Here is a 413,101-nt window from a genome sequence, read left to right on the forward strand (position 1 = left end):
AGGTTTGGAGGCCTCATTTCAAGAAGGATGTAGAGCTGCCGGAACGAGTACAGAGAAGGGCAACAAGATTAGCGAAATGAACAAAGGGGTACTCTTACGAAGAGAGGCTTAAGTTTTGCAAATTACAGTGTCTGGAGACTAGGCACCAGCGAGGTGATCTGATAGAGGTGTATAAAGGCTTGAATGGTTTGAGCAATGTTAATGCTGATGGGATTCTTCCTCTTGCTCAGAATAATCACCTGAGAGGGTATAAATTCAAATTGAGGAAAGTCAGATGTAGGATAGACATACGGAAATTTGCCTTTAGCCAGTGGGTCGTTGGTTGGTGGAACAGACTTCCATCCCGTGTCGTGGAAGTTGATAGCCTAAATAAATTTAAGGCTCAGCTTGACAGGTATTTCAAACGAACAAAGGGGTGAAGGGAAGTGGTTTGTTTTTTTTTTTTTGGCTGACACTGCATAAGCTTGCTTTCTTGCATCATATGCTTCTACTAATGCTAATATAGCTTTCTATTTCTTTTGAAATTTAATAACAAGCTTTAGTAATACATCACAGCGGAAAGTATTTGCAAGTTCTTGCCGAGACTCCTCCACAATCTGATTAATTGTTCTTCCACCAGGTCCTATTATCACTTTCTGAAGAAAAGAAAAATAAACAACATGAAATTTATTTTATTTTATTTTGAAGTACAGTACTTACAAGGGAACTGTCAACTCCGTCATGTTGAAACCTCAAAATTCCTCATTTATAAATCACATCAAATAATACTTAGCAAAATTTTAGTTGCCAATATCAAATTCAAGTATTCAAAAAAAGAAAAAAATAAAATAAATAAAAAAATTTCCCAAAATCTGAATTTTTGTCAATAGAAAATTATAAAGCTACAGTCATAATGGCTACTGTGTAGACACCATAAAAGAGGGAAAGAGGGTGTTGATTTGCATGAGTGTTGTCTGATCTTTCTATTTAATTGATATATCTATAGTGTACCTAACTGGTACCTGCATTGACTGATTGATATCTGCAGTGCTTTAAAATTTGCTTTCCAGAATGATGAACACATCAGCAATTTCCACAAAGTGGATTAACATAGTCATTACAAATGTCAAAAAGCTGCACAATCAGATTGCACATACAATGGTTACATGAACTGTTATGAACTCTGGCTTTTATCTGCAGTCTTCATATGCATGCACTGCAAATATGAGCTCTGTAATCACAAAGACAAACATGCATCAACTGAAAAGAGCTGTCAGCAAAAAGAGTTCAACCTCTTGTAGTTATCTTTTTTAAAATTTTATTTATCATTTAAAACAGTGCAATGTGCTTATTGCTTCCCTTGGCCACTCCACTTTGATGCATGTACAAGTATTTGATTATAGCCCCATATACTGAGCTGCAAATAGATTCAAAGAATGCCACAGACAAAAAATTAAAAACCAGGAATTTTTTTTAATGTTTGCAGCTTGTATTGGCAACTAAAATTTTTCACAGAAATATTATGGGAAGGGGAGTAAAAAAAAGAAAGATTCGCATTCACCCAGAAGTAGTTAATAGAAAGATGAAACTTTTTTTGTTTGATTTCTTTAAATTTTTATAGCAACAACACACATTTAGATTTCAATCTGAGAATTCATTTTTTATCTTTGCAGTGATTAATGAAGTGAAGTGTCACAATGGATAAAATCGAATATAGCTCAGTGATCTGGTTCCTCTTTCTGCAAGGGAAAACACCCAAAAGAAATCCACAAAGAAATGTTTGCTGTTCATGGAGAAAACTGTCCATGTTACACTGTTTAAATGTGGAGGAACCTCATTGCATGATGAAGAAATTTCAGAAAGAGCAAACTATTGTAACAGAAGAGTGTTGCAAAAATTGAGGTATTAATCTTGAAAGATCATCATATTAACATAAAAGAACTATCTGCACAGCTTCAAATTAGTGTAGGGTCTGTGCAGGACGTCAATAGTTGTATATGAGTAAAGTGTCTGCTAGATGGGTTCCCAGACTTCTGATCCCTTGCCAGAAGGAAAGGGCACAATATGCATGCGAAATATGCCACGAAAAGCAAGAAGGGTTTCACTACTAGTCAAAATGGATGAAACTTCAATCCATCACTATGATCCTGAAACTACACAAATGTCAGCAAGCCCTTTGACTAGATGCTTTTTCAGGAGCTGCTAAGTGGAATTAAATTTATTGATATAAAATTATCGTTTTTCTAACTTTTGATTGAAAATTACTAGTGTAGTATTTATTTGTAATTCCCTGATTAATTTGGTGCATTTGTTCTTTATTTGGCCCTTGTAATTGCTTAAAAACCCACAGTCTACTTCTGACATCATTGTGTTGCATCACATCGATAAGAACATTGAATTTTGCTGTTTTAGTACTGATATAGGAGACACGGAGGTTTCTACGTAGCATTGAAATCAGTATTAGAAGAGGCTTATAAACTATAACTTATAGTATATCTTTTAATACATACGGGTTTTAATAACTTAATTTTATCAGTAGTACATAATGTATGACATTAATATTCATAGAACCTTCTGTATTGGTGATCTGCGTATAGTACCATAAACAGGCCACTCGAAAGTTCGAATCATGTAGGCTGGCATTAGTTGGACAAATTTATTATCTATTATAATTACTTAGAACTTGCAAACATAATGGCATAATACATATAACTTAAACTTGATAGGAGATGCAAAATACATATCACATAAGCTCGATATTGCAACATATACATATTCAGTAACATAAACTTCAGAGCATAACGTGTGCATATTGTTATTACTGCATTAGGTATATAAATTTAGTGTAGTATTTTTAATTATATTGAATTTGAACAGAAAACATGCTTCAGACCAGAGCAGCAAAGCAAATGATTCAAGTTAGTGGAAGTGCCATGACTTGGGGGAGGATTGAGAGGGCGGTTGTCCTCTGAATCACAGCCTTATGAAATGTACTCCTTGTTTCATGTTTGAAGAACTATTAGGAATGGGACATGATATTGCCAAGGGACTATTAGGAATGGGACATGATATTGTCTTTGTGTGTTCTCAATCTAAAGAGTGTGAGAATATTAGGTGCCAACTCAGCATTGTTATGGGCCTTTATGAGAGCTTTAAGAATAGGATATATGCCCTCGAAGGATATCAGTTGGGGGCTCATCAAGATCGCAGCTGATAGAGCATCCACTTGATCATCAGGCAACATAGCAGAAATCCCCAAGGCAGAATGCATTGGCCCCATTGTCAGGGAAGTGTGAAATATATTGTGCAAAAAGGATAGGTGAAATAGGACCAGGATATGTCTGCTGGGGCCAAAAGTTGATGTTGTAGAGCAGATATCTTTTAAGGGCACAAAAAGTGATTTTTATATATCACCTTTTGATATATAACAATATTACACTGGCATTAATGACATTAAGAGTAAGAGATCTGCGTACTTAACAAGTACAGGTCAATGTTGAAAAAAAGTCATGAGTTAGGGTTAAATTTGAAAGTATCTGCAATTCTACCCCGACACGATAGGAGGGAGTACAGAGAGCCTTGTCAATCAATCCGGCCCTGGAGAGATTGTGCAAGGCTCACGGGGTAGAATTTTTCTCAGCTGGTCTGTGCTTGTTAACAGGAGAGACTGCTTCTACAGGGATGAGATACACCTAAATAGAAGGGGTGCAAGAATATTTACTGATGCTATCAAGGCAGTGTTAGGTGGGTCAGAAAACTGCTAGCTTGGGAGGGTATTCACAGACTAAAAGATTGACAGTAGCCACAGGCAGAGGGGGCAAGCAATTCTTGCACTGCTTCTATTAGATTGGAGGACAGGGTTCTGGGGTTTTCAGGGACTGGTGGATCTGATATTGTTGAGATATCAGAGACATGGTGACACACTGATATAAGCAGTGCAGAATTGGAATTCGAGGAGTACAATGTGTACAGAAAGGACAGATGGGATAGGAAGGGAGGAGGGGTTATGCTGTTAGTTAAGAAAATAAAATCTAAGGAAGTGTATTCAGTTCACATAGATGATCAGTGCAATGCTGAGTCAGTTTGGTGTGATGTTAGCACTGGGAAAGCAAAAATGAGGGTAGGGAGTTTGTTATAGGCCTAATGACTCTGATGAGTACAATGAACAACTGTACAGAGAAATAGAGTGGGCCAGTAAATCAGATTCCCTAATAATGGGGGATTTCAACTTCCCAGACACTGACTGGAACATATGGGTTGGTCACTCACACATTAGCAAGACTTTTGTGGATTTATAGGATAATTGTTTTCTACACAAGCATGTTCGAGAGGCAACCAGAGGGAGTAATTCTCTTGATCTCATTATCAGCAGTGATTCTTCATTCATTAAGAATTTGCAGATAAAGGAAATACTAGGTAGGAGTGATTATAGTGTACTGGTGTGGGATTTACTACCATCAGGGGTAAAGGGAAGGGTTTTTCTTCTGTACAGGTGACTACATTGGTCTCAGACAGTTTTTAAACTGTATACAGTGGGACCAACTGATGATGTTACCAGCAGCAAATTCTAAATGGGAAGCATTCAAGGAAGTAATCGTGGTAGCTACTAAGCTTTTCATACCGATTAAGAAATATTGTTCATGGTTTAGGCCTATATGGACATCAGATGAACTGAGACTCATGGCAGAGAAAAAAAATGCATGGGATGCATATAAAATATTAGGCGACACAAAAGCCTATGATAGATATAAGCTAGTCGGTAATCAAGTCACAAAGGAAGTTAGGCAAGCGAAGGCAAATTATGAGAAATCTTTGGCAAAGGATGCTAAGAAAAACAGCAAGGACTTCTTTAGTTATATAAACTCTAGAAGAAGGAGATGAATCAGATTGGTCCACTTGATGTCGATGGTTCGACTGTTGATGATTCTGCTCAGAGAGCCGATAATCCGCTTAAGTATTTTGCATCTACATTCACACATGAAGAGTTATCAAGGGAGGAAAATGCCAGAAATTTATCGAACTGTAACAGGATGTTTCACGATTTTGTAATAACTGAGAGCAAAGTGGAGGAGAAATTGTTGAAATTAAACATAAGAAAGGTACCTGGGGTGGATGGGATCTATTCGGTTATAGTATAGGACGTGGCAAAGGAAGTAAGCAAACTATTAGCCATAATTATGAGAGCACCTTTAGGCTCAAAGGAAGTACCCACTGACTCTCCAGTCAGTAGGCATTCCCAATCAGTGGTAATGCATTCCCAATTCAGAAAGGGGGATCTAAGGGTGACACGAGTAATTACAGACCAGTTATTTTAACTTCTGTTCTGGGTAAAATAACAAAGTCACTGGTTAAGGATGCATTGCAGGATCATCTAGACAAGACTGCAGCAATAATTCAGACACAGTATGGGTTTGTTAAGGGAAAGTCTTGTCTGACAAATTTGATTGGATACTATGATGAGGTTAAAAAGGAACTAGAAATAATTTTGATATCATATACTTGGATTTCAGGAAAGATTTTGACACTGTTGTGCATGGAAGATTATTATACAAATTGGAACAGCATGGTACAATGGATAAAAGATACAACAGATAATGGATTACTACAATGGATAAAAGCATGGTTGAGTGGCAGAAGACAGAGTGGTAATCAATGGATGCTGCTCTTCATGGACTAATGTTATTAGTGGAGTCCCACAGAGTTCGGTGGTGGACCCACTGTTGTTTTGTATATTTATCAATGATATTGATAAATATATCAGGCTTAGTGTCAAAGTGTGCAGATGATACAATGGTTGGCAGGGTTGTTAATGATAGTAATGGCTGTGTGCTACTGCAACAGGATCTAGAAAATTTGGGCAGATGGGCTAAGAAGTGGCAACTGAAGTTTAATATTGACAATTGCAAAGTACAGCATATGGGCAGAAGTAACCACAGAGAATCTTACCAACTATGTGGTACTACACTTATGGTGGTAGAAAATGAAAAAGACTTGGGAGTAATTGTGCAGTTAGATATGAAATTTTCTGAGTAGTGCAAACAGGTTGCCAGAGCAGGTCATGGGATATTGTCAATGATATACAGAAATTTTAGTAGTAGGGAAAAGGAGGTGATTATCCCTTTATATAAGGAAATGGTCTGGCCACACCTTGAGTACTGCACACAGGTCTGGAGGCCTCATTTTAGGAGGGATGTAGAGTTGCTTGAGCAAATACAGAGAAGGACAAAAAGATTGGTGAGGGCAACGAAAGGGTGATCTTACTGAGAAAGGCTTAAGTTCTGCAAATTGCAGCATCTGGAGACTAGGCACCTGCAATGTGATCTGTGAGGTGTATAAGACCTTGAATGGGTTGAGCAGGCTCAATTTTCTGATTTGCTCGGATTATGAACCTGAGGGGGCATAAATTCAAAATGAGGAAAGACAGTTATAGAATAGATGTGCAGAAATTTGCCTTTAGCCAATGGGTGGTTCATTGCTGGAATAAACTTCCATCTGTCGTTGTGGAAGTTGATAGCTTAAATAAATTCAAGGAGGAACTGGAGAAATGTTTAGAGGGATTGGATGTGTGAAATGTTTTTTTTTTTTTAAATTTAATTTTATTTTATTTTTTGGCTGATGCTACATTAGCTTGCTTTCTTGCCTCACAACCCTCTACTACTCCTCCACAATAATACACCTGCACATTCCTCCCATGCTGTAGTGAGGTGTGTCCACAAATGTGGGCTTGAAATGTTGCCCATCTTGCTTATTTCGCCGATCTGGCACCCTCAGTTTTTTTCCTCTCTCCTGTCCTAAAGTCCTTTCTTAGTGGAAGACTTTGTTGCTGATAATAAGTTGATTTTTGCTGCTGAGTTATGGTTTGAAGGACAGTCAGAGAACTTCTACAAAAGTGGCATGCAGAAGCATATTTAGAGGAGGCAAAAATGTATCATTTTCTTCGGTGACTATGTTGAAAAAGTGTAATATATGATATATTTTTTTTTAACCTTCTGTCACAACTACTTCTGGGTGAATACAAATCTTTATGTGACTCCCACTCATCGTACTTGGCATGTTATGATTACATGAGAATAATTTCAATAGAGGTTTCAACATAAGGTTGATAGTTCCCTTGTTTCACTACAGATTCATAATAATAATCTTGGTAGTTAATCTAATTAAAAAATAGTTAATTTTTTTTTAAGTACATGATAAAATAATTCTGTTATCCAACTGGAAGTTCCTGTAAAAAGAAGCTTGCAGCTATTATAATGTTGGATGAGTAGTTAAATTTTTTTATTGTGGCTTTTTTTTTAAAAAAAATTTTGGCAGAGTCTTAGTAATTAAAAATTAACTCCTTCAACAGGAGTTATTGTGGTTCTAGTGACCAGGAAATTGTAAAAATACAGAATCATGTAAAGTTTATGTTATACAGTCCATTCCGATTATTTGGGACACATTGGGACTAGTGCATTTTGGCCCAATTAAGGGCTGCCCCAATTATCCGAAGTTTCACGTAAATAGTTAAAAATACAATGTACCCCCCCCCTTTACAATTAGTTCATTGTACAATCAAATCACGTTACGACGAACTCACCATAGTAAAGTACCGTTCACTATACGATGTGTAGTAAGCACCGGTCATTGTGATCACGTTTGTGAATTGAATTTTAATTCTATTAAACAGCAATTCTAATTAGTGATAGGAGGAATATTATCCACAGGCTATAAAAGCAAAGATATATTAAGCACAATTTACCCTTTATTACCTTACCAATTAAAAAAATTAAATGATCTGTGAAAATCGGAAGAATATACGTGATAATCGAAATAATTAATACATACTGTGATATGTACATACGAACTAGTTGACATTTCTGTTCACTGACATTTGTGGGTGGAGGTTAAAATTTAAAACAGTAAAAAGATAAGCAATCAATAACGAAGAACACGGCATGCACAAATTGCAAGTAACACGATACGCGCAAGTGAGAACCGAGTAACAAGTTACAAAGCTTTAAAAATAGGAATGAAGAGAAGATCTGAAAATTAATTTTTTTATATGATTGAAGATTTCATGGAAGTGTAAACACATTTCACCATAATAACCCACAGAATTACAGCTGTAGTATTATCACAAATTCAGTAAGATCGAGTTTACTGTCCATTTATGATAGATTTCATTAACAGAAAAGCCTAATAAACAGGTGACTGCTAATTGTTTTTATTGTTTTATGGTTGTGACCTCCAGAATTTTGACTGAACCACGTGGTACCGTCGGAGACAATCATAGGGTAATCTCCAGCACTGCAGTCTCCTGCCCCGATTAAATGGCATGCTGTCCCAATTAAGCGAAGTAAACTCTGGCTATTTTCTCGATTGGTTTCTGTTTTTTAAGATTTGTTCCAAATAAATGGCTGCCCAGATTAACCGGTGGCCCAAATAACCGGAATCCCCACTGTATTAACAATATATATTATTATAAATAAAATTAACACACACACACAGCTATTTGCAAAAGAGGCTTTTTTAAATCTAATATACAGTTGGCCTCAACTCTCTTAAGCATCATACTTTCTGCTAACTTGGAGATGTGAGCCAGAATTTGCCTCTTTTCTGCTGCAAAGCAGTTGGTAGAAAAGGAAAAGGCCATTTTGGTTACAACCTAATTCAGGGCTTTGATTTATCATATAGGTGTTCAGGATGCAAAGCTGGATGATCTGTGTTCATAGGCCCTAGGCACTTTTATTCCAAAATGTGCTAAAAGATGGAAGTAAAATGTTTCTTCTATTTTAACACTTTGACTGTGAATCATGTCAATTAACATGACTCAAGTTTCAACTATAATAAATGATAAACCACCTGAAATGATGGAGTGACTATCACGTCAATTCTTCTAGTTTCAAGAACGGTCGCTAGATTGTGTATGAGTATTGAATTGAAGTTCCTAGAGTCGACTGCACACGTTTTTCTCAGTTTGTTTTTCATTAGTCACAGTGAAAAGAGTGAAGCGTTTTTTCCCCTTCCTTGATAGGCCCTAGGCACTGTGCCTATAGTGCCTAATGGAAAATCCAGCCCTAGATGGGTGTTGAGGTGTGGACTATGAACAGTTAATCCAACTTTTTGATATCACTGTCCAAAAAACTAGTCCATGGAGCATTATCATGCTGGTGCTAATAAGACCTATTTCTATTGCACTCTCACATTGTAGGTTGTGCATAACTGTCCAAAACGTCCAAATAAATCATGGACTTTATGGTTTTCAACACTACCACCTACAAATCGGAATCATTAAAACAGCTCCATACCTTTAGACCACCTACATGGTTGAGACGATACACTTCAACAAGCACTCTCGGAGCAATTCCATATTCAAACATGACCCTTAGAACAAAATACTGCACAATTCATCACATAGCACCTTTCACCACTATTCTAGAGTCCATGAACATTGGGAATGACACCATTCCAAATGCTGTTTTGCAAAACAGCATTTTGAGTGGTGTACTGCAAAATAGTGCCCTGCCATTGAATCAAAAGCTATGCAGTGTTTTTTGTTGTTGTTGTTTTGTTGGTATGAAAGTTTCATGACACAAGGGCAACTGTGGCCAATATGTATCTGTCAGTGTCATTATGTTCATTTTAATGATTTAGAATGGATATATCAGAGTGTATTTATTCCTGGATGTTTAATATATTCCTGGATGTTTAATATATATAAAGAGTTCACTTAGGTTTGCTTTGTCACCAAGTACACGAGAGAGGGTTAGAGGAGCTTGCAAGCTTGCTAATGATTAGAAGGATGTGGTTAAAACGACTGAATAGGATGGACAGTCAACCAGGATGTGCCTTACTGTAAGTTGTATCTGACACACAGAGCAAAGTGGGGGATCTTCTCTTAGAAGTAAATGTTTATGAGTGAGGAAGGTATGCCCAATGCGCAGTCTTGTTAATATAACTTCCTCCTATTACTTGTTAACATAACTTCCTCACAGTCTTGTTAACATAACTTCCTCACAGTCTTGTTAATATAACTTCCTCTATTTGTATATGAGCTAGAACACCACGAACATAGATCTTTTTTTATTCTGCAAAGTTTATTGCACGGTTAGTCCCTCCAAAGTTGTTTCCAAATGGAAGTATATTTGGTACGAAATACATCCCTATAATCTGTAAATGGTACAAACTGAAAGTTATCTTGTATATTAAGATTTGGATTTTTTGCGGCTTGGTCTGCATGATTATTTCCTGGGATTCCAACATGGCTGGGAATCCAACAGATAGACACTTGTTTTCTTTCTTTATGCAAAACTCTGAGTTGTTTTTTGATATGCTGAATCAAGGAATTTGAGGAATATTTGCTGTTCTGTAAAGCTGCTACTGAACTAAGTGAGTCAGTATAGATTAGAGCAGGTAGCAGTTGATGCTTGGTAATATCATCCAGTGCTAGTTTAATAGCATATAATTCTGCTGTGAAAATACTGCAAACATGAGGCAAGGAGACAGATATAATATATTCCGTTAAAACTACTGTGGCACCTACTGAGTTGTTCGATTTTGAACCATCCGTGTAAATCTGATGACTGTTTCTATTTTCAAAACTGTGCAGTGTGCTATCGATGGTTGCAATGCCAATGGATGAGGCATGAACTATCCTCTTTATGATTCTTCAAACGTGTTCATTAAGTTTGAGGCTGTCCACGCCTATTTTTAATTGCTGTATTACCTACAGTCTTCCATCTTTGAATAACATATAATTAGCTCTATAAAGGGGAATTAAAGACTAAAGGAGAAGTGGTTTGGAAAAAGAATTCAGTAGATTAATTTGTTCTTTTGCTTAATTTCTTTAATATATTGTAAATTTAATTCTGATAAATTCTGAAGTTACTTTCTATGATATTTTGTAAATTTAATTCCTACCTTTCATACAAATGACATTCTTTTAGGTTTATTTTAAGTTGATATTCTTTAGTTCAGTAGTTCAAATTTTTTGTATCTGCTTAATTATTGTAATATTTTTAAATTTAATTCTATAATATTTTGTAAATTAAATTTTTAGATTAATAACTGTTTTAGAAGACCCACACTAAATACTTCACCTGAGGATATCAAGAGAAAGTATTCAATGATGGAAATGGTCATAGAGGGATTCCTATATGAATCATGAGTTCATCGTTTGCATAGTCTATGTAATTTACTCAAGGGTTGATCTAATTAATCGTCGTAGCTGAACAGACAATTCTTTTCTTTGATCCTAATGTAAGGAGTGTACCAATTTAAAAATAAAATTCAGTGCATTGATAGATCAATTTGAGTCACTATAAAAACAGGTGCTTTTCCTAGAGACAAATAAAACTCAATACTTGTAAGGGATTCAAGCATCTAGTGACCTGAAAAGTGTACTTCTAATTTGGCCCCAGAACAGAATAGTCAAGTGCATACTGCTCTGGTTCAAAAGCAGTCTTTTTGTTTTGACACTCCATTGTCATGGAAATGGGTAACATTTTTTGTAATAAGAATATGTGGTTAGAACCAGGTTTGTGCTGGGGCAACAATAAATGATGTTACCAACAGATTGTCAGATTTTAAGGGGCTTAAAGGGAGAATTGTTATTCGTGGTGGGGGGGGGGGGGGGAATGGCCTAATCACATTAAGCGCACATGATCTGACTATGTATTGGATAAATATAAGACCATAATGCAAAAAAGGGCTTTGAGTTAAGTCAGAATGTTTGTCTGTAATTCTGCAAAGGTGCAATAGGATGGACAACATGCCAAAACCCTTGGGATTAACTCGCTAACTACCTATTTGATTCCCTCTCCTCACCTGGTGAGGTTGTGAAAACACGAATGGTTTCTGATTTTTGTATTTCTATAGCATATTACGATTAGTGGTGATCTGCCATATATTGTGCCAATATAAAGCCCACGTGAACAGGTGAAGTTTTTACGGCACCAGCTAACAGAGAAGTTTCCTTAAATTTTTGCTTTTTTATTCATTTAAATTGGCATATTAATTTATTTTCTAGAGTTGCTTTATATTCCTAGTAACAATACTTTAGTTTAATTTGAACTTAAGATAGAGATTTTCTAGGTTATTACTTAGTATCGGTAAGAGTATCTAATCCACATGTTGGACAAGTTTTGCAGCTCCCTAAATATAATTAAAAACTTAGCGAACGCTAAGTTTTTAATTATATTTAGCCGGTTTATTAATTGTTAGATTAAATTATTTTCTATAAGTAGCTTATAGACCTAGTCAAGCTTCGTGGTTTATTTTGAATTTAGGTAGCGCGAATTTGAAAGTAATTAATACCTCATGTCTGTGGATTTACTCATAACTTGCCGCCATTGTTATATGATACATGTACCCTGAACTAGGTAGCGTTAAAGTTTAACGGAAAACTAGACAGCAAGTATAGTAGCATAAATTAATCAGTAAAATTTACTAATCTTATTAAATTTCATTGTCAATTAAATTGTACTTTTTTTAACTAAATACATATAACGACCTAGTTTTTACAAACTTAACATTATAAATTAACACATATAACTTGATAGGAGATAAGAAAGTCATAAAACGTACCTCAGAGATATTCAATACTGAAATACATATATATATATATAGTGTTATAACTGCATTGGGTTATAAGTTTAGGGTTATATTTTGTATTGGAATTTTATTTGAAATTGAATAGAATTCATGACTCAGACCAGAGCAGCAAAGCAAAAGGTTCAAACTAATGGGAGTACTGTGGCTCAGGAGAGAACTGAGGGGGGGGGGCGGTTGTCCTCTGAATTACAGCCTTTTGAAATGCACTTGTTTTATGTTTGTTGAGCAATCAGGAACGGGACATGATATTGCCAAGGTGAATGTCTTTGCGTGCGTGTGATGTAAGGTGTGTAAGGAAATCAGGTGCCAACTCAGCATTGTTATGGGCCTATACAAGAGCTTGAAGGACAGGGTGGATGCTCTCAAAGGATGCAAATTGAGGGGCCCATCAAGCTCTCAGCTGCCTGCATCAATGCCAGAGCTTGAACTTGAACATCACGCAACACAGCGGCAACCCCGAAAGCAGAATGCGCTGGTCCCAAAGGAACAAGTTGTCAATGATTATACTGTCAGGGAAATGGAGAACATATCGCGCAAAAAGGATGGGTGGAACAGGACCAGGGTAAGTCTGCCAGGGACAAAGGTTGATGACTTTGTAGAGCAGATATCATCTTTTAAGGGCACAAAGGGTGATATTGTTGTACATGTTGGCACTAAATGATATTAAGAGTAGGAGACCAAAGGAATTACTTAACAAATACAGGTCAATGTTGAAAAAAAAGCCATGAGTTAGGGTTGAAATTGAAAGGGGTCTGCAATTCTGCCCAGACACGATAGGAGGGGGTATATGATGAGAGCCTTGTTGATCAATTTGGCCCTGAAGAGATTGTGCAAGGGGTAGAATTTTTCTCAGCCTGGTCTGTGCTTGTTAACAGGAAAGACTGCTTCTACAGGGATGGGATAAACTTAAATAGAAAAGGTGCAAAAATATTTGCTGATACTATCGTGGCAGTGTTAGGTGGGTCGTAAAACTGCTAGCTTGGTGGGGGGGAGAGATACAAGGACTAATAGTTTAACAGTAGCTGCTGGCAGAGGTGAAAGTGATTCTTGCAATGCTTCTATTGGAATGAGCAGCAGCCTGAAAAACAAGATGCCAGGTATTTCAGAGACAGGTGCACATATACTTTTGTGTACACCAATGCTAGGAGCATTAGTTAATAAAATTGATGAGCTTGAAGTGCTAGTCAAGACATCAAAGGCAGATATTGTTGGGATATCAGAGATGCATTGTTACACAGACATAAGCAGTGCAGAATTGGAATTTGATGAGTACAATGTGTACAGAAAGGATAGACAGGACAGGAAGGGAGGAAGGGTTATGCTGTTAGTTAAGAAACACATAAAATTTAAGAAAGTGCATCCAATTGATGTTGGTGGACAATGCAATGTTGAGTCTGTACATAAGCACTGGGAAAGGAAAAATGAGAGTAGGTGTGTGTTATAGGCCTAATGAGTATAATGAGCAATTGTGCAGAGAAATAGAGTGGGCCAGTAAATCAGAGTGTCTTATAATGGGAAGTTTTAATTTCTCAGAGATTGACTGCAATTTGTGCATTAGTCACTCACACACACTAGCAAGGCTTTTGTGAATTAGATGCCTGTTTTCTACAGAAGCATGTTTGGAAGGCAACTAGAGGGAGTAATATTCTTGATCTGATTATCAATAGTGATTCTTCATGCATTAAGAATCTGCAGATAAAGGAACCACTAGGAGACAGTGATCACAGTGTTCTAATGTGGGATTTACTCAAAGAGGTAACTACCATCAGGGGCAAAGGGAAGGGTTTTTGCTTTCATAAAGGTGACTACAGTGGACTGAGACAATTTTTAAATTCTATACAACGGGACCAACTGATGATGTTACCAACAGCAAATTCAAAATGGGAAGCTACTAGGCTTTTCATACCAACTAAGAAATACTGTTCAAGATTTAGGCCTAAATGGATGTCAGATGAATTAGATATGTGACAGAGAAGAAAAATTCATGGGATACATATAAATTAACAGGTGACACAGAAGCCTATGATAGATATAAGCTGGTCTGTAACCAAGTCACAATGGAGGTTAGGCAGGAAAAGGCAGATTACGAGAAATCTTTGGAAAACGGTGCAAAGAAAAACAGCAAAGAGTTGTTTGCTTATGTAAACTCGAGAAGGAAGGGGATGAATCGGATTGGTCCACTTGATATCGATTGTTCAATTGTTGATGATCCTGCTGAGGTAGCTAACAAAGTAAATGAATATTTTGCATCTACATTCACACATCAGGAGTTATTCAGGGAGGGGAATGCCAGAGGTTTATTAAACTCTAGCAGTAAGCTAGATAATCTTATAATAACTGAGAGTAAAATGGAGGAGAAATTGTTGAAGATAAACATAAGAAAGGCACCTGGGATGGATGGAATCTATCCAGTTATATTAAAGGAGGCAGCATAGGAAGTAAGCAAACCCCTAACCATAATTATGACAGCTTCCTTGGACTGGAAATGTGCAAATGTGACCCCAATCCACAAAGGAGGATCAAAGGGAGACACAGGTAATTACAGACCTGTTAGTTTAGCTTCTGTTCCAGGGAAATTAATGGAGGTTCTGGTTAAAGAAGCACTGCAGGATCATCTAAACAAGACTTCAGTTATAGCTCGTATACAGCATGGGTTTGTTAAGAGGAAGTCTTGTCTGACCAATTTGATTGGATACTATGATGTAGTCAGAAAGGAACTGTATGCAAAGAATAATTTTGATATTATATATTTGGATATTAGAAAGGCTTTTGATACAATTGCACATGGAAGACTGCTGCACAAATTGGAGCAGTGTGGCATTGGAGGCAAATTGCTGCTATAGATAAAGGGATGGTTGAGTGGAAGGGGGGAGAGAGAGAGAGAGAGAGAGAGAGAGAGAGAGAGAGAGAGAGAGAGAGAGAGAGAGAGAGAGAGAGAGAGAGAGAGGGGTAATCAATGAACACTGCTCTTCGTGGACTAATGTTATTAGTGGAGTCCCCCAGGGTTCAGTGTTGGGTCCATTATTGTTTTCTGTATTCATTAATGATGGTATATCAGTCTTAATGTCCAAGTTTGCAGACGATACGAAGGTCGGCAGGGTTGTTAATGACACTAATGACAGTACGCTGCTGCAACAGGATCTAGAAAAGTTGAGTAGATGGGTTGATAGGTGGCAACTGAAGTTTAACATTGACAAATGTATAAAGTACTGCATATGGGAAGCAGTAACCCCAGAGTAACGTATCAGCTGTATGGTACTACACTGACAGAGGTAGAGAGTGAAAATAACCTGGGGGTAACTGTGCAGGCAGATATGAAGTTTTCTGAGCAGTGCAGGTGGTCTGCAAGAGTAGCTCATGGTGTCTTGTCAATGATATATAGGAATTTTTCTAGCAGGGTAAAGGAGGTGATTATCCCCTTGTATAAGGGGATGGTCAGGCCACACCGTGAGTACTGTATACAGGTCTGGTGGCCTCATTTTAAGAAGGATGTAGAGCTGTTGGAACGAGTACAGAGAAGGGCAACAAGATTAGCGAATGGAACAAAGGGGTACTCTTACAAAGAGAGGCTTAAGTTTTACAAATTACAGTGTCGGGAGACTAGGCACCTGCGAGGTGTATAAAGCCTTGAATGGTTTGAGCATGCTCAATGCTGATGGGATTGTTCCTCTTGTTCAGAATAATCACCTGAGAGGGCATAAATTCAAATTGAGGAAAGACAGTTATAGGATAGATGTTCAGAAGTTTGCCTTTAACCAGCGGGTGGTTGATTGCTGGAACAAACAGCCATCTGTCGTTGTAGAAGTTGATAGCTTAAACATATTTAAGGCAGAACTAGACAAACATTTGGAGCAGGTGGATGAGTGAAACGAGAAGGGTGTGTGTGTGTGTGTGTGTGTGTGTGTGTGTGTGTGTGTGTGTGTGTGTGTGTTTTGGCTGATGCTTATATAAGCTTGCTTTCTTGCACCATGTGCCGTTTCTAATGCTATTAGTTATAATTCATTTAACCTCATGTTATTACATTAATTTTTACTTAACTCACTGTACATTATAATTAAAAAGCAATTTTTATTTAAAAATTATTCACTTAACCTACTATTCTCTAGAAGTATTTTTATTTTAGTATCCCCCTCTTGGCTATAGCTGCTTAGTGCTGGTTGGTGTGTGTGTGGGCCTATACGTTCAACATATTTGCCATATTTTCATGACTGTTCCATGTGTTAGCCATACTTTTGTTTTCCTAGTACAAAATTTTGTAGAAAGCCCTTCTAGGTCTTTGCCCAATTTACCCCATGGTTCTTTACACCGAGGCAAGTGCACTGATGTCTCACTGTATTGAAACCATAACTATTTACCCTTCTGAAACTATAAATTCTGGAAATTCTATAAAATTCTTATATTACTACAGCTAAAGCAGTATTTTTTGTATATATATGTTTCATCCATAAAAAAGTCAGTAAGTTCTTATCACCTAAGTGACCTTTTTTGATGGTGATATTGCAAGGAAAGCTGGTAAGTGTTTACTTATTATTATTAATTTATATAAAATTAACCTTAAAACAGAATTCTTTAAATTAGATCTGAGTTTGATTTAAAAAAATAAAATTAAAATTAGAAATTTAATTTTACTAGAATTTTAAGAATTACATAATAATAACTCATTGTTTTTGAATTCACTGAAGAAGTGGTAAGGAAATATCACAAAATATTTGACTCTATTATGTACATGTTTCCAAATTGGTAATAAACATAATTAAACCAACATAGGTTTGGTTTGAGTGCTTTATTATCTCTGAATAGCACAGTTTACTTACGTGCCATACTGCTCAAGGAATATCGATATTCCTTGAGCAGTAGTAATTCAAGGAATAGTAATGAAGGTTTACTTTAATTTTGCACAAAAATGGTTTTATGGGGGGGGGGAGATAGTACTCTTTCTTGAACACAAATTTTTGCCTAATGCAGACTTGCCAGGAACTCACCTCCTCATTAAGTTTGGGCTACCTGATACTAATCCCTTGCCAACTGTTTGGGGATTGATGTCTGTAAATTGAGTCTCATAGATAATGAGACTCAATTTACAGACATCAAGGTGGTTGCCGTGAATTCTATTCATAATATGAAAACATGTATATTTCAATTTGCAAGAGCTGTTTCTTTACTGAACACAAAATAGATAATACATTTAAAAAAAAAAAGTTAAAATAACAAAATTAAAGCCATTAAATTTTTATTTACCTTCAATGTAGTAGGATAAAAGTGAAGAGTTTTATGGAAAAGGGCTCTGTAAACCCTCCATGATTCTTCTTTATTTATCAAGGCAGACAAGGGTGATGAGGTGGATGACATGTAACTTTTGGTCAATAGTGGATTTGTTTTTAAAAAAAAAAATGTGGAGCAGATCACTAGGCTTATTTTATTTTATTTTTTTGTGTTCCTTCTCAGTGAATTCACTTTAGCATTAATTGCATGGTTAGAGGCCATTTAAGCACATAGTTTCCCAAAGTTGTTAGCCTCAATCACCCATGGAGGAAAATTATTCTGGTATTTAAGAACTCTCTGGCTTAAAAAAAAACTTCCTATAATTCAGTCTAAATCTCCTTTCCATGTAATTTTAATTTATGGCATCTAGTTCTAGAATCATTTATAACAGTGAAAATTTTCAGTATTAGATATTAGCAAGGGCCACATGGTGCAAGGAAGTCTATGACTTATGCTACACCAGCCAAAAAATAAAATAAAATAAATAAAAAACATATAAATAATAATAAAAAAATAATAAATAATAATAAAAAATAAATAAAAATAAATTAAAAAAATATATAATAATTAATAGGAGAAAAGGAAATAGACAATCTATGTGTTTCTCTCCTCCCATAGGTAATTATCCAGCTGACCTTTGAATTTCCCTAAACTATCAGCCTCTACCACCCATGTAGGTAACTTATTCCAGTAATTTTTAACTTGCTGGCTAAAATAAAACTTCCTGCAATCCATTCTAAACATCTCCCCCCGTAAATTGAAATTATGGCTGCTAGTTCTAGAATTATTTTTAACCGTGAAAATTTCGTCCTCATTCATTTACTTATGCCTCTCAGAGCTTTAAACATTCAAGTCTCCTCTAAAGTGCCTAGTTTCCAAGCTCTGCAACCCACATATTCGAAGTCATTCCTCATATGGACGCCCTTTTGTTGATCACACCAGGCAAGTTATCTGTCTTTCTTTAGGTGCGGTCACCATACTTGAACACAGTATTCCAAGTGTGGTCTAACAATAGCCTTATATAATGGGATTATGATGTCCTTATCTCTACTAGCAATTTTTCGATAAATCATCGAGAGGACAGCATGGGCCTTTCTTGCAACCTATCTACAATGTTCGAAGAACTTCATGTCTGACCGTATTGTAACACTCAAGTCCCTTTCCTCCGCTACCACCTTTAGTTCAACTCCACCAAGTGTATAAGTTATTTTGGGGTTACTGTACCCCCCAGGTATAATACCTTACACTTTGCTAGATTAAAGCATAGCTGCCATTTTCTGACAATCCGCGAAGTCTATCTAGGTCACTCTGAAGAAGCTCTGCTTGGCGGTGATCATTAACTACTCTACCAATTTTTACATCATCTGCAAACGTAGACACCACACCATCTACCCTTCATCGATGTCATTTATGAAAATCAAAACCAACAGTGGTCCTAATACTGATCCTTGGGGAACCCCACTTCTTGCATCAACCCATCTGAGGAATAACCATTTATCACAACCCTCTGCCTCCTCCCCTGAGAAGCCATCCAGCTATCCATCTAAGGATTTTCTCTGTGATTCCAACCTGTTCCCATTTATAAAGTAACCACTCATGTGGAACTGAGTCAAATACTTTGCTGAAATCCAAATAAACAAAGTAGAAATTATTCCCCAAATCCAATGAAATTGTTTCCTAAGTCCTGAGTGACCCGGCCAAAATAGCTAAACAGATTTGTTAAACATGATTTTCCCTTTACAAAACCATGCTGTGTATCTTTCACAATTCCATTTCTATTTAAATTATCCTGAATTCCACCCTTTATCATTGTGTCCATGATTTTCCCTACTACTGAAGTTAGACTGACCGGCCAGTAATTTCCCACTTCACTCTTAGAACTGCCCTTATGTATTGGAGATACATTGGCACTTTTCCAATCCAATGGAATCACTCCCGAGTCCAGTGATGCCCTCATAATTAGCCTCAATGGTTCAATTCACTCGCTTTCCACCTCTCTTAACATTATAGGGTATATGCCATCAACCCCAGTAGCCTTACTGGCCTGTAGGCTCGAAAGTTTCTTCATTAAATAATCATGTGACACTTCAACATCATTAATTACATTTTTTCAACTTCACTCCCATAATTTCTCATTGACACAAATGGTTTTTCTTCTGTAAATATTGATGCAAAGTAACTGTTGAGTCCATCTGCAACTTCAGAGCTGGAGTATCCAATACTATCCCACGTCCATTATATACGGGTCCGATCTCCTTTGCCCTTCTCTTCTTTGCATTTATATATGTGAAGAATTCCTTATCCCCTCTTTGCCAGTGATTTCTCATAATCTGCCTTTGCCAGCCCTTCTGTGGCACTATTACAGATCAATTTGTAGCTGTTATAGGCTCCAGTACTTTTTATTGCTCTGTAACTTTTCCATGCAGTCTTTTTCTGCACAAGTAATCTGGCAACTTCTTTATTAATCCAACTTGGAATCTTCCTCATGGAATATTTTTTTTAATGGCATATATGCATTCAATGCTTCTGTGATTAATGTTTTAAAAGTATACCATAGTTTAATTGTATTTGCTCTCTGTGCAATATCTACCCAGTTAATAGAGGCTGTGTAGCACCTTCAGGCATTGTAATTTCCTTACCTGAAATTATAAACCCATTCCTTTGCCTTTAACTACTGCTACCTCTCTCTCTCTCTCTCTCTCTCTCTCTCTCTCTCTCTCTCTCTCTCTCTCTCTCTCTCTCTCTCTTCATCGTCCACCGTCTAACTCCGTGATCACTTCCTGCTACTGGTTCCTGTACTGTCAGCCCTATTACATCATCTGATTCATGGGCGATGATCAGGTCTAGAGTATTCCTTTCCCTGACATGTTGATGCAAATAACAATCATCTAGATAATTTAAAAATTTTGTCTCCCATGTGGAGTTTCCTTCCCATTTGCTCCAATCAATTGGAAGCAAATTAAAATCACCCATAATATGACATTGACGCTTACTTGCCCATCCCATTCCAACATGTAGAGGCTTTCATCATAATCTTCACAATCACCTTGCCTGTAGATTACCCCCACTCTCATTATACCTTTGCTTCCAACTATCTCTGTTCTTCAAATTGCAGCTGCTGCTGTTCTTCAAATTGCAGCTTCTGAAGATTAAGCACCTGCAAAGTGATCTGATTGAGGTGTACAGCCTTGATTGGATTGAATAAGCTGAATGTGAATGGCATTCTTTCTCTTGCTGTTAACTACACATGAGGGGACATAAATTTAAGTTGAGGAAGGAGGGTTGCAGGATAGATGTGTGGAAGTTTGCCTTCAGCCAGCAGGTGATTGATTGTTGGAACAGGTTTCTCTCTGCTGTTGTTGTGGAAGTGGAGGGTTTGAATAATTTCAAGAACTGGAGAAATTCTTGGATGGTTAGTATGGGAGAAGTGTGTAGTGCTTTTTTTTCGATGGATGCTATATAAGTTTGCTTTCTTGCATCATTTGCCACTACTACTACCAATAGCTACAAAGAAGTTTCCTGTGTGCCATGAGTGCCTAGGAAGGAAGAAATGAAACAAGGTGGAAATGTAAGGAGTTTGGGAGCATTAATCTGCATTCAGAAGGTTGTTTTGAGGTGCATAATACCAAAAGAAAGTATTCAAATTTCATTTTAATAGTGTTTGTTTGTAACATTGTGACACTGTTCTAGAATTGAACACCCCCAGTAATACTTTTTATATGCACCAAAATGTGAAAATTTTATGCGTTATAGGGTTTATTTTCTTTTAAAAAAGAAAATAAACCCTATAAATGCATAAAATGTATATTTAACACCACTAATGAGGGGGTTAACATGTAATTGAATGCATTACACATCTCTTATTTATATTTTAATCAAGTGATTTGCCAGCCATAAAAAAAAAAAAAAAAGTTTTATCAGGTAGAAAATAATGTATTGTCAACTTAAATTAAATATGTCAAAAGAACTTAATTTTTCTTTATACATTTTACGCAAAATCTGTACACCATCCAGAAAAACCATGGCAATTAATTTCAGTTTAATGCAGTTAAGCATTGGACTTCTGTAGTTACTTATAGTAATGACATGTATATTTACCATATGATATGGCCTTGTAGCTTTTATATTCATAACAATCCTTAAAAGTCCTGAAGGCTCAAGTTTCCATATTTCCACTTCCTAGAAAAGATATAATTTAAATAAAATAAGTTAGTTAATGTATGCAGTGCACTATATTTCAAGTATGTTAAATTTTTTTTCTGAAATTAATAGAAGTGAAAAGTAAAGTAGTTATTTCCCTATCAATTAATTACTAAGATTATAACTTTATAGAACATTTGGTAAAACTGTATTTTTACATTCTTTAAACTTAGTTGTTCAATTTAATTACAACTATATAATATTTATTAAAGTTCTCCCATATACTTTTTTTAAAATTCTCTTTTCCTATATATATATATATATATATATATATATAGATATATATACATGTATCCCTTGACAAGCAACACCACAACATTCATGTGTCTTACATATGTAAAGAGTACATGGAGTATCTAAAGCTAACAATACTATATTAAAACTACATTTAATCTATGAATTTCTTTTTTACATACAAAAAAAAAAAAAAAAGGAAAAAAAAAGAAATAACAATTGCTAGATTTCTATTTGTTCGATTTATAAATTTGTAGTGGCTCAAAAAATATTTTTAAAAGGCCAAATATAAAATTTTGTGGAAATCCATCAACTGTTTTTACATACAGACAGAAAGATGGACAGACCTCAGATTCAGGAAAGTTGGCTGGTTAGGGGTTTTATGGCTCATGAGCATCTAAGCCTACAGTGTGACAAGTCAAATGATATAAAATAAAAATTTTATATAATATAAAAGTTATAACACATAAAACAATAAGGCACTTAAAATTAGTTAAATTAACAAGTTAAAAATTTGAGTATATTTGACACATTGTGATTATCTGATTTTATTGGATAATGACAATGTGTCTCATTATCTGATTTTATCTGTTTGTGGAAAAAGTACACAAACACTCTTTTGAGCTGAAACCTAAACTCATTGGCCAATGACCAGGAACGAAGGTTATCAATAGCTTGTTGTGGTTGTCATTCAATAACTCTCATGTTGCAGGAGTGAAAAAAAAATTACTAAAATCATCCATACAAAGAGGACTATTTACTGATGGAGGAAGCTATTCTGTAATAATCCTTGGGAAACTCCTCCTCCTTGGTTAAAAAAAAAAAAAAAAAAAAAACTGGGACAAGCTAGATTTAACATGAACTTGGAAGCCATTTTGATAAAAAAATTTCTGATAAAAATAGGAAGATGACCTCTAAGACAGATGGATAAAGGTTCTTTTAAAACACCACGTATGAATGCATCATGAATTGATGTTTCCAATCAAATCAAATGATCCAAAGTGGTCTGGTTTTTGTTTGGAAGCCACAGTTTCTCATTGAATAGTCAATTACTTCAAGGTAATATATAAAGTGAGCACTAACCATTTTTTCCAAAACCTCACGTAAACAACTAGTCAAAGCAATGAGGCAATAATTTTGTTAAGAATTTTGAGGTTCTTTCCTGGCTTTGGGAGTGAAAGGATGATCGCCCATACGCCAAGAATCGGGAAACTGATCCTCCAAATAAATTCAGTTATAAAGATATAGCAAAAGCTCTAGAGAATTTGAAAGTATTTTATAATCTCATACTGTACGAGGGGGGGGATATCAAAACGTTTGTATACCCTGCCCTAGATAAAACATCAGTAGGAAGATGCTGTTTTTAATATAAGTTGTCTACACAGTTAATAACTCCACCACTGTACACAGAGGTGGAGCCCAGAATCTGAGGAAGGATGCTATGGTTGACAAAGTGGAGTATCGAGCAGTGATCAAGTTCCTGCATTTGCAGGGCAAGAAAGCTCAGGAAATTAATGAAGAAATGAAAGCTGTGTATAGGCAGAATTGTCCATCCAATGACACTGTAAATAAGTGGAAATGGGAGTTCCAGTGTGGTCGTACAAGTGTCTTTGACGAGCCAAGAGAAGGCCACTGACATCCACAGATAGTGAGATGGTTGTGAAGGTTGGCAGCTGGTGCTGAGTGACAGACGTGTCACAATTCAATTCATTACAAATGCAGTGGGAATTAGTTATGGGTCTGCCCACAGCATTTTACATAACCATCTGCACATGTCTAAGGTCTCCATACGACAGGTTCCAAGATTGAAGATGCCTTTGCAGAAGCAATGTTGAATGAAATGTTCTTGCCAACTGTTGGATTTGTGTAATGTGGACGATGAGAATTTTTTTGATCAGTTGGTGACAAATGATGAATGCTAGGTGTACCAGTATGATCTGCTTTGATTCGTCTCAGTAAGTCATCAACGAGGTGGAATTGTGGTTTCAGGAAAAAAGTGGGGACTTCTATGATTAAGGCATTAAACAACTGATCCATAGATGAGAGAAATGTGTTACTGTACATGGAGAGTACATAAAAAAAGGATTAAAGTTCCTGTAAAGTTTCACCTTCTAGGGCTAATATTTCTAGGTAAATGTACAAACCTTTTTGATACCCCCTCATATAATGTCTGGTCCTGCAGTGCTGGCCTTTGTGGTAGCAAGTACAGTGCTAATTCCTGAAATATCTGAAAGCTGTTGATTCACTAAAGATAAAGAATGAGAGTTAATAGGAAGGAATGAAGTGTGCAAATAACTAAGGATGTTACAAGTTATTTTTGCTTTAGAATCACTTACAATAGCTACCTCTTGTGGAACCAGCACTTTACGCTGAAGGGATTGTTTGGTGTTGAAGTGGCCAGTTGAGAACTCAATGGGTCCCCATTTTAATTCCTTTGAGGGCATCAACTCCTTTCACGAAGTGCTCATAAGAACTCATCAAAACATAAGGTTTGCACTTAATTTCCTCACACTCTTTGCACTGAACATACAGAAAAAAATCCCATTCCAGATCACTATGCAAACATCAAACAAGTATTATTGGTAGTGATTATTCATGCATTAAGAATCTACAGATAAAGGACCCACTAGGTGGCAGTGATCACAGCGTACTGATGTGGGATTTACTTAAAGATGTAACTACCATCAGGAGTACAGGGAAGGGTTTTTATTTTTGTAAAGGTGACTACAGTGATCTCAAACAGTTTTTAACTTCTATACCATGGGACCAACTGATGATGTTACTATCAGCCAATTCTAAATGGGAAACATTCAAGGAATAATGAGACTTGTGGCAGAGAAGAAAAATGCACAGGATGATTTATTAATTTTCAAGAGACGACACGGAAACCTACAGCAAAGTATACACTAGCCTGCAATCTCAATAATAAGGAGAATAGGCAAGAAAGGCAGATAATGAGAAGTCTAGCTAAGAATGCAAAAAAAAGTAGTGAAAAATTCTCTGCGTGTGTTAATACTGAAAGGGATGGACCACACTGTTCAACTAGATAACATAACTATTAATGATCTTGTTTGGTTGCTGACATACTGAATAAATATTCTGCATCCCAACTCATACGTGAGGAAGTATTTAAGGATGTGGAAGTATAGCAGAAGTATACCAAGTTATAACTGAGAGGAGGGTGAAAAGAGAAATTTTTGAAGCTAAAAGTGAATAAGTCACCTGGATCTGATAGAATCTATCTAATTATATGATTAAAAGAAAAAAAAAAAGAGAGAGGTAACAAACCTTTAGCCATAATTATGAGTGCATCTTTGGGCTTAGGGTGGGGGGAAACTCTACAGATTGGAGATGTGCAAATGTCTTCCCTGTTCACAAAAGGGCCAAAATAATAGAGTCAATGTTTAAAGAAATAATGCAGTAATCTAGTTATCCATAAATTCAGAAATCACATCACAGATTTATTAAGGATAGACCTTCTCTGATTAATCTAATTAGCTACTGTGACAGTAAAATTTAAATGTATGCAAACATTAATTTTTCCATCATGTACTTTGATTTAAATATATGATGAACCTTTGTAAAAATCAGAACAGGATAGCATTAGGAGCAAGTTATTGCTGTGGATAATGGGATGGTTAAGTGGTAGAAGATACTTTTTTTTTTTTTTTTTTAATGGACACTTCTCTTCTTGGACTAATGTTATTAGTGAAGTCTCTTAGGTTTCACTGCTGGGCCCCCTTACTGTTATCAATATTTATTAACAATATTGATAAAGATCATATCAAGCTATTGTTTAAGTTTGCATTTGATACAAAGGTTTGCACAGTGGTTAATGTCAGGAATCAGGATATTCTACTGAAACAAGGCCTAGGAAAATGAAAATAATGCAGATTGACTGAGAAGTAGCAATTGAGATTTAATTACCACTTCATCTGGGTAAGGATAATTCCAAGTGCAACATCTAAATGGGAAGCACTGAGGGAAATATAGAGGTTATTAGGTTTCTTATACCAACTGAAAGATATACGTACCAAATGGGGTGGTACTACATTCAAGGCAGAGTGAAACAGACCTGGGGATAATTACATCTGAATTGAAGTTCTGAGCCATGCAAACAGGACACTAGAGCAACTTGGAGAGTTATGTCAGTGACATACAGGAATTTTGCAAGCAGGGACAATGGAGGTGATTATCCCATTGTATAACCCCAGGGGCTCACATCCAGGGTCCAGAGATGGATATCATCATTCTTCTCTTTCTTGGTGATTCCCTTCTACTTCTGACTGACTGATTGACTGACTGACTGACTGACTGACTCACTCACTCACTCACTCTCGGGGTAATTCAGAAATTTTTTTTTGGTTGGTGTAGCATAAGCCTCAGGCTTCCTTGCATCATATGGCTGATAATAATAATAAGGCAACCTTTAGGCCAGAGGTTCCCAAACTTTGTCGGTTCACGGCACCCTCAGTGTCCCGGTAATTTTTTCACGGCACCCCTAGGCCAAAAGAAATATCTAAAACAGTGGTTTTCGACCTTTTAATATATACCTATGTAATAATTTTATTCTTTATATAGAGGCACTAAATAAAGATCAATTATAGATCACGACAAAATTAAAAAGATATGGTACAATAGATACTGTACATCATTTTATAATGAAATAAATGTATAAATTTCAAAAAATAAAAATAAAATAAAATAATAATAACTTTAAGTAACTTAAACCAAAATTACACGGCAACCCAAGAATGTTGCTGTGGCACCCCGGGTGAAAACCACTGCATTAGGCCATATCTTGAGTACTGCATACAGGTCTGGAATCTTCATTTTAGAAAGGATGTTATTTTATTGGATTTGGTGCAAAGAAGAGCAAGAAGATTAGAGGCACAAGACAGTACTGTTACCAAGAAAGGCTTTAATATTTGAAATTAGACACCTGTGAGAAGACTTAATTAAAGTGTTTAAGGCTTTAAATGGATAATGTAAACTAAATGCTGATGGCACCCTTATTCTTCCTTTCTTGGATGACACACATAAGGGGATATAAATTGAAACTAAAAAGGATAGTTGCAGGACAGACATGCAAAAATTTGCTTTCAGATAGAGTAATTGATAAGGAAGGCTCATAAATTCTTCAAGAGTACATACAGATTAGGGGGGAAGGAGTTTTTTTTTTTGTCTCATACTGTATAAGCTGGTTTCCATGCAACTAGTATTTTTTTTTGTGATTTGTATGGAGTGAACAGCTGTTTGGAAGAAAAGTAACGCCGAGAGCGAAAGAGAAAACCAAGTTTTTTAGATGCAGAGGAAGCAATATTTGTAATGTGCTTGTGCCAATTGAGATAAGAAGTCAGGGTAATCCCCAAAAGAGATAATGTCATCTTGCCTAGAAATCAGAGTGTCACCAAAGATAAGCAGAGGAGCAGAAGAATCCTTTTTGCGAGATATAAGACAAGACTGAGTTTTAGAAGGATTGAAATCAACTAAGTTGTCTTTGTCCCACTGGAGAATTACCTGGAGATCGGCATTTAAGGAATTGGTAGCAGATATTCCAGAAGTTGAAGCTGATTGAGCAGGGCAAAGTTTCTCAAAATATAAAGTGGAATGCAATGTGCTATCATCAGCAAAACTATGGATAAGATTTCCAGTCATTGGACGAAAGTCATTAATATACAAGAGGAAAAGAGTGGGGGAAAGAACTGAACATTGGGGGACACCAGCATTAGTGGAACAGTTAGAAGACAGAGAGCCAATCACCCTCAATGAGCGATCAGAAAGAAAAGTGAATAACCAATAACAAAAAACAGTTGGCAAACCATAAGATGGGTTAGGTTTTATTGGCGCATTAGCAACTAAGGCTATAATGCGCCAAAACTAGCCATAAGATGGAAGCTTGTTTAGGAGACCTTTAGGCCAAACACGATTGAAAGCCTTTGAGATGTCAAGAGCAACTGCTTGTGTTTTACCAAACTTTTCCATTGAATTTGTCCAAAAATGGGTAACATAAGCCAGAATATCACCAGTGGATCAACACTGATGGAGTCTATACTAGTGATCATTAAGGTAGTTTAAGAGTTGGCGGTTAACTGATTTCTCCATTACTTTAGAAAGAGTAGAAGTAATTCCAATGGGACGATAACTGGATGGGAGGGATTTGCCACCCTTTTTAAGAAATTGCTGGATATGAGCAAATTTCCAAGCAGAAGGAAAAATATTTTTGGTGAAAAAAGGCGGCAAAGAACAGGAGTAAGTTCAGGAGCACAGGTTTTGAGAACAAGTGAAGAAATACCATCAGGACCTGGAGCTTTCTTAGCATTAAGATTCGTCAAAATCATTCTGATGGAAGACCACAGGAGGCATTGAATGGAGCATGTTGGGAATGGTGGGAGGTGTTTTACCAAGATCATTAATACAGGAGTTGGAAGAAAAATGGGATGCTAGAAGGTCAGCTTTATCCTTGGCTGAAGTGACAACAGAACCAACTGGTTTTGACAAAGGTGGGAGCAGAGATGGGCAAAAGTTGCAGCCAATAGCTTTGGCAAGAGTCCAGAATGCTTGTCTAGCATTATGGCAAGAAGCAAGTTTTCTACTCTTAGCCTGCTAAAAATCTAGTTTGGACTGATTAATAACTGCTTTACAATTGTTGCGAGCTTTGGTGTAGGCAGAAAATGAAACTGAAGATTTGGAAACAAGCCAATTACGATACTCAATGTTCTTCTCTTGAACAGCCTTAGTACATTCATTGGAAAACCAAGGTTTAGATAAAGGACAAGATTTTAAAGTGGAGTGTGGAATAAAGGATTCCATTCCCACAAGAATAATTTCACTAACATGATCTGAGCAAACGTTGACATCAGAAGTTTTGAAACAGTAACCCGACCAAGGAAAAGAAGAAAAGAAATCTCGCAGGTCATCCAATTTTGCATTCTTGTAATGCCAAATAATACGAGGTTGGGAATAGCCATGAGGTAAAGGCTCCATTGGAGAAAAGACAATCACCGAGTTGTGATCTGAGGTGCCTAAAGGACCACTCACTTTGACCCTGTACTTAGAAGGGCTTCACGGTTAGAAATATCCGGGTATTCTTGTAGGTAAATGAACAATCTGTGCAAGGTCATTAGTAATTGCAAAAGCCTCAGCATCTCGACCAGCTGAGTTGGTGTAACTAGAAAACAGAAGCCAGCTGGAGTTGTGAACATTAAAATCACCAAGGAAAATTACCTCACTGTTAGGAAAGTTGGACTGGAGAAAGTAAAGTTGAAAAGAGAGGAAGTCAAAGAGCTCCAAGTGATTAGTGGAGTTGGAAGAACAGTAGAGACAACAGATGAATTTGACACAATGAGGTAGAGAGATTTTAAGCCAGAGAAGATCGAAAAGAGGAGATTCCAAATTACCAAGTCTCTGACAGGGAATATCGGAACGGACATATTCCTTTACAAATTGTGAAATTTGTAAAGGAATCATAGAGTGAATAATTTGAGCAACTGAGATGAGCAGTGGTTGAATCAACCGATAAGCGAGATTCGGTCAGAAAAACTACATGGGGTTTGGCAGACTGCAAGTGGAAATGGACATCATTGAGATAAGAATTGAGACTACGTATATTTGTGAAATGAACTAGGAAGTATTAATCTGGTATTAATAGTAGTTCTAACTGAAAAACTCTCTAGCATGACAGACAATGTATTCTTTTATGTAAATTAATGTACATGGCCTGATAGACTCAATTTTGATTTTGGCATCAATTTTTTTTGGATAAGTCATGCTATATTCAACACTATATACTGATCATGATATAATTCTATTTTCCTCAAAAAAAAAAAAAAAAAAAAAGGCAGTCCCTAGAAACATATTTTATTGATATAATGGCTATTTCTAGGAGGGCTGTTCAATAAGGAATGATCATAATTTTTTTTTCCACAATATACCTTTATTATACATTCATCTTTTTAGCATTAGTAGTGGAATATGATGCAAAAAAGCAATCTTATACAGCAACAGACAAATAAAAAAAAAAAACCCTTCCCATTTCACTTATCCAATCACACCAAACATTTCTCCAGTTCTTTCTTGAATTCATTTAAGCTAGTGACAGATATTTGTTCCAGCAATCAACCACTCGCTGGTTAAAGGCAAATATCCGCCCATCTATTCAGCAACTGTCTTTCCTCAATTTGAATTTATGCCCCCTCAAGAGAGTAATCTGGGCAGGAGGAAGAATCTCATCAGCATTGCACTTGCTCAAACCATTCACAGCCTTACACATCTCCAGGTACCTAGTTGCCAGGCGCTGCAGTTTAAAGAACTGACACCTTTCTTGGTAAGGGCACTCCTTTGTTCCCCTCACCAATATCATTGCCCTACCCTATATTCATTCCAGCAGCTCGACATCCTTTTAAAATGAGGCCCCCAGACCTGTATGCTGTATTCCAGGTTTGTCCTGACCATTGCCTTTTACAAAGGAATAATCATCTCCTTATTCCCACTAGCAAAGTTCCTGTATATCACTGACAAGAAACCATCAGCTGCTTTAGCAGCCTGTCTGCACTGCTCTGAAAACTTCATATCTGACTTGACAATTACCCCCAGTTTTTTCCATTCGCCAATGTCCTGATTGTAGTACTGCACAATTGGTAGGGTTTTCTGCCGTTACTGCTACCCATATGCAATACTTTGCATTTCTCACAATTTTAAAATTTCTTTGTCACTTCTCAGCCTATCTGCCCAACTTTTCTAGATCCAGTTGCAGCAGTGGACTGTCATTAATGTCATTAACAACCCTGCCAACCTTTGCATAATCTACAAACTTCAACATTACGCCTGATATACCATCAATATCTTTGATAAATATAGAAAACAACAATGGGCCCAACACCAAATGCTGGGGGACTTCACTAATAATATTAGTCCTTGAATGGCAGTATCTATCAATTACAATTCTCTGTCTTCTCCTACTGAGAAATTCCTTTATCCATAGCAGCAACTTGCCCTTAATGCCATACTGCTTCAAATTGTACAGCAGTCATTTATGTGCAACGGTATCAAAAGCTTTCCTGAAATCCAAGTATATGATATCAAAATTACTTTTTGGATCCGGTTCCTCTGTAACAATATTGTAGTATCCAATCAAATTGGTCAGACAAGATTTCCCCTGAACAAACCCATGCTCTGTCTGAACTATAATGGCAGTCTTGGCTAGATGATCCTGCACTGCTGCTTTAACCAGTGACTCCATTATTTTCCCTGGAACAGAAGTTAAACTAACAGGTCTGTAATTACTCATGTCGCCCTTTGATCCCCATTTGTGAATTGGAGATACAATTGCACATCTTCAGTCTGTGGAGACCTCTCCCAAATTCAAGGATACTCTCATAATTATGGCTAACAGTTTGCTTACTTCCTTTGCTGCCTCACTTAATATAACTGGATAGATCCTATCCACCCCAGGTGCTTTTCTTATGTTTAACTTCAACAATTTTTCCTCCACTAAATTATTTTCCTCCACTCAATTCTGCTCAATTATTACAAATTTTTACAATTATTACAAATTACAAAAAACCATTTAGCTCCCTGTTAGAGTGTGATAAACAATAAACATCTGGCCTTCACTTTTCTACAGAATTCCTCATGTATGAATGCAGATGCAAAATACTCATTCAGTTTGTCAGCTATCTGAGCAGGATCACCAACAGTCGAACCATCGATATCAAGCGGACCAATCTGACTCATCCTCTTCCTTCAAGAGGATATGTAAGTAAAGAAGTCTTTGCTGTTTTTCTTTGCATCCTTTGCTAAAGATTTCTTGTAATCTGCCTTCGCTTACCTAATCTCTTTTGTGACTTGACTACAGACAAGCTTATATCTACCATGGCTACTATGTCAGCTGATAATTTGGATGCATCCTATGCATTTTTTTTTTCCCTGCCACAAGTCTCATTAGTTCATCTGACATCCATTTAGGCCTAAACCTTGAACAGTACAGCTAGGTCGCGATTGATGCGAGTTCAAATAACGCGATATTCGATTTAGTGCGAATTGTATAAAGATACCAGGTTGCGTTTAATGCGAAGCAAAATTCAGTTAATGCAAGGCTAGCACAGCTAGCCTCGTATTAGACGATTAGCCTTGATTAGTCTCACATTAGATGCTGCTACACTTGTTTATCTTCGCATGTGCATGTGCTACTGCCTGTTGTAATATACGTTACTTTTCGTGGTTTGTTTTAATCGCTTTAAGAAGTGCCCATAACAAAATGGACAAAAGGAAGATTCCTTCAGATAAAAACACTACGGGTGCAAAAAAGAAGAGGCTCGTTATTAGATTAGAGCAAAAAATTGATGTGACTGAACGACATGAATGCGGTCATAGCAACTCTAAAATAGGACGAGATGTCGGAATTCCTGAATCTACGGTATGGAATATTATAAAACGCGGGGAAAATAAAAGAAAAATGTAAAGTTGCATCAGCCTTTTGTGGTTTGCAAACATCTACAAGAAATAGAAGTATTACTGTGATAGAAATGGAGTGGTTTTTAACTGTATGGATTGAGGATTGCAATCAAAAACGCATTCCCCCTTAGCAGAGCAGCCATTCAGACAAAAGCTTTAAATTTGTTTAAGAGAGCGAAAGAAAAAAAGAATGAAGTAGAAGAAACATTTAGTGCGAGTGCTGGTTGGTTTGATCAATTTAAAAATAGAGTTTAGCTGCATAATGTTAAAATTACTGGCGAGGTGGCCAGTGCAGATGACGATGCAGCATCTAAATATCCTGATGTTTTAAAAAATAATAATCGAAGATGGTGGATACACTGATCAACAAATATTTAATGTGGATGAAATCGGTTTATTCTGGAAAAGGATGCCTTCCAGAGCTTACATTTCTAAGAAAGAAAAAACTCAACCTGGATTTAAAGTGTCTAAAGATTGCCTAACACTTTTATTGGGAGGTAATGCTCAAGGCGATTTTAAATTGAAACCGATGCTTGTTTATTGGTCTCCAAATCCTCGCGCTCTAAAAGGCTACAACTGTAGATCACTTCCAGTTATTCCAGTATGGCGATCAAATAAGAAAGCATGGGTGACCCAAGCTGTGTTCACTGACTGGTTTTCAAGCTATTTTTGCCCAGCTGTTGGAAAATATTGCAAGGAAAGCAACATTGCATTTAAAGTTCGACTAATTTTGGATAATGCTCCAGGTCATCCAACTACACTCTGTTCATTATGTGAAAATGTAAAAAACATTTTTTTGCCACCAAACACATCTTTGTTGCAGACCATGGATCAAGGTACCATCGCAACATTTAAGGCCTACTACATAAGAAAAACACTTGAACAGGCAATTGCTAAATCTACAGGAGATGATGCAATTTCTTTAACAGAGTTCTGGAAAAATTATAACATCAGACATGCAATAGAAAATATTCAGCATGCTTGCCAACATATAACTGCAAACAACATGTGTGGAAGTGCATTTTGTCTCACTGTGCAAATAGTAGTGGTTTCGAAGAAACTGTTATAGAAGAAATAACGAATATTGGAAGAGAACTTGTATTTTATGAACTAGAAAATGATGATGTTCGGGAACTGCTCAATTCATACTCGGAAGAATTGACTGATGATGATCTCCTACTTTCAGATCAACAAAGAGCATTTGAAGAAGCCGACAGTGCCAAAGAATGAGATAATGTGAAAGTGAAGGAGTTCACTCTCAAGGAATTCGAAGACATCTTTCGAGCTGTGGAAGTCGTGAAGCAAAAAATTATGGATGTTGACCCTAACCTCGATCGAAGCATGCAAATTCACCGAGATGTGGATAAAGCATTCTGCATCTACCAGCATACGTATGAAGATTTAAAGAAGGAGAAAACAGTTCAGTCTACATTGATAAAATATTTCGAAAGACAGATATTTAGAATTTTTTAATTCTAAATATCATTCCTAAAGTTACCTTTAGGAATGATATTTAGAATTTTTTTTGTTTTTATTTTGCTTTCTATAATTACAGTACTATGACTTTGTTAATAATAAATTTAAATTATAAGTATATTCTTTTTATTCTTTACTGTAATATTTCATTAATAAACATATAAAAATTTATGTTTAAAATTTTTCATTACCTATTTTCATCGAGCTGGAACCAATTACACATAATTATAACTTCGAATAGTGCGAATTTGAATAATGTGACTACTTCATGGGATTCATTAGTTGCGATCTAGCTAATCGCGACCTAGCTGTATTTATTATTTGATATGAAAAGCCTAGTATCTTCCAAGATTAATTTCTTTAATGTTTCTCATGTAGAATTTGTAGTGATAACATCATCAGTTGATCCCGCTGTAGAGAATTTAAAATACTGTGTGAGACCACCACAGTGACTTTCATGAAAGCAAATCCTCTTCCCTTTACCCAAGATGGTAGTTACATCTTTAAGTAAACCACATATCAATACACTGTGATCACTGCTTTAATATAAGATATAAAATATAAGATCTATATTTTCTGTAGAATGTTTCACTGTAACCACTCTCCAAAAATTTATACGAATATAAAAACTATCTTAAATGAATTCTAAACACCTGAAGTTGGAGCTCCTTGACCTTCGATTCGGGGTGTGTTAGATCATAGATGTGTCTTTGGGTGTTTAGAATTCATTCAAGATAGTTTTTATATAATCATTCAAATTTTTGGAGAGTGGTTACAGCGAAGTGTTCTCCAGAAAATATAAAGGTAATTGCTCTTATTGTATTCTTAAGCAAATTCTTAATGCATGAATAATCGCTGCTGATAATCAGATCAAGGGTATTACTTCGCCTGATTGTCTCACGAACATGCTGCCGTAGAAAACAATTATCCAATAACAATATGAAAGCCTTGCTAGGGTGCATGTGACCAACACACAAGTTCCGGTCAATTTCATACCAAACTGAATCAACACTACACTGGCCACCCATGTCAACTGGATGCACTGCCTTAAATTTTGTGTTTCCTAAATAACAGCATAACCCCTCCGTCCTTCCTATCTTGGGTGTCTTCTTTGTACACTCCCCAAATTCAAATTCTGCATTCCATATATATCTGTATGACATCACATCTCTAATATCCCAACAATACATGCCTTTGATGCCTTTGCTGGTGTTAGGGTGCGCAAGTGAGGCACTTGCCACAGTTTCCACCTAAAATAGGCACTGCTATATGCACTACTGCATATATATGTGTGTAAAGATACAATATGAATTAGGCACCTTTCCAAGGTTTTGCCTCAGGTTCCACAAAAGCTAGTCCAGCCCTCAAGTATACATGCACCTGTTTTATTCTTAGTTACCCTAATACAGTCCATGTATATAATTGTTCCATGATGACGCTCAGCAGTTCTTGAAATCCCCAATTTCAAGAACTGCTGAACTGCCAATAGAAGCAGCACAAGAATCACTTTCACCTCTGCCTGTGGCTATAGTAAATCTATTAGTATGTATATCCCCCTCAACTAGAAGTTTCTCAACCCGCCTAACACTGCCTCAGTAGCACAACAAATATTCTTGCATCCCTTCTATTTAGCATATGGAAACAAACCCTCCTGTTAACAAACAGAGATTAGACTGAGAAAAATTCTACTCTAAGCATTGCACAATCTTGCCAGGGCTGAATTGATTGACTATGCTCTCATCACACATTCCCTTGTATCGTGTCTGGGCAGAATTGCAGTTTCAACTTTTTCCATAACTCGCGTTTTTTTTTTTTTTTCTTTCAACATTGACCTGTACTTGTGAAGTAAGTCTGCAGATCTCCTCTTAATGTCATTAGTGCCCAAGTGTATAACAATATCACCTTTTGTGCCTTTGAAAGATGATATCTGCTCTATGTCATCAAGTTTTGCTCCCTGGCAGACATACTCTGGTTCTATTTCACCTATCCTTTTTGCACAATATATTTCCCATTTCCCTGACAACAGAGGCACCAACAACAACAACAACTAGCTCCTGAGGGTCTAGCACTTTCTACTTTGCGGATTGCCTCTATATTGCTTGATGATCAAGTGCAAGCTCTGGCATTGATGTGGGCAGCTGAGAGCTTGATGGGCCCCCAAATTAAATCCTTCGAGGGCATCCATTTCTTCAATCTCTCATAAAGGCCCATAACAACACTGAGTTGGTGCCTAACATCCTCACACTCTTTACATTGGGCATACACAAAGACATTCCTCCTTGGCAATATCATGTCCAGTAGCTGATAGCTCCAGAATCAAACAAGCAGTACATTTCATAAGGCTGTGATTCAGAGGACAACCATCACTCTCACTTCTCCTAAGAGCCACAGCACTGCCACTACCTTGAACTCTGTGCTTTGCTGCTCTGGTCTGAGGTACAATTTTGGTTTAAATTCAGTATCATTAAAAATTCTACACTAAACTTATATCCTAATGCAGTAATAATACTATGCACCGATTACTCTATGAAGTTTACGTTACTGAATATACATATATGTGTGTGTTACGGTAAATTTGATTAATCCGATGATTATGAATAATTACCGGTTAATATGTATAATCGCCAATAATATTAGAGAATTTAATAAATATATAGCAATTTATTAAATATACTGGTCATTTTACATATTCTCCAGCACTCACTGGTGTATTTGATAAATAGGACAGAGAAATCATATGAATAAAACGAAGGGAAGTGCTTCTGTGCACTGTCGAGCCGACTAGCCGCTTCTAAAACCTCTAATATACCACCATTTAGTTAGTGCAGCGCTGTTGGGCTGAACGAGAACGACCACTGTGTCTACATTTCTACCGTTTAGTGCAACATACAACAACACATCAGCATTTAGTTAGTGCAGCGTTGTTGGGCTGAACTAGAACAACCACTGCATTCTTACCGCTTAATGCAACGTTGTACTTATAGATAAAGTTAAACGTATTTAGTTTATGTCCATAGGTAAGTTTTCTTTGAAAAACAATTAGAAATGAACATGTAATGAAAATTTTTATAGTTTTCTATAAAACTATAAAAATTATAAAACTATAAAACTATATAGAAAATTTTTTATAATGAAAGAAAAATATATACAGCTGATAAATTACGTTTTTGCACTAAAACTGAAAACCACAGGGAAAACTCCAGCAGATTACCAAAGACTCAAGCACTATGATATAATTAAAGTAGGTGATTGTAATAAATTGATTTATCCTGTTTAACCAAAGCATAAAATATTATGTCTGCACTGAGGAAATTTTTGATACAATACATAATATTCATATAGCTATTGGCCATGGGGGAAGAAATCGGATTATGTATGAAATTAAAAAAAAGTATAAAAATATAACCGCTGAGTCTGTAATGGTATATTTAAACTTATGTGAGCCTTGTCAGAAGAAAAGTAAAGTTCCTAAAAAAGGCTTGGTGGTTAAGCCAATGGTGTTTAACAAAATGAATAGTAGATGTCAGGTAGACCTGATTGACATGCAAAGTCAGCAAAACAAGGGATACAAATTTATTCTTGTATATCAAGACCACCTAACAAAATTTGTACAATTGCGTCCCTTGAAAAGCAAACGTGCTGAAGAAGTTGCTTATGTTTTATTGGATATATTTACTATTTTTGGAGCTCCTTCTATCCTTCAAAATGATAACGGTCGTGAATTCGCAAATAAAGTTATCGAAGAATTATGTTCTTCTTGGGAAGAACTCAAAATCGTACATGGTAAACAGCACAGCCAGAGTCAAGGTTCTGTCGAACGTGCAAACCAGGACATAGAGAATATATTGAGTATGTGGCTAGAAACTAATGAAACACACAACTGGAGTGAAAGATTACGATTTGTTCAATTAATAAAAAAATAGAGCATATCACCAAGGAATTAAATGCAGTCACTATGAAGCTATGTTTGGTTCTCCCATTAAAATTGGCCTCAAAACCTCATGGCTACCCAAAGAAGTTGTTAATTTAAAAGAAGAGGAAGAACTAGAAAACATAATGAAGAAATTTAAAAATGATCATATTATAGAGAAGGAATTAAATATTTATGATTCTGGAGAGACTGCAGGAGACACTAGCATAAAGAGTATTGAAATTGAAAATGACAATATAATGGAGAACGTTGAAGAGAATATGGAAAATGTTGAAGAGAATATGGAGAAAGTTGAGGACAATATGGAGAACGTTGAGGAGAATAAGGAGAATGTTAAAGAGAATAACAAGGACTTGGATAATATTGTTGCAAATAGGAAAACAAATATATAGAAAACGTAAAATAGTAGAAGAAAATCTTAAAATACAAGCTAAAAAAATATGATAAAAGTGTCTAACAAAAAATTTCCTACTGGAAAAGTAGGCGATACGGTACGTATAAGAATTCCTGATGTTGACAGAGCCAGAAGTGACCCAAGAAATTGCTTGGCAGTTATTATGGATATTGACAATAGTGGACTATATAAATTGGGTACAAAGAAAGGGAAATTGGCCAACGTTTATACCAGAAATGAGTTTTCGATATGCCATGAAAAATTATAAGTGTCGCAGAAGTTCCAGACTAAGAATTATATTTGTGGGAGTGTGTTAAGAAGTTTTCCATATTTGGTGGTCAAGGTTATAAAAATGTAATTGTAAAGGAAAATGCAACAGTAATAAATGTAGTGGTAGAAATAGTAACAAACTGTGCAATTCAAAATGTCATCATAGTTTATCTTGTAATAATAAATAACATTAAACTTTGATTTTTTTTTTTTGTATTCTGTTGGCATCTAATTTCAATTAATTAATATTACCAGTAAGCATTGGAGATTATTCATAATATCTGGTATGTTTGATAAATTAAGCATATTCTCCAATATTACTGGGAATTATACATAATAGCCGGTAATTATGTATACTTTCCAATTTATCATATTGCCCGTAACATATATATATAAATGAATAATGGCTTTAAAAGTTTGAATGAAATAAAAAATAAAATAAATTACCTGTTTTATATATATATATATATTTCAATATCTTCTACCAAGTTTACATTATATGAATTACGTATCTAAAATCAAGTTTAACTTATATGTATTATGCTATTATGTTATTTGTAAATTCTCAGTAGTTATAATAGATAATAAATTTACCCATCTATTACCAACTTACGTGATTTGAACTCTCGAGTGACCTATTTGCGATAATATATCTACACCAAATCACCGATACTAAAAGCACTACGAACATTGACGTCATACGTTACAGAATACGTAATAAAGTTATTAAAACATATATTTATTGCTAAAAATTATAGTTTATAAGCCTCTTCTAATACTGATTATGTGATAAAGCTATGTAGAAGCCTCCACTATCTGCTATATCAATCAATACTAAAACAATGGGGGCAAAATTCAAACATTCTTATCGATACATTTTTTTTTTTTTAAACAATTACAAGGGACAAGTTAATCATGAATTAATTAATCATGAATCAGGAAATCACAAACAAATACTACACTATTAATTTTAAATCAAAAGTTAAATAAAAATAATTTGAAATCAATAAATAAAGTTCCACTTAGTGTCTATGTAAAAATTTGTAGTTGGTCATCGTCAGACTTCATTTTTCTGCTTTAGGGATTGCAATCATAGCATACAGTGAGCAGTAACAGAAAAAATTTAATCTTGGAAGCTACTAGGCTTTTCATACCAACAAAGAAATATTGTTCAAGATTTAAGCCTAAATGGAGGTCAAATGAACTAATTAGACATGTTTGTTATTTCGTTTTTAGGAGCATTAGCAACTAAGGCCACATTGCTCCAGGATATGTGATGGTCATTCTCTGACCTTTCTGCATCCTCTGTATTTGGTGGTGATGGGCTCGAACCCCGATCTAATCAAGAAGCGTGTGCTATGCACTGCTGCTCCTTCCCACCTGGCTATGGAGGCGCCTCAATTAGACATGTGACAGAGAAGAAAAATGCATGGGATACATATAAATTAACATGTGACACAGAAGCCTATGATAGATATAAGCTGGTCTGTAACTAAGTTACAAAGGAGGTTAGGCAGGCGAAGGCAGATTACCAGAAATCTTTGGCAAAGGATGCAAAGAAAAACAGAAAAGAGTTCTTTACTTATGTAAACTCTAGAAAGAAGGGGATGAAGCAGATTGGTCCACTTGATATCGATGGTTCAACCGTTGATAATCCTGCTCAGGTAGCTAACAAATTAAATGAATATTTTGCATCGACATTCACACATGAGGAGTTATTCAGGAAGGAGAATGCCAGAGGTGTATTCAACTCTAGGAGTAAGGTAGATAATCTTGTAATAACTGAGAGTAAAGTGGAGGAGAAATTGTTGAACATAAACACAAAAATAGCACCTGGGGTGGATGGAATCTATCCAGTTATATTAAAGGAGGCGGCAAAGGAAGTAAGCAAACCCGTAGCCATAATTATGAGAGTTTCCCTGGACTCAGGGGAGGTACCCATGGACTGGAGATGTGCAAATGTGACCCCAATCCACAAAGGAGGATCAAAGGCAGACACAGGTAATTACAGACCTGTTAGTTTAACTTCTGTTCCAGGAAAATTAATGGAGGCACTGGTTAAAGAAACGTTGCAGGATCATCTAGACAAGACTTCAGTTATAGCTAGGACACAGCATGGGTTTGTTAAGGGGAAGTCTTCTCTGACTAATTTGATTGGTTACTATGATGTCATCACAAAGGAACTGGATGCAAAGAATAACTTTGATATCATATATTTGGATCTTAGAAAAGCCTTTGATACTGTTGCACATGGAAGACTGCTGCACAAATTGGAGCAGTGTGGCATTGGAGGCAAATTGCTGCTATGGATAAAGGGATGGTTGAGTGAGAGAAGATAGAGTGGTAATCAATGGACACTGCTCTTCGGGGACTAATGTTATTAGTGGAATCCCTCAGGGTTCAGTGTTTGATCCATTTTTGTTTTCTGTATTTATAAATGATATTGATGATGGTATATCAGGCTTAATGTCCAAGTTTGCAGATGATACGAAGGTTGGCAGGGTTGTTAATGACACTAATGACAGTACACTGCTGCAACAGGATCTAGAAAAGTTCTAGATCAACAAATGAAGTCTAACATTGACAAATTTAAAGTACTACATATGGGAAGCAGTATTTCCCAGAGTAACGTATCAACTCTGTGGTACCACACTGACAGTGGTAGAGAATGAAAAGGACCTGGGGGGTAACTGTGCACTCAGATATGAAGTTTTCTGAGCAGTACAGACAGTCTGCAAGAGTAGCTCATGGTGTCTTGTCAATGATATACAGGAATTTTTCTAGCAGGGATAAGGAGGTGATTATCCCCTTGTATAAGGGGATAATCACTTAATGGAGAGTAGGATAATCTTTTTTATTTTCTACCACCCTAAGTGTAGTACCACACAGTTCGTACATTCCTTTGGGGTTACTTCTACCCATATGCAGTACTTTGCATTTGTCAATGTTAAACTTCAGTTGCCACTTCTAAGCCCATCTGTCCAAATTTTCTTGATCCTGTTGCAGTACCACACAGCCATTAATGTCACTAACAACCCTGTCAACCTTTGTATCATCTGCAAACTTTAAAACTAAGCCTGATATACCTTGTTGTATATTTATCAATATCATTGATATATATACAAAACAACAGCGGGCCCAACACCGAACCCTGTGGGACTCCACTAATAACATTAGTCCATGGAGAGTAGCATTCAATGATTACTGCTCTCTGTCTTCTGCCACCCAACCACGCTTTTATCCATTGTAGCAACTTACCCTTAATACCATACTGCTTCAATTTGTACAGTAATCTTCCACGCGCAAAAGTGTGAAAAGCTTTCCTGAAATCCAAGTATATGATACCAAAATTATTTCTAGTTCCTTTGTAACCACATCATCGTATCCAATCAAATTTGTCAGACAAGACTTTCCCTTAACAAACCCATGCTGTGTCTGAATTATTGCTGGTGTTGTCTAGATGATCCTGCAATGCTGTTTGTTTGTTATTTGGTTTTTAGGAGCATCAGCAACTAAGGCCATACTGCTCCGGGGATATGCAGTGGTCATTCCCTGACCTTTCCGTATCCTCCGTATTTGGTGGTCACGGGCTCAAACCCCGGTCTAATCAAGAAGCGTGTGCTTTGCACTGCTGCTCCTGCCCACCTGGCTACGGAGGAACCATCCTGGAATGCATCTTTAACGAGTGACTCCATTATTTTACTCGGAACAGAAGTTAAACTAACTGATCTTTAATTACTCATGTCACCCTTAGATCCTCCTTTGTGAATTGGGGATACACGTGCACATTTCCATTCAGTGGGGATTTCCCGAGTCCAAGGATGCTCTCATAATTATGGCTAAGGATTTGCTTAGTTCCTTTTCTGCCTCCTTTAATATAACTGGATAGAACCCGTCAACCCCAGGTGCCTTTCTTATGTTTAACTTCAATTTCTCCTCCACTTTGCTCTCAATTACAAAATCAATAAGCATACTGTTACAGTTTGATAATCTTTTGGTATTTTCCTCCCTTAATAACTCCTAATCTGTGAATATAGGTGCAAAATACTCATTCAATTTATCAGCTATTTGAGCAGGATCATCAACTATCGAACCATTGATATCAAGTGGACCAATCTGATTCATCCCCTTCCTTTTAGAGTTTATATACGTAAAGAAGTCCTTGCAGTTTTTCTTACCATCCTTTGCCAAAGATTTCTCGTAATCTGTCTTCGCATGCTTAATGTCCTTTGTGACTTAATTACGGACTATCTTACATCTTCCATAATCTTCTGTGTCATCTGATAATTTATATGCATGATGCATTTTTCTTCTCTGCCACAAGTCTCATTAGTTCATCTGACATCGATTTATGCCTAAACTTTGAACAATATTTCTTAATTGGTAAGAAAAGCCTAGAAGCTTCCACAATTAATTCCTTGAATGCTTCCCACTTAGAATTTGCTTTTGGTAACATCATCAGTTGATCCAACTGTACAGAATTTAAAAACTGCCTGAGACCACAGTAGTCACCTTTACGGAAGCAAAAACCCTTCTCTTTACCCTTGATGGTAATTATATCTTTAAGAACACTGTGATCACTGCCACCTAGTGGTTCCTTTACCTGCAAATTTTTTATACACAAATAATCACGGCTGATAACCAGATCAAGAATATTACCCTCTCTCCTTGGCTCTCGAACATGCTGCTGCTGCAGAAAACAATGATTGATTGATTGATTGATTTGGTAGTTGTTGGCGCATCGGCTTCTGTGGCCATATTGCACCTCCCAAGGTTTTTGCAGTACTCTGATCCAAGCCCGAGGCGCGAATCGAACCCGGGACCTTTGGGTTGCTGGGCAGGTACTTTACCCACTCGGCTAGCCCGGTCGGCACAGAAAACAATGATGAATACTCCACCGAGATCCAAACTTACTTACATTTCAATGGTACAGCTCAAAACGGTGTATGCAGACCAGCTGCTAGTTAGTACACCGGACCAAATCTATTGGTAACTCTCCAGGAGGCTTCTGGATCAGCTAGTGTATAATCTTGATGTTTCTACTCTGCCAGATAGTGAATGGAGGGAGCCCGAGTAGTGTGTATGCAAGGGGCATTGTCAAGGATCTGGGTATATTCTTACCATGTCTATGCCATATCCAAAAATTTCATTACTTCATACAGCATGTCCCCCCCCCCCACTTTTTCTTACTATTGAATACACCATGAATTGTCAAACTAATAGAGTAAGCTTATCTGCAAAGAGATATAAACCTCCCAAACACTTTCTAGTCCATTTCACAAATATATGTGGTCTCAGTTCTAATCTCAATGATGCCCATTTCTACTTGTAGTGTGCTGAACACGATGTACCTTTTCAGACAGAATCTCAGTTATCGGTTGATTCAACCACTGCTCACCTCAGTTGCCCAAATTATTTGCTGTATGATTCCTTTCGCCTCAAAGGTGGTATTTGTGTATATGTCCGGGTGGGGGGGGGGAATGCAAACTATCTACAAATTTTGATAATACAAGGGTTAATGAATTTAATAAACACTATTCTAAACTGTGTGCTTATGATCAGAATCAAAATATAATCTTAAACTAATATACTTCATTGGACTCTTCTAATGACTAACTTTCCTATTTTGAAATTGATTATAAAATTTTACTAGATGCAATTAACAGTTTCTCTCTAAATTATCCTCAGAATCTAGATGGAATTTCAATGGCCTTCTGGTAATAAATACATTACACTAAATACATAAATAGTATGTATTTAGTGTAATGTATTTATTTGGTTTTTTGGTACTCCATCAGCAATTGCTATATCTAATAAAAGTTAATCTTTAATCATGGAATATTCCCATTGGAATTTAAAATGACAACTATCACTCCTCTCCTAAAAGAAGAGATTTTTTCCCATCCCCTTCTAGACTTATTCACAAAGCAAACCCCCTTTGTAAGATCACTGAAGATATAATAACCACAAAGATAAGAAAATTGATGGACCCTTTCAAAGCAGTACCCATTTGATAAAATGCACTTACTCTATAACTTTTTCTGCCATTCTTCAAAAACATAGTGGAGGCCATTTTTTGACATGCATTTGTATGACACATGCACAAACATGTCATATGCAAATGGCACAGAGAATACCATGTGTGCTTCCTACTGATATTCTCAACATCTCTGCCAGTTACCTTACTCTTATACAATGATCTTCTCTCACAATTACAGAAGTAGTGTTTATGGTTTCTTTGGTAACAGCAGTGGCTGGAGCTCCAGGACTGTTGATTTTTGTGATTGAATCACATCCATCTTTAAACATTTTAAACCACCTGAAAGTTGAGCTATATGGAAGCATAGATTCACCATACACCTGTTCTTTTAAAATTTCATATGCTTCACCTAATGTTTTCTTGAGACAGAAACAAAATATGAGAGCAGCATACTGTTCTTTGCATGTCATATCCATTGTTACATAGGCAAAACAGAAAGGCATAAATTTGACTGACTGCCCAGGTTATGCTGTGCATACATGTGAAGTGTGCAGTTGCTACGTGATGCAGCTTGGTTTGGTCTTAAATTCTGCAACTCAGAGTAGAAATAGCAAACAGTATGTTTGTTCATGAAAAATTATGAACATTCTTTATTGAACAGCTCTCATATGTTAATCAGAAGAGAGGGAAGCCTATTCCTACAAGTGCTTAAGCTGCTCTGTTGATATCCTTGAGACTTCAGTTTTTACACTCACCATAACAGGGGCATTGTCAGACAGTTTCCTTAACAAATCCCCCATATGCTTTCATGTGGAATTCCATAAGAAAATGTCCAATACTGTAACTTGTAGAATTTTTTTTTTTTTTGTTAGGAATGGTCACCACAATAAGATATAGCTTGGAATCATTTTGATCATCTGTAGTATTCAAAAATAGCACATATTTCAATACCACTGCCATGTCTTTTTGTTCTACATCCAGATTTTTTTTCTCTATTTCTCTACCAAGAGTCATAGTTCTGAACAATATGCCTGGATGATCAGCACTACTCAGAGGATATGTTCTATAAAAAGCCATAGATCTATTTTTGCATTTCCTTCTATGCAATACACATTATTCTTATGCATATGTGATTGCTAATGTCTAATTACATTGTGTATCTCATCACTTGGAACTGAAAATCACATATATATACAGCACACAAAGCAAGCATGCTACCTTATTCAGATTTTGTAACACATGGAAAATACTGGGTACATGTCTTCTTAAACATTACATTGTATTTCTTTGTCATCTTATATTGTTAAATGTAATTTAGATGCACACAATAAGTACAAAGAAGATATGGTTTAACCTTACAAATATATATGTTATTTCATATATTTTTTTGATAACAGAGAGCTATTAAGTGCTCGATAATTCCTATATTCTATTATATTATGAAAACAACAGGGATTACCTTTATTTTAGATATAGGAAACTTCTTTTCCAACCAACTCTCCTAGTCCAACGTGCTAATAATTCTTTGGGAAGGCGATATCAATTTTACAAAAAGTGTGGGACATCTTCCCCACTGTCAGAACCATAGTGTTCAGACCCCTCGGTCTCAACATTCTGTCTTCAAACACCATACCTCTGGCAGCAAGGAAACCATTACATGGACTGACAAAATTAAATTTGAAGGTCTAAAAAGCTTAATAAATATGGAGCGATTATTCTCTTCGGTCCTATAGCTTGACATTAGAATTAAAATTTAGTGGTCTAAAAAGCTTAATGGATATGGGGGGATTATTCTCTACATTCCCTTTAGACCACTAAATTTTAATTCTAATGTCAAGCTATAGGACCGAAGAGAATAATCGCTCCATATTTATTAACCTTCAAACCTTAGACCTTCAAATTTAATTTTATGTCAGTCCACATAATGGTTTCCTTACTGCTAGAGGTATGGTGTTTGAAGACAGAAATCTTGAGTGCTCAATGTTGAGACCGAGGGGTCTGAACACTATGGTTCTGACAGTGGGAAAGATGTCCCACATTTTTTGTAAAATTGATATCGCCTTCCCAAAGAATTATTAGCGCATTGGACTAGGAGAGTTGGCTGGAAAAGAAGCTTCCTATATCTATAATAAAGGTAATCCCTGTTATTTCGTATATATTTGTATTCATATATTTTATGCAACCCAAACTTTTTTAAAGAAATTTTTTTAAAAATTTCTAATTTAAGAGCAAAGTCAGTTTTACATGCATTTTTTGTGAAAAGATGGAGAAGAGTAGGATGGATCAGTGAGGACAGCAATGGATCAAAGAAAAACAGATGCAACAGCTATGCAAAACCATTCATGTTTTGATGGAGTAAGAGGCAAAAATTGAGAAACCACTGGCAAAGAGCTAAGAATGGGAATATGGAGTTGTATTTGTACAGCCAATAAATAATGAGTCATGTGCACAATTCAAAATATAGTTTCCATTCCCAGCAACTGTGAGGTAGTCTGAGTTAAGTTAATATCAACACGTTGACTAATTATACGGTTAGGTTGGTGGTTCTTTTTTTTTCTTCTCTCTTTTGTAATGTGGTTTTGCAAGAATGTTGTAACAATGCTATATACAAAAATTGAGCAACATGTAAACAACAAATTTTTAATGAAATTCAATAACACTAACTAAAACATACCAGTTGTTACATGAGGTGTATTTTGAGCCACTGGTCATCTTATCAGTACTATGAAGTATGATATATTCTGGACCATGAAAACAAATGCACATTCAATCTGTTGAATTTGCAATACTGTAATGTAGTGTGTGTGCGCACGTTCACAGAGGGCAACAGAATTCTGAAAACTGCTAGCATTGCTCTATTTAAATCGTATATTTAAGCTTATATTTAAATCCTTTCATATTACTCAAGCCCTTAGGAATGCTGAAGGCATGGGATAGGGACAAAGTATTACCATTTTTTTTATTTCTCAAAATTATATAAAGACAAAATAAAATTAAAATTTTATTATGATATCACAGAAAAACTTATATTAAAATAATAAGTTTGCACTTCTTTATGGCACATGGCAACTCAAAAATCTGCTTCATTATATTTTATTAATAAGTCTTCGGAGTTCTGCTGATCGAGACTGCCCAATACCTAATGAGTACAGTTAGTCTTCAATCATGTCATGGTGATATCTTATATTAAAAAAAAAACCCCAGAATCTTTTGGTGATGCTATTTGTTTAAGAGTAGTGCTCTTCAAGGAGATTTGTGCTAGGAAACTTTATTTGCTTTTATCTTGAGTATTAAGACTGTAGTATCAATCCTCCTCAATTCACTTAATTTATTAAAATCAAAAATAATTTCAAATTTATAATTCAACTTCAGGTATCTTTGCCCACATTAATACCAATACTGGATAATGGATGCCAACACAAAAAAACTACTCACTCTTATTATTAAGAGCATTGAAATGGGAAAATATACAGTATTAATTTATTATTATTTTTTTTAAATTTACAGTTAAACTGATGTTGTTTTCTTTAACATACCAACTTATTTAACTATACAGAAAAGACCTAGCATAATGAAGAAAAAACAGAGATAGACAAAACTGAATGCAATACTGATAAAAGTGGGATTTATAAAATAAAAACAGGAAAAGTGGATTACGAAATCCAGAAATGAAAAAAGGAAGAGGGTTGCAACCTTAACAGTTTGCCCACTGCTAACCAATGCAAATACACTCTTTCTTTTTTAGCCTAGAAAAAATTAACAAAATATTCAAAATAATTTCTCAGTTCCAGTGAAGTTTGTCGAAATAACATTTCTCTATATCCTATTTACTATGCATGAAATAAAAGTGAATGACATGAGGGAGGGTAAGCTTACAGGTTTTAACATATATGGAATTTCTTCAGGAAGAGAGTCCAACAGCTTCTCTCTCACAGTCATGACAGCAATCTCATGAGGAGCCTGGTTTGTAAGAGTAGTACCGTGGAAAGTCCAAAATGCTGGCTGAGCCATATTCAAAAAGTATTCCTGTAAAATTTTAGAAAACATAAATCCCCAAATATTAATGAAAATATAATTAATATCTGCTCTAGACTTCTGTATTCTTGTAACTTAATTAAAAACTTCAAATTATACTGCAAATAATACACAAACTGTAATGAGAGCAAGCTCTTGATGCAGATAAAAACTTTTACACTTTTTAACTTTTTAAAAAAATTAAAAAGTTAAAACATTAAAAGTTTTAATCAGTTAGAAAACATGGTTAAGAGAGCTGCAGGACTGTCAAGATCTATGTTTGGTGGTTTGAGATTGTAAACTGCAAAGTTAAAGAATTTTGAGCTCCTGGAAATGGATGAGTTTTTTGAAAAATTTTGCCATTTTATTCAACTAATTAACACATTAAATCGTATTCAATAAATACCTTTATAATCCTAGTCATGTTCTTTCATTCATTTTTAAATTTAACTAGATATTTTCTAAGTTATGACTTATTATACAAAGAACCTTTTTATCAGTGATTTGGCACAAATATTGTTACTTATACTTTAGTACGTGATAGGGGAAATCTAGTGTATTAATACTAGATAATTGGTACCAAAATTGTTCTGTGTTATGTAAAACAGTGCTGATTGAGATATAATTATAATGGGTTTTAATTGAATGCGTACCAGAAAAACAGTCTATGAACAAATTATAATAAATCTATAAACAATTTGCACTTCATAGCCAATTAAAAGGATTTGAAATAAAAATAGGTATCTCGAAAGTTCAAATCATGTAGGCTGGTGGTAATTAGATAATTTATTATCTATTATAATTAACTTAACTTTACAAATTTAACAGTATAGTGTAATACAAATAACACAAACTTTATGGCGTAATACATATAACGTAAACTTTATACAGAGTAATGCAAGCTGATCTCAATTAATACGATTAATTCATCCCGCGAGCGCATCGCGCAAAACGGAAATGCTTTAATCGAATATAATCAATAGGAAAAATTATAATTGGTCCTTGACCTTCAGGAATGTCCATAAAGAATTTTAATAATACCTTTTAAATAACTTTTTAACCATACACCATGTAAAAGATAATGAAAATAATTATGGAATTAAATGTTTATTGCATAAAACAGCAGTTCCCAAACTGTGCGCTGTGGAATATTTAAAATTTTTGAGGGAAACACAATACTCGCCATCCACAGGACATCGCGTGAACAACTAGCTTGAGGTAGTTCACAGTTTGAACATTTCTTATTAAGTTGTTTGGACCTAACTACTTAATAAATGGAACTGTTAGGCATTTCTTTTGGTTTAGGTGTGCCATGAAAAAATTACCGAGACACTAAAGGCGCTGTGAACCGAGAAAGTCTGGAAACCTCTGACATAAAATACACAATGAAGAAACAATTTGTTACGGAAATATTTGAACAGTGTTGACTTTCTCTTTTCATCAATCAATTTCTGATAGCTGACAACAATCCTCTCTGGGCCCCTGGTGAAATAAATATCGCAGAGAACCTCAAAACTTTTATTTGAGGTTCTCTGCGATATGAAAGATTTCATCTAGTTCTTTTACCATCATCTCCTTCGCAGTAACATTTTCATCTGGCTCATTTAAAAATCAGAATTTTTAAATGCAAGTCTGCATTGACTTTATTAGTGGGAGACGAACAAGTAACATGTCTTCTTCCGATGGTTGATGGAACACATTGAGGCGGACAGCAGGCAAACATTTGTTTATTGTCCGTCTGACGTGCGGTAAGCTTAACACGTGATTCAAATCTTTTTCTAATATCACATAAAAAAAAAAGAAAAAAAAAAAAAAGATCGCATTAACTGGAAATTTGCATTGTGTAAAGTGAAAAGTAGTATAATTTTTTCAAATAGTGGTAACTGAAAAACATGTTAATCGAATTCGCGTTATGTACGAAGTTTGTACTCGCATTATGTATGAAGTTTGTACAGCCAGGTACAAACTTCATAGCATAATACACATTATTGCTGCATAACTGGTGAATAGAGATGTGTTATTAAACAGTGTTTTTTTGGAGGGACGAAAAAAAAAAAAACAGTGCCAGTATTCATTCTTTGCTAGTAGTTAAAACTGAAAATTAAAAGGATATGGAAAAGTAAACTAAGAGTAACAACAGGTGCATGTATACTTTCATGTACACCAATGCTAGGAGTATAGTAAATAAATTTGATGAATTTGAAGTGCTGATTAAGACATCCACGGCAGATACTGTTGGGATATCAGAGACGTGATGCCGAAATGGAATTTGGGGAGTACAATGTGTACAGAAAGGATAGACAGGATAGGAAGGGAGGAGGGGTTATGCTGTTAGTTAAGAAAGGCATAAAATCTAAGGAAGCACATCCAGTTGACATAGATGGACAGTGCAATGCTGAGTCAGTTTGGTGTGACATAAGCACTGGCAAAACAAAAATGACAGTAGGAGTTTGTTATAAGCCTAATGACTCTGATGAGTACAACTAACAATTATACAGAGAAATAGTGGGCCAGTAAATCAGAGTGTCTTATAATGGGGGATTTTAACCTCCCAGATATAGACTGGAACTTGTGGGTTGGTCACTCACACACTAGCAAGGCTTTTGTGGAGTTATTGCATGATTGTTTTTTACAGCAGCATGTCAGAGAGGCAACAAGAGGGAATAACACTCTTGATCTGATTATCAGCAGTGATTATTCACGCATTAAGAATTTACAGCTAAAGGAACCACTAGGTGGCAGTGATCACAGTGAAATGATGTGGAATTTACTTAGTAATAGTGGCATGCGATGCAAGAAAGAAAGCGTATGAGCTTATGTAGTATCAGCCAAAAAAAAAAAAAAAAAAAATTCACACAAACATTCCCTCTAAAATTTGTTCCAGCAATTAACCCACTCGCTGGCTAAAGGCAGATTTCCGCACATCTATTCTACAACTGTCTTTCCTCAATTTGAATTTATGCCCCCTTAGGTTCGTAATCTAAGGAAGCGGAAGAATCTTATCAGAATTCATCGTGCTCAATCCATTCAAGGCCTTATACACCTCAATCAGATCACCTCACAGGTGCCTAGTCTCTAGCCACTGCAATTTGCAGAAATTAAGCCTCTCTTGGTAAGAGGCCCCTTCATTCCACTCACCAATCTTGTTTTCCTTCTCTGTACACTCAAGCAATTCTACATCCTTCCTAAAATGAGGCCTCCAGACCGGTACACAGTACTCAAGGTGTGGCCTGACCACTGCTTTATACAAAAGGATAATCATCTCCTTTTCCCTGCTAGCAAAATTCCTGTACATCATTGACAAAACCCCATGACATGCTCTCTTGCAGCCTGTCTGCATTGCTCAGAAAACTTCATATCTGACTGCACAATTACTCCTAGGTCTTTTTCATTTTCTACCATCCTAAGTGTAGTACCACACAGTTGGTACATTCCTCTGGGGTTAGTTCTACCCATATGTAGTACTTTTCATTTGTCAATGTTAAACTTCAGTTGCCACTTCTCAGCCCATCTGTGCAAATTATCTAGATCCTGTTGCAGTAGCACACTGCCATTACTGTTATTAACAACCCTGCCAACCTTTGTATCATCTGCAAACTTCGACAGTAAGCCTGATATACCTTCATCAATGTCATTGATAAATATAAAAAACAAAAGTGGGCCCAAAACTGAACCCTGTGGGACTCCACTAATAACATTAGTCCACGAAGAGCAGTGTCCACTGATTACCACTCAACCACCCTTTTATCCATTGTAGCAACTTACCCTTAATATCATTCTGCTCAAAGTACTGCATACAGGTCTATTAGCCTCATTTTAAGAAGGATGTAGAGTTGCTAGAATGAGTACAGAGAAGGACAGCAAGTCTGGTGAAGGGAACAAAAGGGTGCTCTTATGAAGAAAGGCTTAAATTCTGCAAATTGCAGCTTCTGGAGACTAGGTATCTGCAAGGTGATCTGATTGACGTGTATAAGGCATTGAATGGATTGAGCAGGCTCAATGCTGATGGGATTCTTCCTCTTGGAAGAATCCCATCAGCATTGAGCTTGACATAGATTCAAACTGAGTGGGTATAGATTCAAACTGAGAAAAGACAGCAGTAGAATAGATGTGCGGAAGTTTACCTTTAGCCAGCAGATAGTTGATTGCTGGAAGAAAATTCCATCTGTGTTTATTGCTCAAATAAATTCAAGGCAGAAGTAGACAAACATTTGGATTGAATGGATCAGTGAAATGGGAAGGTTTTTTTTTCTTTTTCCTTTTTTTTTTTTTTTCGTTTTTTTTTTTTGTGACAGTGTTTTTGGCTGATGCTGTATAAGCCTGCTTTCTCACATCATGTGCCTCTACTAATGCTAATGTGCATGTGAGACAATAGAGTTGGTACTGCAGCATATATGCAGGGTACGTGTCTAGGCTATTGAATGAGTTTTATTATATACAGTAAACTTAATTGAAAACAGTGTTATAGCAAAAACCGTGCTGTTTGAAGCCATGCTAAGGGAGGTATTGCTGTATATAACACAGTTTCCAAGCATAAATGTATTGTTCAAGTATATAAAAAAAAAAGTATAATGCATATAATTTTTTTTTTATAAAATATTTCAAATTTAGATTCTCATCCAGCACAATATGCTGACTTCTTTCTTTACTTTGTGTCTTTTGCTGAATGACGTTTTCAAAGCAGCCACAAATCAACATAGTTTGCTTGATCAAAGCATTTCAGCAGAGGACCTACAATTTTAAGAAATAGTACTGAAGAAATTGTTTTTGTCATCAACACAGCTCTTGTTGGGATGACAATCAGATTCATTTGTGAAAATCCTCGTTCACATTCACTTGATGAAACTGGTATCACACCCAGAGCATTCATCAAAGGCTTCAATTTTTCTGGAACTGTCTTTTCAATTAGGTATTCCTAAATTGTATCTCTTTCATTTAACTGAAGCCTAATTGACAATTTTCTGATTTCATTCTCACCAAAAGTTACTTGAAAGTTAATATCTTCAGGCCACTGTTTCCTATCAAGCACTTGTGTTGAAACTGCTAAATCAGCATTTTTACTATCCAGCAGCCTACTTTCTATTGATTGTTTCAAAGTTCTATAAAAAAGCTTTTGGATTGATTAAAGATCTGTCCCACGAAGTGAAAATCCTTGAAATTGTAGATTTTCAGCAGCTTTGGTGGCATCTTTGTAATGTTGCTCTGGAAGCATTTGTCTTTGATGAAAAAGTTGTACAGCAACTTCTATCTTTTTTATTAGCCTTGTACAGATCAATATCATGTTCCTGCAAGTCCAAACTAAAGTCTGATAATTCTTGAAGAGCACCACCATTAAACCCAAGTCTAATAATAAAGTTTGTCATTTTCATTCTTTTCTGTAATCCTTAATATTTGCATTCTTTGCATTTTTTTTTGGTCCCAATTTGAATCATTCTTTACTTCTTTAAAATGATTAACTAGCACCTCGTAGTTATTCCAAACAGCCAAAACACACCAGAAACGTGATGCTACCCATCATGTGCTTAAAATTCTTCCAATTTTTAATGGTTCAATATCAAGCAAGTTTGCGCACACCTTCAATTCTCTGGCATTTTTTGGCAACGTTATATACATGACAAAGTTTGTCAATAAATGCTTTAAAATCTATCAATACCCAAAATGGATTTCACAGTATAACCAAATGATAGTTCTAATCGGTGATTAGTATAGCGCCACACATTTAATGAAGGGAATATTTCTTTCATTAGTTTGGTAACTCCACTTTTACTACCCATCAAAACAGATGTTTTTTGTTTTGTTTGTTATTTAGGTTTTAGGAGCATTAGCAACTAAGGCCATATTGCTCCGGGGATATGCGGTGGTCATTCCCTGACCTTTCCACATCCTCCGTATTTGCTGGTCAAGGGCTCGAACCCCGGTGTAATCAAGAAGTGTGTGCTAAGAACAGATGCACCATCACATGTGACACAAACTAAGTTTTTAAATAGTTTTCCATCATACCATATAAATGAAGACAATCGGGTAGAGAATCAGATATTCCTTTTGCAGTAAACATTTCAAATTCAATCAAGTCCAAAAACAAATTTACAGCACAGCTCATTCTGCTGTCCAATATACAAGTTCAAATGTACACGATTAAACTAGATTTCTTATTCAACCTAGTTGATTCATCAATTATCAATGAAATTTTACTGTTCATCATAATGATTTTATTAGCCAAATTTTTTTTTAATTTCACGACTAATGAGTTCAAGATGTTAATGCAAGTGTTCAACTTCATTCAACTAGAATGAAAAATATGACCCATTTAATTCTTCTAGGTCAATTTCTGATTCAAAATGATATAACTGATTTTCTTTGGCCACCTTATATGGGGTGCAAAAAATTTTTGCTGTTATTTTTCATGAGAGAAACTATTTAAACAAATATTTTCAAGGGGCACTTGCTCATCTTCTGCAAGCAGTTTCAATTCCCTGGCATTTTTTGGCAATATGTTATATACATAACAAAGTTTGTCAATGCTTTAAATCTGACTGACTTAAACAGCAGTTTCCCTGTGACTGAAAATCTTTCTTAAAGACAGTAGCTGTTACTGTCTACTGATATTAAGAGTAAGAGATCTAAGGACACACTTAACAATTAGAGGGAAATGATGGCAAAAAAGTTGAGAGTTAGGCCTAAATTTGAAAGTGTGCAATTCTGTCCAGGCATGATAAGAGGAAGTATTTGATGAGAGCCTTGTCAATCAATTTGGCCCTAGCGAGAATGTGCAAAATTCATGGAGTAGAATTTTTCTCAGTGTGTCCTATGCTTCTTAACAGGAGAGACTGTTTTTACAGAGATGGGAAACATCTGAATATAAGGGGGTGCAAGAATATTTGCTGATGCTATCGAGGTAGTGATAGATGGGTTGGAAAACTGCTAGCTTGGGAATGGGGGTACATAGACTAATAGTTTAACTAGAGCCACACACAGAGATGAAAGTGATTCCTGCATTGCTACTACTGGTACATGCAGCAGCCTGGAAAGCAAGGTGTCTGGGATTTCAGACTTTGCTATGGGTCATAATGGAACAAATTAATACATGAGCTGTGTTAGGGTGACTAAGAGTATGAATATGTGCATGTATACTTGCATGTACACTAATGCTAGAAACAATTAAATAAATTTGATGAATTTGAAGTAATAATTAAGTCAGCAAATGCAAACATTGTAGGAATAGTGGAGATGTGGAGTTACTCAGACATAAGTGACGTTGAATTTGAATATAGAAAGCACAATGTATACAGGAATGACAGACAGGGACAGAAGAGAGGTTATGTTCTTAGTTAAGAAGAATATTAAATCTAAGGTGGTGCATCCAGTTGACTTGGGTGATGAGTGTAATGTTGAGTCAGTTTAGTTTGATATAAGCCCTGGGAAAACAAAATTGAGAGTAGGAGTGTGTTATAGGCCTAATGACTGTGATGAGTATAACAAACAGCTATACAGGGGAATAAAATGGGCCAACAAATCAAACTCTCTCATAATGTAGTATTTTAACATTCTAGAGGTTTATAGAATTTGTGGGTTGGTCACACACACACACACACACTAGCAAAACCTGAGTGGATTTCTTGGATGCCTGTTTTCTACAGCAGCATGTTAGAGAGGCAACAAGAGGAAGCAATACTTTTGGTTTGGTTATCAGGAGTGATTCTTCATGCATTAAGAATCTGCAGGTAAAAGACCCACTGGGTGGCAGCAATCACAGTGTACTACTGTGAAATTTAACTAAAGACATAACTATTGTTGAGAGTAAAGGGAAAGGGTTTTGCTTTTGTAAGGGTGACTACAGAGGTCTGAGAGAGTTTTTAAATTGTGTGCAGTGGGAACAACTGATGAGGTTACCAACAGCAAATTCTAATTTGGAAGTATTCAGGGAAGTAATCAAAGAAGCTACTAGGTTTTAATACCAACAAAGAAATACTGTTCAAGGTTTATGCCTAAATGGATGGGAGATGAACTAATAAGATTCGTGGCAGAGAAGAAAAAGGCATGGGATGAATATAAATTATCAGGCAACACAGAAGCCTATGGTAGATATAAACTAGTCCGCAATCAAGTTATTAAGGATGTTAGGCAAGCTAAGGCAAATTATAAGAAGTGTTTGAAAAAATATACAAATAAAAATAGCAAAGACTTCTTTTCTTATGTAAATACTAGAAGGAATGGAAAGAATCGCAATGGTCTACTTGATATTGACGGTTCAAATGTTGATGATCCTGCTCAGGTTCCTAATAAATTGAATAAGTATTTTGTATCTACAGTCACACATAAGAAATTCTTTAGGGAAGTGGATGCAAGAAGTTTATCAAACTCTGACAGGGAGATAAATGATGTTGTAATAACTGAGAGGAAAGTGAAAGAGAAATTGTTGAAGTTAAACATAAAGGCATATGGGGTGGATCGCATCTACACAATTATATTAAGGGAGGCAGCAGAGGAGGTAACCAAACACTCAGTTATAATTATGAGAGTATCATTAGATTCAGGAGAAATCCCCGTGGACTGGAGATGTGCGAACGTATTCCCAATTCACAGAGGAGAATCAAAGGGTGACAACTAATTACAGACCTGTTAGCTTAACTTTCTGTTCCAGGGAAAATAATGGCGTCACTGGTTAAAGAAGTAATGAAGGACCATCTGGACAGGAGTGCAGTTATACTTCAGCCACAGCATGGGTTTATTAAGGGAAATCTTGTCTGACTAATTTGATTGGATATTATGATGCAGTCCCAAAGGAACTGAATACAAAAAATTATTTTGATATCATATACTTGGATTTCAGGAAAGTTTTTGATACTGCTGCACATAAAAGACTGCTATATGAATTATAGAAGTTTGGTATTGAGGGCAAGTTACTGCTATCATTAAAGGGATGGTTAGGTGGGAGAAGACAGAGTGATTATCAATTGACAATGCTCTTTGTGGACTAATTTTATTAGTGGAATCCTTCAGAGTTCAGCATTGGGCCCAATGCTGAACTGAATGCTATAAATGCTAGAAATGACAACTGAAGTTTAACATTAACAAATGCAAAGTACTGCATATGAATAGCAGTAATCCTACAGTAACATAACAGCTGTTATGAAAATGAAAAAGACCTGGGAGTGGGGGAGGTAATCACGTAGTCAGATATGAAATTCTCTGAGCAGTGAGGACAGACCAACAGGATAGCTTATGGAGTTTTGTCAATGACGTACAGTTATTTTGCTAGAAGGGAGAAAAGCCACACCTTGTGTACCGCATACAGGTCCAGAGGCCTCATTTTAGGAAGTATATAAAGCTCTTGGAATGGGTACAGAGAAGGGCAACAAGACTGGTGATGGGAACAAAAGGTTCTTCAGTTCTGCAAATTGCAGCATCTAGAGACTAGGCATCTGCAAGATGATCTGATTGAAGTGCTTAGGGCTTTGAATGGATTGAGAAACCCAATGCTGATGGGATTCTTCCTTTGCTTAGACTACACACGAGGGGCATAAATTCAAATTGAGGAAGGATGATTGCAGAACAGATGCATGGAAGTTTGGTGTTACATTGGCTGTTTATCTGGGCATCTGAGTTATGCTGGGCTGGGCCTTAATATTCTGAATTATCTAAAGTGCTTTGAATGCTGCCTAAGTTCCAGGAATGGTTTGGATGCTACAAAACCTTGATTAAAGCATATCCCAGAAAATGCCAATGAACTTATGTGACTGCCTAGTGGTTTTTATAATAGGACAATGATCTCATGTCCTAAAGATCTTTTCAGCAATGTGGAGAATAGAACTTGCAGCATCAGATCAGCATTGTATTTTCACTCTAAGACCCTATCTATTATAGTCAGATCTTGGAATGCCGCAAATAATGGTTCCTTTACTACAAAACTTGTGCTATGGATAACGTGTAGCAAGAGAGCAGGTAAGAGGCAAGGATACTTAAACAGAACATAATTTATTATTATTACCATATCAGAAATGTACATATAATAGACATATAAGGATAGAACATCTTTTTCTCACACTAATATCACTAAAACGAATAAAAGAGAACTTATGTGTCTCTGGTGGTGTGTGTTAGTAACATATTTATGTTCTTCGTGTGATTATTCTATGGTATCTTGCTCAACGTTTGGTTTGCAATCCACATCTCACAGGAGTATACAGGTAAAGACATGTATGCATAGGTACTTTGCTAAAACTTTGACAGTGATAAAGAAGTTTACTTTCAAAGGCAAAACTGCATAAGGCTTGGCAATAAGATGCATGATGATGACTTCAATCACTAAATGAATTAACTGTGTTATGTGTTTTTTTTTCTCCCTTATTGGGACTCAATTTATTTTATATATAGCCACTAGAAACCATAGTTATTGCTCAATAACTATCACTGTTCTTCAAATCCAAATAGAAGGCCTATACTGTGTTTGCAGACAAAAGCAATCAAAGATTCTTTCAGGGTTTCCTGTGAATTCTGATTTCACTTTGCTGAGAAGAAAACTATTAACTGAATTTGTAAAACTAAAGGCAACTCAAAGCAGAAATACTGTGAATTAAGCAGTTGACACCAATGGTGTTAAAGCATGTTGAATTAAAATAAAATAAAATAAACACAAAAACCAAATAGATAATTTAATATTACTCGGATAAAATGTAGAAATACTAATTACTATTTACAATAAATTATACATTAATAAAAGCATTAAAACCAATAAAATACAATAAAATATACAGAGATAAAAGCGTTAAAACCGAAGTTTTCGAAGGCATCTGCCTCCTTTTTCAACAGCACACTTTACCTTGCAGTACACCCTTAAATACCCACAGGCTCACAGCACTCCTCACACGGTTCAGAAACACGTGCAATGTTCTCCTCATGTGTTACGGAACCGGAAATGGCTCGGGAGCATGCCAGGCAGAATCGTTCATCCCGTCCAAGGATCACTGCCTCAAAGAGGGGATGAATGCATATTCCCCTGTCCCTATTGATAGTATTGTTCTCAGCGGAACAAATCCACAAGCTCTCGAGCCACTTGCGGTCCCAAAACCTATGCGCCCAATCGATGATAACCGCTTCGTCCGGGGAGATTTGATGATGTGCCTCCCAAAAATGCTCCGCCACAGCAGATTTTCCATAGTCTGCGTTCTTTATCGCACTCATATGCTCCCCCAGACGATCCTTAAAATGGCGTTTTGTCTCGCTGACATAACATTCCCCACAATCCGGGCATTTGATACTATAAACGACCCCACTTATAGATTCTCTTGGTATGGGGTCTTTTACCTGAGACACAACTGTGTGCAACCTACAGCCTGGAAGCTGCACACAGCGTGTCTGGCAATTCCATAACACATGTGCTATGCGCTCGGATAATAGGGAATGTATGCCGTGGCAACAGGTGTAAATGGTTCACCTCGCCTCTGCTCTCCTTGAATATATTTATTTATGATCCTCTGGGGGTAGCCACATTTCAGGAGATCTGCTGTGACACGTTTAAACTCCTCCTTTCTATCCTTGGAGGTGCTGCAATGGGACTTAGCCCTGTCTATTAATGCCCTAATCATACTACTCTTGTGATGGCTGGTCTGAGCCGTATTGTAATGCGAATACTGGCCCCGGCACATAGGTTTACTAAACACCCTAGTCTTTAACCTCGGTCCTGCCCTATAGACCAACACATCCAAGAATGGCAGAGTACCCTCTACTTCCACCTCCGAGGTGAACTTAATAAATGGGGAAAAGCTGTTAAGAAAATTAAGAACTTCATCTTCCCTCCCCTTCCGAATAATTGTAAATGTATCATTATCTTTTCCACGGACACATGGGGAGCCCTCTTTCATCAAATATTCTAACCTCGAGCTCTTCCATAGCTAAATTCGCTATAATCGCACTAATGGGGGAGCGATTGCTGCGCCTGCGCAGCAAATGGCCTCCACACTTTACTGGGTCCTACTATTTAAGGTGACATCCTTCTGTAGAGCGATCCATGTGTGTACACCATACTCCATGATCAATGGGAATGCATGTAAAATAAGGATGTCACATCAAACAATATCATGATCTCATATTCTTCTATGGACTGTTCCCTTACAAAATGTACAAAATTCCCACTGTCCCTAATGCTGAACTGAGAAAGCCCCACTATAAGCAACAATAGTCCAGCCAGGAACCTGTACAATGTGTATGTGGGACTGCCTACAAATGAAACGATAGGCCTAAGTGGCACCCCCACTTCACGTATCTTAGGAAGGCCATAAAACCTGAGCAGTTGACATCCCATTGCATGTAAAGACCAAAACTGTTCCTTAGTAATCCTATTAGCCTTTAATCAAACCTGCAACATCTTATTAACCTGGTGGTCCAAGCTTGCCAGTGGATTTCTACGGGTAATCTTATAAGTTGTTCTGTCATTCAAAAGATCCAAGGCTTTGCTATAATATGCCTCCTTATCAAGTACCACAGGATGTCACCTTAAATAGTAGGACCCAGTTAAGTGTGGAGGACATTTGCAGTGGTGTGGAGTTATGCCTGTCAAGTACCACTATGATGTTTCGTAACACTATGTATAAGCAGGTTCACGGCGGGTTCAGGTCAATTGCGCTCCTCCATTAGTGCAATTATAGCGAATTTAGCTATGGAGGAGCTCGAGGTTAGAATATTTGATGAAAGAGTGCTCCCCATGCATCCAATATGGCGGCCTTAGTGTCCAGACACGTTTTATCGTGCTCCTGATTTTAATGGAATTTAGTAGTTTAAAATGTGCATATAGTTCAAAAAAGTGTTCAAGCTGAAAGAACTTAATCGGAGGATTCCCTAGGTGAGACTATTTTTATATTCTACTGGGAATTTAGTAAACTACCAGCATTTTTATCTGTGTCCTTTGTTGCCAGACCTACAATGGTCACCATGTGGCTTGCAGCAGGGCCATAGAGAGGCACTGATATAAAGCAGTGGCCACGTCGGTAGTTTGCACTTGACTGGGGAGGTTCTCAAACCGTGTTAAAACCGAGCAGGAAGTTTGCTCCACCAAACTGTGCTGATAACTGCTGTATGTTATATTATGTGTGTATTAACTGCTTTATGTGTACATTAAACCAGAAGCAATGAATTCAGTTACTCCCCCCACTGCCATAAACTTTGCCTGGCTGACTGTGAACTCCTTACCTATGCATTCCACGGAATTACTAATGACACTATCGCCCCAGGAAGCCCCTAAGAGAAGTGATCCTGCTCTTCTGTTAGCATTTTCACACTAGGCTATTCCCCCCCCCCCTTAGTGACTGAAGGGATAGCACAAAACTTCAATAACCACCTGTGTGTGCCTCCAAATTCAACCACAGATTTGTGGAGGACATCGTCCGACAGCATTTTCAGTGCCCTACCAGATCATCCCAACATATGCCCGATAAACTGAACTGTCCCGGTTATCCAGAATTCGCTAAATGGAAGGGATCCTTGATGCAGTCACAAAGTGACCACCTGGACATTATTGACGAGACAGAAGATATGGAGGACACTCGATCAGGGGACTCTCAAGCCAAGCGAAAAAATAAGCGAGTGACCCACTCCCAGACCGAGTCTAGTGTTCTGTTGAAAAAGGAGGCAGATGCCTTCGAAAGCTTCTGTTTTAATGCTTTTATCTCTGTATATTTTATTGGTTTTAACACTTTTATTACTGTATAATTTATTGTAAATTGTAAAGTTATTGTAAATAGTAATTAGTATTTTTACATTTTACCTGAGTAATATTAAATTATCTATTTGGTTTTTGTGCTTATTTTATTTTATTTTAATTCAACACGCTTTAACACGGTTGGTGTCAACTGCTTAATTCACAATATGAATATTCCCAACCACGTAGGCCTATTTGAAGAATTGGTCAAAGCAGAAATACCTTTTCTCTCAAAATAAATTCTGTGGTTGCTAAACTTAATTCAGAAAATTGGATTGACCATGTTTTGGGGATTTTACATTGAAATCTGAACACTTCTTTAACCCTTTGTAACACCAATCTTCTAAGACGTTCTCTATCTGGATGTGATTAATTTTTTATCCATTTCCTCATTCCCTAACCCTATTATCATCTCAAATCTTGAATTTCTTCAGATTGTAATTTTCAGGAAATACTAGTGAAGGAAGGTTGTTCCAGAAAACAGAAGTTGAAAAGCTGGTTCAGTGAATTTGAAATTGGACAGTAAATGGTTGCTGCACGTGTTGGAGAGAGAGAGAGAGAGAGAGAGAGAGAGAGAGAGAGAGAGAGAGAGAGAGGAATTATAGACGCCAATGCAGAGCAATGACCATGTAAGTATCTACAGAAAAGGCAGGCAGCTAAAACAGAATATCTATGAGACAGAAAGGGTAGAAACTTTGTAAGAGATCAGTCATTAATTAACCTTACTGCCCATTTTGAATGTAGTTTAGAAGCAAGAAAGAGGTGTTGGGGGCCACTCCTGTGGGAACAATCTTTCATGGTAGGGTGATTTGAAGATGATTCCAATTCCCAAAATTAACCATCCATTCTGATGTCTTTGATTTTTAGATCTATTGGGACAGGGTAATTCTAAAAGTTTTGAAAAATTACTACTACTGTAGAACTGCTTTCGTAAAGGCGACTACGATGGACAGAGACAGTATTTAAATTCTATACAGTGGGACCAACTGATGATGTTACCAAAAGCAAATGCAAAATGGGAAGCACTCAAAGAACTTATCTTGGAAGCTACTAGGCTATACATACCAACTAAGAAATATTGTTCAAGGTTTAGGCCTAAATGGATGTCAGATGAACTGATGAGGCATATGGCAGAGAAGAAACATGCATGGGATACATACAAATTAACACACAACACAGAAGCCTATGATAGATACAAGTTGATCTGTAACCAAGTTACAAAGGAGGTTAGGCAGGCGAAGGCAGATTACGAGAAATCTTTGGCAAGGGATGCAAAGAAAAACAGCAAAGAGTTCTTAACTTATGTAAACTCTAGAAGGAAGGGGATGAATCAGATTGGTCCACTTGACATTGATGGGTCAACTGTTGATGATCCTGCTCAGGTAGCTAACAAACTAAATGAATATTTTGCATCGACATTCACACATGAGGAGTTATTTAGCGAGGGGAAAGCCAGAGGTGTATTCAACTCTAGCAGTAAGCTAGAGAATCTTGTAATAACTGAGAGTAAAGTGGAGGAGAAATTGTTGAAGATAAACACAAGAAAGGCACCCCGGGGTGGATGGGATCTATCCAGTTATATTAAAGGAAGCAGCAAAGGAAGTAAGCAAACCCTTAGCCATAATTATGAGAGCTTCCTTGGACTCAGGGGAGGTACCCACAGACTGGAGATGTGCAAATGTCACCCCAATTCACAAAGGAGGATCAAAGGCTCACACAAGTAATTATAGACCTGTGAGTTTAACTTCTGTTCCAGGAAAATTAATGGAGGCACTAGTTAAAGAAGCACTGAAGGATCATCTAGACAAGACTTCAGCTATAGCTCGGACACAGCATGGTTTTGTTAAGGGGAAGTCTTGCCTGACTAATTTGATTGGATACTATGATGCAGTCACAAAGGAACTGGATGCAGGGAATAACTTTGATATTATATACTTGGATCTTAGAAAGGCTTTTGATACTGTTGCACATGGAAGACTGCTGCACAAATTGGAGCAGTCTGGCAGTGGAGGCAAATTGCTGCTGTGGATAAAGGGGTGGCTGAGGGGGAGAAGACAGAGTGGTAATCAATGAACACTGCTCGTCGTGGACTAATGTTATTAGTGGAGTCCCTCAGGGCTCAGTGTTGGGTCCATTATTGTTTTCTGTATTCATAAATGATATTGATGAGGGTATATCAAACTTAATGTCGAAGTTTGCAGACGATACAAAGGTAGGTAGGGTTCTCAAGGACACTACTGACACTATGCTGCTGCAACAGGATCTGGAAAGGTTGAGCAGATGGGCTGAGAGGTGGCAAATGAAGTTTAACATTGACAAATGTAAAGTACTACACATGGGAAACAGCAACCGGAGCAACGTATCAACTCTGTGCTACTACACTGACAGTGGTAGAGAATGAAAGGGACCTAGGGGTGGTTGTGCAGGCAAATATGAAGTTCTCTGAGCAGTGCAGACGGGCTGCAAGAGTAGCTCATGGTGTATTGTCAATGATATATAGGAATTTTTCTAGCAGGGATAAGGAGGTGATTATTCCCTTGTATAAGGCAATGGTCAGGCCACACCTAGAGTACTGTATATAGGTTTGGAGGCCTCATTTCAAGAAGGATGTAGAGCTACTGGAACGAGTACAGAGAAGGGCAATAAGATTAGTGAATGGAACAAAGGGGTGCTCTTATGAAGAAAGGCTTAAGTTTTGCAAATTACAGTGTCTGGAGACTAGGCACCAGCGAGGTGATCTGATAGAGGTGTATAAAGCCTTGAATGGTTTGAGCATGCTCAATGCTGATGGGATTCTTCCTCTCGCTCAGAATAATCACCTCAGAGGGCATAAATTCAAATTGAGGAAAGACAGATGCAGGATAGACGTGCGGAAATTTGCCTTTAGCCAGAGGGTGGTTGGTTGGTGAACAGATTTCCATCCCGTGTCGTGGAAGTTGATAGCCTAAATAAGTTTAAGGCTCAGCTGGACAGATATTTTGAATGAACAGAGGGGTGAAGTGGAAGTGGGTGTTTTTTTTTTTTTTTTTTTTTGGCTGATGCTGCATAAGCTTGCTTTCTTGCATCAAATGCCTCTGCTAATGCTAACTTCGATTGTCCATCACCCCATTTACTCAGTCTCTGTTAACCATCACTTAACCCCACTACACCGTAATGCATTGTGATACTGACACCATGTGTCACTCAGTCTTTGTTTACAACTCACTGTATACAATTGTACTTTTAACCTCTTGTTTCATATTTTAATAATTTTTATTAGTAAACCCATTGAAATGACAGAGAAACGTAAGCGAGTAGTGTTGGGATTATCACAAAAAATTGAAATAATCAATCATCTAAGAAAAGGTGAAAGTGCTACAAGTATAGCATCGTTTTATGGAATAGGAAGAACAGCAGTAAATGATATAAAGCATGATGTAGACAAAATTGAAAACCATGTGTCGAAAATGGAAACCACTGATGGTAATGTTAAAAGTCATAAAACAATGAAGCTTGCTAAATATGAACAATTGGATACCACGATGTTTCAACGGTTTGTTTCAAAAACGTAGCCAAGGAATTCCATTGTCAGGACCTATAATAATTGAAAAAGCTATTGAACTCAATTAAAAAAAACTAGGCAGAGATCCTTCATTCAAGACTATATCAGATGGTCGGACAAATTTAAGTTTCACCATGGTATTTGACAGTTGTTGATCCAGAGTGAGAAGCTAAGTGCAGATAGAGCAGCAATTTCTGTTTATCGTGAAAAACTACAGAAGGAAATAGGTGATCAAAGTTTGGTTAAAGATCAAATACACAACTGCGATGAGACTGACCTTAAAAGGAAGGCACTACCTCAAAAGACACTGGCCTCAATGACTGAACATACATATGGCACTGGGATAAAAGATCGCATCACTATAATGGTAGGTGCTAATGCCAGCAGTAGTCATAAATTGCCTTTGGTTGTTATAGGAAAACTAAAAAAGCCGAGATAATTTTAAAATATTAATTTAAATGCTTTGCCAGTTAAATATTTCTCACAAAACAATGTGTCGATGAGCCAAGACATATTTCATGATTGGTTTCATAAAATATTTGTATCATGTGTAAGATCACATTAGGCATCAAAAGGTTTACCACAATATGCAATGCTACTGATGGACAATGTGCCTACTCATCCCATACACATATGTGATTTAAAAAGCAATGATAGCAAAATATCATGCCACCTTCTGCCAGCAAACACAACATCTCTCATTCAACTGATGGACCAAGGCGTGATTGAGAGTATGAAACATCTTTATCGCAAAATGTTCATTCAAAAACTTGTTTCGGCAGAAAATAAATTAGATGTGATAGAGTTTTGGAAAAGCAACACTATAAAAGACCCAATTTTCAATGTCGCTGATGCCTGGAATGATGTTCCAGTTCAAACAATATGAAGAAACTGGAATAAGTTTTGCCCAGAAATAAATTCAACTGATACAGAAAAAATTTCAAAAGAAACTGAAATTTTGCAGTTATGTTCAAATGTTCCTGGTTTTAAAAATATTTTGATGGAGGAAGTAAATGATTGGCTCGATATGGACAAAATGGAAGTCAGATGCAAAATTTTAGACGACAATGAAACATGCGCAGAGTGATGACAATTTCGGATGAGTCTGAAACTGAAGAAGAAAAAGCTGCTATTGATGGAACAACAAACAACTAGCCACTGTGAAGCTGAAATGGCAGAATGAGCTGGTCCCACAGGAACTAGTAGTTGTTGGTGACTCTATTGTCAGGGAAGCAGGGAACATGCTTTGTAAAAAGGATAGGTGGAATAGGACCAGGGTATGTCAAAAAGGGGCAAAGGTTGATGACGTTGTAGAGCGGATATCATCTTTTAAGAGCACAAAAGGTGATATAGTTGTACACGTTGGCACTAATGATATTAAGAGTAGGAGACCGGTGGAATTACTTAGCAAGTACAGGTCACTGTTGAAAAAAAGCCGTGAATTAGGGTTGAATTTGAAAGTGTCTGCAATTCTGCCCAGACACGATAGGAGGGAGTATATGATGAGAGCCTTGTCGATCAATTCGGCCCTGGAGGGATTGTGCAAGGCTCAAGGGGTAGAATTTTTTTCAGCCTGGACTGTACTTGTTAACAGGAGAGATTGCTTCTACAGGGATGGGATACACTTAAATAGAAAGGGTGCAAGAATTTTTGCTGATGCTGTCGTGGCAGAGTTAGGTGGGTCGGGAAACTGCTAGTTGGGGGGGAGGATACAAGGACTAATAGATTAACAGTAGCCACTGGCAGAGGTGGAAGTGATTCTCGCACTGCTTCTATTGAAATGAGCAGAAGCCTGAAAAACAAGATGCAGGATATTTCAGAGACTGCTGGGAGTCATTGCGGTACAAGTAAACACATGGGTTGTGTTAGGATAGCCAAGAATAGAAACAGGTGCATGTATACCTGCGTGTACACCAATGCTAGGAGTTTGGTAAATAAATTTGATGAATTTGAGGTATTGCTCAAAACATCAAAGGCAGATATTGTTGGGATATCAGAGATGTGGTGTCACACAGATATAAGGAATGCGGAACTGGAATTTGGGGAATACAATGTGTATAGAAAGGATAGACAGGACAGGAGGGGAGGAGGGGTTATGCTATTAGTTAAGAAACACAAAGTCCAAGGAAGTGAAGCCAGTCGACATCGATGGACAGGGCAGTGTCGAGTCAGTTTGGTGTGACATAAGCATAGGGAAATCAAAACTGAGAGTAGGAGTGTGCTATAGGCCTAATGACTCTGATGAGTATAATAAGATATTGTACAGGGAAATAGAGTGGGCCAGTAAATCAGAGAGTCTTATAATGGGGGATTTTAATTTCCCAGATATTGACTGGAATTTGTGGGTTGGTCACTCGCACACTAGCAAGGCTTTTGTGGATTTATTGGATGATTGTTTTCTACATCAGCATGTTCGTGAGGCAACAAGAGGGAGCAATACTCTTGATCTGATTATCAGTAGTGATTCTTCATGCATTAAGAATCTGCAGATAAATGAACCACTAGGTGGCAGTGATCACAGTGTGCTGAAGTGGGATTTACTCAAAGAGGTAACTACCATTAGGGGTACAGGGAAGGGTTATTGCTTTCGTAAAGGCGACTACGATGGACTGAGACAGTATTTAAATTCTATACAGTGGGACCAACTGATGATGTTACCAACAGCAAACTCAAAATGGGAAGCATTCAAGGAACTAATCTTGGAGGCTACCAGGCTTTACATACCAACTAAGAATTATTGTTCAAGGTTTAGGCCTAAATGGTTGTCAGATGAACTAATGAGACATGTGGCAGAGAAGAAAAATGCATGGGATACAAACAAATTAATGGGTGTCATGGAAGCCTATGATAAATATAAGTTGGTCTGTAACCAAGTCACAAAGGAGATTAGGCAGGCAAAGGCAGACTACGAAAAATCCTTGGCAAAGGATGCAACGAAAAACAGAAAAGAGTTCTTTACCTATTTAAACTCAAGAAGGAAAGGGATGAATCAGATTGGTCCACTGGATATTGATGGTTCAACAGTTGAGGATTCTGCTCAGGTGGCTAACAATCTAAACGAGTATTTTGCATCTACATTCACGCATGAGGAGTTATTCAGGAAGGAGAATGATGTAGGTAAAGTAAACATTGGCAGTGAGCTGGATGATTTCGTAATAACTGAGAGGAAAGTGGAGGAGAGATTGTTGAGGATAAACATAAAAAAGGCACCTGGGGTGGATGGGATCTATCCAGTTATATTAAAGGAGGCAGCAAAGGAAGTAAGCAAACCCCTAGCCATAATTATGAGAGCTTCTTTGGACTCAGGGGAGGTACCCATAGACTGGAGAAGTGCAAATGTAACCCCAATTCACAAAGGAGGATCAAAGGCTGACACAAGTAATTATAGACCTGTTAGTTTAACTTCTGTTCCAGGTAAATTAATGGAAGCACTGATTAAAGAAGCACTGCAGGATCATCTAGACAAGAATTCAGTTATAGCTCAGACGCAGCATGGTTTTGTTAAGGGCAGGTCTTGCCTGACCAATTTGATTGGATACTATGATGTAGTCACAAAAGAACTGGATGCAGGGAATAACTTTCATATTATATATTTGTATCTTAGAAAGGCTTTTGATACTGTTGCACATGGAAGACTGCTGCACAAATTGGAGCAGTGTGGCATTGGAGGCAAATTGCTGCTTTGGATAAGGGGATGGTTGAGTGGCAGAAGACACAGAGTGGTAATCAATGGACACTGCTAAACGTGGACTAATGTTATTAGTGGAGTTCCTCAGGGTTCAGTGTTGGGTCCGTTGTTGTTTTCGGTGTTTATGAATGATATTGATGATGGGTTATCAAGTTTAATGTCCAAGTTTGCAGATGATACAAAGTTGGCAGGGTTGTTAAGGACACCACTGACGCTATGCTGCTGCAACAGGATCTGGAAAGGTTGAACAGATGGGCTGAGAGGTGGCAAATGAAGTTTAACATTAACAAATGTAAAGTACTACATATGGGAAACAGTAACCCCAGAGCAATGTATCAACTCTGCTGTACTACACTGACAGTGGTGGAGAATGAAAAGGACCTGGGGGTAATTGTGCAGGCAGATATGAAGTTCTGTGAGCAGTGCAGACGAGCTGCAAGAGTAGCTCATGGTGTCTTGTCAATGATATACAGGAATTTTTCTACCAGGGATAAGGAGGTGATTATTCCTTTGTATAAGGCAATGGTTAGGCCACATCTTGAGTACTGTATACAGGTCTGGAGACCTCATACATGTCTGGAACGGGTACACAGAAGGGCAACAAGATTAGTGAATGGAACAAAGGCTTAAGTTTTGCAAATTACAGAGTCTGGAGACTAGGCACCGGCGAGGTGATCTGATAGAGGTGTATAAGGCTTTGAATGGTTTGAGCATGCTCAATGCCAATGGGATTCTTCATCTTGCTCAGAATAATCAGCTCAGAGGGCATAAATTCAAATTTTTGGAAGGACGGATGTCGGATAGATGTGCGGAAATTTGCCTTTGGCCAGTGGGTGGTTGGTTGGTGGAACCGACTTCCATCACTTGTTGTTGAAGTTGATAGCCTAAACAAATTTAAGGCTCAACTGGACAGGTATTTCGAGCGAACGGAGGGGTGAAATGGGAGTGGTGTGTTTTTTTTTTTTTTTTTTGGCTGATGCTGAATAAATTTGCTTTCTTGCATCATATGCCTCTACTAATACTAATGCTAATGAAACTATGTTGTCAAAGTGCATTGAGTGGTTCGAGGTACAAAAAGAAGCCAGTGTTACTTTTGCAACATTGCCTCCCAAAAGGCTCAAGAGGTAATGAAACCAAAGAAATTGACTGACTTTTTTTTAGAAAAGAAATTTAATTATGTAATATTATTATTTTTTTAATTTCTTTAATGACATTAGAACAATGTTGTATGTATATAATATTGTTTTCTTTTAAATTTTTTTTATGACATTATAAATATTATACCAATGTAAGTCAAAATATTAAAAATAGGTATGTATGTAGATATCTGTACTATGATTTTTGATGACCCGATAAAAAATAAATAATTAAAGTTTAATTAAATTTCATTAGGTTATGTATTATATGTAATAAAATAAACAAGTTAGATGACCCAGTCTATTGTATGTATAAGGTTTTTAATGTGCATATTCTATTATCCATCTATTCGATTATCCATCATGGTCTCGGTGCCATAAATTGAAGGACAATCGACTTTCTACTGTATCTAAATTGAGAACCCAGATCTTTCCTATAAAATTCAAATTTATCTGCTAGCCTGATCAATCTGCTCAGCATTACTGCATTCAGTATTACTCTTCTTGTGTCTCTTCATTTGTTCTCTAAGAATAATCCAGCTTTTACACAGACGTTATTCTCTCTGTGCCCACCATTAACTGCTCTACTGCCGACTTTATACAAAGATGCCCAACTGTAATATTAGTTTTCTGTACCCATCTGAAGAGTTGGATTACAGTTCAACCCACATAAAACAAATATATCATTTTTTTTTTGCTCAACTTCCAAGGATTATTAATTCGGCATGGTAATCAACAATACTAGCATTTGTGTATCCACTGAACTAAAATTCTTAGAAACCATTCTTAATCAAAAGTTGTCATTCCTAAATTAAATTTTTATGGTCCAAACTTTTTTGAAGACTTTCTGGAAAATTAAATTGGATTTAGTAGCAGTTTCTGACTGTAATGTCATCAGAAAAAATTTCTACTTTACATTAAGCCTTCTTCTCTATGCATTGAGTATTTGGAGTGAGTGCTGAGAAACCAACTCTGTTGACCAGCATTAAGGATAGTGAATTCCAGATCCTTAAATGGTGCTCATGGAAATCACCATAAGCTCATGGAAAACGTATCTGGACATCCCTTTTTAACAATAGAAATAGGGGATCTATAGATTGCTTTTGTTTTCAGACATCCCTGATAAGATCAAGCAGGCGTTTAAGGCCTCATCAGGGTGTTCAGGTTTGTATGAACACACTACATATGGAGTCCACAGCCTCAGTTTTCATGAGACAGAAGTGCATAAGCCAAACATCACCAATCAGATCAAATGGCCTCATCTTATATGGTGCAATGAACATTTTATGGGTCTGCCGAGCAGTGGAAATTGGTTATATCGAGTGATGAACCTCTCTCAGAAGATGCATGAAATATGCATGTGGAGTGCATTCAGCCAACAATGAAGTTCAGAGGTGGAGTTATGGTGTGGCACCATTCCTCATGGTATAGTCTAGGACCATTGGTGATTAGGTGGAAAACTATGAACTCCAGTGCTAACATTTTAGACAATTCCATGCTCTGTTTGAGAATTGTTCATAGACATGAATGTAAAAAAATTGGAAAGTTGGAATGACTGGTGCTGATTTCCAATTTCAACCTGAAAGAACACCTAAGTGATGAAGAGGAAATGTCAGGTGAGGGTCAGACAAACTTGTCCAACATTGGTAGCTCAACCGGTCATGCTAATGCAGGAGGACCATACTCACTGTAGTATATTATTCACTGGTGGAACATCTACCTAAGAAAGTAGATGGCATTACAGCAGCAGCCTAAGGGGGACTGACATGCTACTAAATTTACTGGCATCAACACGAAACCACTGGATATTTCTTCTAGAAAGTAGTGTATAACTGCTTTGTTTGGTTTGTTGTTTGGTTTTTTTTTTAGGAGCATTAGCAACTTAAGGCCATATTGCTCCGGGATATGCGGTGGTCATTCCCTGACCTTTCCACATCCTCCGTATTTAGTGGTGACAGGCTCGAACCCCGGTCTAATCAAGAAGCGTGTGCTACGACACTGTTGCTCCTTCCCACCTGGCTACGGAGGTGCCCCGTATAACTGCTTCAAAATCACAACTTGTGAAGGGGAATGGGGGGCATGATAGGTACTACCATGACCCATCGATGTTGATGGCTGTGACAAGCACTCTGATGTTTTCTTGATCAGCAGCTGGAAGACCTTTTTTTCATCACCTGACACATTCCACCCTCTTTGTCAAACCTTCCCATTCTAACCAGCACTTTAGCACTTTATCATGATTAAAGAAGTCTGAATACTTCTTTTGATTAAAATGGTATCACTCTTCAATAATTGGAATTTGGATTAAGCCCTGTTGGTTCTAAGTAACTAAATGTGATGCAACTCAAGCCCGTTTCACATTTTACCCAGAGATCTGGCCAAAGCACATGAAATTTGCAAATTCTAACAGGATCAATTAATGTAATTTTGTCAGGGTTCACAATAACATTGCACTTCTTTGAACACTTAGATCTTTTACAGTTTTATTGATAATGTGTCAAAGACCCCAAGCATTTTCAGAAATGCTTATTCAACAAAGTTGAATTTACACTCTAAAGTGAAAATGTGTCTATTTTAAAGAATTTACAAGTGTTGTGTGTAAGTTGTATATATGACTTGTATCAGCCAATTATATTTTGCACATTCTTTTCAATCTCTTAAAATTTCCCTTTCATTTTAAATTTTTATTTAGAGCCAGGCAAATATCTTATGGATTGTTTTTAGAGTCCATATGACATCTACTTTCATGAAAAATTTTAAACGTATTGTTAAAAACTGTCTAGTTTCAAACAATTTTTTAAATAGTATATTAGAATTTTTATTATGATGATAATTCTAAAAACCAGTTGCTAATTCATGGAACTTACTTTGATTTTATCTATCCCATTTCCTTCAAGTGCAGATACCATAAAAATATTTGAGAAATTAGAATTTTTGTTTCCATTTCCTAATTCATCCAATTTTGACTCTTGGATATGTATATTTTGCCTTAGTTTTAACTTTGACCTAGTATTTTCGAAAAGCTTTTCTAGACTCTTCTGTGATTTTAGTTTGAGATTTGGAGTTCTGTCTTCTAAAAAATTTCTGGCAATTTCCAGCAAATTTCTTTTTTCTTTAGCTTTATCAACCTGAGTAGGATAAGATAGATGAAACATATACAAATCCATTAATCACACTAGCACCACACTAATATTGCTATACATAATAATCAAAAGTAAAATTAATTCAACCAATATTGGTTATGTTGAATAGTCAATTTAGCAGCCTCTTATACCTTTAACCCAATGGAAGAGGTACCTCACAAGTGCTCCTTTAAAATAATGTTCCCACGTTGTTAATCAATGAAATATTTTCTACCTTCCCAAATTTAGTCAAACTTTTACTGCAACAATTTCTGAAGTGACTTTTTTTCTTTTTTTGAATGTCATATAGAAATTGTGCTTGAGAACCTGTCAGGTGCCCCAACATCTTTGCCACTATTTGGCTTTAGGTTGTAACATAGCATAGCACCAAACAAGTGGTGATGACGTGTTCATTTAAAGTTTCAGGTTACTTGTTTTTGCTCTCCCACTAGATCAATAAACATCTACCACCTTACCTACCCTAGCTGTTTTTGAAAGGGTTCTTATTATTTTCGGATTAAAGACAAAAACTAGATATTCACTTCAAATGGCCACTGCTCTGTGGGATGCAACCTAAGTAATTTAAAATTTTGCATGTGAAGGGCACCAAGTTTGAAATAAATTGTCAAGACTTTTACTGCAACAGTTTCTGAAGTGACTTTTTTTTCCAGATATCATACAGAAATTGTGCTTGAGAACCTATCAGGTGCCCCAACATCTTTGCCACTATTTGGCTTTTGCTTGTAGCATGGAATGGCATTGTACCAGACAAGTGGCAACGATATGTCCATTTAAAGTTTCAGATTACTTGTTTTTTTTCTCTCTCACTAGTACAAAAAACATCTAAAGTAGAGACAAAAACAAAAACTAGATATTCTCTTCAAATGACCACTGCTCTGTGGGAAGCAACTTATGTAATTTAAAATTTTGAAATAAAGCAGAAAGTGTAAACAGCCAATAGTATCGAATATGTTTTGTAATTTTTTAACAATATTTATATACGCTTAGAATTTTGCACACTAAATGGTCTTTCAAATTGGAAAATGGAAGAAACTAAGAGAGATTTTTCTATTTTAAATCTAAATCATTTTTTGCAATTTTCAGCAGTTTTTTTTTTTTTTTTTGAAAATAAAGTGTAAAATAAGACTTTTAAAAAATTTAATGTTTTTATAAAACTTAAGTTACATAAAAATACGCACTGAAATCCATAAAAAATTACATATTGGCAATGTCCAAGCATAATTGGAAAAAAAAAAACCTCCTTCCAAAAAATTAAAAAGGAAGTGGTCACTTGTCAAGTGCCCCACCGCCATCTTTACTACAAATGGTGGCAGCATCACTGCCTGGCCTGTTTAACGGTATATAAAAGAATGTATGTTCTGATATTTACTGAACAGTCTGGTTTTTATTTCTCATGTTTGTACATCATATAAATGTAAATAAATTGTATTTTACTGGCTTAATTAAGTCACCTGATTGATTTTTTGGTTCATAGTGTAAAAAAAAAAAAAAATTATGTGTACTCATTCTTCATCAAGTAATAATTTACTGTTCTTATTATATTTATATAATGTATTAGCATCTAAGCCATACTTCTTTTTCTCTGTGTGCCATCTCCTAACGGAGGTCGTCAACTGCCACAGCAAATATCTCTCAGTCTCTGGTAGCTCTGAACAGTGCTCGATGTTCAGTCCTATCAAATTCTTAATGTTATCAAGCCACAATAAGATGTACATCTTCTCCCAAGTTTTCTTCTTCTTTCCATTCTCCCCTCAATAATTAACCATGGAATTGTGTATTTGTGAGCACCATGGTAAACCATATTGCCAAACATAATACAGTAAAACCCCCGTATCTGCGGGGAATACTTTTTTTTTTTTTTTTTTTTTTTTTTGGTAGTTGTTGGCGCATTGGCTTCTGTGGCCATAATGCACCTCCCAAGGTTTTTGCAGTACTTTGATCCAAGCCCAAGACGGGATTCAAATCCGCGACCTTTGGGTTGCCAGGCGGGGAATACGGTCCAAGACATACCGTGGATGGCTGAAACCACAGAAATAAGCAAACACCTGCTGACCCCATACATAACGTGATTTTCTTGTACATACATACATATAATAAAGTTTAATTGATAAACTAAACACAGTAAGACATTACCAACATTAAATATGGTAATAATAAAGTACAGCAGACTCTTGATTTATCGGGATTGGATTAACCAGGACACTTCAAGACCCCAAATAATAATAAAAAAAAAAAAAAATTTTAAAAAATAAACCAGAAATCATAAAATTTAAGTAATAACTAGAATAGGTATAAGCAGATATTTTGCAAGTTGTAAATAAGCGACAATACCCGGTGTTATAAGTTGTCATTGGGAGATTAGTGTACCTATCATCTTGTAACCCCTGCTGTCTTCGCTCAAAACAAAAAAAAACAAAAACAGACCAAATGTTTAGTTTGTTTTTAGTGCATCACATCGATTATTGTGTTCCGTTGCACCACAAAAGGCCAAATTTTGTTTCGTTATTTATGTTAGGGATATTGGATTTTTTTTTTTTTTTGTTTTGTTTATAAATCGCGAAAAATATGGGCAAACCCAAGAGTTATGCTTTCAAATTAAACAATAACTTGAAATTATTCAAAAGTTTGAAAACGGTGCATCCGTTAATTAAATGTCTAAAGAACCATTACAATGTTGGTGACCAAACCATACACGACATCGTAAAAAATAAAGGGAAGCATTGTATTAGACACGCGAGTAGTACGTGTTAAGTTTTGTTTTTTTTCCCGTGGTTAACCACGGGTAACTGAATCAGCGGATACAGGGGCACAACTGTATATGTATTATGTTCATACAGTTGGAAAATCCATGCATGCAAATTGGCTCGTGTTCAAGGCTAATTTGCACGTTGTGCAGGCTGAAAAACAGAATAACTCAGAGGGAACCCATCTAAGAATTCCATTTTCTGATGAGATTTGAATCCAGACCTCTCCAAGTGAGTAACAAGTGCAAAAACAATATACATGAGATACACATAAGTAATGCTGTGCAAACTGATATGCAAATTACAATATGAATTCTACATTATATTTTAAAATATTGTGATTTATATACTCTAATAATAAAATGAGCAGATGTGCAGTAAGAACAGAATACTGCAGGAAGTGAACTGTACTACTATAATTTCTAACATTTCTGTTCCCATCCCTCCATTTGTTTTGCTTCATTGTTTAGATTTCATTTTCATTTTGGAAACAGTATATACAAGGTGTTTCAAAAACAGCTTTACAACTTTGAAAGAGTATATAAATTTGTTTATATACTCTTTCTACAGGTGAGGCATCTGCCACATTACAAATGGAAGTCACATTGAACCATAACTACCCGAGATAAAACTTGAAGGGTTTTGCTACATTCTGTCATTTCAAAATATTGTGCACGTCCTCTAAATAAATTTATATACACTTTTAAAGTTGTAAAGCTGTTTTTGAAACACCCTGTATATGTTCAATATAGATTCACTCAATCACTTAGCATACTCTAGCAAAATTAACAAATTCATTAACAATAAAACTGTTGTTCTGTTGGTAATAAATTTATTTTTATATGCTGTTATTAATTTTGTGTATAATGCTGACCTCCTGTTGCTAACATGGTGGCTGGCAGATGGACTTTTTTTCTGTTTTTAAATTTATAAAATGAAATCAGACCCTCCCATGTACCTTTGTCCACCAATATCCTCTAACTGGTTATACAGTATTTTCTGTTTTCATTTTGATACATTAAATCTTTGTTTGCCATTTCATCATCATCAGCCATTTTCAATCCACTGCAGGATGAAGGCCTCTCCAGCATCTTTCCAGTTCCTTCTGTTTTGAGCACTGGCCATCCATTTACTACCCACAAACTAATAAATTTCATCTATCCATCTCTGCCTTTGTCTTCCAGGTTTTCTTCTAAGGGTTTGGCATTTACTAGACACCAAGTGAGGAAAAGCATATACCGTTCTTCTAAGCAACACCCATTCCCATGTGATATCTGTGAGATGCCAGTGACAGGTGTGTCTAATGTTGCTGTAATGCTCTGATTTCACTGGCTAAATTCAAACAGCTGACAAAAATACAGATGTTCACATCAAGTCTGCTAAGTGCAAGCATCTGGGTTTCAATCTGAAGATTAGTGTGTTCAAGGCTCACAGAGAACTGAAAATTCCAAAAATAGGATAAAAACTTTATATTATAATTGGTTTCTCTCACTTATTTTCATTCAATATTTTTTAATTAGGTTTAATAAATCATCATTAATAGATCATTTGCAATTCTGTAACAAAGCTAAAAATTAATTTTCTATAATTAAAATAAAAAAGGGAATCACACATACCACATGCCTTGTTAAATTGAAAGCAACTGAAAGAAAGTTAATACCTTATATGTTGTTAATTTGGTGTAGCAACAACAATAAAAGTAACATCTACATGTAAATTCTTTAAAATATGGCACTTTCTACGAATGAAAGGCACCAAGGTTTTAAAATTTTACAAATTTTAGCAAGGTGTGTGTGTATGTATATATATATATATATATATATATATATATCTGGAGTGGAGCAGTTTTGGAGAAGCACATTTCAATGAACAGTAAGTACTAACCACTGCACTTATTTACATTGTACACATTTATATTGAATAAAAAATAGTATCAGTAGTTACAATATTAATAGCAGTTCAATTTGTTAAATCTGAACAAATGGTAATAAACATTCACAGCATATATGCTAGAATATCAATGGATGTGCTGCTGAGAAAAAATATTTTCGAAACAGAATAAAAAAATTAACTATTCTTCTTAAGGAATAATTATTATAATGAGGCAATTTTTATCAGTTAACATGACATTTTGCTTTTAATAATGTACTGTAAAGAAATTCAATCAATTTCTCACACAACAAAAATCACTGTTTGCTTTTCACTACATTTATAACTATAGCAGAATTGCCACCTTGAGCTGCCTATTAGTTTTCTCATCGCTTTAGCCTTGCACCTGTCAAGTTGCATGACTAGTTATCATGGCAGGGGCAAAAACCTTGGTTATATGGAATTAAATCTATTGTTTATGTGCATCAGTAAGTTGCTGTTTAGGAAAAGATTACCCATAGATTTAATGAAGTATACATTTTTCTGGTTGTACCCATACTGGGCATTTTTATCCTCTCTTTGCTCCCAGCTGTCCTAAAGTGACATCAAATTGGTCACTAGCTCATGCAACTACTGTGTAACAAGCCACATAGTTGTAATTTGCAAGAGCAATTTGATTAAGTTATAAAGTTTACTAAATAAAGAGACAGCACCATGAAAGAAATTCAAAGTTATTTAACTAAAGCTATATGGAAATTATAATTTGTTTAAACCCTTGTCCTTCCATCTGTGTTTGCTGCCACCAAGATTTAACACCAAATATGGAGGATGCGGGCGGAAAGGTCAGGGAATGACCACCGCATATCCCCAGAGCAATATGGCCTTAGTAGCTAATGCTTCTAAAAACCAAATAACAAACAAAAAAAACAGGATTTAAAATGAACTGATAATGCAGAGGTCATAATTCTCACAGAGAACAAACTTGCGTTTATAAGGAGTTGACCCAGTATTCCATTGCCTTCAAAGAGACTGCTTTGCCAAAAAAGAAGACAATTTGTTCTATAGTGAAAATTAAGACATTTGCATTATCTTGCTGACTAAAAAAGCAGTTTAAAGGACAAGATAGTCCTATAAGCACCTTATAAAGAAAAAATATTACTAATTTTTTGTACAGGATTCTTAAATACAAATGCGATTGTTGATATTGTGCAAGTTTTTTTATTAGTATTTCCAGGTTTTAAAATTTTTTTTTTTTTTTTTTGTTGTAAAATGTGCCCAAATTTTAAAGAATTCCAGGCTTGTGAAGCTATATAAATATACATACAGGATGTGTCAATTAAAACTCACTGGGGTGGGGGGAAGACCCTATCTTGCTTATTTATAGGTTTAGGCTATTTGTCACCTGGACCTTTTTTTGTCATTATGGGCTGGAATTTTTGAATTTGATGTTTAAACTGAACTAAGTATCACCAAAAAAATTTTTAATTTTGCCTAATCAACTGCTTTCTTCTCAATGGGAAAGTTGTCCCCCATCCTCAGTTCAGCCTAAAAACATCAATTCCTTTAGCAAATCATGGCAAAATAATTATCTTTATAAAAAATTCTGGGGTAGAATTTGAAACAGAAGTAAAAAAAAAAAAAAAAAAAAAACAATAATAAATTCATTATCAGAAAAGAAAAAAAAAAAGGATTAATTAAATGGAAAGTTAAGTACCATTTTGGTGCTTAACTTTGCAATTTTGGCTGTTTGTTATCAAAAATCAGTTAGTAGTAATGTTCAACAATATGGTATGGCTGCTGCTATTATTTCCACAAATGAAAGACAGCAATGCCACTAATAACTACAGTAGATTCAAATAATTTTAATCTTTTAAAAAAACCAGAAATACACATACCACACAAACAATTTATAATGTTCTACATTGTTTATACAAGAGATTGTAGGTGGTATACTTTCAAAAGAGAGCCAACATGTGCTTTAAATATTATTCATAAACTCGATTTGGCCTCTGTCTGCCATAATATAAGCCTGTAACCTATGTAATAAATTAGGATTAACATTCTTTTAAATAATGCAGTTAATTTCAGTGCACGCATAAAGGAGAATATAATGTTATTAGTGGAGTCCCACAGGGTTCGGTGTTGGGCCCACTGTTGTTTTCTGTATTCATTAATGATATTGATAAAGGTATATCAGGGCTTAGTGTCGAAGTTTGCAGATCAAAGGTTGGCAGGGTTGTTAATGACAGTAATGGAAAGTGTGCTACTGCAACAGGATCTAGAAAATTGGGAGATGGGCTGAAAAGTGGCAACTGAAGTTTAACATTGACAAATGCAAAGTACTGCATATGGGTAGAAGTAACCCCAGAGGAACATACCAACTGTGTGGTACTACACTTAGGGTGATAGAAAATGAAAAAGACCTGGGGGTAACTGTGCAGTCAGATATGAAGTTTTCTGAGAAATGCAAACAGGCTGGAAGTGCAGGTCATGGGGTTTTGTCAATGGTATACAGGAATTTTGCTAGCAAGGAAAAGGAGGTGATTATCCCTTTGTATAAGGCAAGGGTCAGACCATGCCTTGAGTACTGCATACAGGTCTGGAGGCCTCATTTTAGGTTGTTTTTTTTTTTTTTTTTGTTATTTGGTTTTTAGGAGCATTAGCAACTAAGGCCATATTGCTCCGGGGATATATGGTGGTCATTCCATGACCTTTCCGCATCCTCCGTATTTGGTGGTTACGGGCTCGAACCCCGGTCTAATAAAGAAGCGTGTGTATGCACTGCTGCTCCTGCCCACCTAGCTACGGAGGCGCCCCTCATTTTAGGAAGAATGTAGATTTGCCTTGATTATGTACAGAGAAGGGCAACAAGATCGGTGAAGGGAACGAAGGGGTACTCTCACTGAGAAAGGCTTAAGTTTGCAAATTGCAGCGGCTGGAGACTAGGCACCTGCAAGGTGATTTGATTGTGGTGTATAAGGCCTTGAATGGGTTGAGGCATGCTGAATTCTGATGGGATTCTTCTGCTTCCTCAGATTAAGAACCTAAGGAGGCATAAATTCAAATTGAGGAAGGACAGTTGTAGAATAGATGTGTGGAAATTTGCCTTTAGCCAGCAGGTGGTTAATTGCTGAAACAAACTTCTAACTGTCATGGAAGTTGATAGCCTAAATAAATTTAAGAACTGGACAAACTTTTAGAGGGAATGGTTGGGTGATTTTTTTTTGGCTGATGCTACATAAGCTCATTCGCTTGCTTTCTTGCATCACATGCCTCTATTACTATTACCACTGTAGTCACCCTTATTAAAGCAAAAACCCTTTCTTTTACCCCTGATGGTATTAAGGGACTAATGCTTACAAAATACAATTTCACTGACAGGCTGTGTAAAGATTTCCATTGATATTTATCCATAAACAGATTTGCAAAGAAAAATTGCATCAGTGGAAAAATATAAAAGAAATCTAGAGAAAAGCAAATAAATTACGCTGAAAAAAAAAAAAAAAAAAAGTATTTTTTTTATTCATACCATAAGTAAATTTTTTGTGTTCATATTTTACAAGTTAAGCAATCTGCATAAGAATGTTATGTGTGAATTCTGTTAATTTAATGGATTTGAGATGTTCAATTAAAATATTTAACATGACACTGCCTTCCCAGTGACTGTGTTATTATTAGGCCTTGCATAAAACCGAGAAATTTCAAAACCAAGTTTAACCGAAGTTTACTCTTAAAACTGGTTTTAAAACCGATTTTCTCAGATTAGGGAAAATAATTAAATGCTTAATTATTTTCCCTAAGTCTGAGAAAATTGGGGCAGATTGTAAAAATCGTAATCAAATCTTTTAAACAAAATCTATCACTTCTTAGAGTAAAAAAAATAAAAAAATTAAAATGCTCCAAAAAATAACCAGCTTGAGATTATACAAAATTACAAATTGTATTCAAATCCTTTGGAAAAAACTATCTTCTCGTATAGTAAACAAAAAAATAATAAGCCCTATAATAATAATAAATAAATAAAAATAATGTGAAAAAAAAAAACAGCTTGGGGAAATTACTTTACTATTTATTGCTCAGCTTTTTTCTGAAAATGATCCTTTAAAAAACACAGTATATTAAGCATTTTTCCTGATAGACTTGACCTTATTTTTGTGTTAAAGAGACCAGTGATAGAAAACACTCTCAGATTGGACATTTGTTGGTTTAATGGTCAGCAATGCTCTATAAACTTTCTCCAGCTTTTCACTTCTACTGCTAGTTGCCTCCAAAATTTTAAATTATTTGCTGATTTCCAATTCACACGGATATTTTGAAGGCTCTTCAGTTAATCTCTTTATTACACTATCATACTCTCTCATGAGTGTATCTCCAACATCGGAACTAGACGAGTCTTTGTTTTCTTCTAAAAGAACAGTTCATTTATTTTCAGTTTCTTCGTTCAGCGCTAAGACTGCTTCGGAATGTTTTGAAAATAATCTCTGATAAATCTCTTCAGCATGCTTTTTCAAAACTTGCTTACTTGGAAAATCACAAGTTCTTGAACCTGAATCTTCTTTCCTAAACTTTTTGGGGTTGTGTAGATAGCTCAGCAAAGCCACAGTTTGGCAATTTCGTCTTGCATTGTAACGCTGCAAAAGGCTTTGGTGAAACTTTAAAACAAATTTTAAAAAACTTTAAAACCATTTAAAGCAAATGGGTTTTCTGCTGTATCAAGCTTAGCAAGCAGAAATTCTATTGAAGACTCTGCTTTAAGTAAGTCGGTATCTTCTGAGGTTATAGCCTTCAGAATAATTTCAACTGGTCGCAAATTTTCACATAGCAATTCAAGTGTTTTCCAGTCATCGTCAGACAGCTTCAGTTGACAGTACTGCACATAGAGCATTTGGAATGCAATTTTTCAATTTCAAAAATCTCTCAATCATATAGAATGTGCTATCCCATCTAGTCTTGCAATCTAAAGTTTATATTCTTTCCCATTAAATTTTGCTTTAACAAAATTTTATGTCATTTTTGGTGGGCGATTTTCGAAAAAGCTTGCAAATTTTTCTGACTTTGTTAATAGTTTGTGCAATATTGGCCATTGGATTGAAGAAATAAATGAGTTCATTGGTAAAGTCAGTTTGATAAAGCATGCCTTGCTGTCTTTCTTCAACTTCATCATCACTACTTTCTTCATTATTTTCATTTTCTTCATTGTCTTTGGGAGACTCAGAGACTGTGGCACAATAATTGATTGCTTTTTCATAAAGTACATCTATAACTGACAGATGTATACAATGGGCTATACATTGTTGATGAATAGGCGTAATTTGCTTGCCAAACTTGGTTGAGGTTATTGTTGCCTGCTTCATCGGTGGCACAGGCAACAATATCCTCATCCAAGTTCAAACCAAATTCCTTCAAGTGTCCATTCACAATTTGCTCAGTTCTTTTGCTATCAAGTGAACCATTAATCTCAATAAGACTTAACGACCAATGACTGTCTTTTGAATGCAAATTTATATTCAATACCTTTTATTTTGTATAGACGTATATTCGTCTAGAGTCAATGAATACCATGCACCCAAAACCAATGAATTTTTGAAATGCTGAATGAGTTCTTCTTTCTTAGTTTTATAATAATTCAGAACCAGATTTTTGATTCCATTCACTGAGGCTGGTGGTAATTTATCGTATTTATTTCTCTGAAGGTGAAGGCTTGATTGTTTAAAACTCACTCTTGGCAATTGAATTAAAAGAAAATCCATCTAAAGCAGCTAATTTTAAAATCTCTTCTTCCATAGATTTTTTAACGATAAAGTTTTCTAATGTTCTTACCATTTTTACAGGAGGTTCACTGTTATCTTGTTTAATGTCAATCTGATGCATTTTGTTAAATGTGACATCAAAGATGATGTAGATCCTAGAGACGACTTCATTACCTTCTGACATTTCGAACATTGTGCTTCATCTTTGCTTTTTCGAGCAAAGTAATTCCATACACATTTGATTTCATCTTAGACATTAAGAGTAATAAACATTAATTAGTAGGAATTTATATCGCCAACAATTTTAAATAAACATATTGAAGATAACAAAGGCACAATTCTTTGCGTCACTTCCGCAAGCACTGAATGAAGAGTCTAAACAAGGCAAGTTTCAAAATTTTTACGAAAGAAATTTTTTATTTATTTACTTGCAATTTTTTTTTTCCCCAATTAAATCTATTGTATTTTCAAAATTATATAAAAGCTAAATTTGGTGAAGCTGCTTTTTGGAGAACATTTGATCGCAAATTTAATAGGAATAAAGAAGCAAAAAACTTTCTACGATTGAAATTTGATGCAATATTCAGCGAATCTGTTTCTAGTGGGTAGCCATCAATAAGGCGCGTTCCATAACTTGCCTGGCGAACAAGATAGATGGAACGGAGAAACGTTGAGCATTTTCTTTTACGCTATCGCTCCGACTCACTCAGTCGTAAATGAGTACACCTGCATCGTGCCATGATACAGGTGGGAAGATAAAAGGTATCCCTCCTAGATTTTGGCCACTTGCCCATGAGATTCGTAACTAAACATAAAATAAAATGAAATAAAAAACATGTTTAAAACATAAAGCAGTTGAACGATCCAGACAAATGAACAAACAAAAGAAAATGTGCATAACAAAAAACTATATTTGAGGGCTAACTAAGAAAATATTTGAATCCGGTTTTAGAAGCTCGGTTTCGGTTTTAACAACTCAATATGAAAACCAATTTAACCGGTTTTATAAAACTGGTTTGCAAGCCCTAGTTATTACCATAATAAACTATTATTAAAGGAGTTGGCATTTTTGAAAAGACTGTAAGAGAATGTAAGGTGTATTTTGGTACAATATGGAAAGGCATCCTCAAAAGTCTGGATTTTTCTGCCCAAATGTCCTCATTTTTAAGGTTAGAGAGGTGGCAGCCCTAGTTATGAGTCATAGTGAAAACAGAAAATTAAAGAGCTACAAAATAAATCTGATATTAAGAGCACAGAGAAAGCAACAAACAATTTTACCATAATATGTGGTAAATGAAATTTCCAAAAAGAAATAGGTACAAAAAAAGAGTCAGTACCAAAAAAGCATTTACTGTTAATAAGATCTTGGTCTACATAAGAAACTAAGAATTAAAATTAGTAATACCAACATCCTATACTTGTTTTTTTTAGTATTTTTTTATTTAGTTGTTGGCGCATCGGCTTCTGTGGCCATAATGCACCTCCCAAGGTTTTTGCAGTACTGTGATCCAAGCCTGAGGCGGGATTCGAACCCGCAACCTTTGGGTTGCCAGGCTGGCACTTTACCCACCCGGCTAGCCCGGTCGGCCCTATACTTGTATATGATACCAAAATTACATAAAACGCCAGTTATTTCCAGATGTTTAACCAGTGGTAGAAATAGTTATTTTAAATCTAATTGATAGTAACCTTGTAAAGATATATATATATATAGAGACTTACACAACACATGGATAATTAGCAATAATTTTGAGATTTTGAAACATAAAAACACAATCCCAACGTTGGAAACATTAGTAGTGGCAAATGATTCAAGAAAGGAAACTTATACATTATCAAAAAAAAAAAAAAACCAACTCACATCACCTGTCCATTCCACCAATACTTTGTCTAGTTCTATCTTCAGTTTATTGGAACTACCTACTTTCCACACAAACAATGGAATTCCAACAATCAAACATCTGCTAGCTGAAGGCAAACTTCTACACATCTATCCTGCAACCATTCTTCAAGTTAAATTTATGTCCAGTGCCGAATTAAGGCCAATTGATACTCTCAGCATAGCCCTACAATGGTGTCCCCTTGGCCTCAGCTTCTCCATTGCTTAACTTACAAGGCATAAAGACTCAATAAGTGCTGAATGTGAAATAAGAGTTTGAAAATTTATAACCCTTTTTCAGTTTTCTTCCAGACAAGACCCTACAACCATATTAAATAACTTTTGGCTTTTTAAATTTTTATTTTTTTTTAAGAAGTCACTAAATAGCAGTAAAAATATAAGCAATGATTTACCTATAAGTTTATATTTATTTACTTTTTAAAAAACTTTTTCTGCTAGATTTTTTAATTGCAAAGTCTTTGATCAAGTCCTCAAAACTAATTTGGTGTAACAAATCTGCTTCTATACTTAGCACAGACAAGGTAGCATCCAATCTGTCTTGTTGCATAGCTGTTCCTTTGGGATTTTTAATGTGCTTGAGTTGAGAAAATGAATGCTCAGCTATACGTTTGTTTGTAACCATTAATGTTAAAAAAATACACAAGGAATATCTACATTTGGAAACGGCACAATCAATTTTGTCTTCTACAATTATTTTATGAAGTTTAGCATGACTGAATCTGGTTTTTACACTTTTTTGTTGCACTGAACTTATGGTACACACATGCGTAAAACTGCTGAAGCTCAGCAGAGAGATTATTGTCCAAGTCTTCTGGGTAAGCATCAATTAGTTTTTGAGAGCAGTGAGAGTGCCTTTCAGTTTCAGCAAATGAAGTGATATTATTTGGCACATCACTTAGAAATGAAAATCTGTCTGCTATTTCTTTGTACACCTCTTCTCATCTCAGGTTCTAGTTTGTTAATAATTGGGTAAAAGATATGGAATATATCTCTGGCATCAGATCTACTTATGGTGCACCTCCATCATTGGGTGCCTTCTTTCTGATACGTCTGCGAGTTTGAATGGCCTTGTAATCAACATCTGGTAGTAGTTCCTTTACAAGTGCTTCAAAGTCATCTCTTATAGAGCATAGTTGGTCAGCTAATGACCGACCCATACAGATCTGCACATGTTTTTAAGTTCACTTTGCACAATTTGACTTGTTCTATGAAACTTCTGCAAAATCTCATTCTACATGATCAACATGAAAACAAATTCTACCTCTTGCATCTTATTTGCAATATTGTCTGCTTCTCTTCTAGTGTCTCCCTTTTGGGACTGGTCTTCAACTAAACACTCTAAAGCTTCCAATATCTTAAAGAAACACTTCAAAATTGCTGCTGTTGCCATTGCATATGCTTCCCACCTGGTATTAGAGAGGGATTTTAATATAGGTTCATTTCCACATGCTTTAAGAATTTTCTACTGGCTGGTTGAGGCTGAAAAAAAAAAAAAATGTATAGAGCAAATGCACTGTAGAGAAAAAATTAATTGCCACTACAGCAGTGAGCAGCACTTTGGCCTACCAGATTTAGTGAATGGGCTGCACAAGGCATACGGCAAACTTATTTTCTTCTAAAATCTTTTGCTGCATCCCCTTATAACGACCAGACATGTTAGCAGCATTGTCATAAAACTGATCCCTACATTTTAAAAATTTAGTTTGCAAAATTCACAAAAGTACTGCAATACCTAGTTTACCATTTTCCTCACCAGTATGGTTTTTCGGTTCCAAAAAGGTTAAAAAGCATTCGATAGGCTGCCCATCTTTTAAGTGTTGAAGTACAACCCTTAACTGATCTATATGTGATAGATTTGGTGTTGAATCAACTGACATGGTAAAATAACCAGAAGAATTTACTTTGTTTACAATGAACGTGTGGACCTTCTGAGCCATCAGTACAATGAGCTCATCATATGTGGTTTTGGAGAGATAAGAAAGATTTCCTTTTCCAGAATTTCCCTACAGCAGACTCTCGATTTACTGGGATCAGATTAACCGGGACACTTCAAGGCTCCAAATAATAATAAAAAAAAAATCAAAAAAAAAAATAAAATAAAAAAATAAAAAAAAATGAATGAGAATTCATAAAATTCAAGTAATAACTAGTATAGGTATAAACAGATATTTTGCAAGTTGTAAATAAGGGACAAGAGGTGGTGTTATAAGTCATCATTGGGAGATTGTGTGCCTATTATCTTATAATCCATGCTGTCTTCACACCCACCACTTAAAAAAAAAAAGAGACCAAACGTTTAATTTGTTTTAATGTGCCGTGTCGATTGTCGACTCCCATTGCACCGCAAAAGGACAAAATTTGTTTCGTTATTTATGTCAGGAACGTCAGAATTTTTTTTCATAGTAACTTTTTTTTTTTTTTGTTTAGAAATCGTGAAAACGATGGGCAAATGCAAAAGTTGTGGTTTCAATTAAACAAAAACTTGAAATTATTCAAAAGTTCGTATACGGTGCATCCATTAAATCTCTAATGAACCATTATAATGTTGGTGACCAAATCATACGCGACATTGTAAAAAATAAATGCTTGTCCAATAAACACTACTCGCGTATTAGACACCCAAGTAGTGCATGGTAAAGTTTTTTTAATTTTTTATCTATCACCATACTTTTTACGTAGCTTCAGACTTACATTACGTTATTTATATTTTTTTTTATATGACTGAAGATTTCAGTAAGAGGACACACATTTCACTATAATAACGTAAAAACACACAGAATTCCAGCTATCGGTATTATTGCAAATGCAATAGGATAGAGTTTACTACATACACCTAATTCTGTTTTTACACGATAGATACGTTCCTGAAAAATACGTGTAAAAAAAATTCGTGTAAAAAAAGACATTGTATTTATGGAAGGAAAGACGATTGGTTCTGGATCTAAAACATCAGTAAAAATAATTAAAAAAAAAACACATAAAAATATTCGTTTTAAGCTTATTATTTTATTTCAACAAAATACACATGTAATAATATGTAATGAAAATGTATTAAAGTAAATTTGTATGCATATGAAATGAAAAAAATTCTTCATGAACAAAAAAAATCTGTTTTACACATAACAAGATTTTATTCATTTTCACTTTCTGATAATAAACGGCGCATACGTTTACCCGTACAACTGGAATATCACTAGAAATGTTGTGGACATGGTCTTCTTCCTCTATTATGAAATTCTATCTGTGATCTCTTGAGAAAAATCAGCACGAGTCACCTCTGGTGATGATGTTTCACCAGTTTTTACGAACGAATTCAGTTATTAATCGTTGTGTTCGTGTTTTGGTTAGGCTGTTATATAATTCTCTGTAAGAGGCTGTCAACAACTTCAGTTCACGTTGAAACTTCCCAGCGCGTTCTTCATTAGGGTCATGTTTGACAAAATGATTACCTAATTTTCTGGCCAGTTCCAGACCTTCTTTTATTAAATCTGCATTTAGAACAGAATCATTTTCTTCATTATCACTACGTTCTGTGGGATAAGGAGTCCCAAGGACAACCTCTAATATTTCATCTTCGCTTAGGGCTTAGTCGGTTAACAATTCATCAATATCTTCAAACGATAGATCATCGAATCCTTCTCCACCAATTTTGTGTGCCATTGTAATGATGTTGGGAAATTCGGTTGTATTAGGGATGATGGGATCTTTGCTTTTTACACATTGTGGCCAAACCGCTTTCCAACACGCATTTAAAGTTGCTGGTTTTAATTCAGTTAACGCTAATCCAACTTGATTGATACAATCCATAATTGAGAATTTCTTCCACACATTAATGACTGTTAGTGTTTCATCATTCAGTTTGTCCAAAACGTGTTGGAATGTTCGTTTTACGTAGTATGTTTTAATTGTCGCAATTATACCTTAGTCTAGCGGTTGTATCAAAGATGTAGTATTAGGTGGCAGAAATAAAATTTGTATGTTTGGGTGTTCCAAGACAGGATGGCCGGGTGCATTGGCAAGAAATCAGAAGAACTTTAAATTCGAGACCTTTCAAATTCATATAACATCTGACTTCTGGGGCGAAACATTTGTTGAACCATTCTGTAAAGATAGCATCACCCAGGCCTTCTTGTTTGACATCCAGTGAACAGGCAGTTTATTGATATCTACACCTTTCATTGAACGTGGGTTTAGGGCTCGATTTACCAGCAGTGGTTTCAACATACGATCTCCTGAAGCGTTGGAGGAAAATAACAAGGTCACACGATCCTTAGCTACCTTAAAACCACCAGCAGTTTTCTGCGATTTGGCTACATACGTTCTGTTCGGCATTCGTTTCCAGAAGAAACCAGTTTCATCTGCATTCCACACTTGATCAGGGGTGTATCCTCCGTCTTCAATAATTTTTGCAAGTTCCTGCGGGAATACTTTAGTGGCCGGTTCATCTGCAGATGCAGTTTCACCTTTAATTTTTATATTAGGAAGAGCATTCCTTTTAAGAAACCCTATCATCCAACCTGTACTCGCAGAAAATTCATACTTTCTGTTTAACTTTCTGTTTTTTGTTTGAGATGAAGTGCTTGACTTCTTTTCTTTAATCTGTCTGTAAATTCTTAGTGCTGTTTGCTTGATGGCATTTCCATCTACTGGTACTCTTTTTTGTGACTGATCTTCTATCCATATTACCAGAGCCTTTTCCATTTTTTCCTTGACAATATCTCTTGTATATGATGATGAATTAACACTTACTTTTGTTCCAGAACATACCGACTTCCTAATTGCAGCTTCATTTTTCTTAATAGTTCTTACGGTAGCTTCATGTACACCAAAATGCTTTCCTACAGACGTAGCCCCTTGTCCAGTTGCAAGATGATCTAAAATTTGAATTTTAAGTTCCAAAGAACTCGTTTTCCTTTTCATTTTGGTAATAGGCGAATTATTCGACATTATATAAGGGCTACCGAAAAATATCTCAGTTATAGTTAATAAAAAAAGTATGAAAAATTTGTAAACTTATAATTTATTGACTATAGGCAAAATTAATAAATTTATATGTGCACAAATTTCACTAAAGATTCTTTCACTTTGAAATAGAGCTTACTACTAAATGTCTTTCGAAGATACAATGCACGAATACCGTAGATGTGCACCAAATTCAGTAAAAACGTTGATGATTCATAGATACCTAGATGTACACATTGGTAAACAAAAGCACGCATTTCAAAACGCACACACTAGCTAATCTATCACACTAATAAATATCTGATAATCACACTAATCTATTGGTGCGTGTAATATAGAAATGATACTAATATGCCACAAATAAAAAAAAAAAATTCTTAAATTTAGGCAAAAAAAATTCATAGAAATCGTGTTAAATCAAAATGACTCGCGTAAAAAGAGATTGAAATATTTATTTTGAATTCGTGTTAAATCAAATTCGTGTAAAAAAAGTTCGTGCAAAAACAGAATTAGGTGTATTTATAATTGATTGCAGTAACAGAAAAGCCCAAGAAACAGGAAACTGCAAATTGTTTTTTTATTATTTTATGGTAGTGATCTACAGAAATGTGCTTTAGTAAAATGCAAGCTCGCGTGGGGTTATAAGTGAGTTTTCACCCTGTGAAGTTCTTTTCATAAAATTTAATTTTGACTGTGAGAATAAGTGACAGCAGTACTAGTAAATCTACCAAGAAAAGGAAAGCGATCGAGTTGGATCAGAAAGTTAAAATAATAAGATGTATGAAAGTGGCTAAACATCAACAAGTATCGCATGGAATTCAGATTTGACAGTGGCAACGGTGAACACAAAGGAGAGAGACAATACGAGAAGCGGTAAAGCAATTGGCACCAATGAAGGTCAACTATAATAATCAAGGCTACGAAATACAAATCGGTTTTTATAGTACAATAACATGCATTTTTTCTTCCTCTTATGTTTTCTTTTATGTGCCACTCTGATAAAGTTTTTAATTGAACTAATTAAAAATATACAACTATTTTTCTTCTGAGGATATTATGTGATTTTTGTGATTTTGACATATCAGGGATATAGGAGCAATATTTTATTAGTCATTCCAGAGTTACGTAAAACTCGACTTACGTAAGAAGTTCTGAAACGTATCTCTTATGCATGTCGGGGACTTACTGTATTTTTGGATTAACTGGGAAATCGATTATCCAGTTATATTTTTTTACCATCTATCCCGGAAAATCAAGAGTCCACTGTATTTTGAAATGCAGAAATGGATGAAACTAACTAAAAATGGACCAAACTGACTTATGAGCTCAAAGCAGCCCTAAAAAATTCCCATTGTGCAGTGAACCAAAATTTATCTGTTCCTCGAAAAGCTAGGCCACATTCAACTAACAGCTATTACACTCTCCAAGACATGTTCCCAGTAATTGCACTCTTCTTTAATTTGTTTTTCCCACTCTTGTCGCAAGCCCAAACCTTGTCTGCAAGTTAAGTTGTTGTTGTTGGGTTTTTTTTTTGGCGCAAGAGCTACTTTGGCCATATTGCGCCTGTTCCTTTGGAGAGACACTGTACGGATTAATAAAAGGGTTTATATGAGCATAAATACATTAATCTGTTTTAGATAGTGGAAAAACTCAGGTAAATTGGAGTTGTCCCCAATAATATGTCTAATTTGAAGAGGTTCGTTTAATTAGATAAGGATCGGAATGATGTGGTTCTGGCATATTGATAGTGAGTGCACTCTATAAGAATATCGTTACGGTTAATGTTGAATTACAGTGGAAGCACAGTGGTGGATTATTTCCTCGCAATAAATATTGATGTGTAAGATGGGTATGACCTATACGTGCTCTGGCAAGAACAACCTCTTCGTGTCTGTTTGAGCGGAAACTAGATTTCCATAGCTGTGGATTCTGTTTTATATTTCGTAACTTGTTATTTACCTGATTATGCCAAATTTCTCCCCATTTTTCATTGCAAATTCGGCGTATGATTGATTTATAGTCTGTGTAAGGAATCTGGGTGTGGTTATTATCAGTGGGATTTCTTGCTGCTTTATCTGCACTCTCATTTCCTGGCATTCCAGTGTGCCCTGGAATCCAACAAAATGTTGGTCTGCCTATTGTTATGAAATTCGGATATTTGAGTTCTTATTTGATTTATCAATGGATGTGGAAGGCAAGAATTGCCTTGGAGGGCTGTCACTGCACTCAAAGAGTCTGTATAGATAATAGACTTCGGAGTGAAAACATGAGCAAGTAAGGTCAAACCCATCTTAATGGCATAGAGTTTTGCAGTGAAAATGCTGCATTCTTGTGGTAACAAAACAGAGACTGTTGATGTTGGTAGCACCACAGCAGCTCCCACAGCTGTGTCACTTTTGGAGCCATCAGTATAAATTTGCAAAGTGTCTGGATTTTTTTTTTTTTTTCTTTTAATGAAAACCTCAAACACAAAAGGTATCAAAACCTATAGTACTTAGTACCGTGCATGGATTGAAGGGGGAGTATGAGGGGAGGGGGTTGCCGGAAACTTTGCTCTAGAGACTAAACATGGGTTTCACCACTTCAAGCCTCCAATAAGCAAAGTGGTGGTATTTCACCGGTTGATGAAAGTCATCTATTTGCCAAAGAGTGAGCTACATGTAGTTTCTGAATGGTTGGATTGTTCAGGGAGTGTTTCCCCCATCTTCGGAAATAGTCATCACATGACTACTTCCGACACTTTCCGCGGAGGTTGTACAATTTCTCTGTCTTGATGTAAATTGGTCAACTGCATATTCCACTGCTGAATCAGTTCTTGTAGACGGATTCCTGTAGGTTTGTTTTCAAGAGGCTTATTTCTGAAAAGGTTTACCCATTGTGGATCACAGAGGTATGACCAGATAGGATGAGATGGAAGGCTATATATTTTAACCACATAATTGATGAGCAGCATCTTTCTCCGAAGGTGGAGTGGAGGTTCATTGGCCTCTATAAATAAGCTCTACACCGGCAAAGTCCTGAATGCCCCAAGAGCAATCCTGAGCGCACTATGTTGTATTATGTTGAGACAGGCTAACAGAGTCTTTGGGGCAGAGTCATAAACAGGGGCACCATAATCTAATCGAGATCTGATTAAGGCACAGTATAGGTGGAGTAGAGTATAGCGATCAGCTCCCCATGTCATAGATGAGATGACTTTGAATATATTCAGCTTTTTCATACAGACAGTTCATGTTTATACTATGTGTTTCTGGAATGTCAGTTTAGTGCTAAGGTTATGCCCAAGAATTGGATATTGCTGGTAATTGGTATCGGTTGATTTCCCAGTGATAATTCATGTTCTGGATGTAGTTGGAATTTTTTACAAAAGTAAATGGCTGCAGTTTTGGTTGCTGATAGACGATAACCATTACGTGATGTCCATGACACTATTTTGTTTATTGCAAGCTGCAAATGTCGTTCAATGGAATGCATATTCTGTGAATGGCAAGATCATCTGCATAAAGATAGATTTCTACGTTACCCAAAATGTTCTGCGCTAAATTATTTATCCTAAGAGCAAAGAGGGTAGTGCTGAGTACCGATCCCTGTGGTACACTTTCTCTTTGGATAAGAGCTTGCGAAACAGCATTACGATAACTCACTTAAAAAGTTCTATTTTTAAGGTAACTCTCTATGATCAGTGGGAGTCGACCTCTGAGTCCTATGGCACACAGGTCTTGCAGAATACCATAGCACCAAGGTACACCGGTGCTATTCAAGGACAAGGTATTCTTGTATTGATTGCGGCCTCCAGGGTTACCCCTATATACCGCTGTAGCATCTGTAGGTTATTTATAGCCGGCAAGTGTGTGTAAGTGTGTGTGTGTGTAAGTATATATGTGTGTTGTGATGGTTGTTGTTTGCCGGCCCTGGAGTCTTAGCAGCCGGGAGGCAGGGAGCAAGCTACCTGCGTCCCGACTCTCGTCCCTAGCCACGTGGAGGCGCTCCAGGAACTATCTAAATTACACTTAGTGGGATTCCAACAAGTGGAATCCCGGTTATAGTAAATAATGAATAGGGAGGATAAAGTAGGAGAAAAGAAAGTAGAAGAAGAAATGAGAGCAAAACACTCTCTCAGGAAAAGAAGAAACAGGAAAGAGGAAAACACTAGTTGGAAAATCTAACAAGCGAGAGAGCTTGAAGAGGTAAAATTTTGAAGCCTGAAGGCTTGTACATTTGAAAGAAAGATTCCCCAAGCCGGGAAGGAAGCCCAACTTGCACCGACAAGGGGAAAAAGAAAAGTCTCAAGGAAAGAACATAGGTAATGTACAAGTGGCTATTAGATAGCCACTTAAAAAAAAAAAAGAATAAATTAAGATAAATAATAAATACTTATGTCACCGATATGAAACATAGCAGTAAACATATTAACAAATTACACTGCATAAGCAGAGAGTAAAATATACAATATTTACAAAGTAATTAAAATCTTGGCTGAAAATTAGTCAACCAAGAAATTAACAGAAATAGTCATCCAGAAGAAATGTAGAAACATATATACAAAACACAAAGAGACAAACAGAACTCACCCAAGGCAAATATATGCCAAAGGCAAAACCAATAAATACTGTACAAATAAATTAGTTAACCGAATCAAAAGCAATTCTAAATTTAAATCTAAGTATAACAGATCAAAATAATATGTTAAGTATTAAACAATAATTAATTAATATGCAGAGAAGATGTCTCTGCACAAGTAATCTAATCTATAAACATATGTACATAACCAGCAAGTGCAAAGCTGCTACCACAAGCTGCGAAAAACAAAACTTGTTTCAAATAACAAGACACGTAGAATTAACAATAATGCATAGGTAAGCATTAAAAAAAAAAAAAGATGTCAATTGCCAACAAAGCAATTGGATCTGAGAGGGCGGGGAGAGGTCCATCCCACCCCTCAGAACCAAAACCCATTTACAACAAAAAATGCTAGACTAAGAACTATATGGTACTAGCAAAAACCCAACTGATTGCAGCTGCAATCAGGCAGGAAAGAAAAATACAACAAATAATCAGCCCCGCAGGAAAACAAAATTAAATCAAAACACAAGCAGCAAGAAAAGCAGCCAGCAGTAAGACAGGCTAGAGAGGAAAATCATCTCACTCAAACCAGAACAGCCAACTGAAGGTTGGATCTGAGGGAGCAGGGAGAGGTCCATCCCACTCCTCAGAGCCAAACAGACAACGCAAGAAGAGAAAAACTGTCTCTTCAACATAATGAGCTAACTACACAAGTAATGTACAATATAAACATTTAAGATTAACTGCTGATTTAAAACACAATAAAATCAGTTACTCTCAATTCTGAGAGCAAACAACAAATCAAACAAAAGCACCATGATATTAACAAGATAATTACAGTATTTACAAAATACATACAATTTAACACAGAAAATCATTTCAGGCAACCCGGACAGAGTTCGAAGTGGGAGAGGGGAGGTCCATCTCTCCCACTCGGCCAGGCAAAAACCTGAAACAAGTCTCCAGAAAAAGACGCAAAAACTCTGCGTCCAAAACACAAGACAATTTAGGCAAGGAAGAAACTCCTCTCGAAAAAAAAAAAAAAAAAAAATCAATACAGTAATATATATAAATATTAAGAACAAATAACGAAATCAAGGGTTATTCCTTGATAAAGCCGCTCTTCTCCGGAAGACACAATTAGCAAAAGAAGAGAAGGCAGAAAGAAAGAAAGAACCATAGCACCAGGTGGTATCAAAGGCTTTTTTGATATCCGGGCACACCATGACAAGATGTTCTTTTCGAATAAAGGCGTTCCGTACTCAGCTTTCGCCATAAGGTCTAATGTGGATTATCGGTTTTTGCAGAAGCCGTATTGATTACAACTGATGACTGAGTCGGATTCTACGTACCACACAAGTCTATTGTGTACCATATTTTCCAATGTCTTGCCCAAGCAGCTGATAAGGGATTAGCATTAGTAGAGGCATTTGATGCAAGAAAGCAAGCTTATGCAGCATCAGCCAAAAAAAAAAAGAAAAAAAAAAACCCACTTCCACTTCACCCCTCTGTTCGTTCAAAATACCTGTCCAGCTGAGCCTTAAACTTATTTAGGCTATCAACCTCCACCACAAGGGATGGAAGTCTGTTCCACCAACCAACCACCCGCTGGCTAAAGGCAAATTTCTGCACGTCTATCCTACATCTGTCTTTCCTCAATTTGAATTTATGCCCTCTCAGGTGATTTTTCTGAGCTAGAGGAAGAATCCCATCAGCATTGAGCATGCTTAAACAATTCAAGGCTTTATACACCTCTATCAGATCACCTCGCTGGTGCCTAGTCTCCAGACACTGTAATTTGCAAAACTTAAGCCTTTCTTCGTAAGAGCACCCCTTTGTTCCATTCACTAATCTTGTTGCTCTTCTCTGTACTCGTTCCAGCAGCTCTACATCCTTCTTGAAATGAGGCCTCCAGACCTGTATACAGTACTCTAGGTGTGGCCTGACCATTGCCTTATACAATGGAATAATCACCTCCTTATCCCTGCTGGAAAAATTCCTGTATATCATTGACAATACTCCATGAGCTACTCTTGCAGCCCGTCTGCACTGCTCAGAGAACTTCATATCTGCCTGCACAACCACCCCCAAGTCCCTTTCATTCTCTACCACTGTCAGTGTAGTACCACAGAGTTGATACGTTGCTCTGGGGTTGCTGTTTCCCATGTGTAGTACTTTACATTTGTCAATGTTAAACTTCATTTGCCACCTCTCAGCCCATCTGCTCAACCTTTCCAGATCCTGTTGCAGCAGCATAGTGTCAGTAGTGTCCTTGACAACCCTGCCAACCTTTGTATCATCTGCAAACTTGGACATTAAGCTTGATATACCATCATCAATATCATTTATAAATACAGAAAACAATAATGGACCCAACACTGAGCCCTGAGGGACTCCACTAATAACATTAGTCCACGATGAGCAGTGTCCATTGATTACCACTCTGTCTTCTCCCCCTCAACCACCCCTTTATCCATAGCAGCAATTTGCCTCCAATGTCACATTGCCCCAATTTGTGTAGCAGTCTTCCATGTGCAACAGTATCAAAAGCCTTTCTAAGATCCAAGTATATAATATCAAAGTTATTCCCTGCATCCAGTTCTTTTGTGACTTCATCATAGTATCCAATCAAGTTGGTCAGGCAAGACTTCCACTTAACAAAACCATGCTGTGTCTGAGCTATAACTGAAGTCTTGTCTAAATGATCCTGCAGTGCTTCTTTAACCAGTGCCTCCATTAATTTTCCTGGAACAGAAGTTAAGCTCACAGGTCTATAATTACTTGTGTCAGCCTTTGATCCTCCTTTGTGAATTGGGGTCACATTTGCACATTTCCAGTCTATGGAAATGTGCAAATTCCTTGGACTCCCCTGAGTCCAAGGAAGCTCTCATAATTATGGCTAAGGGTTTGCTTACTTCCTTTGCTGCCTCCTTTAATATAACTGGATAGATCCCATCCACCCCGGGTGCCTTTCTTGTGTTTATCTTCAACAGTTTCTCCTCCACTTTACTCCCAGTTATTTCAAGATTCTGTAGCTTACTGCTAGAGTTGAATACACCTCTGGCATTCCCCTCGCTGAATAACTCCTCATGTGTGAATGTCGATGCAAAATATTCATTTAGTTTGTTAGCTACCTGAGCAGGATCATCAACAGTTGACCCATCAATATCAAGTGGACCAATCTGATTCATCCCCTTCCTTCTAGAGTTTACATAAGTAAAGAACTCTTTGCTGTTTTTCTTTGCATCCCTTGCCAAGGATTTCTCGTAATCTGCCTTCGCCTGCCTAACTTCCTTTGTAACTTGGTTGCATATCAACTTGTATCTATCATAGGCTTCTGTGTCATGTGTTAATTTGTAAATATCCCATGCATTTTTCTTCTCTGCTATATGCCTCATTAGTTCATCTGACATCCATTTTGGCCTAAACCTTGAACAATATTTCTTAGTTGGTATGTAAAGCCTAGTAGCTTCCAAGATAAGTTCTTTGAATGCTTCCCATTTTGAATTTGCTGTTGGTAACATCATCAGTTGGTCCCACTGTATAGAATTTAAATACTGTCTCAGTCCATCGTAGTCGCCTTTATGGAAGCAATAACCCTTCCCTTTACCCCTAATGGGAGTTACCTCTTTGAGTAAATCCCATTTCAGCACACTGTGATCACTGCCACCTAATGGTTCATTTATCTTCAGATTCTTAATGCATGAAGAATCACTGCTGATAATCAAATCAAGAGTATTACTCCCCCTAGTTGCCTCCCGAACATGCTGATGTAGAAAACAATCATCCAATAAATCCACAAAAGCCCTGCTAGTGTGTGAGTAACCAGCCCCCAAATTCCAGTCAATATCTGGGAAATTAAAATCTCCCATTATAAGACTCTCTGATTTACTGGCCCACTCTATTTCCCTGTGCAGTTACTTATTATACTCATCAGAGTCATTAGGCCTACAGCACACTCCTACTCTCAATTTTGATCTCCCAATGCTTATGTCACACCAAACTGACTCAACACTGCACTGTCCGGCGATGTCGACTGGCTTCACTTCCTTGGTTTTTATGTGTTTCTTAACTAATAGCATAACCCCTCCCCCCTTCCTATCCTGTCTATCCTTTCTGTAGACGTTGCAGTTCTTCCTATCCTGTCTATCCTTTCTGTAGACTTGCAGTTACCAAATTGCAGTTCTGCATCCCTTATATCTGTGTGACACCACGTCTCTGATATCCCAACAATATCTGCCTTTGATGTTTTGAGCAATACCTCAAATTCATCAAATTTATTTACTAAACTCCTAGCATTGGTGTACACGCAAGTATACCTGCACCTGTTTCTATTCTTAGCTACCCTAACACAACCCATGTGTTTACTTGTACCACAATGGCTCCCAGCAGTCTCTGAAATATCATGCATCTTGTTTTTCAGGCTTCTGCTCATTCTAATAGAAGCAGTGCAAGAATCTTTCACCTCTGCCAGTGGCTACTGTCAATCTATTGGTCTTTGTCTCCCCCCAAGCTAGCAGTTTTCCGACCCACCTAACACTGCCTCGATAGCATCAGCAAATATTCTTGCACCCTTTCTATTTAAGTGTATCCCACCCCTGTAGAAACAATCTCTCCTGTTAACAAGTACAGTCCAGGCTGAAAAAAATTCTACCCCTTGAGCCTTGCACAATCTTTCCAGGGCCGAATTGATCAACAAGGCTCTCATCATATACTCCCTCCTATCGTGTCTGGGAAGAATTGCAGACACTTTCAAATTCAACCCTAATTCTCGGCTTTTGTTCAACAGTGACCTGTACTTGTTAAGTATTTCTGCCGGTCTCCTACTCTTAATATTATTAGTGCCAACGTGTACAACTATATCACCTTTTGTGCCCTTAAAAGATGATATTCGCTCTACAACGTCATCAACCTTTGCCCCTGGCAGACATACCCTGGTCCTGTTCCACCTATCTTTTTTACAAAGCATGTTCCCCGTTTCCCTGACAATAGAGTCACCAACAACTACTAGTTCCTTCGGGACCAGCGCATTCTGCCTTGGGGGTTGTCTCTGTGTCTCGCGATGCCCAAGTGCAAGCTCTGGCGTTGATGGGCCCCTCAATTTAGTTTCTTCGAGGGCATCCACCCTGCCCGTCAAGCTCTCATATAGGCCCACAAGAACGCCGAGTTGTTGCAATTAGATACACTCCTTGCATCGCGCACACACAAAGACACCCCCCTTGGCAGTATCATGTCCCGTACCCGATTGCTCTGCAAACAGGGATATCAGTCTATAGTTGCATGGATTTGTCTGATCTTTCCCAGCTTTTGGAAATGCTAGCACTGTTGAATGACACCATGAGTGAGGATAATAGCTTTCGGAGAAGACTCGATTCAGAAAAAGGAATAGGGAATTTAGTGCCTTTTTGTCTAGGTGTTGCAACATAAGGTAATAAAGACCATCAGGTCCTGATGCCCCATTTCTTGATTTGTTTAAAGCATCCTGTAGCTCCAACATTGTAAAGGGTTAATTATATGGGAGTGCTATTCTTGTACTGAAATTTAATTTGCTTTGCTCAGTCCTTCTTTTAAGTTGCTGAAAAGATGGTTCATATGCAGCTGTATCTGCGATTTTGGCAAAGTTTTCTGCCAGAGCATTAGCTATTTCAACTGGAGATGATAAATCTTGTCCATTCCATCTCAGTACTGGAGAGGATGCTGGGAGAAATATACCATTTAGTTTTTTATTTTATTCCAGATTATTCTGCTGTTTGTGTTCTTCGTTATAGTAGAGGCAAACTGGATCCAAGAATCGTTTTTTTGCCTTTTTCCTTACGAATCATGCTTTTGCTTTCAGTTTTTTGAAATTTATCGGCCTTGGAAAATTTCCATTTTAAGCGGGAATTATTTGCCTGAGGGATTCTAGTTGTTTGGATTTCACAAATTATCAGATAATGGTCACTGTTTAGCAGATTGTCCAACGGATGAGTGGATACAATGTTGGAGAGTAGATTGTCAAGTCTATAGTTGTTCTAGTGGAGAAATGAATGTAAGTATCAGCACCAGTATTCAACAGTGTTAGATTGTGTTTGTCAAGCAGCAATTCCAGAACTTCCTCGTCTGTCTGTATGTGGGGAGCCCCAGAATGGGTGGTGTGCATTAAAATCTCCAAATAAACAAAATGGAGGAGGGATCTTTAGCAGAAGTACTTCTAGGTCATTATAAGTATATTCTTTGTTTGGTGATAGGTAGATTGAAACTACTGTTAACATGATTCCTAAGGAGACATGTACTGCTACTGCTTCTAAGGAAGTTTGCAGTGGAATGTGTTTAGTAGGAACTCTTGAGTTTACTAGAATGGCCACACCTCCACGCACGGTGGTATTGTTATTTCTATTATGCTGATATACAGTATAATTCTTGATTTTTGGAATTACTTGCGGAGGTAAATTAGTTTCTTGCAAACATATGCTTACCGGACTATACTGCTGGATTAGGTCATGGATATCATGGATATTACTACGTAGACCTCTACAGTTCCACTGTATGATGTGATCCATTATTTGTTTTTAGTGGTTGTATTTGATTCAGTCTGCTTTTTAAGTCAAGTCTGTTTTTGTCTCTCCAATTTTATTCTTTCTTTTTTCAAGAAGATAGGACGTGCTGTGTCCATGTCGTCTTCTGCGTACAGATCTAAGATTGGCTCACCCGGGTTGATGTTTTCATTTGTATCCATATTTGTTACTTTTTCCCGATTTTTCTGCATTGGGACTGCTGTTTTAGTTTTTACAGTTTCTGAGGAAGACTGCAAAGCAGTTGGCAGTACTGTAATTGGTGTGTTGTTGGCACTATCTATCACATGCTGTTCCTTAGTAGATTGCTGTGAGGTTGAGAGTATTTCTCTAGCCCAGTCTGTAACAGACATGGATGAGGGAACTGACATGTCAATTTGAGTGGCTGCTGACTGATATTTCTTTGTTGCTGCTGCATAGGTGTGTTTAGGTGTAGTAAGCATAATTTGCTTCTTTGCCTCTTGGTAAGTCACTTTCCGCTCTACTTTGTATTTTTGGATCTTTTTTCCTGTTTTCCACAGCTCACAGGACTTTGAATAGGCAGGGTGTTGGCCTTGACAGTTTGGACAATGTGGTGTTTCAGCACATTCTGTTTGTGCATGGGATTTTGAACCACAGTTTGGGCACACTGCATCCCCTCGACAGACGGTCTGAGAGTGTCCAAACTTTTGACACTTATAACATCTGATGGGATTAGGAATGTAGGGTCTTATACGGCAATTTAGATAGCCAGCTTTAACACTCAATGGTAAATTTGGTGTGCCAAACATAAGGATGATGTTCCGTGTTGGAACAAGCTGGCCACCTTTTCTGATCATAATTCGCTTAGCATGTGTGACTTTTTGTTCTTTTAATTCTTGGACTAATTTATCTTCTGTGACAATGATCAAATCCCACTCAGTTATGACCCCTTTGGAGGCATTTAGTGTTGCATGTGGGGTAACTTGCACGGGAATACCACCAAAGGCTGAGAGGTTCAACAGAGTTTCTGATTGATTACGACTCACTTTCAATTAGTAAATCACCCGATCTAATAAGTCTTTTCACCATTTTAGGTGAACCTGCTGTGCTTTCCAAACATTTCTGTATCAGAAATGGGGTGAGTGTACTCATGCATTTGTTTGACAAAGAGTGGAAGATAAGGAAAGATGGACATTCCTTTTGCTCTGTGATGTGTCATTGTCATAATCATTTGATTTAGGACATGAGCGCAGAGGCTCAATTGGAGGGAAATTGTCAAATTGCATGTTTGCTCCTTTTCGCCCTGGGAGAGTGGTTTTCTTCTCCCAGGTTACTGGCCCCACCACGTGGAGGCAGGAGCGGTGCCGCCAGTGACCAAGCAGTTGTAAAGTTTAGTAGCTTGTTAGTAATTAATATATATATACTCTGAAAAAAGAAAGGTAGTTTTCCTTTCTTGGTTCTTACTTTAACACTTGAAGCACAGAACCACTTTAGGTAAACAAAAGAGAAAACGACACTAGAAATAAAATTAAACTTTGTCGCTTAGAAATAGCACACTATATATCTCAGAGGAAATCGCTTGGCGCTCGGGGCCTGCAAGTTAAGTGAGTTGGCATAGAGCCTCGGTGAGAGTAGTGCTTCTTTCATGATGAGCAATTACATTAGTATTTCGCCAGTCACTGAATCCTTCTCTTTCAACAAAACATGAAACATTTTGGAGCAAAAAGTTTATAAACTGTCCCTGTTGATGGTGAATACAATAAGCATTCTCCTTTGTATTTCTCACTATTGGCTTTTACCCCAAAAAAAAGTTTTTGTGAATAATATCTTGTTTGTTTGCCACTTTTGAAAGTTTGTCAAGATTTTTCACGTGGCCCATTGTGGTGCTGATACTCACTGGGTCTGCAAGCAACCAATAAGCCACATCATCAGCAGAAAAATCTCACCACAACCCTGGATATTTTGCTTTATTTACTTCATCACTTGCAGACTGAATTGTTTCACCTCGGTCCAGTAGATTTTCATTTTCAGCAATCTTTTCAACTTCAGACAGGCTTGTGGAGCAACTTGCCTCAACATTTACACTGGACATATCAAGAGAATTTATGGGCAAACTGTGATTAGTAGTGAGACTCATGCCAGTTGAGCCAGCCTGTGACACATCAACATCATCATGATGTTCTATTCTTGAAGTTGACCAAGGGGTACTGATAGGTGTGGAACTTTGTTCATCTTCGATCTTGTCATAGTCAGATACAATACAAGTAGTTTCTAATGGTGGAGATCTGTTTTGATTTGGAAGATCAGGTTGTGTAACTTTTGTCAAGAAATTAATTAGCTTTCCAGTCTTGGCCACTAAATCCAAAGCCTTTTGTTGATTCTTTTTAGCCAGCTTTCTCTTTTTTGCAACACTTAATTGAACACGTTTCATCTTGAGTCTGAAAATTACAGAAGAATAAATGTTAAAAAATACACATGAATCTTGCAAAAGCTACTCTTTTAAATTTGCAATAAATACACTAACTGAGAGTGGATTTTATTTAACCTTCAGTATCACAACAAGAGTGATTTTTTTGGAATATATTTTTTTTTTTTTTTAACAGTGCAGAGAAAAGTCGAACACAGCAGGTAAGAACAATTACAAAAAAATCAACTAAAGTAGCATGTGGCAGTGAAAGAGTTAAAGTTGGCATGATAGCTAGGGGAAAAAAAACTGTGATGCCTCCTTTCCCTTGGTACCCTAAGCACGTGCTTATTTTGCTTATTGATTAATCTGGCACTGTTTATGTCCTTCATATGTAGTCTAAGCAACAGGAAGAATCCACCAACATTGAGCCTGCTTAATTCGTTGCAAACCATAAACATCTTGATCAGATCACTTCACAAACACCTTGTCTCCAGATAATGCAATTTTCAAAAATGAAGCTCTTCATGGTAAGATCACCTTTCGTTCACCTCACCAACCTCATTGCCATTCTCTGCATCTGTTCCAGCAGATCCACATCTTTGCTAAAGTGACGGCTCCACACCTGCATGCAGAACTCAATATATGCAGCTTAATCACTGTATTGTAAGTGGGATAATCATCTCCTTATTCCTGCTAGCAAAGTACCTGTATATAATTGACAAAACCCATGAGTTGTCCTGGCAGCCTCTGCATCTTCAGAGATCTTCATATCTGATGGCACAATTACTCCAAGATCTTTTTCATTTTCCACTACCCTGACTGTAGTATCAACAGTGGTAGGTATCATGCAGTTGTCAATGCTAAACTTCAACTGCCATTTCTCAGCCCATCTGCCTAATTTTTCTAGATCTTTTTCAGTAGCTTACCTTGATTACTGCCAAACACCCTGCCAACCTTTGTATCATCTGGAAGCTTAAAAATTAAGCCTGCTATACCTTCATCAATATCAGTTGGTTGGTTGGTTGGTTAGTTGAGTTTTATTGGCGCATCAGCAACTTAGGCTATAATGCGCCAAAACTTTATCAAAAAAATTAGTAAAACATTCAGTGACCTAATGAATTAGGTCACTAAGTCAGGGTATAAAACAATTATAAATTGTAAAAGACAAATATCTGTAAACAAGTAACAATAGTAAATCTTAAAATAATAAGATTTTTTTAAATATGAGTAAAAAGGTTTACTGTTTTTAGGAAACTAAAAATAGCAGACACATGGTCATTGTCGGATAAAATCTGACTGAGTGTATAGGGCTCAGTCAGATGGTTAAAAGCGGTAAAACGAGCATTTCTAAAACTAGTACAGTCACATAAAAAATGTTGAACCGATAAAATGGTGTTGCACTGCTCGCACATAGGAGGGACATCAGCCCTCAGCAAAAAGGAGTGTGTGATATGACAGTGTCCTATGCGGGGCCGAGCAAGAACAACTTCCTCTTTGTGATCCCTGCGTAAGCTGGACCGCCAAGGATGGATCACAGGCTTAATTCGACATAGTTTGTTTGTAGTAATCATTCGATGCCACGAATCTTGCCACTGAGATTGTAGGTTACTACGGATCACTTGCCTGTAGTCTGTATAGGGGACTAACAGGTCAAGATTATCCGTCAGGGCTGCCGATTTGGCTGCAGTGTCAGCCAAATCATTTCCTGTAATCCCGATGTGACTGGGGATCCAGCAGAAGTGGATATCGAATCCACTTACATAGAGGCTGTATATTATCTGCTGAATTCGGGACAGGGTTGGATGATTAGTGTGTGACATTGCTGATAAAGTCTGTAGTGCACTCACTGAATCGGCATATATAATACACCGTTGGTAACGGTGTTTTCTTATGTGATCTAGAGCTAACTCTATGGCATGCAGCTCTGCAGTGTAAATGCTGCAGTCAAGGGGTATCTGCTCTGATATGGTATTATTTGGAAAGACAGCAGCAGATCCCACATACAAGTCTGACTTCGAGCCGTCTGTGTAAACTGGCAAGAAGTCAGAATGTTCTGCACGGTGTTGTGAATAGAGTTGAAGGTAGACAGAAATTGGAGAATTAAATTTCGTTGCAATCTTGAGTGAGAAGTCACATACTGGTGTTTGTACATGCCAGGGTGGAAGGGGCTCCTTTGGTGATCGAGCAACCTTGTCTATTGAGATGTTAAGCTCATTGAGTAGCTCTTGAAAACGAATGCCGAATGAGCAATGGCGGTCCGTCGTGTGTTATAAAGATTTTCCCATCGTGGCTCAAAAATGGATGTCAATGTGGGATGGTCCGGCAGGGACTTCAGCTTGAAGGCATATTGTAGAGACAACTGCATTCGTCGAAGCGACAAGGATGGTTCATTTGCTTCGACATACAGACTTTGGACAGGTGATGTTCTGAATGCACCAGTAGCGATACGAATGGCTTGGTGATGGATGGGGTCAAGCCAACGAACAGTGCTATTGCTGGCAGATGCATACACCTGAGACCCATAATCTAATTTTGAGCGTACAAGTGCACGGTATAGACACAGTAGAGTGCATCGGTCTGCACCCCAAGAGGTAGAAGAGAGAGAGCGGAGGATGTTAAGCCCTCTCGTACACTTTGTACGAAGCTGACGAATGTGTTGAACAAATGTCAACTTTTGTCAAAAAAGAGTCCCAGGAATTTCGCCCCTGATACAACTGGAATGGTGTTTTGTCCAAGTCGTAATTCAGGCTCGGGGTGGAGGTTACGTTTGCGACAAAATGGACGCAAACGGTCTTCTCCGGTGAGAACCTGAAACCATTGGCCGCGGCACAGGTGTTAACACGGTCAATAGCTTGTTGCAGTTGTCTCTCAATAACCCTCATATTGCATGATTGAGAGAATATGCTGAAGTCATTGACATAGTGATGATAATAATGATATTAAGAGTAGGAGAATGGCGGAATTACTTAACAAGTACAGGTCACTGATGAAAAAAAGCTGTGAATTAGGGTTGAATTTGAAAGTGTCTGCAATTCTGCCCAGACACGATAGGAGGGAGTATATCATGAGAGCCCTGTCGATCAATTCGGCCCTAGAAAGATTGTGCAGGGCTCAAGGGGTAGAATTTTTTTCAGCCTGGTCTGTACTTGTTAACAGGAGAGACTGCTTCTACAGGGATGGGACACACTTAAATAGAAAGGGTGCAAGAATGTTTGCTGATGCTATCGAGGCAGTGTTAGGTGGGTCGGAAAACTGCTAGATTGGGGGGATACAAGGACTAATAGATTAACAGTAGCCACTGGCAGAGGAGAAAGTGATTCTTGCACTGCTTCTATTGGAATGAGCAGCAGCCTGGAAAATAAGATGCAGGATATTACAGACTGCTGGGAATCATGGGGGTACAAGTAAACACATGGGTGGTGTTAGGGTGGCTAAGAGGAAGAGCAGGTGCATGTATACTTGCGTGTACACCAATGCTAGGAGTTTAGTAAATAAATTTGGTGAATTTAAGTTATTGCTCAAAACATCAAAGGCAGATATTGTTGGGATTTCAGAGATGTGGTGTCACAGATATAAGGAATGCAGAACTGGAATTTGGGGAGTACAATGTCTACAGAAAGGATAGACAGGATAGGAAGGGAGGAGGGGTTATGCTATTAGTTAAGAAACACATAAAATCCAAGGAAGTGAAGCCAGTCGACATCACTGGACAGTACAGTGTCGAGTCAGTTTGGTGTGACATAAGCATTGGGAGATCAAAATTGAGAGTAGGAGTGTGCTATAGGCCTAATGACTCTGATGAGTATAATAAGAAACTGTACAGAGAAATAGAGAGGGCCAGTAAATCAGAGAGTCTTATAATGGGGGATTTTAATTTGCCAGATATTGACTGGAATTTGGGGGCTGGTCACTCACTCACTAGCAAGGCTTTTGTGGATTTATTGGATGATTGTTTTCTACATCAGCATGTTCGGGAGGCAACTAGAGGGAGTAATACTCTTGATTTGATTATCAGTTGTGATTCTTCATGCATTAAGAATCTGCAGATAAATGAACCACTAGGTGGCAGTGATCACTGTTCTGAAGTGGGAGTTACTCAAAGAGGTAACTACCATTAGGGGTAAAGGGAAGGGATATTGCTTTCGTAAAGGCGACTACGATGGACTGAGACAGTATTTAAATTCTATACAGTGGGATCAACTGATGATGTTACCAACAGCAAATTCAAAATGGGAAGCATTCAAAGAACTTATCTTGCAAGCTACTAGGCTTTACATACCAACTAAGAAATATTGCTCAGGGTTTAGGCTTAAATGGATGTCAGATGAACTAATGAGGCATATGGCAGAGAAGAAAAATACATGGGTATATACAAATTAACACGTGATACAGAAGCCTATGATAGATACAAGTTGATCTGTAACCAAGTTACAAAGGAGGTTAGGCAGGCGAAGGCAGATTACGAGAGATCCTTGGCAAGGGATGCGAAGAAAAACAGCAAAGAGTTCTTTACTTATGTAAACTCTAGAAGGAAGGGGATGAATCAGATTGGTCCACTTGATATCGATGGGTCAACTGTTGATGACCCTGCTCAGGTAGCTAACAAACTAAATGAATATTTTGCATCGACATTCACACATGAGGAGTTATTCGGCGAGGGGAATGCCAGAGGTGTATTCAACTCTGGCAGTAAGCTAGAGAGTCTTGTAATAACTGAGAGTAAAGTGGAGGAGAAATTTTTGAAGATAAACACAAGAAAGGCACCCGGGGTGGATGGGATCTATCCAGTTATATTAAAGGAGGCAGCAAAGGAAGTAAGCAAACCCTTAGCCATAATTATGAGAGCTTCCTTGGACTCAGGGGAGGTACCCATGGACTGGAGATGTGCAAATATGACCCCAATTCACAAGGGAGGATCAAAGGCTGACACAAGTAATTATAGACCTGTGAGTTTAACTTCTGTTCCCGGAAAATTAATGGAGGCACTGGTTAAAGAAGCACTGCAGGATCATCTAGACAAGACTTCAGTTATAGCTTGGACACAGCATGGTTTTGTTAAGGGGAAGTCTTGCCTGACCAATTTGATTGGATACTATGTTGCAGTCGCAAAAGAACTGGATGCAGGGAATAACTTTGATATTATATACTTGGATCTTTTTTTTTTTTTTTTTTTTCTTTTTTTTTTATGAGAACCCCAAACACGAGAGGTATTATAACCTATAGTACTTAGTACCGTGCTTGGGTTAAGATCTTAGAAAGGCTTTTGATACTGTTGCACATGGAAGACTGCTGCACAAATTGGAGCAGTGTGGCATTGGAGGCAAATTGCTGCTATGGATAAAGGGGTGGTTGAGGGGGAGAAGACAGAGTGGTAATCAATGGACACTGCTCATCGTGGACTAATGTTATTAGTGGAGTCACTCAGGGTTCAGTATTGGGTCCTTTATTGTTCTCTGTATTTATAAATGATATTGATGATGGTATATCAAGCGTAATGTCGAAGTTTGCAGACGACACAAAGGTAGGCAGGGTTGTCAAGGACACTACTGACACTATGCTGCTGCAACAGGATCTGGAAAGGTTGAGCAGATGGGCTGAGAGGTGGCAAATGAAGTTTAACATTGACAAATGTAAAGTACTACATATGAAAAACAGCAACCCCAGTGCAACTTATCAACTCTGTGGTACTACACTGACAGTGGTAGAGAATGAAAGGGACCTGGGGGTGGTTGTGCAGGCAGATATGAAGTTCTCTGAGCAGTGCAGACAGGCTGCAAGAGTAGCTCATGGTGTATTGTCAATGATATATAGGAACTTTTCTAGCAGGGATAAGGAGGTGATTATTCCCTTGTATAAGGCAATGGTCAGGCCACACCTAGAGTACTGTATACAGGCCTGCAGGCCTCATTTCAAGAAGGATGTAGAGCTGCTGGAACGAGTACAGAGAAGAGCAACAAGATTAGTGAATGCAACAAAGGGATGCTCTTACGAAGCAAGGCTTAAGTTTTGCGAATTACAGTGTCTGGAGACTAGGCACCAGCGAGGTGATCTGATAGAGGTGTACAAAGCCTTGAATGGTTTGAGCATGCTCAATGCTGATGGGATTCTTCCTCTTGCTCAGAATAATCACCTGAGAGGGCATAAATTCAAATTGAGGAAAGACAGATGTAGGATAGACGTGCAGAAATTTGCCTTTAGCCAGCGGGTGGTTGGTTGGTGGAACAGACTTCCATCCCTTGTGGTGGAGGTTGATAGCCTAAATAAGTTTAAGGCTCAGCTGGACAGGTATTTCGAACGAACAGAGGGGTGAAGTGGAAGTGGTTATTTTTTATTTATTTATTTTACTTTATTTTTTTTTTTGGCTGATGCTGCATAAGCTTGCTTTCTTGCATCAAATGCCTCTACTAATGCTAATGCTAATAGAGTGCACTGTTTATAGTTGGAGGAAGTTGTTCAGAAATAGAATTTATTTTAATGGCAAAAAGCGTAACACTTAAGACAGATCCTTGTGGTACACCCTCCTCTTGGCAAAAAGGCCGTGAAAGGGAGGATCCTACACGAACATGGAAATAACGGCAGGATATAAAATTTTTAATAAAAATGGGAAGGTGGCCTCTCAGACCGAGGTTGTAAAGGTCTTTTAAAATACCAAATCTCCAAGTTGTGTCGTACGCTTTTTCCATGTCAAAGAAGATGGACACCAAGTGTTCTCTTTTTAGGAAAGCATCTCGGATTGATGTTTCCAGTCTAATTAAGTGGTCTATTGTGGACCTGTTTCTTCGGAAGCCGCACTGAAAGAGGGAGAGAAGGTCGTTCGATTCTAAATACCATAAGAGACGAGCATTGACCATTCTCTCCAATATTTTGCACAGACAGCTGGTCACAGCAATAGGACGATAGTTTTTTGGACATTTAGGATCCTTTCCCGGCTTAGCAAAAGCAAGAATAGTTGCCTTGTGCCAGGTATCCGGAAAGTGCTCTTCAAGGAAGATTCTGTTATACAGGAAAAGTAAACAGTCCATGGATTCTGTTGAAAGATGTTTGATCATTTCATAATGGATGTTGTCTGGTCCAACAGCGGTAGCCTTTGTACGGGCAAGTGCTGTTTTCAGCTCGTGGATAGTAAATGGCCCATTATACGGGTGGGAACCCTTTGATGTGAACTTAAGGGCCTGATTTTCAGTGTTGCCCTTTAAGACCAGAAACTCTGGGGAGTAAGATGATGTTGCAGAGATGTTAGAAAAAGTTTCCCCAAGAGCATTGGCTATTGCAGTAGAGTCTGCAATAGTACATCCATTATATTCAAGGACCGATGAGGGGTGTGCTGTGAATTTTCCCTTCATTTTCCGGATTTTTTCCCAGACCACCTTAGTACTAGTGGACTAAGTAATTGATGAAGTAAAACGGATCCACAATTCCTTTTGACTCTGACGACGGATGTAGCGTGCTTTGGCTCGTGCGCGTTTAAAGGCTATAAGGTTGTTCATGGTAGGATATCGGCGAAATATACCCCACACTTTGTTTTGAGCCTTTTTTGCTGTTATGCATTGTGAATTCCACCAAGGTTTGGGAAATGGTGGAAACCGGGCAGATGTTTTTGGAACAGCATTCGCAGCTGCTTGGACGATAATTTCTGTGATGTACGTTACTGCATCATTGATAGGCTCCTGACTGACTGTACTTAGGTCAAAATTTGCCTGATGTTCGAAGGCAGACCAGTCAGCCTGATCAATCTTCCACCGTGGTAACCTAAAAAGAAGACAAGGTCTCGCACTGTATAGCAAGGTTATCACAGGGAAGTGATCACTTCCGTATGGGTTCTCCTCCACTTCCCAAGTGAGTGAAGGGAGTAGAGAAGGGGAGCAGATAGAGAGATCAATGGCAGAAAAGGTACGGGTAGGCATGTGAAAGAAGGTGTTTTTTCCGGTATTTAGAAGGGAAAGGTCATTGTCATTTAGCATACGCTCCATGACTCGTCCCCTTCTGTTGATATTAGCACTACCCCACAGGGTATTATGTCCATTAAAATCCCCGAGAAGTAAGAAAGGGGGAGGCAACTGCGTTACAAGATCATCAAGGTCTTTCTGGGAGATGTCAGTCCCAGGTGGCAAATAAATTGAGCAGACCATTAATAAAAATCTCCCACTGTAAGGCGAATTGCAACAGCCTCAATGCTAGTTGTAATTAGCAAGGGCTGAACTGTGGTCTGGTTTTCCACAAGGATAACCAATGCTCCATGAGCAGGACCATCCGCAATTCTGTCCTTACGAAAAAGTGTTATATTATGTATGGTGGGGTTATCATTTGCCTTTAGATAAGTCTCCTGCAAACAAAAGCAAATTGGTTCGTGCTTTTGCAGGAGGGCCTTGATGTCATCAGTATTTCGGCAGAATCCACGACAATTCCATTGTAGGAATTTAGCCATTATTTTGGCATGGTGGGTCCATCAGGCGGCTTCCGAGGTGCTGAGGGCTTACCTTTTTCAGTTCTGGCTTTATCCTTCCTGGGGAAGTATGGATGCTGACCAGTGTCCATTTCCTCCTCAGCAAAGAGCTCCAAAACTGAATCTTCTGGTACCTCCTTCTGCTCGACATCCACGTTTTCTTGAGTACTAGGGGGTACTTCACCTTTCTTATTCTTTTCTTTTGCAATTGCTTTTGTTAGTTGTGGAGCATTAGGGGGTACCAATATAGGAGTGGCAGCTGATTGGTCTTTCTGTGCAGGTTTTTGAGGACTTAAGAGATAACGTGCGATGGGAGTGAATGATTCTTTTGGAGGAATGGTCATGTCCGTCTGAGTTCCGATGGAACATCTCCCTGCTACCTTCTGCGTGTAGGTAGGTTTGTTGATGTTGAGAGGTTTCACCGCTTTCCTTGCCTCCTGGTACGATATGTTTAACTCTGCCTTCAGCCGTTGAATTTCTTTTTCTTCTTTCCACCTCTGGCATGCTCGTGAATAGGCTGGATGTTCTCCCTCACAGTTAATGCAGGTGGGTTTTGTGGCTGAACATGCTGTTGTTTCGTGGTCCTTTGCACCACATCGAGCGCATGCAAGGACTCCACAGTAGGTCATTTGAGAATGTCCATACTTCGGCATTTAAAACACCATAAAGGGTTCGGAACATATGGACGCACTGAGCAGTTGATGTTGCCAGCTTTAATCTCATCAGGAGGTTTGGGCGAGTTAAGTCAGGATAATGCTCCTGGTTTTAACAAGCTTCCCATCCCTACGCGCATTTATTTTCTTAACGGCAGTAACTCCCTGTGGTTTAAATTTTAAGCAGATTTCCTCCTCGGTTACGTCGAGAAGGTCCCATTCCGAAATGACACCTCTCGATGAATTGAGTGTTCTATGTGGTGTCACTGTTATGGGTACTCCTCCAATTGATGTTGCACGGAGTAGCTGCTCAGAATGCCTGTCAGTTTTGGTTTCAATTAAGAGGTCTCCAGAACGGAGCCTCTTAACTGATTTGGGTGACCCTGCTAACCCATCTAACCCTTTCTGTATGAAGAAGGGCGACATTTTGCCAATCGGTTTTTCTGTGGTAGAATGAATAATTAAAAATCTTGGAACAGGCCCTGATGATATTTCTGTTCGCTGTCTCTTTGTAGCAATAATGCTATCTGCCTCTCCATCTGTATTTTCTGATAGGGACCGGGTTGGGCCCCCTGAAGAAGTAAGTTTATCAGGATTCATATAGTTTTTAAATTGTTCAGTGCCCGGGCTCCCCACCCACCACGGAGCCCAAAGGGACGCCCACTACCTGGCATGCAATAAATGTGTTCGGGAGTGGAACGCCAGGGCTACCCAGACACTATACCCACACCGCCGCTAGCCTGAATCCTGTCCCTCGGACCATGAGGGTAGGGGCGTGGCATTGACACGGTTGACCCTCGCAGGCAAGCCTACTAGCCGATTAATCCTAGCCGGGCCTTCCAGGACCTCCCGTCTTGTCGAAGCAGGGGCCAAAGTGGTGTATTGAAGCTGGGCCCCTCAACCACCAGGATCCCCCTTTCCGAATTTCCACGGGTCGCAGCGCACGGTAAACACGCCGGATTCCATTAATGTAAGCCTGGAACCTGGGCTGTGGGCATTGGATCCCAGTGATGCTAGTCTGGAAGTCCAGCAGCATCACTGGGAGGTCCCCTCACCACGTACAGGTGCCCACGTCGAGGGGTCAATATCAGTAATAAATATAGAAAACAAAAATGGGTGTGACACTAAACCCTGGGAGACTCCGCTAATAATGAAGAACAGTCCATTAATAACCACTCTGCCTTCTCCCACTTGACCATCCATATCAGTAACTTCTCCTGAATGCCACACTGCTCCAATTCGCAGTCATCTTTTATGTGCAACAATATCAAAAACTTTCCTGAAATCCAAGTATACGATATTAGAATTTTTTTTTGCATCTAGTTCCTTTGTTACTGCAACAATGTATCCAATCAAACTGTCAAACTAATCAGACAGGATTACCCCTTAACATATGCATGCTGTGGCTGCAGTACAACTGCACTCCTGTATAGATGGTCCTGCAGTACTACTTTAACAGTGACTCCATTAATCCTTATACTAGGCTAACAGGCTAAAGTTAGGCTAACAGGTCTGTAATTACTGATGTCAATTTTAATTTCCCTTTGTGAATTGGAAATACATTCACATATCTCCAGTCCATAGACCTTCCCTAAATTAAAAGATGCTTTCTTAATTATGTCTAAGGGTTTGCTTCCTTTGCTGCTTCTCATCCACCCCAGATGCCTTTTTTACATGTAGCTTCAACAATTTCTGTTCCACTTTCCTCTCAATTATCACAAAATCATTTAGCACCTTATTAGTGTTTGATAAACTTCTAGCATCTATTCCCTAAAGAATTCCTCATGTGTGAATGTAGATGAAAAATACTTATTCAGTTTGTCAGCAACCTGAGCAGGATCATCAACAGTTAAACCACTGATATCAAGCTAACCAATGTGATTCATTTCCTTCATTCTGGTGTTTAGTAAGTAAGAAAGTCTGCTATGTTTCTGTGTATCCTTTGCCAAAGACTTCTCATAATCTTCCTTAGTTTGCCTATCCTCCTTTGTGACTTGACTGTAGACTAATTTATATTTACCGCAGACTTCAGCATCACCTGATAATTTATATGCATCCCATGTATATTTTTTCTCTGCCACAAAAACCAATTAGCTTAACTGACATCCATTTAGGCCTAAGCCTTGAACAGTATTTCTTATTCTTCAAATAAGAAAGGATGTGCCTGGGGTTGGAAAATTTGTCTCATACTAACTGTAATAGAATACACCAACCATATATGACCAAAAGTTTAACATAAATGAAAATAAAATAATATAACTTCTCATTCTGCCACACTGCTCCAATTCAAACAGCAGTCTTTTATGTGCAACAGTATCAAAAGCTTTCCTGAAATCCCAGTATATGATATTAGAATTATTTTTTTTACACCCAGTTCCTTTGTTACTATATCATAGTATCCACGTGTAAAAGATAATTCCTATGCTCCTACAGTAACACATGCCTTGAGCCATGAGCCTGCTGATGTTATTTAAGGATGTGCTGTGACAGTAAAGTTCCCTGTTGATAAAGGAAGTGGCTGCCTTTGAAAGCTATGGTGTTTTTTTTTTTTTTTTATCACTTTTATTGCTTTTAATTTGTAATATTTTGTGTATATTTTAATTCTATTTCATTTTTACATTAAAATTTTATCCTATTTTATTCTTAATTTATTTTAATTTATGTTAATAAAGTTTTAGCCATATATAGTTGGTGTATTCTACTGCAGTTAGTATGAGTCACAGCATTTCTAACAGTTGGTATGAAAAGCCTAGTCGCTCCTATGATTACTTCTCTGAATGCTTCCCATTTAGAATTCCCTGTTGGTATCATTATCAGTTGGTCCCACTATATAGAATTTAAAACGTCTGAGACCACAGTAGTCACTTTCACAAAAGCTCTTTCCCTTTACCCTTGATTGTAGTTATGTCTTTAAGTAACCCCCCTCCATCATATACACAGTGATCACTGCCACCTAGTGAATCTTTCAACTGCAGATTCTTAATGTATGAAGAATCACTGCTATATCTTGTCAAGAGTACTACTTTTTCTTGTTGCCTCTAACATACTGCTGCTGCTGCTACAGCAAAGAACAGACATCTAATAAATCCACAAAAGTCTTTTCAGTTTATTTATTTATTTATTTCTAATGAAAACCCCAAGTACGAGAGGTATTAGAACCTATTGCCATAGTACTGTGCACTAAGTGTTCAGTACTAAGTGCACAGTACTCCGAACAAGTGCCGCAACCAATCAACATCCTTTTACTCTCTAACTTAAAACTCACAGAACCAACTTTTCTTCTTCCTCATTTATTCATTCAACTTCCATTTTCTTCAACAACCTTCCTTCATATGTATTTCCTGAAAATTAAAATCTATAGAAGTTCAAGTCTAATGCTAACAAATATCTTCTTTCAGATTCTTAACCTCCAACTCGTGTAAGGTACTAAATACTATAAGTTCTAATACTTCTCATGTTTGGGGTTTTTATAAAAAAAAACTCATTTTTTTCTCCCCAGTGCTATACCAAACTGACTCAAGACTGCACTGGCCATCCATGTTAATTTGATGCACTGCCTGAGATATAATTTGCCTCTTAATCAGGAAGCCTACAATACACAAAGTAACAGTATTACCTGGTAAAAGTGTGGGAATCATTCCTCTGTGTGGTATGGATGGCACACTTCAACCCCTGTCTATATTGGTTCACTACTAGGTGGTCACTTCCACTAAACTAGGTGCAGTATTTCAGACCTTAAAACATTGGGGGGGGGGGGGATATACTCAGTGTTACTAACAGTCTCATCATGAAAATGCAAGAAGTAGATCTGAATATTGTGGAATGACCAGACTGCAGTGAAATTCAGTCACTTGAGTCATTGGTGGGATCCAGACATCAGTTCCATCTTCATTTTAGACTCCCAGGTAGCAAATTTCTCGCTGTCATGCTTGGAAGAATGTCTGTGATAAGCCTTTGTGATCAAGTATCTCAGCAAACTTTGCCCTTTCTTCATTCCTTACTCTTGCAGACACTTGGCCAGTGAGTGTGCAGGAGCTTCCTCTTCCCATCCCAGCCCATCTATGGCCTTTACTGACTATACATCTAATTTCTTCCTGGTTGGCTGCTTGGTGGTTGGGTTCACGAATTCTCAGTCGGGCTCCTTTCCCATATCCTGGGGACATGGTGTTTGAATAGCCCACTGCTTGTTATTCCCCCTGTTTACAGACTCTGTTGGTTTTGTTTACAGTACAGACTGTTCCTTGGCTCTTGCTCAAAAAAAACCATAATTTGATTGTCTAGGCAAATTAACTTGGTTACCCAACATAACCTCCTGGATGTAACATTTGTCATTAGTTGAAGAGAACTTCAACTGCTGACAAATGAACTCACCCTTTGGGGGGTGGGAAGAAATTATCAGCTGACATGCACATTGTCTATTATTTCAACTGAATAGATAGTATATAGATAGAAGGGAACTATCTAAATCTATCCACATCACTTCTGGATATAGATAGTTCACTTCTGTCTATATCCCTCTCCCAATTTGGAAAGACTCATTGCATAAAAAAATAAAAAGGCATATACAGAGATGCATCATTCCCTCCCCCAGTTAATACACTAACCTTATGAGAAAGTAACTTATAACCTACACACCACATACTTAAGACACTTAAACATGGGGGGGAGAGAGGCATGAATGGCATGCATAAAGAGATTGTGGATGTGAGTGAAAGACCTTCCAACACTAAATGAGCAGAATTCTCATTAATCCTCCCCTGCTAGTCATTCTCTTGACTCTGATTCTTTGAAACAACTTGATATTCCCAACAGCTACTAAATACAACCACGTGAAATTAACTGTAGGAACAAACCAAAAACCCTACTAAAAGACAGCCTTCCATTTTGCATGCAGTATTCAGAGAAGAGATAACTAAAAGGAAAATAAAAGAAAGTGGATTTGGAAAATTAAAAATTTTAAATCTTATTCATAGAGACTAGAACCAAATGTCATCAGCTAGGGTGAGAGGAGCACAACCGAATATCCAAAGATGGCACAGGGCCAATGGGGGAGATGACCTCAACCCCCCAGCATTCCAAGGAACATATACTCCGCTTACATACAGCATTAAATCTGCCCTGCAGAGGCTGTTACAGAGCTGCTACCATTGAGCAACATGCAATATTCTCACACTGCAGTTCCCTCAATCTGTTGTCCTACTTGCGCCTGTTAAGCAGAAGCTGTTACACAGCAAGCAAAGATTGTAAAACAACGTGAGAGGGCTACTGGCAAACTTGCCATCCCACTTCCTCCTTCTAGGATTACCTTCCCTGCATGAACACTAATCTGATCCCAACTATAACTCTCTCCCTCCTATCAACCCATGTTCCTCTCAGTTTTTTGTTAATTTTTCTTTAATTTTTAATTTTTTATTTTTACTATTTTTTTATTTTACAGTTCCCAGAAAGCAACTCAGTACACACTATCAACGGATATGGCATCCTTCTCATGGAAAGGGATGAGAACCAGCTAGCAAATTTCCAGGTGATTTTCTGCTAACTGGTTCCAAGTGGCCAGTCATACAACAGACAAACCTACACAACACACACATGGCTAGCTACATGGAGATGCTACAACACAGACAACATCAGCAAACTGTAGAGTGATCCTTGGGAACTCCTACAGAGAAATACATATACATGTCCTTTCTTCTCAAAATAATACATAAAGACTAAGATAAACCTGAAACCAACCATCCTAATGACCAACTGAATTACTGGAAATCTAATATCCCAGAGCACACGGGCCCTTAACCATTTTGGCTTTAAATCAGAGTCAGTTGAAAGATTGGCATTAACATACCAAGATAGCATGATTTCAGAAGAAAAATGGAATGGGGTAGTGAAGGCAAACTATTGATAGTATTTGTCAAGGGATTCATGTGATGAGCACAAGAGTTTCAGAAAAGTGGAAATTTATCCTGTGCAAAAATAAATTGGGTTTAACTACTAAATAAATTATTGATTTAATGGTTATTGCATATTGTGTTGTCTGTGCAGTGTGACCAGCCATTTAGCAACCAAGGAGCAGCAACACAAAGGAGCAGCAACACAAAGGAGCAGAGCAACAGACATGTGTTAACTGTTTGTTAACTGTTTTTGGCAGGTGATGCTAGTTCATCCTGAATACTGACTATTTCTGACAACTCTCTGTTTCCTATCTTTTAGCCAGCTTGTGATCCAATTATAACAGTAACTTCTTCCAGCTTATATAGCAACCTTCCATGAAGGACAGTATCAAAAGCTTTATTAAAGTCTAAATATCTAATGTCAAAAAGTTGGGAACCAGTAGGCAGCAACCATAATATCATAAAATGGATTGTAACTGAAGAAACTTACACAGTCAAAGGTAATGGTAAGAGATTCACGTTCAAAAGAGGGGATTATAATGGAACAAGATATTTCTTGGACTTAATTAACTTAATTTCTCAAAGACATAAATGTACTCATATACCAGTGTTCAAATTCCACAAAAAAAGTAGGGTTCCAAAATGAATGACAGGTGAAGTTACAGGAGGAGAGGGAATAATGCTCTCTCAGAAAATTGCAGATAAAGTGTACATAGACAAGATATTGGGCCTTTGAAAAAAGGGAAAGGTAGGGACAGGAGCTGGCACTGCACTAAAGCTGAAAGAAACTAACCAGGGGATTCAAGGTCTCATGCTAAAAAGTGCAGTGGGGTCAATGATTTGTTTCCCATGTCAAAGGAGTCAGAGCATTCAACAAAGCCATCATAAGTAAAACACCACTATGGCACACCAGTCAGAGTCAGAAGGATCCCACCCATATGAAGGAAGTTAACAGCAAGTGTGCAATGCAAAAGCCAAAACTTTGCAAGGCTACAAGAAGAAAGAAAGGCAATCCCACACTGCACAGAGAAAATACCTCCAGTGTCAGTCAAGGTCCCACTCCTAGGAGTGCCAGGAGATAGCAGAAGGCATTCCCAGATGGAAAAAGAGCTTTGTTGTCACCAAGAACAATGAATGGGACAGCAGAGCTAAAGATGATTTTTTTTATTATTATTTTTTTTTATTTGGTAGTTATTGGCGCATCGGCTTCTGTGGCCATAATGCACCTCCCAAAATTTTGCAGTACTTTGATCCAAGCCCGAGGCGGGATTCAAACCCGCAACCTTTGGGTTGCTAGGCAGGCACTTTACCCACCCGGCTAGCCCGGTCGGCCTAAAGGTGATGATTAGATTAGAAAGATATAGATAAAAAAAGGACTAGGCTCACACTCTGAAGCAAAAATGTCATCAAAGAGCCACTTGTCCCTCCAAGCAAAGTGGTTCTGCTGCCACAAATAAAACTGGGACTAGTGAAACATTTTGCTAAAACTCTGATGAAGAGGGTGACAGTTTTTAGTATGTTGTTGTTGTTATTTGGTTTTTAGGAGCATTAGCAACTAAGGCCATATTGCTCCAGGGATATGCGGTGGTCATTCCCGGACCTTTCCGCATCCTTTGTATTTGGTGGTCACGGGCTCGAACCCCGGTCTAATCAAAAAGCATGTGCTACACACTGCTGCTCCTGCCCACCTGGCTACGGAGGTGCCATTTTTAGTATGTAGTTTCAAAATTTCTCGATAAGTGATGCCAAACTTCACATTAGTGTCTTTAATGGACCACATATCAGAGAGCTACTGAAAAACAATGATTTCACAACCTCTGTCTCAGTAAGAAGCAGAGGCTTGGTTAGCATTCAAGCGTGTTATGAAAACTTTTAAGCATTTATAAATCAAAGGACCATTAGAAGACTGTCAACGTTGCAACAGAGTTTCAAAAAACTTTATTGCAACGTGAGTGTGAAAGTTAATTTCCTTCACAGCAACTTTGAATGCTTTGCACAGAACCCTGGTACAATGATTAAAGGGTAGGATGAATTATTTCATGGTTTCACCAAGATATCAAGACTATGGAAAAAAGGTAAATGGAATGAGACAACGATGGCAGACTACTATTGATATTTGAAAAGGGATTCATGAAATTAACACAAGAGTTTAAAAAAAAAAAAAAATTGCAATATCCATGTATGAAAAAAAAAAAAAATAATAAAATAATAATAATTAAAACTTTATTTAGTGTGGAACCACTAAATAAACCATGTACCTGCATACAATATACAGGTAGTACATTTTTTAAAATTAATGCAACAGAAAAAAATCATAGATTTGAAATTAACATCTAAAATTTGTACAAGTTCACCTATTTGCATTCCCACACACACACACACACACACACACACACACACACACACACACACCTTATTCAGAATAAGAATTGAATCCTTCTCTGGATATTCTTTCATTATTTGCAACAACAGTGGATGCATGCCCAGCCTTGTCTTCTTGTCAGAAGCATCAACAACAACAGCAACTGTAAAATAAGAATACTATGATTGTTATAATACAAGCTCTTTTTAAAATTTGATCATTTTTAATAATTATGGGTCAGTAAAATATAGACAAATTAGTATATACTGTAATTATCATTTCATAATAGAAATATTGAACTTGCTGCAAGTTTAATTCCTGTGTAACAGGCTATGCAAGGCTTTTTTTTTTTTTTTTTTTTTTAATGATTTTTATGATTCTGCAGCACAGTTATCATAAAACTGATTAAAGTTAAGCCCTTACAGTAAATACAGAAATTTGGAAGTCCAGCACTGTGGCAACCAAATCTTCAGTTAATACTTTCATATTGGTAAACAATTGGCATTATGAACTATAAATATCCACTACATCAGGCAAAACTATCCAAAATTGTCCAAAACACGAAATAAACAAATGTAGCCACAGGATGAGGAGAGGCAGCCTACAATACACTATGGAGGAAAAGCTAAGACTCTGTGCAACCAGACAATAACAGCAGATAATTTGCATTATGAAGCGATGTGCTCATTATTGGAAAGCAAACATTCTTTTGCTCTTTCTTTGTCACTTCTAATATATTCCACTTTCACCATCACATCAATGGTGAGCTGCTACTCTCCATGACTGATAAGTCATCAAGAGTAGCAGCATATTAGTATATGGGATGGAGCTATCAAGGTCACACTTTTAGTATTAGTATTTGGAAAATGATGCGAAAAAGCAAGCATAAAGCAAAAGTCAAATAAAAAAAAAAAACTTCCACAACACCTGTCCATCTCTTCCGCCAATAGTTTGTCTAGTTCTTCCTCAAATTTATTTAAACTACCCACTTCCACAACAGTTGGAAGTTTGGTCCAATAATCAACCGCTTTCTGCACTTCTATCTGCAAAACATCATATTTCAATTTGAATTTATGCCCCTCACGTTTGTCGTCTGACCAAGAGAAAGAATGCCATCAGCAAGGAGCTTGCTAAATCCATTCAAAGCTTTAAACACCTCAATCAGATCACCTCGCAGGTGCCCAGTCTCGAGGCATCGCAATTTGTGGAATTGAAGGCTTTCTTGGTAAGACCATGCTGTTGTGGTCTTACCAAGTTTCCAATAAGAAAACAATGCCCAGCACTGAACAGTGTGGGACTCCACACAGTGTTCAGTGCTGGGCATTCATGAATAGCAGTGTCCATTAATAGCCATTTTTCATCTTCTCCTGCTCCACCATCCCTTTATCCATGGCAATATCTTGCTCTAAATGCCAAACTTCTCCAATCTGTACAGCAGTCTTTTATGTGCAACAGTATCAAACGCTTTCCTGTAATACAAGTACATGATATCAAAATTATTTGTTGAATCCAGTTTCTTTGTTACTCACAGTATCAAATCAGACTGGTCAACCTAAACAATCCATGTGTGGTATGTTCACATAACTGCCAAGACAGACCTGCATTACTTGCTACCTGGGAGTCTAAAACATTGATGGAACTGATATTCAGGTGACATTCAAGTCAAGTAGACGCAATTTCGGTGAAGTCCGGATGGTCTCTGACAGCCAAATTCTTTGCTTGCGCCTTCACAATAGTGAGACTGCTAGTATTCCTGGGTATAACCTCCATGCACAAGCACACTGTGGGTAACCACCAAGGTATGAACCAACGTAAGTAGGGGTCAAGGTGTGGGGCCCATACCACATGGAGGAATGCCATCCCTCTGTGTTACCAGGCAATACTAGGTGGCAGATGACTCTCATAAACTGGAGCAATACCACCACTTTGCTTATTGGGGGCTTGAAGTGGTGGAACCCCATGTTTAGTCTCCAGAGCTAAATTCCAGTCAACCCTTCCCCATCTCTTCCATCATGCAGTATGATTGAAGACTTTTGAAGTTATGATGAACATCATGGTCAGATCCAATATTCCTTACATTTCGGGGATACAGCTCTAAAACGGTGTTCGCAGGCTGGCCGCTAGTTAGGACACTGGACCGAATCTATTGGTAACTCTTTAGGAGGCTTCCGGATCAGCTAGTGTATAATCTTGCTACCTCTACTCTGCCAGATAATGACTGGAGGAAGTCTGAGTAGTGTGTATGCGGGGGGGCATTGTTGAGGCCACGTTATATCAAGGATCTGGATATATTTTTACCATGTATATGCTATATCCAAAAATTTCATTACTTCATATGGCATGTCCCCCCCCCACCACTTTTTCTTACTATTGAATACACCATGAATTGTCAAACTAATAGAGTAAGCTTATCTGAAAAAGAACTAAAAACACTTCCTAGTTAATTTAACAAATATACATGGTCTCAATTCTAATCTCAAAGATGTCCATTTCCATTTGCAGTCTGCCAAACCCCACGTACTTTTTCTGACAGAATCTCAGTTATTGGTTGATTCAACTACTGCTCATCTCAGTTGCCCAAATTATTTGCTGTACGATTCCTTTCATCTCAAAGGTGGTGCGTACTTGTGCATATGTCTGTTCCGATATATTCCCTGTCAGACACTTGGTAATTTGGAATCCCCTCTGCCTCACTGTGTCAAATTCATCTGTTGTCTCTACCATTCTCCCAACTCCACTAATCACTTGGAGCTCTTTAACTTCCTCTCTTTGCAACCTGACTTTCTCCAGTCCAACCTTCCTAACAGTGAGGTAATTTTCCTTGGTCATTTTAATGTTCGCAACTCCAGCAGGCTTCCGTTTTCTAGTCACTCCGACCCAGCTGGTCGGATGCTGAGACTTTTATAATTTCTAATTACTTTGCATATATTTTCATTTACCTACAAAAATACTAAACAATCTTAAACATACAGCCAACACGGTTGATCTTTTTCTCACAAACAACCCTTCTAAGTACACGGTCGAAGTGAGTGGTCCTTTAGGTACCTCAGATCACAGCTTGGCGATTGTCTCTTCTCCAATGGAGCCTTTATCTCATGGCTATTCCCAACCTCGTATTGTTTGGCATTACAAGAATGCAAAATGGGATGACCTGCAAGATTTCTTTCCTTTTTTTCCTTGGTTGAATTATTGTTTCAAAACTTCTGATGTCAATGTTTTTTCAGATTGTATGAGTGATATTATTCTTGTAGGAATAGAATCCATTATTCCACACTCCACTTTAAAATCTCGTCCTTTATCTAAACCTTGGTTTTCCAATAAATTTGCTAAGGCTGTTCAAGAGAATAACATTGCATATCGTAATTGCTTGTTTCCAAACAAGATTTTGAAAAGGCCAAGAGTAGAAAACTTGCTTCTTGCCCTAATGGTTGCCGAGCATTCTTGTCTCTTGCCAAAGCTATAGACCGCAACTTTTGTCCATTACTGCTCCCACCTCTGTCAAAACCAGATGGTTCTACTCTTTCTAAAGTAATGGAAAAATCAATTAACCGCCAACTCTTAAACTACCTAGAAACCTTCCGTCTGATCAACGATCGCCAGTATGGATTCCATCAGTGTCGATCCACTGGTGATATTCTGGCTTATGGACAAATTCAATGGAAAAGTTTGATGAAACACAAGCAGTTGCTCTTGCATTCTCAAAGACTTTTTATCGTGTTTGGCATAAAGGTCTTCTAAACAAGCTTCCATCTTATGGTTTGCCAACTGTTTTTTTTTTGTAACTGGTTATCCAGTTTTCTCTCTGATCGCTCACTGAGGGTGATGGTAGATGGCTCTCTGTCTTCTAACTTCTCCACTAATGCTGGTGTTCTCCAAGGTTCAGTTCTTTCCCTCACTCTTTCCCTCTTGTATATCAATGACCTTCTTCCATTGACTGGAAATCCTATCCATAGTTTTGCCGATGATAGCACATTGCATTCCACTTTTCATTTTTGAGAAAACTTGCCCCGCTCAATCAGCTTCAACTTCGAATATCCACTACCAATTCCTTAAATTCCGATCTCCAGGTAATTCTTCAGTAGGGCAAAGACAACTTAGTTGATTTCAATCCTTCTAAAACTTAGTATTTTCTTATATCTTGTAAAAGGGATTCTTCTGCTCCTACGCTTATCTTTGGTGACACTCCGATTTCTAGGCAAAATGATATATCCCTTTTGGGGATTACCCTGACTTCTAATCTCTCTTGGCACAAGCATATTACAAATATTGCTTCCTCTGCATCTAAAAAAAACTTGGTTTTCTCTTTCGCTCTCGGCGTTACTTTTCTTCCAAACAGCTGTTCACTCTGTACAAATCACAAATCTCTACCATGGAATATTGTTCCCACAGCTGGGGCACTGCCCCCAAAACCTCTCTCAAGCTTCTAGATTCCATTCAGAAGAGGGAAGTTAGGTTAATTAATGACTCGTCTCTAACAGAGTCTCTCCACTCTCTGTCTCATAGACGTACTGTTTCTACTGCATGCCTTTTCTACAGATACTTCCATGGGCACTGTTCTTCTGAATTGGCTTCTATAATTCCTGTTCTCTCTTTCAAAACAGTCCAAACACGGGCCACCACCAGCCAACATCTATTTACTGTCCAACTTCAAACTGACAGAACCAACTTTATCTTCCTCGTTGGACGCCTCCGTAGCCAGGTGGAAAGGAGCAGCAGTGCATAGCACACGCTTCTTGATTAGACCGGGGTTCAAGCCCATCACCACCAAATACGGAGGATGCGGAAAGGTCAGGGAATGACCACCGCATATCCCGGAGCAATATGGCCTTAGTTGCTAATGCTCCTAAAAAACGAAATAACAAATAACATCTTCCTCGTTTATTATTATAACAACTGCCGTTTTCACAACCTTCCTTCATACGTATTTCCTGAAAATTACAGAAGTTCAAGTCTAATGTCAACAAATATCTTCTTTCATCTTCTCAACCTCCAACCCAAGCACGGTACTTATAGGTTCTAATACCTCTCGTGTTTGGGATTTTCATAAAAAAAAAAAAAAAAAAACCCTTCATTAATGATTTCATTATTTTTCCTGGAACAAGAGTTAAGCTAACAGGCTTGTAATTACTAAAGTTACCTTTTGATCCCCCACCTTCCTTTGTAAAGTAGAGATACATTTGCACATCTCCAGTACATAGGAACCTCCCCTGAATCCAAAGATGCTCTCATAATTACAGTTAAAAGTTTGCTTACCTCCTCTGCTCCCTTCCTTAATATAATTGGATAGATATCATCTACCCCAGGTGCCTGTTTTCTGTTTAGCTTCAACAATATCTCTTCCATTTCTTCTGTTATCACAAAATAATTTATTTCTCTGTTATATTTTGATAAACTTCTGGCATCCCCTTCCCTAAAGAAATCCTCGTGTGTGAATGTAGATGCAAAATACGTATTCAATCTGTCAGCGAGTTGAGCAAGATCATTAAGAGTTAAACCATCAACATTGTGTTTCTACACGATTGAACTCCTTCCTTTTGCTCTTAATATAAGTTATGAAGTCTTTGACGCTTTTCTTTGCATTCTTTGAAAGACTTCTCATAATCTGTCTTAGCTTGCCTCCTCCTTTGTAACTCGATAAGTTAGTTTATATCTGCTGTACACTTTTGTATCACCTGATAATTTAAATGCATCCCATGCATTTTATTTCTCTGCCATAAGTCTCAGTAGGTTTACTGACATCCATTAGGTCTAAGTCTTGAAGAGTATTTTTAGTTGATATGAAAAGCCCAGTAACTCCTATGATTAATTCCTCGAATGCTACCCATTTAAAATTTGCAGTTGGTTTACTTTCCCGAATGCTTTCTATTTAGAATTTGCAGACTGAATAATTAAAACACTATATGAAACCACTGTAGTCACTCTTACGAAAACAAAAGCACTTTCTTTGCAGTTGACAGCAGTGATGTCTTTAAGTATATTTCACATTAGTACACAATGATCACTGCATCCCGTGGATCTTTTACCAGATACTTAATGCATGAAGAAATGATGCTGATAATCAGATTAAGAGTACTTCTGCTGTTGCATCTCTAGCATGCTGCTGTAGAAAACAGTCATCTAATAAATCCACAATAAATCCATGTGTGTGAGTGACCAACTAACAAGTTCCAGTCAATATTTGGAAAGTTAAAATCCTTCCATTATAAGACATTCTGATTTACTGACCAATGACTCATTTACTGATGAGTATAACAGACAAATAATTCTATATTTGTCTGTTATACTCATCACAATCATTAGGCCTATAACAAACTCCAACTCTCATTTTCATTTTCTCAGTGCTTACGTCACACCAAACTGACTCAATTGCCCTGGTCACCCATGTTGACTGGATGCACTGCCTCAGATTTAATATGCTTTTTAACTGAAGATACCATTATCCCCTCCCTTCTGTCCTGTCTATCCTTTGTGCATATTGTACTTCCCATATTTAAATTCTGCATCCTTTATATCTGAGTGACACCAAGTCTCTGTTATCTGTCTGCAATTAATGATATAATCAGTACTTCAAATTCATTAAATTTATTTACTATGCTGCTAGTAGTATTCATGTACATGCAAGTGTACCTGCTCCTGTTCTCACTCTTTGTTATCTTAGCACAGCCCATATATTTACCTGTTTCATGTTTTTGATTTGATTTGGGTTTTATTGGCGCATAAGCAACTTGGGCTATAATGCTGTTTCATGTTGACCTTGCAGTAGGGCTTGACATCCTGCTTTCCTGGCTGCTGTGTGTGTGCCAGTAGAAGCAGTGCAAGAATTAAAGCTCTGCAAGTGGCTGTTATTAAACTGTTAGTCAGTGCATCTCAGGCCCCCTCAGAGGCTAGCAATTTTCCTATCCACCTTACACTGCTGTAATAGTATCAATAAATATTCTTGCACCCTCTTCTATTTTAAGTGTATCCCATCCCTTTAAAATAGTCTCTTCTGTTAACAAGCACAGACCACACTGGGAAAAATTCCATTTCATGATCTTGCACCATCTCTCCAGGACTAAACGGGGTGACAAAGCTCATGTCATGTACTCCCTCCAATTGCATCCAGGCAGAATTGCACTTTCAATTTCAATCCTAACTTTCAACTTTTTGTCAACATTGCCCTGTGCTTGCTGAGTAAATCTCGAGTTCTCCTACAGTGAATATCATTAGTGCCAATGTGTACAATATCACCTTTTGTGCCCGTAAAAGGCGATATCTGCTGTACAACGGCATCTATTCCCCCCCCCAACCCAGCAGCCATACCCTGGTCCTATCCCACCTATCCTTTTTGCACAATATAATTCTGTGACAATAGCCACCAACAGTAATTACCTCTGTGGGTTTGTTTATTGTTTATTTGGTTTTTAGGAGCATTAGCAACTAAGGCCATAATTGCTCTGGGATATGCGGTGGTCATTCCCTGACCTTTCTGCATCCTCCGTATTTGGTGGTGACGGGCTCGAACCCCGGTCTAATCATGAAGCGTTTGCTACGCACTGCTGCTCCTTCCCACCTGGCTACGGAGGCGCCTACCTCTGTGGGACTAGCATATTCTGGCTTACTGCTGTGTTGCTTGATGCACAAAGCTTGACAGGTCCCCCATTTTAATTTCTTTGAAGGCATCTATCCTATTCTTGAAGCTCTCATAAATGTCCATTAGAACACTTTCACACCTAATTTCCTTACTCTCTTTACACACACACACACACACACACACACACACACACACGCACACACACGCACACGCACACACACACACACAGTGAATGGGAGTTGAGTTCAGGAATCAAAGGGAATTTGGTTCAGGGAATGGGAGTCTTTTTTTCCAAACCTAGGACATACCCGAGAAAAACTGCATCATATAAAACATTATGATGCTCGGCTTTTCAATTAAAAATTAAATCACTGGACACCTAACTTCATTGAACACATTTATTTACAAGACTCAAAAATCTCCAAAAATATCTAGAGATTTACAACAATATCTAAATTTTGGAGATTTTTGAGCCTTGTAAATAAATGTGTTCAATGAAGTTCAATGATGGTGTTCAACCACCATCTAAAATGAAAGGAGCTGCAGAATGCAACCCCTTCCATTTTCATAAAACACCATTATGAAAAATATAATAATAATAATAAAAATTGTAAAAAACTAACACAAATCACCATTTCATTAAATTTAAACTTTCTATTTGATAAACCTTGATTAAATCATGTATAAATAACCCAGGAGACTAAGAAAAGGGAGAAAAAATAAGATAAGGAAAAAAAAAAAAAATTACATCCATTCCAAGGAAATCAGGATCCATAAAATCTTCCCATTATATGGACTAAAATCAATCCATAGAACTTTTCAAATTCAATGTCATTTCCCACTAAAAACATTCTTTCTTGAAGAAATAGATAAACAGGCAGATAGGGGGCTCACCCAGAATGACACACATGCTTTTCAAATAACTTCTTTCAAAAGGTAAGTAGAAAAACACCATGGGATCTTTTAATATCCAGGACATACCACTGCATTGCTTCAAGTAATGGAGATAAAAGAAATACAAAGGTGAAAAGGCAAAGAAAGGAACAGAAGGAAACGGAAATTAGAAATTGCAAAAGGGAACAAATTAGAAATTAGGAATGGAGAAAGGAATGCAAAGAAAATATTAAAGTTTTCCACTCAGAAATCATGGTGTGTGACTACCTGTCCTCTTAATTGAGGTCCTGGATATCAAACTTAAATTCAGGTTGAGAAAGGAGTTTAATTATGTACTTCATTATAATTATTTAAAAAAAATTATATACAGTATATATATATAATTATGGAAAAATTGAAACTCACATACTGAAGGCTCCACTCTTCAGTCAAAAATTACAGGTCTGTGAATATCAATTGACCTTTTTTGTTGATCTAATTTGCCAGGTTTTGCTTTTTTCTCATTAAACTTCAGTTTTTTTTTTTTTTTTTTTTTTATGAAACCCCAAACGCGAAAGGTATCAAAACCTATAGTACCTAGTACCGTGCATGGGTTGAAGGAGAAGTATGAGGGGAGGGGGGGGAGTGCCGGAAACTTTGCTCTAGAGACTAAACATGGGTTTCACCACTTCAAACCTCCAATAAGCAAAGTGGTGGTATTTCACCGGTTGATGAAAGTCATCTACCACCTAGTACTATAGTATCATTAAACTCTAGAAAACATCCTCACTCTAAGAAATGCGCAACAAATTCACATACTAGATCCTCAAAAACTTCTATCTTTATAGAAGTTGTGCTTAGTGGTTTTGTGTTTTTGAAAACTACGTTGAAGTATATGCAATCACTGTTTATATGGGATGGCATAAACAGCATTTGTTTCCTGTTTAAAATCAGTGTCCTCAATTTTCCCTCCAAATTTCAAATATTAAAATATTTTCCTGAAGCTAATAATTACTAAATTGGCAGTAAAACACATGGGTAAGCATTTTCAAATACTTTTTTAGTGGTTTCTAATATGCTTAAATGAAAGGCAGTCATATCTAAGAATTATGACTGCCTTTCATGGTTGTAGGATGTGAGGAGATTGCCTCCAGCCAGCAGGTGGTTGACTGTTGGAACAAACTTCCATCTGATGTTGTGGAAGTGTGCATCTGGAATAAATTCAAGGAAGTACTAGAAAAATTATTGGTGGGGATAGACAGGGGATAGATAAGCTTGCTTTCTTTTATCATATGCCACTACTAATACTAATTACAAAATTAACATGGAGATGCACACACACACAACATGGGCTTCTTGTCAGCCTGCACAATTTCAACAATGTCATTATCTTTGTCTACCTAGTCCAAATGTTTCAAGTTCCCAGACCTTTCAACAAACACGTTTTCTTTGATTTTTCCACTGAAAATTCCAGACGGCTCCGTCAGTTACTGTGCAAACAGAAAAAAAATGCTGGATCAAGTTAAGCATATTCTCAATTATGTGCACATGTTGAAAAAAAACAAGAATTTAAAATTATCTCTCGTAGTGAAATACAGTGGCTTTACATAAATAGCAACACCTCCAATTGTCTCCAACGTCTTGCTTTACATAAGTGGTGGTGCCTCCCAACTGTTATACTCTCTAGCTTCATGTTACTGAAGTCTGGCTGCTGTCCAATTTTTGAAACACGTAGTGGTTTCCTTTTTTTTTCTAAGTTGTGAAAAACCCTTACATAGTACAAAAAATTAAATGACAATTTAAAATTCTACAGAAAACTTTATGGAAGGTAACACAACAAAATAAAAAAATGTCTACAATTCTACAAGTTTCAATTTGCAGGCCCATGTAATACAGAGATCCAATTAGATCTGCAAAACAAAATAAAATCTGTAATAGACTTACTTATATCAGCTTCCCGAATAGCATTATATGGTTCAACAACCAACGAGGAGTCTAGATTATGGCTGAAAGAATGTTATAAATGAATCAGTTATTCAAATAGGACATGAGTTATAACTTTATTACTTTATAGGGAAAAAAAGCAAAATCTATGGTTTTAAAATTAAATAATGAAGTAATGAATACTCTTTATGTGTTAGAACAAATTTGTATTTAATTTCCTAAGAAATATATTATTATTATTATTACTAACCATATAGTGCAAGGAAGCCTGAGGCTTATGCTGCACCAGCTAAAAAAAAATTCCAAGTTACCCAGAGAGAGAGAGAGAGAAGTAGAGGGGAATCACCAAGAAGAGAAGAATGATGGTATCCAGCTCAGGACCCTGGGTGTGCCAAGCCCATACTCACCAGATGTGAATCCCTAGGGTTAATATATACAAAAACATATCTATACCCCTTTGCTACTTCGTCAGGCCTTCAGACTTAAGAGTGTTATATACCACCGGTGGTCCGATGCCTACAGGTGATACATAAAACAGAAAAAGCTAAATATTTGTAACATAACAGGCTGTGTATAAAACAGTGTAGATATTATAAGTGTACAACATGCCACTGAAGGATCACATTTACGGAAAACCCTTATGTAGATATTAAGTAAATTTTTTTCGGTATGTGCCTTCAGTAGTGCAAATTCTTGATAATGCCTTGGTCCATTGGCTGCAGTTTCGACAAGATATTCAGAGGGAAGAAAACAAGCTTCACACTTGTATGTTTAGAAATTACCGAGTGAAGGTGGGCAGGGCAGTTGTTGACAATCAATGCAATTTTTCTGTTTTCTTTCATCATCTTTCTATCGAAATTTAAAATCCACTGCTCAAAAATTTTGCTTGTCATTCAAGGTTTTTTGTAGTTATAGTCCAACTCTAATGACTTTACTCCTTTGAAACATCGAGGTTATTTACTTTTGCCTATTACCAAAAGCTTCAGTTTTTCATTACCAGCCATATTTGCAACCAAGGATGTAATTCTCTCGTTACTATTTTTACCACCTAAACATTTATTACCATTAAAAGTCAATGTCTCGTTTGGCAACATTTAAAAAATAGATGTTTCATCAATGTTGAATATGTCTTTGGACTCATAGTCCTCCATAATTTTTTTTTCTAAACTGTTTCTTTCAAATGGGTATAGTCTTCTTCGATTGCAACTCCATTTCTTCCGAAATAACTTTTTCGAGCAAGCCATGCTCTTTAAATTTGTCTTGGAATGGAATGCTTTGGCTTGGAATGGTTTGTGACCCAGAAAAGATGCATACTCCATAGCCTTTTCTTTAATCCACTTAAAAACTGCTTCATCTACATCTTCCCAAAGGCATAATTTCATAAGCTTCCGACTGGGTCACGTTTCCTCAAATAGTTTGAGAATCGAAACAGGGTTTTTCAGAATGGTTGACACTACTGGCAGGGACATCAAATTTCAAAGCAATTTTTTTTTTTTTTTTTAATGCTGCGATCTACACTATTAAGCACTTCCACTTTTTCACACTACACTCAAGGATTTCCTCTTAGGCACTAAGTTTTGTTTGTTATTTGGTTTTTAGGAGCATTAGCAACTAAGGCCATATTGCTCCGGGAATATGTGGTGGTCATTCCCTTGACCTTTCCGCATCCTCTGTATCTGGTGGTGACGGGCTCGAACCCCGGTCTAATCAAGAAGCGTGTGCTATGCACTGCTGCTCCTTCCCACCTGGCTACGGAGGAGATACTGTAAGGTTACTTGCACAGCAGTTAAAACAAAGCTGAAATTAGGGACCACTTGTACCATGTAAACAGAGACAGGTGAAATTTAGTGAAAGTGTGGAACAACAGATGAATTTTAAAGATAAAGGAAAATCAGTCTCTCCTAATTCTCTAATAGGATGCTTACGGTAGAAAATAGGTTAACCAGAGCCAATGCCTGCATTGGGAATGTGCCTTAATCTTTGCCAATGACTGTGGACAGCTAACACGCAGGACTTCTCGGCATAGTAGAGTATAAGTTATACAAATTTGTATAGGTTTTAATCCCTTTTAGCCATTGCTGACCCACTGCTGGGCAAATGCCTCTCCCAAACCTTTCCATCTTTTTCTATCCCGTGCCGTGGTTGGCCAGGTTCCTCCTACAGTGTTTTACAGGCACCATTAAATTGTAAAATGTTTTAGCTCTTAATTCGTGGAATTAAAGCCTTTAGCTGTTAAAAGCTAAAGGCATTAATGCTTAATCCTTTTAGCTCTTAATTCGTGCTTTCTACAGCATTAGCCTTATTGCCTAAAGGCCAGAGGTGCAATATTTTGCTATCTATATCCCACCTCACTTCCTCTACATCACTAATCTGATCATTCATCTCGAAATTTGCCCTTCAACCTATCATGTTGGCCGAAAATTATCTCATCAGATGGTTAAATGCCAAGCTTGGACATCCTATTGTGTTTCTCAGCATCAACTGTACCAACAAATTGAAATGTGCTGTTACTATTTTTGGCAATACAAAATGATCCAGTAATTTGTAACTCTGATCACTGGCCAATGACTTCCTTAACATCTGGGGCTTTCTTCCGTGACAAATTCCACCCAAGACTACCAGAGCCACTCCATCTCTTCAGTCTAAACTCTCCAAAATAAACTGCTTTGGTTTTCCAATCATCAACGACTCCATCAGGCTAGCCACCTCCTCTGATCCTGACCTTGATGTCTGGATTCATGACAAGTTGGTGTTATTTTATTTTATTTTGATATGTTACTATTTTACTATAAATTAAGCGATATCTAATATGTTATCACTTAATTTATAAAATCTTTTCAGGAAGAATTTACTGGGGTATTGCCTTAATTTATTGGATAGAATGATTTTACATACACACTCTCCGGTTGCCTCAAAATTTGACTCCATCACCAGTTAATATTAAGTTGCATAAATTAGGTTTATTTTATTTTCTTTTAAGCTCAAACCATCCATTGCACACCTAGAAACTTTCAGCGGATATAGATTCATACATTTTAAATCTTCACAGAGGCTCCTGGCTTTCTCCTAAATTATCATTATGATTAAGGGACTTGTTATTCTATTTGGTCTTCAATCCAAATTATTACAGGGATGATATACAGTAGTTAAATAGGATGGGTGAAAGAATACTTGTTTGTTTGTTATGCAGGATATGCGGTGGTCATTCCCTGACCTTTCCGTATCCTCCGTATTTGGTGGTGACGGGCTAGAATACTTGTGATGCTATGGAAACAATATTAAGTGGGTTGGTAAACTGCTAGATTGATTGTGTGTGTGTGTTTAGTAGTTGTTGGCACATCGGCTTCTGTGGCCATAATGCACCTCCCAAGGTTTCTGCAGTACTTTGATCCAAGCCCGAGACGGGATTCGAACCCGCGACCTTTGGGTTGCTAGGCAGGCACTTTACCCACCCGGCTAGCCCAGTCGGCTGTGTGTGTGTGTGTGTGTGTGTGTGTGTGTGTGTGTGTGTGTGTGTGTGTGTGTGTGTGTGTGTGTGTGTGTGTGAGGACACAGATTAACAGCAGCTGCAGTCAGAGGTCTAAATGAGTCTTTCATTGTTTCTACTGGAATATGCAGCAGCCTGGAAAGGAAGGTTACAGTGTTTTAGAGGCTTGTTGAGGAGGGAACGAGCAAATACATGGTCTGTGTTAGGGATAACACAGAGCAGAAACAGGTGCATACTTGCATGTACACTAATGCTAGGAGCATAATAAATGAATTTGATGAATTTAAAGTACTGGTTAAGTCATCAAATGCAGACATTGTAGGGATTGGAGACATGGTGTCACTCATGCATAAGAGATGCAGAATCTGAATATGGGAAGTACGTCCACAAAAAGGGCTAACAGGATAGGAGGCAAAGGGGGGTTAGCACTTACTTAAGAAGCATATAAAATCAAAGATAGTGCATCCATTTGATGTTGATGATTAGTGCAATGTTCAGTCAGTTTGGTGTGATAGGCAAAATGACAGTGATGCACATAGCAAACAAACACAGACAAATAAAGTGGGTCAGAATATCAGAATGTTTAATGGGGGATTTTAACTTTCCCGATATTGACTGGCACTTTTAGGTCATTCACTCCCACAGTAAAAAAAAAAAAGGTTTACTGGATTAATTGGATGACTGTTTACTACACCAGTGTGTCAGAGAGGCAATAAGAGAAAGCAAATGATTCATTACCATGCATTACAAACATCCACATGAAGGAACTACTAAGTGGCAGTGATCAGAATATTAGTATTAGCTGAGGCATATGACGCAATAAAGCAAGCTTATAGAGCATCAACCAAAAAAAAAAAAAAAAAACTTCCCATTTCACCCACCTGGTCACTCCAAATGTTTGTCTAGTTCAGCCTTAAATTTATTTAAGCTATCAACTTCCACCACAACAACAGATATTATTATTATTAGAGAGAGAGAGAGAGAGAGAGAGAGAGAGAGAGAGAGAGAGAGCAAGGGTCAAAAGTAGAAAGGAATCACTAAGAAATAGAAGAATGATGATATCCAGCACAGGACCCTGGGTGGTGCCAAGCCCACACTCCTGGGGTTAATAGAAGTCTGTTCCAGCAATCAACTACTCGCTGGCTAAAGGAAAACTTCCACAGATCTATTCTACAACTGTCTTTCTTCAATTTGAATCTATGCCCCCTCAGGTTCTTAATCTGAGCAAGCGGATATCCCATCAGCATTGAGCCTGCTCAAACCATTCGAGGACTTGTATACCTCAATCAGATCACCTTGCAGGTGCCTAATTTCCAGATGCTACAACTTACAGAATTTAAGCCTCTTCTGGTAAGAGAACTCCTTCTCCAGATCATGACTGGCAGGGAACTTTACAGTCTGTGTTATGCAGTCAGGATGGTATGCCTCCGATTTTCGTCTTCTCACATATCGCTTCCCATCCGAGCCATGCAGGTTGAATTTAGTCTGCGTGGGTAGCACAATAGTATCATCACCATCCACCGAACACTGGGTGGAAAAGCCCTGGGTTCAAATCCTGTGGATGACGTGAGGAACTTTAGTGGGCTTTTTTCACTCTGTGGCTGAGTTAGTTGGTCTCAGTCATAGATAACAAGATTTCCCCCCCCCCCCAAGAAACTGGAGTTTTTTCATCCAGCAAAAAGGGAAATCGTCCAGAGAACACATGCAATTTACAGACAAAATAAATATATGGGTAGATGTTATCATCTACGGGAGACCTAATATCATAATTTGGTTCGTTTTTTTTTTTTTTTGCAAGTTGAATTTCGATTCATCAGAAAAGATGACAGTGTCCCATTGCTCTTTTGTCCATGAAAGGTGCGTTTTATCCCAAGCAAGCCACTTCTTCCTCATTTGTTGGGTCAACAGAAGCTTCTTTTTGGGCCGATAGGCATGCAGACCACATTCCAAAAGCAGTCTTTGGATAGTTCGTGCAGTTGTTTCAACACTAGAGGCCATCTCAAAGTCCAGTTTTAGATCAGGAGCAATACCAAGGCATAGCCGTTTCAAATATCAATTTTGGGAAGGCGTAGTCACTCTCTCACGGCCTGATTCAAGTCTTCTCTTCACATTTCCGGTTTCATGCTTTAAAATCAGCACCCAGGATACTGTTGACTGATGGCAGCCTATTTTATCAGTGATAGCACGCATTGCTCCATCCCAGGAAGGGATGGAGCAACAGCTACACATTTTTTTCTTAGTGTCAACTGAATATATGGAACCATGCTTACACCTCCGCAAAACATGATACTAACGAGCATGTATACCCTTCCAATGCCGTATTTATAGAAATGGCTGAAGCAATACCTTGCAATTATTGTCTGATACAATAGAAGCATTATCTGAATACCATTGCTTTGCGACAACCAATATCTTACACGTTTCACTATAAATGTTACTTTTTTTAAAGTGATGCAGTTTTTTTGTCCGCCACTATATATAATGATAATGATTTTAAAAGATTTACAGAATGTTGTAAATTCGAATCTTTATTTTGAAGATTTTCAAATTCGTTCAAAAATATTTTTCTCTTCCCCATTTTCAATTATTATCATAGCCTGTGAGAAGCTTTAGCTACATTTCGCTGCTAGTTCAAGATAAGCAGTCACCTGCATTCTACATGGGAACACCCTTAAGCATAAGGCTGTCAGGGGTGCTGGTTCCATACAAGGCTGGTTGGTTGGTTCTTGGGTTTTATTGGCGCATTAGCAACTAAGGCTATAATGCGCCACAACCAGGTGATATATAAAAATTTTTGTTTCTCTGACCTAATTACTTAGGTCACCATGTCAAAATATAAAACAACAAAGGTATAAAATGTAAAAAAGATAAATCAATAACAAGTAAATATTAAATACAAGTAAAAACCTTTATTGATTTAAAAAAGCTAAAAATAGCAGACACCCATACAAGGCAGTCTTTACTTTTTCAACTAACTCAACTATTTAAGAAAGAACTAAAACTTCATCAAAATCGGTAAAACCATTTTTGAAGTAAACGTTATTTTCAAATTAATCTTGAAGTTCGTTGACCTTCAGGTAGAAAGTCAGTTTCTGATAAAAATCACTTAAAAATATTAGTAAAAAACAGCAATGAGTTTTTTAAACAGTCATTTTGAGCCCCCTCTCTGATTGGGGGCCCTAGGCAGATGTCTTTTTTGCCTATTGGATAACGCGCCCCTGCCCTGGGGCCTTCACTAATAACATTAGTCCACGTAGAGCAATGTCCATTTATTACCACCCTCTGCCAACTCCCACTCAACAATTATCCCTTTATCCATTGCAGCAACTTGCCTTTAATGCCATACTGCTCCAATTTTCACAGCAGTCTTCCATTATCAACAGTATCAAAAGCTTTCCTGAAATCGAAGTATATATCAAAATTATTTTTCGCATACAGTTCCTTTGTGACCACATCGTAGTATCCAATCAAATTGATCAGACAAGGTTAAAAAAAAGGCACAATTTACAGACACAATACACGTGGGTATTTGAACGTAGCTTTCTAGGTGACCCTAATATAATAGTTTAAGATAAGTTTTATCCCTCAAGACTTCCCGTTAACAAACCTATGCTGTGTCTGAACTATTACTGCAGTCTTGTCTAGGTGATCCTGCATCGCTTCTTTAACCAGTGACTCCATTATTTTTCCCGGAACAGAAGTTAAACTAACAGGTCTATAATTATTTGTGTCACCCTTTGTGAATTGGGGATGTGCTTGCACATCTCCAGTTCATGGGCACCTCCCCTGAATCTAAAGATGCTCTCATAATTAAGACTAAGGGTTTGCTTACCTCCCTCATCACTGCCTCCTTCAATATAACTGGATAGATTCCATCTGCCCCAGGTACCTCTTTTATGTTTAATTTCAACAATTTCTCCTCCACTGTGCTCTCCATTATTACAAAATCATTTAGCTCCCTATTAGAGTTTAATAAACTTCTGTCCTCCCCTTCCTTACAGAATTCCTTGTGTGTGAATGTAGATGCAAAATACTCATTTAGTTTGTCAACTATTTGAGCAAGATCATCAACAGTCGAACCACCAACGTCAAGTGGACTAATCTGATTCATCCCCTTCCTTCTAGAGTTTGCATAAGTAAAGAAGTCTGTTGTTTTCCTTTGCATTTTTTGCCAAGGATTTCTGATAATTAGCCTTCGTTTGCCTAACCTTCTTTGTGATTTGATTTGCAGACTAGCTTATATCTGCCATGGGCTTCTGTGTCGCCTGCTAATTTATATGCATCCCATGCATTTTTCTTCTCTGCCACGAGCCTCATTATTTCATCTGACATCCATTTAGGCCTAAATCTTGAACAGTATTTCTTAGTTGGTATGAAAAGCCTAGTAGCTACCAAGATTAATTCCTTGAAGGCTTCCCATTTAGAATTCACTGTTTTTAACATCATCAGTTGATCCCACTCTACAGAATTTAAAAACTGCCTGAGACCACGGTACTCGCCTTTATGAAAACAAAAACTCTTCCCTTTACCTTTGATGGTAGTTATGTCTTTAAGTAAATCCCACATCAGTAGACTGTGATCACTGTCACCTAGTGGTTCCTTTATTTTCTGCAAATTCCTAACGCATGAGTCATCACTGCTAATAATCAGATCAAGAGTATTACTCCCTCTGGTTACCTCTCAAACATGTTGCTGTAGAAAACAATCCTCCAATAAATTCACAAAAGTCGTGCTAGCATGCAAGTGTTGTTATTTGGTTTTTAGGAGCATTAGCAACTAAGGCCATATTGCTCTGGGGGTATGCGGCGGTCATTCCCTGACCTTTCCGCATCCTCCGTATTTGGTGGTCACAGGCTCGAACCCCGATCTAATCAAGAAGCGTGTGCAACGCACTGCTGCTGCTCCTGCCCACCTGGCTACGGAGGCACCACAGCATGCAAATGACCAACCCACAAGTTCCAGTCAATATCTAGAAAGTTAAAATCCCCAACTACAAGACATTCTGATTTACTGTCCCACTATTTCTCTGACAATTGTTCGTTGTACTCATCAGAGTCATTAGGCCTATAACACACTCCTACTCTCATTTTCCCTTTCCCAGTGTTTGTCACACCAAACCGACTCAGCATTGCACTGTCCACCCATGTCAACTGGATGCACTTCCTTAGATTTTATGTGTTTCTTAACTAACAGCATAACCTCTCCTCCCTGTATGGATGTGGGATTTATTTAAAGATGTAACTACTGCAAAAGGCAAAGAAAGATTTGGTTTTTTTTTCCTGTAAAGGTGACGACAATGGTCTTAGACAGTTTTTTAAATTCTATTCCATGGAAATAGCTGATGTTGCAAACAACAAATTCTAAATGGAATGCATTCAGGAAACTAATCGTAGAAACTACTAGGATTTTTATACCCATTAAGAGATACTGTTTTTAATTCCAATTAAGATACACTGTTTTTATTCCAATTAAGAGATACTGTTTTTATTCCAATTAAGAGATGCTGCTTACTCATGGCAGAAAAGAAAAATACATTGGGATGCATATAAAGTATTAGATGATAGAGAGACCTACAGCAGGTATAAACTAAACTAAACTAAACTACAATCAAGTCACAATTACATTAAGCAAGCTAAGGCAGACTTCACTTTTACGTAAACGTTAGATGGCAAAGGGATGAATTACAATGGTCCACTAGATATGAATAGTTTAGCTGTTAATGGATTCAGATGAGGGCTCACAAACTTGAATAAGTATTTTGCATCAACATTCACATACACATGAGGAATTTTTTTTAGGGAAGGGAAGGGAATTCTAGAAGGTTATCAAATTCTAAGAGTTTTAAATGATTTTGTAATATCTGAAAGGAAAGTGGAAGAGGTATTATTTAAGCTAAGCTAAATGTAAAAAAAGCACCTGGGGTTAATGAGATCTATCCAATTATATTAAGGAAGACAGCAAAGGTGGTAAGCAAACTTTTAGCCATATTTATAAAACATACTGGATTCTGCGAAGATCCTCTATGTGCAAATGTATCCGAATTCACTAAGGAGTGATCAAAGGGCAGGGTGTGGAGTGCAGCATGTATCACAAATCCATACTGCAGTCACGAGTATGGATTTTTGAGGGGATCATCTTGTTTGACCAATCTGATTGGATATTATGATGCAAAAGCAAAGGTACAGGTAGCAAAAAATAATTTTGACATCGTATACTTAGATTTCAGAAAATCTTGCTTTCAACACTGTTCTACATAGACTGCTGTAAAAATTGTAGTATGGCATCAGGGGCAAGTTATTGCTCTACGAGGTGGGGAAAGACAAACAGTGGTTATCAATGTATGCTGCTCTTCTTGAACTACTGCGATTAATGGAATTCTCCAGGATTCAGTGTTGGGCCCATTGTTGTTTTCTGTATTTATTAATGATACTGATGAAGGCATATCAGGCTTAATATCTAAGTTTTGAGATGACAGGAATGTTGGCAGGGTAGTTAATGACAGTTATAAGGGTATGCTACAAAAAGATCTAGAAAAATTTGGCATATGGACTAAGAAGTGGCAATTTAATTCAACTGAAATTCAACAATGAGAAATGCAAGGCACTGCATGTGTAGTAGTAACCCCAGAATAACACACCAACTCCATGGTATCACACTCAGGTTAGTGGAGAATGAATAGAACATGGGGGTAATCAGACATGAAGTTCTCTGAGCAATGCAGATAGGTTGCCAGGACAGCTCATGGAGTTTGTCAATGCTATATATGAATTTTGTAAGTGGGGGATAAGGAAGTAATTATCCCATTGTATAAGGCAATGCAGGTCTGGATGCAGAGATCCATTGAAAATGCAGAGAAGAGCAGTGAAGGGAAGGGAACAAAAGGGTGCTCTTACTAGGAATGGCTTCAATTGTGCAAACTGCAGCATCTGGAGACTAGGCACCTATGAGACTGATTGAGGTGTTTAGGGCTTTAAGTGGATTGAGTAAGCTCAATGCTGATGACATCTTTCCACTTGCTCAGACTACACATGAGGGGACATAAACTGAAACTAGGATGGTTGCAGGATAGATATAAGAAGAAATTTGCCTATGGCCAGTGGAAGAAACTTCCATCAGATATTGTAGAAGTGGGTAGGTTGAATAAATTCAAGGAAGAATTAGATAAACTATTAGAGGTGATATGCAAAGTTTTTTTTTTTTTTTTTTTTAGCTGATGCTATTAAGCTTGCTTTCTTTCATTGTTTGCACTATTATTACTAATACTCTACAAGGTCTCTATTTTCTCAATCATAAAACTAGACAAATTATGCAATTTTGTAGTTGATGATGGAATTATACCCTAACTGGACTTCTTTATTTTTTCCTATTGCATGCAAGTAGATTTAGTCAACAACACTGAGTTAGCAACATCAATGACATGCTGCTTAAGCACTGCAAGTTTTATTTACAAATTAATACATTTCCTCTTACCAAGCACAAGGATTTGAATAAGATTCTTTTTTAAGACATAATGAGAGAAAAATTCCTTTAAAATATGGATCACAAATAATTTTAAGAAATTCACAGAGCAAAAATGCTATTTTTTTCATGAGTATGTAAATAGTGACAGAGCACACAATCTAGAACTTAATCTTCAGAATAATTAACCTTTAGTTGAATTCTGCTGGTGCAGCAATAGTTGTAGTGATGTATAAATTAATCTTTGGGATTAAGTAACTACAACCTTTGATCTGACATGGTACATGTGAAGAAAGAAAAATGGCAATGCATGATACACTGAGATTTTCATAATAAATTCCTTGGCAGGAAAACCATGCCAAGTGAAAATTATATCCATGTTAAACAAAAAAAGTCCCTCTGTTTGAAAACTGTTTAATGAGGGATAGCTGCATATGTTTAAGAATAGCACTAGAAGTAAAATTTGATTATCTTATATATTTTAAAACAAATACGTATTAAATAGCTACAAGTTCTAATGACTAGTATTCAAGTATTTTATAACTGCTAAACAGAAGGAAACATTATTACCTTTTTGCATGATATGGAGTAATAAGTCCAGGCGTGTCTATGAAGACCTTTACAAAAAAAAGAAAAGAAAAGAAATAAATAAAATAAAACAGTTCTGAAAATTGCAAATTTTATCAGCAAGTTGATTAAGCCTGAAATATACAAAAAAGAAAAAAAAATTAGTTATTTTAATCCTGAATATATGCAGTCAGTCCTCATATAACACGTGTTTATACTACACAAATTCGATCATACACGATTTATAAATAGGGGAACGATATCGTATATAACACAAACTGAATTCACTTATGCATAATTCACCATTGTGTTTACAAGAAATGGCAGTCGAACGTGGAATCACCCCAACTGAATGCAACATAGGAATGAAGGGAAGATTCTGAAAATGTATTTGTTTTTTATATCAGTGAAGGGGGAAACACATTTCACCATAATAACATAAAAACCCACACAATTCCAGCTATCGGTATTATCGCAAATGCAATTAAATCAAGTTTACTACCAGTTTATAACAGATTCCACTAGCAGAAACACAACTGGAAATTGTTTTTATTGTTTTATGGACGTAACCCCCAGAAATGTGAGCTAGTGAGGTGTTAATAGTGTGTCTGCCTTTACAGTGTTGTTTATTCGGTTGCTACATTTACGCAGCTTTGTTTATGTGTATCAAGCGTGCCTCCTCATTTTGTAATTGTTCTTTATTCCCTAAAAATGAGTAAAATTCTTAAAAAGGTGTAAAGAGAAAGCATCCTGATGAAGACACTACAGATTCAGAGAGAAAAAGAAAAGCAATATTGATAAACAGAGGCGGACTGGATAAAAAATTCTTACCCAAAAATTCTTATTCAAAAATTTGTAGTGGCCTCATACAAGCGTTTATGGCCAAAATCACACTGGCCTCCACCCCACCGGGGTTTTCCCGGTAAGGCCATAAACATTACTGGGGAAATACGAAAATATGAAATGCTTTGAGCGAAATGAAAGACCACGTGATATTGTACGTACTACAGGCTTAAATGAGGCAATGCCGAGAATTAGAAAGAATGCAGAGAAAATAAAAACTTTCACAGCAGGAACAACTCAGAGTGTAATTAAAATCTATTGGATTAAGACAAAGAATTGGAAGAGATGGAACGGCAGTCATCTGTTTGGATAGAAAAATCAAACAAAGAACAAATTTGCTTACGATAGAAGCAAAAGCATTAGTAATATTTTATTACGTAATAGTCGTAATAAAATACTTACGTATTTTATTACGATTATTTATTGTGTTTGGTAATGTTTTGGTTACAAATGTGTGTTCAATCTTGAGTGGTCGGCACCTAACCCTATTTTTCCCATAGGGCCTGTTGTTTATATTGCACGACGGTTTCTAGGAACACAGCTATCATGCTATATGAGGACTGACTTTTATTTTCTGACAATGGATGTTTGAATGCCCATGTTTATTTTATAATTAAGAAAGACTCAAAGCTAATGGGCATCATTAAGTGGATGATTAGAAAGCTCCCTAATGAGAACTGCACAATGTAAGTATATCAAATGAGAGCTATAATCTCATCACTTCTTGAGGCCATGACAAAAAATAGCTGTAATGTTAATTCCTGTCATTGCTGTAAGATTTTAGGCACCATAATTCACTCAGACCATATTGCACCATTGTGTGTTATGTCTGTACAAGTAGGAGTTCACAAGCAGTTTACATGTTATGCAGACTGAAAAACCTGGAATAACTTATGGAAAAATGCCCTAATCTGGCTAATTGCAACCTCAAATGAGGAGGACTTTTGAAATTCATTTAAAATCAACGGGAATCGGACCCAAATCTCTCTAATGAGTGGCAGACAGCAATGTATCATGCCAACTAAGCTGAAATGGAGGGCACAATTATTATAAGTAAAGTTTAAATTTAGCACTATTACATTTCATATTAGTATTTCTTACCGTGGTTACTCCCTTCGAGTGAGAATTTTTACTTCTGCACCAAACTGCCCTCATAAGGGGAGTCTGAGGACGAGGTTGCCGGTGTGGACGTGCCTTTCTGCTGCTCTTGGAACAGAGAAGTTTTTTCTGATTTATTTTCTGCTTTATTAGTTTAAATTGCCATATTAACTTATTTTCTAGAGTAGCTTTATATTCCTATTACAGTACTTAAGTTTAAAGTAACTTAGATAGAGATTTTGTAGGTATTACTTAGTATCGGAAAGGGTATCAAATACACGTGTTTACCGTTCGTAAATATCCGCCATTGTTACGGGAAAATTAATCAGTAAAATCTATTAATCTTGTCGAACTTCATTGGCAATTAAATTGTACTTTTAACTATACATATAACCACTTAAGGTTACGTAACATAAATGATTAGTAAAAATAAATAATTAATACATAACTTGATACGGAAGTTAAAGGGATTTCGTAGTTAACACTCGTTACTGAAACGTAAATATTTCGTAGATAACACTCGTTACTGAAACATAAATATTCCGTAGATAACATTCGTTACTGAAACAAATATTTCGTAGATAACACTCATTACTGAAACATAAATATAGCGTTATAACTGTGTTTGGATACAAGTTTAGGATTTAATTTTGTACAGAAATTGAAATTTTATTGAAAGTAAATCTAAATCATGACTCAAACCAGAGCAGCAAAGCAAAAGGCTCAAGCTAATGGGAATGCTGTGGCCCAGGGGAGAACTGAGGGGGGGCAGTTGTCCTCTGAATCACAGCCTTTTAAGATGCACTATCTGCTTGATGTTTGCGGAGCAGTCAAGTATGGGACATGATACTGCCATGGGGGATGTCTTTGTATGTGTGCGATGCAAGGAGTGTAAGGAGATCAGGCGACAACTCAGCGTTATTATGGGCCTATATGAGAGCTTGAAGGACAGGGTGGATGCCCTCGAAGGATTAAAAGTGAGGGGCCCATCAAGCTCTCAGCTGCCCACACCAATGCCAGAGCTTGCACTTGGTCATCGCGCAACACAGCGGCAACTCCCAAGGCAGAATGCGCTGGTCCCAAAGGAACTAGTAGTTGTTGGTGACTCTATTGTCAGGGAAACATGCTTTGTAAAAAGGATAGGTGGAACAGGACCAGGGTATGTCTGCCAGGGGCAAAAGTTGATGACGTTGTAGAGCGGATATCATCTTTTAAGGGCACAAAAGGTGATATAGTTGTACAAGTTGGCACTAATGATATTAAGAGTAGGAGACCGGCAGAATTACTTGACAAGTACAGGTCACTGATGAAAAAAAGCCGTGAATTATGGTTGAAATTGAAAGTGTCTGCAATTCTGCCCAGACACGATAGGAGGGAGTATATGATGAGAGCCCTGTCAATCAATTAGGCCCTGGAAAGATTGTGCAGGGCTCAAGGGGTAGAATTTTTTTCAGCCTGGTCTGTACTTGTTAACAGGAGAGACTGCTTCTACAGGGATGGGATACACTTAAATAGAAAGGGTGCAAGAATGTTTGCTGATGCTATCGAGGCAGTGTTAGGTGGGTCGGAAAACTGATAGATTGGGGGGATACAAGGACTAATAGATTAACAGTAGCCACTGGCAGAGGTGAAAGTGATTCTTGCACTGCTTCTATTGGAATGAGCCGCAGCCTGGAAAATAATATGCAGGATATTTCAGAGACTGCTGGGAAACATTGGGGTACAAGTAAACACATGGGTTGTGTTAGGGTAGCTAAGAAAAAGAACAGGTGCATGTATACTTGCGTGTACACCAATGCTAGGAGTTTAGTAAATAAATTTGATGAATTTGAGGTATTGCTCAAAACATCAAAGGCAGATATTGTGGGGATTTCAGAGACGTGGTGTCACACAGATATAAGGAATGCAGAACGGAATTTGGGGAGTACAATGTCTACAGAAAGGATAGACACGATAGGAAGGGAGGAGGGGTTATGCTATTAGTTAAAAAACACATAAAATCCAAGGAAGTGAAGCCAGTTGACATCGCTGGACAGTGCAGTGTCGAGTCAGTTTGGTGTGACATAAGCATTGGGAGATCAAAATTGAGAGTAGGAGTGTGCTATAGGCCTAATGACTCTGATGAGTATAATAAGAAACTGTTCGGAGAAATAGAGTGGGCCAGTAAATCAGAGAGTCTTATAATGGGGGTTTTAATTTCCCAGATATTGACTGGAAATTGGGGGCTGGTCACTCACACAGTAGCAAGGCTTTTGTGGATTTATTGGATGATTGTTTTCTACATCAGCATGTTCGGGAGGCAACTAGAGGGAGTAATACTCTTGATTTGATTATCAGTAGTGATTCTTCATCCATTAAGAATCTGCAGATAAATGAACCACTAGGTGGCAGTGATCACAGTGTTCTGAAGTGGGAGTTACTCAAAGAGGCAACTACCATTAGGGGTAAAGGGAAGGGGTATTGCTTTCGTAAAGGCGACTACAATGGACTGAGACAGTATTTAAATTCTATACAGTGGGATCAACTGATGATATTGCCAACAGCAAATTCAAAATGGGAAGCATTCAAAGAACTTATCTTGGAAGCTACTAGGCTTTACATACCAACTAAGAAATATTGTTCAAGGTTTAGGCCTAAATGGATGTCAGATGAACTAATGAGGCATATGGCAGAGAAGAAAAATGCATGGGATACATATAAATTAACACATGACACAGACGCCTATGATAGATACAAGTTGATCTGTAACCAAGTTACAAAGGAGGTTAGGCAGGCGAAGGCAGATTACGAGAGATCCTTGGCAAGGGATGCGAAGAAAAACAGCAAAGAGTTCTTTACTTATGTAAACTCTAGAAGGAAGGGGATGAATCAGATTGGTCCACTTGATATCGATGGGTCAACTGTTGATGACCCTGCTCAGGTAGCTAACAAACTAAATGAATATTTTGCATCGACATTCACACATGAGGAGTTATTCAGCGAGGGGAATGCCAGAGGTGTATTCAACTCTAGCAGTAAGCTAGAGAATCTTGTAATAACTGAGAGCAAAGTGGAGGAGAAATTGTTGAAGATAAACACAAGAAAGGCACCTGGGGTGGATGGGATCTATCCAGTTATATTAAAGGAGGCAGCAAAGGAAGTAAGCAAACCCTTAGCCATAATTATGAGAGCTTCCTTGGACTCAGGGGAGGTACCCATGGACTGGAGATGTGCAAATGTGACCCCAATTCACAAAGGAGGATCAAAGGCTGACACAAGTAATTATAGACCTGTGAGTTTAACTTCTGTTCCCGGAAAATTAATGGAGGCACTGGTTAAAGCAGCACTGCAGGATCATCTAGACAAGACTTCAGTTATAGCTAGGACACAGCATGGTTTTGTTAAGGGGAAGTCTTGCCTGACCAATTTGATTGGATACTATGATGCAGTCACAAAAGAACTGGATGCAGGGAATAACTTTGATATTATATACTTGGATCTTAGAAAGGCTTTTGATACTGTTGCACATGGAAGACTGCTGCACAAATTGGAGCAGTGTGGCATTGGAGGCAAATTGCTGCTATGGATAAAGGGGTGGTTGAGGGGGAGAAGACAGAGAGTGGTAATCAATGGACACTGCTCATCGTGGACTAACGTTATTAGTGGAGTCCCTCAGGGTTCAGTATTGGGTCCTTTATTGTTTTCTGTATTTATAAATGATATTGATGATGGTATATCAGGCTTAATGTCCAAGTTTGCAGACGATACGAAGGTTGGCAGGGTTGTCAAGGACACTACTGACACTATGCTGCTGCAACAGGATTTGGAAAGGTTGAGCAGATGGGCTTCGAGGTGGCAAATGAAGTTTAACATTGACAAATGTAAAGTACTACATATGGGAAACAGCAACCCCAGAGCAACGTATCAACTCTGTGGTACTACACTGACAGTGGTAGAGAATGAAAGGGACCTGGGGGTGGTTGTGCAGGCAGATATGAAGTTCTCTGAGCAGTGCAGACGGGCTGCAAGAGTAGCTCATGGTGTATTGTCAATGATATATAGGAATTTTTCTAGCAGGGATAAGGAGTGGCCTGACCATTGCCTTGTATAAGGCAATGGTCAGGCCACACCTAGAGTACTGTATACAGGCCTGGAGGCCTCATTTCAAGAAGGATGTAGAGCTGCTGGAACGAGTACAGAGAAGGGCAACAAGATTGGTGAATGGGACAAAGGGGTGCTCTTACGAAGAAAGGCATAAATTATGCGAATTACAGTGTCTGGAAACTAGGCACCAGCGAGGTGATCTGATAGAGGTGTACAAAGCCTTGAATGGTTTGAGCATGCTCAATGCTGATGGGATTCTTCCTCTTGCTCAGAATAATCACCTGAGAGGGCATAAATTCAAATTGAGGAAAGACAGATGTAGGATAGATGTGCGGAAATTTGCCTTTAACCAGCAGGTGGTTGGTAGGTGGAACAGACTTCCAACCCTTGTCGTGGAAGTTGATAGCCTAAATAAGTTTAAGGCTCAGCTGGACAGGTATTTCGAACGAACAGAGGGGTGAAGTGGAAGTGGTTATTTTTTATTTATTTATGTTATTTTTTTTTTTTTTTTTTATGGAAACCACCTACTCTGAAATCATTGATATGAATACACAAAACTGGAAGTTGCCCGAGTGCCCATGTCTCCACTACATAACTGAGATAAATTTTATTGCATGGGACCTGGTGTGAATGCGCCTGTTGCACATCGTCATCATCAGCCATTTTAAATCCATTGCAGGATGAAGGCCTCTCCAGCAGCATTCCAGTTCCTTTCTTTTTGTGCAATGGCCATCCATTTACTACCCACGAACTCGTGAATTTCATCTGTCCATCTCCGTCATTGTCTTCCAGGTTTTCTTTTAGCTCCTCTTGGGTACCATTTTGTTATTTTTTTAGTCTATCTGTAATCATCATGTCTTCGAGCTATGTGTCCTGCTCAAGTCCATTTCAATTCTTTAGTTTTGATAAGAAAATCCTTTATTTGTGATTGCTGCCTAATACATGTGTTTCTCTTCTGGTCTAGCAGTCTGATTCCTAATATAATTCACTCCATTCTTCAATGTGTATTTCTCAGCTTCTCTTCCATTCTTTTGATGAGTGCCCAAGTTTCACTTCCATGAGTCATGGTAGGGAGTATACATTTGTTCATTATTTTACATTTCAGACAAACTGGGATGTTACTCCTCAGTATATGACTATATTTCCTGAATGCTATCCAACTGAAATTTACTCTTCTTCTGAGTTCCAGCCATTTATTATTATTACAGCTAATGACTTGTCCCAGATAAGTATATGAATCCACCTTTTCAATTACTGCTCCTTCAATGATTATATCCTTTTCTGTGGTATACTTGTCTTAGCCATATTCATCTTTAGTCTGAAATCCTTACTAACTCTGCATAACTGATTAAGATTTTCCCTCTAATTCTTCAGGATTGTGGCTTATGATCACAATGTCATCTGCAAATCGTAAATTATTTTGGTACTGTCCATTCACATTAACTCTTTTCTGCGACCAGTCAAATCTGAAAACTTCAAGGGCAGCAGTAAGCAACTTTGAAGATGTCTCCTTTCTCAATTTTAAATTTGTTACTGTCTTTGTCTAGTCTAATAAAGGAGGTAGCATTCTCATATATTTTCTTCAAAATCATAATGTATAGGATGTCTATGCACATTTTATTATTATTATTAGCCATATGGTGCAAGAAAGCCTGAGGCTTATGCTGCACCAGCCAAAAAAAATTTCCGAGTTACCCTGGAGAGAGAGAGAGAGCGAGCACGCAAGAATCAGAAGTAGAACAGAGTCACCAAGAAAGAGAAGAATGATGATATCCAGCTCAGGACTGTGGGTGTGCAAGCCCATACTCACCAGATGTGAGCCCCTGGGGTTAATTTGTCTTTCCAGTGCCTGAAACATTACCTTATGCTGTATGGAGTCAAATGCCTTTTCATAATCCACAAATGCCAGGCATAATGGCACTTGCTTTCTCCATTAGTTGTGATATTATGTGAAGGTGATCCATAGTTGAGAATCCTATCCTAAAGCCAGCTTGCTCTTTCAATTGATTCTCATTAAGTATTCTTTCTAATCTGTTGGTAATGACCATTGTGAACAACTTGTGGATGTGGGACAAACTAATTGGTCTATAATTTCCAATTTCTCATTTATGTCCTTTCTTATGCAGCAAAATTATGATTATGCATTAATTCCATTTCTTAGGCATCATACCTTTCCTAATTATTTTGTGAAGAGCCTTGCAGTTTCTGTGTCATGTCTCTTCCGCCTAATTTTAACAACTCTATAGTAACTTCATCTTCACCTGGGGCTTTCTGATTCTTCATTTTTTTCAGTGCATGTTCTACCTCAACAGGAAGGATATGTGTTGCTAATTTGTGATCAATCTTCCCCACTGCTGGCATCATCCCCTTGCTCCTTATATAATTTTTTATAGTAGTCTTCTGCTATTTATAAGTACGGATAGGGCGTGATTAGTGCGACTAATGAATCCCATGAAGTAGTCACATTATTCAAAGTTATGATTATGTGTAAAATACGGTAATTGGTTCAAGCTCGATGGAAATAGGTAATGAAAAATTTTAAACATAAGTTTTTATGTTTATTAACGAAATATTACAGTAAAGGATAAAAAGAATATACTTATAATTTAAATTTATTATTAATAAAGTCATAGTATTGTAATTATAGAAAGCAAAATAAAAACAAAAAAAATTCTAAATATCATTTAATTTCGTTTTCTGTACAGCTCATTGCGTCTGAATCACAGTTAGTCGAGAAACCACATTTAGCAAAACAATTCCAAATACTGTTTTGCTGCTTATTCCTTGCCAGCTATCGGTGATAATCGGCTTGCCAGCTTTTAACACTGAAACTTCTGCACTAACTTCTATTGATTTTGAAGATGATGTCAGCAGATTTTCCTCAATTTTTTATTTTATTTTACACTGACGAAAACATCTTTATTGCCTTTCAAAATATTTTAGCAGCATAGACTGAACTGTCTTCTCTTTCTTTAAATCTTCGCACATATGCTGGTAGATGAAGAGTGCTTCATCCACATCTCGGCAAATTTGCATGCTTCAATCAAGGTTAGGGTCAGCATTTATAATTTTTTGCTTCACGACTTCTACAGCTCGAAAGATATCTTCGAATTCCTTGAGAGTGAACTCCTTCATTTTCACATAACAGTCAGTCCTCGTATAGCACGATGGTGGTGTTCCTAAAAAACCCTCGTGCAATGCAAAATTATGCAATATAAACAAAAGGCCCTATGGGAAAAATAGGGTTAGGTGCCGACCACCCAAGACTGAACACACATTTGTAACCAAAACATTACCAAACCCAATAAATAATCGTAATAAAATATTGCTAATGCTTTTGCTTCTATCGTAAGCAAACTTGTTTTTTGTTTGATTTTCTATCCAAACAGATAGCCGTTCCATCTCTTCCAATTCTTTGTCTCTTGATCTAATTGATTTTAATTACACTTTGAGTTGTTCCTGCTATGAAAGTTGTTTTTATTTTCTCTGCATTCTTTCTAATTCTTGGCATTGCGTCATTTAGGCCTGTAGCATGTGCAATATCACATTGTCTTTCATTTCGCTCAAAGTGTTTCACAATTTCATATTTTTTCTCTATCGACAGAGGCGGACTTGGCTGTAAGCCTTACCAGGGAAACCCTGGTGGTTCGAAGGCCGGTGTGATCTTGGCCATAAACCATAGTATGAGGCCACTACGAATTTTCTGGGTAAGAATTTTTGACCCAGTCCGCCTCTGTTTATCGATGTTGCTTTTCTTTTTCTCTCTGAATCTGTAGTGTCTTCACCAGGACGCTTCCTTTTCACACCTTTTAAGTATTTTACTCATTTTTAGGGAATTAAGCACAATTACAAAATTAGCATTAGCATTAGTAGAGGCATTTGATGCAAGAAAGCAAGCTTATGCAGCATCAGCCAAAAAAAAAAAAAAAAACCCACTTCCACTTCACCCCTCTGTTCGTTCAAAATACCTGTCCAGTTGAGCCTTAAACTTATTTAGGCTATCAACCTCCACCACAAGGGATGGATGTCTGTTCCACCAACCAACCACCCGCTGGCTAAAGGCAAATTTCCGCACGTCTATCCTACATCTGTCTTTCCTCAATTTGAATTTATGCCCTCTCAGGTGATTTTTCTGAGCTAGAGGAAGAATCCCATCAGCATTGAGCATGCTTAAACAATTCAAGGCTTTATACACCTCTATCAGATCACCTCGCTGGTGCCTAGTCTCCAGACACTGTAATTTGCAAAACTTAAGCCTTTCTTCGTAAGAGCACCCCTTTGTTCCATTCACTAATCTTGTTGCCCTTCTCTGTACTCATTCCAGCAGCTCTACATCCTTCTTGAAATGAGGCCTCCAAACCTGTATACAGTACTCTAGGTGTGGCCTGACCATTGCCTTATACAATGGAATAATCACCTCCTTATCCCTGCTGGAAAAATTCCTGTATATCATTGACAATACTCCATGAGCTACTCTTGCAGCCCGTCTGCACTGCTCAGAGAACTTCATATCTGCCTGCACAGCCACCCCCAAGTCCCTTTCATTCTCTACCACTGTCAGTGTAGTACCACAGAGTTGATACGTTGCTCTGGGGTTGCTGTTTCCCATGTGTAGTACTTTACATTTGTCAATGTTAAACTTCATTTGCCACCTCGAAGCCCATCTGCTCAACCTTTCCAGATCCTGTTGCAGCAGCATAGTGTCAGTAGTGTCCTTGACAACCCTGCCAACCTTTGTATCATCTGCAAACTTGGACATTAAGCTTGATATACCATCATCAATATCATTTATAAATACAGAAAACAATAATGGACCCAACACTGAGCCCTGAGGGACTCCACTAATAACATTAGTCCACGATGAGCAGTGTCCATTGATTACCACTCTCTGTCTTCTGCCCCTCAACCACCCCCTTTATCCATAGCAGCAATTTGCCTCCAATGTCACACTGCTCCAATTTGTGTAGCAGTCTTCCATGTGCAACAGTATCAAAAGCCTTTCTAAGATCCAAGTATATAATATCAAAGTTATTCCCTGCATCCAGTTCTTTTGTGACTGCATCATAGTATCCAATCAAGTTGGTCAGGCAAGACTTCCCCTTAACAAAACCATGCTGTGTCTGAGCTATAACTGAAGTCTTGTCTAAATGATCCTGCAGTGCTTCTTTAACCAGTGCCTCCATTAATTTTCCTGGAACAGAAGTTAAGCTCACAGGTCTATAATTACTTGTGTCAGCCTTTGATCCTCCTTTGTGAATTGGGGTCACATTTGCACATTTCCAGTCTATGGGTACCTCCCCTGAGTCCAAGGAAGCTCTCATAATTATGGCTAAGGGTTTGCTTACTTCCTTTGCTGCCTCCTTTAATATAACTGGATAGATCCATCCACCCCGGGTGCCTTTCTTGTGTTTATCTTCAACAGTTTCTCCTCCACTTTACTCCCAGTTATTTCAAGATTCTGTAGCTTACTGCTAGAGTTGAATACACCTCTGGCATTCCCCTTGCTGAATAACTCCTCATGTGTGAATGTCGATGCAAAATATTCATTTAATTTGTTAGCTACCTGAGTAGGATCATCAACAGTTGACCCATCAATATCAAGTGGACCAATCTGATTCATCCCCTTCCTTCTAGAGTTTACATAAGTAAAGAACTCTTTGCTGTTTTTCTTTTCATCCCTTGCCAAGGATTTCTCGTAATCTGCCTTTGCCTGCCTAACCTCCTTTGTAACTTGGTTGCATATCAACTTGTATCTATCATAGGCTTCTGTGTCATGTGTTAATTTGTAAGTATCCCATGCATTTTTCTTCTCTGCCATATGCCTCATTAGTTCATCTGACATCCATTTTGGCCTAAACCTTGAACAATATTTCTTAGTTGGTATGTAAAGCCTAGTAGCTTCCAAGATAAGTTCTTTGAATGCTTCCCATTTTGAATTTGCTGTTGGTAACATCATCAGTTGGTCCCACTGTATAGAATTTAAATACTGTCTCCCATCGTAGTCGCCTTTACGGAAGCAATAACCCTTCCCTTTACCCCTAATGGTAGTTACCTCTTTGAGTAAATCCCACTTCAGCACACTGTGATCACTGCCACCTAGTGGTTCATTTATCTGCAGATTCTTAATGCATGAAGAATCACTGTTGATAATCAAATCAAGAGTATTACTCCCTCTAGTTGCCTCTCGAACATGCTGATGTAGAAAACAATCATCCAATAAATCCACAAAAGCCCTGCTAGTGTGTGAGTGACCAGCCCCCAAATTCCAGTCAATATCTGGGAAATTAAAATCTCCCATTATAAGACTCTCTGATTTACTGGCCCACTCTATTTCACTGTACAGTTCCTTATTATACTCATCAGAGTCATTAGGCCTATAGCACACTCCTACTCTCAATTTTGATCTCCCAAAGCTTATGTCACACCAAACTGACTCAACACTGCACTGTCTGGCAATGTCGACTGGCTTCACTTCCTTGGTTTTTATGTGTTTCTTAACTAATAGCATAACCCCTCCCCCCTTGCTATCCTGTCTATCCTTTCTGTAGACGTTGTACTCCCCAAATTCCAGTTCTGCATCCCTTATATCCGTGTGACACCACGTCTCTGATATCCCAACAATATCTGCCTTTGATGTTTTGAGCAATACCTCAAATTCATCAAATTTATTTACTAAACTCCTAGCATTGGTGTACACGCAAGTATACCTGCACCTGTTTCTATTCTTAGCTACCCTAACACAACCCATGTGTTTACTTGTACCGCAATGGCTCCCAGCAGTCTCTGAAATACCATGCATCTTTTTTTCAGGCTTCTGCTCATTCTAATAGAAGCAGTGCAAGAATCTCTTTCACTTCTGCCAGTGGCTACTGTCAATCTATTGGTCTTTGTCTCCCCCCAAGCTAGCAGTTTTCCGACCCACCTAACACTGCCTCGATAGCATCAGCAAATATTCTTGCACCCTTTCTATTTAAGTGTATCCCATCCCTGTAGAAGCAATCTCTCCTGTTAACAAGTACAGTCCAGGCTGAAAAAAATTCTACCCCGTGAGCCTTGCACAATCTTTCCAGGGCCGAATTGATCGACAAGGCTCTCATCATATACTCCCTCCTATCGTGTCTGGGCAGAATTGCAGACACTTTCAAATTCAACCCTAATTCTCGGCTTTTGTTCAACAGTGACCTGTACTTGTTAAGTAATTCTGCCGGTCTCCTACTCTTAATATTATTAGTGCCAACATGTACAACTATATCACCTTTTGTGCCCTTAAAGATGATATTCGCTCTACAACGTCATCAACCTTTGCCCCTGGCAGACATACCCTGGTCCTGTTCCACCTATCTTTTTTACAAAGCATGTTCCCCCTTTCCCTGACAATAGAATCACCAACAACTACTAGTTCCTTTGGGACCAGCGCATTCTGCCTTGGGGGTTGTCTCTGTTTCACGCGATGCCCAAGTGCAAGCTCTGGCGTTGATGTGGGCAGCTGAGAGCTTGATGGGCCCCTCAATTTAGTTTCTTCAAATGAGGAGGGACGCTTGATACACATAAACAAAGCTGCACATGTGTAGCAACTGAATAAACAACACTGTAAAGGCAGAGATACCCTATTAACACCTCACATTTTACTAAAGCGCATTTCTGGGGGTTACTACTATAAAACAAAAATAATTTCCAGTTGCGTTTCTGCTAGTGGAATCTGTTATAAATTGGTAGTAAACTCGATCTAATTGCATTTGCAATAATACTGATAGCTGGAATGTGTGGCTTTTTACCTTATTATGTTGAAATGTGTTTCCCCTTCACTGATATAAAAAAAACACACATTTTCAGAATCTTCTCTTCATTCCTATCGTGTTGCGTTCAGTTGGGGTGATTCTGCATTCGACTGCCATTTCTTGTAAATGCAAAGGCGAATCGTGCATAAGCGAATTCAGTTCGTGTTATATACGATATCGTTCCCCTTATAAATCGTGTATGATCGAATTCATGTAGTGTAAACACGTGTTATACGAGGACTGACTGTATCTCGTTCTTTGGCATCATTGTTGGCCTCTTCAAATGCTCTTTGTTGATCTAAAAGTAGGAGATCATCATCAGTCAATTCTTCCGAGTATGAATTGAGCAGTTCCCGAACATTGTCATTTTCCAGTTCATAAAATCCAAGTTCTCTTCCAATATTTGTTATTTCTTTTGTAACAGTTTCTTCGAAACCACTACTATTTGCATAATGAGACAAAATGCACTTCCACACATGTTGTTTGCAGTTATATGTTGGCAAGAATGCTGAATATTTTCTATTGCATGTCTGATGTTATAATTTTTCCAGAACTCTGTTAAAGAAATTGCATCATCTCCTGTAGTTTTAGCAATTGCCTGTTCAAATGTTTTTCTTATGTAGTAGACCTTAAATGTTGCGATGGTCCCTTGATCCGTGGGCTGCAACAAAGATGTGAATGGAGGCAAAAAATAATTTTTACATTTTTAATAATGAACCATGTGTAGTTGGATGACCTAGAGCATTATCCAAAATTAGTAGAACTTAAAATGTGATGTTGCTTTCCTTGCAATATTTCTTAACAGCTGGGCAAAAATAGCTTGAAAACCAGTCAGTGAACACAGCTTGGGTCACCCAGGCTTTCTTATTTGATCGCCAAATAACTGGAAGTGATCTATAGTTGTAAAGAGTGCGAGGATTTGGAGACCGATAAACAAGCATCAGTTTCAATTTAAAATCGCCTTGAGCATTGCCTCCCAATAAAAGTGTTAGGCAATCTTTAGACACTTTAAATCCAGGTTGAGTTTTTTCTTTCTTAGAAATGTAAGTTCTGGAAGGCATCCTTTTCCAGAATGAACCGATTTCATCCACATTAAATATTTGTTGATCAGTGTATCCACCATCTTCGATTATTATTTTTTAAAACATCAGGATATTTAGATGTTGCATCCTCATCTGCACTGGCCACCTTGCCAGTAATTTTAACATTATGCAGCTAAACTATTTTTAAATTGATCAAACCAACCAGCACTCGCACTAAATGTTTCTTCTACTTCATTATTTTTTTTTCTTTCACTCTCTTAAATAAATTTAAAGCTTTTGGCTGAATGGCTGCTCTGCTAAGGGAAATGCGTTTTTGATTGCAATCCTTAATTCATACAGTTAAAAGGCACTCCATTTCTATCATAGTAACACTTCTATTCCTTGTAGATGTTTGCAAACCACAAAAGGCTGATGGAACTTTACATTTTTCTTTTATTTCCCCAGCGTGTTTTATAATATTCCATACCGTACATTCAGGCATTGCGACACCTCGTCCTATTTTAGAGTTACGATGACCGCGTTCATGTCATTAAATCACATCAATTTTTTGCTCTAATCTAATAACGAGCCTCTTCTTTTTTGTGCGTAGTGTTTTTATCTGAAGGAATCTTCCTTTTGTCCATTTTGTTAAGGGCACTTTTTAAAACAATTAAAACAAATCACAAAAACTAACATATATTGGGACAGGCAGTAGCACATTCACACGCGAAGATAAACAAGTGTAGCAGTGTCTAATACCAGGCTTTGGAGGGACTAAATGCGAGGCTAGCACAGCTAGCCTGGCATTAAATGCAACCTGGTATTGTTATACAATTCACACTAAATCGAATATCGCATTATTTTATTCAAACTTGCATTAATCGCAACCTAGCTTTATATCATCACTATTCTTCAGTTTCGGTATCATTTGTCTTTGTTGTTATGCACATTTCACGACACAAGGGAAACTATGGTTAATATGTGTCTGTCAGAGTCATTATGTTAATTTTAATGATTTATGGATATATCAAAGTGTATTTATTATTCCAAGATGTTTACTATATATAAAGAGCTCACTTAGGTTTGCTTTGTCACCAAGTATATGAAAGAAAGTTAGAGGAGCTTGCAAGTTTGCTAATGATTGGAAGGATGTGTTTCGAACGGCTGAAAAGGATGGACAATCAATTAGGATGTGCCTTACTGTAAGTTGTATCTGACAGCAGAGCGGAGTGGGATTCTTCTCTTAGAAGTAAACGTTTGTGAGTGAGGAAGGTATGCCCAATACGCAGTCTTGTCAATATAATTTCTTCCTGTCTATTTGTACGTGAGCTAGAATGCCATGAACATAGATCTTTTTTAATTCTGTGGAGTTTATTGCATGGTTGGTCCCTCCAAAGTTGTTTCCAAATGGAAGCGTATTTGGTATGAAATACCTCCCTATAATCTGTAAATGATACAAACTGAAAGTTATCTTGTATATTAGGATCTGGAATTTTTGTGGCTTGGTCTGCATGATTATTTCCTGGGATTCCAACATGGCTGGGAATCCAACAGAAAGACATTTGTTTTCTTGCTTTACGCAAAACTCTGAATTGTTTTTTAAGATGCTGAATTAAGGAATTTGAGGAATATTTGCTATTTTGTAGAGCAGGTACTGCACTAAAGGAGTCAGTATAGATCAGAGCAGGTAGAAGTTGGTGCTCGGTAATATCATCCAGTGCTAGTTTAACAGCATATGATTCTGCTGTGAAAATACTGCAAACATGAGGCAAGGAGACAGATATAGTATATTCCGGCAAAACTACTGTGGCACCTACTGAGTTGTCCAATTTTGATCCATCCATGTAAATCTGATGGCTGTTTCTATTTTCAAAACTGTGCAGTGCATGGAGCTTCTGTATATCGATTGGAGAGATCTCTTTTTTATTCCTGTTTGTAAGATGTGATATGGACAAAGGCAGTCGGAATCCAAGGAGATTCTGAATTTATATCTACTGCAGAAATGTGCTGGAAATGTATTTCCCAAACTTGAGCTAAGTGTCTGAGACGCAGTCCTATTGGTTTATTTTCATTTGGCTTGCAATCATAATTAGTCGTCCATAGTAGATCGTGAATAATGAGCCAATTTGGATGTGATGGCCGACTGTATATTTTTGCTGCATACATGCACAGTAAATAATCTCGTCGAAGGTGCAGGGGGGGGGGTTCCAATGCATCTGCATACAGGCTGTAAATTGGTGAAGTTCTAAATGCTCCTAGAGCTACACGGAGAGCATTATGGTGAATGGTATCTAGGCAATGTAACATGCTCCTTTTTGCTGAAGCATATACAGGAGTTCCATAATCCAAACGAGATCTAATCAAAGTTTTATATAATTGTAGTAATGTGTACCTGCTGGCTCCCCAGGCCATGCGCAAGATGTTAAGTTTTGAGAGGCAATTAGTTCAAAGTCTTAGTATATATTCATGAAAGTTTAGTTTTCTATCTAATGTTAAGCCTAAGAAGGAGAAATTTTGAACAGGTACAGCAATTTTATTTAAGTATAAGACCGATTGAAGACCATGCATTTTACAGAAGTGTATAACAGCTGGTTTTTTCTCAGATATTCTATATCCGTTATTTTTAGTCCATGCTTCTATTTTGTTTATGGATAATTGGAGCTGTCGTTCAATCGTGTTCATGTTTTGTGATTGAAATGAAATGGAAAGATCATCTGCGTGCATATATATTTCCAGTGAAGGTGGTATAACCTTTGTGATATTGTTCACCCGCAGCGCAAACAGGGTTGCACTTAATACTGAGCCCTGGGGGACCCCTTCCTGTTGTATATATATTGTAGATAAACAGCCTTTATATTGTACCTGAAATGTTCTGTCAGTAAGGAATTTTTCTATAAATTGTGGAAGTTGTCCTCTGTATTCTAACTGAAACAGATCTCGTAGGATTCCAAATCTCCATGTTGTTTCAAAAGCTTTTTCAAGATCTAGATTTACCATCACCATATGCTGCTTTCTTATAAACGAGTTTCTAATATTTATTTCAACTTTAACATGTAGATCAAGTGTTGATCTACATGATTTTTCCTAAATCCAAATTGGTGGGGTAATAAAACATTCCCTTTTTTCAGCAACCATGTAAGTCTATTGTGCACTATTCATTCAAGGATTTTCCCTAAGCAGCTGGTCAGTAAAATAGGGTGATAATTATAGGTATAGGAAGGATCTTTTCCAGGTTTGGGAAAGGCAAGGACAATTGCATGCTGCCATATGGATGAATACAGGTTGTTCAGAAAAATTCTATTATACAGAGTGTCTCAAAAATATTGGTACAAATGTTTAGGGGAGGTAGGTAGGTAACATCTAAAGGAATGTGAATCGCATAGGAACCCATAACCAGAAACATCACCGTAAGTTGGTACACGGCACTGTTCATCAGTTCATGAGAGGGAAAATTTCTGGTTTACTCATTCAAGCAGTAGTCGCCACACGAAGAGCATGCATCAATATACGAACTGTGAACTGATAGACATGCACCTAGTGTATGGATTAGCAGAGGGCAATGGATGAGCCGCTCAACGAATTTATGGAGAACGCTTCCCAGACAGACATGTACCGGACCACCATTTGTTTGCGCATGTGCATCAAAATTTGTGCAATTATGGGTCATTTAGAGGTAACAGGAGTAGTGCGGGCAGACCACGTTCAATGCAAACTCCCACCATGGAAGAAAGTGTGTTGAATGCCGTCCAGAATAATCTTACTACCAGCACACGTGTTGCTGCCTCTGCCTTAGGAGTGTCTCGTTGCAGTGTACAGCATGTCTGGCATGACGATTCCTTACACCCCTTTCATCTCCAAATGGTTCAGTTACTGCTCCCCCCAAGATCATCCTGCATGTGTGGCTTTTATGCAGTGGTTTCTCCAAGAAAGTGTTCAAGACTTGAATTTTCCAGCCTATGTTTTGTTCACGGATGAGGCTTATTTCACTCGGGAAGGCTTATTCAATCAGCACAATGCTCATGTGTGGGCTCACGACAACCCACACGGTGTGCACCCCCATGCGGCACAACATCGCTTCGCAATAAATGTGGGCAGGTATGGTCGGTGACTGCTTAGTCAGCCCATACCTATTATCATCCCTCATGAACTCCACTAAATATCGGATCGGATCTTCCTTGAACAAGTTCTACCAGGGTTACTTGACGATGTTCGAGCAAATGTGAGACGCAACATTTGGTTTCAACATGACGGGGCGCCTGCCCATCATGGAAGGTGTGATCGTGACCATTTGAACAGGCATTTTGGGAGTCGATGGATTGGCCGTGATGGACCCGTTGCCTGGCCCCCACACTCACCTGATTTATTTCTGTGGGGGGGGCGCCCTCAAATCTATCGTGTATGAATCGCCTGTGGACACGGAAATGGATCTCGTGGCGAGACTTGTCTGCGCTGCTGCTACTATTGTCAAAGAAACTTTGACAGTGTGTTTGACAGTGTCCGCCAATCCATGCTGCGTTGGTGTCACGCATGCATCGTGTCTCATGGTGGGACCTTCAAGCATTTGTTGTAACATCATGAAATGCCTCCATCTCGTACTCCATTGTTAATATTATGTCAAATAAATGTTTGCCACTAATTACTATCTTGTGTCATTTCTGCTTCTTGTGCCTCTGCTATTACTTTCCTGTGACGTTTCCGGTTATGGGTTCCTATGCGATTCACATTTCTTTAGATGTTACCTACCTCCCCTAAACGTTTGTACCAATATTTTTGAGACACCCTTTATAGAGCTAGTAGGATATACAGACAATCAGAGTTTAGGTGTTGTATCATAGTATAATAAATGCCATCGGGACCTGGTGTGCTATTAGGCAATTTTGTAATGGTTTTAAATAATTCCTCTTTTAGGAATGGTAGATTATAGGAATGAGATGTCTTGGTAGAGAAATTCAACTTACTCTGATCAGCTTGCTCTTTATATTTTTGAAAGCCAGTGCTGTAGCTTGTAACTGCTGATGTAGAAACAAAAGATTCAGCCAGAATTTTATATCTCGTCTGTTGTAGAAATGTCCTGCCGTTTCCAATGAAAGATTGGAGACTGTATGCTTGGATATCTTCCACTTAAAATTAGAATTTTTTTCCACACCAAACTAGGACTTGAGTTCCTAGTAAATGTGGAAGCAAACATGATCCAAGAATTTTTCTTTGCCTTTTTCTGAATTCTCCTCGCTTCATCTGTGGCTTTTTTATATGCAATCAAATTGAAGGTAGTTGGATATTTCCGGAATATATGCCATGCAAGATTTTGTTTTGCTTTTGCCATCGCACATTCTGCATTCCACCAAGAGTTGTACCGTGTCTGCCTTGCCTTACTTATTTGAGGTATTGTAGCTTTCGAAGCTTCTAACAGTTGATCATTGATATATATGACAGCATCATCTATTGACAGGGTTTCTATTAATTGCTTATCCAGCTTGATTAATTGCATATATTTACTCCAATTAGCTTTTTTAAAATTTCATATTGTTCTGGTTTCTTCTGTAAGGGTTGATTGTGTCTGTATGGAACATACTATTGGAAAATGATCACTGTTGCAAGGATCATTTAATACGAACCATTCTATACTGGGATAAATTGATGGAGAACATATTGTTAAGTCTATTGCAGAAGTGATACCTGTAGCCAAACTGATATAAGTGTGAGATCCGGTATTCGGTAAATTCAGTTGTTGATGGGCATTCATATCTCCCATAAGGCAATAGGGAGGTTGAAGCTGCATAGTAAGATCGTTTAATTCCAATCTGGAGAGAGAGAAATATTTGGTGAAAGGTAAAGGGATGAGACTGTGATAGAAATTCCGATGGCTATTCTCACTGCTTCTAAGTTGGTTTTTAATCTTGTTTGCTTAGCTGGTATATTAGTATTCACCAAAATTGTCACTCCTCCTTTGGCAGTTCTGTTATCATTTCTGCCTCTCCAGAAGAGTGTATAGTTTTGAAATGTGGGTGAAGATTGAGGTGTTAGATGCGTCTCCTGAAGGCATATGCAGATCAGTTTATACTGCTGAATAATATCTTTTATTTCATCCAATTTTCCATGTAAACCACAACAGTTTTGTATAATAATATACTGCATTATTTAGGTATCAAAACTATTTGTTGAATCTGACTGTGCGTTTGAGTTTTTTCGTTTATCATGTTTGGGTCTATCTTTCTTCGGAAAATTAGGATGAGGTGTATCAATATCTTCTGCAGGGTGTATTTCTAGTACATTCTCTCTCTGTTCATCAGTATCCATTTCGTCTATGTTTATTTGTTTGTGTTCACATGGTTTACTAGATGCTGTTTGCTTTGTTTTTGAAGATGTTACTTCTGATTCCTGCTTTCCAGGCATGGAAGCACTGGATGTTTCTTGTGAAGCTGTTTTTGTCATTAATATTACTTTACTCCAATCTATGATTTGATTTAGAGGTATTACCTCCTCCATTTGAGTGGCTATAGTTTGCTGTCGTTTCACTGCTGAAGCATAGGAACGTGAAGGTTTGGTTGCAAGTACATGTTTTCTTGCTTCCAGATAAGATACTTTATTCTCTACTTTGTATTTCTGTATTTGTTTTCCCAATATCCATATTTCGCATGTCTTCGAAAAAGCAGGGTGATTTCCGTGAAAGTTTGGACAGAGTGGTATAGAGAAAGCAGTTTGCTTGATTGTGTTCTTTTGATCCACAGAGTGGATGGACAGATGGGATCACTGCGACATGTTGCTTGAGAGTGTCCGTACCGCTGACAGTTGTAACACCTTATTGGATTTGGTATATATGGTCGGATTTTGCAATTTAAATATCCTGCTTTAACTGAGTGGGGAAGAGAAGGATTATTAAAGGTGAAAATAACTGATCGGGTTGGAGTGAGAATGCCATCCTTCATCATTATCCTCCTAACATGTATCACTTGTTGTTATGTTAGCTTGTGCAGTAACTCTTCCTCTGAAACAGTCACAAGATCCCATTCAGTAATAACAGGGGGGCAGTTGTCCTCTGACTCACAGCCTTATAAAATGCACTGTTTGCTTGATGTTTGCAGAGCAATCGAGTATGGGACATGATACTGCCATGGGGGATGTCTTTGGGTGTGCGCGATGCAAGGAGTGTATCGATATCAGGCAACAACTCAGCGTTCTTGTGGGCCTATATGAGAGCTTGAAGGACAGGGTGGATGCCCTCGAAGAAACTAAATTGAGGGGCCCATCAAGCTCTCAGCTGCCCACATCAACGCCAGAGCTTGCACTTGGGCATCACGTGACACAGAGGCAACCCCCAAGGCAGAATGCGCTGGTCCAGAAGGAACTAGTTGTTGGTGACTCTATTGTCAGGGAAACGGGGAACATGCTTTGTAAAAAGGATAGGTGGAACAGGACCAGGGTATGTCTGCCAGGGGCAAAGGTTGATGACGTTGTAGAGCGAATATCATCTTTTAAGGGCACAAAAGGTGATATAGTTGTACACGTTGGCACTAATGATATTAAGAGTAGGAGACCAAAGGAATTACTTAACAAGTACAGGTCACTGTTGAACAAAAGCCGATTCGATCAATTCGGCCCTGGAAAGATTGTGCAAGGCTCACGGGATAGAATTTTTTTCAGCCTGGACTGTACTTGTTAACAGGAGAGATTGCTTCTAAAGGGATGGGATACACTTAAATAGAAAGGGTGCAAGAATATTTGCTGATGCTATCGAGGCAGTGTTAGGTGGGTCGGAAAACTGCTAGCTTGGGGGGAGACAAAGACCAATAGATTGACAGTAGCCACTGGCAGAGGTGAAAGAGATTCTTGCACTGCTTCTATTAGAATGAGCAGAAGCCTGAAAAACAAGATGCATGATATTTCAGAGACTGCTGGGAGCCATTGCGGTACAAGTAAACACATGGGTTGTGTTAGGGTAGCTAAGAATAGAAACAGGTGCAGGTATACTTGCGTGTACACCAATGCTAGGAGTTTACTAAATAAATTTGATGAATTTGAGGTATTGCTCAAAACATCAAAGGCAGATATTGCTGGGACATCAGAGACGTGGTGTCACACAGATATAAGGGATGCAGAACTGGAATTTGGGGAGTACAACGTTTACAGAAAGGATAGACAGGATAGGAAGGGGGGAGGGGTTATGTTATTAGTTAAGAAACACATAAAAACCAAGGAAGTGAAGCCAGTCGACATCGCTGGACAGTGCAGTGTTGAGTCAGTTTGGTGTGACATAAGCATTGGGAGATCAAAATTGAGAGTAGGAGTGTGCTATAGGCCTAATGACTCTGATGAGTATAATAAGAAACTGTACAGGGAAATAGAGTGGGCCAGTAAATCACAGAGTCTTATAATGGGAGATTTTAATTTCCCAGATACTGACTGGAATTTGGGGGCTGGTCAATCACACACTAGCAGGGCTTTTGTGGATTTATTGGATGATTGTTTTTTACATCAGCATGTTCGGGAGGCAACTAGAGGGAGTAATACTCTTGATTTGATTATCAGCAGTGATTCTTCATGCATTAAGAATCTGCAGATAAATGAACCACTAGGTGGCAGTGATCACAGTGTGCTGAAGTGGGATTTACTCAAAGAGGTAACTACCATTAGGGGTAAAGGGAAGGGTTATTGCTTCCGTAAAGGCGACTACGATGGACTGAGACAGTATTTAAATTCTATACAGTGGGACCAACTGATGACGTTACCAACAGCAAATTCAAAATGGGAAGCATTCAAAGAACTTATCTTGGAAGCTACTAGGCTTTACATACCAACTAAGAAATATTGTTCAAGGTTTAGGCCAAAATGGATGTCAGATGAACTAATGAGGCATATAGCAGAGAAGAAAAATGCATGGGATACTTACAAATTAATACATGACACAGAAGCCTATGATAGATACAAGTTGATATGCAACCAAGTTACAAAGGAGGTTAGGCAGGCGAAGGCAGATTACAAGAAATCCTTGGCAAGGGATGCAAAGAAAAACAGCAAAGAGTTCTTTACTTATGTAAACTCTAGAAGGAAGGGGATGAATCAGATTGGTCCACTTGATATTGATGGGTCAACTGTCGTTGATCCTGCTCGGGTAGCTAACAAACTAAATGAATATTTTGCATCGACATTCACACATGAGGAGTTATTCAGCGAGGGGGATGCCAGAGGTGTATTCAACTCTAGCAGTAAGCTACAGAATCTTGAAATAACTGGGAGTAAAGTGGAGGAGAAACTGTTGAAGATAAACACAAGAAAGGCACCCGGGGTGGATGGGATCTATCCAGTTATATTAAAGGAGGCAGCAAAGGAAGTAAGCAAACCCTTAGCCATAATTATGAGAGCTTCCTTTGACTCAGGGGAGGTACCCATAGACTGGAAATGTGCAAATGTGACCCCAATTCACAAAGGAGGATCAAAGGCTGACACAAGTAATTATAGACCTGTGAGCTTAACTTCTGTTCCAGGAAAATTAATGGAGGCACTGGTTAAAGAAGCACTGCAGGATCATTTAGACAAGACTTCAGTTATAGCTCGGACCCAGCATGGCTTTGTTAAGGGGAAGTCTTGCCTGACCAATTTGATTGGATAATATGATGCAGTCACAAAAGAACTGGATGCAGGAAATAGCTTTGATATTATATACTTGGATCTTAGAAAGGCTTTTGATACTGTTGCACATGGAAGACTGCTACACAAATTGGAGCAGTGTGACATTGGAGGCAAATTGCTGCTATGGATAAAGGGGTGGTTGAGGGGGAGAAGACAGAGAGTGGTAATCAATGGACACTGCTCATCGTGGACTAATGTTATTAGCGGAGTCCCTCAGGGCTCAGTGTTGGGTCCATTGTTGTTTTCTGTATTTATAAATGATATTGATGATGGTATATCAAGCTTAATGTCCAAGTTTGCAGATGATACAAAGGTTGGCAGGGTTGTCAAGGACACTACTGACACTATGCTGCTGCAACAGGATCTGGAAAAAGTTGAGCAGATGGGCTGAGAGGTGGCAAATGAAGTTTAACATTGACAAATGTAAAGTACTACATATGGGAAACAGCAACCCCAGAGCAACGTATCAACTCTGTGGTAACACTGACAGTGGTAGAGAATGAAAGGGACTTTGGGGTGGTTGTGCAGGAAGATATGAAGTTCTCTGAGCAGTGCAGACGGGCTGCAAGAGTAGCTCATGGATTATTGTCAATGATATACAGGAATTTTTCCAGCAGGGATAAGGAGGTGATTATTCCCTTGTATAAGGCAATGGTCAGTTGTTGTTGTGTTTAACGACACATAGGCTACTTGGGCCATATTGTGTCTTCCTAATGGTGAATATGAAATAACTATATTTTATTATATATCCCTATCCGGTTTAGGAAAGTAAACAGTTCTTTTTTATTAGGATCATCTCCCAGAATCTGAGTTTTAAATTTATTGATGTCTGCATATTAGTTAACGATTTAAAAGTGTCTAAGCGGATGTTTTGAAAGAGAGGACAGTCCACTAACAAATGACGAATGGTCAGTTGTACTTGACATGATGGACATTTTGGAGCGCTTTCATTAGTTAACAGATACAGGTGAGTGAGATGAGTATGCCCAATCCTGAGCCTTCCTAAGATTGTTTCTTCTCGTCTGCTTTTCTGGAAGCTGGAGGGCCACAGCTTTGGTTCCGGTTTTATTTGGTAGAGTTTATTTCCTGGATAACCTTTCCAGATTAATGACCAGCTGTTATAACATGCTTTACGGATAATGTGTTTGTAATCCGTATATGGAACTTTGAAAAGTCTGCGAAATAGTGGTTTCTGGTTGTTTGGCTGCATGATCTGCTCTTTCATTGCCGGATATTCCAGAATGTCCTGGGATCCAGCAGAATGTCACAGTTTGGTTCAATTCCATACAGGCAAGTAACTTAGAATGAATCTGTTTTACTACAGGGTGAGAGGATTTGGTATTAGTATTTATGGCAGAGACAGCACTGAGTGAGTCAGTAAATATTAAAGCAGACGGAATTAGTTGTTCAATAATGTGATCCAGAGCTAAGTTTATAGCATAGAGCTCAGCAGTGAAGATACTGCATTCTATTGGCAATGAGACGGAAGTGCTAAATGTTGGGAAGATTGCAGCAGCACCTACTTGGGTCTCGGTTTTTGATCCGTCTGTATAGATTTCACATGCGTTTGAATTAGAAAGAGTGTAAGTTGCATGTAACTGTGCGATATTGGAAGGAGACAGCGTGTTCTTTCCCCACTGTTGAAAGTAGTCATCATATATTGCACAGATATTTTCCCAGGGTGGATCTGGTGGTGTTTTGTCCTGAAATATATTGCTGATATCTATGTTCCATGATTGAGCCAGTTCCTTAAATCTAAGTGCAGCAGGTCGGTTTTCATTAGGTTTACTGATATAAAATGACTCGCATTCAGCATTATAGAGACATCTCCAACAAGGATGAGAGGGCAGACTACGGATTTTTGCGGCATACATCAGAAGTAATGATTTTCTGCGAAGATGTAAGGGAGGTTCATGAGCTTCGATGTACAGGCTCTGAACCGGGGAAGTTCTGAATGCGCCTAGAGCGACTCTCAAAGCACAGTGCTGGATGGTGTTTAGTCGTTCTAAAGTACTTTTCCTCGCTGAATCATATACTGGAGAGGCATAGTCCAAGCGAGACCTGATGAGAGCTCTATACAGATGGATGAGGGTATGACGATCAGCACCCCATGACATGGATGACACACACCGGAGGATGTTTAATTTCTTCAAGCAGATGGTACGAAGATAGGCCACATGTGCTTGAAAGTTCAGTTTCCTGTCTAGTATCAGACCAAGGAAACGGATATTGTGAGCAAGAGGAATTGGCACGTTATTTATCTTTAGCTCTGGATCAGGATGAAGTGACCGAAGTTTGCAGAAATGAGTGGTAGTGGTTTTCTGTTCAGCGAGATTATATCCATTTCGTAAGGTCCAGGATTGAATTTTCGTTAAAGCAATTTGTAGCTGTCTTTCGATAGTATTCATGCTTTGCGATTGGCAGGATATAGTGAGATCGTCAGCATACATGTATACTTCAATCATTTTTGGAAGTTCTTCCAAAATATTGTTGATCCTAATTGCAAATAGGGTTGGACTCAATATGGAACCCTGTGGGACACCCTCTTCTTGAATGTGAGATGTTGATAGCATGTTTTTATATCGGACCTGAAATGTACGCAATTTTAAAAAGTTCTGAATTATTAAAGGGAGATGTCCTCTCAGCCCCAACTGATGCATATCTTTAATAATACCATGACGCCATGTGGTGTCAAATGCTTTATGAATATCCAGGTTGACCATCACTAGATGTTGTTTTCTCATGAAGGCATTACGAATGTTTGATTCAATTTTTACAAGTACATCTAGGGTGGACCTGTTTTTACGGAAGCCATATTGGTGATCAGAAAGGAGATTTTGGGAGTCTAGAATCCAGGTGAGCCTCTTATGTACCATCCTTTCAAAGATTTTGCCCAGACAGCTTGTCAACAATATCGGTCTGTAATTCTCAACTAGAGAAGGATCTTTGCCTGGTTTTGGAATAGCACAAATATAGGAATGACGCCATGACAGAGGATATGTATTTTCAGAGAAGATCCGGTTATAAAAGAGTAATAGTGTGCCGAGATCGGCTTCACACAGATGCTTCAGCATACTGTAGTGTGAATGCCGTCTGGTCCTGCTGCACTGTTCAGAGATTTGCTCAAAGATTCTCTCAGTTCAGATAGAGTAAACAGCTGGTTATATGGAAGTGAAAGTCTAGTTGCGAAATTAAACTTATGACGTTCTGATTCAGTTTTACTGCGTTGAAAGGAGATCACATAAGAGGAACAGGCAGAAATGTTATAAAAAGATTCGGCTAAAGCATTTGCAATGTCAGTAGGAGAGGATAAGTCCTGCCCATTGCATTGTATTATCGGAGATTGCTGCGGTAGAAATTTCCCATTGAGAGCTTGAATTTTTTTCCAAATGATTCTAGTGTCAGTATTTTTGTTAATAGCTGAGGCGAATTTAATCCAGGAGTCACGTTTTGCTGTCTTCCTAATTTGTCTTGCTTTGGCTCTGAGTTTTTTGTACATAATTAGGTTGGCAGTAGTTGGAAATTTGCGAAACTGGTTCCAGGCACGGTTTTTTTCTCGTTTCACTTTGGAGCATTCTTCATTCCACCATTGATTTTGGTGTACCCGCTTGCTCTGGTTGGATTTTGGAATGGAAATTTCTGCTGCAGATAATATATGACTTGTAATGTGGTCAGTTACAACATCAATATGATTTTGTTGTACATATAGTTTGTCAAGTAAAACACAAGTTGAATAGTTTTCCCAGTCTGCTTTATGAAAGTTCCAAGAAGTACTGCCTTTAGGACATGATATCGTCTGTGTTTGAATTGTATTGATGATAGGAAAATGGTCACTGTGGAATGGATCATTTAGCACTGACCATTCCATGCTTGGAAAAAGAGATGCTGAACATATTGATAAGTCTATGGCTGATGTACTACCTGTAGGTAGTTGGATGTGAGTTGGAGAGCCAGAATTTAACAGAGTCAGGTTATGGTTATCCAGGAACATTTCTATTAATTGGCCTCTCCTATCCATGATGGGAGATCCCCACAATGGATGGTGACCGTTGAAATCGCCGAGTAAACAGACTGGAGGTGGCAATTGTGTGATAAGGTTGTCAAGTTCAGTCTGGGAGCAAGGATAATTCGGTGGGATATAAATGGATGCAAGGGATAACGATATTCCCATTGCTATCCGAACCGCTACAACTTCTAAAGAGGTTTGTAGTTGGAGATGTCTTGACGGTATGTTAGTTCTGATAAGAATAGCCACCCCACCACGAGCAGGAGTGTCAGAATCTCTGTCTCGTCTAAACATAGAATAATTTTTAATTTTCAGAGAAACTTGTGGTGATAAAAAGGTTTCCTGTAAACATACACCTATTGCTTTAGTTTGTATTAGTAAATCATTCAAGTCATCTATATTACTGCGTAATCCTCTACAGTTCCATTGAAGGAATTTATTCATTTGCTGGATTTATTGGAGGAAGATTGATCTGACTGTTTTTTCTGGGAAGGTTTCTGTCTGCTTAGTTTCGATTTTTCATTTCTGGGAAATGTTGGGCGTCCTGTATCCATGGTATCATTCGCATGTAACTCAAGTACTGCCTCTTCATCCTCTGACTGAACCTCCATTTCCATGTTGCTAATCCTTGGTTTCGATTTCTTCTGGTTTTCAATAGTAGCTGATTTCGTTGTTTCTGGCAAGGTTGAGATAGCATCAGTTGGGATGCTGATTGGGGTGTTGCTGGTCTCACTGACTGTAGTTTTCTTATTATAAGTTAGCACAGTTTTGGCCCAGGTGGCAAAGGAAATATTCGGTTCGATGGAGACATCTGTTTGGGTTGCAGCTGAGTGGCTATTTTTTGTGACCGATGCATATGATCGGCTAGGCATGGTTAGCATTATTTGCTTTCTTGCTTCAGGGTATGTGACTTTATGTTCCACTTTATACTTTTGGATTTTTTTCCCTGTTTTCCAAAGGTCACACGCTTTAGAAAATGCAGGATGGCTTCCTTTACAGTTTGGGCAAGTGGGAGTGGAAGCTGTACAGTCTCCTTGGGAATGCTCCTTGGAGCCGCAAATAGGGCACACAGCATCGCCTCGGCATGCTGTCTGAGAATGGCCGTACTTCTGGCACTTAAAGCAGCGAATGGGATTCGGGATGTAGGGTCGAATCTTGCAGTTTAAGTAACCTGCTTTTACAGAAGATGGAAGATTCGGAGTACTGAATGTCAAAATAATGGACCTGGTTGGTAATAGGTTGCCATCTTTTTTCGTCATAATTCTCCGTGCATGAGTCACTTTTTGTTCGCTAAGCTCTTGAATGATTTCTTCCTCAGACACATTTAGTAAGTCCCATTCACTGATAACTCCTTTAGAGGTGTTCAGAGTGTTATGGGCTGTTACTGACACAGGAATATTGTTAAAAGTTGTTAATTTTAACAATTTTTCTGAGTGATTTGGCTTAGAAGCTTCAATTAGAAGGTCTACGGATTGGAGACGTTTAACCATTTTGGGAGATCCAACAACCGATTCTAAACATTTCTGTATTAGGAAAGGCGATAGCTTGCCAATAGGTTGTGTGGATAGGGAATGCATTATCAGAAATGCTGGCATGTCTGTTTGTTTTTCTGTCCGTAGTCTCTTCGGACGATTCAAGTCATGCTCTGAATCAGAGTTGACGGGTCTGGAGCCCACGGGCTCTAGCGATGGATATGCATCGCAATCCATCGCTGCTCCTTTTAGCCCCAGAAGAGGGAATTCCTTCTCCCAGGTTACCGACCCCGTCACGTGGAGGCAGGAGCAGTACCAACCAGTGACCAAGCGATCAGCAGAAGAGGAGAGCAGTACGTTGCTAGCGATAGCAGTAACGTTGCTAGCGGTGAAGCAGTGACGTTGCTCAGCGAGGGAAGCAGTAACGTTGCGAGCGGTCAGCAGTAACGTTGCGAGCGGTGGAGGGATTATTAAAGCACTAGTACTCGCCCTAGGAAAAATCGCTAGAAAATTGCACTAGAAAGATCGCTTGGGAACTATCGCTTGGCACTCGGGGCCGGCAATGGTCAGGCCACACCTAGAGTACTGTATACAGGTCTGGAGGCCTCATTTCAAGAAGGATGTAGAGCTGCTGGAACGAGTACAGAGAAGGGCAACAAGATTAGTGAATGGAACAAAGGGGTGCTCTTACGAAGAAAGGCTTAAGTTTTGCAAATTACAGTGTCTGGAGACTAGGCACCAGCGAGGTGTATAAAGCCTTGAATGGTTTGAGCATGCTCAATGCTGATGGGATTCTTCCTCTATCTCAGAATAATCACCTGAGAGGGCATAAATTCAAATTGAGGAAAGACAGATGTAGGATAGACGTGCGGAAATTTGCCTTTAGCCAGCAGGTGGTTGGTTGGTGGAACAGACTTCCATCCCTTGTAGTGGAGGTTGATAGCCTAAATAAGTTTAAGGCTCAGCTGAACAGGTATTTTGAACGAACAGAGGGGTGAAGTGGGTTTTTTTTTTTTTTTTTTTGGCTGATGCTGTATAAGCTTGCTTTCTTGCATCAAATGCCTCTACTAATGCTAATGCTAAAACACCTTTTGATGTATTCAGGGAATTATGTGGGGTAATTTCAACTGGCAGTCCTGCAAAAGTTTTTGTTTTTAGCAATTTCTCAGATTGATGACTTAGTGAGCTTTCTACTAAGAGATCACCTGATTGTAATCGTTTTATCATTTTTGGTGATCCAACCATGGACTCTACGGTCTTCAGAACTAAGAATGGGGATAATTTCCCAGCAGGTTGTGTTGATAACGAATGTATCAAGGCTGAGAGCTGTTGATTTTCATTCTTTTAGCCTGAGACATGTTAAGTTGTAAGTCATCAGATTTATTGGAGTTAACTTTCTCCAATCTTATGTTGTTAGTTCGGTCCATTTTAAACTCCTTTTAGTCCTGGGTGGTGTCTTTTCATCCAGGTCCAGCCCTGCCATAGGGAGGGAGGAGTGCCACCAAGTGAGTCAAATAAGAAGGTTAGTACACAGAAAAATTAAGAAAGGTTACTTTACTTTCTGAAACTTCTTCCTTATGCTTTAAGAAAGATGTTGTTGTTGTTGTTTTGGTGTTTATTGGCGCATCGACAACGGAGATCATAGTGCGCCAGTTCATTGATTATACAATGTTCTCTTTATATAAATCTTGTTTGAATGTGAAAGGTTAACTGTTTCTGCGGTATTATACTATTATTTACAGCAGATGGTATATGTTGATTGTTTGTATGAAACTAAAAATATCTGACACGTGTTCTTTGTCACCTATTAGATCTTCAAGGGTGATGTTTTGGTTTCCTTTATATAATGATGAAAAAATTCGGTGTCGATCATTTTCATATGTTGGACATTCTATAAGTATATGTTTAACTGTTTGGATAGTATTGCATACTTGGCATCTTGGGGGTTCTTCTGCACGTAATAGATAATCATTTGTTAAATGCGTATGGCCTATCCGCAATCTGGTCAGAACTACTTCTTCTCTCCTTGATTTCCTTATGGTCGTTTTCCAGTGCTCCACTTTTGGTTTTATTTCATATAATTTATTCCATGTTTGTTTTTGCCAGAGTTCTTGCCATTGAGTTAGACAGCGATTTTTAATGATTGGCTTGTAGTCATTATGTGGGACTGTGAAATATTGTTCTTGAAGGTTATTGGTTGATTTTGCAATTCTATCTGCTTCTTCATTTCCTTTTATCCCTTTGTGTCCTGGTATCCAGCAGAAACGTATATCTTGTTTTTTATTTGTGTAGCCTGTTAGTATCCTTTTAATTTGCCAGAGTACTGGATGGGTTATATTGCTTGTGTTTTGTATGACTTGGATTACACTTAATGAATCACAGTATATTACTGCTCTCAAGTGGTAGGTGGTTCTGAAATGCTCCAGGGCTATTTGAATTGCTACTAATTCTGCAGTGTAGACACTGCATTCTTTTGGAAGTTGGCGTGACAATGTAATATCTGGGAATACTGCTGCTGCTCCTACATGGTTCTCTGATTTTGATCCGTCTGTATATATTGGTATGTGATTGGGATATTGCATTCTATGTGCTGCATGCAATTGTTGAAAGTTGCTGTCTGACAAAGTATTTTTATTCCAGTTTGGTGTGAGGAGTTCATAGGCTGAGGTATGGTTTATCCATGGTGGATCTATATATCCTTCTTGGTTTGCAACATTGTCTATTTTGAGGTCATGTGTTATCAGTAGCTCCTGTAGTCTGATGCCTAGAGGCTGGTTTGCTCTTTTGCGGTTTCTATATATGTTTTCCCATTTTGGCGAGAATAAAGTTGTCCAAGTCGGATGGTCTCTTATGGGTCTTATCCTGTAAGCATACAACAATGACAACTGTTGTCTCCTCAGGAACAGTGGTGGTTCATTAGCCTCTGTATAGAGACTGTATATAGGGGATGTGCGGAAAGCTCCTGTTGCTATTCGAATTGCACTATGGTGAATCGGATCTAGCCATTTGAGGGCGCTCTTTCTTGCTGATGCATAAACCGGTGCTCCATAATCTATTTTTGACCTTACTAGTGCTTTATACAAGTTGAGCAGGGTATAACGGTCTGCCCCCCAAGATGTTGTTGTTAAGACTTTAAGAATGTTAAGTTGTTTCATACATTTTATTCGTAGTTCTTTTATATGTTCTACAAAGGTCAATTTTCTGTCTAGAATAAGTCCAAGAAATTTTACACTTGGTTTAACTGGTATTGTGTTACCTTGCAATATTAGTTCAGGTTCAGGATGTAAATTTCGTTTTCTACAGAAATGCATGCAGACTGTTTTTTCTTTTGATATTCTAAACCCGTTTTTCTGGGCCCAATGACTAACGTTGTTAATTGCACATTGTAGTTGTCTTTCTATTGTTCCCATGTTCTGTGCTTGATATGAAATACTGAAGTCATCTACATATAGTGCATATGACACTGTGGGTGGTAGTTGTTTTGTGATGCTATTTATTTTTATTGAAAATAGTATGGCACTCAGGACAGACCCTTGGGGAACTCCTTCTTCTTGTTTATATGATTTTGACATGGTGTTTTGTACTCTAACTTGAAATGTTCTATTTTTCATGAAATTTTGAATGAATAGTGGTAAATGTCCTCTGAGTCCTGCATCGTGGATATCTTGTAATATACCGTGTCTCCATGCCGTGTCATAAGCCTTTTCTATATCAAAAAATACCGTAACCATATGCTTTGAGGTTATAAATGCATCTCTTATCTCTGATTCTATTCGTACAAGGTGATCTAGTGTGGATCGATTGTGTCTAAACCCACACTGCATATTGGTGAACCAGTTGGTTGTCTCCAAAAACCAGACTAATCTTTTGTTGATGATCTTCTCTAGTACTTTGCTTAAGCAGCTTGTGAGGGCTATCGGACGATAGTTGTTTGGGTCCTTCTGATCTTTATTGGGTTTTTGGAAAGCTAATACTATTGCATGATGCCACTGTTCAGGATATTGATTTTCTAGAAATATGCGGTTGTACAGTTGAAGGAGGTTTTCTATCTCTGCCTGCTTTAGGTGTTTAAGCATATCATAGTGTATGTTGTCTGATCCAACTGCACTTGGTTTTGTTTGTGATACTGCTTGACGTAATTCGTGTATTGTAATTGGTTGGTTGTAGGGTTCAATCCTTTTAGTATTAAAATTAATTCTGTTTTTTTCCGTTTTCTCCTTATAGGTCAAAAATTCAGTATTGTAGGATTGTTTTGACGATACTTTAGCAAACGTTTCACCTAGTATATTAGCTATCTCTGATGGTTCGGTAATGCTTTCTCCATTCCAATGTAATACTTGTGATGGTTGGTTTTTATACTTCCCATTCATTTTTCCTATTTTATTCCATATTATTTTTGTGTTTGTTGTTCTATTTATAGAGGAAGTAAACTGGATCCAGGAAGTTTTTTTGGCTTTTTTCCGTGTATACCTAGCTAGTGCTCGTGCTTGCTTAAATTTTATCAGATTATCCGTTGTAGGATATCTCCGGAACTTATTCCAGGCTTTGTTTTGTTGTCTTCTTGTTTTCATGCAATTTTCGTCCCACCAGGATTTTGGGTGCAATGGAAAACGAGTCGAGGTTGTGGGTATTGTTTGTTTGGCTGCTTGTATTATGGTATCTGTGACGTGCTTTAGAGCATCATCGACCGATGTTTCTTGGATGATTTGTGGATTAAATATTGCCAGTTCTCTAAATTTTTGCCAGTTACCTTTTTCTATTTTCCAGCGGGGTGGTCTGTTTGGGTGGCAAGGAAGGTTTCTCGTCAGTATGGTGATTACTGGGTAGTGGTCACTGCTGTATGGGTTTTCTATTACTTGCCACTTTAATTCCGGTAGGAGTGAAGGGGTGCATATGGTTAGGTCTACTGCTGAGGTTGTGCGACTAGGAAAGTGAAAATACGTATGTTTGCCATTATTGAGTAGAGAAAGGTTATGAAGGTCTATTATTCTTTCTATTATCCGTCCTCGTCTATTGATATCAGTGTTTCCCCATAGTTGACTATGCCCATTCATGTCTCCCATTATACAGAAAGGTGATGGGAGTTGGGAGATTAGTTGGTCTATTTCCTCAAATGGTATATTTGGTCTTGGTGGAAGGTACATTGAACAGATGGTTACCCTAAATTTCAGTGTTATTCTTACAGCTATCGCTTCTATATTGCTATTTAAAGGAATGTGTTCGGTTGGGATATGGTTATGGACTAAGATGGCTACACCTCCATGTGTTGACCTTTCTCTTAATCTGTCTTTCCTATACAGTCTATAATTTTTCACTGAAAGGGTGTCTTGTTGTCTAAGGTATGTCTCTTGTAGACAAAAACATATTGGCGTATGTTGTGTTATTAAATACTGGACATCGTCGTAATTGGCACGTAGTCCTCTACAATTCCACTGGATGAACTGATCCATTATTTGGTTTTTCTAGGGCTTCCGGGTTGCTTCCGAAATGGAGCATTCTTATGCTTTGTCTTATCTTTTTTAGGATAGTTTGGCCGGTCCATGTCCATATCTTCTTCTGTGAAAATTTCTAATACTGGTTCTTCAGTTGTGTTTATTTTTCCTATTTCCATCTGTTCGGCTTCTTTGGTGTTTATAAGTTTAGATCGGTTTTCGTTGTGATGCTGATTTGTGGATATCTGTTCTGTGTGAAGAGAAATTGAGGTATTCACTGTTTTCTCCTGTTTCTGTGCCTTCAGTCCAGTAGATGATTCTTTTGGCATCATGGAAATTTCGGTTTGAACTTCTACTGATTTATATTGGATTACTGCTTGTGCATATGTTGGCTTGTTTGTAGTCCGTGGCTGTATTATTCTTCTTGCTTCTTGGTACGTTGTGTTGTGTTCTGTTTTGTATTTCTGAATTAGTTTCTCTTGTTTCCATTTTTCACACGTTTTTGAGTAGGCTGGGTGTTCCCCTTTACAGTTTGTACATTTCAAGATGTTGGCAGAGCAAACTGTAGTCTCGTGTTCTTTAGAATCACACTTTGCACAGGTTGCTGAGTTTCTGCATGCCATTTGTGAATGTCCAAATTTCTGACATTTGTAACAACGTAGTGGATTTGGTATGTATTGTCGTACTTGGCAGTTCAGGTATCCTGCTTTGATTGTTGTTGGAGGTTTTGGAGTATTAAATGTTATGATAAGGGTTCTTGTTGGAATTATATTTCCATCCCTTCGGATATTAATTCTCTTCACTCCTGTAACTCCTTGGCTTCTTAATTCTTCTGTGAGCTCTTCCTCTGACACATTTAAGAGGTCCCACTCTGAAATCACCCCTCTGGAAGAATTCAGTGTGTTGTGTGGTGTTACAACTACTGGCATTCTTCCAAAAATTGTTGTTGAAAGTAATTTCTGGGAGTGTTTGGGATTTTCTGTTTCCACTAGTATGTCTCCAGATCTCAGCCGTCGAACTGACTTGGGAGATCCTACTAGACCCTCTAATGTTTTCTGGATTACAAACGGAGACATACTTCCTAATGTCTGATCTCCTGTCGCATGTATGACAATGAATGTTGGTATTTTTGGTGGGTCCATATCTGTCTTTTGTCTCTTTGATTTGGTGTTTTCTGTTTCGCTACTTGGTAGAGCTTTCTCTTGAAGCCCTATAGTACTAGTAGTTAATTTACTACTCATATTTGCTCTTTTGGCCCTGGGAGTGTTACTTTCCTCTCCCAGGTTACCAGCCCCGCCACGTGGAGGCAAGAGCAGTGCCTCTTAGTGACCAAGCGGCTGTGTAAGTTAGATTAGTAAAAGTGAGAATAAGAGAAAAAATAAGAAAGGTAAGTTTCCTTTCTGTGTCTTCACTTACTGTTTGTAAGATAAAGAGCTGCTTCACAAAAAATAATAGGATTTTAACGAGGAAATTAAAGAAACTTGTTTATTTTTTGATCACTCTATATATCGCTGGGAATCGCTTAGTCACTAATAAATCGCTTGGCACCTGGGGCCGCTTTAAGAAAGAAAACTCTTATTATATATTTGAATAACGGGGAAAAAAAAACGTGTGAACTCAAATGGAAAAACTTATCTCTCTAATATAATCGCAGTAGAAGTCGCAGAGAAAATCGCTTGGCACCTGGGGTCATTTGTCTTTGTATTACTGCTCATGACTGTTGATTTAAGTCCTTTGTTTTCCCTTAATGCTTGTTCTACTTTTCTGTGTTAAATCTTACATCTTCTTTGAGTCTCTTTCTAATGGCTTTGCATAATTTAGTATACTCAATTTTGTCCTTGTCAATGTTTTGTACATACTGCTTTTTCTCCTCTTCTGTTATCTCAAAGACCTTTGTATTAAATAATCTTGCTCTTCGTTTATCACCTTCGGTTCATCATGACAAGAGTTTCTTGACTAATTTTTTCTTTTTTTCATTTCTTTTAACCTATAGGTTTCTTGGGCTTTATCACTTTCAGAAAGTTGTATTTCTCATCAATATCTTGGTCCTGAAAGATTTGCAGAAGCTCAAACTTATTCTTAAGTTCCAGTACATACTGCTTTTTCTCCTCTTCTGTTATCTCAAATTATTTACTCGAGTCAGTTTTTTCCTTTCTTTTCTTACATCTACATATCAAGTGTGCATCTTACCATTCTGTGATCACTTCCAATATTTAACTTGTTCAGGATGGTAACACCGTTCACAATATATCTTCTGTTAGCGAGGATGAAGTCTATTTCATTAGTTTTTAATCCATTTGGGCTTTTCCATGTCCACTTTCTGTTCGCCCTTTCCTTGAAAAAAAGTGTTCATTACTGACTGCTAGAGATTCTGAAAATTCCATAAGTCTTTCACCTCTTTCGCCAATTCCAAAATTTTCTATAGTTTCACTGTTTTGTCTCTTTCTAACCTTAGCATTGAAGTCCCTCATAATAATGGTGTAGTAAGTTTTCTGTTAATCTAGAAGTCTCTTGATTTTAGTGTACTTTTCTTCAACCGCTTGATCATCATGGTTCGATGTTGGTGCATATGTCATTATAACTTTTAGTTTGTACCTCTTAGAAATCCTGAGTAGTAGTCTTGACACTCTTGGTGATGTACTTTTGAATTCCAATATGTTGTTTTTTATATCTTTATGGTCCAGAAAGCCAATTCCACCTTTGCACTTTTCACTGTTTCCATTAGTGTACAGCAGATTTCCACTTAATGAACTTATAAGTGATTAATTTCTTCTTGTTTCAGCCAAGCGAATGATATTCCAATTCACATTTTCTAATTTCTTTTCCAGATCACCAATGAGTGATCGTAGATTATAACAGGCCAAGTTCAGTTTCCATACATGGCAGCCTGGTCATACCCAGAGATTCTTAGCATCAATTTTTCCTTAATGCCATGCTGCTTCAATTTGTACGGCAGTCTTCCAAGTGAACAGTATCAAAAGCTTTCCTGAACTGGGGTCACATTTGCACCATCTTTAGTCCATGGGGACCTCCCCTGAGTCCAAGGAAGCACTCATAATTATGGCTAAGGGTTTGATTACTTCCTTTGCTGCCAACTTTAATATAACTGGATAGATCTCATCCACCCCAGGTGACTTTCTTATGTTTAACTTCAAAAATTTCTCCTCCACTTTGTACTCAGGTATTACAAAATCATTTAGCTCCTGGCCAGAGTTTGATACACTTCTGGCATTCCCCTCCCTGAATAACTCATGTGTGAATATAGATGCAAAATACTCATTAGTTTGTCAGCTACCTGAGCAGGGTACTCAACAGCCGAACCATCGATATCAGGAATATTTTCATCTGTAGTAAAATCTTTTTGTGTTGGTGATCAATATTCTATAAGTTAAGTGGTAGATCAGATTTTTAACATTTTAAACAAAATGCTCAATTCTGCCTATTCTGTACACTTTTTTTTTTTTTTATAGAAAACCTTTACTGTACTATAACTGGATATATCCCATCCACCCCAGGTGCCTTTATTATGTTTAACTTCAACAATTTTTCCTCAAAAATAACTGAAGATTAATTTACTATTTTAATTTAATAAACTACAGTTTAAAACCTGGCGCCTCCGTAGCCAGGTGGGCAGGAGCAGTAGTGCATAGCACACACACTTCTTGATTAGACCGGGGCTCGAGCCCGTACCCACCAAATACGGAGGATGTGGCAGGTCAGGGAATGACCACCGCATATTCCCAGCCCAAATAAAGGGTGAGGGTTGGCGTCAGGAAGGGCATCCGGCCGTAAAAATTGCATGCCAAAACAATAAAAACGCTGACCCCACATAATAATGGGGAAAAGGCAAGAAAAAAAAAAAAAAAAAACCAGTTTAAAACCTAAATATTGGCACTGAGACAGTCAATGGCGGTAAAAATTCAAGACTATAAAAAATGTCCAATGTAGAGAATTGTCAATTGTAAAGTGCACAACTACCAAAAGATGGAATGGAAACTGAAGCCTAGCAAGAAGGAAATGGACTTGGTAAAATAGTAAAAAGTTATTTTTACTAATTTACCAAGGCACAATTTGGTCCTTGAGGTTGCTACAGAGATTCTCTCAGGTATGTCAAGCTGGGAACTGGGAGTGTAAAATGCTGATAGAACTGATATTCAGGTGACACTCAAGTCACCTGAATATCAGTTCCATCAGCACCTGGCATACTGGAGGTGACCATCCAGGTGTGAAATAACATAAGCAGGGATCAAGGTGTGATGCCCACACCACACAGAGGAATACCACCCCTCTGTGTTACCAGGCAGTAGATGATTCTCATCAACCAGTGCAACACTGCCACTTTGTTTAGTGGAGGACTGAAGTGGTGGAACCCATGTTTAGTGTCCAGAGCAAAGCTCCGGCAACCACCCCATTATCTCTTTCATCATGCAGTTTGATTGGAGTCTTTTAAGGTAATGATCGACATCATGGAGAGACCCAACGTTCCTTTCATTTAGAGAGTACAGCTCTAAAAAGCTGTTTTCAGGCCAGCCACTAGATAGTCCACCAGACCAAACCGATTCGAAACTCTCTAGCTCAGCTAGTGTATAATCTCACTGCCTCTGCACTGTCCGATAGTGACTGCAGGGAGTACAAGTTGTATGTATGGGGGGGCATGTCAAGGAGCTGGGTATATTCTTCCTGTGTGTACGCCATATCCAAAAATTTCATACATGTCCTCCCAACCTTTTTTTACTATTGAATACATCATGAATTGTCAAACTAATAAAACAAATTTATCTGCTGAAAGATCTCAACCTCCCAAACACTTCCTCATTCATTTCAAAAATATATGTAATCTCAGTTCCAATCTCCATTTCCAGTCTGACAAACACCATGTACTTTTTCTGACAGAATGCCAATTATCAGTTGATTCAACACTGCTCATCTGAGTTGTCTGAATTATTTGCTGTATGATTCCTTTTGCTTCAAAGGTGTACCTTGTGCATATGTCATTTCTGATGTTCCCTGTCAGAGACTTGGTAATTTGCAATCTCCTCTTTACGAACTTCCGTGGCTTAAAATCTCTCTCTCTCTCTCTCTCTCTCTCTCTCTCTCTCTCTCTCTCTCTCTCTCTCTCTCTCTCTTTTTCCATCACAATCTGTGAAATTCATCTGATGGCTCTATCATTCTCCCAACTCCACTAACCACTTGAAACTCTTTGATTTCCTCTCTTTAAAACTTGACTTTCTGCAGTGCAACTTTCCTAACAGTGAGGTAATCTTTCTTGGTGATTTTAATGTTCACAACTCCAGTTGGCTTCCATTTTCTAGTCACACGTACCCAGCTGGTCGAGATGCTGAGGCTTTTGCAATTACTAATGACTTTGCACAGATTATTTGTATACTTACAAGAATAAGGCGCCTCTGTAGCCAGGTGGGCAGGAGCAGCAGTGCGTAGCACACGCTTCTTGATTAGACCAAGGTTCGAGCCTATGACCACCAAATACGGAGGATGCTGAAAGGTCAGGGAATGACTACCGCATGTCCCCAGAGCAATATGGCCTTAGTTGCTAATGCTCCTAAAAACCAAATAACAACAACTTACAAGAATACCATACAATCCTAACCTCGCAGCCAACCCGCTTGAACTTCTTCTCACAAAGAACTAAGTACACAGTCAAGATGAGTAACAATATAGGCACCTCAGATCAACTTGGTGATGGTGTTTTCTCCAATAGGGCCTTTCTCTAGTGACCATTCTCAACATCACACGGTTTGGCATTACAAGAATGCAAAATTTGATATGTGAGAGATTTCTTCTTTTCCTTGGTCGGATTACTGTTTTAACTCTTCTGATGTCAACATTTGCTCAGATCGTGTCAGTGAAATTATTCTTGTAGGAATGAAATTGTTTATTCCATATTACACCTTAAATCTCACCCTGTATCTAAACCTTGGTTTTCCAGTAAATGTGCTAAGGCTGTTTAAGATAAGAATGTTATCGTATTTAGCTTGTACCCAAATCTCCAGTTCATTAGGTGCAATATGGCCCTAGTAGCCGTTGTGCCAAAAATAACAATACCAGGTTCATTTTATGCCTACACCGAAGCTCTACAATTGAAAAGCTTCAAAGCACCGAAGCTTTTCAATTGTAGTCCTTTTGAAAAGGACTACAATTGAAAAGCAGCTATTAATCAGTCCAAACTAGACTGTGAATGGGTTAAGAGTAGAAAACTTGCTTCTTGTAAAAATGGTAGTCAACCATTCTGGTCTCTTTCCAAACTTATTGGCAATAACTTTTGCCCATCTCTATTCACATCTCAGTCAAAACCAGATGGTCCTTTTGACAATTCAGCCAAAGATAAAGCTGATGGGCTAGCATCCAACTTTTCTCCTAACTCATGCATTGATAACCTTGGTAAACTATCATCCCCAATATGCTCCACTGAATTCCTCCTATGGCCTTCTGTACGAAGGATGTCAGAAGAATTTTTAACAATCTTGATGCAAAGAAAGCACCAGTTCTTAATGGTATTTCTCCACTTATTATCAAAACCTGTGCTCCTGAGCTTACTACTGTTCTGTGTTGCCTTTTTTTACTTTCTTATTCTGTAGCTGTTTCCCCATCTGCTTGCAAATTTGCTCATATCCAGCCAGTAGGGTGACAAATCCCTCCCGTTCAATTATTGTCCCATTCGACTTACTTCTACTCTTTCTAAAATAATAGAAAAATCTATAAACTGCCAACTCTTGAACTATCTAGAATCCTTTCATTTGATTAGTGACCGCCAGTGGACTCCATCAGTGTTGATCCACTGTTGATATACTGGCTTATGTCACCCATCTATGCACCAATTCAATTGAAATGTTAGGTGAAACTCAAGCAGTTGCTCTTGACATTTCAAAGGCTTTGATCATGTTTGACATAAAGGTCTTCTAAATAAGCTTCCATTTTATGGTTTGGCAACTGTTTTTTGTAATTGGGTATCCTATTTCCTCTCTCTGACTGCTCACTGGGGTGAGGGTAGATAGTTCTCTGTCTTCAAACTTCTCCATTAATGTAGGCGTTCCTCATGGTTCAGTTCTTTCTCCCACTCTTTTCTTCTTGTATATTAATGACCTTCTTCCACTGACCAGATCCTATCCATGCTTTGCTGATGATAGCAAATTGCATTCCACTTTCCAGTTTGAGAAACCTTGCGCTGCTCAATCAGCTTCAACTTCACAAATATCCACCACAAATTCCTTAAATTCTGACCAGCAGGTAATTCTCCAGTGGGGCAAAAATAACTTAGTTAATTTCAATCCTTCTAAAACTAAGTCCTGTCTTATATCTCACAAAAAGGATTCTTCTGCTCCTATGCTTATCTTTAACAACACTGATGATTTCTATACAAGATTACATATCTCTGTTAGGGATGACTCTGACTTCTCACCTCTCCTGGCATAAGCACATCACAAATATTGCTTCCTCTGCATCTAAAATCTGGGTTTTCTCTTTTGCTCTCAGCATTACTCTTCTTCCAAACAGTTATTCACTCTGTACAAATCACAAATCCACCCTACCAAAGAACATTGTTTACACATCTGGGGGAAGGCACCCCAAAAACTTCTCTCAGACTTCTAGGTTCCTTTCAAAAACGGGCAGTTAGGCAATTAATTACTGATCTCTAACAAACTCTCTACTCTCCCTCTCTCTCTCTCTCAAAGAGATTTTTTCTCCAGAATGCCTTTTTCTATAGATACTTCCATGGGTGCTGTTCTTCTGAATTGGCTTCTATAATTCCTGCTCTCTCTTCCCAACCAGTCAAACCCATGCCACAATCAGTGAAAATCCATTTACTGTTCAACTTCAAACTCACATAACCAACTTCTCTTCTTCCTGATTTATTCCTTCAACTGCAGTTTTCTGGAGCAACCTTCCTTCACAGGTACTACCTGAAATTTACAATGTACATAAATTTAAGTCTAATGTCAACAAAGTATCTTCTTTCATCTTTTCAACCTTCAGCCTATGCACTGTACTAAGCACTATAGATTCTAATACCTCTTGTGCTTGGGGTTTCATATAAAAAAAAAAAGACAGAAGCAGCCCATATTCAGAACATTTTGAGAAGATATAGTGGATCCTCTTCATGGCCAAAAAATGATTCAAAAAATTAAATAAGGTGATAATTCACTTGATGATGCACCCCACAAGGGACAACCAACCTATTACTGATAACAGACTGAAGGCCACTACTATGTAAAATTCAAGTAAAACATGCCAGTTGCTTGCAGAAAGATTTGATGTGAGTGATAAACCATTCATTTGCATCAAATGGGAAAGGTGCACAAATTGAACAAACGGGCTCCACATACACCAGAGACTATCACTGCTTTTTCATCACAATATTTTTTGATTAGTTGTTCAAATGCAATGAAAAATAGCTTTGGCCAGCAACATCAAACAATCACATCATTGAAATCACATTACACTGAGTGATCATTGAATTATGACCACCTACCTAGTACCACATTGGGCCACCGTTTGCAGGGATAACAGCCACCATTCTCCTAGGTATTAACTCCACTAGATGTCTGAAGACATTCATAGGGATCTGCAGCCATCTGCCTGCAAAACTTTCCACAGTGTCAGAACATATGATGATTGTGTGTCCATACACCTCACTTCCCATTCCAAAACATTCCACAGATGTTTGATTGGATTGAGGTCAGGCAAATTTGGAGGCCAATCAAGATGGGTGATATCTTCACCATAGTGAAGATATCACCCATCTGTGCATGAATCACTCATGCACAGTGTGAGCCCAATGACACAGCGCATTACTGTCATGGAAGATCCCATTTCTATGGGGGGGGGGAATGCAACAGAGCAGGGTACATAGTCTCCCAAGAGCTGTTGGTATGTATGTATGTATGTATGCATGCCTGTAACTTGTTTTGGGTGGTCTTTAGACATATGTTCAACTCCACCTGATATCTCTGTATATTAGGCCTCTTGGGGTGCACATGGTCTCCTAAGAGCTGCCAGTAGATCTCACACCAGCAAATTGTTGGTCCATATGCACCAGGGGTCCTAGTTCTGGCCAGCAAAACATGCCCCATATTAGGCAATCACTGCTACCTGGGTGGATAGTGAGCATCATGCACGATATATGTCCATTACTTGTGTTGCTTGTGTCACACATGAAGGTATGCAACAGCATGTTACACTACATATTTAGACTCATCTGACCAGCACACTTGTCTCCAACCCGCCAATGTCCAACTAGCTTGTTGACACCAACAGCATTTGCTGTCGATGACGATCAGAGGTGAGGAAAAGTAGTGTCTCTTGGGTTGTCTGCTGTGGAACCCCATACATCTGAGTGGGCAGTTTATCATCATTTGGGATATCGTTCTTGCATTCCCCATAATGTAATGTCAACAACTGCACAGTTGAACTATTGAACATCCACTTTGCATAATACTTTACAGTTCTGTTGGTGAGGTGATTAAACCTATTCAACACCATTCTTTGAACACACCTTAACCACAGTGGGCCGTGTGCAACTGACAAAACAAAGTAGTACTACCTGTATTGTTCTATTTAATTTCTGCATTAAATATCCCCCAACACAATCCTATATCTAATAACACTGCATAGAGTTAATGCAACTGGATTATTGGGATAATCCACACATAATGGTTTTTGTGTTTAAATGGAAGTTTTTCTCAAAGTAACTGTTTGGCTGTTCACTTACGAGGGGTGGTCAATAAGTATTTAATATTCACCCTCACCTAGAAATATCTGAATTAGGGATTTGGCACTTAGCTAGCAATTTCATCCTTCTCTATGTAGCTATCTTCTACACTACACATTTTTCCCATCTGTGAATAAGCTCTTTCAGGCCTCTTGTATAGAACTCCTCACTTTGAGCAGAAAACCAGGCTTCCACTTCATTAGTCATCTCCTTATCAGTCAGAAATTATACAGCCCCATAATAGTTTCTTCATTTCTGGGAAGAAGTCTGAAAGTGAGAAATCAGGTGAATAAGGTGGGTGTGCTTCCCTGTGAGAGAAGCCTTGTGAGCAGAATAGAAGTGTTGTTGGCTAGGCCTTGATAGCCTCTTAACTTTTCTAGGAGGTTTCTATAATACTCTCCAGTGGTGCTGTTGTCTTCTGGGAGATAATTTGTAAGACTGATACCTTTAGAGTCCCTGAAGACTGACAACATGACCTTGTTAGCAGACAATTGAATTTTGGGATTTTATTGAGTGTTGGTGAAAATGAATATTGCTATTATATGCTCAACTGTTTTGTTTCTGGGTCACAGTGATGTATTCAGCATTCATCCTTCATCACAATTTGGTTAGCAAAATCATCAGCATTCTCTCTACAAAGTCCTAACAATTGTGCAGAACAAATACTTTCCTGTGGAACTTTCGAGGTGGTGTCAATCTAATAACCCACTGGACTGCCACCTCAGACATATGCAGAAACTTGTGCAATATGGTCCAAACAAACCCATAGTTAATGTTCATTAATTTGCTATAAAATTTATAGTCACGCATTTGTCTTCAAGGAATAGCTGTTCCACTTTAACCACAATGGCAGTGTTGGTGGCTGAGATGGGGCTTCCTTCTCTTGGGTCATCATGCACACTGCTTTGTCCATAACTGAATTTGTCTTTCCCAATTTTTCACATTCTCACATGGTGGGCTATCCTCATATGTCACTTTCATCTTCTCGTGTTTTTTTTTTTTTTTTTTTTTTAAACTTCTTTGCCTGGAAAATGAAGAAATTTTTTTAACAGATTGGCCCTCAACCTCCAGTATATCACCTCTTACTGTATTCGTGGCTCTAGTTCAGTAACTGACAGATCTAGAAAAACAAATAAATATATATCAACTTATGAGATTTAGGGATTTGATACTGTGCGTACATGTACATAACAAATATTTCTAAGTGAGGGTAAATACTTATTGACCATCCTTGTAGATTAAGTACAACTCTTCAAACAGAGGCCAACTGCTAAGCTTGGAAACAGCTGTCCTGTCAGTATCTCTGATTTTTAAATACATAGTATATCTGCATATTAGTTTATGCTATGTGATTTAAAAAGGTACTGGCAACTTAGGCTAAACTGCAGATAACAGTATTTGTCTAAGGTGGACATAAGACCAAGCTTAATAGATCTTTGGTGGGAACATTCCCTGTGATTGGACTAACACAGTAATTAGCTTAACATCTGCCTGTATTTATTTATTTATTTTATTTCTTTGTTAAATATCTCTCACAATCCTATGTATAATCACCTCATCGGTTACCATCTTACAAACCTGTGCCACACACAAGTCAAAGCTCCCATTTTACCAACAGATTTTGCTGAGCAGAATACTGATGTTTTTGCTCAGGTGGAATACAGTTGGGTATTCCACTTGACACTTGGCAAACAAAACCTGACACGATCACAGGGAAGAAGTTTTTTTTTTTTTAATGCATGTTTTAATTTTGTGTTAACAATCAGTGCTAACTGTTTTGGTCACCTGATACATTGCTTGTTCTTAATCATGTGTAGTAGATACTGTCATTCAAACTGTGCATTAAGTACAATTTTAAAGTGAGCATGACAAGGCTTAGAATATGGTGTTCAGGGAAACTTCCTTGTAGCTGTTGTTTGAAAAGGAATAGGAAGGTTACCCCAAGGTGAGTGACAGTATAACTACAAAAATTGCAATCAAGAAAAATGTACACAAAATGAATATGCTGAAACATTTCTAGAATTTCATTCTACAAGGAGAGTTTGGTTATCAGCAGTCTAATAACATTGACATTGTGAAACACGGCTATAAAACTATGGTACTACATACCAATGACTATTCCAAGTGCTAGATTTTTTGAGATTAATGAATTTTTAATGTCAGATATGAGGTTTTACTATATGTAAAATTACATTAGTAACTTTCATAATTAGGAAAATGCTGGGAACTCACAATCTGAGTACTTCCCTCCACCAATACAGCTACAGTTCTGCACGTTGTGGTGTGCACTTTCTTTGATACAGAACAGACCTAAAAGAAACAGATGGCAGTATTAATATTGGCCATACAGTGCAATGAAGCCAGATCTTTGCTGGCACATGATAGATTGCAGCTGATATGGCATTAAACTTAACATCAACAAGGCTTTTGCTGTTCGAAAAAAAAAAAAAAAAAAAAAAAAAAAATGTGTTTCCTTCTTCCAACGGGTACTGAACCAAGTGGCCGTTGAACTTCTCCAATGCCTCAACTACCCATGAAGACAACCTATTCTGATAACTAACAACTTTCTGACTAAAGAAAAACTTCTTACAATCTACTCTATAACTCTTCTTTCTACATTTACATTTATGCATCCTAGTTCTAGCAATTTTTAACACCACAAAAAATTTAACCTTTTGTTTTATTGTCCCCTCTCAGAGCCAAATAAATCTCATTGCATTTCTATAAGTTACCTAGTAACCCAGCTCTCTAGCTCACACTAAGTATATCCTCATCTTACAAACTTTGTGTTTTGCATAGTAGTCAGATAAGCGGCAGCATTAAACATAGCTGCCACTTACCTGACCATCCCTAAAGCCTATTCAAGTTGTCTATAGAGTACTGGTAGTACTGATCACTAATTGCTCTTCTAATTGTCAAATTTTGACATAGCGCCTATATCAATGTCATTTGAGATAATCAGAAATAGTAATGGTCCCAGCACAAATCACTGAGCCCCCCCCCCCATTTCTAACCATAAACCATTCTGAAGAGCAACTATTAATCATAACCATTTGCCTCATGTATAGCTATCCCATAATCTATCTAAGGACCTTACCTATGATCCTAATGCAGAGAGTGACATCCAGAAGGGGGGGGCAGTTTATCCCCCATGGATGTCAATCCCCTGCAGTTTCAGTGGGAGGGAACTGACCAAGAATAATGAATTCCTGTGGAATTTCTTTTTACTTTACTAAATCTCTAGTGGATGGGGGGGGGGGTGACACAGTAATTCAGCAATTGCAAAAATTCTCAATTTACTAGGTGGTAGATGACTCAACATCCAATACAACACCACCACCACTTCGCTAATTGGAGGCTTGAAGTGGTGAAACCCATGTTTAGTCTCTAGAACGAAGCTCTGGCAATTCCAACTGCTTCTATCATTAAGTATAAATGATGTCTTTTGAGGTTATGATGGGCATATCAAGGTGAGACCCAACATTCCTTACATTTTAAGGGTACAGCTCTAAAATGATTGTTCACAGTCTGGCCACTAGAGAGACTACTGGATCGAACATCTAGATGTGAATTCTTCACATCAAAACATTTCATTTGTTCACACATGTCCCATGTCCCTCTATTTTTATTTTAGATACACAATGTGCCATAAATAGTTCGACTTATCTGTGAAAAGATTTAAACCTCCCAAAAACTTCCTTATTCATTTCATAGATATATATGGTTTTGGTTCCAGTCTCAATGATATCTATTTCCACTACAATCTGCCCAGTTCCAATTACTTTTTCTAGCAGAATCTCAATTATCAACTACCTCAAGCACCACTCTTCTCAGTTGCCCTAATTATTCACTCATGATTCTTTTCCTTCAAAGGTGGTACTTGCGTATATGTCCACTCTGATATTCCTTGTAAAAAAGACTTCCTAATCCATGTTCTCTTCTGGTTAAAATTTATAGCTGCCACTCACAGAGCTACCAGAGTGGCAGCTCTGTAAAATTCATCTGTTGCCACTAATATTCTCCCAACTCTACAAATCATTCAGAACTCTTTTCACTTAATTTCCTTCAAACTCTACTTTCTCCAGTCAAACTTTCCTAACAGTGAGGTTATTTTCTTTGGTGATTTAATGTCCACAAATGCAGCTGGCTTAGATCTTCTAGTTACACCGATAAAGCTGGTCAAGGTACTAAAACTTTTGCAGTTATTAATAATCTTACACAACTTGTTCATTTACCTACCCGAATAGCAGACTATCCTAACAACACACCCAAAACTCCTGATCTTTTCTCACCAAGTACCCTTCAGAATATAGTGCTCATGTTAGTGGTTCACTAAGTACACAACTTGGTGAGGTATCTTACCTCCAATGGAGTCTCTCTCTCTCTCTCTCTCTCTCTCTCTCTCTCTCTCTCTCATGGCCATACTTAGCCTTGTCTCATTCGACATTACAGGAATGAGAAAAGAGAAACTACCTGCATGATTTCTATTCTTCTTTTCCTTGGTTTATTACTTTTCAAATTTTCTGATCCAATGTTTGCTCAGATGGAGTTAGTGAAATTATTCTGGTAGAGATGAATTCCTTTATTCCTCATTCCATCCTAATATATACCTTTACTGCAATCAGTAGTAATATGTACATTACACTGATGACTGATGCAATACCCATAACAGCAGTAATGATAGGGGTCATCTCATCCTTTGTCTAAACTTTAGTTTTCCAATAAATGTCCTAAATCTGTTCGATATAAGAATGTAGCATAGCACAGTTGGCTAGTATCGAAATCTTAACTTCACTTTCTGCCTACTCTAAAACTTACAACAATTGTAAAACAATTATTATTCAATCCGAGAGCTTGATTTTGAACAAGCTAAGGGTAGAAAACTGAAATTGGAACTATGATTATGAAATCAGTTATATAAATAATCGATTCAATTATATATATATAATAATGAAACAAATGCTGAACCAATAGTTCAAGGTATAAAGTAAAGGCATATAAATGAGGAATGACAATATTTAAAGTAAATTTAACAGAACTAATTAAACATTACATCAAACTGATATTAGAATAAGAAAATATGGAATAATAAAAAAATAATAAAATAAAATAATAAAAAAATGGAATATAATAAAATAATAATAAAATAAAATAATAATAAAAAATGAAATATAATAAAAAAAATAAACTATGCAATATAGAAAGTTTGTTTGTATTGAGGTTTAGTGGCACATGGACTATGTGGGTCATAATGTGCCAGTTCATATGGTGTGATGTGTTTACTTTGGATTTAAATTGTTCCTTTTAACTTGATTTTTACTTTATTGGGTTAGTCTGTTGCTTATGTTTACTTCCTTAGAGGAGGTGATATAAATTAATAGCTTTAGAGAAGTTGAAAACATCTGTGAAGTCATCTCTATCATTCAAGAGGTCCGTTAGGGCAGTGGTCTCAAACTCAAATTGCATGCGGGCCAAATGCACGATCTGAAAGCAGCTGACGGGCCGGAATTTTTTTTTTAACAAAATGAGAGTGAATATATATATATTGCACCGTACTTACCCTAATGTATGGATACCACCCCTTTATAACCTGGTGTTACGCGTGGCGTGCGCATGTGTGTGTGTATGTGTAAATTTATATCGACACATACAGAAAAAATACATATGTTTGTATGTAAATAATTATAAACTTATTTATTTATTACTACAACTTGACACTTGATGGCATTTCAATTCTGATAAAGTTTGTAGCCTTGGAGAAAAATTACTAGAAACTATCTTCATCACAGATTGTAGATGCTCATCAGTCAATCGGGTTCTTTTCTTAGACTTATTAATTTTCAACTGCGAAAAAAAACTGTTCACATATAAATGTACTCCCAAACAAAGCGATTATTCTTATTGCAAAAATTCGTAACTGAGGGTATTTATCTTTTGACAAGTACAAATAAAAGTTAATCAAATCTGTATCTTTAAATCATTGAATAAGATTTATATCACACTGTAAATTAACTAGCTCCATTTGTAGATTTTCTGGTGTGTTATTCACGTTCATTTTTAACGGTAATGAAAATAATGTAAAATCGGACTCAATCATTAAATCTTTAAATCTTTTCAAATTTTTGTCATAATAATGCTATTTTTCTTGCATATTCTTGATATTTTTCATTGGAAATAATAGGGCAGGATTTTAGATGTAGGAAATGTGATATATAGGAATTTTTCTAGCAGGGATAAGGAGGTGATTATTCCCTTGTATAAGGCAATGGTCAGGCCACACCTAGAGTACTCTATACAGGTCTGGAGGCCTCATTTCAAAAAGGATGTAGGGATGCTGGAACGAGTACAGAGAAGGGCAACAAGATTGGTGAATGGAACAAAGGGGTGCGCTTACAAAGAAAGGCTCAAGTTTTGCAAATTACAGTGTCTGGAGACTAGGCACCAGCGAGGTGATCTGATTGAGGTGTATAAAGCCTTGAATGGTTTGAGCATGCTCAATGCTGATGGGATTCTTCCCTTGCTCAGAAAAATTACCTGAGAGGGCATAAATTCAAATTGAGGAAAGACAGATGTAGGATAGATGTGAGGAAATTTGCCTTTAGCCAGCGGGTGGTTGGTTGGTGGAACAGACTTCCATCCCTTGTCGTGGAAGTTGATAGCCTAAATAAGTTTAAGGCTCAGCTGGACAGGTATTTCGAACAAACAGAGGGGTGAAGTGGAAGTGGTTATTTTTTATTTATTTATTTTTATTTTATTTTATTTATTTTATTATTTTTTTTGGCTGATGCTGCATAAGCTTTCTTTCTTGCATCAAATGCCTCTACTAATGCTAATGCTAGAGTTTACATAAGTAAAGAACTCTTTGCTGTTTTTCTTTGCATCTTTTGCCAAAGATTTCTCGTAATCTGCTTTTGCCTATCTAACCTCCTTTGTGACTTGGTTAGAGACAGTTCATATCTACAATAGGTTTCTGTGTCACCTGTTAATTTATATGTATCCCATGCATTTTTCTTCTCTGCCACATGTCCAATTTGTTCAGCTGACATCCATTTAGGCCTAAATAATGAACAATATTTCTTAGTTGGTATGAAAAGCCTAGTAGCTTCCAAGATTATTTCTTTGAATGCTTCTCATTTTGAATTAGCTGTTGGTAACATCATCAGTTGATCCCACCGCATAGAATTTAAATACCATTTCAGATCAGTGTAGTCACCTTTACAAAAGCAAAAACCCTTCCCATAAAGGAAGTAGTTCCTTTATCTGCAGATTCTTAATGCATGAAGAATCACTACTGATAATCAGATCAAGAATATTACGCCTTCTGGTTGACTTCCAAACATGCTGCTGTAGAAAAACATCATCCAATAAATCCACAAAAGCCTTGCTTTTGTGGATTAAAGTGTGTCAGTGACCAACCCACAAATTCGAGTCAATCTCTGGGAAATTAAAATCCCCCATTATAAGACACTGATTTACTGGCCCACTCTATTTCTCAGCACAATTGCTCATTAGATTCATTAGGCCTATAACACACACCTACTCTCATTTTTCATTTCCCAGTGCTTATATCACACCAAACAGACTCAACATTACAATGTCCACCAACATTAACTGGATGCACTTCCTTAGATTTTATGTGTCTCTTAACTAACAGCATAACCCCCCCTCCTCCCTTCCTGTCCTGTCCTGTCTATCCTTTCTGTACACATCATCATCATCATCATCATCATCATCAGCCATTTTCAATCCACTGCAGGATGAAGGCCTCTCCAGCAACTTTCCAGTTCCTTCTGTTTTGAGCACTGGACATCCATTTACTACCCACAAACTCGTGAATTTCATCTATCCATCTCCGCCTTTGTCTTCCAGGTTTTCTTCTAGCTCCTCTTGGATACCATTCTGTTATTTTCTTAGTCCATCTGTCATCATGTCTTCGAGCTATGTGTCCTGCCCAAGACCATTTTAGTTCTTTAGTTTTGATAAGAATGTCCTTTACTTGAGTTTGTTGCCTAATCCATGTGTTTCTCTTCTTATCTAACAGTCTTATTCCCAATATGATTCGTTCCATTCTTCGCTGTGTAGTTCTCAGCTTCTCTTCCATTCTTTTGGTGAGTGCCCAAGTTTCACTTCCATAAGTCATGATGGGGAGTATACATTGGTCCATTATTTTACGTTTCAGACAAACTGGGATATTGCTCTTCAGTATGTGACTATATTTCCTGAATGCTATCCATCCAAAATTTATTCTTCTCTTGACTTCCAGCCATTTATCATTATTACAGCTAATAACTTGTCCCAGATAAGTATATGACTCCACCTTTTCAATTACTGCTCCTTCAATCATTATTTCCCTTTCTGTGGCATACTTGTTCATCATTACTTTTGTTTTAGCCATATTCATCTTTAGTCCAAAATCCTTACTAGCTGTGCATAACTGATTAAGATTTTCCTCTAATTCTTTGGGATCATGGCTTATGACCACAATGTCATCTGCAAATCGTAAATGGTTTAGGTACTCTCCATTCACATTGACTCCTTTCTGCGACCAGTCTAATCTTCTGAAAGCTTCCTCAAGGGCAGCAGTAAACAGCTTCGGAGATATTGTGTCTCCTTGTCGAACTCCTTTCTCAATTTTAAATTTCCTACTGTCTTTGTCTAGTCTAATAAAGGAGGTAGCACTCTCGTATATTTTCTTCAAAATCATAATATATGGGGTATCAATGCCTTGTCTTTCCAGTGCCCGAAATATTGCCTTATGCTGTATGGAGTCAAATGCCTTTTCATAATCCACAAATGCCAGGCATAATGGTGTTTTATATTCATTTGCTTTCTCCATTAGCTGTGATATTACATGAAGGTGATCCATAGTTGAGAATCCTGTCCTAAAGCCAGCTTGCTCTTTCGGTTGATTCTCATCCAGTATTCTTTCTAATCTGTTAGTAATGACCCTTGTGAACAACTTGTAGATGTGGGATAACAAGCTAATTGGTCTATAATTTCCAATTTCTGATTTATCTCCTTTCTTATGCAGCAAAACTATGATTGCATTATTCCACTGCTTAGGCGTCACACCTTTTCTAATGCACTTTGTGAAGAGCCTTGCCAGTTTTTGTGTTATGTCTCTTCCTCCCAATTTTAACAACTCTACAGTAACTTCATCTTCCCCCGGGGCTTTCTGATTCTTCATTTTCTTCAATGCATGCTCTACCTCATCCTCTGTACACATTGTACTCTGTACACATTGTACTCCCCAAATTTCAAATTTCAATTCTGCACTGCTTATGTCTGTGTGACACCACATCTCTGATATATCCCAACAATATCTGCCTTTGATGTCTTGACTAGCACTTCCAGCTCATCAATCTTACTAACTATACTCCTAGCATTAGTCTACATGCAGGTATACATGCACCTGTTTCTATTCTTAGTTACACTAACACAGCCTATGTATTTACTTGTTCCATGATGACTCCCAGTAGCTCTTGAAATCTCCAGCAATTTGCTCTCTAGGTTCATTATAATAGAAGCAGTGCAAGAATAACCTTTGCCTATGCCTACGGCTATTGTTAATCTTTGTCTGTGAATTTCCCCCTTGTGTAATTGTGTAATTTTTATTGCATAAAAAAAAATTCTTATGTGATAATTAGGTATAATAATTTAGTAATATTTGATATTTTATTAATAATTTTTTTTAGGGTTTTCTTTTGTTTATAGCTTAGGACACATCTTTTCTTTCAGCATTAACTAGCCTGTTTTCCATTTATTTATATATATATATACAGGGTGTCTCAAAAATATTGGTACAAACGTTTAGGGGAGATAGGTAACATCTAAAGGAATGTGAATCGCATAGGAACCCATAACCGGAAATGTCACTGTAATTTGGTACACAGCGCTGTTCATCAGTTCGCGAGAGGGAAAATTTCTGGTTTACTCATTCAAGCAGTAGTCGCCGCATGAAGAGCATACATTGATATACAAACCGTGAGCTGGCAGACATGCACCTAGTGTATGGATTAGCAGAGGGCCCACACGGTGTGTGCCTCCATGCGGCACAACATCGCTTTGTAATAAATGTGTGGGCAGGTATGGTCAGTGACTGCTTAGTCGGCCCATATCTGTTACCATCCCGCATGAACTCCGCTAAATATTGGATCGGATCTTTCTTGAACAAGTTCTACCAGGGTTACTTGACGATGTTCCAGGAAATGTGAGACGCAAAATTTGTTTCAACATGACAGGGCACTTGCCCATTATGGCAGGTGTGTTCGTGACCATTTGAACTGGCATTTTGGGCGTCGATGGATTGGCCGTGGTGAACCCGTTGCCTGGCCCACAAGCTCACCTGATTTATCGAGCCTTGATTTCTTTCTGTGTGGGGTTCTCAAATCTATCGTGTATGAATCGCCTGTGGAGACGAAAATGGATCTCGTGGCGAGACTCGTCTGCGTTGCTGCTACTGTCAAAGAAACTCCAAGTGTGTTCAACCGTGTCCGCCAATCAACGCTGCATTGATGTCACGCATGCATCGCGTCTCATGGTGGAACCTTCGCGCATCTGTTGTAACATCATGAAATGCATCCATCTCATACTCCATTGTTAATATTATGTCAAATAAATGTTTGTCACTAATTACTGTCTTGTGTCATTTCTGCTTCTTGTGTCTCTGCTACTACTACTACTTTCCCATGACGTTTCCGGTTATGGGTTCTATGCGATTCACATTCCTTTAAATGTTACCTACCTCCTCTAAACATTTGTACCAATATTTTTGAGACACCCTGTATATATATATAAGTTTGTAGTAGAGAAAGGCAATGCACTAATGTTATGGTACTTGTAATTATGGAGAACAAAGGGCTAACGGAACAGAAATCGTCATCACAGTGAACACAGAAGGGAGCTAAGATAAAAAGAAGTAATAAGAATTACTTAATGGTGTTCATCCTGTGACCTCAGCGCCTTCATCCAGGGCAACTGCCAAAAAAAGATGGAAGCAGCAATAAGTAGGTACAGCCTCTGTTTCTGACATAAAATATATGCAGCACATGGTACACAACAAATGGGTACAATCAAAAATGTGCTTACCATTTACTGGAAAAAAAAATTAGTTACAAAATTTGTCACTATATGGCGCTGTGGCAATACAAATCACTTGAACAGCACTACAATTGTTCAATGTGCCCTCCATTTTGGTTAACAACAGTTTCCATTCGAAGAACAGCATTTTCTACAGCAGAATGTAACATGTCGACTGGAACAGCCAGCACATGGCGTCTAATGCTGTCCTTGAGATCTGCCAGAGTTTGACATTCTTCCCGATACATCTGGTTCTTCAAAAAACCCCCCCACAATCAGAAGTCGCATGGGATGAGGTCCGATGATCAGGATGGCCAAGATGTCTGGAAACAACGGATGATCCATTCGTCTGTGAAGTGTTGCGCTAGCAATCTTTGGACACAGCGGTGGATGTGGGCTGGTGTACCATCTTGCATGAATATGGTATCCTGAAGGCACCCACGTTGTTGCAGCTCTGGTATTGCAAAATTTGCCAACATTTCATAATATCGCTGTCCAGTGACGGAACAGGTGCAGGGTCCAGTCGGTGTTACCTGTTCAAAAAAAATATGGCCCAATCATGAATGTGGCTGTAAATCCACACCAAACTGTCACTTTTGGAGAATGCAACGGGAACTTTTGGATAACTCAAGGGTTTTCTGTTGCCCAAATGTGACAGTTGTACATATTCATTTGTCCATTTAAGCAGAAGTGGGCTTCATCACTCCAAAGGATGTTCCATGGCCAAGTGATATCTACTGTCATTCGTGCCAAAAACTGAAGTGCTTATGTGAAACGAATATCTGCATCACCATGCTTTAGCTGCTGTAGCATGTGCATCTTTTAAGGATAGTGCCACAACACCTGATGCATTACTAGCCTAACAATGGAATACGGCACATCCATTTCACAAGAAACAGCTAGCACGCTTGCACCACCACATGGAGACTGACTTGATAAATCCATGACACCACAGCCACATTTTCAACACGAGAGGGGTCCTCTCGTTTTCGACCTCTAACTGGTTGAACACCAAGATGTCCTGTTGTTTCAAATTTTTCGAACATTTTGCGGACAGCACAAACAGTCACAGGTCCATGCCTTATGCACTTCTGACACCAGAATTCTCTGATAGCTGCAGCTGCATTGTTGCTGTTCTGATAGTACAGCTTCACTAATAGCACCTTTTCCTGCAACAACATTGTTGGCATTTCTGCTATAATGCAAGCAAACATCTACTGTATGATTTTGAAGAGACTGCTTTGCTTTTATACAGTACAGTTGAGTAGTGGTGCTGTGGCAATAACTTACGATTATGCAAATAACTTACGTGTGCATATACAGTGACTAATTTTTTTTTTCCAATAAATGGCGAGCACATTCTTGATTGTACCTGTTGTCCAAATTTCTCTTTAGTATGAGCCTTATAACTCTCTCCAGAGCCCTCTACGTAGGGATACTTTAATTTTAACAACCCTGTATATTTTTTTTGGCCTCTGGTATCTCTAAAGAGGGCCCCTCAAGAGCTTAGCGCCTCGGGCACCAAGAAGTGTAAGTATGGCCCTGGTCATAATCGATTACAGTCAGTAATCGATTATGACCACGCAAATTCGATTATACACGATTTATAAATAGGGGAATGTTATCGTATATTCGCTTATGCACGATTCGCCTTTGTGTTTACAAGAAATGGCAGTCGGACCGGAATCACCCCAACCGAACGCAACACGATAGGAATGAAGAGAAGATTCTGAAAATGTATTTATGTTTTTTTATATCAGTGAAGGGGAAACGCATTTCACCGTAATAACGTAAAATTCCAGCTATCGGTATTATCGCAAATGCAATTAGATCAAGTTTACTACCAGTTTATAACAGATTTCACTAGTAGGAACGCAACTGGAAATTGATTTTTATTGTTTTATGATAGTAACCCCCAGAAATGTGCTTTAGTAAAATGTGAGCTAGTGAGGTAGAGTTGTCTTTGCCTTTATGGTGTTGTTTATTCAGTTGCTACACGCACACAGCTTTGTTTATGTGTATCAAGCGTGCCTCCTCATTTTGTAATTGTGCTTTATGCCCTAAAAATGAATAATATACTTAAAAGGTGTGAAAAGGAAGCATCCTGGTGAAGACACTACAGATTCAGAGAGAAAAAGAAAAGCAATATTAATAAACAGAGGCGGACTGGGTCAAAAATTCTTACCCGGGAAAATTTGTAGTGGCCTCATACTAGCGTTTATGGCCAAAATCACACCGGCCTCCGACCCACCGTAGTTTCCCTCGTAAGGCTTATTGGCCAGTCCGCCTCTGTTGATAGAGAAAAAATATGAAATTGTGAAAAGCTTTGAGCAAAATGAAAGACCATGTGATATTGCATGTGCTACAAGCCTAAATGAGGCAATGCCGAGAATTACAAACAATGCAGAGAAAATAAAACAACTTTTATAGCAGGAACAACTCAAAGAGTAATTAAAATCCATTAGATTAAGACACAAAGAATTGGAAGAGATGGAACGGCTGTCATCTGTTTGGATAGAAAATCAAACAAAAAACAAGTTTGCTTACGATAGAAGGAAAAGAATTAGCAATATTTTATTACGTAATTGTTGTAATAAAATACGTATTTTATTACGATTATTTATTGTGTTTGGTAATGTTTTGGTTACAAATGTGTGTTCAATCTTGGGTGGTCAGCACCTAACCCTATTTTTCCCATAGGGCCTGTTGTTTATATTGCACGAGGGTTTCTAGGAACACAACTATCGTGCTACATGAGGACTGACTGTATTTTGATTATGCCCATCACTAGTCACAACCTATTAGCCGTATTGTAACTTTAGCTAAAGATAAAGTTGATTGATTAGCATCCTACTTTTGTATCAATAATCTTACTAAAACACCTCCTGCTATACCAAACAAACTTTGCTTAGTGCATCATGTGGTCTTCCAGAAGAAAGATATTAGAAGAATTGTGAACAGTCCTGCTGCCAAGGATGCTCCAGGCCTTAATGACTTTTCCTTAAAACCTGTGCTCCTGATCTTAGGCCTGCTTTGTGCCACTTTTTTAAACTTTGTTATTATACTGGTCTTTTGCCTCCTCTATGAAAATTTGCTTACATCCAGCCAGTTCCTAAAAAATGGTGACAATCTCTCTCTTCCAATTGTACTTACTTCTATTCTTTCTAAAGTAATGAAGAAATCCATTAACCACCAACTCTTTAAATTATCTCAAAAACCTTCAATCTGATTAGGGATTGCCAACATATCTGTCAGTATCAATCCACTGGTGATATATTGCCTTATGTTATTCACCTTTAGACAAATTCAATGGAAAGTTCAGTAAAATTCAAGCAGTTGCTCTTGACAGGTCTAAGGATTTGGATTGTGTTTAGCATAAAGGTCTTATAAACAAACTCCTATCTTATGGATTGCCATTTGTTTTTTTTGCAATTGGGTAACCAGTTTTCTCTCTGTCTTCTAACTTCTCAACTAATGGTGGTGGTGGTGGTCCCAAGGTTCAGTTCTTTCTCCTACTTTTTTCTTCTTGTATATTAATGCCTTTCTTCCACAGATTGCAAATCCTATCAGCAGTGTTGCTGATGATAATTCCTTATATGCTGATAGGCACATAATTTTACAATGGGGAAAAGGAAGTTCAGTTAATTTCAATCCTTCTAAAACTTAGTCTTGCCTTGTTTCTTGCAAAATAAAAAAAAATAATAATAAAAAAAATAAAAAAAAAAAAAACAATATGACCTTAGCATAATATTCTGGTTACTAAAAAAAGTAACTCCATAAGTTGGTTTAGTCATTAATAAAATCAAAATCACCATCAGGTTAGTTAATATACAGTTGTAATTATTAATAAGAAGTAAATATCAATATGTAGCAGTTATTATTCATTAAGAAACAGAAACTACACACAACACAAAATTATTATAAATATTACCCTCCATCCTAAGAAACGGTTTATGAGAGTTGATTTCCCAGCATTTGGTATTCCAATGATGGCCACATGCAACAAGCGTGGTTGTGATGGTTGGTGAGGCTTTAGAGATAACTGCTGGTGGTATTCAGCTGATAAATAATATAAACATTAAAAGAAAATACATTAAATTATGAACTGACTGATAAAAAAATTGTTTTAAAATTAAGTATCTCATAACATTATAATGATCCCACCTTTTTTTGCTAGCCCCCCCACCCTTTATTTCAATAATACATCCATGGAATTCCTTTTACTAAGAACAGGAGGAAACTTGACCACACATCTATCCTTTGACTTGCACTGTTCACAGATCCATTTTTCTTTTTTAAATAGTTACAGAACTGTTCACTGATGTAGACCTTTTGATCAATCAATCATGCATGTGTGCTCTCTCTAAATTTTCGTAAATGCATGTTGGATAGAATGACAACCAATTGTGGGTTTTTGGTATATTTGACTATTTTGGTCATAATGGACCATATGTACATGACTTTATATAGTTTGTACAGGACAATTTGTAGAATGTGCAGGTTGTTGTAGGTTTTTCCAGCACAAACTACTTTAACAACAGTGTGCCAGCCTCCCAGCCAATCAGTTCATATATACTAGGATAGATAACAGGATGCATGAAATAAGAAAAACTTTTTTTACCCTACTTTTCTTTTTAAAACTTTTCTGTTACCCTACCTATCTGACATGCACCAATTGGGAATTTTGTTATTTAAGCAATAATGAAAGTTGGGCTAATGAGTGATTACTGTTTAATGGCTAATGAGTGATTACTGTTTAATGTTTGTGTCAATCTGATTTTTGCATTTACTATGCAATTCCCCTTTCCACCTTTTGACAAAACTTGATAACTGCTGGTCAAAACTTTATTAATCTCCAAATAAGCACTTTGCTGTATAAGTAGCAACCAAAATTGGAAAAATTTAATTTCAAAATGAGTGTTTTATTATGGCTGTTGTTGTTGTTATTTGGTTTTTAGGAACATTAGCAACTAAGGCCATATTGCTCTGGGGATACGCGGTACTCATTCCGTGACCTTTCCACATCCTCCGTATTTGGTGGTCATGGGCTTGAACCCCGGTCTAATCAAAAAGCGTGTGCTACACACTGCTGCTCCTGCCCACCTGGCTACAGAGGTGCCTTTATTATGGCAATAGTCCCAATATTACCATTAATCACCATTTGATCCTTGAGGTTGTCACAGATATTCTCTCAAATATGCCAGACAAGCTGTACTTGCTACCTGGGAGTCTAAAACACTGATGGAATTGATATTCGGGTGACACTCAAGACAAGTGGACCCAATTTCGGTGAAGTCCGGAAGGTCTGTGACAGCCAAATATTACCCTAAATCTGCTTGCACCTTTAGGTGCAAGCAGATTTAGGGTAATATTTGGGTATAATTATCTCATGCACAAGTACATGGTGGGTGACCACCCAGGGTAATATTTGGGTATAATAATCTCATGCACAAGTACATGGTGGGTGACCACCCAGGTGTGAACCAACGTAAGCAGGGGTTGAGGTGTGGCAAACACACCACATGGAGGAATTGCTGCCCCTCTATGTTACCAGGCAGTACCAGGTGGTAGATGACTCTCTTCAACTGGTGCAATACCACCACTTTGCTTATTGGGGGCTTGAAGTGGTGGAACCCCATGTTTAGTCTCTAGAGCTAAGTTCCACTCAACCCTTCCCTATCTCTTCCATCATGCAATATGATTGATGACTTTTGAGGTTATGATGAACATCGTGGCGAGATCCAATATTCCTTACATTTCGAGGGTACAGCTCTAAAACGGTGTTCGCAGGCCGGCCACTAGTTAGTACACCGGACCAAACCTATTGGTAACTCTCTAGGAGGCTTCCGGATCAGCTAGTGTATAATCTTGCTACTTCTACTCTGCCAGATAGTGACTGTAGGGAGTCCGAGTACTGTATATGCTGGGAGCATTGTTGAGGTCACATTATGTCAAGGATCTGGGTATATTCTTACCATGTGTACACCATATCCAAAAATTTCATTACTTCATACAGCATGTCCCAACCACTTTTTCTTACTATTGAATACACCATGAATTGTCAAACTAATAGAGCAAGCTTATCTGCAAAAAGATCTAAACCTCCCAAACACTTCCTAATTAATTTCACAAATATACGTGGTCTCAATTCCAATCTGAACTATGTCGATTTCCACTTGCAGTCTGCCAAACCCCACGTACTTCTTCTGACAGAATATAAGTTATCGGTTGATTCAACTACTGCTCATCTCAGATGCCCAAATTATTCGCTGTATAATTCCTTTCGCCTCAAAGGTGGTACTTGTGCATATGTCCATTCTGATATTCCCTGTCAGAGACTTGGCAATTTGGAATCTCCTCTCTTTGATCTTCTCTGGCTTAAAATCTCTCTACCTCATTGTGTCAAATTCATCTGTTGTCTCTACCATTCTCCCAACTCCACTAATCACTTGGAGCTCTTTGACTTCCTCTCTCTGCAACTTGACTTTCTCCAGTCCAACTTTCCTAACAGTGAGGTAATTTTCCTTAGTGATTTTAATGTTCACAATTCCAGCTGGCTTCCATTTTCTTGTCACACCGACCCAGCTGGTCGAGATGCTGAGGTTTTTGCAATTACTAATGACCTTGCACAGATTGTTCATTTACCTACAAGAATACCGGACAATCCTAATCATACAGCCAACACGCTTGATATTTTACTCACAAACAACCATTCTAAGTACACGGTCGAAGTGAGAGGTCCTTTTTGGCACTTCAGATCACAACTTGGTGATTGTCTCTTCTCCAATGGAGCCTTTATCTCATGGCTATTCCCAACCTCATTTTTTTTGGCATTACAAGAATGCAAAATGGGATGACCTGCAAGATTTCTTTTCTTCTTTTCCTTGGTCGGATTACTGTTTCAAAACTTCTGATGTCAACGTTTGCTCAGATCGTGTCAGTGAAATTATTCTCGCAGGAATGGAATCCTTTATCCCACACTCCACTTTAAAATCTCATCCTTTATCTAAACCTTGGTTTTCCAATAAATGTACTAAGGCTGTTCAAGAGAAGAATGTTGCATATTGTAATTGGCTTATTTCTAATTCTTCAGTTTCATTTTCTGCCTACACCAAAGCTGGCAACAATTGTAAAGCAGTTATTAATCAGTCCAAACTAGAGTTGGAACAGGCTAAGAGCAGAAAAAAAAATTGCTTCTTGCCCTAATGGTAACCGAGCATTCTGTTCTCTTGCCAAAGCTATTGGCCGCAACTTTTGCTCATCTCTGCTCCCATCTCTGTCCAAACCAGATGGTTCTATTGTCACTTCAGCCAAGGATAAAGCTGACCTACTATCATCCTATTTCTCTTCCAACTCATGTATTGTTGATCTTGGTAAAACACCTCCCACCATTCCCAAAACACTCCATTCAATGCCTCCTGTGGTCTTCCGTCAAAAGGATGTTAGAAAGATTTTGACAAATCTTGATGCTAAGAAAGCTGCAGGTCTCGATGGTATTTCTCCACTTGTTCTGAAAACCTGTGCTCCTGAACTTACTCCTATTCTTTGCCACCTTTTTTCACTTTCTTATTCCAAAGGTGTTTTTCCTTTTGCTTGGAAATTTGCTCATATCCAGCCAGTTCCTAAAAAGGGTGACAAATCCTTCCCATCCAATTATCGTCCCATTGCAATTACTTCTACTCTTTCTAAAGTAATGGAGAAATCATTAACCGACAACTCTTAAACTACCTAGAAACCTTCCGTCTGATCAACGATCACCAGTATGGATTCCGTCAGTGTCGATCTACTGGTGATATTCTGGCTTATGTTACCCATTAATGGACAAATTCAATGGAAAAGTTTGATGAAACACAAGCAGTTGCTCTTGACATATCCAAGACTTTTGATTGGTGTTTGGTATAAAGGTCTTCAAAACAAACTTCCATCTTATGGTTTGCCAACTGTTTTTTGTAATTGGTTATCCAGTTTTTTCTCTGATCACTCACTGAGGGTGACAGTAGATGGCTCTCTGTCTTCTAACTTCTCCACTAATGCTGGCGTCCCCCAAGGTTCAGTTCTTTCCCCCGCTCTTTTCCTCTTGTATATTAATGACCGTCTTCCATTGACTGGAAATCCTATCCATAGTTTTGCCGATGATAGCACATTCCATTCCACTGTCCATTTTGAGCAACCTTGCCCTGCTCAATCAGCTTCAACTTCTCAAATATCTGCTTCCAATTCCTTAAATGCCAATCTCCAGGTAATTCTCCAGTGGGGCAAAGAAAACTTAGTTGATTTCAACCCTTCTAAAACTCAGTCTTGTCTTATATCTCACAAAAAGGATTCTTTTGCTCCTATGCTTATCTTTAGTGACATTCCGATTTCTAGGCAAGATGACATTATCTCTTTTGGGGATTACCCTGACTTCTTCTTTCTCTCTCTCTCTCTCTCTCTCTCTCTCTCTCTCTCTCTCTCTCTCTCTCTCTCTCTCCACAAGCACATTACAAATATTGCTTCCTCTGCATCTAAAAAACTTGGTTTTCTCTTTTGCTCTCGGCATTACTTTTCTTCCAAACAGCTGCTCACTCTGTATAAATCGCAAATCCGCCCTGCCATGGAATATTGTTCCCCCATCTGGGGTGGTGCTCCCAAAACCTCTCTCAGGCTTCTTGATTCCATTCAGAAGAGGGCAGTTAGGTTAATTAATGATTCATCTCTAACAGTGTCTCTGCACTCGCTGTCTCGTAGATGTACTGCTTCTGCTGCATGCCTCTTCTACAGATACTTCCATGGGCAATGTTCTTCTGAATTGGCTTCTATAATTCCCGCTCGCTCTCTCTTTCAAAATAGTCTGATCATGTGCCACCACCAGCCAACATCCATTTACTGTCCAACTTCAAACTCACAGAACCAACTTTTCATCTTCCTCGTTTATTCATTCAACTGCCGTTTTCTGGAACAACCTTCCTTCGCATGTATTTCCTGAAAATTACAGTCTACAGAAGTTCAAGTCTAATGTCAACAAATATCTTCTTTCATATTTTCAACCTCCAACCCAAGCACGGTACTAAGTATTATGGTTCTAATACCTCTTGTGTTTGGGGTTTTCATAAAAAAAAAATTATAAAAATCATTCAAATTGAAAGAAAAAATTGGCCTTGAATATACATGTATTTATATAATATACTATATGACCAAAAGTATTTGGATACACAGGTAGTTGCAAAAAGGGCTTTTATTTCAGATACACAGTTTGTTACTTTTGGCCTGCATCACAGCCTCAATCCCTAGGCATACTTTCTGCCGAGGTCTGTCAGGATAGAAAGTGTGCCCTGCCAGAAGTTGGCAGGCAAGGGAAAACTTTCTGCTCTTCCCTGCACTTACCCTGGGCATCCAAGAACGTTTTTGATTAAGGTTCTTGGAGGCCCAAAGAACTTCTGTTTTATAGGTCTTTTTGGTGGATGCACTTTTATGAGTGTATCAATTTCTATGGGTAGATGCACAATCAAATTTACCTTGAATAATTTTTTTTCAGATAGCAAAACAGTATGTAACCTCAATAGCTGATTGTACTGTTCTTATAAATTAAAATTTTTGGTATGCCCTTTAGTTTTAATAGGCTCTAGGCACAATAAGTGTAAAGCGTAATGTGTAAGTGTAAAGGGAAACCTCTGGTGTCAAGTGGCACCAGAGGTTTCCCTCATCTCTGCATTGCTTGCTTTGTGATGGGTGTGCCAGTTTGCTGGAATGCCAGAAATTTAAAAGTGTATGGATATTGTACATACGTAGTGTTGTGTACCATTGTTCATTTAGCTGTTGGACCCCTGCTGAGGCCCAAACATTGCCCCACTTTCACCCCGTGGAGGTAGACCAGGTACACCAGTATTATAATTATTTAATCTGGCAGGTCCTGCCGCCTAATTTCCTGAGATTTCAGTGGCTAGGAGCTAAAAAAAAAAAAATTCATTTAATTAATTTTATTTCAATTTCAACAAGTAATGCCACTTGAATAGGAAAGGCCTAGAATATGGGCGAAAGTTAATTTGAGCGTATTTAAATTTTGTTGTGTGGGGCATTCGCTTGCATTAAGATAAAGAGGTGGGTGAAGACTGGAGGGGGAAAGATAGAAATATGGGGGCAACAGAGAAGGCACCCCCAAGGAAGTCAGTGGGGCAGGGCCATGCCCCACCAGGAGGGAAAAGGGGGATCACTGAGGAGGAGAGGAGATGGAAAATACTCCCCATCCCCTCCCCCACCCCGCAAGGGACAGAGAATGAAAGTGGCCAGGCAAGGTGCCTGGACCAGATCGCCAGGTGGCATGTTGGCAGCAAGGTGCTGTGGGATCGTGGATAGCTAGTGCAGGGAGTATTTCTGCAGTCAAATTAAGCTCCGCCAAGATAAGGCATGGGACAGAATCCCGTCCAGGTTTGGTTGTCACAGTCAATATGTTTTTCTTTCTTTCCTTCAAAGCATTTCTCTCTTACTTCTTTCCCTGCACTTTATTCTTTCCCTTTTCCATTTCCTTTCTTATTCTCTCCTCTGGTTCTTGTAGTGTATTGTCTCTTAAGAGTCTCTGGGTTTGGAAGATTTGGACTGATCGTTGTGGGCTTGTAGACTTGCTGAGAAGCCATGCTGGTAGCTTTACGAGGTGTCATTCTGTGGTTCTATGGTCATGGAAGAGTTTTTTTTGTCTTGAAAAGAGCTCCTGCATGAAGAGTGTGAAGGCCCATGACTTCACACTCTTCATAGTAGTGTTCCTCATTTTGCAACACAAGCTGTTCTTGGTTCTTGAGTGTGAACTGGGTCTTTGTCATGAGGATGCAGTGCAGGTCTTCGTAGGTAGGACATTCATGTATGAGGTGGTCCCAGGTTTCTTCCTCTCCACAGTGACACTGCGGTGAATCTGAGAAGACCAAAGTCATATAGTTTCCTCCTGAAGGACCCATGTCCCATGAGGAGAAAGGTAGTATGGAGGACTGGAGCGAACCATGCAGGATGGCTTGGGTATATCCGATGTATGTCTGGGAAGAATTTCTGTGTTATGGCTCTTTTGGGGGAGTCGGACCATCAGGCCTGCAGGTCTACAACAGGTGTGTCGTGATACGGCTCTTTTCAGCACTTGCTGTTTGTTGGATAGGTGGTGAAGCCAATGCAGGTGGCCACTCTCCCTTTGGACAGTTGGTAAAGCAGCCCACAGCACACAATTTTCAGGTCCAGGATCCAATGAGGACCTGGAGCCCATGGATGCTAACTGTACAACCATGCTCTTGAGATAGTCAGGAGGATAGAGCGCTGTATGGTGTCTATTTTTCTCCTGTTTACTGCTTGTTTGTTTGTTGTTTTGTTATTTGGTTTTTAGGAGCATTAGCAACTAAGGCCATATTGCTCTGGAGATATGCGGTGGTCATTCCCTGACCTTTCCACATCCTCCGTATTTGGTGGTCACAGGCTCGAACCCTGGTCTAATCAAGAAGTGGGTGCTACGCACTGCTGCTTCTGCCCATCTGTTAAACAATTAAAGCAGTGATTGCTTTGTTGTACCACACACCTGTGGCATATGACAGAGCTGGGATGAAAATAGCCTTGTAGAAAAGGGAGAGTGTCCTTTTCTTCAAGGCCCAGTCCCTTCTGGTAACTCTGGAAATCATAGCGGAGTAATTCCTGATTTTGGTACGTAGGTAACTGAGATGTGGGGTGAATGACATGTTCTTATCCAGGACTATCCCAAGATATTTTAGTTCCATTTTCAGTTTTATGATTGTTCCATGGATTTTTATCTGTGGGAGGCCTCCTAATATCCAGACAACCCCTCAAGAGGATTGAACTCGTTGTTTCCGGCGAAATTCTGAGCTGGTTCTCTTGGGTCCAGTGCAGCAGTGTTGATATGGCGCGATTTGCAATTGCTTCCATTTGGGCTCTGCTGTTTTCCTCAAACATCATTATTAAATCATCAGCGTAGACTTGCATTTTTACTGTGTTCAAGTCAAAGTTTAAGGAACAGATTCTACAGAATGGGTCCCAGGACAGGGACCTGTGGGCAACCCCTGAAGACTGGTCATGACACCTGGCAGTACAAAGCACTGACATTGACTTTTCTATTTGTTAAGTAGGTCTGAATGCATCGGTATAAGTTGATGGGAATATTTGCTCTGTTTTTTTCTGTTTTTGTTCAAAGATTTTATTCAAAGACAGAAGACCTACTTATGGCCTTCTGTCTTTGAATAAAATCACAGGAATTTCAGGAGGTTCAGATAAGTTGCAGTTTTGCACACAAGAAGTTTACCAATATGGCATTCAAATAAGAACGTCTCGCCCTTTACAGTTTGAAAGATTTAAGACCCTTTGGTGTCTCAAGCTATTTATTCATTCAAGCTCTTTGAGATGGCAGATGTTTCATATTATGCATGGTATCAGTCGCCTAGGAACCCTAATACAATTTTACAGTGTAGTTATGTGAAACTGTATAATAAATAATTAGCATTAGCAAAGACACATGATGCAAGAAAACAACATTATATAGCATCAGCCAAAAAAAAAAAAAAAAACCCCTTATTTCACCCATCCACTCGCTCAAAATGTCTGTCAAGTTCTGCTTTGAATCTATTTAAGCTATCAACTTCTACGACAGATGGAAATTTGTTCCAGCAATCAACCACCCGCTGGCTAAAGGCAAACTTTCGCACATCTATCCTACAACAGTCTTTACTCAATTTGAATTTATGCCCTTCTCAGGCGATTATTCTGAGCAAGAGGAAGGATCCCATCAGCATTGAGCATGCCCAAACCATTCAAGGCTTTAAACACCTCAATCAGATCACCTCGCAGGTGCCTAGTCTCCAGACACTGAAATTTGAAAAACTTAAGCCTTTCTTTGTAAGATCAACACTTTATTCCATTCACTAATCTTGTTGAACTTCTCTGTACTCGTTCCAACTCGCTCTACATCCTTCTTAAAATGAGGCTTCAAGACCTGTATACTGTACTCAAGGTATGGTCTGACCATTACCTTATACAAGGGGATAATCATCTCTTATCCCTGCTAGAAAAATTCCTGTATATTATTGACAAGACACCATGAGCTACTCTTGCACTGCTCAGAAAAATTCATATCTGCCTACACAATTACCCCCAGGTCCTTTTAATTCTCTACCACTGTCAGTGTGGTACCACAGGGCTGATACGTTACTCTGGGATTACTGCTTCACATATGTAGTACTTTACATTTGTCAATGTTAAACTTCATTTGCCACCTCTCAGCCCATCTGCTCAACCTTTCCAGATCCTGTTGCAGCAGCATAGTATCAGTAGTGTCCTTGACAACCCTGCCAACCTTTTTATTGTCTACAAACTTGGACATTAAGCCTGATATACCATCATCAATATCATTTATAAATACAGAAAACAACAATGGACCCAACACTGAAACCTGAGAAACTCCACTAATAACATTAGTCCACGAAGAGCAGTGTCCATTGATTACCACTTTCTGTTTTCTCCCACTCAACCATCCCTTTATCCATAGCAGAAATTTGCCTACAATGCCAATTTGTGCAGCAGTCTCCCATGTGCAACAGTATCAAAGGCTTTTCTAAGGTCCAAATATATGATATAAGTTATTCTTTGCATCCAGTTCCTTTGTGACTACATCATAGTATCCAATCAAATTAGTCAGACAAGACTTCCACTTAACAAACCCATGCTGTAACTGAAGTCTTGTCTAGATGATCCTGCAATGCTTCTTTAACCAGTGCCTACATTAATTTCCCTGGAACAGAAGTTAAACTAACAGGTCTATAATTACCTGTGTCTCCCTTTGATCCCCCTTTGTGGACTGGGGTCACATTTGCACATTTCCAGTCCATAAGTACCTCCCCTGAGTCCAGGGAAGATCTCATAATTATGGCCAAGGGCTTGCTTATTTCCTTTGCTGCCTCCTTTAATATAACTGGATAGATTTCATCCACCCCAAGTGCCTTTCTTCTGTTTATCTTCAACAATTTCTCCTCCACTTACTCTCAGTTATTACAAGATTATCTAGCTTACTGCCAGAGTTGAATACACCTCTGGCATTCCCCTCCCTGAATAACTCCTCATGTGTGAATGTTGATGCAAAATATTCATTTAGGTTTGTTAGCTAATGAGCATGATCATCAACAGCTGAACCATCGATATCAAGTGGACCAATCTGATTCATCCCCTTCCTTCTAGAGTTTATAAGTAAAGAACTCTTTGCTGTTTTTCTTTGCATCCTTTGCCAAAGATTTCTCGTAATCTGCCTTTGCCTGACTAACCTCCTTTGTAACTTGATTACAGACCAGCTTATATCTATCATAGGCTTCTGTATCACATGTTAATTTATATGTATCCCATGCATTTTTCTTCTCTGTCACATATCTAATTAGTTCATCTGACATCCATTTAGACATAAATCTTGAACAATATTTCTTTTTTGGTATGAAAAACCTAGTAGCTTCCAAGATTAATTCTTTGAATGCTTTCCATTTTGAATTTTCTGTTGGTAACATCATCAGTTGGTTCCACCGTATAGAATTTAAATACTGTTTCAGACCACCGTAGTCACCTTTACGAAAGCAAAAACCTTTCCCTTTACCCCTGATGGTAGTTACCTCTTTGAGTAAATCCCACTTCAGCACACTGTGATCACTGCCACCTAGTGGTTGCTTTATCTGCAGATTCTTGATGCATGAAGAATCATTACGGATAATCAGTTCAAGAGTATTACTCTCTCTAGTTGCCTCCCAAACATGCTGCTGTAGAAAGCAATCATTCAATAAATCCACAAAAGCCTTGCTAGTGTGTGAGTGACCAACCCACAAATTCCAGGCAATATCTGGGAAATTAAAATCCCCAATTATAAGACACTAATTTACTGGCCCACTATTTCTCTGCACAATTGCTCTTTATACTCATCAGATTCATTAGGCCTATAACACACACCCACTCTCATTTTTCCTATTCCAGTGCTTATGTCACACCAAACAGACTCAACATTGCATTGTCCACCAACATCAATTGGATGCACTTGCTTAGATTTTATGTTTCTTAACTAACAGCATAACCCCTCCTCCCTACCTGTACTGTCTATCCTTTCTGTACACATTGTACTCCCCAAATTCTAGTTCTGCACAATATCTGTGTGACACCATGTCTCTGATATCCCAACAATATCTGCCTTTGATGTCTTGACCAGCACTTCAAGCTCATCGAATTAGTAGAGGCATATGATGCAAGAAATCAAGCTTATGCAGCATCAGCCAAAAAAAAAAAAACCACTTCCATTTCACCCGTCCGTCTGTTCGAAATACCTGTGCAGCTGAGCCTTAAATTTATTTAGGCTATCAACTTCCACAACAAGGGATGGAAGTCTGTTCCACCAACCAACCAACTACCTGCTGGCTAAAGGCAAATTTCTGCACATCTATCCTACATCTGTCTTTCCTCAATCTGAATTTATGCCCTCTCAGGTGATTATTCTGAGCAAGAGGAAGAATCCCAATGGCACTGGGCATACTCAAACCATTCAAGGCTTTATACACCTCTATCAGATCACCTCGCCGGTGCCTAGTCGCCAGACACTGTAATTTGCAAAACTTAAGCCTTTCTTCGTAAGAGCAACCCTTTGTTCCATTCACTAATCTTATTGCCCCTCTCTGTACTCATTCTAGCAGCTCTACATCCTTCTTGAAATGAGGCCTCCAGACCTGTATATAAGTATACAGGTGTGGCCTGACCACTGCCTTATACAAGGGAATAATCACCTCCTTATCCCTGCTAGAAAAATTCCTGTATATCATTGACAAGACACCATGAGCTACTCTTGCAGCCCATATGCACTGCTCAGAGAACTTCATATCTGCCTGCACAATTACCCCCAGGTCCTTTTCATTCTCTACCACTGTCAGTGTAGTACCACAGAGTTGATACGTTGCTCTGGGGTTGCTGTTTCCCCATATGTAGTACTTTACATTTGTCAATGTTAAACTTCATTTGCCACCTCTCAGCCCATCTGCTCAACCTTTCCAGATACTGTTGCAGCAGCATAGTGTCAGTAGTGTCCTTAACAACCCTGCCAACCTTTGTATCGTCTACAAACTTGGACATTAAGCTTGATATACCATCATCAATATCATTTATAAATACAGAAAACAATAATGGACCCAACTCTGATCCCTGAGGGACTCCACTAACAACATTAGTCCATGATGAGCAGTGTCCATTGATTACCACTCTGTCTTCTCCCCTCAACCATCCCTTTATCCATAGCAGCAATTTGCCTCCAATGCCACATAGCTCCAATTTGTGCAGCAGTCTTCCATGTGCAACAGTATCAAAAGCCTATCTAAGAGCCAAATATATAATATCGAAGTTATTCCATGCATCCAGTTCTTTTGTGACTGCATCATAGTATCCAATCAAATTGGTCAGGCAAGACTTTCCCTTAACAAAACCATGCTGTGTCCAAGCTATAACTGAAGTCTTGTCTAGATGATCCTGCAGTGCTTCTTTAACCAGTGCCTCCATTAATTTTCCTGGAACAGAAGTTAAACTCACAGGTCTATAATTACTTGTGTCTGCCTTTGATCATCCTTTGTGGATTGGGGTCACACTTCCACATCTCCAGTCTATGGGTACCTCCCCCAGAGTCCAAAGCTCTCATAATTATGGCTAAGTGTTTGCTTACTTCCTTTGCTGCCTCTTTTAATATAACTGGATAGATCCCATGCATCCCAGGTGCCTTTTTTTATATTTAACCTCAACAATTTCTCCTCCACTTTCCTCCCAGTTATTACAAAATCATCTAGCTTGCTGCCAGACTTTACTTCACCTCTGGCATTCCCCTTCCTGAGTAACTCCTTATGTGTGAATGTAGATGCAAAATACTCGTTTAGTTTGTTAGCCACTTGAGCAGGATCCTCAACTGTTGAACCATCAATATTCCAGTGGACCAATCTGATTCATCCCTTTCCTTCTAACTCTTTTCTGTTTTTCTTTGCATCCTTCATCAAGGATTTCTCATAATCTGCCTTTGCCTGTCTAATCTCCTTTGTGACTTGGTTACAGACCAGCTTATATCTATCATAGGTTTCAAAAGTCACCCATTAATTTTTATGTATCCCATGCATTTTTTTTCTCTGCCATATGTCTCATTAGTTCATCTGATATCCATTTAGGCCTAAACCTTGATCAATATTTCTTAGTTGGTATATAAAGCCTAGTAGCTTCCAAGATAAGTTCTTTGAATGTTTCCCATTTTGAATTTGCTGTTGGTAACAACTTAGTTACCCTAACACAGCCCATGTATTTATTTGTTCCACTATAACTCCCAGCAGTCCTGGAAATTCCATTACCTTGCTTTCCAGGCTGCTGCTCAATTGCATTTCAATAGAAGTAGTGCAAGAATCACTTCTGCCTCTGCCAGCGGCTACTGCTAATCTATTAGTCCGTGTATCCCCCAAGCTAGCAGTTTTCCGACCGACGTAACTCTACCTCGATAGCATCAGCAAATATTCTTGCACCCTTTCTATTTAAGGGTATCCCATCCCTGTAGAAGCAGTCTCTCCTGTTAACAAGCACAGACCAGGCTGAAAAAAAATTCTACCCCTTGAGTCTTGCACAATCTCTCCAGGGCTAAATTGATCGACAAGGCCCTCATTGTATACTCCCTCCTATCGTGTCTGGGCAGAATTGCAGACACTTTCAAATTCAACCCTTTTTTCAACCCTTTTTTGCCTTGTACTTGTTAAGTAATTCTGCTGGACTCCTACTCTTAATGTCATTGGTGCCAACATGTACAACAATATCACCCTTTGTGCCTTAAAGGATGATATCTGCCCTACATCATCTACCTTTGCCCCTGGCAGACACACCCTGGTCCTATTCCATCTGTCCTTTTTGCACAATATGTTACCCATTTCCCTGACAACAGAGTCACCTACAACAACTAGTTCCTTTGGTACTAGTGCATTCTGCCTTGGGGGTTGCCTGTGTGATGCGTGATGTTCAAGTGCAAGCTCTGGCATTGTGTGGGCAGCTGAGAGCTTGATGGGACCCTCAATTTAAATCCTTCAAGGGCATCCACTCTGTCCTTCAAGCTCTCGTATAAGCCCATAACAATGCCGAGTTGGCACCTGATTTCCTCGCTACTTGTTTTTTTTTTTTAGGAGCATTAGCAACTATGGCCATATTGCTGCAGGAATATGCGGTGGTCATTCCATGACCTTTCCGCATCCTCCGTATTTGGTGGTGACGGGCTCGAACCCCAGTCTAATCAAGAAGCGTGTGCTACGCACTGCTGCTTCTTCCCACCTGGCTGCTCCTTCCCACCAGGAGGCGCCTCCTGATTTCCTCGCACTCCTTACATCGCGCGCGCGCGCACGCACGCATGCACACACACAAAGACATTCCCCTTGGCAATATCATGTCCCGTTCCTGATTGCTCCCCCAAACATCAAACAAGCAGTGCATTTCAATAGATTGTGATTCAGAGGCCATCCGCCCCCCCCTCAGTTCTCCCCTGAGCCACAGCACTTCTACTAGTTTGAGCCTTTTGCTTTGCTGCTCTGGTTCGAGTCATGATTTCTATTCAAGTTCAATAAAATTCCAATACAAAATATAACCCTAAACCTATATCCCAATGCAGTTATAACACTATATATATATGTATTTCGGTATTGAATATTATCTCCGAGTTACGTTATATGACTTTCTTATCCCCTGTCAACTTATATGTATTAATTTATGATGTTAAGTTTGTAATAACTAGGTTGCTATATTTATTTAGTTCAAAAAGCACAATTCAATTGACAATGAAATTTAATAAGATTAATAAATTTTACTGATTAATTGATACTACTATACTCGCTATCTAGTTTTCCATTAAAGAAGAGTGCTTTTTAAGCAACCACTTTTAAAGTTTTCATTATTACATTCCAGATGAAGAACTATATGAAAGTTAAGAAAAGTACAGTAATGGAAATAAAATAAAAGCATAATATTTCAAATTGATAAGAAAAAAACTTATATGACAAAGAGAAATTTTTAAAATCCCTTTAAAAGTTTTTTTAAATTTATTTTTAAAAATTAAGTTCCAATCCATGACTAATACTGATTTCTATCGTACTTTTGCTGCATAGCAGACCCTCAAGATTTATATTTGTTCAAACATATACACATGCCCAGGAGACTAACACAGTAAACAATATGCATGGAAAGTTGTACAAATACTTTTGGTCATATAGTATATTTTACAGAGTACATTTTTCACATATAGTGTTGCAAAAATTTTTATAAACCTCCTAGTGCTTCATTTATTAATGTAATTATGAAATATGTGAAACTTACTAACATTTTTTAACAAAACAAAAGACTAAAGTGCATGTGTGTGTGTGTGTGTGTGCATGCTGCACATGTACAAAATTTTAAAACATTTTATTCACTACTTACTCTTTGTTTTAGGAACATATTTTTCAAATGCATATTCAGTGGCAGAAGTTTCATCCCTTGACTCACTAGATGCATGAAAGAAAAACTTCTGGACCATTCCCAAGTAACCAACTGAAATAATGAAGTCTGTATGAGGATGCTATTTTGATTAAATATTAATAATTTTATATATATATATTTTGTTTTTGATGTTGTTGCTGATGTTGTAAAGGTATTGCAACCAGTGTTATTTTTTCAATTATCAATTTAAACAAAAATTATGAATTACTTAAAATATATAAATTAAAAATTATGACATGTTCAAATTTTTAACAAAGTCAGCAACTTTCAACAACTGGGTCTAAATTAAATTATATAAAAGTATGAAATCTGGAAACCAGTTTACAGTAGTAAGAAGTATGATAGTTAATATCATACTACTGTAAACCAGTTTACAGTAGTATGATATTAACTGGCGTAACCAAAAATTTGGGGTGTATTATGCTGCAATAGAAAAAATATATATATTAACATGTGTCTCACCCTTTACAATTTGAAAGGTGTGACATCCACCTTTTATGTCTCATGTCATAAATGATGCATGAAAGCAAGCTTATACAAAACAGCAAAAAAAAAAACCAACACTTCTTGTATCACCTGTCCATCCAGCTCTATTTGTTTACTTCGTCCTTGAAAACTAGACCTATACAAACCACCCACCTCTACAACACCTGATGGGAGTTTGTTCCAATCATTATTGGCAAATTTCTGCACATCTGCCTTCAGGAAGGATGGTTGCCTCTTGTCCCCCTGGTGTTTGCAATCTGAGTGAGAGGAAGAATTCCATCAGCAACACTCAATCCATTTGAAGCCTTAACACCTCAATCAGATTCTCTTGCAGGTGCCTAGTCTCCAGGCACTCTAATTTGCAAAACTGAAGCCTTTCCTAGAAACCTTTATTGCAACAATATTTGATCATAGCTGGTTACATAGTTAAATAGTGTTGCACTTTCACTTCACAGCCAAAAGTTTACAGATAAGAATTTTTTTTTTTTTTTTTTTTTATGAAACCCCCCAAACACGAGAGGTATTAGAAAATATAGTACTTAGTACCATGCTTGGATTGGAGGTTGAGAAGACGAAAGAAGATATTTGTCGACATTATACTTGAACTTCTGTACACTGTAATTTTCAGGAAATATGTATGAAGGAAGGTTGTTCCAGCTGAATGAATAAACCAGGAAGAGGAAAAGTTGGTTCTGTGAGTTTGAAGTTGGACAGTAATTGGATGTTGGCTGGTGGCAGCACATGTTCGGACTGTTTTGAAAGAGAGAACGGAAATTAGACGCCAATTCAGAAGTGTCCATGGAAGTATCTGAAGAAAAGGCACGGAGCAGAAACAGTACATCTATGAAACAGAGAGTGGAGAGACTCTGTTAAAGAGGAGTCATTAATTAACCTAACTGCCCTCTTCTGAATGGAATCTAGAAGATTCCATTTGTGGGAAAATTATTCCATGGTAGGGCAGATTTGCGATTTGTACAGAGTAAACAGCTGTTTGGAAGAAAAGTAATGCCGAGGGCGAAAGAAAAAACCAAGAGAAATTAGATGTCAGGGTAATCCCAATAAGAGATATATCATTTTTCCTAGAAATCTGAGTTTACAGATAAGAATTTTTTTTTTTTTTTTTTTTTTTTATGAAACCCCCCAAACACGAGAGGTATTAGAAAATATAGTACTTAGTACCATGCTTGGATTGGAGGTTGAGAAGACGAAAGAAGATATTTGTCGACATTATACTTGAACTTCTGTACACTGTAATTTTCAGGAAATATGTATGAAGGAAGGTTGTTCCAGAAGGTTGTTCCAGCTGAATGAATAAACCAGGAAGAGGAAAAGTTGGTTCTGTGAGTTTGAAGTTGGACAGTAATTGGATGTTGGCTGGTGGCAGCACATGTTCGGACTGTTTTGAAAGAGAGAACGGAAATTAGACGCCAATTCAGAAGTGTCCATGGAAGTATCTGAAGAAAAGGCACGGAGCAGAAACAGTACATCTATGAGACAGAGAGTGGAGAGACTCTGTTAAAGAGGAGTCATTAATTAACCTAACTGCCCTCTTCTGAATGGAATCTAGAAGATTCCATTTGTGGGAAAATTATTCCATGGTAGGGCAGATTTGCGATTTGTACAGAGTAAACAGCTGTTTGGAAGAAAAGTAATGCCGAGGGCGAAAGAAAAAACCAAGTTTTTTAGATGCAGAGAAAGCAATATTTGTAATGTGCTTGTGCCAAGAGAGATTAGATGTCAGGGTAATCCCAATAAGAGATATATCATTTTTCCTAGAAATCTGAGTGTCACCAAAGATAAGAACAGGAGCAAAAGAATCCTTTTTGAGAGATATAAGACAAGACTGAGTTTTAGAAGGATTGAAATCGACTAAGTTGTCTTTGCCCCACTGGAGATCGGCATTTAAGGAATTGGAAGCAGATATTCGAGAAGTTGAAGCTGATTGAGTAGGGCAAGGTTTTTCAAAATGGAAAGAGGAATGCAATGTGCTATCATCGGCAAAACTATGGATAGGATTTTTAGTCAATGGAAGGTCATTAATATACAAGAGGAAAAGAGCAAGGGAAAGAACTGAACTTTGGGGGAAACCAGCATTAGTGGAGAAGTTAGAAGACAGAGATCAATCTACCATCACACTTAGTGAGCGATCAGAGAGAAAACTGGATAACAATTACAAAAAACAGTTGGCACACCATAAGATGGAAGCTTGTTTAGAAGACCTTTATTCCAAACACAACTGAAAGCCTTTGAGATGTCAAGAGCAACTACTTATGTTTCACCAAACTTTTCCATTGAATTTGTCCATAAATGGGTAACATAAGCCAAAATGTCACCTGTGGATCGACACCGAAGGAATCCATATTGGCGATCGTTGATCAGACTGAAGGTTTCTAGGTAGTTTAAGAGTTGGCGGTTAATTGATTTCTTGATTACTTTAGAAAGTCTAGAAGTAATTGCAATGGGACAATAATTGGATGGGAGAGATTTGTCACCCTTTTTAGGAACTGGCTGGATATGAGCAAATTTCCAAGCAAAAGGAAAAACACCTTTGGAATAAGAAAGTGGAAAATATGGCAAAGAACAGGAGTAAGTTCAGGAGCACAGGTTTTGAGAATAAGTGGAGAAATACCATTAGAATCTGGAGCTTCCTTAGCATCAAGATTTGTCAAAATCTTTCTAACATCCTTTTGACGGAAGACCACAGGAGGCATTGAATGGAGCGTGGTGGGAATGGTGGGAGGTGTTTTACCAAGATCAACAATACATGAGTTGGAAGAGAAATGGGATGCTAGCAGGTCAGCTTTATACTTGGCTGAAGTGACAACAGAACTATCTGGTTTTGACAGAGCTGGAAGCAGAGATGGGCAAAAGTTGTGTTGTGGCCAATAGCTTTGGCAAGAGATCAGAATGCTCGGCTACTATTAGGGCAAAAGCAAGTTTTCTACTCTTAGCCTGTTCAAAATCTAGTTTGGACTGATTAACAGCTGCTTTAAAATTGTTGTTCGGAGCTTTGGTGTAGGCAGAAAATGAAATTGAAGTATTGGAAACTGGCCAATTACAATATGCAACATTCTCATTCTTCTCTTGAACAGCCTTAGTACATTTATTGGAAAACCAATGTTTAGATAAAGGACGAGATTTTAAAGTGGAGTGTGGAATGAAGGATTCCATTCCTACAAGAATAATTTCACTGATACGATCTGAGCAAACATTGACATCAGAAGTTTTGAAACAGTAGTCCGACCAAGGAAAAGAAGAAAAGAAATCTTGCAGGTCATCCCATTTTGCATTCTTGTAATGCCAAAAATACAAGGTTGGGAATAGCTAAGAGATAAAGGCTCCATTGGAGAAGAGACAATCACCAAGTTGTGATCTGAGGTACCTAAAGGACCACTCACTTCAGCCATGTACTAAAAGGGTTGTTTGTGAGAAAAAAAAAAAATCAAGCGTGTCGTCTGTATGGTTAGGACTGTCCAGTATTCTTGCAGGTAAATGAACAATCTGTGCAAGATTATTAAAAATTGCAAAAGCCTCAGCATCTTGACCACCTTGGTCAGTGTGACTAGAAAACGGAAGTCAGCTGGAGCTGTGAATATTAAAATCGCCAAGGAAAATTACCTCACTCTTAGGAAAGTTGGACTGGAGAAAATAAAGTTGGAAAGAGAGGAAGTCAAAGAGCTCCAAGTGGTTAGTGGAGGTGGGAGAACGTAGAGACAACAGATGAATTTGACGCAGCGAATAGAGAGATTTTAAGCCAGAGAAGATGGAAGAGAGGAGATTCGAAATTGCCAAGTCTCTGACAGGGAATATCGGAATGGGCATATGCACAAGTACGACCTTTGAAGCAAAAGGAATCATTCAGCAAATAGTTTGGGCAACTGAGATGAGCAGTAGTTGAATCAACCAATAACTGAGATTCTATCAGAAAAAGTACATGAGGTTTGGCAGACGGCAAGTGAAAATGGACATCGTTGAGAATAGAACTGAGATCATGTATATTTGTGAAATGAACTAGGAAGTGGTTGGGAGGTTTAGATCTTTTTGCAGATAAGCTTACTCTATTAGTTTGACAATTCGTGGTGTATTCAATAGTAAGAAAAAATGTGGGGGACCTGCTGTAAGAAGCAATAAAATTTTTGGATATGGTGTACAAATGGTAAGAATATACCCAGATCCTTTACACAACGTGGCCTCGACAATGTCCCCAGCATACACACTACTCGGACTCCCTCGAGGCACTATCTGGCAGAGTAGAGGTAGCAAGATTATACACTAGCTGATCCAGAAGCATCCTAAAGAGTTACCAATAGGTTCAGTCCGGTTTTCTAACTAGCGGCCGGCCTGCGAACACCATTTTAGAGCTGTACCCTCAAAATGTAGGGAAGATTGGATCTCACCACAATGTTCATCATAACCTCAAAAGTCATCAGTCATACTGCATGATAGAAGTGATGGAGAAGGGTTGACCGGAACTTAGCTCTGGAGACTAAACATGGGTTCCACCACTTCGAGCCTCCAATAAGTAAAATGGTGGTATTGCACCGGTTGACAAGAGTCATCTACCACCTAGTATTGCCTGGTTACACAGAGGGGTGGCATTCCTCCATGTGGTTGTGGTGCCACACCTCGACCCCTGCTTACACTGGTTCATACCTGGATGGTCACCCACAGTGTGCTTGTGCATAGAGGTTATACCCAGGATTACTAACAGTCCCACCATTGTGAATGTGCAAGCAGAGGATATGGCTGTCACAGACCGTCCAGACTTCACCGAAATTGGGTCTACTTGACTTGAATGTCACCCGAATATCAGTTCCATCAGTGTTTTAGACTCCCAGGTAGCCAGTACATCTTGTCTGGCATATCTGAGAGAATGTCTGACATCCTCAAGGACCAAATATTGCTCATTGCTCTTCTTTGCAGTACTCAAGATGTGGCTTAGCCATTGTATTATACATTGGATAATCCCCTCATTATCCCTACTATAAAAATTCCTGTATATCAATGATAAAAACCCCTGAGCTGTCTGACAACCTTTCTGCACTGCTCAGAGAACTTCATATCTGACCGTAGAATTACCCCCGTCTTTTTCATTCTCCACGAAATTAACCTGCCTGTGGTACCACACAGTTGGTACATTAATCTGGAATTACTGCTATCCATATGAAGTAACTTGCATTTGCCAATATTAAAATTCAATTGCCACTTCTCAAACCATCTGCCAAATTTATCTAGATCATGTTGCATTAGCATACACATGATTAATGTGATTAACCACCCTGACAAACTGAGACATTAAGCTTCATAAGCTTTCATCAATATCATTAACAAATATAGAAAACAACAATGGGTCCAGCACCAAATCCTGGGTTATTTGGAAAATAACATTAGTCCAAGAAGAGCAGTTTTCATTAATAGACACTATTTTCACCCAAGCAAACATCCTTTATCCACAGCAGTAACTTGCTCACAGAGTTGTATAGCATTCTTTTATATATCAAAAGCAACAGTATCAAAAACTTTTCTAAAATCTATGTATACGATGTAAAAATTATTTTTTTCATCCCATTCTTTTATTAGTGTCAATCAGATTGGTCAAACAAAATCACCCATTAACAAATCCATGCTGTGACTGTAGTATAACTGTATTCCTGTCTAGCTGGCCTTGCATTAATTCTTCAACTAGTTACTATTATTTTCTCTGGAACAGAAGCCAAGCTAACAGTTCCGTAATTACGTCTTCCTTTGATCCCACTTTGTGAATTGGGGATGCACTTGCACATCTCCAGTCCTTACAGACCTCTGAATCCAAAGATGCTCTTATAATTATGACTATAGGTTTGCTTAACTCATTTGCTGCCTCCTTTAATATAATTGCATAGATCCCATCTATGCCAAATGCCTTTTTACATTTTGCTTCAACAATTTCTTCCAGTTTCCTCTCAGTTATCACAAAACCTGTAATTTAACACACTTCTGGTATCCCCATCTCTAAACAATTCCTCGTGAGTGACTGTAGATGCAAAATACCTATTGTTTGCCAGCAACCCGAGCAAGATCATTGACAGTTAAGCCATTCATGTCTATCGGGCCAATGTCATTCAACCCCTTCCTTCTAGTATTTACATAGATTTAAAAAGCCTTTGCATTCTCTGTTAGACTTCTCATAAAACACCTTAGCTTGCCTACTTTTTTGTGACTTGATTTCTACTAGTTTATGCAGGCTGTAGGCATCTGTATCACCTGATAATTTTTATGCATCCTACACACATTTTTCTTCTCTCTATGGCTACATCTCCAGTCCATATAGTCACTCCAGTTCATCTACCAACCATTTAAGTCTCAACCTTGAACAGCATCTGTTAGTTGGTATAAAAAGACTAGTAGCCTCTATGATTATATCTAGGGTGACCAACTCTCGACCAGCCAATTTTGGGATATCAACCTTAAAAAAATCGGGACACAACCAAAAAAAAAAAAAAATGAGATTTTTTCATTGGTACATCAGATTACAAAATACCTTGTAATATTAACATATTAATTTTTAAAATAGGTAGGTTGAATAAATTACATACACGTAGGTATGTAAGTAAAATGTTTATTCATTATTAGGTCAACATCAAACAATCAACAGAACATAGCCTTCTATTATTTTTTAGTCATTAGTCAATAACCATTAGTCTAAAACTAGACTGATAAAATTCCGGGAATCTAAGGCAAATAAACATTGAAGATGTAAATGGAGATTTATTTTATTTAAACTTTCTATGCACATTCACGTTATGCTAGTTAATGAATTTTAGTACGATCTATTATTATATTTTATATTATTTATTTTGAGTTATGTGATAAATTGGGACAAATGGCATCCCGCCTAGGGTTCTTTTGGGACACCTCTATAGGGAGCCGAAAATCTGGATGTCCTGCAAAATTCGGGATGGTTGGTCACCCTAATTATATCCCTGAATGCATCCCATTTAGAATTTGCTGTTGGTAAATTTATCAGTTGGTCTCACTGCATGGTATTTAAAAACTGTCTGAGACTGCCATTGTCACCTTACCCTTGCCAGTAGTTACATCTTTAAATAAATCCCATATCAATACACTGTTATCACTGCCACCTAGTGGAAATAATCAGTGTACTGATGTGGGATTTACTTACATACAATATGCATTATATCATACAGAGATTTTAAGTAGGTGACATGGGTCACAAATATGATTTTATCCTGCAGTTATGTGACACCAACCAACAGATAATTAGACTAATTCACTGCATGCGCATCCCCCCCTTCTTCAGCTTTCTTTATTATATTCTAGATGAAGAACCATATGGCAGTAATGAAAATACAGCAAAGCAAATATAATAAAAGTATAATATTTCAAAATAATAAGAAAAAAAATTCATATCACAAAGAGAAATTTTTTAAATTTATACAAATATTATTATACACCCAACTAAATACTCAAATTATTATTGTATTCACAAACTTTTTCAAAATAATATTGGTGTTATCTCAGTCAAAATCCTCTTAAAAATTTTTATCCACATATTATCCAGGGATCACATCAATTCGTTGCAAGACAATTCAATGTACATCAGTTCCGTGCACAAGACAATTCAATGTACAACAGTTCGGTGCACAAGACAATTCAATGTACAACAGTTCGATGCACAAGACAATTCAATGTACAACAGTTCGATGCACAAGACAATTCAATGTACAACAGTTCGATGCACAAGACAATTCAATGTACAACAGTTCGATGCACAAGACAATTCAATGTACAACAGTTCGATGCACAAGACAATTCAATGTACAACAGTTTGATGCACAAGACAGTTCAGTGAGTGCCATTTCACTGTGTGTGACAATTTGGTGAAAAACAATTGTTGGCCATGACAAATCGGTGAGTACCACAATTTGGTGAATTTTTTGGGTGAATTTGGTGTATATGGCAAAGCAACACAGAAAATGCAAACCTTTTACATCATGTACTGCAAATTGCGAATTTAGTAATCATGACATTGTTCTTGATATTTTATATTTTTGATGGAGTGTATGATCCAACTGTTTTTTAAAGCAGATTCTACTTTTTTTAGATCCTCTTAAAAAAAAAAAAAACTGCCATGGACAGGTTAAAATTGGGATACAAGAGTTCACACTTTACTTTCAATTCTGTAAGTTGTATTTTTTTAGAAAATACACATGGAGGGAGGAGAAGGGATTTGTTCTAGAGACCCAAAGTAAAAATCATTAATGGATGTCAGCTCTTTAATGTACACCTTCTGACGTTTGGTTTGCGACCTGCACTTTGGTTTTTATTGAAAAAAGTTATTACAGGTCGACCATCACTAATACCGCTAATTCGGACATAATTTCCGCGAACGTAATTTCAAATTTCCCGAGTCAGCGCACTGACCTGCCGCTACTGTTTTGGTGGCGTTGGTTGCAACATCAGCTGTTGGCGCGAAATCGTAAACACCGGCAAGCCATTCCCACTTATTTTTCTGCAATTATTATTATAACCTGCTCACATTTAGCTCCAGCCATAGTTCCAATGCTTAAAGGAAGTGCCTCTCATGGCGTAAAGCGCAAACCCCGTACATTGTCCATAACAGATAAAGTTGAACTTCTGAAAAAACTAGACAGCGGTGTGTCTATGAGAAGGTTAACTCTGCTTAATTGTAAATTCCAGCAATTTCTCTCACTTCCTCTTATTTTAGTCATTCCTTTTTAGATTTTTTTTTTTTTTACAACACAATATGATGGATAATACAGCGCGCTAACGAACTTGTTTTCACAAAATCTCTGCCAATACTGACACTTATTGCGACGTTTGAGAGTTTATTTTATCGCAATTAGTTTTATTGCCGCGCGTGCAATAAAAACGACCTTCGTATGTAAGCCGTAATAGCGTTACATGTATGTGGCCGACACGGCTTCTCGAGAAATAAAGTAACCCACTGGGCCACATATATGCGACATAAAAAAAAATATTTTTTTATATATATTTTAAGCGAAAAAACAGCAACCCTGACATTACAATACAGCCAGGCCTCGCATAACGTGCGTTAGATTAACGCAATTTTCAATTAACGCTATTTGAAAAATTATACCACTTTACACGATGCAAATTTCCAGTTAACGCGATCTTTTTTTTTTTTTTTTTTATGCAATAGTTGAAAAAGATTTGAATCGCGCGTTAAGCTTACCGCGAGTCGTACGGTCAATAAACAAACATTTGCCTGCTGCCCCCCTCGGTGTGTTCCATCAACCATTGGAAGAAGACGTGTTACTTGTTTGTCTCCTGCTAATAAAGTCAATGCCCACTTGCATAAAAATTCAAATTTTTAAATGAGCCAGATGAAAATGTTACCGCGAAGGGGATAACGGTAAAAGAACTAGATGAAATCTTTCGTATCGCAGAGAACCTCAAACAAAAGGTGAAGTTCTCTGCGATATTTATTTCGCCAGGGCCCAGAGAAGATTGTTGTCGGCTATCGGAAATTGATTGATGAAAAGAGAAAGTCAACACTGTTCAAATATTTCCGCAACAGTCATTTCTTCATTGTGTATTTTATGTCAGAGGTTCCCAAATTTTCTCGGTTCACGGCGCCCCTTAGTGTCTTAGTAATTTTTCAATGCGCACCCAGACCAAAAGAAATACCTAACAGTTCCGTTTAGTAGTTAGGTCCAAACAACTTAAGAATTGCTGAAACTCTGAACTACCTTGAGCTAGTAGTTCGCGCGGTGTTTCCCTCGAATATTTAAAATATTCCGCGGGGCGTTCAGTTTGGGAACCGCTGTTTTATGCAATAAACATTTAATTCCATAATTATTTTCATTATCTTTTACATTGTATACATTTAAAAAGTTATTTAAAAGATATTTTTAAAATTTTTATGGACATTCCAGAAGGTCAAGGACCAATTATAATTTTTCCTATTGATTATTATATTCGATTAACGCGTTTCCGTTTTGCGCAATGCGCACGCGGGACGAATTAATCGCGTTAATCGAGACCAGCCTGTATTTATTTTAGAATTACTAATCAAATTATTTGCTAAATATTTTTTGTCCTCTGGGGGAATTTTTTTCTGGCTTGGCAGTGAACATGTTAAAGTTAGCTGTTGTTGTCTTGTTGGGTAAACTGTATGTGCTAAAATAGCCACTGGTGATCCGGCAAACTCACTAATCCGGCACCCCACAGGTCCCAATGTTGCCGGATTAGTGATGGTCGACCTGTGGTAGGTTAGCACCTTGGATGGGTTAAGGTTAGAGACAACCTACCTATGAGAAGGACTGGTTGTGAATCTTTTTATACACAATAAATGGATAAAAAATACATTATTTTCTTTTTTATTAATTTCTTCCTGAAGATTGTGGGGATTAGAATTGGAGTCCTACACGGAATGATGCTCTGGCCCAGTGAAGCGTTTTCACCAGGGCCTGTGGCAGTTCTCAATGCTTCTGACTAAAGATTGTACGCCAAAAGACATTTAGTTAGAATTAAAGGTATTATACAATATGGATAAAGTCATGATGAAACAGGCACATAATCACTTTCCAACCTACCTATGAGAAGGACTGGTTGTGAATCTTTTTATACACAATAAATGGATAAAAAATACATTATTTTCTTTTTTATTAATTTCTGCTTTTCTACTTTCTAAGTAACCAAAATTTCTCATTACTAAACCTTTTACTTCTGATTTTGTTAATTTTTAATCTTTGTATAGTATACCAAATTGTCACACATACACCAAACTGTTGTACTTACTGAATTGTAGCCAGCAATTGTGTTTCACCAAACTGTCTCATCCACTAAATTGTCATGCACTGAACTGTCATAAAACAAATTAACATGGCCCCATTATCCATTTTTTTTTTTTTTTTTTTGCTTTTACTTATCACAGAGGCCAGTAAAACAGAAGATTTATCTTATTTGCCATTTGTTGGTTTGTAGTCTGACACAGAAATTACAGCTTTTGTTGTATTTCATTGAAACATATGGACATGTCAAGGTGGCCTGGGAAGCTTGAATATTATCTCACGCTACAATTACATTTTTTCTCCATAAGTTAGCGTAGGTTCTATTTATACTACACCATGCTATCTTGCAACCTCATTATCAACTGAAGAAATAATAGGCATAAATTTAAATCAGTACAACTCAACAAGCAGTATAAGATATGCAGTACATATCTCATGGCCAAAAGTGATTTTATGATTTTTTTTTCTTATAATTTTTATTAACAATTTTTTTTGTAATCCAAGCAAGGATACCCCTATTGCTTTCCTAACTTCAGGAGCAGTGCACATCAACATACCTCCCTTTTCAAAATTGACAAAAATAATTCAAAGTAGTTCACTTTTTGTCACCACTTTGTATTTCTAATCTACTCTAAACAATTTATTCTTTTAAATTTTTTAAAATTGTAAATGTTTATTATGTTAAAATTTTTTTTAAATAAAATTACCCACAGGTGCCCTTTGCAAAAGTTGTATTCACCAAGAAAAGTTCTGCATTAAATGAAACTCATACAAACTCTGGGGGCTCACATCTGGTGAGTAAGGGCTTGGCACACCCAGGGTCCTGAGCTGGATATCATCATTCTTCCCTTTCTCTGTGATTCCTTCTACTTTTGACTCTCTCTCTCTCTCTCTCTCTCTCTCTCTCAGGGTTACTCAGGAACATTTTTTTTCCCTGGTGCAGCATAAGCCTCAGGCTTCCTTGCATCATATGGATATTAATAATAATAATAATAAATAAGTGAACACAGTTTATGAATATCATTGGCACTGTGCCAAAAATGATCATATTGTTAATATTCATTAAAAAGTATGTTTGCTGCCTGATACCATAATTAAACACTCAGCATATTTAAAGGGTGCCTAATGCAGGACTATGGTTGCCATTTTAATTTTTTTTTTTATGACAATATTTCTTTATTTCTGACATGATTAATTATGCATATAAAAAAAAATAAAGACATTGATCAAAACACACTAAAACTGACAATTCGTGTCCATTAAGGTATCCTACGGACACAAAGTGTCTGTAGATATTTTTTAGATTGGCACCAACATGCTTAGATGAAACTTTTTTTTTTTTATTACCCACTGGTCTTATGTTTTATGACAGGTCAGTTTTTTGATCCATCAAAGCATATATAATCCTTTACATATGCTGTAATGGATCAAAAGCATGCAATCATGCTTTTGATCAAGTGCTCTAAAAATTAAAAACCTTCCATTACATGTGCCCCAAGAGGAATAAATATGCCAGCATGGCATCTGTGAGGGACCTTCTTTTGGTTAAATTTAAAACATATATATTTTTTGCTTTTTTTACTGTGTTCTCTTAAACATGATCTGCTAAACTCAACTTTGAAATATCATACAAAAATAAATGACAGAAACTGATAATAATAAAGTTTTATCATATTTTTAAGGTCACTCATCACCCCAAATTGAAAAACAGTGCGAATGTGTCTGTATTTGCAAAGGATCATCTGCTCAGAATGCAAGTTGATGTTAACACAGCACCAGTACAGTGTGCAGGATGCTTCATGATATATGTTACCACATTCATGCAGCCATGGACAAGCCACTAATCACCCCAATTAATGCCAGACACTGTCTAGCTTGGTGTAAGGCCCGACACTCTTGGATGAAGACCAATAGAATGCTGTGCTTTGGAGTGACAAGTCAGTTTACCAGTCTCGTGGTAAACTCGGAGAAAGCTACCTGCAAGACGTCATCCCAATGAAGTTTGGGGCGTCTCCGTAGCCAGGTGAGCAGGAGCAGCAGTGCGTAGCACACAATTCTTGATTAGACAGGGGTTCGAGCCAGTGACCACCAAATACGGAGGATGCGGAAAGGTCAAGGAATGACCACCGAATATCCCCGGAGCAATATGGCCTTAGTTGCTAATGCTCCTAAAAAAAACAAATAACAATAACAAACTAAGTTTGGCAGAGGCAGCGGGATTGCTTTCATGGTTTGGCCTGTGACCATGGGTTGTTTTGGACAAAACCACGGATTCCACGGTTCATCTAGATGTCCTGGATGATAATGTTAATTAGATTGTAGCAGCACATAAGGAAGGCCCATACCTATATTAGCAGGACAATTCCTCATGCCATACTCCTCACACTGTGATGGACTGGTTTGAAGGCACAAGCATCAAAAAGTTGGACTGACGAGCCCATAGCCTTGCCCTCAATCCCAGTGCCCCTTTACTAAAGGATATATATATATATATATATATATTTTATTTTTTTTTTTTTTTTTCATGATTTGTAAAATTTGGCACCCCTTAAACAGTGGCACCTCAGGCAGGGCCCTGCTAGCCCATACCTTAATCCAGCACTGGGTGTCTGGATATTAACATTCACAGTGTGTATGTGTGTGCGCACGGACTTGATGACAACAGATTAGCCGAGTGGCATAAGACACTGCAGGACTTAACTTAGAGATAGGTAGGAATAATTCATTATGGAAATATCATAATCATTTGCACCCATCACTACTAAAAAGGTTTTGACCACATATACACATTGTCACCTTTTTTTTTTCTCATATTAGTACAGTAGACTGTCGAAGTAATGGCACCCTAAATAATGGATCATTAGAGTTAACGGCACACTGAGATTGGATGTTTACATACAGCGCGGATGTCTTGCAGTGCCGAAAAAAGAAAACGTCTAGTCACGTGATTACTGCATTTGTTTACGTTCGCCATTTTGAAAGTGAATTCTGTACTGATATCACAGACTATACCCATGTTTTACATTTATTTTAACTTAAAAATCCCTCATTATGGCTCCTAAAGTTAATAAACCTCATACAGAGAAGAACAACATTAAAGCTTAGTGACAAACTTGATATAATCCAGACTATTACATTAGAGTCATCCTAATGTAATAGTCTGGATATATGATTGAACAAAAGTTCATTCATATATCCATTTGTATTGTGTCTGTAAATTGCGTGTATTCTCTGGTCAATTTTCCTGTTTTGCTGAACAAAAAACCCCCAGTTTCTGGGGGGAAAAACCTTGTTTTCTACCTCTGAGACCGACTAACTCAGCCATGGAGTGAAAAAGGCCCATAAAAGTTCCTCACGTTATCAACAAGATTCGAACCTGATCCTTTTTAAACCTGGTGCGGGGAGGACGGTGACGATACCAATGTGCTACCTGCACAGACTAAATTTGATATACTAAAAAAAATAGAATGGGACGTAAGTAAGAATGCATTAATGGTAGAATATTGGATCATCAACGTGTTTATGTTTCTTTATGTATATAATATCGGTGTAGATACACCATAGATAACTCTTAAGAAACTATGATGGTCGTGTGGGAGGCATCATCTGCTCTGCATCTCATATTGTGCTCTTCCTTCACAACGAGTTGCCATGGTATTGCACTACCTCAAATAAGTAACGCTTCACTAATAGAGAAGACTCTGTTACTTATTCTCAGTGAGTACCACCACTCAAATGGCACCATTTCAAAGGTATTTGTATATGTGTAGGATAATAACTCTACCATCCACTTGTCCCCATTAGACTTAGAAGGCCAAAAAGTAGAGGTGAAAGTTAAAGCAGAAGTGGAAGAAGAAAAGAAACAGTGTAGAAGAATGAAAGGGACAGAACTCCTTCAACTCACATCACTCAAAAACTAATTCCTTGAATAGGGAATGCTTCCCCAGCAGAGAAGACTGTTGTTACCTATTCTCAGAAACGCTGTGAATATCAGGCTTCCCCTGATGACACCATTTCAAATCTATTGGCCTATCATTGGTGGGCAATACCAGGGCAGGTACCCTGGTATTGCAGACATGACAACCCAGTTGTGAAGATAATCACACAATATGAGAGATGCCAAAAGGTTTATATGATAATATTTAAAAATAACTAAATGCACAAAGCATAATATGTTAAGAGTAAGAGTTAATATCTATATAATTACCCCAGGGGTTCACATCTGGTGAGTATGGGCTTGGCAAACCCAGGGTCCTGACTCTCTCTCTCTCTCTCTCTCTCTCTCTCTCTCTCTCTCTCTCTCTCTCTCTCAGGGTAATGGAAAATTTTTTTTTTTGGCTGGTGCAGCATATGCCTCAGGCTTATAATATCGGTGTAGATACACCATAGATAACTCTTAAGAAACTATGATGGTAGTGTGGGAGACATCATTTGCTCTGTATCTCGTATTGTGCTCTTCCTTCACAATGAGTTGCCATGGCACTGCACTACCTACCCACCCACCGATGATAGGCCAATAGCTTTGAAATGGTGCCATCTGGGTGGTGGTACTCACTGAGAATAAGTAACTATAGTCTTCTCTATAAGTGAAGTGTTACTTATTCGAGGTAGTGCAATACCATGGCAACTCGTTGTGAAGGAAGAGCATAATATGAGATTCAAAGCAAATGATGCCTCCCACACTACCATCATAGTTTCTTAAGAGTTATCTATGGTGTATCTACACCAATATTATATAAATATTAAACTCTTACTCTTAAGGTATTATGCCTTGTGCATTTAGTTATTTTTAAGTTTCTTTATGTGCAGTTAATAAAATTGCATTCTTAATCTCTCTATTTCTTATTTAGCCTCATTATTTTTGCATTAAATATATTAAAAATAAAACTTTCTAGATAACAGAAAAATCAAAATAACAGCACCTTGAATGCCCAAAGTTCCCATTATTCTGTAAGTCTACTGCAATACTATTCACCATATAATGCAAAGAAGCAACAGGCTTTTGCTGCACTGGCAAAAAAAAAAAAAAACCAACCAAGTAGATAAGGAAACACAAAATATATGCTTCCCTCCTCACACAGGAAAGTATCCAGTTGACCTTGGAACTTATTCAAACTATCGGCCTCAACTACCTGTGACAGCAATTTGTTCCAGCTAAAGAAAACTTCCTACAATCTAATCTAAACCTCAAACCCTGTAATTTTAATTTATGATCCCTAGTTCTAGAATTCTTTAGAACAAGAATTCCACCATCATTCATTATACTAATCCCTCTCAGAGCCTTATAAACCTCAATCATGTCACCTCTGAGGTGCCTGGTTATTAATTCAACTGATTTTTTAATTCAACTCCACCAATTGTATAATTTATTTGTAGGTTGCTATTCCCCAAGTCTAAGATCTTGTATTTAGCAGAATTAAAACATAGTTGCCACTTTTCTGAAGTCTGTTCAAGTCATCCTGAAAGAATGCTGTTTGGCACTAATCATTAACAACTCTGCCAATCTTTATGTCATCCGAAAATTTTGACATTATGCCTTCCATCCCTTTGTCGATATCATTTATGAAAATGAGAAACATGTGGTCCAAGAACTGATGCTTGAGGGACCCCACTCCATTAATCAAAAGCCTTTGCCGCCTGCTCTGCAGCCACCCAGAAAAAATCCCTCTTAGAATCTTACAGTAATCCCAACCTGTTCAAGCTTATACAGTAACCTCTCTTGAGGGACCGAGTCAAATGCTTTGCTAAAATCCAAATAAATTGTTCCCTAAATCTAGTTCATGAGTAACGGTGTCAAAATAGCCTACTACTTAATTAAGTATGATTTAACCTTAAAGCCATGTTGTGTGTCCTTCAGAATGCCATATCTATCTAAATGTTCCTGGATTGCACTCTTAATCACTGCCTCTAAGATTTTTTTCTACCATTAATGTCAGACAAATCGATCTGTAGTTACCAACTTCACATTTAGAAACTGCTTTCTAAATAATTTTTATATATTGGTGATACGTTGGCACTTCTCCAATCCAATCTTCCCCCCCCCCCCCCAAGTCCAAAGGTGCCCTCATAATTAACCTCAATGGTTCAATAAACTCCCTCATGCTCTCAATCAAAACTACACGGTATATGCCATCAACTCTGGAAGCCTTACTTGCCTTCATGCCCAAAAGGTTTTCTAATAAACATCATCTGTTATTATGAAACCACTAATTTCATATAGCTCAGCCTCACTCGCAGCCTCTTCTCAGCACGAAGCTCCAGTAAAGACCGATCTGATCTGATTAGCTTTCTTCTTCATTGTATTCACATATATGAAAAATTGATTGTACTTTTCTTTGCACCCTTAGCCAATGCTTTCTCATATGCAGCCTTGGTCTCCCTAACCTTATTTGTGGTACTATTACAGATCAACTTGTTGTGGGCTTCGGTACTTTTCATCACTATGTAACTGTCCCATGCTACCTTTTTCTGCTCAATTTGACAGGCCAGCTCTACAGTCACCCAGAATGAAAAGGACCTGGGGGTAATTGTGCAGGTAGATATGAAGTTTTCTGAGCAGTGCAGACAGTTTGCAAGAGTAGCTCATGGTGTCATGTCAATGATATACAGGAATTTTTCTAGTAGGGATAAGGAGGTGATTATCCCCTTGTATAAGGCAATGGTTAGGCCAAACCTTCAGTACTGTATACAGGTCTGGAAGCCTTGTTTTAAGAAGGCTGTAGAGCTGCTGGAACGAGTACGGAGAAGGTCAACAAGATTAGCGAATGGAACAAAGGGTTGTTCTTACTAAAAAAGGCTTAAGTTTTGCAAATTATAGTGTCTGGAGACTAGTCACCTGTGAGGTGATCTGATAATAGTAGTAATAGTAATAGAGGTATGTGATGCAAGAAAGCAAGCATATGAGCTTATGTATTACCCAAAAAAAATAAAACAATTTGACACAACCATCCTCTCTAACAGTTTGTCCAGTTCCTACTTGAATTTATTTAAGCTATCAACTTCCACAACGACAGATGGAAGTTTGTTGCAGCAATTAACCACCCAGTGGCTAAAGGCAAATTTCTGCACATCTATTCTACAACTGTCTTTCCTCAATTTTAATTTATGCCACCTTATGTTTGCAATCTGAGCAAGAAAGAATCCTCAGAATTCAGTGTGCTCAACCCATTCAAGGCCTTATACACCTCAATCAGATCACCTTGCAGGTGCCCAGCTGCTGCAATTTGCAGAGCTTATGACTCTCTTGGAGAATGAAGAGAACCCCCTTCATTCTCCTCACCAATCTTGTTGCCTTTCTCTGTATACGCTCAATCAAATCTACATCCTTCTTAAAATAAGGTATCCAGACTTATACACAGTACTCAAGGAGTGGCCTAACCATTGCCTTATAAAAAGGGATAATCACCTCCTTTGCCCTGCTAGCAAAATTTCTGTATATCATTGACAAAACCCCATGACCTGCTCTTGCAGTCTGTCTGCATTGCTCAGAAAACTTCTGACTACACAATTATTCCCAGGTCTTTTTCCATTTTCTACCACCCTAAGTGTAGTACCACACAGTTGGTATGTTCTACCCATATGCAGTACTTTGAATTTGTCAATGTTAAACTTTAGTTGCCACTTCTCAGCCCAAATGCCCAAATTTTCTAGATCCTGTTGCAGTAGCACACTGACATTACTGTCATTAACAACCCTGCCAACCTTTGTATCATCTGCAAACTTCGACACTAAACCTGATATACCTTCATCAATATCATTGATAAATATACAAAACAACAGCGGACCCAAAACTGAACTACTGTGGGACTTCACTACTGTCTTCTCCTACTCAACCAACCTTTTATTCATTGTAGCAAGTTACATTTAAAAACCATTCTGCTTCAATTTGTACAGTAGTCTTCCATGTGAAACAGTGTCAAATGCTTTCCTGAAATCCAAGTATATGATATCAAAATTATTTTTTGCTTCCAGTTCCTTTGTAACCACATCATAGTATCCAATCAGATTTGTCAGACAAGATTTTTTCTTAACAAACCCATGCTGTCTGAATTATTGCTGCAGTATTGTTTAGATGATCCTGCAATGCATCTTTAACCAGTGACTCCATTTTTTTACCCAGAACAGAAGTTAAACTAACTGGTCTGTAATTACTCATGTCACCCTTCGATCCCCCTTTGTGAATTTGGGTTACATTTACAGATCTGCAGTCCATGAGGATGTCCCCTAAGTCCAAAGATGCTCTCATAATTATGGCTAAGAGTTTGCTTAGTTCCTTTGCCACCTCCTTTAATATAACTGGATAGATCCCATTCACCCCAGGTGCCTTTCTTATGTTTAACTTCAACAATTTCTCCTCCACTCTGTGCTTAGTTATTACAAAATCATTAAGCACCCTGTTCCAATTTGATAAACATCTGGCATTTTCCTTCCTTAATACCTCCTCATGTGTGAATGTAGATGCAAAATACTCATTCACTTTGTTTGCTATCTGAGCAGGATCATCAACAGTCGAATCATCGATATCAAGTGAACCAATCTGATTCATCCCTTTCCTTTTAGAGTTTATATAAATAGAGAAATCCTTGCTGTTTTTCTTAGAATCCTTTGCCAAAGATTTCTCATAATCTGCCTTTGCTTGCATAATCTCCTTTGTGACTTGATTACAGACTAGCTTATATCTGTCATAGGCTTTTGTGTCACCTGAAAATTTATGTGCATCCCGTGCATTTTTCTTCTCTGCCAAGAGTCTCATTAGTTCATTTGACAACATTTAGGCCTAAACCTTGAACAATATTTCTTAATAGGTATGAAAAGTCTAGTAGCTTCCATAATTAATTTCTTGAATGCTTCCCACTTAGAATTTGCTGTTGATAACATCATCAGTTGGTCCCACTGTACAGAATTTAAAAATTGTCTGAGACCACTGTAGTCGCCTTTACGGAAGCAAAAACCCTTTCCTTTACCCCTGATGGTAATTATATCTTTAAGTAAATCCTGGCACCTCCGTAGCCAGGTGGGCAGGAGCACCAGTGTGTAGCACACGCTTCTTGATTAGACCAGGGTTCGAGCCTGTGACCACCAAATACGGAGGATGCGGAAAGGTCAGGGAATGACCACCGCATATCCCTGGAGCAATATGACCTTAGTTGCTAATACTCCTAAAGCCCAAATAACAACAACAACAAGTAAATCCCACATCAGTACACTGTGATCACTGCCACCTAGTGGTTCCTTTATCTGCAAATTCTTAATACACAAATGATCACTGCTGATAACAAAATCAAGAGTATTACCCTCTCTGGTTAAGGTGTATAAAGCCTTGAATTGTTTGAGCATGCTCAATGCTGATGGGATTTTTCCTCTTGCACAGAATAATCGCCTCGAAGGGCATAAATTCAAATTGAGGAAAGACAGTTGTAGAGTAGATGTGTGGAAGTTTGCCTTTAGCCAACGGGTGGCTGATTGTTGGAACAAACTTCCAGCAATCAGCCACCCGCTATCAGCTTCTACTTGTTGTAGAAGCTGATAGCTTAAATAAATTCAGGGTGGAAACTAGACAAACATTTGGAGCGAGTGGATGGGTGAAATGAGAAGGGTTTTCCCCCCCCTTTGGCTTTTTTTTCCAAGCTTATATAAGCTTGCTTTCTTGCATCATGTGCCTTTACTAATGCTAATGCTAATTTCAGCATCCTCCTCCTGCAATATCTTCTTAAAAGTTATGTATGCATTCATGGCATTTGTCATTTTTGTTTTAAAAGCATTCCATAATTCTAATGCATTCGCCATCCCTCGGCAATCTGCCAAATTAACAGATGACATATAGCGCCTTAAACTATGTCAAAGTCCCCTTTTCTGAATCTAAAACCCGCACCTTTACTTACTGCACCATCTTTCTTCAACTACCAACCGACGATTGTTGATCACTTCCTGAGAATGGTTCCTGTACTACAAAGTAGTAGTGGCATGTGATGCAAGCTAGTGGTTCCTTTATCTACAAATTCTTAATACATGAATGATCACTGCTGATAACCAGATCAAGAATATTACCCTATCTGGTTGCCTTTCGAATATGCTGCTGCAGAAAACAATCATTCAATAAATCCACAAAAGTCTTACTAGTGTGTGAGTGACCAACCCACAATATCTAGGAAGTTAAAATCTCCCATTATAAGACATTCTGATTTACTAGCCCACTATTTCTCTGTACAACTGTTCATTGCACTCATTCGAGTCATTAGGCCTATAACACACCTACTCTTATTTTTACTTTCGCAGTGCTTATATCACACCAAACTGACTCAACAGTGCACTGTTCATCTATATCAACTGGATGCACTTCTAATAGTAGTAGTGGCATGTGATGCAATAAAGCACAATTACTCAAGTCTTTTTCATTTTCTACCACCTTAAGCATAGTACCACACAGTTGGTACGTTTCTCTGGGGTTACTTCTACCCATGTGCAGTACTTTGCATTTGTCAAGGTTAAACTTCAGTTGCCACTTCTTAGCCCATCTGCCCAAATTATCTAGATCCTGTTGCAGTAGCACACTGCCATTACTGTCATTAACAACCATGCCAACCTTTGTATCATCTGCAAACTTCGACACCAAGCCTGATATACCTTCATCAATATCACTGATGAATATACAAAACAACAGAGGACCCAACATAGAATCCTGTGGGACTCCACTAATAACATTAGTCCACGAAGAGCAGCACCCATTAATTACCACCCTCTGTCTTCTTCCACTCAACCATCCTTTTATCCATTGTAGCAATTACCCTTAATACCATTCTGCTCCAATTTGTACAATAGTCTTCCATGTACAACAGTGTCAAAAGCTTTCCTGATTTTCTTTTGATTTTATGTTTTTCTTAATTAACAGCATAACACCTCCTCCCTTCCTATCCTGTCTATCCTTTCTGTTCGCATTGTACTCCCCAAATTCCAGTTCTGCATTCCTTATATCTGTGTGACACCAAGTCTCTGCTAACCCAACAATATCCGCCTTTGATGTCTTGACCAACACTTCAAATTCATGAAATTTATTTACTATACTTCTAACATTGGTATACATGTACCTATCCTTATTATTAGTTACTCCAACACATCCCATATACCCACCTGTTTCATTCACGATGCCTGCCATCAGTCCCTGAACCCCCCAGCACCCCTCGCTCCAGGTCGCTACTCATTCTAATAGAAGTTAAAATGTAGCATGTTTCCTATTCATTTTGTCCTTTTCATTTTTAAGTTTTGGTTACCTTTCAATATTAATATTTTGCATAACTAAGGTATTTTTAAAATGCAAGACATTTGATTCGCATCCGGGCGTATTTTCATTGTAATTTTCAGAAATATTAACCACACAACTTTGCATTTTGACAGGAAAAAAATGATCAAATCTATTTTCTGGAGTGCTGTCGAATATCTTTCAAGCATGGTAATTCAATAAAACAAATAAAATAAACTGCAGAAAACTTCACAAATCACCATATCACACGTTTATAAACTCGCCATTCTCCCGCAAAAGTTACGTAATCACACTACCAATCAGCACTGATAAAGCTACTTGCAACCCCCCCACTCTCTCCTACTCTGTAGTAACTACTCTGTGCCCTAGGGAAAACTATCAGTCTTCCTGAGGTCGGGGGAAGAATAATGACTATCAGTGAGGTAAAACATTTTCAACAGAAATATTACTTTCAAAGTTCATTACATATTTTCACCGCATACTTACTGAAAGGCCTGGACTCTGTACGTAGAATATATTTAAAATTTGAAACCAAAGAGTCGTAAAAACAGAACGTTAATGTCATCATATAACCAAAAAATTTAAAAAGGAATAGCGCCCTCCTGTTTGTTTTGTTCTCAAGAACATGGGAGTTTCACATATACACTCCCACCTAAAAGTGTAGAATCACGTTTAATTTTTCTTAATTTTCAAAGCTTTTATTAAAATAGGATCAACTTACTTACTAATTTTTATTAAAATATTTTCTATTATATATAAAAATCAAAAAAACCTTGAATAATATTTAAAAAATTTCTAGAATATAGGACAGTAAACCAGAAAGGAGTAGAAGACTCCTGAATGTGGTAGAACATTATAGAAGATTCCGGAATGTAGTATAAATCTTGCACAGTCGAATCGAGTTAATACAAAGTGCAAGGACCTAAATTTTCACGTTTTGTAATAGCAAGGTTTGTACTGACGAGGTAGTAGTAGTAGTAGTGGCATGTGATGCAAGAAAGCAAGTGTATGAGCTTATGCAGCATCAGCCAAAAAAAAAAAAAAAAAAATCACACCATTCCCTCCAAATGCCTGTCCAGTTCCTCCTTAAATTTATTCAACCTATCAACTTCCACAACGACAAATGGAAGTTTGTTCCAGCAATTAACCACCCGCTGGCTAAAGGCAAATTTCCGCACATCTATTCTACATCTGTCCTTTCTTAATTTGAATTTATGCCCCCTTAGGTTCGTAATCTGAACAAGTGGAAGGATCCCATCAGAATTCAGCGCGCTCAACCCATTCAAGGCCTTATACACGTCAATCAGATCACCGTGCAGGTGCCTAGTCTCCAGCCACTGCAATTTGCAGAACTTGAGCCACTCTTGATAAGAGGATCCCTTCATTCCCTTCACCAATCTTGTTGCCCTTCTCTGTACCCGCTCAAGTAAATCTACATCCTTCCTAAAATGAGGCCTCCAGACCTGTACGCAGTACTCAAGGCGTGGGCTGACCGTTGCCTTATACAGAGGGATAATCACCTCCTTTTCCCTGCTAGCAAAATTCCTATATATCATTGACAAAACCCCATCACCTGCCCTGGCAGCCTGTCTGCATTGCTCAGAAAACTTCATATCTGACTGCACAATTACTCCCAGGTGTTTTTCATTTTCTACCACCTTAAGTGTAGTACCACGCAGTTGGTACATTTCTCTGGGGTTACTTCTACCCATATACAGTACTTTGCATTTGTCAAGGTTAAATTTCAGTTGCCACTTCTTAGCCCATCTGCCCAAATTATCTAGATCCTGTTGCAGTATCTGCCATTACTGTCATTAACAACCCTGCCAACCTTTGTATCATCTCCAAACTTCGACATTAAGCCTGATATACCTTCATCAATATCATTGATAAATATACAAAACAGTGGATCTAACACCGAACCCTGTGGGACTCGCTAATAACATTAGTCCAAGAAGAGCAGCACCCATTGATTACCACCCTCTGTCTTCTCCCACTAAACCATCCTTTTATCCATTGTAGCAACTTACCCTTAATACCATTCTGTTCCAATTTGTACAATAGTCTTCCCATGCGCAACAGTGTCAAAAGCTTTCCTGAAATCCAAATATATGATATCAAAATTATTTTTTGCATCCTTCTTTTGTTCCTTTGTAACCACATCATAATATCCTATCAAATTTGTCAGACAAGACTTTCCCTTAACAAACCCATGCTGTGTCTGAATTATTGCTGCAGTCTTGTCTAGATGATCCTGCAATGCATCTTTAACCAGTGACTCCATTATTTTACCGGGAACAGAAGTGAAACTAACTGGTCACCCAAATGTGTCAAAATTTTACTTTTGGGGCTACACACTTTCAGGGTGGTCCGTAATTCGTGGTAGAACCGGCAAGAGGCTGATTCTTCATGAAAAAATAAGTCGAAATTTCAGAATAAATATTTTTCATATGAGGCTTCGTTTTTGAGAAAATCGACTTTAAATATTAGTTGAGTACACGTGCACCTAAGACACCGTTGAGCGGATCTCGATACCGACCACTATTTACTCTTCTATTTGTATACAATGTCACAACTTGGTGTGTTTATGATACAATAGCATAAGTCTTAGTATCTTACTTATTATCAGCATTCACTATCAGTTTCTATCAACCCATCGTTATGGCAAGATACAGTGAACGAGAATCACGGACATGCTCCTTGCAGTGGAGCATGTGCTGGAAACGCTTCTGCTGCAGCAAATTATTACAGAGAGAGGTATCCCAATATTCCAATCGTCGTCATCCAGAAAGGCGAGTTATTCGGAGAGTAGAGCAAATGCTGTCCGACTGTGGTTCGTTCTATTCTCTGAATCAAAATCGCGGACGTCGTCGACGACTGCCTAATCATGCATCCCAGAAACTGGGGTTTTTCGTCCAGCAAAACAGGCAAATCGACCACAGAACACAAGCAATTTTATCATTTCATTTATTATACATACAATTTTATATACAGTCTCAAGAATTTTTATATATATATTTTTTTTTTCACGCTCATTTATATACAACGTTTATACAGAAGATTTATATACATTCTCATATATCCATATCCATTCTATATGATAGAAACTGTATGTATGTACAAATTTGTATGTATCTAAAACATGTTTTGGGTGGCACCTAGACGCTAGTCAAACTCAACCTTGTAAGTCTGTGTTAGAAACAGTAAAACTGTCTAAGGGACTGTGAATGTTGTGTTTGTGTATTTGTGTAAAGTCACATAAGCACAGCCAACACCTGGTCAGTCGCTTCCTTGCATCCGTCTCTAGGCACGGTTAGATGGGACCGATTCTGCTATCTAGTGCTTATATGCACCAAGTTCGCATCCATTGGGGGTAGTACAACACCAATGAATGTACTCTATCCCACAGGTTCTCCAACGTATAGGAGAAAAAAAAAACTTGTGGTGAAATATACAAGGCTCTAACCAAGCTAAGGATAGACATGATTTGTGTCAAAAATAAGACAGCCCCTTTTAGCCACAGAGGTATATAAGCATGTCACCTATTTTCAAATGAAATAATCAGTAAAATAATTATTAACAATTCTAAAATCAATTAGATTTAAGTTATGTACACATCAATTCCCTTTAAACAGTAAGCCAATCAGACTTATAATTATAATAATAAGCTGTGTATCAAATAAGTTTGCGTTTAACATTCAAGCTTAAACAACACTGACAATATTTAAGCTATACTTAAGCCAATGCCGTACTGAACAGTAATAATTGTTCATAAATATATAGTACATTAGTAAAAGCATTAATAAGCAATGTTAAATAAAAACTTCTCACCTTGGCACAACCCAGCACCATACAAAACAGAAGATAATTTTCAACACCAAATGACAGTCCAGTACCCAGTTTTCTATCGGCAAGTCCACAGGTCTTTCAAATAGCCCTAGCTATCAAAGTAAATCTCTTTTTAAAAACCAATGCCAAAAATCTTTGCAAAGCCACAAAGTTCTTGACGTCCTGTACAAGATATGTTCTGTTGTACGTTGGTATGAACTATTTGATTTAAGTTGGCAACTTCAATAATAGAGTTCAAATGTATTTTTATATTTAGTAGTAGAAGACCTTTTTTAACCCATTCAGTTGTGTCCTCCGTTACAATTTCTGAAAGGAGGCAACCCTACATGAAGCCCGAAATGAGCATCTCGCCTAGCGTCCGAATTTTCCTTAGTTGGCCACTGCCTGTGTCCCACCAGAAGGAAGAGTGGAGAGGAGGGGAGGGGACGGGAACTGTGCCCTCCTCTCCTCCCGGGGAAGTTGTAAAGAAAGCACCGTGCAAGAGATCACTCGTGTAGGTTGCCAAAAGGCTTTTGGTGTTGTCACTCCAGTTGGTAATGTCCAAATCAGTGGTTGTCGATTTCAGCAGGTTTGTCTGGAAGGGGTTAAGAATTGTCTTTCTTCCAGTTCTGTTTTTACAAATGTTCTGTTTTACTAATGGGCATCTTGGTTCTGTGGATATACAGGGTGTTTCAGTTAAACGTTTCAGAACTTCTAAGAGGGGTAGGGTACATCCTGACAACTCGAAATCATATAGCAATGTGGGGTCGGATATGCTTTCCTGAAGCGGTGTTGTACACAGAAGCACCATAAAAAGAAAAGAGACCGTAAGTGAGAAATCGTTTTAATAATACATGAAAAGAAGCAAAAGGTACATGGATTAAAGTAAGTGTTCGAAGTTTCTTCAACCTCGTATTGCTTTCGCACAGTGGTACCTTGGAAAATGTGCTACAAATCCCCTTTTTCCTGCTGAAGTGTTGTTTTCCGATGAGGCATCCTTCACAAGGGAAGGAATTTTCAACACGCATAACGACCATATCTGGGCGGTCGAGAACCCGCATGCAATACGACGTCGTGCAGCACAGATTCGATTTTCGGTCAATGTATGGGCCGGTATTATGTGAGATCACTTCATCGGACCTTACCTGTTACCGTGTCGTCTAACCGGACCTATCTACTTGATCTTTCTGCAGCAAGTATTGCCACAACTTTTGAGAGATGAACAGATTTCTGCATCGACGCAACAGACAATGTGGTTCCAACACGATGGGGCCCCTGCCCATTATAGCGGAGATGTTCATAACTACCTGGATGTCAAATTTGGTCAACAGTGGATCGGACGTCGTGGTCCCGTGCGTTGGCCTGCTCGGTCAACCGATCTATCATGTCTTGATTTTTATTTCTGGGGTCATATGAAATCGCTAGTTTATGACACCCCTGTTGACAATGCTGAGGAGCTGGTTGCAAGAATCGCAGTAGCTGCCGAAGAAATTCGAAATTCGCCTGGAGTATTCCAGAATGTTCGGATGTCCATGCGTCGGAGATGTGAGGCGTGCATTGTAGCCCGTGGAAGAAACTTCGAACACTTACTTTAATCCATGTACCTTTTGCTTCTTTTCATGTATTATTAAAACGATTTCTCACTTACGGTCTCTTTTCTTTTTATGGTGCTTCTGTGTACAACACCGCTTCAGGAAAGCATTTCCGACCCCACATTGCTATATGATTTCGAGTTGTCAGGATGTACCCTACCCCTCTTAGAAGTTGTGAAACGTTTAACTGAAACACCCTGTATATTTCACTATTGTGGATCATCTTGTTCAAGTCTGACTTTGTTGTGCCAGAAGGTTTCTTCGTCTTGTGAAGAGATCCTTTGCAAAGCAGGAGAAGGCACTGTATTCATCCTGGGTGTTTAAGAGGTGAGATTCTTGATCCTTTTGGATATATCTGATCTTCGTAATGAAGATACATCGAAGGTCCTCATATAGCTGGCAGCACCTTGTCGTAGACAAGGTGCTGCCAGCTATATGAGGACCTTCGATGTATCTTCATGCTGGCAGCACCTTGTCGTAGACAAGGTGCTGCCAGCTCTCAAGCCCCACCCTCCGCGCATGTACACGTTGGGTCCTCTGTGATACCAAGAGCAGCGAGTTTAGCATTTATAGAACCGAGACCAGTAAGTAAAAACATTGTGTATAGGCCTGGCGAGAACCATGGTGGGAGTCTGGGGAAGGTTCTATTGACATCTGGTAGGAATGTTCTGGTGATCTCTCCCTTGGTCGAGTTTGACCACCTAATCCCTTTAGGCTTAGCATTCTGCTAACGCTTTGCTGTAGTCAAACACGTATTGTTGACAGTTAGGCCTAGTGGATATTGCTGAGAATACGATATGTACATAGTTTTGATTTGGAGCAAATTCGTGCGCGTATAGTGTGTGGCAGCCTACGAATGAGCTCCGATTAAAATTAATAATTTGTGCGGTTATACTGTTTTGATTTTCGAGAAAGATGTTCTAAAGATGATCTGTCCGGTAATAATGCCAAATCGCCTGCATCTTCCTCAGGTAATGTTTTATTTATTTCTTGGATGATTTTATCAATACAGTACTTCCAATTCCCGACTATAGAACAAAAGCAGTTGGCTACGCCGTCGGTTCCTCTCTCTAGGGCCACGCTCACCGCTGGCTACTTCTTCCCCCCACTTGTGTTCTGGGGATAACTCGGGGATTTTCGAGGCGTTGATGTGCGGCTTCAGATCATCACACGGGCCTGACGCTTTCGTTCGGCGGCTTTTTCAGTCCTCTTGAGGCGTAAAAAATTTCAACCCCGTTAAACCTCCGGTAGACCTTTCAGAAGAAATCAGATTACTCAGGAGCAACCCCTTACAATTGCTTTATTATAGCTTTATTGGTCTTTGACCCAAACCATACAACCCTTAGACATGAGCTCAAGAGAAACATCCTCATCGTCGGCTGACGAGAATGCTGTAGCAGACGATTCAGACCAAGTTGGCCTCCAGCCTCCCAAAGTGAACAAGTCCAAGAAAAAGAAACAGAAAAGTAAGAGGAGAGCAAAAACCAGAACACCCCGGTCTCCTCAAACCATACTAGAATTTCTCAACAAAGTGCCTCTTGATGAATCTGACCCTGTGATCTCATCTAAGTTTCAATTTAACACTTCAACGCCAGTAGTAGTTCGCCTAGCCCCTGTCCCTCCTACTCTGCAACCTTCACAGGCAAGCTCTCCCTACACTGGGAAATTACAGACCACTCTCTCTCCAACAGCTATAAGTGCTCCTGCCTCCCAGGCAGCTCTAGGGCCCTCCCCTAATCTAGCAGAGAGTCCTGGAACATTATCTGCAGCCAAACTATCAACCAATATTCCTACCCCATCAGGGACTCCTAAGACCTCCTCTGCCAAACAACCAGAGAGACCACGCAGAGCATTGGATCAGACTGAGACAGAAGGCCTCCCCCAATCTAGAAAACTAACCGTCACAGTAACTACACCTTCTGCATACCCTACAACTCACAAACCTATAGATGAAGACTCTCCAACCCATCAAATAATATCTGCTTTACATAGGAATCTTGTGACCTTTCTTAATCAAGATAATAGTCGATTCAACAGACAAGCGGCAAGTTATGTTCAAGAACTCTGGGCCACCCTTGAATCTATTACCACTGCCCTCCTTATCGACAGCGAGAAACTAAAAACCACTAACGAGGAACTTAAGACAAGAACCTCCATCCTTGAGAAGGTGCTGGACACTCTACCGAATCTTCCTACACCACGGCTACAAGCATATAAAGAATGCGGGGAAAAACAAACGCCACAGCGCGTCCCGACATACTCGGAAGCGCTGAGGATCCCAATAGCAACGGAAACCCAACCAACCGCAGAGACGCACCACAAGAGGAAAACACTGTTGCCAACACCAAACCTGGTGATACTCCGACCAAAAGAGACTGGCAAGATCCCCTCTAGTGAGGAATTAAAAACAAAAGTAATTAGTAATATGAGGGAGGACCTTAAAAATACAAGAATAAAAGGAATACGGAAAATGAGAGACGTAGGACTAGTAATTGAAACCGAAACTAGACAAGAAATACAAAGTATCATAGAAAACCCCAAAATAGACGCTCTCGGATTAACGGCCCAGCCGCCCAAAAGGAAGGGACCGTCAATAATAATCTATGACGTCAATCCAGAAGTCACAGCAGCCCAGCTGGCCGAAGAGCTCTACCTCAGGAATCTGCAAAAGGAAATACCAGACAAAGAAACACACGAAGTAATAACCACAAAGTTTCATATAAAGGCGAGAGGAGGAATAAACAACAACTGGAGTGTGGAGCTTATACCGGAAGCATGGCAAGTCTTAAAGGACAGAACAAGGGTATATATTGAGTGGGGCAGCTACCGATTCCGGGAGCGAGTGGTGGTTCCGAAATGCTTTAGATGCTGCAAGTTCGGACACACTACGCATGTCTGCACCCAGACAGTTCCAACTTGTGGACACTGCACAGAGAAGGGACACGCCTTTAAAGACTGTCCACACAAAGACAAGGAAGCCACCTGCGCAAACTGTAAGGCAATGAAAATAGAACACGCGCATTCAATCAAGGACCCGAAGTGCCCAGTCTACCTTAAAGCCAAAAGCATATACCAAAATAGAATCGATTATGGGGACAAGAAATAAAAAGTATAATATAGCAATGATTAAGATAATCCAGACTAACGCGCAACGAGCCAAAACAGTGGCAGACCAAATCCGGGTCAGGGCCGATGAGGAAGACACCGACATAATCATATTGCAGGAGCCATACGTTCACGCAAAGCGGGTGGTGGGGTATCCACTGCAATATAAGGCCGTCCACACGGAGGAGGACACCCCATGGGCAGCGGTCCTAGTCAGGAACACCAAAATCACTGCAACAAAAGTAACTCAACTGTGCACGACCTGGGCTGCCTGTGCCCAGCTCATTACAGCACTAGGCTCCCTATATGTAGTGGCCCTTTACAGCAGGCCAGGACAGGAAATTGAGACCACAATCAACTACCTGCGCCGTCTCCAAAACACTCTGCCGAATGAAAAAATAATTATAGGAGCGGATGTAAACTGTCGCTCTCCACTATGGCACAGCGTTACTGCCGACAGAAGAGGAACAACAAATGGGCAGCAACTCGAAAACTATCTGATAGGATCACAATTTGTTGTACTGAACCAACCGCACCATCTGCCAACATTCTGCAACACCCTCTGGGAGGCCACCATCGATATCACTCTAGCAACTAGGAACCTGGCGAACCACGTGACCGACTGGAGGGTGGAAGACGCTTGGACCACCTCGGACCATCGAGTCATCACCTGCAAAGTAACAAGAACGCTGCCAAGAACAACAGCAAATATACAAACACCCCACAGATACGCAGTTGCCAAGGCAGATTGGCCCCAATACAAAGAGCTACTAACTACAGCGGTTAACAACAAACCTCCGTCCCTAGATCCACAGAATAATCCGAACGAACTGCAGAAGGCAATTACTAAATTGATGATAGATATCAGCAACCAAACTATCAGGAAGAAACAACCCCGACTGGGCGCAGTCCCCTGGTGGACCCGGGACATTGCCATGCTTCGGCGACAAATGAACAAGAGTAGGAAGGACTTCCAGAGGGCCCGAAGAACATGGCCAGCAAATGAGGTTGAAGCCCTGAGGCAAATATATAGACAAATAAGAAACCGGTACACTGACGCCATAAAGACAAGTAAAAGACGCTCTTGGGAGTCCTTGGTCTCCACAGCAGGGAACAATGACCCCTGGGGCATTGTCTACAAAGTAACAACCAATAGACTGCCTAGGGGGGAGGTGATTTCTACCACTAGGACTCGGCAGGGAGATCTCACCACAACCTGGGAGCAGTCGATGAATAACATACTCGACAGAATATATCAAAAACCAAATATGTTAACTATGCCAGGTCAGAAACAGACATGCTACAGAAACGATAACTACAGAAACCAGGCGATTGAGCCTCCCTTCACCCTGGATGAACTCAGCGTGGCCGCTAGTAGGGTCAGAAATAGAAAATGCCCGGGCCTCGATCTTATTGAGCCTGAAATACTGAAGAAAACCGTGGAATACAATCCGCACCTACTCCTAACACTATACAATAGATGCTTGGAAACAGGACATTTCCCAACTGCATGGAAAACAGCAAATTTAAAACTAATACTGAAAAATCCTACCAAAAATCCAGAATTTCCGGATTCATATCGACCCATCGCACTGCTCCCAGTGGCAAGCAAATTGTTTGAAAGATTACTCCATGTGAGAGTTATAAAACACTATGAAGCGGCAGGCCTACATGCCAGAAATCAGTATGGCTTCAGACCAGGATCCTCAACCGTGGACGCACTGGGAAACTTGCTAAGGATTTTCCAGGATTGTAGACGAAAGTATCTGCTGCTCATCTCTGTTGACTTTGCTGGGGCGTTTGATTCACTTTGGTGGCCAAGCGTCCTGGCAAGGTTGAGGGAGGCTGAGGTGCCTCTTAACCTCTACAAAGTAATCGAAAGCTATTTAACACAAAGAAGAGTGGAAATCAATGTACACTATCAAAAAATAACAAGAGAGGTGCACAGAGGATGTCCGCAGGGATCGGTGCTTGGGCCGCTTCTGTGGACAATGGTCCTCGATGAATTCCTGACTACGGACCTGGGTTCTGTGGCAGTACACGCCTTCGCGGACGACTTGACATTGACGGTAGAGGCGGACTCCAGGGCCCAATTGGAGACGCTGGCAAATCAGGCACTGCAGCGGCTGCAGCAATGGGCATCAAAGAACCAGCTGAAAATATCGTCAGACAAGACCTCATCGATCCTGCTAAAGGGGACTCTGCAACTACGACGACCCCCGCAAATTAAAATCAACAATGTAACAATCAAATTTGTGAGCCAACTGAAGTATCTGGGCGTTATCCTAGATAAAAACATGACGTTCCAGCCGCATCTGAAATACATCAGAAGAAAAATCAGAGGATACTCTGGACTGGTAACCAGAATCACAAGGAAAGATTGGGGACTCAAGAAAAAAGCACTGATGCTTTACTATAAAACAACCTTCCTGCCTGCAATCACCTATGCAGCAGCGGTTTGGTATCCAAAAACGACACTGGTAGTCAACAAAAGAACACTAGAAATGACCCAAAGGACCATACTGCTATCAACAACGCGCGCCTGCAGCACGGTAAGTACCCCAGCATTGCAGGTACTTGCTGGAGCGCTCCCTCTGGACCTGGAGGCAGTTCAGGCCGGGCTACTGTTTTTGCTGGCCAGGGGAGTGGCCGCTACCCACCAAGGATACACGACTGACCCGGCGGGCAACCTAAAACACGAAAAAAATAGGCTACAGACCCACCTCCTAGATCTTTGGCAGAGAAGATGGACAGAGACTACAAAAGGCGAAGTAACAAAAAGATTTCTACCAGACCTCCAGAAAATATACCCAAAGCAGCCACCGTGGTACTTCCCAGGGTACCATATGACAACACTATTAACCGGACACGGACCCTACAAGGAGAAGCTGTTTGGCTTCCGACTTGTTGAGGACCCCAACTGCATATGTGGAGAAAGTGAAAGCTGGAGCCACATAGTCTATGATTGTCAACACTATGAAGACCTCAGAGGGCTACTAATAACAAGGTTAAGATACTTCCCAAAAGGACTGGAGCACCACTTCCTGGACACTGAGGATGAATATAGGGCACTCTCCCAGTATGCGCAAGACTTATTCACCAGGAGAAAAACACTAATAGCTATCTACAGCAACGTACACAGAGATTGACAAAAATCGGCGCCAAATGTGACAAAAAAACTGAAACCTTGCAGAGGACCAGTACTTGGAAAAGAAGAGTGCTGATCACACGGAAGAGAAAAGCAAGGACGGGGGAATGCAGCACAGACAGTAGAGAACAGACTAAACGCAGCACAGTTGCAAACAGCTTGATGGCGATCTGAAGAGGACACCCTCGCCCTCTTCACCTATTATTCCCACTTCCTTGGGGGGAGGGGACATTTTTTGTTCCTTCTCCTCCACCCCCAAACTTCTACTCTGGTGGGGCATGGGCATGCCCCACTGAAAACTGGGGCTATCTACTCTATTGGCCCCATATTTCTGTCTTTTCCCCCCAATCTTCGGTCTCCCTCCCCTCTCTACCTTCATCATAGCGAAAGCCCCACACGTCAAAAACTAAATATGATAAAATTACCTTACGCCCAAAACTCGGCCTAGCAAACCAAAGCGACATTACCCCAGCGCAGATTTTTTATTTACTTATATATTTATTTTTATTATTATTTTTTTTTATTTATTTATTTTTATTATTTTTTTTTTATTTTATTTATTTATTTTTTTTTTTTTTTTTAAGGTCCTAGCCGCCGAAATCCCAGGAAATTAAGCGGCAGGACCTGCCAGAGTGAATCTACAGCTACTGGGTTCCTGGTCTGCCTCCACGGGGCGTAAGTGGGACAACGTTGGGCCTCAATAGGGGTCCAACGGCTAAATGACCAGATGAACAACGGTACAGAACACAACACATGAACAATTCCCACACACTTTTAAATCTCTGGCATTTCCCAGTGAACTGGTTCACCACAATGAAAGCAACGCGGAGATGGGGGAAACCCCTGGTGCCGTAAGACAACAACACACACTTACACTTACACTTACACTTACCTGGTTTGCCACTCCTGCTGCAGATGGGCAACGAGGCGAGGTTTTTCAGCTGTCTTGCCATTTGCTGGATTAATTGTAAAGTTGAGGAAGATTTGTGGGTTTCCCTTAGAAAGGTGTTACAGTAGACCAGTTCTAATGACCTCGAAGTCGAGAGGTAAGGCACCAGCCAGCCAAGAGGGTATAGACCAATTTCGTTATTGGCCAATCTTGGCAAAGTTTTTGAAAGATTGTTATTTTTAAGATTGAACCAAGTCATGGATAAAAATGGTTTGACCCTGCCTTATCAGTATGGTTTCAAGAGAGGGCATTCTACGGAGGATGCCATTAATGATCTCATGAATTTCACCAACCAGGCAGAGGATAAGTATGTGTTAGCCATCTTTATAGATTTTACTGGAGCTTTTGACATGGTGTGGCATGAGAGTATTCTGTCTGCATTAAGGGGTATGCAATGTCCAGACTTATTGTATAGGACGATACAGAGTTATTTGTATTGTAGGAAAATTATACTGAAAGCTAAGCATCTACAGTTTAATAGGAATCTTTCGAGAGGGTGTCCTCAGGGGTCTGTATTGGGCCCACTTTTTTGGAACTTAGTACTTAATTTATGGCTAGAACAATCAATTGAAAATCTGCATAAGATTGCTAATGCAGATGATTTGGTTTTATGTATTACTGGTAAATCCAGGGCTGTGCTAGAAATAAGAGTGGCCCAGGTATTAGAAAGTCTAGTGTTGTGGGCTGATCTGCACAAACTATTGATATCTACAACTAAAACTGTTATGATGCTTCTTAAGGGGAAACTAAATTATGCGCGACCGCCAAAAGCTTTAATTAAGGGGAGAAAGATTCCCCTAGTATCTGAGGTGAAATATCTAGGTATAAGAATTGATGATAGATTATCGTTTTTCCCACATTTAAATTACTTACACGAAAAAATTAAAAAATTTAGTGCAGCAATAATTCGATTAACACGGTCAGATTGGCGGTTGAAAAGGAAAGTTTTAAATTTATACTACAAGGCAGTCTTCTTACCCATAGTTGCGTACGGAGCATCAGTGTGGTACTTCAGAGTTACTAACGTTAAATTTAAACAGAAATTGTTATCGATTCAGCGCTCAATGCTTTACGTTATTTCTAATTTGTGCAGAACAGTCTCAACAAATGCTATGCAGGTTTTGGCTAGGCAATTGCCTCTAGACTTGTACATTGTGTATCGGGCCCTTTGTTATTACTTAAAAAAAAGGCATAGTGGTTTCTTTCATGAATATTACATCTGATGTCACTATAGAGATAGCTAAAGCTAAGAAAAATGTTCTAACACAGTTGATTGGTATGTGGCAACAGAGATGGGATCTTAGTGCAACTGGGGAGGTGACTAGATTGTTTATTCCAACAGTTAAATTTACTTATGATAGTAACAACAAATGGTTTTTTCCTTCTATGGTAACATCGTTTATTTTAACTGGCCATGGCTCATAAAATTTTAAACTACATTACTTTGGTCTAGTCAGCTCTCCTTTATGCACTTGCGGTCAACCTGAGACTTGGAGTCATTTATTATATGATTGTAGTTTGTATGTTGAACATAGAGAAAGGCTAAAAGTGAAGATTGGTAATTTAGTTAGAGGCTGTGAAAGTGACCTTATTGCTAATCAGGATAAATTTCAAGCACTGCAAGGGTTCTGTGTAACTGTTTTTCAACGGAGAAGACATTGGAATAATCTAATGATTACTAATTAAGATTTGGTTATATACATTTTGATTATTTGTGTTTTTTTTAGTTTGTTTATATTATGTGTGTGTATATATGTATTTTATTTATTTATTTATTTATTTTTTTTTTTTTTTTTTGCTGGCTCTCAGGTGTGGGCAGCCTGGGAGCGGGATTGCTGGCACCCACCGGTATAGCACTACTTCCGGTGGGTGCGGGATTTTTGTGCATGAGGCACTTAAAATAGAAGACCAGGCCCAGCACCAAGTGAATATGGGCGGCCATCAGGGTCTATTCGCCAGCGGGGAGCGGCTGTGCAGGTGACAGCTTCTCCCTGATGGCGAAGAGACCTTCCATACAGGTCTATTTTGCAGAGGTTCTGCACAAAGTCAACTTTATCAGGTGGAGATAGACGGAAGTCTAGGTGCCACCTTAGACATAATAATAATAAATAATAATAATAAATAAACCTGGTTTGCCACTCCTGCTGCAGATGGGCAACGAGGCGAGGTTTTTCAGCTGTCTTGCCATTTGCTGGATTAATTGTAAAGTTGAGGAAGATTTGTGGGTTTCCCTTAGAACAGTAGACCAGTAGACCAGTGTTACAGTAGACCAGTTCTAATGACTTCGAAGCCGAGAGGTAAGGCACCAGCCAGGACCTGGAGGGCGTGAGTGCTCACTGTGCGGCAGGCACTGGAGATGACGAGCAGTATGGAGGGTTGGATGGCATCCAGCGTCCATCTGTTGGGGGCAGTGATAGCTTTGGTATACCAGATTCCAGAGGCATATGTTATTATCGGTGTGAAAGCAGTTTTGAAGAATAAAGATAAGGTCTTCCAGTTGAGTCCCTAGTCACGACGTGAAACCCTGGCAACCAGAGCTGCATAATTTCGTACCTTTTTCTGAGGTATTTCAAATGAGGTTGGAATGAGCATGTTGCGTTCAGGATAACTTCAAGGTATTTTAATTTTGTTGAAAACTTGATGGTTGTTCTATTGATTCTGATCAGCGGGGTCTTCTGATATCCAGCTTGCCTTTGAGAAGGAGAGAATTGGTTTTAGTTGGGGATAGATAGAGATTGTTGTCTGAGTCCAAATTCCAGGAGTAATGCTCCTGGTGTTTTGGATTGAAGTTAATTCTGGTAATCAGAATGCACCGAAGGTACTCATACAAAGGCCAGTCATACATTAGGTGAGACCAACTCTCCAGCTCTCCACAATGGCAGAGGGGATCATCAATAATTCCAAGACTTGAGAGTTTGGCTCTGATGGATCCGTGACCTGTTAGCATGAAAGTTGTGTACAGGCCGGGAGAGAACCATGAAGGAGACTTGGGGTATACCTTGTTGATATGTGGAATAAATATCCTAGTGATATCTCCTTTAGTTGAGTTAGCCCATCTATCTTTCCAAATCTGCTGTAAATGGGGGCTAAGGCGCTTCTTTTCAGCAATCAAATTATTAGTGGGATCAATGGTGTATTCCATGAACATCACCGATGTGCCTTTTGATAGTTGGTAGAGGAGTCCGCAATGTATCACCTCTAGGTCCAAAGGAAGGGCGCCTGGCAGCACCTGAAGGGCATTGCTCCTGACAGTACGGCAGCCACTGGTAATGGTGAGGAGGATAGATCTTTGAATAGTTTCGAGCTTCTTTCTGTTTACTGCTATTTTTGCTCTCGGATACCATATCCCTGCAGCGTATGTAATCGCCGGTAGAAATACTGCTTCGTAGAACAGCGAGAGAGTGCGGTGGTTGAGGCCCCAATCCCGACTCGTAACTCTGGTGACCAAGGCAGTATAATTCCTTAACTTTGTCTGAAGGTGTTTCAAATGTGGAAGGAATGTAAGTCCTGAGTCCAGGATTATTCCTAGATATTTCAGTTCAGTAGTGAAACATATTGTGGTCTCGTTTATCTTGATTTGTGGACGTCTTTTGAAGAACCCTTTCAGTAAGATGGAATTAGTCTTCATTAAAGAGATTTGAAGATTATGATCCCTTGTCCAGTTTTGTAATATCAAGAGAGCCTGATTTGTAGAATTTTCTAGCTAGGCTCTGCAGTCTGCAGACACGGCCAGGATCAGATCATCTGCATGGGCCTGGGAGATAACTTCATTCAGGTTAGTGTTGAGGAAGTCATCAAGTACAACGTTCCAAAGGAGCGGCCTCAGCACCGAGCCCTGGGGACAACCCCTGTAAACCTGGCGTTTGACTCTGCAGTATGATGCATTTAAATTATTTCTCTGGGTGTTAGGTAGCTTTTTATGGTGTTATAAAGGTTTCGGGGAAGACAGGCACGTCTTAGTCGGCTGAGGACGCTCGGCCACCAGAGTGAGTCGAACGCCCCAGCAAAGTCTATGGCAATAATCAGGAAATATTTTCTATTGGAGTTTGTGACAGTTGTCAGGATATTCTGGAGTGCGTCAACTGTAGAGCATCCTTGTTTGAAAGCATATTGGCTTGTAGAGGATAAATTTACTGCATTATAATGTACTGTGATTCTACTGTGTAGTGGGTATTCAAAAAGCTTGCTTAGCACAGATAACAAGCCAATCGGTCTATAAGAAGATGGAATTTCTGGAGGCTTGGTTGGGTTTTTCAGAATCTGGCATATGTTAGCCACCTTCCAGTCGGATAGAAAGATTCCTGTCTGCAGGCAGTGATTGAACAGATCGAGGATGAGGTACGGGGAATGCTCCACAGTCTTCCTTATAATCTCTGGTTCAGGTAGGTCCGGTCCTGGGCATTTATTGTTGCGGAGTCTATCAGTTGCGGTGTGCAGCTCCTCAATAGTGAAGGGCGGCTCTTGATGTTCTGGACTGTATATACTGTTGTCCTGGCAGAGATGTTGTTGTTGTTGACTTGTACTAGGATCCATTGCTAGTTGGATAATTGTATCCATATGTTATTGATGGATCTGTCCCATGAGGTTGTTATGTTACCTTGAGGGGTTATTGTTTCTGTCATTACCTCCCCTCTTGGGAGTTTGTTGGTTGTGGTTTTATAGACTACACCCCAGGGATCGGTGTTTCCGTTTGTGGAAACTAGTTGTTCCCACAATGATTGCTTGTGTTTCCTGATAGTAGTCGTGTATATATTTTTAGTCTTTCTGTGTTGCTGGCGGAGAGCCTCTACCTCTGCAGCTGGCCAGGACCGTCGCGCTCGTTGGAAGGCTCTTCTTCTCAAGTTGACCTCCCTCCGGAGGCGCTGGAGTTCTGGGCACCACCACCACGGGACAGCACCAGGAATGGGTTTCTACCTAGGAATGGCGCAGTTGCTAGTATAGTGAACCAATTGTAAAGGGGGGGGGGAGAATGGTATTTTTAAATATTTACGTGAAACTTCGGATAATTGGGGCAGCCGCTTAATCTGGCCAAAATGCACTAGTCCTGATGTGTCCCAAATAACTGGAATCGGCTGTAATTAATTTAAGCATTGTATTCTTCTCAGATATCTTCCGAGCACTCCCAATATCATTAGTAATGTTCAAAAAAGTTACTTGTCTACCCTTCCTAGTATAATAGCTAAATGCCCCATAAAAAATATAAAGATCTAAAGGAAGAGCCCCTGCAATAACCTGCAGGGCATTGGTGGAAACAGTTTTACATGCTCTCAATATAGTTAATAACATGGTTCTCTGCAAAGAATTTATTTTATGTCTAAACTTAACAGTTTTAACCCGCCTAAACCAAACAGATGAAGCCTATGACACGATAGGCAAAAATACGCATTTATAATACAGCCAAAGAACCTTCTTATTCAACCCCAAATCTTCCCTTGTAATTCTAACTATGGAGGCTGTAAAATTTTTCTAACCTTATCTGCCAAATATTCTATGTGGGCAGTAAAAGTAAAACTGCCATCTGATACAACTCCAAGGCATTTAACCTGAGGAACAAGAGATATCTGCTTATTGACAAAATCTACTTTAGGAGGTCCGTTGTACTCGAGCCTACCTTTAGTAAGCATCATAACAGTTTTATTAGTAGAAATCTTCAGTTTATTGTCCAAAGCCCACTGAACAAGACTATCAAAAACTATACCTATTTTATCCTAAATTTGTTGCCTAGATTTACCCTGCACCATCAACACCAAATCATCTGCGTAAGCTATCTTATGGCAATCAGACTTATCATTAGATGACCACAAGTTTAGTACCAAGTTCCAGAATACCGGGACTAGCACCGATTCCTGAGGGACGCCACAATTTACATTGCTTTCGTATTTCAAATATTGTGACCTAACTGTAATTTTTCTGCCACACAGATACCCTCTAATCAACTTATAAATTAAATCAGGACACTTCAGCAACTTCAAAGATAGTAGAACACACTCAAACCATACGGTGTTGAATGCCCCTTCAAAATCGACAAATAAATCCAATACGTACTTATCATTAGAATGCATACTAAAATTAACTAAGTCGTTAATCGCATCTTCAGTAGAACATCCCATAATAAAACCATATTGACCTATGAATACAAAATTCCTATCTAGAAATAGAGTTTCCAATCTTAATAAAATTAGCTTCTCAAACACTTTCCCAAAATTTTCCAGCAAGGAAATCGGCCGAAACCCTCCTAGGATCAGTTATAGGCTTGCCCGACTTCTGAATAAGATTCAAGAGGGCTGATTTCAAAATGAAGGAAAAATCCCCTCGAGAAAACATTTATTAAACATATTCAGTATAACATCAGGAGACAATTTCAACATTCTCATAATACAAATTTTGTACAATTGTTTTCTATTTTATCCAAACCAGGAGTTTTATTAACATTCAACCTGAAACCCACAGTCATTAACTCGTTGGCATTGAATAAAACTGAGGTATTATGGTCGCAATAAGTCTTATTATCCTTTTTTTTATATTTAGTGTCCTCAATGTCACAATCCGTCAAAAATATCTGGTCAGTGGTAGTGTTAATAGTAGTAGTATGCCCGTCAAAGAACTCCCTGTTATCAAATATAATAGTGGTAATTAAATTATTAATTTTATTTTATTTGTTTCTGAAATTTTTAAATAACAGGCCCCACGGGTCATTGTTGCCAACTGGCTGGACCTAATCCTGCCATGCTTTGAGCCTTGTGGTACTGTTTTCTATTAATCCTAAACAACTCCCTACTAACCAGTGTAACAGCCTCACCCAGAGCTCTTAATCTTTGATACCTCTTCCTCAGACTAAACACCTCTGCCCTTAGACTGGACAATTCCCTAGACCACCATAGTACATTATGAGAGATAACTCTTCTCCTCCTAGCAGCAGAGCTTATAACATTACGTAAAACAGATTGTACAAAAAATATATACTCCACAGCACTTAAATTAATCAAACTTAGTTTCACATCTGTTGTTATGTTTATTTTTATTAGGCCATCAAATCTAACCCAATTAATTATCCTAAAGTTAAACCTAGAACCTTCCTGCAAATTTGGTTCGGCCAACTGTCCATCCATTAAAGGAATACAAAACACAATTGACCTATGATCACTACTAATGAAGTCAGTAATTACATTCCAGTAATTTATTCTCCTACTTAACTGAAAAGTAGCTAAGGTAATATCTATATTAGAGCACCCATGCACATTGCCAAAGGTGTGTGGTTTACCCGGTAAATTTAATACATTCAAATTATGGTATGAGTTAGTATGAATTCTTCCATCAAACAACCCCTAATATCTACAGAATTAATAAACCACAAATTAGATTTAGCGTTGGAATCCATTGCAAACAGCACATTACCGCCATAACATGCTCCAATTGATGTAACTGGCTCTCTACCCCCATTCCTGGAGGACAGTAGGCTGAAACAATATAAAATGACATGACATAACAGTTGTACTGATATGAATACAAGCAATACGAGTTAGTTCAGTACATAGACTAGAAATTACTGCCACATTTAAATTTTTGTTGAAACCACTACAGCAGTTTTCGGCTTAACATGCAATTTATGAATCACCTCAGCAGTCATAGGAAATCCAGTCACCTTAAATGAGTTGGCAAACACCCCAACATGTTTACAGGAGCATGGCTTCTGTAAACACAAGGTGTCAAAACCTTTATCAGTCATAATAATCCTGGCCTCATCTATTACAATTCTAGATCTCTGACCATTTAATTGCATACATTTCAAAGCAATGCCTGCAACATCGCTGTCAATGTGAACAGAATAATTATTACTCATTACTAATACACGTACTAGCAACCTCTATGGCTCTGAGAAACTCAGGGCATTTAGGATCCCTTATTGAGTGATCACAGTTTCTTCCACGTCTTTTACAATTAATACACACTGCAGGCTGATCATTGTTTTGACAGTCATTATGAACATTCCAGTTTGAGCACAATGGCCACAAGCCACAGACTTATGAGTACAGAAGGCAGAAGAATGCCCATATCCTAAACAATTAAAACACTTTGTGATAATGACAAATTTCCGAAACTTATGGGAATTGTAACCTATATATATCCTGTCATTCATAAAGATATACTTGTACAATTTGGGTGGAAAACTAATCACCCCAATTAGTTACTATAGGTTTGGACCCAGTATTAAACCTAAAGGTCACAGCATCTTTAACCTCATGCTCGCTGAACCTATAATCACATTAGTTTTTACAATATAAATCCTGACTGATTTCTTCCTTACTTATATCCTTTGTACATAATATATCAAAAAAGTTGACTTTATCAACTTATCCTTGTCAGCTTTAATGCCTTTACCTTGTAGTTGGTCTAAACTAGCAATTTTATTTAAATCCTCCAAGGTTTCAGTCTCTTACAAAACACCTTTGTTCCTGACAGTACGTAAATTTCTGACCTTAACTTGCTTAAAATTTTGTTTCAGAGACTCAACCACAGCCTCCTTAACTTCCTGACTGCTACTAAAAGATGATCCTTCCTCAGCCCTCAAAATCAGGGTATTGGCAACCTTTGGCTTAACATCTTTCGGCTTCACATTATCAACTCTAACCCCCATCTTCATGAGTCATATCACCAAACTATCAGCCGCAGACCTATCCTGAGCCCTAGTTAACCTAACTTTGTCTGAATGAGAGAGCTTTTGATCCCCAATTCCACTCAAGACTAGATCGTCAAGCAAGCTAGCTCTACCTTGAAGTTCATCAATTTTCGCCTAAGTCTTTCATTGTCTATGAGAAGCGCAATAGTGATTACCTCCATGTCCACCCATTTGTCGAGGACAAAGTTCGACACTGACTTGGTCACTTTGTTGGCTTCGTTAGTCGTATAGTCCACCGCTATCTTCTTTAGTTTAGTAACCAACTCGTAAACTGAGTTAACATCGTATCGAAAAAGGTCTTCATGAATGTTTGCAACAATTATGTTGCTTTATTTGACGTTCATTCCAATGCTCCTCCTACTAATTTCACCAAAACAACTTTCCACGTCTACATCTAAAAATTCGGGATGAATTTCAGGAATCGTATTAACTCTAGGTTCAGAATGTATCTGCAGGTTAGAATGCCTTCCCTAATCTCTTCGATCTGATTTTCTTGATCCATTACATCGAGCTGACTGACTGGGATTAATTTTCCCCCTGAACTCACTCATTTCTGTAGTAGTGCTAGTACTAGCTACCGCAACTGCTGGAGGTGGAGGATTTGCAACTCCCCTCCAGCAGTCGTCACACCTGCCTTAACACTTTTACCCTTCAATAACTTTCAGAAATCCTCTTACTGCTGGGGAAAAAGCCGTCAACTTCTCCTCTTTCTCCCCCTTCTGCACTTTCCTTCTATCCATTTAACCATTTGAAAAAACACTTTAATAAGGAACACATTCGCTAGCCTGATAAAGAAAAAACATCGTTATCTCAAGGATATCACAAGTCCAAGTAACACCGATAATCCGGGTTCTAAATATCGCTAATTTAAATTTTCACAGCAGTGTTGATTCAATATCAAAATTAACTTTTTTTTCTTTGAAGAGACTACTTATCTTCAGATTATTAGTTCACCTTATTACCTGGAATCAATATTCAACTTCACAACGCTATCAGAATGAACTACCACCAAAATGGCACTAGCAAAATAACACTGTTAACATGCAGAACAAGAATAATAACACAGAGATAATACCAAATTTCAAAAACATTATATAACTCAGAATTAGTATTAAGAAAAAGATTTAAGAACACAATTAACAATCAGCAAACGTTGCATAACATTAGCAGGTCGACAATTATTTGCGTACTACGTGAGGTAGGATGCATCCGTTTCATGTCCAGAGAGTGCAGGGCCGAACTAAGGTATTCCTGCGCCCCAGGCAGAAAGATTATTTTGGCGCCTCTTTGCATATCCTATAAATCCGTGTAAGGTTTTGTAAAAAAATCCTTCCCTTGATCTTCAGCTTCTGGTGCCCCTGTGAGAATGGCGCCCTGGGAGGCTGCCCTGTTACCCGGTACTTTATTCCGGCATGGAGAGAGTGCAAGGACTAAGAGCTCGTGATTTTGTTCCACGAAGGGCTTTCTGCCATTGGTTACTTATGCATCCACAATTTTTATCACGAATTTTATGGACTGAGACCAAATTTATACGACACGGAATTTTCATCGTACATAATACGAATTGGCACTTGAAAATCCTCACGTTATTGTTGAAACGTATTTTTAAGAAAGGTGGAGCGTAAACATCTGGGCTGGTATAATCGGTAACGAAATCATGGGGCCTTATTTCCTTCCAGATAATTTAAGGGTTGCATCATACTTACACTTCTTATGCAACGAGTTACCGAACTATTAGAAAACGTATCTCTGGATACCAGAAGAACTGTGATTTTCCAGCATGATGGTGCCCCAGCTCATTTTACTAGAGAAGTGAGGAACTTTTTAAATGAGCGATACGAACGTTGGATCGGTCGTGGTGGAACAATCGCTTGGTCACCACGGTCGCCGGATTTGACACCTTTAGACTTTTATTTATGGGGTCATATCAAAGCAATCGTGTATTCCGAACACATCTTGTACAATTGAAGGAAAGGATTGTACTGGCGTTCGAAACGTTAAAAACTCGAAACACACTGGAAAGGCTTCAAGATAATCTAGTGAGAAGACCCCAGCTTTATATGCAAAAGAATTGGAAACATTTCCAACAATTCTAAAATTAATAAAAGGAAATTATCAAAAGGAAATATCGTGTCTCATTTTAATTTACATATCCTATGTTAAAGTACGCACTGGACACTGTAAACAGAAGAGTATATAGTGGTCCGTATCGAGATCCGCTCAACGGTGTCTTAGTCAAGTGCACGCGTACTCAACAAATATTTAAAGTCGATGTTCTCAAAAAAAAGAAGCCTCATAGGAAAAAAAATTTATTTTGCAATTTCGACTTATGTTTTTCATGAAAAATCCGCCTCTTACCGGTTGTACCACGAATTATGGACCACCCTGTATATCTAATAATAATAATAAATAATCTGGTGAGTGTGAGCTTGGCACACCCAGGGTCCTGAGCTGGATATCATCATTCTTCTCTTTCTTGGTGATTCCCTTCTGCCTCTCTCTCTCAGGGTAACTTGAAATTTTTTTTTTTTTAGCTGGTGCAGCATAAGCCTCAGGCTTCCTTGCACTACACGGCTAGTAATAATAATATCAAACATAAAAGAAAAAATAAATTAATTTAAATTAATAAAATAAAATAATAAAAATAAAAAAATAATAAAAACAAAAGCCTTATCTAACGATACAGTAATAGGAATAACACATTTTCTAAAAAATTTATTTTATTTGTAAGATAAACTAAGAGAAAAGCAACTAACGGAAATGAAAATGTTGTACAGTATATATTTTGATATATACAATATTTTAGTATCACAGTAAAAAGAATTACAATCTTAATTTAAAAGGAGACATAAAAATAATGAACTTTTAAATAAATTAATCTAATTTAAAGAAAGAATCCAATATTGTTTACATAGTTTTTGTCCTATATGCATTTTTAACTACAGCACAGACATTATCAAATGCAATAGTTGTTTCTTTATCAACGTTACTGCAGGCCAATACATTCTCTATTATGCTCAATGCATTTTGAACATCTTTGTTAGATGGCAATGTGTGTGTGTGCTTCTTCACTTTCGCTGTTGCTGGTAATAAAAACATCATCGTTTTTCTTGGTACTCGGCAGATCTTCGGGCATTGGCGTTACTGTGGTAACAAGTTCATCATCCAGCTTCACAAACTCTTCAAATTCGCCAACAAAATCCATACGCTCCTTCAAATTCCCCAATGTTGCAATCACATTCGTCTGCTGGACCATGTTTTTTAACGGTATTCTCTCTAAAGCCACTCTTTCTGAAGCAGTTGATTTTTACACTTAATGTCATACTGTCCCAAGCAATAACTAGATTATGGATAGCATCCAAGACATTACAATTTGGCTACAAATTGTTGCCTCCTTCTATGTTGTGGATCAAGTACCTTATCAGGTGGACTCTATATGCTCTCTTGAAGTTATAAATAATGCCTTGATCCAGTGGCTGCACAAAAATGATGGTATTGGGAGGTAAAAACAACAGCCCTATATTTGTCAACTTAAATGGCTAGACAGAATATAACGATCTAGAATCATTAAAATGTTCTTTTTTCTGAAGATGTTCTTCTGTCCACTTTTGCAACCCAAAAACTGAAACATTTTGACCGGTCTGCGCGGGTATCACAGTGGTATCGTCACTGTCTTCCCCACACCGGGTGGGAAAGGGCCGGGTTCGAATCCCGTTATTTACGCGAGGAACTTTAATGGGCTTTTTTCGCTCGGTGGCTGAGTTAGTCGGTCTCAGGTCTAGATATCAAGGTGTTTTCGTCCAGCAAAACAATCAAATCGACCAGAGAACACACGCAATTTACAGACACAATACATATATGGGTATATAGAAGAAATTCTGGGAGGCTCTGATAAAATAATTTGAAGTTGAAACATTTTGACCATAAGCCAAGCACTTCTATTGGCCTCATAATCACAGGGAAATTGCTTAACTTTTTTAAAACATCTTGGATTGAAAATTTTACAAATCACAAGATTGGCGTAGTTTTGTACTGCAATCTGAATTGCAGAATAACAGAATAGTGAGGCTCTGTTTACTTAATTTTCCACCATGTACAAGACTCTCCTCGGAACAGCAAATGTTTTGTTTGGCAGCAAATATACCCTTTGGCAGTAAAAATACCCTTTGCCTCATATTTTTCAAAAAATGGACCGTACAGAACACAACCAGTCTGTAGATTTTTTTTTGTCGACTAATCCAGACTCGCCACAAACATTTCGCAAAACCAAGTTATTCCTGTCATTAAACCTTTAGAGCCAGCCACTGCTGAATTTGAAATCGCTAATTCCATGTTGCTGAGCTAGATAATTTGATTTGCCTTTTATTGCAAAATCGGACTTGACATTGACAAATTATATGCACACTTTTGTTGGTACCACTCAAAAAGTTTTGTTTCGAGCTCCTCGTGTTTCGCAATACGAATTAGTTTCCTGTTTGTTTTTTCTTATCGCTACTGCAGTGTCACGCGCTTCTTCAAGTTTTTTTTTTTTTTTTTTTTATGTGTAAAGGTCTTTGGTGGCACCTACTAAATTTCGAACGGTAGTAAAACCAATTTGTCACGATAATATGAAAAGCAAATGCAAGAGTTACTTTCCGGAGTAGGGAGAGGAGATCGGCAAAGGATCATTATCTTTAGCATTAGTTCAGGCATATGATACAAGAAAGCAAGCTTATCGAACATTAGCCAATAAAAAAAAAAAAAACAAAAAAAAAATTCCCATTTCACCCATCCGGACATGTTTGTCTAGTTCAGCCTTAAATTATTTATGCTATCAACTTCCACAACAACAGTTGGAAGTCTGTTCCAGCAATCAACTACCCGCTAGCTAAAGACAAACTTCCGCACATCTATTCTACAACTGTGTTTCCTCAGTTTGAATTCATACCCCCTCCGGTTCTTAATCTCAGCAAGTGGAAGAATCTCATCACCATTGAACCTGCTCAAATCATTTGAGGCCTTGTACACCTCAATCAGAACACCTCACAGGTGACTAGTCTCCAGATGCTGCAAATTACAGAATTGAAGCCTCTCCTGGTAAGAGAAAGAGAACCCCTTTGTTCCTCTCAACAATCTTTTTGCAATTCTCTGTACTCGTTCTAGCAACTCTACATCCTTCCAAAAATGAGGGCTCCACACGTGTTCGCAATACTCAAGGTTTTGCCTGACCATTGCCTTATACAAAGGTATAATCACTACCTTGTCTCTGCTAGCAAAATTCCTATATATCATTGAAAAAACTTCATGACCTGCTCTCGCAGCCTGTCTGCACTGCTGAGAGAACTTCATAGCCGACTGCACAAATACTTCCCCCCCCCCCGTTTTTTTTTTCATTCTCAACCTCCCTGAGTGTAGTAATCGCACGGTTGGTACGTTTCTCTTGGGTTACTGCTACCATATGCAGTACTTTGCATTTGTCAATATCAAATTTCAGTTGCCACTTCTCAGCCCATCTACCTAACTTTTGTAGATTCTGTTGCAGTAACATACTGTCATTACTATTATTAACAACTCTGCCAACATTTGTATCATCTGCAAACTAGGACATTAATCCTGATATACCTTCATCAATATCATTAATAAATAAACAAAACAACAGTGGAGCCAGCAGCAAACCCTGGGGGTCTCCACTAATATCATTAGTCCACGTAGAGCAGTGTCCATTTATTACCACTCTCTGCCGTCTACCCCTCAACCATCCTTTTATCCATTGCAGCAACTTTCCCTTAATGCCATACCGCTCCAGTTTGTACAGCAATCTTCCATGTGCAACAGTATCAAAAGTGTTCCTGAAATCCAAGTATATGATATCAAATTTATTCTCTGCATCCAGTTCCTCTGTGTCTGACCTTGTCTGACCAATAGAATTGGTCAGACAAGATTTCGCCTTAACAAACTCATGCTGTGCCTGAACTATTACTATTACTTCTTTAACCTGTGACTCCTTTATTTTATCCACTAGAGATATTAAACTAACAGGTCTATAATTATTTGCGTCACACTTTGAAACCCCCTTTGTGAATTGTAGATACATTTGCACATCTCCAGTCCATGAGGATTTCCCCTGAATCTAAGGGTGCTCTCATAATTAGGCTAAGGGCTTGGTTACTTCTCTCACTGCCTCCTTCAATATAACTGAATAGATTCCAGGTATCTTTTTTAATGTTTAACTTCAACCATTTCTCCTCCACTTTCTCTCCTTTATTACAAAATCATTTAGTTCCCTCTTAGAGTTTAATAAACTTATATCCTCCCCTTCCTTACAGAAATCCTCATGTGTGAATGTAGATTCAGAATACTCATTCAGTTTTGTCAACTGTCTTGAGCAGAATCAACAGTCGAACCACCATCAAGTGGACCAATCTGATTCATCCCTTTCTTTCTAGAGTTTGCATAAGTAAAGAAGTCTTAGTTGTTTTTCTTTGAATCATTTGCCAAGGATTTCTCGTAATCAGTCTTCGCTTGCCTGACCTCCTTTGCGACTTGATTACAGACTAGCTGCTATCTGCCATAGGCTTTTCTGTCGTCTGCTAATTTATATCTATATAATATCGGTGTGGATACACTATAGATAACTCTTAAGAAAATCTACGATAGTAGTGTGGGAGGCATCATTTCCTCTGTATCTCATATTGTGCTCATCCTTCACAATGAGTTGCCATGGTATTGCACTACTTCGGATAAGTAACGCTTCACTAATAGAGAAGACTATTGTTACTTATTCTCGGTGGGCACCACCACCCAGACGGCACCGTTTCACAGCTAGTTTGTATATGTGTGGGATAATAACTCCACTATCCACTTGTCCCTATTAGACTTAGAAAAGCAAAAAGTAGAGGGAAAGTTATAGTAGGAGTGGAAGAAGAAAAGAAACTGTAGAAGAAGGAAAGGGACAGTAATTCCTTCAAAACTCACACCACTCATAAATTCCTCGAATAGGCTACTCTTCCCCAGTAGAGAAGACTGTTGTTACCTATTCTCGGAAACTCCGAGAATACCAGGCTCCTCCTGGTGACCGTTTCAAGGCTTGTTTTTATATGTGGGATAATAACTCTACTATCCACTTGTCCCTATTAGACTTAGAAAGGCAAAAAGGAGAGGGAAAGTTATAGTAGGAGTGGAAGAAGAAAAGAAACGGCGTAGAATAATAAAAGGAACAGTAACTCCTTCAACTCACACCACTCAAAAACTCCTCGAATAGGCAACGCTTTCCCAGTAGAGAAGACTGTTGTTACCTATTCTTGGAAACTCCGTGAAGATCAGGCTCTCCCTGGCGACCGTTTCAAGGCATGTTGGTCTTTCATCGGTGGGTGGGCAAGTACCGTGGTATTGCCACAAAGTAGTAAGATACAGAGTGGACACTCCCATAGGCGATAATTTTAATTAATTTTACATGTTAAAGCGCATAGAAAGTGGAGCCATCATTGTATGAACATGGAAACAGGCCGGAATATTGCGAAGAGTTCCTGGGGAATTTTCTACAGTTTTGTAGTTGCGATGGATACTATATCGATTCACTGATTATTAGTATGAGTTGTTCATAATTAATTATTATTTCTATACAAAAAAGACGCTATGAGACGGCTGAATAGTGAAATATAAACATAAGTAAGTATTTCGATAACGACGGTTGTGATAGTCGTGAGGAAATCCTGCAGATAGTGATTTTCTTCTTTTCAGTTCAAATCCATTTATTTTCGCTCCTACGTTTTTCTTCCACCCTTTTTTTTTTCTCCTTCTTATACTTTATATTTATTTCTTCAGTTTAATATGGAAATTTACTTATGTTTTCACACATATATAATAATTTAATAAGCAATTTTTTAAAATATTTTTTAATACAATGGCTACACATTAGCTAAAATGTAGCCTAGAAGGAGATTAAGATGACAGTCATACGTGCAAGTTGCGATAAACATTAATAAATACAGAATTTTTATGTACACGCTACTGGGTTAAGGTATGTAATAATAAAAGGTTTCAGTACAGTGAGACAGGTGCACTGGTCTCACTGTACTGAAACCTGCTCTAATTACCCACAATTTTATATACAGTAGTATATACAGTATATAAATTCTTTATTTATTAATGTTTATTGCAACTGGCACACATGACTGTCCTCTTAATCTCCTTCTAGGCTGCATTTTAGCCAAGTTTGGCCATTATATTTTAAAATATTACTTATTTGATCTTAACTCCGCAAATCTACATCTGGTCACTTCGACTAACCTCAACTCTTGTTTTTGGTTTTGATTTAATGAACTGAACTTCTTTTGACTTCGGTTTTAATTTTTATTTAATTCGTTTCCTTTATTTATTTATTTATTATTTTAGGCCTTGCATCTTACGAACCCTGCATCATTTAGCTGCTAACCAGACCCACTAATATATATATACTGTATATATATATATTTTTTTTTTTTGTATACTACACAAAATATTAGTAAAATAATAAGAGGAGTTTACCTCAATATATTACAGCTCTGATTCATACTATACTACACAAAAATACAAAGAATCTGGAATCAATGGTAAATTTGGAACATAATTATCTCTGACTAAATTTTGACTGCCTTATTACTGAGTTAGTTATTATCTTTAACAAAAATAATTTAGCATTCTTTCATATATATATATATATATATATATATATATATACAGTGCTTTTTTTTTAAAAAAATAGATGCCGGCACTGATTCTTTGCTAGCAGGAAAAATTGAAAATTAAAAGGATATGAAAAGTACTCTAAAAAATTTTTTTAGTGGTATTTTTACTTTAGTAGTAATGTTTTTAGAATAAGAACAACAAATTAAGTAAATTAACACAGTTTATTAAGCATAAATTTATTATTCAAGTATATAAAAAAAATAAGTAAAATGTGATTAAAATAAGTAAAAATAATTTCAAAATAAAGATTTTGGAAGAAATAAAGATTTGGAAGATGTAATGCGAATAAAAGCTGTATTCCCCTGCCAAATCGTCTTCCAAGCCAGGGGGATGAGCAGCAGCATTGTCCAAAACCAAGAGGGTTTTACAGGTAAATTATAACTTTCAAGATAAGCTTTCACACAAGGAGCAAACACTTCGCGAATCCACTCCAGGAAAAAATGTCTTCTTACCCAAGCCTTACTGTTAGCCCTCCATATCACATTTAGTTCACTTTTTATGATATTTTTCTTCGTAAAAACTCTCAGATTTTCTGAACGATAAATGAGCAATGGTTTAATTTTGCAGTCCCCACTAGCGTTAGCACACAGCAAGAGTGTTAATCTGTCTTTCATTGGTTTGTGTCTGGGCAATGCTTTTTTCTCTTTTGTGATGTAAGTTCTTCTAGGCATTTTTTTCCAGAATAGTCCCATCTCATCAGAATTAAAAACTTGTTGAGGGATAAATCCCTTAGTGTCTATATAGTTTTGGAAATCTTCAACAAACTTTTTAGCATCTTCTATATTGGAGCTTGAAGCCTCTCCATGTCTAACTACACTATGAATGCACGTTCGCCTTTTAAATTTTTCGAACCAGCCCTTACTTGCCATGAAATCACCACTGGTTCCTGCGTTCTTTTGCTGCAGGTCACCATATAATTGTCTTTCTTTTTCGCCGATGATAGATTCCGAAATACTAACACCAGCCATTTGCTCTTCATACGTTTGTGATCTTTTAGCAGCAAGAAGTTTTACACCTTTTCTAACATCAGCTGCTTTAATTGCTTTATTTTTAATTATCCTGCTTACCGTAGTTCTCGGCATGTTAAATTCTAACTCTAAATTGGAAACACGTGTTTCACTTTCAAATTTCTTTTTTCAATTTTTTTCAAATTTCTTTTTTCACTTTCAATGATTTCTTTTTTCAATTCAATTGTGGTTCTCACAGCTTTCCTTTTTGGTTGTTTTTTTTAACTACAATTTTTGGGGCCATAGTCACTTATTTTTACAAAGATAACACCAAAAAATTGCAAAATTTAAAAAAATTTTGAAGTGAAAATAACAGCTGATGAGCACTGAACGATTGCACAAAGCAGACCACTGGGCAATCGCACGGGGCTGGTTGACAATGTGGGCCATTGCACGAGGCTAGGATGACCATGTGGTGGGTGACTTTTCTTGACGAATATTGGATTTTTGGACGAATATCGGAGCATTTTTTCGAAAAAATTTGACGAATATTGACGAATATAGAGGTTCTACTGTACTTTAATTTTAATGGCAGAACCATGAATTGTCAACCTAATAGAGTACGCTTATCTGCGAAAAGATCTAAACCTCCCAAAACACTTCCTAGTTCATTTCACAAATATACGTGGTCTCAATTCTAACCTCAACGATGTTCATTTCCACTTGCAGTCTGCCAAAACCCCATGTACTTTTTCTGACAGAATGCCAGTTATTGGTTGATTCGACCACTGTCGTCTCAGTTGACCAAATTATTCACTGTATGATTCCTTTCGCCTTAAAGGTGGTACTTGTGCATATGTCCGTTCCAATATTCCCTCTCAGAGACTCGATAATTTGGAATCTCCTCTCTTTGATCTTCTCTGACTTAAAATCTCTCTACACACACTGCGTCAAATTCATCTGTTGTCTCTATCGTTCTCCCAACTCTGCTAATAACTTGGAGGTCTTTGATTTCCTCTCTTTGCAGCTTGACTGTTTCCAGTCCAAATATCCTAACAGTGAGGTAATTTCCTTGGTGATTTTAATGTTCACAACTCCAGCTGGCTTCCGTTTTCTAGTCACACCGACACAGCTGGTTGAGATGCTGAGGCTTTTGCAATTACTAATGACCTTGCACAGATTGTTCATTTACCTACAAGAATACCGGACAATCCTAACCATGCAACCAACCCGCGTGACCTTTTTCTCACAAACAACCCTTCTAAGTACATGGTCAAAGTGAGAGGTCCATTAGGCACTTCAGATCACAACTTGGTGATTGTCTCTTCTCCAATGAAGCGTTTATCTATTCCCAACCTCATATTATTTGGCATTACAACAATGCAAATGGGATGACCTGCGAGATTTCTTTTCTTCTTTTCCTTGGTCGGACTACTTTTTCATAACTTCTGATGTCAACGTTTGCTCAGATCGTGTCAGTGAAATTATTCTTGTAGGAACGGAATCCTTAATTCCACACTCCACTTTAAAATCTCGTCCTTTATCCAAACCTTGGTTTTCCAATAAATGTGCTAAGGCTGTTCAAGAGAAGAACGATGCATATCGTAATTGGCTTGTTTCCAATTCTTCAGCTTCATTTTCAGCCTACACCAAAGCTCACAACAACTGTAAAGCAGTTATTAATCAGTCCAAACTAGATTTTGAAGAGGCTAAGAGTAGAAACTTACTTCTTGCCCTAATGATAGCCAAACATTCTGGTCTCTTGCCAAAGTTATTGACTGCAACTTTTGCCCTTCTCTGCCCCCACCTCTGTCAAAACCAGATGGTTCTGTTGTCACTTAAGCCAAGGATAAAGCTGATCTGTAGCAACCCATTTTTCTTCCAACTCCTATATCAATGATCTTGATAAAACACCTTCGAACACTTCCAACAAGCTCCATTCAATGACTCCTGTGGTCTTCCGTCAAAAGGATGTCAGTGGGATTTTGAGAAATCTTATGCTAAGAAAGTTCCAAGTCCTAATGTTATTTCTCCATTTGTTCTCAAAACCTGAGCTTCTGAACTTACTCCTGTTCTTTGACACCTTTTTTCACTTTCTTATTCCAAAGGTGTTTTTTCTTCCGCTGGGAACTTTGTTCATATCCAGCCAGTTCCTAAAAAGGGTAGCAAATCCCTCCCATCAAATTATCGTCCCATTGCAATTACTTCTATTCTTTTTAAAGTAATGTAGAAATCAATTAACCGCCAACTCTTACAGTACCTAGAAACCTTCCATCTGATCAATGATCGTTAGTATGGATTCCGTCTGTGTCGATCCACTGGTGATATTCTGGGGTATGCTACCCATTTATGGATAAATTCAATGGAAAAGTTCGGGGAAACACAAGCAGTTACTCTTGACATCTCAAAGGCTTTCGATCGTGTTTGGCATAAAGGCCTTCTAAACAAGCTTCCATCTTATGGTTCTCCAACTCTTTTTTGTAATTGGTTATCCAATTTTCTCTCTGATCGCTCATTGAGGGTGATGGTAGATGGTCTGATCTATTTGATCTGTTTAGTATTAGTGAAGTGAAAACAATTTGTTCTAATGTGAATGAAAATAGGACACCAGGAGATATGTTTGAAAATAATTGTATTAGTAAGCGTGTGAATTATAACTAGAAGTTTTGATGAATATGTATTATAAGTGTATTTTACAGGGAGATTTCCCTGGTTTTTGGGAGATTGCTTTGTTAAAATTGTTGCAGAAACCTGGTAAACTCATTACAGATCCACATGGGCACAGACCCATTTCATTTTTGGGAAATTTGGGGAAAATATTTGAAAGACTGATATTGTTAAGTCTAGAACAGTTGTTTAGAGATAAGAAGTTAAAATTCATCAGTATGGTTTTAAGAAAAAATGTTCAAATGAAGACGCCATACAGGATTTAATTAGTTACAATGTTAATACTATAGATAAATATGCACTTGTTGTGTTTGTCGATTTTGAGGGAGCATTTGATACCGTTTGGTATCAAAGTGTTCTTGCCTCACTTAGAGATTTAAGTTGTTCCCAGCTATTGTATCAAATTACAGTATTAGGAATTATTTTCTGGGGAGGAAAATAATAGTTAAATCTCAACATTTAAGATATGAAACAGATATTAATCGTGGCAACAATGATCACCAGTTTAATGATAGAATGGCCTACCTCGTTCCCTCGCAAACTCACTGCACGCACAACTCTGTGTCCGTTAAATAATTTTATCTGTAAAGTTTCCATTTGTTGATAAAGAGGCGCATTCAGCCTCGAAAGCTCCAAAGTCAATTAAAATATTTCACTGGATATATGTATTATTATTTGTATATTAATCGTGGTTGCCCACAGGGTTCTGTTTTAGGTCCCATATTGTGGAATCTTGTTTTAAACCAGTGGTTGAGTAGAACCACAGCTCACTGCTACAAGATGGCTTATGCAGATGATTTGGCTTTATGCGTGACTGGAAAGTAGGTTAGATATGATTATCCGAGATTTGATTAAGTGGGCTGAATTAAACAAATTAAAGATCTCTTCCAATAAAACAGTTATGATGTTATTAAAAGGAAAGCTGGATTCCAATAAATGGTAAGCATATTCTTTTAGTTTCTCAAGTTAAATACCTAAGAGTAATTCTTGATGATAAATTGCAATTTACACGCTTTTTGATTACCTGAGTTCTAAGGTTAAAAATTATACTGCTTCCATTATTAGATTAACTAGAAACGATTGGGGTTTAGGTAAGAAGGTTATACATTTATATTATAATGCTATTTTTATACCAATAATTACTTATGCTGCCTCTTATTTGGTATGCAAGAACCGCTCGGGTAAAATTTAAGCAGAAATTATTGTCTCTACAAAGAGTTATTTTTTTTTTATTTTATTTATTTTTTTTGATTTGGTAGTTGTTGGCGCATCGGCTTCTGTGGCCATATTGCACCTCCCAAGGTTTTTGCAGTACTTTGATCCAAGCCCGAGGCAGGAATCGAACCCGCGCCCTTTGGGTTGCCAGGCAGGTACTTTACCCACTCGGCTAGCCCAGTCGGCCAAAGAGTTATGTTACTATGTAAGACCAATGCAATGCAAATTTTAGCTTGGGTGATGCCTTTGGATTTATTTCTTGTATATAGATCATTCTGTTATTATTTATGTAAGGAAGGTCAAATAACGTTTTTGGGCATTACTGTAAATCCATCATTAACCATTACAGAAAACAAGCGGGATATATTATCTAAGTTAGTTAATTTGTGGCAGGAGCGTTGGGACTCAAGTGTAACTGGTAGGACAACATATTCTTTTATTTATAGTGTGCAATTTAATTATAAGAATAAATTAAACGACTGGTTTTATCCTTGTATGGAGGGTTCATACATAGTTTTTTTTTTTTTTTTTTTTTTGAAAACCCCAAACACGAAAGGTATCAAAACCTATAGTACTTAGTACCGTGCATGGGTTGAAGGAGAAGTATGGGGGAGGGGGGGGAAGGGGATGCCGGAAACTTTGCTCTAGAGACTAAACATGGGTTTCACCACTTCAAGCCTCCGATAAGCAAAGTGGTGGTATTTCACAGGTTGATAAAAGTCATCTACCACCTTACAGGCAGGCCCGACGAGCGGGGAGGGGAACCGAGACAAATTCCCGGGGCTCGTGCAGCTTGCAAGGCCCGGGTCTGGATTCTTTTTTTTTTTTTTTTTTTTTACAAGTCACTATCCAATTTCATTATTATTTGTGATTTTGTTGCATAATCTCTTTAATCTTTTTGTCGGTAATCGTAATACTTGTAATAACAGTGTTTATAGGTCCAGGTCCCAAACCCGGTTTGACTGCACACTTTGTTTATGTATTCTAGCTATTATCAGTATTTTCGGCCCTTTGTGGAGTTTGTCAGTAGCTTGCGCGCGGACAGTGGACACGTAACGTGGACGTATCATGCTGCGCGCTGCATGCACATTCGCACAAGCCACCCATTATGGCACCTCCGTAGCCAGGTAGGCAGGAGCAGCAGTGCTTCTTGATTAGACCGGGATTCGAGCCCATGACCACCAAATACGGAGGATGCGGAAAGGTCAGGGAATGACCACCGCACATCCCCGGAGCAATATGGCCTTAGTTGCTAATGCTCCTAAAAACCAATAACAACAATATAATAACAGCCACCCATTATGTTGAATTCGTGCGTGTTAGTTGAGTTAGTCACTCCACTAACAACTAAGGCAGTGCAATTTTGTTTTATTTTATGTCGTGAACGCATGTCCTCGTCAATCATGTCATGAATGAACTTGTTGAAAGTATATTTTCTTTTTCTATCTGATTTTCATATTTTTGTCAAGGTGAACTTATAAATATGCGATATTATAATTATTATTAAAATAATTTTCATAATGTATTTCAAACCTTAGGTTGTATTTGTTCTTGTTCAACCCTTCATTATGAATTACCATCATAAATCCGGAGCACAAAAAAGAAGAGAGCGAGATGCAAAAGAGAAAGAAGCTGTTAAAGGTCGAAGAACTCTTCAAAGCCTCGGGGTTACCATTTCTCCTTGTTTGCTGAAAATCAAGCTGGAAATATCTCAATTGAAGAAGAAAAGAACAATAATAATGAAAGTGGTTCTTGTTCATCAAGTAAATTTAAGTATGGAATTGAACAATCTGCTGAATCTGAATCACGAAGACCAAGCTCATCTGCAGCTGCAGGAGGAAGTAAATCTGACGCAACTGAACTGTGTTCTCTTCTTGCTTAATAGAAATAACATCGCCGACGTCCGAAAATGAACAAAATAACGAGAAGTTATTAAATTTTGATATTGGCTTTTTAGAATCATACTTCACCACCAACTAATAGAAGACGCTGTTCGACAAGGACCAGAACCATACCCAACAATTTTTCCTCCCGACCATGGCGGAAATAAATTTCCCGTCTACGTGCTGAATTGCCATTTAAAGAATAATGAAGTAGTTCCTCGAGACTGGCTAGTTTTGAATAAAATCAAACAAGCTTTATTCTGCTTTCCGTGTCGTCTATTTTGCAAATTATCTGAATTACAGCGATCTATTTTTACAACAGAAATTGGCTGGGGACCTTCCAAAAGCTATAAAAAGCTCTATGACAGAATACCTGATCATGAAAACAGTAACAATCACAGAACGTGTTATGTAGAGTAGAGAAATTTACAAAACAATCTGAATAAAAACCGACAGTAAATTGTTTGTTATTGCACAAAACAAAAAGTGAAACGCAAGTATGGAAAGATTTACTACGGCAATATCTGGATGTAGTTTTGTTTCTTTCCGAACGTGGATTAGCTTTTAGGGGGAGCAGCAACTTGATCGGTGATTCAAAAAATGGAAATTTTTTAGGGATGCTAGAGATCATAAGTCGTTATGATTCTCTCCTTGAAGAGCATTTGAAAAAAGTGAAATAATCACAAATTGAAAAGAAAAGATTGAAGGTTCATTATTTGTCAGCCGAAATTCAAAATGAATTCATTTCGCAGCTAATTTATTATGCAGCTAAGAACATGTTCAGCTGTGCTGAACATGTTCTTAGATGCAACGGCAGATTTCGCCCATATGGAACAAACGACATTCATTTTGCATTATGATCTTGCAAACAAAGAAACAAATGAATATGAAATCTTTGAAAGATTCATGGAATTTGCAGAGTGCAATAAGAAAACAGGAGACGCCATTGCAAATTTAATTCTTGAAACACTTAAAAAACGTAATATCCCAATAAGTGAGTTCCGCGCGCAAGGATACGATAATGGCTCTAATGTGAGTTGAGCATACAAGGGCGTTCAAGCTCGAATTTTGGAAATTAATCCCCTGGCCATTTTTTCTCCTTGTGCTTGTCACAATTTCAATCTCGGCGGTGTTCATGTGGCAGAATGTTGTCCTGAGGTAATAACATTTTTTGGTGTTGTATAGAAGCTGTATAATATATTTAGCAGTAGTCCTCAGAGATGGGCAATTTCGGAAAAAAAAAAAAAAAAAAAAAAAAAACACCGACTGCTAGCTTCATTCCAGGTCCAACACACGTTGGTCTGTTCGAATTGAGAGTGTGAAGCCATTTGCACAAAAGCTTCCTTCAATTAGGAAGTCAATCGACTTGTTGCTAGAATTAAATCTAACCGCAGACACTCGAACAGATTTGAATGGTTTAAAGACATATATGGAGACAGAGTCGTTTGAATGCCTCGAGATGGCAACAGTTTGGGTCAAAATTCTCTCAGCCATAAACTACAGAAGCACAGTCTTACAAATTCGAAATACCACCATCGACGTCAAAGTAGCAAATCTTTCTAGTCTTCTCACAGATTTCAAAAAGATCAGGAATAGTTGGGAGGCAATCCTAAACGAATGCAAGCTCGTAACTGTAAATTTATGTATGCAGGTTGAATTTTCAGATCGACGACAAAGGAAGAGGAAAATAAATGCTGAAGAATCGAAAATAACACTAACTGAAGTATTCAAATTCAATGTTCTTTTTTAGACAGTGTTATTGTTAACATGACAACTCGATTTGATGCAGCGAAAGAAATAAACATTGTATTCAGTATGCTGTGGTTATTTCACGACTTAAATATTGGTCTAAGAGGTTGTCACATACATTCTCTCAGATATGCCACACAAGCTGTACTTGCTACCTGGGAGTCTAAAACGCTGATGGAACTGATATTCGGGTGACACTCAAGTCAAGTGGACCCAATTTCAGCGAAGTCCGGACGGTCTGTGACAGCCAAATCCCCTGCTTGCACCTTCACGATGGTGGTACTGTTAGTAATCCTGGGTATAACCTCCACGCACAAGTACATGGTGGGTGACCACCCAGATGCGAACCAACGTAAGCAGGGGTCGAGGTGTGGCTCCCACACTACATGAAGGAATGCCACCCCTCTATGTTACCAGACAGTAGTAGGTGGTAGATGACTCATCAACCGGTGCCATACCACCATTTTGCTTATTGGAGGCTCGAAGTGGTGGAACCCATGTTTAGTCTCCAGAGCTAAGTTCCGGTCAACCCTTCTCCATCACTTCCATCGTGCAGTATGATTGATGACTTTTGAGGTTATGATGAACATCGTGGCGAGATCCAATATTCCTTACATTTCGAGGGTACAGCTCTAAAACGGTGTTCGCAGGCCGGGCGCTAGTTAGTACACCGGACCGAACTTTTTGGTAACTCTCTAGGAGGCTTCCGGATCAGCCAGTGTATAATCTTGCTACCTCTACTCTCCCAGATAGTGACAGGAGGCAGTCCGAGTAGTGTGTAAGCGGTGAGAATTGTCGAGGCCACGTTATGTCAAGGATCTGGGTATATTCTTACCATGTGTACGCCATATCCAAAAATTTCATTACTTCAGACGGCTTGTCCCACCTACTTTTTCTTACTATTGAATACACCATGAATTGTCAAACTAATAGAGCAAGCTTATCTACGAAAAGATCAAAACATACCAAGCACTTCCTAATTCATTTCACAAATATACGTGGTATCAATTCTAATCTCAACGATGTCCATTTCCATTTGCAGTCTGCCAAACCACATGTACTTTTTCTGACAGAATCTCAGTTATCGGTTGATTCAACTACTGCTCATCTCAGTTGCCCAAATTATTCTCTGTATAATTCCCTTCGTCTCAAAGCTGGTACTTGTGCATATGTCCGTTCTGATGTTCCCTGTCAGAGACTTGGCAATTTGGAATCTCCTCTGTTTGGTCTTCTCTGGCTTAAAATCTCTCTACCTCATTGTGTCAAATTCACCTGTTGTCTCTACCGTTCTCCCAACTCCACTAATCACTTGGAGCTCTTTGACTTCCTCTCATTGCAACTTGACTTTCTCCAGTCCAACTTTTCTAACAGTGAGGTAATTTTCCTTGGTGATTTTAATGTTCACAACTCCAGCTGGCTTCCATTTTCTAGTTACACCGACCCAGTTTGTTGAGATGCTGAGGCTTTTGCAATTACTAATGACCTTGCACAGATTGTTCATGTACCTACAAGAATACCGGACAATCTTAATCATACAGCCAACACGCTTTATCTTTTTCTCTCAAACAACCCTTCTAAGTACATGGTCGAAGTGAGAGGTCCTTTAGGCACTTCAGATCACAACTTGGTGATTGTCTCTTCTCCAATGGAGCCTTTATCTCATGGCTATTCCCAACCTCATATTGTTTGGCATTACAAGAATGCAAATTGGATGACCTGCGAGATTTCTTTTCTTCTTTTCCTTGGTCGGTCTACTGTTTCAAAACTGCTGATGTCAAAGTTTGCTCAGATCGTGTCAGTGAAATTATTCTTGCAGGAATGGAATCATTTATCCCACTCCACATTAAAATCTCGTCCTTTATCTAAACCTTGGTTTTCCAATAAATGTGCTAAGGCTATTCAAGAGAAGAATGTTGCATATCGTAATTGGCTTGTTTATAATTCTTCAGTCTCATTTTCTGCCTACACCAAAGCTTGCAACAATTGTAAAGCAGTTATTAATCAGTCCAAACTAGAGTTTGAACAGGCTAAGAGTAGAAAACTTGCTTCTTGCCCTAATGGTAACCGAGCATTCTGGTCTCTTACCAAAGCTATTGGCCGCAACTTTTGCCCACCTCTGTCCAAATCAGATGGTTCTGTTGTCACTTCAGCCAAGAATGAAGCTGACCTGCTAGCATCCCATTTTTCTTCCAACTGGGCTTCAAGTTTTTCTGGATGGTGCGGACCTGACCCTGCGGTCTGGTTTGCTCCCACCCATGCACACAGGGCCACATTGGCAACCTGAGCCAGCTCTCATGTCTGGCTCACAGTCTCACCTCTTCCTGGCAGGTGGGGGGGACAGTTTGCTGCCCCCTCCCCACCCTGCCACCCTATTTCTTCCCTCTGGTGGGGCATGGGCATGCCCCACTGTAAACTGGAGTTGCCTTCCCTTTCGGCTCCATATTTCTGTCTATTTTCCCCCCAGTCTTCAGCCTTCACCCCACTCTATCTGATAGCAACGTGAACACGCCCCACACAATCTAAAATCACCAATCTAAATTAATTTTGCCCAACATTTTGGACTTCTAGCGCTCCCCGCGACGCGTACGCGATTTTTTTTTTTTTTTTTTTGTAAGGTCCTAGCCACTGAAATCTTAGGAAATTAGGTGGCAGGACCTGCCAGAGTGAACTATATACTAGTGAGTACCTGGTCTGCCTCCACGGGGATAAAGTGGGACAACGTCGGGCCTCAGTTGGGGTCTGGCGGCTAAATGACCAAATGAACAACGGTACAAGGCATCAAATATATACAAAGTCCATACACTTTTAAATCTCTGGCTTTTCCAGTCAACTGGTTCACCCACAATGTAAACTACGCGGAGATGGGGGAAACCCCTGGTGCCGCTTGACCCTAAACACACTTTACACTTTTCTTCCAACTCATGTATTAATGATCTTGGTAAATCACCTCCAACCATTCCCAACACGCTCCATTCCATGTCTCCTGTGGTCTTACGTCAAAAGGATGTCAGAAGGATTTTGACGAATCTTGATGCTAAGTAAGCTCCTGGTCCCGATGGTATTTCTCCACTTGTTCTCAAAACCTGTGCTCCTGAACTTATTCAAATCTTTGCCGCCTATTTTCACTTTCTTATTCCAAAGGTGTTTTTCCTTTAGCTTGGAAATTTGCTCATATCGAGCCAGTTCCTAAAAAGGGTGACAAATCTCTCCCATACAATTATCATCCCATCGCAATTACTTCTACTCTTTCTAAAGTAATGGAGAAATCAATTAACCGCCAACTCTTAAACTACCTAGAAACCTTCCGTCTAATCAACGATCGCCACTATGAATTCAGTCAGTGTCGATCCACTGGTGATATTCTGGTTAATGTTACCCATTTATGGACTAATTCAATGGAAAGGTTCGGTGAAACACATGTAGTTGCACTTGACATCTCAAAGGCTTTTGATCGTGTTTGGCATAAAGGTCTTCTAAACAAGCTACCATATTATTGTTTGCCAACTGTTTTTAGTAATTGGTTATCCAGTTTTCTCTCTGATCGCTCGCTGAGGGTGATGGTAGATGGCTCTCTGTCTTCTAACTTCTCCGCTAATGCCGGTGTCCCCCAAGGTTCAGTTCTTTCCTCCACTCTTTTCCTCTTGTATATTATTGACCGTCTTCCTTTGACTGAAAATCCTATCCATAGTTTTGCCAATAATAGCACATTGCATTACACTTTCCAATTTGAGAAAACTTGTCCTGCTCAATCAACTTCAACTTCTCGAATATCTGCTACCACATCCTTAAATGCTGATCTTCAGGTAATTCTCCAATGGGGCAAAGACAACTTAGTTGATTTCAACCCTTCTAAAACTCATCTTGTCTTATACCTCGCGAAAAGTATTTTTATGCTCCTACGCTTATCTTATGCTCCTATGCTTTAGTGACACTCCGATTTCTAGGCTAAATGATATATCTTTCTTGGAACAAGCACATTAGAAATATTGCTTCCTCTGCGTCTAAAAAACTGGGTTACCCTTACGCTCTCGGCGTTACGTTTCTTCCAACAGCTGCTCACTCTGTATAAATCACAAATCCGCCCTGCCATGGAATATTGTTCCCACAACTGGGGTGCTGCCCCCAAAACCTCTCTCAGGCTTATTGATTCCATTCAGAAGAGTGCAGTTAGGTTAATTAATGATTCATTTCTAACAGAGTCTCTCCACTCGCTGTCTCATAGACGTGCTGTTTCTGTTGCAAGAATTTTCTACAGATACTTCCACGGGCACTGTTCATATGAATTGGCTTCTATAATTACCGCTCTCTTTTTCAAAACAGTCCGAACACATGCCGCCACCAGCCAACATCCATTTACTGTGGAACTTCAAACTCACAGAACCAACTTTTCATCTTCCTCGTTTATTCACTCAACTGCCGTTTTCTGGAACAACCTTCCTTCATACGTATTTCCTGAAAATTATAGTCTGCAGAAGTTCAAGGCCAATATCAACAAATATCTTCTTTCATCTTCTCAACCTCCAACCCAAGCAGAGGACTAAGTACCATAGGTTCTAATACCTGTCGTGTTTGGGGTTTACATTAAAAAAAAAAAAAAATGCGGTAGAAATTCGTGAAAATGCAAGAAAACTAGAAAACAAATGTGAAGATGATATTAGCGACCAGTTTTCTGAACAACTAATAGATCTGAAAAAATATATATGTGATGCAAATATACAGGAAAAAACTTTCACCTATACAGTTGCTTAATAAAATAAAACATCTGAATCTTGAACCACTATTTCCCAATATTGTTATTGCTTTAAGGTTGTTTCGTACAATACCAGTGACTGTGGCTCAAGTAGAACGATCTTTTAGTTTCCTATCAAGGATTAAAAATGTCTTACGGTCAACTATGGGTGAAAACCGACTTTCGTCTTTGGACTTATTATCAGTCGAATACTGTGATTTTTCAAAAATAGTAGGGTTATTTGCAAGTCGTAATGCTTGCAAAGCACCTTTCTGATTTAGGCTAAATTGAAAACCGACTTTCGTCTTTGGACTTATTATCAGTCGAATACTGTGATTTTTCAAAAATAGTAGGGTTATTTGCAAGTCGTAATGCTTGCAAAGCACCTTTCTGATTTAGGCTAAATTCGAGACTCAAGCTGTGATTTTTTGACTTTGATCTGATATTATAGTTTATGGAGATTAACTTTATTATACGAGTGGAAATGTTTTGTTAAAAAACTATTATTTTATATTTATTTTGTATTATTATATTAAAAAAAAATAAAGAACAATTTCTATCTACACGCAGTTTTTTTTTTTTTTTTCTGTTATTGGGCCTGGAATTACTGTTTTCTAGGGGCGCGGACCAGATCTCGGCGGCCCTGGTTAGAGCCATAAGTTCTGATCTGTATTGACTATATATCTGTATTGATCATAAGTTCTGATCTGTAATGATCATAAGTTCTGATCTGTATTGACTATATATCTGTATGGATCATATGTTCTGATCTGTATTGACTATATATCTGTATTGATCATAAGTTCTGATCTGTATTGACTATATATCTGTATTGATCATAAGTTCTGATCTGTATTGACTATATATCTGTATTTATCATAAGTTCTGATCTGTATTGACTATATATCTGTATTGATCATAAGTCTGAACTGTATTGACTATATATCTGTATTGATCATAAGTCTGATCTGTATTGACTATATATCTGTATTGATCATAAGTTCTGATCTGTATTGACTGTATATCTGTATTGATCATAAGTTCTGATCTGTATTGACTATATATCCTATGCGCAGTGTGGACGATTGTGTAATGGTCCTTACAGCTCAGAACTTTTGGCTCTGATCGCCCTATGCAGCAATGAAATTGGCGTTCCTGTAGGGGCTGTATCGCTTCTTCAATCACACTAAAAATTAAATTACAGTAAACTCTCGCTAATCCGGATTAATTACGAGGAGAGGTCATCCGGATTAAGCGATAAGCCGGATCAGTGAAGCTTGATTTGATTTGATTTTGATTTTTGTGACACAAAAACAGCAAGGGTATATTGCGCCATGAAAAGGTTAAAATTGAAAATTGAAGTTAAAAACTTTTAAAAAGGTTACTTCATCGAAAAGTACATATATACAGACATATCAATAAATAAAATCAGTTCAATGATAAAAGCAAATTGTATATTTCATATGAATGTATATTTATTAATCGATTTTAAAAATTTAAAAACTCCTGACACATTGTCATTGTCATTTAAAATCTGAGTGAGTGTATATCACTCAGTCAAGATGGGTAAAACGGGTAAAACGAGCATTTCTAAAACTGGTACAATCGCATAAAATATGTTGAACGGATAAAATGGGGTCGCATTGCTCGCACATAGGAGGGTCATCAGCCCTCAGCAAAAAGGAGTCTGTCACATGACAGTGTCCTATGCGGAGCCGAGCAAGAACAACTTTATCTTTGCGATACCTGCGTAAGCTGGACCGCCAAGGATGGATCACAGGCTTAATTAGACATAGTTTGTTTGTAGTAATCAGGCGATGCCACGAATCTTGCCACTGAGATTGTAAGTTATTACGGATCACGTGCCTGTAGTCTGCATAGGGGACTAACAGGTCAAGATTATCCGTCAGGGGTGTCGATTTGGCTACAATGTCAGCAAATCATTTCCTCTAATCCCGATGTGACTGGGGATCCAGCTAAAACGAGTATCGAATCCCCCTACATAGAGGATGTATATTATCTGCTGAATTCTGGACAGGGTTGGATGATTAGTGCGTGATACCGCTGATAAAGCCTGTAGTGCACTCACTGAATCGGCATATATAATACACCGTTGGTATCGATGTTTTCTCATGTGATCTAGAGCTAACTCTAGAGCATGTAGCTCTGCAGTGTAAATGCTGCAGTCAAGGAGTATCTGCTCTGATATGGTATTATTTGAACAGCAGCAGATCCCACATACGATTCTGACTTCAAGCCGTCTGTGTAAACTGACAAGAAGTCAATGTTCTGCACGGTGTTGTGAATAGAGCTGAAGGTAGACAGAACACGGAGTATTAGACTTCGTCGCAATCTTGAGCGAGAAGTCACATGCTGGTGTTTGTGCATGCTAGGGTGGAAGGGGCTCCTTTGGTGATTGAGCAACCTTGTCTACCGAGATGTTAAACTCATTGAGTAGCTCTTGAACACGAATGCCGAATGGGCGATTGGCAGTGCGTCGTGTGTTTTAAAGATTTTCCCATCGTGGCTCAAAAACGGATGTCCACGTGGGGTGATCTGGCCAGGATTTCATATTGAAGGCATATTGTAGAGACAATTGCATTCTTCGAAGTGACAAGGGTGGTTCATTTGCTTCGGCATACAGACTTTGGACAGGTGATGTTCTGAATGCACCAGTAGCAATACGAATGGCTTGGTGATGGACGGGGCCAAGCCAACGAACAGCGCTATATCTGGCAGATGCACATACCTGAGACCCATAATCTAATTTTGAGTGTACAAGTGCACGGTATAGACGGAGTACAGTGCATTGGTCTGCACCCCAAGAGGTAGAAGAGAGAGAGCGGAGAATGTTAAGCCCTCTCGTGCACTTTGTGCGTAGCTGACGAATGTGTTTGACAAATGTCAGCTTTTTGTCAAAAATGAGTCCCAAGAATTTCATCTTTGATACAACTGGAATGGTGCTTTGTCCAAGTCGTAATTCAGGCTCAGGGTGGAGGTTACGTTTGCGACAAAAATAGACGCAAATGGTCTTCTCCGGTGAGAACCTGAATCCATTGGCCGTGGCCCAAGAGTTAAGACGGTCAATAGCTTGTTGTAGTTGTCTCTCAATAACCCTCATATTGCATGATTGAGAAAATATGCTGAAGTCATCGACGTACAGTGCACTGTTTATAGTTGGATGAAGTTGTTCAGAAATAGAATTTATTTTAATGGCAAAAAGCGTGACACTTAAGACAGATCCTTGTGGTATCCCTCCTCTTGGCAAAAGGGCCCGAAAGGGAGGATCCTACACGAACTTGGAAATAACGGCAGGATAAAAAATTTTTAATAAAAACCGGAAGGTGACCTCTGTGAGTGGCCGTATTTTTGGCATTTAAAACACCTCAGTTGGTTTGGGATGTAAAGCCTCACTGGGCAGTTTAAGTATCCTGAATTGATGGAACTTGGAGGCCGTGGGGTGTTAAATGTTAGGATGAGAACTCGGGTAGGGACAAGATTCCCATCCTTTCGCATTGATATTCTTTTGACAGCCGTCACTCCTTGTTCTTTCAATTCAGAGCAGATCTCTTCTTCAGAGACATGAAAAAGGTCCCACTCTGAAATGACACCTCGTGAAGAGTTCAAAGTTTTTTTTGGGGGGGGGTTATGGTGATAGGTATTCCCCCTATTGATGTGGCTTTCAGGACTTTTTCCGCCTGTTTTATATTTATAGCTTCAACCAAAAGGTCGCCAGAACCCAGACGTTTTACAAATTTGGGTGATTCTGTCAACCCTTCTAATCGTTTCTGGATAAAGAAGGGTGACATATTTCCAATTGAATGCTCTCCAGTGGAATGGAGAATGAGGAAAAGCGGAGTCACTGATGGTGGTGGTGTATCCTCAGTTCTGGCTCTTTTGCAGAGGTGTTTTCTGTGGTTTCATCTCGATTAGGTAGGGGCTTTGTTGGGGACACAGAAGAAATAGAATTTAAATTACTCATATGAGTAAGATAAAAATTTCCGATGCCCTAAGTACCTCACCACCACGGAGCCCTACGAGGGGACGCCCACTCGTGAACTAGCAGGTACTGCGTACACGAATGGGATGCCAAGTTCGTTTGGAGCACCATACCCACGTTTCCAATAAGCCTTGATTCCGTCCCAGGATCAAAGGGAGGGAGACTTATCGGAACGCAGTTGACCCTAGCAATAAGAACGGTGAATATCACTTGGTGAAGACCCTTTTTTTGCAAAAAGCGAATAACTTCACGAACACCTGTTTTGGACCACACTCGCACGGTAGCCGCCATTTTGTAATTGGAATCTGCTGTGAGGCGACAGTACCGCAACACTGCACAGGCGGTCTTTTTGAACGTTATTAACGGGTCTATCTGTCCACCGCGTTTCATCTCATTCCCTTTCATCCTTATTAAGAAAAAAAATGTGTTACCTTACTTTTCGGAGACCCCTCATATATGCATAAAGGATATGCATATAGACCTATTAATGCCTGTACTAAGGACGCAACCGAATTGTATGTTTTTTTTTTTTTTCATGAAATCTTTTCATGAAAAAAAAAAAACTAGTTCCTTTGTTGTCTGCTAATGGGACGAACGCTACCGAGTTCGAGGGTGCTCATTGCCAACTGTTGAGTGGAGCTTGTCGCTAATTCAGATTTCTTGAATTTGTCTGTAGAAGTTTCTATGGCATTGAATGTTGCTTATGATAAAAAAAAAAAAAAAAAAAAAAAAAAAACTGACGGTTAAAAAAAAAAGCACACCACCCCACCGCCTGAGATCGGCTAATTACAGCGTCACAACTCTGTATCAGTGATCTAAGAGACCCCAAGGATATGTTTTCAGAAAGCAAAAATTATTAGAGGGAACGCTCAAACAGTGGGTAAAATTTATTAATTTATTAATAAAATTTTGAAGGTAAAATTTATTAATTTTACCTTCAAGAACCATATTCTTTTTCCCCCATTCCTACTAATAATTCGCCCACTTCTTTTAACTTTTACTGGTCACACATTGGTTCATTAGAAAATTTTGCGTCATCTCTATGGTCCTCTTTAACCATAGAAATCTATGGTTAACCATAGAAATTTTGCGTCATTTCTGTGGTCCTCTTTAACCATAGAAATCTATGGTTAAAGAGGAGTTTCACCAATTCCTTCAGTTAATGGGACAGTAGTAGTAGTAGTAGTAGTAATAGTGGCATGTGATGCAAGAAGGCAAATGTATGAGCTTATGCAGCATCAGCCAAAAAAAAAAAAAAATCATACCATTCCCTCCAAATGACTGTCCAGTTCCTCCTTAAATTTATTCAACCTATCAGCTTCCACAACGACAGATGGAAGTTTGTTCCAGCAATTAACCACCCGCTGGCTAAAGGCAAATTTCCGCACATCTATTCTACATCTGTCTTTTCTTAATTTGAATTTATGCCCCCTTAGGTTCGTAATCTGAACAAGTGGAAAGATCCCATCAGAATTCAGCGTGCTCAACCAATTCAAGGCCTTACATACCTCAATCAGATCACCGCGCAGGTGCCTAGTCTCCAGCTCCTGCTATTTGCACAACTTAAGCCTCTCCTGGTAAGAGGATCCCTTCATTCCCCTCACCAATCCTGTTGCCCTTCTCTGTACACGCTCAAGCAAATCTACATCCTTCCAAAAATGAGGCCTCCAGACCTGTACGCAGTACTCAAGGCGTGGCCTGACCATTGCCTTATACAGAGGGACAATTACCTCCTTTTCCCTGCTAGCATAATTTCTATATATCATTAACAAAACTCCATGACCTGCCCTGGCAGCCTGTCTGCATTGCTCAGAAAACTTCATATCTGAATGCACAATTACTCCCAGGTCTTTTTCATTTTCTACCTCCATAAGTGTAGTACCACATAGTTGGTACGTTTCTCTGGGGTTACTTCCACCCATATACAGTACTTTGCATTTTTCAATGTTAAACTTCAGTTTCCACTTCTCAGCCCATCTGCCCAAATTTTCTAGATCCTGTTCAGTAACACACTGCCATTACTGTCATTCACAACAACCCTGCCAACCTTTCTAACATCTGCAAACTTCGATACTAAGCCTCATATACCTTCATCAATGTCATTGATAAATATAGAAAACAACAGAGGACCTAACATAGAACCCTGTGAGACTCCACGAAGAGCAGCACTCATTGATTACCACCCTCTGTCTTCTCCCACTCAATGATCCTTTTATCCATTGTAGCAACTTACCCTTAATACCATTCTGCTCCGATTTGTACAATAGTCTTCCATGTGCAACGGTGCAAAAGCCTTCCTGAAATCCAAATATATCATATCAAAATTATTTTTTGCATCCAGTTCCTTTGTTACCACATCATAATATCCTATCAAATTTGTCAGACAAGACTATCCCTTAACAAACCCATGCTGTGTCTGAATTATTGCTGCAGTCTTGTCTAGATGATCCTGCAATGCATCTTTAACCAGTGACTCCATTATTTTACCCGGAACAAAAGTTAAACTAACTGTTATGTAAAGACCCATGTCACCCTTCGATTCCCCTTTGTGAATTGGGGATACATTTGCATATCTCCAGTCCGTGGGGACCTCCCCTGTGTCCAAAGATGCTCTCATAATTATGGCTAAGGGTTTGCTTAGTTGCATTGCCACCTCCTTTAACATAACTGGATAGATCCCATCCACCCCAGGTGCCTTTTTTATGTTTAAGTTCAACAATTTCTCCTCCATTTTGCTCTCAGTTATTACATAATCATTAAGCACCCTGCTACAATTTGATAACCTTCTGCCATTTTCAAACCTTAATAATTCCTCATGTGTGAATGTAGATGCAAAATACTCATTCAGTTTGTTTGCTATCTGAGCAGGATCATCAACAGTCGAACCATCGATGTCAAGTGGACCAATCAGATTCATCCCCTTCCTTTTAGAGTTTATATAAGTAAAGAAATCCTTGCTGTTTTTCTTAGAAACCTTTGCCAAAGATTTCTCGTAATCTGCCCAACCTTTTTTGTGACACTGAATGCAGGCTAGCTCATTACGGCCATACGTTTCTGTGTCGCCTGATAATTTATATGCATCCCATGCATTTTACTTCTCTGCCACGAGTCTCATTAGTTCATTTGAAATCCACCGAGTCAGCTAAGTCGACACATTAGATGGCCGTCTTCTGTTTTGAGAGGTTTCTGTTCGATGCACAATTACCTGGGAGTAATTGTGCATTCAGATATGAAGTTTTCTGAGCAATGCAGACAGGCTGCCAGGGCAGGTCATGGAGTTTTGTTAATGATATATAGAAATTATGCTAGCAGGGAAAAGGAGGTGATTGTCCCTCTGTATAAGGCAATGATCAGGCCACGCCTTGAGTACTGCGTACAGGTCTGGAGACCTCATTTTTGGAAGGATGTAGATTTGCTTGAGCGTGTACAGAGAAGGGCAACAGGATTGGTGAGGGGAATGAAGGGATCCTCTTACCAGGAGAGGCTTAAGTTGTGCAAATAGCAGCAGCTAGAGACTAGGCACCTGCGCGGTGATCTGATTGAGGTATATAAGGCCTTGAATGGGTTGAGCACGCTGAATTCTGATGGGATCCTTCCACTTGTTCAGATTACGAACCTAAGGGGGCATAAATTCAAATTAAGAAAAGACAGATGTAGAATAGATGTGCGGAAATTTGCCTTTAGCCAGCGGGTGGTTAATTGCTGGAACAAACTTCCATCTGTCGTTGTGGAAGTTGATAGGTTAAATAAATTTAAGGAGGAACTGGACAAGCAAATTGAGGGAATGGTGTGAGTTTTTATTATTATAATTTTATTTTTTTGCCTGATGCTGCATAAGTTCATACACTTGCTTTCTTGCATCACATGCCACTACTACCTACTACTACTACAATGAAGTTCGATTGTGTCTGTATCACTGTGTTATACCGGAATATGAAGAGAAACTTTTCTTATTATATATGGAGATATTATATATGACGCCGCGTAAGTTAAGGGAGATAGGTGGCAGCGCAACTTACGCGTGGAATCACTCGTTGCTCTTAACTCCTGTAGAACGAAGTTTGTGTTTGATGCTGTTGTGTTATAGGTAGCTGAAATGCTTTGGGTTTGGAAATTACCCTTATAATTTATTTTCAAGATGATTTTGTTAAGCTTATTTTATTGCTTTTATGGATTTGTTAAAGTGCTACTAATAATTTTTAGTTTACAAGTGTGTAATACTTCTGCCGGACTTGGTGAAGTGATATATGCTATTAATGCTGGCGGCGAGGCTCACGTTGACGTGAACGGTGTACATTATCGAAGGGACCCACTTCACGGAAAAATCGGAACTGCTTCAGATTATGGAAAACAGTTGGTTATTAGCCGAGCTTCACGTTCAGACCAAATTTTATATCAGACTGAAAGGTATCATCATGCCTCGTTCGGGTATGAAATTCCAGTAAACCGAGATGGTGATTATGTGCTTGTTTTAAAGTTTTGTGAAGTTTATTTTTCGTCCCCAGGAATGAAGGTAAGTAAAGTCTGTGCTGGACGGAAAAACTCATTTTTAGAATATATTATATAGTTTAAGTAATTTAACCAGTTGCGCTTTGATGGGGAAGGAAAATAGCGTTTTATGTAAAAAAAAAAAAAAAAAAAGTTTTCAGATTTCTGAATGGTTAAATCACCGTAATGCACACCACCATGTATAATCGGTATTTATACATACAGTAATCATTTTTTTTTTTTTTTTTTTTTTTTTGCGAAATGTAAATTAATATTCGCACCTCCACCTCCCCTTCACATGTGCGCTTAAAGCGACATCCAGTTTTAGTAGTTGTATATAAATACGTTGGAAAAAAGTCAGGACTTGCAGTTGATATACTCAGGATTATGCAATAATAGTTTCCTGTAACCTAACTTTAAAATATTAAATAACAGTGTCGTTTCTGATGCGGTGGGTGGAGAATTGAAGTGCAGTATTAGACTTGTTATACAATAATGATACAGCAAGAAGACATTGCTGTTTACATTGCATCTTATCATTGCAGGTGTGTATATATATATCTTAAAGTTAGTGGTGTAATTATAACACCACCAACTTTATAAGATATAGTCATTATTTCACTTGTCAAAATTCAGTATAGCTTTTTGGCCACAAACAACAATTGTTACATGTTTGTGAAATCAAATTCAAAGTGTCATACATTTGTGCATTCCTACATCCAGTAATTCTGTATGCTTTTGTTTGGATTCACGGCAAAAATACATTGTGCTCATACTAGTCTGTAAAATATTAATCCCTTAGTGGCCAAATAGTAGTAGTAGTAGTGGCATGTGAGAAAGCAAGTGTATGAGCTTATGCAGGATCAGCCAAAAAAAAAAAATAAAATAATAAAAAATCACACCATTCCCTCCAAATGCATGTCCAGTTCCTCCTTAAATTTATTCAACCTATCAACTTCCACAACGACAGATAGAAGTTGATAGGTTGAATAAATTTAAGGAAGAAATGTAAAACATTAAGCCCTTAGCAGCCAAATGCAGGATTTTCATAGTCAAGGCCAAAACATATACAGTAATACCCCGACTTATGCGAATTCAGAGTTACGCTGTTCTTGATTTTTTTCGTTTGGTGTATATCTAAAATTAGCTTACCAGTGATTTGGAAGTCAAATCATAAAGCTTGGGTGACAGCTTCCGTTTTTGAGGACTGGTTTGGTCACCACTTCATACCCGAAGTCGAACGTTATTGCAAGTCTAAACAGATTCCATTTAAAGTGATGCTTCTTATTGACAATGCACCCGGTCACCCTCCTGCCACCCTAATTAATTTCGACCCATGTGTAAAAGTTGTGTTTTTGCCTCCAAACACAACCAGCTTGCTTCAACCGATGGACCAGGGAGTCATCAAAACATTCAAGGCTTACTACACGAGGTGTTCGTTTGCACGTCTGAATGAAGCTATGAGACAAAATAGTGAGATATCTGTTAGACTTTTGGAAACAATTCAATGTTTTAGATGCCGTAAGAATCATTGAAGAATCTTGGGATGAAATTCACAAAAAACATTGAATGATGTCTGGAAGTAACTTTGTCCATTTTTTTTCAAAACCGAGACGAAAACAACGCCAGAAACTGATCATGTCGCTCATGTGATAGAAGTTGTTAATCTTGCCAGGCAATTAGATTTGGAAGTCAATGGTGATGTCAACGAGCTGTTGGATTCACATAGTTAGAAGCTGACAATGAATGAGCTCATAGAGATGCGTGAGCAAAACGTCACTGAACTATCCGACACTTCAGACCCAGTTCCACCAGAAAAACACGACAGTTGCAAGCTTGACAGAAGGTCTCAGCTCAATTGAAAAGGGCTTAAAAATTTTAGAAAACAGACTCCAACGAAGAACGCGTTATAGCTAAAAGCAAGGAATAAAAAAATTATTAGCTTGCTACAAAGAAATTCTGCGTGAAAAAAAGAACGCGCTGTGTCGTCAGACGAATTTGTTAGATTTTATGAAGCCATCGACATCGAAATAACCTTTTTATGTAACCCATTTATTTTTTACTACACATTTTGTATTAATATGTAGAAATAACTGCAATTTTATTAAATATTTTTCTTCTAAACTAGTGTTTTTGTTAGTCCTTGGTCCCAATTAAACAAAATTTATATGTATTTATATGCACAGTTGTACCCCAACTTACGCGAATTCGACTTAAGCGATTTTTTTTCGGACCCACCTATCGCGTAACTTCAGGGTATTACTGTACATGGTCAAGAATCAGTGGTTTAATTTCGTGAAATGGATGCACTGTATGTTGTTAATTGCATATCATGAATGTTATCCTGTTTAGCACTCAACAATTTTGTTGCAGGAGACCCTGTGCAGAAAAAAAAAAAAAATAAATAAATAAATAAAATAAAACATATGTAGGTAAATGGGCCTGCAGTAAAACCTTAAAAATTAATAAATAAAATAAAACATATGTAGGTAAATGGGCCTGCAGTAAAACCTTAAAAATTACAATGTCTATTAGGGATAGCTTGAAATAAAATTTAGACTAGACAAATTATTGTAGTGGATATATAGGTGATGTTGAAGTCTCTTTCTCTCTGTGTGTATAAACTTGCATCATTTGGTACTGATGCTAATACCAATATCCAGATTAAAAAAAACAGTGTATTGTCATTTTCATTATGTAGTCATTATGTTTAGCTCTTAGCAGTAGACTCTCTCTCTGTAGGCAACAGAATAATAAAATAAACCTTACAAATTACATTGTCTGTTAGGATTATTTCAGTCTAAATTTTAGAATTTGCCTATTGTGGCCTTCAGTTTTATATGTATTCTTGACCATTTTTTTTTTTTTTTTTAAATGGAAGTATTGCCTTGAAAGGTCCATGTTGATGAAGAGAAATTGGGCAGTAAGAAATTAGTGATACTGGAGTTTCAGAAGATTGTTTATTAGCAAAACAGAGAACTTAAAGGTAAGTAGCCGCCCCCTACATAATGGCGGTTTTAAGAGTGCAGTAGATAATTACACACTGGTTAGTTTGACTTCAGTGGTAGGGAAAATCAAGAAAGCAGTAAGTAAGAATTTGCAATACAGGGTAATATAGATAGCAGTGGTGTTCTCAGGAAACAGAGCGCAGTTTTGCAAAGGGAAAGCCTTGTGTAACATACTTGATTAACTATTTTGACAGTCACTCATGAGTTGAATGTAGGAGCTAATTTCAACATTGTTTATTTAATACTTTAATAAAGCATTTGATTCAGCCCTACATGAGAGGTTATTATATAAGCTGGAACCTGTTAAGAACCTAAGAGTCTTAGTTGGATCACAGGATGGCTTCAGGACAGGAGACAGTGTTGTTGTAATAGTGTTCTTCAGGGATTGGTGCCAAGACCACTCTTGTTTCTTATTTTCTAAAATGATATATATGTACTGTGTGATATCAAAATTTGCAAACAGTGTCGAGAATGATTAATGACAAGGTAATACAGCACTCCTTCAGGATGATTTGAATATGCTTTGCGGATGGTCAGAGAAGTGGCAGCTGTGTTTAACACTGCAAAATGCAAAATCTTTTGCTTGGGAAATAATCAAAAAATAGCTTATACATTTAGGACTGAATTAAAATTGGGAAGAAACAATTTTGGGAGTTATGTTATAGGCAGACATGAAGGTCTTTCTACAGTGTAGACAAGCAGCAAGGAACTTTTAGTGATGGGAAGTTCATAATCCCACTGTATAAGGCATTTGTGAGGTTCTACTTGGAATACTGTGTTCGAAATAAGCCTCACTGAAATAAAGATAATCAAGTTTCTCAAGAAGGGCCAGTGATTAGCAGTGTACATCATAAGAAATTTATTTATTGGTTGGAGCTTCCTAACTAGGTTACATATGAGAGGATCTGATTAAATGAAGGTGAGCCTTTCACCGCCAATATGAACAATACTATCACCTAGTATTGTTCATATTGGGGCTTCTTTGCACCACATGGCTAATACTAAATACAGCGATTTTAATACTAAAATGTGCTGTACACTGTTCATTTATCACTTTCATGTTCAGTTTTTGTGTTACTGTGTTGGAAGTGAGGTAATATGATAGTCATTCTGTTACTAAAGATATTTTGTTCTTATTATCCAATAAAAAATACGGTTATAAAGTATACCATTTTAAAATATTGCTTTCATTTTTTACAAAAATATTGTGTTGAACACAGTGCCATGTTGTGCCTACTTGTGACTCTCCCTTCCCATATACCCATTAGAGGGTTATTCAACATTAATTTTTTTGTATCATAGCACCATATTCATTAGACTTGAAAGCAATTTAGGAAGATAATGATAAAAAATCACTTTTGGTCACTTTTACTACCTTGTATGTTTTTCCAGTTATATTTTTTCAGAAGGTGAGAATTTACGAATAAAATTCCCAAATCAAAAATTAAGCAGAAGCCAGATAAATGGTAAAAATATATATGAAAACCGAATTTTGTTTGCTGGGAGCCAATCTTATCATGAACCACAAGGGCCTTAGTGAACGAACAAATAAAAATTGCATTTCACTAACAGCTGACGTCTGCTATGGGACTTAATAGCAAATGATGCAAGAAAGGTTATACAACATCAGCCAAAAAAAAAAAAACCTTTGCATATGATGTACTCACTCCCTTTAATAGTTTGCCTAGTTCTTCCTTGAATTTATTCAAACTACTCACTGCTACAACACCAGATGGAAGTTTGTAGTAATAGTAGTAATGGCATATGATGCAAGAAAGCAAAGTTATATAGCATCAGCCAAAAAAAAAAAAACAACACAGTTCACCCATCCATCCGTACCATCCAAGAATTTGTCTAGTTCTTCCTTGAATTTATTCAACCCATCCACTTTCACAATAACAGATGGAAGCCTGTTCCAACAATCAACACCTGCTGGCTGAAGGCAAACTTCCCCACATCTACCCTGCAACTATCCTTCCTCAACTTGAATTTATATCCCTCCATGTGGTCTCAGCAAGTAGAAGCATACCATTGCAGTCAGCTTACTCAGTCCATTCAAGGCTTTAAACACCTCATTCAGATCTCTCCACAGGTGTCTAGTCTCAAGATGCAATTTTCAGAACTGAAGCCTTTCTATTTAAGAGCACAATTTTCTCCCTTCACCAATCTGGCGCCTCCGTAGCCAGGTGGGCAGGAGCAGCAGTGCGTAGCACACGCTTCTTGATTAGACCGGGGTTCGAGCCCGTGACCACCAAATACGGAGGATGCGGAAAGGTCGGGGAATGACCACCGCATATCCCCGGAGCAATATGGCCTTAGTTGCTAATGCTCCTAAAAACCAAATAACAAATAACAAACTTCACCAATCTGATTGCCCTTCTCACCCATTCCAGCAGATCTACATCCTTCCTAAAGTGAGGCCTCCAGACCTGTATATAGTACTCAAGATGCATGGCCTTACACAAAGGGATAACCACCTCCTTATCCCTGCTTGCAAAGCTTTAGTATATCATTGACAAAATTACATGAGTTATTTTGGCAGCATGTCTACACTGCCCAGAGAATTTCATGTCTGACTGCAAAATTACCCCCAGTTATTTTTTGTTATCCACTACACTGAGTGTAGTAGCTCACCCTGATGACTGTAGGTAACCACCCTGCCTACCTTTGTATCATCTGCAAACTTAGACATTAAGCCTGATATACCTTCAGTATTATTGATAAATATTGAAAATAACAATGGACCCAGCACTGAACCCTGGGAAACTCCACTAATAACATTAGTCCATGAAAAGCATTAGCATTAATAGTATCATATGATGTAAGAAAGGAAGCCGATACAGCATTAGCCAAAAAAACCCCTTCCCATTTCACCTGTCCATTTGCTGAAAAAGTTTGTCCAGTCCTTCCTTGAATTTATTAAAGCTCAACTTCCACAATGACAGATGGAAGTTTTTTCCAGCAATCAATTACTCGCTGGCTAAAGGCAAATTTCTTCACGTCTATTCTGGAACTGTCTTTCCTTAATTTGAATTTATGCTCCCTCAAGTGTGTAATCTGGTGAGAGGAAGAATTCCATCAGCATTAAGCTTGCTCAAACCATTCAAATCTTTCTTTAATATAATGGGATAGATGAGATCCCATTCAAGATCATGAACCAGTGGAACTGGTTCATGATCATGCTCTTGAAGAGGGAGTGGCAGATCATCAGGTGCTCGGAAGAGTTTCTCACAGTATTCTTTCCACCTTCCTTTGATTGTGTTCTCCTCTGTTAAAATTTCCCTTTGGAGTTCTTAATTACATTAAGTTTTGGTCGGAACTTGTGTCTTAAGGACTTAATTACATCATACATCTTTTTAGTGTTGTGGTATTTGATTTTGTTACACTTTTGATTGATATAATACTGTTTGTCCTGACTTAAACAACGCTTGATGATTTTGCTTAGTTCCTGATACTCTTTGTTTCCTTGTACACCTTTTGTAGTTCTTCTCTGTTCAATAAGTTTAAAAGTGGCTTCTGTAATCCAAGGCTTCCTGATCGTTGACTTTTCTCTAATGTGTCTATTTGACATAAAGTAAAAAAGCACGTCTCGACTACTTAAGTTGTCGAGACCTGCTAATTATTGTAATGCTGATTATTGTAATTTTTCATTGTAGAGGATCTGCAATCTCATTATGGATTTAAAATAAACTTTGTGGGTTTTTTGAAAGTGGTAGTATAGGCTATTTTTGGAAATTTTAAAGGAATATTAAATTTTAGGAATATTATATATTTTATTTTTTAATTTAAGGCAAAAGAATACTCTTAACTGGGGTTTTCTTCAGGAACGGCTGCATCCAGGTGAAGTGTAATTCAGAAGGTGTTGAAATTGCAATTATATGGAAGGAGCACGAAGGAAAAAACCAGCTTTTGTTCTAAATATTTGCATGGGGAGTAATTGTAGGCATAAAGGGAGATGATATCCTGAAGCCTGATGGGCTTCATGACCGTATTTTATAGACTGGGGACGTTCAATTGCCATATATCAAAAACATGGTGGAGGGATGTTGAGTAGTTAAAAAAGAGGGTGAAGTAGGGTGGAGGGGAAAATTGTCCTGCCTCACCTCATTACACTTATAGTTTGGGAATTTGGAAATTGTAGATGTTTTTTTGGCGAAAAAACACTACAATTCACAATTGAAAATGACGAAATTAACAACCTAAATTTAACAAGAAATGCCACCAAAATCAACGACAAAAATATACCACAAACCTACAGATAAGGGGAATTATTTACATTTTGACAGCTATGACCCCTCTCTCACAAAAAATCAATCCTAATAGCCCAGTTCAACAGTGCTTTCAGGTATTCATCTACAGAGGATGAATGCAAACAGGAGATCGACACACTTAAGAACAGATTTTCCAACTGCAGTTACCCAAAATGGCTCATGAGTGGCACCTTAAATACAGCCGAAAAAAAACAGTAAAGAAAAACCAAAACGAGAAGCACCAAAAAAACAATGGATGGGGCTCCTGTACATTGAAACGTACCAACAACCATTGAAAAAAAAAATCTTCAAATATTCTGGAGTAAATCTAGCCTTCAGCAGGTCTAAGAAACTATGAACATACCCAAAAAGCTCAGCTATCAACAAAAAACAATAGATGTCAAACAGCAAACAAACTTAGTTTATGCAATTCCCTGCGCACTGGATTGCGATTGCATATACAGGCAGTTTTCGCTTTGAGTTCCCAGGTTTACAAGTTTTTTTATTTTTTATTTTTTTTCCAGTATCAAGTATCAACAAAATCGAAAATATGAACATTAATTGCAAAAAATAAATGTTAAATATTCATAAATACCGCATTTAAAACCACGCACTTAGCTATACAATACAGTGACCCCGTTTTACGATATTAATCAGTTACCATAGTATCGTGAAAATATCGTAATGTGAACCCAATAACACATTGTTTTTTGGTAATTCATTCCACGACCTCGGAAATTCAAATTTTTGCTATATAACTCCCTAAAAGGTTATAACTTTTTAAAAAAGTTAAAAATAACTTTTTAAAATAACTCCCGTAGTGTGAATTGTATTAGTTACCAATTCAAATCATTAAATGCGCTACACTTTCATTGTTATCATATGTTATAAGAACCAATTTTGAACGGCTTTGTGATATTTTTCTAAAGCACATTTCTGGAAGTCACGACCATAAAACAATAAAAACAATTTGCACCTTCTGGTTTATTGGGCTTTTCGGTTACTGCAAGCAGTTATAGAAGGGTAGTAAACTTGATGTTATTGCATTTGTGAAAATACCGATAGCTGGAATTGTATGGGTTTTTACATTATTATGGTGAAATATGTTTGCCCTTTACTGAAATGTTCAATCATATAAAAAACAAATTTTCAGAATCTTCTCTTCATTCCTTTTAAGCTTCGTAAACTTGTTACTCCGTGCAAATCGTGTTAGTTACAATTTGTGTGTTCCATTAAAAAATGCTTATGCATACTATTGAAATTTATAAAGAAAAGAAAAAAATTATCTTGGAAATAAACACCTCTTGAAGCATTTCTGAAGAAGACGACTCCTTGTGCAACAAACCGAGTGCCGAGCCAATAATGGGTGATCAACGAGTGTGCATTTAGCCAATGATGATGATGAAGAATAAACGTTCTTTAACATTTGTGAGTCATAAATATTTTCTATATTATTATAATTTGCTTGATTTTACAGGCTACGTTTTCATTTTTTTGGATAAATCAGTCATCGTTTAAACAAACTAATTAGCCAACTAATTTCATTGTTGATAATGTAACCCTTATTTTTAACATTGTCTACGGGAAATAAATTCCCACTTTAAGAGTTTTCACTTTTAGAGCGTGTGCTAGGAACGAATTAACTTGTAAAGTTGAGAACTACCTGTATATGCCTATATACAGGTAGAGAACGTCACTACATACAAGAATCCAAAAACATAAAAGCGGTTTAAAAGTAGCTACAAATAACAAAGAAAAAAACAGACCGAATGGGGGAAAAAATAAATAATAGTTCGAATTGGTAGCTCACCACTTAGACACAGGACATTACCCCCTCCTTCGAAAACGCGATAACAAATATCCTATAAGTTCAAGTTTAAAAACAGAACATAATTCTCCCCCCCCCCCATCCATGACCTCTACTGATGGGGACGGGTAGTCACGCACCCGGATTTCTGAGTGAGAAACCCCTTTCTTTCCCTTTCCTACCTTTTTTTTTTAAATTGTAGATTTTAAAAAAAAAAAAAAAAAAAAATCTACAATTACTACTCAACACCCCCCCCCCCACCATGCTTTTGAAATACGTCAGTGGAATGTGCTATTGTGCTATAAAAGACGGCCTCGGCATGTATTGACCCTCCTTTCAAGATGGTATTAACGAAAAGCCCCCATCGGGCTTCAGGACATCATCTCCCTTTATGCCCACAATTACTTCCCATGCAAGGATTTAGGACAAAAGCTGGCTTTTTCTTCGTCCTCCTACCATATAATTGAATTACACCTCACCTGGATATAGAAATTCCTGAAGAAAACCCCAGGTAAGAGTATTCTTGCCTTAAAATAAAATATATAATATTTCTATAATTTAATATTCCTTTCAAATTTCCAAAAATAGCCTATACTAACCTTTTCAAAAAAAATCCACAAAGTTTATTTTAAATCCATAATGAGATTGCAGAACCTTTACAAGGAAAAATTACAATAAAGCATTTGTCCGATTTTACGAAATTAGCAGGTCTCGACTACTTAAGTTGTCTGTCCAATGTGTTTATTTGCTGAATCCTTAATAATGCTTTTTGTATTTGCCCACATTTCCTCAGACAGCATATTGTTATCTTGTTCTAATAGAGCTTGAAAACGATTGCCTGTTTCAAACATATAATCTGGAATCTCGTTTGGAATATTTTCTACATCCAGTCGTCTAGGGAAAACCTTATTCATGATCTTTTTCAGCTTCAGCTTGAGAACAATCTGGAGTAGCCGATGATCACTGCCACAATCTGCTCCAGGAAGTGTTTTTGCTGTGATTACTTTGCTTCATAAGGATATAATCAATCTGATTCCTTGTTTTATGATCAGGAGATTTCCATGTGTAGAGCCTTCTCGGGTGCTGCTGTGACAGGACTGTTCAGATGACAAAATTCAATAACACTTTCACCCCACTCGTTTCTAGTGCCAAGACCAAACCTACCACATTCCGGACTAGAAGAAACTATCCGGAATGTGGTAGGTCTTGCCTACTTTTGCATGAAACTTGATGAGTTACAATTTGAAGTGTTATACAGAAATTTTTTCCATTGTGCCACCAGGCTTTCACACTCAAGAGCCACAAACTTTCAAACACCCCTTGTACAAGGGTATACACTTGAGGTCACTTTATTAGCTACATTAATGAAATCACTTTATTAGCTACATTATTAGTAATTTATTAGCTACAAATGATCACTCCTTCCATAACAGTCACATATTTGTACCATACAATACAAAACAGGTTGGCAAATACATAGGAATGCTCTGTGTATATACATTTTGATGCAAGAATGGAACAACACAAAAGATTTTGTATTAGTCGTAACAAAATAATGCAGCATCAGGAAAAAAAACCACTTATCATATAAATTGTTAGTTCCTCCAACAGTGTTTCTAGTTCTTTAAATTTATTCAAATTGCACCCTTCTATACAACCAAAATAATCCGCCACCTGCTGGCTGAAGGAAAATTTCCACGCATCTGTCCTGCAACTTCAGTTGCTCAGTTTGAATTTAATTTATGCCCCCTCATGTGTAGTCTGAGCAAGAGGAAGGATTCCATCCGCATTGAGCTTACTCAGTCCATTCAATCTTAAACATTTCAATCAGATCTCCTCGCATCCAGTCCCCAAGTGCTGCAGTTTGCAGAATATAGCTTTCTTGGTAAGGGCATCCTTTTGTTCTCCTCACTATCTTGTTGCTCTTCTTTGCACTCATTCCAACAGATCCACATCCTTCCTAAAATGAGGCTTCCAGACTGGTATGCAGTCTGGAAGCCTCATGTACTCAAAATGTGACAGCCATTGCCTTATATAATGGGATAATCACTTCCTTATCCTTGCTAGCAAAATTCCTGTATATCAGGGACAAAATACCATGATCTTTTCTGGCAGCTTGTCTGCACTGCTCAGAGAACTTTATGTGACTCTTATCCCCAAGTTCATTTTTATTCTCTATTACCGTGAGTGTGATACCACATGGTATGTTAATCTGGGATTACTGCTACCCATACGAAGTACCTTGTATTTGTCAGTATTAATTTCAATTGCCACTTCTCAGATCATCTGCCTCATTTGCTTAGATCTTCTTGCAGTAGTATATCCTGATTACTGTAATTACCCACCTGCTAACTTTTGTATCATCCAAACTTTGGTCATTGAGGTTGTCACAGACATTCTCTCAGATATGCCAGACAAGCTGTACTTGCTACCTGGGAGTCTAAAACGCGGATGGAACTGATATTCGGGTGTCATTCAAGTCAAGTAGACCCAATTTCGGCGAAGTCCGGATGGTTTGTGACAGCAGAATCATCTGCTTGCACCTTTAATATAACTGGATATTAAAGGAGACAGCAAAGGAAGTAAGCAAACCCTTAGTCATAATTATGAGAGCTTCTTTGGACTCAGGGGAGGTACCCATAGACTGGAGATGTGCAAATGTGACCCCAATTCACAAAGGAGGATCAAAGGCTGACACAAGTAATTATAGACCTGTGAGTTTAACATTTGTTCCAGGAATATAAATGGAGGCACTGGTTAAAGAAGCACTGCGGGATCATCTAGACAAGACTTCAGTTATAGCTCGGACACAACATGGTTTTGTTAAGGGAAAGTCTTGCCTGACCAATTTGATTGGATACTATGATGTAGTCACAAAAGAACTGGATTCAGGGAATAACTTTGATATTATATATTTGCATCTTAGAAAGGCTTTTGATAATGTTGCACATGGAAAACTGCTGCACAAATTGGAGCAGTGTGACATTGGAGGCAAATTGCTGCTATGGGATGGTTGAGGAGAGAAGACAGAGTGGTAATCAATGGACACAACTCATCGTGGACTAATGTTATTAATGGAGTCCCTCAGGGTTCAGTGTGGGGTCCATTGTTATTTTCTGTATTTATAAATGATAATGATGATCGTATATCAAGCTTAATGTCCAAGTTTGCAGACGATACAAAGGTTGGCAGGGTTGTTAAGGACACTACTGATGCTATGCTGCTGCAGCAGGATCTGGAAAGGTTGAGCAGATGATCTGAGAGGTGGCAAATGAAGTTTAACATTGACAAATGTAAAGTACTACATGTGGGAAACAGTAACCCAGAGCAACGTATCAACTCTGTGGTACTACACGGACAGTGGTAGAGAATGAAAAGGACCTGGGGGTAATTGTGCAGGCAGGTACGAAGTTTTCTGAGCAGTGCAGACGGTCTGCAAAAATAGCTCATGGTGTCTTGTCAATGATATACAGCAGGCCCCTGTTATAACGCGAGTGACTATAATGCTGTCACAGATCACTATAACGTTCTTTTATAGATTGCATTTTTGGCATATTTAATGAAATCGTTTCATTTGATGCAGTCGATAGCTTGAAAATGAATAGCAAAAGAGAATTAAAACTTTTCCCACGCCCAGTGAAATTTTCTCGCACGCTAATTTAATTGCAGTGACTTGTTATGTAGTACTGAGATCAACATTTTAAAAAATGATCAAGTGTATTGCTTGTAATATTTGCGTTATATGCATTTATCTGAAGTCTAGTCATCGTTCAGTACCGTATTAGACATCATGCGAAACGGACATTTTACTTGAACATTGTATCATAATTAATGCAACCAATGCAGTTACATTTTTGAAGAATTAATAATGGCTGATAAGAATGAGAAAGCAACGTCTGAGAGCAGCATGAAGACTATAAATGTAAGAAAAAGACTGAATTTGAAAATTAAATTAGACGATTTGAAGCGAATTGATTCCAGTCAAAGACAAGCGGATGTGTGCCATAATTTAGGACTTGCAAGTTTAACTGTAAGAACAATTATAAAAAAAATAAAGAATTAATTTTAGCAGTGCGAAAGATAGCTGTACCACTGCAAGCAACTAGGGCTAGGCCGGCTATAGGATTGAAATGGAAAGACTTAACTAATTTTATTGAAGATAATATCCAATGCAGAATTCAGTTAAGTTAAATATTATTAAAAAAAAAAAGAGAGAGAGAGAGAGATTAGCCAATATGATGATCTGAAGAAAACTCACCTGAAAAAAATATAAAATAATGTGGAACCATTTAAAACTAGTAAGGGCTGGTTGAATAGATTTAAAAAATAGGGAGAAGCCGCAAGTGCAGGAGCCGAAACTTTCAAAAAAGAAGTTGTTAAAATGATTGAAGAGGGATATTATGTGTTATACTTCTCAACAAGTTTTTAACATAGATGAAGCAGGACTTTTGTGGAAACGAATGCCTAAAAGAAGTTTCATATTGAAAGAAGAAAAAAACATGCCAGGTTTCAATACGGCAAAGGATCGGTTGACTTTATCGTAGGGTGGTACTGCTGCAGGGAATTTAAAATTGATACCCTTTTTGTTTATTTGGAAGAGGGCCAAAGTTCAACCCAAAATCTACACATTTTTCATGATTAAATTCATTAATTAAATTAAATCAATTAGATCAATTAAATTCATGATTTTAATTGGAATTTTAAGTTTAATTTTGATACGTAAGTAGCTACCACATCATTATATGCGTATGTAATGCAAAATATTTTATATGTACAAATATTTGAATATTAAATATTTTGACCGACATTTGTGCATCTTTTCACTACCGTTTATTATTGATTAGGAAATATCCTATGGCACCGACCGCAACTCACAAATACATATGTTACATTATGGGAATGTGGCGCTCGCTTAGTGCTCTGTTTTTATGAAACGAATTATCAGCGTTAAGCGGGGGTCACCTGTACAGGAATTTTTCTAGCAGCGATAAGGAGGTGATTATCCCCTTGTATAAGGCAATGGACAGGCCCCACCTTGAGTACTGTATGCAAGTCTGGAGGCCTAATTTTAAGAAGGATGTAGAGCTGCTGGAACAAGTACAAAGAAGGGCAACAAGATTAGTGATTAGAACAAAGGGTTGCTCTTACGAAGAAAGGCTTAAGTTTTGCAAATTACAGTGTCTGGAGACTAGGCACCGGCGAGGTGATCTGATAGAGGTGTATAAAGCCTTGAATGGTTTGAGCATGCTTAATGCCAATAGGATTCTTCCTCTTGCTCTGAATAATCACCTGAGAGGGCATAAATTCAAATTGAGGAAAGACAGATGTAGGATAGATGTGTAGAAATATGCCTTTAGCCAGCAGGTAGTTGGTTGGTGGAACAGACTTCCATCCCTTGTGGAAGTTGATAGCCTAAATAAATTTAAGGCTCAGCTGGACAGGTATTTCGAACGAACGGAGGGGTGAAGTGGAAGTTTTTTTTTTTTTTTTTTTTTGGCTGATGCTGCATAAGCTTGCTTTCTTGCATCATATGCTTATGCTAATGATGTCCCCCCCCCACTTTTCCTTACTATTGAATACACCATGAATTGTCTAACTAATAGAGTAAACTTATCTGTGAAAAGATCTAAACCTTCCAAACACTTCCTAGTTCATTTCACAAATATACGTGGTCTCAGTTCTAATCTCAATGATGTCCATTTCCACTTGCAGTCTGCCAAACCCCACATACTTTTTCTGACAGAATCTCAGTTATCAGTTGATTCAACTCCTGCTCATCTCAGTTGCCCAAATTATTTGCTGTATGATTCCTTTCACTTCGAAGGTGGTACTTGTGCATATGTCCGTTTTGATATTCCCTGTCAGAGACTTGGTAATTTGGAATCTCCTCTTTTCGATCTTCTCTGGTTAAAATCTCTCTTCCTCATTGTGTCAAATTCATCTGTTGTCTCTACCATTCTCCGAATTCCACTAATCACTTGAAGCTCTGACTTCCTCTTTTTGCAACTTGATTCTCCAGTCCAACTTTACTAACAGGGAAGTAATTTTCCTTGGTTATTTTAATGTTTACAACTTCAGCTGGCTTCCGTTTTCTAGTCACACCGACCCAGCTGGTTGAGATGCTGAGGCTTTTGCAATTTCTAATGACCTTGCACAGATTGTTCATTTACATACAAGAATACCGGGCAATCCCCCCAGCCAACACGATCGAAGTGAGTTGTCATTTAGGTTCCTCAGATCACAACTTGGTGATTGTCTCTTCTCCAATGGAGCCTTTATCTCATGGCTATTCCCAACCTCATATTGTTTGGCATTACAAGAATGCTAAATGGGATGACCTGCGAGATTTGTTTTCCTTGGTCGGATTACAAACTTGTGAAGTCAACATTTGCTCAGATCGTGTAAGTGAAATTATTCTTGTAGGAATGGAATCCTTTATTCCATACTCCACTTTAAAATCTCGTCCTTTATCTAAACCTTGGTTTTCCAATAAATGTGCTAAGGCTGTTCAAGAGAAGAACGATGCATATCGTAATTGGCTTGTTTCCAATTCTTCAGTTTCATTTTCTGCTTACACCAAAGCTTGCAACAATTGTAAAGCAGTCATTAATCAGTCCAAACTAGATTTTAAACAGAATAAGAGTAGATAACTTCCTAATGTTTCTTGCCCTAATGGTAGCTGAGCATTCTGGTCTCTTTTCCAAAGGTGTTGGCTGCAACTTTTGCCCATCTCTGCTCCCACATCTCTCAAAACCAGATGGTTCTGTTGTCACTTCAGCCAAGGATAAAGTGGACCTGCTAGCATCCTATTTTTCTTCCAACTCATGTATTAATGATCTTGGTAAAACACCTCCTGCCATTGCCAACACGCTCCATTCAATGCCTCCTGTGGTCGTCCGTCAAAAGGATGTCAGAAGGATTTTGATGAATCTTGATGCTAAGAAAGCTCCAGTTCCCGATGGTATTTCTCCACTTGTTTTCAAAACCTGTGTTCCTGAACTTACTCCTATTCTTTGCCACCTTTTTCACTTTCTTATTCCAAAGGTATTTTTCCTTCTGCTTGGAAATTTGCTCATATCCAGCCAGTTCCTAAAAAGGGTGACAAGTCCCTCCCGTCCATTTATCATCCCATTGCAATTACTTTTTTTTTTAAAGTAATGGAGAAATCAATTAATCGCCAACTCTTAAACTACCTAGAAACCTTCCGTCTGATCAATGATCGCCATACTGGCGATCATTGATCAGACAGAAGGTTTATTTGTCCATAAATACCCATTTATGGACAAATTCAAGAAAAGTTTGGTGAAACACAAGCAGTTGCTCTTGACATCTCAAGGCTTTCGATCGTGTTTGGCATAAAGGCCTTCTAAACACGCTTCCCTCTTACGGTTTACCAACTGTTTTTGGTAATTGGTTATCCTGTTTTCTCTCTGATCGCTCACTGAGGGTGATGGTAGATGACTCTCTGTATTCTACCTTCTCTACTAATGCTGGTGTCCCCCTAAGTTCAGTTCTTTCCCGCACTCTTTTCCTCTTGTACATTGATGACCTTCTTTCGTTGACTGGAAATCCTAATCATAGTTTTGCCGATGATAGCACATTGCATTCCACTTTCCATTTTGAAAAACCTTGCACTGCTCAATCAGTTTCAACTTCTTGAATATCTGCTACCAATTCCTTAAATGCCGATCTCCAATCAATTCTCCAGTGTGGCAAAGACAGCTTAGTTAATTTCATTCCTTCTAAAACTCAGTCTTGTCTTATATCTAACACAAAGGATTCTTTTGCTCCTATGCTATCTTTGGTGACACTCTGATTTCTAGGCAAAATGATATCTCTTTTGGGGATTACCCTGACTTCTAAATCTCACTTGGCACAAGCATATTACAAATATTGCTTCTTCTGCATCTAAAAAACTTGGTTTTCTCTTTTGCTCTCGACATTACTTTTGTTCCAAATAGCTGTTCACTCTGTACAAATCGCAAATCCACCCTACCATGGAATATTGTTTCCACACCTGGGGCGGTGTCCCCAAAACCTCTCTCAGGCTTCTAGATTCCATTCAGAAGAAGGAAGTTAAGTTAATTAATGACTCCTCTCTAACAGAGTCTATCCACTCTCTGTCTCATAGACATACTGTTTCTGTTGCATATGCCTTTTCTACAGATACTTCCATTGGCACTGTTCTTCTGAATTGGCTTCTATAATTCCCGCTCTCTCTTTCAAAACAGTCCGAACGCGTGCTGCCACCAGCCAACATCCATTTTCTGTCCAACTTCAAAGTCACAGAACCAACTTTTCATCTTCCTCGTTTATTCATTCAACTGCCATTTTCTGGAACAACCTTCCTTCACACGTATTTCCTGAAAATTACAGTTTACAGAAGTTCAAGTCTAATGTCGACAGATATCTTCTTTCGTCTTCTCAACCTCCAACCCAAGCATGGTGCTAAGTACAATCGGTTCTAATACCTCTCGTTTGGGGTTTTCATAAAAAAAAACAAAAAAACTTGTGCATTAAGCCTAATGTCTTCATCAGTATCATTAATAAATACCGAAAAGAACAATGGGCCCAGCACGGAACCCAGGAGGAATCCCCTAATAAGAGTAGTCCAAGAAGAGCAGTACCCATTGATAACCGCTCTGTGTTTTCTCTCTCAGCCTTTCTTTTGTCCATAGCAGTAACCTGCCTTTAATGCCACACTGCTCCAATTTGTATAGCAGTGTTTTATATATCAAAAGCAACAGTGTCAAAATCTTTTCTGAAATCTAAGTATATGACGCCAAATTTTTTTTTCATCCTTTGTTACTTGTCATAGTATCGAATCAGGTTAGGTTAGACAAGTTCTCCCCTCTTTACAAATCCATGCTCTGATTGCAGTATAACTGAATTCCTGTATAGGTAGTCCTGTATTACTTCTTTGGCCAGTGATTCCGTTATTTTTCTTGGAAGTCAAGCTAACAGGTCTGTAATTACAGTCGGACCTCTCTTTAACGAACTTCCATATAGTGAATTTTTCTATGTAGCAAACCTTTTTGATTTCCCCTTGGTCATTACATTAAAAATAATTTCTGTATAATGAAGAAAATTTCCATATAATGAACTGATTTCGAGAGATCCGGGTACACATTGTTCGCTCATCTGGCCTTTGAGGCAATAGAGCTGATGCTGTAGAAAGAACGAATTAAGAGTAAAAAAGATTACGAATTAATCTCTTTAGCTTTTAAGAGCTAAGGGATTAATTCCACAAATTAAGAGCCAAAACATTTTACAATTTAGTGGTGCCTGTAAAACCCTGCAGGAGGAAACTGGCCAACCACGACACGGGATAGAAAAAGGTGGAAAGTTTCGGGAGAGGCCTTTGCTCAGCAGTCAGTCAGTGATGACTAAAGAGAAGTAGTAAAATCTATATATCCTATAGTGTCAGTGCGGGTAGCACAGTGATATCCTCGCCGTCCTCCCCACACTGGGTGGAAAAGGCCCCAGTTCAAATCCTGTCGATGACGTGAGGAACTTTAATGGGAACTTTTTTCACTACATGACTGAGGTTAGTCAGTCTCAGGCGTAGATAGCAAGGTCCCCCCCCCCAGAAAGTGGGTTTTTTTGTCCATTAAAACAGGCAGATTAACCATAGAACATATGCAATTAACAGACAAAATAAATATATGGGTTGATGTAATCATTTATGGATGACCCTAATATATCATAATTTGTATAGATCCTATACTCTACTATACTGAGAAGTCGTGGTGGTCAACTGCTATATTTGTGTCCACAGCCATTGGCAAAGATTAAGGCATATTCCCGACGCGGATAATACGCCATGGTCATCCTGTGTTCTACTATTACACTTTATTAGAGAATTAGGAGAGAGTGATTTTTCTTTATCTTGGAAATTTGTCTGTTTTGAAGAAATGAGTCATCCACACTTTCACTTAATTTCACCTGTCTCTGTTTACATGGGTGTTACAAGTGGTCCCTAAATCAGTTTTATTTTAGCTGCTGTGCAAGTAACCTTACAATGTCTAAGTGGAAATCCTTGAGTGTAGTGGAAAAAGTGGAAGTGCTTAATAGTTTAGATCCATGTGTTAAAAAAAAAAATAAATGCTTTAAAATTTGGTATCCCTGTTAAATTTGGTAACCATTCTGAAAAACTGTGTTTTGAGTCTTAAACTGTTTGAGGAAACAGGACCCAGTTAGAAGCATGTGAAAGTATGCTTGTATGAAGCTGTAGATGAAACTTTTTAAGTTAATCTGGTTCTAGACCAAAAATTGCTGATATCAGGGCCATTAATAAAAGAAAAGGCTATGGACTATGTATCTTTTCTCTGGTATAAAATATTCCAAGCCAAATTTAAAAAGCGCCGTGGCTTACTCAAAAAAGTTATTTCTGATGAAAGTGGAGTTACAATCGAAGAAGACTATACCCATTGGAAAGAAACAGTTTGAAAAAAAAATTTTAAACAGTGGATTTTAAATTTCAATATAAAGATGACGAAAGAAAACAGTAAAATCGCGTTGATTGTCAACAACTGCCCTGCCCAGCTTCACTCGGTAATTTTGAAACTTATAAGTGTGAAGCTTGTTTTCTTCCCTCCGAATACCCCTTCTGAACTGCAACCAATGGACCAGGGCACTATCAAGAATTTGAAAATGCGCTACTGAAGGTGCATTAGAAAAAAATTATACTGAGAGTAGAAACCAACCAACCTATGGATTCTGTTAGAGATTTGCAGTTGTGCATATCAAAGTGTGAAGTCATATGACAGAAACAACGATTAAGAATTGTTTCACAAAAGCAAGTTTTGCTAAAATTCCAAGTAACAGCGATGAGAAGGATGAAGTACTACAAGACATTGAGCAATCTTCAGAAGCATTCAAAGCGATGTTCGAACAGTGGAGAAATTGTTCTTGACAAATTTTTAGGAGCTGATAATGATGTCATAGTTGCTGAATATCCGAGTGACTCCAACATTTTGGAGCATATTTAAAGAATTAGTGACAATATCAACAATGAGTTGGATGAAAATGAGAGCAACAAAGGGAACGAGGGCAATAGCAATGTGAAACCTTCCAAACAACAGACGTTGGCAGTATTTGAAACTTTGCGTCAAGGCCTTCATTGATTACCACTTTCTGTCATCTCCCACTCAACCATCCATTTATCCATTGTAGAACTTATCCTTAATGTCATACCTCTCAAATTTGTACAGCAGTCTTCCATATGCAACAGTATCAAAAGCTTTTCTGAAATCTGAGTATATGACATCAAAATTATTTTTGACATTCAGTACCTTTATGACCATGTCATAGTATCCAATCAAATTGGTCGACAAAACCTCCCTTTAACAAACCCATGCTATGTCTTAACTATTACTGCACTCTTGTCTAGATGATCCTGCAATGCTTCTTTAACCAGTGACTCCATTATTTTTTCCTGAACACAAGTTAAACTACCAGGTCTATAGTTACTTGTATCACCATTTGAACACCCTTTATGAATTGGTGATACATATCCACACCTCCAGTCAATAGGGACCTCCTCTGAGTCCAAGGAAGCTCATAATTATGGCTAAGGGTTTGCTTTCTTACTTTGCTGCCTCCTTTAATAAAACTGGATAGATCCCATCCACCCCAGTTGCCTTCCTTATGTTTAACTTCAACAGTTTGTCCTCCACTTTGCTCTCAGTTATTACAAAATCATTTAGCTCCCTGTTAGTTTGATAAATTTCTGGCATTCCCCTCATTGAATAACTCCTCATGTGTGAATGTAGATGCAAAATACTCATTCAGTTTTAAGTTACCTGAGCAGGATCATCACCAGTTGAACCATCGATATCAAGTGGTCCAATCTGATTCATCCCTTTCCTTCTAGAGTTTACATAAGTAAGTGGCGCCTCCGTAGCCAGGTGGGCAGGAGCAGCAGTGCATAGCACACGCTTCTTGATTAGACCTGGGTTCGAGCCCGCAACCACCAAATACGGAGGATGCGGAAAGGTCAGGGAATGATCACCGCATATCCCCTGAGCAATATGGCCTTAGTTGTTATTTGGTTATTAGGAGCATTAGCAAAATAACAGTTTACATAAGTAAAGAACTGTGCTGTTTTTCTTTGCATCCTTTGCCAAAGATTTCTTGTAATCCGCCTTCGCTTGCCTAACCTTTGTGACTTGATTAGAGACTAGCTTATATCTGCCATAGGCTTCTGTGTTGCCTGTTAATTTATATGCATCCCATACATTTTTCTTCTCTGCCACGAGCCTTATAAATTCATCTGACATCCATTTAAGCCTGAACCTTTAACAGTATTTCTTAGTTGGAATGAAGAGCCTAATAGCCTCCAAGATTAAGTCCCTGAAGGCTTCCCATTTAGAATTCAATGTTGGTAACATCATCATTTGATCCCACTGTACAGAATTTAAAAACTGTCTGAGACCGTTGTGGTCACCTTTACGAAAGCAAAAGCCCATCCTTTTAACCTTGATGGTAGTTACATCTTTAAGTAATTCCCATAGCAGTATATTGTGATCACTGTCACCCAGTGGTTCCTTTATCAAATCAAGAGTATTACTCCCTCTAGTTGCCTCCTGAACATGCTGCTGTAGCAAACAATCATCCAATAAATCCAAAAAAACTCACACACTAGTTAGTGTGTGAGTGTGACCAACCCACAAATTTCAGTCAATCTCTGGGAAATTAAAATTCCCCATTATAAGACACTCTGATTTACTGTCCCACTATTTCTCTGCACAATTGCTCATTATACTCATCAGATTCATTAGGCCTATAACACACAGCTACCCTCATTTTTCCTTTCCCAGTGCTTATGTCAAACCAAACTGACACAACATTGCACTGACCATCTATGTCAACTGGATGCACTTCCTTAGATTTTGTTTCTTAACTAACAGCATAACCCCCTCCTCCCTTCATGTCCTGTCTATCCTTTCTGTACACATTGTACTCCCCAAATTTCAATTCTGCACTGCTTATGTTTGTGTGATACCACGTCTCTGATATCTCAACAATATCTGCCTTTGATGTCTTGACTGGCACTTCAAGCTCATCAAATTTATTAACTATACTCCTAGTATTGATATACATGCACCTGTTTCTACTCTTAGTTACCCTAACACACCCATGTATTTAATTGTTCCACTATGACTCCCAACAGTCCTGGAAATCTCCATTGCCTTGCTTTCCATGCTGCTGCTCATTCTAATAGAAGCAGTGCAAGAATCACTTTTGCCTCTGTCGGCAGCCAGTGTTAACCTTTTAGTCTGTGTATCCCCCCCAACCCACCAGTTTATCCAGTTTTCCAACCCACCTAACACTGCCTTCATAGCAACAGCAAATATTCTTGCACCCTTTCTATTTAAGTGTATCCCATCCCTGTAGAAGCAGTCTCTCCTGTCAGCAAACACCGACCAAGCTGAAAAAAATTCTACCCCTTGAGCCTTGCACAATCTCTCCAGGGCTGAATTGATCGACAAGGCTCTCATCATATACTCCCTCCTATCGTGTCTGGGCAGAATTTCAGACACTTTCACATTCAACCCCGAACTCGTGACTTTTTTTCAACATTGACCTATACTTGTTGATTAAAATCTGCAGATCTCTTACTCTTAATGTCATTAGTTCCAACGGGTACAACAATATCAACTTTTGTTCCCTTAAAAGATGATATCTGCTCTACAATGTCATCAACTTTTGCACCTGGCAGACGTACCCTAACTGTGCAAAAATTTGGCTTCAGCTAGACAGTAATTAATTTGGAATAAACTAAACTTCTCCTTAGCATTGTGGAAACTGGTAGTTTGAATAAACTAAAAGGACCTGACCGATTAGAAGGAATGGGCAAATGAAGGTGCTAAAAGTCCCCCTCCCCCCTCTTTTTTGTGGTGCTGTATAAGTTTTGCTTCCGTGCATCATTTTGCAAATACTAATACTAAGACTTTTTCAAAAATTGTTAAAAAGGAGGATATATCTATATGGGATGATAATCCCAAAGACATTGTGGAGGCGCCTCCGTAGCCAGGTGGGTAGGAGAGCAGTGCATAACACACGCTTCTTGATTAGACCGGGGTTCGAGCCCGTGACTACCAAATACGGAGAATGCGGAAAGGTCAGGGAATGACCACCACACATCCCCGGAGCAATATGGCCTTAGTTGCTAATGCTCCTAAAAAAAACCAAATAACAAATAACGACATTGTGGAGAAGGGCACTTTGGAACTGGTACTATACAATATTACTTCAGCATCCAGGAATAACAGCAGACTGAAAGGACAAATGGGCAGAAAAAACAAAATTTTAAAAATATAAACACTTTATTTTCTCTGCAAATGAAGAAATCAAATGTGACCCATTATAGAATTATCCTTCAATAAATTAATAATGTTCATTAGTTGACTAAAAGAAATTGTCACACTGGAAATAGAATCATAATCATTATTGTAAAGATCAATAAACAAGAATCCACACCAAATAAACTTCAATTTTCATTATCTTATTCCATTCATCCAAATGAAGGTCAGGTACAATTTTAGAATTCACATTAGATAATGTGAATCCATCAATAGTGTTAGTGAGCACAAAGTTACTCTACAAGCCACACAGCAGTAAACTAACCTGGCCAACTTCCTGGCTTCGATTGGTCTTGAAATAAACCCTCTCAAAACAACCAGATGTCAGACGTACCCTAACTGTGCAAATCATAAATCATAACATCACTCTACTCTTAAATGGTCAACCCATACAGAAAGTCATAAGGATCTAGGAATTACCTGGGACAACAAGTTATCCTTTGGGGAGCATTTTACTGCCACAAAGAAGAAGACCCTTGTTGCCCTCTGGTGCTTAAGACAGGAATTAACTGGGGTCCATAATGCTCAATCGGTGAAAGAATACATTGTTGGGTGCATTGCTCTGGTTGCCTTATAAGCAGGGCTGTGCCAAGCCATTTTAGTAACTGAGGAGCACGGCAAGAATGAAAAATTGCACCCTATTTGTTGTTAATGATAGGCAATTATTTAATGTACTCGGAACAGAAGTTAAACTAACTGGTCTGTAATTACTCGTGTCACCCTTTGATCTCCATTTGTGAATTGGGGATACATTTGCACATCTCCAGTCTGTGGGGACTTCCCCTGGGTCCAAGGACGCTCTAATAATTATGGCTAAGGATTTGCTTACTTCCTTTGCCGCTTCCTTTAATATAATTGGATAGATCCCATCCACCTCAGGTGCCTCTCTTATGTTTAACTTCAACAATTTCTCCTCCATTTTGCTATTAGTTAATACAAAATCATTAAGTTCCCTGTTAGAGTTTAATAAGCCACTGTCCTACATTTTCCCCACAGAATTTCTCATATGTGATTGTAGATGCAAAATACTCATTGAGTTTCTCAGCTATCTGAGCAGAATTATCAACAATTGAACCATCGATATCAAGTGGACTAATCTGATTCATTCCCTTCCTTCTAGAATTTATATAATTAAAGAAGTCTTTTCTGTTTTTCTGAGCATCTCTTGACATAGATTTCTAGTAATCTGCCTTTGCTTGTCTAACCATCTTTGTGACTTGATTACAGACTAGCTTATATCTATCATAGGCATCTGTCACATGATAATTTAGCATTAGCATTAGTAGAGGCATATGATGCAAGAAAGCAAGCTTATTCAGCATCAGCCAAAAAAAAAAAAAAAAAAAACCCACTCCCATTTCACCCCTCTGTTCGTTCGAAATACCTGTCCAGTTGAGCTTTAAATTTGTTCAGGCTATCAACTTCAACAACAAGTGATGGAAGTCGGTTCCACCAACCAACCACCCGCTGGCCAAAGGCAAATTTCCGCACATCTATCTGACATCCGTCCTTCCTCAATTTGAATTTATGCCCTCTGAGGTGATTATTCTGAGCAAGATGAAGAATCCCATTGGCATTGAGCATGCTCAAACCATTCAAAGCCTTATACACCTCTATCAGATCACCTCGCCGGTGCCTAGTCTCCAGACTCTGTAATATGCAAAACTTAAGCCTTTCTTCGTAAGAGCAACCCTTTGTGCCATTCACTAATCTTGTTGCCCTTCTCTGTACCCGTTCCAGCAGTTCTACATCCTTCTTGAAATGAGGCCTCCAGACCTGTATACAGTACTCAAGATGTGGCCTAACCATTGCCTTATACAAGGGAATAATCACCTGCTTATCCCTGCTAGAAAAATTCCTGTATATCATTGACAAGACACCATGAGCTACTCTTGCAGCTCGTCTGCACTGCTCAGAGAACTTCATATCTGCCTGCACAATTACCCCCAGGTCCTTTTCATTCTCCACCACTGTCAGTGTAGTACCGCAGAGTTGATACGTTGCTCTGGGGTTAGTGTTTCCCATATGTAGTACTTTACATTTTTCAATGTTAAACTTCATTTGCCACCTCTCAGCCCATCTGTTCAACCTTTCCAGATCCTGTTGCAGCAGCATAGCGTCAGTAGTGTCCTTAACGACCCTGCCAACCTTTGTATCATCTGCAAACTTGGACATTAAACTTGATATCCCATCATCAATATCATTCATAAACACCGAAAACAACAACGGACCCAACACTGAACCCTGAGGAACTCCACTAATAACATTAGTCCACGTTGAGCAGTGTCCATTGATTACCACTCTCTGTCTTCTGCCACTCAACTATCCCCTTATCCATAACAGCAATTTGCCTCCAATGCCAAACTGCTCCAATTTGTGCAGCAGTCTTCCATGTGCAACAGTATCAAAAGCCTTTCTAAGATCCAAATATATAATATCAAAGTTATTCCCTGTATCCAGTTCTTTTGTGACTACATCATAGTATCCAATCAGATTGGTCAGGCAAGACCTGCCCTTAACAAAACCATGCTATGTCTGAGCTATAACTGAATTCTTGTCTAGATGATCCTGCAGTGCTTCTTTAACCAGTGCCTCCATTAATTTACCTGGAACAGAAGTTAAACTAACAGGTCTGTAATTACTTGTGTCAGCCTTTGATCCTCCTTTGTGAATTGGGGTTACATTTGCACATCTCCAGTCTATGGGTACCTCCCCTGAGTCCAAAGAAGCTCTCATAATTATGGCTAGGGGTTTGCATACTTCCTTTGCCGCCTCCTTTAATATAACTGGATAGATCCCATCCACCCCAGGTGCCTTTTTTATGTTTATCCTCAACAATCTCTCCTCCACTTTCCTCTCAGTTATTACAAAATCATCCAGCCCACTGCCAATGTTTACTTTACCTACATCATTCTCCTTCCTGAATAACTCCTCATGCGTGAATGTAGATGCAAAATACTCGTTTAGATTGTTAGCCACCTGAGCAGGATCCTCAACTGTTGAACCATCAATATCCAGTGGACCAATCTGATTCATCCCTTTCCTTCTCGAGTTCAAATATGTAAAGAACTCTTTTCTGTTTTTCTTTGCATCCTTTGCCAAGGATTTTTCGTAGTCTGCCTTTGCCTGCCTAATCTCCTTTGTGACTTGGTTACAGACCAACTTATATCTATCATAGGCTTCCATGTCACCCATTAATTTGTATGTATCCCATGCATTTTTCTTCTCTGCCACATGTCTCATTAATTCATCTGACAACCATTTAGGCCTAAACCTTGAACAATATTTCTTAGTTGGTATGTAAAGCCTGGTAGCCTCCAAGATTAGTTCCTTGAATGCTTCCCATTTTGAGTTTGCTGTTGGTAACATCATCAGTTGGTCCCACTGTATAGAATTTAAATACTGTCTCAGACCATCATAGTTGCCTTTACGAAAACAAAAACCCTTCCCTTTACCTCTGATGGTAGTTACCTCCTTGAGTAAATCCCACTTCATCACACTGTGATCACTGCCACCTAGTGGTTCATTTATCTGCAGATTCTTAATGCATGAAGAATCACTACTGATAATCAGATCAAGGGTATTGCTCCCTCTTGTTGCCTCACGAACATGCTGATGTAGAAAACAATCATCCAATAAATCCACAAAAGCCTTGCTAGTGTGCGAGTGACCAACCCACAATTTCCAGTCAATATCTGGGAAATTAAAATCCCCCATTATAAGACTCTCTGATTTACTGGCCCACTCTATTTCCCTGTACAATATCTTATTATACTCATCAGAGTCATTAGGCCTATAGCACACTCCTACTCTCAATTTTGATTTCCCTCTGCTTATGTCACACCAAACTGACTCGACACTGCCCTGTCCATCGATGTCGACTGGCTTCACTTCCTTGGACTTTATGTGTTTCTTAATTAATAGCATAACCCTTCCTCCCCTCCTATCCTGTCTATCCTTCCTATACACATTGTACTCCCCAAATTGCATTTCTGCATCCCTTATATCTGTGTGACACCACGTCTCTGATATCCCAACAATATCTGCCTTTGATGTTTTGAGCAATACCTCAAATTCATCAAATTTATTTACCAAACTCCTAGCATTGGTGTACACACAGGTATACATGCACCTGTTTCTATGCTTAGCTACCCTAACACAACCCATGTGTTTACTTGTACCGCAATGACTACCAGCAGTCTCCGAAATATCGTGCATCTTGTTTTCCAGGCTTCTGCTCATTTCAATAGAAGCAGTGCAAGAATCACTTCCACCTCTGCCAGTGGCTACTGTTAATCTATTAGTCCTTGTATCCCCCCCAACTAGCAGTTTTCCGACCCACCTAACACTGCCTCGACAGCATCAGCAAAAATTCTTGCACCCTTTCTATTTAAGTGTATCCCATCCCTGTAGAAGCAATGTCTCCTGTTAACAAGTACAGTCCAGGCTGAAAAAAATTCTACCCCTTGAGCCCTGCACAATCCCTCCAGGGCCGAATTGATCGACAAGGCTCTCATGATATACTCCCTCCTATCGTGTCTGGGCAGAATTGCAGACACTTTCAAGTTCAACCCTAATTCACGGCTTTTTTTCAACAGTGACCTGTACTTGCTAAGTAATTCCGCCGGTCTCCTACTCTTAATATCATTAGTGCCAACGTGTACAACTATATCACCTTTTGTGCCCTTAAAAGATGATATCCGCTCTACAACGTCATCAACCTTTGCCCCTGGCAGACATACCCTGGTCCTGTTCCACCTATCCTTTTTACAAAGCATGTTCCCCGTTACCTTGACAATAGAGTCACCAACAACTACTAGTTCCTGTGGGACCAGCACATTCTGCCTAGGGGGCTGCCTCTGTGTTGCCTGATGACCAAGTGCAAGCTCTGGCGTTGATGTGGGCAGCTGAGAGCTTGATGGGCCCCTCAATTTATTTCCTTCGAGGGCATCCACCCTGTCCTTCAAGCTCTCATAAAGGCCCATAACAACGCTGAGTTGTCGCCTGATTTCCTTGCACTCCTTACATCGTGAACACACAAAGACATCCCCCTTGGCAGTATCATGTCCCGTACCCGACTGCTCCGCAAACATCAAGCAAACAGTGCATTTTAAAAGACTGTGATTCAGAGGGCAACTGCCCCCCTCAGTTATCCCCTGAACCACAGCACTCCCATTAGCTCGAGCCTTTTGCTTTGCTGCTCTGGTCAGAGTCATGATTCCGAATTAATTCAATAAAATTCAAAACAAAAATTAAATCCTTAAGTTATATCCCAAAACAGTTATGTTATATATATATTTTTGTTCGGTATCTAGTGTTTTCTACGAGTTCCCTTTATACAACTTCCGTATCACGTGTACCACTATAGTTATGTATTAATTATTTGTTACGATTAAGTCGTTATATATATATATATATATATATATATATATATAGAGTTAAAAATACAATTTAATTGACAATAAAGTTTATCAAGATTAATAGATTTACTGATTAATTGACAATATTATATTATGCACTATACTACACTAAGCTTATGCTATCGTGTAAAAATGGCGGGAATTCACGAACGGTATTTCTACGGACTCGTAAGTATTGATTAGCTTCCAAATCTCGCTATCTCAATTTAGAATAAACTAAGGAACCTAACTAGGTCTATAATCTACTTATAGAAGATAATTTGATATAACAATTGGTTAATAAATCGACTAAATTTGGTTTAAAAAAAAAAAAAAAAAGACCTCTCGTTCAATTTGTGACACGTGGATTTGATACCGTTACCGATACTAAGTAATATCTACGAAATCTCTGTCTAAGTTAAACTTTAAACTAAGTATCGTAACTAGGAATATAAAGCTACTCTAGAAAATAAGTTAATATGACAATTTAAACTAATAAAGCAGAAAATAAATCAGGAAAAACTTCTCTGTTTCAAGAGCTTTAAGGAGCAGCGACCGCACAGGCTAACCTCGCACCCAGACTCGAATTAATTTAATGCATCCCATGCATTTTTATTCTCTGCCATGCATCTCATTAGTTCATATGACCTCCATTTAGGCCTAAACCGTGAACAGTATTTCTTAATTGGTATTAAAAAGCCTAGTAGCTTCCACGATTAATTCCTTGAATGTTTCGCATTTAGAATTTGTTGTTGGTAACATCATCAGTTGGTTTCACTTTATAGAATTTAAAAACTGTCTGAAACCACTGTAGCCACCTTTACGAAAGCAAAAACCCTTCCCTTTACCTTGATGGTAGTAATATCTTTAAGTAAGTCCCACATCAGTACACTGATGATTGCCACCCATTGGTTCCTTTATCTGCAAATTCTTAATGCACGAATAATCACTGCTTATAACCAGATCAACAGTATTACTCTCTCTCTCTCTCTGGTTGTCCCTCGAACATGCTGTAGGTGCCTCCGTAGCCAGGTGGGAAGGAGCAGCAGTGCGTAGCACATGCTTCTTGATTAGACAGGGGTTCGAGCCCGTCACCACCAAATACGGAAGATGCGGAAAGGTCAGGGAATGACCACCGCATATCCCGGACCAATATGGCCGTAGTTGCTAATGCTCCTAAAAACCAAATAATAAACAAACGAACATGCTGCTGCAAAAAACAATCATCCAATAAATCCAAAAGATCTTGCTAGTGTAGAAGTGACCAATCCACAAGTTGCTGTCAATATCTGAGAAATTAAAATCTACCATTATTAGACAATCTGATATAATGGCCCTCTCTATTTCTCTGTACAATTGTTCACTGTACTCATTAGAGTCTTTAGACCTATAACACACTCCCACTCTCATTGTTGCTTTCCCAGTGCTTATGTCACACCAAACTGACTCAACATTGCACTATCCATCTATGTCAACTGGATGCACTTCCTTAGATTTTGTGTGTTTCTTAACTAACAGCATAACCCCTCTTCCCTTCCTATCTTGTCTATTCTTTCTGTACACATTGTATTCCCCCAAATTCTAATTCTGCACTGCTTATATCTGTATGACACCATGTCTCTAATATCTCAACAATATCCGCCTTTGATGTCTTGACCAGCACTTCAAATTCATCAAATTTATTCACTATACTCCAAATTGGTATACATGCCCCTTGTCTTACGCTTAGTTACCCTAATACAGCCCATGTATTTATTTGTTCCATGATTACTCCCACCAGGGGCGCCTCGTAGCCAGGTGGGCAGGAGCAGAGTGTGTAGCACACGCTGGGGTTTGAGCCCGTGACCACCAAATACGAAGGATGCAGAATGGTCAGGGAATGACCACTGCTTATCCCCTGAGCAATATGGCTTTAGTTGCTAATGCTCCTAAAAACCAAATAACATAACAACAACACTCCCACCAGTCCCTGAAATCCTCTGCATCCTGCCCTGCAGGCTGCTGCTATTATTCTAATAGAAGCAGTGCAACAATCACTTCCACCTCTGATTGCAGCTACTGTTAATCTTTTAGTCTGTGAATCCACCCAAACTAGCAGTTTTCCGTTGCACCTAACACTGCCTCGATAGCATCAGCGAACACTCTTGCACCCCTTCTATTTAAATGTATCCAATTCCTGTAGAAGCAGTCTCTCTTGCTAACAAGCACAGACCACGCTGAGAAAAATTCCACCCCCATTAGCCTTGCACAATATCTCCATGGTCAAATTGATTGACAAGGCTCTCATCATGTACTCCCTCCTCTCGTGTCTATACAGAATTGCAGACACTTAAATTTATCCCTAATGCACGCCTGTTTTTCAACATTGACTTGTTCTTGTTAAGTAAATCTGCATATTTCTTACTCTTAATGTCATTAGTGATAACGTGTACAACAGTATCACCTTTTTTATCCCTAAAAGATACAATTTGCTCTACAATGTCATCAGCTTTTGCCCCTGAAAAACAAACCCTGGTCCTATTACACCTATCCTTTTAACACAATATATTACTCGTCTCCCTGACAATGGGGTCAATGACAATAACTAGCCCCTGTGGGACCAGCGCATTCTGCTTTGGAGATTGCCGCTGTGTTGCCTGATGCACAAAAGTGAGCTCTGGCATTGAGTTGGGCGCTGAGAGCTTGATGGGTCCCCTGCTTTAATACCTTTGAGAGCATCTACTTGGCTCTTCAAACTCTTATAGGCAGCCATCAGAATGCTTAGTTGGCACCAATTTCTTGACACACTCTCTGCACCTCACACACAAAGACATCCTCCTTGCCTAAATCATTCTGTTCCAGAAAGTCCACAAACATTTCACAAGTTGCACATTTTTTAAGGCTGTGATGTTTTAGCAAATTTGCCACCTTGGTTCTACCCCAAGCTACAGCACTCCTGCTGCTTTGTGCCCATTGCTTTGCTGCTCTAGTCCAGGGCATGATATTAGCATTAGTATTAGTAGAGGCATACGATGCAAGAAAGCAAGCTTATGCAGAAACAGCCAAAAAAAACCCCAAAAAAACTCCCATTTCATCCCTCCATTCGTTCCAAATGCCTGTCCAGCTCAGCCTTAAATTTAGGCTATCAACTTCCACAACAAAAGATGAGGTCTGTTCCACCAATCAACTACCTGCTGGCTCAAGGCAAATTTCCCCACATCTATTCTACAATTGTCTTTCCTCAATTCGAATCTGTGTCCTCTTAGGTTCTTAATCTGAGCAAGAGGAAGACTCCCATCAGCATTCAGCCTGCTCAAGCCATTCAAGGCCTTATAAACCTCAATCAGATTACTTTGCAAGTGCCTACTCTCCAGGTGCTGCAATTTGCAGAACTTAAGCCTTTCTTGGTAAGAGCACCCCCCCCCCTCACCAATCACTTTAGCCTTAGGCAGACATACTGCCTAAGGCTAAAGGTCTTATTCCACATATTCTTTTAGGAGACTGCACCTAAAAAAAAAAAAAAAAAAAGACATCAAGCTTCTTGAAAGGGTTCAAAGACTGGTAACTTACCTGGTGAGATCGGCAAAAGGGTGTCCATATGAGGAAAGACTTCGAATGTGTGGGTTACAGAGCTTGGAAACTAGGCACCTTACAGGTGTTTAAGGCTCTGAGAGGCAAAAGTAAAATGAATGAGGATGAAATTTTCATGGTTATAAATGATTCTAGAATCAGGGGCCATAAATTCAAGTTATGGGGGAGATGTTTAGACCGGAATGCAGGAAGTTTTATTTTAGCCAGCAAGTTATAAATTACTGGAATAAGTTACCTACATGGTTGGTTACCTACAGAGGCTGACAGTTTAGGGAAATTCAAAGATCAGCTGGATAGTTACCTACAGGAGGAGGGAAATGCATAGGTTGTCTATTTCCTTTTCTTTTATTATTTATTAATTATTTATTGTATTTAATTTTTTATTATTATATTTTACTATTTTTTTTCCCTCCCTTTTTTTTGGCTGGTTCAGCCTAAGCCTTAGGCTTCCTTGCACCATATGGCCATTACTAATACTAATAGTATAAAGCATATTTCCCATTTCACTGATAGTTGAGCCACCGACAACAGCTACCTCTTGTCGACCAACACACTGCTATGGAGGATCTCATTGTGCTGTATGGTTGGGTGCTTGATGGGTCCACAAAAGATGAGGATTAGAATGGATGTCCACAAAAAAATTAAAAATTTCTTTGTGGACATTCCTCAAGCCCTCATATAAGCCCATCAGAACACTGGGTTGGTGCCTAAGATCCTTGCACTCTCTACAGTGAAAGCACATAAAAATATACCCTTTGGCCATATCACGTCCTTACACATATGAGGAAAAGTTCAGGGTACAACGGCCGACCGGGCTAGCCGAGTGGGTAAAGTACCTGCCCGGCAACCCAAAGGTCGCGTGTTCGATTCCCGCCTCGGGCTTGGATCAAAGTACTGCAAAAACCTTGGGAGGTGCAATATGGCCACAGAAGCCGATGCGCCAACAACTACCAAATCAAAAAAAAAATCAGGGTACAACGGTGTCGGGTCTGTCTAAATTATAAACACTCATCTTTTGAGTTTAAATCATTACTGGGTTATTAGGTGGTGCACTGATGGATTGCTTGACTTACCACCAATGATTTAGTAAAAGTAACTGAAATGGCTATTTGGAAGTGGTACCTCACTTAGGAGCTATGCTGTTTATTTGTAGGGCAGCACAGTCAAAATGTGATAATAGCCTTTCACTACGAGATATAAATGCCATATAGGAGACTTGTATTTCCCATAAAAATTTTAGTTTGCTATTGTCTTTATCTCTAAGAAATGTACTGTTGTACTTTCTTTTTGCCTTAAGCTGTAAAGTTTTGTGAATATGATGTTTAATGAAATTACAGTAATCTGGGAGAATTGTACCAATTGTAAGGCAGCTGTCTATTTTTTAAGGCATTTTGTTGATTCAGCATGCATTTTGCACAAGAACTAGTGTTGTTTAACTTCATATTAGAGAAACTAATATCTTTGAAAGCTTGCTGTAATTTTTTGAAAGCAGAATATATTGATTGATTTGATGGGTGAGGTATAATTTTTTGGAGTAATGGGGAAATTGCATAGCAACAGAAATGAACAATTGTTGTATGTTGCCATTTAATCAGGGTTACTTTGTTATGTTAATATAAAGTATCAGAATGGTATTTATATATCTGTTGAATAAACATACGAAAGCAATTTCAGTGATGAAATTGGTTACCTGTGACCATTAATCTTTAAAGAAATCAGTAAAAAAAAAAAAAAAAAGGTTCCGCTTATAACATGAATAGTAATCTAAGTTGGTTTATGTGACAGTAACGTTATTAATGTATAACTACAGTTATATTAAAATTCTCAATTTATAAATAAAATTACACAGATTTTTTTAGTGTTCAGTTACAGGGAATAGGTGGAAGGGGTAATTATACTCTAAAAGAGTACATTACTTTAACTTAATTCTAAGTATTCATGTCTTATTTCTGAACAACAAGAGTGGTAGTGAATTTCTTTAGCATTAGTAGAGGCATTTGATGCAAGAAAGCAAGCTTATGCAGCATCAGCCAAAAAAAAAAACCCCCACTTCTACTTCACCCCTCTGTTCGTTCAAAATACCTGTCCAGCTGAGCCTTAAACTTATTTAGTCTATCAACTTCCACCACAAGGGATGGAAGTCTGTTCCACCAACCAACCACCCACTGGCTAAAGGCAAATTTCCGCACGTCTATCCTACATCTGTCTTTCCTCAATTTGAATTTATGCCCTCTCAGGTGATTATTCTGAGCGAGAGGAAGAATCCCATCAGCATTGAGCATGCTCAACCATTCAAGGCTTTATACACCTCTGTCAGATCACCACGCAGAAAGACACTGTAATTTGCAAAACTTAAGCCTTTCTTCGTAAGAGTACCCCTTTGTTCCATTCACTAATCTTGTTGCCCTTCTCTGTACTCGTTCCAGCAGCTCTACATCCTTCTTGAAATGAGGCCTCCAGACTTGTATACAGTACTCTAGGTGTGGCCTGACCATTGCCTTATACAGAGGGATAATCACCTCCTTATCCCTGCTAGAAAAATTCCTATATATTATTGACAACACACCATGAGCTACTCTTGCAGCCCGTCTGCGCTGCTCAGAGAACTTCATATCTGCCTGCACAACCACTCCCAGGTCCCTTTCATTCTCTACCACTGTCAGTGTAGTACCACAGAGTTGATACGTTGCTCTGGGGTTGCTGTTTCCCATGTGTAGTACTTTACATTCGTCAATGTTAAACTTCATTTGCCACCTCTCAGCCCATCTGCTCAACCTTTCCAGATCCTGTTGCAGCAGCATAGTGTCAGTAGTGCCCTTGACAATCCTGCCTACCTTTGTATCGTCTGCAAACTTCGACATTAAGCTTGATATACCCTCATCAATATCATTTATGAATACAGAAAACAATAATGAACCCAACACTGAACCCTGAGGGACTCCACTAATAATAGTAGTCCACGACAAGCAGTGTCCATTGATTACAATTCTCTGTCTTCTCCCCCTCAGCTACCCCTTTATCCACAGCAGCAATTTGCCTCCAATGTCACACTGCTCCAATTTGTGCAGTAGTCTTCCATGTGCAACAGTATCAGAAGCCTTTCTAAGATCCAAGTATATAATATCAACGTTATTCTCTGCATCCAGTTCCTTTGTGACTGCATCATAGTATCCAATCAAATTGGTCAGGCAAGACTTCCCCTTAACAAAACCATGCTGTGTCCGAGCTATAGCTGAAGTCTTGTCTAAATGATCCTGCAGTGCTTCTTTAACTAGTGCCTCCATTAATTTTCATGGAACAGAAGTTAAACTCACAGGTCTATAATTACTTGTGTGAGCCTTTGATCCTCCTTTGTGAATTGGGGTGACATTTGCACATCTCCAGTCTGTGGGTACCTCTCCTGAGTCCAAGGAAGCTCTCATAATTATGGCTAAGGGTTTGCTTACTTCCTTTGCTGCCTCCTTTTGATTTTCATTAGTCAGAGTCTGTGATACTTGAAATGCAATGTCTGTGATAGATATTCCAGCATATTTTAGGTAACAAAAGCAGTTTGACTCAATATGATAAATGTATTTAGTCCATTGTTAACTGCAGGGGAGGCATCAGTTTTTGTACACATGCACAGTTTGTTTCTGAATTATACTGAAAAAAATTAAGAGTAGTTCTGTGTACTAAAACAAGTTAAAAAAAAGTTGGTTCACACAAACATGTATCTGAAAATGCTTCATTTCCAAGTGGTTATCTCTCTCTTTGTTAAAACAATTTAAAAAATTGAGATCTAATCCTTCCCAAATTCCTGGAAAATGTTTTTCTAAGTACCCACCAAATCACATGGCTTCAGCATGGTGGCATAGAACCATCTAACTGCCATTCACACCTTCACACACTTTAAACATATATAACTGGTTTGTGGCATCAGTTTTACTTCACAGCAGACACACCTTAGTTCTAGTCTACCTATGCTTATTACAAAAATGTTATCCATTTTCCATGACAAGAGAGTTCCTGGTAATACTAAATCCTGCTGTTACAGAGCATACTTGAACATTTTTTTTTTTTTTTTTTTTTTTTTTATGGAAACCCCAAACACGAGAGGCATTAGAACTTATAGTACTTAATACCATGCTTGGGTTGGAGGTTGAGAAGACGAAAGAAGATATTTGTTGACATTAGACTTTAACTTCTGTAGACTGTAATTTTCAGGAAATACATATGAAGGAAGGTTGTTCCAGAAAACGGCAGTTGAATGAATAAACGAGGAAGATGAAAAGTTGGTTCTGTGACTTTGAAGTTGGACTATAAATGGATGTTGACTGGTGGCAGCACGTGTTCGGACTGTTTTAAAAGAGAGAGTGGGAATTATAGAAACCAATTCAGAACAACAGTGCCCATGGAAGTATCTGTAAAAAAGGTATGCAGCAGAAACAGTATGTCTATGAGACAGCGAGTGGAGAGACTGTTAGAGAGGAGTCAAAAAATAACCACTCAGTCTTCTTCCACTTAACCATCCTTTAAACAGTCATTTATTGGATGACTGTTTTCTAGTGTGTTCAAGAGGCATCCAGAGAGAGTAATGCCCTTGATCTGATTATCAGCAGGGATTATTCATGCATTAAGAATATGCAGATAAATGAACCACTAAATGGCATTGATTACAGTGTATTGAAGTGGGATTTACTTAAAGATGTAATATTGCCATCATGGATAAGTTGAAAGGATTTTGCTTTTGTAAAGGTGACTACAGTTGTTTCTAAATTAACATAATAAACAGTCTTAGACTGTTTCTAAAATCTATACAGTGAAACAAACTGATGATGTTATCAACAACAAATTCTAAATGGTAACCATTCAAGGAATTAATCATGGAAGTTACCAAAATTTTCATACCAACTAAGAAATACTGTTTAAGGTTTAGACCTGAATGGATGGGAGATGAATTAAGATTTGTGGCAGAGAAGAAAAAAGCATGGGATGCATATAAATTATCAGGCAACGCAGAAGCCTATGGTAGCTAGTCAGTAATCATGTCACAAAGGCAGTTAGGCAAGCGAAAGCAGATTATGAGAAATAATACATAGTGTGAACTTGATAGGAGATATGAAATACATATAATAATGTAAGGTCGATATTGCAATATACAGCCACTCCCCGATTAACGTAAGGGTTGCATTCCGCAGAATTCTACCTAAGTTGGATTTTATGTAAGTCGGAATTCTAGTTTTCCCATGCTTGTGCAGCACTTTCAACTGTGCTCACTGAATTGATTGAATCAAAAAAGAAATGTTTGACGAATAGAATTATTTATTGTATTTATTAAATTTTTTATCTCGTGTGCAGGAAAAATGACAAAAGTGTGCATTTAAAAAATTTCAAAATTATAAAATTACAAAAGGAGAGAGGAGACAGGCATAACATTAGTAAGTTTTGCATCTTGAGCATCATTGTCAGAATCAATGTTTTCAGCTAATAAGTACACTGCTACAGAGGTTGAGGGCTGTGGAGATTTAGAAGGGGTCGGCCACTCAACCTTACGAAAGAACATATTAATGGATGGTGGCTTTTTTATTTTCATCGTAGATTTCTTTGTAGCCAGCAATCATATCATTCACCCCTCTGTTAACTTTTAAGAATCATTCGCTGTCAGGATCCATCTTCTCAAACCTCTATATTGCTGATGCAATTTCACAAAATGCCATTGCCATCTCTCTCTCTCTCTCGTGATGAAGCGTCTTGGCTCCTCATTTGATTCACCTTGAGTCTCGTCAGCATTTTCTTCTTTCACTATCGCTGCCTGCAAGTCAATAATTCTTTGTTAGATTATTCCTTCTCATCTTCCTCTATTAACTCCACATCTTTGGCATCAACTTCCAACTGAAGAAGCTCTGCAACCTTTACAATCTTATCTGTAACCTCTTTATATGATTTGTCTTTTTCAAAGCCTTTTACGTGCCGTGGGGCATATTTTCTTCCATGCACCATTTAAACAACTTTTAGTGATTTCCACCCAGGCCTTATTAATGTTTAAGATGATGTGGTAAATACAGGCAGTTCCCGCTTTACTAGTTCCCTGGTTTATAAGTTTTTTTTTTATTAATTATCAACAAATTCAAAAATATGAACATTAATTGTAAAAAATGAATGTTAAACATTTGTAAATCCTGCTTTACGATATTAATCCGTTCCAGAGACACCATCATATTGTGAAAATATCGTAATGTGAACCTAATAACACATGGTTTTTTGGTTATTCGTTCCAAGACCATGGAAGCTGAAATTTTCGATATATAACTAAGCTATTTATCTCTTTAAAAGGTCATTTTTATAATGGAAATTGCATTACACTTTTTATCATAATTATAGTCCATTATAAGAATCAATTTTGAATGCCTTCGTGATATTTTTTAAAAATATCACAAAGGCACACTTCTAGAGGTCACTACCATAAAACAATAAAAACAATTTGCACTTTCCGATTTATTGGGCTTTTCTGTTAATGCAATCTGTTATAAACGTGTAGTAAATTTGATGTTATTGCAATTATAAACGGGTAGTAAACTCGATGTTATTGCAATTATAAACGGGTAGTAAACTCGATGTTATTGCAATTATAAAGCGGTAGTAAACTCGATGTTATTGCAATTATAAAGCGGTAGTAAACTCGATGTTATTGCAATTATAAAGCGGTAGTAAACTCGATGTTATTGCAATTGTGTGGATTTTCCTGTTATTGTGGTGAAATGTGTTTACCCTTCACTGTAATCTTCAATCATATAAAAAACATAAATTTTCAGAATCTTCTCTTCGTTCCTTTTATTATTTTTTTTCTTCTTATTCTTAAACTTGTTACTCCATGCGAATTGTGTTAGTCTCAATCTCACTTGCACCTATCGTGTTAGTTAGTTTCAATTTGTGCATGCTGTTAAAATATGAGTATGCACGCTATCGTGAAATTTATAAAGAAAAGAGAAGATCTTGGAAACAAACGTCTCTTGAAGAATTTCTGAAGACTCCTTGCGCAACAAATCAATAATGAGTGCAGGTTCAACATTTAGTGATCAACGAGTGTGCATTTTGTCGATAATGAAGAATAAACATTTGTAAGTCATAAATAATTTCTTTAAATGGAGGGCTCTCAGGTCGCGAAAGAGAACAGTCGGTGGATTTTTGGCTGCTGTAAAGGGATAAGTATTTTTACCGTATTCTTCGTTAATTAACATAATACATTGTGTTTTACAGAGATATTAAATAGATTTAGTATCTTTTGTTACCTTCTTATTTTGAATTTAACTAGTGATTTTTGGAAGTTACGACTCGCAGTGTGCCTCAATATTGTTGAACTAGCCGCCATATTGTAGTCGATAAGAAATAGCTTAACGTATATATATATCTCTAACTGCTAGCCTAAGGTATAAAGTAAAACTAGATAGCATAATACAAAGCACTGTATTAGGAATTTGTTAGCTTATTATAGTATTAGCATTAGTATTAGTAACGGCCGCATGGTGCAAGAAAGCCTATGGCTTATGCTGCACCAGCCAAAAAAAAAAAAAAAATCCGAACAAAACAATGATAAAAACAAAAAATAAATAAAATAAATAACTTAATAATTAATAAATAAAAAAAAAATAAAAAGGAAATTAAACCTATCATCCTATGCGCTTCCCTTACCCAAAAGTACTATCCAGATGACCTTTCAATTTCCCCAAACTTTCGGCCTCTACCACCCATGAAGGCAACTTATTCCAGTAATTTATAACTCGCTGGCTAAAATAAAACTTCCTGCAGTCCAATCTAAACATTTCCCCCCCCGTAACTTGAATTTATGTCCCCTAGTTCTAGCATCATTTATAATCTTGAAAATTTTGTCCTCATTCATTTTACTGATGCCTCTCAGAGCCTTAAACACCTCAATCAAATCTCCTCTGAGGTGTCTAGTTTCCAAACTTTGCAACCCACATATTCGAAGTCTTTCTTCATAAGGACGCCCTTTTGCCGATCTCACCAGGCGAGTTACCCTTCTTTGCACCCTTTCAAGAAGCTCGATGTCTTTCTTTAGGTGCAGTCTCCATACTTGAACACAGTATTCCAAGTGTGGTCTAACATAAGCCTTATATAATGGGATTATCACGTCCCTATTTCTACTTGCAAAAGTTCGATAGATCATCGATAGGACACCATGGGCCTTCCTTGCAACCTGTTTACAATGCTCAGAGAATTTCATGTCTGACTGTATCGTAACACCAAAGTCCCTTTCCTCCAGTACTGGGTTTAGTTGAACTCCACCAAGTGAATAAGTTTTTTTGGGATTACTGTTTCCCAGGTGTAATACCTTACACTTTGTTGGATTAAAGCACAGCTGCCATTTTTCTGACCATTCGTGAAGTCTATCTAGGTCTCTCTCTGAAGAAGCTCAGCTTGACAGTGATCATTAACTACCCTACCAATTTTAACATCATCTGCAAATTTAGACATCACGCCCTCTATCCCTTCATCAATGTCGTTTATGAAAATTAAAAACAATAGTGGTCCTAATACTGATCCTTTGGGGAACCCCACTTCTTACATCAACCCAATCTGAGGAATAGCCATTTATCACAACCCTCTGCCTCCTGCCCTGAAGCCATCCTTCTATCCATCTAAGGATTTTCCCAGTGATTCCAACCTGTTCCAGCTTATAAAGCAACCGCTCATGTGGGACTGAGTCAAAAGCTTTGCTGAAATCTAAATAAACAATGTCGAAATTATTCCCTAAATCCAGCTCGTGAGTGACCCTTTCGAAATAGCGAATCGGATTTGTTAAACATGATTTTCCCTTTACAAAACCATGCTGAGTATCCTTGAGAATTTCAATTCGATCCAAATGATCCTGAATTCCACCCTTGATCATTGCCTCCATGATTTTCCCTACTACTGAAGTCAGACTGACAGGTCGATAATTTCGAACTTCACTTTTAGAGCCACCCTTATGTATGGGAGATACATTTGCACTTTTCCAATCCAAGGAATCTCCCTAGAGTCTAGTGATGCTCGCATAATTAGCCTCAATGGTTCAATGCACTCGCTTGCTGCCTCTCTTAAGATTATAGGGTATATTCCATCAACTCCAGGAGCCTTACTGGTCTGTAGGCTCGAAAGTTTTTTCATTAAATAATCTTGCAAAATTTCAATATCATTAATTACATATTTTTTAACTTCGCTCCGACAATTTTCCATTGCCACAAAAGGCTTTTCATTTGTAAATATCGATGCAAAATAACTGTTGAGTTATTTTGCATCGTATTAGTAAAGGCATATGAAGCAAGAAAACAAGCTTATGGAGCATCAGCCAAAAAAAAAAAAAAAAAAAAACTTCCACTTCACCCCTCCGTTCGTTTGAAATACCTGCCCAGCTGAGCCTTAAATTTATTTAGGCTATCAACCTCCACAACTAGTGATGGAAGTCTGTTCCACCAACCAACTACCCGCTGGCTAAAGGCAAATTTTCGCACATCTATTCTACATCTGTCTTTCCTCAATTTCAATTATGCTCTCTCAGGTGATTATTCTGAGCAAGAGGAAGAATCCCATCAGCATTGAGCATGCTCAAACCATTCAAAGCTTTATACACCTCGCTGGTACCTAGTCTCCAGATAATGTAATTTGCAAAACTTAAGCCTTTCTTTGTAAGAGCAACCCTTTGTTCCATTCACTAATCTTGTTTCCCTTCTCTGTACTCGTTCCGGCAGCTCTTCATCCTTCTTGAAGTGAGGCCTCCAGACCTGTATACAGTACTCAAGGTGTGGCCTGACCATTGCCTTATACGAGGGAATAATCACCTCCTTATCCCAGCTAGAAAAATTCCTGTATATCATTGACAAGACACCATGAGCTACTCTTGCAGCCCATCTGCACTGCTCAGAGAACTTCATATCTGCCTGCACAATTCCACCAGGTCCTTTTCATTCTCTAGCACTGTCAGTGTACTACCACAGAGTTGATACGTTGCTCTGGGGTTGCTGTTTCCCATATGTAGTACTTTACATTTGTCAATGTAAACTTCATTTGCCACCTCTCAGCCCATCTGCTCAACCTTTCCAGATCCTATTGCAGCAGCATAGCGTCAGTAGTGTCCTTAACAACCCTGCCAACCTTTGTATCGTCTGCAAACTTGGACATTAAGCTTGATATACCATCATCAATATTATTTATAAATACAGAAAACAATAATGTACCCAACACTGAACCCTGAGGGACTCCACTAATAATATTAGTCCACGATGAGCAGTGTCCATTGATTAACATTCTCTGTCTTCTCCCCCTCAACCACCCCTTTATCCATAGCAGCAATTTGCCTCCAATGCCATACTGCTCCAATTTGTGCAGCAGTCTTCCATGTGCAACAGTATCAAAAGCCTTTCTAAGATCCAAGTATATAATATCAAAGTTATTCCCTGCATCCAGCTCTTCTGTGACTGCAAAATAGTATCCAATCAAATTGGTCAGGCAAGACTTTCCCTTAACAAAACCATGCTATGTCCGAGCTATAACTGAAGTCTTGTCTAGATGATCCTGCAGTGCTTCTTTAACCAGTGCCTCCATTAATTTTCCTGGAACAGAAGTTAAACTCACAGGTCTATAATTACTTGTGTCAGCCTTTGATCTTCCTTTGAGAGTTGGGGGTCACATTTGCACATCTCCAGTCTATGGGTATCTCCCCTGAGTCCAAGGAAGCTCTCATAATTATGACTAAGAATTTGCTTACTTCCTTTGCTGCCTCCTTTAATATAACTGGATAGATCCCATCCACCCCAGGTGGATGGGATATATCCAGTTATCCAGATCTTTCTTGTGTTTATATTCAACAATTTCTCCTCCACTTTACTCTCAGTTATTACAAGATCATCTAGCTTACTGCCAGAGTTGAATACACCTCTGGCATTCCCCTTGCTGAATAACTCCTCATGTTTGAATGTCGATGCAAAATATTCATTTAGTTTGTTAGCTACCTGAGCAGGATCATCAATAGTTGAACCATCGATATCAAGTGGACCAATCTGATTCATCTACTTCCTTCTAGAGTTTACATAAGTAAAGAACTCTTTGCTGTTTTTCTTTGCATTCTTTGCCAGAGATTTCTCATAATCTGCCTTTGGCCACCTAACCTCCTTTGTGACTTGGTTACAGACTAGCTTATATCTATCATTGGGTTCTGTGTCACATGTTAATGTATATGTATCCCATGCATTTTATTTCTCTGCCATGTGTCTCATTAGTTCATCTGACATCCATTTAGGCCTAAACCCTGAACAATATTTTTTAGTTGATGTGTAAAGCCTAGTAGCTTCCAAGATAAGTTCTTTGAAAGCTTCCCATTTTGAATTTGCTGTTGGTAACATCATCAGTTGGTCCCACTGTATAGAATTTAAATATTGTCTCAGACCATTGTAGTCGCCTTTACGAAAGCAATAACCCTTCCCTTTACCCCTGATGGTAGTTACCTCTTTGAGTAAATTCCACTTCAGCACACTGTGATCACTGCCACCTAGTGGTTCCTTTAACTTCAGATTCTTAATGCATGAAGAATCACTTCTGATAATCAAATCAAGTATATTACTCCCTCTAGTTGCCTCCCGAATATGCTGATATAGAAAACAATCATCCAATAAATCCACAAAAACATTGCTAGTGTGTGAGTGACCAACCCACAAATTCCATTCAATATCTGGGAAATTAAAATCCCCCATTATAAGACTCTGATTTACTGCTCCACTCTATTTCCCTGTACATTTTCTTATTATACTCATCGGAGTCATTAGGCTAATAGCACACTTCTAATCTCAATTTTGATCTCCCAATGCTTATGTCACACCAAACTGACTCGACACTGCACTGTCCAGCGATGTTGACTGGCTTCACTTCCTTGGATTTTATGTGTTTCTTAACTAAAGGCATAACCCCTCCTCCCTTCCTATCCTGTCTATCCTTTCTGTAGACGTTGTACTCCCCAAATTCCAGTTCTGCATTCCTTATATCTGTGTGACACCACGTCTCTGATATCCCAACAATATCGGCCTTTGATGCTTTGAAAAGTACCTCAAATTCATCAAATTTATTTACCCAACTCCTAGCATTGGTGTTCATGCAAGTATACATGCACCTGTTCCTATTCTTAGCTACCCTAACACAACCCAGAGCAACGTATCAACCTACCCTAGTACACAGAGCAACGTATCAACTCTGTGGTACTACACTGACAGTGGTAGAGAATGAAAGGGACCTGGGGGTGGTTGTGCATGCAGATATGAAGTTCTCTGAGCAGTGCAGATGGGCTGCAAGAGTAGCTCATGGTGTATTGTCAATGATATATAGGAATTTTTCTAGCAGGGATAAGGAGGTGATTATTCTCTTGTATAAGGCAATGGTAAGGCCACACCTAGAGTACTGTATACAGGTCTGGAGGCCTCATTTCAAGAAGGATGTAGAGCTGCTGGAACGAGTACAGAGAAGGGCAACAAGATTAGTGAATGGAACAAAGGGGTGCTCTTACGAAGAAAGGCTTAAGTTTTGCAAATTACAGTGTCTGGAGACTAGGCACCAGCGAGGTGATCTGATAGAGGTGTATAAAGCCTTGAATGGTTTGAGCATGCTCAGTGCTGATGGGATTCTTCCTCTCTCTCAGAATAATCACCTGAGAGGGCATAAATTCAAATTGAGGAAAGACAGATGTAGGAAAGACGTGCGGAAATTTGCCTTTAGCCAACGGGTGGTTGGTTGGTGGAACAGACTTCCATCCCTTGTTGTGGAAGTTGATAGCCTAAATAAGTTTAAGGCTCAGCTGGACAAGTATTTTGAATGAACAGAGAGGTGAAGTGGAAGTGGTTTTTTTTTTTTTTTGGCTGATGCTGCATAAGCTTGCTTTCTTGCATCAAATGCCTCTGCTAATGCTAATCCCATATGTTTACTTGTACCGTAATGACTCCCAGCAGTCTCTGAAACATCCTACATCTTGTTTTCAAGGCTTCTGCTCATTCCAATAGAAGCAGTGCAAGAATCACTTTCACCTCTGCCAGTGGCTACTGTTAATCTATTAGTCCTTGTATCCCACCAAGCTAGCAGTTTTCCGACGCACCTAACACTGCCTCGATAGCATCAGCAAATATTCTTGCACCCTTTTTATTTAAGTGTATCCCGTCCCTGTAGAAGCAGTCTCTCCTGTTAACAAGTACAGACTAGGTAGAAAAAAATTCTACCTCTTGAGCCTTGCACAATCTTTCCAGGCCCGAATTGATCGACAAGGCTCTCATCATATACTCCCTCCTATCGTGTCTGGGCAGAATTGCAGACACTTTCTAATTCACGGCTTTTTTTCAACAGTGACCTGTACTTGTTAAATAATTAAATTAAATTAAATTATCAATTAATCAAAAATAATATTAATCTTATTAAAATTCTTTGTTAATTAAATTGTATTTATATGAAAATCATGAGCCAGTCTAGAGCTGCAAAACAAAGATCGCAGACTAGCGAGAGTGCTGTGACTTGGGGAAATGAAGGGGACGATTCTCCAGTGCATCACAGTCTCAAAAAATGTGTGAAGTGTGAAATGTTTGCCGACCTTTCTAGAACAGGACATGGTCTAGTCAAGAAGGATGTTTTTGTGTGTGCTAGGTGTCTAGTGTCAAGAAATTAGGCACCAACTTAGTGTTCTGATTGGAATCTTTGAGAACTTGAGGTGTAGGGTAAATGCCCTCGAAGAAATTAATGAGGAGCCCATCAAATTCTCAGCTGCCCAGCTCAACGACAGAGCTCACTCCTGTGCATCAGCCAAAACAGAGGCAATCTCTAAGGCAGAATGCACTGGTCCCGAAGGAACTGGTTATTGTTGGTGACTCTATTATCAAGAAGACGGGGAATGTACTATGCAAGAAGGATAGGTGTAACGGGAACAGGGTATGTTTGCCAAGGGCAAAAGTTGACGATGTTGTAGAGCAGATATCATCTTTTAAGGGCACAAAAAGTAATGTTGTTGTACACGGAACTAATGACATTAAGAGTAAGAGATCTGCAGATTTACTCAACAAGTACAGGTCAATGTTGAAAAAAAGTTGTGAGTTAGGATTGAATGTGAAAGTGTCTGCAATTCTGCCCAGACACGATAGGAGGAGTATATGATGAGAGCCTTGTCGATCGATTCGGCCCTGGAGAGATTGTGCAAGGCTACAGTGAAGGAGTACACTTAAATAGACAGGGTGGAAGAATATTTGCTGATGCTATCGAGGCAGTGTTAGGTGGCTCGGAAAACTGCTAACTTGGGGGGGGAATACACAGACTAAAAGGTTAACAGTGGCAGAGGCAAAAGTGATTCTTGCACTGCTTCTATTAGAATGAGCAGCAGTCTGGAAAGCAAAGTAATGGAGATTTCCAAGACTGTTGGGAGACATATTGGAACAAGTAAATACAATGGTTGTGTTACGGTAACTAAGAGTAGTAACAGGTGCATGTATACTTGCATGTACACCAATGCTAGGAGTATAGTTAATAAATTTGATGAGCTTGAAGTGCCAGTCAAGACATCAAAGGCAGATATTATTGGGATATCAGAGATGTGGTGTCAAACGGATATAAGCAGGGCAGAATTGGAATTTGGGGAGTACAATTTGTACAGGAAGGATAGGAAGGGAGGAGGGGTTATGCTGTTAGTTAAGAAACACATAAAATCTAAGGAAGTTCATCCAATTGATGTTGGTAGACAATGCAGTGTTGCATCTGTTTGGTGCAAAATAAGCACTGGGAAAGGAAAAATATAGGCCTAATGAGTCTGATGAGTATAATGAGCAATTCTGCAGAGAAGTACTGGTCCAGTAAATCAGAATGTCTTATAATGGGGGATTTTAACTTTCCAGATATTGACTGGAACTTGTGGGTTGGTCACTCGCACACTAGCAAGACTTTTGTGGATTTATTGGATGACTGTTTTCTACAGCAGTATGTTTGAGAGACAACCTGAGGGAGTAATACTCTTGATCTGATTATCAGCAGTGATTATTCATGCATTAAGAATGTGCAGATAAAGGAACCACTGGGTGACAGTGATCACAATGTACTGATGTTGGAATTACTTAAAGACGTAACAACTGTCAAGGCTAAAGGGAAGGGCTTTTGCTTTCGTAAAGGCGACTACAGAGGTCTCAGACAGTTTTTAAATTCTGTCGGTTGTTAACGACAGTAAAGACAATATGCTACTCCAACTGGATCTAGATAAGTTGGACAAATGGGCTGAGAAGTGGCAACTGAAGTTTAACATTGACAAATGCAAAGTACTGTCTATGGGTAGCAATAACCGAAGAGAAACGTAGCAACTGTGTGGTACTATACTGAGGGAAGTGGAAAGTGAAAAATATCTGGGGGGGGGGTAATTGTGCAGTTTAATATGAAGTTTGCTGATCAGTTCAGATGGGCTGCCAGGGCAGGTCATGGAGTCTTGTCAATGATATATAGGAAATTTGCTATCAGGAACAGGAAGGTGATTATCCTGTTATACAAGGCAATGGTCAAGCCACACCTAGAGTACTGTGTACAGCTCTGGAGGCCTCATTTTAGGAAGGATGTAGAGTTGCTAGAACGAGTACAAAAAAGGGCAACAAGATTGGTGAGGGGAACAAAGGGGTGCTCTTACTAAGAAAGGTTTAAGTTCTGCAAATTGCAGCGTATGGAGAGTAGATACCTGCGAGGTGATCTGATTGAGATTTATAAGGCCTTGAATGGGTTGAGCAAACTGAATGCTGATGGGATTCTTCCTCTTGCTCAGACTAAGGACCTGAGAGGTCACAGTTTCAAATCAGGGAAACATAGTTGAAGAATAGATGTGTGGAAATTTGCATTTAGCCAGCAGGTAGTTGATTGGTGGAACAGGCTTCCATCTTTTGTTGTGGAAGCTAATAGCCTAAATAAATTTAAGGCTGAGCTGGACAGGCATTTGGAACGAATGCAGGGGTGAAATGGGATGGTTTTTTTTTTTTTGTTGATGTTGCATAAGCTTGCTTTCTTGCATAATATACCCCTGCTAATGCTAAATTATAATTTGCTTGAATTTATAGGCTGTTTTCATTTCTTTGGATAAATCAATATTTTAACATAACTCCTGGTTTCAACATTGTTTATTGGAAATAAATTCCCGCTTTACGAGTGAGCTAAGAATGGATTAACTTGTAAAGTCAGGAACTACCTGTATTGTAAGATTTCCAAAAGTCTCAATGTAAATTTTTTCTCACCATCTACTGCAAACAATGAGTGAGCAAATGTTGTGCATAAATAGTATGCTTTTAAATTCAAAAGAACACCCTGGTCCATAGGTTGGATAAACGAAGTCGTGTTTGGTGGTAGAAATATGACTCTCACATTCAAATTGAAATCATCTAGATGCGTAGGATGTCCAGGTGCATTATCTAATAGAAGAAAAATCTTGAGAGGAATGTGGTTTTGTCTTTACAATATTTTTCAACCTTGTGAATGAAGCTGCATTTAAACCAATCCTCAAGGAGAGATATTTTTATCCATGCTCTCTGGTTCGATCGGAAAAGCACGGATAGGGTGGCTTTATTGATGCCCTTAGATGCACGAGGATTTCCAGAATGGTTCACGAGCAGTGGTATTAATCTGTAATCTCCCACTGCATTAGCCCCAAGCAAGAGCGGGGCCCTATCTTTTGAAGCCTTGAATCAAACTTGGCGTTGTCTTTTACTATTTGGCAATGTACGTTCGATCTGGCATTTTTTTCCAATACAGGGCAGTTTCGTCAACTTATTGATGAAGGTATTCTGCATTAATTTTTTCCAACACATCACAAATTTCTCTGCAACTGTAGAATCGGCACTGGCAACTTCACCACATACTTTAAAGTTTTGGAAACCAGCATGATGCTTGAACCTATTAAACCACCCGTTCCTTTCCACAAACTTGGCTTGGGGTTCGCTGTACTTATCCTTAACACCTTCATAAATACTTCTTGTTTTGCTTGAATGTCCATTAGACTTGGGGGCACGTGCTTCTGAATCCGTTTCATCCATATTATTAACAGCTTAATCTTTGATATAGCTCCCGAGCACTGTTGAGATTAAGTGCATTGATCCTTTGTTCTTTTATACACGCACTGCCCCTTAAAATAGTATTCATTTTGGAAGTAGCAAGACCTAATTCCGTGCAATAGATGACAAACTTTGGTTTGCTTTGTACTTCTTAATTAGCCGACTGGGCTAGCTGGGTGGGTAAAGTGCCTGCCTGGCAACCCAAAGGTCGTGGGTTCGAATCCCGCCTCAAGCTTGGATCAGAGTAGCACAAAAACCTGGGAGGTGCATTATGGCCACAGAAGCTGATGCACCAACAACTTAACAAAAAAAAAAAAAAAAAAAAACCTTAATTAATCATCTTCATTTCTAAATCAATTTTGTTTCATTTCATGGCACTGCCAGCATTTGCACCTTCCATTGGCCCCTTTCCCTTCATTGTAATACATAACTTAAAGAGAAGTTTCTGAAAATTTGTTTTTTATATGATTGAAGATTTCAGTGAAGGGGAACTCATTTCACCATAATAACGTAACTTAAAAACCCACAGAATTCTAGTTATCTGGATTATCACAAATGCATTAAGATCAAGTTTACTACCTGTTTATAATTGATTGCGCAAACAGAAAAGCGCAATAAACCGGAAAGTGCAAATTGTTTTTGTTTTTTTGTCATGACCTCCAGAAGCGTGCTTTAGAAAAATATCACAAAGGTGTTCCAATTTGATTCTTATAATGGGAACATAAGATAACGATTAAAGTGTAGTGCAATTTCCAATATAAAAATGACCATTTAGAGAGATAAATAGCTTAGTAATATAGCGAAATTTTCAACTTCCAAGGACTTGCAGCTTCCAATGAATTACAAAAAAAAAAAAAAAAAAAACAGTGTTATTGGGTTCACATTACAATATTTTCACAATACCTCCATTTATCCCTACAGATGCAAAATACATTTCCATATATATATATATATATATATATATTTTTTTTTTTTTTTTTCCCAGTTTGCACCAGCCAGCAAAAACTTACGTAAAGTCGAATTTGCATAAGTCTTGTATTACATAAGTTGGGGGCTTTCTGTATATAAATATTAAATAACATAAACTTGATAACAAAATAAGTTTTATTTCTGCATAACCGGTGAATAGTGTTACTACTGCATATAAGTGTATTTGTTTAGTATAGTGTTCTAATTAAATTGAATTTGAATGGAAAAATAATGCTTTACACCAGAGCAACAAAGCAAAGGACTCAAAATAGCAGAAGTACTCTGGGTGGGGCCAGTTGTCCTCCAAATCACAGCCTTATGAAATGTATTGCTTGTATGACTTTTGCATATCTATCTGGAAGCAGACATCATAATGCAAAGGGGGGGGGTGTCTTTTTGTGTGTTCAATGTAAGGAGAATGAGGATATTAGGCACCAACTCAGCGTTGTTACTGGCTTTTATGAGAGCTTTAAAAATAGCATGAATGCATTTGAAGGATTTAAACTGGGGAGTCCATCAAGCTCTCAGCTCCCCACATCAATGCCACAGCTTGCATTTGATCATCAGGCAACAGAGTGGCAAACCTCAGGGCAGAATGCAGTGTTCTCACAGGAGCTGGTTGTCGGTGACTGTATTGTTAGTGAAATGGGAAATATATTGCGTGAAAAGGGTAGGTGGAATGGGACCAGGGTATATCTGCTAGGAGCAAAAGATGACATTATAGAGCAGGTATCATCTTTTAAGGCAAAAAAAGGTGATATTATTGAACACGTTGGCACTAATGACATTAAGAGTAGGAGATCTGCAGACTGACTTAACAAATACAGGAAATATTGAAAAACATTTGCGAGTTAGGGTTAAATTTAAAAGTGTGTGAAATTCTGCCCAGACAATAGGAGGGAGTGTATGATGATAGCCTTGTCAATCAATTCGGTCCTGGAGAGATTATGCAAGGCCCATGGGATAGAATTTTTCCCAGCATAGCCTGTGCTTGTTTACAGGAGAGACTGCTTCTGCAGGGATGAGATACATTTAAATTGAAAGGGTGCAAGTATATTTGCTGATACTGTCGAGGCTGTATTAGGTGGGTGAGAAAACTGCTAGCTTGGAGGGATACACAGACTAATAGATTAACAATAGCTGCAAGCAGAGGTGAAAGTGATTCTTGCACTTCTTCTATTGGAACAATAGAAGCAGCAGCCTGGAAAGCAAGGTGCTGGGAATTTCAAGGGCAGCTGGGTATCATCATGGAACAAGTGAATAAACGTGCTGTGTTATCGTAACTAAGCATAGGACCAGGTGCATGTATATGCACATCAACACTAGGAAGATAGAAAAGAAATTTTGAGCAGGCTGAAATTTACTTACAGGTACACCTTCCAGACTGCCTGTCATAGGGTATTTATCCTCTCCTTCCTGCTGTTTTAACTCGATACGAAAATGACTTCTACAGGCAGTGCATGTTATCGGTAGTGGCAGTAGAAGTTGTTTTCCTATCGGGTTACAACAGCAGGAAGGGGAGGGGATAAACACCCTGAGACTGAGGCAGTCAGAAGGGTGTACCCGTAACTAAATTTCAGCTGCGAAGGCATTACACTCATGAACTCCAATAATTTGCTTTTAATAACGAGAAAGAACTAATCAGTACATTGTTATCGACTTCTACTGCCACTACTGATAACACGCACCATCTGTTTACCGAGAATGCATGGAAAAACTACAATAGCGGGAAACACGCTTACCCGTTAAGTTTACCGAAGTTTCTCGTGGTTCTCATGTTGGCTTTCTTTACCTTCGCCCAAAAAGGTAGTGCAGTTGTTAGTGATATATAATCATTGAAATGTTCTTCTGTAAAACTTCTCAACCTCTAGCTACACCTCTAAAATCCATCACCTCTTCATCCCTGAGAGTTCTGGATTTTAAACAGCTTACTGTTTAGTTGTAGATGTATTTGTCATTTCCTGTTCTGTTGTTTAAATGTTATTCTTTCTTATTTTTACAAGTGTAGCAATGTTAACAATAATGAATATCTGCATTTCTCTTTCCCACTAGGTATTTGATGTAGTTCTTAATGGAGTGCATACTGTGGTTTCAGATTTGGACATATATGCTAAAGTTGGAAAGGGTGTAGCATATGATGAATACATTCCATTTCATGTCAAGGGAAACAAACTAATTGTTAGCGGAGAAGAATCTAATCATGATGGCAAGATAAAAGTTGAATTTATTAAGGTGAGTTACTTAACCTCAAAATAAATTTGGACTGTCTTTTGAATTTGAATGAAATTTTAATTACAGTGAATGTTGTCCTTATTGAAAAGTGACAGGGTGTTTTGTATATTCATCATGGTATATTCTACTAACTGCATGTGTGGGAACTCTGGTGGAACCCATGTTAACCCAGTGATAGTAGCAGGAGTAGTAGCGAAGTGGATTCCCCTTGTTGTGGACACTATGGTTTGGATCCCGGCCATAAGTATCTTAAATTATGTTAAGTGGGGAGGGGTAAAGTTTTATGCAGTAGGGGATGGAAGAGAAAGGTATTTCTTGAGAAAAGTAGAGTTCAGACAGTGGAACCCTTTAGTTCTGATCGGGATTCTTCAGCTTGGCATCATGCTTTGGTCTTTGTCATTGTTGGTGAGTGTCCATCTGCGTCCTGATTCTGTTTACAGCAGTAAGATTCTTCACCTGTGTTTGAAGAGGCTGTCTGCAAAGTCAGCGAACGAGATGAATCTTTGAGGCGTCAAGATGAGATTTTCGACATTTTCCTGATCAGAAAGGTCAGTACATAATGGACATGTATGTATGTTTACTCTGTCTATAGTGGCTCCCAGACTAACGTCCATCTCCACCTAGTGTCACTGTTTTGAAATACAGAAACTCTGTGACACGGGCCTGATGTGTGGTTAATAAATGTGTATGTAGTGTTAATGAATGTTCTGTAGTATGTGTTGTGAGTATCAGGCCTCATTGCCACTAGGGAGCATCACCTGGACTATTACTGCTGCCCAGTGTCTGTGCTTAGCACGTGAAGCTGGACCCGTATTTTATTGCATCCACGGGAGGTAGTGAAAAACTAGTGGATACATTGACCCTGTATTCAGGTTACCCAATCCTATCTTAACTATGGGCCTTTTCTGCTGTCTCTGCACAATGCACAAAATCTTGCATCCAGAGAAAGGAGATGTATGTGTATCCTGTCTATAGTGGCTCTCAGACTGACGTCCATCTCCACCTAGTGACACTGTGATGAAATACAGAAATTCTGAAAAGGGCCTGACATGTGGTTAATGAATGTATATGCAGTGTTAATGAATGTGTTGTGTCAGACCTCTTTGCCACCAGAGAGCAGCCATCACGTGAACAACTGCTGCCCAGTGCCCATCCCTGGCACATGGAGCTGGACCTGTTTCCTGTCTTTTATTGCATCCACTGGAGGTAGTGCAAAACTAATGGATATCTTGACCCCATTCCCAGTCCTGAATACCACACTATCTTAGTACCGTCTTAGTATTGAAATATATGGGGCATTGTTCTATTATCTAGTGCAATAAAAGCACTGCAGACACGTATATTTGGAGGTGTTGCAATACCAATGGATGCACTGTCTTCCATAGGATGCCCAACCCATGGAAGAAGAAGAAAAAAAAAAAAAAAAAAAACTGACTAGTGGTATTTACATGTACTTTGATTAGTATTCGTAACCTTATTAATGATAATGTTAACTAAGTTAAATTTAATTTAGAAACAATTATATATGTGTACAGCAATAATAAAATTTACAAACATAAAATTTCTATATGCAAACCCTAATCTCATAATTAGCGTATATATCTGAAACAGGTCATTCTGGATTTGAACTACCACAATTTGAACAAACACAGTCTATCTGAATAAATTTAACCAAATTAAAGGTAATCAATAAACATTATCTCTTTTAAAGATGTTTCAGTGCAAAATGTTTACAATTATAAAGCAATTGTGTAGTGGGAGCAAACAGTCTCATCACAAAAGCAAGAGTAAAATCCATTTGATCTCCCTCAAGTTAGACCAGTTCTGAAGGCCAAAAATTTGATTGAGGGCAGTTGTTAATATTCCTATCCAAAAAAAAAAAAAAACTCCAAGAAATCAATGTTGCATTTCACAAATGTTTGCAAAACAAAACATTGATTTCTGCATAAATGTTTACTATATGTTTTTAAAACAGATTCTGGCCTGGAAGGACCAGAAAAATATTCTGACACTGTTGACAGCCTAACAAGTCTAATTCAGAAAAAAAGGGAGGCCTGGAAGGGAATGGCTACTGTGAAAAGAAGCCTTCTCTTCGCTTTTGCTCTCACCACAAAAGTCAACCCCAAAGTTCACTTAAAAATTAATTATTAATAAAACTGTACCTAACAATATACTAAAACTATATATATAAAGGAACTGTTTAATATAACAGTCAGTACACAAAGTGTGCAATTACATTGACTGTCATTTAGATGCGTGCCAATACAGTATCCAAACAGTTTTTTTTTAATTGGAAATAGTTCTGAGTAGAGTAAGTCTTTTCCTAAAGGCCAAGTCTAAGAATCTTTGCAAAAGAGCCCTAAAACAAGTCTCATCCTGAATCAAGAGATTTACATTATCCTCACAGATGTTAGGAGCAACACTATAGAGTTCACTTCTAAACTCTTCATACACAGTACAATACAACAATGCATTTCCAATCCTCTCATTTGCCACAGAAGCATTCAGGATTATTCTCCAAACCTAACTTGAATAATTTGTCTTTTAACTATCCATGGTCTGTCAGGATGAATGAAGTTTTCACGGATGGATAAAACTAAAGCATCTGTTTTTTGTTGACCGCAAAGAGAGCACCTCCAATAAATTGTCAAGTGATTTGACCAATTTCACTGGTCCGCCCATCTGTGTTTCCAAACCTCCAAAAAGTCAGTCCAAAGTTTAAAATTTCCCTGTTTGATAGGGATAGCTAGATCACTCTCTACATTCAATATCCTGGTTGAGAGACCTTTCTTTAAATTGTATAACATCCCTTTACACACTGTGTACAGATCCAATGGGATTAAGCCAGAAATGACCTGGAGGGCATTAGTGGACATAGTTCTGTAGCAAAGATAAGTAGCAAGTATCATAATCCTCTGAAGGGAAATAAGTTTCACCTTTACATGGGTTACTCTCGTGAACCAAATTCCTGCAGCATATGACACAATCGCCAGAAAAATAGTTTTATAGTAGAGGGCAAGGATTTTCGGCTTAATTCCCCATTAATTTCTTGAAAGACGAATAACATTTGCGGTGAATTTTTTAATTTTGTCAGCTAGGCTCTTCATGTGTGGGATGAATGAAAATCTCTCATCTATTATCAGGCCTAAATATTTTATCTGAGGTACATATGGAAGTTGAATGTTATTGATTTTAATTGTAGGAAGCTGGTGATAATCCAATCTGTGGTTAAATATCACAATTTTTGTTTTGGTTTTCAAAATTTTTTATTTATTTGTTGAAGCCCATTCCTGTAAATCATCTAATATTTCTCTTCCTCTGTTTTCCAAGACCTGCCTTGAAATACCAGAAATGCAGAGAACAAGGTCATTTGTGTAAGTAATTTTAGTACAATTTGGATGTTCCCGCACTAACCATTTATCCAGAACACAGTTTCAAAATAGGGGCCCAAGCCTTGAGGGTATCCTCTGGAAAGAAATCTAGAGTAAACAAGATGTTGTGCCATTACCTTAATTTTTTTTTTTAATATGTGAACCCCAAACACGAGAGGTATTAGAACCTATAGTACTTAGTACCGTTTCGAGCCTGTCACCACCAAATACGGAGGATGCGGAAAGGTCAGGAATTGACCACCGCATATCCCGGAGCAATATGGCCTTAGTTGCTAATGCTCCTAAAAAACTAAATAACAACAACAACAACTTAGTACCGTGCTTGGGTTAATTTGTCGATTACCAAAGTGTGATCTAATCACATGGTACAGGTACCTGTTACAATTTGCCTGTTGAAGTGACCTGAGGGTGCTCTCCCAGCAAAGTGAGTTGAAAGCGCCCTCAAAGTTGATGAAAATGGCCATTTCATACTTTCTATAGGAGTCTTGCATTGATTTACAAAGGTGTTAATGGCATCCTCCACTGAGGAGCCCTTCTTACAACCATATTGGGAAGTTGAAGTCATACCATTAGTAGTCAGAAGTTATTGGATTATTGGAGCTAAAAGTCATTCAAATAGTTTTTCCAAGTTTCCAAGAAGGGAAATTGGACAATAAGCTCATGAATCAGATGATGACTTGCTGGGTTTAAGCAATATTTTTAATAATGCGATCTTCCAAAAATCTGGGAATAGCACTCTCCAACGAACATTTATTAAATGTATTCAAGAGAATTTGAGGAAACAGCTGATACAATCTTTTAATAGCCACATTCTCCACGAGGTACAGACCTGGACATTTATTTAAACTGATTCCAGATATTGCTTGGTCTAACTCAATGTTGTTAAAGAGCTCAACATCTTCAGGACCCATGAAAGTTACATTATCACTCCTAATCTGTGCCTGAGTAGGAGTATCTTCCTCTGGTCAACCTTCAGGAAAGAGTGTATCAGTACTAGCCTTTACCGTGAATGCCAATCCATGTCTAACAGTACTATAAATTTCTGGAGATACTACCTTGTCCCTACATATCTTGTATAGTAAACCCCAAGGCTCAGAACTATCAACTTCAGAAACAGTTCTCTGCCACAAAAGTCTCTTTACTTTAGCAATTGCTCGAAAATAGACTCTGCACTAAAAGCACTTCATGTAAGTACGACCTCCTGGTCTGATAGATATCTGTGATGCTGATAATTTCTCCGAGCAACATTCACTCTTCTTCTAAGCTCTGAAATTTGGGCGGTCCATCAGGGAATGGAAACTGGTTTTCTAATCTTTCTTTTAGCAGAGTATGTATTCCAAAACTCTAAAAATGGTATTTTGTAGATAGTTGTCATATTCAAGAGAAGAGAGTCCATTCAATTGAATCATTCTTTTTTCAGAAAGGTCATTGTTTGAAAATTCCTTAAATTTTGACCGATTAATAGTTTTGCTAGAGAATCTTCTTAGTTTGTCTGTCCCTGAACTGCTATGGTAATTTTAAATGGAATGGCTCTGTGGTCACTATTACAGATTTCAGGATTCTCATCCCAATCCTGAATATCAGGTGTCATGTTAAAAGACGACAAAGTGAGATCTATATTCGATTAGCCATGTATATTTCAGAATGTAAGTGGCATATTACGTTTGTTATGTATCGCCAGTGAAGAACAAGAGACAAATTCCTCAACGACCAAACCTCTAATATCATTTCCTCCACTGTGCCTGGTGCCTCCGTAGCCAGTGGGGAAGGAGCAGCAGTGCGTAGCACACACTTCTTGATTAGACCGGGGTTCAAGCCCGTCACCACCAAATACGGAGGATGCAGAAAGGTCAAGGGAATGACCACTGCATATTCCCGGAGCAATATGGCCTTAGTTGCTAATGCTCCTAAAAACCAAAACAAAAAAAATAACCTCCACTGTGCCACAAACTGGACTTAGTGTTAGAGTCTGTCAGTACTACAGTTTTTGAGGATGAAAAAGTATTCTGAACTTCATTCAATAGATAAACTGGAATTCCAGTATCTACATGTGGAGCACAGTATAAAGAGATTAGATAAAAATCTAATTGCTTTGTTGACATATGAATACATATAGAAAAGGCAGTACAAAATCAGGCAGTACAGTTATTGTTATATTACTATCGAAAACTACAACAGCACTTTTTGGTTGTTCAAGGATTTTAAGCGATAACTCTAGCAGATGAAGGATATCCAGGGACTCGCATCTGGTGAGTATTGGGCTTGGCACACTCAGGGTCCTGAGCTGGATATCATCATTCTTCTCTTTCTACTTCTCTCTCTCTCTCTTTCTACTTCTCTCTCTCTCTCTCTCTCTCTCTCTCTCTCTCTCTCTCTCTCTCTCTCTCTCTCTCTCTCTCTCTCTCTCTCTCTGGGTAACTCAGAATTTTTTTGCTGGTGCAGCATAAACCTTAGGCTTCCTTGTTTGCACCATATGGCTAATAATAATAATAAAATCCAACAATTTTTTATGTGTTATTAGCTTGCTGTTGTATGCTATAGGGTTCTTGTAATATCAGGATGTCATACTCCCCTTGTAAAGATGCCACACATGACTCATCTGCTACAGCCCTGGATCATTGTGCATTCACTTGTAGGATTTTCAGATAATATTGATGCTTCAATCCTCTGTACTTAAGCTGATTTATGATTGTGTTATTCATTAAGAATTTTCTGTTTCGCAAGATCAACAGCTCTCTAAAATTCAGGACAACACGGATCACGTACCAAATGGTCAAAAGCTGTTTCTCCACTTACAATTTATGCATTTAGGGGATTCCTCCTCATTAGGGCAGTCAGAATATATGTGCTCCTCATTAGCACAATGCCTGCATGAAACTGTCTCGTGTGTACAGTACTGTGTTTGATGCCCAAAGGCCAGACATCTAAAACACTTTGTTACAAGTAAAACTCCTGAATTTGTGTGAAGAAAATACCAAATACAGTCTGTTGTTTTCCTTGATATGTTTAAGAGTTCTAGGTGAGGAACTGATGATCCAATTTATAGCTTACATTTTGTTCCCAGAACTAAATCTCAGATTAACCTCTTATTGAACCTCTTCCATAGTGAAACCACAGTCTCTTAGGTTTTTATTGAAAATATCCTCAAGGATCTGTTCTTTTGGCACATCATATACTAGTATTGTACGATACGACAGTTTGGGTTTGTCAGAATGCAGTCCCTCGGCAGAGATAGTAGGACTGTCTAATCGTTTCCAAATCTTCTTTATTTACAATTTCAACTAGAACCCCTTTGTTTCTGACAATCCAAATGTTTTTAATTTTAACATCTTTATACTCTTGTTGTAAGGATTTATTGATTGAATCCTTGACTTCTGAACCAGAAGTTAATTTAGAATTATCAGTTGGTCAGAACATGGCAATATTCTGTTGAGTATTCAGAGTTTGAGAAACATCCCTGTGGGACTTCGAAACTTTACAATCACCCAAGTTAGCCAGTATGATCCTACACTGGGGTAACGTCTATCCTCACTAACTTTTGAAGACTGAGCACTAGCTCCATATTTAACCTTGTCAGCAAAAGAAGATTGTATTGGCAAGGAAAGGTCAGCTGTACCAGCCATAATGCAGTCAAAATGATTAGCTTGTATCTGTAGTTCTTCGGCCAAAACTTTTAATTTTTCATTCTCAATTAACAACATTGTTGTTATTGTTTCAAAATCCACCCAAAGGCTATGTATGACATTAGAAGCAGTTTGCATAACTTTATTAGACTCAACAGCCATAAAGTCACTGAGAGCTTTTTTTATTTTTGTCATTGCCGTATGTACAGATGAACCAGTGAATTGCTGATTAACTTCAATCATTGGTTGAGGGTCAACATTTGTCTTAGATACCTCTGCGCCCAAGTTATCTTCTGTCGGCAAAACAACATTCTCACTTCCAATATTTACATCGGTAGTAGGGTTATCATCTGCATCTTGGTCACTATTAGGATTTTTACCTATAGTAGAGAGAGAGAGAGAGAGAGAGAGAGAGAGAGAGAGATTTAAATCCATCTTCACGGGTCTGTTGTTCCAGTCTAGCCAATGCAACTTTAAGTGGGGGCACATCCGTAGCCAGGTGGGAAGGAGCAGCAGTGCATAGCACACGCTTCTTGATTAGACCAGGGTTCGATCCCGTCACCACCAAATACGGAGGATGTGGAAAGGTTAGGAAATGACCACCGCATATACTTTCTTTGGTTTCCATATTGATGTTTGTGTAAAAGATAAGTTTCTTTATTCAATATTAAATCTTCAGTTTCCGTAACCTGGGAAATTCCACGATCCTCTCCTGTATTTTCACCTTGTCATAACTGTTAAAAAAGTATATCCAAAACCTACCTGATAGTTTATATAAGGTATAAGTAAAAGTGTATGGCTGTGGCTGACTTATTGAAGGTGGGACATAATTGAAGGAAAGGTACAAAATTTTGCAAAAATGTGTTATTTATATCTTAAAACTAAGCCACCAGGTGGCATTGCAAAAATATGCATATTTTTCTGGAGTGGCTAACAACCATGTGTCACCTCCGTAGGACCAATAGTAAGCCAGCTATAATGATGCAACGTCTAGCCCAAAGTTTGTGTATTCAATTTAACACCAGAGCCTTACTATTAACTCTATCCACACTGTATTCACCCCAGTAAGGGCCACTCATAAATTCCTGCCATATTAACTATTTAAACCTTTTTCCATATCTGTTCAGCCATAGAGCGCTCTGGACAAAATGGCATCGGCTTAATTACTTGTGGTGCCTCCGTAGCCAGGTGGGCAGGAGCAGCGGCACGCTTCTTGATTAGACCAGGGTTCGAGCCTGTGCCCATCAAATACGGAGGATGCAGAAAGGTCAGGGAATGACCACTGCATATCTCCTGAGCAATATGGCCTTAGTTGCTAATGTTCCTAAAAACTAAATAACAAATAAAAAATTAATTACTTATCTTCAGGATTTGGCCCAAAAAAACGCTCACAATGGGGGAGAAGCAATGGCTTCTATGTTTTAAACACAATAGTTATCTACTACATTCAGACTGTAGTAAGGTATAATAGGGCAGCAAAACTTATCTCTGCAAACTTGCCGTACATTCTGTGTCCACCTTAATATTTTACACAGTTGAGGGTGGCCAAGAAACAGCTATAAAATTGATAATCCAAGGAGCACTTGCATCCCACAGAAAGGACACTGTGCTACTACACAGATTCTTCCACAGAAAGGTCAAAGTCAAGGTGTGTTTGTTTTAATTGCTGTCTCCAGGGTTTCCCCTATACACCGCTGTAGCGTCTGAAGGCAAAAAGCCAAGGCCGGCAAGTGTGTAAGTATGTGTGGTTATGTTGAGTGCCGGCACCTGGTGACTTTGCAGCCAGGGGACACCTGGTCCCCTGCCCCCTGACTCCCAACCTTGGCCATGAGGAGGCATGCCAGGGATAACTTTATTACCAGAGACACTTGCTGGGGCTATCAGGCAAGCCTGGGAGCCCCAAGGTGTTTAGAGAAAAGAATTGGAGATAAGAATGAGAAGTATTGGAAGGAAAGGGAAGGGAAAGTTGGATAGAAGATAAGGGGAAGAAGAATAGACATCCCCTGAAATAGAAGGGAAAAGTTTCCAATAGCAAAAATAAATAGTGTATTTTGAACTATATTACATTTAAACTAAACTAAAGATACTTAGACATATTTGAATAGAGCTGCAAAGCTAGCAACCAAACAGTATCAATGAAAATTATATACAAGTCTACAGCCTATAGACAGGAAGTAACATTAACAGCCATATGTCTCCAAAAGAAAAATATTCACAAATGTCAACAACAACAAGAAAACATTAGTGTTTTCAACACTATCTTCTAGAACAAAGTCTCCTGAAAGTCGATACCTTTTGGTCTTCTACATAGTCATTAAAATTCAATACATGTAATGTATGTCATTAACTTAATAGCTATATCTTGGAGGACTTATTTTCCTGCAAGACTTAGCCATTAACCTCTCATAAACACAAGATTTAATTTTCAACAACAGTTCTTACGAACAACTTACAATAAAAGACTCAGTAAAACTCAGAGCCAAGAAAACCTTATAAACTCTTTGGTGTAACACCTCATTAAGGATTAACATTTACAATGCATTTTCGTCTCCTAAACACACTATCAGCAAAAGCAGAGAAAAAACAAGAAATTCTCCCATGTTTTCACCAACTGTGGAAAATCAGCAGGACTATATACATATGTCAAAACCTGAAGCCGATTTCTAACATCTAAATAGTGGTTACATTCTAGGATTAAATGATTGACAGTCTCAACAGCTCCACAAGGGCAGAGGGGCGATGCAGACAATCCAAGTGCATTTAATTTGGGGTTTATACTCCCTTGACCTGTAATCATAAATGTGACATTTAAGTTGGGACAAAACCATTTTAACTGCTTAGTGTATTCAAAGACGTTAGGAATAAAACTGTATAAACCCTTTCCAAAAGAGCAGCATTCCATTCTAATTGCCAGTTTCTCATAAACTCAGATCTTAATCTAGCAGCATCCTCTTCAGATAAATCCACGTTCAATGTATAGTTACCAATATTAGCTGGGGGATCCCTTCTCTGGTGATATAATAAATACTGCAGTATTATTTCATAGTAAATAGGTATTCAGCCATTCAGAACCTGCAGAGCAACAGTAGAAACAGTTTTACACGCTCTGGAGGTAGAAAGAAGGAAAAAACGCTGAGATTGCATAAGATATTTTTTTTTCACCATGCTGTTAACCACCCTAAAGCCCCATGCACCTGTCACATAGCATATGATAGGCAAAAATAAACTTTTATAGTATAGCTTTAATGTACTTGATTTTATATCCTAAACACTTTTACTAATTTTAAGTATTTTCCCTGTTAAAGCTTTAATCTTGTTCAAAATATATCAAGATATTTGTATGTCCTTTCTAGTTTGATGCTTTCATTATTAAGTTTAACAACAAGCGGTCTGTTTAGATTTAAGTTGCCCTTAATAAGAAGCTGTTTCGTTTTGGGAATGGAAATAACTAGTGTGTGCACATTGCACCATGAGTTAAGGTCATCCAAGATGTTATTTGATTTTTGGTCTAGCTCTATTCTTGAGTTTCCCATAATCAAATAGGCCATGTCATCTGCGTAGGCAGTCTTACGGACAACACCATGATCAAAAGCTAGCCACCCAACAAGGACCATATTCCAACATATTGGACCAAGTACGGATCCTCGAGAGCAGCCACGAGTAACCAGTCTCATGACCGAGCAAGTGCCTGAGGAGACGACAAGGTTTCTGTTGTTGAAATAATCTGTAGCCAACTGGTACAAAGGAGCTGAGACCCCGGTCTCCCGGAAACCCACCAGGACACTTTGCCACCACAGGGTGTCAATGGCTCCTTTGAAATCCACTAAAAGACTGAAGACGTATTTAGAATTTGAAGCAGAAACAGTATTTATTGCCGCAATGATTGCGTGTGTAGTACACCTGCCCTTAGTGAAACAAAACTGAAAAGGAACAGATAGGTTTCTGGAAGTATAATAATTTTTAAATCTTGATACAGTTAGCTTCTCTAGTACTTCCCTAAAATGGGGAGAAGTGCAATGGGGGCGATACGATGTTGATGCTTCCACAGGTTTGTTCGGAGATTTTAGGCAAATTTTTAAGTTTGCCAGCTTTCATGGCTGTGGGAAACAGCCATGGAAGTTAGACTAGAGTTCATGATATTGGTGATAAGCTGTGGCCTCAACCTCCAAATCCTTTTGAGGAATGAAACCTCAGCCAGATCTAACCCTGGACATTTTCCATGGAACAGATTGCATCAGAGACTTCATATGCTGTAAATGGATCCTCATTTGCAGAACCTGCATACATTAAATGATTGCTGAAAAGGTTTCAGCAGGGTGAATTTTTTTCTGCGACAACCTTGCAGGCAAACCCCCAAGGCTCATTTTCTGAACCAAATGGTCCCAAGCCAATCTAAGCACTTTTCTTTGTGGATGGTGTTAAAATATAATTTTTTTGCAGCCTTATACAGCTCTAGCAAACATGCAATTTCCTCTGAATCCCTGTTGCTTCTTCTAACATGCTGTTGATAGTCATGCCTGGTAGATTTCCAAGTCATTTCTTAAATTGATCAATTGCCGTGTCCACCAAGGCACTGAATTGTCTCTTTTCTTTTTAGTAAAACTCATTACAAACAGCAATTATTGGATTTGTTGTTTTCTCAACCTGCTGTAAAACAGGTAAACGTTCAAGATTTACAATGAATTCATCAGATGCAGCAGCACAAAATTTTTGGTCGAATTGGCTCCAATCAACATTGCTTGTCTTTAAAGTGTGGAAAGTCATAAGTCGTTCTTGGATGACAAGAATCAGTTTTATGTATTACATCAAAAGTTATTACATTATGGTTACTACTTGATCATGATGTATGAACTTCCCAATTTTGAATGTATTTTCCAAATGTTAGGTCAATAAATGACTGCCCAGTAGAACTAACAAAGGTAGGAAGGTGACCTTGTGTATTCCATAAATTTAGATCTTTTGTGAATGAAATCTTCCAGCAGTTATCATTCGGATTGGAGACAGGGCTGTTCCACGTAGGAGAAGCAGAATTGGCATCAGTGAGTATGACATTTCTTTTTCCAGCAAGTGTAATCAACAAGTTTTCCAAATAATTTAAGAATGGTTCAATGGGTTGCGTGTCCTGGCAATCATGTATAAAGACACAAAAAATTAGGTTTGTGCTAAACCGCATAATTTGTGCAAAGACTATTGATTTTGGTGACGGTGATACCAGGATCAGCCACAACCAGGGCCGCCCATACTCTGGCTCCAGTTTTTCCTCTCACACCAGTAACTTCAGTATTAGACTGGATTATTTTACAATTATTTGATAATCCCTTAACTCCTTTATAAGAGTATAACTCTTGAAGTCCTAAAATTTTGATATTCTGATCAGAAATCATTTTTGGAACGTCATTCACAATGGATAGGGCTCTGGCAATTAAGCTGGAGGAACCTAACACTACCATTGATATCATCTTGTGAAGAAGGAAATTTATTCATAATTTTTTCTAGTTTTCACTTGCTCTTAGTCCCTGAGGTAATCGGAACACTTGAGATCCCTGTACGAGTGATCAGAACTTTGTTTTCTGACTTGACAATTCAGGCATACAACTGGAGAGTTTTTGTTAGGGCAGTCATTAAACTGATGTCCCCGAGCACTGCAGTGCCCACAAGTACTTTCCGTCTGGTGGCAATTCTTTGATGAATGCCCATATTCCAGACAACATGAGGCAACTGTAAAATCTTTTATACCATGAACAGACTAATTTAAATGCACTTTATTATTTAACTCTAAAAATATCTTTCTAATAGCACCGGAACCTCAATCACCCAGTGCAAACAATTTTTATTTTTGGATTTAATTTTAAAGAGAATTTTAACATGTTCTTTCAGGTCCTTCTCAGTATAGCCGGAGTCAGAAAGATTTTTATCCAGCAAGTCTTCAATAAATTCCTGATCTGATGTGTCTTTGCTTACATCGTACACAATCATCGATGGACAGAGTTTTTTGGGCAAATCAACATTAAAATTAATTTCTTTAAATTTTGTGCACTTTTTAAGAGACTCCAGATCTTTGTTGCTGGCAGTCTCAATCAAAATACCACGATGTCTAACTTTTTGCACTGCTTTTATTTTAATTTGCTTCGACTTAGCCTTGAATTGCTTAGTTATCATTTTTTTGACTTCCTAACTTGTTTTACATTCTGAATCTTGACCTGCCTTTACTCTATAACAATAATAACATGCCTTTGCTAAATACCCTTTGGAGCTGTCACAACTGAAGTTTGTTCACCTGTACCTTTCGCAGCCACACTGGCATAAGTGGCAGCAGTAGGAGCACAAGGCACAATTTGTTTTTCTAGCTTACATTTGAACTTATCATTTTCCGTGCTTAATTCAAAAACCAATTTTTTTTAATTAAGCACGTTTTTTGAATTGAGTTAAATATCTTTGTAACCTCAATAATCATATCAGGAGTGACTGTCACACCACCCTTCAAAGTATCTAATAGACTATTTCTAAGAGCAAAACATAATCTATGGTTGAAGAATCAACCATACCTGCAGAACTCTCTTGGTCTGCAAAATTTGAATTATCCAGCTGCCGTTGAGCTGGTTCCAATCTCGGAAACTGTTTGCCAAAAATGTCATCTGGCTGAATGAAAGGCTGTTGGAGATTATGTAGCCCTGCCTCCAGAACTTCTGGTGGCCACAGTAAGGTCATCCGGCATTGAAGCAGACGAATCCGAAGAATTTAAATCTGACATAGTAGAAGTGTGCACAATATATAGCTTAAAAAAGTTATCAGCTATTTTTAATAGACAAGCTATTAAAACACTGAGTAGCAGGAAATCCTTAAGAACAGATCTGTATAGTTATCACCAATGTCCGGTCAACTATATAACAGGATGGCCCTCACGACCCCTTAGTTAAGTTGTTTAGCAAGTAAATTGAATATAAAGAATTACTACAAGGTATCCAGTAAGTTTCACCAACATAAAATTGCATGTCACTATACTTCCCAAAGGAAAATGTTGATAAAACTTGGATGAAAAGCCACACAAAACAAAAAATCTTTTTTTTTTAAATCTGAAATTTGCAATTTTCTATCTCGCCAACTGTCAAATAAGGGGTACTCGAAAAACTCACGAAAATAAGTAATTGTGCGCTTTATCCAAAAATATTAATACCACCTAAGGAAGTCTTACTTAGGGCTCACCAAAGAGGCTCAAAGCTTTGCCCAAAAAAAGGCAAATTTGAAAAATTGCTAAAAATCAATAATTATTGATATTTTAACATAGGAACGGGTACCAGGGGCATTAATCTAGGCCATATAACCATAAAATACACATTTGTATCCATAATAAACATTCTGTAATGTAAAGCCAATATTTTTTCTATTGCTATATATTTCACCTCAATATCAGTTCAACACAGTTGGTAGCCTCCTAAATGTAAGACCCAACAGAATTAACATGCAGGGACGCCATGACAATATATGTATCCATATTTGCAAAAGCAGAACTTAAAATATGCTGAGACAATATACATTTCACATTCATGTGATATCATGACAATATGGCAGCCTCCTGTAAGTAAAATTGCGCCAAAAGTAAGCACATTTATGCCATTACAGTTGAAACTGCTGAAGAAGGCAAGGTGGCTGTCTTAACGCTTTTCTGTATTAAGCTAATGTTACAGAAAAAGTTCCCAGGCCAACATAGCAAGGTCGTCAATAAGTCCAAAATGTGACCCCCAACGATGTGCAGCTGCCCCATGTGTCCAAAAATATAATTATTTTGTATCTAGCCCACAGAATTTGGGGTAGACAGCCAACATAATCAATAATATAGAGCTGACAGTTTCAAGCAAAACGTATAATGGCAGCCATTATGTAAAAGTATATACAAAACAACCAAAGCAATAACGGAAAATTGTATCATTTCAAGAATGGAGAATCCAAAATTATCAGCTATAAAAATAGCATCTTCTAACTCACCAGAATTCTGTATTAAGCTAATGTTACAGAAAAAGTTCCCAGGCCAACATAGCAAGGTCATCAATAAGTCCAAAATGTGACCCCCAACGATGTGCAGCTGCCCCATGTGTCCAAAAATATAATTATTTTGTATCTAGCCCACAGAATTTGGGGTAGACAGCCAACATAATCAATAATATAGAGCAGACAGTTTCAAGCAAAACATATAATGGCAGCCATTATGTAAAAGTATATACAAAACAACCAAAGCAATAACGGAAAATTGTATCATTTCAAGAATGGAGAATCCAAAATTATCAGCTATAAAAATAGCATCTTCTAACTCACCAGAACTTAGTGTTCTTTTTGTACACATTTTTTAGACAGGGGGTGGCCAAAAACAATTTTTAAAAAGGATTATCCAAGAGCTAACTTGAAAGCTAAGTCACCAAGATAAGGAGCTATTCACTACTCCACAGAAAGGACATTCAATCATTATTTATTTAAACATACAATTTTATACATTCTCAAGATATAAGAAATATCAAAGATAATAAATACATTGAGATATACATAGGAACTGGCATATATATTGGAGGTTAAGAAGATCACATTTGCATTAGGCTATTCAGATACATAAAAATTTATATAGATAGAAATTAAATATTTACCATGTATATATTTTTTAATATATATTTGCATTATTAATTTGCTTAAATGGCATCACATTACAGTTTTACCCCCTAATACTGTGTGATAAAACTTTCACAATGCAGAACAAATATGTAAATAAAACTATGTATGTATAAATTTCTTGTTTTGGGTGGCACCTAAGATGTAAGTCATGCTCCACGTTACGAATCTGTGGTGAAAACAATATTCTGTCAAAAGGCCTGATTATGTTGTTTATATGTGTGTTTGTGTATTGTGTAAGTATTTGTTTAGGTTATGTTGTTTCGGGCCTGTACGCTACCAGGGAGCGGCTGGCTCCTGAGCAGTTGCTTCCTTGCGCTCGTCCCTAAGCCGTAGAGCCTGGCCTGATTTTACTACCAAGTGCACAAGTGGATGCATCCATTGGAGGTAGTGCAATACATACCAATGGATGCAATTACTTCCACAGGCTGCCCAATCTGCAGAATAAAAAAAAATAATAATAATAGAATAATTTTTAAAAAAAAATAATAATATTATAATTTTAAAAATAATAATAATAATATTATTATAATTTTAAAAAATAATAATTAAAATAAATTAATTAATTAAATCTAGCATATTAAATCTAAGGCAGTGCATCCAGTTGACAAGGGTGGCCAGTGCAGTGTTGAGTTAGTTTGGTATGACATAAGCACTGGGAAAACAAAAATGAGAGTAGGAGTGTGTTAATGTCTCATATTGTGAGGAAATTAGCAAAACTTGTGGATTTATTGGATAATTCTTTTCTACAGCAGCATGTTAAAGAGGCAACAAGAGAAAGAAACACTTGATGCGATTATGAGTAGTGGTTCTTCTTGCAGTAACAATTTGAAGATAAAAGAACCACTAGGTAGCAGTGATCACATTGTATTATTAAAATGGGTTTACTTAAAGACGTAACTACCAGGCGCCTCCGTAGCCAGGTGGGAAGGAGCAGCAGTGCACACGCTTCTTGATTAGACCGGGGTTCGAGCCCGTCACCACCAAATACGGAGGATGTGGAAAGGTCAGGGAATGACCACCTCATATCCCGGAGCAATATGGCCTTAGTTGCTAATGCTCCTAAAAACCAAAACAACAACGTAACTACCATCATGGGTAAAGGGAAGGACTTTTGTTTTTTGTGAAGGTGACTACAGTGGGACCAACTGATGATGTTACTAACAGCAAATTCTAAATGGAAGCATTCAATGAAGTAATCATAGAAGCTACTAAGCTTTTCATACCAACTAAGAAATACTCTTCAAGGCTTAGATCTAAATGGATGTCAGATGAACTAATTACACTTGTGGTACAGAATCAAAATGCACGGGATGCATATAAATGATCAGGTGACAGAAAAGCCTGTGGACATATAAATTAGGCTGCAGTCAAGTCACAAAGATGATTAGGCAAGTTAAGGCAGATTGTGAGAAGTCTTTGGTAAGGGATACAAAGAAATAGTATCTTCTTTACTTATATTAACAGTAGGAGAAAGATAGAATCACATTGGTTTCTACTTGATGTGGACAGTTTAACTGTGGATGATCCTGCTCAGGTTGCTGACAAACTGAATAAGTATTTTGCATCCACATTCATGCATTTGAGTTCTTTAGGGAGGGGAATGCCAGATATTCATCAAAATCTAACAGGGAGCTAAATGATTTTGTGATAACTGAGAGGAAAGTAGAAGATAAATTGTTGAAACTAAACATGAAAATGCACCTGGGATGAATGGAATGTGTCCAGTTATATTAAAGGAAGTAGGTAAACCATTAGTCGTACCATTTTTTTGATTCAGCGGAAGTCTGTGAAAAAAAGGTAAACTGCAGCCATTTTCAATCTGCTGCAGAGTGGAAGCCTCCTCAACGATTCATGTTGAGGGAAATGGACCATAATCTGCCACGCTGGTCCAGTGTGGGTTGGCAGTTCGACCGTATTTAGTAGTCAGGGACTTGAACCTTGGTCTACTCAAAGAGTATACTCCTGACCACTCGGCTACGGAGGCTGCCAGATGTGTAAATATATCCACAATTCAAAAAGAAGGAACAAACGGTGACATGAGTAATTACAGACTCCATTATTTTAAAATAATGGAATCAATGGTTAAAGAAGTATTGTGGGATCATTTTGACAGAACTGGAGTTATGTAGAAATCATTGTATGGGTGTTATGGGGCTCTTGTCTGACCAATTTTTTGAATACTATGATGCACTAACAAAAAACTGGATGCAAAAAATTATTTTGGTATCAAATACTTGTATTTCATTAAAGCTTTTGAGGCCGCTGCACTTAAGACCGATGTATAAATTGGAGCAGTGTGGCATTAGCTTAAGTGCAAGTTACTGCTGTGGATAGAGGGATGGTTAAGTAGGAGAAGACAGAGTGGTCACTGCTTTTTGTGGATTAATATTATTTATAACATCGCCCGGGGTTTAGTGCTGTGCCCATTGATAATTTCTAGGTGCCTTCGTAGCCAGGTGGGCAGGAGCAGCAGTCTGTAGCATACGCTTTTTGATTAGACCGGGGTTCGAGCCCGTGACCACCAAATACGGAGGATGCGGAAAGGTCAAGGAATGACCACTGCATATCCCTAGAGCAATATGCCTTAGTTGCTAATGCTCCTAAAAACCAAATAACAAACAAAACATTGATAATTTCTATATTTCTTAATGACATGATGAAGGTATATATGACTTAATGTCTAAGTTTCCAGGTAATACAAAGATTGTTGGTAGGGTGGCTGGTCATTAACCAGCTACCCTGCCAACTTTGCTGCAGTAGCATAATTAAGATATGCTACTGCAATAAGATCTAGAAAAATTAGGCAGATAGGCTGAGAAATGGCAATTGAATTTTAACATCGACAAATGCAAGGCACTGCATATAGAAATCTTTATTGCAATAATAATGATAATAATAATGATACAATTCGATAGATTGCAATGTTGCCCTTCACGGCCACCAGGCCAGGGGTTAACAGTAATGATACAGTATAAATAGGGAACATTGATATATAAAACATAGGAAATGCATATGCGGAAGTACAATTCCAAACTCCAAGTATCGTACAGTTATTTACAATACAATATATAAAGAAGATATTGGCGGAAACAGATAATTTCATATACATATAGTAGTATAAACAGGCAACGTTCTTTGAGCTGAACAGAAGTAGTTAGTCCATCATTACTAACTGTCATACTGAAGAGTTAGTATGCTGTCTTCACATCAGGTGTTATTGATGGCTTGCAGCATTAAGACGAGCTTCGAGGAGAAGGATCAGGGACAGGGAAGTACAATTCAAGGATGCGACATCTGTATTCCCTGTCAGAAGCGAACTTGTTAAGGTCAGTATCCAAGGACTGGGCACACGAAAGTAGCTGAAAAGGCAGAAACCTATCAGATAGGTGGAGACGGCTGTGATGTGGGCATAGAGTTGGAGTCACTCTGAGGGAAGACTGAGGGATTCTCCATGAGCACAGGTCCCAGAATGATGGTGCCGAAATCTCGCCAACCATCATTTTGATAGTCGTGGTAAGACGTTTCACCCAAATCAGCGTGGGGAGCCTGTGAATCTGAATCAAGCTGGCCATTTCAGTTGTCCTTAGCTGTGGGGAAGTTTTGTTTGTTTATGGCCCATTTTAAGAGCCAGTACTCAGCAGAAAAAAGTGGCCTGATTGTGCTAGTGGCAGCTGATGCCCATATCTCTGCATCATATAAAAGCGGAGAGTATACAGTGGTTTTTATATATTTTCTAGTAGTTGTGACTTCATTTATATAATGTAGATGCTGTTTGGCAATCCATCGGAGTCGAGCTGCCAGGGTGAGGAGCTTGTCTATATGGTAACTGAAGCAGAGCTTAGGATCAAACACAACCCCGAGATCAGTATGCTTATTGACGATAGGAATTGGAGAATTACACAGAATGGGCTGAATATAAGAAGGCGTTTTCTTTAAAGAGAATATCATAAATTCAGATTTCTCTGGGTTTATTTTTAATCCGAACTGGTTGAGGTAGTTTTCGATTTCAGTCAGTGTAGTATTAATTGATCCTGTTATCATGAGAAGATCATCGTATGGAGAAATCGGTGTGAGGAGCTTTATATCATCTGCATAACATAAGATATCATACCTGGACTCAACAAGTGGAGAGATAAGTGCTGTGAACAAGAGCCCAGATAAGACACCACCCTGTGGCACGCCTGAAGAGATACTTCGCTCATATATGTGCCCATGGACAATAAGCTGGATTATTCTGTTTCGAAGGAGTGACGTGAGGAACTGTAGAGTATCTCCCTTGATCTGGTAGTGGTCAGAAAGTAGCTTCAGCATTGCAGGAACGTTTATAGAGTCGAAAGCTGCTTCAAGGTCTACATAGGTGACTGCAAGCTCTGCTTGGGATTCAAATGCAGAGAGGATAGAGCTGGTGGTGGCTAAGAGGTTGGTCACAGTGGATCTGTGAGGAAGGGAGTAATGGATTTGAGGAGGCTGATGTGGAAGAAGTTGTTTAGTTAGAACGGGGAGAAGTACCTTCTCAAGGAGCTTTAGAAGACTTGAGGCATTGGAGATTGGCCGGTAATGCTTAAGAAGTGAAGGAGATTGAGTTTTGGGGACAGGCTTCACAAGGTAGATATTCCACTGCTGGGGAAAGAAGTGGGTTGATAAAACAGCATTAAAAATAGTTAGAAGGGGGTCCAAAATATATGGGCTGAGACATTTAATTTAATAATGAATTGGGGGATTCCATCAGCACCTGCTGTCGCAGAAGCTGATGTAGAATTAATGGCAGCAATAAGCTGTTCCCTGGAGATTGATACTGCCGACAGAGTGTCAGGCGGTATTCTGGTTGTTGGAGTATGAAGATCAGGACATTGTTCCGTGTTCGAAGCAAATCTAGATATGAAGTCAAGCCACTGGTCAGGTTCAAGATTTTGGGGGAAATCCGAAGGCCGCTCAGAGTAGGGACATTTTCCGCTACGAAGGGTTCTATCCATATAATGCTTAATTGCTTTTGACTTCTGCTTATTAAATGTTGCGCGAGCTTTGGAGTAGGCTATCCTGTCATGGATACTGTGTGACTGCTTCCACATTTTGTGCAGATGCTGCTTTAACTTGAAGCTCATGTTAAGATGGGGAGTCCACCATGCTTTGGACCGAGGCATGATGGAAATTCTTTTTGATGCTGCAAATGTCGCAATAGTCTTAAGCCAGTTAGTCAGCAAATTCACTGCAATTTCTAGGTCACAATTTTCTAAGACTGTCCATGGGATGACAGAGGCAGCCTCAACACATTTAGAAATACTCAAAAACCTGGGACTTACTATTACTTTGGTATTAGTCGAATTCACAATATTGAAGTTTGGAGCAGGTATGTGTAAAAGAACTCCAATTGGCTTGTGGTCCGAATTGAAATAAGTCTCTGGCAGGTAATCAGGTGTGCAGGGAAAAGAAGCAAGGATGAGATCTAAGGATGAGAAGCAAGGATGAGATCTTGTCGGGAGATCGTTGATCATTTGTAACCCTGTACAAGATAAGTTTGATAGGAGCATTTGCTGAAGGTTAGCTAGCTGAGGAGGAAGATTAAAATCTCCACAGACGAAGTGCAAGGCTGAAGGATGAAGCTGGTTGATGATCCAGTTAGATATTTCATGGATGGCTTCGTAAGAAGGTGCTGGGGGTATGTATATAACAATTACATCTATGAGAACCCTATGGTAGCTGAGCAAGCACTTCTTAAGCTGATGGATAGGTACTATACTCAGAGTAACGGAAAATAAAAAAAGATCTTGAGAGGTAATTGTGGAGGCAGATATGAAGTTCTCTGAGCAGTGCAGACAGACAGACTTGTAGGTCTGTTCACGGTATTTTTTCAGTGATATATAGGAATTCTACTAGCAAGAATAAATGATTATCCCACTGTATAAGGCAGGGCTCGGCAACCTGTGGCTTTTTGAACATGTAACTGCGGCTCTTTAACTTTTAGCCCACATGTACAGCAAAAGCGGTACGCAGCAGTACATTAGTTTCAGCGCAAACCGCAAGTACTTCTGTTTAGTTTGCCTGCGCATTGTGAGGATTAATAAATAATATTATTTAATAAAATACCTTCCCACTATCCCCCCCCAGCTTGAGCTGAGGTGTGGCTCTTCGGTTTTTTTTTTTTTTTTTTTTTTAATTTAATCAAAAATGGGTCTTCACCCAAAATGGTTGCCGACCCCTGGTATAAGAAGGCAATGTTTAGGTTACGTCTTTAGTACCTAATAAAAGTCTAGAGGCCTCATTTTATGAAGGATGTTGATGTGCTCGAGTGGGTGCAGAGTATGTCAGCAAGATTGAATCAAACAAAAAGTGCTCTTACCAAGAAAGGCTTCAGTTCTGCAGACCTGGCACCTGTGAGGTGATTTGATTAGGTGTTTAGGACCTTTTTTTTTTTTTTTTTTTTTTGGCTGATGCTGCATAAGCTCATACACTTGCTTTCTTGCATCACATGCCACTACTACTACTTTAAATGGATTGTGCAAACTCAGTGCTTATGGCTTCTTCCCCTTGCTTAGACCTACAAACATGAGGGGACATAAATTCAAATTGAGGATGGTTGTAGGATAGACGTGTGGAAGTTTGGCTTCAGCCAGGAAGTAGTTGATTGTTGGAACTATCTTTCTTCTGTTGTTGATAGTTTGAATAACTCCAAGGAAGAACCTAGACAAACTATTGGATGTGATGATTGGGCGATATTATCTTACTTTCTTGCAAGTTACTAATACCAACATTTAGATTATCATCATTCTTTCAGATAGAAAAGAAAAGCCAGTGAAAACTAACTGAAAATATTTTCCATCTACTATTGCTAGCACTGCAGAAAAATAAAATAAATAAAAGCACTATAGTATTATCATATTTGTACACATATACTAAAAGAGGATGAAATAAAAGTAGGTAATTCAGATATACATGATCCTAATGTGACGTGATGTGGGATTGGGAAATGTTTCTGAAGTTAATCAAAGATGTTCCATATATATTGCATACAAAATTTATTCTCTGTAATTTAATCTCTCGTTTTCTAAATTTTCAGAAAAGTCATTTAAAAAAAATATATATAAATAACACGGGAGTGGGTGCAGACTAATAGGGGAGAAGGGGTGTCCGTTAATGCCAAAAGTCCATTAAATCGAATGTAACCTGGGAGGCATTTTTAATTGTTCTTAATATAAAAAAAAGCAGCTTTAATACAATATACAGTACTGTACAATATAAAATTATGTTGCAATTTGGCCTTTCATTTACGGATATCAGAAACATTTTTTTTTTTTTCCCACCGTAAATTTCACAAACATGTGCAACTGAGACGCCTTGTTCTAATTTCTGAGCCACATTTAAGCTCACACACTTTCTTTTAACTCTTCTATCACTTGATGCCATTTTAAATTGTGAGGATCTCAGAATTATTTAATAAATAAAATCACAATTCAGAAATCACAGAAACACTAACTCTGTATACAACCTGACCGCACGACAGGTTGGGGCAGACTGAGACCGAAACAAAGCGAGTCAGTAGACCTGCAGTTTAGTGTCATGTTCAGCTCGCAAGTCACTGCATATGCTCTTATCTGTAATCTGGGAAAACAGCTATTTGAACACGTTTTCAGAAAGAATAAAAAACAATTTCCTGAATTTGATTATAAAAATAAATGTAGGTAATTATCAAAACAATAACGGAAATAGGTAATTATTATTAATTTTTAATTAATAATAACACTGAAGTTTTGTATAACCTAAAAAAAATATGGTCGAGATTAATATGTACATTACTATATGTACATTACTGCATTATTATTTGTCCCATCCATTAAATCCGAAATCTGTTATATTGGGGACCGTTAAATCAAGGGTTTACTGTAGTTTGAAGAAGAAAAAAAAACTCAGTAATGTTAATTTCTGTAATATTAGAAAAATCAGTAGAATTTACTTAAACAAATTTATAATGGTTCTTTTGAAATAATTTGGAGTGATATCTATTCAAGCAAAACTTTGGTACTTCAGAATAGTTAATTGTTACTCTTAGAAGTTGTAAATAGGCTTTTATTGTATTATCAGTGTTAATGTTAATTTACTTCTGTAATTCTGCTGGCTTTTAAATATATAGAAAGATAAGGTAGTCTTTATTTACTAATAAGCTGAAACGTTCACTAATGTTAATATAAAATTTTTGGCTGTAATTTAAATCATAAAAAGGTAAAAAATTTTAATCTGTTTAAAAACTTTGTCTGATAATATAAATATTTAAATCATAAAAAGGTAAAAATTTTTAATCTGTTTAAAAACTTTGTCTGATAATATAAATATTTAAATCATAAAAAGGTAAAAATTTTTAATCTGTTTAAAAACTTTGTCTGATTAGAAGATATAATTCTATTGATATATTTTATGATTTTTCCCCCTAGGGCTACAGAGATAATCCAAAAGTGAATGCAATTTTTGTTATTCGAGGAACTATAAATGGTATGTTCAGTGATAGATTTTTTTTGTCATCATGTATACAAACAGTTCTAAAAATCTGTTAATGTATTACAGGATAACAGCAACTGGCCAAAAATAAATAAACTTAATTTAAAATGTTATTCAGAAACATTTATTTATTTATTTATTTCAAAATTTGAAGCTTTATTTAGCAATATTAAAAAAATTATTGATATAGAGAAATATTAGTATGGCACCTGTTCATATCAGCATTTTGTCTTGGACATCATATCGGTAAGCTTAGTGTTGTCATTCTTTGGTACTGACTGTTGTTCAGTTTGAAGAACTTTAAGACCTATGGTCCTTCAATCCTATATCTAGAACTCTTAAGACATTTTCCCATGTTCAGGTATGTACCAACTACATGTATTCAGGGACAGTTGTTTGGAAATATTGGTGCACAGTATGCAAGCTATTTTTATCAGTGAAAGACACAAGATTGTAGATTGTTACATAATATGACCATTGTTATCATTGTGTAAAGAAAACTGTTTAATCCTGGAAAGTTTGGAAATAATATTTGATTCAAGACAGATTTTACAAATCAGAAGAATTTTTTTTTCTTCTAGGAATTAAGTTTTATTTTATCTAATTCCTAATCATATGATATTGTAGAATGACTAGTTGACAACATGACCAAAGGTATCAACTTTGGTTGGTGCCTTTGGTCATGTTGAGTTGGTTTCTTACAATTGTAAATAATTACTAAGTTTAAGCATTTACTTAAGATCAGAAGTTATGTTTAGTAACAGTATTAGTAGTGGCAAATGATGCAAGAAAGCAAGCCTGGCGCTTCCCTAGCCAGGTGGGCAGTAGCAGCAGTGCGTAGCACACGCTTCTTGATTAGACCGGGGTTCGAGCCCGTGACCACCAAATATGGAGGATGCGGAAAGGTCAGGGAATGACCACCGCATATCCCCAGAGCAATAAGGTCTTAGTTGCTAATGCTCCTAAAAACCAAATAACAACAACAACAAAGCAAGTGTATACAGCATCCGCCAAAAAAAAACAACCATTTCACTTAACTATTTCCACCAATAGTTTGATGGAAATTAATTTATTTAAGCTGTCAACTTTCACAAGAGATGGAAGTTTGTTCCATCAATCAGCCAACTGCTGACTAAAGGCAAACTTCCATACATTTATTCTGCAACTGTCCTTCAATTTGAATATGTGTCTCCTCATGTGTGTAGTCTGTGCAAGAAGAAGAATCCCTCAGCATTGAGCTGGCTCAGTCTGTTCAAAGACTTAAACACCTCAATCAGATCACCTTGCAGGTGCCTAGTCGCCAGACTTGTATGCAGTACTCAAGATGTGGCCTCGCCATTGCCTTGTACAGTGGGATAATCACCTCCTTATCCCTGCTAGAAACATTTCTGTATATTATTGACAAAACCAGATGAGCTGTCCTGACAGCCTGTCTGCACTGTCAGAAAACTTCATATCTGACTGTACAATTATATCCAGGTCTTTTTCATTTTTCAGTATCACACAGTTGCTATGTTACTCTAGGGTTACTGCTAACCATATGCAGTACTTTTCATTTCTCAATGTTCAACTTCAGTTGCCATTTCTCAGTCCATCTGCCTAATGTGTCTAGATCCTGTTGCAGTAGCGTACCCTCATTACTGCCATTAAGCCTGATATGCCTTCACCAATATCATTCATAAATATAGAAAACATCAAGGAGCCCAACACAGAACCTTGGGGGACTCCACTAATAACATTAGTCCACGAAGAGCGGTGTTCATTGATTACAACTCTCTGTCTTCTCCCACTAAAACGTTGCTTTATTTATAGTAGTAACTTGCCCTTAATGCCAATTTATAGAGCAGTCTTTTATGTGCAATGGTATCAAAAATCTTCTTGAAGTACACCGATGAGCCAAAACATTAATAATGTTTTGGCTCATCGGTGTACTTATGTACTTAAGCGAGTCATTATGCAAATCAAAGCAACTGTAGGTGAACTACGGCACGTGTGTGGGTTGGGACATAGTATAAAAAAAACACCCGATACTGAGCTCCGTTAATCAGTGTTACTCTTGTTCTTCAGATGGGAAAGGTGGCAGCTCAATCAAGTTTGACAAGGGCCAAATTGTAATGGCCAGACGACTTGGTCAGAGCATATCCGAAATGGCATGGCTGGTGGGATGCTCATGGTCAGCCATGGTTAGTACCTACCGAAAGTGGTCCGAGGAGGAGAAACCCCATGAACTGCTGGCGAGATGTTGGATGACCGCGGCTCGTCATTGCTCGAGGTGAGTGGAGGCTCTCCTGGATGGTATGTGGCAACAGAAGGGCAACTGTGGCACAACTCGCCGATAATTGGAATGCTGGTGATGGGAGTAATGTGTCACAACACACAGTACATCAAACCCTGCTGAAAATGGGGCTGCCTAGTCGCAGGCTGCTCCGAGTGCCCATGCTAACCACGGTTCACCAGCGAAAGCACCTACAATGGGCACACAAGCATCGAAACTGGACCTTGAGTGATTGGAAGAAGGTCATCTGGTCCGATGAATCATATTTCTTGTTGCACCATGTGCACAGCCGGGTACGTGTGCGGCATTTACCTGGGGAAAGTGATGGCAGCTGGATACACTGTGGGACGAAAACAAGCCGGTGGTGGCAGTCACGCTTTGGGTGATGTTTGATGGGATACCCTGGGTCCAGTCGTCCATTTGTCGGGCACTCTGACGTCTACCACCTACCTAAACACCATTGGTGACCAGGTACACCCTTTCATGGCAACGATCTTTCCCTCTGGCGGTACCGTCTTTCAACAGGATAATGCTGAAATGCACCAAGCCACACCACCTGGATTGTTCGAGACTGGTTCGCGGAACATGAGGAAAACTTCCAGGTATTGCCCTGGCCTCCAAATTCCCCAGATATCAATCCCATCGAGCATCTGTGGTTTGTATTGGAACAGCAACTCCGATCTGCAGCATCTCAACCATCGACCTTACAGGAGTTAAAGGATCTGCTGGTTATGTGTTGATACCAGATACCCCAACCCTGGTCTCCGTAGCCAAGCGGTCAGGAGTGGGAGTGCAGTAGCACACGCTCTTTGAGTAGACCCTGGTTCAAGCCCCTGACTGCTGAATATGGTCGATCTGCCAACCCGCACTGAACCAGTGTGGCAGATTATGGTCCATTTCCCTCAGCATGAACTATTGAGGAGGCTTCCATCCTGCAGTGGGTTGATAATGGCTGCACTTTACCTTTTTTTTTTTTTTTACCAGATACCATAAGACACATTTAGAAATCTTGTAGCATCCATGCCTTGCTGGATACAAGCTGTTTTGGCTGCACAGGTAGGACCAATGTCATATTAGGTAGGTGGTATATTGGTGTATATGATGGATTGTAGGATTTCAAAAATTATTTTTTGCATCCGGTTCCTTTGTGATCACATTGTAATGTCCAATCAAATTAGTCAGACAAGATTTCCACTTAACATACCCATACTGTGTCTGAAGTATAATATAGCCTTGTGTGGATGATCCTGCAACAGAAGTTAAACTAAAAAGTCTGTAATTACTTGTGTCATCCTTTGATTCCCTCTTTATGAACTGGGGTTACATTTGTACATCTCCAGTCTTTGTATATCTCCCCTTAATCCAAGGATGCTATGATAATTATGGCTAAGGGTTTGCTTACTTCCTTCGCTGCCTCCCTTAATATAATTGGATAGATCACATCCACCCTAGATGCCTTTCTTATGTTTATTCAACAATTTATCTTCCACTTTCCTCTCAGTTATTACAAAATCATTTTGCTCTCTGTTAGAGTTTGATAAACCTCTGGCCTCCATTTCCCTAAAGAATTCCTCATGTGTGAATGTAGATCAAAATACTCATTCAGTTTGTCAGTAACCTGAGCAGCATCTTAAACAGCCGAACCATCTATATCAACTGGACTGATCTGATTCATACCCATCCTTCTAGTGTTTACATAAGTAAAAGAAGCCTTTGCTGTTTTTATTTTCATGATTTTCCTGAGATATCTTGTATGGAAGTTAGACAAGCCTTGGCTTGTCTAACTTCCTTTGTGATTTTATTGCAGACATAGTTGTATCTACCATGGGCTTCTGTGTTACTGATAATTTATGTGCATCCCATGCATTTCTCTTCTCTGCTACGAGTCTCCTTAGTTCATCTGACCTCTATTTAGGCCGAAACCTTGAACAGTATTTCTTAGTTATTATGAAAAGAATCTAGTAGCTTCTATGATTAATTTCTTGAATGCTTCCCATATAGAATTTGCTGATGGTAATATCATCAGATGTTCCCAGTGTATAAAATTTAAAAACTGTTTAAGACCACTGTAGTCATCAATAAATCCACAGAAGTCTTGCCAATGTGTGAGGGACACACATTGGCCACCCACAAATTCCAGTCAATATCTAGAAAGTTAAAATCTACCATTATAAAACATTCTGATTTACTGGCCCACTGTTTCTCTGTACAGTTGTTCGTTGTACTCATGGAAGTCTTTAGGCCTATAACACATTTCTCCTCTGATTTTTGCTTTCCCTTGTCACACCAAGTTGACTCAACATTGCACAAGCCATGCATGTGGAGTGAATGCATTGCCTTAGGGTGTTCACACGTAGAATGTTGGTGGCCAGTTACCTGGAACCAGCAGCGACATGCAGCTGAAGCTTCTCACTGGCCAGGAACACATAGAAAGCAGTTCACCAGTGCAACTTCTCAGTATGCGATGGGGTAGGTTTTATGGGCACCACTGAATTGCGGAACGTTAATCCCTTTATCTCTTGGGTAAACTGGTACCCTAAAATTGACCACTAAATTGCCGATCAACTCCTCGTGCGATTCAGCAGGTGTCCAGTAATTTTCAGCTGAAAACTTATCAAGAGATAGAGGAAAGAGGGGGAGTGGGTGGGTGGGTGGTTTACTAATGCACATCACATGACAATTCGATAAAATGTTCGTTGGAATGCGCACTGAAATAACTGAAAGTGGAAGAGAAAAATATTTTTGCAGGTGAACGATTTTAAATTTATCAAATAAAAAAACATTGTTAAATAGTGCCGAGGTGTTCAGAAGCTATATATAAGTGTTATGTATTGATTAAAAGTTGAGAAGGCCTGAAAAAATAACCAGTTGGTTTACTTCCTTTGCTGGAAGTCTTTAGGCCTTCTGTTCCAGGAAAATTAATGGGGGTACTGGTTAAAGAAGCATTGCAGGATCATCTAGACAAGACTTCAGTTAAAGCTTGGACACAGCATGGGTTCATTAAGGTGAAGTCATGTCTGACCAATTTGATTGGATACTATGATGTAGGATGCAAAGAATAATTTTGATATAATATATTTAGATCTTAGAAAGACTTTTGATAACTGCTGCACAAATTGGAGCAGTGTGGCATTGGAGGCAAATTGCTGCTATAGATAAAGCGATGGTTGAGTGGAAGACGAGAGAGAGTGGTAATCAACGGACACTGCTCTTCATGGACTAATGTTATTAGTGGAGTACCCCAGGGTTCAGTGTTGGGTCCATTGTTCTTTTCTGTATTCATTAATGATATTGATGATGGTATATCAGGCTTAATGTCCAAGTTTGCAGGTGATACGAAGGTCGGCAGGGTTGTTAATGACACTAATGATAGTATGCTGCTGCAACAGGATCTAGACAAGTTGAGTAGATGGGCTGATAGGTGGCAACTGAAGTTTAACATTGACAAATGTAAAGTACTGCATATGGAAAGAAGTAACCTTAGAGTAACATCAACTGTGTGGTACTACACTGACAGAGGTAGAGAGTGAAAAAGACTTGGGGTAATTGTGCAGGCAGATATGAAGTTTTCTGAACAGTGCAGACAGTGCAAGAGTAGCTCATGGTGTCTTGTCAATGATATACAGGAATTTTTCTAGCAGGGATAAGGAGGTGATTATCCCCTTGTATAAGGCAATGGTCGGGCCACATCTTGAGTACTGTATACAGGTCTGGAGGCCTCATTTTAAGAAGGATGTAGAGCTTTTGGAATGAGTACAGAGAAGGGCAACAAGATTAGTGAATGGAACAAAGGGTTACTCTTATGAAGAAAGGCTTAAGTTTTGAAAATTACAGTGTCTGGAGACTAGGCACCTGCGAGGTGATCTGATTGAGGTGTATAAAGCCTTGAATGGTTTGAGCATGCTCAATGCTGATGGGATTCTTCCTCTTGCTCAGAATAATCGCCTGAGAGGGCATAAATTCAAATTAAAGAAAGACAGTTGTAGAATAGATGTGCGGAAGTTTGCATTTAGCCAGCAGGTGGTTGATTGCTGGAACAAACTTCCATCTGTAGTTGTAGAAGTTGATAGCTTAAACAGATTCAAGGCAGAACTAGACAAACATTTGGAGTGGGTGGATGAATGAAATGAGAAGGGGATGTGTGTGTGTTTTTTTTTTTGCTGATGCTATATAAGCTTGATTTCTTGCATCATGTGCCCTTGCTAATGCTAAGGGAAAAGAAAAGAAAATGGAAAGATGAAAGGAGGTAGTATAGTTACAAATTGAAAAGTAAAAAGCATAGTAATAAAAGACAAAAAATAATAAAGTTTAAATGTAAAGTAGAAATATATACAAAAGTATATTGTCACATATCGAACAATGCTGGCATCCCTCCAAGTGCCAACCAACAGAAATACACGAATATGAAGACTTCGCCACTCTCTAACTACTTTTTTTTTTTTTTGATAAATTTAATTTTTCACCTGCAATAAACATTTCTCCCTCCCTCCCATTTTCAATTATTTCAGTGCATATTCCAATGAACATTTTATCCAAATGTCCTGAGATGGGCATTATTAAACCACCCACTCCCCCTCTTTCCTTATATATATATATATATTTATTTATAATTATTGATAAAAAAGTAAAGAAAGAAAGTTAAAACGACAATAACTGTAACTAATATGTAAATAATATTTATGAGTCAATGCAGTTGCAAGCAATCATGCAATACACCCATAATGTCTATAATATTAAGGATAATATAAAGAACCATTAGAATAAGCAAATCAATCCAATAATAATACCATCAGGGACCTAAGAAAACGCAAAAAAAAAAAAAATTTATCGCTTTTTACCGACAATCTAGATGACTTCAACTGGGGCCAACCACCCAGAATGAAGGCAAAAAACGACAAGAGGTTCTCTGTTTCTGTGATGATCAATATATGCTAAGTAATTTAAATCTAAACCAAATATAAACCAGTATAGGCCGAATGTAAATCGAATATAAATAAATCGAAAGATCATAATAAAAGTTAAGAAAATTTAGAAATATTAGAATCAAAGGTAAGAAATATAAATAAAATATAAATGTAAGCATATATTAATCATCGTTGACCCGACAGAGAACGTAATTTAATGATTAAAATAAGATTAAATATATAATACATACTACATATTGACCGTATCTAGGACATAATGTAATAGTCGTCAAAATATATGTGGTGCCCCCTATGTGATGGATACGGTAAAAATAAATAATTAAATTAATGCATAGAGAAACATGCAGATAGTAAGAAAAAAAACTAAAGGAGTAGGAATAATAGAACCTGAACTCCACAAAGGCGAAAAATAGTGGTATAGATAAGAAATAGTTTCTCCTACATCCTCGGATTGCCCTAATAATTTCGGAGAAATAAAAATAGAGTGTAGGACAGTTTAAAGACATTACAAGATATAAGTTGTGGCTTGGGTATGCCCGGGATCACAAACCCGTTCCTATAGTAGGACCCTGAGCTGAATTTGCATGTTATCTCAGCGTGAACTTAAGTAAATTTAAATGAATTTAACTATATATTAACTATATATTAAAAAAAAAAAAAAATTATACACTGTAATTTGCAAGCCGGTGGGTACAAGTTTTCTACGCCGTAAGACACCAAGAATGCAAAGTGTATCCTATTTACATATATACATGGCACTAAATATAACGATTATATTGAAAATTATATTAAAACAATAGGTTCAGAAAACAAATTTTTGAAATTAATTATGTTTATCGCTTTCCTGAAATGATATTTCAGGTAAGCGATAGTGAAATTGTTATTGATCAACCTGCCGTACAATGCTGTTAAGCCCGCTGAACAATTTTTATTACTATTGCAGATATAAGCAATCCTTAGACATTGCGATAAAATTATATTAGCATGCACTGATTTTGATATATTATATTTCCAGTTTGTAAGGCTGACTACATTAAATTTAAATGCATCTGTTTTATTATATATGTTTACGTCTATATTATTATTATGGAATATTTCTATATGAAGATCCAGATAATTTGCTATAGTATCGGAACTATTAGGTTTTTCCAATACAAGTTCTACTGGATATAATTTACTGTAATCCTGGACAAAATGTGGACAATTAAAAACACATATATCATCTACGTATCTATATATAAGTAGGTTATCTTGGAATTCTCTTTCTGTATAATGTAGATAAAGGTTTGCGATTATGCTTGATGCTGGACTTCCCATAGGGGTGCCGGTCACTTGTAGGTATAACGATGTTCCGTCATATACATAATTATTAAAGATGCATAATTTTATTAGAGAATCCCAATAGGTTAAATCAACCTTTTATAGCATTTTTATTTTCTAAATATAGTTTCTGGAGGACGACTTTTAAGTTATCAAGATTAATGCTCTTAAATAGACTGTTAAAGTCAAATGTTTGTATTTGATGAATGTTGTTATTTTTTAGAGCATTTATAATAGATAAGTTATTATTTATTATAATAGTTTTATTTAAGTTATTTAATATAATTTTAATTAACTTTTCTAACGTTTTTCCGGGAAAATTTAGCATAACTATCTCTACATGATGTTATGAATCTAAAAGCAATTGGTGTTTTATGAAATTTGGGTATGCCATATATAAACGGATATTTTAGGTTATTATATATTATATATTTTAACTTTAATTTTTTATGCAATGCAATTAATTTTTTTTTTTGATTATTATATTAGAGGGAGATGTTATCTGTTTATATGTGTGGCTAGACTGTAGTTCATTTTTTAAAATTTCTATATAATATGATTTACATTTGATTGCATAATTGCAAGCAGCTTTGTCAACGGGAGTAATTACAAAATGTTCATATATATCTTTGAGCCGCCTATTTATTAATTTGGTATTATATATATTATCCTGTATGAATTTCAATTGATTATATTTGATAGATATGATATTAAGCATTGTAAATAGCCACATGTGGTATGCTTCAACCAGCATGTTATGGTTGTATGCTGATCTTATGCAGTATTTAAGTAAATCTAGATATAACAATTTTTTAAAGTTAGATTTATTAATAGGTAATTAGGTCAAAATTTAAAACCCAGTGATAAAATATCTCTAAGTTCGGGATATGGGATTATATCTAAATTGCCGGTTATAATGTGATTATGGTTAGGATCCACGTATCTATGAAATGAAGGTTTGTGGCAAACACATGTATCCTGTCCGATGTTAATATTGTTAAGGTTTGTAGCTATTGTTTTATAGTTACGCGCTTTAAGACCAAATGGTTTAGAATATCTAAATCTGATATTAATATGTAAGTTATTAATAGGCAGCAAGTCATTACGTAAATTAATAGTTTTATGTATATCTGAATCATCCATTAATTTATTTTGAAAGTATAAGATGAGGACAGAGTATAAGATGAGGACAGATGAATACCGGCTGCTTGCTAACATTCAAAATATGAAATCTGAATTTGACAATGTCTGATATGATGTGCATAAGATGAGAAGATACAAAGACGTAATCATTGGTTTTTCTATTTAGTGCTTTGAGTACACTAAGTTTAATACTGAAAAGTGTGTTATGTATTTTACTAATATTTATAGGATCCGTGTCCCATATTTTGAATAAATCTATGAAGTCTCCTAGATGTTCTCGGTTCCTTTTATATATGTTGGATTTACTATATTTCCTATTGCGATTATATTTACGAAGTTTGGCAATTTGAAACATATTATAAACGCAAATATCTTTTAAATTATTCGTCATATATTTTTGAATAAATTTATTATTTAGACCGTATGGATATAGTGTTTTATATTGTAACATCCTAATATCTTCTTGCAATAATCTTTCATTTGCGTTATTAATTACGTTAAGTATTAAAATGAAAATATTGCCAAAAGTATGTTTTTGGAAATGTCTGAATTCAATATCATGTTCCAGATTACCTGTTTTCTTGCTGGATTTGTTATTATAAGTTTTAATATCGGAACGATGAAGGTTCATTCTAATATTTAGTTTATTGCTAGTTTGACCAATATATTTAACATTGCAAGTACGACATGTGATCATATATGTGACGTTATTCATTTTACAGAATATATGTGAATTCGTATTAATTGTAGCATGATTTGGATGCATATAGGGGCAAGTAAGACATAATTTGTTGTTACAAGGTTGAAATTTAAGAGATGGTGATCAGATATTAGTGCCAGAAGCATTATGTGCTAAAGTGCTCTGTAAAGTGTGTGATATTTGTGTATGTGTCGATGTATTAACATGGTTAGGATTACTATCCAGGGCAACAGTAGTAACCTCGGTCACTTTTATCCTACTCTGCCGATATAGTATATTATTATTATTATATTTAAGTGACATAATAAGAGCAAAGTTAATATAAAATAAAGTAAAAGCAAAGTTAATATAAAATAAAATATAAAATATAAAATAAAATCAAGATGCGCAATCATAAATCCATGAAGGTAAAATCAAGAAGGATCGATGCAGTTAAGAAAATAGAAAAAGCAATCTTAGGTAGTGTATACTTAACCCAAGCAAAGCTTTTGTATATATTTATAATTATTGATAAAAAAGTAAAGAAAGAAAGTTAAAACGACAATAACTGTAACTAATATGTAAATAATATTTATGAGTCAATGCAGTTGCAAGCAATCATGCAATACACTCATAATGTCTATAATATTAAGGATAATATAAAGAACCATTAGAATAAGCAAATCAATCCAATAATAATACCATCAGGGACCTAAGAAAACGCAAAAAAAAAAAAAAGAAAAAAAAAATATATATATATTATCGCTTTTTACCGACAATCTAGATGACTTCAACTGGGGCCAACCACCCAGAATGAAGGCAAAAAACGACAAGAGGTTCTCTGTTTCTGTAATGATCAATATATGCTAAGTAATTTAAATCTAAACCAAATATAAACCAGTATAGGCCGAATGTAAATTGAAAGATCATAATAAAAGTTAAGAAAATTTAGAAATATTAGAATCAAAGGTAAGAAATATAAGTAAAATATAAATGTAAGCATATATTAATCATCATTGACCCGACAGAGAACGTAATTTAATGATTAAAATAAGATTAAATATATAATACATACTACATATTGACCGTATCTAGGACATCCTCACAAACTGGAAATCTAATATCAAAATCAGTGCATGCTAATATAATTTTATCGCAATGTCTAAGGATTGCCTATATCTGCAATAATAATAAAAATTGTTCAGCGGGCTTAACAGCGTTGTACGGCAGGTTGATAATTTCCCTATCGCTTACCTGAAATATCATTTCAGGAAAGCGATAAACATAATTAATTTCAAAAAAAATTTGTTTTTGAACCTATTGTTTTAATATAATTTTCAATATAATCGTTATATTTAGTGCCGTGTATATATGTAAATAGGATACACTTTGCATTCTTAGTGTCTTACGGCGTAGAAAACTTGTACCCACCGGCTTGCAAATTACAGTGTATCATTTTTTTTTTTTTTTTTAATATACATTTTTTAATATACATTTTTTTTTAATGTATAGTTAAATTCATTTAAATTTACTTAAGTTCACGCTGAGATAACATGCAAATTCAGCTCAGGGTCCTACTATAGGAACGGGTTTGCGATCCCGGGCATACCCGAGCCACAACTTATATCTTGTAATGTCTTTAAACTGTCCTACACTCTTTATTTTTATTTCTCCGAAATTATTAGGGCAATCCGAGGACGTAGGAGAAACTATTTCTTATCTATACCACTATTTTTCGTCTTTGTGGAGTTCAGGTTCTATTATTCCTACTCCTTTAGTTTTTCTTCTTACTATGCGTTAATTTAATTATTTATTTTTACCGTATCCATCACATAGGGGGCACCACATATTATTTTGACGACTATTACATTATGTCCCACATACGGTCAATATGTAGTATGTATTATATATTTAATCTTATTTTAATCATTAAATTACGTTCTCTGTCGGGTCAACGATGATTAATATATGCTTACATTTATATTTTACTTAATATTCCTTACCTTGATTCTAATATTTCTAAATTTTCTTAACTTTTATTATGATCTTTCGATTTATTTATATTCGATTTACATTCGGCCTATACTGGTTTATATTTGGTTTAGATTTAAATTACTTAGCATATATTGATCATCACAGAAACAGAGAACCCCTTGTCGTTTTTTGCCTTCTTTCTGGGTGGTTGGCTCCAGTTGAAGTCATCTAGATTGTCGGTAAAAAGCGATTTTTTTTTTTTTTTTTTTTTTTTTTTTTTTTTTCCGTTTTCTTAGGTCCCTGATGATTGGATTGATTTGCTTATTCTAATGGTTCTTTATATTATCCTTAATATTATATATATATATATATAATGAATATAACAAATAAATTAACAATTATTATGGCAAGATAAACAATTATTATAGCAAATTATACAATAAAAAACTAAAAACTGAAAGGAGGAGAAGAATATATATATATATATATATTTGGGGAAAGAGGGAATATATACACTGGTGTTCAAACAAAGTGTGCATCACCCCTTAAAATTATAATTGTCGTCTGAATAACGTAAGTATATGGCAATATTTCTTACAGATTGCATCAGATAAGAGGTGATGACATAATATTGCATCAGCTGTTACTTTCAGCTATATAAGCACACTCTGTAAGAGTTATAGTCATTGCTTGCTTGCTTGTGTCAGGATGGCAAGTTACGTGCAGTTGACACCACAAAGAAAGAGTGCTATTGTTGCTTTACGCGAGGAAGGGTGTTCTTTCCGTCATGTTGGTTATAGAGTGTCTTATAATCAGTGGACAGTGAGTAGATTTCTTTCCAAACTCAAGAATACTGGTTATTAGCATTAGCATTAGTAGAGGCATATGATGCAAGAAAGCAAGCTTATTCAGCATCAGCCAAAAAAAAAAAAAAAACACCACTACTCCCATTTCATACCTGTCCAGCTGAGCCTTAAATTTGTTTAGGCTATCAACTTCAATAACAAGTGATGGAAGTCTATTCCACAAGCCCGCTGGCTAAAGGCAAATTTCCGCACATCTATCCGACATCCGTCCTTCCTCAATTTGAATTTATGCCCTCTCAGGCGATTATTCTGAGCAAGAGGAAGAATCCCATCGGCATTGAGCATGCTCAAGCCATTCAAAGCCTTATACACCTCTATCAGATCACCTCGCCGATGCCTAGTCTCCAGACTCTGTAATTTGCAAAACTTAAGCCTTTCTTCATAAGAGCAACCCTTTGTTCCATGGCATTGTAGGATTATCATACGGCAAGTGTTACTGGATTTTGTCAGATGAGTTGAACATTACGGTGTAAAAAAAAAACATTATGGAAATCCTAGTCTCGAAACTTTATTAGACATGTTGGGCAGACAACTTCTGTAGTCAAGACCCACTAATTTTCGTAAAATCGTCCTCTTACTAGATTTATTTCATTTCAATACTATTATAATTACATCTCACCCAGATGCAGCCATTCCTGAAGAAAAAATCTTGGGTAAGACAATTTCTGCCTTAAAATATAATATTTTTAAAATTCCAAAAATACTTCTTAATAGCCTATACTATCCTATTTGGTTAAAATATTTTAAATTCAAAATGAAAATGCAGATCCTCTACAAGAAAAAATCACAATAAATTAGCATTTGTCCGATTTTAAGAAAATTAGCAGGTCTTGACTACACAAGTTGTCTGCTCAACAAGTTAAACATGAGAAGGATTGCAGCCAAGTTCATGCCACGGTTACTGAGTGAAGTCTAAAAGCAGCATCGCATGGAAGTTAGTAGAGATCTTCAAGAATGGACTAGGAGTGATCAAAACTTCCTTTCTACGGTTGTCACTGGTGACGAGAGTTGGATATATGGGTATGACCCAGAAGCCAAGCAACAATCATCCCAGTGGAAGAGCCCATCTTTGCCCCAACTGAATCGCAGGTGGTGCTGAACACTATGACAAAGAAGGACTTTCAGGATGCATTTAAATCATGGGAGAAGCACTAGGATCAGTGTTTACGCCTTCGAAGGTGACGGTGGCGAATAAGACCCAGGATGAGTAATTTATTTTATAAATACATTTCGGGAACTTTTGGGTAACACCTCATAGTTTATGTGCAAATTTATTATTTCCAATAAAGAAGTGTAAAAAGCCACAGACATTTCTACCGCCAGGTCATGGAGAGTCTAAAACAAGAGGGGAAGATTCTTTTGCTGAGTGAGGTAGTACTTTATAGCTACGTAGGACTACAATGTTGCATAAGTTCCCATTGATAAATTATGTTCTTATAAATGCTAATTTAACATAAATTTCATCAAATGGCAGTGCATCATTTTCAAATTTGACTTTTTTGTGATCAAGTTTCCAGTATTTTTTGGTGTTGTTAAAGGAATAGAAGAAGCAATCGATGTTTTGCAGCATCAGTTCTATTTGCTTCAGTTTGAGAACATAACAGATGCTTTATGGCAAGTGTACAAGGAGTTAATTGTGATTTCTGACCTCAGTATTTCTTCTAACAAGAAATTTTACAACAGATGTGTTAAAATTTGTGAAACTATGGGGTATCTATAAATTCACCTGATTATGAAGCTTGATTAAAATTTTATTGTACAGCAACTAAAATTACACACAACTCAGTTTCTTATCACACAACCACACTTCAGTAAATTTACACTTGTGGTAGCATGTAGAATATCAAAACAGTAGCTGATTTCATTCCAAGTGTTTGAAGCATCTCTTGAGACCGCCTGTTCAATCTGGTCTTTTAATTTCTTAAGCGTTCTTAATTTTTTTTTTTTTTTTTTTTTTTTCCCCATATACCTTGTACTTTACGCCATACAAAGAAATCCTTTCTGGTGCAGGACACTGCCACCAGAAATGAAACTGTTTCAATCATCACCTCATTGATTGTTCCATAGGTGGATATTTCTAGAATTCCCATTGAAAAACATCTCTTTATTGTCACTGGAGATTGGTATCCTGCAGCCACAACATATACCTTGCACTGTTGCCATTTTAATGCTATACTGTTGCAATGCTTGCTGGGATCAAGGCTGCCAACTGTGCGAGAAAAATTTTTAATAAGTTGCTTTGATAACTGCAGCAAACCATTTTAAGACACCTATTACAGTAAAATTTTAATTGAGCTTCATAATCAGATGAATAATTTATAAACACCCTGTAGTATGCTGGAGATTGACTATCTCTTACCTGTCTAAATTCTGTAATGTTGCTGATGAACTCTAGTATCAATTAACTATATACTGTTTAGGGGTTTGTCCCTACTGTGTAGATTTGTAAATAAAATACACAAATGTGCTTATGGCTAATTTGCAGGTTGTATGGGTTGAAAAATCTAGTATAATAAGGGGGGGGGGGGTGAACAGCCTTGTCTCTTCCATGTTGCATCAGGTTAACTATGCTATAGATAGGATCTGTCACATAGAGATACAAAAATTGTATCAAAGGAATTTTTAAGTTATCAGGCACCAAATGCTGTTTTGTTTTGTCTTGAACAAAAAAAAAAAAAAACCAATAGAGATAACAATTTTAAAAGTATTCAGATACTTTTGAATTGTTCTATATATGCCCATGGGAAAAAAAACTTATACAATTGTGTCTGGGTGTTATGGTCTCTATAGTAAAAAAATCGGAAGTGGTGACTATTATTTTACTAGTCAGTCTAAGAGCTGTAAAGGTAAACTGAGAGGTGTTGTTTTATATATATATTTAAGTTTACTGTTAGGTTTAATGTATTTTATTATGCTATTTTTGTTCTAATGGAGCCCAAACAATGTAACAAAATAAAATCCAGCCAATTATGCACTAACATAATGCTTTGCCTATTGAACAGTTTATTTGAATATAAGAAAATAAGATATATTCATTCGCATGAAAATTGCTGTACACTCATCAGGAGCTTTGAACGGATCAATATTCAAAATAAAAGAACATAAATATACACTGTGCTACCACTTTATTAAGTACACCCCCCTGTTGTTCACACAAATGGTTGGTCTCACAGCGTTGCAAGTCACATGACCACAGTTGTGGATATAAATGCAGCAGAACAACCTTTCAAGTATCAGTTAAGCATACAAACCTATAGCAAGAATGGGGAAATGGAGTGATCTAACGGACTTCAAACGTGGCATGGTAGTGGGCAAGACGTGCTGGACAAAGCATCTCTGAAAAGGCATTTCTCCTGAAATTTTCACGCACCACAGTTTCAAGAGTGTATCGAGAATGGTGCAATGAACAGAAAACATCCTCTCAACAGCACTCCTTTGGAAGAAAATCGCTTGTTGTTGAGAGAGGTCAGAGGAGGATGGCTAGAATTGTGCAAGCAAACAGACTGGCCACAACGTCGCACATCACGTCAGAATACAATCTTCGTGCGCAGAAAAAACTATCGCAATGGACCACTAGACGCATTTTGTCCCAAATGGGCTACAACAGCCGATGGCCACATCGCGTACCTTTGTTATCAATGAAGAACAAGACAGCACGCCTCCTGTGGGCATAGCAACACAAGCACTGGACTATCGAGGATTGGAAAACAGTTGCTTGGTCTGACGAGTCGAAGTTCCTGGTGCATCATGTTGATGGGCGGCTCAGAATTTGGCGAAAACAACATGAATCCGTGGACCCGTCATGTCTGACGACTACTGTGCAAGGTGTGTGTGTGTGGGGAATGTTTTCTTGGCACACATTGGGTCCATTGCTACCCCTAGATTCTCGTCTGGCGCCTCCGTAGCCAGGTGGGAAGGAGCAGCAGTGCGTAGCACACGCTTCTTGATTAGACCGGGGTTCGAGCCCGTCACCACCAAATACGAAGGATGCGGAAAGGTCAGGGAATGACCACCGCATATCCCGGAGCAATATGGCCTTAGTTGCTAATGCTCCTAAAAAACCAAATAACAAGCAACAATTCTCGTCTGAATGCCATATCGTACCTAAACATCGTTGCTGACCAAGTGCATCTGTTCATGTTGACAGTTTATCCTCAGTCAGATGGTTACTTCCAGCAGGATAATGCGCTGGTGCATAAAGCTCGAATCACTATGGAATAGTTCCAGTAACATGACAATAACTTTTCTTTGCTGCAGTAGCTCGCTCAGTCTGTGAATCTCAATCCTATTGAACATCTTTGGGATGAGCTCGAATGGGCTGTTTGCTGCAGGCCTACACCTCTGTCGAATCTCAATTAACTGCGTGACACATTCATGTCTGCATGATACTCCATTCCTGCACATCGTTTTCAGAATCTTGTTCAATCCATGCCTAGACGAATTCAGGCTGTTTTGAAGGCTAAAGGAGGTTCAACATGCTACTAGGTAGGTATACCTAATAAAGTGGCAGCACAGTGTATGTACATATATAGGAAGAAATCTTTATGCTTAAATATAAATTTCTTTATCCTTATAGTCTTAATAATAGGTTCAGCCACCTCTGTCTAATCATATATCTAATACATACATTTATTGTAAATTTCAGATTGTTAAATGTGTTACTAAGACTTCTAGTGTTAGATCTTATAAAAAACCTAAAGACAAAAATGGAAACAAATCTAATTTAGTAATTTAGGTGACTTTTCTGTTCCACTCATTCAATAGGATATAAGTGTAGCCTTTTACCTTACAGTAGTTCTCCCTAAAAAGACTTTCATATTCTTATTTTAAAATTTCAGTCAGAATTATGAATTTTATTAATATTAGTGATTGTATTAATTTGCACAGTTCTTTTTTACCTTCTGGTTGCCAAAATACATATGTTAAAATCAGATACAAATACTCTAAACCTTTTGGCTTATTAGCCTGTAATTACAAATCTGTGGCCATAAACTTTAACCCTAACTCTTCTAATACAAATAAATGTACCGGTATTTGTAGATACCAAAATTACAAATCTTTTGTTGATCCTAACTATGGACACGTTATTTTTGGGGCATAGAGAGAGAGAACAAATAAATTATACCAAATAAAGCCTCTAATACAAACATGGCAGTCCAGTCTGCGCAGGAATCGGAGCAAGGAAGTTGTTCTTGCCCGACTCCGCATAGGACACAGTCATCTGACACATTCGTTTCTGCTGAGGGCGGATGATCCTCCTATGTGCGAGCAATGCGACACCATTTTATCCGTTAAACATATTTTATGTGACTGTTCCAGTTTTAGTAATGCCCGTTTTATCGCTTTTAACCATCTGACTGAGCCTTATACACTCAGTCAGATTTTATCTGACAATGACCATGTGTCTGGTATTTTTAGTTTCCTGAAATCAGTAAACCTTTTTAATCATATTTAAAAAAATCTTATTATTTTAAGATTTATTATTTTTACCTTGTTTACTGATATTCGTCTTTTACAGTTTATACGTGGCTTTTATACCCTGACTTAGTGATCTAATTCGTTAGGTCACTGAAAGATTTTTACCATTTTTATGACAAGGTTTTGGCGCATCATAGCCTTAGTTGCTGATGCGCCAATAAAACTAAACCAACAACAACAACAGTTATTTTTGGGAATCTTGATATTGTACCCCATTCAGAACTCAGAGAGAGTCTTTCTTATGGCTTCAAATCCATGGGGTACAATGTGAACTCACCAGATGTGAGGCCCCCCCCCCCCCCCCCCCCCCCGGGATCACATCTGGTGAGTATGGGCTTGGCAAACCCAGGGTCCTGAGCTGGATATCATCATTCTTCTCTTTCTTGGTGATGCCTTCTTCTCTCTCTCTCTCTCTCTCTCTCTCTCACACACACACAGGGTAACTTGTGATGATTTTTTTTTTTGTCTGGTGCAGCATAAGCCTCAGGCTTCCTTGTACCATATGGCTAATAATAATAATTTAGATTAACTCCTAAATTTATTCAACTTTTTCTTCTTTAAGAAACAACTCTACAGAGACCTGTTAAACTTTTGTTTTACTTTGGCATATAAATGTAATACATCCATTGAGACTTTTCAAATTTCGATTAATAATGTTTTTTCAGAACTTTTATATAAATTGTATTGTAAATTTACATATAATCCTATTAGACATTATAATTTTTCTAAGATCAAAACACGGTTACAAGAAATACATGAGCATTTTGTTATTACACAGGTAGCCAAAGCCTCCAACAATGCTGTTATATGTAAGGCTTTCTATATTGATACATTAAACAAAGAGCTACATGACAGTGATGCTTACAAACTAGTGCCTTCTTCTCCTAACATTATCACTTTTTTTTTTTTTTTTTTTTTTTTTTGTAGTTGTTGGCGCATCGACTTTTGTGGCCATAATGCACCTCCCAAGGTTTTTGCAGTACTTTGATCCAAGCCCGAGGCGGGATTCGAACCCGCAACCTTTGGGTTGCTAGGCAACTACTTTACCCACCCGGCTAGCCCGGTCTGCAACATTATTACTAAAAAATTGTTAGCTTTAAATAAGAAATTAAAAATAAATATTAATAATTTTCAATTTCCCTTTATTTCATTCCAATGTTTCATTAAACATCTGTAAAATTCAGATTTATTACTTTTGTGAAAATATTTATGTTCATCTTCCTGGAATTACATTAGAACAGTTATTTAAACTTATCTTGGGTATTTTACCTAATAACAAAATTATTCTTAATAAATTACAAGTATTCAAACTTTTGATTTCCATAGTCTCTTTACTAGTAAAAATCTGGCTAATTTAAAAAAACAGTTCGTTTAGAAAATTTCGATAAATTATAATCATGTTATTAATTGTAACATCACTTTTTGGAACAAATTGATCAAACTTTTGTGTCTTTAATAACTGTTTTCTTATGGTTCCAGGTGTATCAACAGATCAAGGGTAGGTACTCCCATGGGTACCCTTGCCTCTTGCATTCTTGAAACTTTATATCTTTACTGGTCCAAAATTCTCTTTCTCAAAATATCCGTTTTAGTTATATTTGATAACCTTTGCATAATCAGTTATCCTAACTTTTTTAAGGATTTTGGCCATTTCTATCATTGTGAACTTTCTCTAGAAAAAACTAATTCCTGTAATAACACTTCTAATTATTTGGGCCTTAATATTAGTATTGTTAATGATCATACTTCAGCTGATCTTTATAATAAAAGAAACTCTTTCGACTTTGAAGTTGTAAATTTTTCCCATTGGTTTTCCAATATTTCTAATAGTATCCACTGTAATGTTATTACTAATGTGTTAGAATTTCTACCATATGTAATAACTACAATATTTCTATTTCCAACTTTAAAATTTTTTTTCCTAAACTTATTGGCAATTCTTTTGTTTTATCTTATTTAAATTATCATTTTCGTAAAGCTCTTAATATTATTTTCATTTTCGTAATTTTATCATTTTCGTAAAGCTCTTAATATAATCAACCATTTTTTTTTTTTTTTTTTTTTTTCTTCCAAAATCCATTAACTTACTAGAGATTCCTTATTAATTTTTGTGTGTGTGATTTTCATTGTGATTTTTCACACACTTTTGGCCTCAGCATTACTGCCAGGCCCCAGCCTAAATTTCCAACTTTTTCGCTTAATTTGCAACTTTATTTATTTCAAAAATTTTTTTTTTCAGATACATAATACTTTCACACATAATATATTGTCTACTTATATATTTTTGCCACATTATATCTGTTTAGATCTCACTTTATCACCTTCTTTCACATTTTTTTTCTCTAGGCTTTGTACATTATGTATATAGCATGCGCCGACCGGGCTAGCCGAGTGGGTAAAGTACCTGCCCGGCAACCCAAAGGTCGCGGGTTCGATTCCCGCCTCGGGCTTGGATCAAAGTACTGCAAAAACCTTGGGAGGTGCAATATGGCCACAGAAGCCGATGCGCCAACAACTACCAAATCAAAAAAAAAAAAAAAAAAAAATATAGCATGCATTTCATAGTTTGGCTACATTTAGTGTCTATGCGATGTGTGCATTTTTTTTTTTTTTTTTTTTTTTTTTTCCTTCTCTAATTAGCATTAGTAGAGGCAGCATCAAAAAACAAAAAAAAAAAAACCTTCCCATTTCATTGATTCTTTCATTCCAAATGTTTGTCTAATTCTGCCTTGAATTTATTTAAGCTATCAGCTTCCACAACAACAGATGGAAGTTTGTTCCAGCAATTAACTACCCGCTGGCTAAAGGCAAACTTCCACACATCTATTCTACAACTGTCTTTACTCAGTTTGAATCTATGCCCCCACTTGGGTTTGTAATCTGAGCAAGGGGAAGGATCCCATCAGCATTGAACCTGCTCGATCCATTCAAGGCCTTGTACACCAATGAGCCAAAACATTATGACCAGCGAGTCGTTATACAAATTGAAGCAACTGCAGGTGAACTATGGCACATGCGCAGGTCAGAACACGGTATAAAAAACACCTGATACTAAGCTCTGTTAATCAGTGTTTCTTCAGATGGAAAAGGCAGCGGCCTTAAGCGAGTTTGACAAAGGCCAAATTGTAATGGCCAGACAACTGGGTCAGAACATATCCGAAACGGCACGGCTGGTGGGGTGCTCACAGTCAGCCGTGATTAGAACCGTGGTTGCTAACACGTTTTATACCAAAAAAATCGGTAAAAACAATACACAAGTTATGTTTATTTTGTTGTTTTCATGTTAATGCCAATCTTTTTGCAAAATATTGACTGTGGTGCAATAGTGACCTTTTCACCTTGATTTCTATTTATATGCAATTAAAATAAATAACAGAGGAAAAAACCCCATAACATCTTTATAGTTTTTATACGGATAATTAAATACTCTGTTTTACTGAGGAACTTCATAGTTGTATAAGTTTTAATAATCAATTTCATCTTTTTCATTATTCATTGTCAAAACATCTGTATTTTTAGTTTATATAAGCAGAAAATTATCACCTTTTCGTGGAATAGGATATAATCAGTGAGATTTTGAGAGATCCACATCACCAAAGAGGGTTGAGGCACTCTTCTAAAAACAATGTACATCTCATCATTTAAGAGTTGTTTTCTACATTTCAGTTTTGGAATAATAAAAAAAATAGGTTTCAGTTACAAACTATTTAGAATTAAAATATTTTCCGTAGTAAATGATTGTAGATCATTTACCTATTAATAATGATATTAATGATAATAATAATACTTATTATTAATTCTAAGATAACTTAGTATTATTATTAATGATCATGATTAAATTTTATCTTGATTAACAGATGTTCCACTTCTCCCGTCATTGACACAAGAGGAAAAAGAGGAGGAGGAGGAAGACATGCAAGCAGAAAGAAAAGCATCCCCTGTGAGAAGACCTTCTGGGCCACGTAGTCCAAATCCATATGAAACAGATGATAGTAGCACTATGCTTCCCATCTTTGTTGCCATAGGTGCCTTTATTCCATTGCTATTTTGCCTCTGTAGGTTGTGATGTAAATTTTTAGGGTAGCACAATAACATGTTGTTTTTACTGTCCTGAGAAATTGGCACTTCATCATTGTTATGCAATACTGGATCAATTCTGATGGGTATGATAAATAAATATCTGGAATCTGTATTTTGGTTTAGGGTTTTGTTATTAGCTTCTGACCATTTGTTTCCCATTCCGTAGGAGATTGAAGGTGCAAATTTGTGTTATTCAAAACTTGATGCCAGTTTCATTTCCTACAATATGGTCATTCTACTGTTGTTTTTGTGCAATAACACCTCATTAGCAGTGATAAAATAATACACGCCAATATTTATTAGCAGCTATGTTTTGTAAGTAATACTGAGTCACTTTTCATCATAGCAGTACTCAGCTTATACAGTCCAGAGGGGGGAGGGGTGTAGTTTGGCTCTTTGGTGGTCCCCACCTCTAGACTATACAAGTTGAGTGTTCTTAACCTAATGAAGGAAGAAGCATTATCCCTAAAGCTTCGTTCCTAGAATATATATACTAGGAACCTAATATATATATATATATATATATATATATATATATATATATATATATATATATTAGGTTATGAGATATCTCCACCAACAAGCAATGTTAGACTGACCATATTGCTGAAAATGTAACTGATATTAAGGTTGATTTTGTTATTATTTTTTTGATTTATTTATTAAATATATATATATATATATATTTTTTTTTTTTCTTTTTTTTCTTCCAATTTTATTGGCATCTCCTCCAAACGGAAAAAAATTATGTAAATTTTATTTTTAAAATTTTAATTCAAATCTTATTATAAGATAAATGTAGATTAAAATATTGTGAGATCAAACTGGATTGCACAGTGTTTAGGAATGGCTGGACAATCTGAAGATGAACTTAATCTGAAAAAAAGTAGTAAATGAGAATTTAAATTCATCCATATTGGTTTAAGGATGTTATATGTTAACAGGAAATACATTATGGAAGTTCCAATGTTTTATTCCTGTTGTGGACATGTGGTCATAAAAATATAAAAATCATAATACAACTTTACAAAGAACATCAACATTATTGAGATGATAAAAAAGCACCTTGAAAAAAAAATTTCTCTGTGTTAGAACAACCTGATTATGATATTTTTTAAAGAGGAGAGTTTACATGACCATATTTTATTTTACTCGGAGGCGATGATAGCACTGTAAATATCATGATTCTAATTTAATTTTTCATTTACTAATTACAAATGTATCATAATTATGTGATAATTGCTATAATATATATATATGAAAGAATAAATTTTCATGTGGAATCCCCCCCACACCCCTCACCCTTCATTCATTTTATTTTTTTCATTTCCATAGTTTAACACTATGATGTCCATAATTTGTTAGATGCGCAAACTTTTACCAAGTTGGTTTAATAAATATGTAGAAAATGTGTAAATAAACTGTTTGGTGTTTATTTAATATGTGCATTTCTTTGGATAATATGAATTACCATTGTGTCATAATAACAAGCAGTCTTAAATCGGGAATGAAATAAATGTGCACTATATAATGAAATAAATAAGCACTTTAATATATAGAAATGAGTTGTGATTTTTATAGTATCTTACACTGAATATTTGCATGTAATACGGTCCTAAATGTGAAGAATTTAAATAGTTTATACATATATACTTGAATGATTTTCAATAAATTTCAACTTCCACTTATAGATATTTAAATTTTTATGGTTTAATTTTTTTTTGCTTAATCCAACTTCCCTCTTCATTTGTTGTTTGGAGACTATATATATGTCTAATTTCTATAGTGGAAAAAATCAAGGCATATAAGTTTCCCTGAAATATCAACTGTGCTCTATCTACAGGGTGTCTCAAAAATATTGGTACAAAAGTTTAGGGAAAGTAGGTAACATCTAAAGGAATGTGAATCGCATAGGAACCCATAACTGGAAACGTCACAGGAAAGTAGTAGCAGAAGCACAAGAAGCAGAAATGACACAAGATAGTAATTAGTGGCAAACATTTATTTGACATAATATTAACAATGGAGTAAGAGGTGTATGCATTTCATGATGTTACAACAGATGCTCGAAGGTTCCACCATGAGACGCGATGCATGCGTGACACCGACACAGCATGGATTGGCGGACACGGTCAAACACACCTGGAGTTTCTTTGACAGTAGCAGCAGCGCAGACAAGTCGCGCCACGAGATCCATTTCCGTCTCCACATGTGATTCATACACGATAGATTTGAGGTCCCCACAGAAAGAAATCAAGGCTCGATAAATCAGGTGAGCGTGGGGGGGGCAGGCAACGGGTCCACCACAGCCAATCCATAGACGCCCAAAACACCTGTTCAAATGGTCACGAACACACCTTCCATAATGGGCAGGCACCCCGTCATGTTGAAACCAAATGTTGCATCTCACATTTTCTGGAACATTGTCAAGTAACCCTAGTAGAACTTGTTCAAGAAAGATCCGATCCGATATTTAGCAGAGTTCATGCTTGATGGTAACAGGTATGGGCCGACTAAACAGTCACCGACCATACCTGCCCACACACATTTATTGCGAAGCGATGTTGTGCCGCATGGGGGCGCACACCGTGTGGGTTGTCGTGAGCCCCACATGAGCATTGTGCTGATTGAATAAGACTTCCCGAGTGAAATAAGCCTTATCCGTGAACAAAATATAGGCTGGAAAATTCAAGTCTCAAACACTTTCTTGGAGAAACCACTGTGCAAAAGTCACACGTGCAGGATGATCTTGAGGGAGCAGTAACAACCTTTTGGAGATAAAAGGGATGTAAGGAATCGTTGTGCCAGGCAAGCTGTACACTGCAACGAGACACTCCTAAGGCAGAGGCAACGGCATGCGTGCTGGTAGTAGGATTACTCTGGACGGCATTCAACACACTTTCTTCCATGGCGGGAGTTCGCGTCGAACGTGGTCTGCCTGCACTACTCCTGTTATCTCTATATGACCCGTAATCACACAAATTTTGATGCACAACGCAAACAAATGGTGGTCCGGTACATGTCTGTGTGGGAAGCATTCTCCATAAATTCGTTGAGTGGCTCGTCCATTGCCCTCTGCTAATCCATACACTAGGTGCATGTCTGCCAGCTCACACTTCGTATATCGATGCATGCTCTTCGTATGGCTAGTACTGCTTGAATGAGTAAATCAGAAATTTTCCCTCTCGCGAACTGATGAACAGCGTCGTCTACCGACTTACGGTGACGTTTCCGGTTATGGGTTCCTATGCAATTCACATTGCTTTGGATTTTACCTACCTCCCCTAAACGTTTGTACCAATATTTTTGAGACACCCTGTATATCTAAAAAAAGCATAAAATGAAAATGTAATTTCAGTTTTTTTTAACTTTGCCACTGCGTTTAAGGAAAGAAATAGTTTTTCATCTTGAAAAACAGACTGATTATAGAACACACACATGGTCTGCATAATACAAGTTTTGGTATGACTAACAATGCATTGAATTAGTGATGGTTAATTTGCAGCATCTGTAGCTCTTATTAATAGCTTGGCTTCCAGTATGAAATAATAAAAAATTATACAAGTCATTTTAAAAGTCAGAAATGAAGCTAGACACGTATAGTTTAAATTCCACTTTTATTGCCAGGAGTTTATCCAGGTTTCAGTATTACTGGAACTTATTGTTCATATTTGCCACCTTTCAGTGCTAATTTAGCACAGTTAAGTAGGAACATTAGTGAGCTCCTCGTGACATTGATTCTGAAGGATGAACATTTATTCATTAACCTATTTTAAATTTATTTTATAAACAAAATTGTTTTCTTTTTTTTTTTTTTGCAATTGCTGTTTGGCATAGAATTCCTTTATGCAGTTGACAAAACATTTGATGGTGCCAGGCACAGATTTAAAAAAAAAATTTTTTTTTTTTACAGAATCTACTCAAGCATCCTTCATTGCTTATAAGAATGTGCTCACCTAGATAAGGTATTTAATGCATTCTTATTAAAAAGTTCTTTTTTTTTTTTTCCATAAAGTATTTTAGACATCTTTTTTTATTGTTGTGGTGAATGCAAATACCTGAGACTGTGCATATGCTTCAGCTATTAATAATAATAACAGATGTATAAGATTTAGAAATCATAGAAACTTTGTATACCTTACTTGGCAAATATAATTTTTTCTCCCTACAGGCTTTAAAAGAAAGTTTAAGAAATCTGATTTATATCTTTGCTTTAATAGAGAATCTTATTCATTTTACCATAAAATAGTGAATAAACTGCTGTAGTGGTAGTTTTATCCATTTTATAATGAAGTGATAAGAAACTTAGTGACAAGTGAAATAATTATTGAATCTAATATAATAAATGGAGATTGACTTGGATTGAACTTTTTTGAAATGGTTTGCAACAAAATAGAAATATAGTTTCAGCCTAATTTCTGCATTTTCATTTTTTAAGAAAGTGACTTTATTTTTAGAAAATTCTGTGTTTTTAATTTTATTTTTAGTTTTATTTTTTGATCAGGTACTTAAATCTGTTCTTGTGTGGCAATATGTTTTCATATTAGTGGGAGTTTTTTTTTTAATGAATTGCATGCACTTCAGAAATTTGGTTTATCATAAATGGTTGTCATCCAAAATTGAGTGCAATTTACTCAGTATTTAATGTAGATAACATTTGTCACTATTATCACTACATTCAGAAACCAAGTATTATTTCATACTAAATATAACTATAATATATAAACAATACTTACAGTGCCAAGTTTTCCATGCTGTGATTATTGTTTATATTATAACAACTACAGTTATAATTTTTTAATTACAACTGCAGTTAAAGTTATCTGCAGCAAGCATTTAAAAAAGAAATAAAAAAAATAAACAAAACCTTTGGAATTGTGGGGTGAATATGTCTGATCTAGCAATTGTTCAGTTAATGGAAGCATTTTGAAACCTGTCTCCCCCCCCCCACCAATTTCATTATCTCTTGCAGTTCCTCTTCAGATTTTTATTGGAATTCTAAAATGTCATTAAATTTTCTTGTGAGCTTAGTTTCAGAAAGAAATTGCAGGAATCTAGATCTGTAGTATGGAGAGGGTAGAGCCATTTTATAGTTGTTCAGAAATAGTTGTACAGAGAGTGATATGTTTACTCATATTTGTTATGAATAATTAAATCCCAATATCCTATTTTCCTCTATGTTTCAACCAAACAACTTTATGTAGCCACTGTAGGACCCCTTTGTAAAAGTGCTCTTTAATTTTGACCCCACAGAACTTTCCCCTTTCAAATTTGTCATCCTGGTAAAACACATTGTAAAGGATTTTCAATGTACACTTGGCACATTAAATAACACTGAAGCAAGCTAGATGAGTTGGATTGGTACAAAGGCAAATTTGTGTACAGAGTTAACATTGGCAACTTTTCGGTGGTAGTGCATCAAATTTGTCGTGATTAGAATCTGTGGTAACAGTTGTTTGCTTTTGGAATAAGGTATCTTGTATTCTTAAATTGCTTGCTGTTAACTTGCAAAATTGTGTGCATATTGAGTGAGTGGAAATTTTTGAAATGCTGTGTGCTAACATTTTGGCAGTGTCTTGTTGGGATGATTAAATAAACCATCTCTTGTTGTCGTTTTGGATGGTCTCAAGTGTCATAGGTTACCAACTCTTTAATATGTGTAATGGATCTTGTTATTGCATAGAGATGGTGGTATCATTGGGTGCATTTTCCCATTTTATTTATCATGACACAGCAACCAATGCCCAGTTCGCCATTTTCCCTGTTATTTGAGCCAGAAAACCTCCTTTAGGTGTGGTAGGAGTTGTTGCAAAGGCACTGATTAATATTTGTTCTTGTGGAACCCATTCCCCATTTTTTTCATATCTGTCACAGAAATTGTCAAGGGTGCTTGGCATGATCTTACTCATAGGCATACAAAATAGTGAAGCAAGCAATGGGGTTAGTTGCAAATTGCTTACAGTGGTATATACTATCAGCTTCTAACGGCAGGACTCCAGATCATTATTATTATTATTATTATTATTATTATTATTAGCCATATGGTGCAAGGAAGCCTGAGGCTTATGTTGCATTGGCCAAAAAAAAAAAAAAAATTTTCCCTATTACCCTGAGAGAGAGAGAGAAAGAAAGGAATCACCAAGAAAGGGAAGAATGATGATATCCAGCTCAGGACCCTGGGTGTGCCAAGCCCATACTCACCAGATGTGAGCCCATGATAAGGGGAATCAAAAGAGACGGTACATCATGAATTCCAAAACAAATTGAAACATAATAAAACTTTACTAAACTGTTTTGTACTTATGGTTTTAAAAAAATGCTGTCTGTTAGTGCAAGTTTGTGTTGTTCCATCAAGGTGTATGCTGATATGATCCAGTGAAATGTTACAACTTCAAATACAGTCAGACCTCTATATAATGAAATCGATTGTTCCCTTGAAAAAATTCATTATACAGAAATTTTGTTATAAAGAAATAGGACCTTTTCAACAATGAAAAATACTGTAAATTCAGAAATACAGTATAAAGATGGGAAAGTGGGAATGAATAAATTTTCTAACATTTTAAAACAATTTATTAATATATACTACTAAGAAATGACTACTTACATGATGCCCACAATTTATTAGTACACTTTTAAGAATTATGTCATAAAATATTTGGCTATCGTGTAGGTTAGTGCAAATGCATAATTTTAACATAGCTATCTACCAAAGTAGTTGAATTAATTAAAGTAATTAATTACATTGGCATCGTTTTGGTAATATCTCATATTATGAATGCCTTCACAACGAGTTGCCATGGTATTGTACTACCTCGAATAAATAACACTTTACCAGTGGAGAAGACTGTTGTTATTTATTCTCAGTGGATTCCATCACCCAGACGGCACCGTGTCAAAGCTCGTTGGCTTCTCTCGGTGGGTGGGCAGGTACCCTGGAGTCTGAGTGGTGGTATCTGCTGAGAATAAATAACAATAGTCTTCTCCACTGGTGAAGTGTTATTTATTCGAGGTAGTACAATACCATGGTAACTCATTGTGAAGGCATTCACAATATGAGTTATAATTATAACCAAAACGATGCCAATGTAATTAATTCAACTACTTTGGTAGATAGCTATGTTAAAATGATGCATTTGCACTAACCTACATGATAATCATTCTACCTCGTAGCATGAAGCCTTTGCCCTTAAACACTTTATGAAATATTTGGTTAATTTTTGTTGTACATTGGATTCTACTACTGTACACCATTCATCAAAATGTTTGCATTTGTTTAAACTTTATTTTCTGTTACATTTTCTTCCCACTGAATGCAAAGTTTCCAATGCTGCCAACATTTGTTTGGAAGGTTTAATATTGCCCTCATTTTCATCCAATTCATCATCGATATTGTCACTCATTCTTTAAATATGCTCCAAAATGTTGGAGTCACTCGGATATTCGGCTACTGTGACATCATTATCAACTCCAAAAAATTCGGCAAGAACAATTTCTCCACCGATCAAACCTTGCTTGAAACTCTTCCCAAGATTGTTTAATGTCTTCTAGTAGTTCATCCCTCTTATCTCTATTAATTAGCATTTTAGCAAAGCCTGCTTTTGCTAAACAATCCTTAATCATTGTTTCCGTCACATCTTGACTCTACACTTTTGCCAAATCTGATATGCACATCCACAAATCTATAATAGAATCTATAGGTTGGTTGGTTTCTATTCCCAGTATAATTTTTTTCAGTATGTGCCTTCGGTAGTGCATTTTGATAATGCCTTGGTCCATTGGCTACAGTTAAAATTAATTATTGAGAAGGAGAAAACGAGCTTCACACTTGTAAGTTTCGAAATTACCGAGTGAAGGTGGGCAGGGTAGTTTTGTCGACAATCAACATGACTTTTCTGTTTTCTTTCTGTCGAAATTTAAAATCCACTGTTCAAAAATTTCTTGTCATTCAAGGTTTTTTGTTGTAGTTGTAGTCCAACTCTCAAGACTTTATTCCTTTGAAACATCGGGGTTATTTACTTTTGCCTGTTACCAAAAGTTTTAGTTTTTCATTACCAGCCATATTTGCAACCAAGAGTGTAATTCTTCCCTTACTATTTTTATCACCTAAACATTTATCACCTTTAAAAGTCAGTGTCTTGTTCAGTAAACGTTTAAAAAATAGACATGTTTTATCAACATTGAATATGTCCTTGGACTTGTAGTGCTCCATAATTTTTTTTCAAAACTGTTTCTTTCCAATGGATATAGTTTTCTTCGATTGCAACTCCACTTTCATCCAAAATAACAATAAGCCATGATGCTCTTTAAATTTGTGCGGCCTACCAAAACTTGCTTGGAATGTTTTGTGCCCCAGAAAAGATGCGTACTCCATAGACATCACATTTTAAAGCTTTTTTTTTTTTTTTTTTATGCTGTGATCTATAGTATTAAGCACTTTCACTTTTTCACACTACACTCAAAGATTTCCTCTTAAGACACTCTAAGGTTACTTGCACAGCAGTTAAAACAAAGCTGAAATTAGGGACCACTTGTAGCTACCATGTAAACAGAGAGAGGTGAAATTTAGTGAAAGTGTGGATGACTCATTTCTTCGAAACAACAGATGAATTTACGAGATAAAGGAAAATTACTCTCCTAATTCTCTAATAGGATGCTTACGGTAGAAAATAGGTTGACCAAAGGCAATGCTCGTGTCGGGAATATGCCTTAATCTTTGCCAATGGCTGTGGACAGCTGACCAGCGGGACTTCTTGGCATAGTAGTGTATAAGCTGTATAGGTTTTACTTCTTTTTAGCCATTGCTGACCCACTGCTGGGCAAAGGCCTCTCCCAAACTGCCATCTTTTTATATCCTGTGCCGTGGTTGGCCAGTTTCCTCCTGCAGGGTTTTACAGGCACCATTAGATTGTAAAATGTTTTAGCTCTTAATTCGTGTAATTAGTCTTTAGCTGTTAAAAGTTAAAGTCATTATTGCTTAATCCTTTTAGCTCATAATTTGTGCTTTCTACAGCATCAGCTTTTTATTGCCTAAAGGCCAGAGGTGCGAACAATTTATACCCGGGTCTCTCGAAACCATTTCGTTATATGAAAATTTTCTTTGTATACGGAAACTATTTTAAGTGTAATGATCAAGGGGAAATCAAAAAAGTTCACTACATAGAAAATTTTGCTATATGGAAGTTTGTTAAAGAGAGGTCCAACTGTACTTAATACACTTGTAGTAGAAGCTGTATGACTTTATGAATTGTAGACTTAGTTTAGCAGCCAGCTGACTTTGTATTGAATTCCTAAGCCCAAAGCTTGTTTCCTTACAGCAGCCAAAATTATGCTAGCTCCAAATAGAATAATAGATAGCAAGTTGCCAAACTAGGTTATCAGAAATGCACATATTGGCCAAAAAATACGAACTGTTATTCAGTATCAAATCAGGCCACCTTTATTTCAAATAACAGCAAGTATGCAGCATGACATGGATTCTGTAAAGTGTTTTAGTGCATTCTTCCAGAAAAATATTGCATAGCTGCAACAAAGTTGAAGAAAGAGGACTTTGTTGCCAAAAGCTCTCCAGCATACCTCACACATTCTCAATAGGATTGTGATCAGGTGAATATGGAACAAGGGAAGATGATGGAAATCCATGTCATATTCTCTGAACCATTCTGCCATGGTTTGCTGTTGCATTGTCATCCATGAAGTGGCCATCACCTTTGGGATAAAAGTGTAATATTGCAGGGTGCAATAGATCTGATATAAAATCCAGATACTCCCTGATGACATTTGACCTTCCACACATATCAACAGACCTAGTCTATACCAACGTAGCATTCCCCATACAATGATACCACCTCCAGATGCTTCGGATGTCTTAACAAGGAAAGCAGGGTTCATCAGTGTGACTTTCTCTCTATACTCTCAGCCTACCATCATTGCAAAACAGTGTATTGCGATTTGCTTGACTACATAACTTTCTTCCATTGTTCCACTCTCCAATCACAACATTTTCAGCACAATTGCAGGCAGATTTTTCTGTTTTTCTCCAAATAGATAGGCAAGCAACTGCCAATACTCAGTTTCTTCAGTTCCCTATGCATGACATGGGTTTGAGATAGTTGTTGTTGTTGTTTGTTGGATTTAGATGTTATTGCTGCACACTGGACATCCTATTTAGTACAATGGCTTTGCTCTCGACGTATTGTTTTTCTGCCACATTTATGCCTTTGAGATGTGGAAGAACCACTTGCTTTCCAGTCATTAAAAGCTTTTTAGAAACCAATTATGTGTTTCGTTTCTTGAATTGCGGCTCCCCTGAAACATTTTCCCCCATTCTGGCTTCAAATTACTGCAGTCAAACAGCCTGTGTGGTATTTATGCTCAACGAGGCAACACGTTGTCACTGCATATCACAGTTTTCTTTGCATCCGTTTGCTTTTATTTCCATTTCTTCTATCTCTGACTGTCTGAATACAGTGGTTCATTATGTTTTGGCCTATATATATATATATATATATATGTGTGTGTGTGTGTGTGTGTTTGTGTGTGTGTAAATATAAGTATTTGGAGAATCAGTTTGTCAACCAGTAACAATTTTTAGAGAATGAAGAAGGTAAAGAAGTAGATATTTTGCAGAAACAGTTTTGCTTTCAGCGTGAGAGCCTATCAGACACTGAAGGAAGAGAGAATTCATGTACCGTAATCTCTTGGTTGGGGAACTGATAAGTACACATGGAAACATGAAATTGCAACAAGTTTTCCAAAGTCATTCTTGGCATTTTAGTAATTCTGATAGCAATGCTGAATGTCAGAGAATAGAGAATATTCAACCAGATTTTAAAAAAAAGTGTTTTCTTCCTGTTTGCAAATACCTTTTTTAAGGTTAAATAATTTTTTAACCTTCAGCTGTTTGAAAGTCAAAAGTTAGCAGCTGGACATCAGTGAGGGTGTGGGCACAAACTTGTTTGAAATGCATTGCATTCTTTTTTTGCTTTCTCAAGATTTGAAACATTTTAACATTTTGTGGATTCTGTTACATTTTCCCTAATTTGAAATAAAATTTGATTAATTCACTGTGCTGTGAAATTGCCTGTTTTAAAATGCAATGAAATACATGAAACACCTATTTAATGCAAGTACTAATTCCTACTGACTGCAGATAAGCAAGTGATTTATGTTACTCTCTCAAGATGAGTTGCCAAACATTTTGTAGCAAGTTGCAACTTATCACAAAATCACTGCAGTGAAGCAATTTCAAGGTGCAAAGTCTATCCCCAGACTTTTTATCAAACCTTGTAAATGACAGTCACCATACAAGGGCGACTGTCATTTATGGGTATTTATTCTTTTAATATGTATGCATAATGCACTACAGTACAAAGCTTTTTAAAACTAATACAAACACTGTTATACATTTGCAGTGTGCATTATGCTGCTGGCAGTATTAGATTGTTTTTAAAACACCACACTAGAGACTGGTTTAAAAAATGTTAGTTAAAAAAATTTGCTGATTTTTCTTCATAAAAATTTTGCAGCACTTTCTGTGCTTTGATTAACTATATAATATCAGTGTAGATCACCTTAGTTTACTCATAAATTAAACTACTTATGTAGTGTGAAGGCATCATTTTTAATTGTACAGGGGATCCTTGTTATCCGAGGATAATTGGTTCCAGAATATTCCACTTAAAACGGGACCAATTTTTGTAACGTTTATTATTTAAAAATAAAACTAAATGCAACTAGGCATAATATTTTAAGAGTTTAAGATTCTGTATCTATATAATATCGGTGTAGATGCACCATAGACAGCTCTTAAAGAAAAACTATGATAGTAGTGTGAAAAGCATCATTTCATGTCATATTGTGCTCTTCCTTCACAACGAGTTTCCCATGTATTACACTGTCGAATAAGTTAAGCATCACTAATAGAGAAGACTATTGTTACTTATTCTTGGTGGGTGCCACCACCCAGATGGTACCATTTCAAAGCTAGTTGACTTTGTTGTTATTATTATTATTAGCCATATGGTGTAAGGAAACCTGAGGCTTATGCTGCACTGTACAAAAAAAAATTCTGAATTACACCGAGAGAGAGAGAGAGAGGGTGGGGGAAGGGAAGGGAATCACCAAGAAAGAGAAGAATGATGATATCCAGCTCGGGATCCTGGGTGTGCCAAGCCCATACTGACCAGATGTGAGCCCCTGGGGTTATTTTCATCAGTGGGTGGGCAGGTACCCTGGTATTACGTGAAGTGTTACTTATTCGAAGTAGTGCAATACATGGGCAACTTGTTGTGAAGGATGAGTAGATATGGTGTATCCTCACTGATATTATATAATAATGTTTATTATGTACTTGAACGTAGTAAAAAATGGATGAAGGAACTGAAAAATGAGAAAATTATTTTGTTAGACATTTTTTATTACATGTTATCAATGTAAGATTAAGTAAAGTTTATCGAAGCTACACTATTTTTCAGTTGTACAAATAAAGAATAAATCCAGAGTTGTGTTTTTTTTTTTTTTATCGTATTTTTTCAGATAAAACTGTGTTGTAGCATTTAGTTGTGTCTTTAACTTCGTGCTTAACATTTTGTTGCACGATCATTCTCACAAAAAATATTCAAGTGCTTGGTCAATTTTCTCAAGGAAAAAAGCTTTAATTCTTTAATTTTCAAATTCTCGTTACTGCGGGGACTTGAATAATGAATGCTTGGATACCGGAGACCTCCTGTATCTTATATTGTGGCTACCTTCACAACGAGATATCAAGTATTGCACTACTTTGAATAAGTAACGCTTCTCTAGTAGAGAAGACTGCTGTTATTTATTCTCAGTGGATACCACCACCCAGACGGCACCGTTTCAAAGCTGTTGGCCTATCATCGGTGGGTGGGCAGGTATCCTGATGATGCAAACATGCCATCACAGTTGCAAAGTGATTCCACAATATGAGAGATGCCAAATGGTGTACAAGATGAAATGATGCCTTCACACTATTTACATAGTGTAATTTATGGTTTAACTATGGTTAAACTACACCGATATTATATAGTTAATTTAAACCCATATCATATTATGCCTTGCGCATTTAATCTTCAATTACTGTATCATCCTGTACACCATTTGGCATATCTCATATTGTGGAATCACTTTGCAACTGTGATGGCATGTTTGCATTATCAGGGTACCTGCCCACCCACTGATGATAGACCAACAGCTTTGAAACAGTGCTTTCTGGGTGGTGGTATCCACTGAGAATAAATAACAGTAGTCTTCTCTACTAGAGAAGCGTTACTTATTTGAAGAAGTGCAATACCTGGTATCTCATTATGTTGAAGGTAGCCACAATATGAGATACAATTAAAAACGATGTCTTCCCACTACGTATGTAGTTTCATTTATGGGTAAACTATGATGTATCTGCACCGATATTATATAGTTAATTTAAACCCATATATTATGCCTTGCACATTTAATCCTCAAATTCTGTGCTTTATTATAAATTATAGATAAACTATCTTATTTGACAGTCTTATGTTCCCCTATTGTATTTGCCCAGCTAACATCACAAGCTAGTTTATTATAAATATCCGTGTTATGTTAATGAAAATCTAAATTTCATCCCACTGTTAGGAAGATTATCATATATTGGCATTCCCAAAATACAGTAATTTTAAGAAGTGGCGATTTACTCAAGAAATAAATGTTTAATAGAGTGGTGTCACAAAGATAGTGGCAGAGTGATTATTTTGTGTAGTTATTTCTGAACTTTGCCCTCCATTTCTCTCATAAAATTGCAGTTTTTTGAATGCCAACTACAAGAACTTATACTCTTTTCATGCTCTCCCCTAGCATATACCTTTGCAGAATGAATCTGCACTGCTGAATAATTTTAAAAATGATTCCTCAAACATGTTTTCAGCAATTTGTGCAGTGAAATTCTGGTTACACTTTTTTTTGCGATACATACTTTTTAGCATATGCATTCTCTTGACAGGGACAGAAGTAATTGCCATTTTTAAAGTTAATTTTAAATAGGATCAGTATAATTTGGGCTCTACAGGTGACTAAAGGTTAAGAACTGCTGTGAAAAACAAGGAAATCAGTCTGTTATTCATTATCAAAGCCGTTCTTGAATGTCTATCGCCACAGTCATTACCCTTAAAATGCACTTACAAAGACATCATTCGTTGTGTAAAAGATCTTCACAGGGAATTGAATCTGTGATATTAACCAGAATTAAAATAAATAATTATAATTATGTAATTGAATGAGAACAAATTTATAAGTCAACTGCTTGAGTATTAAGGTATATGAGTAGGTCTGTGTTTTAGTCAGTTTAGTAACAAGTTGCATGGCACATTGTGAGAATAAATTACTTCCGTACATATGTACCATTTTATTTAGGAATCAAATCGAACCGTGAGTGTTGGGTTTTCTAATTCTTTTCGGCCCAATTAAAAAATAAGTAAAATGAGAAATCTTATTGCTCGGAAAAGAGCTTACAAATTAAATAAGTTAACCACTGAACAATAATAATAGTAATAAATCGCAAACAATTTATACAAAAATGCTGGCACCTCCGTAGTGAGGTGGGCAGGAGCAGCAGTCCGTAGCTCACGCTTCTTGATTAGACTGGGGTTCGAACCCATGACTACCAAATACGGAAGATGCGGAAAGGTCAGGGAACGACCACCGCATATTCCCGGGGCAATATGGCCTTAGTTGCTAATGCTCCTAAAAACCAAATAACAAACAAACAAAAATGCTAGAATGGGTATGTTTTAAATATTGCTTGCTGTCTATTTTTCATTGAATATCAGAAATCTGCTTCTTCTAAACCTTGCTATTTGTCTTTTACACTTGCCATCTTTGGAGGTATAGTTTAAGCCATTTGTTGCTTTTTCTAGGTTGGTAATTCTTCGTGTTTGCACTGAAATGTATTGAATTTTTATTTTGCTGTGTTTATTTTACTTTTTTTCTGCTAATTTACTCTTCAGACCATTTTCTGCATATTACTAAAATTTGATAATGTGTTTTTTTTTTTTTTTTTTTTTTGTTTTTTTTTCCCTCCAAAGTCTATCAATAAATGAAACCTTCCATTTGAACATGGTACTTACAAACGGAAAAGTTACTTAATTAGCGCTGACCGGGCTAGCCAGGTGGGTAAAGTGCCTGCCTCGCAACCCAAAGGTTGCGGGTTCGAATCCCGCCTCGGGCTTGGATCAGAGTAAAATGCAAAAACTTTGGGAGGTGCATTATGGCTACAGAAGCCTATGTGGCAACGACAAACAAAAAACAAAAAAAAAACCTTTATTAGCTTGCATTTGACACATGTGAGTTCTGGAATATAATACTTGTTTTAGTCAAGGCAGGGATGTATTTGCAGATTCCTCTTCTGGGATTTGCATTTTTTCATATTTGTTACTGTTGACTCACTTGTTATTTCACTAACATTTTTCTTTTCAACATTTTAACTAAATTGAAAGCAGAGCATGTGATCCACTTGCAGTCACCCCACGATATTCATAAAAGATTTCAGAAGCAGAATGTTGAGTCCATTATTATTAAAAATTTGTTCAGACAAGCTTTCTCCACCAAATGTATTTCTTCAAGATAAGTCAATGTAATGTGAAACTGCTGAATTAGCTCCTCCTATAAGTATAATATAGAAGTCTGATAATTTGATACCTATTGCTATAGTGCCTGATTGTCATATATTCCTTTTTTTTTTTTAAATGATGAATCAAACCCAAAAGATATTAGAACCAGTAGTGCTATGGGTACACTATATGGACTGAAGGATTATGAGATATTTATCTCAAAATACTTATGAAGTATTCAAGAAACTCAAAATGTTTGGTAGGTAAGGACATATCTGCATGCTGTTTATGTTATTTTGTCTAGCAATTTTTTATGTAGTAACTTAATGAAAATATATAAAACTATAAAGAAGTAGGAAGACAATTAACAAACGAAATTAGCTAGAAATGGTTGCAATTTTTCATTCTCTCTCTCTCTCTCTCTCTCTCCCTCCCAAATCAAAGAGAAAAAAATAAGAAAAACATGGAATCATTTAAAAGTAGTGTTATTGTCATAATTTAAGTCTTTCACTTAATAATACAATTAAATTAATATTTCTAGAGCTGGGGTGGAGGGGGACATTAGAATTAGTAATTTTATTCAACTTTAGTGCAGTCTGGAATTATACATATTACTAAAATTGATTTTTTTATTAATATATGAAAATTAATGATAGTTTTGCCTGCTGTACAATTTCTGACTGAATAATTTAAATTTTTTGCACTACTGTATTTCTTATAAATAAAACATGCTCCAAAAACATCACTGTACAAATATATTTACTTTTGAGGTATGTATTTCATTGCTTTATTTATTTATTATTGATTTTGAAAATTTTGCTACTCCATGTTAGAAAAGTGCAGAACTTATCTCAACAAATAATAGTTCTTTTAAAGTAAGTTTTATCAATATTCGTTAAAGCAAAATTACAGTACCATAAAATAATTCATGTTTCTTTGAAGAAATTTTTAGTAATATGATTTCACTGTGCATGTGCACATGCAGAGAGAGAGAGAGAGAGAGAGAGAGAGAGAGAGAGAGAGAGAGAGAGAGAGAGAGAGAGAGCCCTTGGTATTCACAAGTTTTCTTTGTGCAGGCAGGTTTGATTATTTGCAGGTTATGTCTTTGTAAAGTGTACCTATTAAATTCACTGTTTTGATTACTCACAGGTAGTTTCTTTGCAAGCCACTTCCATTTCCTATGTATATAGACACACACACGCACACACACACATGTAATTATGGTGTAGATGAAAGCCTAGTGGATCTGGGTTTCATCACAGAATTTTAGTTATATTGCACTAGCCACACATTTGCAAGATGTCAGCCAAGCAAGTTCTTCAAAGAATTAAGCTTTGTAGGTGATTTTTTTTTTACTTTGGTTTTCACTATTTTGGGCAAAATTGAGTCTGCATTACTTAGATGGTGAAATACATTTCGGAATTTAGTATATATAATAATTATTAATATATTTAAATTTTATTTTCATACTGCAACACAGCCTCAAGGTGGTTAGAGGAGTGGGGTTATCAAATATCAGTAAGCTTGCATAGGCCATCAGACGTCTGTTTAGAGCTAATAAACAGTTAATTTTCAAACAGTTTAGCACTGACTGTTTACATGATACTGGACAGTTCCTTTTTTATTATTATTTCTAGACTTATTTTTGTTCATGGTGTGAAGATTGTAAATTACATTTTCTCATTCTCCCCATTCCCTTCCTTCCAGATAACATGCGGGACTCACAAGTAACTCAGAATCACCATACCCAAGGAAACTACAGAAAATATTACATATGTATATATATTTCTCTTACTTTTGTATCTGCTGAATCCATCTAGGGTTCACCTGAATCAGCTGCCCACTTTGGCACCTCCGTAGCCAGGTGGGAAGGAGCAGCAGTGCATAGCACATGCTTCTTGATTAGACCGGGGTTCGAGCCTGTCATCACCAAATACAGAGGATGCGGAAAGGTCAGGGAATGACCACTGCATATCCCGGAGCAATATGGTCCTAGTTGCTAACACTCCTAAAAACCAAATAAACAAACAAAGCTGCCCACTTTAATAAAGTTGATGATTAAGTTTGAAAAAGCAGTTAATTGACCTTAAAGAAGTTTTAGTTTGCTAAGCTATAATCATAAAACTACTGCTATTATGGAAAGTAAAAGGAGTACTTGGACATTTACTAATTCCCTGTGTGTCTAGGTATTCTGCTAATTGTAGCACTGATACTGTATAATTCTTAACATTGAAGAGAGGTGTTCATATTTGAATTGCAAATTGAATGTGGTTAATGTTATTGATGAGCAGTTTGAGTGTGAAACAAGTTGAGCTTGGAAAAATATATGTTACTTTAAGAGGAAAAAGTAGAATAATACTTGAAATATTGACAATGAATATAATTTCAAGGCTTGAGAAAAGAATAATTCATGATTCCTCACACAGATAAAGGGATGGATAACAAAATTTATAAATGTGTTTCATAAGTCCCATATATTGTTGTTTACAACTAAAATTCTGAGGAAATGAGAAACTTCTCTTAACCATCTAGCAAGCATACTTGTGCATTTCATCAACCATAAACAGAAAAACTTTAAAAAAAATAATAATAATTAAAATAACTATTTGAATTACATCAGTGTGAATTCTAGTACTCTTCCATTGTGATGTGCAGCTCTGATTATCTTGATTTTTATTACATCGTTATTTTTTAATTGGGAACATAACCATAAAAAATTTCTTTTTCTTTTTTTTTGTGAAAAAGGTGAAGTGCACTGCTCCTGTGTTAATTTTTCTATAAAACTTTAGTTTCAGTTCCAAATTTATTTTATTTCATGGTCACTTTGCATTGGAAACAAGTTAGTCAGGAAATAAATTTTTTTAGATAACAAGACTTATTTAAAGATGTTTCTTATTATCCATTATAGTGTGTTTTTAATTCTGTCTTAATAGATAGAATTAAGAATAAAATTACAGATTGCACTGTTTTCAATTATTTCTCATAAAACCTGAAATGGTGTACACCATGTGCTTGCTTTTGGATTTATTTTTTTTTTCTTTAGCATGTTGTCCGCTAGAGGATTAACCAGAATTGAAATTTATGCACTTAAGAGGGGGGGGGGGTTTAAATGCTCGTGGCCTGAGTATGAAAGGGTAGTAGTAGTACCATGTTAAAAATTTCTGTAGTTAAATGTATAATGCTTCAAATAGTAACTCACCAAGTTTCATGCAGTTTCAATAATGTCTTTTTTTAAACATGCAAGTTAGTGTAATGCATGTTAGTTCTGTATGTAGTAAACCACTGAAGGTAAAATGGCATAGTTTTCATTACATTTCATATTGTGAATACCTTCACAAGTTGCCTATCATTCTACTAATTTGATGCTTCCCTATTAGAGAAAACTGTTGTTACTTATTCTAAGTGGATACCACCATTTCGGGGCCATTTGGGTCTTCATCGGTGGGTAGGTAGGTAGATAGATAGGTAGGTACCTAGTGGTATAATGAATGTTCAGTGTATCACTGGTTCTGGTGGCCATATGTTACTAGTGGATTACCTTCAGAAAGGCCAGACAGTCACCACCAAATATAAATGCTGAGGAAAACCCTGCAAAGGAGCATTGTTCCACCAGGACAAAAGCACCTGCTCACGAGTCTGTCGTTGCCTTGGCTGCACTACATGAATGCAGCTTTGAAATTTTGAATCATCCCCCACAATCACCAGCTTTAGCACCATCATCGAACTGTCATCTATTTTTTAATTTTAAAAAACACCTGGCTAGCATCCCATTTTCCTACTGCCAGTGACATCATTGCTCCATTGGATGCATTCCAGGAAGCCGAAGAGAAAACTTTCTTTGCAACTGGAATCACTACATGGCAGGATCAGTGGTAAAAGTGTATTGACTCCAAAGGGGAAAAGTAATGTATTACCAGACTCCTCAAATAAACCCTCCGTACAGACCACAAACTTTTCAAATACTTCTCATATAATCACCACACACACACACACACACACTTGCTGGTAATATGTTGAAAAAGTCTGTGCTTCTTAAAAGTTGATGTGAGTACATTAACAGCACTTCAGAGCAGTGAGGACAGTAGGTACACACACATTCCTGCCTGCAATTAGCAGGTA

At 37.9% G+C, this 413,101-nt stretch overlaps 2 protein-coding genes across 2 annotated transcripts; one reads left to right on the top strand and one right to left on the bottom strand.

The window, feature by feature from the left end:
* Window positions 1-496: 496 nt before the first annotated feature.
* On the bottom strand, window positions 497-242,707 carry LOC150091531 (GTPase Era, mitochondrial). Its single transcript, XM_090384396.1, has 11 exons — window positions 242,620-242,707; window positions 219,553-219,663; window positions 204,041-204,168; window positions 191,263-191,340; window positions 143,946-143,992; window positions 132,431-132,492; window positions 122,091-122,203; window positions 73,712-73,972; window positions 48,649-48,798; window positions 21,931-22,011; window positions 497-635 (listed from the first exon to the last, which is right to left on the bottom strand). The coding sequence occupies exons 1-11, from the start codon at window positions 242,699-242,701 to the stop codon at window positions 510-512; spliced, it is 1,239 nt and encodes a 412-aa protein (XP_090240522.1). The 5' UTR covers window positions 242,702-242,707; the 3' UTR covers window positions 497-509.
* A 50,740-nt stretch (window positions 242,708-293,447) lies between these two features.
* LOC150091532 (malectin-A) lies at window positions 293,448-393,819 on the top strand. Its single transcript, XM_090384404.1, has 4 exons — window positions 293,448-293,841; window positions 346,301-346,480; window positions 370,577-370,634; window positions 393,158-393,819. The coding sequence occupies exons 1-4, from the start codon at window positions 293,467-293,469 to the stop codon at window positions 393,364-393,366; spliced, it is 822 nt and encodes a 273-aa protein (XP_090240530.1). The 5' UTR covers window positions 293,448-293,466; the 3' UTR covers window positions 393,367-393,819.
* Window positions 393,820-413,101: the final 19,282 nt, after the last annotated feature.

This window comes from Mastigoproctus giganteus, chromosome 1, assembly GCF_048544385.1.
Source record: "Mastigoproctus giganteus isolate SK-2022 chromosome 1, ASM4854438v1, whole genome shotgun sequence".
Taxonomy (NCBI): domain Eukaryota; kingdom Metazoa; phylum Arthropoda; class Arachnida; order Uropygi; family Thelyphonidae; genus Mastigoproctus; species Mastigoproctus giganteus.

Coding starts and splice junctions, on each gene's coding strand:
- LOC150091531 (XM_090384396.1), bottom strand. CDS start 242,701: ATGATGACATTAACGTTCTGTTTTTACGACTCTTTGGTTTCAAATTTT. Junction 191,341..204,040: donor ACCGTTTCTTAGGATGGAGG/GTAATATTTATA, acceptor TGTTTCTTTTAG/GTCTGTTCTGTATCAAAGAA. Junction 122,204..132,430: donor TATTCGGGAAGCTGATATAA/GTAAGTCTATTA, acceptor CTTATTTTACAG/TTGCTGTTGTTGTTGATGCT.
- LOC150091532 (XM_090384404.1), top strand. CDS start 293,467: ATGATTTTGTTAAGCTTATTTTATTGCTTTTATGGATTTGTTAAAGTG. Junction 293,842..346,300: donor TTTCGTCCCCAGGAATGAAG/GTAAGTAAAGTC, acceptor CTTTCCCACTAG/GTATTTGATGTAGTTCTTAA. Junction 370,635..393,157: donor TATTCGAGGAACTATAAATG/GTATGTTCAGTG, acceptor CTTGATTAACAG/ATGTTCCACTTCTCCCGTCA.